General features: G+C 37.4%; 2 protein-coding genes across 8 annotated transcripts; one reads left to right on the forward strand and one right to left on the reverse strand.

The window, feature by feature from the left end:
• The first annotated feature begins 98,386 nt into the window (after nt 1-98,386).
• PLXNC1 (plexin C1) lies at nt 98,387-319,577 on the forward strand. Of its 2 annotated transcripts, XM_074271218.1 has the most exons (31): nt 98,388-99,852; nt 120,005-120,145; nt 142,102-142,236; nt 143,731-143,831; nt 173,673-173,781; nt 176,932-177,082; nt 181,073-181,160; nt 187,600-187,702; nt 188,643-188,732; nt 206,222-206,361; nt 213,784-213,963; nt 214,935-215,019; nt 225,047-225,250; nt 225,601-225,786; nt 227,496-227,598; nt 234,821-234,922; nt 235,178-235,281; nt 241,879-241,917; nt 242,166-242,290; nt 246,226-246,424; nt 252,405-252,551; nt 280,165-280,342; nt 284,819-284,922; nt 295,630-295,684; nt 299,783-299,814; nt 304,158-304,265; nt 305,443-305,606; nt 310,379-310,526; nt 315,408-315,548; nt 315,671-315,745; nt 317,014-319,577. In XM_074271218.1, the coding sequence occupies exons 1-31, from the start codon at nt 98,752-98,754 to the stop codon at nt 317,116-317,118; spliced, it is 4,743 nt and encodes a 1,580-aa protein (XP_074127319.1). In that variant the 5' UTR covers nt 98,388-98,751; the 3' UTR covers nt 317,119-319,577. The 2 variants fall into 2 exon arrangements, with proteins under 2 accessions (XP_074127320.1, XP_074127319.1); XM_074271219.1 differs by lacking the exons at nt 173,673-173,781; nt 176,932-177,082; nt 181,073-181,160 and having other exon boundaries at nt 98,387-99,852.
• Nucleotides 319,578-320,692: 1,115 nt separating this feature from the next.
• CEP83 (centrosomal protein 83) lies at nt 320,693-427,522 on the reverse strand. 6 transcript variants are annotated; one of them, XM_074271221.1, is made up of 17 exons: nt 426,971-427,196; nt 387,621-387,882; nt 385,480-385,755; nt 383,883-384,033; nt 376,811-376,903; nt 375,343-375,474; nt 350,277-350,528; nt 346,825-346,956; nt 339,551-339,665; nt 335,527-335,671; nt 335,263-335,412; nt 333,015-333,090; nt 330,672-330,829; nt 328,721-328,850; nt 323,917-324,020; nt 322,258-322,447; nt 320,693-321,311 (listed from the first exon to the last, which is right to left on the reverse strand). In XM_074271221.1, exons 3-17 carry the CDS (start codon nt 385,650-385,652, stop codon nt 321,207-321,209), a joined length of 2,106 nt encoding a protein of 701 aa, XP_074127322.1. In that variant the 5' UTR covers nt 385,653-385,755; nt 387,621-387,882; nt 426,971-427,196; the 3' UTR covers nt 320,693-321,206. The 6 variants fall into 6 exon arrangements, with proteins under 6 accessions (XP_074127322.1, XP_074127323.1, XP_074127321.1 ...); XM_074271222.1 differs by lacking the exons at nt 387,621-387,882; nt 426,971-427,196 and adding an exon at nt 427,427-427,522; XM_074271220.1 differs by lacking the exon at nt 387,621-387,882.
• Between the last annotated feature and the right edge of the window lie 14,978 nt (nt 427,523-442,500).

Below are 442,500 nucleotides of genomic sequence, written 5' to 3' on the forward strand. Positions count from 1 at the left end.
CCTAACTCCAAGTCCAGTGCCTTCAACTATGTGTTATATTTCTAATTCCAAGTCCAATGCCTTCATTCACTGTATCATAGTACCTTTCAGTGCAAATCTCTCAAAATTAAAATTCTAGTGACAGCAAAAACAATTCTGATGTAGAAGAAAAGGGAAAAGTACATAAGAGACAATGTGGATACATAGGGAACTCTTCAATAAATTTAGATGTTTAAGAGACTTGAACAGAAGACGGAAGTAAGTAAGATGGAAGCAAGTAAGAAGGGGAGAAGACAAAAGCATGGCATTATCTTATAAGAAGAGATCACATCACCTAAATTTCTAAAATGAGGGTAGGTCAAGAAAACTAAAGACAAAACAGAGAGTTTGGGTGTTTGTTTCATTTTTAGCTATTGTGTGGGAAAGAGGAGGAACAGAAAATTGATACTAGAAAGGATATCAGATTTGGATACAGAGGATCTCAATTTGAATTCTTATAATCTAAGTGATCCTGGAAAAATCACTTAATTTCTCTGGTTCAAATTTTCCTTCCCTATAAAATAGAGTTGTACCAAGTGACCTTTACATTTTAATCAGATCCTCTGACAGCTCATTGCTCAGACTGTTCAGGATGGACATTGAAAATAAAAGAGCAGCTGATATCTTATTTTGCTTGTTTTCTCCATCAAGGATAATGATCTGTGAATTTGAAAGGTCAAAGCAAAGATGGTTGAAACCAGCATTAAGTGAGGAGGTCTTAAGAGAGTCTTTATGAATTCAAATTATCAGGCCCAGATAAGCTGTATTTCAGACTCCTGTAAGAACTGGAGACTGTGATGGTGCATCCATCATTACAATCTTTTAAGGATCATTGCTGGAAATGGAAGACTAAATATCCCAAATTTCAAAAGTGGAAAAAAAGAGCAAAGTTGGCAAATTAAGTCAAGGAGTTTGGTCTATCTTGTTAGCAAAAGTCTAGAATTCATTATGAAAGGATTTTTCAGTAAGTGCTAAACATAAAACACCATGTGGATTCAGTCATAATTAACAACCTCATGGGCATCTGTAACAAGGTTAATGAACCAGTCAAGGAGAGCAATGTCACTGAGAGGAGGAGCACCTCTGGTGTGAGAGTTTGTCAAGCCGTTCTCAAGGCTCCTTCTCTACTTTAGAATTCAGCTGGCACCTAACTCTCATGAGTGGTCATAAGAAGCTGTAGCATGAGCAACAGCCATCTCCAATGAAACCATCTCAGCAAATGGGCTAGAGTAGGCTGAGGATAACTGAAGCCTCAGATCCATTAATGATTTAAGATGTCTACCCCAAGCACATGAAGACTTCTCTGGCAGAATGTGTTCCAATGACCATGAAGGCAGCTGAAGCATATTATATGGAGTGATCAGAGTTTGGTCAGGTATGGAAGACACCAAGGTCATCCACTGTATCTCAGGCTATTGCCAGACATCCTAACTTTGTCTTGTCACCAGATTTCAATGACTCTGAAAGAGAGAGTGAGGTTGATGACTACACAACTCTGCCTCATTTAAATCTAATTCGTGCACAAGTAAAGATTGCACCTCATGACATCATTGGTCCTCTTTGTAAAATGAAGAACCAAAAATGTTGGTGGCAGCCTTGTTCCAGCAAGGAAGTGGAAACTGAGTGGATGCCCATCAGTTGGAGAACAGCTGAATAAGTTATGGTATATGAATGTTACAGAATGTTGTTCTATAAAAAACAATCAGCAGGATGATTTCAGAGAGGTCTGGAGAGACTTATATGAACTGATGCTGAATTAAGAGAGTAGAACCAAGAGAACATTGGAACCAACAACAACAAGATTATATGATCAATTCGGGCTATTTTCAACAATGAGGTGATTCAGGCCAATTCTAATAGACTTGTGATGGAGAGAGCGATCTGCACCCAAAGAGAGGACTGTGGGATCTGAATGTAGATCACAATATGGTATTTCACCTTTTTGTTGTTGCTTGATTGCTTTTTTTCTTTCTCACTTTTTCCCTTTCTGATCTGATTTTTCTAGTGCAGCATGATAAATGTGGAACTATGTTTAGAAGAATTGTTCGTGTTTAATATATATAGGATTGCTTGCTGTCTAGGGGAGGGAGAGGGAAAAGAGGAAGAAAATTTTGCAATACAAGATTTTGCAAGGATGAATGTTAAAAACTATTTTTGCATATATTTTGAAAATAAAAGGCTATCATATTTTTAAAAGAAAAATGAAGCACAAACAAGAGCACCATCTGGATTTTAGCGAAGCATTTTATACAATTACCCATGCTATTTTTATGGAAAAAATGGGAGGATATGAGCTGGACAATTACCTGGTGAGATCAGTCAGTCATTCAACAAGTATAATTGTATGCTGGGAATACAAAGAAAGGCTTTAAAAAGCAGTTCCAATTCTCAAAGAACTAACATTCTGAAGAGAGAAATAATGGGTAAATCAGAAATGTCAAATTCACATAGAAATGTACCCCTGTGAAATGCATAGAAAACCATAAATTAATATTATCTGTGTTGTTTTTTTTATCAATATTTTCTAATTATATTTTATTCTTTTAAGGCTTGCTGGCCTCCTGTTTGACACCTCTAATGTAAATAATTAGGCTTTGTTGTTGTTCAGTTGTTAATTCCCAAAGTGACCCTCTTTGGTGGGGGGGGGGAGGGTGGCAAAGATACTGGAATGGTTTGCCATTTCCTTCTCCAGTTCATTTGACAGATAAGAAAACTGAGGCAGACAGGTTTAAGTGGCTTGCCCAGGAGTCCACAACTGGTAAATATTTGAGGCCAGATTCAAATTCTGATCTTTCTTACTCCATTCCTGGTACTCTATCCACTGTGCCAGATGCCCTCAGAACTGTCCTATTCCCTTTCAAATGCCCAGTAGTCCTGTGGTCCTAGAAGCTTGTGGAAAATGGCTCCCTAAGTACTTCTATCCTTGGTTTTTGCATTAGCTGGAAATCATTTTCATATTCACTAAAATTCAAATGATAACATTTGATAGGGAATGAAAGAACCCTTATGACTGATTCAGTGGGAGTATGTTCTTGAGGCTCCCTTCCATCACTTGGAATATCACAATTAACAATGGAGCTATAGCTGAATGTGCACATCTGTCTGAAGCTGGAAGGCTGAACAGACCAGAATGGGGAAGGAAGGATTTCAAGAATTTATGTAAATAGCACAGTTCTATTATTTATCTGAGTTATAAATCATGACAATCTTACTACTATACTGGGCTTTCCCAAGTATGTGAAAGACCAAAAGAAATGCTTCTTCTAGAATTATAGAAGTAAAAAATTATCAGCAATCCCATGATCTTCTCTTTTCCTAATGGGGAAGTATAGATAGAAATTTTATGCTAAGGAGAGCAGAGGTTCACCGAGGGAGCTATCACTAAAGAGATGACCTATCTCTGGATGAGAGATGTGCTACAGCCAAGTCAGATGGGCTAGCAAGAGATAATGATTAACTTTTTAGTGTAAGTATTTACATCTCCAAAAATGAGCAAATGCTATGAATCCGGCCTTTATTCATTGTTTTACTTATCATGTAGGCTTTAAAAAACTTATGGAGAAAATGTCAATGCAGATTAACCTTAAAAGTATATCTCATATATATGATATCTACATTGTTACTTACCTATAAAGGTATGGTTTTCTCATGTGTTGCATATGAAGGCCAGCTAGGTGATTCAGTGGATAGAGTGCCAAACCTAGGGTCAGAAAGACCTGAGTTGAAAATCAGCCTCGGGAGCTAGCTTAGTGACCCTGGAGAAGTCACTTAACCCTGTTTACCTCAGTTTCCTCATCTGTAAAACGAGCTAAAAAAGGAAATGCCAAACCACTCTAGTATTTTGTCCTAAGAAAACCCCAAATAGGGTCACAAAGTGTTAGATACAAATGAAATGACTGAACAACAAAACACATTACATAGATATGTATTACATATGTAGTATATTATAATTACATATAAACACATAAACACACATATTTTGGAGAACTAGCTATAGGAAGGGTTGAGAGAGATTTCAGAATGTATGGTTTCCCCCTACTAGTGCATTTCAGTTTACATTCTCATTCTGCCAATGAAAGCAGATCCAAAGATAATGCTGCTGTACTCCCAAAAGGGCACAGTTGAAGCCAGAAGTCCTGACTTCTCTCTCAATTAATATCATTTTTAAAAATAGTGTTTATTTTATAAAACCAGCATATTGAGTATCTACAACATACAAGGCACTGTGGAATATGCATGTGTGCATACATATATATAATATATATATACATATCCTATATATGCACACATCATATATATATATATATCTGTGTATCACATATTATTTACACACTATATATATATATATATATATATATATATATATATATATATATATATATATAAATAACAACCCATACCACCTAGCCTCATTGAGCAGGGTTTGGGGAATAGGAAGGAATTAGCAATACCATACACAATGCAAATATAAGCATGATAAGAGATATAATATGTTAGGCGTAAAGGTGAACTATACAAGTTACCAAGAGAAATTTGAGAAGAATGAGACACTTTCTGCCTGAGGTGGGGTGGGACAGGGAAACTTCATTGAGGCATTTGAGTTAAGCCTTAAAGGGAGATATTTCAGCAGTCAACAATTGGTTCTATCCCAAGACTAAGTGGTAACATGAGGAAAGATGCAGAGAAGTAAAAGGATACAACAAGTATGGGGAACAGAGTATTCTACTTTGGCTAAAATATAAAATGTGGAAAATACTTTGCAAATGATATTAAGATAGATATGTGGTTGGTTGTTGTTTATATATAAAAAGATATGGTTCACTTATATGTTGCATGGATAGATATCTGATTTGGGGAACTGTACAATTTCTTTAAAGGGAGGGTGGTTTCTACCTTTGTAAGAGAGGGGCTGTGGCTTCTGTCTGAAGCTATGCAGGAGAATAATCCATAAGATCCCAAACTATTGAAACTCTGAAATCTATTCTCCAATCTATTTTCTTCAAGAGGAACGTTGGGTTATAATTCTATTTTTCTCTTTACCTCAGATATTGGCAGTCTTGGGTTGTATACTTCAAGAGGTTCTGAATACCATTTTCCCTGATTATTTCCTTTTTTTTTCCTGAGGTAGTTAAGTGACTTGCCCAGGGTCACACAGCTAGGAAGTGTTAAGTGGATGAGGCTAGATTTGAACTCAGGTCCTCCTGTCTTCAAGGCTGGTGCTCTATCCACTATACCACCTAGCTGCCCTCCCTGATTACTTTCAAGGGGAGGTTAATACTTAGCTTACATACAGTAGCCAATTTAGTTCCTTCCTTCTCACCAAATTCTGGTGAAACAGAAGATAAGAAAGAACAACTAATAAAGTTCTTTATCAAAGTACGTATATAGCCACAAAACCAAGAAAGTCTTACAGATTAGCATAAAACAAAGAATATAACAGACTAAGGAACCTCTTTGGTGGAGAATAAGATAAGATCTTTGGTCAGACCAGAAAAAAGAGAACAATCTCATCTGTTCCCAGCTATCTCTAAGGTTGGGTGCATTGGAAATAATGACCCATGGTGATGGACTGGCTGCCCTTGGCTCCAAGAATATCAAGTAGCAAATCTTTTTTTTAAACATGTTTTTCTTTTTTAAAAAAAAAAAGTTTTTATTTTCAAAATACATGCAAAGATAATTTCAGCTTTCACCCTTGAAAAACTTGTGTTCCAGATTTTTCTCCCTCCCTTTCCCCATCCCCTCCCCTAGACAATAAGTAATCCAATATATGTTAAACATATACTATTCTTAAACAATATATTCTTTTATATATTTCCACAGTTATCATGCTGCACAAGAAAAAATCAGACCAAAAAGGAAAAAAATGAGAAAGAAAACAAAATGCAAGTAAATAACAACAAAAAAGGTGCAAATACTATGTTTTGATTCATATTCAGATCCCACAGTCCTCTCCATACAGGAGAGGATTCAGATGGCTCTCTCTGTCATGTCTATTGGAATTCGCCTGAATCATTTCATTGTTGAAAAGAGCTACGTGCATCAGAGCTGAATGACATTCCTTCATCACCCACTAAGAGGGAAGCAGTATTAAATATAATAAAAGTGTGTATATAACATGGTAAAATATTCAAAGCATTCTACACATATAATAGAAGTAATGGCCACTGAAGAGGCAGTCTTAATAGCAAGAACAACAGTATCCACATGCTATCTTGCCTGAGTCTGCTTTCAGAAACTCATGATTTACCTCCATGATTCAGAATGTTTAGAATTATCATCATACTGTTTCCTGTTACTTTTTGTCAAAATGGTCTCTAATAGTCTTTTATTTGACTACTCATTGTTGTTTGTTCTTTATTCTCTTTAACAAATTTATTTTTTATCAATAAGAATTTTTTTTTATTTTCAACAGTATTTTATTTTTACAAATACATGTAAAGATAGTTTTTAACATTCATTTTTGTAAGACTTTGTGTTCCAAATTTATCTCCATCCCTCCATTACCTCCCTCCCCCTTAAGACAGCAAGCAAACTGATAAAGTTTAAATGTGTGCAATTCTTTTAAAACAAATTTACATATTTGTCATGTTGCACAAGAAAAATCAGTTTGTCTTTTATTCTCAAAGAGGACTGATGACATCAGGAAGGTGATGCCATGACATCCAAATAAATTAGATTTAAATGAGGGAGGGCTGTACAAAGTCATTAGGCTCACTTTTTCCTCCAGAGTGATCTGGGTCCAGTGGGAAGATATAAATCAGGATGACTGCAGATGGCCTGGGTACAGTGGGATACCTGGGTAAGTAAGGGTCTTTAACAGATCTCAAGTTTGACTGAAATAACATTCAATCGGCGATTAAGACTAGGTAAAAAATGAGGCAGAGATCATTCTGGGAGGGGAAGAGTCTTATGATTTCTAATCAAAACAGAAACAATTGCTATTTACATTCATTGAATCAATGGGTTCAAATAATGACCAAGTAATGCTTGGACTGGAACCTATTGTTGGTCAGTGAATGACAACCAGAGATAACTGTATTTAAGGTATGGGTTTATGAAAGAAATCTAACTTAATAACATTTTTTTTCAATTATATGTAAAGATAGTTTTCAACATGCATTTTTGTGAGATTTTGAGTTCCAAATTTTTTCACCCTCTCTCCCTTCCCTTTACCCAAGACAGCAAGCAATTTGATATAGGATATATATGTACAATAACTTTAAACATATTTCCATAATAGTCATGTGAAAGAAAAATCAGAACTGAAAGGAAAAACCATGAGAAAGAAAAAAAATGAAAATATTATGCTTTGATACACATTCAATCTCCATACTTCTCTCTCTGGATGCAGATGTCATTTTCTATCCCAAATCTATTAGAATTGTCTTAGATAATTGTATTGCTGAAAAGAGCTAAGTCTATCATAGTTGATCATTGCACAATTCTACTATTTCTGGATACAATGTTCTCCTGGTTTTGTTCACTTCACTCAGCATTAGTTATGGAAGTCTTTAAGGTTTTTGCATCAATATATATTAGAGAAATTGTTCTAGAATTTTCTTTCTCTCTTTTAGCCCTTCCTGGTTTGGATATCAGCACCATATCTGTGTCATAAAAGAAATTTGGTAGAACTCCTTTCCCTATTTTTTCCAAATAGTTAATATAATATTGAAATTAATTGTTCTTCAAATATTTGGTAGAATTCACTTGTAAATTCATCTAGCCCTAGAGATTTTTTCTTAGGAGATTCATTAATGGATTGTTTAGTAGTTCATGCAATTTTTTTCCAGGTTTTTCTGAAATCCATCTGTTCTTCATTTTAAAGAAAGAAATCTAGCCAATAAGCCCCAAGATATCTTGCAAGGTTTCAGCAATCAAAAAAGCAAAAACAGTAGGACAGTTTCTACTCTTATTCACAGAGGTTGTTGTTAGTCCTTGATTCTTGAAGAGGACCGTGACATCAGGGTTCTCTTTGAAAAAGAATTGGCCACTGATCCTGAACTGAGTGTATATACAAAAGATTTGAACAGATAAACCCTTTCTATAAAAATTATCTTGCTTGTAAAGCAACAAGAAGAGCTGTGAACCTCTTTCTCCCCAAACTTCCCCCATGAGTGTGAATGCATAAATTTTCTGTTATTTTGCACTATTATGTTTCTTGTTTTTCTTGAGCTCAATTAAATGAGTCAGGAGGTACGATTTGGAGTTTTCCTAATTTCAAGTCCAGAACCCTATCCACTATTATTAAAAGTGTATAAACCTATTTGCTATTATTATTGCTATTATTGCAAACTTTACCCTTGACTCATTGTCCAAACTTGTTACTTAAGTTTTCAATTGCTCCATTTTTCCTCTTTGATAAAATCAGGAAAACAATCTTTGTCCCTAGGGGAGAATTAGGTAGGCATCCCTGCTGAAAAGTCTTTGGAAGGAAAGCCAGGATTCTGTCAACAGGGTAAAAGGAATCCTCCTTCCCTGGGTGGGTGGAGGTAGATGGGCACTCTGAAAATGGCTGACATACAATTGTTTTGCATCATTTCAAAAAGTATCTATTAAGTAATTATTAAGTAGTAGACATTGAGTAACATGCAGATTTTACATAAGACTCATCCTGTCCTTGGGAATCCAGGATTTGGGTGCAAAAGAAATGGGTTTAAATCCTGTTTCTGCCACTTATAATCTTTATGATTTTGGTCACTCATTTAATCTCTTTGAGCCTCAATTTCTCATCTGTCAAATGAGGAAAGCAGACTTATATGTCTCATATATCCCCTCCAACTCTGAGTAGTAATTCTATTTTTTAAAAAATGCATTACCCTTGTATATGCAAACAGAACTGATACCCAACTGTCAAACATATATGATTTTCCTTTAGAGCTCAATGACCTAAATCCCTAATCCATGCTCCACCCCAGCCACACATGCACATATATTAACTTCTCATTCATTGTATTTGCTTTGTTTATCAAACCTGTTATACACAGATACTCCAACATAATCCTCCACCCAGTGCTCAATCCCCTGATGCTGCCCTCAGCAGAAAACTAAAACCTGCTCTCTTCTCTACTCCCCTTGAGCCAAACTTCCACTCTCTTGACAATCCCAATTCTGTATCAAAACACACCGGTCCTTCATCCCCTTCTCACAGAGTCCAAGAAAATCAATCATTAACCAACCAGCATTCTTTGACTAGGTGCTTATTATGTGCCAGGCACTGTATTATTAAGAACTAAAGATATTAAGACAAAAGCATAAATCTGCCTTTAAGAAACTTAGAGAATTTTTAAATTAAAATGTTCCTTTTTATTAATTAAATATTATTATGTAAATAAAAATGATTAATATTGATCAATTTTGTTGATTAATTTATTATATTATTTTTCATTAAGAACAGCATACTAGACAGTTACTATTGGATTCTGGAAGATTTGTGTTTAATTCCTGACACATGCTAGCATGCATTAACCTCTAGGTAAGTTGTAATCTCACAGAACTCTAAATGGCTCTCTAAAACTATTGTAGTTGTTGTTGCTTGACATCAGGAAGGTGATGCCATGTTATTGTTATTCGTCCTTCATTCTTGAAGAGAAGGGAGGTGATTTGCCACAACATTCAAGTGAATTGGATTTAAGTATGGGAGGGCTGTACAATTTCTCCTCCAAAGACATCTGGGTCCAGTGGCAAGATACCGATCAGGATGACTAGAGATGGTCCTTGCTGCACTGGAAGACTTTGACTTTTAAGCTAAGGTCTTAACAGGTCTCAGTTTGACTGAGACAACATCCTTTCAGTGACTAAGGCTAGTTAAGAATTGAACTATTAGAGAGTTTCCTGAAATCACGATCTATCCTGTCCTCCTATTAGGAATTTTATATGCATCCACAAACATGTACATTTCCCTATAGAAAGAACAGAAAGAGAAGGCAGCTTATGAAACTGAAAATCAAGGAGGTCACATTCTATAGGATTCTAAAGCAAAATGATCAATTCAGCCATGCTAATAGATTGAATTGATATACCTCTCCTCATCCCCCAACAAATTTATAATTCTAACAGGCCATTTCTGAATCAAACATATCTTACCACAAAGGAGTACATTTTAATTTCTGAGATTTCTTGCACTCTAACAGGGTAACAGAGGAAGGGAAGGGGGAGAGGGAAAAAGGCTTTGTACCTCCCCTAATTACAATTATCCCCCTGACAAGCCCTGTTTGTAAATCTATATTTTTGGTAAAATGTTATTCATGTTAACAAACTCTTAAGTGAGGCAAAAACCCAATCTCTTCATAAGAATTTATGAGCAACAAATATTTTGCATCTTCTCCAGCAAAGTGCTGACGCTTGCATATTGTCTCATTAATGTGACTCTGAATATATGAGCTAAGGTCACAGGAACATTCAAATTTCCAATGTGGGATCCTAGAATCATGAAGCTAGAGGTGGGAGAAAACTCAGAAGTCATTTAGTGTAACCCAACGTTTGACAGATGAAGAAACAGGGCCATAAAGGTGCAGTGGCTACAAAGCCACATTATAGAAGCAAAAATGTAAAGACAAAAGAGACCCCAGAACCCACCTGATCCAGCCTCATCTTTTTACAGATAAGCAATCTACCTTAGTATCTGCCTAATGTGTTGGAAGCCTTTTTGTACATCTTTTATTTGGGGTGATACAGTGGATAGAGCACTGGACCTAGAGGCAGTAATGAGTTCAAATTTGGCCTCAGGCATTATGACCGTGGCCAAATCACTTGATCTCTGTCTGCCTCACTTTCCTTATCTATAAAATGGGAACAATTACAACAACAGCACCTACTGCCACCAGGATTGTTTTGAAGAACAAATGATTATAATCAAATATTCATTCATTCAGTAAACGTATTTTAAGCATCTACTTAGTGTCAGGCACTTTACTAAGTGTTGGGAATGAAAAATTCAAATAAAAACACAAAAGATGTGGAAGGCTGGACAGTGGGTAGATCCTCACTTTCCTTATCAATATGCACTGACATTTATATATTAACTAACATTATCATCATTATCAAAGTAGTATTAATAGTGTAGTAGTAGTACTAGTAATAGTAGTAGTAGTAGTAGTAGTAGTAATAGTAGTAGTAGTAGTAGCAGTAGTAGTAATAGTAGTAGCAGGAGGAGGAGGAGGAGGAGGAGGAGGAGGAGGAGGAGGAGTAATAGTAGTAGCAGTAGGAGTAGCAGTAGTAGTGATGGTGGAAGGAAGAGCGAGGAAGAGGAAGAGGAGGAATGGTGAGGGTGGTAATGGTTGCAATGGTGATGATACCTGAGTATTACTTGAATTATGTGTCTATTATCTCTTGGGTTCCATGCAAGAAGAGCCTACCCCCAACTCCAGTTTTTCCTGAATTTTTTTTTTTCCCTGAATCTTAGCGCTGCTTCTTAGTGCAAGCCATTGCTGGAGCAGCCAACCTACTTCGCTTACTCTACATCAACTCTCCACTATCCCATATTTTGATTTATCATTCATAATTTTGATTCCATGGTAACAGCTTATACATATGCATAATTTAGGTTCCATGCAAAGTGAGCTCATCAGAAGTCGCTAGACTTGGCAATAACTTCATAATAAAAACTAATATTTATATAGCAGTTCAAGGTTTACAAAGTACTTTACATATGTTAGCTTATTTGATCTTTGCAACAATCCTAGGAGGGAAGTGTTATTATCCCATCTTATAGATGAGTAACTAAGGCAGACAGATTAAGTGACTCGTCCTGGAACACATAGCTAGTAAGTGTTTGAGAGAAGATTTGAATTCAGATGTTTCAAAAACCATCCCCAATGTTCTGATCCTTCTCAAAGTTTAAGGTCAAGATTCAAAATTGCTGTCCTTCATTCTGGAACAGGCCCAAAATGACATTAAGGTACAATGTATCCAACTGCATCTAATCAGACCAATATTAGCTCAGAATGCTTTACCCCAGCTTGGGCACAAATTGCACATATGAACACTTGGAGTAAAGATGGCTCTAAATCTGTGCACTTCATATTTTTTTTTGACCTATTAACATCCAGCTTTATTCATAGAGCATAGCACCTTCTCTGATACAGGCATACCATGCTGGGTGGTCCTTTGCTAGTGTTTCCCATGTCATGCAATCAATTTAAAAATTCTTCAGAAAGACCTTGAGAGTGTCCTTATATCACTTCTTCTGACCCTATGTAAGTACTTGCCTTGTGTGAGTTCTCCATATGTAAAGTGAGGGGGCTGGACCTCACAATCTCTGAGGTACCTTCTATCCCTAGATTGATGATCCTATGACCTTTTCCATTTGGCTCCCTCCCACTGCCCTGATCTTCCTCCTTTTAATTTGCTGGTCATCTTTACTAGTCATTCCAAACTAAGACTTGGAACTAATGGGGACCTGAGAGGTCATTTTGTCCAATTCCTCCTTTTACTGATATGGAAATGGAGGTTCCAAGAAGTGAATAATTTCTCCAAAATCACACAGGTTGTCAATAAGACTCATAATGGCTGGCATTTATCTAGTGCTGTACATTTTTTCTGTCTTATTGGGTCCTAACAATAACCCTAAAAGAGATATTATTGTTATCCCCATTTAAACACAAGGAAAGTGAGGTTCAGAATAGTCAATATACTTATCCAGAATCATAGAGCTAATTGTATCAGGGCCTTCTACCTCCAAATCCAGAATGGACTTTACAGTTAGATCATAGTTCCAGAGATGTAAAGGATCTTGTCCAATCTTCTCATTTTACGATTGAAAAAATGGAGGTCTATGGAAGCTAATAAATTTTCCCTGAGTCACACAAGGTCATATATTTAGAAATGGAAAAGATCTTAAACTTCATCTGGTCTAACCTCCTCATTTATAATTGAGGAAAATGAGTCCCAGGATTAAGTGGCCTGACAAAGGTCACACAACTAAGCAATAGATGCTATGATATGATATGATATGATAGGAGACAGATAGATGTATTGAAAGATAGATATAAGTAGATAGATGGATAAATAGAGGCACAGACAGACATACGGATAGATAGACAGATACATAGAGAGAAAGAAAGAGGATCAGGAGAGAGATGGATAGGATAGATAAACAGACAGATAAAATAGACACAAGATGGTAGATAGAGAAAGATGGATAATAGATAGAGATACAGACAGACAGAAATATAGAAATAGAAACATAGATTAAGAACTTATTTTGTGTAGACACTCTGTTAAACATTAGGACTAAAAATACGAGCAAAAAGAAAAACAGTACCTGCCCTCAAGGAGCTTACACTGCCATGTGGGAAGAGGGAAAAGGGGCAGGGGGAATCATTTATAGAACCAGAGGCTTAGATATGTTTAAAGGGAACATGGTGGCATAGAGATTTCCTCAAATGGAGGAGAGGCTCCCCAAATGGAAGAAGATCACAAATAAGAGTTTGAGGAAGTATTCAAACTCAGGTTTTTCTGACTCCAAATCTAGCTCACACTGCCTTGACTTTAAGTAGCAGAGTCAAGATTCAAAATCAGTGGTCTTCCCACTGTACTTCCTTATCTCCTCTTAACCTACAACATTAGAATTCCCTATATATAACTTAAGGCAACACATACATGTCATGATTTTATCCCCTTATTAAATCTTAAATATTTGACCCTCATTTGCTGTATGGCACCCAAATTCTCCTGCTGGATACTGTGACTCCAAGGTGAACCTTCTTTTCATTGTACAGCACTACCTTCCAATACCGGTCACATTTGTTCCTTAGCATATGCTATGTTGTATTGTTATTACTCTTTTTCCATATCCATCCTATCTCCCCAGCTCTATTAAAAGCCTTTCAAGGGAAAATCCTGTATTGTGTCTCTCTCTGTATATTCATTGCTTAACTCATTGCCTTCCTTATTGGCAATAAGCACTCTATAAATGTCTGTGCATAATTATAACGAGGAAATATCCGGGAATGCTTCCTTATTGCTGTAGTTCTTCAATCCTCTGTATGAATTTGAAATGTATATTTCATCATGTCAGAAATTAAAACATTCAACATTTGGCCTCCAGTGGTGATTATGGCCAGTGTTTAGGTAGGAAACTCCAAAGTGATTTTGACTCTGGTTACCTCACTCCAGGGAGATGCAGTCAGACATGGAAGGAATGAATCACCAGCTCCTGGCCAAAGGCCATGGTTTCATTAGCTTGCATCAGGTCAGGAGAGATCTGCCCAGAGGGAGAAGAAAGAGAGAGCTTGAACCAAAGAAAGAGGGGCAAAATAGATGAAAAGTACAATCATGGATTTTGATCTGAAAGGGATCCTAGACTTCACTACCTCCACCTTCCTTATTTCACAGAAACCCAGGGAAGTGACCAAGCCTGACTATAAAGAAAAAAATATTTATATGAGAAAGAACTTTCTTCAACCTTCTTGGCAAATATGTGGGGTTATGGGTATGAAAAGCTGCATGTAACTTTGAACTTTTTCAGCATGTTGATTAGTTTTGGCAAGCTTAATTTTTCTCTGTATTATTCTTTGAGATCAATCAATCACTTATTATATGCCAGCATTATGTCAGGCACTGAGGATACCCCCCAAAAAAGGGCAAAGGACTGCCTTCAAGGAGATTATAATCTAATGAATATAAAGGATTGGGGGGAGGCACTGGGAAATGAATATTCTATAAAAACAAAATATAACATTTAAAAAAAACTACTAGAAGAAACGAGTTGATGGACCTCAGCAATGAATTTATTTGTGATCAAAGACTTGAAATTAGAAATGGCTCTAAGATTATTGAAGCTTGACAGCTTCAACATTTTGCAGATATTTGAAATGATTTCTCCATGGTGTCATGAATAGTAAGGTGGCAGATTCAGGATTTAAACCCAACACCTTAAAGTTTTCTCAGTGTACTCCCTTGCCTCTCATATACTATCCTCTTCTCTTCCAACGTTAAAGTTCCATATGAAAAATCTTAAGGCAAGGTTTACATGTCATAGTTTTGTCCCCTTATTAGAGCAAAAATCTTTGACCCCTATTTTCTGTATGGTAATCAATTTCTCTTGATGGATGTCAAGTAATGGATTGAGTAAATCAGCAATAGACAGTTTAGTGAGTGCTGATAACCATAAATGCTATTAGTAGGACTTCAGGCTAGAGAGGAAGAGGAATGATGATGATGATGATGATAATGGTGGTGGGGGTGGTAGCTTGTAGCAATGTTGATGCAATTAAACAAAAGTTAATTCTTCCACACTAAAAAAGGAGAAAGAAGATGAATATACATTCAAATTCATACTGACTATATGACCCTAGAGAAGTCACCTAACTTCTCAGTGGTCCAGGCAACTCTAAGACTCAAAGTAGAAAAACAGTTGTGCATGTACCTTGGCAAAGGAGCTCTCTATGATGTCAAAATCCCAAATCTGGCTTTAAAAAAGGCAGCCATTATTTCACCCAAAAATAATGGAGGTTGATGATAATAACAAGCCATTGGATTTGTCAAGTAAAACCAAAAGTAGCTTGCCAACTAATGGAGCCTACAAATTGACTAAGGTCAAGGAGTAGAAGCAAAAGCCCTTCTATGAGCAACATCCCCATGAACTCAGTCTGTTCACAATATATTGACATAGAAGCATTGAACAAATGACTGAGTTGATTGAAATAGATTTATGATAGCCATTCATTACAGGTCAAAAAAATATAAGTTTGTCTTTAAGGAGCTAAGATTTAATGATCAATGAAGAGAATTCAAGTAATATGGGCAATAGTCTGCAAAAGTTTATCAAACACTACTGAGTTATGACCCAGTGGCTAGAATTATTTTCCTCACACTATATATAAAGACCTCAAAAGGTTATTTTATACAACCAACAAACCATATTGAACTAGATATCTATTGGAGATTGAGCTGCTGTCCCATCCAATTATCCATAACATTGACTCATAAATATCTAAGGACAATATTTTAAGAGATATCACTATCCCTTTCCCCAAATACTCATATTCTCTAAGCTACATATATGAAAAGGTTTCAAAATATAAAAACCTGGTTAAGGAAATAAGGATCATGTGGACACAGGATGAGATGTATACCATCCCCCAACATCCTGTCAGCCATTATCTTGGTATGAAGGATGCAATTGTATCCTACCTAGTAATAATATCAGCTAGAATATATGTAGCACTTACTATGTATCAAGCACTGTGTTAATTTGATTCTAACAACAAACCTAGGAGGTAGATGTTGTTATTATCCTCACTTTATAGTTGACGAAACTGAGGTAAACAGATGTTAAATGACTTGCCCAAGATCATATAGCTAAGTGTCTGAGTCCAGATTTGAATTACTGACAACTCTAGGTCCAAAACTCTATTGCACTATCAGCTAGTCTTTGACAGGCCAAAGAACATTAAATATAAAGGAATAATATTGGAATACCAAATCCTGGAACCCTAAATTTACCTGAATTTCACTGAAAAAAAAAAGGCAAAAAAATGTTTGTGGCAGCCCTTTTTGTAGTGGCTAGAAACTGTAAAATGAATGGATGCCCATCAATTGGAGAATGGCTGGGTAAATTATGGTATATGAATGTTATGGAATATTATTGTTCTGTAAGAAATGACCAACAGGAGGAATACAGAGAGGCTTGGAGAGACTGACATCAACTGATGCTGAGCGAAATGAGCAGAACTAGGAGATCATTATACACTTCAACAATGATACTGTATGAGGATGTATTCAACATAGAGAAGATCTAATCCAATTCCAATTGATCAATGATGGACAGAATCAGCTACACCCAGAGAAGGAACATTGGGAAATGAGTGTAAACTGTTAGCATTTTTTGTTTTTCTTCCCAGGTTATTTTTACCTTTCGAATCCAATTCTTCCTTTGCAACAACAACAACAAAATTCGGTTCTGCACATATATATTGTATCTAGGTTATACTATAACATATTTAATATGTATTGGAATACCTGCCATCTAGGGGAGGGGGTAGAGGGAAGGAGGGAAAATTCGGAACAGAAGGGAGTACAAGGGATAATGTTGTAAAAAATTACCTATGCATATGTACTGTAAAAAAAAGTTATAATTATAAAATTAAAAGAGAAAAGAAAAAGGCAAGATTATTTAAAACTATGTAAGACTTCAAGTTTCGCCAACTATTTTGCCCATATTATCTTATTTGATCCTCATAATAATAATAGTAATTTTCTCATTTAAAAAATGAGAATAGGATGGTGACAGCTGACATTTGTATAACATTTAAGTTTTATCAAGTATTTTTTCTCATTTCATTCTCAAAATAACTCTGCAAGGTTAGTACAATTATTATCCCCATTTTACAGATGAGGAAACTGAGATGCTTGTATAATCACTGACTACCAGACCAACAGCCCAATCAGCATCTATCTAGCATTTCTTCTGTGTATGGCACAGTATTGGACACCAAGCAGTACCATGAGCATCAGGAAATGGGCTCTTGGTTTGGGAGTCTGCAAGATGGGAGCAGGGCTGGCTGTCATGATGGACGGCTGCCCTCTGCTGGGAGGAGGGAAGTATGGAGTTTCCTGATTCAGCAGGCACTTTGATGGGGAAACCACAACCAGGGCAGACAAAACCGGGGGACCCAGCAGCAGCCTTCATGAGAATACACCATGTGATCATTCATCTGACTCTTCAGAGAGGTTGGTTATAAACACTGATAGCCCCATCTTCAAATGGAGACAAAGCTAGAGGGTCAATGACCTTATTATCCTGCCCTTTGGAAAGATGGGGCTGAGCTGCCAGGTCCTCAGGGATCAAAGAGAACAGAGTGGGGTGATAGAAGGAAGACCAGAGTTTGAATCCCAGACTTCCCCACCCTCTGTAGGATCAAAGTCTCATTTTTCTGAGGCTTTAATTCCCTTTCCTATAAAGTGAGGGGAAGATTGGTACAACCTCATGATGAGCAGAATCAGAACACTTTCTATTATAACAATAATGATGTAAAGACACCTTTGAAAGATTCAAGGATTCTTATCATTGAAATGACTAAAAATGATGGCAGAGAAGTGATGATGATGAGAAAGAACCGATGGCATCTAAATGTAGATTGAAGCACACTAATTTAACTTCCTTTATTTTTTGTGGTTTATTTTTTTCATTTTGCAAACTGTTTCTTCTTTCATAACATGACTAATATGGAAATAGGTTTTTACATGATTGCACATATATAACCTATATCAATTGCTTACCATCTTAGGGAAGAGAGGAGAGAATTTAGAATGCAAAATTGTATTAAAAATGAATGCTTAAAAATGCTTAAAATGCCTTATATGTAATTGGATAAAATAAAATACTATTTTAAAAAATGAAATTAAGTGAAGGGGTTGAATAGAGCTAAATTATCTATTCCTACAATTATTCATGTTTTCTTTCCAGCAGTTGTCTTCCAGGTTCTCCCTCCTGGAGAGCAAAGTGAATGAAAGGACTATCATTTACATATGTGTATAGTAATTGTTTGTGAAAGCTTATTGAGGCAGAAAGAGACTCTTTTTCTTCCTCCACACAGTCTTATCTCCTCAAAAAAAAAAAAAAAAAAAAAAAAAAAAAGGAAGATGTAAGCTCATCTTCTGGACAATTTAGAGTATGGAGCCTGAAGTCATGAAGACTCATCTTCATAAATTCAAATCTAATCTTAGACACTTACTACCTGTGTGACCCAGGGCAAGCTCTTTAACCCTATTTGCCTCAGTTTCCTTACCTATAAAAGGAGATGAAGAAGGAAATATTGCAAACCACTCCAGTATCTCTGCTAAGAAAATCCCAAATGGGGTCAGGAAGAATTGGACATGACTGAAAAACAGCTGAACAGCAACAAAAAGTTGAAAATGACTGAACAACAGAGCTAATCTTCCTGTAAGCTTACTTCACCATCCCTCACCCCATTCTCAAAAAGTAAGTACAGAAATAGAAAACAACAAGCCCAGCTAACCCAGGTTCACAGTCTGACTGAATTTATTGGAGGATGCCCCAAATTACAATTTCTTGAGTTTTCTTAATGGTGGCACTTTTTCTTGATTTAGAATTAAGTAGAAAGGTATAATAGAATAGAAAGATTTAGAGGCAAAGAATGGGAAAGGCACTAAGCTTCAATTTCCCCATCAATCTCATTCCAATGAGAGGATTGGAAGGTGAGAGGGATAATAAAAGAACTTTAAGAAACCATTAAAAGAACCAGGAATATTTAGGCTCGAAAAGAAAGAAAAACTAAACTCTTGAAACAAATACAAATAGGCAAAACAAATCAGCTCATTGGTCACTGTTCACTTGATGAGGGAAAAGGAAAAGGTCACTTTCTTTAAATATTTATATAGATGTCACATGGAAGAGGGTCAGTTTCACCCAAAAGGACAGAATTAGATGCAATGATAAGAAATATTTTTTAAAAATATCTTGAGGTAAGAAAAAAAAAAAACTTTATAAAATCTGTCCAAAACAATACATAGTGTATTGGAATGCCTCTGGAAAAGCAGTTATTAACCTACTATCTATAAGCTTGGGGGTTTTATATATTTTTATGACTGTTTCAATATAATTGTTTCCTTTTGTAATCCAAATATTTTTATTTTATGCATTTAAAAATATGATTGTTAGAAAGGAGATTCAGGCTTGACTAGGTATTGCCAGAGGGTTCTTAACTTAAAATAAGTTAAGAACACTTGATCTAAGAAGTGTTGGGCTTCCTCCTCACCAGAGGTCTTAAAGCATAGACTGAGAGATCATTTGTTGGTGATGTTAAGAATAGATATCCAATTATAGTTGCACTGGAGAGCTCCTGAGGACCCTTACATTTCTGTGAACCACAAAGAGCCAAGACTGTGAGACAGAACCTTGGGAGAATGGCTGAGGTAAAATTATTATTATCTTTAATATTTTATATATTAAGATGCATTATTTATATATAATGTAATATTATAATTAATAGATTAGATTTGGAAAAGACCTTAGAAGTCATCTGGTAGAACTCATTTGCTTTACAGATGAGGTAACTGAGATCTAGGGAAATTATGTGACTTACTCAAAATCACACAGTATCAGTCAATCAATCAACAAAAATACTTGCCAGTCTTTTCAACAATGAGATAATTATTTTTTGTTTGTTTATTTAATTTCTATTTTATTTTATAATTATAACTTTTTTTTTGACAGTACATATGCATGGGTAATTTTTTACAACATTATCCCTTGCACTTACTTCTGTTCAGATTTTTTCCCTTCCTCCCCTAACCCCCTCCCCCAGATGGCAGGCAGTCTTATACATGTTAAATATATTACAGTATATTCTAGATACAATATATGTGTGTAGAACCGAATTTCTTGTTGCACAGGAAGAATTGGATTCAGAAGGTAAAAATAACAGTTTACACTCATTTCCCAGTGTTCCTTTTCTGGATGTAGCTGGTTCTGTCCATCATTAATCAATTGGAATTGGATTAGCTCTTCTCTATGTTGAAGATATCCACTCCCATCAGAATACATCCTTCTTACAGTATCAAACAATGAGATAATTCAAGAAAATTCCAATAAACTTGTGATGGAAAAAGCCAGAGATGTCCAGAGAGAGAACTCTGGAAACTGAATGTGGATCAAAGCATAGTATTTTCACCTTTCTGGTGGTGGTGGTGGTTGTTATTTGCTTTCTTGTTTTTTATTTTCTCATGGGTTTTTTTTTTTCCGCTTTTGATCTGATTTTTCTTGATCAGAATAACAAATATGGAAATATGTTTAGAAGAATTGCACATATTTAACCTATATGTTAATGCTTGCTGTCTAGGGGAGGGGGAGGAGGAAGAGAGGGAAAAATTTGGGACATAAGGTTTTGCAACTGTGAATGTTGGAAACTATCTTTGCATGTATTTGGGAAAATAAAATATGATTTAAAAAAATTTTTCCAGCACCATACTATATTTTGATTTAGGTCTCTTTAGATGGAAAAGAGAACAGCATGATCAGAAGTGGTTGAAGGATGTTGGAGGTTCAAGATGCTGCGAATAGAGACCACCACTAGAGTGACAGGAAGGAGGGGAGTGTTCCTTAATAATGATGGAGGATTTTCTAGCCGGGGCAATTCACCAATCACCTCTGAGCTTCTGGCACCTGCTTTGATCCAGCTTCAGTCAAGTAAAAAGCGTGGGAAAAACAGATGTGGAAGAGCAGTTAAAAGTGTGAAACGCGTAGGAAGGGAGGATGGTGTAAAAGCTCAAAATAGATCCCCTTTCAGCCTAGAGTATTTAGAAAGTGGTAACTTTTCTTCAAAGTTCATGCTTCTTTATCTGAATCGGTAGCGACACCTAGTGGCTGAACTCATCTAGGTCAAGTTGTTATTTGTTGATGGATGGTGGGTGGTTGAGGAGGACGGGTTGGGGTGTGAGTGGGGGGGGGCAGTTGAATTCAGCCCAATTTCATTAGTGTAAGGAGCTCCCAGTGTGGAAACTCCACCTAGCAGTAAAAATGGACATCTCATCTATAACATACTTCTTTGGCTTTCTTTAAATTTCACTTAAATTTCCACCTTCTGCAAAAACTCTTTTTTGACTTCTCTTAATGCTAGAGTACATAGCTGTTGATTATCTCTAATTTATGTTTCTGTATTTTATTTGCACCTAATTACTTGCATATTGTCTTCCGCGTTCTTTTGTCTTTCTTTGTATTCCCCTTATTGATCACAGTGCCTGGAACATAGTAGGCGCTTAATAAATGTTGACTGATTAGGGCAATGGTGTCATATTCAAACAGAAACTGAGCCAAACTGTCTATAACTGTACATAAACTACACATAACAATCTCCAAGGGCAACATATTGACTTAGAAAATCACATATGAATATGTTTTATTATGTTTTTGCTTATTTTTTAAAATAATTCCCAGTTACATTTTAATCTATCTCAATAACACTCATATTGTGGGCCTTAAAAAACTGGAGAGTTACGTACCGCTAACCTAGGATACTAAGGTTAAGTCAAGGTAACTCACAAATGAGACTTAAACCAAGGGCAGCCTTCTATTCACTTTGTTCTATTTAAAGGGAAAAAAGTAAAATTCTCCATGTCCTTGGTCAAGTACAGAAAGAATTATAATGATTTGCTACTGTTATATTTTTCAGCAAATGTCAATATTTCCATTGATGAATGATGTCACTGACTCTGGCATCGATGGAGAACACAATCTATCCATATCTTCTCACCCTTGGGTATGCCCTTCAGTAAGCCCTCCATAGGAGGAAGACCCCAGAATTATATAAATAAACAGTTCTCAAAATGTGGTCTGAAGATTCCTGGGTATCTCAGAGATAAGCTCTTTTCAAGGAGCTAATAAGGTCAAAATTATTCTCATAATTCTAAGGCATGAGATTTTACATCAATAAATAAAATCATAGTATATTATTTATTAATGTTTAACAATTGGATCTCCGAGGGAAACAATGTACACATCATACACTTTTAAGTTTAATCTGAATTATTAACATTTTCTTTATCCCTTTCTTAAATTTAGACAATCAATGAAATGTTCGATTGAACCTTGATTTGTAGCATTTACTGATTTTTGAGATGTAAATGCTTACTCTGAAAATTTAACAATCAGCTCTTTAAAACCCTTTTTACTGGCTCCAGGAAACCCCTAATAATCCGATGGAACAAAAGCTCTTTGTGGGAAGAGTTCTCAATAATTTTTAATGGTATAAATGGATCTTCATTATGAAAAATGCTATCTATATCCAGAAAAAGTACTGATAAACTCTCAATGCAGATTGAAGCACATTTTTTCACTTTTTTTTCTTGCTTATAAAAAAAAAAAACCCAGCAGCATGGCTAATAAGGAAATGTGTTTTACATAATTTCACAATTATAATGGGTATCACATTGTTTGTCTTCTCAATGGGAGGGGAGTCTCCAGGAAAGGGAGAGAAATTGGAATTAATGTTAACAATATAAACAAGAACATAGAATCTTTTTTAAGGGGGGGTTGCAAATGAATCCTGTCACCAAAAATTTGAGAAATGGCTATTTAGATTTCCCAACATTTTTGTCAGCATCCTTATCAAAACATATGAAACCTCCAAAGTGTGTATCTTGCCCATCCCTTGTTTTCATTTCATGCCTAGTTATCCTCTTTTTATTTTTTGTATTTAATAGTATTTATTTTTAAATATAAAGATAAAATATTATCAAAATGAGTGCCAAAAACTATCAATGTTCTCCTGATTCTGCTCGTTTTATTCAGCATCAGTTCATGTTTTTCTGAAATCTCCCTGCTCATCATTTCTTACAGCATAATGGAACTTGAATGTTATCTTTATGTAGCTTCTACACATTAAAGATTTGTGTACCTACTAGTAATATGTTTCTGCCTCTCTTTCCCACCTTGTCTTTATGGCAAGGTTATGGTGACCATAACCTTGGCTTCTTAAAAGACTGTGGTCATCTATGATTAACAATATCATTGTAGGGAGATTGTAATTAAAACAATGGGCCCGTGTTTCAGGAAGAAGCTGAAAATTTGGGGAAAGTCTGTAAAACATTCTATTTCTCAACATATGGGATATGGACCTGTGATTTCATAGGTATAGGGAGCTTCCATGTAAGAAACCTCCCTCTACCATTACAGTTCAGCCTCTTCTCTGTATCTTATAATCTTAGAGAGGATTGAAAAGTTAAGTGACTTGGGTAGGGTCACATAGTCATTGTGTAGCAGAAGAAAGAGTTGAATTTGTTTTTCCTGGCTTTGAGGCTGGCTCCCAAGCCCCATTGCCCCTCATTTATTCATATACCCATGAAAAACAATTTTATTACAAAACTACAACTCAAAAACATTTGAACTTAAGTCCTCCTGACTTCAGGGTTCATGCTCTATCCATTCGACCACTTAACTGCCCTAAAAATACACATGCTCAAGAGCAAAAATAGGAATAAGAAAGTGGATGAGAAAAACCCTAGCAGTTATGTGGTGCAGTGGATAAGCACTGAGCTCACATCCAGGAAAACTTATCTGAGTTCAAATCCAGTCTCAGACACTAGTTGTGTGACCCTATTTGTCTCAGTTTCTTCATCTGTAAACTATGTATCTGTAAATCTAAAATTTGTAAAAGTGTCTTTGCCAAGAAAACCCCAAGTGAGATCACGAAGACACAATTGAAGATGATTGAATAACAAATGAGAAGGAGAACTGTTCTAGGAGTTGTTCTTATGGGAGAAGAATGGTTGCAGGAACTCCCCTGTTCAAAAAACTCTCATGGATCCCTGTTGCCTCTAGGACAAAACAAAATCCTCCGCCTTGTATTGGAAAGTCCTATGTAATCTCTCTCCAACCTCACTTTCTATACTCATTTAACATTTCTCCTCTTCGTGTCTTTTACATTCTAATCAATAGCCTTCCAGTTGTTCCCCAAACTTACAGTTCTAGGTTCCAGCTCCATGACATCATACGCACAACTATTTTCCATTCCTGAAATGTACTCTCTCCTCTTCACCTTTCCTTAGAATTTTTTCAAGTCTTAAATCAGTCATCACCACCTAATTGTTTCCTTGATTCTCCTGTTGTTACCTATCCCTCCTCAAATGTTTTATATTGATTTATCTGGTTATTGGTTGGATCTACTAACTAATAGACTGGAAGCTTGTTGAAATCCCAAATTGTTTTAATTTTTTCCTTTATATCAACTGGTACTGTATCATACCTTCCAACATTTGTTGGATTGTACTTGATTAAGGAATCCAAATATACTCTACAGATTTATTGCTAGAGAAAGAAGAGAGGAAACACTTGGTAATCATCTGCTATATACCAGATACTGTACCAAGAGTTTTAAAAATAGTAGGTAACTGAAATGGTCAAAGGATGTGAGCAGACAATTTTAGACAAAGAAATTAAAACTATTCATTTGAAAAATTGTTTTAAATCACTATTGATCAGAGAATCTGAAGTACTCTAAGGTACATACCTTTCTGGCTAAGATGACAGGAAAAGATAATAAATGTTGGAGGGGATGAGGGAAAACTGGGATACTAATACATTGTTGGTGGACTTGTGAACTGTCCCAACCATTTTGGAAAGCAGTTTGGAACTATGCCCAAAAGGCTTTCAAACTGTGCATGTTCTTTGATTCAACAGTATCTCTACTGGATCTATATCCCAAAGAGATCATAAAAAAGGGTAAAGGATCCACATGTGCAAAAAGGTTTGTAACACCCCTTTTTGTAGCAGCAAGAAATTGGAAAATAAGTAAATGCCCATCACTTGGGAAATGGCTGAATAAGTTATGATATATGAATGTAAGGCAATACTATTGTTCTGTAAGAAATAATGAGCAAGCTGATTTCAGAAAAGCCTGGAAAGATTACCTCCTGGCTTGTTTTGGAGTTTGTTTGTTTGTTTTGGTTTTTTTTTTTTTTTTGACTATCCAATTAGATAATATATATTTTAAATAATACATTTTAATTTCATTCATCTTATAATAACCCACACATTGACATGCTTATATATTTAACATAGGATACCTTAAGAGTGAAGCTAGTTAAACATCACTTCCCTAAGGACTGTGACCAGATTGTGGCTTTTGCTTCTAGATATTTGGTGACAATATGCTCTCAATTTTATGGTTGAGGAAACGGAGGCAGAAAGAGGTTAAATGATAGAGTCATATAGCAATAGCATCTGAGGTCAGATTGAAATTCATTCCTTCCTGACTCCAGACCCAGCATTCTATCCATTGTATGACCTAGCAGCCTCCAAGGTTGATGGGCATATATTTCTCCAATAAACCTCTCACCCTATGTCTAAACTGAGTCTGATGCAAGTACTTAGAGTATTACCCTCAATGGCACATCTAGGTGAGTGCTGGAGTGCTAGACTCAGAGAGATAATTCCGAATTGATGATTAGTGAACAAGTAGACTGTGGAATGGAATATCAAGATGATCCCTAATATGGTGTCCAATAACTGGATTAACTAGGTAGCCCACTTCTCTGTGAAATGAAGGTTGTTGAACTTAATGGTTTCTAATGTTCCTTCCAGTCTATGACTTGGGATTTGATGACATATAAGTATGAGTCTCACCAGGTTGTTGCAAGTTCCAAATGAGATCATTAACATAAAAGCAAAGTTCCAAGCACTACAATGATGTCTTTTTCTGGTTTTGGGATGTCATTTCCAGCTGGTAATATTCTGAAGACCCCTAAATAATCCATAAAACCCTCCATTTCTTTTGGTGAATTCTGTAACTTATCAAAAGCTACACATCCCCAAGAGACCAGCAGCATATTAGATCATGACTAAAGGAAAGGTGTGAGGCCTGTTGGCTAATCGCACAAGTTTGGGTTAACATTTGGTGACTAGCCTACCAAATGAGCCTGAAAAACAGGCTTCTGGGGAAACAGAATGTCAGCGATTGATTATAGCATCGAGAAAATGAGTTTGGAATCGCACGACTAATAATCTATCAGCTTGTATCTTCAGAGTGCGCGACACTCAATCTTTCTGACAAACATCATTTATATTCATTCTCTTGCCAGGAAGAAAAGCATAAAATTTTCAGCATTTCTCATTGAAAAATTAACATGGAGCTCAAATTTAAAATCTTGAGGGTCACATCAGAACTTAATTATAAAATATAAGGCAAGGTTTGTTTAATTAATAAGTTGATGAAAAATTCATTAAAACTCAATGAAATTCCAGAGAGAGGGACAGAATTGACTGGTGTCAGCTTTGGGTTTTAAAAAGTTAGTCTATTTAGGCAGATTCTCCAATTTACTCAAGTTAACCAGCTTTTATTAAGCAATAATAATGCTTAATATGTGCCAGGTGCCACTGGAAATAAAAAAATAAAAATTACATATCTCTTTTCTCAAGAATTTTACCTTCTACTTTGTAGAAAAAAATCTACAAGTAAGTGAATCTAATATATAAATATGTATAATATTACTAATTATTACAATATTATATTGGTTGGTTGTTATCCTTCATTCTTGAAGAGGATCAGAATGACATCAATATGTTAGAGTCCAGTTATACTCTACACAGAATATTGGACTATAAGCTATATACAGTATATAGGCTATTCAGGCTATTTTCTCTGACTGTGACTAATCAGACCAATATGAACTCAGAATGCTCTGCCACAAATTGGACACAAATAATACCTATGAACAATTGCATCTCATGATTTGTCTGAATTAATTCAATTCTGATATTCTCTCGTAGTATACAGCATCTTCTCTGATAATCATGCTGGATGGTCTTCTGTCACTGTCTCCATGTCATGCAATCAACTCTAAAGTTTTTAAGAGAGACCTTAAGAGTGTCCTTGTATCACTTTTTCTGACCACTTTGTGAGCATTTGCCCCATGTGAGCTCTCCATAAAATAGTCTTTTTGGCTAGCATACATTTGGCATTCAAACAATGTGGCCAGTCCAATGGAGTTGCACATGTGAAAAAAAAAAAAAAGATATCACCATGTCATTTTATCATTGTAATATTATATAATTATATATTGTGATATTGCTATATCATATTAAATATTATGATATAACAAATAGTGTTATGTTATTTTATAATAGTAGTATATATTATTTAATATGTGTATTAAATAGATAATTAAAATAATTTAAGGAATCGGAGCACAGACTAGCAGAGGGGTGAATAAGGAAAGGCTTTGTCTAGCAGTAAACACTGTGGGGATTTCAAGAGTTGAAGGTAAGGTAGAAAAGCATTCCAGGCAAAAGGGAACTCCAGGATTGTGCAAAGAATAGAGAGAGGCCAGTGGTGTTAGAGGAGTATTGTTATAATTGGGAATCAGATTGTGAAGGACTTTAAATGACAGATAGACATTTTCATTTTATTCCAGAGGCAAACGGGAGCTACTGAAGCTTCTTGAATGTTATGATCAAACAGATGCTGGAAGAATATCACTTTGGCAGCCATGTGGAGGATGAATGATTGGGCAGAGAAGAAGGAAGAAGCAGGGAAGGCAGTTAGGAGATTACTTCAGTCGTCTAAGCACGAGGACATCAGGTGAGAAGTGAGAAGACAGAGGCAGGTTTTTCCTTTATAACCATAACTTAATCAGTGAGGTTATGACTTCATTTGTAATACCCTTGTTGCAAATTAGAGACTGTGCATTAATAAAATATTCATTGTTTCATCTTTGTGCATTTTACCATTTTGAAAAGGGCTTTGATTTCAACACATTATCACATATCCAAACATCTCACTTCCATTTTTGTTCAGATCTGTGATTTTATCTATCTGGGTACTCCCTCAGCTGATATAGCTACATGAATGGATAAAGCACTCAGCCTGGAGTCAGGAAGCCCTGAGTTAAAATACAGCCTTAGACACTTATAAATTAGCCACTCCACCTCTGTCTGCCTCAGTTTTCTGGGAAAATTACTCCACTTCTGTCTGCCTCAGTATCCTCATCTGTAAAATAATGATAATTATAACATCTATCTCCTAGTGTTGTTATGAAAATCAAATCAGATAATACTTGAAAAGCACCTGGCACATAGTAAGTAATTAATAAATATTTATTCCCTCCTTTCTCGGTACAAAGCATAATTTAAGTCACATCTTATCATTTTGAGTTCAAGACTGCCTGCTAATTTCCTAGAGAGGTTCCATATAAAGTCCTGAAAGCCTTTCTCTTGGTGCCAGTGCAATAATTGAGTTCCTATCTGTTTGTTTGGCCTTCCTTTTTTCATATCAACCCATCTCCTTTTCCCATCATAAATTACTTTGAATCTGTAAATCTCCTCTCATCTGTAAATCATCATTTATACATAATCTGTTGCAAGATGCCTATAAGACAACACTTCAGTACCCTTTGGGTTGCCTATAATTGTGATTCTGTAGCGATGATGCTAGTCTGCTCTTTATGGGCATGTAGGAGCAGGGGCCAAATCCTGGTTTTAATCAGATAGGTTTTTGTGTCAAGTTGCTGCTTGGTATCATTGAAAGAACTGGAAAAATTTTCGCAAACACAAGTCAGCTCACCCTTCTGCTGTATTTAATTCTAGGTCCAGTTCACTGCCCACCTATGATGCTTGTCCAAAATGTATTTGTTAATGCTCATCTGCCTGAGAGTCAAAAAAATCTGGGCAATGAACATTTTTTATCCACTTGGTTTTTCTTGTGTATATTATTAATAGTAATAGCTAATATTTACACAATACTTGAATGGTTGCAAAATAATTTGTAAAATAGTTATATAATCACATTATATAATTATATAATATTTATATACTGCTATATTATGATATGATATAATTATACACATTATAAAATAACATAAAATGTATAAATGTATTACTATATCATAATACAATATTTATATTATATATCATTTCTGTATTTATATGGGACATCCTATATTATTTAAATTCTACATTTATATATTATATAATTGAACATTATAGCCATATAACTATTAAAATGACTATTATATGATTATATAATAGTTAATTACATGTAATAAATAGTATTGATATATAAATAGTGGCTAATATAAAATATTATATAATTATATACATCATAATATTAACATTAATTTTGAATTTTAGGATTGGAAAGGGACCTGTGATTGCATTTATATGGGCAGCTCTTATATTAGTCCATTTCCTCTACCAATTCGGGTCAGCATCTTTTCTGGAACTTAAACTTGGAATATTATCTCAGTAACTGACTGAGAGAGCCATAATAAATAAATGTTTAAAGTAGGATTCAAATTCAGCTTTTGTTGATTTCAAGTCCAGCATTCTATCCACGCTGACATCTAGCTATAATGGATCTTAGTTTTTTGTTTCCACTAAGCTCAAGTCTGAGCAGCCATACAGACTTTGTGTACAGAATAATATTTTTCCAAGTTCAAGGATTAGCCCATCCTAGTCAACCTCAGCCATGTTCATTACCACGAGGATGGCCCTTGAGAAATGGATTTTTTTTCAAGATGGTAACTCAAGGTCATTGTCCACTAAGGCCTGGAGAGCTGCATCAATGGAATTAGCATCTCTAAAAATAAAATCACAAATCTAAACCAGAAATAAGATCAAGAGTCTTCGACTTAACTATTCCTAAAAACAAAACATTTCATATTAAAAATGTCAAGAAAGGCTAAAAAAAAAAAAAAAAAAAAAAAAAAGGTTCCCTGTATTAGAAAAAGTTATGACATCTTCTTCCCCAACCCTTTAACTTCAGCCTTACAAAGTTCAGATAGGAAAGCAATATGGAATTATGTCCAAAGGGCTGTGCATACCCTTTGATCCAGCAGTGTCTCTACTGGGCCTGTGTTCCAAAGGGATCTAGAAAAAAGGAAAGGGACCCACATGTGCAAAAATGTTTGTAGCAGCCCTTTTTGTAGTGGTAAGGAACTGAAAACTGAGTAGATGCCCAAAAGTTGATGACTGAATTAAGTTATGGCATATAAATGTCATGGAATGTTATTGTTCTATAAAAAACAACCAGCAGGATGATTTCAGAAAAACCTGGAGAGACTTACATGAACTGATGCTAAGTGAAATGAGTAGAATAAAGAGAACATTGTACACAGCAACAACAAGATCATATAATGATCAATTCTGATCCACTTGGCTCTTTTCAGCAGTGAGGTGATTCAGGCCATTTCCAATGGTCTTGAGATGAAGAGAGCCATCTGCATTCAGAGAGAGGACTGTGGGGATTGAGTGTGTATTACAACATATCATTTTCACTTTTGTGGTTGTTTGCTTGATTTTGTTTTATTTCTCATTTTTTTCCTTTTTGAACTGATTTTTCTTCTGCAGCATGATAATTGTGGAAATATGTATAGAAGAATTGCACATGTTAAACATATATTGGATTACTTGGTGTCTAAGAGAGGGGGTGAGGAAAAGGGAGGGAGAGAAAAAATTTTGAAACAAGATTTTGCAAGGATGAATATTAAAAACTATCTATGCATATGTTTTGAAAATAAAAAGCTTTATAAAGACAAAAAAAAGCACAGATAATATCCTTTCATGATTTTCTCTCTCTGCATTAAAATGTACCAGCCTCTTTACTTAACTGACAAGTTAAAAGGATTTGAAGATGGGATGAATTTGGGGAATTCAGTACCTGGTCAAAAATAAAGTATCTGCACAGCAGTAGACTACCATATTTTTTGCTATTGAAAAACAAGTAACTCTCAAGACTTGAAAAGATTAGAAATTGGTAGGACATTGAAATCTTCTGAAACCTACAACCAATATCCCTTCTTTTTTCTAAATTTTTGGAATTATGGGAATTAAAATAGAAATTGGCTTGAAAATTTATGACTATTCCAAATGGTATTAAATCCTCTCTAAAAAATTAAGAATGAAAGACATGATTTGGAAAGGAAAGGGAAGAGATTGTCCCCTAGAATTAATTAAATAGTTAGTGGTTGAAGAGACATTTATTAAGTACTGTTTATGTGTCAAACTGTGCTATGGGCTGGAGATATGAATAGAAAAGGTTAGACAGTGCCTTCCTTCAAGGAGCTTATATTCTAATACTAGAAGACAACATATAAAAATTCAGCTCCAGGGTATATTGAAAGACCCAGAAATTTTGAGGGTTCAACAGCAAGACAACTGGGAAGGTCCAGGGGTCCTTAGTTTTATCAGGCAATCCAATGACAATGCCAGGAGTCCATAGGGTATAGAGTAGGGGAAACAGAGTCAAAAGGAAATTCAAAAACTTACTCTGCCTCTTCATATTTGGAGGGGGGGGTCACTTTTTAAACCTCTAGACCACAAACAGGCAAAAATGGAAATTTTTTGTGGGGATTAAAATGCCCTCAAGCAACTGTCATTAAATTTGCTGGACAGTGTAGCATCCTGATATGATCAGACTTGTCTTCCTATTCTCATGAATAATGGATGAGGACAAGCTGTTAGAAGTTGATCTGCTGCCAGACAAGCCCCTGAATTTCTACTCATTTCATCTAGAAACGAGGGTTCTTTCTGAACTAATACAGGGCCTGCTACCTACCCTTCCTAACTCACTTCTGTCACTGCCATGGTGAGAAAACTCACTGCTCTGATCCTTGTCTCCTGAGAGTGAAGGAGAAACAGAGAAGCTGGAAGAAGTCCCTACCCCCCTCTGCCTTCCTTTTAACACACTGATCTCAGGCTTGTGAGACCCACTGAAGCTATCATTGCTAAGATCATGAGTTTGCTTCCAGTTGGATCCTTGTAGCTTTGCTCTCTTAAATGGATCCCAATCTTTCCCTTAGTCATGAGGAATCCTAGGGGAGAAAATGAGGATGTATCCTTGACCTGCTGAGAAAAACAAAATTAAAAAAACCCAATTCATATTGTATGATGTTGGGAAACTCAATTAAATCCTAGACCTCAGTTTCTCTATCTGTAAAATGAAGGAATTAGACTTGAAAGCCTCTTAGGTTCTTTTCAGTTCTAGATCAATGACTACTGATCATAGGTCAGTAGCTTCATCTTCCTATCTGGACAGCATCAATCTCTCTTCCTAACTTTTTTTTTTTCTGTTTTGAGCACTACTATCCTTCCATCATAGAATGCCCAGACTGAGATCAGGAAGAACTAGCCTCAAATCTAGCCTCAGTCCACTTCCTAGCTGTGTGATCTTGGATAAGTTACTTAACCTGTTGGTAAGACCAACTTTCTTTCGAAAGAAAGAAAGGAAGGAAGGAAGGAAGGAAGGAAGGAAGGAAGGAAGGAAGGAAGGAAGGAAGGAAGGAAGGAAGGAAGGAAGGAAGGAAGGAAGGAAGGGAAAGAAAGAAGGAAGGAAGAGAAAGAAAGAAGGAAGGAAGAGAAAGAAAGAAAGAAGGAAGGAAGAGAAAGAAAGAAAGAAAGAAAGAAAGAAAGAAAGAAAGAAAGAAAGAAAGAAAGAAAGAAAGAAAGAAAGAAAGAAAGAAGGAAGAGAAAGAAAGAAAGAAAGAAGGAAGGAAGAGAAAGAAAGAAAGAAGGAAGGAAGAGAAAGAAAGAAAGAAGGAAGGAAGAGAAAGAAAGAATGAATGATAAAGGAAAGAAGGAAAGAAAAAAGGAAAAGAAGGAAGGAAGGGAAAAAAAGAAATTGGAATAAGAAATGGCAAATCAATTCAGTAATGACTGCCAAGAAAATCCTAAATGGGGTCAAAAAGAATAGACCATTACTGAAAAAAAAAGGCTGAATAACAACAAAAGTTTTGTGAATCCTTCTTCCTCTTCCATATCCCATCAATTATCAAGTCTTGTATTTCTAACTACAAAATATGTCATATCCACTCCATTTTTCTCTGTCTCCAATCCATGTCTTTCCCATGCCACTTCCCTACTCAAGAAGATTCAGTGGCTCCCTTTTGCTATGAAGATAATGTAAAAACTCCTCTATTTGTCATTTAAAGTTCTTCCCAATCTGCTTCCAATTTACTTTTAAAATTTAACATTATACCCCCTTCAAACTGTGTTACTTGCTATTCCTCATATAGACAGCTAGGTGGTGCAGTGGTTAAAATTCCAGAACTGAATAAAATCCAGCTCCCTACACTTAACTACCTAGGTGACCCTGGACACATCACTTAATCTTTCTGTCAAACTCAGTTTCCTCATCTACAAAATGGTCATAATAATTACACCTACTTCTTAGGATTGTGAAGATTAAATGATATTTTGTTTGTGATATATGTGTGTGTGTATACATGATATATATAAATGATATAAATATATAAATGATAAAAGATACAAATAAATATTAGGGCTTTAAAATGCCCTAAAAAAGTGCTGCTGCTACTGCTGCTGCTGCTGATGATGATGATGATGATGATGATGACAAAAATGACAACAAACATTCTATCTCTCGTCTCTGGACCTTTGAACAGACTCTCATCTATACTTGGAAAACCCTCCCTCCTTACCTTCAATTCTTGAGATCCCTTAGTTTTCTTCAAGAACTATTTTCTACATGAACTTTCTCTGATATTTCCTACCCCAAAATTAGTTTATATTTACTTTGAATATATTTTATATTTATATATCTATGTATGCAATGTATCTCCTGAATAGAATGTAAACCTCTTGAGGGCAGGTTCTGTTTTCACCTTTCTTTGCAGCCCCAACTTACACTCAGCACATTGCCTAGCACATATTAAAATACTTAGCAAATGGTGGTTAATTGATTGACACATGTTCCCCAAAGAACATGTTCCTCTCTGAGGGCAAAAATTTATATTTTTTTTTCTTTTATACCCCCAGCAGAGGACCTGGCAAATAGCCATCACTTCCTAAGTGCTTTTCGAATTAAATTGCATCATCATTATTATTGTGATTATTACTGTCGGAGGGTGGCCAGCAATGGTCTTTGGGAAATACCTATTTGTTAGTTCCTGAAGATCTCAAAGTATTCAGAGCAGGGATAATGATTTCCTCTACATTTTACATGCAATATCCACAATTCATATGTGTGTGATTTGGAAGAGAAATCCACTTCTTTAGAATCAGCAAACACCTCCCAGGAAGCTTAAAATCATTTAGAACTATTCTATAGAGAACTGACATCATCCTAAGGGGGTCTTCTCCCCTTGGTTTTAATCCTCAGCCTGTTTATGAGGAAATGAGAAATTTGTGAGACGTTCCCTCCTGTTCCCACTATGCCAGAGCCCAAGTCCTCTGCTTGCTGGTTTCCTAATCACTTCCAAAGCAGGGGTTGGTGATTACTCCATAGACTCTGGAGAAAGTGTCTGCTCCAGTGAGAAAGAAAGCAGCAGGAGCCAATGAACTCATGCAAACGAGGATTCTAATTGTTTTCATGCAAATTGTTTTTAGCAGTAGGGAGATAATGAGGCACATGAAATACTGGAGATAAGCAGAGTTTCTTCCAAACCAAAACTTCCTGGTGGCTTTAATGAAAGATTGGCCTGGCCTTCACTCCCCCTTGGGAAATCTGGGCATTATTAATCTTGCCTACCTTTAACGAGAAAGTTTCTAAATTTTGAATGTTACATGAATGGATGAATAGATGGATGGATGAATGGATGGATGGATATTTAATACTGCTTTCCACTTTCATTTCCCAGCCCAAATTTAATCTCATCTCTCTAGTTCCAAATACACAAATACTCCAAAAGAACAGTAATCTGATCAATGTAGATATTCCCTCCAGTCAAACAGATTTCAGCCCATCCAAATTATCCAGGACAATTTGAACATCCTGTTCACCTCCTCTTCTAAATTCACCACAAAAGGTCTACCCAATGGGCTAGGGGACCTTCCTCCAGTCCTCTTGGCAAAGCAGAGGATATTCATAAATACCAGACTACGCATTGGATTACCCTCTGCTCTTGCCACATGAATTACAGTTTTTGAGTTGGAATGGACCATCTAATTCATTCTCCTCATTTTACGGATGGAGAAATTAAGATTCAGAGAGATTAAATGACTTACCCAATATCCCAAAGGTACATCTAGGTATCTACATCTAGGTATAGATGTAGAATTTGAACCTAGAGCCTTCAAACTTTCTTTCTGTACCATCATACCATGAAACAAGACCTTTTTTTCCATGTTAATATTTCTTTGATAAGATACTTTATTTTTCCTAATTCTTTGTTTACAATGTGTTGCAACCTGTTTGCATTCAACCTTCTCATTATCCTTTACATTCTTTTGGAGTCTCATACAATAACATAGGAAGAATACTAGTTTTTTTTTTTTTTTTTAAATATTCACGAGTTTATTAAAATAATGATGTCATTTTCCCAAGGTAACTCAGGCCACTTTTCTTCCCAGCTCTAGTTTGGGGATCTATTTTATCACACTAATTTCTGAAATCTCCAAGATGAGTATTTTTGACAAGCCAATCTTTATTCCTGTCAGGAATCAAGGTAAAACTTACTTCTGAGTCATACTTCCCATTATTTCACTGAAGGCTCTTAGAGGTGAGGGACTAGGGAGACAGAATATGGTATGCATTGTCAAACAAGGTTTTGTTGATTGAGTTTTCTTAAGGAAAGGATAACTCTACAAATATGTTGTCTCTGTATTGTTGTGAGACATGTATGTGTGTGTATAAATGTGTGTATGTGTGCATAGACACATAATTAATAAATAAAAATGAAATCATGCCCTACAACTTATATGCAGTTATAGTCTATTTCTCCTCACAAGTTATCCTTAACTGTGAGGGATAAATAGAGCTTCTCCCTTCACCACAGCAATCTAACCAAAACATTTTTTGTCCTTATCCAACTTCTGTCCATAAATAAAAGAGAAGGATGTAGTTACTACAAAATCAAAAAAGATAACAGATTTTAAAAGCAAATCTGACTTAGTATATATAATAAGATACAAGTATATTAGTTACATAATCCTGATTAAGTTAAAGATTCTTTAATTTCTCAACACTTTGGGGATTACTAGGTAAATAATGCACAAGTTTGCAAAGTCAAGATGTTCTGTTAGCTAATATGAGCACTGTCTGTTCTGTGTTAAGGAAAGGAATAGATTATTTGTAGCTGTAACAGTTATTTGTTAAGGAGTCCATTCATTTGAACAGACCTAGAAATTAAATATATTATTGTAAATAATATGGGCACTGTTTGAAACTTTAAACTGAGATTACTTTAAATTGTTATTCAATGTATTTGTATATTTCAGAACCTTTTGTTAACATTAGATAAATCTGGCAACTTTTTAGATGAATTCATTTTTTGAACCGGAATCCATCTTATAAAACTGGCTTTTGATTTATGTTTGTAGATATAGAAATAGTGACATAGGTGATATAGATGTTCTAGGTGATGGATATAGATGATATACATTGATAGATAAAATTGTGAATTTCCAGAAGTTAAAGATTCCAAATTTGAAAAGCCATAGGATTTGAGCTAATTTTCATTATCTTATCTGTTTATTGGCAAAGTAAATTGGAAGTTTATTTGAGACCAGTTTTAAAAGAAACTTCTACAAGTGACCTGAGCTGGAGAACAGACCATACCAGAGCTACAGGACTATATCAGATGTTATTAGAATAAGGGAGACATTTATTTTTTCCTTTTGCATCTTTTATCTGTAAGATCTATTTATCAAAAGGAAGTACCCTCTTTGATTTTGTTAATGTCATCAAAGGGGATTGCCTCTTTGATTTTTGTCAAGCACCCTCCATTTTTCCTTTCATATTGTCTCCCCTCCTAAGTCCCATAGTTAGAAACCCTTGATAAAGTGTTTGTCTTTGGTCTAAAAGAGATGGCCAAATGATCATCCTTTTAAATTTAATAACTTGTTGGTCTTGTTAGTAAAATGATTAAATTGCGTCCCTCAAAAGAAAAAAAACCTACCCACAAATTCCATAGCTAGATAATACCTGAACGCAGTCAGTCATCCCAGTGACATCTCTCTGATTCTATGTTACCTTCCCCTTGACTGGCAGAGTATTTTTTAAATCCCTTGATAGGCTAAAAGCTTATTTCTATAAGCTGTATTGACTCAGATTCTTACAATCTGTGAGTTACTCCTGGGATGAACTCCATTCCTGCATATCAGAGCATTACAAAATTGGCCAGGAAGCAGTCAGTTTGGACTTTGAGGAGGCATAAAAGATAGTTTGTATGACAGTTTATCAGATAAGGGAGGGTCTAGAAGCGGATGTGGTCAGCTTAGATCTCTACAAAGTTATTTTCCAAGCAACAAGATGATACTCTTCTATACTGAGGAGACATGTTGGTGGTGGTGTTTTATTAATAAATAGTAGCTTGCAAAGCACTTTACAAATACAAGGTCATCTGATTCTCACTACAAGCCTAGGAAATAGGTAGTATTATTATTATTATCCCCATTTAACAGATGAGGAAAGTGAGGCAAACAGAGCTTGAGGAGCTTGCCCAGGATCTCACAGTTATGAAGTATCTGAAGCCAAATTTGAATGCAGGTCTTCCTAATTCCAGATCCAACACTCTATCCACTGTACTTCCCCCTGTTGCCACCATTACCACCCCTTTTTAAAAATATAGACCCCAGTGACATAGATCTAGAAAGAAGATCTGGACTTATTTCTTATACCTGAAACTTACTGGCTACGTGGCCCTGGAGAAGTCACTTAACTGCAGAGTATTCCAGGTAACTTTCTAAGATTGTAAATTATAGAGAAGGTGCCCATCTTCATCGGTGGAGGCATTATCCATACTGGGAATTCAGAGATCCAGAGGGAAAATTACATGCAAACAAATAGATGACGAATACATATTGCCCAGATTTATAATATGCAGTTGGCTAGGCAACCCACTGATTGAGTCTAGTTGTTCCTCGCCTTTTCTAGTATGAAGTCTCATTTTCTTTTTTGATTTTGTTAGGGAGAGGAGGGGGAGATAGGAGGAGGCAATCGGTATTAAGTGGCTTGCCCAGGGTCACAAAGCAATCTGAGACCAGATTTGAACTCCTGACAACAGGGCTGGCACTCTATCCACTGTGCCACCTAGCAGTCCCTGAAGATCATTTTCAAAGCAAAAAAAAAAATAAATGTTTTTACAAATTTCCACATGAGAGTAGTTATATTTTAGTAAACACTGATTGAGAAAATGTAAAATGATAAAAGGCCGCTATGAATTCTGTAACTTTTTAAATGAATGTGTATTTTATTTATCATGGCAGCATCTACATATATTTGAAAAATTGTAATAGATATTAGGAAGAAACATTATCACGGAGTACATGTTGCTGGAACTAAATCTAGATCAAAATGACAATCTTTGTGTGAATAATGGAGTTAAGAAAATCTGGTGAAAATGCCACAGACCCAAGCAGGGAAACCCCTGATTAGTGTTTTATTCCATACATCTTTATACATACATACATACATACATATATATATATATATATATATATATATATATATATATATATATATATATATATATATATATATATATATATATTCCCAACGTTGCTTGCAAATGGACAGGGAGCTGGGTTCTAAGTTCATAGGATCAGAAATCTAGAGTTAGATGGAACCTTAGAATATATGGATTTAACCCCCTCATTTTAATGTAAGATAGAAAAAGAGAGACTGAAAGACAGAAAAAGAGATAGAAAGAGAGAGAGAGAGAGAGAGGGGAGGGAGGGAAGGAGGAGAAAAAGAGAAAGATGGAGAGAAGAGAGAACAAAGAAAAAAGAAGGAAAGGAGAGAGAGAGAGAGAGAGAGAGAGAGAGAGAGAGAGAGAGAGAGAGAGAGAGAGAGAGAGAGAGAAGACAGGAAGGGCATTTATTAAGCAGTTAGTATGTGCTGAGCACTGTACTAAGCAGTGAGTGCTGGGAATGCAAATAAACTAATAAAAACAATTAGCATTCATATGGCACTTTAAGGCTCACAGTACACATTATAAATGTTATTTTATTTGGTATTCACAACAATCCCATGCTGTAAGTACTATTATAATGCTCACTTTACATTTACACATTAGTAAACTGAGGCAGATAGAGGTTGAATAACTTTCCCAGAATTATACAGTGGGTGTTACATAGGATTTGATCCCAGGACTTCCTGACTCCACACTCAGCATTCAATTCATTGGGCCACCTAGTTGCCTAAAATAAAGACAACAATAGGAAAAAGAAGAGAGCAGGTCCCTGAACCTTGGGGAACCACAAGTTGCTTTCATAGATATATAGGATGAGACCTGCAAAGAATATTAGAAATCCCCTGGTCCAACCTCCTCATTTTAAAGATGAGGAAATTCCAGGGCTCCATTGATTGTTTTTATTGATTGTCTAGACTTAAAAAAGTGATGGAGAAAATGGTAATGATGCAGAAGAAACTTCAAAGGGCAGCATGTACACATGCCCACTGCTTCCAGACAGAGCCAGGTGTTAAACATTTATCAGCACAGCCCTGAAGATTACATATAGAAAAGTATTTATATGCCTAAAAGTACTAGATTAAAACCAGCTTGATTTATGTATTACTTTATGTGTAAGCATGTATGTTTATATAGAGATTAAAGGAGCATATAGAGACCTTGGAGAGGGAGACAAGATACAGACAGAGACAGAGACAGAGTGACAAAGAGAAGACAAATAGACAGACAGACACAGAGACAGAGACACAGAGAGAGACAGAGAAATTTGGATCAATCGTTTCTCCCCTCTGGGCCTGAGTTTTCTCATCTGTGAAATGAGAGGAATATATTAGAGGAAGCTCTCTTTCCTGTTCCTTGTTATTTTTCAGTCATCTTTCAGTCATGTCCAACTCTTCATGACCTCATTTGGGATTTTCTTAGTAAAGATTGCAGAGTAGTTGGCCATTGTCTTCTCCAATGCGTTTTCTATATAAGGGAACTGAGGCACACAGGATTTAAGTGACTTGCTCAGGGTCACACCGCTAATAAGTGTCTGAGGTCCGATTTGAACTCCTGAAGATGAGTCTTCTTGGTTTCAAGACCAGTGCTCTATCATGTAGCTGCTTTCTCAGATTCAAATTCTCTGATTTCTGAATGTCTCCTCTGCCCCTTTGTGGTGTTCTGAGATATTCACAGATGTATCATGGGCAGAGAAGAAGTTCTTAAGGGACTAATAAGTAAGTCAGGGAATGTCCATTTGCCCATCTTACCTCCCAAGGAAGCTAAAACTTTCCTCAGGGAAGCCAATGTCCAGCTGCAGATGTATTTTTACCCCAACTCTACTGTTGAGAACTTTCAGGGTTGCTACTTTCTTCAACATTCCCTTCCCTATCTTCTCTTCATCCTCAAGTCTGTGTTTCAAAGTATTAATAAATGTGTGTGTACATGTGGTTTTTTGTGTGTGAAACAGAGAGAGCTCTTTGTACAAACTTTTTGAAAGCAGGGACAGTTTGGTTTTTGTCCCTGTATCACCAGTGTCCCATAGAATGCCTGGCGTGTACAGATACATAAGTGACTTGTTGATTCATTGGACATTTAGTTGTCCAGTTGGTCCTAGAGAAAATATTATGAATTGTACCTCCCTTTGGGTACAAGATTGGCATGCACTGGCAGAGGAAGTTACAGTGTCCTGTGCTTTTTAAAGGGAGCGGTTTTATCTCTCTTTATTTGTTACAAGAGAGGATTTTTGCTGAAAGGAAGGGAGCTCTATCCAGAAATGAATATGACTAAAATCAAAAGGTTTCAATTCCTTCCCTTCTTTAGAGATGCAGAGGGGGAAGGCGGAAGGTGGGTGTGAAACATCATATATATCTATAGTTAGACTAAGTTAATATGTTGGTTAGTTTTGCAGAACTTTTCCCGCTATCTTTTTTTATTCTTTGTGGGTAGATCAATGTATAGAGGAGGAAGGAAGGATATATTCCCCAGTACCTAGCATAGTTCCTGCCACATAGAAGGCTCTTAATAAATTTTCGTTGATGGATTGATGTAAATAACAATAAAAATTCAAAATGAAAACCCCCCAAAAGTTCAATAAGATCAATATGTGAGAAGTAAGATATATAAAAATCTAAAAGTGTCAGAATTCTTCTGATTTCTGGATACACAGAATTTCTAGTATGACAGAAGGAAGAAGAGTGATAGACCCAAAACGACATAACAAAAAAAGCGTTTGCAGAGAGTTTAGAGCTAGTCTCCAAGGTCATGTGAACCCAAGAATTCACCGAAATAGAGGAAGTTAGGAGGAAGATAAAAAGCTAGAGGAAGCTGAAAGACCAAAGGGTGAAAGGCCAAAGGAAGATTCTAACCAGCATATTCTAATCAGCAGAATTTATCTGATTGCATATAAGAGAAAGAGAGCTAGCAAGAGCACTTCTTAGCAATTCAACTCAACAAGCATTTGTCAAGCATATGCTAGACATATAGGGAAAAGAGAGGGAGTGAAAAAAAAAAATATATATATATATATATTTGTGAAAAAAATATATATAGTGAAATATATATATATATATATATATATATATACATATATATATATATATATTTGTTTGGCCATTTCAGTCATGAATTTTTGTGACCCCATTTGAAGTTTTCTTTTTCTACCCCTCATTTACTCCTCAGGAAACTGAGACAAACAGGGCTAAGCTACTAAGTGTCTGAGGCCAGATTTGAACTCAGCACTTCCTGACTCCAGGTGCAGTACACTAAATACAAAATGTTTGATGATAATAAATAAAAATTATAACATATACAAAATAATTTCTGGTGGTAAAGGAGAATCGTCATGTCTACTGCGAAAGGTAACTTATTAATTATAGAACAGGCATCTCTCAAAGGTCACAATGGAAAGAACAGAACAGTGAGATGGTAAGGAGACAAGCATTTATCAGACATCTCTTATGTGTCAGGCACTATGCTGGGTACATAAAAATGTGTGTGTGTGTGTGTGTGTGTGTGTGTGTGTGTGTGTGTGTGTGTGTGGAGTGATATGGTTGTGTATAAAGGAAGAAGTAGAAATTACTTGGTCCAGCACAATAACTACTTGTTGATTGGTTGACTTACAGTTTTGAAGATCTACAATCAAATCCCACCTCAGAAATAGACTTGCTTGGTGATCTTGGGAAAATCATTATCTTCCATTTCTTCTTGGGTCCACATGACCTTGAAGATTAGCACTAATCTATCTGAGCCTCTTCAAAGATTTGTTTTATCATGCTTCCTTGGATCTATTACATTTCTTCCTTCCCTTGTCATCCTGGAAATTGCATGTAACTTGTTCTAATAAGGGGCAGCTAGGTGGAGCAATGGATACAGCCCCAAGTCTGGAGTCAGGAAGATTCATCCTGATGAATTTAAATCCAGCCTCAGATACTCACTAGCTGTGGGACCCTGGGAAAGGACTGAAAAACTAGTAAATGTAACATATATGTGAAGCACTTTGCAAACCTGAAAGTATGATTTAATATATGAGCTCTTATTATTAGAACAGAGCCAATTAGAAACTAAAAAAAAATATAATCACTATTAGCATATATTTGTATTCAATTAATTCACAGAAGCAATGTGATACAGTGGTAACATTGGTTCTGGTATTCTGACTAGGTTCAAATCAATAGATAGAGGAATAGAGTACTAGATTTAAGAATCTGGATGATCTAAATTCAAATTCAGTCTCAGACATTTGCTGGTTGTATAGAGTAACAGATTTAAGAATCTAGAAGACCTGAGTTCAAATTCAGCCTCAGGCTCAGCCCTGTGTGATCCTGGCAGGTCTTCCCCTTTCTCATCTGTCAAATGGGGATAATAGCTCCTACCTCCCGGGAATTTGTGAGGCTCAAATGAGATAATAATTGTAAAGTGTTTAGCACAATGCATATAGATGTTAGCTAGCTAGTAGTAGTAATGGTGGTGTTGGTGGTGGTAGTAGTAGTAGGAGTAATAGTAAATAATAGCCTAGGATTGCTGTGAGAGTAAAGTGAAATTACCAGCCCATGTACCTCTTATGTTTACTAACTGAGTGACAATGTACAAAATCCCATTGTTATTTAAAGCCATTCACAATCTGACCCTATATATATCCTATTCTATACTCTCTTCCACACATTTTGTGATCCAACTACATTATCCTATTTGTTGTTCCTCCTCTGCCCTCAGATTCCTGCCCTTGCATCACCTATCCCAGAATCCTTTCTCTCCTCCCCACTGCCTCTTAATAACCCCAATTCCCTTCAACTCAAATCAAATCCTATCTTCTGCAGGAGGGTTCCCAGCCCCTCTCCTCCACACCTAATTCCTTCTCCTCTGTGACTTCTTTCCATCCTATGTGTGCATGTGTCTATGTATTGTCTTCCTCCTTGAGGGTATGTCCTTGTTTTTGCCTCTCTTTGTATCCCCAACGCTTAGCACAGGTCTGTCATATAAACTATTATTAAATGCTTGTTAACTGACTAACAGATTCCCAAGGATTAATTCAACTCATAACAATGAGTCTTGCTGCCCCCAGTAAACTGGAAGGAAAAGTACAGTAGCAATAGTACCTGGCTATTTCTACCTCAAAGAGCTAGCTAGGGTAGTCACCAAGTGAGGAAACAAGGGAAGCTATGGGATCATAGATTTGAGCCAAAATAGACCTTTGAGATCTAATTCAAATTCCCCCTCTCATTTTACACATGAGAAAAGCAGCATAGCTAATTTGCACCAGAAATAAGATTAGAATTTAGATCCTTTGGCTTTAAAGGTAGAATCTTTCCACTATACCATGCTGTCTCTTATGCTCACAAGAAACTATTGGTTTCAATGAGTTCAGGTTTTCAGGTAAGCAATTAATATGAGGGTCTGGCTCAAGTTCAATAAAATTCCTCTCCCACCTCAAAATCAAAGATAAGGTGATCTGAATGGGTCCTTAAAAGTAAGTTTAAAGAGAGGAAATTTTGTAATAAATAGAGACCTGGTCAAAACTACACCAAGTTCATGGAAGAAAAAAAAAAAAAAAAAAAAAAAAAAAAGGCCAGCATTGTTGTCTTGGAAATATCAAATCCTGCCTCAGATGCTAAAACTCTATGACCCTGGGAAAATCATTTAGTCTCTGGTAGCCTCAGTTTCCTTATCTATAAAATGGAGATAAGATACCATCTACCTCCAAAGATTGTTGTAAAGATCAAATAAGATAATGCAACCTATGTAGTTCCTTTACTGTATCTGGTGCATTGTAGATATTTGATAAGTATTTGTTTTCTTCCTTCCTTTTTTCCTTCCTTATAGCAACTATAAATAGTAGAACACCTAGTTACCCAACCAGCATACTTAGAGATTTCCTCATTTAGAGTTCCCCTCCCTGATGAATTTATAATTCTGAGCAACTGCAACAAAAAGTGTTGTTTTTTAAATACCATTGAAAAGATAAATGCCAAATTAAATACTTTCCTAATAACCCCTGGATACCTCTTAGTAAACTAGCTATGCAGATATAGGGTATTGTCAAGACAATGGAAGTGGATCAGATGGGATCCAGTGAGAGTGTAACACTGTGGGTGATTGATTGCTCTGCTGTGTTTGTTGTTTAAATCAATTGATCTATCATCAGGCATTTAGTATGTGCTTAATGTGTGCCATGCAATGTATCAAGCAAAGGACCAGGTATTTAAAGAAAGGCAAAAAACAGGCCCTGCCTTCAATATGCTCATGTTCTAACAGCAGAAATAAACCCAAAAAACTAAGCACATTTAAGAGGTAGATACATACATATTCATACATATATATATATATATATGCATACATCATATATATAGAGAGAGAATTAGATAGCTGATAAACAGAAAGATATACATAGAGAGATAGTAGACAAATAGATCAACCGATACATAGATGATAGAAAGATATATATATAGAGAGAGAAGTAAATAAATAGATCAACTGAGAGATGATTTAAGGTACATATTCCTATGTACATAGAGAGAAGTAGATCAAAAGATATAGAGAGAAGGAAATAGATGATAGAAACATACACACATTGAGGAGAGTAGATAGATAGATAGATAACATATCTATATATGAGAAATAGGTAGATAGATGATAGATATAGTGAGAAAAGTAAATAGATGATAAAAAAACATATAGAGAGAAGTAGATATATAGATAGATAGACAGACAGAAGAAATTGCTAGATGATAAAGGGGATAGATAAATTGATAGATGGATGATAAATAGAGGGGATATATAAATACATACATAGAAATATCTATAAAGAGATGAATATAGATACAGGAACATGCATGTATTATGTATTATATCATGAATGTATATTGCATCATATGTGTGCATGTTGTATGTGTATATGCACAAATGTATGTACATATTTTGCATATACATATACACCAAAAATTTACATATACGGAAATGAAAGATGGGTATGTTTATATGGGCCATCTATATTTGTAGAAATGGCTTTATGCATGTCATCCAGGCACGGATACATATGATCCAAAGCCTGGTTGGCTTCTTTAGGGAAGAGGATAACAACAACTAATATTTATATTAGAGACATTATCTAAGCACAATGCAAACATTATGTCATTTGTTCCTCATTACAACTCTGGGAAGCAGATGCTCCTATCTCTTCATTTTATAGTTAGGGAAACTGAAGCAAACAGAAATTAAGAAAGCTTTTGAAATCAGATTTGAACTCAGCTCTTCCTGACTCTGGACCCAGTACTCTGTACACCGTTCATGATTGTACCCCTAGCACACTAATTAGAGGGAAGAAGCTGGTAAGCTCTAGGAACACCACTGATGTTAATCACTATCCTCTAGTCTTTATGAAGTCTTTATGCTATGTTAGAATTATTTCTGTTTTCCAGTCTCATTTATTTCTGGTCCAGGAGATGAATCTGAGTTTGGAAGATAACCTTTGTTGCTCTTATGGGTAAAGATATCCCTTAGTTTATACTCACCAGCTTAGTTCCTTCCCAGCAAACATTAGTTACACAAAAAAATCTTCACAAATAGTAAACTCATTTATCTAAGCAAAACACCAAATAGTAACTGCAGAAATTCTACAGATTATAATATACTAGAAAATGCACACAACTAAATGAGCTCTTCAGCTGGGAGTGAAAAAATGTCTTAGCTCAGATAAGGGAATGATCTTGAGGCAGCTAGATGGCACAGTAAATAGAGCAGGAACGTGAAGTCAGAAGGACCTACGTTCAAATCCAGCCTCAGTCACTTAAAACTTTTTAGCTAAGTTTGACTCTGGGTCAAACTTAACTCCAATTGTCTCAAAAAAAAATGGAAAGAGAAAGAAAAAATTGAACTCAGAGAGAATAATCTCACTCAAGGAGGTTTATTCTAGCAGTCTCCAGGGAGAAAGGCTAAAAATCAGGGCTATATTAAGGATGCAACTTCTCCTATATGTCTGTCTGCTTCTTCTCTCTCCAAATGCCTCTCCCCAAAAATGTCAACTCAGCAAGACCCTTATTCGATATCATTCTCAACCATCTCTCTGCCAATCAAGAGTCAAATTTCCTGCTGTATGCAAAGCAACACACAAAATCGGGCCATTAGAATGGCATTTTGGTCTCAGCTTTGCTACTATGAGACTTTGGACAAGTCTCTCTCAGCCAAGTTTACTCATCAGTTCTGTTAAAAGGGGGTGGGGGTGTTCATTGGCATCTAATGTCCTTTCCATTCTAGACCGCTGATTCTGTGATCCCATGACCTCTCGGGAACTCAGTCTCCTCCTCCATAAAAGGAGGGGATTGGACTAGCTGACCTCTTAAGGTCCCTTCTGGCTGTGAAGTCTTTGATCCCATGGCCTAGCTCTCAGAGACCAGAACTGTGGTTGTAAACAGATGCCTGGACCCAGCCATTCATGACATTTTCCCCGTGTGCTTATGCACGCCTGCTTGCCTTCATCAGAACCACTCTAAAAATGGAGAGGGAGTGGGCAGAGCTCAAAATATTTTCACACCAGTGTAATAGTGTGGGCAGCTTCCATTTCAGCTAGGTAACTCTGGACAAATGAAAGCTTGCTTGAGCACAGATAAATTTGTTTCCAAGAACATGACAGTTGGGCTTACATGAATTTTATTTGCTTGTTTTGAGTTTTCTTAGCTATATGATGTTGAGTCCTTTAGAAGAAAAGGACCCAAAAAAAAGGAATCAAGGAGGCAGAAAAGTAGAGAGGACTTGTTAGTGCCAATGGAATACTTTATATTCTATGTAAGCCAAAAATACCCATTTGAAACTGAACATTTTGACTTTGAAATGTTTTCTTTTCATTTTTATTGATATATTCTGTTTTGATATCATTTTCATTTCAAAATCATTTTGACTTTGGGGTATTCTCATTTTTATTGATATATTCTGTTTTTACATCACTTTTATTTCAAACTCCTAGCTCTAGAAGGAGCCATAGATGTCATCTAGTCCAATCTCTGTTATTTTATAGATGAGAAAACTGAGTCCTGATTGTATTTAGTGATTTGCCCCAAGTGACATAGATTGTAAGAATCAGAGGCAAGATTTGAACCTAGGATCTTTGATTCTAGTAATTCACAGTGCTTTCTGTGTACTGCACAGTTTGATTTTTCAAAGGCAACAGGAATGTCTCTTTTAACCCAGAGATGCATCTAAGTATATATTCCCAAGGATATCTTCACCAAAATATTCACAGTAGTACATTTTAGTAGCAAAGAATTGGAAATGAAGTACACATTCATTCATTGGAGAAAGAATAAACAAATCGTAGTGTATGAATGTAACAGAATTTTGTGGCCCATAAGAAAGTTTGAAGGGTGCTTTGGGAAGATAAAGAGATAGAGATAAGTAGACATTAGATGTAGATATGAACTGATGCAGATTGAAGTAAATAGAACTAGGAAAACAATATTAAAAGACTTGGGGAAGATCTGGAGGTACTGTTGCGTATAGGAGTGGAATCAATAGTATAACAATGTAGCAATTCCATTCTTCCCCTCCTTCATTCACATTAAATGATAGAAATGTTCCTTCTCCCACCCCCATTCTATGGATATAGGGAGCAGCTAATGCCAGATGTTGATGATGATAAGTTCAGAGACTGGTTTTGCATTTTCTGTCTGTACAATCCTAAGCATATTGCCCAGCACATAGTAAGTGCTTAATAAATGCATGATAAGGGGCAGCTAGTTGTTGTAGTGGATAGAGCAGCAGCCCTGAAGTCAGGAGGACCTGAGTTCAAATCTGGATGCAAATACTTAACATTTCCTAGCTGAGTGACCCTGGGCAAGTCACTTAATCCCAAGTGCCTCAGCAAAAAAAAAAATAAATAAATAAATGCATGTTAATTGATTGATAATAGAATCAGGAAATCACAGTCTTTCAGAGTTGGGAGGGACAAGTGGCCAGCTGGTCTAGCCTTAGTCTGGGAATCCTTATTACTATGTACCCAATAAGTGGCCATCTAGCCTTCACAGCCCATCCTATATATGGGCAGCTGTCATTCTGATGCAACCATGGAATGGAATGAAATATTCTGTCTTCTCCCAGGCAAAAAAACCAACAAATCCCATAATGCCAGTCTGAGCCCGGGTTATACTTAGTATATCAAACATCACACATTGATCTGTCTCTTTACAACTTTCACCCGGTGTCTAGTTAGGCCATCTGAGGTCAAGTGGAATATGGCCATCTCTCCTTCTGGATAGAGTCCGTTCATCAAACTCATTGTTAACATGCTCCCTCCCTTTACCCCCAGTCTTCTCTTTTCTCTACAGTAAACATATCCCCTGCTTTACACCTGAACTCAAGGTTGTGGTTTGCTGGCCTTGTTGCTTTGTCTTGGAAACTTTACAATTTCTCAATCCTTGTCCTCCTAAAAGGGATAGTGGCCAATTAAGCAGACTTCAGATGTGGTCTGATCTGGGCAGAGTACAGAGCAAGTATCACTTCCTTTTTCTTGAAAGTTATATCTTGTCCAAGATCTCTCCCTCTCTTTCTCTGTCTCTCTCTGTTCCTATCTCTCTGTGTATCTCTGTCTCTCTCTGTCTTTCTGTCTGTCTGCTGTCTGTCTCTCCTCCTCTTTCCCCCTTATCCCTCTGTCTGTCTGTACTCTGTCTCTGTTTCTCCATCTTTTAGTGTGTGTCTATGTCTTGGTCTCTTTCTTGTCTCTGTTTCCCTCCCTTCTCACCTCTCCTCCCTCTGTCTTTCTGTCTCTGTGTGTCTGTGTGTCTATATACGTCTCTCTCTCTCTTATATGCACACACACACACACACACACACACACACACACACACACACACTAATTCACTGAGTACTAGGCTTAGAGGGACATGTATTCAAATTCTGCTTCTAAGACCCACTAGTTGTGTGCCTGTGGACAAGTCATTTAAATTCTCTGTGTCTTGGCTTCTTCAGTAAAAAATGTAGTAGCTACCTCAAAGGGTTGCTGCGAAGCTCAAGTAAAATAATATATGTAGAGGGTAAGAGTGCTTTGTAAGAGTGCCAGCTCTGATTATTATAGACAAAGAATGTGTGCACATTTTTACAAGGTCTGCTATCAGATGAGAGACAGCGTAGCATAGTGGAGAGAAGGCCTGCCTTGGAATTGAGATGTGTGTTGAAATCCTGCCTTTGATCAATACTGGCTACATCACCCTGGGCAATTAACATACTGTCTTAGTGGTCCAAGTATGGGTTGAGTTTCCTCCCACACCAAGAAGTCATGGGCCTGGATCAGAAATGCTTTCGTTCCTGACATCAATTTCTCTCAAAAATTCAGTAGATCAAATTCTGATGGACGTGGCTCTCTTCAACAATGAGAGGATCCAAATCAGTTCCAATAGAGCAGTAATGAACAGAACCAGCTACACCCAGAGAAAGAACACTGGGAAATGAGTATTGACCACAACATAACATTTCCAAAAAAAAAAAGAGGAGTACTAAACATGGGATTCTCTCTGTTGCTATTGAGGTACGTGAAGATATGTTCCACGAATATGATGGCTTGCTAATTTTGTTCAGATTGTTCCACACAGAGCACTAGAAAGTCCAGAGCATAGAACAGCAACTTGGGAGACATTCAGGGTTCTAAATCAATCACTACTTTGGGATTGAAGCTGTCAAGGTATTCAATGAAGGATTTAGCGTAGATTGTCTAGTCCAACCTTCCATGCTCCAAATGATAAAACTGAAGCCTGGAAAAGTTAAATGACATATCCAAGATTTCACTGGCAATTAATTAGAAAAATTGGATTTATGTAATAAATCTACAGAATAAAAGATGAAGCTCCCCCCAAAAAATTCAGTTGATCAGCAAGTCAGTCAATGAACACATATGAACTGGCTGAAGCAGGTGCTATGGAGTATTTAGAGCTTGGCCGGACATGGAAGACATCAAGATCACCTATTGCATCCCAAGCCATCACCAGTTATCTTGAGTTTTGTTTTTTTTGTTTGTTTGTTTGTTTTATTTTGTTTTTTTGCCACTGGACTTTGATGTAGCTGGAAGAGAAAGGAAGCACTTTATTCTGTGCAATTCTATGCCTCTCTTAAATCCATTTCACTCTGGAGTCAAAATTTCACCCTTGATATCATTGGTCCTCTTCAAAAAGAAAGGTAATCCTAGGTGTGATCCTAGGTAAGTTAGTCTCTGTCTCAGTTTCCTCAATTGTAATCAAAAAGGGATAATAATAACTGACTTAATAGTGTCTGGCACCAAGTAGATGCTTTAAAAAATGTTTGTTCCTTTCCTTTACCCACTGTATTAATATCTGGGATGCAAAGAAAGGCAAAAAACCAAAATACCCTGACCTGCCCTCACTGCTTATATTCCAGTAAGGGAGACTACATAAACATAACCAGGTATATATAAAATATAGACATGGTAGATGAAAGATAATAATGGAGGGGCATGAGGAATCAGCAAAGGTCTTTTTCAGAAAGTGAGATTGGACATGAAAGACTTACTTGAACTGCTGCAAAGTAAAATGAGCAGAACCAGGAGAACACTGTACACAGTAACAGCAGTATTGTACAATGAACAACCGTGAAAGCAATATAATGATCCAAGACAACTCTGTAGGACTTAAAATGAAGGTGCTGTCCATCTTCAGAGAGAAAATCAGTAGAGCCTGAATGCAAATGAAAGATACTTTTTCTTTACTTAGTTTTTCTTGGGGGGGGTGTCTCTGTTTTCTTTCATAGAATGACTTATATGGTTGGAAATGTTTTGCATGATTACACATGTATAACTGTCAAATTGCTTGCCTTCTTGATGAAAGAACAAGGGGGGAAGGAAAAGAGAAAATCTAGACCTCAAAATTTGAAAGGAAAAAAAGAATATTGAAACTATTTTATATGTTATTGGAAAAAAATTAAAATGTTAAATGAGTTGGGTTTTTTAAGTGAAATTTGAGTTAAGTCTTAAGGAAAGCTTAGAGAAGCGATGGGCAAGAAAGCTAGCAAGAGCTAGCTCACAGTCATGAAGTTTGGGAGATGCACTGTTCACAGAATATTCTTGACTAGACTGGAGAATGTGGTATTCTCCTTTTGACTCCTCAAAGTCACACATAAGAAGACTAGGAAAATGAGTGGGAAGGGGCAGGTTGTAAAGGGCTTTCAATATTGGGTGTATAATTCTGCTTCTTTAACAAACTGGTTTTTTGCATTGTGGTAAATGAGAATTTGTATCTGGGAGGCCACAAACTAGATATCAGAAGAAAATTAGATTTTCTTTAGAGAAAGGCTATTATCTTAAAGGGTGTGGTCTGTGAGGGAATGAGTAAAGATAGACTTGATAGCTCTGAACTTCCGAAATGCATGAGGCAGCAAACAAAACTGCTTCCTCTTCTGGACCTTTCTGGTAGGAGGGGAGCAAATTAGAGGAAGTAGCCTGGATGGCTCACAGATGGCAGAGATCCTTATGTCCATGGTTGGACTTCTGGGAACTCCACAAAGCTGCACCATGGGCGACATCATCATTTTACTGATTAAGAAAATCAGGGGTGAAATAGTACTGGGACTAGAACCCAGGTCTCCTAACTCCCAGCCCTGTGTTCTCTTATTAAGGCTTTGGTATTTCATAGCTAAGGCAGCTAGGTGACACAGGAGAGGTACCAGATCTAGATTCAGGAAGATTCATCTTCAGAATTCAAATTCTGCCTCAGATACTGTGTGACCCTGTTTGCCTCAGTTTTCATCTGCAAAATGAGTCAGAAAAGGAAATAGCAAACCATTCCAATATTTTTGCCAAGAAAACCCGAAAAGTCGGGCAGGATGGAAATAACTAAATAGGAAGAAACTGACTCTGACTGATAAGAAGATCCCGAACTCACCTCTCCTAGGGGTAATTGCATGTTAGCAAAAAGACTAGGCTTTAAATCTAAATAAATTGGCTTCTAATTGTGGAATTGCTGTCTGTAGTAAACTTGGGGGAGGGGAGACTGGTGGGAAAGGGAATATTTAAAATTTTACCACCCACTCCAGATGACCTTGGCAAATCTCTTAAAGGACCTCAGTTTCCTCATCTGTAAAGTGAAGTTGGAACAGATGGTCTCTGAGATCCCTTCCAACTCTGAAATGACAATCCGACTCTCAAATTATGGAACTCAAAATTGGTTTTAGTATTCTACAGAGACACGGACCATTGCATTCCAAGCTAATATTGGTCTGATCAGCCTCAGCCAGACACAATGACTCTTAACATGGTCATTTTGTTCCTCTTTGAGAATGAAGGATAATAGCCAATCAATCACTGGGTGCAGAATGATACAGCAGAGGTTCAGCACTTTTCCCTCTGTGTATTTAAATTCTCAGTGTCACTTGACTTACCCTTAATCAGGCAGCTAGCACAGGACAGGAGCTGGGATTTGAACTCAAGGCTCCCTGACTTAAGTACCCTTCTGCCACATGACATTGCCTCAAATTGAACGGGCATCTCAGAACTTTCTCTTTCTCTATTCCATTTCCTGGAATATAGAAGCACTCTCATAGCCACCACCCTAGACCAGGCATAGATACCATTTCTCTCTGTGTGTCTGTCTCTGTCTCTGTTTCTGTCTGTATGTCTGTGTCTCTTTGTCTCTGTCTCTGTCTGTGTGCCTCTGTTTCTGTGTGTTTCTCTCTGCCTCTATGTCTCTGTATGCTTGTCTCTCTGTCTCTTTCTCAGTTTCTGTGTATGTGTGTGATTCTGTTTCTCTGTGTGTTTCTCTGTCTCTCTCTCTCTGTCTGTCTGTCTCTCTTTGTCTCTCTGTCTGTCTTTCTGTCTCTGTCTTTGTCTGTCTCTCTGTCTCTGTGTGTATGTGTGTCTCTCTCTCTTCTCTCTCTCTCTCTTCTCTCTCTCTCTCTCTCTCTCTCTCTCTCTCTCTCTCTCTCTCTCTCTCTCTCTCTCTCTCTCTCCCCCCTCTCTCTCTCTCTCTCTCTCCCCCTCTCTCTTTCTCCCCCCCCTCTCTCTGTCTTTCTGTCTCTCTCTCTCTCTGTCTCTCTCTCTTCTCTCTCCTCTCTCTCTCTCTCTCTCTCTCTCTCTCTCTCTCTCTCTCTCCCTCTCTCTTTCTCCTCCCCCTCTCTCTCCCTCTCTCTTTCTCCCCCCCCCTCTCTCTCCCTCTCTCTTTCTCTCCCCCCCTCTCTCTCTCCTCTCTCTCTGTCTCTGTCTCTCTCTGTGTGTCTCTCTCCTCTCTCTCTCTCTCTCTCTCTCTCTCTCTCTCTCTCTCTCTCTCTCTCTCTCTCTCTCTCTCTCTCTCTCTCTCTTCTCTCTCTCTCCCCTCTTTCCAGCTATTACAATAGACTTTCAATTGGTCTTAATTCCTGGCAGTCACCACCCCAATTTATTTCCCACCAAGCTGCCTAAGTGCTCTTCCTTAAATGTTGATCTGCCCACATCACTCTCTGACCTGATAAAACTCTAGTGGCTCCCCATTATCTCTAGGGTAAAATAAATGCTCCTTCCTTTAGACTAACCCTTCACAACCTGATTCCAATCTATCTTTCTAACACCATCATGTGCCATCTAGGGTCCAGTCAATCTACCGTCTTACTGCTCCTGATACCCATTGACCCATTTATCACGCACTTAAAGCTCATGTCTAGGGTGCACTCCCTCTTTCCCTCTATCTCAAAGCTTCCTTTGTTTCCTTTAAGAAATCAGTTTGGGCTCCATCTTCTACGTGAAACCTTCCAGCTGTTTGTGCCCTCCTCCCCAAAACTGCCTTTATTACTCTGCACACAATTATTTAGTTTAACCAAATAGAATACGAGCTCCTTGAGAACAGGGGCCGTTTCGCCTCTGTCTTTGTATTCTCAGAGTCTAGGAGAGTGCCAGACATGTGGTGGGTGCTTAATAAAGGATTGTTTGATTGATGAGTATCACACTCCTGAGCAATTCCCATTTGCGAGCACATTGCCCATTGACAGTCAGGTCACGTGTATCACCTCCATATATAACGAAGAGACTTTATTTCTAGTGCTGAAAAGCCTTTGCCATGCTAAGTATGCTCCTTGCTGACTCTGCCTTCCCAGGCTCAGCTTTGGATTTGTAAAACTACAGCTCTCTGTGCTGAGTTATAGACCACGTCACCCACTGTGACCCAAGTTAAATTCTCTTCTGTCCTTGTTTGCAGACATCTGATACGTGTGTCCTTCCTTTTTCTTCTGAAATAGACTACTCCAGATTGGTCCCTGTTGACATTGACCTTAATTCTGATGTTTCTGGCCCTCTCTCTCCAATCTATCATCCATCTATCAATTTCTCTATCCCCTTTATCATCTTATCAATCCAGTTCTGCATTAGAACCCAACCAAAATGCTGCCCCGTCCATCACCTGCTTTGCACTGTTTGCAAACGTCAGAAACACACTTTTTAAATCTACCACTTGTGTTTGATGAGAATTTGAAATGACATCTCTAGGGTAACTCTTTCTAGAGAAAGAAGCGATGGAACCAAGTGCAGAAAGGGGTGGCTTTGGAGCCAGCAAAGCCTGCTTTTCAGTCTCTTCTCTAACACAAGCAAGTGCACATGTGGGGAAGTCATCCAACTTTTCTGAGTGTTGTAGAGTGAATGGAACTTGGGTTTTTGACTCTGGAAGACTTAAATTTAAATCCCATCTTTCCAACATTACAGGTGTGACACTAGGTAAGTCACTTAGCCTCTCCATGTCCCGAGGCAATGCTCCAAAACTAGAAATTGAAAAGTAAGCAAAAGATCTACTTTGATAGAATTTACTAATCAGCAGCTCGAGATCCCCTTGAAACTACAAATCTAAGGGAAAGAAAATAAAGTCAGAATAAAAATGAGAGATAACAACACCTTACAGGCTTTGGTGAGAATATAAAGAGCCTTGCAAACCTGAAGGCACAATATGTTCTAGCTATCATGCAGCCTACCTCATTAGGGAGCTCCCCTTTGAATCTCAAACATCCCCCTATCCCCACTACCTATACAACAACCCAGCATTTGGGTAGGTTTTTTAAAAAATAGATTTTATTGCTATCCTTTGCAGCTTAGATTTCCTCATATATTCTATCTTCTCCCCTTCCCAGGATAACCTTCCCTTATAACAAAGAATTTGGGGAGGGAAGGAAAAATTCATCAAAAGCAATCTTTTTTAAAATCTGATATGAAATGTTCTGAAACAATGCTCCCCCTCCATATTTTTTGAGGTTTTTTTTTTTTTTTAATATACCAATTGAGATTTCAGTGGTATGGGGAATTTCAAGTGAACACACTCCCTCTACCAATGCAAATGGCAGTCTCTGTAATGATTGGTTTTAGAGAGTTGTCTAAAGCCATAAGTGTCAGATCCTCCTAATTTTAAGGTTAGTTCTCTATTTACTCCATCTAAGGTGCCAAATTCCCACCTGATGGGGCCTCCAAGGAAACTCTGAACCAAATTAAAATAGCATTGAGAATTTTTTTTTTTTTTGAGGCTGGGGTTAAATGACTTGCCCAGGGTCACACAGCCAGGAAGTGTTAAGTGTCTGAGATCATATTTGAACTCGGGTCCTCCTGAATTCAAGGCTGGTGCTCTATCCACTGCGCCACCTAGCTGCCCCTGAGAAATGTTTAACATAATAATTAAAAACCTAATACAACAAACATAGATAATGCTGCTTTGTTTTTCTAAGTCTATATGCCTCTGGTAGGAATCTGTTTATATTTGAGTTTGATACCAATGTTACCTACAGTAGGTATATATAACCTTGTTGGTATATCTATGTCACATATCTGCTTAAAGCCTTGCCAAGGCCAAAATGATAACTCACATTTCTCTAGGGCATTAGAGTTTACAAAATGTTTCTCACCTTTTGGATGTGTGCAAAGATCTCTCAATTTGGAATCAGAAGACCTGGGATTCCTTCCTGGATCTTCTGATGACTATTACATGTGTGACTGATTCTAGGTAAGTCATTTTCCTTCCCTGGGTCTCAGAGATAGGATGAAGGGAGGCAGAAGAGATAATGTGTGAGGTCTTTCCCAGCTTTAAAATCGATAATTTAGTGAGGGAGGGGTTACAAGTAGTAATTTCTTCAGGATGAGGAACATAATGAAAAAAGAGAAGTGAGGTTTCCCAGGATTCCACCGGTAATAAATATCAGAGCAAGGATCTGATTTTAGATCTCTTCTGAGACTAAATCAAGCCCTTTTACTGATGTTCTAAGACTTCACACCCTTCCATCTTCATCAGAGTGATATTTGTGTTAAAACAGCCTGTACCTCCAAGTCATCACCCCATTGGTCTTGCTCCAATGGCTCTCATAGATCATAATGGAACAGAGGGCATAAAAAATGACAAAGAACAATCTTGGCCATAAACTCCCCAACTCTTTTGCAGAAATAGGGGTGAGAGGTGGATTAGAGTCCACAGGTGTGAAACATTGCATGATTTTTTTTTCCTATGAATTGATTATTTATTGATTTGTCCTTCCTTCCTTCCTTCCTTTCTTCCTTCCTTCCTTCCTTCCTTCCTTTCTTTCTTCTTCTCTCCCTCCCTTCCTCCTCTCTCTCCCCCTCCCTCTTTCTCTTTCTTCTCTCCCCCTTTCCCTCCCCCTCTCTCCCTTCCTCCTTCTCTCTCTCTCTCTCTCTCTCTCTCTCTCTCTCTCTCTCTCTCTCTCTCTCTCTCTCTCTCTTCTCTCTCTTTCTCTGTCCCTCTCTGCCTCTCTGTGTCTCTCTCTGTCTCTCTGTGTCTCTCTAACTCTCTCTGTCTGTGTGTTTGTCTGTCTCTTTGTGTCTGTCTCTCTCTGTCTCTGTGTGTCTCTCTGCCTCTCTGTCTCTCACTGTCTGACTGTGTCTCTCACTGCCTATGTCTCTGTGTCTTTCTCCCTCTTTCTCCCTCTCTGTGTCTCTCTAACTCTCTCTGTCTGTGTGTCTGTCTCTCTCTGTCTCTGTGTGTCTCTCTGCCTCTATCTCTCTCTCACTGTCTGACTGTGTCTCTCACTGCCTATGTCTCTGTGTCTTTCTCCCTCTTTCTCCCTCTCTGTGTCTCTGTCTTTCTCTTTCTGTCTCTGTTTTTTCCTCTGCTTCTCTCTCTTTTGTTTTTAATGTTATGAGTGGTGCTCTAGAAAAGAGGAATAGGGATTGAAGAAAAAATTAGAATTATAAAAACAAAAGATAACACTAAAAACTTTTTTTAAAAAAAAAAGAACAAAAGATGCTGAATTAGTCTGATATGGCTTCAATCAATCAATATCTATTAAGTGCCTACTCTTTTATAAACACTGTGCTTAGGACTTTTTCCTTATAAAGCTAGGCTGGTTATCACTTCATTACCTGCTCTCTTATATGAATGGTTCTAAATTTAGGATCTATGAACAACTCATATTCTTTTAATATTTTAGTAACTGCATTCCAATATATTTGGTTTCTTTTTTGTATTTAGTTAAAAACATGATTCTAAGAAGGTGTCCATAAGCTTGTTCAGACTGTGGGCTCAAGGGAATCTTGACACAAAGAAGAATAAAAAGCTCTGACTAAAACTACCCTGGAGTATAAAAAAAAAACCCAAAAAACATATATATATTGCTCTGTGCATTGATCCTGTAACAAAAATAAAGGATCATGTAACAAGTTGCCTTAGTGTTGTAATATTGGCCACATATTTTACAATGATTAGAATGTATATACTTTTGTTGTTGTTGTTTTATCTCCTATGGAAGATTTTTTAAAAATAAAGACATGAGCAAACATCATATAAAAAAAATTTTTTTAAATTCCCCTGGAGCAGCTAGGTGGCTCAGTGGATAGAATACCAGGCTTAGAATGAGAAAGCTTCATCTTCCTGAGTTCAAATCTGGCTTCAGACACTTGCTAGTTGCGTGACCCTGGGCAAGTCACTGCCTCAGTCTCTCCATATGAAAAGTGAGCAAGGAAATGGTATCAAGTAAAGTATTTCTGTATCTTTACCAAGAAAATTCACAAAGAGTCAGACATGACTGAACAACAAAGGTTTTCTGCTTTTTTGTTGTTGTTGATGTTTTGCTTTTTCATTTTATTTGTACTTAATTTATAAGCTTAATTGAATATAAGCTCTTTGAGGGAAGTGATTGGTTATTATCTTTGAAACCTTGCTGCTTAGCACAGGTCCACAGCTGTTGTTTATCCTTCAGTTTGGAAGAGGACCAATGATGTCACAGGATGATGTCTTGACTGTGCTTTTATTGGATTTAAGTAAGGCTGGGTTGCAAAAATCATCAGCCTCCCTCTCTCTTAGAGAGTCATTGTAGTCTAGTAGCAAGACAAAAGTTGAAACCATCCTCAGTGGTCCAGGATTCATCGGGGCATCCAAGCTCTAAGCTCTAAGCACTCCACAATGCCTGCTTCAGCTGCCTTCATGGCCACTGGAATCAGTTGTTCTCCTCCACCCATTCTACCAGGAGAAGTTTTCACATACTTGGTTGGGTAGACATCCCTCTAATTCACCGAGGGGTTTGAAACCTGCTGATCACGTTCAACTTGGTTTAGCCCATCTACGCAGATCATTTACCAGATGTGGCTACTGCACGTAGAGGCTGTTGAGTGTTAGGTTATGAATCACCTTTTTTTTTTTTTTTTTTTTTTTACCAAATTCAAGTTTCTGGCCCACCATGGGTGCTTAATAAATGCTTACTGATTGATTGATTGTGGTATTTAATACTTCAGTGAATCTTTAATCTCAAAAATGAGATTATACTCTTCCCTGGTACGTATCAAAACTTATTCATGACTTCTGGAGATGAGAAATGCCCCTCCAAAGATAAAGATGATCTACTCAGTCCATCCTTCCATCAAACAACAGACATTTATTAAACACTGACTGTGTGCCAGGCACATTGATGTTCTCTACCCAGTGTGTCATATGGCTTCCTTTAAGTCTTTTTTTTATATACATCTTGGATACCAGTGAATCCCTGGTGTAACATATGGTGATACCATATGTATCCCTTGCCCTTGCTACATGAATAGCCTGCCTCTTTTTGCAGTTTTACATTTCTTCTTTGATAGCCCTTATGCTACTTCTTGCTGGTAGGTCATATTATTAATATAATAATGATTGCAGTAACTATATCTCACATTGAAGTTTGTGAAATACTTTAATAAATATGATGTCATTTGATTCTCACAGCAAGAGAGATAGGTACTATTATCCTCCCCATTTAATTGTTTTAGAAACTGAGACAAACAGCAATTAAGTGACTTAGAGAGAGTGTCTAAAGCTGGATTTGAACTCAGGTTTTCCTGACTCCAACATAATGCTCAAATCCACCGTACTACCTTGCTGCCTTATAAAGTAGCTCTATTGCTTAGCACAGTGCCAGGTCTACAGTTGCTATTAATCCTTCAGTTTGGAAGAGAACCAGTGACATCATAGGATGATATTTTCTTGACTTTTGAGTAAATTGGATTTAAGGGAGGCAGAGTTTCATAAAGTCATCAGCTTCGCTATTCCAGGGCCATCGAAGTTCAGGCAAAAGTCAGGACCACTGGCAGTGGCCCCGGATGTACCGGATGACCTTGGTCTTTTGATATCTGTGCTTTGATATCTGATCAAGCTCTAAGTGCTCCACAGAGCCTGATTCAGCCGCCCTCATAGTCATTGGAACAAGTTGTTCTCATCCGCCCATTCCATTGAGGGAAGAGATTCAGATGATACAAGATCCACAGCTGTACCCTTATATCACCATCAGAATAATATTTGTGTTAAAAGCTTGTAACCAGTGAACTCATCACATGATGCAGCCTGATTTCTAAACAGAATTCCCATAATTTCCCCAAAACATAAGCCCCGTGAGACTGTGGATTGAGTGTAGCTTAAAAAATAACCAAACAAATAAATTGCCTGAACAGGGCACTCTGCACATGGAAGGCAAACCCAAGATTGGGAGAAAGCACCATATACTGGAAAGAGTGCTTTATGTAAAGTATGTGATTCTGGGTTTGAATCCTGGGGACTCCAAGTAAATTATCATCCAAGTAAAATTCATCTGTAAGGTTAAAGGAATAATCTAGATGACCTCTGACGTCATCATTTTATATGATCCTATTATTGTTTGGGAACATTTCTTCTTCCTAGGCGGCAGGTAGTGTAGATCACTGGGCAAGAAGCCAGGAAGAAAATCCTGAATTCAAATCTAGACTCAGATCCCTACTATCTATGTGAACCTGGGCAAGTCATTTAACTAGTCTACCCCAGTTTCCTCAATTGTAAATGGGAATAATAATAACACATATCTCCCAGGATTGCTGTGAGAGTCCAATGAGATAATATTTTAAAAATACCTAGTATATAGTAGGGACTTAATAAAAATATGTTCACATTCCATCTCTCCTTTCCTATTTTTGACAAGTACTAACATAAGAAAACTAAAAGAAAAAAAGTATAACTTTTCTCTAAACAAAAATATAAGGGGTTGGCTAGGTGACACAGTGGATAAAGCACTGGCCCCAGAGTCAGGAGGACTTGAGTTCAAATTCAGCCTCAGACATGCACTAATTGTATGACCCTAACTTTTTCCTGATTGCCTCCTACACATCCATCCATACATACATACACACATATATACATACATACTTATAGATATGGACCCAAGTGGCTCTTAGGAAGAAAGGGGAAGCTGGTGACTTTGCATAGCCCACCCTTACTTAAATCCAATTCACTTGCTAGTCATGGCAGCACATCCCTAATGTCATGATCCTCTTTGAGAACAAAGGACAAACAATAATATACATACATACATCTATATCTAACTATATTTACACAGACACAATTCCTACGTCCTGGAGAAGAAAAAAATGATTTTGATTGAACCTTTTTGAAAGAGGAGGAAATAGATACCTGGAAGATCATTGATATAAGAAATCTGAAATCTGCCTGTGAGGAAGCTTCCTTTATCAATGCTACTATCTGCCTGCTCTGTAATTTACGGTCTTAGAGCAGAGTTTCTTCATGGATCAAATATAAAATCTCCTATTTGGCTTTTTAAAGGCCTTCATAACGTGGCTCCTTCCTACCTTTTCAGTCTTCCTTATATCTCACTCACCTCATGTACTCTGCAATTTACTGACTCTGGCCTTCCCACCTTAAATAAGACATTCCATCTTGCAGCTCCATTTCTTTTCTCTTTTTTCTTTTCTCTCTCTCTCTCTCTCTCTCTTTCTTTCTTTCTTTCTTTCTTCCTTCCTTCCTTCCTTCCTTCCTTCCTTCCTTCCTTCCTTCCTTCCTTCCTTCCTTCCTTCCTTCCTTCCTTCCTTCCTTCCTTCCTTCCTTTCTTTCTTTCTTTCTTTCTTTCTTTCTTTCTTTCTTTCTTTCTTTCTTTCTTTCTTTCTTTCTTTCTTTCTTTCTTTCTTTCTTTCTTTCTTCCTTCCTTCCTTCCTTCCTTCCTTCCTTCCTTCCTTCCTTCCTTCCTTCCTTCCTTCCTTTCTTTCTTTCTTTCTTTCTTTCTTTCTTTCTTTCTTTCTTTCTTTCTTTCTTTCTTTCTTTCTTTCTTTCTTTCTTTCTTTCTTTCTTTCTTTCTCTCTTTCTTTCTTTCTTTCTTCCTTTCTTTCTTTCTTTCTTTGTTCTAGTAAGAGTCTAGGACTAGATTTGAACTCAGATTCCCCTAACTTCAGGGTCCATGCTCTATCTATTATGGCGCCACCTACATGCAAGGCATATAATAGGCATCTAATAAATGCTTTTTGATTTGTCTTGACTCATGGATTTTACTAGTGTGGACCCCTTCTGTTAACAATGTTTTTGAATGTATAAAATTGAGGGCCAGGTGGGTGGTACAGTGGATAGAGCACCAGCCCTGGAGTCAGGAGGACCTGCATTCATATTGAACATTTAGTAACTGTGTGACCCTGAGCAAGTCACTTAACCCTGATTCCCTCAAAAAAAAAAAAAAAAAAGGTTTTAAATACATAAAATAACCTATGTAGGATTATAGAGGAAACCAATTATATAAAATATGTTTATAAAAAATTAAAATCACAAAACTCCTGTGATAAAGGATAAGGACTTATGTGTTAGAAAGTTACCTGGGGGCAGTGAAAGGTTGTTGTTCATCCTTCATCCTTCATCAACAGGGGGATGTCTTGGGAATGAATTGGATTTAAGGGGGGATGAATTGCGCAAAATTTCTCCTTTAGAGTAATCGAATGGCAAGACAAAATTAAGATAATTGTTGATGGCCCAGAAGTGAAAAGTTAAATGGCCAAATATATTTGTGTATATATATATATATATATATATATATATATATGTATATTTGTGTATATATATATATATATATATATTTATATATGTATAATACTTAATTAAGTATAAAAGGAAAGATTTGAATCTTGCTCTCCTTGGCCCCAAAGCTAGCTATCCTGCCACAATCAAGAGAAAATGGGAAAACAGGGGTAAGGGGTTTTTTTCCTCTTTGCTAAGTATAGATATTAGTCTGAGAGAAAAGAGAAACTTGATCTCCTGCTGGGAGATGTACATTTCAACCTTATTCGCATCTGGTTTGGGATTTTAGCTTCTAAGTCACTGTTCCTTTTGGAAATGTCTGCATCTTACAAGGCAACAGGGCCACAAGGGGACGTAAAAGACTCAGCATCGATCGGAGTGCAAAGAGAACACAATAACACCCCCATTACAGAGATATCTTCCGAGGGGACCTATTGGAAAGCATTCAATAAATGTCCTTTTAGACCCACGGTCTAGTACAGTGGCTTTTTTTTTTTTGCTTTCACCCTCATAAAAGGATCTGGGTTTGATGCAATTACTTGATTAGGTGGAAAAGAACATCTGGCCTGGGAAAGCACACATGGTAACCCCAGTTCTTTCCTACTGATTGAGGGTATTTTAAAGAAAAAGCCCAAATGTTGCTATTCTTGCAAAAATAGTGACCAAGCAAAAGAGAGAGGGTATAAATTATCAGTATAATTTATCTTACTCTGCTTCTCCTTGTTTCTCATTAAGATCTCATTTTCCAGCAGCAACATTATTTTTCTAGACCAGATAGCGATGATGCATCTGTGCCAGAAAACTAGAAATCATTTGATTTTTAAATTGCTAGAGAAAACAGAAAGGACTCTCCATTATTCAACAGCTGATTTTCTGGTTTGTGGATTATCCAGAGTCAAAACTAGGATATTTTGTGCTGGGGTAAAAGGGATAAGGCTAAGATGGAGGGAGATTGTGGGGAAGGAATCTGGGATATAGCTTCTGCGGGGAAGGTTATTATCACCAGTGAAGTGTATAGAGAAGAGCGCACGGGATTTGGAATCAGGAAGACCTGAGTTCAAGTCTCGCCTTACACACTAGCTGTATAATACTGGACAAGTCATTAAACTTTTATCTCCCTCATTTTTTTTTATCTGTAAAATGTGGATAGTAATAGCACCCATATCTTAGGGTTGTTGTGATAATCAGTTATAAATTTGAGGAAAAGTATTTTAAATGATCAAAAATAAATCATGTAAATAATATTTTATAAAACACTTTGCAAAAATACTACATAAATACTATTATCATTATTATTATAATTACTACTACTACTACTACTACTACTACTACTACTACTACTACTACTACTACCACCACTAAGGATATGGCTGAGTAGGAAAGATCTTATTGATTCAGATGGGAGTCAGAGAAGTAAATATATGATGGACCCTCATTAAGTCCATCAGATCATAGACAGAGAAGTCAGTAAAGAGATTAAAATTCATATAATTCAATTTTGTTAGTTGCCAAAAATTTATGGTTCAAACTATTAGGGGAATAATATGTATAATTTCCACAACAGTTGTTTTATTGTTTGTTTGTTTGTTTGTTTTTTCTGTTCTCATGGCTTTTCCTTTTTGATCTGATTTTTCTTGCATAGCCTGATGAATATAGAAATATTTTTAGAAAAATTGCACATGTTTAACCTATAACAGATTGCTTGCTGTCTTGGGAAGAGGGGAAAAGGGGAGGAAAGAGAGAAAAATGTGGAACACAAGGTTTTGCAAAAGTGAATGTTGAAAAGTATCTTCATATATATTTGGAAAAATAAGATACTATTTAAAAAATAACTTCAACAACATAAATGAAAAAGAATAACAAAAGAATTCCACCTTATTATGATCCATTAGACCTAGAGTAGAAAGTTTTTTGTTTGTTTTTACTTGATTGGTTGTTGAGTTGCTTTTATTGTTATTATTTGTTTTTTCAAAGGCTTATTTACTTCAAAAACAAGATCCAGAACCAAAAGACAGACATTTCTCCCTAACACCTGGGGAGCATGTTCTCCTCTATCCCACCTTGGTCCCTTGGGAGAAAGAACTCAGACTTGACAAAGTATGTACACAGCATTATTCCCACCAAGTCCACATCCAAAAATATCAAAGAGAATTGATAGTTCAGTATCTTAGCTGTTTTTTTCAGGGGAAAGTTGTGTTCCTTCTCTTTATTGCAAATGTGGTAAATAATAAGTATCAAATATTGCACATACTGTCAGACAAAGCTGATGTTTTGATTAGTTTTTCTGAATTTTTTTTCTTTTTCTTTTTAATCTTTATTGCAAGGGATGCTTCATTGAGCAGGGGAGTGGGGAGGAAGACATTTGAAAATGAAAGTGAAAAAAAAAGTGAAAAAAAATGAAAAAATCAGGATAAGAGACTTTTCATAAATAAAATAAAATTTTTCACAAATTAAAAATTATTTAAATCATATTTATAATTATCAGTATTTTTTTTAATATTTGGCCTTCATTGACCCAATTTTCTTGCTCCTCATAATGTCTTGGTTGACTGTTGTTGATACCATCCATTGGACAGTAATTATCACAGAATCCTCCAGGGTCAGAATGAAAAAGACCCATTTTCCATCCAGTCAGGTTTCACACCAGAACAAGGCCTCCATCTACAATATATTTGCTGAGTAGTCAGCTTAAAGATGACCACTAATTGGGGAAATCATTAGCTATCTCCCAAGGTAGCCTGCTCCATTTTTATACGGCTTTCATCATTAGGAAGTTTTTCATAATAAGGCAAAATCTGCTTCTCGACAACTTCTATCCCTTGTTCCTAATTCTGTCCTCTGGGGTAAAGCAGAAAAATATCTAATCCTTTGCCTGCATGGCATTCCTTCAAATATTTGAGAACTAAATTTTTTGAATCATGGCATTGCAGAATTGAAAGGATCCCCAGAAGTCAATTGGCTCAGTCTGTCTATGATCTCTTCTGTGTCCTCCTTATAAGTGGTCTTTCCAACTATGGCTTAATGTCATCCAACAAGAAAGAACCCAATTCCTCCTGAGGAGACCCATTCCACTTTGACCTATCCTTTCATAGAGAGGTAACTAAAGAAATAGCAAGACATCTTCATGAATTCAAATCTGACCTTAGATACTTAGGTGCTTGTGTGATTCTGGCAAGTCATTTAACCCTGTTTGCCTCAGTTTCCTCATCTGTAAAATGAGCTAGAGAAGGAAATGGCAAACCACTCCAGTATTTTTGCCAAGAAAATCCAAATGAGGTCATGAAGAGTTGGACATGGCTTCTCTCTCCAATTATATCATAAATTCCTTAAGATCAGGGACTCATATCATATTGATGGATCTTTAATCATTAAAAGTTCCCCAAAAGAATATAATCTCCTTGAGGGCAGAGAGTTTTTCATTTTTATATTTGTGTCCCACAGCTGAGCACAGTAGGTGATTAATAAATGCTTCTTGATTGATTCCTCTGTTGAATGCTGTGATTCTTCTTTGAAGGTTCTCATTGGTTGTGTCTTTCTTACAGTTACCATATTATATTGTATATTTGGGGGGGGGCAATATTCATTCTTCTTCAGACATCACTGCATTTTTGTACATTGTGGACAAATACCAAAAAGAACATTGGTATTAATTTAGGAAATATAAAAAGACATCCCCTGGAAGGCAGACTGTCTCTAGCACTTTATTCACAGGCCCTCTGAAAAGTCATTTCTGAGTGGCAGATTTGGATGAAGGAGCTATGTCATTTTAGATCCAAAAGTGGTCAAATGAGAACTTTACTGGGGGGAAGGGGAAATAGCTTATGGAAATTAGAAGCTTGTGGTTTTTTTTAAGGGGGTCATTTATTATTGCCATTGTCTCTGCAGAAAGCAATTTCATGCTGTATTTGCAAAGGCCTTCAGCGGGGACCTTAATTAACAAGGATGCCAGACAGAAAGATGAGTGTTAATCAAACCTTTATTAATCAGTGACACACTTCCAACTTTGGGGGAATAGATGTTAGGGGAGGAAAGGGGTTTAGGGCCCTTCATACCGTGCCCATGACCTCCCTTCTGCCAGTGATGATTCCTTTCTTCAGCTACTCTCTGTAGCCACTGGGGGGAAACATAATGTATGGCAAAACAGCCAGGGCCTAGGAACTCAATTTCTGAGTCACTGCTAGTCTTAGAATCCACGAATCTTAGAGCCAGAAGGGGACCTTCGAGATCAGGGGCGTGAAAATCGCCCACTGGCTGCTCAACTGTCTATTACATGGTCTGGTCACAGAATCCGAAAACCTGCCTGATTTACCCAGCAGAAGAGAGGGCGATGCCCAAGGCGTGGGAGACAGTTGATTGTTTGAATTCTCACCCCATTTTGAGTCATAGATGAAATAACTGTCTTGGTTGAAAAGTCTCATAAATAACATTAAAACAGTGCTGAAAGAAAGAAAAAGACACTCATTTTTAGACACGGACTTTGCATTTTTGGAGGGGAAATGAAATCTCTGAATCTAAACTCTTCGTTTTCACAAAGTTTAATTTTAAACATCTCTTCGGCATCCATCTGATCACTAAGGCACAATACAATTCCTAACAGGAAGAGGTGGGTTTGAATCCCAACTGCAAAAAGTTCTGGAATCATTTTCATTTGCTGCCCCCTCCCCCATGCTTGGAAATCTTTTTTTTCCTCATCTCTGCCTCCTGGTTTCCCTGTTTTCCTTCAAGTCCCAGCTAAAACCTCATCTTTTTCTGATCCCATTTAATGCTAGTGCCTTCCCTCCTTTGATCATCTCCAATTTATTCTCTTGAGAGAAATGACTGTTAAAACCAATGCTTCGGGGAGTCCAGAGTTCCCTCCTTTTTCTAAAGTCCTGATTTTAAAAGTTCAATCTCTGAAGATTGAACTAACCTTCTTTAACCTCACCCAAATGGGGATATCATGATGTTCTGTCCTTGGATGGGCCATAAATTCTTTGCTCAGAACTGTGGTGGGTGGAATTAAATCATAATCAAAGTTCCCTTATTGTAGATAATGTTATTTTTAAAAATTAATCATGCATATATACTGTCAAAAAAATTTTATAATTATAATTTTTCCCCCCTCAGGCTGGGGTTAAGTGACTTGCCCAGGGTCACACAGCTAGGAAGTGATAAGTGTCTGAGACCACATTTGAACTCGGGTCCTCCTGAATTCAAGGCTGGTGCTCTATCTACTGCGCCACCTAGCTGCCCCTAAAATTATAAAATTAATTAAAAAAAAAGTTCCCTTATTGTAATATTCATTTTCTCATTGATTATTAACCAATCTGATTTGATTGCCTTCCTTTTGAACACTCCACTTCCAAGGTGCCATGATTGTCTTTAGTCAAATTGCCAGTCTTTTATTAAAATGCTGGTATTATTAATAAAATGATTAAATTACCCAGAAATTGGGGCAACTAGGTGGCTCAGTGGATAGAGCATCAGCCTTGAATTCAGGAGGACCCAAGTTCAAATCTGGTCTCAGACACTTATCACTTCCTAGCTGTGTGACCCTGGGCAAGTCACTTAAAAAAAAATTACCCAGAAATTATGTCTTTTAAACTTTTTTAAACACCACAGTGTCTATAGGTTGTTAATATATAGTTTCTGTATGTTGTCTCCCTTATTAGATTGTGGACGCCTTGAGAACAAGGACTGCAGGTTATCTTTCTTTGGATCCCAGCACTTAGGATAATGCCTGACATGCAGTTGGTGCTTAATAACTGCTTGTTGACCAACTAGCTGTGTAACCCTGAACAATTCACTTAACTTTTCTGAGACTTAGTTTCCTCAGAAGTGGGAATAATAATAACACTAATCTTAAAATAGGTTATGTGGCTCAAATGAGATAACGTAAACCTTAGAGTACATTATATGTCAGCTCTTACTGGATTCTCAAATGAATCTATGAGATAATTTTTTGTTTATATATGTATATAAAACTTATCCAGCTACATGTAAAATATTTTTACATGTTTTTTAAAACTTTGAGTTCCAGATTTTCTCCCTTCCTCCTTCTCTAGCTTCTCTCCCCAGTAAGAAGGCACATGAAATTATACAAAATATTTTCATAAAAGCCATGTTTGAAAGAAAACAGATTTCCAGTCCCCCATCCAAATAAAAAAAAACCTTAAGAAAAATAACATTTTTTAAAAGTATGCTTCAATCTATATTCAGATACAACCACTTCTTTCTTTTGGGTATAGATAGCATTTTTCATGAGATCAATTATTTAAAGGTTTTCTCCAACATACCATATACATTCTTGCCTGTACATTCTGTGTAAGTAGCATTTACTACTTATATCATTTTGGAAAAGTCAATTCACTGCCCAAGGCCTCTGTTTTCTCAGTTGCAAGATGAAGGGATTGGACTAGAGGGCCTCTGTAGTCCTTCTATAAATATGATCCTATGATCTATGTCCATTTCCTTCCTTAAGTTCTCCAGGGGGTCCAGACAAGATATTGGAGATCTTCCTCAATTTCTTCTGAGATTAGGAGGATAGCAAGGGAATTTACCATCTTCTTCCCATCACTGCCCATTACCACATGACCAGCTCATCTCCTCTTCTAATCATACAATTCCTTTATTACATTTTTCATTCCTGTTCTTTTTCAAAGATCCTAATTGGTTCTAATTTGCAGCCTGCTCCCACGTACCACATACTCACCATTAACCCTATGTGATATGCATTTTTATCATGGTTAAAGCATTCATTATTATTATCATGATAATAATAGGATCATAGAATTAGAGAAAGAAGAGACTTTTAAGGGGTTATCTGATCCAAATCCCTCATTTCACAGATGAGGAAACTGAAGTCCAAATCTGTTGATTACCTTGCCAACTCGTGCAAGTCCTGGGCTTTAGAAGCAGAGCTTGGCTTTATCCCCAGGTCCCCTGATTCCAAAACTAGAGCTTTCTGATGAAAATAATGTGTTTCAAATGGTGTTCTAGGCACTAAGTGCCATAAAAGAAAGAAGTGATCATTGTGGTTTGTGAAACATCCTCTTCTTCAGTCCTCTTGAATTCAATCACTATAGATGACTTTACTCTCTTATTTCCTGGTAAAGTGAACATTCGATCCAAGATTTTTAGATCTTGAATTCTGAGATATCTCACTATCTGTATGGCTTTGGATAAATCATTTCAATACTCAGGACCTTCATCTTAAAATAAGATGGCTAGACTACATGACCTTTAAGGTTCCTTGACTGTCTAGATTTATGATAAATGATAAATTGAGCTTAATATATTTTTGGCAGTTAACTCAGTTTTTCCCTTCCACTCCACAAAAAACACTTTGAAATTCATTTCAATTCCCCACAAGTTAGTGCATACAGTAGGCACTTAACAAATGATTGTTAACTGTCAGTCAACACTTATGAACAATGATTGAGAATCTGCTAAGTACAATCCACGGCTATGTGCTGAGGTTATAAGGATATTGTAGACCATTCCTTTAAGATTCTTGAAATCTAATTGCAATGTAAGGTATATCTTTCAAAAGACAAATAACAGTTTCAACAAGTAATTAAAGTTCTTTCACCATCCTGGTTGCTCTATTCCAGATAATTTTCTCTTTCACAAAGGAGATATAATATCTGCCTTGTCTGTATTGCAGGATAAAGATCAATTGAGATAATATATGTGATGGTTCTTTGAAGACTATAAATTACAAATGTAAACTATTACTGAAATGTGTTTTTGAGAAAGTTTGTGAAGCTGTATTTTTACAAACTGAATTGTACTTTATCTTGCCTTCTTCACCTAGATTCTCTTATTTTTATTTTTTTTATTTACATGACAAGCAAATTAAATCCTGGGAGCTATATAAGCCTCAGTACTTCATCCTCCACAAGGGTCCTTTTGGTGACTTTTTGGGCAAAGTTCCCAAAAGTGAAATTTGAAAGCATGGGATCACAATCCAGTGTTTAACAGGAGCTAAAAGGAATTTTCTCACCTCCAGTCAGCCCTGAGACCAAGGACTATGAAACTGTACTAAGAAAAAAGCTATTTTTAAAAAAAGAAAAAAAAAACAACACTTGATTTAGCCAAGTGTATTCTACAGATTTTCAATGACTACCTAGAGGTTCATAGCATGTATTCAAAGAGCTGTGTTTGTCCCTTTCCAAGAGAGGCTTTCTAGCCACTACACTCTTAAAGATGATAATAGATAGCAACAGCTGATCCTAGAGAGCCTAGCTACTTAATGCTCCACAGACAGTAGCAGAGAATAGGTCAGCAATCATGAAATCAAAAGAGATGATTCAGCCAACAAAGATGACATCCCCTGCAGACAAACACAGAGTTACATGATGATGACATCAGAGGACACTAATGGCTGTCTAGCAACAGAAGTGTGAGTTGTTTTAACCATGTTTGAGCTCGGTTTCCTTATGTGTTTCTCCTTCATATATGGACGCTGGCTACATGGGCTCCTGATGTGTGGTTTTCATTTATGTTTTCTTATCATGTAAGTTTTCTGTATGTGTATGTGTATGTGTCTGTATGTGCAGAGGCAGTTAGATGACACAATGAATAAAACTCTGGCTCTAAAATGAAGAACTAATCCTGACTCAGACACTAGTTGGGTAACTGGGGAAAACATGTAACCTCTATCTGCCTCAGTTTCCTCACCTGAGAAATGAGGATATCAGTACCTACTTCCCAGAGTTGCTCCCAAGGTGAGTATCAAATGAGATAATGTTTATAAAAGCATTTATCACTGTGCCTGGCAGTAGAAGTACTTTATAAATGTCTTTTCTCCTCTCCCCTTCCCTTCATGGGAAAGTAGCCAATGTGTTCATGGGGAATGATTTCTTGTCAACTTATTTACTATGCTATTCAACTAAATGTCATTTTAAACTAATGCATCCTTGGATGACTGACAATCACTAAGGCAATAAAGATTTATTAAGAATTTACAGCCTCAGATGCTTGCTAGCTATATCATCCTGGGCAAGTCACTTAATTCTGATTGTCTCCAAAAAAAAAAAAAAACTTACATTATTCCAGGCACTGTGCTGAGTGCTGAGGATATAAAGAAAGATAAAAGATAGTCCCTATTCTCCAGGAGGTCAAAGTATAATTGTAAAAATATACACGTCACAGAGGGCTGGTTTTTAGGGGGTGCCTATTTACAGAGTTCCTCAAACCTGGGGATGACATTTATATATGTCTACATTGGGAGAGTAGGATCCCAGGGACCACACATATAAAGGGAGAAACATCACACAAATAAAATCAGATCTAAACAATTAAAAAATATCAATTGCTCATGGTTGGCCAATCTAATATAATAAAAATGACAATTCTGCCTAAATAATCTACTTGTTCGGTGCCATACAAATCAAATTGACAAAAATTACTTTATAGAACTAGAAAAAATAATAACAAAATTCATCTGGAAGAACAAAAGGTCAAGGATATCAAGGGAATTCATGAAAAAAAAAATACAAAAAATGGTGACTTAGCAGTACCAAAGCTAAAACTATATTATAAAGCAGCAGTCATCAAAACCATTTGGTATTGGTCAAGAAATAGGTGGTAAATCAGTGGAATAGTTTAGATATACACAACATAATAATCAAGACCTATAGTAGATGTGTAGTAATCTAGTATTCAATAAACCCCCAAACTCCAGCTTCTAGAATAAGAACTCACTATTTGACAAAAATTGCTGGGAAAACTGGAAAATAATGTCAGATACTCAGCATAGACATAACAAAATAAGGTCAAAATGGGTACATGATTTGGAATTAAACAAATTAGGAGAACAAGGGATAATTTACCTATCAGATCTTTGGAGAAGGGAAGAATTTATAACAAGAACTAGAGAATATTAGGAAAGGCAAAATAGACAACTTTGATTACATTAAATTAAAAAAAAAATTTTTTTCACAAACAAAACCAACAGAACAAGATTAAAGTACAAAGCTGGGGGAAAAAATCTTTATAGCCAGTGATTTCTCATTTCTAAAATATACAAAAAACTGTGTCAAATTTATAAGAATACAAGTCATTCTCCAACTGATAAATTAAATCAAAGGATAGGAACAATTTTGAGATGATGACATTAAAGTCATCTATAGCTATATGAAAAAATGCTCTAAATCATTATTGATTAGAGAAGTGCAAGTTAAAACATCTCTGAGGTACCACCTCACACCTCTCAGATTGGCTAAGATGACAGGGAAAGGTGATGATAAATGTTAAAGGGTATGTGGGAAAGCTGGGACACTAATGTGGTAGTTGTGAAATGATCCAACCATTCTGGAGAACAATTTGGAAGTATGCCCAAAGGCTATCAAACTGTGCATACCCTTTGATCCAGCAATGCCATTACTGGAATCCCAAGGAACTCATAAAGGAGAGAAAAGGACCCATGTGTGCAAAAATGTTTGTAGCAGCTCTTTTTGTGGTAGCAAAGAATTGGAATTAAATAGATGTCCATCAATTGGAGAATGGCTGAACAAGTTGTGATATATTAAGATAATGGAATATTATTGTTGTATAAAAAATGATAAACAAGCTAATTTTAGGAAGGCCTGGAAAGATTTATATGAACTGATGGTGAGTGAAACAAGCAGAACCAGGAACAATTGTGTACAATAACAGGAAGAAAATGCCATGATAGACTTGGTTCTTCTCAGTGGTTCAGTGATCCAAAGCAATTCCAATAGGTTTTGGACAGAAAATACCATCTGCATCCAGAAAAAGAACTAAGGAGACTAAATCAACATGTAACATATGCTACATTCATTTGTTTTCTGTTGTTTTTTTTTGTCTCCTATGATTTTTCCCTTTTGCTCTGATTCATCTCGACCAATATGATTCATAAAACAATGTGTACTAAAATAAATCAATTTACTATTAAAAAAAAAAAAAAAAAGGAGAAACATACTATTTAAGAAGCCCAGTGGTACAAATTAGAGAAATATCATGGATTTGATTCCTACCTTTAACATAGACTAGCCATGGGCAAATGATTTAACCTTTCATACCTTTAGGTCACATGGGATCCAAGGCTGTAAATTATAGATATGTTGCCAATCTGTATTGGTAGGAAATTATTCCACACTAGGAATTCCCAACCGTGATGAAATCATAGATTCAAAACAACCCTGACTAACCAACATAACACAAATTATTTTATAAAAAAAGACAATCTTCTCCTTAATAATCACTTCCTAATGTATCTGTTTTATAAGTTTGACTTGTCTTATACTAGATGTGTATGTGTTTAAAGAAGACTACATTGACATTTAATATTTTAAAAGTAAAGTTTCTTTTATTATATAAAAGGAACATTTTCAAGCTTCCATCTGCCTTCTTGCTTCATACCTTCTATTTACTTCCAACATTTATAACCTCCTTGTTTTTTCTAACTATAAACTCTCTTCTTTATATGTACTTGCCAGAAAACCGACAGGGATGAACATTCAAATGCCATTAATCTAACTCCCAAAACTCTTATGCCATCTCTTTTTGACAGATCCAACTTTGTTTCTGTTCTCTTTCCAACTTCTAGCATCCCTTCTGGTATTCAGCCCTGACACATCAACCTTTTTTTGTAACCACAGATAACATGACTTCTGAGTTCACTGCTTTGTTGTTGTTGAGTTAATTAGTCAAATCCGACTCTCCATGACCCCATTTGGAGCTTTCTTGGGAAAGAAACTGAAGTGGTTTGCCATTTATTTCTCCAGATCAATTGGTGGATAAGGAGACTGTGAGGTAGACATGGAAAATGACTTGCCCAAGATGATATAGCTAGTAAATGTCTGAAACCAGATTTGAACTCATGAAGATGAGTCCTCCTAACTCCAGGCTCACTTCTCTATTTACTGTACCATCAAGCAATCACAAAAGCTAGAATGACTAGACAGTTTGTTTTGTTTTTTTCCATGAAGAAGAGGACAGCTGAATTAATTTAACATCCTCATCTTCCCAAAATGTGCCAGAATACGTGAATTTCTTAATTTGCAAAGTGAAAGGATGAGACTCAGGTTTTTAACCTGAGATCTAAGGGATCTGTTGATAGATTTCAGGGGGTCTTTGACCTTGTTTGGGGGGAAATTACATTATCATTTTTCATTTGCCCTTGGTTTCATTTGAGGTCCTATTTATTTTTTGCATTCTGATTCTGAGAAGTCCAGGGATTTCACCAGATTTCCAGCAGAATCCATAACACACACACAAAAGATTAAGAACTCCTGGCCTGGGTAATCTTTGTCTTTTAGCTATTTCTCTTCCAAAACCAGCACTATTTGGCAATAAATAGTTTTATTTTTTTTAATTGTTTATAGTATGAATCTCTAGCATGTCTAGAGGAAGAGTTGTTCTTTGTTTCCTCGGAGCTTAGAAATTGGGTTTCAAGAATGGGAAAAGTGGGAAAGAATGTTGACCAAAAAGACAGAGAAGTTTCTGAGGAGTAGAGTAGAAGTTGGAGTGGGAAGAGGCAGAGGAGGACCAAGAGGAGGAAGATTAGATGAATAGACAAAAAAGTTGATATGGAAGGGAGGGCTGTTGACTGATAAGGACCCAAGATAGAGTAGAGAAGGACCTTTGTGATTCACTGCTATTTTCTACTTCCTGCCTGTAAAATGCTGTAAATATGTATGAGACTGCCAGCCATCTAGGGGAGGAGGTAGACGGAAGGAGGAGAAAATTTGGAATAGAAGTTTTTGCAAGGGTCAATGTTGAAAAATTACCCATGTATATGTTTTGTCTATAAAAAGCAATAATTAAAAAAAAAAAAAAAGAAATCCTGTAAATCCTCAAACTGGCTTGATAGATCAACAGAACTATCAGTTGATACATAATTATTTATTGATAGAGTCCATCCATTTGTGGGAAATTTTTGATTTTCATAATAAGTAGAATAATACAACCAAAAAAAATTGCCAACTGCTAAATGCACAGTCCAAAACGAAGGCTATCTTCAAAGTGTTTTTCTTCATGTTTTAGAGAGTAAAAACTACAGTAGTAGTTTTTAAAATGTTATGGCTTGAACTTATAATAAGAGTTCTTTCTATGAGAGCACATTTATGTGTGTGTGTGTGTGTGTGTGTGTGTGTGTGTGTGTGTGTGTGTGTGTCTATCTCCAGAGCCTAGTACATTACTGGAACACTAAGTTAGGGAATGGGACAGAGTTAATAAATCCTCATTGAAATACATTAAAATATGTTTTTAAATTATCTTTACTGTAATTAGAAAAATAAAATACTATTTTTTAAAAAAAAAATTAAAATATCAAGGAAGATGAAGAAGTTACAGGATAGACCAACATTTTTTTATTTTTATTTTTTGCTGAGATAATTGGAGGTAAGTGACTTGCCCGGGGTCACACAGCTAGGAAGTGTTAAGTGTCTGAGGTCAGATTTGAACTCAGGTCCTTCTGACTTCAGGCCTGGTGCTTTATCTCCTGCACCACTGAGCTGCCCCTAGGCCAACATTTTTGAAATGAATATACCCATTATCTGATTTCATGGTTTCCCCTTCACACATTAAAAGTCCCAGACTAAATGGACTTTAGATTGATATTCCATCTCCAGCACCCACACTTTTGCAGAGGCTATCCCTGATGCCTGTAATACCCTGGCTTCTCACTTCTATCTTTTAGAACTCCTAAATTACTTCAAAACTGTGTTCACATGTCACTTTCAACTTGAAATCTTTCCCATTGTTAGTGCTCCTTCCCCCTTCAATTATCTTATATTTTATTATCCAGGCACATGGAACCTTTTTTTTCCCATTAAGCTCCATGAGGATAGAGACTATCTTGATTTTGCCTCTGTATCTGCAGAGCCTTGCATGTAGTGAGTGTTAATTAAATGTTTAATTGAATGGTATCTTCCTCTCCTGGTAAAAGTGCTTTGTGCCTAGCATTTATTTTTTTTAATTAAATTTGAAGTCAAATGAAGTAAAATAATTTTGTTTTGAAGACCTAGAATGTTATAGCATCCTTTGGGAGACTTGAAGATCTAGTAAGATGTCACTAAGCCAAGGCTGATTTGCTCTAGTATGGATTTTCAATGGAGACTTGAAAGATAGACTGAGAGATGGAAATAGGATTGTAGGATCACAGAATAATAAATTAAAAGTTAAACAGCAACCTTTTTTACAGTAGCAAGGAACTGGACATTGAGTGGATGCCCATCAGTTGGGGAATGGCTGAATAAGTTATGGTACATGAAAGTAATGGAATATTATTGTTCTGTAGCCAACTGGAAAAGCATGAAAAAACTTTCATGAGCTGATGCTGAGTGAAGTGAGCAGAACCAGGAAGATATTATACACAGTAACAACAAGATTATGTGATGACCCACTGTGATGGACTTGACTCTTTTTCACAATGAAGTGATACAAGCCATCCCAATAGACTCGTGATGGAAAGTCCCATTCGCATCCAGAGAGAGAACTTGGAGACTGAATGCGGATCAAAGCAGAATATTTTTACCTTTGTTGTTGCTTGCTTGCTTGCTTGCTTTTCTCTTTGTGCATTTTTTTTCCCTTTTTGGTCTGATTTTTCTTTTGCAGCATGATGAAAATGGAAATATGTTTAGAAGAATTGCATATGTTTACCTACATCAGATTGCTTTCTGTCTTGCGAAGAGTGAGGGGGGAAGAGGGAGAAAGGTTTGCAACACAAAGTTTTGCAAAGATGAATGTTGCAAACTATCTTTGCCTGTATTTGGAAAAATAAAATGTTACTTAAAAAAAAATAAAAGTTAGGACCTCAAATTCAATTTCTTCTTTTTTATGGATAAGAAAAGTGGGTCCCAGAAAGGTGAATTACCCTAATGCTAACTCCAATTCAAGAAGACCTGCCCTCAATACTTTTGTGAGGTATAAAAAAATTTAAGAGATATAATTTCTGGGTAATTAATCATTTTATTAATCATACTTGCATATAATTAATAAAAAAGCATTAGTAGCCCTCTTAAATGCCCAAACCTCCTCATTCCATACTTGCATGAGCTTGGAAGAGTGGGTGTTCCTGAAAGTGGCAATCAACTCTAATTGGTTAACATTGAGAGAATAAATATTATTATTAGAGGTGGGTTTATTCTAATGATGGTCTGGGGGATATGACTGATCGCTCAATCTTGCTTACAATTTAGAGTGATCTGGATTTCACCTTCTTAAATTGTGGTTCATGACTACATATGGGGTCTCATAACTGAATGTAGGAGTCACAAAATGAGGATTTATTATCAGCAAATGTTTGATTTGTATACCTATTTTATATGCCTATATATATATATAAGAATTTCTCTAATGAAAAGGGGTCACTAGAGGAAAAAAGTTTAAAAAGCCCTGATCTAGACAAAAAAAGAAGAATCCACATTTTGCCAGGCTTGTCTGAGTAAAACACAATGGGCCAGAATCTATCAATTCACCTAAACTAAAATTTCTTTACCTTTTGAACAGATCTGAGTTTTCCCTCTCATTATCAGCTCTGTACTTCAAAGGCTGCCTGAATAATCTCCAGGGTCTGGTTTTTGAATGAAGTAGAAAAGGGGAAAACCTTAGTCCCAGTGTAATAATTGGTTATTAACATAAGAGAGTAATAATCATTTCTCTCATTTACAAGCTCTAGTCTTAGGGTAAATTGCTTAACCTTATTGGGTCTCAGTTTACTCATCTATGAAATGGGGATGGAATCAGAAGTAACTGCTAACAAAAATAAGGTGAGGTTTAAATAAGAAAATGTATGTAAATCCTTTGAAAATTATAAAGTATTATAGAAATGTCAGTTATTCCTATTAATCAAGCTGTAGGCACTGGATTCCTAGAGAGAGGGGAAAGAATTAAGGAAGCAGGAGCTAAAAGGATAGAATCTAAAGTGCGAATCCTTTGAATGAAGCCATGGGGAGAATAAGGGCTTAGTTCTAGGGCATGTTTAGATAGTGGATGACTGGAAATGAGGTTACATATAGCATGGGACTTCAAAAATGGACTTTTAACTTGCTGTTTGAGTCACACACATATCCAAGGCCAGTTCCTACTAATATTCCTGAGTATTTCCAAGGCATAGGTCAAGGGGAAATGAACTGCTAGGGATTTTATCTCAGCTACCTTTTAAAAAATATTTATGTTTTCTGTTCTTGGAGAACAGACTAGGAAATATGTGTTTGGCCCAGGGAAAGCTCTCATATATACAAAAATATTTTTAGCAACATTTTTTTTGGGTGGGTTGCAGAACTGAAAACTAAGTGATGGCTGATCCATTGGAAAATGTCTGAACACACTGATATGTAAATATAATGGAACAATATTGAGTACTAAAAAATAATGACTATGAAGGAGTAAGAGAAACTTGGGAAGACTTGGTTGAATAAAAACAGTAAAGTAGACAGAACCAAGAGATCAGTTCCTCTAATGACCACAATAACAAATAGGAAAATAAGACTGAAAGTTAGAAAACCTTTGATCCATGCTGTATCTTCACTAGACTTTGGAGAACTGAGAATCAAAAAATCAAATCTGTCTTTATTGTCTCAGAATGACTATAATCTTTACTTATATATATATATATATACCATAGCTATAGTAGATGGCTTTCATGTTGATCATAACCAGTATATTGGTTTATTTGACTAAACCATTCTTTGTTTTCTTTTCTTTTCTTTTCTTTTTTTTTTTTTTTTGATAAAGGTATCTATTTGATGTGAGGATGGAGTAGTCATTTGGAAATGACATTGATATTTTTAGAAGCATCAATAGAACATTTATTATAAAAGAACAAAAAAAAATGTGTTTTGCTAGCAAGGAAGGAGATACATTCCTTTTCCTTTCTATTAAAGCCTCTGGCTGTTCCAGATTCACTGCCTTCATGGAAAAAAAAAGAATCTTGACAATGTAAATATTTAATCACCATTAAAAATATTCAATAAATGAGAGGAATCAAGTTTCAAATTGGTGAGGTCAGATGATTAAATTGTAGAAGGCACATCACTGCAAAAAAAAAAAAAAAAATAAGTGCTCACTAAAAAAGAAAAAAAATACACTTTAGGGAATTCAGTTTTCATTTCGGTATCTTCCACAGCAATATTACTTGAGTTGTGGAGGATCTAAGATTCAGGTTGCTTTTAAGTGGGGAAAAGGAGAGATAGGAATAAAAGATTCATTTTATTCATCTATCCGTTCATTTTAAAAGCATTCATTTATTAAGCACATACTAGGTAAAAGGCACTGTACTAGGTAATGACTAAACAAAGATATAAATGCAGTAACCCTGCCCTCAAGGATCTTCCCTTCTTTTGGGACAGGGATTCTTAACCTAGGGCTCATATATCTGAATCAGGGATCAATTTCAGGGAGTCCAGGAATTTGGATGGGGAAAAAAAAAAAATCTTTTCTTTTTTTTTTTTTTTTTTTCATTAACCTCTAGCTCAAATTTGGAATGTCCTCCAATTATTAATATAGGTGACAAATATTTTAAAAATAAGGTAGGTAGGGGCAACTAGGTGGCGCAGTGAAGTCAGGAGGACCTGAATTCAAATTTGATCTCAGACTTCCTAGCTGTGTGACCCTGGGCAAGTCACTTAACCCCAATTGCCTCAGGAAACAATAAATAAATAAATGAAGTAGGTAGATGGCAAAGTGGAGACTAGTTCAAATCCAGTCTCAGATATTTACTAGCTGTGTGACCCTAAGAAAGTGCTTCAATCTCTAGCTGCCTTAGTTTTCTCATCTGTAAAATTGGAACAATAATAGCACCTACCTCCCAGAGCTATTGTGAAGACAAAAATGTGACAATATTTGCAAAAGTGCTCCACAAACCTTATACCCCTATGGAAATTATAGCAATTATTACTATTGAAAGGAGTCTATACTTTCACCAGGATGCCAGAGGGGTTCTTGACTGTATAAAGAATTGTACTAGAGAAAACAACATGTGTGTGAATATCAATATAAAGTGTTTTCAGATGGGGTATACACTAGCAAGTGTGGGAATCAGGAAAGGTTTTATATAGCAGAAAGAAAGAGAATGTGTGCTCTAATAAGAGCAATCTTTGCTTTAGAGTGGGAGGACTAGGTTAATATAACTCAGAGTTAAGTTTGAATTTTACCCTAGAGGCATTAAGAATCAATTAAAGGTTCTAGACCTGGGGCAAAACAGGATCAAAGGTGTGAGGAAGGAAGCAAATCTTTTCTCTAGTTTACTTTTTTTTTTTAATGATCCTGTTTCTGCAAGAATGAGCAAAAGTAAAATCTCTAGCATCTGCTGAACATTCTGCTGTAGCTCACAGTCCAGGGTGGAAATGACCAAGTTGGAAAAGACAGTATGTTCATTTTTCTACCTTCTGTTTGAACATAAACTTCCCAGATCACTGAATCACAAGATCTCAGTGAGGTGGGCTATATTCAGAGGATATCTAGCTAAGTTTCATAGTGCCCCCAAACCCACCTATAATAAAATTCCAATTATGCACCCACTTGACCCTCTCACCCAGCCAATCCTGGTCTGGTGATTTCTGCCAAATTTCATTTTTTTTTTTAATTGTCCAAGAAGGATCCTGCTTCCTGGGGGGCGGAATGAGACATCATATGGAAAAGCCTATGCTAAGAGAATCACCGTGATGCTTTCTCCATAAAGAGATTTGAGGGAACCAAATTTTTGAAGCCAAAAAACTGAGAGTTTTATTTTGTCTGGCGGCATTACAGATTTTCCATCAATGGATGAGCAGAGCCCAGATTTTGCCAGCTCTAAAAATTTTGTGAATCTCAGATTCTTCCTCTGGTACAGCTAGAGTTGAAAATGCTACAGCTGAGGTCAGTTTCTAGTGGGGGAAAAAAAGAATGAATGACAAGTAAAGCTGAGAGAAGATAAATTGAAAGGATTAAAGGAAAGGGGCAAAAAGGGTAGATAAATGTATAAATGTTCCTTCCATAAGCAGGCGGCTTTAAAAAGAAAAAGTGATTCATGATGTTGAGGATGTCAACACTGTGTGGACCCCATCAAATTGGCAAAGATAGCACAAGATGAAAATGGTAATTGGTAGAGAAGCTATTAATGCACTGTTGGAAGGGTTATGAATTGGGCCAACATTTCTGAAAAATGTTTTGGAATCATACTAGAAAAATCTTTCATCCAATAGTATAATTACCAGACGTATTCTCAGCTAGGTAATATAAAGATAGAGTTCTGGTCCTGAAGTCAGGAAAACAGGAGTTTAAATCCTGACTCAGACACTTACCAGCTGTGTGATCCTAAGCAAGTTAGTCTCCATCTGCCTCAATTTCCTCACTGGTAAAATAGAGATTGGGGAAGCTAAGAATCACAGTGGATAGAATGTTGCACTTGGCATTAGGAAGACTTGAGTTCAAATCTGGATTTAGACACTTATAATCATGGGCAAGTAACTTCACCCTGTTTGCCTCAGTTTCCTCATCTGTAAAATGAGCTGGAGAAGGAAATGTCAAACCACTTCCAATAGTTTTACCAAGAAAACCCCAGATGAGGTTACAAAGAATCAGGCTTGACTGAAAAATAACTACAAAACAAAAATATAAAAAATAATGGTCCTTTCCTCCCAATTATTTGAAAAATCAAATGAGATAATAAATAAATAGATAACTAGCATCTATCTCAAGGAGGTCAAAGGAAAAGGTCATGTGTGTATAGTATATATATATACATACATATATATGCGTGTATATATATGAATATATATGTGTATGTGTGTGTGTATATATACATATATATATATATATATATATATATATATATATATATATATATATATATATCTTACATAGTGGCACTTTCTGTTGTAGCAAACAATTGGAAATAAAATGGAGGCCACTGAGAAACTAGTGAAGAAAATCATAGTGCCATAAAAAAATTAATGCATATAAGAAACTTGGGGAGACTCTATGGACGGCTGTAAAATGAAATGAAGAATAAAATGTGTAAAATAACAAAAAACACTGAAAAACTGAAGAACTCTGAGCAATTCGATGGACAACCATGATTCTGGAGAATCAGAAATGAAACATGTTCTTCATCTCCTAACAGAAAGATGATAGACTCAGATCTATGAAACAGACATTTTTAGATATGGCCAAGAAGGGAATTTGTTTCTCTTGACCATGTTTGCTTATTTACTTATTATTCAGTTGAGGAAGGGAAAGAAAAAATGCTTGTTATTTCAAGAAATGAAAAGAAATTGCTAAAATAAAATAATGAATATGAAGATTTCAGAGAAACTTATGAAGACTTATCTATGAATTGATACAGAATGAAATAAGTAGAACCTAGAGAAGAATTTGCCCAATGACCACAATGAAAACTACATTGGAAGCCATCAGAATTCTAATCCAACAATTAGGATGTGTTGATAAGGTTTTCTGAAATACTCTTTTCTACCATCTCCATCTTTCTTTTAAATATTTTGTTATAGTGACTGGCTCTCTGAATAGGGAGGAGGTAAGAAGATCTTTGAAATCAAGGTGATAACAAAAAAGATATAAACTTATATAAAATTACATAAAATTCATAAAATTAAAACAACTTTAGAAGAGCATCAATACAACATTCATTTAAAAGAAATAAAAACACACTGTGTAGACCTATAGTCCTTGAGTACCTTTCCTGTGAAGGGAATATGTGAATGCTGACTTCTTTCTATCAAGCTAAGCTAATTACCTGAAATCATATCACTATGCAGATTAATTTTTTTTTTTTTAACATTCAGCATCTTTTCAATCTCCTGAGTGGTCTCTTCCCCTCTGATATCAGAGACAGAGGGTGGAGAAATAAATTCCTCCCAAAAGCTCAGAACTCTGCAAATTAAATCTCCAGTTTCCATCAGCAGCCCTGCACAGAGCATCATGCCCCCTCATGCAAAGCCAGACTCCCGTTCCAAAATTCCCAGTTTTCTTCTTCCTTTTGTGCGTGGTATTCCCTTATTTTATTGTAAGCTCCTAGAAGGCAGAGACTATCTTGATTCTCTTCTTTCACACATTTGTTGTTATTCAGTCACATAAAACTCTTTATGATCCCATTTGGAATTTTTTTGGCAAAGATAACAGGACAAGTTTGTTATCACCTTCTCCTAGAACAATAATTGCTCAATAAATGTTTCTCAATTTATCTTGATTTTAGTGATTTGATAAGGCAGTGTGACTTTGACAGGATCATTCAACCGAAGGTCAGATGATGATATTTGTTTGAACTTTGCTCTGTCTGTGTGACCTTAGGCAAATAGTTCTGCTTCTGATCTCATGTACCATGAGATGATCTCAGAAATTCCCTCTCATATCTTATGCCCTAAACGTGGCAGCAAACCATCCTCCAGGATTGAAGGCACTTCTCTCTGGGCCATTTCAAAGGATTAGTTTTCTGGGGGAAGGACAGGGTAGAATAAGACAAAAAGAGCCAGTCCAGAGAAGTTAGCAGTATGTGGGACTGTCTGGAGCCTGTCTATAGCACAGCCTACATCAAAAAGAAGCAGATATATCCAGCAACCTTGGAGATATCCCTTTCTTTATCTTATCTGCTACTATTCATTTAAAGAATAGAGTCATTATTAATTCAGGGTCCCTGGGTTCTGGCAGCTCTGGTCTTTTGAGGTATTTAAACCTTTCTGCCAGGAGCCAGTTAGCTAGAGAGATGGGGTCTGGGAATACTTTGACAAGGATTCTCATGGGGGTGATAGGAAGGATATATAATAAGAATAATGACAACAATAGACATTTATACAGCCCTAAAACTTAGCAAAGCCCTTTATAGATATTATCTTATTTGAGCCTGGAACTGAAAAGGCAAATCTCTTTATAGAGGAAGAATGAATGATAAGACAAGCGGGAGAAAATCATGTGTTTCTAGTTAGAAGGGATCTCAGAGGTTATCTAGTTGTCATTTTAGAGAAGGGGATATGGAAGCCTGTAGAGATCATATGAAGAATTTAAGAGACTTTCTAGCCCAACCCCCTTATTTTACAAGTGAGGAAACTAAGGTAGGAAATGGAAGAGTTGGGATCTGAACTCAGGCTAATTAATCAATCATTAAGTGATTCATAAGCTCCTACTTTGTGGTAGGCACTGTGCTAGATACTGAGGATATATATAAAAAAATTAAATAGTCCCTGATGTCAACGCACTTAACATTATATATATATATATATATATATATATATATATATATATATATATATATATATATATATATATATGTATGTATGTATGTATATATGCATACATATATGTATATATATGTATATATAATCCTATATATTATTATGTTATATATATATAAAATAAATTCAAGTTAATCAGAAGGACATCTATTAGAATATGGGATGGGAACAGAAAGGGCTTCATGTGGAAGGTTTGGGCTGAGTTTTGAAGGAAATGAGGAATTCTGAGATGTGGAGGGGAGAAAGGAACACATTCCAGACTTGGGAGACAACCCCACAATCAATCCAAAAGTACTAGAAAAGGGTGAAAAAGGTTTTATGTATGTTCTGGATATTTCCAGCCCTGTTATCTCCATTCCTGCTATTACCTCCACTCCCTTCTCAAGGGGAGTCCTTGACCCAATCTGGACTTTGATAGGCCAGTTTGGGATTTATCTTGTTCAATTTCAGGACTCCACAGAATTTCTGGGACACCTCCAGTCAGGCTACCTCTTGTGTACCCTCCTCACACTCTCCACCCCACCCTATTTCCACTCCCCTCTATTAGTTGTTTTCCCACATTGTCTTTACTTCTATTTGTATCCCTAGTGCTTAGCAAACTGCTGACACTAAGTAAGAGCTTAATAAACACTCTATATCTATCTGTCTGTCTATTTTCTTATCTCTATCCATCCATTTATCTATCTCTCTATCTCAATCTATCTATAATCTATCTCTTTTTCTCTATCTAATCATCCACCTCTCTTTGGATCATGCCATGTCTTGATTGGAGTGTGAAGTAGATTTAAATAAGGTGCACAGTCATCTGCCTCACTCTCTTTTCCAGGGTCATCAAAGTACAAGATAAAAGTCAGGAGGACTGGCAATGGCCCCAGATGTAGTAAACAACTTTAGTGTCTTCCATGTCTGACCAAGCTTTAAGTGCTCTACAATCTCTGCTTCAACAACCTTTATGGCCTTTAGAACAAATTGTTCTCAGCTGCTCATTCTACTGGGGGGAAATCTTCAATACTTGGGGTAAACATCCCTCTGTCAGCCTCTCATTGACAGATTTGATAACTGGCAATTGTCCTCAACCTGGTTTAAATTATTTCTACTGAAGTGTGACCACTGTGCGTGCTCCAGCTTCTTGGAGTTACAGGTAAGAGTTGGGTGACAGATGGACACCAAAGGTAGATGAAAATGTCTGAAAAGAGCAAGAGGTGCAAGTCCTTGCTGAAAACCCCCCACATTCCAATTCATTCATATATCATTGGTCTAAAACTTCAAGGTGTCTCAAGAAGCAAATTAAAACAAATACTTCATTTTATGTAAGTAGAAACTGAGGCTAGGGCCATCCATATGACTTGCTCAAGATTATAGAAGCAGTCAAACATCATAGGCAGATTTGAACCAGGTCCTCTAGCTCCAGACCCAATACTCTTTTCATTGTATTATAAATAGCAAATTATTTTATGCCAGATTTGACCAGACAGATTATAGGATGATGGTCGATTTTCCATAATTTGATTTTGACTACCGACCAACTCTGATGCCTAAATCAATATCAGAGATGGTAGAGTTAGGGTTGGGATGAACCTTAGAGGGTATCTGCTCCAATTTCCTCATTTTTCAGAGGAGGAAACTGAGGCCCAAAGGGATGAAGTGACATTTGCTCAAGGTCATACAGATGGTAAGTAGCAGAAGTGAGATTTAAATCATCAGTTCAAAATTCAGTGTTTTTTCCATTGTCACATATTAATTCTCAAGTGACAAATAATAGTACTTCTTTGACAGCCTCTGGGAATGTCCTAAATGCAGGTTGGCAGAAAAGACTCTGCTACCTCCTCCTATGACCCAATCCACCTTATTTATCTCCCCTGATTTGGCAATGCTGCTGGTTTGCTGTTCTTCAGGTTTTCAGTTTCCAAGGAGATAATAATTTTGGTACAGTTGGAGAGAACAGAATGAGAGTGGCTCCAACTTGACACTATATGCCCTGCTTGGAAAGTCTGGCCTTAGAGAGCTAATTTGTACAGCGCTGTCTATCTCCAGGAGACTTTTGGAATGCTACAGGGCTCAGCAACCTACACAGATAAACTAACAAGGCACAGCTTCCTCCCGGAAAGCTAAGTCTCTTTTTCAGGTTGAAGGAGAAAATGGTCGTTTTGATAGCAAAAGTTTCTCTTTTTCTACACTGTGCTTCTTTAACTCCCATCATCCTACAAGACAAGGAGCATTTATTTCTTGGGGAAATTTTGATTCTTCAGAGATTGTAGCATCCTACCATTCACACCTGTCAGAAGAAGAATATTGCTATTTGGGGGAAGTCTACATACAATAGTGCCCTAACTTCTCTGCCCTTCTTTAAGTCTCAGCTTGAATGATACTTTCTGAAAGAGGTATTTCCCAGTCCTACCCACTGCTACCACCTTTCCTCTGAGATTGCCTCCAATTTATCAAAAATATACACACAGTTGTTTTCATGTCATTTTCCCCATTAGAGTGTAAGCTCTTTGAGGTCAGGGAATGATTTTTCTTATCTTTGTATTCACAGAGCTTAGCACAGAGCTTGGTGCATAGTAGGTGCCCAATAAATATTTTTAAAAACTTAGAACTGAACAAGAATATGAGTGAATGTAAATGGCTATGAATAGATTGAATCATCAATTGGAGAAACCTTTCAGTTCTCATCTTGGATATGATGGCCAAATCATCAGGTGCATCCAACAGGAAAGGCACTTCACTCCAGGTGACCTCTTATTTAGTGTAAGCCAAATTACAGGTGTATTTTTTTTACTCTAAGAATAAATGTCAGAAATAATTCAGTCCCATCTTGAGTGGGTGGAAAAGAAGAAGCACTGAATTAATTTGGACATGTCAAAAATGTGCTTTTTGATTTTTGAAGCTGATTGTTGTGTTCAACTTGTCTCACTATCTACTCAAATTTATTGAATGATTTTTCCATCTTATCTACTTTCAATCATCTTTTCCTCATCAGCTAACTCAAATGGAGGGAGGGGGTTGGCCAATTTCTCTTTCCTGTCAGTCAAGAAAAGATGATTAGAGTCTAAATTAGGGTTCTGATGTTATAGGAATGAAAAAAACACACGGATTTGAGTGATGTTGTAGAAATGGGAAGGATTTCAATATAGCTGCTGCCTAGTCAGAAAAAGAAGTTTTAAGAGGTACAGAAGATAAAACAATCAGTAAGCATTTTATTATGCACCTACTATACAAAGGGCATTGTACTAGAGCACTGAGGATACCCAGACACAATGGAAACTGTCCCTGCCTTCAAAAAGCTTATATTTTATCAGAAGGAAATAATATACACAGATAAGTACATATAAAACATATACAGAGTAAAAGAAAGACAAGGTAACCTGTATATACCTGTGAATGCAATGTAAAAAAGAAGATAATTTATATTTGTAACATATATACAAAATACAATACAATAAATCAACCAGCCTTTTTAAAGTATTCTTAACAAATGAGATAACACAGATATGCTGGAGTTAAGATCTGAGTTCAAATTGGACCACAGACACTGGGTATAATTCTGGGCAAGTCACTTAACCTCTATTTAAATTTCTTTAGTTTATAAACTCAGTTTCCTTATTTGTAAAGTGAAAATAATAACACCTACCTCTAGGCTATGAGGATCAAATGAGATGATAAATATAAAACTCTAGGCAAATCTTAAAGCCCTATTTTATAAATGCTAGCTATTATAAATAACTAGCCATAGATCAATCAATTAACAGGCATTTATTAAGCATCTATTATGCACAAAGCACAGGGAATATAGCCAACAATCCTTGCCTTCCATGAATTTACACTATATTTTCCTTTTTTTTTTTTAATTTTAAAGCTTTTTAGTTTCAAAACATATGCATAGTTTTCGGCATTCACCCTTGCAAAACCTTGTGTTTCAATTTTTTTCTCCTTTGCTTCCCTCTACCCTCTCCCCTAGATGGCAATAATTCAAAATATGTAAAATATATGCAATTCTTCTCTACATATTTCCACAATTATCTTGCTGTACAAGAAAAAATCAGATCAAAAAGGAAAAAAATGAGAAAGAAAAATGCAAGCAAGTAACAACAAAAGAGTGAAAATACTATGTTATGATCTATACTCAGTCCCCACATCCTCTCTCTGAGTGCAGATGGCTCTTTCCATCACAAAATCATTGAAATTACTTTGAAAAAATTCACTGTTGAAAAGAGTCACGTCCATCAGAATTGATCATCTCATAATGTTGTTGTACAATACTCTCTTGGTTCTACTCATTTCACTTAGCATCAGTTCATGTAAGCCTCTCCAGGTCTCTCTGAAATCATCCCGCTGATCATTTCTTGTAGAACAATAATATTCCATAATATTGTATTTTCCTTTTTAAAATATTTTATTTTTTCCAAATACATATAAAAATAATTTTTAGCACTCTTTTAAAAATTTCCTTAAATTTTCTTTCACTTCCTCCCTCACTGAGGCGGCAAGCAATTTGATATAGGTTATACAATGTATTTGGAAGACAGAAATTATACATATATAAGTATATATAGGCCAAGTAGTATAGTAGATAGAGCACTGGGTATGGAATCAGGAAAGCCTGAGTTCAAATCTGGCTATGATGTTTTACTGCCTCTGTATGTCACTTAACCCTTGTTTCCTGCACATAGGGAATAATAGCACCTGCCTCCCAGGAGAGTTGTGAGGATCAAATGAGATAATGAGTGTAAAGAATATACCATTATGCAACAAAAAAATGGTATTTACACAAATATATTATATCTAGGTTATATTGTAACATATGTAAAATGTATGGGATTGTCTGTCATCAAGGGGAGGGAGTAGAAGGAGGGGGGGAATAATTTGGAAAAATGAATACAAGGGATAATATTATAAAAAATTACTCATGCATATATACTGTGAAAAAAATTATAAATAAAAAAACATACCATTAGTACCCAGCACATATCAAGAATTATATAAATGTTAGCTTTTATTTAGACATAAATAAACTATTAATATTTATAGGAAGGAAAAATTAGGAAAACACCAAAGGTCCCTTTAAATTCTATACTACTATAACAAAGGCCTAGTGGTCCTCATCTTGTTTCTAATTTTTTCTGGACCTTATCAGTAAACCACTGAATATACCAAGCACTATCTACTCTAGCTGAGTATGATTGTTGATAGTCTGGTAAACTCGAATGATTTTCATGCTCTTAACAGAATTGATATGTCCATATCCTGAAGATTTTCTCATGCTTTGTACATTGAAGATAAAACTGCTCAGATTGGGAGTAAACTGCCGGTTTCCGTGGTAGCAGGACTGTGTCTGGAAGATAAATCTATACCATCCTTCTTGGGATCCAGCCAGTAGTGCTCCAGGAAGTTCTGAATGTGTTATAAGTAACAACCAAAGAGATGGGCTCTTCTTTCTCATGTACGGTGCAGGCCATGGGGAGGGATTAAGGATTCTCTAATGCTGATGGACCTCAGTAGATCTTTGGAACATTTGTAGGGATAATTCCTTTGAATGATTATCTCATTTTGATTCTAGTTTTCACATTCATATTTTTCAGATGTGAACTTAAATCCTGAAGATGGAGCTTGAGTACACAAGAAACTTAGAAAGGAATAAACTTAGAAGGGAATATAATTATTTGCACACACTATGGGTAGATGAAGATGTATACCAGAAGAGCTAAATCAGTTCAACTGTCCTCTTTTTCATGAAAAAAAAAAAAAACTATCTAGCCATTCTAGCTTTTGAGGCTGCTAAGTGGTGCAGCTGAACCTGGAGTTAGGAAGATTCATCTTCCTGAATTCAAAGCTGACCTTACTTGCTATTTATTAGCTTTCTGACCCCGGGAAAGTCACTTTACACTGCTTGCCTCAGTTTCCTTATCCTGTAAAATGAGTTGAAGAAGGAAATGGCAAACCACTTTCATATCTTTGCCAAGAAAACACCAAATGGAGGTAATGAAGAGTTGGACACAACTGAGAAATGACTGAACAGAGATTCAATTATCAGCCCTATGCCCACAATTCTCAAATCTACTCATTGAGCCCTAAGCTTTGCTGAAGGGCAGCTAGCTGTTCAGTTGCATCAGACTCTCTCTGAAGTCCATTTGATATTTCCTTGACAGAGATATTGGAATGGTTTGTCATTTCCTTCTCTAGCTCATTTTACAGATGAGGAATTGGAGTCAAGACCTGAGTTCAAATTCAGTTAATAATTATGTGACCTTAAGATCCCATTTGCCTCAGTTTCCTCATCTGTAAAATGAGTCGGAGAAGAAAATGGCAAATCAGTTTGATATCTTTACCAAGAAAACACCAAATGAGGGGCAGGTAGATGGTCCAGTGGATAAAGTATTGGTCCTGGAGTCAGGAGGCCCTGAGTTCAAATTCAGCCTTAGATACCTAACACTGATTAGCTGTGTGACTTTGGGTAAGTCATTTGATCTCAATTGCCTTGCCCCCATCAAAAATGAAATCACGAAAAATTGGATGTGACTGCAAATGACTTAGCAGAAAATCTAGCATTCACAGTGTGCTCTTAGCACAGAGACTGGATCAGAGCAGACATGAAATTGGAACTCCCAAATGAAGAAACTTTTAATTTACACAATGCAGGTCATCATCTTTTCTCTACACAAGAACCTTAGAGATGTACCCAGATGGAAATGAGAGATTAGCACAATGGACAGAACCTAGTAAGAGCCTGAGGGGGTTAGTGAGTAGAGAGCTGACCTCAGATCCAGGAAGACACACCTTTAAAAATGAGTAAAACCTAGACAAAATATTACGTTTTATCAAAATCAGAGCACACAGCATGAGGGAAGGGAGGATGTCACGCTACAGTCAATAAAAACAAAACAAAACAAACAAAAAACCCTGGTGTTTTGGGTTGGCAGCATTTTTCGGATATTGTTTTTAAAATGAGGTGGCGATGAAGTGTAGAGTAATAATAATCCTGTACTATGGAGTGTGTTTAATCCAAATAGCTCCCAAGATGGTCTGCTTACACATTGTAGCTGTTTCATAGGATTTAAAGGAATTATTTAGTTGCCGGAGAAGTACGACTCTCCCCCAAAAGGAATTTAGCTGTTGTTTCCCAGCATATAACAATGCCACCATAGTGGTTAAGTAACAGCGAGTGGAGATTATTGCATCCAATTCATCACTCACAGTGAAAATTGGGCAAAAGGATGCCTGCTCCTCTATGATGGGTGCTCGGTGGTCTGGTGGATTTTCTCTTGGTGATTCTCCTTCCAAGCTCATACTTTTTTTTTTTTTCTTTTGAACTTTTCTGGGGGGAGGGGGGTGGAGGGAAGAAAGGAAGCTATATATGTAACTAATTGGCAAATAAGGAAACTCATTTGCTTACAGTCTCTCAATGGCTCTGAGGTAAAATCCAAAGCATGATAAATAGTAACCTGGGTCTAAATGAAGCTTTCCTCTCCTGCTCCGGCCCCAGCCCAGCCCCCAGACTTCCCCAGACACTATTTCCACACTTTGGAGGTTTTGTCTGGCATCTGATATGAGTTGGTTTTCATTTTCACCAGCAGGACAGAGAGGGTGTTGTTATCTGTTTTCAGATGAGAAAGTGGGAAATCTCCAAGATAGAACACTTCTTGCTTCTCCCCTTAACCAATGTTCGATGCCTTTTTTTTCCCCCCTCCAACCTAGCATAAAAGCCTTTCCTGTTGGGATATTTATCTTTTTCTACTCCTTTTTCCCTGCTGTCTATACCTCCAATGTTAACTTATATATACTCTGTGTGCATTTTCTAAATACCTTTATACGTGAATAGTGTGTCTCCCCTATTAGAATGTAAGCTCACTGAGGTCAGGGATATTTTGCTTTTGCCTTTGTATTCCCATCATCCACCACTGTACATGACACAGAATAGGTGTTTGTTTTCTTGACTGATACAAGGAACTCAAGAAAGGATGCTGGCATTGAATTCAAAGGATCTGTGTTCCACGTCCCATTCTCCTACTCAAAACTCATGACTTTGTCATGCCCCTTCTCTGCATGTCACTTTTCTCATCTCATTTCAAGAATTCTAAACCTTGGGTTTGTGAATGTTTATAGAGAGAGATAGAGATAGATAGATAATAGATATAATTTGATCAATTTCAATAGAATTGATTTCTTTTGAAATTCTATGTACTTTATTTTATGCATTCAAAACATTCTTAGAAGGGGTTCATAAGTTGCAACAGATTGCCAAAGGATTTCATGACACACAAAAGAATAATCCCTTCTCCCATTTTTGAGATTCCTTCCAGATCTAAATTTATATTCCTATGAATATGATAATCCAAATGGGTTATTGACCAGCACTTCATCCTTGAAGACAATGCTATTTTTTGAAATGCTATTACCTGAACTCCTCTAATTTGGGAAAAGAAAAAGGGAGCAATTGGGAATCCCATATGTGAATGGTTTAGATTTTCCCACACCTGACTCCTTTTTTGCCTGAGAAATGTTTGTGACCCTGAGTAAATTATAAACCTAATAAATTTATAAAATAGGTATATAAATAAAACATTTACTGATAATAAATCATAATTTTGTGACACCCCCTCCCCATATTGTTACAAAACTCCATATGGGATATTAATCTACAGTTTAAGAAGCTGGGATTTAGATGACGCACAGAGCAAGGTGATCATGACAGTAAAACACCTTGAATTCATGTTATACAAGGATCAGTTGAAGAAACTAGTGATATATATAGCCAGAAGGCTTATTGGACCACATGATAGTTGTTTTAAAATATATGAAGGGATGACACCTAGAAGAGGATTAGACTGTTCAGTCTGGCTCAGGAGGGCTGAACTTAGAGCAATTGGGAGAAAGACACCAATTAGAGCAGTCCCAAAAGGCTATCTGGGTGGTGGTGGGTTCCCATTCCTTAGAATCTTTTTGAGTTTTTGAGCAAAGTCTGGATGACCTTTTGTCTAGCGTATGGTAGAGGCAATTCTGTTTTTTTGGTTTAGACTGAACATAGTCTTTGAATTCCTTCCCAAATCTAAAGTGTTGTGATTCAGTAGTATCTGGTGCTTTATTCCTAAGGTAAGTTTGCCTTTGGAGACATGTATTCACACTAACTTGTTTTGTTTTTATTGAGTTGTTTTAGTTATGCCCAAATATTTTTGATAAAAATACTGGAGGAGTTCACCATTTCATTCTCCACTTCCTTTTGCAGATGAGGAAATTGAGGCAAACAGGATAAAATGACTTGTTCAATGTTGTAGATGTCTGAGGCTAGCTTTGAACTCATGTTCTCTTGAGGACTTGGCTTTATCCACTGTGCCCTTAACTCAGCTTACCATTAATTAAAATCCCAAAGCCTTTATATAATATGAACTGCCATCATATTCTTTGCCTGGTGATTTTTTTTAAACCTATGTTCACACTTTTACATTTATTCCTATTACATCTAATCAAGTTCAACTTATTGCTACAATCGATTGAGACCTTTTTGGAAATCAATTTTGCCATCTAATTTCCTAGTTACTTGTCCACCTGAAATCTGATAAGCATGTTGGCTATGTCTTCCTTCAAAATTTATTTAGACTTCCACAAACATTTACTGAGCACCAATTCATTGATTTCAAAACATGTTGAACAAGATTGAGGATGCAAACCCTTAGCATTTTAGCAGAGGCTCTTTCTTATTTGGTGAGATTCTATCTCCTGTTGCCATACCTTGTCGCATAACCTGAAGTTATCCCTCAAATATCCCATTCTTAGCTTTATCTCTTAGAATCCCTATCTTCCTTTGAGGCTTTGGAAACTTTCCAGATCCTGCTATTTATTCATTTTTTCCCTTCTTTCCCACATAACTTTGAATTGATTTATCTGAGCTCAATAGAATAGAAGATGCTTGAGGGTTGAAACTGTTCCATTGTTGCCCTGTACTGGACATATAAGGCATTTAAATTCTTGCTGTTGGTGAAGCTACTCCTCTAGGATGACTTCAAGCCATCAATCAGTACTCTTTTGAGTGTGGTTACTCGACCAGCTCCATATTTCTGAGTTTTACAGGGGAGAGGAAACTTAAGCTGGTGGTACAGAGGGCTAGACCCAGAATCAGTATGACCGGGACAAACTATTTAATTGTTCTATATCTCCTTAGATTTCCATATATGTAAAACAGAGATCATTCTTACTATGTCTACCTTACTGTGCTGTTGTTCAAGTGAGACAAAAGTGTTTTGTAAACACAGGCAGCCAGGTATCAGAGTGGAAAGATCCCCTGGGCCAGTAGTCAGGAAGACTCATCTTCATGAATTCAAATCAGTCTCACACACTTACTAGATATGTGATCCTGGACAAAATCACCTTAAGTGCTCTTTACCTCAATTTCCTCATCAAAACAATGGGTATAACAATAGCACCTATCTCCCAGTAGTGAGGATCAAATGAGATAATAATTGTAAAGCTCTTAGCACAGTGTCTGATACTGTGGGTGCTCTATATACAGCTTAACTATTAGTAAAGCACTAAATAAATGTCTATTATTATTGAGAGGGAGGGAGAAGGGAAATAAGAGAAGGAATAAGAAGAGAAGGAGGAAGAGGAGAAAGAAGGAGAGAGGAGAGAGAAAAAGAGAGGAAAGGGAAGAAAAGAGGAAGGGAGAGGGGAAGGAGGAAGAGAATAAGAAAGAAGAAAGGGAATAGATGAGAAGTGTGAGAGGAAGGAGAAAGAAACAGGAGACAGACAGAAATAGAGACAGTAAGAGAGAGATCAAAAGAGAGCAAGAAAGAAAGAGAAAGAGAGAAAGAGAAAGAGAAAATGAGAAAGAGAAAGAGAAATGAGAGAGAAAAATGAAAGAGAGAGAGAGAGAGAGAGAGAGAGAGAGAGAGAGAGAGAGAGAGAGAGAGAGAGAGAGAGAGAGAGAGAGAGAGAAAATTTGTTGAATGAATGAAATGCAAATGATCCTGGAATGAAGGTGATCCTCTCCAGGATGTCTTCAGGCCTGGAGGCCTCCCCTGGTGGTGCTCACTGCCTGGCAGGTACCAATTGGCATTTCTACTCAGCTGGGGAGAGGGGTGGGCAAGAGTGCTATTGGTTGCAGAAAAAGCATTTAAACATTTGCCTGCCCCCTGCCAGGCCCCCTCCTGAGGTATCATCATTAACTGATGCTGGTTACCTGGCATGAAGCTGTTTTAATGGGCTCAGGAAACTAGCTCCTGGTGGCCTTTGAAACTGTATAATTGATCTCCTTTCTCACCATTTGGGCAAAATGACAAGTGGGGGTGTCAGGTCAAAGGAAAGCTATGAAAACAATTAACCTGATGGGAAATGGGCTAGCAAGAGCAAGTGGAGGAAGTCTGAGGTTCAGTGGAAAGAACCCTCTTGGATTTTTCCACTGGTTTGCAGCATGACTATACAAAAGTCATTTCCCCAATTTCATCACCTGAAACATGAAAGCCTTGGATTATATGAGGTCAAAGATCTCTCTCAGGTCCAATCATCTACAATTCTGTGAAATGAGGATAAATATCCCCCAGACAGAGAAGGATGGGGTACCACATGCAGATAAGGAAAGGGAGAGGGAGAAGGGAAGTGTGTAACAGAATGCAGTTTTATCTCCAAAATAACATTAATGAGGAATTCAAAGGAGCTTGGGAAGAAATGAATGAAGTGATACAGAATGAAGTGAACAGAACCTGGTGAATGGGTCACCAGGAATTGTGAGTAAATAAAAGGGATTTAGATAGATACAGATTAACCAACACTTTTCAAGGATAGTTCTTGTTGGGTAACTGTAGCATGTCAGTTCATCACAGAGTTTTAGAACTGGGTAGACACCTTAAGCAGTAAATTGAAGCCTGGACTCAGAATCAGGAAGATCTGGTTTCAAAACCAGACCCTTACTGGCTGTGACCATTTCCTGTCTCCAGCAGGCATCAATTGTAACCACTAACCATGGCCCTGGGTGGCATTTCCATGGGGCTTAAGGGTTTGTAAAGTGCTTTATGTACACATTAGCTCATTTGATCTTCACCCCAAGTCTGTGAGGTAGGTGACTTTATTATCCCCATTTTACAGACAAGAAAACTGAGTCCCGGAGACGGGATTTAAACTCAGGTCTTCCCCAAGACCAATTTTTTACTTCCCTCTTCTTGATAAGGAAGTGGGGGCCTATGGATGAAGGACGTTTTATACACTCTATATACTGTGTTGGTTAATTTTGCTTAACTGGTTTTCCCTCTGTGCAAAGAGCGAATCAGTGAGGGGAAAGGTATCTACGATACTTTTGAAAATAAAAATTTGGGGTGGCAATCTGGGATCTCTAGGAAGGCAGGAGAGGAGATTAGTTTAGAATGTGGCAGGTGGGATTGATGTTGAAGAGAAAGAAGCCGCGTTGCTAAGAGAACTGCAGGAGCTTTTCTCGTGCTGGAGGTCTCCTCGAGTCCAGGGCGGCCCTTCACAAAGGACGGGCCGAGCCGCGGAGTTCCTCCCCAGAGCAGGGACCAGACCTGAGAGAAGGCATTGCTCTCGGCCGTTCCCACTTCTTCCCGGGTGTCTGACTTTGCATCCCTGCTCCCCAGACCCTCGGAGAAGCCCTTCCCCACGCTGCCGCCGCCTCCCGCTCTCAGCGCCCCGCCAGACCCCGGCCCGCCTGCTTCCCGCTGCCTCCCTCGCCACACCTGTCAGCCACCCCGGCGTCCTCCCGGCCGGAGCCCGAGGGGAGCCCTCCGGCCGGGGGCCCTCCCCCGGCTGCCTCTCCGTGGCCTCGCTCCCCTCGGAAACAAAACCCGGGCGTTGGGAGAGGGCAGCGAGCGCGCTGACGAGCTGCGGAGGAACGGACGCGGATGCCGGGGCTGTGAGCCCGGAGCCCCCGGGTAGAAGTGGAGGCGACCCGGGCGGCGGCGGCGGCAGCGGCAGGCGAGGCAGCGGCGGCGGCAGCGGCTCAGCTTTGTTATGAAAAGATGAAAGAGGCCACCTACACAGTAACCCAAATCACAGACCTCCCCCTCCCTATCTCGCCGAATCAAGAGGGGAGGGCGATGGGCGTGGAGCGGGAGGGAGGAGGAGGAGGATGGGGAAGGGGGCCGGGGGCATCCCACTTTCACAATGGCTCCGTAAAGTGCGCGACCGCTCCGAACCTCTCCAGCCCACCCCTCCCCGCGGGCCTCTCTCCCCTCCACCCTTCCCCTCCCTTCCCCTCCCCTCCTTCTTCTCCTCCTCCTCCTCCTTCTCCTCCTCCTCCTCCTCCTCCCTCCGAGCGCCAGCGCTGAAAAGAGGAACTCTACGGCTAAGGAGAGAGAGGAGGGAACCGAGGGGAGCGCGCACGGCTAGTGCTGCTGCTGCCGCCGCCGCCGCCGAAGCTGCCTGCGAGGGCTCCCGAGCCGCCGCCGCCGCCGCTTCTCTTCCTCCTCCCCGGCGAGACGCGAGCATGGGGCGGCCGCGGGAGCTGGAGCCGCCGCCGCCGCCGCCGCCCCCGCCGCCCCCCGCGCGCACTTGAGCCGTCTCCACCGTCGCCACCGCCCGGGGGCCGCCCAAGCCCCATGGAGGTCTCCGGGAGGAAGGGGCCGGCGCGCCCCCGCCGCCCGGCCGCCCGGCCCCCGCCGCCCCTGCCCCTGCTGCTACCCCTGGCCGCGCTGCTGCTGGCCCCGCGGGCGCCCGCCCTGGCCGCGCCGGAGGGAGCGCCCCCGTGGCGCTCGGAGCAAGCCATCGGGGCCCTGGCGGCCAGCCGCAAGAACGGCGTGTTCGTGGCCAGCGGCAGCTGCCTGCACCAGCTGGACCACACGCTCCAGAGGCAGCTCTCCCGCCTGCACCAGGAGGACCAGCCCGGCAACTGCTCGGAGCCCGTGGCGCTGCCGCCCCCCGCGCGGCCCCGGCCGGCCAGCAGCTTCAGCAAGCTGCTGCTGCCCTACCGCGAGGGGGCGGACGGCGGCCGCGACCAGGGGCTGCTGCTCACCGGCTGGACCTTCAACGGCGGCGGCTGCGAGGTGCGGCCCCTGGCCAGCCTCAACCTCTCCAAGCTGCTCAGCCGGCCCGAGGTGGTGTCGTGCCACCCGCGGGGCTCGACGGCCGGCGTGGTGTACCAGGCGCCCCAGGACCGGCGCTGGTACCTGGCGGTGGCCGCCACCTACGTGCTGCCCGAGCCCGAGGACCGCCCCAAGTGCGGCCCGGCGGCGTCCGACCTGGACACGGCCATCACGCTGCAGGACACGGAGAAGTTGTTCACCGCGGAGGAGGGGCAGCTGAAGCTGCAGCCCGGGGCCGGCACCCTGCACTTCGTGGACGCCTTCCTCTGGAACGGCAGCGTCTATTTCCCCTACTACCCCTACAACTACACGAGCGGCGCCGCCCCCCGCGCCTCGGCCATGGCCCGCATCGCGCAGAGCACCCAGGTGGACTTCCAGGGCCAGGTGGCCTTGGACTGCGACCGCGGCCACCCCGACGGCCGCCGCCTGCTGCTCTCCTCCAGCCTGCTGGAGCCCCTCGGCCTCTGGGCCGGGGTCTTCAGCGCCGCCGTCGGGCCGGAGCCCGACGCCCGGCGCTCGCCCGCCACCACGGCGCTCTGCCTCTTCCGGATGAGCGAGATCCAGGCGCGAGCGCGCACCTGCAGCTCGGACTTCCAAACCTCGGACAACCAGAACTGTGTAAGTGCGGGCGGGCGGGCGGGCGGGCGCGCGCCTGGAGCTGGGGTGCGCGAATGCGCGTGTGCGCGAGCCAGGGGAGAGGGGGACTTTAATTGAAAACAACTAGCGACCAGGTCTCTGCATCCACCTGCCTGGCAACCGAGGCTCCAAGCCCATCCCAAAGAGAGGTCTATGGGGCTTAAAAAAAAAAAAGCTAGGAAAGGATGAGCAGCTTGGGACCAGAAATCCCATGAGAGCGAGCCTGCTCCGCTGCATTTCCCTGGCATTAGGAACCCGCTGTAATGCCCGCCTGAGGACGGCTCTCCCCAGTTCTGGGAGGGAGAGGCGGGAGGGCACACCCTTCCCACCTAATTTTTTAGCCTCATCTCCCCCCTCCCCCTTTTAGGTGTAGACCCCGCTGCCTTTTTGAGAAGGGAAATGATCATTCTTCTCTCCTCCCGTCCCAGCTTCCTTTCATTCACCTCCTTTCCCCGTCGCTTCGGACTAGTTACCAGAACACTGCCCTAAGGTGGGAGGGCTTTGGAAGCAAATGGCATGCATGTCACGCCTGAGCCCTGTATTTATGGAGCTCTGATCCCCGGGGGATGCTTGGAGTGCTTATTTGGTCCCAGGACATTCGGACTGAAAAGTTCCTGCCGGGTGCTGAACCTCTTCTGATCGCTTATTCTAAGGGGACGGTGAAATTGGGAGTTGGCGGGGGAGGAGCTGCAATAGGAGGAGGAGGGGGTCAGCATCCTCGGAGAGGTCCGCTCACCTTCTTGGGTACGCGGGAGACTCGAGGGACACTGAGTGTCAGAATATTTCTAGTAGTTTCTGGATGCCAGAGGCAGTGGGGCCCCTAGCTGGAGGGCAGCCTGGAGTTGGCCTTGCGGAGAAAGAGAGCAGGAGAAAAGGGGGTGTACTGCAACACGTGTCTCCCGAGTCCCCGCTTTGAAGGCTGATGTCTCCCTGGGATTACACTACCCTTGTGGCAAAACACAGATTGATAACTGATTCAGCCTTGGGCTCCAAATGTAGACACTGCCTTCAGCTCTCAAGATTGGCATTTCTTTGACTGGGGAAACCGAGTAGCAGTTCAAGAGCTGTTGGTGGATGGGGATTACTGGAACCTTTGAATGCTTCCAGGGTAGCGGAGTTTTTTTGTCCACAACCAGCTGGCATTATCTCCTCTGCTTACAGATCCTGAGAGGGTAGCGTGCTGAGAGCTGATGCTCTTATATAACTGGCCACAAATCAAAGAGCAGAATTGGAAGGCTACAGGTGTTTCCATTGTTTTGATATAAAATGACTCTGGAAGGAAGAGAAAAACTGCTCATTCTATCCACTCTGGGTCTTAGTTTCTGCATCGTAAAAGGGGATTGGGAAGCCGGGTTGATCCATCTAAAGATCCGTCCCATCTCTACAATTCTCGAAGTATGTAGCCTGTTGATAGAGAAAGATGGCTGGGTTTAGTCAAGAGACTGGAGTATAAAAAATCATGGTTCTGTCTACCTGTGATTTGGGGCACAGTATATATGAAAATTGATGAAGTTGGACTAGCTGAAGTTCCTTTCACCTCTTTATGTCTATATTTGCAGTGTTGGCAGGGTGTAAAATTGATTGTCTTAATTTTTTGAGAAGGACTGTTCTTTGTCAGAGATGATACAGCTGAAAAGAGCCCTAGTTCTGCGGTTAGGAGACCTGGACTCAAATCTCACTACTGGGGTGTGACCCAGAGTTTCCTTCTCTCCCAAAGAGCAAGTGATAATTAGCCTTGTTTTCCTAATGGGGGAAACTGAGGCAGAAAGAAATCAAACCCAAAAGCCTCAGTAACTCTTGTGTCAGAATAAAAACAAGTCCTCCGGTGTCCAGATCTCTGTCTGTGAGCAATGATTCTGGGGCATGCAGCCCCCTCCACTTAGTTTCTGGATTTTGTTTTTTGTTTTGTTTTGTTTGGCTTCTAATTAAGTACGTGCATTGGGCTTTAAATGGCCATGTCTTGGTTTCACAAGCATAATTAATATTGAATACCGTGTTAAGTCTTCATGCTGTCTAGGTTGGCAAAAGATCTGCTTGTCTATTTCCCTCTGATGATTTGGGGCCCTTAAAATATTGCTTGATATCAAGGCTCAGGCAGACTTGGTCTCTCCGGTTAATTACATAGCAGCTTAGAAAGCCCCCAGCAGATTACAACTCTGGATGTCCAATTCTTGCCATCTGACAGCTGTGTAGACTTGTGGAGCCAAAACATTTCTCCTGGCTGCATTTTCCCCACCCACTGGGTTCTAGATGACTTCCTTAGTGCCCTTCCAGACTTAGCAGGTGTCTTGGATGCTCTTGAAATTAAGAAGAAAAAAAAAAAACAACCTACAAAAACTTGAACTGAGTCAGATGTCCCTGTTTAAAGGGGTAGGGTGGGGTGGAGGTGAGATGGATGGGAGTAGGAAGATGAAGCTACTTACCTCCATACATTCTCTAGCTTTTTAGTTCATTTTGTCTTTGTACCATACGCTGCTTCTCCCCCTCCCCCCAGCATTTAGTAGTCACTTAATAAATGCCTACTGATTAAACCGGAGAGTCATCTTTCTGAAACTGGAATCAGGACAACTTTCTCAAATGCTGGTTAAAATCTGAATCAGAGGGAGGGAATTGTTTAAATGGGGCCCTTCAGGCCTTTTGCTTTAGCCTGTTACTGTTATTATTTGTGAAACACTTCCCCGTTTCTCCAATCAGAAGGTTCTTGTATGAAAGACAGGTTCTCCACCCCGTGAGCTTGTCATCCAAGTTAAATAATATATTCTCATTCAAACAATAGCATCCAACTGCTGCACAGGTGGGGGCGGAGGATTTTTTTTTTTTTTTTTAATCTTCATTTAGGTAAATTTCTCACTGATAAGTTGCCTTTAAAAGCCTTAATGGAATTGAATTTCCAGAGGAATTTGAATGAAAAAGTGGTTTTTCTTGAAGAAGGTGATGTTCAGCACATGGGCAAATATTTAACATGGTTGTGTGCGTGTGTGTGTTTAAAGGACAAGGCACAGGTGGGACTAAAACGGGACCCACTGTAATGGAGTCCCCTTTTTTTGCACACTTGTTAGTCCAACAAGTGATATTTTTGATCCTCTGGATTTTATTTTCCTGTTCCATTACATTTGGGAAAAGCATATTTAATTAATAGGTGACTCAAGCATGAGGCTTGAAGCATGATAGATGGAGGCTAAATAGATTCCAACAGCCATCCGTCTTCAGAACAGGCATCAGAATCAGGGCAGTAATTCATTGGCATGGAGTGAGTAGATTTACTGGTTTCTTTCTTGTGCCCTTGATGGCTATCTAACCACAGTTTATGATAGGTTTTGCTGATTTTATTTTTTTGGTTGTTGTTTATTTGCTTTCTTCTTATCTCAAGATTAATGGTTTCCCTTCTAATACTGAGAATTTGTTGGCCAACTGTCCTGCTTTGAGGGAACCCAGGCTTGTTTCCTTCCTCTAGATCATTGTACCTACAGTTGTCTACACTATGCCTGGAATATACTTGGTCTCTCCCTGTCTGTTCCCTCTCCCTCTTCCCCCTTTCCCTTTTCTCCTCTTTTTCCCCTTTCTTCATCTCCTTTTTCTCCTCCTTTCTCTCCCCTACTTCCATCCCTCTTTCCCTTCCTCCTCCCCTCCTTTTTCCCCTCTTTCTTCCCCTCTCTCCCATCTCTCTTCCCCCTCCCCCTTTTCCCTCTCTCCCTCTCTCTTTTTTTCTTTCTCTTCTTTTTCTCCCTCCAGAATTTGGAACCCCTACTTTCCTTCAAGACTTCACTCATGTATACATTTTGTCTTGACTTCTTATGTATATATCCCCAACTTATGTCCAGCAAAATGTGAGCTCTCTGAGGACAAGGACTGCTTTCATTTTTTATTTCTGACTCCTCTAAGCCTAATATGGGTCCTGGCACCTAAAATGGCTATTTCATGAATGCTTGGGGAAAGTAATTTATCTCATATGGACCAGAGAGTCTCCTTCTCAGGTACTAATGTAATGAACTACACATGTCAGAGGGCTTTTTGTTCAGCACCCTTGAAGATATATGATCTCCACTATTTCCGCAAGGATGATGGCACCGGGATACATCTTGGCTTTGTTTGTTAGTCTCTGATGGAGAATCTTAGTTCTAGGGAGGTGAAGAATGCTAAATTTACAGTCACAGGAACTGAATTCAAGATTCATCCCAGCCAACCTCCTTGAGAAAGTAATTTAACCTGTCTGATCCTCTTGCCCATCTCTAAAAAGGGGAGATGGTGCTTAATGACCTCTAAAGTCCTCCCAACTCTAAGATCTCTGTTCTTATTAGCTGGAAAATGCATTTAGATATTGGGAAGGGAATATAAAGACAAAAAGAAACTGTCTCTGCTCTTGGAGAACTTAGAACCATTGTTCCCTAGGCTTGAATTGAGATGATGTATTTGATGGGAAGGACCACTAAACACACCACATAGATCATCTCATCCACTTTCCCAGAGCCTTTAATGAGACCTGTATTCTCAGAGCAGGGATCTTAGCCTTGCCAAGATCATTCACAATTCTGACAAGGTGAGAGACAGGTCATGGAGTGGAAAGGGGCTGGATTTGGAGTTCAGATTTGTACAGTATCTTACTATAGTCTATGACCTTTTATAAGTTACTTCACCTGTTTTGGCTTCAGTTTTCCCATCTGTAAAATGAAAGGGTTGGATTAGATGGCCTCTCGTTCTCTCTCAACTCCCATCTCTGATCCTTTGGTAGCCTCTTTTGAGCTCTAGAATTATGATTTTATATACATGTGTATATATATATGAATCATACATATATTTACATATAAACACATATAGACACACTTATGTTAGTATCTTTGGAATGGGCATAGAGGTCAAGTGATATACTCAAACTTAATGATAGTTTCAAAGAATGAAACCTGGATGGTTAGATTCCAAAATTATTGTGCTTTGTCATGTCCACCCCATCTTCCCAACATACACACTATCTTTCAGATGAAATGTCTGAAGTCAGGCAACTGGTAAGTTAGGATGTTAATGTAATCCATCCAGTATTTTCTGCCTCCATTTCTATTACTTTCCATTCTATATACTCTGGGAACTTTTTTTTTTTTTTTTAGCTGAGGCAATTGGAGTTAAGTGGCTTGCCCAGTCACACAGATAGGAAGTATTAAGTGTCTGAGCCAGTATTTGAACTCAGGTCCTCCTGACTTCAGAGCTGATGCTCTATACATTGCCCCCTTTAGTTGCCCCAGAACTTCTTGATAGCAGTCTATATATGAAGAAAGAATTCTGGCTCTGGAGTCAGATCTGGGGTTGGACATTACTAGTGTGATCCTGGGCAAGACTTTTAAGCTTTCTGGGTTTTAAACCTCTCCATACCTCAGTTTCTTTAAAATGATGAAGTTAGATGAGATGAGCTCAAAGGTCTCTTCCAGATCTGTGATTCTATCTTGTTACTTCAGTGAATCCATAATCTCAGTGGCTCTTTTGGCTCCACTTGTGGCTCATAATCTAGCTATGTTTATTTGAGTGTGTGTGTGTGTGTGTGTGTGTGTGTGTGTGTGTGTGTGTGTGTGTGTTCTCCACCCAAGTCCATAAAAGGTGACTCTGGGGTTCTCTGAGACAGAGACAAGGGAACAAAAGCTTTGGCAATGTTGCCAAGACAGAAAGGCTAGCCTAGCTCTCATTGAAGGACTAGCCTAGGTAAGTTATTTCAGAGACATCATCACCTGGATATGAACTTTTTTTTGTTTGTTTGTTTGCCACAGTGACTTGTAAAGTCCATCTCTATTAGCAGGAGCACCAGTGCCAGTGGCAGCATAAATCTTTGAAAAATTGAATGCCATACATATATATGTCTCCATATGCATCATATATATTCCTCTCACATACTACCAATTAGAGAGATTTACTTGGGTTAACAAGCTCTTCAGATGAAACCCACAGAAAATGAAAATTTCACAGGGATGAATGTAAAGTTAAGGGAAAAAAAGTTGTACAAGTGGAGAGTGGGAAGACCCAGAGGAGACTGCACTTTCCAACAATCAGTCAATCAACCAGAATTTATTATTAACTTACTATGTACCAGGTACCATGCTGGGTTGTAGAGTTCCAAATACAAGAAAGGCCCTTCTAGGAAGTTACATTTTACTGGGAGGAAACAGCTCTTACATGTAAAAGTAAATATAATGTATTCTCAGAGTAATTACAAGGTAGGGAAAGCACTAATAACTGGGGAAATCAGGGAAGGTCTCTAGGAGGAAGTGGTAAGATTCCATAAGCATTGATTTTGTTTGTAAATATGGACAGTTAGAAGCTGCCTTCTTCTTGTAATATGGCATTCATTCATTCAGCAAATTTCTATTAAGTATGCCAGAAATCTTTTACTATGTGCCAGGAACTGTGCAATGATTTCAGGTTTTCTCTGTTATAAAGGAGGGTTCAACCTAGAGGGGGCCAATAATGACTGATATAATGATAAAGGGCATCAATAAAATGTATTAAAAATTTAAAATACAGGATCAGCTAATTGGTGCAGTAGATTGAGCACAAGCCCTGAAGTCAGGAGGACCAGAGTTCAAATTTGACCTCAGCCATTTAACACTTCCTAGCTGTGTGACCCTGGGAAATCACTTAATCCCAATTGCTTCAGCAAAAACAAACAAACAAATAAATAATACAATTATCCCTGTCCTCAAGGAGCTTACTTTTTACTGATGAAGAGACAACTTGCTTATAGAGAATTAAATAGAAAGTGCTAAAGAGAGAGTGTAGCAAATGGAAGGGATCAGAATAGGCCTCCTGAAGGAGAGAGTGTTTTGAAGGAAGGTAGATTTTTTTAAAAGTTGGTGAGGAATATAGGGGCAATTATATGGCACAGTGGATAGAACACTGGTCCAGGAGTCAGAAGATCTGAATTCAAATCTGTCCTCAGACACTTAATGCTTACTAGCTATGTGACACTGGGCTTTAAAAGGAATCCCAATTGCCTTAAAAGGAAGGGAGTACAGAACTATGGGGCACTACCTAGTCAAAGATAGGGAGATAGGAAATGAATGAAAAAATATTTATTGAGCACTTAACTATAATCCAAATACCGTGCAAAAAATGACAAGAAGTTTGGTTTAGCTGGATTGTAAAGTGCACAAAAGAGAATAATATAAGTCTGGAAAGCTAGACTCTGGAGGGAGGCTAGGAAAGGCTTTAAATGCTAGCTTATGAGCATTTTAATGGCTCACCAGCTTTATGGAAGCCAACGGTGGATGTGTCACAGCTGCTGAGAACACTAGCTCGGTCTTGGGTGACATTATTAGAAGCCAAATGTCCTGATCTCTGGACATAAGAATCCCATTGTGCTCAGCCAGGGCCAGACACATCTGGAACACTGGGCCATATTTTAAAAGGGACGTTAATAAACTGTAATGACTCCAAGTTTTCTCTGTTATAAAGGAGGGTTCAACCTGGAGGGGGCAAGGAATGATTGATATAATGATAAAGGGCATCAATAAAGTATATTAAAAATTAAAGTAACAAAAAAATTCATGACTTAAAGTGGAATGCTCCCCCTGGGAAGGGTATCACAGCAACCCTGTAAAATAGAGAATTAGAAATAAGGGGAAGCAGTTATAAGTCTCCCCTCAGTCAAATGGGTCTGCTTAGCATTTTTGAGGACTGCTGGTGCTGCAGGTTACCTGACTGTCCTATGCAGATCTCTGGTATACTCATCATTAGTCAACCAATAAACATTTGTTCAATGCCTACTATGTGCCAAGTCCTGTGCTATAAAAAATATAAGGAAAAGGCAAAAGATATTACCTGTTCTTGGAGACAACCTTTGGAAGAGATAACATGCCAAACATATACAAACAGGCTACTTACCCAGACACGAGATACAGTTTCCTTGTCAGTAAAATGGAGGTAATTCTAGCTCTGGCTGATGGGATCATTGGAAAATTAGATGGGATAGTTTTTTTTTTTTTTTTTTTTTTTTAAAGCACTACCTTTAAAAAATTAAAAAAAATAAAAGTATTACCTTAATTAAATGTTAGCCATTATTGTCAAATATTAGATATTGTCATTGTCATCATCATTCTACTATTGTCAAACAATGTCCTGTAACTCATACTTGGTCTTGCCACCCTTGAAGCTCTCAAGGCTACATTGTACAGTGGGAAGAACACTGGGCTTGGAATCATAGGGTTTGGATTTGAATCCATGATCCTGATACTTCCATGTAATAATGGGCAAAGTCATTTCAGCTCTCCAAGTCTCAGTTTCCTCATTTCTAGGAAGACATATGGATGGGAACACAAGACATAAGAACAGAAACAATAATATTCTTTATCAGATTGTTCATAGGATTATAACACTGATAGCCTCTGAGTCTCTTCCCTAAGAGAAGCTATGTAGTTTAGTCCCCTTCCTTTGACATATGAAAAGGCTCAAATTGAGGCAGGGGCTGTGTGACACATCCAAGATGGCACAGGAATTAGCATCAGAGTTGGTATTTGAACCCAAGTCTTCAATGTTCTTTCTGGCATAGATGAGAATCAAATGAGATGATGAATGTGTTTTGTGAATCATATAGTGTAATAAAAATGTGAGTTATATTGTTCTTTTTTCACCTTTTTTTTTCATTCAGCAAGTGTTTATTGAGCACTTATTATATTGGAGATAAAGAGACCAAAGAATTCCTTCCCTCAAGGAACTTATATTTGATTCAGTATAACCAGCATCTATTAAACATCTGTTATGTGCAGGCACTGGACATAGAGAACGAAAAAAAAAAAAAAAGAAACATTTTCTTCTCTCAAAGAGCTAACACGTATGGAGGGAAGGGCAGAGGATGTACACTTGTAGGTAGAGAAGTGAATACAAAGTATATGCAGTATAAATACAAAGTAATTTCCAATGGAAACTTGGGGGAGTAGTTGGAAAAGATCTTACTTCCTTCCCTTTTTAGGGTAACTCATATCTTTCCAGTTGCTGAGAGAGATAGAGGGAAGAGAGTGAGCAGAAACAAAATCCAGCCACAGCTACAACAAAAACTAGGAGGGTAAAATCTTGTTAGTCAACTAAAAATGGTGATTTCAGTCGTAGGAATGAGATGTGCCCATGGGGACACAATGAGGGAAATAATGAGGAAATGTCTTTAGAATCAGTTCAGGCAAAGTGTAAATAACTATTCAAAATGAACTGTCAAAGAGATTCAAAGCAAAAGTAGAAATAAAGTTGAGCTAGATTTGTTTCTGGGTGGAAAAAAGACCCAGAGAATCCCCTTAGTGTCTGGAAATCCTGCATTGGGAGGATCCAGTGTTTTGATGCCTGGTTCCCCATCATCCAAAGTCTAGGCCAATGGAGTTGTCATCAGTATTGAGCATAGTAGGATGGGTTTAGGGAATAACATTCTAGGTTCCTTTTTGGAAGGGGACAGGGGGCATGGGGTGGGAACAGGCCTTCATTGGCAAAGAATCATGGGCTCTCAGCCCAGTATTTCTTTCCTGATTAGATACTCTGTTTTATTCTACAAGCATTGATTAAAGTCCTATTGTAGTAAAAGAACTGTGATAGGCTTTAGGAATATAGTCAAGAACAAAACAATCTGAGAACCAAAAATTTAATTCTAAGAGACCCTACGGGTCATCTAGTTTAATTTTCTCAATGTAATTTCAAAGATGAAGTAATTAAGGCATAAGGGGGCTAACTAATTTGTCCAGAGTCAGACAGATCAGGGCTTCTTACACTTTTTCCATTTGTGATCCCATTTTGCCAGAGACTTTATGCAGTCTGGAATACGTAAAAGTAGATACAAATTAAATGTTTGCTGTTAATAAATCGTAAAGAAATTTACTTTAAACAATTCTTTGGTATACATATAACTTTACCACTTATTAAAGATGAAAGCAAATTTGCATACTAATGAGATGGATGTTTGTTTATTTTTACAGAAAGAATTAAATCAGCAAAATATTTGATACTTTTTACTTTGCCAATTTTTTTTTATGATCCTCACAATCAATTATGGGACTCCCTGTAGGGTCGAAACCCACAGTTTAAGAAGCTTTGAGATAGACCATAGATTTAGAGCCTGAAGAAGCCAAGTCCAAACCCCTTGTTTTAGAAAGTGAGGCACAGAGTGATTACATGAGTTTTCCTGAGTCACTTGGTATCAGGCTGGTATCAAGATAGGATTTAAGTCAGATCTTTCTGTCTCCAGAAGCAATGGACCATACATACTGAACTGTCCATGGGGTTTTCTTGGCAAAGACTGTAGTGGTTTACTGTTTCCTTCTCTAGCTCATTTTACAGATGAGGAAACTGAAGCAAACAGGGCTGAGTTGCTCAGGTGTCTGAGGCTGGATTTGAACTTAGATCTTCCAGACTCCAGACCCAGCACTCTATCCACTGAGCCACCCAGCTACCTCTAATGTACTAATACCAAGCTGATAATGGAGCTGGAATTTGGATCTTGGTCTTCAAAACCAACATTCTGTTCCATTTACCAGGCTGAAAAGGGGGGAGGGAAGAGAAGAGAGAGGTAGAAACTATTTTTTGCCTCTTTTTGTATCTCTAACACTTAGCACAGTGCCTGGCTTAAGGGGTGCTTATTAATTGTTTATTGAATTGAACTTATATACACAGATAAGTGGATGCAAAGCAAAGATAAATACCAAATTCCCCTCCACCTCACCTCTCTTTTTTACTCTCTTGTTCTTTATTTTCCTCTCTTCCCCCGACCTTGGACTTGGCTAAGTTGTGCCTTCACCACGGAACAGCATCTTGGAGCTGGAAATGACTTTCAAAATTGTTTTGTCCAATTTCCTCTCCCTTCCCTCTCAATTTTAGATCATTTGCTCCAATTCCCCTAATTGTAGGAATCATAGATTCAGAGCCAGTAAGGACTTTCCCCCATTTTGTAGGTGGGGAAACTGAGGCACAAAGCCTAATTTGCCTAAGGTCATCCCACCTTATTCTGTGATCAAATTTCACTTTCTGCAGTTTCCACCAAAGAATAATTTTGTACAAGTTAGATTTTTCTTGATCTTGACTGTTTTTGCCCCATTAAAAAAAGCCCTCGATTTCATAAACATCTCAAATGAGACCTTTCATACATTCTCTGAAGGTTGTAGAAAAACTGAACTGAATCTTTCCAGGATGTACAGCCTGCCTTTTTTTTTTTTTTTTTTTAGCTCTTTCTTGATATTCTTCCTCTCCCTCTCCTTCTCTTTTTCTCTCCCTTCCTCCCCCCCCCTCTCTCTCTCCACACACACACACACACACACACACACACACACACACACACACACTCACACGTACATCTGAATTCAATGTCCCTGAAACTTGGTGATTAGATATGATGGGAGAGAGGGTGAATAGGACCTCTAAAGGAACCAAGAATACTTCAGATATGGAGAAGTTTCAAAAAGCCAAATCAAGATTGGATTTTGTCTCTAAAGGACAGCTGACAAAAGCATCATTAGGAGGCATTAGCCTGGTTAGGCACCGAAGGCCAAGCAAAGACTGGCATTCAGAAATAAATTATACATAATAAACTGGCCAGGAGAGGCTGAGAGCTGCCTGCCTGATTATGTCCTAAGGGGGCAGAGAAGGGTGATGTGGAAAATAGACCATAAGGGAGAAAGAATATTTCTTTGGACACAGGGGGTATTCTTGGCCTTTTTGCTCAGCTCCACAGGTGCTAAGTATCCCTTTATGTTGGAGGTTTCCCTGGAGTCAGCCTTTTTTTTTTTCTTTTCTTTCTTTCTTTCTCTTTCTTTCTTTCTTTCTTTCTTTCTTTCTTTCTTTCTTTCTTTCTTTCTTTCTTTCTTTCTTTCTTTCTTTCTTTCTTTCTTTCTTTCTTTCTTTCTTTCTTTCTTTCTTTCTTTCTTTCTTTCTTTCTTTCTTTCTTTCTTTCTTTCTTTCTTTCTTTTCTTTCTTTCTTTCTTTCTTTTTGCAAAATAAGCAAAGAAAGTATTTTCTGGCTAGAGCTCTCTACTCATTCTTTTAAACTTCCCCTGCATCCTCTCTTCCTTACACACGCCAAATGGGCTTCAGGATTTTATTGATCACCATTCAAGGCTCTTAAAAGTTATCTCAGATCTGCTTTTTATATTTCTATCCGATTGGGTAATATGGTAATAAATGCTTGTTGACTGACTGATTGACTCTCCTAGTTGGCTACCTTAGGGACTCTCTCCTACTGAAAGGCACTATTCTCATGCATGGACAGTGCCATAGAGGGCAGTACTAGTCTCTTCTATCAGAACCCTGATTAATAAGCATATTGGAGAAAATGTTAGGCTGCAGAAGGCTGGACTAGTGATGATCTGTTAGGGAGAGGTACAAATTTTATAGTTGAAAGGAATCTCAAAGACTAGTTCAATCCTTACATTATAAAGATGAAGACCTAGAAGTGACTGGCACAGTCACCCAGAATCAAGCTAAAGAGTAGGGTATTTAACCCAGTTTAACTTATCAGTGGTGGCAGTTTTTTTCCTTCTCTTGTCTCCCTCTCTCTTCTCTCTTTCTCTTCTCCTCTCTTTCCTGTCTAGCTCCTTTTTCTCTTTTCTCTCCATAGTATTTCATTTGGTGATATTATCATTTCTCAGGGATTTATTAAGTTATTCTGGAGAACTGCTAGGTAGCAAAGTGGATAAAGCTCTGAGAGTCAGGAGGACCTCAGTTCAAATCTGGCTTCAGGCATTTACTAGCTGTGTGACCCTGGAAAAGTCACTCGTTTGCCTCAGTTTCCTTATCCATAAAATAAGCTGGAGAAGAAAAGGGCAAACCACTTCAGTATCCCAAAATGGGTCAGGAAGGGACAGACAGGACTGAAACAACTCAACAACCACTTCTGCTGAACCTCTTATCTCCCACCTACAACTGCCTGTTGGACATCACTAATTAAATGTCCCATAGGCATATTAAACTCAACATGTCCAGAATTTAACTCCATTATCTTTCCCTCCCTTCAAACCCTGAATCTTACTGTGGGTACCACCATCCTCCTAGTCCTTCAGGCTTACAACCTGGGTGTCATTCTTGACTCCTCACTATCAGCAGCCCCTCCATCTCTCATCCAATCTGTTGCCAGTCCGGTTAATTTTATCTTTGAACATCTCATATTTATCCTGCCCTTTTATCTTGACATGGCTATTACCCTCATGAAAGCCCTCATCACCTTATGCCTGGACTATTATCATAATCTGCTAGTTGGTTAGCCAGCCACAAGCCTCTTCCCACTGTAGTCAATCCTCCATTTAGCTGCCAAGGTAATCTTCCTAAAACTCAGGACTAATAAGTCTCATTCTCTCCCCCTCTTTTTTCTCCCCTCTTTCCTCCCCCCTCTTTCCTTTCCCCTCTTGCATCTTTGCTCTCCCCTCTGCTCTTTTCCTTCTTCCTTTTCCATTCTATCGTCCTCCCTTCTGTTCTCTTCTCTCTGTCCTCTCCTCTCTTCTCACTGCTTTCTCTCACATACATACACTCACCCACACATACCTTCCCTCAACTTAGTAAAAGACATCCATCACCTCCAGGATTAAATATAAAATTGTCTGTTTTAATGTTCAAAGCCCTTCATAACTTGGCTCCCTCTACCTTTCCTGTCTCCTTATACTTTGCCCCTACTCCTACTTTTATGTCATTTTTGATCCATTAGATTATAAACTTTTTTAGAGCAAGGATTATCTTTTGCCTCTTTTTTTTTTTTTTCTGTATCTCCATCACTTTACACTGTCCCTGCCACACAGTAGGTGCTCAATAAATATCTATTGATTGATTGACTCAGTGATACTGGTCTTCTTGTCCTACTCACATGTACAGAATCTCCTGACAGTGCATTTTCACCAACCATTTCTCTTCATCTCCATCTCAGCTACAATTTTACCTTCTACAGGAAACTTTTCTTGATCCCCCTTAAAAATTGAGTATATTCCAATCTATCTTGTATATCATATGCTTTTTATATAATAGATAACATAAATGTTGTCTCCCACTCTGAGATACCATCTCAGATAAGAGGAAAAGATGACGAATATTGGAGGGGATGTGGGAAAACAGGGACGCTAATACATTGTTGGTGGAATTGTGAATACATCCCAGCCATTCTGGAGAGAGATTTGGAACTATGCTCAAAAAGCCATCAAACTGTGCATCCCCTTTGATCCAGCAGTTTTTCTATTGGGTTGTATCCCAAAGACATCTTAAAAGAAGGAAAAAGATCCCAAGTGCAAAAGTGTTTGTGGCAGAAACTGGAAATTGAATGGATATCCACCAATTGCAGAATGATAGAATAAGTTATAGTGTATGAATGTTATGGAATATTATTATTCTTTATGAAATAATCAACAGGATGATTTTAGAGAAACCTGGAGAGACTTACATGAACTTTCCAACAATGAAATGATTGAGGCCAGTTCCAAAGATCTTGTGATGAAGAGTCATCTACACCCAAAGAGTTTTGGGAAACTGAGAGAGTTGATCACCACATAGCACTTTCACACTTTTTGTTGTTATTTGCTTACATTTTGTTTTCTTATTTTTTTCCTTCTTGACCTGATTTTTCTTGTGCAGCAAGAGAATTGTATAAATATGTATACATACATTGGATTTAATACATATTTTGATATGTTTAACATATATTGAATTACCTACCATCTAGGGAAGGGGGGTGGAGGAAAGGAGGGGAAAATTTGAAATACAAGGTTTTGCAAGGATCAATGTTGAAAAATTATCCATGTATATGTTTTGAAAATAAAAAGCTTTAATAAAAAAAAAAAAGGGATGAAAACAAAACAAGAAAAAAACCCATTGTCTCCCTCAATAGATTGTAAGCTCATTTTAGGACAGGGATTGTCTCTTGTTCATTGTATCTGCATCACTTATCACAGTGCCTGGCACATAGTAGGCACTTAATAAACATTATTGAATGAGTGACATACCCTAACTTGGTGAAATTGGAAGTTGGAAGGAAGGGAAATGAATCTAACAATCCTTGTTTTTCTTAACATCTTTCTAACCCCCAGAAAGGCGATATAAACAAGGACTCTTAACTAGGGACTCAGATTTCCTGTCGTTGCATTATCAAAGAAGTATTTTTCCCCCAAGAGGCAATGTGGTTTACTGGTATAATCATAGTATTTTAAATCTAAATCTGAGAGAAACCTTAAAGGTCATTTTACAAATGGTAAGAAGCGATAGGGCTGGGATTTGAACTATGCATCTCTGACTCTAAAGCCATCTCATCTGACATTAGAGAATTTGTGTTTGAGTCATAATTCAGTCCGTTGACAAGATCATTTGTGTGATCTTGGAGCAGTCATTTGACTTGTCTGGGTCCCACTGAGAATGGCCATTAATGGCCCAGTCCTAGGAGCAGCACCTAAAGGCTTGTTGTTGGGACTGGGCCTTCATTTGCTAGTTCTTCCTCTCTCTCTCTCCTTCCCTCAATCCTTTCTTTCCCTGCCCCCCATCCTTTGCACTCTTAGGAGGACGACTTTAAATCCTAGGATCCTATATTCTCATCAAGTCCTCTCTTCACTAAGGCCTGAATCTTACTCTACTCTTTTCTCTGAGGATTTTCTTTTTCAAATGCTGAGAGGGTCTGCTGGAATCACCAGGGCAACATCAACATTACAGGAGAAGCATGAATTTGTAGTTTATAGGTTCTGGCTGGAAATGACTTTAACAGAAAAGTCACTTTCACAGTGAAAATGGCAAATTGTGCAGGAAAAGACACAAAGTGGGGGAATTGTGTGTCACCTGACATTCCATACCAATGAATATTACACGTGGGATTGAGATTGTATTTCACAAAGGCCTTAATAACTTTGGCTTCACTAGGAGATGGAATGTCTCCCAGAGATTTCCTTTCTTTGCCTTTGGAGGTCTCTTAGAAATGGAGGAAAGGGTGATAAAAGCTAGAAAACATTCCCAAATTAAGCTGGGAGCTACATTCTGAATTTGGGGTGATGCTGGAGACTAGGGTGCTTTTTATGGTCTATTGTGGTGCTGGCAGGGATTTGAACTGTTCCTGACTCTTAATCTTTAACTGATAGAGAGCAGAAGTGTCAAATGGAGGACTAGTAAAATTCCAACTATGTGGTTCTGATCTGTTTTAATGTATTGATGTATTAATTTAAAAAAACAAATAGATAAATGTGTGGTCTTCTAAGTCAATATATAGCCCACAGGAATCCTTATGTGTGATTTAATGGCTCTGTTTCAATTTGAGGTTGACACAATGGTGTAGACTCTCCTTGGAAGCATAAATAGCCTTATATACTTGGAGTCAGGAATATCTGGTTCAAATCTTATCTCTGCTACTTAATTTCTAGACAGACAGACACACACAAACACATGGAGACATAGACACGGACAGGCAGACAGAGAGAGAGACACGGATAGGCAGACAGAGAGACACAGAGACACACAGACAGGCAGAGAGAAGCTGACACAGACACAGAGACCAACAGGCATACTTTTGAAATTTAATGTCTACATAGAGGCAGAGGAAGATCTAAAATCCTCAGTTTCCTCATCTGTTAAATAAGAGAATTGGACTCAATGACCTCTAAGTTCCTTTTTCTGATCCAATGATCTGATTCTGTGGTTCCTCATCTCATGATGAGCTTGGTTTTAATGGACACCGTATTTACAGGGTGATTGATCCTAAGCCTATTTTAGACACGACAATTATTGAGAAATACAATGAAGCAAGAGGGCATAAGGATGGGTGAGAAGCTAATTCTGACCCACTTCTTTCCCCCTTTAGCCTCTGGGTTTCTTTCTTATTAAGAGACATTTTTCACATGCATTCTATCAGATGGCAATAAAGTCTTTCTATAATGACATATTTCTTAGACCTCTATTGATCATTCAGCATCCTTTATAGCATCTTTTTTCTTCTTCTTATGCCTCTGGGTAGAAGAATATAAAGGCTCTTTAAGAAGATAGAGGTATTAGAAATGTTTCATTCTGGTGGTAGACACCATGTCTAATTCTACATGTTTAACTCTCTGGGGTGTTCGCATATTTAATTTAAAAAAGTATCCATGGTCTGAGGATCATGAGTTCATAATGATCATAAATAGACTAATCCGGGTCTATTTTAAAATGATTTTTTTTTTAAATTGTAAAGGTCATAAGACTTTTCTTTTACTGTTCATAGTCATGAGGCTGCCTTATCTCAACAGGAATCTCTTGTTCCTTACCTCAGACCTACAGAGATTTTTTAAAACATTTCAGTTATAATAGGATAGTGCTTCATCTCCAATTGCACAGAAAGTATCTTTTAAAAGGGAAAAAAGTCTCTAGTGTGTTTTCTGAAAGTTTTCCTAAAGCCAAGTTTACTATAGCATATATTATGCAAGTGAGCCAACCTTTTAGATTTTTTTTTTTTTTTAATTTGAAAAGTAATCATGGCACACTGGAAGGCTCTTCACTCAATGGCTTCTTCCCTTCTTTTTTTTAATCTCTCCCCACTTTATCATTGCCCTTTTTATTCCCCTCTTTGTCTCTTCCCCCCATTTATCTCTCTCCATTTTATTGCCCCTTTTACTTACTTCCTAGCTCAGGTCCCCTTATCTTATCTCCTTTTCTCTTTCCCCATTTTATCTTCCCCTTTCCCTGTCTTTTGCTACCTCCACTACCTCATCATCCCTCTTATCTCTCCTATTTTCTTTTACCCCTCTTTATCTCTATTACTTTCTTCCCCCTCTTCTTCCTCTCTTTTGTTCCCCCTTTCTCTTATTTTCTTTCTTCTTCCCCTCTTTTCCCCTACCCTCTCATCTTTCTTCCTTTCCCTACATACTTACTTTCTCTTTTTGCCCCTTATTCTTTTTATCTTCTCTCCTGCTTCCTCATTTGCCCTTTATTCTTCTCTGCCTAATTCTTACCCTTTTTCTTCCCTTCTCTTTGCCCCCCCTTTTCTCTTATTCTTTCTTTTTTTCTTTTTTCTCCCTCCCTCTTCTCTTTCTCATTCTTTCTTGTTTCTTCCTCCCCTTTTCCCTTTCCCTCTCTTCTTCCTCTTCCTTCCTTCTCCCTTCTTTCTTTCTTTCACCCTCTTGTTTTCCACCCCCCCCACACACCATCTAACTTAAATAGGGAATTTATAGGCAACACTTTAAAGGCTTCACAAAATCAATTTGGTTCATGAATCCATTTAGTTTAGTTGTTAATGAAACTTGGTGGGTTTAAAAATAATGAATATTTAATAAGACAGAAATTGAAAGACATAAACAGTGTTAGTAGCTACAAAGTACAGTGAATAGGGCTTAACTTCATCTCCCCATCTCACCCCCAGAAAGGGGGTTCTTAACCAGATAATGTCAAAGTTGATGTCAGAGTTCATTGCCTAGTGTATCAGTGGCTTGAAACCTACTTTTGGAAACCTTAGTGTAGTTAGAAACTGGATAAAGTGAGAGCTCCAACTGTATTGACTATCTACTATCTTCATCAGATCTTTCTGGCCTGAAATCTCCCAGAGATGTGTGCTATAAACTCATTTTCCTGCAGTTGAAGACAGGATTGACTTTGGCAGTGATATTAAATACATTTTCAAAGCAGTACATCTATTCTAACTTTGAAAAAAATAAGCAAACAGATTTGAATATCATATTTAGTGTATTTGTATTCAGTATATCCAAATGCCACCAACTTGTAATGTTTTCCATTCTCTCCTAAATTGCACTGTCTACAAGATCACATCACCCCATCCCCATTAGCCTGGTATCACAGAAAAAGTCTGGGTTTGGAGGTTGGGTGGCTTGGCTCAGTAACAAGTGAACAATAACAGTACCTCCCTCGAAGGATTATTGAGAGTATCAAATAAATTAATCTGGGTAGTGGTTATTTTTTATTCTTGAAAAAGAACAAAATGGCATCAAATGTGTTGGGATCAAAGTACAGTGTGTCCAGCTGTGACTGATCAGACCAGTAGTACCAGATAACATTTGGAGTGGAGATGATTCTAAATTTGGGTAGAGCACTTGGTACCTTCTCGATTAAATTCACACTATTTGAAGTTATAATTATGTAAAATATGGTGCTTGGTTCCTACCCAATGGAAATATACAATGCAAATTAGAATAATGCCACCTCTTCAGCTTCCTTATCCACACTAATTGGGATTTTAGCTACATAAACGGGAATATAATTATCATTATTATGATTATCTCTTCACCCTATGTTGCTGGATTTTATAGAGAAATGATGCCGAGGCTGTTTACCATTTTGCTATAATTCTTTGATATTGTTGTTGTTATTGTAATTTTGTGACCTCTGAGACAGGATGATTTGGGATCAAGTTCCACATCTTAAATATCTGTTCATATATAATGGCTGTCTGACCCTGGGTGGGTCATGATATCTGAGAGCTCCAGATTCTATAAATGGCTACCCATCTGCATAGATAGTGAATGAATGTCCCTGTCAGGAACTCCCTATGTAGATGGAACCACATGTTGGGAGCACTGAAATGAAAATATTAGTATTAATAGATGATGGTGATTCTATGACCATATAAAGTGGTTTTTTTTTACCTTGACACCCCCATAAAGTTTTCTTTACTCTAAATATACTCCCTGGAACCTCCCTTAATTCCATGCATATTCATTCCTTTCCTTTATCATCACATCTAGGAAAATGGCCATACCTTGTGGAATAGCCCTTCACTGGGTCTGGGGGTTCCTAATCTAGTAGTCTTAATACATAGCTCAAATCTTGGGAAATAAAGTAAGTGAGAGGTTTGGAGCGGCTGGCAATAGCATATGACTCAATTTCTTCCCTCCCAATTCAACACTGTGTGCTCTCCCCTCTCTCTCTGCTGGCAGTCAAGTAGAACTTGGCTTTCCATCCTAGCATTGGAATCGCTAAGTGGATGGGCCCTTCTCCCACTGTTGGCAATCAATACATGCTAATATAGTAGTAAACAAATGGTTTGCTTTAGGATCTGCCTGTGTGGTGATTTTGTAGGTGAAGAGTGGACTGCAATGACCATTTTCATGTTCTTTTCTGGAAAACAGGCAAGCTGCCAAGAATTGAGAGCCCTCCTGGGAGGTGATGATTCTGGAAGTTTGATTAACAAAACATTTAGAAATTTACTGTTGTTTTTTGTTTTTTTGTTTTGTTTTGTTTTGAATGTCTCCGTGTATAGGAGAAAGACGCAGAACCAAATGCAGTCCAACCAATTGAGTCCTCAATATTAATTCATTCGGATTTGACGTCTGTTTATGGTACTGTAGTCCTGAACAGGACAGTTCTCTTCTTGGGAACCGGAGATGGACAGTTACTCAAGGTTGGTACTCAGTGATTCCTTTGTCTCTTATTTAACTGACATGTTTTTTTTTTTTGTTTTGTTTTGTTTTGGGGGGGGGGGCGTAGTATTATCATCATTGTTTCTCCAAAAAGAAGCGGATTGTTTTCCCAGATTATATAGAATGAATAGTGGGGAAGAAGTTCATAAAATCTCAATGTGCCAACTCCAATAAGTATGCAATAAGGCAAGGCCTTTTCCCCTGAGGAGTTCTGAGATATTTTCACTTCATTACTCACACAATCCCTGTGTGAGGTAAATGGGGGACTAGTCCCAACTCTTGTCACTGACTCACAATTTTCTAAGTCTTTTAACCTTTCCCTTTCATCTCCAGGATAATGGAGATGTATAATGTACCTGAATTATCTTTCCCTCATAGGAATGATAGATTATAGGGCTTTAACAGAAGAAGAATCAGGTGATCCTTCTCTTCCACCCACTCTCTCCCCATGGAGGGTGGATTTTACAACCCTTTTTCCTAAAACATATCAAAAAGCTCCTATAGATCTCAAGAGTCTCAAAAACCCTGCAAAATGTCAATTCTGATGGATTTAATTTTCTTAATGTTCAGAATGGAAATATAAAGGGGCAGACATGCTGTGGTGGACAGAGGGCTCCCTCAGAGTCTTTATTTTCACCTATTTCAACTTTGTGAACTTGGACAAAGTCACTTGGTCCCTCTTTGAAAGTATAAGTAACTGATGAGTACTCCATGTGTTTGGGGGAGGCAGGGCTTACAGTGGAGCTTCCTAGAATGGTGGGAAGAATGGTTATTAAAAAAAAAGTATATTCATATATTTAATATATTTATATACATACACACACACATATATATAAAATGTTGGTTCTATGACAGAAGTTTGAGAAGTTGAGAATTATGTAATCGTATTTGTTTTCATAATCAAATTCATACAGACATCATTGGAAACACCAAATATTTACTCCATGTGAGTCACAGGGGCAAAAGGAGCCAGGAATGATAGCCAGGTTTTGCTTTCTAGCCCAGTACTCCTAAAGTTCCAGTGTGGACTGTCATTTTGCTCTAAATTTGTAACTTTTAGTTTAGAATTCTCCTTTGGCTATTGTCACATCCCATTGCTTCCCTGACATTAGATTCTAAGCTTGTTAAAGGTAGAGCCTATGCCTTATTGCCTCTTCACTCCCCAATTTATAGAAGGTGCTTGATTGGATATATGTAATGGGCATTATGTACATATAATGGTTGTAAGTATTATAGGAGTTAAGAGACAGGAATCGGCACAGTAAGGAGGTCAAGAAAGGCCCCAGGGGCAGATGGAGCTATATCAGTATCCCAGTACCTAGTACACAGTATTTTGGAATATTGAGACTTGATCTATTTTGTTGAACTGAATTTAACTCAGTGTTTTGAATATCAATTTTCATATTCTATAGAATATAAGCTTCCTGAGGGCAGGGATTCTTTCATCTTTTTGTGACATCTAGGTCAGTGTCTGAAAACACTTAAATATTAGTCACTTAAAGCTTGCAAAACATGTTGACTCATTTTATCATAGAGGACTTTTCTGTTTTGATCTTTTTTTAAAATAATATTTTATTTTTCCAAATACATGCAAAGATGGTTTTCAACCAATGTTATATTCAGCATTCATCTTTGCAAATCCTTGTGTTCCAAATTTTTCCTCCCTCTTTCCTCCTTCCCCCCAAGACAGTAAGAAATCCAGTACAGGTTAAACATGTGTAATTCTTCTAAATATGTTTACATATTCATCATGTATCAGATCAAAAAGGGAAAAATGTGAAAAAGGAAAAAAACACAAGCAAACAACAACAAAAAGTTGAAAATACTATGCTTTGATTCATAGTCAGTCTCCATGGTTCTCTCTCTCTGGATGTAGATAGCATTTTCCGTTACACTTCTGTTGGAACTGCCTTGAATCTCCTCATTGTTGAAAAGAGCCAAGTCTCTTTTGATGATGATCAGGACAATTGATCATCACATAATCTTGTTTGTTGTGCTCATTTCACTTAGCATCAGTTCACATAAGTCAGACTTTTCTGAAATGAGCCTATTCCATTACATTCATTTTCCCTAACTTATTCAACCATTCCCTGATTTATGGGCATCCACACAATTTCCAATTCCTTGCCACTACAAAAAGGGCTGTACATTTTTGCACATTTGGATCTTTTTTCCCATAGAGGACTCTTTGTAACTCCTAGTTGATTGATTTTAGGGAAATCATTTTACTTCTCTGAGACTCGGTTTCCTTATCTGTGTGAGAGAGTTGCACCTTAGATTATCTCTAAACTAGGAGTTTAATTTACTTCTAATACTCTTCCAACTTTAAAATTCTAAGATTTTTACACCCTGCTATGTCAATCTCCTGCTCCAACCAGACTATTTCCTGAATGAAGAAACCTTCATTTTCATTTCATAACAATTGAGCTACCTTCTTTCTTCCTCCCTGCCTAAATAACCTCCCAACTTGTTCGGCTTCAGTGCTACCTTCTCACTCTAATCCTAGGTGATAGTTCCTACCCTGCGGTTCTACTTCTGGCTAGACCACTTATTTTAGACTCATACTACCTTGTGCTGCTACAGTAGACAAAAACAATTGTTTCCCCAGATGACCCAATAATAGCTATGATGGAAGTAGCATTCTATTCATCTTCCCATCTCTCTCTTTGGCCTTCTTTCAAAATGAAGGACAAACAACCACAACCTCTAAGTGTTTGAGACATTCCTATGAAGTTCTTAACAAATATTTATTCTTCTTATCATATTATTGTTCTTATTATATTGTTTTTAACAAATATATATTGTTATGTATATTATCTTTTGCTTGTTTTGAGGAAGGCTCATTAATATGGGGGGAATTTGTGTTCTATTCAGACGCAGAAGTTTTAGATTCAAATCTTGTTTCTGCATACTTAGTAGCTGTGTGACTTACCTTACCTCTCTGAGCCTCCTTTCCTTCTATAAAAATGTATGGGTTTATAGATTCACAGGGATTCATAAAATCATAAATTTAGACTGTAAACCATCTTATAATGCAGTCTCCTTGTTTTATAGATGAGGAACTAATACCCAGAGAGGTCAAGTGATTTCCTTAATGTCACACAACTAAAATGTGGCAGAATTGGATTCAAAACCAGAGCTTCTAAATTTATATCCAGTATACTTTCTACTATACATCTACCAGGATGACTCCTGAGGCTCTTCTTGTTTTGATCTGTTACACTCTGGTCTGTGGTTACTCCCTTGGCCAAGGCCAATTTCATCACTTCCTTATATGGTTTCCAAGAGCAGCTATGACCAAATTCTTATCTGCTTCTGGTCAGCTTGCTGATGAGCCTTCCAGACTTAGCTAGGCTGGCCTCAAGCATCAGCTACACTCTACATAGTCCATCACTGGCTCTTTCTACTCTGGCAGGGCTATTAAAAGAATAATCTAATACGATGAAGAATCATAGTTAGGAACAAGTTTTTATTGCTGCTCAATTTAGCATGAAATCGCTTTATAATCTTTTTACACCTGCCAGAGTTGGTGCTCTTGATGACTTAGCTTTCAAAAAACCTAGGGTCACCACCATTCCATGATGAGGCATCAGAAAAAGTGGGTTTTTTTTGTTTGTTTAGCAGCATATTGTTATCATTTCTGTGGTACTAGAGTCATTTCTAAAGGGCTTGTAAGTAATAAAGAACTGAGTTCAAATCCTGCTGATAGTTAATAGCTGCATAGCTCTATGTATTTGTTTTAACATCTATCAAATGCGGCCAATAATAGCCATGTGAGACTCATGTGGGTTCCCCTAATGCTTTCTAGAATGTGAATTTTAATTATTACTAATATCGTCACTATCAGCATTATAAACTTCTCCATGACAAAGAGGTGATAACAATTTGTAGCCGACTTTGATCCATGAACTGGGCAAAGGAAATCTCTTTAAACCATCTTTAGGCTTCTGCAACAACTGCATTTTAAAATCTGAGCCCTTGTGATCTAGTCTTTTGATGATATGCTCTTTAAAGTTCCAATTTCAAAGTCAGAAACCCATACCCCACTACCATTACTAAAGTTCAGATTCTGATGCCTCATGATATGGATGGGACTCTGAATATCCTAAGGCTCTCCATTTAGACCACAAGGTCCTGCCAGATTAGAAAGGCTTTGAAATCAGACCACATGACAGCTTGCATCTGTCACCTGAAAGAAACAAGCCTGGTTTAGTTCAGAGAGGCTCATGACTGGATTGGACATCAATTGATAGATTTTTTTTTTCTTTTAGCCATAACAGCTCTCAATATTGTCTACAAAGTTGTAGAAGGGTTATAATTGCTATTGATGGAGGAGATACATAAATTAATATGGTTAGGGATCCTTGAAGTATAACTGTAGAAAAAATATAATGAAAATAAAGAATGTACAGTATAGAAAAGTATTAAAAAACTGCTAGATAAACAATAAATCATGTCCTACTCTTCGTGACTCCATTTGTGATTTTCTTGGCAAAGATGCTGGAGTGGTGGGCCATTTCTTCCCCCAGCTCATTTTGACAGATGAGGAAACAATTAAGTGACTTGCCCAGGATCACACAACTAATAAGTGTCAGAGACTGGATTTGAACTCAGGAAGATGAATCTCCCTGATTTCAGGGCCATCTTTTATCTTCTTTCACTTTGCAGCCCTGTGGAGTAAGCAGGTCCTATCTCTTCCAGTTTTCAATTGTATGATGTAAAATAAGAAATTTGTACTAGATAATAATAATAATAATAACAACAACTATTAGCATTTTTAATCAAGCCTTAAGACTTTCAAAAATGCTTTGGAAATATTATCTCATTTTATTTTTATAAGAACCTTGGGAAATAAGTATTATTATTGTTATTATCGCCCTTGTTTTACAGGTGAGAAGTTGAGGTTGGAGGAAAGTCACTTGCCTAGGGTCACATGGCTAGGAAGTGTCTAAAGTAGACACTTGGGGTTTTCCTTACTCCAATTCATTCAGCTACCGAGCTGTCTAAATGCCCTCTGAAATAAATCCTAAGGGCTTTGGAAAAACAATCCAATGAAGAACATTTTGACAGTTTCCCCAAGCCTATCCACTTGTTAAAGATTGAATTTGAGGTTAACAAATGCTCCACCAAAAATACAGTAAAACAGTAATACCCAGAGCTCTGACTCTTGGTTTTCTTGGGGAGAGAGAGAAGTGGGACTTAGGCATTCTTCTGAATTGCTGCAAAGGGAAATTAAGGAAATAGGTAGACTGATTTAAGTTTCTTGAAATACCTCCCCTCATTGTTCTACGAGAAATGATGATCAGGTAGATTTCAGAAAAACCTGGAAAGGTTACATGAATTGATGCCGAATGAAGTGAACAGAACCAGGAGAACATTATACACAATAATAAGAAGATTGTGTTCTGATCAACTATGATGGATTTAGCTCTTTTTAATAATGCCTTGATTCATGATAGAAAATGCTGACCACATCCAGAGACAGAACTATGGAATCTGAATGCAGATCCAAGCATGCTATTTTCCCTATTTTTTTCTTTCTTATGTTTTTTCCCCTTTCATTCTGTTTTTTCTTTCATAATGTGACTAATATGGAAATATTTAACATAATTGTACATATATAACCTGTATCAGATTACTTGGTGTCTTGAGGGGTAGGGGAAAGAAGGGAAAAAATTTTGGAAGTCAAAATCTTATAAAGATGAATGTTGAAATAAATATCTTTACATGTAATTGGAAAAAAAGGAAATATTATTAAGTTTTTTAAAAAAAAAAGAATGACCAAAGAAAAAGCCCTCTCTTCTCTTCATTGAATACTATTAGAGGTTACTTTGGGTCCTATCACTGAGGATATTCCATTAGGGACATTTTATCAGGATTTAAGATGTAATCCAGTTCTGTGTCTTTTCCTGGCTTATCTGAGACATGTTTATTGCTTTTGCACACCGGAGGAGAATTGGACCATGGACACATACAGACACTGCCAGTCTCCTAGCCAAGCTCTTCTACCAAGTGGGATATGATTGACCGATTTATAGTTTCACAGCTGGGCAGAGGAGACAAAGCATGAATTGGGAGGTGTTCCAGAATGGAAAGATGAATGGAGGGGGTGGTACAAAGTTAGGAGATTGATGAAGTTATGGTTAGCACAACCCAGAGGTTGGAGAATTCCAGGGATGGCTGCTTAAGGCTGAGCAGGAGCTTCCCATTGTCCTACTTAGAGACAGAGTTTTTCCTTGAGACCATATGCCCTCATTGTTAGTCCATCCACAATCCTTTGCAGTGATAGAAATCTCTCTATAACAGGAAGTCTTCCTCTTCTTTGGTTAGTCATCATCCCATCACAAATCTCCAATTCTTGTTTTTCAGATTTCTTTTATGTGTTGACTTCTTGTATTAGACCATAAGGTTTAGAGGACAGGAATTGTCTTTATTTTACTTACACTTGTCTTCTGAGGTTTTGTTCATTTTGTTCAATTGTTTTCCAGTTGTGTCTGACTCTTCATGAGCCCTTTTAGGATTTTGTTGGCAAAGAGTGGAATGCTTTGCCATTTCCTCCTCCAGTTCATTTTACAGATGAGGAAACTGAGGCAATGGTTAAATACCTTGCCCAGACACACAACTAGTAAGTGTCTGAGGACAAATTTGAACTCATAATGATGATTCTAAGCCCAAAACAAGTAACAAATCTTTGCCTTAACTTTCACTATGCATGGATCTCTTTGCTAAAATTTTTGGAATGACTTTATTTATTTATTTTTTCCTGAGGCTGGGGTTAAGCGACTTGCCCAGGGTCACACAGCTAGGAAGTGTCTGAGACCAGATTTGAACTGAATTAAGGGCTGGTGCTCTATCCACCTCACCACCTAGCTGCCGCATGGATCTCTTTGAAAGTCTGGTGAAGGCTCTACCCTTTCTCAAAAAATTTTGTGAAAATATGTTTTGGATGATTTCATATCTAAAATTGATAATAATGTCAGGTGAGAATAATAGAAAATAATAAAATAACAAAATTGCTTGCCTTCTCAATGACTAGGGGAGGGATTGAAGAGAGGAAAAGGATTAGGAATTAAAAAATTTTAAAAAGTTAATGTCAAAAATAAGTAATTTTAAAAAATAAAATACAGAAAATTACAAAGAAAATGATTTATACTGAAATATAGTTATCAAAATATCTGAAAATACAAAACCTCAACAACAAAATACCTGGATCCCAGGTTTAGAACCCCCACAGTTTAGAAGCACAGTCAGCAGGATATATCTGCCATTCTAAACTAAGATTCCCCCTTCTTCCTAATGCCCTTCTCCCTTTTCTAAGCTACTCAGGAACCATCATTTCTTTCTTTCTTTCTTTCTTTCTTTCTTTCTTTCTTTCTTTCTTTCTTTCTTTCTTTCTTTCTTTCTTTCTTTCTTTCTTTCTTTCTTTCTTTCTCTCTTTCTCTCTTTCTCTCTTTCTCTCTTTCTCTCTTTCTCTCTTTCTCTCTCTCTCTCTCTCTCTCTTTCTCTCTCTCTTTCTCTCTTTCTCTCTTTCTTTCTTTCTCTTTCTCTCTTTCTTTCTCTTTCTCTCTTTCTCTCTTTCTCTCTTTCTCTCTTTCTCTCTTTCTCTCTTTCTCTCTTTCTCTCTTTCTCTCTTTCTCTCTTTCTCTCTTTCTCTCTTTCTCTCTTTCTCTCTTTCTCTCTCTCTTTCTTTCTTTCTTTCTTTCTTTCTTTCTTTCTTTCTTTCTTTCTTTCTTTCTTTCTTTCTTTCTTTCTTTCTTTCTTTCTTTCTTTCTTTCTTTCTTTCTTTCTTTCTTTCTTTCTTTCTTTCTTTCTTTCTTTCTTTCTTTCTTTCTTTCTTTTTTCTTTTTAAAGAGAGAGTTATATATAATAGCCTGAGGATTTTAGGGAACCTTCTGGGTATGGAGAAATGACTCCAGGTTTGGGGTACTAGGGCTTATGGGAAGGTTTTTTTTTTTTTTTCCAAGTCTTCTGCAATGTTTACAGATGAGGCAATTTCCAGGTTTGACCTCTAGAGCCTAAAAACATCTCAGAACTGACCAAAAAATGGAGTAGGAGTGAGTTCCCCCTTCCTAAAAGCTGTTCACATTTTGGATGACCATTTACTTGTTGGTTATGTACCCCTAACACTTTGAATGAAGGTTGACGTAGATGTCCTTTCAATATTCTTTCTAAAATTATATATCTGTGAAGTGATTAATTTAGTAATTCCTCCTTGTCTTTTCAACTCCTTTTCAGGAATTCAATCAATCAGCAAACATTTTATTAAGGATTTATTATATGACAGGCACTGTGCTAAGTACTGATGATACAAAGAAAGACAAAAAACATGACCCTGATTTTAAGAAGCTCAGAGGTGATATATGTACAAGATAAGTTGGAAGAAATTCCAAAGAAAAGGCACTCTCCATAAGGGAGATCAGGAAAGCCTTCTTTTAAAAGTGGGGTTTTGACTGAGGTAGCTAAAATGTAGGAAGAACATATTTTACTAAAACTGTTAGCAAGGAGCAACTCATATAATCATGGATAAATTACTTAAATCTCTGAGCATCAACCTCTTAATCCATACCATGGGTCTACTCATACCTTCAGTGCCCACTTTTAGGACTGTTAGTTTGAAATGAGCTAATAGATGTATCCAAGGGGATTTGTAGACTTAAAGTACCAGAGGAACATATTTTTTGCACTCCTTCTTCCTCTCCTCTGACTGTCTTAACTTTTATTACTGCTAGTAAAAAAGAACTTCAAGGTACAGGAATAATGAGAGGGAAAAAGAGAAGAAAACTTGGGATTATCCACAAATTAGATAATTGTTTTCTAAATGATCAAAAGCTGACTGTACTTGCTCATCTGGGAGTCTCTGCTTCTTTGAATCAGTGATTGGAAAGAATTTTCTCCCAACTTCTGTTCTCCCAACCCCAAATTCTGACTTTCCTTTAATATAAAACATGATAGAGCACTGATAGAATTTGGTGGCCACTTACAAAGTATTAGATTTTCGAGTTATAGCTGAGATATCAGATGACTTTTTCACTTGTAAGTGGGTGGGAAAGGCAACTGTCTCCAACAATATTATCTTTAAAACCTGTTTCAGGGAAAGAAAGGAAGTTAAAATGTTAAGAGTTTTCTCTTTGCTAGTTCCTGCCTTTATTATTGCTCACTCTGTGTGTGACAATTCTGTGGGCTACCACAGTTTTAGAGGTAGAAGAAACCGTAGGTGTTATGTAAACTCAGGCACTTGGGGTGGTTCCATCAATTGGGCAAATGTATTAAGTGTTTATAATGTTTCAGGGTTCTGTGCTGGGCACTAGGAATAAGATGAAATAAAACAGTCATTGATGAAAAAAACCCCAATAATAATAACTAAGTAACAATAACAATAACAGTATCAAGAGCTAAAATCTATAAAACTCTTACTATGTGCCAGGCATTGTGCTAAGAGCGTTATACTTTTTCATCTCTTTTTATCCTTATAACAACCTTGGGAAGTAGATGCCATTATTATCCCCATTTTACAGATGAGGAAACTGAGGCAAGCAGAAGTTAAATAATAATAATTGTAATATCCAATATTTATTTTTAATAGTATCTTATTTTTTTCCCATATGTACATAAAGTCATTTTTTAGCGTTCATTTTTATAATATTGTTTTACAATATGAGTTTCTAAATTTACAAAATTTTGAGTTTGCACATAGAGGCTAAATGACCTGCTCAGAGTCACCCAGTTGCTTGAAGCTGGATTAAAATTGGTTGTTCTTGATTTTAGGCCTTGCTGCTCTATCCCCCAGTATCTTAAACTGTGAATCAAGATCCCATACTGAGTCTTTGTAACTGAATGTGGGAGTTGCATAATTATGTTTATTATCAGTAAATGTTTGATTTGGATGCTTTTTTTTTTTTTTTTTTAGACACTATACCCAGGGGCTCTGAAGAAAAGGGGGGGAGTAGAAAATGTTGAAGAAGCCCTGTGGTTTATCCACTAAGCTGCCTAGCTTAAAGAGTTTACATAATGCTCTTGAATGAATATTTCCAACCTGGGGTGAGAAAAACTTATCACAGGGGGTACTGTGTTATCTCTGTTATCTTCTTGAAATTAATCATTCTCTTTATTTAATTTCATTTGTACATTTGTATGGTAAATTCTAGAATTTATTTCTATTCATGCTGAATAAAAGAATATGGGAAACATTAAAGAAAATTAGGAGGAACCAAAAAAACAAAAAGACTGGGAATGCCTGCTGTAAAGGAAGACTGGGAGAGGAAGCTCTTGTCCTCCCAATACCTAAGTAAGGTCCCCCTAGAGCGGGGCTTCCTAAACTTTTTCCATTTGTAACCCCTTTTTGTCTGAGAAATTTTTACACAACCCTGGGTAAATAAAATATGTATACAAATCAAACATTTACTGATAATAAATCATAATTACGCAATCCTCATATTTAATTACATGACCCCTATGGGATCCCAACTCACAGTTTAAGAAGCTTTGTCCTAGAGTAGCTATTATGGACTAATCTTCTAAGATGGCCATTGTCATGAATTCCCCCAAAGGGAGATTATTAGATGAGACAGGTGAGTCAGACCTAGGATAAGAACTCAGGTGTTTTGGCCACCTTCTGGGTTCTGTCATTCTGTCGATACTGCGCCACTCCCTCTCCCCATCCTCTGCCTCCCTTTCCCTTACTGCACGTCTGGTCTGCCTCTCTTCTGGTTACTTCCTCTTTGACTTCCTTTTTGTACAGGAATGCACACTATAATTTTTCAGTTGTCAGCATCTCTACTGAGATCAGCAGAAAAGAGGGACTGACTGTATTCAGCTCTTAGGAATTCCTGTTGCATGGGTTACAAGTCAGACTTTCAAACTGCGTTTGGGAGAAAACCCACCGAATTCTTCACAAACCAGTAAAACCCGAATTGTGGGCCAGAGAGGTCTCTGAGCTGATTCTGCTGCATTCTGAAAAGTGATTCACTTTCCAGGGCTGAAAGAAGCCTAGAGCCTTTTCTAAACAGTAAGAGCTGGTAATTGATGCTATGTTTGGAAATTTGCTCCTCTGTTACAGGCCCATTAACCTTGACCTTTCTTATTAGCACAGCAGATAAAAAAGTCAGGTGAGTTTGGAGAAGCCTTCTTAATGAACTCTATAATCAATCAACCTTTGATCTGAGTATTTCTGGGGTCTTAGGATTTAGAACTGGAAAGACATGTTCCATCTCCCTTCCCCATTAACCATTAAAAATAATAATGGAAACCAAGGCTCAAGAGGCTTTTCCTAAAGTTTGTTGAAGATTACTTAAGCAAGTAAATAGGAAAGATCATTGGAATTGCATTCTTTAAAAGGAAAATTTGTTTTATTTTAAAGGCAGACAACCTATGTACCTGTGTGATTGTAAGGTCATAGATCATTGTGGTATAGTAGAAAGGGTTCGGGTCCTGGGTTAAAATCCCAACTCTGCTGCTAACTTGGTAATTTCTATGACTCATAGAACCTCACTGAGCCTCAGTTTCCCCATTTGTAAAATGAGAGTTGGATTAGATGACCTCCAAGGTCCTTTCCAGCTCCAAGTCTACAATCTCTGATCAAGAAATTTGGACCAAAACTCTGATTTAAATATATTGAAGTTATTTCTCCCTGACCATTTCCCAAAAGCCAATGTATTGATTAGTAGGGTAGCATTTGAATGGGAAAGGAAAATGTACTTGAAAGTATAGAGATCTGGGTTCAAATTTTAGTTTTTTTTGTGACCCTGAGTATGCCACGTAATTTCTGTAGAACTGGTTTAATTTGCTCAGTCCTTATCACTGGATTCATAAGAGGCAGAGCTGAATGTGACACCATTTAGCTCATTCCTTTCATTTTACAGATGAAGAAACAGAGGAACAGAGTTAAGTGACTTATCCCAAGATCCAGATTATGCCTACATGATGATTCATCAGAAGAGATAGCATGGTATAGTGTTAAGTATCTTCATCTGTAAATGGGTCTATTCATAGCTACAATATCTGCTTTTTAGGGCTGTTAGGTTGAAATGAGTGAATATCTTTATGTCAGTGAATGTGTCCTGAAAGGGTCAGAGGAGCATAACTTCTTGTCCTTCTTCTCTTCGGTCTGATTCACTTTTATTACTGGAATTAAAAAAGAACTTTAAGAGATAAGAAAAAAAAGAAGAAAACTTGATGGGCTTTAGAATTAGATCTGGCTATTACTCATAAGATCTGTAAGGTGAGAAGTGACCCTCTCAACCTAGGTCCTGATTAGCACGGCTAAGGAACTTCCTCTGAAATGGTTGCATGTGTTATTTGAATTCTTACTGCCTATTCTATGGGGCTTGAACTATTTTTATTGTTGTTGTTGACCTGTTTTTCAATATCGTCATGACTCTTCATGGGGTTTTCTTGGCAAAGATACTGGAAGTATGGTTTTGCCATTTTCTTCTCCAGCTCATTTTATAAATGAGGAAACTGAGGCAAACAGTGTTAAGTGACTTGCCCAGGTTCACAAAGCTAGTGAGGCTTTTAAACTCACTAAAGATTTAAACTCGGATCCTTCTGCCTCTAGGCCTCCTGCTCTACTTACAGTGCCTATTTTATATAATTATTATAACTACAAGTGGCATAAATTCAAATACATGGAACTACATTAGAGGATTTATTATAGTTTCATTATTTGTACTAAGTAGGACCTGGTTTCAGTTTTAGTTTATAGACTGGGGACAAGGAGAATGGGGAAGACTGGGAAAATAAAACTTAGTCAAGATGGTAAGCATTAGAGGTGAGATTTGAACCCACTTCCTCTGACTAGAGCTAATGCTGTCTTAGCTATATCTGGGTTTATGATTTAGAAATGCAAGCTATCATTATACTTTCAATTATGGGTACAATTATTTATACAAGTCTCTCAAGCTTCTCTTCCCCATTTATTGCCTTGATTTATCCATTCCTAAGGGAAAATTTAAACACAATTTCAGGGAGACTTTTTTTCCTTCTGCATCAAGACAGAGTACTAAACTATTTAGCATTCAAGAGATCTGCCAAGATCTGCCTCGAATTCCGCTAATCTGCTAAAATCTGTCTTTGATTGGCTTTTATAACATTGAAGGAAAGATTGAAGAAATTGAAGAAATCATCATTCCCAAACACAGAAATGACTTTTTGCCCCTCATCTGAAGTTTCTAGAAAACTGTTATAGAGCCAAGAGTGGAACCTGAGATCCGGGGGTGATGGGAGTAGCTCAGGATTAAGGGAGAAAGTGAGAGATGGCAGAAATAACTTGCTGATTTATGGCATCCAGATATGGAGGTGGGCTTTATTTAGAGACTGCTCTGAAGACTACCTTTCCTTCCATAAAACTCCAGTTCACTCTCACTAAAGATTGTCTCTCTCTCTCCTCCTCCCCCCCCAATTTAAATAGACTCTACATTACTCCAATTTTTACAGAACCTAGAATCTTATGATTCATCTCATTTCTTTATCTGCAGATTTTAATTGATTTAAGTGATTAGAAAGGGGGGAAAATCCCTTAAAACAATCATGAGTGAAATTTACCTTAATTTTTATATTTTGTGTATTTTTTTTTTTTTTTTTTTTTTTTTTTGCCTAACCCTAAGAGTACCCTCTTAAGGCTTGAATGCAGTTATCTTGCTTCCTTTAGCTATTTCATGTTTCTAGAATGGTGGTAGATTTGTTGTTTGAGTGAGAGTTCTAAGGAGTATCTCCTAGGAAAGTGATGAAAAAGAAATGGCTAGTGAGTGAGACATAAGAAGCGAGATATGATGTGATATGGCATAGCTTCCCAGACTTCTCAGCTTCTTCTTCCCAATGATAATAATGAAGAAAGAAAGAACAGTGTTTTTGATTTTTTTCCTCCTCCTTGTTCTGATGACATGTGGCGTGGAGTCCTCACTTGGTGACGTTTAAGACTTTTACCAAAGGTGGTTTCTTTGCATGCAACAAGTCTTGTGATCATGCCAGAGGGGACTATATGGCAGTGGGAAGAGTAGTATTTAGGGGGCTCTCTCCCAGCTTGATTTTAATGCCAAGAGAATTTGGATTTCCAGCTAGATGTGGCAATAAAAGATCAAATGACTGAGAACAAAAATTTGATCTTTGGAGCATATAGATTTCGTTGTTGTTGTTCATCCTTCATTCTCAAAGGGGACCAATGACATCATGAAGGGGATGTCTTGACTTACAAGTGAATTGGATTTAAATGAGACAGAGCTATATAAAGTCATTTGCCTCATTCTCTTCTTCAGACTCATTGAAGACCAGTGTCAAGTCAGAATCAAGATGACTGGCAATGGCCCAGAATGTAATGGGTTATCTTGGCTTTTTAAAAGTAAAGTCTTTCTTAGGTCTCAGTTTGTCTAAGGCAAGGAGCATTCCGTTTATTAAACAATGCATGCCAGTTGACTAACACGAGTTTAGGCTTCAATCCCTGAATACAAGGAGAGAGAGACATTTATACATTAAAAATAATTAATCAAATAAGGCCAGTTAATTAAAAGGGAAAAAAATACAACATTAGACAATCTGATTACTAATTGAAAGAAAGATTAGGGACTTTCTAAATTGAGAAAGGGAGAGTGAACAGTGTAATTCCCTGAATTCAGAAAAAAAAGATGTTCCACTTCTGTGTCTATAAACAATCAAAGGAATGTGGAAACAATAACTGGTCGCTGTGGAGCCAGTTTTCAGATAAGACATGTTAGTTGAGGTTTACAGATGTGAGAAAAGTTCTTGCATCAATCACTGGGTCTGGTTAGCACATTTTTGTGTACTATTTCTGGTTAGCACAACCCAGATCCTTCCTTAGGACACTCGAAGCGGCAAGTAAAGGCGCTCCAGCTTTCCAGCCATGCAGAATTAGGTTTAAACAGTGTGCTAAAGTGTTCTCCCAATTCCCCCAACTGAATAAAGTTTTCTCACAAGACAGAAATTGAAGGAGACTCATAATAGAATAGAAACTAAGTTAGCTCAAGAATTAAGTCATAGTCAAATATGTTCACTCAGTTCTCACAACTTACCCCTTGCTATTCTAATCCCTCAGTTCTTCATAGGTTTTATTCATTAATAGATCATAGGATGATTTGTAGTGAGTTAGAATCTTAGTGATCATCAGGTCCAATCCGCTCATTTTACAGATGAGGAAACTGAGTCTCAGTGATATTTAGTGACTTGCCTACCATCCAACAGCTAGTAAGTATCTAGGGTAAGATTTGATGCTGTATCATCCCGAGTTCAAGTCCAACATTCTTTATATTATACTATACTCTCTCTTTAGCAAATCATGTAATCTATCTGAGACTCATTTCCCTTAGATGTAAAATTGAAAGAAACATAGGACCCTAATTCTAGAGGAGGGATTCTTAATCTTTTTTTGTGTGTGTCCTGGGGTCCTTTGGCAATCTCAGAATAATGTTTAACTGCTCATCATAACTGAAGGAAGTGCTAAGTTAGCCATTATTATAATGTAATTCCCCCTCATTCAAGTTCATGGACCCCCTGAAATCTATCCAAGGATCTCTGGATATACTAATAAGAAAAGTTAAGGTTAATAGCTGTATGCTAAGATCAATTACTAGCTCTTATCATTTAGACTTCTTTGCCCAGGTTAAGAACCCCTGATTTAGAAACAAAAGGAATTTTAGAGGGCATATTTTACAGTTAAGGAAACTGAGGCCGAGAACAGTAACATGATTCTCCCCAGATCACTTCATCTCTCTGGGACATAATTTCTTCACTTTAAACAAAAGGGATGGTTTAAATGGGCCTCTTGAGGCCCCTATAATTCTAAACTTGAGCCCAACTTGACTTCTATGATCAAGAAAAGCTTGGGGTCAGTATTCTGTATATGGAAGAGTCTGGCCTGGTTTAGTTAATTTAAAAAAAATTAAATTTATTTTTAATACACATTGCTTTATGAATCATGTTGGGAGAGAAAAATCAGAACAAAGGGGAAAAAACATGGAAGAGGGGAAAAAAAAGAAGTGAATGTAGCCTGTGTTGATTTACATTCAATCTCCATAGTTCTTTTTCTGGATGCAGATGGTGTTTTCTGTCCAAAATCTATTGTAATTGCTTTGGATTACTGAATCACTGAGAAGAACCAAATCCTTCATAGCTGATCATTGTACCTTCTTGCTGTTATTGTGTACAATGTACTCCTGGTTCTGCTTGTTTCACTCAGCATCAGTTCGTGTAAATCTTTCCAGCTTGGTGTAGTTAAGAGCAAGCCTTGAGGAAGTGGAGTGCCTCAGAATCAAACCCAAGATCCTACCCACAGAAGCATGTGTGTCAGCTGAGGCTGTTTGCTGTGGTTCACAATTCAGACTTATCTGCTGCTGTTCATCTCTCTTTTCTGCTACCATGGACTACCTTCATTTCAGAGGTCCCACCTGCCTAATCCACCTCCAGAAGGAATTTTCTCTGACATTGTTTGCCTCCACTTTGAACTTGACAACAGGGAGAGTGGGGAGTTCTTTAATCTTTCTTGGGGAGAGGGAGGGAAATCAGCGTGATTTGATGTGGATTGTGAACAGAAGTACACATTTCAGGTGCTTAATAAGTGTTCAATTTTTAATTAATCTAAACTCTCAAAAATTGATTTATTAGGGGATATGAAAGACATATGCAAATGTCTTTTGTGCAAGAAAAGAAAAGGCAAGGGAGTAAAACCATTTATATAGCACCCTACTATGTGACAGGATCTGTTCAAAGCACTTTACAAATATTAACTGCCCACAGGGAGTTCTTGGTTTATTAGGGAATATGAGAGAAAAATACAAATGCCTTCTGTACAAGCTTTACGTAGTCTTAGGAGAAGAGAGAGGAATGAGCATCTATTAGGCACCTTTTATGTGCCAGGCACTGTGTTAAGTATTTTACCAACATCTTATTTGATAAGTACCATGAAGGACCCAGAAAGTTCTTTTGCTATATGATATGAGACAAGTCACTGTGTAGGCTTTAATTTCCACTTCAGGAATATGCGAGAGTGAAATTCAAAACAGTGGAGAAAATGGTGGATCTGAATTCAAGGAGCCTGCATTAAAATTTTGGCTCTGTATACTTACCATTAGATTATAAGGTTCTTGAGGAACATGATTATCTTTTTGCCCCTTTTTGTATTCTTCCAACACTGAAAAGAGTACTGGTATGTAGTAGGTACTTAATAAATGTTGATTGATTGATTATGACCTGTGTGGCACAGGGCATGCTGTTTTGCCTCCCCAGGGCTTCTTCCAAGATCGCAAGATCTCCAATATTCTTTCTTCCACCTCTGAATCCTGTCTGTCTAAGCTATAGTTGTCAGCTGGAGAGATCAGGGAAAAGGCAGCAGCATCTAAGACAAGAATCCACAGTATTAAGAAAGCCTTCCTTATATCTATTTTAAATCCCTTAGGCAGTAAAAGAAGCACATTTTTTATCCTATCCTTGGTGGAGCTGGGAATGTCTATATAACCCAACTAAGGAACTAAAATCAAAAAATGCTAAAAACTTGCTTCCAAATTTGCCAGGTTAGACCTAGAACTTGCAGTTACCAGAACAGGCAGTTCATTAAAAAAAAAAAAAAAAAAGACAAGACCTTGATGTTGGCAACACCCTACCATATACTCTGTGACTTGGGAATAAACTTGTGGGTGCTTTTCTGCCAGTAATCCATGATCCAGGGAGGATTCTGGGTCTTCTTTGCTAATGTATTCTGTGGTCATCACTAATCTGAACTGACCACAAGGATTCAAGGTACCGACAGAGACCTTAGAGAGATGAGGAAAAAGGGAGGTCTAAAGTGGTTGTGTCTTTTCCCAAGGTAAAACAAGCACATGCAAACCCAGGTCCTATTCTCTTTCCAATATACAACTTACAATCTTATTAGATATTTTCTTGGGGTAGAGTCACAGCCAGCATGTGTCAGAGGAAGGGATCCAACTCAGATCTTCTTGACTTTGAGGCTAGCTCTCTATTTATTGTGAAACTCTGCCTTTTCTGTCAGTGCTGTTCCTTCTGAGTGAGAGTGGTAAAAAAAAAAAAAAAAATTTAATTCAGCTCCACAACAGAATGGCAAGATGTCTTTAAACTCAATTGGGAGGGGAAAAAAAAAGAAAATGGGATGGATTCTTTCAAATCAATACCTCTGGTATCATGAATCACTCAGAAATATGATTGTGGGTTCTACCTGAGCTGTCTCATTTCAGAAGCAACCACCACCTTTCTTCCCCCTGTCCGTAGCAACAGAATTTGAGCAGCATTTGAGAATTTTTCTCTCAACCTCTCCCCCGACCCCCCCATTTTTTTTTCGGGCTGGCAGACACTCTGTTCTCCTAAACATCTATTTTCCATAATGATACTCCTCTTGCATGGAGCTATTTGAATCCCAGCTGATTAATCAAGCTTATGAATTAGAAATAGAAAAAAAAAGAATATCCTCAAGTCCATGTTTCTGTTACTGCCTGCCTATTCATCTGTAAACATCACTTACTTGATTGTATCGAGGGCTTTATATAGAATATTTTTATATATCCTTGAGATATGGGGCTTTCCCTCTTTCCTGGGGAACCTAACTGCTAATTGTTCCTGTTTTATTTGGTTTTTTGTTTTTTTGTTTTGGTTTGGGGGTAGGGCATGTGATTTCATCAGAGTAGAGACTCCAGGTCTATAAGTCTTTCACTTTAGAATTGAAAGGGAATTTAGAGGTCAGTCATCTAGTTGCAGATTGGGAAACTGAGACCCCCTGTGACTTTTTCCAAATTCAGGTAAGTAAGGGAAACTAAACACTTTCAGTGCTACTATTCACAGTCTTAGGAAGTTTCCAGGGACACTGCATTATACCGTATTGTCTCCTTACCTGTTTGTGAGGTGGTGATGTAGCATATTTGTATTGAGTTAATGAGATTTATAGGGTGCCCTGCTATTGAATTTAGAAGCAGGACCAGGTAATAGAACAGAGAGTTTCAAATAACACATCCATTTGGTTTCTTTTTAAATACTAATGAAGGAAAACCTAATGATTGGTTGTGGGGAAGAAAGATGGTAGGAAGCAGGCCCTTCTGGGGAGCAGGAGTCAGCCAAAGGAATATGTCAATGGGAACCAAACGGTTCAACAGCCAGTGAGACAGTAGCAGCTTCCCAAATGACAATAGGACCTCGGCAGATACAGCCATCAGGACTACTTATGAGGTGCTCTTAGGAGAATAAATGTGGAAAAGATTGCAAGTCTGAATCGATTTTCCTGATGTACCCAAATATTATTGGCAAAGATATCTGTGAGAATGAGATGATTCAGGGCAATTCCAAAAGACTTGTGATGGAGAGAGCCTTCTGTGCCCAGGAGGACTATGGGGGTTGAGTGTGGATCACACCTTTTTTGGTTGTTCTTGTTGTTGTTTGCTTGTTTGTTTGTTTTTTTCTCTCTTTTTGATCTGATTTTTCTCCAAATGTGTAAATAAATTTAGAAGAACTGCACATGTCTAACCAATATTGGATTACTTGCTGCCTAGGGGAGGGAGGGAAAAAATATGGAACACAAGATTTTTGCAAGAGTGAATGTTGAAAACTATCTTTGCATATATTTTGAAAAATAAAAAGCTATTATTTAAGAAAAGATATTTATGAGAAGTATGTGGTATAACAGATAGAGAGCTGACATTAAATTAGGAAGACCTAGATTCAAGTTTCACGTCTGATAGTTCTGGCTGTGTTATCCTATTCAGGTCACTTATTATTCCTAGGCAACTGGCTAAAACTTTGTTAGTGAAAAATTTCTGATTTGTATTAATGGAGAGAGTTTCTGTACCATGAATTACCATCTCAATTTGAACACAGGCCTGGACCCCAAAATACAACAAGGTGAGATGGAAGCATGGTACAGAGAATCAGCCTGGCACCCCCCTCTCCAAGGCAGAGAACATTACACTGCATGGCATAGGGAATTAGGAGTACCTGAATTCAAATACAACCTTAGCTACTTACTAACTTGTGTGACCCTGGGCAAGTCACTTAATCCTGTTTGCCTCAGTTTCCCCATCTCTTATATGAGCTAGAGAAGGAAATGGCAAATGACTCCATTATCTTTGCTCCAAAAAACTAAAATGGGGTCACAAAGAGTTGGGCACAACTGAAACAACTGAACAAAATTTAAAATTAATGTTTGTTTCAATCATGCATCTAGGCAACAGATATTATCCTCAGAGAGTTTCTATAGGTTTCTGTGGACTGCCAAAAGGTCTCTGTGACCCAAACAACCGCTGCTCTAAAACACTATAAATTACAGATAACTTGTCAAGCTGCTTCAATGAAGGGAATTGCTCTACCAGCTATTCCCAAGGAAATCAGGTCTGAGCAAAACTATCTGTTGAAGTAGACACATACATGCTTTATGGATGTATACACATATGTACTGTGCATGTGGATATGATTTGTGTGCACATGTATGTGTATATTTATTTGTGTGTACATGTGTATAAATATGTGTGTATGTATATATGTGTGTGTGTATAATCAGTGTGAGAGGCAGCAAGTGGGTCTAGGTTGAAACTTCATTCTACTGCTTTCTCACAATCATTGATCAGAGATATCCTTGGCTGCTCCCACTGTCTTTCTTCTCCACAACTGATGAGTGTGTTTCCTTGGTTAGTCTTTGGGGAAAAAAAAAAACAAAAACAAATGGCTGGACCCTAAGCAAATCTCTGAACCTCTTAGCCTTCCAGGCAACTAAGACTAAGTTTCAGAATAGATGCATATTGTCACTCTCACCGTCTGTGAGTTCCTTGAAGACAGAAATGAATTTTGCCTTTCTCTGTATCCTCAGCTTATCACAGTGCCTGGAATATTTTATTTGTTATTCAGTCATTTTAGTTGTATGCAACTCTTCATATGACCCCTTTTTTGGGGGGGGTTTCTTGTCAGAGATACTGGAGAGGTTTGCTGTTTCCTTCTCCAGCTCATTTTACAGATGAGGAAACTGAGGCAAACAGGTTAAGTGACTTGCTCAGGGTCACACAGCTAGTAAGTGTCTGAGGCTGGATTTGAACTCGGGAAAATGATTCTTCCTGACTCTAGCCTCAGGGCTCTGTACACTATTAGGGCCACCTGTCTGCTCTTTCTGGAATATAGTAAACAATAAATGCTTGGTGGTTGATGAAGTAGTCAGATGATAGTAATAAATAATAGTAGTCAGACCCACAGTTGAGGAAGATAACTGATCTTTATTTCCTCTGGGAGAAGGTAAAGTCCATGAGGGGAGGAACAGCTTCAATTTTGTCTGTACAACTGCAATACCTGACACAATTTCTGGCATATATTAAATGCTGATCTACATTGCTGAAGGGATTGCTTTCCATCAGTTGCTTAGACCAGTGAAATCACAAATCTAGACCAGAAAAAACTTCAGTGTATAGTATATATGTATACATGCACATATGCGTATCTATATCTATTTCATGTTCCTTCACATTTTAAAAATATGTATTTTTTAAAAATCAAAGTTTTTTTTTTTTTTTTTTTTTTTTCAAATTTAAAAATGGATATAGAATAGTTGAAGAAACACAGACCATCCTATAGGACTGTCCTTCTCCAGTTTGGTGCTAATGAGCTGTCATCCATAGCTCCTGATAGCGAACCCTGAGGGTTGGCCTGAATACAGAATAGTGTACAAGGAACTTTCACGTGGAAAAATCACCCCCAAAAAATAGTATTTAAAAAGCTGATCGGCACGCATGTGCGTGCATTATTTCAGGGCCATGCTCACGAAAAGACCCTTCTGCTTATTACTATCACTATTGTTGAAAATCAAGAAATGAAAAAGCTGTCTAAGCAATGTATTACTGTAGCACATAGCAAGAAATTGAAAGGAGCGTCGTTTTAGGATTACAAGCACTGGTTTTGTCATCTTCCTGTTCAAAGAATTTAATAGAAATCTCATTTCTCTTGTTAAAAAAAATAGGTTATTCTTGGTGAGAATTTGACTTCCAATTGCCCCGAAGTTATCTATGAAATTAAAGAAGAAACACCTGTTTTCCACAAACTTGTTCCTGACCCAGAGAATAATACCTACATCTACCTAGCATCTGGAAAAGAGGTAGGTAGAAATACCCACCCGAGCTCCCGACTTCTAAATAAAATTGTTTAATTGATGTCGTTTTTCCAGCAGCAAAGCGTTCCCTTTGAACTGCACAGTTTAAATAGTGCTTGGAGACTCTGAATAGGCCCGCACCAATGCACAGGAATCAAATTTAAAAATCTTACTGTCAGTAAGTAACTAGGAAATATTACCTATTTAGACATTTTTATTATTAGCTATATTTTCAAAGCCAGGGTTTTCAAAGGTGGGGGTGTGCTTGCAAATGGGTGCATGAGGAGGGTAACTGAATTTGCCATTCTTGCTGGATTTAGCACTTTTAATAATACCTGTATGACCGACCTCCTAGGGCAGTGGTGGCAACATGATTAAATTAGATTATGTTTGTCAAGGGCTTTGAAGAATATTCAAGCGCTTTATAAATGTCGGCTGTTGTTATTATTATTGTCTCCAAGATGGATGGCTGCATGGGTTTAGTGATCTACCCTATAGGGCATTCCTGTGAATTAGGTGTTGGAGATGAATGTCAGATCAGAGACTTCTGCACCCCGCTGGAATACAAGTTATTTGTTTTGTTTTGTTTGAAATAAAATGTGCCTCGTGTTTTACTTTGCTATTTAGGTCATTTGGTTATTTTAGTAATCTCACCCTTCTGCATACACAGATTTATGAGGTAACTTGATAACAGTGGAAAGAATACAGAACTTGTAATCATTGGATCTGAATTCAAATCCATCTCTGTTACTTTCTATTAGTGTGACAGTAGGCAAGTCACTTAAATGCTCTGTGCCTCAGTTTCTTCAACTGTCAAATGAGGAGGTTGAATGAGATGACCTCTAAATTCTGTCTCTGCAGTATTTTATGTGTGTAGAGAGATTTGAAGACAGAGCTCAGGAGAGTGATCTTAACAATACTGCTATCATTTGTTTTTGCTGAGGCAATTGGGGTTAAGTGACTTGCCCAGGGTCACACAGCCAGGAAGTGTTAAGTGTCTGAGGCCAGATTTGAACTCAGGTCCTCCTGACTTCAGGGCTGGTGCTCTATCCACTACTCCAACTAGTTGCTATAATAGCATCTTTTTTAGGAAGGCTCTGGAGCTACAGTCTCTAGCTCACAGTAGCCTCAAGATGAGATAATTACGGATCATCCTCTATTTATCTGCCTTCTTGATATGGGAGCAGAGAGGTATGAGCAAAGAGATGACGGGCTGGGGCCATTGCTGAGAATGCTGTGGGGATGGTCTGCCATGTGGTTCCCTTCTCAATGTCTCCATTATTTTGGTCTCCACCATATCACTTCCATTGACTTCCAAACTCCCATTGACCATGTGAAAAATGGTCAACTTGATATTAAGAATCCTATAGCTCTACATCTGAGAAATTTCAAAAGTTCAACTGATACACCTTTCTTTTATGGGTTCCCCAGCAGACAAGCTGGCGAGTTTTTGCCATCATGATGATTCTAATTCCAAACTACTGTCATCTTCACTTCTAGATTAGAAGAATTCGCGTGGCCAACTGTAACAATCATAAGTCCTGTACAGCGTGTCTGAGAGCGATGGATCCCCACTGTGGTTGGTGTGATTCTCTCCAAAGGTATTTCCTGGATCTTTTCTTACTTCTCATTTTAGAAAACAAAAACCTGACAGTAGTTAGTATGTGACTCCCGAAGCCCTGGGCATATAAGTAAAAGAGTCCCTGTCTTTTCAGTCAAATAGGGATGGGAACCCTTTATAATAATCATCGATGTCATTTCTGCCATGTTTGTCTCGGGCTACTCCAGACTACCTGAGTTTTGGGGACCTGGAATTATTTTTGCCTTTCTCCTTCTGATCATCCATCAGGGCTCCTCAAAAGAGAGACAGAACCTTCAAAAAGAATGAGAATAGAGGCCTTTGGACGTTTTAGACAAGTCATGAACATTGGAATTATTCCTTTAGCCCTGTCGGAGTGATGGCAATATATATGAAGAGTAGGTTATGGGGAAGGAGTTGTCCAGATAGTGGAATAAATATTTGAGCAGGTAGTTTTCCTGTGCTTGTAGATGGATTGTGTGGCAGGTGAAGCGTTTATGATTTATGGGCTGGGGCCATATACTAGGTTGAGGTGAATTTTCCCCTAAATCACTTTTTCAACAACTATTTATTTTTAATTTTTAATAGCTATTTTCTAAATGCAAAGATAGTTTTCAACATTGATCCTTACAAAACCTTGTGTTCCAAATTTGTCTCTCTTCTTTCTCCCCAGCTCCGTCCCCTCTGCAGCAAGTAATCCAATATAGGTTAAACATCAACAACTATGTATTAAGGATTTACTGTGTTCTAGGATGAGACTACAAAGGCAAAAAAGGAGAAAGTAAACAAGGATTGGATATTTTGTTGGGGAAGTTAATCCACTCCTTTACCAACTAGAAGAACTCAGGAAAAGGGAAAAGGGAAGAAAATAAGCATTGGGGGGGTTTAGGGACTCGGTCATATGTTTGCCTCCCTCTGCTCTGGACCCATTTTTAAGAGGGAGGGAGAGAGAAACACAGAGAGAGAAAAGAGAAAGCCGGAGGGAGAGAGAAAAGGGGGGAGAGGGAAGGGAGAGGGAGGAGGGAGAGATGGGGAATCAGAGACAGACACAAGGAGACAGAGAGAGACAGAGAGAAAACAAAAAAGTCTTCAGAGAGAATGGAGACCTCGGAACAAATCATCCCCATTGAATTTATTCCTTTGGCTTTGTGGGAGTAATGTTGCTACTGCTCGTGTCATCTTGTGATTAGGCCCAGGATGGGGCTGACATCCTGTCTCTGTCCTTAGGCATGAGCTGCGTGTTCTTTGTCTTGAGTGATGATGGTCTTTAGGGCCCACCCGAGCTCCATGGCGACTTGTAGCTACTTTCCCCTGCCATGGCAGTTCCTTGCATCGCTGGGACTGGCCTGGTTGGCTCCGCCGTTGCCATGGTAACCCAGTTCTCTAGTTCTTGCTATAGAACCAAGGAGTAAAGACATTGACATAGCTCACACAAGGAAGGGAGGGGGGCACAATCCCTGTCAGTTTGGCGCTTTCAAGTTTGTAAAGGTTTGGGGGGGAGCGGAGATGAAGCCGTACGGACCTAGAAAAACGCAAGGCTCAAGAGAAAGCACCCAGGGGTGGGGAGGAGGATGAGAGAGAGAAATGGAAGCCACGGAGGAGGAAGGATGGGTGGGCAAAGATGGAAATAAAGGCGGGAAGGATGGTCCAAGAAGTCCAAAATGAACAAAAGAGAAAGGTGTATTGCAGGAAGTGGAAACCGGGGTTCAGGCATCCCAGTAATTGCCCTTATCACGGGGCTGTTCTTCTTCCCAGGGCTGTGTTAGCAAGAACTATTGGCAGAGAAAAGAAGCCCAGCCTGGGAGCTTCTCATGAATAATTGTAATTGGGTAGGAACATTTTCTTCTTCTCGGCTCGTGTCTCTCGCCCAGGACCGGGGTTTGAAAAATTAACTGATCATGAAAACGCATTTCATTTGTGCCAGCCCCGCCGAGCACCTTGGCGCTGAGCTTTTGGATCTGTTCCCCTTGTGGGTTTTCTTTTTTTGCCTGGGTTTGTGTACCAGGGGTGGAGATCTGGGGGACTGGGGGTGTCGGTCTCAGGGGGCTCTCACATCTGGAGGAGGCTCTCCTGTCCCCTGTCCCCCATCTGCCCAGGGGAGAGGAGACCACTTTTTTTTTTTTTTTAAAGCCCTGAAAGACTTGGCAGAGGTCTTTTGTTCTAGTAGAAAAGATTTGGTAATGACGCCCTCAGGGAGCAGCTTTCCTTTCCAGACCATAGGCCCAAGAGGAGTTTTAAAAATGTCCAGTGTGGTCCTGATTGGCTTTAAAAGGAAAAAAATACAAGAAAAGGCTACCTTGGTAGAGCAGTTGTTTGAGAGACTAATCTTTCTATTGAGTGTGTGTGTGTGTGTGTGTGTGTGTGTGAGAGAGAGAGAGAGAAAGGGAGAGAGAAAGGGAGAGAGAAATAAGACAGGGGTGAAAAGAGAGAAAAGAGAGATGGAGAGAGAGAAAGAGAAGGAGGGAGGGAGGGAAAGGGTAGGGAAGGCTGGAGATGGAGATAGGCTGAAGGAAGAGTAATGGGATGGGGTGAGGAGAGAGGTGGGGGTGGAGTACTCCGCAGAGAGTGGGGTGGGATGGAGGAAGTGAAGGAGAATATGAATGAATGAGGACCTTTGGGGAGGTTAAATCATCTGACAAGAGATCAGAACAAGTTGTTTTTAACATCCCCTTTTGTTACTAGGTTAGATAAAAACCAGGGCAGAGGGCAGGGTTCCCTCTCTAATTTATGTCTAATTATTTTTAAATGATTTAATAAAGTGGATTTAGATCTCATAGTATGATTTTTCATGGTTTTGACTATTGCAAAATGTTCCCAGGATAACACGTCTCTCTATATTAAATGTAAGGGTTGCTCAGTTGTGATTCAAAAGAAACTTCCTAAGTGTGAGGTGTGGTGCTGGAGTCATCTCCTTAATTATATTATTGGGGGCATTTGGACACGGGGTGGGGGGGTGTTCTATTTTAGTAAGTCCTTTAGCCTTTATTAATCATGCACTTTGTACCAGACACTGTGGGTACAAAAGGGAAAGGCAAGTTCAAATCTGGTCTCAGACGCTTAACACTTCCTGGCTGTGTGACCCTGGGCAAGTCACTTAACCCCAATTAACTCAGCAAAAAAAAAAGAAAGAAAATACCTTATATTCTTATAAGGGAAGCCACTTGGAGATCCTGTGTGTTGTATATGTACAAGATATACTTAGTAAGTAATAGAAGGTAATTTCAGGATGAAGGTATTAGTAGTGGGGAAGGGGAGGGAAGTGAATGGAGAAAGACCTCCTGTAGAAAGAAGGTGGGATTTGAACTGAGTGAGGAAGAAGCGCTTTCCAATCACGGGGTGCTTCCATTGTTAAGGCACAGAGACACAGTGTCTTGTGTGAGGAACTACAAAAAGGCCACTAGGAGGGAATGTACCCTGACAGATTTTTAAAGGCCAAACAGAAGATTTTGTATTTAATCCTTTGGGGAATAAGGGAGAAACTGTATTTAGATTTGGAGTTTAGTTGGGAGAGGGTGATATGTTCAGATCCACACTTTCAGGAAATCAATTTGGCAGCTGAGCCGAAAGGATGAATTAGACCGTGAGACCACCAGGTTAATGCAGGTATGAGGTGATAAGGGCCTGTACCAAACTGGTGGAAGTACTAGAGGAGAGAAAAGGAAAATATTTGAAGGATGTTAGGAAGGTTAAAATCAACCAGATCTGAAAACAGATGGGAGGTATATTTGGGTTTGTGAAAGTGAGGAGCTAAGAGTAACAATGAGGTTGTGAGCTTGGTGATTGGGAAGATGGCACCTACTACTGCAATATAGGGACATTAGGAAGAGGGGAAGCTGGGTTGAGGAGGAGGATGAGTTTGAGAATACCTGAGCTCCAGCTCTAAGCATCCCCCCAGGCGCCCCCACAATCGTCATTGGCTTCCAGATTTCTCCAAATGACCCTGCTCCTAGCACTAGTTAAGATTAGGTATTCCAAAAGGAGATGTTTTCTTAGAACCAAGGAGCCATCCCACTGTGTTTATTTTAAATGTCACAGATTTATTTAGAAAAAATAATTTATTTTCTCGATGGAGGAGGTTTGTAGTTCTAAGCCTACGTGTTTGGAAAGAAGAATGGGAAAGAAGGCTTGCTTTTGATCAGGTTTGAAAAATGGGCATCCTATATAAACAGATAAAAGCAATTAGGTAAACAATGAGCACGGAGATGTCTGGGATTTTTATTGTTGAAACTTGAAAATCAACTTTAGAAGAATTTGTGTGGGTGGGAAGTATGTGTGTGTATCTGGTTACCCATCAAGTTTTTATTAGGTACTTACTCTGAACAAGGCCTTGGGGAATACAAAGACAAAGTGAAAAAGCCCCTGCCTTCAGCACACTTACATTCTAGGAGAAAAATACAATATTTTTGAGTCTGATCTTGAGTATTTTCCAATTCAGTATCTTATGAATCTATTTACAGATAATCTATTTTACTCTCTATCTTTCTTCTCCCTCTCTCCTCTCTGTTTCTTTCTGTCTCTTCTCTCCCCCATTATCTGTGCTATTATTAAAAAGAAATTTCCCAGTTCTTATCCCTAGAACTCTAATCCAGATAAATAGATATTAGTCCTGACAATGTAGGCTTCCTTCTGCACCCAAAGTCTACCACCTCTCTGTTAAGAGGAAGTATATATTTCACTACCAATGTTGAAGATTGCTTATTTCCTAGATCAGTTTTCTGATGTCTTTCAAATACATAACTATTCTAGTAAGGAAATTGCTAAGATTCAGTTCAACAGCCATGTTTTAAGTACCTATTATGGGCTGTTATTGCCAGTTTATAATCAGGTTGCATTCCTGAAGTCCCCATATAAGGTTGTTGCTTGGATCTCAGAATGGGCTTTCCCATAGAAACAACATGTTCGTGTCACTCCATGAGAGACTATTTAATTCCTAATTATTATAGCATATCTCCCATTCATTAGGCCACTGGGTTGAAAAGAATGAATGAGTCCTTTAGAATAGGGCTTCTTAAACTTTTTCTACTGGTGATCCTTTTCACCTAATACATTCTTATTTTTATTTTTTATTTTTTTTACAAGTCAGCAATTATTTTATTTTATTTTTATTATGGCTTTTTATTTACAAGACATATGGATGGGTAATTTTTCAGCATTGACCCTTGCAAAACCTTCTGTTCCAATTTTTCCCTTCCTTCCCCTCTCCCCCTCCCCCAGATGGCAGGTAGACCAATACATGTTACATATGTTAAAGTATATGTTAAATACAATATATGCATACATACCCATATAGTTATTTTGCTGCACGAGAAGAATTGGACTTTTAAATAAGGTAAAATTAACCTGTAAAGGAAATAAAAAATGTAAGCAGACAAAGACAGAGGGATTGGAAATGCCATGTAGTGGTTCACACTCATTTCCCAAAGTTCTTTCACTGGGTGTAGCTGGTTCTTTTCATTATTGAACAAATGGAACTTATTTGGTTCATCTCATTGTTGAACAGGGCCACGTCCATCAGAATTGATCGTCATATAGTACTGTTGAAGTCGCCTAATACATTTTTACTCAATCCTGGGTATAGGTATCCATTTGTAACCCTACTCATAGTAAATCATAATTTCACAATCCCTACATTCAATTATAAGACCCCATATGGGGTCATGACCTACAGTTTAAGAAACTGGGGTCTAGAACAGAAATGGGGGCCACTAAACCACACATGAGAATCCTCATGGGCCACATATTTGATTAAGTTTTAAAATATATCTGTGTTTTATTGTATTTTATTTTGTTAAATATTTCCCAATCACATCCACACTTGGGAATGTTGTGTACTTCATATTTGATACTCTACTTTAGAAACAACAATATATAAACATGTATTAGATGTTTACTATATACCAGGCACCATGAGGATACAAAAACAGGCAGATAATAATTGCCACCCTCCATGAATTCACAATCTAATGAATTAAAAGACTGCAACCATTTTGCTTTGAACTTTTGGTGTGTGTGTATATGTATATATACATATACACACACACAAATATTTGTGATAGATTCCTATCAAGTAATGTTTTCATTCATCCTTTTTTCCAAAGAGCACTTATCAATACTTTTTTTTTTTTTTTAATCACTATTAAATCAAGATAAACCGTAGAGAAACCTTCTGCGACTATGGATGTGTTGTACCCTTCCACTCCCCCCCACCCCTATTCTGTCCAGAGAAGGGAAGATATTTCATCATATATTCTGTGGGAACCACAGTTTTTAGAGTCACTCAGAGTTTAGCTTCCTTTTTGTGTTATCATTACTTAAATTATTGTAGTCATTGTGCCTGTTATTCTCCTGATTCTATTTATTATACTCTCCATCCATTTGTATAAATTTTTCCAAGTTTCAAAGTATTTTTCATATTCATTATTTCCTATTGTACAACAATCTTTCATTACATCCACATACAAAAGTCTGATGAGCCAATCCCCAATTGATGGACACCTATTATATTTTCTAGTTCTTTCCTGCCACATATTCAAATCCAAAAAAAGAAGCTATATATTCATAAAATTCTTTCAGTTGTTCTTGTATACCCAACTGAAATTACTTTGCATTGACATTCATGTACATATTGTTTTCCCTACTAAAGGGGTTTTTAACTCTTTTGGGACATGGCCCTTTTAAACCATGGCCCTCTGAAATGTATAGAACTTTCAAATTAGTAATGTTAGCATTTCTGTAAGGCTTTAAGGTTACTACTACTATTACTGATGATGATGATAGCTAGCATTTATATAGTGTATTCTCTGTGCCAGATCACGTGCTAAGCACTTAAATGTTATCTCATTTTGTACTTACAATAACCCTGGGAGGTTGGTGCCTTTATTGTCCTCATTTTACAGATGAGAAAATTGAGTGAGATAGAGATGAAGGGACCAATGTCCAGGATCACACAGTTAGGGAAGTATCTGAGGCCATATTTTAACTCAGATCTTGACTCCAGCTCTACTATTCATTAATAATAATAACTAACATTTATATAGTACTTACTATGAGCCAGATACTGTGCTAAGTGTTTTACAATTATCTCATTTCCTCGATTAATATCCCTGTATTACAGTTGAGGGAACTGAGATAAATAGAGATTAAATGAGTTGTCCATGGTCATTTAGGTAGTAGGAGTCTGAGGCTATATTTAAATTCTCCTGATTCCAGACTTAGTGTTCTACTTGCTGTACCACTAGCTGCCACTTGTTTATATCCTGTTTTTAAAATATGATATATTTCATCTATTTACCTCTCATATATATGTATATTTATTCACATTTGCATTATGCACACCCATGTAGGTGTGTTTATTCATATATGTGTATGTGTGTGTGTAAATCCTTATTGACTCTAGCTTGTGTCAGGTCAATAATTTGGCTGAATATCAGAGAGAAAAGAGACTTCTTTTTTAGTTTTCCCTTATATTCTGGGCCTAGTCCTTGATCCATATTTGGTGCTTGTAGAATTGCAATATTTTGTGACCCAACTATCCCTAGCTGCCTAGTAATGGATGGAGAGTTTGGGGGTTTTCTTTGGGAGAGTTTGGTAAGCTGCTGCACTGGTTCGAGCATCCCTTTGGACCTGCTAAATGAAGCAGGTGGGATGCTAGCCTGCGTGGTGGAGACTGATATGTACATAGGAAGAGGGAAGGAGCTGTTGCTGTCAGGACCCCTGCTGCTTCCCTTTTCATTTTACCAATCTCCAGAGGATAATCCGAAAGTCCAGGGGTCAGCAGGCAGGAGTTGAGATAAGCTGCAATGTCAACAGCCTTCCAGGGAGAATCAGAAAGCAAATACAGGGGCATCAGAAGGTCATAAACAAGAAGACTTGACATTAATAAGGAAAGGGGAAGGAAGACATTCGGCTCAGTGCTTCAGCATTACCATTTGGACCGCCATTCTAGGAAACAGGATTAGGGGATGGATGCATTCAGGTTGTCTTGCATCTCCTCGAGCGGATGTGGTTCTCGTCAGCTTCTGGCCAGGTGTTCACAGCATGGCTGAGTCCGAGCCCCTTAAATCCAGCCTGGTGAGACTAAATACACAGGCTCAGCTTAGCTCCTGCTGGGAGGGAGATTCCTGGGACATGGGTCCTCCACCATTTTTCTTTAATTTTTGAGACAGAGAACCAAAGGCAAATCTCAGCCTTGCTTGCTTGCTTCTTATGTGATCTTGGGCAATTCACATCTCCTCAGACTCAGTTTCCTCTTCTGTAAATGAGAAGATTGGATTAAGTGATGTTCGCAGTCCCTTCCCATTTGAAATCTATGAGCCTGTGATCCATCGGGAGTATTTTTTCACTTGGAACAAAAGCAAGACAACACTTGAGGGAAGACAGCTGTGGTATATAAGAAGTGCCATTATTCTGCCACCAGCAGAAGGGTTGATCTAGCCACCAGAAAGTCAAAGCCTGCTCCTCATGGAAGTTAGGAAGGTGTAGACACCTGCCATGTGACAGATTTTGAGGCAAGTTTCCTCATTTTTACGACACTAAGACATGAAAGACAGTCAACAATACTCAATGGAACAAGGAGGAAGTGTGCCCCTCTGGATGTCAGCACCGGTGTCAAAACCCTAGTTATGGCTCCAAGTGATGAGCCTCCAGGATATTTGACTTACCCCAGAACATTGCTGAAAGAACCCCACACATTTTAGCAGTGGAAAAGAGCTACGGCCAAACAAAATTTTACAGTCACCCTTAACTGCCCATGGCACGGTTCCTGATACAGCCAGGAAGAAGGGAGTTGGTGTAATCCTTCCAAACGACTTCTCTACATATATTATCTTTTAAATTGATGTCCTCTGAGTTTGAACAAATACCATTAGTAATGGCCCTCTTAGTAAATATATGTTTTAATGGAATGGATTTTTTAAAAATGACCTTATCTTAGGCAGAGTGTACTTCCATAAGCACATATTGATTTGCTTTTAAAAATTCCTTAAATGTTTTTGCTTGTCTTTGTGACCTCTCATTTGTCCTGTACCCAGCCCAGTGCCACTTGCAAACAGATTACCTGGAAATTCATTCTAAGACACTTAATGGGTTTGTCTACCATGCTTTCCTAACTTGCACCTAGGCAAAATTATTCTTTTTTGTAAAAAGAATGCTTCCTACATGATTTTTGGCAAGTTGAAACAAAAATACCGAACTTCAGACACTAGCCGTATGCCCCTGGGCAAGTCACTTAACTCTGTTTGCCTCAGTTTCTTCATCTGTCAAATGAGCTGGAGAAGGAAATGGCAAACCACTCCAGTATCTTTGCCAAATTGGGTCACAAAGTTGGACACAACTGAAAAGATTTGACAACAGTTTATTGAGTAGCTACTATGTGCCAGCCACTGTGCTAAGCAGGAGGGATATGAAAAAGAGTCAGTGAGTGTTTTTTTCATTCATTCAGACCCGAGTTCAAATTTCACCTTTATCATTTGTTTCCAGTTTGATTGGGAAGAAGTTGCTTCACTTCTTGGGACCAGTTTCCTCAAAGCAATGGGTTCAGACTAGATGATCTGCAAGATCTTTCCTACTCCAATGATAGGGATTCTATAATTAAGGCTTTCTTTATGCCAAAACTATTTCAACTGTCATGGGATGGGGGAGGTACAGTGGGCATTGTGCTAGATTTGGGATGGGAGTACTTGGAATCAAATCCTGACTCTGCCACTTAGTACTAATGTGATCAAGAAACTGTCAAAAAAGTCATCTCCTCTACTAGAACCAGTTAGACCAATCATCCCTCCCCAGAATTCCATCTCTCCATCCTCCCTGGGAATGTGTAACCCTCCCTCTACACACACATACAGCAGGCAAATACAGTGAAGACCAAAATGAGATTATTCTTAGACAAAGGAGACACCCTGTCTCTCTCTTCTTTAGAAAGAAGGACCTTGGCAGATGTCCCAAGGTATATATCTTCTCTTCAACCAGTCCCTCGTCCTAGTACAAGGGCTTCAAGGTTGTCTGTTAGAGAGGGAAGAAAAAGGAGGAGGGGACAGGAGTTATAGTTTTTCCCACTGGATTCCTGTCCATGTCTATCTATCTAGCCTGACTTATTCAGGTAACTCATTGGATCCCATTACAGTCTATTCTATGGGCAGAATTAGTTTAACTTGTGATTTTAGACACAGATTAAGCTGATATCCTGTCTCTTGAAGTAAACCATAGGATTTTAGAACCAGACTGCCCATCTAGTTTAATTCATAGACGAAAAAGAATCCCTCCCAGTAGCATACCCAGCTCTCCCATGACCTCTCTGGGAAAACTCTTAATTATTAGATTTTTCCCTGACATGAAGTTAGTATTTCCTCTTCTACTGATCAGTCAACAAGTTCTGTTCTGTTCTACGTACTGGATTTCATTTAAAGAGCTTCCATTCATTAGGGAGAAATAACCTTTATATATAAGCAACTTATAACTTCTACCCATGGAAGTTCCACCCAACTTTCCCAATTTTTCTATCTGGAGCCAAAGAGACCTACCATAATCCTTTTCCCGTTTTATACCCTTGGGGCCGACTCTCAGAATCTTCTCTCTTCTAAAGTGATCATTCCCAATTCCTTCAGGCTTCAGAGTTTGCAGAAAATAGCAGAAAAACAGGCATGCCGACCCAGTTGCCTGGTGAATTTGGTCCGTGTAGATTAATATTCTAGCTAACTGAAGCCCCAGAGTCCTTTTTCCTGAACAAAACATGCTAGTGTTTTGGACCCTGAATTATCCAGCTTATTGTCTTAATGGATCATAGGCAAACTTACAAAGTACCTGCGATGTCATCAGAATAGGGATCTCCAGGTATCAGTTTTCCACCAATATAGATCACATTACTGGGTAAGGATAAGTCTTTGGGATTTCCTGAGGAGACACTACAATTACCAAGTGGGATTGGAATGGGGGCCTTCCCCATGATGTCTCTAAAATCTCCATATATTGCCTCCATTTCTTTTCTCTTAAGCTCTGGGAAGACCTAGGTATTATTTTCAGATTTAATTTAGTATGAGTCTTTGCTAGTCATCTCGTGTTTGGAGCCTTCAGGAGACCTGAGAAACCATCTAGTCCAGTATCTTCATTTTATTGATCAGGAACCCGACTAAATGACAGGAGATTAACTGATTTTTCTAGTAGGAAGTGAAAGGATGCGAATTCATAACCTGCTGCCACTGTGCTGAGTTGAGTATTCTTTCCATTGCTCTCTACTGTCAATATTGGAATCCCTTCTAAATCTTCCTTGTATAGGATCATGTTAGAAAAAGTTTGAGATCTGGTTTTCTGAGTTTTTCCAGCTAGGTTTTATTTTTATTATGACTTTTTTAAGTATTGTGTTTCCCTTTTCTGTCTACAGGCTCCTTCAATTTGATAGCTTATCAATCATTGTGAATTTCTATTAAATAAACTGAATAGAAAGGTTCATTTGTCCTTTCAAAGGACTGGCCTCATTACCAGCTTTGAATTTGGAAGAAATTGTTATTTTTTGCCTTGCTTGGGGACTTAAGACATAAAACATCCATTTCAAATCTCTAAATAAATGACCTTGAGATATTACGCTTCTTAGCATGGCTCTGGGCTCTAAGAAAGATGCTACTGTTGTTTCTTTCCTTGTGTTAGTTTGGTTTTTTTTTTTTGGTGACAAAGCTTTCTGATATTACTATATATTACCATTACTATAATCTGGTCACCATAACCACCCCCACCCCCACTCCCCACCTACTTACCTGCTATTCATTCATCAGATTCCTTGAGAAACCATCCGCTGTACTTGAGCAATTAGATTAGAGGAGGTTGATGAAATTCAAGCAGGAAATAGCAGTTTCTTTTCTGAGTTTGGAGTTTCCATTTCAAGCTTGAGTAAGTAGAGCCCAGAGGTCCTTATCTGATGGAGGCCTCGGTCCTATGAGCTACAGATCTTAAAAGACTTTTAGTATACATTTTCTGGTGTGTGACATCCAGTTTTCTGACCCATGTGAGCATTGAGCTTTCCTCCATGTTGGCAGAAAAAAAGATTAATAATTCAAGAGGAGCCCAGCTCAAAAATAGTTATCTAGACATACAGCAAAAATGTAGTAAAATATTTTCACAAATAGAAACATTAATCTAAATTGGTGACCAACTTATCAGCTGAGCTCTAACACCCCTAAGGAAAAAAAGGAAAATGAAATGCTGTCGTGGAAAGTGGGGGGATGAAGCCGAGACGCCCAAGAAGTAAGCTGATTTATATACAAACCTACCTGGCATCTCAAAGAGATGCATCAGAAGTGTTCATTGAGTCTCTTTCAGGAAAGCCATTTCCCTTGGGGATGACCTGCCTAATATACTTGCAAATATGGAAATGCATTATAAACTTTATCAGCTCAAAGAGAGAATTGTAAGGAAGCTTAGAGGTCATGTAGTCCAGTTTCCTCATTTTACAGTTGAAGAAACTGAGGTGAAAAGAGATTTAAGTAACTTGTCCAAAGTTAACCAGGTATTAATAAAGCTAGGATTCGAAGCCAGGTCATCTGAGTCTAGCAAGACCTTTCCAGTAGACCATGTTTTTTCTGCCTTGTGATTAGCTGATCTTCAGCTATCTCTCAGTATTTTTCAGTAATCCTCAGCTCCATAGACCACTTATCCTGTGCTAAAGCCCTTATTTGTCACACCTGTTCCTTTTTCACTTTAGTGAATTTTGGTTTGTTGTTGTGGTTGGGTAATTTTTTCAGTCATGTCCAACTTAAATGAACCCCATTTGGGGTTCACAGATGAGGAAACTGAGGTAAACAGGGTGAAGCGATTTTCCTAGGATCACACAACTAGGAAGTATCTGGTGCCCTATTTGAACAAAGGAAGATGAGTGTTCCATATAAGGCATCCCAAAAGTCTTAGTGCACCTGAGAAAGATGCTACAGCTATTGTTGCTTAACCTACACTAAGACTTTTGGGACACTTTCTCATAAAGTCGCTGATTTGTTCAGTTGATTACAACACTCTACAAGAGATACTAATCCAGCTGTCAAGTAGCTGAGTATGTTGAATAAGCTGCTCCATGGTTACAGATTATAGGCTTGATCTTGGCCAGCTGCCTTGGGAAGGCATGCTACTACTCACCCAAAGGAATCGGATAAGAAAATGTATATAGATCAGTCCAAATCCAAGACAACTCCTGGGGAAAAAACATTCAGTTCTTCCCTGGGAAGACTTACTAGGTACATTGCACTGGTTGTGATGGGTGCCTTTACTTTGGAAAGATTAATGATATTTAATAGTCTTGGAGTTTGGAAGACATTCTGTTTGTTGCCAGTCCCGTGATCAGCTTCAGGTATTGCCTCAGAATTGAGATGCTTGTTAGAAATGGTTAACCACTGAAAATCTTATTTCTCAACATCCTCTGCTACACTTCGGCTTTTTGGGAAAGACCAATGTTGTAACCACCGCCCTGTTCACTACAGATCATAAACATCAGTATTTGAAACGCGGTACTTGATTACTAACACTGACATTCCTTGCCTTATGAACTTAGTAGACCCATTACTGACACCTTGGGCTATTCTAATGTGGTTCCTCAGAACACTGGGATGAGAAATGTTCCCCAGTTCCAGTGGCCAATGGAGCTTCCATACTGTCTACCAGAGCATCTACTAGATGAGGTTCTTCCAGAGCTCTCTAGTTCTATCTCTGGTTACTGTGTATGTATGCAGTGATGGGTATGTGAGGTCCTTTCAAGTCCCTCCAGTTTCTGGTGTCCCTTCTTAGATGTATACAGATATCTTAGATAGATATAGCATATATCTCTATATATGTATGTGTACTTCTATAAGTATATATATTATGCCATCTTATTAATACCAATAGGGTTTATATACCATGTTAAAGTTAGTGAAATTAATAAAAATGCTTTACAAGTATTTCTTCATTTTATCTTCACAACAATATTCCTGAATATTCCTTTAGGACAGGGATTGTTTGAATTTGTACTTAACATGGTGTTTAGTATATGGTATATATTAATTAATTATTATTAATTATATAATTAATTATAATTAATTAAATACTTGTTGATTGTTTGGTGGTATAGTAAGAGAAATATTTTTGATGCTGCCATCTTTCCCTATTTCTTTTTTACCTCAGAACGTATCTTGTCATCAAGAGTGATTATGTTTCCAGGCTTTCCAAAGCATACATTTACAACAGTGTTTTTCAAAATATATACACACATAAATACATTCATACATATCATATATATATATATGTACATATATAAGCATATATATATATATATATGATATGTATGAATGAATATAATTTTTGCAACATGAATAGAGCACCAGACCTGAAATCTGGAAAACCTTGAGTTCAAATCCATCCTCAGACACTTATTAGCTTCGAGGTCCTGGGCAAGTCACTTAACCCTTCTTGCTTCAGTTTCCTTATCTGTAAAATGAGCTAGAGAAGGAAATGACAGACCATTTGTCAAAAAAAACCTCAAATGAGGTGACAAACAATTGGACACAACTGAAAATGAATGAAGGCCAACAAATACGCAATTGTGTGAAAAATATATGCATGTAGTATAATGTGTCTATGTATACATATGTACTATATATTATATCTATACAAATATTTTATATAATTATGTATATGTGTTATGTATCTGTGTATAATATTTCCATTACCCAGAGTAAATAGGATTGGCAGGTTGTCAATGAGTCAGAATTTACCTCTCTGTGGGGAGGATCTGGATGAATGAGAGAATATATTCGAGTTTAAGTATTTCCATCATCTTATGAATTTTATAGAAAGAAGGAAATGCATTATGTGGAGGGAGAAGCTTAGGAACTTAATCAGTATTTATCAGATTGTTTCTGTAGGAACATGTACTCCAAGGTCCAGTGATTGGCTTCCAGAGAAACTTTTAGAACATAAATGATTCATTAAATTAGGGACTTCCTGGAATATTAACTTCCAGTTAGATGATAGTGTGGCAGTGAGTTGCAGCAAAGATTAGCTACATCCTGGTCTACACAAGAAAAAAAATCTACCCCTAGGACGAAGTTGATGAATCCTGTGATTCTTGTAGGAGAAGGTCATTTCACAGGTTGGTGACTGTTGACCACTATCCTCGTTCTCTGGTATTTTCTTTCTCAGCATTGGGCTTAGTATGAAATAGTTTCTCCTAGAATATTCGTGATTATTAAGGCACCTTGCCTTTCTGTCTCCTGGCCATATGGGGAAAGAATTAATATCAACTATCTGTGTGGTAGGAAGTGATCCAGGCCTGGGACGTAATCAGTCTAATTTGTGCTTTAAGAAAAGCTAAGTGATTTTGAGCCCCCGAACATTATCTTCATGCTATTCTAACTTAATTGATAGCTGGTATCAAAGACAAGACATAATCACTCTGTCCAGATTTAATCACATGGCTATTTTTAAAAAAATGTGTCGGACAGCATGTGGTAAGGCAGAAGGAAGCAAAAATCTCTTGAGAGTTTATCTTTTCCCCTTCAGTTCTTTTCTAAGGTCTGTATCATTTTTTTGTGGTCAGTGATGGGTCATCCACTTCTTTGGTTTCTACAACCAAGTCTTAAGCCCTCAAAAAAAAAATACAGGCATCAAACTCATATAGTTTTTTTTTGTTTTGTTTTGTTTTTGACATGCTGTTAACATGAAACTTTGGGGGCTATATAGATAATTAACAACAACAGTGACTCACATCTATGTTGTTCAGTCATTTCAGGCATGTCTTCATGGCCCCATTTGGATTTTTCTTGGCAGAAATACTGGAATAGTTTGCTACTTGGCAGAAATACTGGAATGGTTTGCCATTTCTTTCTCTAACTCATTTTACAGATGAGGAAACTGAGGCACATAGGGTTTAAGGACTCAGATCACCTAGCTTGTTAAGTGACTGAGGCTGGATTTGAACTCATGATGAGATGAATCTTTCTGATTCCAAGCCCAATGCTGTACCCATTTAGTTGCCGACTCACATCTCAGAGCATTTCAAATATTACAAAGTGCTTTTCTTTCAACAGTTCTGAGAATGGAGCCATGATATTAAGTCATACAGATCAACAACAAAAGACTCAGGAGACAGTGGAAAGGTACAGGAAATTCATTAGTTAGAGATTTCTTTATGTTTGGTCAAAGCTTATTGTTTTCTATTCTGTACTGCACAGGTTATATGATAGGTGCTTAACAAATGCTTATGGAACCTAACTGGAATGAATTAAACTTCCTAGAAGTCTATTATTACCAATTTATTATTGAACTGGACTGGACTTGGGAGTTCACTGGTATAAAGACAGGACCTGAAAGTTCATTGATTTAGTCATAGGAACATGGACAGGATCTAGGATTTCAGTGATCTAGGAACAGATAGATGGACTGGACTTGGGAGATCATTGTATGGGGATAGGACCTGGGATTTCATTGATCTAGTAGCAGGGATATGGACTGCACTTGGGATTTCACTGGAATAGGGAATAGCTAGAATGGAGGTGATACAGGATAATGAGATGAAATATGCAAATGAGGCCTCTGAAAAAGGTCTTGGTGGATGCTGGTGATAATCTCTTCATAATCTCTTGGTGAATTAAAATAATAAGCTTCTATAGAATAAAGATTAGTAGGCTTGAAAATGGGGATAATGTTGGCAATGTAGGGTCCATATCTGTAATTTTGTTGTTTCCAGGAAATTCTTGGGTAAGGAAATGCTCTGTCAAGGAAGTTGATACTTTCTCTGAAATTTAGAGGCTTAAAGAGTTACCAAGGCTCTAGAACACTGAAAGTGTAAGTGATTAGCTCATGTCACAGTCAGTATGTTTCTGAGGTAGTATTTGAATCCGTGTTTTTTGACTTTCTGAGTTAAATATGACTGAATCCAATCCCTTTATTTTGTGGATATGGACATGGAAGGACAAAAGTTGAGTAACTTGCTCATCCTTTAACTAGTAAGAGTTAAGACAAGAACCCAGACCTCCTGGTGTCCAGTCACAGCTAAGATCAGAAATACTCATTATTAGATTGGCAAGAGGGCAGCTAGAGTGTACAACTGAGAGAATACTGGGCAGGGAGTCAGGAAGACTCATTTTCCTGAATTCCAGTCTGGTCTCAAATCTGACTCTGGCTTGCCTCAGTTTCCTCCTGTGTAAAACGAGCTGATGGAAATGGCAAACCAGTATCTCTGCCAAGAAAACCCCAAATGGGGTTGTGAAGAGTCAACAAAACAACAGCAAAACTGTATTTTCAGACCATTGAATTTGTAGTGGGGATTCTACTTGATTCTCATAGAGGAAATACTCAAACCAACATAATCACAGGTCCCCGAACCACGGACGTGTTGGTACTCATAATGAAGGAGCATCCTTTCTTGAGCTCAGAAGTGATTATCCTCCATAATTCAAGTATAAACAAAAAATTCTGATTCATGCATTTCTTCATGATTTTCCAGGCGGCATTTTCTGCATCCTGTTTTTAGCCATAATGTGCCCATCTGAATGTGTGTGTCTGTGTCTGGGTATACACGGTAGCGCACCTTTCTAACACCGATATTGGGAGCTGGGCTAGCCCTTCTGGGAATGGCCATCTTTATTATAGCATTTATGTTGTTATCTTTCAGGGGATACAATTGGACCTGGGCTAAGCTTGAAACTGTGATAACAAGCCTTTAATAAGGGACTATCAAGAACTCCTGTGACCTAGTCCAGTTTTCTCTTTTTCTAATATAAACATTTCCTTAGAATCATATAATTTTGGCGCTAGAAAGGGGGCTTGAAATGTTCTGCTCCAGTATTTTCATTTTATAAATGAGGTAGCTGAAACCCACAAAAGGGAAATAACCTGACCAATGTCAACTGATTAGGTAGAATTGAAATGAGAACACGGATTTCCTAGTTCCTAGTGTCTTCTCCTAAATTTGTCCAGAAAATTCAATTTGTGTGTGTGTATACATAGACATATAAATATATGCAGGGCTGGATCTGTTATTTTATTGATATGGAATGGATAACTATATATATTATTAATATATACATCTTTTTTATTTTATGGAGAACTCACACATGGCAAAAACTCACAAGATGGTCAGAAAAAAGCAATACAAGGACACTCTCAAAATCTGTCTTGAGAACTTTAGAATTGATTTATGACATGAGAGACACTGGCATAGGACTGCCCAGCATGACATACCCTCATCAGAGTAGGAGCTGTGCTCTATGAATTTCTTTTGAACCAGAGACATTAGAGAACCATGTGATTTAATTTGTAGTATTCCTAAATCTACAATACCCGAAAGCAAGCCATATCAGACTTTTTATGCACAAGTACATATATGGATGTGGAGTGGGGAGGGGAGTAGAGAGGGAGAGAGAATATACACACAGCTATATTGAGATACAGGATTCAAACTTAAACCTTTGACTTCAAATCTAGCATTCTCTCCACTGTATTTTATTGAATTAGTCTGCTTGTAATTGGCCAGATGAACCTGTCTTAGCGCTTAAAAAAACAATGAATTTTAATTAAAGGTCACCTTTGAGTTAAATAGTGGGTTCTAAAACAATTAAATTAACTACTTTAATATTCTTATTGATTTCACAATGAGCTTTTAACCAATAAATAAAAGTATCCTCTAATTTGAGTTTAAAAAAATGATGCTACTCATTTCTGAGCTAAGTACTTTTTGAGGCAAAGCAATATAGTGGAAAGAATATTGAACTTGGAATCAATTTGCCTCTAGCTGTGTGACCCTGGGCAAATTAAATGATCTCTCTGAGCTATGATAGCCTTGTTGACAAAATAGGAATCTTCTTGTTTTGAAAGTTTTTTGCTTTGTCAGTTTTTTTGCTTTCTGCCTCGCTTGGATCATAGTTTTGAGAAATCTTTGCAAACCCTAAAGTACCCTATCAATGCTGGTTGGTGTTAATAATAATTATAAATGCCACTTAAGTCCTGCTCCAAAGTCACATTGACATGCTGTGGAAGTGAGCCTGAGTTCTTATAGAAAAACATAATTAATTTTTTTTTCAGTGAACAAAAACCTATTTCCTTTTCTTCCTTCCTCCCCTCCTTTGGGGGAAAGGGGGAGATGGAGCAAAGCAAATCCTTGGAACAAATATTCATAGTCAAGCACTACAGATTCCTGCATTGGCCTTGGACCAAAATTCCCTAAGGCCATCACCTATGTAGAACTGAAAAAGTTGGGAGTACAGTCTCCTGTGAATTTTTACCTGTTATCTGAGGAGTGACAGAGCTAAGTTCAGAGACTACCACCAGATTAGCTATGCTGGTTCTTGAAAACTGCCTATTGAGGTGTAGAGGTCGCAATCTGTGTTGATGGAGGGTTTACTGACATGTATAATTATAGATCCATAAAGTATTGAAGCAATAATAATTAACTTCGAGTTTCTTAAACCTTCCTTCAAACTTGACTGCATTTGAGCAGGTATTTTCATGACATTTGGGAATTGGCCAGTATGGCCTTCCAGAGCCATTGACCTTTTCTCAATCCTCTTATGTCTTGACCTCTATGCAGCCTTTGACACTGTCGATCACCTTTTTGCCTTCCTTTACTCCCTCTCTCTAGGCTTTCCTGACACTAGTCTCTCTTACTTCTCCTCCTACGCACACAGGAAAATCAAATTTCGTTGGAGGTTGCTCTGTGTCAATGTGTGTAGAGTGATGAGGGCCATTTATGGTCTAATGGATGGAGTATTTATGGAAATTCTTAGTGAGATGTTCTCGGTTCCAGGGTTGAAGCTGCTGTTTACCATTTGATTTTGGGCAAGTCCAATTCTTAGAGATTCACTTTTCTCATCTGTTTAAAAAAAAAAAAAAAAAAAAGGATAATGGTACTTCTATTTGAAAGGCAGCTAGATGGAAGGAGAATTGACCTCAGATCTCTGGCTCGTGCTAGCTCTGTCATGTTGGGCAAATTGCTGCCCCTCTGGCACTGAACTGTCTTGAGTACTAGATAAGGGTATTAGATTAGAGTCAGGTGCCTACCTTAGCTAGGCTAGTGCTGAGATGCTGGGCAGAATATAGGCTGCAGATTCATTTCTGAAATTTTTATGGCTGAACATCCGCCAGAGATTGTATGAGAATCCAGGGTCCCTTTCATATACCAGGATCTGAGGATGGGTGGGGAGAGCGGAAGGAAGGCAAAGTGAGGATGGGACTGGGTGGAGTCACTCTTAATTTTCCCCAGATCTATATTCAATTTTTATTTTAATGTTTTATTTTTCTTGAGCTAAGACCTTAGATACTTACAGGCCATCTTGATCGTGACAGAATCCTTTTTTTTTTTTTTATTGTTTTTTTTTTCCTGGTTATACATGTAAGTTAATTTTTTTTTTTAAATACGCATTTCTTTATGAATCATGTTGGGAGAGAAAAATCAGAACAAAAGGGAAAAAACCATAAGAGAAAAAAAAAATAGAAGAAAAAGGGGGGAAAAAGTGAACACAGCATGTGTTGATTACAGCTGACTGAGCTCTGTAAGCTATATCTAACAGTGGACTACAAGTCAGAAGACTTGAGTGGGAATTCTTTTTTTTTTTTTAATTTTATTTATAAATTTTTTGACAGTACATATGCATGAATAATTTTTTTTATAACATCATCTCTTGAATTCATTTTTCCAAATTATCCCCTCCCTCCCTCTACTCCCTCCCCCCGACGACAGGCAATTCCATACATTTTACATGTTACAGTATAACATAGATACAATATATGTGTGTAAATCCAATTTTCTTGTTGCACGTTAAGTATTAGATTCCGAAGGTATAAGTATCCTGGGTAGATAGACAGTAGTGCTAACAATTTACATTCACTTCCCAGTGTTCCTTCTCTGGGTGTAGTTGTTTCTGTCCATCATTGATCAACTGGAAGTGAGTTGGATCTTCTTTATGTTGAAGATTTCCACTTCCATCAGAATACATCCTCATACAGCATTGAAGTGTACAGCAATCTTCTGGTTCTATTCATTTCACTCAGCATCAGTTGATGTAAGTCTTTCCAAACCTCTCTGTATTCGTAACATTCACATACCATAATTTACCCAATCATTCTCCAATTGATGGACATCCATTCATTTATCAGTTTCTAGCCACTACAAAAAGAGCTGCCACAAACATTTTGGCACATAAAGGTTCCTTTCCCCTCCTCAGTATTCCTTTGGGATATAAGCCCAGTAGTAGCACTGCTGGGTCAAAGGGTATGCACAGTTTGATAACTTTTTGGGCATAATTCCAGATTGCTCTCCAGAATGGTTGGATTCTTTCACAACTCCACCAACAATGTATCAGTGTCCCAGTTTTCCCACAGCCCCTCCCACATTCATCATTATTTGTTCCTGTCATCTTAGCCAATCTGACAGGTGTGTAGTGGTATCTCAGAGTTGTCTTAATTTGCATTTCTCTGATCAGTAGTGATTTGGAACACTCTTTCATGTGAGTGGAAATAGTTTCAATTTCATTATCTGAGAATTGTCTGTTCATATCCTTTGACCATTTATCAATTGGAGAATGGTTTGATTTCTTATAAATTAGGGTCACTTCTCTATATATTTTGGAAATGAGACCTTTATCAGAACTTTTAACTTTAAAAATATTTTCCCAATTTGTTACTTCCCTTCTAATCTTGTTTGCATTAGTTTTGTTTGTACAGAAACTTTTTAGTTTGATGTAATCAAAATCTTCTATTTTGTGATCGATAATGATCTCTAGTTCTTCTCTGGTCATAAATTCCTTCCTCCTCCACAGGTCTGAGAGGTAGACTATTCTCTGTTTTTGAGTGGGAATTCTGACTTACTCACTGTATATCCCCTTACGTAAATCAATTTGCCATTTTGAACATCAGTTTCCCCATCAGCGAAATGGGAATGATTGTTTACAAGGTGGTTATGGAGATTAAATAAGACAATATATATACTTTGTAAACCTTAATGCATGATATGATTGCAGTTCAAATGATATTTAATAATCCATTATTGAAGACAAGACACTGGTGATCCAAGAGTGAAGAATGATAAACTCAGCCTTAAGCTGCTTTTGTAGTGGCAGGAGAAATATGAAATCTCTAACAATAAGGGCAATAGAAGGTAGGTAGTACTGAGAAGCCTTGGATTCAAGTCCTGTCTTTGGATATGGTGTGATCTTGGGCAAGTCCCTTCACTTAGGAACATTTCCTTAGGGGTACCTCTAATACCAAAGAGACTTGAAATAATAGATATTAGATAGAATACTTGCTCTACACTTGGAGTCAAAAAACCAAATTCATATCCTGTATCAGACAATAATTTTAAAGCACTACACACAATGAATGGCATATAGTAAGTATTTAATAAATGTTCATTTTCTTCTCCTCCCTTCCAACTGCCAATTGATCATATGCAACAAAATGTTGTATTACATACATTCACATACACACACATACACTCTAATGAAAATCACAAATTGGGAACAGCAACACAATTCTAAGGTTAAAAAAAAAAAAAAACCCAAGATGAAGAGCTCTAGGAAAATTTGAGGAGGGCGCGGCAAACTATTAAGTTATTAATAGCTAATTTTACTTGCTAAAATGTGGGTGCAATAAAATACTCAAGAAATTTGAATAAGTGTGGGTAGCACGCTGTCATGATGAGTTTCTCATCTGCAGTTTCTGAGAAGTAATAAGATACTGTTAATGGTAGACCATCTGGTTAGACAGTCTTGGTGCCATGGTGAGCTGTAATAGAATTTCTCCTCCAGCATCTATAGTAGCCAAACATTTTGGGTGGGGTTTTTAAGGAAAAACGTTAGCTTTCAGGTGAATATTAAGGATGAAGATTTCAGAACTGGAGAGAATAATTTTGGAGCAAGTCATTTGTCAGGGGACTTGGGTGGAGTGATTATGTTACAGTTCCTTCTTTTTGCAAAGTTGGGGTGAAGTTGAGTTTGTTTTTTTCAAAGAGGAGTTAAAAACCTCAAATATTACCATAAAATCAGAAACTTTTAGTGTTGGCTGCTTATAATACACTCCAAGAAGGTGACTTAATGCCCTCAGACTCTCTCTTTCTGTTTTTGGACTACTAAAATATATCTCCCTGGCTTTGGTAAAAGTCATTCATTTTGTAGGGAAGCAGGCAGAAATTAGGGGGTGTTGCTTCTAGCTCCTAGCAAAACAAGGCCGAAAGGGCCTATGCCATCTACTTAGAAAACTTTGTAGAAGCTGGAAGGCTTATCTTCATGAGTTCATCTGGCCTCAAACACTTGTTAGCTTTGTGACTTCACCTTGTTTGCCTCAGTTTCCTCATCTGTCAAATGAGCTAGAGAGTGATCTTTGCCACAAAAAGCCCAAATAAAATCACAAAAGAGTTAGATCTGGCTGAAATAACTGAACAGCACCAACAAAAAATCATTAATTAATAAGCATTTATCAAACAGTTAAGCAAAGAAAGGTCTTCCTGCCCTCAAGCAGCTTATATTATGATTTTAGGAGGATTACATGTAAATAACTAGATCCACATAAGATATATAGAGAGGAGATTCATGTGCTATATATATATATATATATATATATATATATATATATATATATATATATATATATATATATATATATATATATATATATATATATATATATATGTGTGTGTGTGTGTGTGTGTGATCCTGGGCAAGTCATTTGCCCACTCCGAATCTCAGTTTTTTCTTAGCAATGGGGCTAGCCATATTGACCTTCCAGGATTTTTGTGAAACTCATAGCATTTAGAGAATGATGGTACTTTGACCAATAAAACTTGAAGAATGTCTTTCTCCTTTTCTTTTTATTTGTATTCCCAACTTGTGAAACAGTGCCTGGCATGTAGTCAAACCTTAAGAAGCACTTCATCTCTCTTGATCTATCTCAGGGTCCTCTAAGATTAATTTCCCACAAGAGATTGGACTAAATGACCTCGAAGCTTTCTTCCAGCTGTAGATCTTTGACTTTCATTTTACAGATGAATGAACTGAGGCCCAGGGGAGTTATGTGATTTGCTCATGGTTTTAGAAATAACAAGTTACAAGTAGTAAATAGAAAAGATAAAATTCAAACGTAGATCTTCTAATTCCAAACACAATGCCTTTTCCAATGTAGCATGAAATGAGCTAATCAATGGGCAATTGACAAGCATTTATTTTTTTAAGTTCAATTTTATTTTATTTTCAGTTTCAAATTCTTGGCCCTTTCACATCTCCTTTCTCCCACTGAGAATGCAAGAAAAACAAAACCCTTTACAAACTCCTGCCTTAGCTGTGTTTCTCAACATCTAACTTCCAATATGCCCGTTGAGTCCATTGTTACTTTTTTATCTGAAGATGGGCATCATAGTTCATGATTTCTCTGGAATTGTAGTTCGCCATCATATTGGTCAGAATTCTTAGTTGTTTGTACTTGCAGTATTGCTGTTATTGTATAAAGTGTTCTGGTTCTGCTCACTTCACTTTGTATCAGTTCATGCAAGTCTACTCAGAACTCTCTGAAACTCTCCGTCATCTTTTTTTTTAATAATAGCTTTTAATGTTCAAAATACACGCAAAGATAGTTTTCAACATTCACCCCTGCAAACCTTGTGTTCTACGTTTTTCTCCCTCTGTTCCTCTATCCCTTCCCCTACACACCAAGCAATCCAATATATGTTGAACATGTATAATTCTTCTGTACACATTTTCACATTTATCATGCTGCACAACAAAAATCAGATGAAAAAGGTAAAAATAATGAGAAAGAAAGAAAAAATCAAGTAAGCAAACAACAACAAAAAATGTGCAAATATTATGTTGTGATTCACATTCAGGCCCCATAGTTCTCCTTCTAGATGCAGATGGTTCTCTCCATCACAAGTCTATTGGAATTGATTTGAATCTAAAAATCGATGTTGAAAAAGAGCCAAGTCCATCACAGTTGGTCAATGTATAATCTTCTTGTTGCTGTGTACAATGTTCTCTTGATTCTACTTACTTCACTTAGCATCAGTTCATGCAAGTCTCTCCAGGTCTCTCTGAAATGGTCCTGCTGATCATTTCCTATAGAACAATAATATTCATAACATTCATATACCATAACTTATTCAGCCATTCTCCAACTGCTGGGATTCACTGTTTCCACTTCCTTTCCACCACAAAAAGGGCTGCTGCAAACATTTTTGCACAATCCTTTTCACTTTTTTATGACCTCTTTGGGAGAAGGCCCAGGAGAGATACTGCTGGAACAAAGGGTATGCACAGTTTCTTATAGTACAACATCAACAATCATTTATTAAGCACTTGCTGTATGTGCTAAGTATAAAGACTTGAAGACAAAAAAATAAGATGTGCCTTACTCCTCTCGGTAGACTATTGGAGGATTCCAGGTGTGGAAGAAAGAATATGATTCAATAGATCATATTTATTCTCATACCTTAAGTTTTTCTGAAGTGCTTTGTCTAGCATTCCTTTACATGTAAAAGTATTCTGGAGGTCCCTGGGAGATGCCACATGCAATTTATATAAACCTTGGAGTACTATATAATTGTCACCTACTATTATTATTCTATGAAACACAAATGAAGACTTAGTCCTGACCCTCCAGCAGCTTACAGACTCATTGAAGTAAGAAATAAAAGACACGTATCTACAATAGGATGGACTTTGGGGGTTCCTTCCAACCCTGAGATCCCACCAAAGAGCAGAGCCTCAGTAGTTCATTGAATGGAAAGAAATTGGCAGGGTCCTCTTTTCTTTCCATAATTAGCAAATTGTGATATTTTTAAAAATGGGTCACATATATATAGTACTTTAAAGAGATTAGCTCATTTGATCCCCAAAGCAACTCTGTGACTATTCTTATCCTCATTTTATACATGAGGAAATAGAGGCTGCGAGAAGTTACAGGATTTGTCCAGCTAGTTAAGTGCTTGAGGTAAGATTTGAATTTAGGACTTCAGACTCAAGGTCCAGTAAATCACATGACTTTTCTGCATGTCATATTGTTTGGTCTAAGAGAACCAAAAGATTCATGGTGGAAAATGCCATCCACATTCAGAAAAAGAACTATAGAGTCTGACTGTAGATGGAAGCATACTATTCTCACTTTTTTTTTCCCTCGTGGTTTTCCCCTTTTGATCTGATTCTTCTTTCACAACATGACTAATGTGGAAATGTTTAATACGATTGTAGGTGTATAACCTATATCAAATTTCTTGCCTTCTTGAGGAAGGAGGGCAGAGAGGAAGAAAAAATGTAGAACTCAATCTTATAAAAGTGAATGTTGAAAACTATCTTTACAAATAATTGGAAAAAATAAAATACTCTTAAGTGGGTGTGGCAGGGGGGAGGAGAATTCTCACTGTCATATTGTTTGCATGAAAAGTTTATGTTTGGTAATAATTGGGTTTTGGCTATCCAGGACCCATAGAACACCTGACAATGATTCCTCAGTCTAGCGTTCTAACCACTAAAACCTTGCTACCTCTCCACCTGAAGGATGGTTTCGGTGACATAGTTTATGCTTGTGATTTCAGTGGTCTTCCGTTTTAGATCGGCAGGATCCAATTTGGATACCTGACACAATATAGCTGAACTGTGCCTAAAATCTAGTAGTCTAGTGGAGAAAATGCTCCTCTTCATTGTAGAAGTAGGAGTAATGTAGAATATTACATATACAATTATATGTATGTGTGTATTGTATGTGTGTATATATATATAATCAATGTGAATGTTATTTTTGGTGAATTGCTTTTTTACTCTGCTGTTAGGAGGGGTGGCTTTCTGAGTAGGGGAGAGGAGAATGCATAAAACCAAGATAATATATATTTTTTAATTGACCTTTCTATTGTAAAAGTTTTCTTTTAAGGGTAAACAGAGGGCCTCCTAGAAAACCACAAAGCCTCTGTGTGAAAGGCTCAGATAGCAGTTTAAAGGACACATACACAGTTGCTTACTTCAGGCACAGGAAAAGGAAGCTGCATTAGTACCATCTCCCTTCTATCCTGAAGTCCTTGTTCCTTTGCTGCAGGGACTCCCTGACATTGAGAAGGAGTTTAATTTGAACTTAACATCCGTGACGGACTAGTGAGCCATCGGGGGTCAGATAGATTTATGGCCTTGGAGAAGTGCTGATGGATGACTCTGAGCTGGGCTGTTGAGGAAGGGACCGACCAAAGCCTTGGAAGGGCCTGACAGCTATAGGTAACCCCAAAAAGCTTAGTGTATACTGAAACTTGCCTACTTCCTGTTCTTTTACCATGTTCAAAGTAGCTCCTTCCCCCAGCTATAACAAAGATTTCAAAATGCTTTTAAAAAAAAAACCAAACCTGTGTAAAGTAACACATCTGTTTTAATGTATGTCATTTTAAAACTAAGTAATCCCCAGTGCTGAATATTATTATTATGAGACTGCTTCTCAACAGTTTGATTTTTATTTTTTTTAAAACCACTGCCAGGTCTACTTATTCTCTCTTTATTTTTCCCTTAAAACACAACTCTAGAAGATATAACTCGGAGGGTCCATGTAATAACTAATCTCAGCTTCAGAGGACTGTGAAAAAACTCCCTTTTCTCAGTAGAAAGGTGTGAACTACAGGTGTGAGGTGAGGGATACACAGTCAGATGATGTAAGGGTTGTGAAATGCTTTCTGTATCTAGTAGGGACAGTCAGGAGTTTCCCATGTCACCCCTCATGTTCCTCGGCCCAGCTTCATAGGGTAATGCAGCAAATTAGGGGTCTTACTGACCATTCCTTACCGGATTGTCCCAACAATTCTGTGTGATAGATGGGGAAACATGTTACAAGTAATTAAACTAGTAAAGTTGATAAGCATAGGGAGCAGGATTTGAATCCATCAAATTCAGCGTTAATCTAATGTCATGTGTAGAGTGCTATACCCAGAGTCTCCCATCTCTTCAAAGAAAAGGGAGAGATGGTTTCTCATTTCTCTTCTTTGGGACCCAACGGAGGTTTTCTAAGATGCTACAGAGCACTACAATCCATGAAAACTCCTATGTAATTATCGTGACCCATCCTGGCCAGGAAGAAGAGAGAGGAGAATATATCTCCCTCTGTCTACCTCTGCAAATACTTGAGACATCTAGGTGGCCTAGAATGCGAGTCTTGGAGTCAAACTGAGTTCTTATCCTACTTTAGATATTTCCTATCTGAGTAAGTCTCAGTTTGCTCATTTGTAAAAGAGATACAGCACTTAGTTGTACAGTTCAAGTGAGATAACATCTATAATGTATTTTGCAAACTTTAAAGTGCTTTTTCAAATGTCTTCACCACATTATATTGTGCTTTCTCATGTGTCAGTTTATTCTGTATAACTATATGTGAGCATGCATTTATTTAGCACCTACGGTATATGGAAGATATAGGAAGAGAACATTTAGGACCAAGCTGCTGAGCTCCATGCTAGATGTGGAAATACAAAGACAAATGAAAACTCTCTCTTCCCTTGAGGAGTTTAAATTCTAATTCTTTGTTATAAGGAAGTGTTTTTGTAGGGGGAGGGAATGAAGAAGGGATGCAGTAGGAAATATAGTAATTAGAAGTGACATTAATATTAAAAACACATATACAACAAAAAATTCAGTGAAACATGAAAAAACAATATCTGTAGCCTTCTGGAAAAGCTTTAATTTTTAAAAGAAGCTTTGATTATAATAACCATATTGCCTCCAAGAAGAGACACATGAAGGTACCTCTCCTCCTGTCTGCAGAATTATGGAGGTAGAACACTCCATAAAATGGCAGATTTTTAATGTTTTGGTTTTGTTGAATTCTATTTCCCTTCATCTAGGAGATGGAGGTAAAGGGAAGAGATACTTTGGGAACTAGCATAAATATATTTTTAAAAAACAAGTATCATTTAATCAGTTTAAAAAAAAAAGATTTATGGATCTGCTCCATTCTCTCTTGATCATTGTGTTGTTTTTGTTCAGATGGATGTCACGCTGGTTCAGGGCTATTAGAAAACCATGTGGGCCTCAGGCTCTGTCCTTCTTGTTAGGTTAGGCCGTCCATCTGGTAAAGCAGGGGCTCTCGAATTAGCATGCCCCAGAGTGACCCAATCAGCCAGGCAAGCTGGTGATCTCTCAGCCCCGCTGTGCATCATCTGTTGGTCAAAGTTGTTGGCACTGACCCCGGTTTCAAGACTTACTAGGGGGACAGGGGACGGAGAGTCCAAGGAATTGGGAGCACAGCCCTGGCCTGTGTTCTACTTACTCTTCTTGAAACAATTCAATATTTGTCTCTGCAGACTTGATAGAACAAGTGGTTAGGGAACACCTTATCGAGGCTTTGGCCAGACTGCGCCCTTGAAATATTTTTATTTGATTCTTTGCTGTAGCCTGTAAAATATTTTGTCATATTTTTTTAACCACAAAAATAAAAGTCATAAACACAGGTCAACTGAATTTGGAAATAGATTTTGGAAGCTTAGAAATTTCACAAAAGACTAAAGCTCTCTTTGAATTTGTTTCTTCATGTTTCTTCAAGTGACCTCTTTTGTAGAATACATACTCACTTATGGACTTGGGCTGTGTTTTGTTGTAGCTCAATTTGAGGGACTGTTTGGGAGCTGAGATATTGAATTGCTAGGTACATGCTTGCTCTGCCACTGGGCGGCAATGAAAAGGGGCCCAGTCAGCCAGCTAGCTTTCTTGATGGATGCTTTTAATGTTTTTAGCATTACATCCCTATTCTGGGGGGAAAAAAAATCAATAAATTCCAGCCTGGTATTCTGCACTGAGTCAATCAATCAACAAGCATTTATTAAGCACCAACTCTGTGCCAGGAAGGTTAAAAAGCCTGACTAACGCTGAGGGGGGTATCTTTTGTTGTTGTTGTTGTTGTTGTTGTTAAGGTGTACTTTTCAAGATGATTGTAAACAAGTCAGCAATACTCACACCTGGCTGGACATTTCATCCCCAAAGTGTCATAACATCCAGATCTCTCGAAGCAGCTACAGTCAGGTAAGAGAGAAGACATATATGTCTTGATCTGCATCTTTGAATTCTTTTATGACTTCTGGTCACTTCCCTGTCGGCACGTGGAAAACATACATTATCCCCCAAACAAGCATTATGGGAGCCCGATGTGAACGTGAGCTGCATTGTAAGAGAGGAGGGAGGCATTTGTTTTCATGTCATAGTTTAAAGCTGGAAAGGACCTCTGGGATGTTGAAGTTCTACATCCCTTCCCCCATTCTTTACCCTTCTAGTAAAAGGTGAGACTCAGATGCTCAATTCAGAGCATGAATTCAAGGAATATCCCAGGGCTGGGACTTCATCTAGCTGCAGATCCAAAATTCCTCTTCTTCATGGTGTTACTGGGTATGGGGTATGTGGAAGAGGAGGAGCATAAGTTCGTGTTTTCTTTCAAAAATAAAACCTCATGATACCTTTTATTTTGACTGAGGCAGGATTAGAATTCAGTTCTTCATCAATATTTCCCAATATTTCTCTCCCTTAAGAAATCCTTTCAAGGGACAGTTAGGTGATACAATGGATAGAGCACCAGGTGCTATTTAATAACACGTGCAAAAATAGTTTGCAACATTCACCTTTGCAACACTTTGTGTTCCAAATTTTTCTCCCTCTCCTCCCTCCTCCTTAAGAGAATAAGCAATATGATATAGGTTAAACATGAGCCATAATTCTAAACGTATTTCCATACTTATCATGCTGAGCAAAGAAATAGCTTATATAAAAAGAAAAAAAATATAAGAGGGAAAAACAAGTTATAAAATATTTTGTATTTTTTGTACTTAAAAGCAAAACCAGGAAAATCCTTAAACATAACTGGTTATTTTAGGTGCATGAAAGAGAATTCTATCCAAAACCTGATGCCCCATGTCAAAAAGAGTCAAATTATTTGCCTGCACCCTGGTCACTTTCTGTGACTGACTTCTACTGTTGGCATGGAATCGACACAGTCATTTGGCAAGAAGTCTCTGAGCCTTTCCCCAAAATCCCTGGACCCGGGGGGAGACAGAAACACTCCTGCCCTGTGTCAGGCTAGGAGATAGGTACTGGCCAAGGGCCGAAGCAGACACCCATTGGATCTGTCTGTCCCCCTCACTGAGAGTGACACAGAAACAAGAAAATCTTCTGGCCTCTGCCTTTTCCTTTGTACTTCTCAATTTCCAGAAACCAGAACTGCGTCACGATTTTAACATTTCATAAAGGGGAGCCATATAGTTTAATAAGTGCTAAATAATGAAACAGTTCAAGCTTTTCCAGTTACAGCCAGCCAGAGTGTGTGTCACTTTTGACTGCTGTTCTCTGGGGTCAATGCCCAAACACTTCCACAAGGAGGTTCTGGGGGCTCCCCTGAGGTGTTCGTGTCCCTCCTGTACCATTTCCTGCTAAAATAAACATAATCACAGAATTTCAGAATTTAAAGGGACCTCAAAGGTCATCATTTTGTATTTAGTCATGAAAGTTTAGATTTAGCTAGGAACTTTAAAGTCTAACTCTTTTTATTTTTTATATTTTTTTCCATTCATTCACTCATTCATTTATTTTAGGAATTCTAATTTTTTTGTGGGGGGAGGGAGGACAAGCTATGTTATTTTTTTAAATGACATTTTATTTTTCCAAATACATGCAAAAATAGTTTTCAGCATTCACCTTCCCAACACCTTATGTTCCAAATTTTTCTCCCTCTTCTCCCTCCTCTCTAAGAAAGCAAGCAATATGATATAGGTTAAACATGTGCAGTAATGCTAAACATAGTTTTATTGTTGTCATGCTGAGCAAAGAAATAAATCAGATTAAAAAAAAAAAACATGAGAGGAAAAAACAAGTAAACAAACAAGAACACACAAAAAGAAGTCTCTTATTTCAGAGGGAGGGAAGAAGTGACTTGCCCGATGAATGGCATAGCTCTGATGTGGAGTTTCCTGACTCCAAAAGTGGTGCTCTTTCCACTGTACCTGTATATATTTGTGTTACTTATCTTTGTACATAAGAACTAAAGTGGACCTTGGAAGTCATCAAGTCCATTCCTCCCCATCATTTTGACAGGTGAGGAAATTGAGTCTAAGAGGAAATACCGTTCTAGAGCTGGGAGAAGTATAGTGGTCATTATGTTCAAACCTCTTATTTTACAAATGAGGAAAGTGAGCCCCAGAAGTGGCTTGACTAAGGTCACATTAAGTAGCAGTATTCAGGTTTTCTCACTCCAAATCCATTGCTTTTTGCACAATATCACAGTCTGATATAGAATGGACTTACCACTTAGAGAGCAATATAAGGCATTAATTCTGTCTTTTATCTCAACCATTTAATTTTTCATTTCTCTCACCCTTTCCCACCCCACTGTATCTCATCCTCCATCATCTCTACTTATCCCACTTTCTCCCTAAAACTCCTCTCCTTCCTGTACCCCATCACTTAATAATTTTTCATGTACATCCATAGAATTACATCCCTTGGAATTTAAGCTCCTATGATCTTCATAGCCCCAGAGCCTTATGCCATGACTGGCTTATAATAGGAGCTTAATAAGTGTTTGATTGATTGGTGTAATGGTTAGGGTGACAGATTCAGAGTCATGAAAACTTGAGTTCAAATCCTGCTTGAGGCTGATAGCAGGCATTTATTAACTGTGTGACTCAACTTCTTCTCCAACATAGTTTAGCCACCATTTGTAAATCACAGGAGGCTAAGTACCTTTGAAGGGAATGGGGAATGATGGAATCATAGCACTTAATTGATGGATTCCCAGCACAGATATTGAATTCACTAAGTATAATAACAGGAAATGGACACCTCCCACAATTCTTGTTATATGATCCTTCCTTCCAGCTCTTCCCTTGCTTTTGAAATTCCCACCTATGTGCATGGATTTTACCTGTCATGTTGACCTGAAGCTTTAAATGCTTTAGCAATTTTAGAATTGTCCAGGCTTCATAGACCTAATGACCTTTGTTTCCCCTTGGACACTTCATTGTAAGTAGAGTTGATCCACTGAATTGTCTTATTCCCCTCACCTTCTCTGGGTGTGTGAAATGTCTTTTCCCATAAACTCTCCAGATTACAAAGGTTATATTGAGGATGAAAATATTAACTGGTAATAAGTGGCTTTCTGATTTCATTTCTTTTAAACAATAACAAAAGGCTTCAGTGTCCATGTCGGGAAGCTTCTCCACAAAATATTCATGGTGTTCAGTGAAGAACTCGGGTACTAACAAGGAACTTTGCAGGGCTAAAACCCAGCCCCACGGGACCTGTTCGTGTAATATAAATACCTCCAAAACAAAGGAGAAAGGTATGTTTGTTATTTTAAACAGTTCAGTTGACCTCCATGAGTGCTGAATCCTTCTCTAGAATCCTTTTACAATAAACAATGACAAGGGTCAGTTGGAATTGCCTGGAGAATTAGAGTTAGGGAAAAGACTAAGGTCATTGTGGGATTTAGGGTGAGACCCAGAGTTACCGTAGAATTCAGTGAAAGGAAGTGGGACTGTTTAGTCTTAGCTCTTTTGTGTCAGGGTTCACACATACAATACTAAGAGGTGCCTTAAAATTGTCAAGGGGACCGAGGGAATATTTAGTAAATAGTTATATTAAGCTCTGTTGTTTTGATCTCCAGTCCCCTCATCCCTCCCTAGCCTGGTGCCTTTGCCTTATGCTCTGACATATCAGTGTCCTTCCTCAAAAATCCCAGTTTAGTCTGACCAAGGTCAGTAATGGGAACAAAGTTAAAAAGGGTTGAAGAAAAAGAAAGCACCAAGATAGCAATGGTATATTTCTGGGAGACATTTATCCTCCTCTGGGTTTTATCTGCACAAGCAAAATGAAGGAGAGAGACCTTCTAACCAATTCTCTGATGTAGATAATGGTGACCAGAAAAAAAATGTCTGTTTCTCGATAGTTGGATTCAGGGTGTTTTGTCTTGTTTTGTAGTTCATGGTTTAAATCTGGGGAAATCTATGGGCTTGGATTACTCGGAAAATGACCTTTGTTCCCTGTACTTTGTATTAACATAGATAGTATTCTACTTACTTTTCTCATAAACTTTGCAGATAATGTTTACTGTGATCTCTTTTTAGTGGGGATTCTGCATTAAAAATAACTTGAGTTAAGTAAAACATATGATCCCTAGACACCTTAAACCAACTGTTTAAAAATTAACTAAACGTTTCTAAGCCAAGGGTTCTTAACCTTTCTTGTGTTCTGGACCTCTTGGCAGACTGGGGAAGCCTATGGACCTCTCAGAAACATTTTTTAATGCATCAAATAAAATATGAAGAATTAAAAAGGCAATCCAATTTACTGAAATAAAATTGTCAAGATATACAAATTCATGTACCGCAAATTAAGTCTTTGTTCTAGGTCCTTTAATGATGGCTCTCCTCTTTTTGTAATTTCATTCTGTTCCATTAGACCCTATCTTACATTATCTCTATCAGTCAAGAAAACTTGACCATCATTGCTTGCATTTAGTTTTTGAATTTCCATCTCCAACCTTTTGTCCATGTGATTTTCCTTAAATAAAATGATTCCTCCCCTTTCATTAAACCACATACCTTCTCTTCTTCCTTCCAAGCAAATCAGTTCCTTTCAAGCACTGGCATTTCTTTCATGAAATTCTTCCGGATAAGCTCCACCTAATCCTGACTATTCCAATCACTGCAGTAACCCCTCAATATTCATATACTCTTGTTATTATAGAAAATTTTGTATGTTTTTATGTAAATCTCCCATTAGGCATATTTCTCCCTTTATGGGAAACCCCCTTAAGGGCAGGGGCTATGCCTATAATTTACTTTGAAACTCTTCATGATTCCTAGAATGCCTATAAACAAAGTGGGAGCCAGTGTGTTTTATTCTCTCCACCCTGTATAATTTAGTATATATTTTGTATTTGTATATATATCATATCACCATAGTAAAATATAATTTTCCTGAGGGGAGGAACTATTTTTTTTTGTATGTTTACTTTCTTGTGTTTTTTGGCTTGTTTGGTTTTGAGTTTGTATTCCTAGCACCCAACACAATGTCTGGCACATTTCTTAAATGTTGAATCCAATTTCTGGAATTCAGTCTTTACCTGAACATTGGACATTCATGAGTGCAACTAAATTCATCTTATTTTGCATTGTGAACATGTTGATGAGGTTTGGTTCAAATTATATAAAGTCCTACAGAATATGAATGACAGCCTGACAGAGTAGGAAGACAACCCGTTAAAACTATTTCTTAAGTACCTAATATGTGCCATGCATTAGGAAACAAAGTTACAAGGTAGTCCCCAGTCTTCAGGAATTCAAAGTCTACAATAGGCAAACAATTATGTACAAATACTCTGTACATCCCAGAGATGTCTGAATCCCAGGGATCTCTGAAACCTTTTTGGAGGGTCTGCAGGTTCAAAATTAGTTTTTATTTCTTATGTGGTAAATATCTACAAATATAATCCACGTAAACAAAACTCTGGACAGATCCTCAATAATTTGTAATACCATAAAGATATTGAGAACAAAAGTTTGAGAACCCTGTAAGACAGACTGGTGAGAAGTTGTTTACCTAAATCAGTAGAGAGTTTCCTTCCCAGGAAGCCCTCCATGTCAGTGAGATCACAGGTGCAGTCCTTAGATGTCCCCTCTCCAAGCAGCTACAAAAGGATCCAGGAACAATAAAAAAGTGTATTAATCTTAAATTTTTTTTAAAAATTGGTTGGTTTTGATTTATCAGCAATTTAATCTTTCTTAAATTGCTTCTTTGGGGGCTTCCTTCTTATCAGCGGGGTTTCAGAAGAAAATGGAAAAGCATTCATCAGTGGTTTGATGACAGCTGACTCAAGGAACTTGATGGATTTGAACCTATTAATGCCTGTTTTGCACTCACATGTCAACAATTCAGACTCTGCATTAGGTCAGCATTTCCCAAGCTGCAGCTGTGCTGAGGCCCCTAGTGTTCTACGTGATATGGGAGGGGTTCTCTAGGGAAAGTTCACAGCTGCTGATCCTTGCCCCTCACCCCTGAAATATTGAATATGAAATTGGTTATGTTCAAAAATATCGATGTCCAGGTTTATGGGTAGGGTATTACATTCGATTTTATTTCCTCTTTCTTTTTTTGTTCTAAAATTCCCCTGATCTCTCTGCTTCTTTAATATGAGTATATGCTGTACCCCCACGGTCCCTGAATCAGTGTTTTCAGACTCATCCATAGATTTCAAGCCACTAAAAGCTTCCATGGCCAAATTACTGGGTCAATTTGGCAAAAAATCAGTCAATCAACTAGCATTTATTAAGAATTTACTATGTGCCAGGCACTGTGCTAAAGTACTAAAGCTTCAAAGCAAAGTGAAAACATCTCCCCTGCCCTCCCAGAGACCAGATTTTAATAAGAGAGAGAAGATAAAGGATTAGGCGAATGATAGCCTCAGAGAGGGAAATGCTAAGAAAAGATGCCCAAAGTGCCTTTAGTTCAGGGCTATTCTTGTTCTGGGTCAGGCTCTGCCAACACTGGCTCCAAACTGATAAAGTGATCCCAGTAGGAGTCAAGAGATAGAAGTGGATTTTAAAATGACTTCTTCCAGTGGACTGTCTATCCACAGTGGACTTGGAAGCTACACTGGGCTCAAATGTGTGTGGTGATACCTGAGAGAGAGAAACGGACAAACAGACAGAGAGAAGGAGGGGAGGGGGAAAGGAGCAATAGTAGACAGAGACTATAGAGAGGGAGAGAAACAGAAAAACATAGATACACAGAGAGGTAGAGGAAGAGAGAGGAAGAGAGAGAGACAGAGAAGGAGAGAAGGGGAGAGGAACAATAGTAGACAGAGACACAGAGATAAACAGAGGGAGAGAAACAGAAATAGATACATAGATACAGACAGAGAGGGAAGGAAGGGAGGAGAGAGAGAAGGAGGGAGGGGGAGAGGAACAATAATAGACAGAGACAGAGAGATAAACAGAAATAGATACACAGAGAGGGAAGGAAGGGAGGAGAGAGATAGAGACAGAGAAGAAAGGGAAGGGGAGAGAAATAGAAATAGACACAACACATAGAGAGAGACCAGAGAAAAGAAGCAGAGAAAGACAGAGGGAAAGAGAGAGATGGAGGGAAGGAAGAAGGAGGGAGGGATGGAGATCCAGCAAGATCTGGAAAGTCTATATCCTGACATATTGGGAAGGTACAAAAGGGTTGGTTTTTTTTTTTTTTTTTTTTTTTAATGTTTACAATCGTCTTTGAATCTCAATCGTCTATGAATCTATCACTTCCTCTTTTGTTCCCCTCCTTTCTCCAGATCTCTTAGCTATCACTGTATCCTACACTTCAGACTCCTGGAATTTAACAGAAAGATTCAACTTCACCAACTGCTCATCTTTAAGAGAGTAAGTGTCATTTTTTAAAAATTAAATATTCTTCCACACTAATGGAATCAATCGAGTTGAAGGAAGCTATTGTTCAGGTACCTACTGTGTGTAAGGTAGCGTGGTGTGGAGGAAACAGAGGTGGGTGCTCTCAGAGTCAGGAAGACTGGCTTCTGACCTCCCTCTGATGTCTGCTGACTGTGTTACTCTGGATAAGTCACTTTCCAAGATGCTGGAACAAGTCTCTGAGACTCTTAGGTTGAAGAAAGTTATTGATCTGCACAGATATAAGGAGTTCACTGAATAATGAAATTACAGGTTCAGACATTCTCTCAGATATGGGAGAGAGAGTGCTAGACGTGGAATCAAATTCAGATCCAGCCATTGAAACTTAATTAGCCATATGACCTGGACAAATACAACCCTTATCCCCTCTGGTCTTTAGTTTCCTCATCTTAAAGGGGAGTTGAAGGGATTGGGGCTAAACATTGTCTCTAAGGTCTTTCTTCCTAGAACTATGATCCTATGATCTTTTCTGAGACTTAGCCAACTCTCTAAAGATTATATAAATGCTAGATACAATAATAATAATTGTTATTCTTATAATATGTGATTCTTGTTGGTATGGGGAACTCTTTCCTGCAACTCAAAATCAATTTTTTTTAAATGAATATAAATCAGTTTTCTCACCCTCTATTCCCACTTTTGAAAAGAAAAACAAAAACCCAAAATCTTTATTTTAAAAAAGAATTTTTAATTAATTTAATGAGACCTCTAAGAGTAAGCAGACTGGTTTAAGGAATTCCCACATTGTCCAAATCACAGATTCTTGACATTCTTTTTCTAGTAAAGAAAATTCCAAGCTGATGGCTTACAATGGCAGGGATGTGTCCTTGATGATTTTTTTTAATGTCATTCTTTAACAAGTGTGGTGTAGTCAATAAAGAGCCAAGGATTCAAGCTTTGGGTTCAACCTCCATCTAGCAATGTGACCCTGAGAAAGTTACTTAATTTTTCTGTACCCTAAATACCATCACTTAGTATTTTATTGGTTCATAGAAGTGGTATATTATGTATGACTTTCAGAAGTGTTTTTTGACCTTACACTTAAGGAAATATGACATGAACACTTCAAAGTATCAAAAGAGATAATTCTTATAATGTTCTTTGCAAACCTTAAAGCATTATATAAATGCTAGATACAATAATAATAATTGCTATTCTTATAATATGTGATTCTTATTGGTATGAGGAACTCTTTCCCGCAACTCAAATTCAATTTTTTTAATGAATAGAAATCAGTTTTCTCACCCTCTATTCCCACTTTTGAAAAGAAAAACAAAAACCCAGAACCTTTAAGAATTTTTAATTAAGAAGTTTATCATTATTTATTTTAATAATAAATAAATGAAATCAATAAATTACTAATAAAATCAATAAAATGTAAACTTTAGAAATTTTTCAATCAACAAAAACCATCTCCTTTCTACCTTCTCACCATTGAGAAAGAAAAACAAAATGTTTATTTAAAATTAATAATTTAGTTATTAAAAGTTTATTATTAAAAAAAAAAACTTTGTTAGAAAAATATATAATTGCTGACACAGATTGCCACACCAGCTATGTCCAAAAACAAAATAAAACAAAAAAATCTATCTCAATCTACATTCTGAACCCATCATCTCAGTAGTTAAGTCACATGTTTCATTATGGTTCTCTGGAATAACTATTGGTCATCATATTGTTCAGAGTTTCTCAGATTTTCAAAGTTAAAACAAAACCCCTGTTATTACAATATACATTATAATCATCAAGCAAAACAAATTCTGACTTTGGCAGTGCCCTTCCCCCCAAAGATGTCTCAGATTACAACTTGACTATGGCTTAGTAGATAAATATTTAGGAGATGTTTGAGTCTTTGAGAGATCATATCACTTGCCCAGTATTAAATGACTCATTTTTTTGTCAGAAGAGATATTCAGATTTAGGTTTTCCTTTGTTCAACCTCAGCTATCCTCCAACTCCCTTTGCTACCTTAGGCTGCCTCTAAACAAAGAGATCAGGAACTAAATTATACAGCCTATTCTCACCTCATTTTCATTTTAATAAATGAGTATGTGCAGACAAGGAATGAATGATTGCATTTTAATATAACAGAGCACTTTGGCTAAAGGACCATCAGAGTAATATACTTTCCATCATTTAAGACAGAACTTTGACTCCTGTGTAATAAAACTGTATTACTGGGCACTTCAAGGATTACAGAAGTTGAGAGGGAGCACGGATCACCATCTTCACCTACTTTTACAGATTAATGGCCAGGAACATTAAGTGGAGACCTGAGTCTCTTGCACTTACTAGCCATAGCATCCTAGACAAGCCATGTAATTGGGTCCCCTGGAGTTGGACCAGTAATTTTCAAGTGTTTTGTGGACAAATTAGCTCAGACTTTGGTCACACAGCCAACTTCATAGAAGGAAGGAGGAAAGAATAAGTAAGAGAGAGGGTAAGAGGGAGAAAGAGGAGTGGGGGAAGAGGGGAAAGAAGAAAGGAAAGGGGAAGAGGGATTATTCATTCATTTCTTAACCAATAACTCTATGTCTGGCATGTGGATAAAAAAAATAAACATGAAATATCCTGCCTGCAAAGAGCTTATATTCTATTGTGTTCTTCCTCTTGTCACTACTACTGTGAAGGAAAGAGAAGTAGACCATTTCTCTTGAGGGAAAGGCAAGAAGAGGAACTTCACATGGGGAGAAGAATGGGGAATCCTATGGCTTCACTAAAGTGGGGCCAAAGGCACTTTTCTTAGCTATAGAAGCAATAGTAAGGGGGATGAGCAGGGAAAAATAAATCTTTGCTAAGGTTGAGGATGGCACTTGTCATTTGGATACGTGTCCTAGCTTCCTAATTTTCCAGCTGGAACTCAGGATTCATTTTCCCTTTCAAACAGCAGAACACGATAGTGCTCTCAGCTCCATAGACCATTTGCTTTATGGGCTAAATGGTCTTCTGTGGCCTGGCCCAAGAATTTTACTAGTGGTTTCTAGGGACAAAGGCCTTCCAAATTGGGGATGGAAGGAACTGTATTAGGGTAAGGTCAGTGTCAACACTCTGTAGAAAAGACAAATAATAAAAATGATGTCATAATTTATTATAATGATAAATATATGATAAATAATATCTCACTAATAATAAAAGCACTAGATTAAAGTTGGTTATTATGAGGTGAATAAACCTCGTGGGAAACATTTAGAAAACTAAATTTACCAGTACTTTAGTCAAGTACTTCAAAAATACTAAAAAATAGATGGAGATTTTAAAAACACCATTTGTTTAAACATGTAGGAAGCTATTGGGAATGCTGAGGAATAGCTGAATAGAATATTAGAGCTGGAAGAATCATGGCTGTAGAACTGGAAAAAACCTCAAAGGCTACTGAGTCCTAGCCTCTTAATTTACATTGTTGGTAACTAAGGACCCCAGAGGTGAAATGAGGTCATATGCTCATATATCTAGAGTTTGAAAGACGCCAACTTACTCATTGAAAAATGAGCAAATTGTGGCCCAAAGAAGTTAAATGATTTTTTTTACAGGTAGAAACTATTAGAATTTGAACCTACATCTGATTCCTGAGCCAATACTGAACTATAGATTTACTATAAAGTTCTGCATTATCTAGTCCTGCCAATCCCTTAGAGCAGGAATTCTATATTAGTATAATTTTACATTTATTATTTGATTTTTCCCCAGTTACACACAAAATAATTTTTAACATTTATTTTTAAAACTCTGAGTTCCAGATTCTTTTCTTTCTTCATTCCCTGCCTCTTTGCATTGAGAAGATATATATGAAGTTAAGCAAAACATTTCCATAAAAATCATGTTGATTCCCAGCTGATCACCCCACAACATTGATTTTAGTTTGTACACAGTCCTATTACTTTGCACCAGCTCATGGAAATCTTTCCAGGTTTTTCTGAGATCATGCTATAGAATAGGAATACTTGATCAATTTTATATTTTGATAGTCTGGTGAAGCTCTTGGACTTCTCAGAATAATGGGGTTTTTTTTTATTGTTGTTGTTTGCTTTTAGTGGTATTTAATTTTTCCAAATACATGCAAAGATAGTTTTCAACATTCATCTTTGCAAAACCTTATGTTCCAAATTTTTCTGTCCCTCCTTCTCCTTTCCCTGCTCCCCAAGACAGCAAGAAATCTGATACAGGTTAAACATGTACAATTCTTTTAAACACATTTTTATGTTTGTCATGGCAAAAAAAAAAAAAAGAGAGAGAGAGAGAGAGAGAAAATCAAGCCAAAAAAAAAAAATAACAAAAAGATGTAAGTACTATGTTTTTAAATATTCAAAATAAAAAAGTAAGATTACAAAGGAAAACAATTATATTGAAATTCAGTTACCCAAATTTTTTTTTAGTTAATGGACCAATAGTTAAGTATTTTACAATTGTCTTTGTGTTGTTCAGCTGTCAATAATTAAGACATACTCAAGATCATGTAACTAGTTATTGCCAGAACCAAGACTGATTTCGTTCTCTTGACTTCCCTTTTAGTCTTCTTTACATTATACTGATCTAACTCCTTTTGAGAAATACTCAAAATAGGAATCAAATTCCTCTTTCACCCAGAAACTTGGAAAAGATGGCAAAAATAAATGAAAACATTCAATATTAGAGGGATTATGGGAGGACAGACATACTGATACATTGTTGGTGGAGCTGCAAATTCACCCAAACACTCTTGAAAGACTATTCAGAATGATGGTAGAAAAGTATCAAATTATCTCTCATCAGAGCCATTCAAGTAGAAATTGGATGACCACTTGGGCTTGTTGGAGTGGTAATCTTTTTTCAGATATGAGTTAGCTTTTCAGTGAGATCCCTTTTTGGTGTTTGCTAGATTTGGTGTCAGAAAGCCAGAAATCCCCTCCAGTCCTTTCTCTGATGCTAACCAACTATATAACCATGATTCTCTGAGTCTCAGTTTCCCCATATGTAAATTAAAGCTGATAATAATGCTTGCAGTATCTTTCTCAATGAATTCTAAAGACCAAGTGTGATCGTGTTTGTAAAGTGTTTAACAAATTTTAAAGTCTATATACATCTCAAGGTTTTTGTTATTATTTATTATTATTATTAAGCAGATGATTCCCTAATATACTTTTTAATTTCTTTACCAAAACCTATGCGTGTTAAAGTATTGTTAATTAATTAATTAATTAGTGCTTCCTTATTATTATTATGCATGCTTAGTCTTTCTAACCATCTTCCTCATTCCCCTACTATCACAAGAAAGCAAAATTTTACACCGTAGTTCCTGTGTTGTTATCAATTAGGTAACAACATACCTCTAGCAAGTTCTGTTTTGTGTTGAGAACCTGGGAACACAGAGAGGAAGCTGAAAGGGGAAGGAGCTCCCTGGGATCATGAAATCATAGCTTCAGAACAAAAAAAGAACATCACAGGTCAAGTCCAATGCTCTTACTTTGGTTCAAATGGACTATTTGTGCCTGACCTGTGTGGAGCATTCTGATTAGCCATAGTCAGACACTATATATATATATATATATATATTTTTTAATTATAGCTTTTTATTGACAAAACCTATGTGTGGGTAATTTTTCAGTGTTGACCCTTGCAAAAACTTCTGTTCCAACTTTTCCTCTCTTTCCCTCCACTCCCTCCCCTAGATGGCAGGTAATCCCATATGTTAAAGTATATGTTAAATACAATATATGTATACATATTTATACAGTTGTCTTGCTACACAAGAACAATCGGATTTAGGAAGAAGGTAAAAATAACCTGGGAAGAAAAACAAAAATGCAAGCAAACAATAACAGAGAGACACTATAATTTGATTCTAATCTCGTAATGCATTTTGGTCCTCTTCAAGGATAAAGGACAAAAACCACCTAACTCATTTTAGAATTGAGTGCTGGTGACTTGCTCACACTCACATGGGTAACAAGGGACAGATTGGAGATTTGAATCTAGGTCCTCTGACTCCAGATCAAGAGCTATTTGAATATACAAATGCCTTCCGTAAGCCCTGGCCAAATCACCATTTTCTTCTTCATTGGAGTATAGATAGATCCATATATATGGTAAGATATATATATGAGAGAGATGTTTATATATGAAAAAGCCTCAGAAGCCCTCCAATCCATCTTTTTAGAAAGTATCCAAAGTGGGATTTGAATTCAGATCTCATTCCACAGTGCTACTGTATCACTTTGGGAATGTTGTGGAAAAGAGGCTTGTCACATAAAACAGTCTTGAACTTAATATTCTACTCCTGTCATCAAAGTTTTTTCTCCCCTAATATTCATTAAAGTCCTAAAAGAACCTTTTTCTTTCAGGGTTCATGTTATATATCCCAGAGAAACAAAACTCTGTCATGAAATTTAGCCATTAATCCCCTTCTCCATGTTGCCAGATGCCCAGTCTGTGTTGCGGCGACCTGTGCTTGGTGTGAAAATGAGAAAAAATGCATCCATCCTTTCACAGCCTGTGACCCTTTGGATTACAAGAAAAACCAGGTATCTTGTTTGTTGTAATTGTTAGAGAGGCAAGGTTTCTTTAGAAAACAAGTAAACTGAAAGATGACCCAGAAACCAGAACACAAAATTGGAGAAAGGGTGAGAAGATGTATCTCCCTCCCATCTTTGCAGAGTTGGGAGAGCATGGGTATGGAATACTTCATGGAAGATCAGTTTGTGAGTTGGGTTTTTTCTGTTTCTTTTTTTGATTTTTGTTACAATTGAGAGTTTGCTGGGTAAGGAGGAAAAAGAAATGTATTCAGAAATGAAGGTGATATAAAAATAAAAAGTATCAATGAAAACAATGAAATTTTAATCATGTATATGTACATACCCCTGTACATACACATATATACTTATTTTTCATAAGTATAGAACATGAGAATATTCATAGATATATGTATAATATTGTACATATGGATATATGCACACATATATGCGCACATGTACATGAGAACATAGAGAGCCAGTCTCTGAAACAAAGCTCAAAGTAGAAAGCTTTAAAAGTACCTCAAAAATGGTGCAAATTCCAGGTACTGCTTAAAAATAGCCTCATAAATCTTTAATTAAGAGATACCTTCATTTTACAGATAAAGTAACTGAGGCTCAGGATGAGAGAATAAGAAAATGTTACATAACTTCTCTATAGGCTCTATGTAAATCTCTAAGTTGTAGAGAAAATGCTAAACTGTATTAGTAGAGAGGGGTTCCCATACCAGTGAAATTATAGATCCAGACTCTATTCTAATTATATGTGCATATGTTTACATAAATGAATTCACACACATCAGTCAGTCAGCAGACATTTAATAAACACTTAGTGTGAGCTAGACTCATAGGTGTTTGTGATCACTGCAGCCCTATCCTATCTTACTTATCACAGGCCTAATCAGTTATTAGTCTTTCTTGACATTTAAAGAATGCTTTGAATTTTTTTCAGAATGTCTGTCAAGCATCCAGAAAATCACCTCTTTCACGAGCAGGAGGATATCGGACCAAGAAGAATGTGAAAATAAACCAGAACTCACAGGTAAGAGCATATTGGCTAATGCCAAACATGTAGAAGATGATATGGGCAAATGTTTTTTTTAATTTTTAAATTTTAATAGAATTTTATTTTTTCAAATATATGTAAAAATGTTTTTAATATTCATTTTTGTAAGACTTTGTGTTCCAGATTTTCCTTGTTCCCTCCCTTCTTTCCCCCCTCCCCAAGACAGCAAGTAGTGTGATATAGGTTAAATAAATAGGTTAAATGTGTTCTTTTAAACATTTCCATATTTCTCATGTTGTGCAAGAAGAATCAGACCAAAAGAAAAAAACACAAAACCAACCAAACAAACAAACAAAAAAGGTGAAATACTCTGCTTCAATCCACATTCATTCTCCATAGTTCTCTCTCTGGATGCAAATAGCATTTTCCATCCCAAATCTATTGGAATTGCCTTGGATCACCTCATTGTTGAAAAGAGCCAAGTCCATCATAATTGATCATCACATAATCTTGTTTCTGTGTACAATGTTCTCTTGGCTCTACTCACACTTAGCATCAGTTTGTGTAAGTCTTTCCATGCTTTTCTAAAATCAACCTCTCATCATAATAACAATATGCCATAATTTATTCAGCCACTCTCCAACTGATAGACATTCACTCAGTTTCCAGTTCCTGATGGGTAAATTAAAAACAAAACAAAACAAAAAACACTAGAAGCTAAAATCATTGGAGTTATTCCAAGTTTCCCATCCTACCAGAATTTTTTTTTGTCATTTATAGGTTTTAAACTAGTTTAAAAAAAATTAATTGGCTCAATATATCAAAGGCTCCAAACTCCGTGAAAGAAATTAGAACTCCTTAATTGTGAAAAATGGTAGTGTTCCTTTGGTAGTCAGTTTTGAAAAGGTGACCTTGTGGTCGACTTTGGGAGTACTTCCATAGGGTAATATAATAAGTTTTGGATGGTTGGGTCAACCACAGGTGGCAAATAACTACATTTTTGAAAGTTTCATTTTGCCCTCTATGGATCGGTGAGAATGATGCACCTAAAATGAGATGTTCACTCAGCTTTGCTGACCTTTTTTCTTTATTTAAATAAAGTCAATGAAATCAATACTAGAGATCCTAGCAATTAGAAATATGCCATTAAATGTCTCTTTTCATCCCTTTTTTTCTTCCCTTCCTTCTGATTTCTTTTTCTGTCTCCTTCTCTCCCTCCCTCCCTCCCCTTCTCTTTCTCTCTCTCTTTGTGTCTCTCTCTCTCTCTCTCTCTCTCTCTCTCTCTCTCTCTCTCTCTCTCTCTCTCTCTCTCTCTCTCTCTCTCTCTCTCTCTCTCTCTCTCTCTCTCTCCCTCCCTCCCTCTCCCTCCCCGTTTCCCTCTTCTCTTTCCTCCTCCCTAGAAAGCTGTTAGAATTTTCAAGACCTTGAAATTCCTTGACTTCCTTTGTTCTTTGTAATGTTTCAGAAGGCCTTAGCCCAGAGAAATATCACTACACCCTTTTATTTAAGAAGGCCAGCTCTTCGCCAAGCACACTGAATTCCTGAGAAACTCTCATCAATGTCAGTAACATAATCAGGGAGCTAGCTTGCCGAGAACTTTTTCCTACTTTTGAATTTTTTGACCTTATCAGAAGTGGGGAGGACATGTGACCCTGGTTAGCTCATCTGTAGCTATTTAAAGGTGGATTACAAATTAATAAAATGTACATTCCTGGTTATTTGAAGAAGGAGGAGGAGAAAGGAGGAGGTGGAGGAGGATTTGGATACAGTTGAAAACACAGGGACTCTAGAGTCTGAGGATCTGGTTTCAAATCCTGTCTGTTATTGGCTGTGATCTTGGGATAATTACTTCACTTTCAGCCCCTATGTCCTAGTCTGTAAAAGGAAGGAATTGGACTAGATAGCTTCTGAGATCTTTTTCCCCCTGAAATCTAAATCTATTAGCCAATCAGGTTTGTACTTCAAGGTCCCAAGGAAACTCCTGAAGCCTATAAATTATTTATAACATCCATCTGCCTTGGCAGGGGTCTTCCTGATCTAATGTGGCCACAGATTTGGACCCAAAAATGTCAAACCAAAACAAAAGTAGTTGAATCATGTGAACTAAATGATTAAAGATTTTAGAACCAGCACTATTTCTATTTTCCAAACTTTTAAGGTTTATCTCTCTCTCTCTCCCTTTCTCCCTCTCTCCTCCCTTTTCTTTCTCTGTCTCTCTGTCTCTCCTTCCCTCTGGCTTTCTATTTCTGTCTGTCTATGTATCTATATCTCTTTCTCTGGCTCTGTGTGCATGTATATATACACACACATGTACAAATACATTACATATATACACATTTGCATATGTTCACATGCATACATACACATATATACAGAGACAGAGAGAGGTTTAGTCCTGGAAGGGCCCTCAGCCACCAACTGATTCAAATCCTTCTTTTTATTGATGAGGAAATTTAGATTGAAAGAGGTGAATTAATCTGCCCAAGGTCACAAAAATAGTAAGTAGGAGAGTGCAGGATTCGAACATAGGTCTTCTGACTACATATCTCTATCTCTTCCCTCCTCTACACCATTCTGCCTGTCTTGGGGAAACAGGGCGCACAAGGTATCATGCTTTCTCCTCAGTGGCTTTGTATTTGTCGACCCTCTAGTTCTTCCCTGTTCCCCTCCTCTTTTCTAATTTTTTTCCCCCTATTTCTGATGCTAAGCTAAGCTCTCAAAAACATTGCTTTGAAGAAGTAGCTTTTCTTCCTCTTGTCAATAAATGGATGGGCCAGTCTTCCTGCTAATTGCATTACCACTAAGAGGAGCTCCATTTCATCCCTAAGTGCTCCTGAAGATACATCCAGAGCACCTGGGAGAAACCTGATCTACCTAGCTGCCTCCAAAGGCTTTTCTGAGAGGGGGGTGGACCACTTGGGAGGCAGAAGCTTATACACAATAGGGCCTTAGAGGTTTGTCCTTTCTAAACAAAAACAACAACAAATGAGCCCTCTCTACTTTATTGGGTCCCTATAGTTTGGCTTCCTGGCCCACTGCCATCTTTTGTATCATTACTCTACCACAGGTTATGAAATCTTCAAAACCTTCCAAGTCTCCCAAAACAAAAAGTACAAAATAGGGACTGGTTGGAGCTACCTCTTTGGGGATTACCTAGTTTTTTGTGGAAGGCTAAAGAAAAGGCATAGAAGCTTTGGATCTCATCAAAGACCCTCCAAAAATATTAATTTAGATAGCTCAGTGAATGGAGTGCTACACCTGGAGTCAGAAAGACTTGAATTCAAATCTTGATTAACATATTTGATAGGTGCTTGTTCTTGGGCAAACCACTTAACTACTTACTGTTGGCTGGCCTCAGTTCCCTTCTCTATAAAATGTGGATTATAATAACACCTCTCAGGGTCAATTTTGAGAATCAAATGAGATTATATTTGTTTTTGTTTTTTATGAATAATAGATTTTTATTTTCAAAATATATGTAGAGATAGTTTTCAACATTCACTGTTGCAAAACCTTGTGTTCCAAATTTTTTCTTCCTCCCTTCTCACCCCTCCTTTAGATAGGAAGGAATCCAATATATATTAAACATGTTCAGTTTTTCTATACAAATCTCCACAATTATCATGCTGCACAAGAAAAATTAGATCAAAAAGGGGAAAAAATGAAAATAAAAAGCAAGTAAACAACAAAAAAAAAGGTGAAAATACTATGTTGTGATCCACAACATAGTCCCTGTAGTCCTTTCTCTGAATGCACATGGCTCTCTCCATCACAAATTTATTGGAATTGGCCTGAGTCACCTCGTTGTTGAAAAGAGCCAAGTCCATCAGAATTGATCATTGTATAAACTTGCCATTGCTGTGTACAATGATCTCCTGGTTCTGCTCATTTCACTCAGCATCAGTTCATATAAGTCTCTCCAGGCCTTTCTGAAATTATCCTGCTGATCATTTTTTATAGAACAATAATATTCATACACTATAACGTATTCCACCATTCCCCAACTGATGGGCATCCACTCAGTTTCCAGTTCCTTGCCACTATAAAAAGGGCATGAGATCATATTTGTAAAGTGTCTTGTAAACCGTAAAACACTAAATATATATATATATGTTAGCTATTGTTATTATTAATATTATAATTATTCTAACAATTAAAGAGGGCCAACTATGGACAAAAAGCTGCAGGGAATCAGATTGTCTATCAGTGTCATTTCTGACACATTGTTCACTTGTGTCCAGTTCCTTATGACTCTGTGAACCATACTGTCCATAGGTGTTTCTTGGTAAATATCCTGGAGTGTAATATTCTTCTCCAGTGGATAAATGCAAACAGAGATTAAATGACTCACCCATGATCCCACAGTAGTCAGTGTCTGAGACTGGATTTGAATTCAGATTGTCCCACTCCAGGTCCAGTGTACTATCCACTGAGCCACTTAACGACCTCCTTTCTGGCACATAGTAGGTGCTTATTAACTGATTATATACAGTAAAAAGAGTACTGGATTAGTTTCACAGAATTATAGAATTTAAGAATTAGAAGTGATCTCACTGCCCATTTGTCCCAACCTACACATAAAAGGAATTCTCCCCATAATATGTACAACAAATACTTGTCTAGTTCCTGTTTGAAGACCTCTTAGGAAGGTTTCCTTACATCAAGGCAACCCATTTGTCTTTTGGCCAGCTCCCTTACTGAGTTTTTCCTAACATCTGACCTCCGTTGGCATTTAAAGCCCTTCATAAACCATCTCTCTAGTCTTCCTACATGTAACTCTCCTACACATAATTTTCAATCCAGTGATTGCAGCCTCCTGGCTCTTCCATGAACAAGATGCTCCATCTTTCATTCCTGGGCATTTTCTCAGGCTATCTCCCTTTCTGATCCTTTTCTTAGCTTCCTTTAAGTCCCAACTAAAATCCCATCTTTTAGAAGAAAAATTTCCCCATTTCCTCTTAGTTTCAGTGAATTTCCTCTTGCAATTATTTATTTATCTGTACATAGCTTACTTTGAATATATTTGTTTTGTATGTTGTCTCCCTCATTAGATTGTAAGTTCCTTGAGTTTAGAGACTATTACCTCTTTTGGTATCCTCAGCTCTTTAGCACAGTGTGTGGTATACAATAAGTGCTTAATAAATGCTTATTGAATAAATGAATGCCCTATGTGCCTCAAATCACTTAATTTCCCTGGGCCTCAGTTTCCCAATGCCTGGATTGGACCAGAAAGCCTACGAGTTTCCTTCCAGCTCAACAGCTATGAATTCATCTCTAAGTTATCATTCCCCTCCAGGCCTTCCACAGATATTCACTGCTATAAAGGCGTCTGCTTGTCAAGCTGGGAAGCCAAAACTAGGAAATGTAATTCAATCAACAAGCATTTTTCTATTAATTGTTTTCTATGTGACAGGCACTGTGCTAAGCCTCCGAAAATATAAAGACAAAAATGAAATAATTTCTGTCCTCCTGAGGTTATATTCTATTGGATAATGCAAATTAGGATGTAACAAGTACGTTAAGAGATGCAAAATTCTGAGATGGGTTTGTAGGAAGAAGAGATCATTTCAGCGGCGGGCACATGCTGTGGGAAATTGTGGTAGTGAATTGGAAGACATTTGGGAAATCAGAGAAATCTCAGGGAGGACTATGGTACTTGACCCGGCCTTTATAGAATGAAAGTATTTCAGCAGGAGATGGAATCACAAAGGAATGGGAAGTGGAAGGGAAGCATGAAGGGAAGATAGTTTTCCTGGGGCTGTTCAGTTAATCAATTGGTTATTATGAATTTGAGTGACATGGTGAATAGTTAGAGAAAAAGTTGGAATCAGATTCTTTAAGGTCCCCGCAGGCCAACATCAGGATTTCATTCAATAGATCAGTGGTCTTTGGAGGGGGGAGGGAGGAACAGAGATCCAGGCTTGTAATTCCATTGGTATCTCTTAGTGTGAAAATGCCCAAACTCTCACTCATTTCTGAGAATAATCTTAACTATTTTTTAAGTACCACTTTATTCCCCAAGTACATTCTCCCCTTTCCTTCCTCATTCTAGTCTTTGTTCACTGTGCCCCTAGAACATACTTCCCTTATACTTTAAGTGGAAATTTAAGTGGCTTGCTCAAGCTCATGGAGGGAGGAGGTATCTCAGGTAAGAATTCAATTTCTAGTCTGCCAAAAATGGACCTCTATTTTCTTGGGCACGTCATTTTCCTACCAGGCCATGTTACTTCTCAAATCACCTCTCAAATCATTTCCTTTGAGAAGAAACAAATTTGTGACTAGAGAGATTCTCGATGCTACATGAAGCTCATCATGGCTTTAACAGTTCTTTGAATTCCTTTGAAAAGGATTTATTAAGGACCTGCTTAAAATGCCCAGATTTTTGGAATGTTTTTGAACTCGGTTCCTCCTGACTCTAGGGTTGGTGCTCTATCCAGTGCACCATCTAGCTGCCCCCCTGAACTTTTTCTTTTTATAGTTGAGCAAATTGAGACTAAAGGTTTAATGCATTAGTGAAGTAGATAGAGCACTGAACCAGAAGTCAGAAAGATCTAAATTCAAAACCAGTCTCAAATATGTCACTAATTTAATCTCTGCCTCAGTTTCTCCATCTGCAAAATGAGGATAACTTCCCAGAGTTATTATATAAATATATTTATATATACTAAATAACATATATAATATAAATTATATAAAATAAATAAGAATAAAAATATATAAATTATATATTTAAATAACACATATAATAGACATTTAAATTTTATGTAAAAATACATTATAGATGTAAAATAAATTTAAAATATGACATAGTGTATTTCAAATATATATAAAATATGTTTTATATAAAATGTATTTGAAATATACTTTTATACATTTTATAGTATATTTCAGATATATTTTAATATATCTGAAATATACTTATAAATATATTTTATGTGAATATATAATTTATATTATCATTTACATTTACATATATTGTCTATAAATATATTTCTTATGTCTATTTTAAATAATTATTTAATATATTTAAATTGTATGTTGAAAACTATCTTTACATGTATTGGGGAAATCAAATACTATTGAAAAGAAATAAGAAATACAAATTTTCATATATATATAATGTGTTTTTATTTATAAATGTATTTAAAGCATATTTATAAATAATATATCTTACATATAAATGTTTTATAGTATTAATTTAAAATAGATACATACTTATAAACAGATATGCTTTTATATATTTTTATATAAAGTGTGTGTGGGTGTAATGTGCTTTGCAAATCTTAAAGCACTAGTTTGATTCAACTACCTTAAATGTTGTCTGTTGTGGTTGCCCAAGGTCATAACTGATAAAATTATACATTTAGAACTGGAATAGATCTTAGAGGCCATGGGATCCAACTCCTTCACTTTACCAGAGTTTCAAGGCACTTTAAGTGGCTCGCCCAAAGATAGCAAGTATTGTGGAAGGCTGTAGAATTGGGGTTTGATTGTTTTTAGGTGATAAATTAGTTTTTACATTGATATGAAACACAACAGGATACAATGGGTGAACGGAATCCTGCAAAAGACCATGTCCCTGGTGGCCATCCAATATCTAAGTGGGTCCTGGTGAGGAACAAACTGACCCTGTAGAATTGTCTTGCACTTACAGAATTATCTTGTACAAACAGAGCTATTCCATACTGACGCCCACTGTTGCCTTCTGTAATTTGGAGCTATAGATGTCAACTCCAGAGGCTATCTTGTATAAACAGGAAGACCATGACCATCAGTTGATTTACTATGTATATTATCAGCATGGTTAACATATCTTGTTTTGGATCCTTTCCCATAAAAGGGAATTGTTAATTGGGTATTCATTTGGAGTTATGTCCCCTTATCAAACTGTCATAATAAAGTTTTGCTCCCTCCCCTGGAGATGGTTTGATTCTGTGAGTTCATTCCCCAGTTTGTGACTTCTTATACCTAATTGTGACTTCTTTTTGGACCTCATCAGTTACTACAGTTCTGTAGGCTGATTAACTTCACACTGACCATGATCACAGGCTACACCCTCACCTGCTGTGAACCCAGTCCAAAAAACATGAGATCTATCTCTAAGAAGGACAGGATAGCAATGGGTATAGACTAGCCCATCACTGTTCTCGAGAAGGAAAAGCTTCAACATGTGTGACTTCTTGTTGATGAATCAACAGCATTATTTTCACTTGGGGAATAAAACTCATTTTGTTCAGTTGCAGAATTAGTAGGGCTGATAGGACCTATATTTTGTGCATGTGTGTATATATACACATATGTGTATATGTATACAAATGTATATACAAATACGTATATGTATATGTATTGTTATCCTAATGCGTTGTATTTTATATATTTATATTTACACACATACACACAAATAGATATAGATATAGGTATATGTATGTATGTTTTATTTCCTTTGAGAGAATGTAAGCTCCTTGAAGCCAGGGCCTGGTTCCTTTTGGCTTTTTATCCCTGGTGACCTTTGCAGACATGAGCATCGGATAAGTTCTTGCTGATTGCTTACTTATTTCTCTGTGTACGTGTTGTTTTACTTGATAGTCTATAAGCTTCCTGAGGACTTACCTCAGTAATTGATATTAAGAAAAACAAGCAATCTCTGGCTAGTCTGGTGGTGGACTTGGTCATCTTGGTGCTAACCATTATAACTTTTTGTTATTTTTTGATTCCTGTTGTATGATGACTTTATCCTCCCCAAACTGATTGGTGCTTCAATTTCCTGTTCTCACCAGTAAGCTTTAGAAATTTGTGATAAGGCTGTGTGATACTCAGATTCACACTTCTAGTACTTATAAAGTGTCTGTGCTTTATAAAAGTATTCCCTCTTCAAAAAATCCTCAATTTTTAAAAGCTGAATAGCATGTTATTTTTTCAATTACATATAAAGATAGTTTTCAACATTAATATTTGTAATATTTTATGTTCCAAATTTTTCTTCTCCCTTCCCTCTTCTTCCCTCCATCTTATTCCTCCCCAAGATAGTAAGCAATCTGATGTACATGTACAATCATTTTTAACATATTTCCATATTAGTCATGTTGTAAAAGAAAATCATTTTTAAAAGGGGAAAACTTTGAGAAAGAAAAAAAAAAAAATAAAAGTGAAAATAGTATGCTTCAATCTTCATTCACTCTCCGTAGTTCTTTTTCTGGATATGGATGGCATTTTCCATCACTACTATATTGGAATTGCCTTATATCACTGTATTACTAAGAAAAGTTAAGTCTGTCATAGTTGTTGATACATTGTTGTAATTACTGTGTACAATGTTCTCCTGGTTCTGCTCACTTCACTGGGCATCAATTCATATAAGTCTTTCCAGGTTTTTCTAATATCAGCCTTCTCATCATTTCTTAGGGAATGACAGTATTCCATTACATTCATATCCTACAGCTTGTTTAGCCATTCCCACATTGATGGGCATCCCCTTGATCTCCGATTCTTTGCCACCACTAAAAGAGCAAACATTTTTGCACATGTCAACCCTAATCCCAAACTTTTTATTTATATGTTTGTATCACCATTTTCTCCCTCTGGACTGAGCCCTTGAGATAAAGAAAAACAAACAGCAGAAATATCTGATGCAATGATTGAATTTGATAGTGTAGACTGTGTACTCTGTGCTATAAATCCCTACCCCTTTGTGACTGCTAACATTATTTGAAAAATATTTATACTGGATATCTCCATTTCTTCACCATCCATTGTGTCTTTGACCCCTGTAATACAGCTTTGTTATGACTCCTTAGTCACTAAATACCTATTAATTGTAAAATCCAGTGACTCTGTTTCCCCACCAAACCTTCATTCTCTTAGATTCCTCCTATTTTCAACAGACTTTGTCACTTCTGATTCTTTTCCTTTGACTTCAGAAGGACCATATTGAATTCCTCCTCGCCTCTTCTTTACCTCTTAATGTGGGTGATGCTCTAAGGTCTTCCTTTGGTCTTCTCTTCCATCTACGCTCTTTTCCCATAAAATACTTTTTATGGAGAACATGTATAACTGTTCCAGTTCACTTCCAGATTCACATCCGAAGCCATCTTTATGTCCTCTTGACATTTTCAAATCCACAAAACTACAGCCAAGCTCAATTATGGCACGATGGATTGGAAGCATGAAAACCAGGATTCATATTCCATCTCTGACAATAGTGTGTGTTCCCACCTTGGGCCTCAGTTTCCTTATTTGTAAAATGAGAGGGTTGAGCTAGATGGTCTCATTCTACATGTGTGATTTTATGACCATTTCCCTACTTTTGACTTTTGTACTTCTGTCGGTGTGATATCTCCAACAACTCTTTTTTTCTTTCACTTTGCTCATCTCACCTTTCCTGAAGGTTCCTATTTCTATAGCATCTTTTAATGAGCCCATGGAAGGTGAGCTTAAGCCTGACATTTTTATTCAACTACAAAAAGTCATTATTTTACCTACTTTGCTATAGTCCTTAGAACATTAAATATAAATGATTAATTTATGATAAACTAGACAACAGCTTGATTCAAGACTATTTTTATTTGATGGTAGCTAGGTGGTTCAATAGATAGAGTGCCAGTCCTGGAAACAGAAAAACTCATCTTCCTAAATTCAAATCTGGCTTTAGACACTAAATAAGCTGTGTGATCCTTGTCAAGTCATTTAACCCTGTTTGCCTCAGTTTCCTTGTCTGTAAAGGAAAAGGAAATATTAAATTACTTCAGTATCTTTGTCAAGAAAATCCCAAATGGGGGTCATAAAAAGGTAGATATAACTGAAATGACTGAATAGGAACATTGCAAATCTGAATTCTAAAAAAAAAAGTGATACAAATAATGATAGCTCACATTTACATTCTGCTTTAAGGCAGATAAGCAAGATGAAATGTGGGCTAGTTGGTCTAGAGCAGACTTGTTTATATAGTGCTTTGAGGTCTTCACACATTCATTTAATTTTCTCACCAACCTTGTGTTAACTGTGTGACTCTGGTAAATCACTTAACCTCTGTGCCTCAGTTTCCTCTTCTGTAAAATGAGGGGATTGGATCCCCTAATGATTTCTAAGGACTCTTCTAGCTCTAAATCTACAGTCTTATGATAATTTCTAATTTGGTCACTAATTGTCCATTTTTATCATTTGACCATTCCTAATTTTACAATATCCCACCTTTGAATTGATTTTGTGCCATCTTTTCCTCAGGCATAATGATTTTTTGCTACTTAATTATCTTATTACATTTTCTTTCAAAACCTGTTTTTACCATTGATCTACCATTTCCATTGACCATTGCCACATACCCTGTGTTTCCTGATTATTAGTGAAGATGTTAAATAATTCTAAAACCTCCTGCTAACCCCTCAGGTCCCCTCAGGCTACCTCCCTTTAATTAGTTTAGGCACCTTTAATCTTCATAATGTCCTCTGGATTGAGGTTTCCAGCTGGTTTGAAATTCATGTGACTTTTTATCTAGCCCAGTTTGAACTAATTTCACAAGTTACAATCTGTGAGACTTTCTATTAAATGTTGACTGATGTCCAAGCTTTCAAAGTGATTTTTTTTTTAAGTTCAGATTTATTTTTCTCCTAAATCAGATTAACTTGGTCCAATTTGGTTCTTAACAAACCAGAGCTGCTGATTGCTCACAGTCTCATTGTTCTATGAGATGTTAGCAACAAGTTCCTTTAGTAATGTTATTGTTTTGCATTGTATTAATGTCAGATTTCACAAAGGGTGCTGTTCTTGCTAGAAATAGACTCAGTTTAAAAATGTTATTTGTTGGTGTTGTTGCTATTTTCTTGTACTTTTGTTTCAGTTTCTCAAAGGGAAAAAAACCAGCTCATTTATTTGTGATTCAATAAGTCATCTAATTAACCCACTTTTTAAAGGTACCTTCTTATTTAAGTTGTATTAACTGTGTGGCTTAAAAGTTCTGCAGAGAGCCATAGTACACTGTGGCTTTGCAAAACACACTTTCCGTTGCACTACCATTTAAAAATAATTTTCTCGCACCATTAAAATAAAATTGCCAAGGAAACGGTCGACTTTATGGTTAGCTTCTGGCTAGTGAGTAGCTGTAACTGTCACACAAAGGAGCATTTTGATATATGGAAATTCCTCAGCAACAAGATGAGGGAAAACCTCCCTGACACATTGCAAGCGAGGTTCTCTCTGTTGCTAGCATGATCACTTTTCTTCAATTCTGTTAAATCTCTTTTACATGTGAGGCTTTTATCCCTCACTGCATTTCCTCCAGTTGGATTGTGAATTTTGAGGACATAACAAAAAAAAAAAAAAACTGTCTTTTAGAACTGGGCTGTTGGGTGTCAGGATTCTTTGTAAAAGAAAAAAAAATCGGTTTGTCTGGTTTCTTCGACTTCCTGTTTGTGGAGAGGTTTTCTTCATGATTTTTTTTTTTCCTTCTGCTGCTAAAGTGTAAGCTGGTCATGCTTCTAACAATTGTTAGAAATTAGATCCGACCTATCTTGGTTTTTTCCCTATTTCTTGTGTTTTTTCGATGTTTGGTAGCTCTTTAACACAGTTATTATGATTAGAAAAGGTCTTAAGAGCAAACCAGAAGGAAGCTAATCTAAGACCTTTTCAAGAGATAGGGAGGCAAACCATCTGCTTGTATGAGATAGGTAGGCCTGGATTTACTTGCTTCCCTAAAAGGCTCAGGAAAATTCTAAACAATAAGATTCTTTTGAAAAAAAAAATAGCCTTCTGAAGCAACTAGGCAACCTTTTCTCAGGAAACATAATAGCTGAGAAGGCAGGCATAGTAGGTGCTCTAAAGTGTTTTCACAAGTACTTGTTGCTGAAATAACTCATCTTTAAGGGATTATGCATTGAAGCTGAATATTGCAAGGGAGGACAAGCTATGTCTTTACTTAGGCTTTACCTAAGGTCAAAATCAGTAATACAAATAAATATGGAGTGGGAAAGGACTGGCTAAGACCAAAAGACTAAGACTTGGGGATGATAATATTGCCTAACCTAAGAGATAATGCGATACTGAGTTTTTGTTTCCCAAAGAAAATGGTGCAACTGGGAAACCAATGGATTTTGAGTCAGAAGATGTAGGTTCAAATTACATACTACTTTTGTGGCTTGAGGCAAGTCATTTTAGCTCTCATGACTCAGTTTCCTCATCTGCAAAATTGAGAATGTTGGACTGGATAAGTTCTGGATCCATTTTAACTCCAAATCTATGACCCTATGAAGCCTGGAAGGCAATGGTGATTTCTAAAGAAATAGAATGAATATTTTTGTTGACTTGAATTTAGCATACAGAAGATCAAAAAATAAGCCTTCTGCTATATTCAGCATTAGTAAGATCTTTATTAGAGTATTGTATCCAGTTAGTGTATATACACATATATGTATGTATGTGTGTGTAAAAAGTATGAAGAAACTAAAAAGGGTCTAGTAGGGTGTAGGGGAAATTAAATTTGAAGTTGGAAGATGGCCAGATATTTGGGCAAAAACAGCTAGGTGGAGCAATCAGTAGAGTACCAGGTTTGGAATCAGGAAGACTCATTTTTCCTGCATTCAAATCTTGCTAACAGGGTCACAAAAAGTATGATATGACTGAACAACAAGACCTTCGGCAAGTTAGGAGATCTCTGGACCTCAGTTTCCCCATCTGTAAAGATGATGTCTATGGTTTTAATCTTAGGATCTGAAAAACAATGAAAGTATTAGAGGGCTGGGAGAAAAGCTTTACTATGGAGAAAGGTTAAGGGATTTATTGATAATCTAAAGAAGAAAAGGTTGAAGGATTATGTGATTATTTTCTTCAGGTAGACAAAGGACCTTTTGCCAGGAGTGGGAAGAATGCTGATTAGTTATTATCTGTGTACTCAGCCTGAGAATTTGAGCTTGAATGGAACTCATAAAAACTCATAAAAATCTCAAGAGTTGGAAAGAATCTTAGAAGTCATCAGGCATAATCAATACTGGGGGGGGGGGGGCAAGTTATATGATAACCTGTGATTGAAAGACAACCCACCACCTGATTGAGGCATTTGTAAAAGTTTTTAGCATCAGTGGACTGAAACTCAATTTTTGATTTCGCTATTTTTTCTAAGTATTATGATTGTTCTGTTGTTTTCAGTCATGTTCTGGAAACAACTTGGGGTTTTCTTGGCAAAAATACTGGAGTTATTTGTCATTGTCTTGTCCAACTCATTTTACAGATGAGGAAACTGAGGCAAAAAGAGAGAAGTGACTTGTCTAGAGTCACACAGTGACCTAGTGTCTGAGGTCAAATTCGAAACCAGTTCTTGAGTTAATAATGATAGGGCAGTTAGGTGGTGCTATGGATAGAATACTAGGCATGGAGTCATAAAGAGCTGAGTTTAAATCCAATCTCGGAAACTATGTCCTTACTTAGACTTTATCTAGGATCAAAATCAGTAATATAAATAAATACAGGATGGGAAAGGACTGGCTAGGACCAAGAGACCAAGACTTAGGGATCATAGTAGATCCTAACCTAATCTTGAGTCAACAAATACAGTACTGCATTAGAAGAAATCAGTATGATACTGTGTGTTTTGTGACCCTAGGCAGATCACTTATTCCTGTTTGCCTCAGTTTCCTCATCTGTAAAATGAGCTATAGAAGGAAATGGTAAATCCCTCTAGTATCTAGCTGTATGACTCTGTGCAAGTCACTTTACCCTATTTGCCTCAGTTTCCTGATCTGTAAAATGAGCTATAGAAGAAAATGGCAAATCGCTTAGTATCTAGCTGTGTGACCCTAGTCACTTTACCCTATTTGCCTCAGTTTCCTTATCTGTAAAATGAGCTATAGAAGAAAATGTCAAATCCCTTAGTATCTAGCTGTGTGACCCTAGTCTCTTTACCCTATTTGCCTCAGTTTCCTGATCTGTAAAATGAGTTGTAGAAGGAAATAGCAAATCCCTCTAGTATCTAGCTGTGTGACCCTAGTCACTTTACCCTGTTTGCCTCAGTTTCCTGATCTGTAAAATGAGCTATAGAAGAAAATGGCAAATCCCTTAGTATCTAGCTGTGTGACCCTAGTCACTTTACCCTATTTGCCTCAGTTTCCTGATCTGTAAAATGAGTTGTAGAAGGAAATAGCAAATCCCTCTAGTATCTAGCTATGTGACCCTTTGCAAATCACTTTACCCTGTTTGCCTCAGTTTCCTCATCTTTAAAATGAGATGTAGAAGGAAATGGCAAATCCCTTAGTATCTAGCTGTGTGACCCTAGTCACTTTACCCTATTTGCCTCAGTTTCCTGATCTGTAAAATGAGTTGTAGAAGGAAATAGCAAATCCCTCTAGTATCTAGCTATGTGACCCTTTGCAAATCACTTTACCCTGTTTGCCTCAGTTTCCTCATCTTTAAAATGAGATGTAGAAGGAAATGGCAAATCCCTCTAGTATCTAGCTGTGTGACCCTAGTCACTTTACCCTATTTACCTCAGTTTCCTGATCTGTAAAATGAGCTGTAGAAGGAAATGGCAAATCCCTTAGTATCTAGCTGTGTGACCCTAGTCACTTTACCCTGTTTGCCTCAGTTTCCTCATCTGTAAAATGAGCTGTAGAAGGAAATGGCAGATCTCTCTAGTGTCTTTGCCAAGAAAACCCTAATTGGGGTTACAAAAAGTCAGACGTGACTGAAATGACTGAACAACAGCTTCCTGATTCCAGGTCTGGCACTCCATCCATTGCACCACCCAGCCTCCCCATTATTTCAGAAGAAGCCCAAGGTCACTGACCACATCCCAGACCAAAGTCAGTCTTCTTGCCCATTGTCTTGCCATTGAAATTTGCTGACTCTAGAGGAAAGAGTGAGACTGATGACTTTGCTCAGTTCTGCCTTGCTATGTATCTATTTCACAAGCAAATCAAGACCTCATCCTTGTTAAGTCATTGTTCCTTTTTGAAAACAAAGGATGCATAATAACAACAGAGCAAATCATTTCACCTCTGAGTAAACTGAGGAGGGGGGAGAGACTAGATAACCTGTAATGAGTCTTCTCATTACAAATGCTAGCTGGGCATTGATACCAAATGAGACATTCCTTGAAGTCTCAGTGAAAATCCCACTTTTTGTAAGAAGACTTTTTCCATTCCCCTTAATTCTAATGCTTTCCCTTTTGAGACTCCCTTCAGTTAATCCTGTCTATATCTTATTGGTACATAAATACAAAAGTTTATATAGCATAAGAAAGAAAACAGTCATCTATTCTGGTTTGCTATTCATCTGCTTGATATTAGGTGGTTAGTCCCTGACTTAGATTCTTCCATTATCTGATTCTATGATTTACTGCTACTCTTTCTTTAAAGGCATTGTTCTTTGAAGAATTAATTTTTTTTGATAATTTTCTTTTTAAATTTAGAGGCACTGGTAGAACCAGTAATCTAGCTGTCTAAAGAACTAAGCTTAAGTCCCAGTTCCACCATTTACTAACCTTGGGTTGAATCAAATCGGAAGGACCTTAGAAGTTATTTAGTCTAAAACTTCTTAAACTGTGAGTTGTGGTCCCTTATAGGGTCATGTAACTGAATGTGGGGATCATGAAGTTATGATTTGTTATCAGTAAATGTTTGCTTTGTATACTTGTTTTATGTATCCATATACCTGGGATTGCATAAAAATTTCTTGGGCAAAAAGGGGTTCATGAACGGAAAAAGTTTAAGTCCTGATCCAATCTAATCACTTCATGTTAGAGGTGAGCAAACTGAGACCCAGGAGCCTCCATTTTGATGAAGGACCCCTAACCAGCCATCCCTCATTCTCTAGACTTAGCCATTCTCTCCTTCAGAGTACCTCATTGCTCCCCTTTTCAGTTCTCCTTTTATATTTTCCTCTTCCCCCATTAGAATGTAAGTTCCTTAAAGTTATAGACTATTTTAGTTTGTACTTGTATTTGTAAACCTAGCATTTAACACAGTACCTGATACAAGTGAGTGCTTCATACATGCTTGTTGAATGAGGGACTGACCAATTTGCCCAAGGTTTTACACGTTGGAAGTATCTGAGGTCCCACTGGAAACCAAGTCTCTTTGAATGAAAAGCTCTTTTCCCATCACATTGAGCTGGCATATGTACAAGGGTGTTGGAAACTCTCCAGTGCTCTGCAAGCATAAGGCATGATCATTTAGAATTATGATAATTATGTATGTTGTGAAGCCTATGGCAGCTGGCTTCCTTTGGCTTCCATCCGTTGCCGTGTTTATTTTGTGAATCTCCAAAGGCATTGAGGTAGAAAGCGTTTTTGAGATTATTGTAACGTCAAAGTCTTCAACTCTGTTTTGTCTCTTTTGAGACATAAACTAATTGGTCTGACCTAATGCTTTTGTGAGTTGAGAGACAGATGAATCTTAAGCCCCATTCCTATTGAATTCACTGAATTTGTTGAGGCCTCTACGTTTATTGGCTAAATATGGCAGTGTCCTGATGATTTCTTCAAAGGACAGTTATGTTATTTTCTATTATTAATCTTGCAATTGTTGGTCTTGGATTTCCTTCAGGTCTTCTCCATCCAGTCCATAATGCCGCAGAAAGTATCAACCCTGGGGAAAAGTGATTTGATTGTCATTGGAACCAACTTTACGCAAGCATCGAACATCTCCATGATACTAAAGGGAACTAGCACTTGTGACCAAGATGTGTGAGTCAATTGTTGTTTAATTGTGTCCAACTCTCTGTGACCTCATCGGGATTTTCTTGGCAAAGATACCCAGAGTGGTTTGCTATTTCTTTCTCCAATTAGAGTAAAATTTAAAAATCTCCATAGAATCAAGAGATTTCTAAGCCTGATTTCTTATCTTACTATTAGTGGGAAAATAAATATTCAATATAATAAAATCCCAGTGCCATGAAATAATTCTACTGTTGTAATTCATTGCAAGAGGATGTGAGCTGTGAAGCCAAAAGAAAAGCTCCCAAAGATTGTATATAAAGCAAATATATATACATAAATATATTCATATACTTATTATTATATTATATATCATACACACATATGTATAAAGCAAAAAAAAAAAAAAGAACAATTCATACTCTCAAGGAACTTGAAGTCTTCAAGAGGGAAACAACATGTTTATGTACCTATAAAATATAGACAGGATTAACTGAAGGGGATTCTCAGAAGTGAAGGTACTAGAATTAAGAGGAATGGAAAAAGTCTTATTGTAGAAAATAGGATTTTCACTGAGACTTCAAGGAAGCCAGAGAAGTTGGGAGACAGTGATGAGAAGCGGTACAATTGCAGGCATAGAGACAAGCTGTGTTGGTAGAGGGCTAGGATCGGGTAAATCACAGAGTGAGTGGAGGGCAGTAGGGTGGGAGCAGACTGTAGAAGTGGGAAGGGTTCAGGTCATGAAGGGCTTTAGAAGCCAAACAGAATATATACATACATATATATATGCTTATTATATATTATATATACATACATATATATATATGCTTATTATATATTATATATACATATATATATGCTTATTATATATTATATATACATACATATATATGCTTATTATATATTTTATATACATATATATATGCTTATTATATATTATATATACATATATATATGCTTATTATATATTATATATACATACATATATATGCTTATTATATATTTTATATACATATATATATGCTTATTATATATTATATATACATACATATATATGCTTATTATATATTTTATATACATATATATATGCTTATTATATATTATATATACATATATATATGCTTATTATATATTATATATACATACATATATATGCTTATTATATATTTTATATACATATATATGCTTATTATATATTATATATACATACATATATATGCTTATTATATATTTTATATATATATATATGCTTATTATATATTATATATATCTCACCTAGAGGTGATTGGGAGTTACTGGAGTTTATTGGAGAGGGGGTTGGGTGACCTGGTCAGAGCTGTGCTTGAGGAAGATCAATTTGGCAGCTGATTGGGGGAGACTTAGAAGGACCCTCCAGGAATTGAGTGCGGGAATCTAGGTATGAGACATCACAGCCTACTTAAAGCATCATTTTAGATCTGGAGGGATCTCAGAAGCCATCTGGTCCACCCCCCTCCTTTTATAGCTGAAGCTCAGGGAGTTAAGAAGCCTGTTTAAGTTCATACAAGTAGAATGTGGCAGAGAAAGGATTTGAATCCAGATCCTCAAACTCTATACCCATTAACCTTTCCACTGCTTCACTTGGCCTTTGAAACCAGCTCTTTATCCATTTTGCTTCATACAAAAATATATATCAATATAAAGATACACATTTTCTCTTTCTGTTCTGTCTTCCCTCCCTCCCCCACTTCTGTCTCTCTTCCCATCCCTCCTTTTTTCCCCCTCTTCCCTTTTTACCTTCTCTCTTTCTCTATTCACCCCTTATATCTCTCTCCCTCCTTCCTGCTGTCTCCTCTCCTTTTCCTTACCTCCCTCTACCCTTTTCTCCTCTTCACTCCTCTCCTCTTCTCTTCCCCCTTTCATCCCCACTGCCCCTCTCCTCTACTGCCTCCTTTGCTCCCTCCCTCCTTCTCTCTCTGTGTGTCTCTCCTCTTTATCTGTCTATCTTTATCTTGGTCTACTCAATGACTCTGTGGGTGTGTCCTTCTCTTCCCCTCTCCCCACTCCCTCCTTTCTAACTTCCCTCCCTCTTTCCTCTTCTCCTTTCCCTTTCCTCTGACTCCTTATTCCCCCTCTCTTTCACTGCCTCCTTCTCTCCCTCTCCTTTTCCCTCCCTCCTTCTCTCTCTCTCTCTATCTGTGTCTGTCTCTCTGTCTCTTTCTCTGTTTGGGGCTCTCTCTCTCTTCTCCTCTCCTCCTTTCCTTATTTCCAGTCTCCCTCTTCTCCCTTCTTTCCCTTTCCTCTGATTCCTCACTTCTCTCCTCTCTCCCTCTTCCTGTCTATTTGTTTCTCTCTCTATTTCTTTGCCTGTCTCTGTCTGTCTCTCCCCTTCCTCCTTCTTCTTTCCCTTTCTTCTGCTGGCTTGGGGGCCACTCACTACCCACTCTTCCCTTGACCTGTGCAATTGCAGTTTTAACTCCTCCAAGACATGCATATAATCCTTTTCCTTGCCAGCTTCATTCACTGAGCTTTCTGTTGTAATCCATTTGTTACACACACAATTAACATTCCATTCTGAATCAGTGAATTTGGTATCTGTGTTCTTGGTGAAGTCAACTGTTTCTCACTGGCCTTATTCCTGTGTTTTTGCCATTTTCTAAAATTAGCTGCTTGCTGTGCTTATCTTCACTGCAGTGTCATTTTCATAGCTTTTATTCAGATTAAATACCTTATTATTATATTCCTCCCCACCCCCCCATTCCCACCCCAGTTTCTTAATGTAAGTGAAACTGTGAAGTTAGCCACCTGTGTTTGCACAGAAAGGTGATCAGCTCTGTGGAAACAATATGTGTTTTTCAGGGAGTCAGGCTATTTCTGACTGATTATGCCAGCATTTCAATTCTGAATGTGTCTTGATGCGCCAGAGTTATTAAATTAAATGGCTAAGAGATCCCTATCTGAGGAACATCTCCGTAACCACATCTGTGGCAGGAAGCCCAAGGTCACTGGCAGCAAAGGTCATGTTCCCTTAACGGTAGAACATTGTTTGATTGCTTTAACCCGAATCATCATCCTGTCATTCCTAAAGGACAAGGACGTGTGCTGGGAAGGAATGAGATTATGGAGAACCATCTGTTGTCACATGGCTCTCTTAGAGTTAGCCATTCATTTGGGATTTTTACATCCTATCGGTTTTATAATGTCTTAGAAAGGATCCGATAGGCCAGCTAGTCTAATCTCTTCACTTGACAAATGAGGAAACTGAGACCCAGAGAGGGAATGTGAAGGATTTGCTGAAGGTTCCCTAGAGCCGTAAGATTCACAGCCCAATTTGGCCCCCAATCCCACTGATTTACGCTCATGAGCACCATAGTGGTCTCCCTTGCTAATAATTTTCTCCATGAATAACTCATTAATTTTATAATGACTATGACTAGGTTTGGAGCTAGAAGGACCCTTCTTTAAAAGCTAAGTCATCATAGGATCATAAATTTAGAGCTGAAAGGAATCTTGGAGACCATCCAGTCCAAAAGCATCATTCTACTGCCACAGGAACTGGAGAATAATTAAGTGACTTTCCCAGAGTCACACAGCTAGCAACTGTCTGAGACAAAACATATCCGGTGCCTGTTTGCTGGCCCACCTAGCTACTTCCTGTCCAAAAATGAAGGTGAGGCAGCCAAGGACCAGGGGGATTGACTTACCTTAACAGCTGCACAGATGATAAGTGACAGATTTGAACTGAACTCTTTTTTTTTTTTTTTTTTTTTTTTTTTGTAGTTGTTTTTCCCTAATCACAAGAGCTTTCAGAAAGAAAACACTCGTGTGGTTTTGAGGTAGTGCTAACCCAGAATGTGATTTAGGTGTTTCCTGAATTTATTCTTGTTCCTTAATAATGCATGCATACTTCAAATAGGAATAATAGATTGTTGCTGTGTATCAAAACTGTGCCAGACGTTATGCAAATACAGCCAGATCGTAATTTTTTATGCTGGCTAGAGTCTCTTTTCAGACACAAGTTCTAGTCCAAAGTTCCCCAGAAAGACAGAAGCTGTGGGGGCCTCCCTGTGGATCTTTGCCTGATCCTCAAGGCTGCTCGGTTCTGGCCAAAGGAACCCTCCCCCAGCCACGTCCAAGTTGGAGGATTCTAGGAGGCTGATTTTGGGGCGGAGATCAAGGATGTGTTAGAGGTCATTGAGTCTAGTCCCTCTTTTCAGAGTTGAGGAAACAGACTACCTGAGATCAGGTGAGTTTCCTCTAGGGTAGGTTTTGCTTTGGCAATCTGGTGAAGCTTATGGACTCTTTATACATTCATAGGATTGAAACAAAGGCGCATTTTCCCTCCATCTGTGATCCATGGACTCCTTGAAATCTGTGCATTGATCAGTATTGCGGTTGAAGGCTTTCAATAGTCATAGACCAAAGATTCTTGGCTGTTTTCATTTCATAGATTCTTTTGGCATTCTGGTGAAGTTTATCGATTCTTTCTCAGAATATTGTTTTTTAAATACATAAAACAAGATCTGAGAGATTGATGAGATTAGATTCAGGGAAACAAAATGATGAGATTAGGGTTCCTGGTGGTCAGGGAGTTAAATGATGAGGTTAGTGGCAGGTTCGGGGTTCAAGGAACCAATGAAGAGCTTTGGTTCCCCTAAATCCCCTTTAGGATTGGCGCAAGGTAGGGAATTGTGGGAACTCCCTTTCTGGCTACGCAAAGATCCTTCATAAAGGAATTTATGAACCCAAAAAACTACACTGGTAAAAGAAGTTTATTATTGGCATTTGGGAAGTCAGCCTTTGCTATGCATGAATAGAAAGACTGAATTTCTTAGTGGCAAGGTCCTGGCAGAGAAGTAAAGTTTCTAGTAGAGAAATCCTGACAGAGAGGTATAAAGTCTCATTAGGGACATAGGTGAGGATAAAGAGAAGGTAATGCTGGAACAGAATATTATTTCAGCGGGCAGAGTTTTCCCTGGCATGGCATGGCATGTTAGGTCCTCTGCAAGGAGTGAGTTTAAAATTGGCTCTTTTTATAATAGAAGCCTTGTGCTTCCAATGGGGGCTGGTCAGCTTGAGCTGGAATTGAATAGAATTGAATGAGTCTTTCTTCAAATAGCCTCACCAGATAAACCCTTTTATCTGATTCCCTAGGGGGGGTCTCTCATAGAGGCAGGATTCAAGGAGAATTTCTTCTTCAAGGAACTTCAAGTGCTTTACCTCATGGCTCATTCCCAAAGTCAGAGAGAGAGAGTTTCAGGGCTCCTCTCATCAAGATTACAAAGGAAATCAACTTTACAGAATCAGTTATCAGAGTTAAATATAAATATAATAGCTTTCTTATGTTTGAAGGGCTGTAGAGGCAAGTCAAGATAATAAGCATTTATTAAGTACCACCTGTATGCCAGGAACTATGCTAAGTGCTGAGCAGGCAATTCCTGCCCTCCAGAAGCTTATATTCTAATGGGGAAAAACAACGTAGAAAAGGAAGCCAAAAAGGAAGAAAAGGAGAAATTTGCCCACTCAGGGCCATGGTGGAGAAAATCCAAAGTCATGAATAGAGAAATGTGAACAGAGTTGACCTGAGTACTTTGCTTGAAAGTGGTTCTGGGAGGAACCACTTACTGAGGAGGGGCTCCAGGAGTGGAATATGTTTTCAGGGTGGTGTGGCAAGTGAAAGATGAAATCACTGAGGAAACAAAAATTCAACCTTCAGAACTTATCGATTTATTAAACAATGCTTGCTGATTACCCAACAAACCAGTCCCAGACCTCCTCAGCTTAATCCTAGACCTTGAATACAAGGGAAGACATCTTTGTGCATTAAAAAAAAAATCATTTTAATCAAGTAAAATGAATTAATTAAAAGGAAACAGAACAACAGTAGGTAATCTGATTTCTAATTGGATAAAAGATTGGGACTCTTAAGTTGGGAAGGGGAAAGTGAAGAGGTGTAATTACCTGGATTCAGAAAAACAGGTGTCCCATTCTCCACAAGTGCCTGTAAACAATTAAAGAAACAGAGAAACAATAACTGATTGATCGGTATGGGGCCACTTTTTAGATAAGACATGTGTTGCTTGAGATGTATAATTGTGAGTTTCTGGTCAATATAATCCGCGTCATTAGTTAAGGGTCTCTAAATAGCTGACAGAAGCGGTCCAGCTTCCCAGCTAGGTTCAGTACAATAATGTTTTCTCCCAATTCCCACAACTGAATTAAGTTTCCTCATAGGAGACAATTTGGACTAGACCCAAAATCGAGTAGAAACTAAGCTAGCTCCAGAATTGAGTCACAAGAAGGAGAGTCAGTGTGGTTTACTTAATTCCCACACTTCACCACTTGCTGTCCTAATTCTCCTCGATTCTCTTAGTGTAAAGGCTACTGTGACGTGGTGAACAAAAGTCTGGAAAGTCAGGACTGGATCTGGGGGGAAAAGAAAGCTGAGGTTAGTTCTGCTTTGCCCCAGAGAGCAGAAGTTGGAGCAGTGGGTTGAAGTGGTAAGGAGGAAGAAGGAAGATAAGGAAGGTCAGGCTCTCTCAAAGTAGAAGGAGATAACTTGGGAGGTCCATCCTCCCTGGATATCTCCAGTGAAGGCTGGGGGAGCTTTCATTGAGAATAAGGTAGAAAACAATAAAATCAGAAGATCTGTTTTTAATTCTTATCTCTACTTGTAAGCTCTATGATTTTAGCTAATCACTCCACATGTCTGGTCCTTGGTTTCCTCAGCTGAGGAAAACTGATTCCAGAAAATGAATGAGTGGTGCTCCAATGCCTCTTGAGATCCCTTGCCACTAGTTTGCCTTCCCAGACAGTAAAATCAACTCCCTTTTAGTCTTTCATCAGCTCCTGTGGATTTAGCAATCATCTCTATGTAGATGTCTCCCAAACCTACATCTCTGGAGGTGATAACTCTCCTCAACTCCAGTCCTTTATCTCTCATTACCTGTGAGACATCTCTCCCCAGAAGTTTCATGATCCCTCCAGCCAAAGCAGAACTTGTTATTTTCCCTTTGAAACCGAACTTTCCTTCTTTCTAGTTTCCCTGTTTCTCTTGAGGGCACTTTTGCCCTCACCTGTAATCACAACCTCCCTTCTCCTTGATTTTTTTATTCTCCCTTCCTCACTCACTTCCCTGTCTCAGCACCTATCACAGTGCCTGTCACAAAGCAAGAGCTTAGGATGCTCATTGAATGCTTGCGTAGGTTTTTTCCTCTTGTCTTTCTCCTATAATAGAGATTCTTATGCCAGGTGAGATGAGAGGAGGAGGAGAAGGAGGGGGAGGAGGAAAGAGGCTTCAGGTAATCCAGAAACTGATTATAAACCCTTTGAATAAGAGCCACTTGGATATAGGTGTTTCCTTAGTAAATCCTGGGTTAGTATGATTCTGATGGATTTAAGACTGAGCTATAGGTAATCAGCCATGGTCAAATAATTGCTTTATTTAAGAGTCCTTTTCCCCATCTCTTCTAGAATACATGTTCACCAGGTGATGAACGACACACATATGAAATTCTCTCTCCCATCAAGTCGGAAGGAAATGAAGGATGTTTGTATTCAGTTTGATGATGGGGACTGCTTTCCTGCGGGGACACTGTCTTTTGTTGCATTGCCTTCATGTTCCTTTATATTCCCAGCCACCACGTGGGTCAGGTAACTGCTCCAATCTCAGGACTATTGTCTTTTTTTTTTTTTTTTCTTTCTTTCTTCTTGCTGTCGTTAATAGATAAAACCATGGCAGTAAAAGCCATCAGTTTCACCAACTCGAATTTGGGTGGAGAGAAGCCAGAATGAAAACCTTTCAAAGATTCCCCTAACAGAAGGAAGGGAAATTCCAAATCGAGTCTAAAATACCCCAATTTAAACGCTGCTTGACAAATACAGTAAATAAGCAGAAAATCTCCTTGTGGTTAAATTAGAATTTAGACACAGGTGTGAAAGTTTAAACCTATTGCTCTCTCTTCACAGTGCATCTAATTTTCAAAGTAATTCCTGGGTTCAGCTACAAATTAAGATCTCCTTGAAATCCTCTCCAGTGTTCCTATTGCTCAGGGTTAGGTGTGAAATGGATTCAGGAGGTGGTTGTCCTTTATTTGCTCAGAAACCATTCCCAAAGGCAAATCACTAAGACAGTGTCATGTTGCAAGGTAAAACTACTGAGCCTGACTTGTTTGCACAGTAGTGGCTGCACTGCCTCTGAGACCCTTCCCTCGGAGTCCTGTGCCACAGACAGATAAGGTAAATAGACTGGCTGGATTTCAGATGGAAGGCTCGCTGTTTCAAACCCATGTCACTGGCCTTGCTGTCAACAGGGACTCCATCCAATTGAGCTAACATGCCCAGACTTCTGTCCCAGTGAATGAATGTTTCTTAGTCTATATCAACAGAGTTTTAGGGGAAATCTCTATCTAACAGAGAACTAACTGTCTATTTTGCATAGTACAGAGACTTTGATTTGGATATAATCTCACAAATGTAAAGTAGACTTACGTTCCAATTAAATCTGTCCCCAGGTTTGACGATTGCCTTGTTAGCTTGGGGGGGGGGGCGGTAAAGGGGGAAAGGAAGAAATTTAAATATGACATATCCTAACTGGTCAATAATTTCTTTGTTCATTTTTTCAGTGGTGGTCAAAATATAACCATAGAGGGCCGGAATTTCGATGTAATTGACAATTTAATTATTTCCCACGAAGGGAAAGATTTCAGTGTAAGTCATAAAAATAAATCCTATGATTGTTATTTTTACTTATCACTTTACTACCGTGAAAACTAAAATTGATTTTGTTGTTGTTATTGCTCAGTTATTTTAGTTGTGTCCAACTCTTCACACCCTCATTTGGGGTTTTCCTGACAAAGACATTAGAGAGCTTTGCCATTTCCTTCTGATGCTCACTTTATAGATGGGGAAACTGAGGCAAATAGTGTGAAATGATTTGTCCAGAGTCACACAGCTCATAAACATCTGAAGTCCTTTTTTTAATTCAGGTCCTCCTGACTCCAGGGCTGGGCTCTCTATCCACTGCTGCCCATAAAATTCATTAAGGAAACTGATAGTTTTTTTTGCTTTCTTTTTTCTATCCAGATCTATGTTGCCATTGCTATGTCCTTGACTGGAAAATTCTTATCATAATGCATATAGGTACCTGCTCAGTAACTTAGCTCTATGTTAAGTGACCTATCCAGGATCATCTAAACAGTGTGTTTCAAAGACAAGAGTTGAATATGGGTCTCTCTAACACGGACTCTCTTTATCTCCTATGCTATGTGCTTAATTATGATTATTTTTTAAATTGAGCCAGTGTGACATAGTGAGGAGAGTGTTAGATTTGGAGTGGTAAAGACCTTTGTTCAGATAGCACATCCGTGTCATCCTGAATCACTTCATCCAGTTGAGTCTCAGGCAGTTTGCTAAGATCCAGAGGGAAGACCATCTTAGTAACCCTCTCCTTGACGATGCAGGAACTATGACCCAGAGAGAGGAAGGGTCTTGTCGAAAATTGCTCCCACAGGACGCCAAGGAGGCAGGTTTTTAAGCCAGATCCTCTGCCTCCAGAGCTGGAGTTCTTTTCACCAGATCTATTGCTTCCCATTCATCTAATGAATTATAGATTAGCCCCACTGACAGATATATAGCATATTCTCATCCTGATGAAATCACAGATGATTAAATAATTTTACATGTGGTATGTTGAATGGCATGTCATGGGACAGTCTAAAATGATATCAATCTGTATTTGCCCATTACAGCATTTTAGGTGCTCAAAGATTTCTTTCTTTATTCAGTCCTCAGCACACCCCCATGAGAAAGGAAAGGAGAGTTATTAATATATCCATCTTACTGATAAGAAGCAAGAAGTATACTCATGTGGCTGCCATCTTTTTTCCATTTCCTTATTCTTTATATTCTTTACTTTCTTTCTGCCCTCTCCCCTTTTTCCTAAGCCAGCTTTCTACCCTGGTCAAATCCAAACTGGAATATACTGTGCTTAGAAATTACATTTTAAACATATATAATTTTCTTCCAATTACATTTAAAAACAAAATTTTAAGTTTTGAGTTCTAAATTCTATCCCTCCTGCCCTCCATCTCCTCCATCCTGAGATCATAAGCAACCAGATATGTTATACATTAGCAGTCATGTAAAATATTTTCATACTAATCATGTGAAACACTACTTTTTTTTTTAAAGAAAGCTCTTTCTTTACTTTTTTTCTCAATTACATATAAAAACAATTTTTTACATTCATTTTTTAAGTTTTGAGTTCCTAATTCTTCCCTCTTTTCTCTCTTTTCCTCCATTTTTGAGAAGGTAAGCATTTTGATAGAGATTATACATGTGCAGTCATGCAAAATATATTTCCATATTAGTATGTTGCAAAAGAAAAAACAGGCCAAGGGGAAAAAAAACCCCACAAAAAATTAAGAAAACTTAATCTTCATTCAGCCTCCATCAGTTCTTTCTCTGCATGTGGATAGCATTTTACATTACTAGTCCTTTGGAATTGTTTTGGATCATCATGTTGCTGAAAATAGCCAAGTCATTCGTAGTTGATCATCATATAATATTGCTGTTACTATATACAGTGTCCTCCTGGTTCTGCTCACTTCACTCTGCATCAGTTTATCTTTCAATTAAGTCTTCCTAGGTTTTTTTGAACCCATTCTGCATATTTCTTATAACTTAATAATAGTCCATCACAACCGTACACCACAACTTGTTCAACCATTCCCCAATTGATGAACATCCCCTCAAATTTCCAATTCTTTGCCACCACAAAAAGAACTGCTATAAATATTTTTATATAGGTCCTTTTCCTTTTTCTTTGATCTCTTTGGGATACAGCAGGGTGAGTAAATTATATTTGAGTCAAATGGTATTATGCATAGTTTATACCCTTTGGCTATATAGTTCCAAATTGCTCTCATAGAATGGTTGAATCAGATCCCAGCTCAGCAGTCCATTATGTCCTAATTTTTCCACAATGCCTCCAAAATTTTCATTTTACTTTGCCTATCATATTACTCAATCTGATAGGTATGCAGTAGTAAGTACCTCAGAGTTAGACACCGTGTTTCAAAAGGACATTGACACTATGGAGAGTGTCAAGAAGGGCCACTAGTATAAAGATTAAACAAAGGAACTGGGGACATTTAGCCTTGGTGAGGACATTCTTGATATTTGGAAGACTTTCACATACAAGAAAGATTAGACTTTTTCTTATCTACTCTTGAGCAAACTAGGAACAATGGATCAAAAGTGACCAAGAGCCAGATTTGGGCTTGATGTAAAGAGAACTAGAGCTATCCAAAAATTTCTTGAGAGGTCTTGAGTTCTCCAGAAGTAGAAATCTTTAAGCAAAGGCTAACTAACTACTTGTTGGGGAGGCTGTAGAGGGAATTCTTAAATAAGGATGGGTTGATTAAAGTCAGCAGTGTCAAACTCAAGTAGAAATGAGGACCACTGTTAAGAAGGGTCCCTGTGGTCACACTTAAGATTTTTAAAATGTACTGTTATCGATGTATTTTGTTGTTGTTAAATATTTCCCAATTACATTTTAATCTCCTTTGAGTCACACTCAGAGAGCCATCTTTTGGACATTTCTGGTCTAGGCAATTCTACGCAGCCCAAGTATCATCAGTGATTTTGGTGTGTAATTTTGGGACCTCCTGGACTTAGCATTTTGTTGGTCTTCACCCAGTGGGAGGAAATTCATCTTAGCTCTGACCTTTCTTTTCTTACCTTTCTCTTCTGCCCTTTTCTAAGTCAGGGAAAATTTCAGTTTATAGATTTAGAACTAGACAGACCTTAAAGGTCATTTAACCCAATGGTCTCATTTTTCAGAGAAGGAAAGCACTGCCCAGAGGTGTGGTCAGTGGTTAATAAGTTGGCAAAGTTTGAAGTTATGATCTTTGCCCAGTCTCTTTGATTCCACATCCAATCCTCTTTCCACTCTGAAGAACCAACCCAACCCCAATCCCTAGCCTAGTCAGAAAGACTTGAGAAAAGTTGATGTGACCTCCATGTGTTACCTCTCTCAACTCAGGAGCCCATAAGTAGAAGGTTTATCATGGATCTCCCATGTGGGTCTATTCCCATATATGACAACGTGTTATCTTGTTTAGGGTTGGGTCTTTTTTTTTTTTTTTTTTTTTTTTGAAGCTAATTGGGATTGTGATTTGTGCAAGGTCATACAGCTAATAAGTATCTGTGACTGGATCTGAATTCAGATCCTCCTGACTTCAGGACAGGTTCTCCATGTACTATGCTGATACTAAAGGGGTCATGGAGGTATGGTTTAAAGTCAAAAGGAAAGTTAGTCTGAAGGGCAGCTACATGGTACAGTTGTCATATATGGGAATTGAATTAGGCAATATCCCAAATCCTTTCTACAAATGAACAAAAGTGATTAATGTTTTTTATTGGGCAAGAAATTGAGACCCCAAAAGAGCCTTTGAACAAGTTTTCTAATATTCAATCTTTCCTTTTTTAATTAGTTTTTTAATCAACAAAAAATCATTTTTCTTCTTCCCCCATTAGAGAAAGATAATCCTTGTAACAAACATACATAATCAAGTAAGTCAGATTTCCATCTCATCGTTTGTTGCTGAGTGATTTCTAGTGTGACCCCGTTTGGGATTTCATGGAGTGGTTTGCCATTTCCTTCTCTAGCTCAATTGACAAATAAGGAAACTGAGGCGAGCAGGGTTATATGACTAGCCCAGAATCCGTGTTGGGCAGTTGAAAACTATATACCACATTCTGCATTGTGAGTCATCAGTTCTCTGCCAGAAGATGATAGTGCATTTGATTCTCAACCTTCTGGTCATTGACTCAGCCTTTTCAGTACCCTGTGCTGTGCCCCCAAACCGCAGTTGCTAGAATCAGGAAAATTGAACTTTTTGCTTCTGTATCCAGAAATTAGTAAGTAAAAGAAATAAAGAAAACATAAATCCCCCAAATTAAAATATCCCGAGAGTTGGGAGCCGGAATACAGGGTAGGGATACATACCTTAGGCATAATAAGACTGACAGTTCTTACATGGACAATATAGTTTGTCATGCAGTCCTTTCTACCTGGCTGCGCCCATTCTGATGTTCCAGCTACTCGGGGCTTGTGACATCTATGAACATATCCATCAGCAGGCTGACAGTGTGTGAAATCTGTACTTGTGCAGACTGTAATGCACTTACAGGCTCAGAAGACTTGCTCAGTGCACTGCTGCCCTCCCCGGGCCGAGCCTCCATTAGGGTGTTGAGACATTAGAGAAATTCAGGCAAGTAGATATGCAGATCAGTGCCAGGCCATTTGGGGTTTAAAAACTTTCAATAAAGTCCACTTTCTAAGGGGACTTTAGCAATGGAAGTTTCCAAAAAGGAACTTATAGGTTCATAGAGAGGGGAGGCAGAGAAAATTTGGAACTGAACATTTTTTTAAAAAGTTAAAAAATTATCTTTAATTTGAACAAAGAATTTCAGTTAAAACTGTTTTTGCATGTTATTGGGGAAAATAAAGTATTAAAATTAAAATTTCTAAAAATCATCTTTAAATGTAACTGGCGACAAAATAAAATAATTTAGAAAAGAAGAGGTGCATCCAATTGCAGCAAGGTTTTTCAGGCATTCTTTATGGGCACAAGTGGATTGCCGGGCCTGCATGCAATCAAGAGGAACTTAGTTCAAATCTAACCTTGGATACTCCCTAGCTGCATGATTCTAGACAAGTCACCTCACCTGTCTGCCTCAGTTTCCTCATCTGTAAAATGAGGATAATAACAGGGGATTGTTAATGGGAATCAAATGAGATATTTACTATATATATATACATATACATATATATATATATATTATAAAATACTTAGCAAAATACTAGTAGGTGCAATATGTTTAACATATTTAATGCGTATTATATATGTTAAATGTTACTTACTATTCTACAAACCCTTATAAATTGACTTGACTTGCCCAAGTTCACAAATCTTAGAGTAAGAATGAGAACAAGTAGCAGAGAGAGTGGGTGCAGTTTTGCATACACACACACACACACACACACACACACACATATATATATATATATATAATGTATATGTATATGTATGTATGTTTTTATACATATATAATGCATACATATATGTATGGTTTTATGCATACACACATACATATATATATATATATACACACACACACACACACAGAGAAGTGCTGTCACTTTATTTGGAGGAGTTATTGATGATTTGTTTAATTAAAAAGTCTAGCAAAAAGCATTTGCTAAATACCTACTGTGTGACAGACATAACAAAGACAAAGTGAAGCCCTCAATGGGCTTCCATTGGAAAGAAAGTCCAGTCTAGGAAGGAAAGCAAGGGAAGGAGGAGGACAGTATTTCTAGAAATAACTATATCAAATTGCTTAGAGATTCACAGAGGAAGAGAGGGAGGGAGAGAAAATTTGGAACTCAAAAAGTTAAAAATTGTCTTTAATTTGGACAAAGAATTTCAGTTAAAATTGTTTTTGCATGTTGTTGGGAAAAATAAAGTATTAAAATTAGATTTCTAAAAAATAATCTTTACATGTAACTGGGGACAAAATAACATATTTTTAAAAAGAAATAGCTGTCAGATAACAACAAAAGGGATCAGTAAAACATTTACAAATATTTATGAGTGAAAGATTTGAAGTTGCTTAGGAATAAGAGCTGTATTTTCCAAATGTCTGTACGTAGACTAATATAAATCGTTGGCTATTCTGAGTGCTCAGGAAGTGATGCTTTTAGCTTGAGAAATAAGCAAGTACTAAACTTTGTTACAGCTGGTGGAAATTAGGGTTCTTTTTTTTTTAAAGACTTGCCCAACAAAACCAAGCTACTTCTCCCCAAAAGAAAGAAAGAAAATGCTTTTTTGGCACAGTCAACTTTCCAGATGACCCCATTTTTGCCTGCAAAGTCAGCCCTGACTCAGCCTTTCCATCTGCTCTTGCCGTTGACTTTGCTGATCTGCTTGTACTTAGTGAATCATAGAGTCTCAACCTTGGAAAGAATTTCAGTGGTCTTGGGCCCAACCATGAATCTTGTCTGTTGCATTGTACTCTTGTATCCCCAATACATGATTTAGCCAATCGCTCTTTGAAGAGCTCACTTACAAGAAATTCCCTATTCCCTGAAGTCTTTGACCCTAGGTACATAGACTGAGAACCAAAAGGAACCTTTACAGGTCCATCTTGTCTATCCCTCATATCTCCTTGTATGACCTTGAGTCATACATACAACAAGTTCCAATGTATGGGGCAATCTCTAGTCATCTTGATCTATATCTTGCCAAATGGTTCCAGGCAGGTGACTTTGCACGTCCCTTCCTCACTTAAATCTAATTGCATCATCTCCCTTATGTCCTGGTCCTCTTCAAGAGCAAAAGACATACAACAACCAAAGTCATATGCTCATTTTTCTCTTGGTGAGTTGTATTTATTAGGAAATTTTTCATAGTATTGAGCTAAAATCTGTCTTGTTAACTTTTTACCCTATTGTCTTCTGGGCCCAAGAAAAACTTCTAGTCTAATCCCACTTTCACATTAGAACTAAAAAAAAAAAAAAAAAAAAAAAAAAGCAACAGTAAAATTCCCCCAAGCTTTTAAATAAAAAAGTCAATTAAACAATACCTTCACCTCCTCCCATGTCATCTTCTCTATGTTCACCAGGTCCCAGCTAAAATTTCATAATCTATAGGAAGCTTTTTACAATTCCTCTTAATTCTAATACCCCCTTTCTGCTAATTGCTTTTTAAAAATCCTGTCCATAGCTTTTTGGTACATATTTTTGCTTGTTGTCTTTCTCACTAGAATGTAACAGCATAGAAAGCCACAGCAGAGACTATCTTTTGCCTCTCTTTGTAATCCCAGTACTTAGCACAGTGCCTGCTTATTAACTGTCAATGTTAAAATCTCCATTCTTCCCAATTTTTTTTTAATTTCCCCACTTAAAACTTTTTTTTTTTTTTTTTTTTTTTTTTTTACAAAATCAGCATGTAAAATGCCATTGTGTTGTACATATATTTGCATTTAGCCAAATGGCATTCCTATAAGAAGAATTAATTATAAAATTTTAAATTGAATCCATATATTGTAATTAGAAGAAATTAAAAAAGAGTAGCCATCTCATGACTGATAGAATTATTTTACAGGATTGTAACAGGTTTAATGGCATAGATTATGATAAAGACCAATAGATAGAGGTCTAGACTCCACTCAGAGCCTTTGTCACTTAAGGCAGATGTTGGCCCTTCTGTGAGTATATTTGAGCATCTTCATTCCACATTGGAAAGAGATCAGAAAACCTCACCAGGTTCCCTCATTGCAAACTTGTAAATTAGTGGTCATGCCTTCCAATTCCTTCCCCTCTTTTGTTTGGGTACTATTCCACCTACTTCCCTTATTCAGAATCTGCTCACTCACCACCAGCTCGCCACATTTGACTCATCCTGCCTCTCCTTTCACTGGTAGAGATGCTTTGAAGAGAAAGTTGGCAACATCTCACAGCCTTCATTCTTTTTCCACTTTGTTCTTATTTGAAAATATAAGCAGAGTGACTTAGCAGTCATACCTCAGGGCTTCAAGTAAAAAAGACTTGTTTGGGCATAAATCCCCCAAAGGTATCTAATCTCTGTTTCAGGTCACTGAAAAAACAATTGGGAGACCTGCCTCAGACATTTGCTATCTGAATGGATTTGGGCACATCCCTTAAAGTAGCCACTAAGTCACTGGTTCTCCAACTTTATGGTCTTCAGATCCTGTTAACTCTTATCATTGAGTCCCAAAAGGCTTTTGTTTTAAGCAGGCTATGTTTGTTGATATTTACTGTATTCAAAATGAAAACTTCTAAGTTTATTCTGAAAATAGTTTTGACCTCATGAACTTCCTCAAAGAATCATCTCCCTGAACCCTGCTTTGAGAATCATTGCATGAAGATATAAGCAGATTGTAATCCAAGTTGAGGAAGGAGTTTTCACACCAGGAGTTCCTATGCTGCTGAAATTGTGACCCTTTCTTCTGGTGTATTCTTGTTTTAAAAATCTCTCTCATGAACTGATTAACTCAGAGTGCAGATTGAAGCACACTTTTTTTTTGGTTTTATTTACTTGCCCACCCCCAACATTGCTAATATAGAATTTTTTTTTTTTATATTGCTAATATAAGACTTCACACGTATAAGTTGTGTTTGCTTATTGCTTGCCTTCTCAGTACTAGGCTTGGGACTAGAGGAAGGGAGAGAACTTGCATCTCAAAATTTTTAAATGTTTAAATATATTTAAAATCAGAGAGAGAGAGAGAGTGCTGAAATCTGTCTCCTTGTTAACTTTTACCCTACTGCCTTCTGGGGCCAAGAAGAACTTCTAGTCTAATCCTGCTTTTACATTAAAATTAAAAAAAAAAAGTGGGGGAAAGAAAGAGAGAGGGAGGGAAGGGAGAAGAAAAGAGGAGAAAAGGGGGAGAGGAAGAAGGAAAGGGACCAAGACAGGGACAGAGAGAGGGAAAGAAGAAGGGAGGGAGATGGAAAGAAGAAAAGACAAACGGAAGAATGAGAATGAAAGAGAAAAAAGGAAGGGAAAGAAAGAAAGAGGGAAGGGAAAAGGGAAGAAAGGAAGAGAAAAAAATGAGAGGGGAGGAGGGAAAGAGAGAAAATAAATCTTATCACCCACTAGGATGGACTACTTAATTATCTGCATATTTTGAAGTGCTAGTATTGTTTTACATCAAACAGTTACCCCAAAACCAGATCATGCAGAGGCTGTAAAACATGCTGTGTGTGCTCTCTCTAGTTTCCAATATGCTTTCCATTCTCTTCAACCTTAAAGGAAGCTTTCTCCTTTTACTTCTAGTCTCTCCCCCCCACAAACAGCCTTTCGCTCTGTTGTGGTTAACAACCTCTGCTAAAGCTTCTCAGAGGAGTCACTGAGGGTGACTTAACTGACAGCAAGGAAGCCAGGTGTCTTTCCATCCCTACTGTTTTCACATTAGCCTTGGTTTCACTAGCTGTTACATTTGAACTACAAGGATTTTCAGGATCCTTTGGCCCAGTGGTATCAAAGACAAAAAGGAAGGGAGGGGGCACATTGATTTTTTTTAATAACATTTTTTTAAAATAATAGCTTTTTATTTTCAAAATATATGCAAAGTTTTTAACATTCACCTTGCAAAGGTGCTCCAAATTTTTCTCCCTCCCCTAGATAGCAAGCCATCCAATATATGTTAAATATGCATAATTCTTCTATATATATTTCCACATTTATCATGCTGTACCATAAAAATCAGCTCAAAAAGGGGGAAATGAGAAAGAAAAGAAGCAAGCAAACAACAACAAAAAAGATGCAAATACTATGTTGTGATCCACAATCAGTTCCCCATAGACTCTCTGCATCAGAAGTCTACTAGAATTGGCCTGAATCACCTTGTTGTTGAAAAGAGCCTTGATTGACTTAGTTTTAAAATGAGATATTAATTATTTTTTATTGTATTATTGATTTTGTTAAATATTTCCCACTGATATTTAAATCTAGTTTGGACTTGGACTCAAACTTTGGGTTCAGGGAGTCCTTCGTTTAACCTTCCTCTCGGAGTCTCCTCCCTCTCTAATTTATGTGATCTTACTTTTTACTCTAGGGGTACGCCATCATCTCAAACTACTTTGAACATATCACTATTCAGTGAGCTTACCAATTTATTTAGATTCTTTTCCCCCCCGCAGGTCTATGGATATTGTACAGAGACACAATGCAACTTTTTGGCTCCCAATTTAAAGTCTTCCAAAGGCCGTCCAAATGTTAATGTGAAAATGAAAGTACAGGATGTTCTCGTAGACTGCAAGACTTTGCAGTATCTTGATGACCCCCGATTTATTGGCTATCGTGTAGAATTTTTGGGGTTGAAAGAATTGGAAGTAAAGATCCAAGTAAGTTTGTTGCATGTGCCAGATGGGAAGTAAATAACTTTGTATGAATTGGATTGTTGTCTTTAATGGGTTCATGCTTCATAAGGTCATAAATTTGGAGCTAGAAGGAAATCAGAGGTTGTCTAGTTCAATACCCTCATTGTACAGATTGGGAAACTGAGGCCTAAAGAAGTGAAGTTTAGAACTGGAAGGAAGATCACAGGTCATCCAATCCAACATCCATACAAATTGGGAAACTGAGGCTCAGGTCTAAAAGTCAGATACAGGATTTGAACCCAAGTCCTGTGCCTCCAGAGCCAAGGACATTTTTCACTTATTTTTTTTTCCTGTTTTCATATTTTTCATGGCAGAAAGAAAATGACAACTTCAACATTTCCAAACAAGATATTGAGATGACTCTTTTTTATGGAGAAAATAATCAGCGAAACTGCAGCTTTGAAAATATTACCAGGGGTCAAGATCTTACCACCATTCTTTGCAAAATTAAAGTAGTTTCAACCCAAGATAACATCATTGCTTCATCTAAGAAAGTTCGGGTAAGTCAGCATAATATGCTTATTCATGGCTTACTGTCCCTCTTTTCCCTTCCTCCATCAAGACTGCCAAGTCCAGTGAAAAGCCAAATTGACATTCTACACATGATATAGGATCATTCCTTGAGGGTTGGAAGGGACCGTGGAAGTCAGCTAGTCCGATCTCATCATTTTGCAGATGAGGAAACTGATTTTTGGTCAGATGAAGTAACATGAAGGTTTTTAGATTTTCCTTTTAAATTTAAAATATATTTTTTAAATGCTTCTACAGACTCATGCAGCTGCCAGATTCCCCTCAGCCGAGTCTGTTAGAGTGTCAAGTTCTGAGCTCGCCATTGTATACAATACTAATGAGGCTTGATATCTTTTGTTCTCCCTCTACATTCGTATGGTAGCATCTGGGAGCAAACACCATATCCAGACACTGCACACTCTTTCCCGGACTTGGGTGAGAGCACTCCTTGAGCAAAAGAAAAAGGATGCGTTTTCAGGGCACCTTGCGTTAACTATTGTCCAGATAGATAGTTTTCCTTGAGCTGCTCTGGATTTGGCTCCCTTGTCTTTTCCAAGACATCCATCAGTACCTTTTTTTTTTAATGTTTTGTATAAAAATAGAACAAGATGCAGGAAAGAAACCTGCAACTTATCACATACTTAACAGAATTTCCTATTACAGGGTGCTCAGCACTAGTCAATAATTGTTAGCTTTTTTTAAGTGAATGGAGATCATTGGATCAAATGCTGATATCAGCCCCATATGATGCTCAAGCAATCAATCAACATTTATTAAGCACTAGGTATAATGCTAGATTTGAGGGATAAAAAGACAAAAAGTGCACTTCTGCTCTTAGTCTCTGAGGGAAAATGACATATATTTATTAAAAAAATTATAAAAAATCAAAGCTTATGGTTGCAGTAGGACTTTTGGGAGGCCCCAGATGAGTTCACTATTATGAGCTACTATTTTCTGGAGGGATCAAGTTGTGCGTCATGTACAAGGATCATTTGAGCTGAGCTTTAAAGAAAACGCAAGGTTCTTAAGAGACAGAGATGAGAAGTGCACTTTAGGACTGCCGACGGAAAATCGTGAAGATGAGAGATGGACTTCCACGTAGGAGAAGCTGTAAGAAGTCGTCTTACTGCCCTACAAGATCCATTAAGGGAGTAAGTTAGGGCCAGATTGTGGAGAGTTTTAATGTTAAAGGAAGTGATGTTTGATTCTAGAAATACTGAGATAAATCAGAGGATATGAGATCATATTTGTGATATGCTATAGTGTAATGCTATATATGACTTAGCATAATACCTGGCACATCATAGACATTTGATAAATGTTTATTCCCTTCCTTTTGCTCTTTCCCTTCTCAGAGCTAAGAACGGGCCACTGTAGTTGGAGGAGAGGGACTGGCCATAGCAGTTATTTTTTTCTTTTTTCTTTTTTTGAGCACTAAGAATGACAATGAAAAAATCAGGTCCATTTTTATGGAGTTTCATTTTACAAAATTCTACCTTGTAGAATCAGGATTTTAGAGCTAGAGATCTAGCCAATCTCTTCGTTGTTGAAGGCCAATGGAGGATCCGGAATTAGATCTTAGGGTCCTTGCCTCCCATTCCCCTTTGGTATATTGGGGGCTGCCTATGATGTGGTAGTCTATGAACACAAACATGGTCCCCTCCTCTTCCTAGAATAATGCAATCTTTTGTTGTGTTAGGTGAAACTGGGAAACTTGGAGCGCTATGTTGAGCAGGAGTCCGTCCCATCTACCTGGTATTTTCTCATCGTTCTTCCTGTCCTCTTGGTAACTGTCATTTTTGGTAAGTGCCAACATTTTTATTAAAAGAAATTTTGGAATTCCCTCCCTCCTGAGCCCTTCTTCCAGAGTTCCTGGGCTTCCTTCAAGTCTCAGTTAGAATGTTAACTTACAGGATGCCTTTCCTGCTTCCTTTCCTCTGGTCCTCCTCCTCTGTTGTTTACCTCCAATTTATCTTATATTCATCTTGTTGTTACATAATTGTTTACACACACAAAAAAAGGAAGGAAGAAATGCTGAGCCCATTATGTGTGTTTGTGTAAAACTTTTTGTATGTATAAAAGCATACTTGTTTGTGTGCATCCTTGTCTGATGTTGATCAGATTGACATAATATAAAATAGGAACACCCTTTTCTTTAGGGTTCTCTAAGAATGGATTATAGAAAGGGATATGGATATCCCTTGATAAGGAGAACTCTTACATAAAGAAAATAAAGAGTATGACTCTGTAGTCAGAGAACCTGGATTCAAATCCTGCTTCAGTCAACTACTATCTGTGTGACCTTAGATATGCCATTATTTCTCTAAACTTCATTCTACAATAGAGAATGATGGTCTTGGGTTAGTGACTTCTGTGGTCCATCCCAGCTCCAAATCTATAATCTCATAAGTATCAATTTTTTTTAAAAAATTGAAAATAAAAAAATTGTCTTTATGAACATATTCTCTTTTTTTTGTTCCCATTTAATTATTCTTTAATTTTAGCTCCATTTTATTTTTATTTTAAATAATAGGTTTTCATTTTCAAAATGTATGCAAAGATAGTTTTCAGCATTTCACCCTTTCAAAACCATGTGTTCTAAGTTTTTCTCCCTCTCTTCCTCACAGCAAGCAATCCAATATATGTTAAACATGTGCAATTTTTCTATACCTATTCCCAACTATCATGCTATAAAAGAAAAATCAGATCACAAAGAAAAAAATGAGAAAGAAAGGGGGTTCTTATTAGCAAGCAAATAACCCAAAAAAGTACAAATACTATGTTGTGATCCAAATTCACTCCCCACAGTTTTCTTTGTGGATGGAGATGACTTTCTCCACTTGTGAACATTTTCTAAAAAATGGAATTATAAATAAACACTATTGCTCAGGATTTGGGGGTATTTTTTTAAAAGAATCTTCTTTCATTTGAACTTTTCAGGAATTTATCTTGATGTATTTCCTGTTCAACCAATACTGATTGTTTGATGGAGCCATTATTTTGTTGGGATTGATATTCTCTCAATTTTTGGATCTCAATTTCCATTGTCTGTGCATTTTTTGTTTTCCTTTAAATTCCTCAAAGATTATTCACCCAGTATACTGTAGGATCTGGTAGGGACTCTTCTGAAGTAATCTTGAGGAACTCACAGTCCTCTTCTTCAGAGGATAGTAACATGGCATATTTGGGTCTGTCTCCTAATCTATAAAATGGGAAGATGGGATTCACTGTTCTCCACAGTCCCTTCCACTTCTGGGTGTCTGATCCTCTGACGTTAGTAGAGAGTGTTTATTTATTATCAAAAAGATGAGTCCATTCTTCTTGCTCTCTAGTGAAATAGCCAAATACACTGTGAATTTTATGTCTCACTTCAATACAACCTCCATCTGTTTTGTGCAAGGCACCAGAATAGGTGCTTTTAAAGAGACAAAAGCACAACCACATTCACAAAAAAGAGAACTACAGAATTTATAGCAGAGGGATCATAGACCTCCAAGTGGAAGAGATCTCAGAAATCATGCAATTCAGAGGCTTTAGAGACATGAGATCCCTTTGCCGAGAGCACACACAGGTGGCTGGGATTTGAACCAAGGACTTGAAACCCAGCATTCTCTCCATGGCTCAGACTCGAGGGTCACCTGAACTAATGTGCTTTCGTAGACAAAGCCCAGAGGATCATGGTATGATGTGCCCTGGGTCAGACACATAATGAGCAGGTGAACTAAGATTTCATTAATTAAATTAAGCATTTCTTAATGATGAAGAAAGAGTAGGACATGTAACAAGACTTCCCGGGAGAACTTCAGGGAAGCTGGAGGAGATTCAGAGCCAGGATTCAGGAAGAAGAGGATTAGAGATTCTACCTTTGCTCTGGCTGGAGGCTCCAGAAGGAACCTGCTCACGGAGAAAAGGATTCAAAGAGAAAAGAAACCTCCTCCCAGAGAAGGATTACAATTGAGAGAGGACAGAACTTTACACATTTTGAGCAGTTAAAGTTAAACAAGGGACTGTGAGGGGTGGGTCCCCCTTCCCACTTTCACATTGATGTTATTAATTTCTTCACTTTTGCCCATGCTTCTCACAAGCTGGGATAAATATACCTCCAATGATACAGATAGCAACATGCCCTCACCTCCTCATCCTGTATGATTTCTGTCCATGGGATTAATGCATTTCTTCCCAGGCCACCGTCCATATCTCTTCTAGACTAAATCACCTGAGTCCATTTTGCCTTGGATTTAAAACCTATCTCCCTATCTGCCTATCTCCCAGGGAGGTTGTCAGCCTGGAAAGAGATAACATATGTGTGAAAGTGTGTAGGAAACTATAAGCCATGTATTTTAATGCTTGGTTGGGTCTGTGATCTCCTTGGCATGAGTTCTTGCCCAGGACACTCATACATTCATTCAACAAATATGTCTGCAGAGTGCTATAGACGGATGGCAAAGCTCCCCGTCCTGCCTGGCTCTTGGCCCTCTTCAGTAACTCTTCCATCAAGGGACCCACCCAGAATAGTGAGAGGCCTTCCCCCAGTTGTAAATATTAGGGATTATTATTTCTATATAAAAATGCCTGTGATTCTTTGGATTTTCTCCAAGTTTTCCATATCTCTTATCTACATGGCATCTAAAGCCTTGTAACTGGATATAGATTAGTATGGAAATAAGCAGATTAATTCATAAAAGCTAAATTCAATTAACAATTAGTCAGTGAAATCACCAAGCATTAAGAGTTTTCTATTTGTTAGGCACTATGTTAAGCATGGGTGATACCAAGAAAAATCAAAACAGTTCCTGCCCTTAAGGGGTTTGTATTTGAATACTATAATTCCATTTTGATTCCAAGTTCTTTCTTTCTTGTCTGTCTCCCTCCTTCCCTCTCTTCTTTCCTTCCTCCTTCCTTCCCTCCTTTATCCCTCCTTCCCTCTGTCTCTCCTTTTCTCCCTCCCTTCCCTCCCTCCTTTCCCCATCCCTCCCTTCCTTCCTCTTTCCTTCCTTTCTCTTTCCTTCCCTCCTTCTCTTTCCCTCCTTCCCTCCCTTCCTCCTTTCTTTCCTCCCTCCCTCCCTTCCTTCCTCCCTCCCTCCCTTCCTTCCTTCCTTCCTTCCTTCCTTGCTTCCTTCCTTCCTTCCTTTCTTTCCTTCCTCCCTCCCTCCCTTCCTTCCTCCTCCCTTCTTTCCTTCCTTCCTTGCTCCATCCCACCCTCTCTTTTTCTTCATTTCTCTTGTTAGGCTTCCCTGTTTGATGCTGGTTATATTCTATACTCATTTCCATTTTGTGATTCATTGTCCTCATCCCCTTCTTTCTCCAACTCATGAATATCTGCTTCTTTCCTGTGTCATATTTGTGAAGATTATTTATGTTTCCGAAGTGACCTGTGCAGAGACTGACAATTAATCTTCATCAGGCTTATCTCCATCTGTTTCACCACTTATCAAGGTCCTTTAAAAAATTTGAATCCCCTTCTGGTAACTCTGCACAACTTGTTGCCATCAGGAGATTTAATTACCCTAGTTCTTGATTTTTGACAAGCCACATGGTGCTCCGGAGAGCATGCCAGACTTGGAAAAGGAGGAAGAAGACCTGAGTTCAAATATTCCTTCTGATATTTACTAGTTATATGATCGTGGGCAGGTCACTTGTGTGAACATCAGGCAACTTTCTGTGATTTAGCTGCTAAGTGATCTATAGTGGTATCATTGCAGTGACTGGAGAAATCAAGAAAGACTCTAAACTGTTGGGTCACCTCCTTGTGATCAAATTAAAGGGGCAAATGAACAAAACGTCAAGAGAAAGCAAGGACGTCCCTCTCTGCACCTGCCCCTAGCACACTGATCCCTTGGGGGAATTTATGGGAGAACATAGACTAGAGCCCACAGAATGGACATGCAGTGATGGGATGTTATACATTTCAGCGACAGGGGTCACACAGGTAGCACTAGGGAATATGGACTGGACTTGGAGTCAAGACCTGGTAAAAATTCCATCTCAAGCATGTACCAATTGTTACCAATTTCTTTTATTTATGAAATGACTAAATGACTTCTAAATTCCCTTCAAAGTCCAGACCTGTAATCTACTCATCAAAATGCTAAATAAGATAGCACAGTGGATAGAGCACCAGCTCTGAAGTCAGGAGGACCTGAGTTCAAATCTAGTTTCAGACACTTCCTGGGGCAAGTCACTTAACCCCAATTACCTCAGCAAAAAAAAAAAAAAAAAAAAAAAAAAAAAAAAAGAAAAGAAAAGAAAGAAAAGGAAAAGCTACTATGGTACCCAGACTGAGCCTTGCAAAAAGTCACTCAATAGTCCATTCTCATTTCCACTTGGAGCTAGAAAGGGCCCTCGGGAGAGCTCATCTTTGTCCAAACTAGCATTTTACAGATAAGGAAACTGAGGCTAAGAGATTCCATGACTTGGCCAAGGTCACACAGATAATCCTAGGTCTGGGATTCAATCCCAAGACTTCAACCTTTTAAGCCAGCATTCTTTCCATTTGTTCGAGAAAGCAGTAAATTCTATGAGCTTCCTCTCTGAGACGTCTAGTCCCGTTATGAAGAGCCCATCAGCCGCTTACATGTGCTCCACACCACATTTTCCTAGCTTGGCTAAAATTAAATGATACACAAGGGAATAAATTATACTTGACTCATCATGTATATTTGAAACATATGTGTACATATTTTGATTTTTGAATAATTTCAGAGACTATAAAATAGAAGTCCTTTTTCTTTAGGGTTCTCTAGGAGAGGTGAGTGGATTACACATGGGACTACAGTTGACATAGGGAACTCCCAGATGAGGAAATTCTCTCCTCCATGGAGGTCAGCACCTTCCCTGGGACTTGACTAGGGTCACAATATATGTTGGAGATCAGACTTGAATCCAAATATTCTTGGTCTCATCTCCTATACTACACTGCTTCTCAAAAGAAATGAAAGCCCTTTATAAGAGGAAAGGCTGGTAGAACCGTGCTCTCATCCATGTGGCTGATGCTTCCAGACATCACAACTCTTTCACGGACTCCTTCCCCATGCCCTTCTAGAGGAGCTCCATTCAATTGCCCTGTATTACCATTGTAAGGATAATGGCACGCCTCATTCTTGCCTTGTGACTAACTCCTCTTCTCCTTTTTAAAAATTCTGATGACATCTTATATGTTACTTCTCCATCATTCCTTATTTTTAATGGTTTGCCTCCAGCTCCCAGGCGTCATGTGGTTCCAGATGCCCTTTGTTTGATATTCACTTCTGATTTTTTTGAGACTATAATGTTTTCACGTGATTGCCAGCCAGCTATAAAACAACAGGTAGATAGATGATGGGATAAAAAGGATGGACCTGTAATAATACTCTCTAACAATATTCTTCAGTGTCTAATAGTTTCAAGTTGTAACTAGAATTTGAAATATGATTGTTATTATTCGCAAAAAATTGAAGGAATTTTCACTATAATCGGTTTAATTTTATTTTCTTAGGTGGTCCTTAAAAGTGTTTTGAGGAGGAGTAAAGAAATGTTAAATTGCCAGACTCTTGAAAGGGACTGGCCCTTTTTCTTACATTAGAAAGTTCCTCCATTAGAATGTTAAATTATACTAGTTATGGTGGCACAGACCTGTGATCTCTATTACTGGGGAGCCTCAAGCTGGTGAATCGTTTGAAATCAAGAGTAATGAGCTACAGAGGGTGAAATCAAAGCTTCTTAAATTGTGGGTTGTGACCGCATATGGGGTCATGTAACTGAACGTGGGGGTTGTGAAATTATGATTGATTGTCAGCCGAGGTCTGATTTGTGTAACTATTTTGTAAATTTTTATTTTAAATGTATTTTCTATTATGTGTATGCATATCTATTTTATAAAAATATGAAATTTATAAAATATGAAAATTTCTTGGGTGAAAAGGAATCACAAGTGAAAAAAAGTTTAAAAAACCATGAGCTAAGTAATTGAGTTTCCACACTAAATCCAGCATCAGGATGGGGAGGGCCTGGGAGCAGGAGACCATCAGGCTACCTGAGCTGGGGCAACCTGATCCGGGTCATAAATCAATCTATGAGTGGCTGCAGAGAAGAGGCTTTCCACTGGGGCAAGTGTTCCATCTGAACCCACAGAAAGAGTGTGCCCATACCTTAGCAGAGTGCCCGACACATTGCAACCATTGATTTGACTTAATATTGAGTCAATAATTAAATGAATTAATATCAAGAAATGTTGAACTTTAACCATATAAGATTTTTTTCAAGTTTACCTTCCAGGGTTTCCTCTCCAGGGGAATCTTAAGTCTCTCTATAATTGTAAAGTGCTTATTTAGCAGGTACATGACATGGGCACCATATAAAATTGCTTATTCTCTTGTTAAATTTTTTTTTTGGGGGGGGGGCTGAGGCCGTTGGGGTTAAATGACTTGCCCAGGGTCACACAGCCAGGAAGTGTCTGAGACCAGATTTGAATTCAGGTCCTGACTTCAGGGCTGGTGCTCTATCAACTACAGCAACTAGCTGCCCCCTCTTTTTAATTTTTTAAATAAAGATTCATTCATGTTAATAATATAAGATTTTTTTTCAAGTTTACTTTCTAGTGTTCCCTCTCTAGGGGAATCTTAAGTCTCTCGATAATTGTAAAATGCTTATTACTTTGCATAGTACATGACCCCTGGGCACCATATAAAACGCTTATTCTCTTTTTAATTTTTTAAATACATATTCATTCATGTTAACAAGCATTTATTAAGCACCTGCTGTGTGCAAGGCACTAAGAATAGAAGATAAAAACAAAATAGTCCTCGCCCTAAAGCAGCTTATACTCTGTGGGAACTTAGGGGGAAAAGAACAACAAAAATTCTCCTCATCTACGTCATTCTTCTTTCCTCATTCTATGGGAGTTACATGTTTTTCATAGAACCACAAACTATTAAGCCTAGCAGATGAGCAAACTGAGGCACCAAAATCCCCGTGCAGATAGGAATTGACTAAGTGTTTGAATCCCACATTCAAGGTTTCTTCTGTTTTTTTTTTTTTTTTAAATAGTTGCAGTTGTTGTCACCAGGTATAAATCCAAGGAGCTGAGTCGCAAGCAGAGCCAACAGCTGGAACTCCTGGAAAGCGAGCTCCGGAAAGAGATCCGTGATGGTAGGTTCATCTATTCTTTTCCAAAAGGCAGTCTTCCATTTCTGACCCAGAGGCAGATGCAGAAATGATTTAAATTTTTACATGGAGTCAGAATCCAGCACAGCAGTGTTTGGGGGCCCGCTCCCCCCGTAATTATCTCATGCTTTTCTTTAACAAGCACCGAGGTCGTGGTTAGCATTAGACGGAACAGCTCCAAGAGCGTGTCTCCTGTTTGTTGAGTTTTAATATATGGCTCTTGGGATTCTGTTTTTGCAGGATTTGCTGAGCTGCAGATGGATAAATTGGATGTGGTGGATAGCTTTGGCACTGTTCCCTTTCTGGACTACAAACACTTTGCTCTGAGAACTTTCTTCCCTGAGGTAAAGGAACATTGATCAGGGTTTGAAAGGCTGAGTCTGGAATAGTAACGAGGAGGGGCATTGCTAATGTAAAGTTCCTAGTGGTTTTTTTCCACAGGAGGCTTCAGATAATGTGTGTTGTTTGGCAGAGGGGCATAGGTTGAACTGGACTAGGAGGCGGTTATTAAATGTATGCTAGGCAGCTAAATGGTAAAGGTATAAGAGACCTGGAGTTGGGAAAGCCTGATCTCAGATTCTTCTAGCTGTATGACCTTGCACAAGCCATTTCATCTCTATTTCCCTCAGTTTCCTCATCTGTAAAATAAAGATGATAGTAACTTTCTCGGTTCTATTTTTATTTATATTTATATATATTATACACACCCGTATTTATTTGTAAAGAGCTCAGCACCCCATAAATCACTTTTCTGTTGTTGAGCCATGTCGGACTCTTCATGGCTCCATTTGGGATTTTCTTGGCAAAGGTACTGGAATGGCCCACTACTTCCTTCACCAGCTCGTTTTACAGAAAAGGAAACTGAGGCAAGCAGGGTGAAGTGACTCGCCCAGGCTCACACAGCTAGTAAGTGTCTAAATTCAGCTTTAAATTCACAAAGATGAATCTTCTGACTCCGGGCCCACTGCCCTGTCAAAGTGAATGCAAGCCCCCATGGGCTGATCCTCGGAAACATCCTTTTATCTGCTCTAACACTCAGCCCATGCCAGACGAGAACTTGTCAAATGCTCCTAAGCCAGTCTTGGCCAGAAGCCTAGACATGTGCAGTAAGCACTTTTTAACTTCACTATAATTCTAGATTTGGGCAATAGGATCTATGAGGCAGGCTTCCAGAGGCTGGGCTGCCTCCATAAACCACCCATGTTAGGTTTTCTAATGATGGATCTTTGGATGAAAAAGGATACCAGTAACCCTTCAGCCTTTTTGCTTCTGCTCAGGATTTTTTTTCCCCCCCTAGCTTATTAATTTTTCCACTTAATTTTCTAACGTGTCCCCTCACACTTGCCATAGAGGGTGACGTAGAACTCCCCCTAGTCATCTCTGTGCCCCAAGTTGTGTCCCGTGCCTGGAATGCTCCATTCCTAACTTCCCTTATAGCTCAGCTCAAGTGACAATTCCAAAGGGAAGCAAATCTTGGGGCTTCCTCCACCCACCTCAGGCTCTGGTACCCTTTAGTTGGCAAATTACTTTAGTGTATTCATTTTTCTGTTCCATGTGAACAAAATATTCTCCACAGTAAAATGAAATCACTTTGAAGGGAAGGACTTTTTATGGCTTTGATTCTCTTCCCTATGTCTAGCATATATAAGGTGCTTAATAAATGCTTCTTGAATGAAGGAATAATTTTTTTAAAAATACTGGAGACCACTGAGTGACTCTGGATGGAGTCAGGAAGACCTGAGTTCAGATATGGCTTCAGACGCTTATTAGCTGGGTGACCCTGAGCAAGTCACTTCACTTTGATTACATTGCCCCCCCAAAAAAAAAAAAAAAAAAATATATATATATATATATATATATATATATACATATATATATATATATCTTTGACAGACTAGAACAGTGGTGTCAAAACTGAAATAGAAAGGAGAAGACCTGTAGGGCACATCTTGACTTAATTTGAAATATCATATTTTTATTTATTTTGTTAATTATTTCCCAATTAAATTTTAATTTGGTTCAGAGAATGTTTTGACATATCTGGGCTGGGCTATCAGGCAGTGGAAGAGAAAGCTAGATTTATGGACCTGTTTCTTACCACCCTCTTCCTCTCTCCTCCCTTCCCCTTCCTTCCCCTTCTTCTCCAGATGACAGAATGTAAACTCTTTGAAGACAGGGTTTACTGCTTCTTTTTTTTTTTTTTTTTTGGAGGGGGGTATTCTCAGTTTCTACATGACAAATATTAGCCACTTAATAAACGCAAATGACTTTAGGAATGACTGAAAGCCCTCTCCTGGGATTGCACCTTCATCACTCTCAAATTTCTGAGGTCCCTGTTAAGAATTCAATAGCAATAGAATGACAGAGTTTCCTGTCCTCCCCAGGAAGCCTTTTGATTTGTGCAGCTAATGAGAATGCTTTAGGTCCGATTCCCTGACCCCAGTAATATATTTGCCTAGGTTTTCCCTAATTTAGTCACCTAAAGGCAAGATGAAGAAATGACTGTGGAGGCAATCTAACCTGCAGGAAAGCTTATTAGTTCAGAGGGCGCCGGGATGGATACACATACTGATGATTAGGGGGAAAAGGAAGAGTTGTAAGAAAGGGAGCTGATTTAACAGAGGGCAGTGCATAATCCTGGAGTCCCCCGGGAACAGCATAAAAAATAGAAGCCAGTCTAGCTCATTAAGGAAGAACACCAAGAAACAGCACACATTTGTTAAGGGGAAATCAGGAAAGCCATAGCAAAAGACAGAGAAACACAGAGAGAGACAGATGATGGGGTGGAGAGGAGAGGAAGGAGAAAGAAGGGAGAGATAGAGAAACAGAGAGAGACAGAGATGATGGGGTGGAGAGGAGAGGAAGGAGAAAGAAGGGAGAGATAGAGATGGGGAAGAGGAAGGAGGGAAGGAGAAAGAAGGGAGAGACAGAAACAGAGACAGAAATGGGGAGGGGGTGAAGAGGAGAGGAAGGAGAAAGAAGGGAGACATAGATGGGGAGTGGAGAGGAGAGGAAGGAAGGAAGGAGAAGGAAGAGAGAGACAGAGAAACAGAGACAGAGATGGAGAGAGGGGGAAGAAAGGAAAGGAAGAATGATGAAAGAGAGAAAAGGAAGAAGAGGCAGACAAGTGAGAGAAGGGGAGAGGAGAAGGAAGAATGGAGGAGAGAGGAAGGGAGGGAGGGAACACACTATAGCTAACAATATAAAGGAAGGCCACATGATGTGCTAGAAATAGCCCTGGGTCTAGACTAGCCCCTGAGGTGATCAGAAACTGGCTCCTGAGCTTTTGAAGTTTTGAAGTTTTAAGGCATATGAGGCCAAAAGACCAAAGTGAAGGAGGAGGGCAAGCCCGGCAGGAGCAGCAGCCTGGAAAGCCAGAGCTGGGAGATTGACCATAGTGTGGGAGGGACAGTAAGCAGGACAGTTTGGCTAGATCGTGAAGGGTGTGAAAGGGAGTGAATAACATGGGAAAAATCTAAAAAGTTTGGCTGAGACCTGATGAGGAAGGGTCTCAAAGACCCTCTAAAATACAGAGTTTGTGTTTGATCCTGAAGCTAATACAGAAGCATCATAGTTAAGTCAGGTAGCATTTATTAATCACCTACTGCATGCTAGGCATTGTGCTAACACCAGGGATACAAAGAAAGGTCAAAAATAAAACTTAAAAACAGCCCTTGCTCTGTCTAATGGGGGAGATGATATTTTTGAGTCATTTCAGTTATCTAACTTTGTGACCCCATTTGGGGTTTTCTTGGCAAAGATACCAGAAGGGTTTGCCATTTCCTTCTCCAGCTCCTGTGGTAGGTGAGGAATACTGAGGCAAATGGGGAAAAGTGACTTGCCCAGAATCGCACAGTTAGTAAGTATCTGAGTCCAGGTTTTAACTCAGACCTTCCTGATTCTAGACCCAGAACTCTGTTTACTGTGACACCTACCTGCTCCTCCAATGGGAGAGATAACATGCAAATAAGCTATATGCATTTATTATTTAAGGTGCATTCTCTCTCTCTCTCTCTTCTCTCTCTCTGTCTCTGTCTCTCTGTCTCTCTCTCTGTCTCTCTCTCTCTCTCTCTCTCTCTCTCTGTCTCCCCCTTCATCTATCTCTCTCTCTCTGTCTCTGTGTCTCTCCTTCTCTCTGTCTCTTTCTGTCTCTGTCTCTCCATTACACACATATATTTTTGTATATAATACAAACACACATATTTTCTGTATGCAGGATAAGTTGGAAGTTCCTTCAGTGGGAAGGCACTAGTATTAAGGAGTGTTGGGAAGTTTCTTGCAAAAGATGGGATTTGTACTGAGACATGAAGGACACCAGGAGGTAGAGGAAGGGGAAAGAGAGAGCTCTAGGCATAAGGGCAGCCAGTGTAAAGGGATGGGCCACTGTTGTGTCTGATGCCAGCGTCCCTGGATTGCAGACACATGAAGAAGAGTTAAGGGCTAAGAAGATTAGAAAGGCAAGAAGTGACCAGGTCGGAAGGAGCTTTCAAAGCTAGACAGACAATATGATATTGGCTCCTGGAAGCCGTGGGGAGCCACTGGGTTCATTGAGTTGGAGGATGACTGCTGTGCTGTAGAAAGATCATTTCAGCAGCTTTGTAAAGGATGGATGGGGCAGGTAGGTTGGAAGACTCATCTTCCTCAGTTCAAATCCAACTTCAATCACTTTCTAGCTTTGTGACCCTGAGCAAGTCACTTCACCTTGTTTGCCTCAGTTTCCTTAATTGGAAGATGAACTGGAAAAGAAAATGGCAAACTATCCAGCGTCTTTGCAATGAAAAGTCACTCAATAACAACCACCATCAGGTTTGTGAGAGGTGCTTGAGATTTTTTTCAGTAACAAGACCTTTTTTTTCCCCCAAAAGGTCAGAAGTCTCAAGGAAGTTCACAATTCACAATGGCTTAACCCCATTCAGCACTAGATTTGAGAATTCCCAACCTGGGGGTCCAGTAAACCACATCTCTCTCTCTGCCTCAGCTGCCAAACAATTCCATTTTCAGTTGTGTTATTTCAAATTCTATTTCTTTTGTTTGTTCTGTTGAAAATTGGAGAAGAGTTGAGAGGTGGGTCAGGCTTCCTGCAAGAGCTCGGGTCAACAGACTCAGCACATGGGAAGTTCAAAATTCACCTTTGAAATTCACATTTGGACTTCCTTCTTTGAAACCAAAACTTTGCTTTTACTCTCTAGTTGCATAAAGTCAATTCAGCAGATAAAATAGTAATAGGAACAAGAAAATGCAAACCAAGCTTCAATTTTTACCTAGAATTATGGGAGACGATGCCCCAAGTATTCTGAGTACTTCTGCAAATCCCCTTTGTGCCATCTAATTTAGGGGCATGTAAACAAAAACGGCCTGGGAGAACTTGACTTAAAAGTCTTACTGGAAATAAAACATATTGGAAAGTAGAAAGAAACAAAATTTTTTTTTCATCCTAAAAAAAAAAAAAAAACTAGATGTTTGAGGTAATGTTTTCAGCTTCAAAAAGGTTATTCTTAACCTCCCTCCCCCAATTTTCTTGTTTTTTCCTTTTCCAATGGTTTTTTAAAGCTATTAGTTGGGTTTTTGACTCATTTTCCAAAGAAATTAATTATCATTTCCTAATTAATTATCACAGGATCATAGATTCAAAGTTTAAAGGACCCTTCAGAATTCATTTCAGTAAGCATTTACTAAATGCCTACTATGTGTCAGGCAGATCTTCTCCCTTCAGAGCTGTCAAAGTTTCCGCTGTATTATACACTCTCTTATGTAGTGTAGATAAATGTCTTCTGTTTGTTTTTAGGTAAGGAGTAAAATAATTTATTTTGGAACAAGTGATGGGGTGGATAATGAGGACACCAAAATCTGAGTTCAGATTTGTCCTTGTCCAGATCCTTGTTTGATTTGGGGCAGGAAAAAAGTCTCTTAGTGGCCCCTGGCAAATCTCTAAAACTAAAGTTAAGGAGAAAATACTGATCTGTGGGGGTAGAAGCTGTTGCTCACCCCTTCCACCTACTCTAGGAAATCATACCTTCATTCAAAAAAAAAGGATGAGTCAAACTCTGATTGTGGCTTTTGTGTCTGTTGCAAATCAGTTGGTAAAGATCATTGGATCGAGGAGAGGAGGGGTGGGAGAGAGGAAGAGAATTTAGAACTCATGTTAAAAAAAACTGTTTAAAAATTGTTTTTGCATGTAATTAGGGAAGATATTAAATGAAAAAAAAATAAATTACTTTAAAAAAACAACAATATAGGTTCATTGATCTGGAATTGAAAGAGACCCCATAGGCTTATCTAGTCCAACCTATTCATTTTATAGTTGAGGAAATGAAAGCCTAGAGAGATGAAAGGTCACATAGGTAGCAAGTTATCCAGTTGAGATGCACATCTGAGTCCTGTGATTACAAATACTAATCTTTCCATTTTTGCTACAGAAGAGGAACTTAGGGGATCCACTTGAGGTCCACACAGTTATTAATCTATTTTTGAATACTGAATATTGCTATTACTTACTATAATGTACAAAATGAACATCGCCTGGGGTGGGATCCCAGCTCTGATTTTTAGGAGATATAGATGAAACAGTATGTAAATGTGAGCGATTAGCAGTGATAAATAATATTTTTTATCTGTATGATCTCAACCCTCGGTATCCATAGCCATAGTTTAGAGTTATCTTATTGCTTCAAAAAATAAATTAAAAGATGAATGAATGAATAAATAAATAAATGAGAATAATGAAGTGGCTCTTCTTCCAATTGGAATATTCAATTGTGTCCCATGAATCCTGAATAATTATTTATTATGCATTGTAAGGGTTTACGGAAAATATAAGCCCTTAGGCCTTTAAGATTAGCAAATAGTGTTACTCCTTTATTAAAATTGAGTTTGGTATAATAAAATGGAGTTTTCATTTCCTTTGCATCTCATGAATAATACAAGTATCTTCTTCTCCTCAGTCAGGTGGCTTTACCCACATCTTCACCGAAGACATGCATGTAAGTATCTTAAGTTTTCATTTTTAGCCTGGAGACTGGCATGTATCTAGGTAGCATAATACCCTCCCTCCCTTCTCCCATCATCATCATTATCATCATTATTAGCTTGGAATTGATTTGTTGTCTTTTTTCGGTACAATAAATTCAATATTAAATTAGCAATTCATTGATTGTCTAATCCCACTGTGAATATCCTGTTTAGTTTTTATTTCCCCCCAAAAAGAGATAAATAAATTTGTGTGTTCCAGAGCCGGGACCCAGGAGATAAGAATGAAAGCCTCATTGCTTTAGATGCATTAATCTGCAACAAAAGTTTCCTTGTTACTGTCATTCATACTCTTGAAAAACAGAAGAGTTTTTCTGTGAAAGACAGGTATGTGAGTATCAACCCACCTTGATGTGTCATTCATACTTCATGGGATCGTAGGTTTAGAGTTTATTGCCTTCAGTTACAAATGGGAATACTGAGGTCCAGAGAGATGAAGGGAATTGTTCAAACTCACAAGTGAATGAGCTGAAATTTTAATCCAGTGCTTCCTTCCATCCCATTATACTACAATAACTCTCAAAAGAACTAGGATTTCATCAACAGGGATACTCCCTCTACCAATGTAGATGTGGCCCCTTCCATGCCTAAGAACTAGAATTCTTAATCTATAATTCCCCCCATGAATAAATTTCAAAGAGTCCATAAACCTGGATGGGAAAAAGAAATAACATTTTCCCTCTCATTAACCTTTGTTTTTAGTGATATTTTATGCATTTAAAAACATTCTGAGTAGGGGGCCATAGGTTTCACCAGAATACCAAGGGGGTCCAAAGCACCATAAAACAAAATAAAATGAAATAAATCTCATCAGCCTGAGAGATATTGTGAGTTGCTGTGGCCTAAACAGTTAATCTGTTGGGTGAGTCCTGTGGTGATAAATCTTTCCAAATGTAGCTAGGGTGGTCTTTGGGCAACATTCTGTCTCTGGGCATCTTTCCAGCTTCATCAAATCCATTCAGTCTAAAGACCAGCCAAAATGATCTCACACATGGCACCTCATCCCCAACCCTGGGATGTCCCCCCTCCCCCTTTCTTTCCTGGGAATCTTCGGTTTCCCTCAATGCTCTGCTCACTTGCTATTATCTGCAGGAAGCCTTCCATCCCCACCCCTGGTTGCTAGTATTTCCCGTCTATACCAAGGGGAACCTGTGTGTTGATTTTGCCTCATTTGTGTATTGTACAAACGTGTCTCCCTCTTTAGAATGTAAGCATCTTGAGGATAAGTAGAGTTTCATTTTTGTTTGTCACTAGTGCCCCGCACATAAAAGGTGCTTAATAACTGAGCTGCACTGCCCTAATATTTGGCAATCCAATTCTTTTTTTTTTTTTTTTTCTGAAGTAATTGGGGTTAAGTGACTTGCCATCTGACATCAAAGTCAGAAAGTAGTGAAAGGTTAGCACTTAAAGACCATGTCATATAGAAAACGAGATAGCTGTAGTCTAATGGGAAGCAGAGAGCTGTAGTATCAGAATGGTCCACGTTCAGGTCCTGCCCTGGATATAGCTGGCTTTGTCAACCTGGGGAAGTCATGGATGTCCTCGTGCCTCCAGGCAGATACACAGAAGGTACCAGCCAACATTGGTAGAGGAATCCCCCAGCCAATGAGATTAATTATAGGACACAAAGCATCGTGAACCTTGATTCTAACTCCATTTGGACTACTAAGTGACTTAGAGGATAAAGCACTCGATCTGGAATCAGAAGGTCCCAAGTTCAAATCCAGTCTCAGGCACTAACTGTGCCCCAAATCACTTCTGTCTGCCTCAGTTTCCCAACTATATAATGCCTTCATAATAGGATTGTTGTAAAATTCAAGTAAGATTAATCAATTTACAGTCTTTGAGCATTATATAAATGCCAGGTATCATCCTCATTATCCTCATCACTACATCACTTACACAACCTCATGTGCCCTTTAAAGACCCTATTACAACACCATGAAAAGGCACGAGTCTTTCTTCGAAAAGCAGAAGTAGCATTTTCTGTTTTTTTGGTTTTTTGTTTTTTTTTAAGAGTTGCATGACTTATAAATAGATGGATGTGTGATGACATCAGGGTGGGATTCTTTTTTTCCACTCTTTCTCTTATATGCATCTGTCCACAAATCTTCCAAAGAGATTTCCCCCCTCTCCCAGAGCTGGGGAGATTTCCTTTTGGTTAACAAACTGTCTTTAAAAGTACAGTGTCACACTTGGTCTGTCTCTGTATTACTTGTGCTTCAATCCATGACCAGTCTTCCCCTTTTTTTTTCCTAATGTCATACATAGCCTTGTACCTGTCATCATCATTTTTGACATCAATACTTCAAATATATGATTTCATAGACTATTATTTTGCACAAACCTGTTCATATTTGTATTTAAAGAGTGTTAGTTTTACCTGGTGTTATGTCAAGCTTGAGCAACTTATTACACGTTATTCCATGTTTATAGAATTTGATTTTGAGCCAAAATGACCCCCTGCCCCCATGTCTTTGCATCAGGGAAAGTTCCTTATGCTTGAAATGCCTTCTGTGTCACCTCTGCCTCTTCATCCAGAGCTCAGCATCTATAGGAAGCTTTTCTAAGCCACTGAATTCTTCATCATATTTCTCTCCTCCAGTGATCAAATAGATGGTTAAAGGATGGGTTTGTTTAGTTGGTTATGCTAATGTTTACAAGAGAGGATTTTCTTTTTAAAAAAATCATTGGGGAGAATTGGGCATGATGGCAGGCAATAGTGATGCAAAAAAGAAAGAAAGAAAACAGTGATAAACATTTCAGGGAAGCATTTTAAAGTGCCCAGAAGAGAACAGGAGGTGGTTCAGACAAGAAGACCAGCATTAGGATTTATGTGCTAAATTGATATTTTATATAAACACGTATACATTGTGTGTGTGTGTGTGTGTGTGTGTGTGTGTGTGTATGTGTGTGTGTGTGTGTGTGTATAAAATCAAGATTCATAGTTTCACAATGGTTCAGACTCACACAAAAAAGATTTTTAAAGTATCCGTTGGTATCAGTTTGTATAGTACTTGCCTATATAATCTTATTTGATCCTTACAATAAGCTTGGACAGTAGGTATTGTTATTGTCCCCCCTTTACAGATAAGGAAACTGAGGCTAAGAGAAGCCTACTGCCCCAGGGTTATACAACTATTGTGCATCTGAGGCAATATTCATGCTTACATTTTCTTGCCTTTTTTTTTTCTTGCCAGTATCTTATACCCTTTCCTTCAACCAAAATAAAATCATTTTGTGTCCAATATCAAAAATGAGCCTTTATTTAGTCTGGGGTAGGCCAATACTTGATGTCTTTATATAAACTATCAGAACTTGTGACTACCTAACACAGAACACTGGATAAAGTCTGGAGTCAGGAATTCTCATCTAACAGTTCAAATTCAGCCTCAGACACCTTAGAGGTGTGACTCTGGGCAGGTCACTTCACCCTGCTTGCCTCAGTTTCCCCATCTGTGAAAGGAATTGAAGAAAGAAATGACAAATTGCTTTTCAGTATCTTTGCCCAGAAAACCGCAAATGGAGTGAAACATGACTAAAGTGCCTGAACAACAAACACCCCGTGGTCACTTCCCCAGCATGATAAGGCCCTGGAGTAGAAAGGAATTCATTAGTTTACTCAGTTCTGCCCAAACCTACTGTGCATTATATACTGTACTGGTCACAGGGCATACCAAGACCTCGATATAAAAAGGGAGCCTGTGGGTTCATTCATCTAGGAAACTCCCTCTCGTAATGCCAGTCAGCACTTTCTATTTAACTTAGTCTTAAGAGATTTTTCTGAGAAAGTAAATGAGTTATTCAGAGCCACACAGTCTCTATGTGTCAAAAGTGGTCCTGGAACCCCCGTTTTCCTTTGACTTCAAAGTGGCTCTCTACTACACCACACTAAACATATTCAGAATTAATACAAAGTAATTGTGGAGGGGGAAGCAGTTCCTGATGGTGCTTTGAAGAAAGCTTAGAATTATATAAAAGAGTTGGGAGTGCAACGAAGAAAAGAACCTCTTTCCAATCCGTAGTCTATCTTCAGGGCATTAGCAACATTGGGTTAAGTAACAGTCAGTGGGGCATCTGTGCCCAGAAAGCGAGCAATGTCCTGGGCTGTTATGGCAGGAGTTGACTCACACTTCATGAGGTGGCCAGAGTTCTCCCAAAGAATTGTGTGACATCCAGAGTGGAGTTGTATGTGTCCCTTACTCAATCTGTCTCCCAATCGGCTCTCATCCGCTAACATCCATTGTCTCTTTCTCATCCAGGTGTCTGTTTGCTTCATTCCTAACCATCGCCCTCCAGACCAAGCTCGTCTACCTGACCAGCATCCTCGAGGTCCTCACGCGAGACCTGATGGAACAATCGAGTAACATGCAGCCCAAGCTGATGCTCCGACGGACCGAGTCTGTTGTGGAAAAGCTCCTCACAAATTGGATGTCTGTTTGCCTCTCTGGCTTTCTCCGGGTAAGTAAGTGCCTCATCTTTCTGCAGTGTCAGAGGTAAGACAATCTCGGGTCTTATTTTTAGCAGACATTGACTTCTTTTGCAGTACAGACCCTGAGTACTCCATAGTGTCAAAACAACAGCTTTTCTGCCTTGGCCCTCATCCCGAGCATAGAGATGCCTGGGGGAAAAAAAAGCAGCTAGTAGAACGAATATCTTGTGAATATTATTCATTTCCCCAGACATAATTTCTTTATGAAGAAAGACATTAAGATATTTTAGATGTACCTTGCCTCTATCAATTAAAATTAATTAAGTCCCTTCAGTTTCCTAGTCATCCTAAAAAGTACAGCATAAGAGAGGGAATATCTAAAATATTAAAAAGAATGTACTTAAAAATAGCTGGAAGCACTTGAAAGAGATCCATTTACATAATAACAAAGGATGTGCTAATTACAAATAATGTCTAACTGGTCCTTAAAACAGATCCCCTAAGGACCCTCATTTGCCTAGTTTGAGTTGTTGTATGGACATACAGATAGAAGGAAATTGGATTTCTCAAACCATTCGTCACTTCCAACTGTCCACTTAATTCAGCTATGTTTTCCCTTCGTTTTATCTTTGGTAAATAAAACAAAATAAAGATGTCAAAAGTGATAGTTGTGTGACAGTAAAGCTATTATTCTCCTTTAATTTCATTCTGTACCCATTTCAAGAAGAAAAACTGTGTATTTATAGCCAGTCCTAGAACTTAATTGAACCTTGAACAGGATGTATTGCTATGCCACTAATTTTCAACAATAGTATTTAAGTACAAGACTGAGATGTGGGTCTAAATAGAGGGTGGCATCCACAGCTGTGCTTACTTTAATGTTTAATGCTGCCTTGAAAGAAGACATATGATGTTTTCCTACCAATCCATCTTGCCCCCAAGCAATACCTGAATAGAGAGGCTAATTAAATCAGCCTTTTCCCCCTCCCCTTTTTATCTGATACTTAAAAACTAGTTGGATTCCTGGTATCTTCATCCTTGTCTTTCTCAGCCCTATAATCATCATCTCATCAATAATGACAATCCCCCATTTGAAACTTTCCCTCCTTTATGATACTCATCTTTTTCCTTTCCTAAATCCTCCATTCATCCTTGTCCTTCCATTAACCCTCCTTTATTTACCTGATGTACTTGAGTTCTTATTGGAGTTTGTTTAATATTTCATGAGTCCCCTTGCAAACCTTCAGGTATCCAACCTCTATTATCTCTCACCCTCATTACATAACCAGCCTTCTCCTTCTCTGATCAATAATATCTTTTACATCACTTGGTGTATATGGTTAAATTTGGTAATACACCATCTTTCCTTGGCCCTTTGGGGTACCTTTAATTCATTTTAATTTATTTGGATTAGTCATATGGTTTCATTGCTATAAGGAACTCCCAATGAGAAAATGCTCTATCCATATAGATGGGTCCCTTCCTTTCGGTTTGCGTTCTTGGAGAGTTGTCCTAAAGCTGCTGTTCTCAAAAACCCAAGGAGTCTCTAACTCCCTTCCACGAAGTCTGCAAAATTGTGATATCAAAAGATTTTAATTTTTAATATTATAATTATAAAAACATCAGTAGTTATAATCCACATAAACAGAAGCTTTTTGTGAATGAAAACTTCAATAAAGTCCTGAGACCAAAAAGTTTGAGACCCATTGCCCTAGAAACTTGTTAAATTCAATTCAAAGAGCATTTATCAAGCACATGCCACGTGCTAATCACAGTTTCCAGTACTAAGTGACTTAAGGAATTTACTTTACCTCTGTTTGCCTCAGTTGTCTCAACTGAAAATGGGAATAATAATAGTAGTACCCACTCTGTAGGGTTTTTGTGAGGATCAAGTAAAATTATATTTGTAAAAGTACTTGACATAGTGCCTGGTACACAGTAGGTATTACATAAAGGTTTATTTTTCCACCTTCCTTCCGCCCATCAAAGATACAAAGACAAAACCAGAACATTCCCTTCCCTCAAGGAGCTTAAATCCTACAGGGCACACTAAAATAAACTCTTTGGAATTTTAATTATTCTCAACAATAAAAAAATCATCAAAGCGATTTATTAGGCAAGTCATTTATCCTTTTTATGTTGAGAAATTCTCAAACTGAAATTGGAACCCCTAAAAAGAAACAAAAAGAGTTGCCATTCTTTAACTCTGGCTAGGTAATTGGATTCTCATTGCCTAAAAAGACAGGTATATTCCCCATGTTTGGGGAATAGTAAGGGAGCCATCTTGGAAGACACAGGAATTATGCTGGGGACTAGTAGAGATGAAGTTAGAAATGATTTGTTTAATTGAGGACTGCTTTAATAATGCAAAAAAGAAGCTATCAAGCTTGGCAAATTGGTCAATTAGTTTTGGTTTATTCTTATTTCTGAGGTTAATTGTTATATTATTTAGTGTTTGAGTTGTTTGGGTTTTGGTTTTTTTTAATATTATTACTATCTTGAGGTCTAGATATTCTTTTAACTTTCAAGGATCCATGATTTGGGATGGAAATGGGTATTTCACAAAATTAATTGTTAGATTAGTCCTCAAGAGCAGACTACCATCAGACCATTTTTTAAGCCTACCCAGTTTATCAGAAACTTGTTGACCCCTGGCTCTGGATATTATGGTAAGGCAATAGTATGGGATTTTGTTGGAAGAGGAACCCCTAATAAGAACAGTTAAATAAGCATACCATTTGTAGGTAGTTAACAGTTTGTCTGAAGAAGATCTGAGGATATTAGTAGACCAAAAGCACAAAACTAAAACAACAATCAAGCAAAGCAATCAAGAAAACGAATGTGATTAGAGGCTGCAGTTGAGCAGTGTTTTGTCCAGGACACAAGAAGGAGGTCACAGTCCTTTTGTGCTCTTCCTGAGTCAGGTTACTTCTATACTATTATATTTAGCTCTGGGCAACAGTTTTTTCAGAAGGATATTGATTAAATTGGAGAATGTCCAAAAAAAGGCAACTCTCTGGATGCTGATGTAATCTCCTGTTCATGTCATTGTTTGAAAGAACTTGGAATTTTTTTTTAAGTTGAAAGAGAGAAGATGTGGGAAAGGGCAATATATGATAGCTCTCTTCAAATCAAGGACTAATACATAGAAGAATTCAACTTATTCTGCTTGGCCCAAAAGGGGAGGACCAAGAGTAATGATGGAAGTACACAGATTTAGATTTAATTGATTTAGAGTTAATTTTTTTTTTCTAACAATTAGAACTGTCCCATAGCAGGAGGAGTTGCCAGGAGGAGGCTATTCCTCATACATAAGGTTTTCAAGAAAAGACAAATGGACATTTGTTGGGTGGTCCAGTTGGAAAAACATTTCATTTGGATTCAGATGAGATTTATTTGCTTCCTGGCTGTGTGTCACTTGTGTGTCACTTGACCTCGGTTTATAGATCTGTAAAAGGAGAGAGTTGGGCTAAATGGCAACTAGAGTCCCTTCTAGCTCTGTGTCCTGTGATGTGAAAAGAATTCTTGTTGAAGTGTATTTTCACCTCATTGGCTTCTCAAGTTCCTTCCAGCTCGGAGATTCTTTGGTTCTCTGGAAATTTAGCTGAGAATAAAAACCTATACACAAGCATGATGGGTCCATTGGTTGCTATTGGACATTAAACATCTGATAAACTTTAAATGCAGAAGTTCATTCAGATGTCATAGCCACAGGGATAATATGGTATCATGAGAAGAAGCCTAGATCCTTGGGATGCAATCCTGGCCTTCCATTCATTAGCTGTGTGGTATAGGATAATTTTCTGAATCTCACTATCTTCATCTATAAAATGGGAATAATAATACACCAATCACCTTATAGGATTATTTTGTGGAAAGTGCTCTATAATGCATGTTATTAGTAAATACCTAATCTCTAAAATGTGACTCTTAGCTCTCTATTTTTTGGGGGGAGAGGGGTTTAGAGTTGTGATTTAATTGGAACAAGGAATTCCCATTAAAGAAACTCCCTCTACCAATGCAAATTTCTAATTCTTCTATGACTGAAAGATTTGAATAGTTTCTCAGGGCATCAAGAAGTGATTTTCCCAGAGTTGTTCAGTTATGGCCAATGCTCTGTGTTATCACCACTCTGTGATCCTTTCTATGGGGTTTTCTTGGTGAAGATACTGGAGTGATTTTTCATTTCCTTTTTCAGTGGATTGAGGCAAATACTTTAAGTGACTTGTCCAAGATCACTCAGCTCGTATCAGAGGCAACACTTAAATCCAGGTCTTGCTGTAAGTCTGAGGACAGCTTTCTCTTCTCTAGGCTGTGACACTTCAGACACATCATTTTTCTATAGACTTAAAATTCTCAAGAGAATTTGTGATCTTGTCAATATACATCCATCCTCCCTCCAGTGATGTGCACAGAGACTCGTTTATGTATTTTGCCACGTCCTCACAAAAATCTGCACTGGGTGGGAGACAGAGCACCTGTCACGAGGATGGGTGCCTTCCTGGCTTTCTTTTGACATTTTGAGGAATGAGTATCCCACCAGTGGAAAATCTGGCTACCTCTCAGTTATTCCTCGTTCTCCCCAAAGGACCAGCCTGTCTTCTTTTTAAATTATATATGCTTCTGTACTATTTGTGTATGCACCCATACATGTATGGGTGTACTATGTACAAAATAAATGTGTGTATATACATATAAAATATGCTATATGTATATTATGCACAAAAATAGGAATCCGTGCGCACACAAATAGGTGGAAATATGTCATGGTGCATATTTCCATGCATTTGCAAATAATATAATTATAAATGTTTTGTGTTTGTGTGTGTATAATTTAACTATATATGCATGCAACATAAGTTATATATATGTGTGTGTTATATATAATATAACTATATGTACATACACATAAAATTTGCATTATGTATATTATGCACAGAAATAGGAATGCATGTGTGCACTAATAGGTAGAACTATGTTATGGTGTATTTTCATGCATGTGTAAGTGACATAATTATAAATGTTTTGTATTTGTGTATGTGCATGAAACATAAGTATGTGTTATACAATATAAATATATGTACATACATATAAAATGTGCATCATGTATATTGTGCACAGAAATAGGAATACGTGTGTGCATGAATAGGTAAAATGCACATACCTATAAATATTTTGTGTTTGTGTATATACAATATATTTTGCATGCAACATGTGTTATATATAATAAAAATATGTACATACAGATAAAATATACCACATGAAATTATGTACAGAAATGGGAAAACGGCTACACAAAGAGGTAGAAGTGTGTCATGTGTATATGTTCCTGTTTATGTAAACAATATAAATAATTACTTGTATATGCATGATAAGTATGTAATTGTACGTGTTTAGATACAATATGTCTATGTGCATATAACATACTGCATGTATATTGTGCATAGATAGATTACAAGCATGTACCATATACATGTGATCTCATTAACATGGCTACCTCCACATACAAAATGTGCATCGTATAATAACATAGTAAGTATGTAGACATGTCCACCTGTATACCTGTGCACACTTATCCACAGTGGTGCACGCCCGTGTATGCAGAGCCAGTGTTTTATGCACGAATATGTGTATATGGTATTGTGCTTAGTGGCTGGGAAAAAGCTCAGAATTACCATCAGGAGATCTGGGTTCAAATCCTCCCTTAGATACCTAGAACCCGATGTCTTTGAGAAGGAAGCTGTGGATCTTCAGCTTCCTTAGCTCTAAAATGAGGGTCCTCATGGGGGCCTCTTTCAGGCCTGTCCAAGATCCCATGACCTCACACTTTGGGTCCTTGGACTACATGAAACCGCAGGTCTTCCCTCTGCTAGAATTGGAGGGAGGGATGCTCACCTATGTCACTGGGAACCCCTGCTCCGTTTCCCCCTCCTGGCTGTCGCCCCTCGACCACGCGCTGCATCCCACTGAAAACTAATCATTTTGTCTCTTGTATCGTTCCCTCCCAAGGAGACTGTTGGAGAGCCCTTCTATTTGTTGGTGACAACCCTAAACCAGAAAATAAACAAAGGTCCAGTGGACGTCATCACCTCCAAAGCCCTGTACACTCTTAATGAGGATTGGCTCCTGTGGCAAGTGCCTGAATTCAGCACTGTGGTATGTTTGCTATTACGCTTTCCTTCCAAATGCATCAGGATTTACCAGTAGAGGCAAGAGGAGAGGGGGGACCTGGTCAGGAAAGAGAGAGGCAAAGCCATATCAAAATGAAAGGATATAATTCCCGCTGTGAGAGGACTCATCCATTTCATTAATTAAAAACAATAGTTGATAAAATATTAACGCCATGTTCAAATAATAGATTTTAATTACTTGGATGCAGGGAGTGTCTTAATGACGCCTGGGGCAGTCATCAATTTCCAAAGATTTTAATATCAGGATGGCTTATGGCTCTCCACGTTGTCAGAGAAGCTGCAAAGTGTTCCCTATTCAGTTCTTGTAATTGCAATCAGGATTTCTCAAACCGTTCTTCTCGGGGAGACAATGTGTGAAGATGCGCCACAGCTGAATCGGAACGGGGGGCTTATTTTAGAAAGATAACATGAGATTAATTCAGCTCGAGTTTCCTGTGCCACACGACACACGTACTTTATTTCCTTGGATTAGTTACAAATGTTTGGTGTCGTGCACTTAATATACTGTGATTTCATCACTATTTTTGGAGTGATGCCGTAAATAATGAGCGGCGTCGGCTGGGCTAGCTGTTTGGGGGATTTCACGTGGTGGGAGAGGAGGAGGAAGGAGAGAAAAGCGAAGGACCCTCCCCCCCTTCCCCGTGGCCTTCCCCACATAGGGAGAGGCTGCTTACATTGGGCAATGAGAGAACCTCGCAGGGAGCCAAGCCCTGTAGTCACTCCGAGTTCATTTAAGAATTCTCTCCCTTTTTCCATGAAGGCAGATTGGAGGAAGAGATGACTCGGTCTTGGGGGGCGGGGTGGGGAATTATGAGCGCTTCCAGCTGCAAGATGTACATCCATACAGTGGCTCTGGGCCTCTTCCCAACTTCTTGAGTGAGGGCTGGGAGGAGGAGAAGAGCAGAAAAATGACAGTGAGTCTTTGGTATTGCTCATTTGTGTTGCTGATTCTCTTGTGGCTTTGCCTGGGACGGCAAGCATGGCGACGTTGTTTTGGACGAATGCACCCGTTAATTGGAGAAGGCACCGCGTTGGCTTGGACTGTGTTTTGGCTATGCTTTCTGTCTGTTATGGATGAAACTCCCCATATCTGCTGTTATGGGTGATCAGTCACTATTACCACGTGAGACTGGCCGTTCCTGGAAGGAGAATGCTTTGCTGACGCATGTGGCACAGGAGATGCTGGGTATTATCTTCCCCTAAAGTGGCCCTGGTCTCCAGCCTGCCTCCCAAGGCTGATTTCATTCTCATATAATCCCAGATGGAATCTATAAATCCTGCAAAATTGAATGACATTGCATGGTAATGCTTGATTCCTGTAGCATCCATAAAAGAAACTGGGATCAGAGATTTAGAAGCAGGAGCCGCCTTGGAGGCCATTGAGTTCCAACCCTCTTTAGTTTACAGGTGCCTGTCCCGGGGCACAGAAAGGTTGTTTGACTTCTCCTGGATCACACAGCTAGTGGCGGAGGAGGATTTGAATGTAGGTCTTCCCTGTTCAAGGTCCAGTACATGTAGAATCTCTGAGCTGAAGAGTACCCTAGAGGCCATACAATCTAGCAAAAATTGGAGCTGATTCTCTGAGAAGGTAGGATGCCTCTTCCCTCATGGTATACCATTCCACTTTAGAACAACACTGACTGTTAGGAATTTGCTCTTTCTATGGAGCTGACATCTTCCTGGCTACAATTTCTACCCATTATTCCTGTGTTACCCCTCTGGGACTTAGAAAAACAAGGCTAGAGTATCAGGCAGGCCCTGAACGAGCCATGTTGCCAGGGAGTGGAGACCCCCAAACACATTCTGTTCTCAAGATGCTTACATGCTAACGGGGGAGACAATGTGTGTACGGCACATACAAGGTACTTGCAGAGTAGTTGGAAGAGAAAGCTGGACACCAGGAACAGAATAAGGGGCCCCTTGAGCTAGAAATCAATGATCCAATGTGTTAGTGAGCTCACTGGAGCCTCACACAATCCTTAGAGCTGTGTAGAATGGTGATTATTTACTCTTTTTAAACACGAGGAAGCCCAGGTCCACAGAGATTCAGTGTGCGCCCCCTCTGCTCACACAGCATGTAAGTGTTAAGGCCGGTTTTCCCAGAGGTTTGCCTTGACTCCCCCATGAGGCTTTCCCGGAGAGCATCTCCCGAGTGCTCCTTGTACCCATTCCCATCGGTCCCCACTCTGGTTGAATGTTGTTCAACATTCAGATGAAGAACAAGGAAGTAGCTTTACATGTATTTATTTGACTCTGGGCTGGTTTGATTCCAAACCCCTAAAAATTCCCCAAAGAAAATTGATTTGAAAGTAAAAATAGGTTGGGGGAATCCAACAGTGTTTTGGTTTCATCAAAAACATTAGACCAGAAGAAGGAAGGTGTGAAAAGAACAGTCGAGGTGGGGGAAGGGAGTGAGAGAGGGGGTTATTTGTAGGTTTGCAAGAGTATGTTTGAGGTTCACTTCTGGGTTTTTTTTTAAGCTAGTTTTTTTTTTTAAAGGTTTTTCATCAGAGCAGATTTTTTTCTCCCTTTCATTTAAAAGTATTGTTTATTTCACGGCCAATTAAGGTCATATGTTTTTGATTTGTTAACACTGGGCTCATGAGTTATTTGATGTTGAAGAAATTTATGAAGACTCTTCTTATTTCCTTATGGGCCCTGGGGAGGAAAGCTAATGGGTAATGACCATTTCAGAAATCCACAAGAATCCTTCCCTTCAAAGAGGAATTTGTCTGTAGAGAAAACAGAGATTTGTGAACTAGAAAAGAGACAGACCTCTCGTTCATTACGTGGCCCCAGCTTTTAAAATTACTTTGTTTCGAATGCATTTTATTGACCATGGACCGGGCTCTCTTTAGTGGTGGATTACACTAGAAATCGTTGGAAAGTCATATGACTCGGTCAGGTTTTGTGTGATTTTAGCAGAAGGTCAAGAGAAACTCCTAAAAATGGCATTTCCTCTGTAGGAAATTCTTCATACTGTATCTGCCTTATTTCCCTTCCCTCTTTCCTCCTCTCCTTCATCATTCTGAACAGGGCTCAGAGTTGCCTCAGCCTCAGTTTCCACATGTGTCAAAGGAGGGGATTGGACGTGGAGCCTCAGAGGGCCACCCCCACCCCCTGCAGCCTCCGAATCTGTGCTGTGTCTGGTTTTCGAAGGTTCCTGTGGTTGTCTGTGCAAATGTCACAGGCTAATGTTGCATCTAGACGTACCCAAGAAAGAAATTATCTCAAAGAAGGGGAGGGAAAAAGGATCATCAGAAAGCAAGAGGAAGTCATATTAGTGATCTGAGACGGCAGAGCTGGGACGGCAGAGCAGGGTTAAATTAAGAAGTCAGAGTCAGGATTGCCAGGAAGGGAAGCAGGCCCATGTGACAGAGTAACAAGGAGGCTTCACACCTCTAAGATTAGGACAGCTCCAGAGGAGCTGTTGGCTTCAGCTTCAGGCCTCCTGCCCCTGCCTTCTCCATGGGTCACTGCTGACAAGCATGTTCTGGGCCTGGATCATCACTGAGAAGAGGCAGACGGAAGGGAGAGAGACAAAGAGACACAGAGAGAAAGAGACATACACAGAGAGACAGAGAGAGACACAGAGACAGAGAGAGAAAGAGACATACACAGAGAGACAGAGAGAGAAAGAGACAGAGAGACAGAGAGAGAGAGAGAGAGAGAGAGAGAGAGAGACAGAGAGACAGAGAGAGAGAGAGAGAGAGAGAGAGAGAGAGAAGAGAGACAGAGAGAGAGGGAGAAGGGGAGGGAGAGAGACAGAGAAGAGAGAGACAGAGAGACAGAGACAGAGAGAGAGAGACAGAGAAGAGAGAGACAAAGAGAGAGACAGAGACAGAGAGAAAGAGAGAGACAGAGAGAGAGACAGAGAGAGAGACAGAGAGAGAGAGAGAGAGAGAGAGAGAGAGGAGAGCTAGTGAGAAACAAAGACAAAGAGAGACAGAAAGAGACCCAAAGAGAGAGCTAGTGAGAGACAGAGAGAGAGACATGGACACAGAGTCAGAGACACACAGAGAGAGTTAGTAAGAGACAGAGACAAAGAGATAGAGATAGATAGAGACACAGAAACAGAAAAAAAAAAAAAAACAGAGAGAGCTAGTAAGAGACAAAGAGAGAGAGACAGAAAGAAAGAAAGAACTATTGAGAGACGGAGAGAGACAGAGGGAGAAAGGGAGAGACAGAGACACAGAGATAGACAGATGGAGAGAGATAGAGACAGATAGAGAGAAGAGAAAGAAAGGGGAGGAGGGGAGAGACAGACACAGAGATAGGGAGACAGAGAGTCGACCTTCCCACAAACTAAACAATCAGGTCCTAGATTTCAGACTGGCAGAGCCTCGGACACCTCAGGTCTAAGCTGCTCATTTATAGAAGATACTTCTTCAGAGAGGTGGGTTCTATGGCAGGGTTTTGTGAGCCCAGCACTCTTCCTCCTGTGCCATCCAGATCACACTTAGAATAACAACCACAAGAAGTAATGAGTTAAAATATAGTCCTTATAATAGCTAGCATTTATTTATCTAGAGGGTATCACAAGCCTCAGTGTAATTTTAAAGTTTAATGGCATAAAGCTGTACCTAGGACTTTTGGGACACCCTGGATATCCCTTGAAGGTTGTACCACACCTCATGGGTGTCATCTCATTTGACCTGCACAACTCACAAATCAGGTGTTATTATTATCCCCATTTTACAGATGAGGAAACAGCCTGATAGATAGGAAGTGACTTGTTCAGGGTCTCACAGCCAGTATATACTTGAGGTAAGATTTGAATTTGATTCCTACCTGACAAGTCCAACACTATCCCCTGTGCCATCGAGGAGATGAAAGCAGCAGCATCCTTGGAGACCCCAAAAGGAGTTTTAGGATCATACACTTAGAACTGGGAGGGACTCTAGAAGGTCATAAAGTCCATTCCTTCATTCTCCTGAAAAAGAAACTGAGTCATGGAGAAATAAGATTACTTAGAGCTGTGGGTCCCAGCTGCCCCAGAGTTGGAATTTGAAGGTAGAACATAGAATGTTAACATTACTGATGTAGAGCTGGGAAGGGACTGTGTTGTTCAATCACTTTTCAGTCACATCTGATTCTTTGTGCCCCCATATGGGATTTTCTTGGCAAAGACACTGGGATAGTTTGCCATTTCCTTCCCTAGTTCATTTTACAGATGAAGAAACTGAGGCAAACAGGGTAAGTGACTTGCCCAGGATCACACAGCTAGGGAGTGTCTGAAGCTGGATTTTAAACTCGGTTCTTCTTCACTTCAGGCCCAGTGCTCTAGGTGCCGTTTAATCTAACCTCCTCATTTTACAGAAATCTGAGGGCCAGAAGTAAGTGACCTGCCCCTTTAAGGGCATAGAGGTAGGAAGTGGCAGAGGTAGGATTTGATTCCAGATCTGTTGTTCATTTCCTTACCCTGTTCTTCTCCAAGCATCCCCAAGTTTAACAAAGGGAAACATTTTCAGGACAAAATACTTTCTGAAAGTTAAAGGAAGGGAATAAGCATTTATAAAAGAGCTACTATGTTCTAGACACAGTGAGAAGCTCTCAAGATAACCCTGAGAGGTGGGTGCTCTTATTATTCCCATTTTTACAAACATGGAAACTCGAGGTAGATGGAGAAGAAGTGACTTGCTTAGGGTCACATTTTAACTCAGGCCCTCCTGACCCAGCTCAGGGTACCATCTAGTTGCCTTGGAGAAAAGATGAGGAAACCGTCCCTCCTTCTAGTAGAGAGGTGGGGGACTATGGTGTACAATACTGCGTGCCTTCTCAGATACAGTCACTGCATCTCTTATTCTTGGGTAATGTCACTGTTACAAGGAAAGCTCATTTTGAGAGGTTATAGCAAGGAACTGGCATATCTGGAAATAACTCATGTGAAAACAAAAGGAATCAATAAAACATGTTAAAAATAAGTCGGGGGGAAATTTAAAGGGCTGTGTAAAAACGCAGCTCCTCTGGCTTCCCTTCACGCTTTCTGATCTTTCCCTCTCTCTCTTTCTCCCACCACCCAAAGCACTAACTGTGACCACGAGCAAAGAAATGCATTGACAATCATTAGTCCCGTTTCCTTTTCCTTGTTGTCCGACAGATTTCATTTTGTTAATTTAGACTCATCAGCACAGTGAATAGAGCACTCGGCCTGGAGTCTGGAAGTCTCATCTCCCTGAGTTCAAATCCAGCCTGGAGTCAGGAAGAGCTGAATTCAAATCCAGCCTCAGATACTTAGTAGCTATGTGACTCTGGGGCAAATCACTTCACCCTATTTTCTTCATCTGCCAAATGACTTGGAGATGGAAATGGAAAATGACTCCAGTGTCTTTGCCAAGAAAATCCCAAAGAGGGAGAGTCGAGTGTGACTGAAAAACAATTCACGCTCGACTTTGAGCTGTCGAAGGAGGTTTTCCCTTCCTGACACCTTGGGGTGCTAGGGCCGAGGAGCCTAGTTGTGTTGAAGTAGGCTACCTGGGGAAAAGGAAATTGTTTCAGTTCACAACCAAGATGAGAAAAATCCAATAACCCAGAGCAAGTTCATTTAATTAGCGAGTCAACTTCTAGTTGTAATCAAAGTTAAGGGATCAATTTCTTCTTAGCACTTGAAGCGAGGAAGTAAGTCGGCATCATCCTCTGGTGGAGCTGGTGCGGAGAGCTCCCGGACCGTAGGGAGCAATCTTTCAGCAAACACGCTGACCTTATGTAACTCATTATGAGAAAGGCCTTAACGTAGTTAGAAAGTCTTGAAAATTACTTATGGGGCCTGATGCAAAGCCTGCAGTGACCCATAAATGATTTATTTAAGGTTTCTGCCTTTTTTTCCCCCTTGGAGGAGGCAGAAGAATTAAGTGGTGGGCAGAGTGCAAAATTTGGCATCAACCCAGATTGGAAACCCAGCCCTGCTGCTCGTTAACCCTGTAACTTTGAACAAATCACCCTTTCTCTCTGGGTCACAGCTTCCTCATCTGTAACATGAGATAGCCTGAAATCTCCCGTAGTTCTGAACGTAGGCTTCCGGCTACGTGGTGCCATACTGGATAGGATGATATCAAAATCATCCCGATTTCAAATCTGGCCTTAGACACGCACTAACTGTATGATCCTGGACAAGTCACTTAACCCTGTCTGTCTCAATTTCTTCATCTATAAAATGAACTGGAACAGGAAATGGCAAACTTCTCCCAATAAAACAACAAATGCGGTTACAGAGTCAGACATGACTCAACAACAATAATTTCCTGACTGAGACAGGCTCTGTATCCGTAGCCCCCCTCAAGGTTGTGGAGGCCTTTGCTGTTTGTATTTTCATTACGATCCCATCAAGTCCAGCCAGAGCTCCCTGGAGCAGTAACCAGAAGTCTGCCACCTTTCTAGCCACCCAGCGTTCCCCACCACTGCTTCCAAATCCTTCCTTTGCCCTGACTTTATCCTTCCCCACGATTCATTTTTTTTTAGTAATTAAGCAACCCATTGTCCCGATTAAGTCATTCTGTGATGCTCCCATTACATCCTTTCCTGATGTTTGCACTTCAGCGGTCTGGTTTTTAATACCCCTTGCTATTGTGTAGAAACAGTAAAGTTAATTAACAATCCTCCAGGTTCCCCCTCCTCCCCCTTCTCTTATAACATCGTTTGCAAATTATTTTCATTATGACTTAGGATAAAACTGAAACTAAGTCTAACTTCAGAACTGCTGTTTGCAACTTCACATCAAAGAAATGAAACCATTTTCTCTTTTTCCTCTTTGCCCTCTCTTCTTCTTAAAATTTTTCTTATTAAAAAATGAAGGATCATTAACCAATGTAGATATTTCAATATATAATTTTTCCTTGTGTGTTTTTTCTTTTAAACAAATTATTCCCATCTTGATGGCAAGGAGTGGAAATGAGATATTAAATGAAATTGAAATTATTAATGATTCTTATTCAAAACCTTTCCTCCCACCACCTAGAATTTAGAAAGTAAAATTATGTAGTTGTTTCAATACAAAGTCATCTAATTTTCTCCTTTCTGACTGAAAGGAGGGCTGTATGTTCTCTCTACTTTGGATTTAGAGTTTTACTTGAGTTCCAAACTTGGAAAGTTACACCCAAACCCTTAGCGATAGTTACAATATAATCCACCTGCAAAGCAACCTGGGAATGGGAACAAACTTGTTCCCTAGTCTAATCTTCCTTGATTTGTTAACATAGTAGCACTTTTAAAAGTGATGGAAAATGGGGAAGAGGGAGAAAGAAGGAGGCAAGCTGAGTTAGAAATGTTTAGTGGTGTGTCATGGGTCTGCTTAGCAAAGACTGTTTCTTCCTCCACAAAATGGGGTGGGAATAGCAGCTGGAAATGTTGGTCAAGACAAAAAATTTCTTTCTTTTTTCTTTTTTAAAATGTATTTTTGTTATTCTGAACCCCATACACCCCAACTCTTCTGTATAAAGAACAGTAAAAGAGGATTACATATAAAACTACAAATCTACTACATTGAACTTTTTTCTTTTTTTTTTTTAAGTTTACAATACACTAGCCTGGAGTCAAGAGGAATTGAGTTCAAATCCAATCTCAGACACTTATTACTTGATAAGTAATTACTTAATTATTACTTAGTAGTCATAGATATATGTCTGGACAAGTCATTTAATGCCAATTGCCTTTCAAATACATACATACACACACACACATATATATATGTGCCAGCCCACCTGCATTGAGCCTCTTTTCTTCACCTGAAAAATGAGGGATTAAACCCTTAACTGCTCCATGGGCATTTCTGGAGGGGAATTTAATGAGGCTGTCTACAAATTAAAGTTTTTAAACTGGAAGGGGGAGATAGTTTATTATAATTATATCATTTTACAGGTGGGTAAACTGAGTCAGAGAGAAGTAACCCTTGCTTGCCTTAGAGTCACACAGCTAAGAAGTATTTGAGGCAGGATTTGAACCCAATTTGTCAAATCTAGAATTCAATCCACTGCACCACCCAGCTGACTGAACAAGAGGCAAGATAATTGTATAAATATGTATGCCTATATTGGATTTATATATATTTTAATATGTCTAATATATATTGGATTACTTGCCATCTAGGGAAGGGGGGGGAAAGGGGGAGGAATTGGAACAGAAGATTTTGCAAGAATCAATGTTGAAATATTATCTATGAATATGTTTTTTGTGGTTGTTGTTTATTTTTGTTTTTGTTTTTGGTGAGACAATTGGAGTTAAGTGACTTGTCCGGTTAAGAAATATGCATGTGTTTTGAAAATAAAAAAGCTTTAATAAAAAATAATTAAAATAAATAAATAAATGAAAACTGCTGGGTTTGAAGTTGGGAGGTATGTTTTCCAGTTTCAGCTCCTCTCCCTGCTTCCTATGTAGCTTTTATTCCTCCCCCAATTCTTATACACATCTCAACTTAATATCTTATTGAGATCAGTCTTTAGTCTGTTCTCATGCTATCCATTCTTGGCCTCAGTTTCCTTATCTGTAAAATAGTGAGCTTGGTCTAGCCAGCCATTCTATGTCTGTGATCTTTCAAGGGGGAAGAAAAAGGCATCCAAAATTTATTTGAGACCAACAAACCCAAATAAATATCCATAATCTTGTTTCTGTTCTCTTGGGAGAAAAAAAAAATTTCCCAAAATTGTTTACCTCTCTTACAAGCACGTCATTGTCCTGTACGCTGAGTCTTGAAATATATATTTATTCTTTTTTTTTTTTTTTTTTGGTGCCGACTGTGAAAACCTTAATTAATGGTAGCAATGTTCAGAAAGACCTTCAGAATGAAGTTGACAGGTTTAGCAAGATACACTTAGGTATTCTGGGAAAGGCAGAGAGGGGATGCAAAAGAAATAGAAAACAATTCCATACCCGCAAAGAATTTGTGATTTAGCTCATTGTCTTCCCCTCAGTATGAGAAAGGAATGATGATGGGCATGATCATAAGCAAGTCACTTTTGTCTGAACCTCACTTTTCTCATCTGTAAGATCAAGCTTGGCTTAGATCAGGGGGCCTTCACCTTTGCTATGACCTATGAAGCCTAGGGAGTCTTTTCAGATTCCAGTTTTTAAATAATTGAAGCAAATGCTTGATTTCAGAGAGACATTAATGAGAGTGAGATGTAAATTTTTTTCCTCCTCTTTGTTCACAAAACCTCTGGAATCCATCTATGAACCTGGGGTTAAAGATGCCTGGTTTAGATGGTCTATAACAGAGACTGCAGCTGAAAGTCTTAACCAGATAGAAATTGAGATATTTTAAACAAAAGTAAATAAACATGCAATTGTTGTTCTGTCATTTTCAGTCATGTCCACTCTTTGTGACAGCATTTGGAGTTTTCTCGGCAAAGATATTGTAGTGATTCATTATTTTTTTCTGTAGCTCATTTGAGGTAAGTAAGGTTAAAGTGACTTGCTCAGGATCACCCAGCTAGTAAGTGCCAGATTTTAACTCAGGTATTCCTGACTCCAGTTCAGTGTTCTAAATATTATACCTGCCTGTCCCACCCCTAATAAAATATACCATAAATCATGCTAATTTGTGGCTTTCTATGTCAGTATATGACCCACAGGGATCCCTGTTTGATACCACCAAAAAATGAATAAATATACATTTCAAGGCTCATTTCAGTGCACAGGATAATGATGTGCTTATAAGAGATGTAAACAGTTTTGGGAAGTCTTATGATATAATATTTGATCCCTTTGATCCATGTTGGTGCTGTCTGCTTGATTCATAATGAAAAGAGTGCTAGTTCTGAAGACAAGGATCTGTGTTCAAATCTCACCTTTAAAATTTGTTACCTGAAGATAACTGTACAACTATGTATACATATATTGGATTAAACATATATTTTTAACATATTAACATGTAATGGACTACTTGCCATCTGGGGGAGGTGGTGGGGGGAAGGAGGGGAAAATTTGGAACAGAAGGTTTTGCAATTATAAAATTGAGATCAGTTTTCCAGTCCGTTCTCACTCTTTCTCTCTTGGGCTTCAGTTTTTTCATCTGTAAAATTAAGGCATAGAACTAGATGGTCTTTGAAGGTCCTTTTCTGTTCTGTCATTGTGATGATGGCCAAGACTGAAGTGCATATAAGACTAAGATTTATAAAGCTCTTGACCTGCATTATCCCTTTGACAACGACAGCCCCATGAAGAGATTGAGACTCAGTTATCTTAAGTAGTGCAATGTGTTACAACTAGAACGGGCACAGCCAGGTTTCAAGCCCAAATCTCCCAACTGTAATTCCAATGCACTTTTGCCTCCATGGTCATCTGCTTCTTTTTTCCTATTCAATTATATCGACTCCACTCTTACTCTCTCCTTTACCCTTCTGGTTTCACAAAACTGAAATGGCCAAGTTGGATAGGGGAACAGAAAATAAAACAGAACAAAAAAAAAAATCCCTAGAAAAAGTGATGAACTTTAAATCAGAGACAAATGACCTTCATTTAGACCTTGTAACATTAAAAACAATTTTGTTCTATTAATCATCAATGGTCACCAAAAAAAAAAAAAAAAAAAAAAAACTTGAGAAGGATGAGGAAAAGGGGAAGAGGACCCTAAGGGGAAACACATGAGCTTCTCTACCATGTATGGTGCATTTAGAACATATATACATGCACGTATTGAAAAAGATGCATGGTAAATTTTTCTCTATATGTATAAGTACACATGTGTGTGTGTGTGTGTTTAAGTAGAAACAAAGTTGTCTACTTTTAATCCCTTCTGCATTTCCCTTCTCTTTTCTCCATGCATCTTTTCAAATGATTTACTGTGAGGTAACTCAGATATTCCTGACTCCAGGTTCAGTGCTCTAAACATTATACATCAACCTGCCCTCCTCAAAGTAAAATATACCATAAGTAATGTTAATTTGTTGTTTTCTATGTCAGTATGTGTCCCGCAGGGATCCCTGTTTGATACCACCAAAAATGAATAAACATGTTTTTTGAAATGATTTATCATGAATAGTCTACCAAGAAGTAGACAGTATATTTCATCATCAGTCATAAGACAACTAGGTGGCACAACCCTGGACCTGGCATCAGGAAGATCTAAGTTTAAATTCTGCCTCAGATACTTACTCGCTATGTGAACCTGGGCAAGTCACTCAAATTCTGTCTGCCTCAGTTTCCTCATCTGTAAAATAGAGATAATAGCACCTACTTCCCAGAGTGGTTATGAGGATTAAAAGAGGTAACAATTATAAATTTCTTTGTAAACCTTAAAACACTATATATATATTCATTATTATATGACTTTGGAAGTCATAATTGGTCAATTCTTTGGTCCCCTTTCTGTGCTTTTTCAGAATTAATTTTCTTCCCAGTTCTATGTTCATCGTATATGTTATTCTCCTGGTTTTGTTCTTTTTACCAATTCATATGAGTATTTTTATATTTCTTTAAATCTTTCATATTTCTTACTTATAATGTGCAAAAAATTTCATTACCGTAAACTAGCACATTTTGTTCAGCCATCTCCTCATATTTTCCCATTTCTTTGAGTCAACAAAAAGTGCCGCTTCATGTTCTTGTACACAAGCCCTTTCTTTCCCTTTGTTCTTGACCTCCTTAGAAATGGTTTTGTTGTTCAGTTAGGTCTGACTCTTCATGATCTCATTTGGGGTTTTCTTGATAAAGATGCTGGCGTGATTTGCCATTTTTTCTCCAGCTCATTTTAAAGATAACAAAACAAAGGCAAACAGGGTTAAGAGTCTTGCTCAGGGTTACACAGCTAATAAGTGTCATGCATCTGAGGTCATAGTTGAACTCAGATCTTCCTGACTCCAGGCCTGGTGCTCTATCCACTGTGCCATCTAATCATCCTTTATAGAAGTACATGACTAGGGGCAGGCAGGTGGTACAGTGGGTAGAACACAGGCTCTGGGGAAGAGGGCAAGTTATTTAACCCCAATTGCTTTAAAAAAAAAAAAAAGCCAATATTTCTCAGTGGGTCAACACTGTTGAGTGACTTTAGGGATGTAGTTACATCTTGCTTTCCAGATTGGTTGAGCGAATTCACATCTCGAGCAAATTCACATCTCCAGCAACAGAGCATGTTTGTGTGATATTGGGCCCACAGCTCCTCCTACAATTGTCACTTTCATCTTCAGTCCTCTTTGACAGTCTGGTGGGTGTGAGCTGTTTTGATCTGCATTTCTCTTATTAGAGGTTTGGATCATTTTATCATATGGTTGCCAATTGCTTATATTGCTTCATTTGAGAACTGCCTGTTCATAGCCTTAGAGAACATATATTAGGGAATGGTTTTTGTTCTTATATATTTGTATTGATTCTTTATTATGTTGGATATTAAACCTTTATCAGAAAAAAATTTGCAAGACTTTTACAAATTAAATATACCTTTTTTGATTTTAACTGCAGTTATTTTGCTTATAGAGAAAATTTTTTAATTGTACCATTTTATCTTCTATGATCATCTCTGTCTCTGCATAAGAATTCTCGTGAAATAGTAAAAAAATTATCTCTTTGTCTTCTTTTTTTTAAAGCTCTTTTGTTTTTAGGTCATATGTTCATCTGAATATCATATTTGTGGTATATGGCTTAAGGTAATGTTGTTAATCTAAGTTTTGCCAGAATACTTTCTAATTTTACCAATTAATTTTATTAAATATGGAATCCTTATTCCAGTAGTTAGTATCTCTGGGATTGTGGAACATTGAATGTTCAATGGTTTCTAAATCTTGTGTATTTAATCTTTCTCTGTGATCAACCTTTTTCTTCTTTTTTTTTTTTTTTTTAACCAGAGACAAATTGTTTTGATAATTTCTACATTTATAAATTAGTTTTGAAATCTAGGATATTTAGACCCTATTAATACTTTCTCCCCTTCCTTCTTATATTCTCTGAAATTCTTGTCCTTTTGTTTCATATGATGAATTTTATCATTATTTTTCTAATTCTTTAAAATAATCCTTGGTAAATTGATTTGGTATGACACTACATATGTCCATTTTTTTTTTTAATCAGCACTTGATTCTTCTTTTATTTCTATTAAAAAGTAATTGTTTTCATTTTAATTCTGACTATGATTTGATAGGTGATGATAAAAAACCTGCATACTTTATATATTCTGTAGTTAATTTGCTTTGATTTCTTTTTCTTGGGTTAATTTTCTTGGACTAATGACTTTTGTGGATTTATTTCATATTCTTCGACTTTACTGAAGTCTTGGTTTTTTTTGTCTCTTACTCAATTTTTAACAAACTCTCTAGTGTTCTCTAAATAAACTATCATGTCATCTCGTAAGCATTATTTTGTTTCCTCTTTGTATTTTCTTATCTTATTGCAATAGCTAGCATTTCTAAAAATATATTAAATAATAGTGGTAACAGTGGCCATTGTGATTTTGCCCCTGAGCTTACTGGAAAAGCTTCTAGAATATCTCCTTTGATTAATTTTTAATTTTTGATAATTACTCTTAAACAATTATATTCCAAAAAATTAAATGAGCTTAAACAGCAAAATCAAAACTGTGGGTAATTATTTCATTTCTCTGAGTCTTGATCTCATTGTCTTTAAATTGAGGAGGGTGCATTAATAACCTCTAAGTTCCCTTCTTTCTTCAAAACTATGATCCTTATTTGTTCCTATTTTATTGTTAAGTTCACTCATGTTTTAATTAGATCTAAGTTATCTGAACTATTCTAGATTCTAAACTGTTAGCAGGCAAAGATCCCAGAATCAGAGTTGGGCTTTGGGGGGCTGAATGGAAGACATTTCTTAAGATCATTGAATCTTAAATCCAGTGGAAGGCATCTCAGACTATCTCCTCTACTTTTTCACTCTGAATAGGATTTTCTTCCGTCATTACCAGTATTTGCTTTGGAGACCTCAAATGAGGGGAAGAATCCCACCATCTTGATTTCACTTCTACCTTTGGACACCTCAGTTGTGAACAAGGTTTTTTTTTTCCTTATGTCAAGTACAAACAAGCCTCATTACAACCTGCATCCAGTGTTCCTGGTTCTGTCCTTTGGGACCAAGCAGAGCAAGTCTTATCTCTTCTTTTTCTTCTTTTCCTTCCTTGTTAGGTTGTGAGCTCTCGAGGTGCTTCCCAAGGAGTTCATAATCTAATGTGTCCCTAATATATAGTATGCCCACATACCTTATCTTTTGCCTTTTTTATTAGTATCCCTAACACTTAGCACTGTGTCTGACACACAATAAATATTTATTGATAAGACAAATGTTTACAATTTTTGCTAATAGATCCATTTTATGAAATGGACTTTGTAGGCAGTACTGTACATAGAGCAGTGGGAGAGAAATAATTTCTTCACCTCTTTCTTGGACAAATTTTTATACATTTATAGTCAGTTAGGAGCTTTTGGATAGTTTTGTGGGTTTCAGGTTATAAACATGCTCCATGAGGATACAGTGTTCAAACTTTTTGGTTTTCTGATCTCTTTAGAACTGTTGTTGCTAAGCCATTTTTTCAATCGTGTCCAACTCTCAGTGACCTTATTTGAGGGTTTTCCTAACAAACATGCTGGAGTGAATAGTTAGTTGGCCATTTCCTTCTCCAGCTCATTTGATAGATGATGAAACTGAGGGAAACAGGGTGAAGTGACTTGCCCAGAGTTACCCAGCTAGTAAGTGTCTGATGCTAGATTTGAACTCATGAAGAGGGTTCTTCCTGATTCTAAGCCCAGTGATCTATCCACTGCCTCACCTACTTGCACTCTCTTCAGAGCAAATGACACAAAGTCCTTGTTCTCATCATCCAGCTCACCTAAAGCATGTGAACATTGCCTGTTCTTTTTCCTTTTCCAATACCATTCAGTGAGAGAGGGTGCTTTTTCGACATCAGGCATTAGAGCAGACAGTAACAGGCTTTCAGATGATTAACTCATCTTTAATCAGCTTGCAGCTCTGCTAATAACTTGGCTATTGCTTTGATCTCCTATGGGGTCAAGCCAAAATTTCTTCCTTCCACATTGCTGGGTACAAACATCTTCTGAAGCCTTCGGTTTTGGCAATAGAGCAGAAAAGGAAAGCCACAAGGATAGATTTTAAGAAAGCTACCATGTCACCGCAGGTATCTTTTTTGTTAAATACTTGTTCACTAATGTGACACAAAGTGGACACTTAATAAGTTTATGATGGAAAATGTGTAAATGATATCCAGTGCCCTTCCTTAGTGACAGTAACTTATTAAGCTTAACTTGTACAACTGAGATAGGAAGCAGTATCCTAGACCTAGAATTCATTTCTGGTGCATCTGATTTGTGGGCTCTAGAGAAGCATAAAATCTAGATCTACCCAGATACCTAGAAACACTCCCACTTAGCACAATGCTATTGCCTCCTGATTTTTCCTTCTCTTTCCCCCTTCATTCCTCCGTTTCTCCTTCCCTTCCTTTCTCCTTTCCTCTGTCCCTTCATTCTTCTTTGCTTTCCTCTCTACCTTTCTCCCTTTTTCTTTATCTCTTTCTTCCTGTCTACTATTTCTTTCTTCTACCCTCTCTCCTTTTCTCCTTCCTTTTCTCTCTCCCATCCTCTAACTTCCCATCCTTTCCTCCCTCCCTTTCTTCCTCCTTTTCTCCTTGCCTTCCTTCTTTCCTCTCCATTTTTTCTTTCCTTTCTTCTTTCTCCTTCCACTGTACATAACTTGCCTCATACTCATTCAACACCTTGTATAATCCTTTTCCATCCAGGATATCTCAGCACTCTCCCCATTTCCCAGAAGAAATAGCCTAAGAGAATCAGGAAGTGATACTTCAGCTCAACTTTGAAGGTTAGACTTAGAAGAATATACTCATCACATGGTCAAAAGCCTGAGCAAAGGTTTGAAATGGCAGATATAATATCTTGTAAGAGAAAGAGACGAAGGGGCTGTTTGATTCAAATATTTGTTATTGTTGTTCAGTTTTCAGTTATGTCCAACTTTTCATGACACCATTTGCCATTTCCTTCTCCAGTTTTTTTTTTTTTTTTTTTTTTTAATAGATGAGGGAACTGAGGCAAATAGGGTCAAAGTGACTTGCCTAAGATCACACAGCTAGGAATTTTCTGGATCTAGGAAAATGATTGCCCAATTATAGAGTGTATAAAATAGAGTAATCTGTAATAAGCCTGGGAAGGTAGGCCAGAACCAGACTGTGTGGATTTTTATATAACAAAGAGAAGAATGAATACTTTTATCTTCCATGCAGCCCCTGGAGCTTTTTGAGTCCAGGAAGTGTTTTGATTAGATCTCTTCTTTAGGAGGCTTTGTGGTGCAGGGATAGAATTGGTGCTAGAAGACATTGGAGACCAGGAAACCATTGAGAGTCCAGGGGAGAGGTGATGAGAGCTTGTGTGACTGGGGAGAAAGGGACATATATACAAATTATCCTGGAAGTAGAATCAAGGACAAAATTGGTAACTCCTTCATAGGATCATAGATAGATTTTTTTTTAGCTAAAAAAGAACTTTAGAGATATTTTGTTTGATATCCCTGCCCCCCCTCTTCTGTTTTACTGACGAAAAAACTGAAACCCAGAGATACTAAGTGACTTGCTAGGTTTGTCCAAATAGTAAGTGTCTGAGGCAGCACTTGAACCATGGCCTTCCTGAATCCAAGCCCAGGACAAAGGAGGAGGGGATTGAGGCATCAGGGATGAAAGGGGCAGCACACCAGGGCAACTCAGAGGATGTGGGTGCCCTTTGGAGAAATAGGAATGTTTAAAAAAGAAAAGGCTTTAGAGAGAGAGAGAGAGATAATGAATTCTATTTTGGCCATGCTGAATTGGAAGTGCTTATTAAGTATCTATTCACTCTATTACTGGGAAAATTGAGTTAGACAGAAAACTGTCTTCTGAGGACAGTCTGAGATAGCATTGAGCTGGACAGATGTATAAAGGTGAGGCAGACACAGATGGTCATTTATTTTGTTTTCTTTTTCTTTAAAAACAATTTCTAATGTAACAAAATAGAAAAAAAAATAGAAAATAGAACCTAAAAATGGGGCTATATATGAAACTCTGAGTCTCTTTTCCACATGGCTTGCTTATCTTTAATTTTTGTATTATCCAAATAGCAACTTTTTGTTCCAATATTTTCCACATATCTGACACTTTCTTTTTCAAAGTGGCCAATAATCATAGTTGACATTGAAATGATACCTTTTATCATTTAAACATAAAGCACCTAAAAATCTGGTCTCTCAATGTAAAAACCGAAAGGTGGATGATAGCAATTATGTTCTTACAGTGACATTGAAGCAGATAATGAAGATATGGAAGTAAAAATTGCTCATTCCCTCTGATGCTCCATCATGGGGATGGCTTGTACTTCTGGGTCAAAAAGCATCCTTAAATAGTTATAGGGGAAAGGCAGCAGAGCTTTCAAGTTATTTAGTATAATCTCTTTATTTTATAGATAGGAAACAGATTCATAAAGCTTAAGTCTCTCTTGACTAAGGTTGTCTTGACAAGTTCCACTTGACAAGTGAAAGCAAAATTGACTAAAGCTAGAGATTCCTTATAGGGATCCATTGGAGCTTGTTGAGGTGGGGAACCAGCTGCTAAGTCCTGTGCTTCAGAATGCTCATCTTGGCAATAGTGATTGCCTATTATTATGTTTCTTTGCTTCATGAATTGCTATGGCCAAGAAATTCATCACTAATGGCCACCTACTGGTAATGAACCTCCCCATGGAGGAGGCTCATTACCAGTAGGTGGTCTTGTCTGGTCTCAGACAGGAGATGCAGTTTGCTAAAACCCACAGGAGCTTGGATTCACTCAGCATTTCCTTTGGGAATCCAAGGTCATTTCCATACCATAATGAAACATTGGGGTAAGATTCTTGTTCAGGGGAAGGATCTCTAGAGGAATTTTTAATTTTTTATTCTTAAGGATAGAGATTATCTGATCACATTTATAGGCAGAAAAAGGATAGATTGAATAACAGATTGGACTAGATTGAAGAAATGATCAGCAAGGAAGGCGTAGAATACAAATTGACATTAATAGGGAGGAGCCACGTTATTCTTAGATTGGAATAAAGAGAGAAGTGCTGAAGAAAGAGATTTCAAGAAATGCCAGATAGGGATAAGGAGAATATTCACAGTGAATGGTCTTGATTTCTTCAAAGGTCAATTTATTAATCAATAAACATTATTAAGGGCCTTTTATATGCGCCAAGCACAGTGCTAAGTGTTGGAGGAGGATGTCAAGTCATCTTCTGAGCATGAAGGAGGGAGCACTTATTAAGTGCCGGGTGTATACTGAGTACTTTCCAGGTTCTGGGATTATAGAGAGGGAAATGAGATTCTCCCTGCTCTTGAGGAACTCACATAATTACACATACTTATATGTGTACATATAATATTTATTATATATAAATATAGGATAAATAAAATAAATTTGTTGTTATTCAATCTTTTTTTAGTTATATCTAATTCTTTATGACCATATTCTTGGCAAAGATACTAAAGTGGTTTGCCATTTCCTTCTCATACATACACATATATATATACATACTTACATATATACATATGTGCACATATATATGACCTATATCCACATGTTTATCAATTGTGTGTGTATGATAAATGTGTATATAGTGGTACTAAAGTATCCATCAGACATGAATAAAATAATTGCCAAGTAGCAGTCTGGGGCCATTAGAATCTTGAGAACCTGGATTTTCAATAGAGCCAGCCAGCCAATTAGACATATTTCTGTTTCTTTCCTTAGTAGATCATGAATAGGAACAGAAAGGGTACATGGTGGGCTTGATCCAGAGTTAAGAATGAAGAGATAAAAAGTTGAAGGACCAGAGTTTTAAGGATGCAAGACTAGGTCTTATTGAGATGATGGATTGTCTCAAGAATGTTAAATGGGGAAAGTAAACCCCCAACCTTCTAATGAGGAGAATCAGCAGGCCTGGATGAAGATGAAGAGTAAGTTTATAAAGATGTGAAATGAAGGGAGGGTGAAGTGTGCCACATGGAATCCAAGCAGGAGTCCTACCTCTTCTTTAGTTTTCATCTTGTCCTCAAAAAGCAATTTTTAAAAATCCCTTTTTCCTAGTCCTTAGCATTTCTTTATCTTTGTTTTATTTTCCATTCACTGCAGGTTCTGGGCTTTAGTGTTTTCTATTATTATTCTTACAGGGATGCGCTACCCTCCTATATTCATCCTCTGGGTCCTACCCCTTGACCTCCATCCTTTATATGTCTTCTTTTTAATCTGAGATGGTTGATGAGTTTCCCCAGTAACAACACACATCGTTTATCTCTCTTGGTTTTAGGAAGACAGACTGATTTCTCCTGTTCTTTCTTTTTGAAAGTACTTATTGAGTACCTACTAAGTACAGGAACTTTTACTATAGGAGATGGAATAGACCTAGTATCTACTCCTCAAGTAGTTTATAGTCTAGTTGGGGGGGGGGAGATTTTAAGGGGATGGAGAAGGAAATACTAATTGAAATGTATTTGGATTAGTTCTGCTTATTATTATTATAAATGTATTAGGATGTGTTCTGTGAAGGCTTCATAGAAGTCTTGTGGGATCTTGGTCAAGTCAGAATCTTTCTGGACCTCAGTTTCCTCAACTATAAAACTAGATGATGTTTTCTTCCATCTTAAATCCATAATCCTACGATGATTCAGTGGAGGAAAGAGGGGTAGGAAGTGCTTAAAAAAAAAAAGAAAAAATCATGTAACCTTTTAGACCACATGTGAATTGAACCACTGGGAGGTTGTTCAGTCACGACCCCACTTGGGATTTTCTGAGACAAACAGGGTTAAATGACTTGCTTAGAATCTGAAGCTAGATTTGAACACAGATCTTCTTGATTCCAGACTCAGTGCTCTATTGTGCCACCTAACAGCTGTAAGAAAGAGGCAAAAGATGTGGCAATAATTCATGGGGGAAAGACCTGAATTCTAAAGGACTTCAAGTTCGGTTAGCCAATAGTGTGATGCTGGGTTTTGATAGTTGAAGATAAATCCCCTGAACACTTTCTTTTACTATATGATGCTCCACTGTCTTGGGACATTTCCTTAAAAAAGCAAGAAATGTAAGAATAGAACTGGGGTGTAGTATCACAGACATGAAGAGTCGGACTGGATTGGAAAGACGAACAAACAGCCTCATCCTAAAGTCCCAATACAAGGGCTCAATCTGAAAGCAAACCAAGATTCCCATTAACAGTTAAAGCGGTTTTCCCCAGAAACTTTTGTTAATTTGTTGATTAATCAATGGATGAATTTGAGATCGGTCTTCTCTCATTTATTAAGAACCTGTTATATGCCAGGTACTTTGCTGAGTGTGCCCTGGGGATGCAAAGGCAAAAGACAGCCTCTACTCTCAGAGAGCTCCATGTCTAATAAGGACAGCTGTATACAAATAAGCTACCAACAGGATACAATGGGATTAGAATCAGAGGGAGGACTCTAAGATTAAAGAGATGGGACTTTAGCTAAGACTTGAAATATTCCATGATGTGGAAAGGAGGAGATCAAGAGCATTTTGGAGATGGGAGACAGCCAGTGAAAGTGCTTGGTGTTGGGACATGAAGTATTTTCTGCAAGGAACAGAAAGAGGGCAATGTCACTGGATCGCTAAGTATTTGGAGGGAAGTAAGGAGTAGAAAGACTAGAAAGGAGTATGGAAGGGAATGGTGGAAGGGATGCAGCTGATGAAGAACTTTGGGAACCAAACATAAGATTTTATATTTGATCTTGGAGGTGGAGTTTACTGGATTGGGGGATGGAGTAATATTGTTAAATCTGCATGTTAGAAAAATCAGTTTGACAGCTGAGTGGAGGCTGGATCGCAGTGGAAAATGCTTGAGGAAAGAAGATCAACCAGCAGGCTATTGAGATAGTCCAGGGTGAAGGGATAAGGGCCTGCATCAGGATTATGGCAATGCTGAAGGAAAAAGGGGGCACATATGAGAGAAATTGTAAAGGTAGATACAGCAGATTGTGACAACAGATTGCATGTTGGGGGTAGAGGTTGAGAGAGAATGAGCACGTGAAGATGACCCAAGATTATGAGTTTGGGTGACTGGGGAGATGGCACTGCCTTGGACAAAAAGAGGGAAATTTGAGAGAGAGAGAGAGAGAGGTTTTGGGGGAAATACAATGAGTTCAGTTTTAGACAAGTTGAATTTCAGATATCTATCTACAAGCCATTCTATTCAATATGTCTAACATCTAGACAGAAAAATTGCCAATGGAGAGATGAGACTGGAAATCAGGAGAAAACTTAGGACTGGACAAGTAGATCTGTGACTCAGCTGCATAAAAACTCACAGGAGTTAATGAAATGACCAACAGAAAGATATATAGAGAGAAAGCTGAGGAAAGAGCTGTAGGGGGTTCCTACTGCTAGTGCTCATGGTGGATGAAGAGTTCTCAGATCAGAAAGGTAGAGAAAAATAAGGAAAAAACAGTGTCATGAAAACCCAAAGGGAGAGAGTTTTAAAGGAACAAAAGGTGATCTACAGGGTCAGTGGCTCCAGAGAGGTCAGGAGGGACTGAGAAAAAGCCACTGTGTTTAGCCATTAAGAGATCACCAAAGACTTTGGAGAGAGGGCCATTTTATTTGAATGAGAAAGTCAGAAACCAAACTTTAGAGAATTAAGAAGGATGCTAGTAAAGGCCCCTGTTGTAGAGGATCTTCTCAAGGAGTTTGGCCACAAAAGAGAGGAAGAGATAGAAGATAGCTAGCAGGAATGGACCTATCAAGTAAAGGGTTTTTGAGAATGGAGGAGATAGAAGCAATTTGTAGGCAGTAGGAAAGTAGCCAGGAGATAGGGAGAGTTTGAATATTAACGAGAGCAAGAAGATAATGCAATCTGCTGCCCCAAAAGGGATGGAATGGGATCACTTGTGCATGCAGAAAGATTTTCCTTGGCAAGAAGTCTTCTTCGGATGGGACAGGAGAAGACAATGGCAACAAGCCATTGCTAACTCACCACACTGGTATTTCCAAACATTTTCATCTACCCTAGGTTTCCTATGGCCCTGTCCACATCCCTTCTAGCTGAGAACCCTGAGCAGGTTTCACTGAAACAATTGAGGGCATTCTGAGAAAGCAAAACTTAGGGTAGATGAAAATGTTTGGAAATACCAGTGTGGTGAATTAGCAAATTGGTTTCGGTTTTATATCAAAAGGGTTGCCGATTCTGTACCATAATTTGTAATTGATCCAATCCACATGGCTTCATGATACATTGTGAAGACTGAGTTAGCACCCTGGATACCTTAGAATCAGCCAGAGTCAGGATAATCAAGAGTCCTTGGTCTTTATTCTTGGTCTTTAGGGGTAGAAATGAATTGGATGGATGCAGGATCTCCATGACCTCTCTTCTCTTTGTCTACCGCCAAAGTGACCCTGGCTCCTCTTCCTCCATCCTCTAATCCCTCCCACAATTCTCTGTATCCACCAAAAGATCCAACCAGCACAGGATAGTGGGAAGGGCCATTTTCCAAGCATATGCTAATAGAGTATTGTCCAGTCGGTAATTACCCTTAAGTGCTCAGTTGTCCAACCCCGGTGCATCAACTCAGAGTTTCAGCTCTTTATAATTCATTCCAACTTTGTTCAGTTGCTGAGTAGAAACAAAGGCAGAAGCTTAAGGTGGATATGATCCAAGGCTGGAATTTGGTAGGACAAGATCTTCCATGGACTAAAAAGGCAAAGAGAGAACCCCTTCACCAAGGTGTGAAACTGTCCCCGTGCAGAATAACTAGTGAAGATATTTTGATCTCAGAACTGAGGAGGTCGGGATTATTGTGAGGACCAAGAACAGGGTTTGGAGTCGAGAGGCAGAGGTGGAATGTTAACAGATTATGAGTAAGTAAAAAAAATTCAGACGTTATGAATATTTATGGAGGATGGTAAAATGAAGGACACAGCCATTCCTGTGTACCTGTAGTAGGGTGAATGAGTAAGTCATGGAAATGAGAGATTGAGAGGTTAGGGTATGTTGAAATCCTCTAGTTTGAGGGCAGGAGTAAGGAAAGAAAACTGCAAACCAACTACTGAATTCATTGAGAAAGTAGAAAGTACTATAGAACAGAACCTTCTTCAACTTTTTCCACTCATGATCCCTTTTTTTGCCCAAGAAAATATGTTTAAAATAGGTCTACAAATCAAACATTTACTGATAATAACTTGTAATTTCACAACCCTCACATTCAGTGACATGATCCCATATGGGGTTGTGACCCACAGTTTAAGAAGCTTTGCTATAGAAGTCATCAACTCCAACCCCTTCATTTTACAGATGAGGAAATAGACCCTGATGAAAAGAAGCTTGGCCATGATCCCACAAGTAGTAATGGCAGGTTAGGATTCAAACCCACATTGAGAGGTAGTAGTGTAGTAGCACACTACTATAATGGCTAGAACTCTGGGCTGAGGGTCAGGAAGACTCCAATATTTACATGCTGAATAAATGAGGAAGTCTTTCTATCTATGTAACAGGACATAGCTGGACTCACAGTCTCTACCATCCCTTCCAGCTCCAAGGCTCTGTCTGATCTTTTGGTTCCATTCAGGGTCGTCTTTCTTTTTGTATTGCCACCCTTCTCCCACTCCCCCGCCTGTTTTGATAGATTTATGCTTTGAGGAATTGCTATTTGAACTCTAAGTGTTAGTAGCATAAAAATGAACATAAATCAATTTGTGTCTGAATTTACTCTCAAAACTCCCCGGGGACTTGAAGAAATGTCATTCCTCCCCCCTTATTCCCCCTACCCAGTAAGCTGCAGAAACTCTACATTATTTTACATCCTATTATAATTTTTTTTTTTGGTCTGATTTTTGAAGAGGACATTTATTGCCTAAGAAGGCATGGATGATCTAAGGCAATCATGCCCGTTAGGAACTACAGAATGTTGTTGTTATTTTTAAAATAGCTTTAAGACCATTTAAAGGAGCTCTGATCACTAGGGCTCTGTCCTGAATAGGCGATTTATACTCCTTTTTATCTTTGGGAAGCCCTTCGAGAGAGCTGTGCAATCATTACTTCCAATCTGTCCAAAGGGAGACCAAGTCTCTGAAATTGGAAGAGACATTCATGAAGCCACATTGAGAGTCAGTGAAGATAACTAATATAGCTCAGGACTACAGAGCCTCGTGTTGGTGTCTAATGTCGGATGCCATTATAGGGCCTGGTAGTTGTCCTGGTTTAATTGACGAAAGCTCTTGGGCTGTATGAGTAGCAATCTCTGAAGGAATGGGGAGATCACATGATTGTAGTTGGGGGAAAGAGAGGAAGGAACTATTTCAGAGAGGTTTGTGGGTATTCCACCATAGTGGTGCTCAAAACTTTTGTTTATACTATTAAAAATTATTGAGGATTTGTCCAAATAGTCTTTGTTTATGTGGGCTAGATTTATAGATATTTGCCATATTTGAAATAAAAACTGATTTTGAATTAGTACATACTCTGAAAAGATTTCAGAGGACCACTCCCCCTCCCTGCCCCCCAGGATTCTCTGGACCACTCTTTGAGAACCACTTGTCTGCCATAGGAAACCTAATGTCTGAGACTAATAGATTTATAGATTTCTGAGCCAAAAGGGACTCTTTGTTCTTCTGTGTCAGTATTGGTCCATTAATGGGTTAGCTCAAGTATTGGGGCTCAAAAAACTCTTTATAATCTATACATGACGTGGAACTAAGATTGGGCACAAGAACAGAATTTGTTCTGTGGTTTCAGTCATGTTCAATTCTCTGTGACCCATTTGGGATTTTCTTGGCAAAGATTCTGCAGTTGTTTCTTTCTCTAGCTCATTTTACAGATGAAGTGACTTACCTAGGTTTGCACAGCTAGATACTAGAGTGGTTGGCCATTTCCTTTTCTAGCTCATTTTATAGATGTGGAAACGGAGACAAACAGGGTGAAGTCACACAGCTGTTAAATGCCCGAGGCTAGATTTGAACTCTGGAAGATCTTGGCCAGATGCTGGATCCACTACCCCCTTAGTAACTTAAGTGACTTAATTTCTTTGGGACTCAGTTTCCTCATCTGTGAAAGGAAAGGGTTTAGACTTAATGACCTTTATCATCCCTTCCAAGTCTACCTGTGAAATTCTTTTTGAACTAAAAGATCTTTACAATTCCTTCCAGCTCTAGAATTCTGATAGGATTATTATAAAATATTCTTTATCTATTTACCAAACCAATTTCCCCTCAGGACCTCCATGAGATAAATTCTTGTTTGTCTAGTTCTACTGCCCAGAGATGTAATGAAGATAAAATGAGATAAAAGGCTTTGCAAATCTACTTCAGGTTGCTTTTTCCCCTGTAAGAATTTAAAGTACTTTTTTTTTTTTTTTTTCCTTTTTGGCTAGACCTGTGATCTTAGTGGCATAGGAAATTCCATGTGAGGAAACTCCCTCTACCAATATAGCTTGCTGCCCTCTCAGTGCTTTACAGTCTCAAAGAGTTGTGATGTTCACAAGGTCACCAGCCAGGATCTGTCAATCTGTTGTGTAGTTTTGGGTAGTTTTAAGCTTTAACAGGCTATCTTATATTCTTTTAACACTGCCTTTTACATTTGATCCTGGAGGCAATAGGGAGCCACTGAAATTTATTGATTATCTCCAATTTATTCTTTATGTCTTTTTATACAAAATGTTTGCATGTTATTTGCCTAATTCCACCTTTCCTACTTTATCCTTCTTCCTTCTAGGAGTTCATTAAGGTCAGGAAGTATTTTTTTCCTTCTGTTTTTACCTTTCTTTATGTCCCCAGAACTCAGGACAGTAATAAATACTTAATAAATGCTTGTTGACTGATTATTGAATAGGGAAGTAATCCAATCATAGAATAAGGATCCTTAGAGTTTCCATGGGACCTCCTTCAAATGCTGTGAAAACAAGTCTTACTGGCATAGAATGTCAGGCCCAGAGCCAGAAAGTCTCATCTCCCTGAGTTCCAGCCTTTTAGCTGGGTGACCCTAGGAAAATTTGCCTCAGTTTCCTAATCTGTAAAATGAACTGGAAAAGACAATACTTAACAACTTCAGTATCTTTGCCATGAAAACCTCAAATGAGGTCACAGAGAGTCAGACATGACTGAAAACAACTGAACAACAACACAATCTATTATAATCGGTGCATGTTTAAAAAAAAAAAAAAAAAAAAAAGCTAAGCTTCCTGCTTGCTCAGTACAGTGACTTCCCAGCTTTTCTGGTCATTCAACTCAACCCTCTGAAGGGAATATGTGGCATATTCACTTTAAGAAAAGGAACATGGGGAAGAGCCAAAAAAAAAAAAAAAAATAGTTGCTAGTTTTCCCAAATTTACTGTTGCACAGCCCCTTTTTGAAGTTGACATAATTTTCAAATATTTATATGGGCATATTTTCCTTTCAAATAGGTCTGTTCTGCAAAGATTTTACTTTTTATTTTTGTTTTGTTTTGTTTTCTTACTTTTATCCCTGAAAAGAACAAATTATAGGAAGAAAGATTAATGGTAATGCAGCGTGATATAATGTTTGCTAATAGGCTGTCAAAGGTATTGCTGGGAATTACAAAGGTTTGTTTCGCTTATGAATTCAATTATCCAATAGGCTTTGAAATATGGTGTTTGCATCCTTTCAGGCACTCAATGCTGTGTTTGAAAAAATCCCAGAGAATGAGAGCACCGATGTCTGTCGGAGTATTGCTGTCAACGTCCTAGACTGTGATACTATAGGACAAGCCAAGGAGAAGATCTTCCAAGCATTTTTAAGCAAGAACGGCTCTCTCTATGGGCTCCAGATCAATGAAATTGGCCTGGGTAAGACAGTGGTGGGGGAACAGAAGTATCTTATCTCTTTCCTCTCCTATTTCCAAGGCTCCCTTTCCTAGACATGTATTATTGTGAAGAAGGCAAGAATAAGCTAATGATTTCTTTTGGAGGCATGTGGGATGAAGAGGAGATTTTTGAATTAAGTATTCTCTATAATATCAGGTTCTTAAGGATCTTTTAGGCACAACATGTTACATTTGTTTTACATTGAAAATATTAATGGTAAGAGCCTAGTACAGTCTCTAGGTATTTTGTATGTGTGTCTTTGATGGGTCTGTTGTGACACTGGGGGCTGAGCCATTATTAGCAGAATCTCAGCTCTCCCCGGTTAGCACCAGTGTGTTGGAGAAAGACATTCTCAGTTCTGTCCTCCTCACCCCACCCCACCCACCTTTTTTTTTTTTTTTTTTTTTTGGTTAATAGCATACAGCATTAAGTATCTTCTCTGCCTTCCTCCTACATAAAGTAGCATCTGCTGTGAATTCATTTTGGACTCTTATTGGTACACTGAAACCAAGAACATATGCGTGAGCAAAGTAACCGGGACCTGCTTCCCTCAAATGTTCATAAACATTTTTAAGTTCGACTCTGTAGTAATCTCCCAAAGACTGCCAGAGGATTTCCAAGGGGATAATGGGATAGAGAGAAAAGAAGGCTAAGAAATCACAGCCACAAGTAGATAAGTTTCATTTCTTCTTCAGTTACAGCTATATAGTGCTTTGCTAAGCAGACAATATAGGAAGGAAGGAAGGAAGCAAGGAAGGAAGGGAGGGAGGGAGAAAGGAAAGGAGAAAGGAAGGAAGGAAGGGAGGGAGGAAAGAAGGAAAGGGGAAAGGAAGGAAGGAAAGGAGGAAGGAAAGAAAGGAAGGAAGGAGGGAGGGAGGAAGGAAAGGAGAAAGGAAGGAAGGAAAGGGGAAAGGAAGGAAGGAAAGGAGGAAGGAAAGAAAGGAAGGAGGGAGGGAGGGAGAGAAGGAGGAAGGAAGGAAAGGAGGGAGGAAGGAAGGAAGAAAGGAAGGAAGGAAGAAAAGGAGGAAAGGAGGAAGGAAAGGAGAAAGGAAGGAAGGAAAGGAGAAAGGAAGGAAGGAAAGGAGGAAGGAAAGAAAGGAAGGAAGGAGGGAGGGAGGAAGGAAAGGAGAAAGGAAGGAAGGAAAGGAGGAAGGAAAGAAAGGAAGGAAGGAGGGAGGGAGGAAGGAAAGGAGAAAGGAAGGAAGGAAAGGGGAAAGGAAGGAAGGAAAGGAGGAAGGAAAGAAAGGAAGGAAGGAGGGAGGGAGGGAGAGAAGGAGGAAGGAAGGAAAGGAGGGAGGAAGGAAGGAAGAAAAGGAGGAAGGGAGGAAGGAAGGAAGGAAGGGAGGGAGGGAGGGAGGGAGAAAGGAAAGGAGAAAGGAAGGAAGGAAAGGGGAAAGGAAGGAAGGAAAGGAGGAAGGAAAGAAGGAGGAAGGGAAGGAAGAAAAAGAAAACCCTAGTAGAATCTCCAAGTTAAATCGAAGACAAGGTTAGTCATAAGCCTAGTCATAGTGGCCACTAGATAGCAGAGATAGCTTGAGCAAATCCATAAAGAACAATATTCACTTGTGGGTCCCAACTGAAAAGAAAGCAAGGTAGACAAAAACCATTTGACAATGAGAGAGGCAACACAATTTACACACACACACATAGATAGATAGATAGATAGATAGATAGATAGATAGATAGATAGATAGATAAACAGTAAAGACAGTGATACACATATCTACATACATACATACATAAAATGTTATACTCAGAATCAATGAGTCATTGATTCAAATCAACGTGCCCCCTATATGCCAGGTACTGTGACATAAGTCACACATTCCCAGTCAAGTATTCAGTTCAAGCCCTGACTCTGATCCATACTGACTACCTGACTCTGGAAAATTCACTTAATTTCTCTGTACTTCATTTTTGTTAACTGTCAGTTGATGAGGTTGCATCCCAGTGTCCCATAGGTCCCTTCCAACCCTAAACCTATGATACTTTAATCCTTTGATTTAGCCCTTCTATGTTTGGGGCAACTCTATGACTCTAAATTACAGAAGATGTACCAATCTGCACTGGAAGAGGGAATTATCCCAATCAGAGTTTCCTCTAACTTTTTTTTCATCGATTCCTAATCTTTTAGAATTGGAGAGGATTTTGGACATCATGTGGTTCAGTGCTTTCATTTTCTAGGGGAGGAAACTCAAACTAGAGAAGCTAACCCATCTTAACCTTAATTCTGAGGTCACACTGCTAGCTGGTATTAGGGTGAATCCTAGAAGTTAGGTCACCTGACTCTCACTTCTGTGTTCTTTTCATGATTTGATTTATGTATCAGAGTCTCTGGCTTGAACGTGGCTCACAAGTCTAAGATCCATAGGATCATAGGATTTAAGACTGGGGAGAACACCTGATCTAGTCTTCTCATTTCACAGCTGAAGAAATTGAAACTCAGACAGGTGAACACACATGTGGGTATAAGTGATGGAACCGGAACTATTCTTCTGATTTCAGTACCATGCTCTTTCCCAAGAGAGCCCACTTTTTTGACTGGGTTGGGGAGGGAAGAGATGGGGAAGACTACCCCTAAAAGGCATTATTGGCAGATTTCAGTGAGAAAGCCCTCTTCCTGTGTGGATTTGTAACATTGTTGTCTAAGATAGCAGAGAGATGGGCTTGAATGCAGACTTTCATGACTCAGGGTCCTTCCCTGTCCACTACCTCCAGTTGCTTCTCATTGTCCACTTAGCATTGAAAAAAAAGAAAAACAAATGTTATTAGCGCCTCAAGGTACATTCTGATTCTTCCTCATTCAGTCAGCTTACAATGATCTCACAGGGAACCATGGGAGAGATTGTGGATGATGACTCCGTGCAGTCCATCTATATAGCATCAGTAAATAGACTTGCAAACGGTCTGTTGTGGTATCATAGTGCACAGAATGCCATGCCTGAAATAAGGAAGATTCATCTTCCTGAGTTGCATTCTGACCTCAGCCATGTGACCCTGGGCAAGTCACTTAATTCTATTTGCCTCAGTTTCTTCATCTGAAAAATGAGCTAGAGAAGGAAATAACTACTATTTTTATCAAGACAACTCCAAATGGGTTCATAGAGTCAGACATGATTGAAAAATGACTGAACAACAACAAACTCACAGCTCCTGTACTACATTATATCATACTGTACAATACTGTACTATAAAGATAATAGTCAGTACTATTATCTTCATATCTTCATCAATGAATGATACTTTTTAAGCCCTTACTATGTGCTAAATGATGAGCTAAGTGCCAAGAATAAAAGTAAGAAAAAAAAGATTGTCCTTAATGTCAAGAAACTTATTCTTTTTTTTTTTTTTAACTTCCTGAAACATTCAACTAAAATAAGCATTTCCATATGCATTGTGGAAAAGAAAAGGATTGTTGAGGGAACTGTGAATGACTTATACAAGCACTCACATGCTCATAAGATGCAACAGCTCATTTAAAAGAGCAATGACCATGCAAGGGGGTTTATATCTTGGCAATCACTAGGTAGACACATTAATGTCTGGGCAATCAATTGACCACCCTTTCCAGAAGTGATGGTACATGCTTACTATATGTTGATGTTTTGGTTCTCCAAACATGGGGTCATAGATGCGTGCATGTAGAATTGAATTCCTTTCCATAAGTAGTCTAGTCCATATTCCTCATTTTACAAACGAGGAAACTAAGATAGCAAGTGGTCAGGAAAAGAACCTGGACTTTGGGCTCAATGCTAGATCGGACATTATATCCTAGTCTCCTTGGGCTGTCTGTCTAATAAAGTCATTCTTTAAATGCATAAAACAAAAGATATCCAATTACAAAAGAAACAGACTATAGTGAAAATAAAGGTCACTTGTTCCCAGTTAAGTTACTAGATCTTTGGGAGTGCTTGGATCTTATGTCAAGAGCCAGTTTTCTTTCCACTGTATCGCAGTAGAAGTGTGGCCAGAATGGGAAGGGTCACCATTGGTCAGTGTGAACAAATTTTTGCAAATCTGTTAATATTCTAAAATTCTGACTGAGCTTCCTCTAAAAAAAAAATGGCAATGAATCCAGTGTGTTCTCCATAAATCACATTCCAGCTTAGTTTTGACACCATGGTTTTTTTCATGGATGGTCTCAGGGTGCATGCTTAAGGGATAGGATGCTACATAGTCTTGGTCTGCTTTAAAGAGTCCCAAGGCCTGTCATATCTTCCCAGATATTCCCATCACAAAATTTGGTAAATATCATCTCAAAAGGGAGGATTTTAAGAACTGTTTTGTGCCAGTCCAGCTAACTCTCCTATCTTCAAATGAATGTTTTTCACATTTTTGTTTGTTTTATTTGATCATAAATAAAACTCTTAAAGTTGAGAGGGTAATGTTTCACGTGAATGGTTCTTTTCATTTAGAATCTTGAAAAGAAAGGGGAAAAATGATTTTTGTATCTTTCAGAGCTTCAACTGGGTACACGGCAGAAAGAACTTTTAGACATAGATAGCTCTTCCGTGATTCTGGAGGATGGAATAACCAAGCTAAATACCATCGGCCATTATGAGGTAAGAACAATGCTGGCATTTGGGCATCAGAAGCATCCTCTGTTCGTTGTCCCATCTGATCTTCTCTATCTATAACCTGGGGAGTTAGCAGTGCAAATATTAGGTTTCTTATATTTTCTTACATTACAAATTACAGATTACACATAGAACAACTGAGGCACAATTAGATTTAGAGCTGAAAGGGAGTTACACACACATTTTCATTTTCTTTCAACCTCATTTTCTCCATCAATACTAATCTTGAGAGTTCCTCTTACCATGTTCTACTAAGCTCTGGGAGATACAAAGACAAGATCATTTGGGTCTCTGTCTTAAGGAGTTTATATTCTTTTTCTTTTAATTATTTTTATTATTAAAAATTTCACAAATATCAATAAACATGAATATTTTCTCATACAAAAAAAAAACAAAAGAAAGAAGGGGATTACCTATAAACTATGAATTTCTAGCACATACAGCTTATTTTTAAAGTTAACATTAATTATTAATCAGTAGTTCAAAACTTCCCTGAATTCTTTTTCTTCTTTTCATCAATGTCCTTTCTATTTCTACCACTTTCCTATTCCCAGTATATGAAAGGAAAAAAAAAAAAAAAAAAAACCAAAGACTTTCCTTATAACAAGTTAGTCAAGTAAAACCAATCTACCCATTGGCCATAGGTAAAATTTTGCGGAAAATGGATATTTCTCACCTCTCCATCAAGAGAAGGATATTTGCTTCATCATCACTCTTAGAGTCATAGTTGATCATTGTATTGATCAGAATTCTTAAGCCCTTTATAGTTGTTTTTCTTTACAATGTTATTATTATAAATTGTTCTCTTGATTTTCTTCACTTCATTCTTTATCTTTTTCATATACATCATTGCAGGCTTCTCTTCCATCATTTCTTACAGCACCATAATATTCCATTATATTCATACACCATAACTTGTAATGTCATTTACCAATTGGCAGGAACATTCTGTTTCCAGTTCTTTGCTACAACAGAAAATTTGCTTGTATTTATGAGTCCTTTCCTTTCTTTTGGAGGAGGGTGCTAGTTTAGTTACTTTGGGGTTAACCTTCCTGATTGGCTTCCAGAATGGTTGGAGTAATTTACAAGCAAAGAATTTATATCCTAACAGAAATGGAAGAGACAACATCTCAGATAACTATCCTAGAGAGATAGACTGTTAGTGCTGGGAGAAACTGTAAAGATCATCTTTAAAGTCCAAAGCCCTCATTTTTTTTCCCCTTAGTAGTATTTTATTTTTTCAAATTACATTTAAATAGAGTTTTCAGCATTTCCTTTTATAAGATTTTTACTTCCACTTTTTTCCCCCTCATCCCCCATTCTCAAGATGGCAAGCAGTCTGATAATGTTATACATGTACAATCATATTAAGCACACTTCCACATTAGTCATGTTATGAAAGAAGAATCAGAACAAAAGGGGGAAAACCATGAGAAAGAAAAATCAAAACTAAAAATGAAAATATCCTCTTTTGATCTGCATTCAGACTCACTCCATAGTTCTTTTTCTGGATGTCTACCCCTTCATTTTTACAGATAAAGGAACTGAGGCCTAGAGAGAGAAGAATGGCCTTGCTTGTAGTGACACTAATAATTAGTAGCAGAACCAAGAGCAGAATCCAGATTTTTCTGCTTCCCTAAAGCCCCATGATTCCCTGTGGGTTTTTCTGCCACTTTAATTTACATTTGGGAGAATGTGACCTAATGGTTATATGAGCTTATAAAAAGTATGTTTGTAGATTATATCATCAAATCATTCATTTAATGGATTTTTATTATATATAGATATAAAATACATATTATGTATAATATTTATTATATAGTAATTATAATAATGTATAATTATATATTTTATATTATATGTAAATATGTGTATTATATATTTTTATTTATTTATATTATTTATTATATATATTACATAATCTATATTTTTATTTATTTATGTTGTGTGTGTATATTCTCTCTCTTCTCCCCTCCCCTCAGCTTTTCTAGATATTTGAGTTGTTTTTTGATAGACTCCTTTTTGTCAGTGGATTATAATTGCTTCACAGACCGGCCTACCAGCTAAGAAACTGGTTGCCATGTTTGGCTGCCTTTTCCTCGGTCATAGTCAGATGTTACTGAAGATGCTATTTCCTTCAGGTGTCAGGGAGAGGGGACAGAGAGAGTGAGGGATTTGATCGCTTGGCAAGGGTCGTGCAATATCCAGGTGAAGTTTTGTTGTTCAGCTTCCTTCAGAGTCTGCTTCTGTCCCTGGGGCCCAGGCAGCAGGCTGGTACGTCCAGAAGTCAAGAGGCCGGCCTTCTGAGAAATGCCTTTCTCCTTTGTTTTTGATTGATTTGTTTGACCTGTGCAGCTGTGACAGTGAGGATGGTGCCAGCATCAGTGAGTCTCCTGGCCTGGCACGGTAACGATGTCCTAATGGGCACGGGCACTGTAGGAAAGAGGCCGATTCCACTTATTTTCGTTAATTGAGAAAGACAGAACAAGCGACTGGAGCGGGGAAAATGAACTGTTAGAGCTGTCAGCAAGGCAAGGGTAAGACTTGTCAGGGGAGATAGAGAATCAGTCTTCACTGGAGACAGCGGCCATGCTAGACACCTATCTGCTTAAAGATGATAATGAAATTAATCCTGCCTCCAGCCACTTCCCGTCCAAATGATTTATTGGCTTTATACCAGAGTATTGCCGCATAGTAGTAATAAATGACAAGACTAGAACTCGAGGGCTTAAGAGTTCTCCTTCGGATTTTAAAATCCATGCTGGAGAAACTCAGAGCTCGAAGGAAGCCTCAGAGGTCACTGAGTGACCCGCTCTTCCGCGCTAGACCAGACCGAAGCTATCACAAACAGAGGAGGGATTTGCTATTTCTTCATTTCAGATGTTATTTGTTTTGTTTCCCAATTGATAAGTATTTTATTTTCTCTCTCTACCATTTAATGCCCACTGGAAAAAAAGAAAAAAAAAGCAAAAGCAAAACCTTATAACAAATATGCATATAGTCAAGCAAAACAAATTGCCACATTGGTCATATCCAAGAACGTCTCATTTTGCTTGTTGGCCCATTGTCTCTTCCGGGAGTTGAGGTGGGTAGGGAATACAGGTAGCGTTTTTCAACATTGTCCCCTGGAAAACCTACACTATTCCTTAAAAATTCCGTGAATTTGGCCACTTCTTATAGTCTCTTTCCATATCTACTAGTATAATAAAGCAATACTTATTATATATTTAGTAAACTTTCAACAATGTTAGATTGTTTGGGAAAAAATTATATTTGAAACTACTACTATTTTTGCTGTTGCTGCTGCTACTGCTTCTGCTACTGCTACTATTGCTACTGCTACTGCCACTACTATTTATATTGTACTTTAAGGTTTTCAATGTACATTATATATGATAAAACCTTCTCTTTGAGGATAGGCATTGTTTCATTTTGTATTTCTAGTTTCTGGCATAGTGCTTTGCCTGTAGTGGATGCTTAATAAATAATTGATTGACCAATCCATTTCAGATGCTAATATGGTTGATTTTGGGGGAAAACTGCTTATCCTCTCATGTTGGTCGTCATTAGGGAGCATGATAGCTTGAGAGCTCAAGCAGTAATTTAGGATCTGTAATACACCTGTAGCTAATCAGTCATCCAGCATATATTTGTTAAATAGCTAATGTCTTTAAAGAATTGAACTAGGTGCTGATATACAGAGAATTCACATAAGATATATATAGTCCTTTTCTTCAGTGAAGGTAGAGTCATTTGAGTTTCACAAGCCCATTTTACAGCTGGAGGAACAAACTCAGTGAGGCTAAGTATCTTGCCAGTGAAATAGCAGCTTCTGCAGTGTTCTCATAATTTCTCTTTCCTCCCCTCCATTTTTAAGAATCCCAGCTTTCTTTAAGGTGCAGCTATCTGCTGCAGGAGGCTTTTCCCAGATCCTAGTGCTTTCTCCACCAGGGATATTCTACATCTACTTTGTATGTATCTTGTGTGCACCCAGTTATGTCCCTGTTGTTCCTTGGAGAGAAGGACTTTTCTTTCTGTTCCTAGTAGTTAGTATAGTGCCTGGAAAATAGGAGTGCTTAATACATGTTGATTGATTCGTTGATTGATTGGTGAGTATAGGAGTCTGGGAAAGGACATAAACCAAGTTCCTCAGCATTCAGAAATCAAATTTTACCAGTCCCTCCTGAATTGATTGGTGCATCTCAAGCCAAACTCATAAAGAGATCGATTTATGAGAATGCAAATTTATTCATTTGTAGTGGCAGACAAAGGAGATAATATGACCAGTCATTTTTAAATGATACTATTTCCTTCCTGATGGGTAGCCCTCTCAGGAAGTTAGATTAATTGGACAGTCTTTTGAGCAAAAGGAGCGGGCTATTTATTCTTAAGGAATATATACATACATTCTTATGTGTATGTATGTATGTATGTGTGTATTATTTTTTTTTTTGAATCAAAGTGGTAGCTTGATAAATTGTTCTTCTTGACTCAAGGTTGGCAACCATCGAACTTGCACTTTTAGAGACAATTCTGTTGGCAAATATGCTGCCCCTCTGTCCCCATAAACCACAGAAATGTCTTGGAAATGTCAGTATTTCAGCCAATCTGACTGTAAGCATTTCCATAAAAATAGATCCAGGGCATGAAATATGGATGATCAGTGACTGGAGAAGCATCCCAACTCCTCACCCATTTTAACCCAGTCTGTGGCTCTCTACATAGTACACTGGCTGTCAGTAAGGAGGGGGTGGTTCCTAATGGCCTTGAATTTTCAAGTTATAAAGCTTTAAAACAGAGGCTCAGGGGCACTAATGCAAAGATCAAGGCCTAATCTCCTGAGCTTTCTGAGCATAGTTTTCGTCCTTTGGGATAGATGATGAACCCAGTATTTTTGCCAAGAAAACTCCCAATGGGGTCCCAATGGTTACTACTGAAACAACTGATCAACCACAACTAAATAGGAATAATAATAACACCTGCATTTAGGCAATTGTGAGGTTTAAATCAAATCATGTATGTTATAGCACCTGGCAAACCTTAAAATGCTATATAAACATTAGCTATCATTACTGTTGCTGTAGTCAGTGCTATGAACACTGGAGTTGGAGTGAGAAAGATCCAGTTTTGAACTTTTTTCAGATTCTAGCTTATGACTCTGGGCAAATCACTTAATCCTGTTTGCCTCAGTTTCCTTGTCTATAAAATGAGCTAGAGAAGGAAAATGGCAAACTACTTCAGTATATTTGCCCAAAACAGTCAAATTCCAAATGGAGTCAAGAAATGACTGAACAATGTGGTCCCCTAACGTGTGGAAGAGGGTGGCTGTGATGTTGTAGACTAGATTTAGCTTCTGGGACTCCCATTTTATATTTATATAAAAATTGCCCATATAGCAGCTAGTAATCATCTTATCCATGGCCCTTAACATGATCTGATCCCAGCAAGGGGCACAAAAGCCATCCCTATTCTATTTTGGTCTTGAGAGGATGTTGCTCGGCTTGCAGCCACTGAGGGGTTAAACTTACAGACTGCCTTGCAAACACATTAAGGGAGCAGCATTTCTCTTCACTATAATTAAATCCTCCCCGAACTGCTTCTTTCTCTGACTTTTGCTTCATGTGGGCTGTTCCTATGAAACGGATTGATGCCTGAGCATCCCAATGGGTGCATGATCCATTTCTCCAGAGAAATCCGCCCCTTGAGTACACAACAGTTTCTTTTAGAATCCATGCTTTTTCTCCATCTTTACTTCTAAGGTCACCATTCATCCAATAACAGCTAAGCCCTTTTCTTGAGCAGTATTTGTGTTCTGCAGGCAGCAAGAGGAGAGATATTTTTTCAGGGAATAAAAATTACAACCTAAAACCACTTCAGTCATTCAGTTATAAAGTTGTGTGATGTGGAGAAAAATTTGGCTATCATTTATTTCAACTATGACTGGAAAATCTTCCTTGCTTCAGGTTTGCAAAGTCATTGCTATTCACAGCTATTCCTCACAGTGTCACGGAACCTCGAGAGTTGGAAGGGCCCCCAGAGACCATTGAAAACAGTAGTTCTTAAGCTGTTTTTTTCACTTACACATCTCAACGGTGGTCAAATGAAGCCTCTGGAACCATTCTCAGAATAATTTTTTAAATACATAAGTGGTCATCTATCTACCTCTAAAACAAAGAACCAGAAAGAATTTGTTTCCTCAGACTACTTGGCGGCAATACTTCCTTCACAAAGGTGGTAACTTGGTGAGATCTTCATGACTCAAAGAAGAATTATAAGTCATTTCCCTTTTATGAGCCTCAGTTTCTCCTGTTGTAAAATGAGAGGATTGGATCAGATCCCCTTTGAGGTCCCTTCGATTAATCAGGAGACATTTATTAAGTATTAAGTATATGCCATGTACTATACAGGACATTGAGGATATATACAGAGACAAAACTGAAACAATCCCTTACCCCCAGTAAGGTTAAATTCTATCAAGAAAGACAATATGTAATCCACATAAGTAGGTTCAAAGATCTTGATCTATAAGAATAAAGCCCTGTCAGTCCAGAGCTCATTTTAGACAAAGAAGGGTGAAGGAACAGAGATGTATGGGCCAAGCATCTTTAGTGTTTTGCCTTGTTTTGGAAATCCTTTTGGACGTTCTGTCTTGGGTGTCTCAAGAGTCAAGTTTATATGATGTGATGTGATATGCCTGCTGTGACAGGTCTGTGCCAACTAGCCCTGAGCTTCCTTCACTGAAGGACCAAGCAAGGTCATGATCCTGAAGCCTTGGGAGCAGAGCAGAGAGATTTTAATGGAGTGTCTTTGGCTTTAGATTCCAATCTTGGAGACAGAGTTGGGCTGTGGCTGAAAGGCAAGAGGGCAGGCTGGGAGGAAGGAGCTTGTGACACAAAATAATAATTCTGTATAATTCCCTTTTAGCACATTTGCCAAATCAGAGATTGCGATATTTGAATTTTTATAGAGGTTTTTACATTTTCTTCATTAATTATTTGAGGGGGAGAAAAAGGCACATGGAGAATTCAATTTACCTTCACAATTCAAACAGAATGACTTCAATACAATTCGAAGAGCAAATTAACAGTGGATATTTTTCTTTTTATTTAGTATTTTCTATTTCCCCAAATACATGTAAAAAACCAATTTTCAATGTTAATTTTCAAAACTGAGTTCCAAATTCTCTCTCCCTCCTCACCCATCATTAAAAAGCCAAGCAATTTGATATGGGTCATATCTGTGATATGCAAAACATTTCCATAAAATGGATGTTTTTCAAGAAAATTGCTATTTGTGAAATTGTCATGTTAGATCTCACAGAACCATAGAGGATCTCTAATCCAAATTTTTTACTTTTTACATGTGAGGGAAACTGAGATCCAAAGAGATCAAGAACTTAGCCCACTGTCACAGATGTAGTAAGTAGGAATTTGATTTGGGATACCAGTTGAACCTGGGAGCCTCAATGATTTATTCAGATCCATTCAGTGTATGGGAGAAGCTGAATTTGAAACGAGGTCTTGGCAATTCCAAAGCTGACTTTATGTCCTCCTGTGTTCTGGTAGATTTTAAAAGTGTCACTTGATTTATTGATTTATGGATTTCTCTCTCTAGATGCTTATGATTTGTAATTCTGTTGCTGGGAAGGCTTTGAGGGTCCTTACCATCCCCCTTCTGCTACCCCATACCAAAGTGTCCAGTTGGTCACAGAAAAATAATTATCTCTTTTTTTCATCCAATCCTCGAGTGTTATGAGAAGCTGGAAGGAATTTAATTTAAAGTTAACATGGGGACCTGTTTTGCCCTCAGTTGGAGAAATTTGTCTCTGCCACAGATTCAGCCAGTGACATTAACCTTTCTTAGATTTAATTTAGTTTCCATCCCAAGCACAGAGGCCCATCAGAAGCAACCTGCTTCCCGATTAATGAGGTTTTTGGACTTCCTCATACAAATCACACAGAGCCATGTTTTTAATTCTTGTGATTTTATAGATGTTTCCAAAAGCTTTTCTCTTTTCAACTTTGCAGTAGCATGAAGGAGAAAACAGAAATATATTTTTTAAAAAAACACACAAACAAACACATCTGTACAGGAACATTTTTTTTTTTTTTTTTGTCTTCACAATGGAGTTAAAGTGTCTTATGGGAAAAAAAAAAATGCACCAGCCCCAGAGCAGCTGTGAAACGCTTCACAAGATAAGATTAGGCTTGTCTTTAAAACAACCACCACCACCACACATACGCATATACACACATACCCTCTACTAATAAAATACATTTACACTTGCTCATGAGAGATAATTTCAGAGTAAAAATCTCTTGGACGCCAGCCCCATCTTTCTGCACAATATCTTAGAGCCTGAGATCAGTGCCAACCGTTGGCTTTGTTGCCAGCTTCTGAAAAGACACTTGAACTTCTGGCAAAGATCCCTATTGGAGGGGCCCGTCCCTTGTTTTTGTGATTATAGAGTAAGGGTGCTTGCTTTTGACAAAACACAGAATCTGACAGCAGTGGCGTATTGGCGCAACACTCAACAGGGTCCGTTGGGGATGCATTCTTTGACAATTACCCACAATGATTCACTCGTTTCTTTTAAAAAAGAATTTTTTTTTTTTTACTGGCATAGGAATAAAGCATATTCAACTCTCCATAAAAAATGAAGAAATTTTGTAAAACTCTTCAGATAGTCCCTGAAGTTCAGTTTGATTTGAAGTTTTGTTAAAGCGAAGTAGGTAGGAGCTTCAGATGGTCATGGAGGGGAGAGCGCCACCAAATGGGATTGATTTTCATTTAAATTGGAACGAGTATTGATGAGACAGGTAAAAAAACACTCCTTGGAGGAAAGAGATGTGGAGAATTTGGTTAAGGGGACTAGAACGGGGTGTCCAGTCATAGGCGGGGCATTGTCTCACCGTACTCTGACCTTTTTGGACTTCTCACTTGGTGTATTCTGTTCAGTTGTGGATAAGCTAATGTCCAAAAGAACCATGATGGGGCTTGAATTCATATGTTGTATGAAATGACCACAATTCGCCAAGAACAGTGAATACTCAGGGAGGACACGAGAGGTGTCTCCAGGTATCTGAGGGGCTTCCATGTGAGGGAGGATAAGACCTGAATCCAGAATGGTGACAAGAAATTGCAAAGAGACCAAACCTTAGAAAAAACGACTCAGTAATTATTGTTTTGTTATTCAGCTGGATTCAACTCTTCATGACCCTATTTGGGGTTTTCTTGGCAGATACTGTGGCTTGCCATTTCTCTCCAGCTCATTTCACAGATGAGAAAACTGAGGCAAACAGTGACTTAGCCAGCATCTCACACACACACAGGCATACACATACATACACATACACACATACATACACACATACACATACACACATACATATACACACACATACACATACACACACACACACACACACACACACACACACACACACACACAGCTCTTAGTGTCTGAGGCCTGATTTGAACTCAGGAAAGTGAGTCCTCCTGCACTATGGTCTGCCCCAAGATTGTAACTAAGAGTCTTCTATAGTCCCCGACCCCCACCACTGAAGAGACCTAAGTAGCACATTGATGGAAAAATTCAATCAAAGAGCTTCAGAAACGAACTGGAGTCCATCATGGAATGACTGGTTTGGATTCTGAAAGCATAGAATTTCCCCGTGATAATAGAAGTTACCCAGGTGGCAACCATGCTAACCAAAGTAACTAGATTTAAAATGAAGATTATATGCTGCAGGGGGGCTGAGGGTGAGGGTGGGGGAAGCCTCATAGAGTACCCAGAATTTAATCCAAGTTCAGGAGCCAACTTCTTGCCATATGGTTTCTGGATGAAACTGGCATCTGTGTGTGAGCCAGCAGCCATAAGGACCAGAAAGTAGCTCCAAGAGGATGGGGAGATTTCATTTCTGCCCAACAAAGGCTTGTTTTTCCACTACCTAGCCTGTTGACACTTTAGTAGCACTTAATTAAGAGTCAACTTGAAGTAATTGAGTTTTGCCAAGACATGGAATATTTCTTTTTTCTTCCATTCATATACGCTGCCTAGAAGCTCTAGCCTTTTTGAAATTTCTATTACAGAATTCTAGCAACTTTAAATGCAATTTTCAGCCACCACAGCTTTTCCTAAGCCTCAGACATCATACAGCTGTTGCCCCTTTAGAGTGTGGTCCCTTTATTATTCACCCTTTTTCTTTTCTTTATTTGTATAAGGACCACCCTTCTCAGAATCTTGTTTTTAAATTTCTCAATAAAATACATAGCATTAAAAAGGAAGCCCAATGTACTGGATTAAAAATGCCATTTCTTTTGTCTCTCCACTATATGGACTCCCCAAAAATCTGTGGACCCCAAGTTAAGAACCCTGCTTTAGATGTAGGTAGATGACTTCATATAAGAATGAAGAAAGATGTATTTTTCCCCCATATTTTTTTTTAAAAGGTAGATAACTATTTGTCGATGTAGAAATAGTCTTACCTCACAGATGAAAAGTAATTCAATTCAAATTGAGTCATATGTTCAATAAACATCGGGCTTGCAAATGTCAAAGTGTCACCAAATTGAACCTGCCCTCTAGGAGTCCCCTGGCCCTGGCTTCTTCTTAGGGCCCATTTAGCTCTAGAATTCTCAGATTTTCTTCCAGAATGTATACTGAGCCATCTTTTATCTTTTTGCTTTCAGATTTCAAATGGATCTACCATCAGTGTCTTCAAGAAGCTATCAAACTTTACATCAGGTAACAGAGGCAGCTGGATTCCTTTCTGGTTTCAAGAAACAACTGTTCTCACCAGTCCCCCATGGACTGTCCCCACAGTGAGGGTCTGCTACTGTGCAAATCTGTGAATCTCTAGGCAGATCACATGGGCTTCTTTCTGCATCCAAGAAAATTTGGGAAATGAGACCAAAAGAAAAACTGAAATTATAATTCAATTTAAAATGAAAAGATAGTTATAGTAGTAATAGCAGCAGCAGTAATAGTAGTAGCAACAATAGTAGTAGTAGTAGTAGTAGTAGTAGTAGTAGTAGTAGTAGTAGTAGTAGTAGTAGTAGTAAAGTAATAGCTGCAACAGTAGTAGTAATGGTAGTGGTAGTAGTAGTAGTAATAGCAGCAGTAAGAGGAGGAATTGCAATAGCATTTGTAGGAGTAATGGGGGGAAGTAAGAGTACCATCACCATTACTTCTACTATTACTATACTATCACAACTACTACTGCTACTGCTACTACTACCACTATTATTGAGTCTTTATATGATGTTTTAAGGCAGGGGTTCTCAAACCTCTACCTTTGAGCCAGATGTGGCCCACTGAGGACGTTTATGCGGCTGCCATGTTATGGCAAATGGGATGAGGGGCGGAGACAGAGTGTGAGCTTTTGTTTTTACTATAGTCAGGCTCTCCACCAGTCTGAGGGACAGTGAACTGGCCCCTATTTAAAAAGTTTGAGGACCATTGCTTTAAGGTTCGCAAAGTACTTTATATATTACATATCTTATAGATCCTCTCAGCAATCCTGTGAAGTATTATTATCCACATTTTATAGATCAGGAAACTGAGGCATAGAAAGGTTAAATAAAGAGCTATTAAATGTCTGAAAAGGATTAAAATTCAAACCCTCCTTACTCCATTCAACATTTCATCTGTTGCAACTTCAAGAAATTGCTAAGGAAAATACCTCTCACCTCCCTTTCCTCTTTTCTCCTCCTTTCCTCCCTTATTTTCTCTTTCTTTTCTCTGGTTTCCTCCTCCCTTTTCCTTCTTTACTCTTCTCTCTCCTCTTCTTTCCCTTCTTTTCTCCTCTCCTCCCCTATTCTTCTTCCTTGATCTCTCTCCCCTTATTTCCTCACCTTTCCCTCTTCTGCTTTTTCCTCAACTCTTGTCTTCTCCATTTTTTCTTTTCCTCCTCTTCCTCTTCTTTTTATTTTCTTTCCCTTAGGAAAAAACAAACAAACAGATCCATGATTTCATTGGGATACGGAGCTCCCAGTGGGGATGCTCCCTCTACTACAGCAGCTCAGAATCTCATTTTCAATCTGTGGCTTAAGTATTGCCTGGAGCACTGAGAGTTTAAGGGTTTTGCTCAGGGAATCATAGCCAGAATGAATCAGAAGCAGATTTTGAACCCAAACGCTTTCTGATTTTGAAGGTGGTTGGCTCCCTAGCCTCCATGGCACCTCTTTGAGAATCATTATCAGTATTATCCAATTTGCTATAATTTAATTGATTCTGGGAACTCCCAATGAAATCATTCCTTCTACAAATGCTGGTCACCATTTAGACAGTTGCTTGTTTCCAGAGAGGGGACTTGTCCAGAGTCACACAGTTAGTTAAGTGACAGGCAGGACTTGACTCAGAGGCCATCTCTAATCACTTTACTACTTCATCAGGGCCATCCTCAAGCTGAAATCTCAGATGTAGCTTTCTTTGGGTATATTTTTTCACTTTTTTAAAAAAATAACTTTTTATTTTCAAAATACATGTAAAGATAGTTTTCAACATTCAATCTTGCAAAAACTTGTTTTCCAAATTTTTCTCCCTTCCTTCCCCCCACCTTCTAGACAGCAATTAATCCAATATAGGTTACACATGTACAGTTATTCTAAACATATTTCCATATTTATCATAATGCACAAGAAAAAGCAGATCAAAAAGGAAAAAAAGAAAAAGAAAAAAGCAAACAAACCAACAATAACAAAAAAGGTGCAAATACTATGTTGTGATCCACATTTAGTCCCCACAGTCTCCTTTCTGAGTACGGATGATTCTCTCAATCAGAAATCTATTGGAATTGGCCTGAATCACCTCCTTGTTGAAAAGAGCTGATAATCACATAATCTTGTTGCTGTGTACAATGTTCTCTTGATTCTGAGTATTTTTTCCCTAAGGATTTTTTGTTTTGTTTTTAAGAGGATGCTGGAAGTTATTCTAGTGATCAGAGTAGGAAGACTGCAGATAATTTTGAAAGTCCCTTGACTTCTGAATAAACCAGATAATCTCCTTGGGCAGTTGTGGGATTTCCACTTGGGAAAATACAATAGTATTTGTGAGATTCCCAACAAATGGAATGGGCCACTCTCTCCCACCACCCTATATCTCTGCTCTCCTGCACTCAGGCCAGAAGGCTCTATGTGGCCACAAGATTCGGCTTGGTCAGAGTCCTCTAGGTCATAAGCAATGATAGCAACTAGACCTCTATTCATTGACACAATGGGTGTGTGTGTGGGGGGAGGAACTTAAGCCCAGGTGGCCAGCTTGCTGTTCACTTTGCCATGCCTGAGTGAGGGGAAGGAAGCCTTGGTTTAGTCCCAACCTCTCATTTTAGAGATGAATAAGTATGCTTACGAAAATTAAGGGACTTGCCTATGGCTAACACAGCTAATAAGTGTCTAAGGAAAGATTTGAACTCAGATCTTCCCCAATACAATGCTAGCACACTGAGTTGACACCCCTCCCCCAATTTTTTCCCCCTTTAGAGCCGGTATATTCCAGCTAAGACTCTTCTGTCCCCTGAAAAATGCTGTTTGTTAGGTTTTCCTGTTTATAAAATCCTCAATTATTGAAGCCCTATGGATATACTTCAGATATTCTGTCTTCTTTACTAAAAAACAACCTTAAAATGCAGGTCCTAGAAAGGGGAGGGAAATCATACCTATATATCGGATCATTGCAAACCTCCAAACCAGGGCTGTCTCATATATTGGGTTCTTCAGGGAGAAATAAAGGAGCTGCTGGTACAGTGGGAAAAGTCACTGACGAGTCAGAGGAACTGGATTCAAATCTGTTATTTTCAACCTTTATGAGCTCAGGCAAACCACTTAAAGCCTAAAATGAAGACGTGTGATTAGATCAGGGGTGTCAAAGTCAGATAGATACAGATCCTTGTGGGTCTTGTACTGACTTAGAAAACCCACAGATTAACATTATACCATATTATATTTTATTTTGTTAAACATTTTCCAATTATATTTGAATCAGGCAACGTTGGGCAGTTGTATGGGTTGCTTGCATTCTGGACACAGCATCTCAGCACTGAATGCCTTTAAGGTCACTCTCTATTAGCTCTAAATCTGTGATCCCATGACTAAGTTTGTTCATTGGCACATGAGGAGAAAGGGAGGATCATTCTTTGGCAGCATCTCTTCTGAGGACTTAAAAGTTCAGAAAGACGTTTAGCTACAATTAAGAAAGCCTCCTACAATGAATTTCCATTTTCTTAAAAATGGGGCATCTGGCAGGTGGTGCACTGCTAGGCTGGAATTGGGAAGATCTGAGTTCAAATCTTGACTCAGCCATGGACATGAATTAGCTAGATGACCTCTAGGCAAGTCATTTAACCTTGCTTGCCTCAGGTTCCCCATCTGTAAAATGAACTGGAGAAGGAAATGACAAAGCACTCCAGTATTTTTGCCAAGAAAACCCCAAATGGAGTCACAGAGTCAGACTTGACTGAAAATGAGCAAATACAATATAAATGTTAGCTATTATTATTAAGTCTCTTACAAGGAGTATTTATTCATTTCTAAGTTCAGTATGAATTAACCTGCATTAATTTACATTTATGCATTAAGCATAGGGAAAGACAAGAATGTTGGAGAAGACTGCCCACACAGTGACACTCAAAGTTTTATTGCATTTTTAGAAGGAAAAAAAAGCCTTTTATGTGCCTGAAAAGAAAGAGTTTTTGGTGCACTTGGAAAGCTGTTAGTATGGAATCTTATGGACACCTAGAATGATGAGGTCATCTTCTGTTTAAATGGTTGGTCACTTCTGAGCTAGCCTATTGGTCAGTAACTTTATTTAATGATTTTTTTTCTTCTTTTCTTTGTTGCCTTTCAGATGTGGAATACTCTGAACATCACTGTCATTTGGTGAGTTGATGAATCATCTGTGCTTACTCTTGAATCAGATACCTCCTTCAATCATTCATTTATTAAAAAAAAAAAAAAAAAAAAAAATTGAAGGGCTTGCCATGTGCTGGTAGCTGATGGAAATATAAAGTTCCAGGTGGTATAAAAAAGAATGCTAGATTTGTGGTCATGGGTGGTTGGCCTTGAATTCTTGTTCTGACAGTCAGCTAGCTATGTGACCTTAAATAGTCATTTTCACCTCCATGAACTTCAGTTTCCCCATCTGAAAAAGGTGTAGTTTGGGCTAAATCAGAGGTTCTCCTTTTTTGTGTCCTGGACCTCTTTGGTAATCTGATAAAGTATATGGATTCCTTCTCAGAGAAATGTTTTAAATGTATAAAATAAAATACATAAAATTACAAAGGAAGCCCAACTCTACATCTGTGATCCAGACAGAATTCTCAAACATGGTTCCTGCTAGGTCTGTTAGCTTATAAACTCCATAAGGATAGGAATCATGTTCTTTTTAAAAATATTTTATTTTTTCCCAGTTAACATGTAAAATAATTTTTTACATTTGTTTTTAAAACATTGAGTACCAGATTCTCTCCCTTCCTCCTTCTCCACCACTAACCAATCACATTTGAGAAAGCACAGGTGAAGTAAAATCATGTTCTTTTAAACTTCCTGTTTCTTTAGTGCCTAGACAGCCTTCTGTACATAATAGGTGTTTAATAAGCATTTTTTCTTGCTTTTGCTTTCAAAAGAAGATCAAAAGATCGGAGAAATTAGAAGGGACCTCGAGATCCGCTAATTCACTCCTTTGCCATTTATGGATGGGGAAACAGACCCCTAGAGATCTATAGAGATCTAAGAAGAAACCTTAGGGCTCATCCAGTCCAATTTCCCTGTATTCAGATAAGGAAGTTGAAACTCAAATGACATGTCCAGGGGCACAAAGGTACCAAGAGGCAGAGCTGAGATTCAAACTCGGGCCTATAATTATCAAATTGTCTGTTTGAAGGCCTCCGTGGAGCATGAATTTGCTTCCATACTCTCAGCAAGCTATTCCATTTGGGATTAGCTTTAATTATTGGAAAGCTTTTCCTTCTGTCAAATCTAAATTTGTCCTTCCGCAACTTCTATTCTCTGATCTGAATTCTCCCTCAGGCCAGACAGAATGAAACTTGTCAATCAGGGCTGCCTCTCAAAGATGTGTGGACAACTACCACATCCAATTGAATTCAACTAGGACTAAAGATACAAAGACAAGAACAAAAGTCTTTTTGTTCTTGACAAACTTACATTCTTACTTGGAGGATATGGCCTGAACACAAATAAAATAAATAATTCTATACAAAATATTTTGAGCACTACAGAGCTCAAGTAAGGCCTTTTGTTAGAGATGGTACTTGAGTTGAATGATAGAAGGAAGCTAAAGGATCCTTAGAATTGGAGATGAAGAAGGGAAAACATTCACTGGAGTCTTATCAAATCTCAGCTTCCTCAGGTTTCTAAGGATCTTCTTGTGGCCCAAATCCAAGGATCTTCAACATTCATGTTTGCTTCCTTCATGTCTGACCCTTTGCCAATTATCCACCCCCTTCCTAAAATGTAGTAGAACCCAGAACCAAGCACAATGTGCCCCATGTAGTCTGAACACTGATTCAGTGCCTACTGTGTGTCAGGCATTGTGTTAAGCACCCTGTTTACAAAGGAAGACAAAAGATAATCCCTGCTTTCTAAAGCTAATCAGGAATTAAGGTGTGTGTGTGGGAGACAACAACATGCAAACAACTATGTTCAGACAAGCTATGTGCATGATAAATTAGACCAGGGGTTCTCAAACTACGGCCTGCGGCCCAGATGCAGCTGCTGAGTTATGGCAAGTGGGCTGAGGGGCGGAGACGGAGTGTGAGCTTTTGTTTTTACTATTGTCTGGCCCTCCAACAGTCTGAGGCACAGCGAACTGGCCCCCTATTTAAAAAGTTTGAGGTCTACTGAATGAGAGGGAATGGGAAAGGCTCTATGTAGAAGGCTAGATTTTAGCTGGGATTTGAAGGAAGCTAAACGGTGGACATGAAATGGGAAAGAGCTCCAGACATGGAAGATAGCCAGAAAAAATGTCCAGCTTTGGGAGGGCAACAGTGGGCCTTTTCACCTGCAAGATACAATCAATACCTATTTTTACTATAGCCTAAGATTACATTGGCTTTCTTGGCTGCCATATTGCTCTCCTCACTCATTCAGCTTGCAGCCCATTAAATCCCCTAAATCTTTTGTAAGATGAAATACTATCTGTGATATTTCTTCCATCTTGTATTTGGCAGCTTTTATTTTTTAAGCCTAAGTGTAAATTTTTGCACTTTTTTTTTCTATCAAATTTCATTTTGTAGCTTAGGTCCATTTTCCTAGGACTTGATTCTGTCACCTAGTATATTACTCAGTTTTACAGGTTTGTCTCATTTACAGATTTGATAAGCATACTATCAATGCTTTTATCCAAGCCACTTCTAAAAATACAAACCAACATAGGGTCATAGTCCCTTTAGTAACTACATTGGAGATATCCTTCCAAGAAGGCATCAAATAATTAATGATTTCAGTGTAGGTTTCTCCATGCAACCTATTCCAAATCTACTGAATTACATAATTTTATCCAAATCTTTTCATCTTTCCCACAAGAATAACAAGAGAAACATGATCAAACTCTGGGTAAAATCTAGAAAGATTACACCTAAAAACATTCTCATCCCTATCACAAAAGGAAAGAAGGTTGATGTGGAGTGCTTTCTCTTTTTGCCAGTCATGTTACTTGTGATTGCTGCTGCTTTCTCTAAATGTTCACTAACAGTCCCTTTGAATACATTCTAGAATTTTGCCAAAAATCAAAGACAGCTCACTGGCCAATAGCTCACGTGATTCTTTCTGTTTCCTTTTTTGAGGATCAGGAGAACATTTGCTTTGTATAATCCCGCCGTTCCTCTCCAGTTCACCATGGTCCCTCATAGATCATTGACAATGGCTCAGCAATCCCATCTGCCAATTTTCGGTACCCTGGGATGTAGTTCATCTAGGCTAAGTGATTTGAACTCAGCAAGGGCAGCTTACTTTCTCTTATCTTGGTTATTAGCCATTTTTCTTCTGTCCTTTCTAATCCAAAAGATTATTCTCCCTGGGAGAAGAAACAGAAGCAAAATAAAGATTGAACAGCTCTCAGTCATCAGCTATAATCCTTCCATCCATCCATCCTGAACAGTTCTCCTATTCCTTTTTGTAGCTGCCTTTTTTCCTCACTATAACAAAAATCCCTGGTCTTTTATGTTGAGCTTTCCTTGTGACTTCACTTTACTGTATACTCTTAAGTACTTTTCCAACAAGGTGGAGCTATGCATTTATACTCATCCTCTGCTAATTGGCCTCTCTGAGAAGATTGATGTTTCTGGTGTCATTTACTTGGCGAGTTCCCTATGCAACCACATCATTCTCTATACATAACTTTTCCTTTCCCTCTTTGGGGCTTCTTTTTTGTGTCTTCGGAATTTCACTTTTGAGAGTTTTTTATATTTCCTAGGGTGACATTTTCTATAGAATTTTCGTTCATGGGATGCTACCTATCTTTTTATTGAATTCTGTGAAATCTACTTTCTTCTAATTCCTTGGATGCCTATTAGACAATTCCCAGATTTCCATTTCTTTTCTAGGGAGCATAAGTATCATTATTCCTTCTTTTATGGATGTACTTTTTGTCACAACAAAGAATTGAAAACAAAGTAGATGCCCATTGATTAGGAAATGTATAAACGACTGATGAATGTAATGGTCTATTCCTGGGTCTTGAGAAACAATGAATATGATGAATACAGGGAAACACAGACTTATATGAATAATAAAGTAAGCAAAACCAAGAAAATGGTATGCATAGCAACTGCTGTAATATAAAATGGAAAAAAAAACCCTATAAACAATAGAAACTGAATGCTGTGCAATTATGTTTAAGCTAGTACCCAAAGGGAGCTCTTCCCCCCATCTCCTTACTCTTGTCCCTTTCCTATGACCACTGCACTTTTTTGGAGAGAAGAGAAACTTTGGGATTAGAAGCCTACATTTAATGTCAGACCTTTTTTTTTTTTTTTTTTTTATGGGCTGGCTGGTTAATTTTGCTCACCTGCTTTTTTCTCAGTTTCTCTTTTTGTTCTTTCTTAAGTAATTCTTCTCTGGATTGGAGGTCCCTCTGGGGAGGGATCAACTGGGAACTATAGATAATATAAAGACAAACAGCATTATTATGTTTGTTTATTTTTTTATTTTTTTAAAGAGTGAATGGCCACTTGGGTTTAACCCTTCGAGTCTTTTTTCTGTAGATTTTACCAGATTCAGAAGCATTCCAAGATGTCCAAGGCAAGAGACACCGAGGGAAGCACAAGTTTAAAGTAAAGGAAATGTATTTAACAAAGCTGCTGTCAACCAAGGTATATTAAGGATCCTGGGAGTGCTTTTACTCCTACCAAGGGGCTTATGATGTATTTGACGTAATTTCCACTGATGTGTGAAAATGTTACAAATCCCTAGCAACTTATAGCAAAGCAAGATGAAAGCTAAAATTGTATATATTGCTTTTTTCTTATTTCCCTTTAAAAACAAGTCAATTGCAGAAATAACCAATTCATATAATAGTATATTAAAATGGGATTTTCCTATTGTTCCCTGGTCCATCCCCTACAGTTTGCAGCATTTTTTTTTTTTTTTTTTTTTTTTTTTTTTTAGTTTGATGATCTAATTATCCTTCTTTGTTAACTGATTATTTTGGATGAGAAACAAAACTCCTTTCTTGTACTCAAAACAAAAAAGCAGTAGAAGGGTCAGCAGATATAAACCTGGATTCTGAGGCTGCCTTTAAAAAACATGAAATTAAGAATTCTGTTCACATCATGGATAGTGCTGGATGTGAAAACTGGTAAGATGCCAAATCTGTAGCCAATTCAACTTATCTGGCTTTTGGTGGAATGAACAGACATGCTGGATTATTTTCCTCCTAAAATAAGCCTAGAAAAATATTATTATCTACATTGGGCCCAGTGGCTGTAAACTTAGTGACTATGCTGTTGTAGATTACAGAACTGGATTTGTTTAGAACCCAGTAGATTTGGTTAGTGCACAGAGAACAGCAGTAGTCTTTGCTGTCTTGAATAGTTATGTCCTCTGTAGCTTTTGTACAGTACTCACATGCTTCAGAAAGACACATTAAGGCCCCAGACTGAGAATAGATGCAACAAGAGGGGAAACTGTCAGACTCTCCCATTCCCACTTGACTTTTTCCCACCTGGATATCATTAATGAGATCCAAGCATCCTTCTAATAAGGTTGTCATCTCAGTTGGACACTTATCTTTATCCGGAAAGTCTTAAGTCCTCCCACTTTGCAACTGACTAAACAATTTTGCTGTTAAGCAGGGGCTTATTATTTTGCTCAAACCAGATCTGAATCCAGAGCCCCCACATGCCAGAATTTTGCCCTTCCAGCTGTGGATCTTGTCTACTTTGATTCCCTTTCCCTTCAGAATCTGTTTCTTCATTTTGCCCAGTGTGGATTTTGCTGATGGTTTATGTTGCTTCATAGAGAACAACCTGGTCTCCTCCCTCCTTTCAGGTGGCCATTCACTCTGTCTTGGAAAAACTTTTCCGAAGCATCTGGAGTTTGCCCAACAGCAAAGCCCCGTTTGCCATCAAATACTTCTTTGATTTTTTGGATGCCCAGGCTGAGAATAAAAAAATCACAGATCCTGATGTTGTACATATTTGGAAAACAAACAGGTAAGTGGAGGAGATGGGGAAGAATGTGTGGCTTCGCTGACTGTTTATAAAAACCTTGGAGAGCATATTAATGAGAAGAAAGGACAGAGGAGGTTAATAGAAGATTTAGCTATCTGACAGCACATTTGAGACTTCTTTATCAAAGTCTTGAAAATAATAAAAAATACCCTCTGTAATTTCTTTCTTAGGATTCCTGAAAATCAAATAAAGATAGAGAAATCTTGAAAGGACATTTTCTTCCTCACTCTCTCCAGGATAGAGAATCTTCCGGATTAGATAGGAAAGCAGTCCATCATTCTAGTTCAGGTGTCACTTCCCCCATGAAATGAAATCTTCTGTGCTATCCCCTTGTCCCCCAGCCACCATGGACTGCCCCTTCTTTGTAATCCCATAGAACTGGGTGGGACCTTTATTGCACAGTAAGATATCCTGCCATGGTGAGAGACTGACTTCATCTCATCATTTTAGTGGCCACCCCCTTTATGGGAAGAAATCAGCATGATATGGCTGGTAAAAGTTTCACTCTAGATTCCAATTCTGGCTCTGCCATTCATTTACTGTACCACCCTAGGCAACTCACTAGATGGCACAGAGGGTACAGTGCTGAGCCTGGAGTCAAGAAAACCTGAGTTCAGATCTAGCCTCAGAGCTATAATAGAGACAAGTCACTTAACCTCAGTTTTATTATCTATAAAATGGGAATATATAATAATACAATAATCCCAGGATTATTATAAAGATTGCAAAAATAAAATATGTAAAACCCCTTGCCAACCTTAAAACACTATGTGTTATTAATTCTTCTTCTTATAAAATAAATCAATTCTTACATTTGATCTTTATCACAATCTTTAAATTAGATACTCTAAGTAATCTACATTTTGTAGACAACGAACCAGAAAAAGGAAACTATAGTGTGGTTCCTTGCACATAGTAGGTGCTTGATAAAGTATATACATCGACTTTATGACTTGCCCCATTGCCACATAGCTGGCTTCTAAGTTTTGGAGGTGTAATTTGAAGATCTCTCCTACCTCCAAGTCTTAAACACTCTTTCCTTCTTTACCTTCTCCAAAACTCACTTCTCTGTCTGTAAAATAAGTAGATTGAATTAAATAAGGTCCTTTCCTATCTTAAATCTTGGATCCTCAAATCACTTGATCCGCATTTTTTTCCTCAGAGGGAGGGGAGGGGGAGTCATATTCTTGGTTGTTTAGTCTATTCCAAAACTCCAGATTTGGTCTCCTCCCCATCGCCATTCCCAGCTTTACCCTTTCCTTTCTATAACAATTCAAACTCTAGTTGCCTTTCACCTGTATTAATGCAAAAGATTCCTCATGAGTCTCTTGGTCTTCAATCTGTTTCCTTTTTAATCCAAATAATTGCCAAATAATTCATATTTATTATTTCAAAATTATTATATTTATAATTTCTTATTTTGTGCAATTTATTAAACACAAAGAAATGTTATGCAATTGATGTAGACTTTGAAATCAGTTATTTTTTATATTAATGTAAATCACTGCTAGATAAATCAGTCAGTCCATCAACAGACTATTTTAGTATGTCCTGAGGATACAGGGACATTTATTGTGATAATCACTATGTGATTATGAAAGGCAAAAAGCAGGTTCTGTTTTCCAGAAGCTAACAATCTTAATGAGGGAGACAACAAGCAATAAATTTGGGCAGGAACAGATTTGTCTTTTGACACTCCTGATTCCTCTAATGAAGTACCAAATCTTTCCCTGTCTCGAACCCCATCCAGTAATTACTGTGTATCTTTCTTATGACATCTGCCATCTTATTTGTTTTGTACCTTATTCTGTCTTCTACTAGAAAATAAGCTCCTTCTTGGGCGGAGGGGTGTCTCTTACTTATCTTTACTTTTTTTTTTAATGAAAGAAGTTAAATTAACACAATTGATCCATTAAAAAGTCATGTGCAATGTGAACCTCCCATCTCAGAAAAAGGTGGTTTGGGGGATGTCATTTGAATCATGATTAATAATTTTGCTTATTCACCTTTGATTTTCTGATGTGTACTTGATCTTTCTACTTATAGTGTTGTAATTTAGGTATTATTTTCTTGGCCCTTCTTACTTCATTCTGCATCTGTTAGTATAAATCTTTCCATGTTTCTATATGTATCACATGCATCATTTCTTAGAGCATTGTTACATCCACATGCCACAATTTGTTTGACCATCTCCTAATCAATGGACTTTGTTTCCAATTCTTTACTATCCCCCAGAGTGCTGCTGTAAATATGTTGTTGTCTATAGGGACTTTCTTCTCATCAGTGGCTTTCTTGAGGTATGATCCCAGTAAAGGAATATTTTAGTCATTTTATTAACAATTTCAAAATGCTTTCCAAAATGGTTGTACCATTTCACCACTACATTAACAGTGTAGTAGTGTACCTAACACAAGTGTATCCTACAACCTCTCCAACATTGAGCATTGCCTTTTTTGGTCATCTTTGCCAATATGCAGGATGAGAGGTGAAATCTCAGGCTTGCTTTGATTGGCATTTCTTATTATTAGTGGTTTGGACCATTCTTTCTTGTGCCTGTGAATACTTTGTAATTCTTCTTTTGATGATTATTTGTTTGCATCCTTTGGGCGCTCATCCACTAAGGAATGGCTGTTGGTCTTATGCATATTTACAAATTGTTTTTGTTTTGAATATCTACACTTAAAAGAAATTTTATACAAATGATATAGATTTTGAAATTAGCTTATTCTCTTCCCTTATCAGGAAGGAATCCTTCTAGCTATCAGCCATAACCAAGTACTAGACTGTCTTGTTTGGATAGAAATAGAACTCTCAGCCTCCATTGTGTATCCCTCTAACTTGCGAGCATCTTTAAACAACCTTTGAGATGTTGATTAACATTTCTTTAGAGAGGTCTGGATTCTACCTGGATCTTTGTTGATCCCTCCCTCTGAGCTACCAAACTCCATCCTGATTCTTCCCTCACTTCATAGATCCTGCCTCTGCTTCAAGACTTTAAAAGTTGTGCATCCTGAAATCCAAGCCACATTCATGACACTGCACTGTATTTGCTTGAGCCTGTGAAGCTACCCTTTTGTAACCATTGATAGATACCCGACTTGCTTTCTTCAGGTCAACTGAATTGCAACCAAATCTCTATTATATTATTTTTATAATATTCTTGACAATTATGCTTTCCTAAATCTTTTGTTCTCCCAAATCTATTACATATTACCATTCCTGCTGCCTATTTTGCCTCATTACAAAGATTTTTCCCATTCTCCCACTTCCTTTATCTTATGTACATTAATTTTGTCACTACAGAAGCTTTTCATTTTCCTATAATCAGAATTAAATCTTTTGTTATTGTCTCTATCTCTTGTTTGGTTAAGGCTATGTCTCCTACCCGTAGATGAGAGAGTTCATTTTCTAATGTTTTTATAATATGATCTTTATGTATTCATTTTGGAATATTGGGTAAGGTATTGAAATGTTTATTCCCTTTGCTTCTACAAAGTGCTAAGTACCTTGTAGAAGTCATCTCACTGAATCCTTGCAATTATCCTGAAAGGAGATTTAGTTTTTAGTAACCTACACCTGATATTCCAGGAGGTGGTGGTGCTGGGGAAATGAGTGGGTTATGGTGACACAGCTGGTGAATGACAGAGTCAGAATCTGAACCCAGATCTAGTGCTTTTCCAGTGAAAATATGAAAATCTGTCAAGTTCCTGTGATTTCATGGTGTGGAAATCCCTCTACAACTAGTATTGCCAAATGCAACAGTAATCTGATTCTCCCCTCCTCCCCCCTTTACAGATAAAGGAAACTGAGGCAAGCAGAGTCTTTTGTCCAGAGTCACACAGCTAATAAATGTCTGTGGCTGGTTTGAACTCTGTTCCTGAATCTGAACCTAATTACTCTCCCCACTGGGAGACCCAAGCTTCAGTTTCCAAATTTGTGAAGTAGGGATACTTCATAGGTTGTTGTGAGAACCAAATGAAGAGAAAGTACATAAGACTCTTTGTACACTTTAAAGTTCTTTAGAAATATATGTGCATTATTTTTGTTTTTATAAGCTGTGTGCTAATAGGCAGATTGGGGTACTCTCTAAGACGCTTAAGTTATAGATAAATTGCATTTGGCAGTCGACAGATAGAAGAAATCAGAGGTTCCTGATGTCTGTGTCACCATGGCCAAACCACTCCCCCACTTCCACTTCCTATCTCCTTGAATGTCAGTTTTTCTCTTTATTAAGATGGAGTGAGGGGGAGAGGAAATATTTGTATTAATTACCCCCACAAGGTCAGTCATTGTGAGGAATGACTGTATCAACCTTAAAGTAAGTTATTGTCATTTTGGAGAGGATGCTGTCTTGCCGGTTTCACATTTCAAATTGTCTCTATTTTGTCTATACCTCAACCCACTAAGTCTTAGGAAATCGTAGTCATCAGCCTTTGGGTCCTATTAGAGGTTTGAAGTTGGAAGTGACCTTAGAAGTTATCTAGCCCACCCCTTTCAATTTTCAAGTGAGGAAACTGAGGTCCAGTGAAGTAAAGTGTTTTGTCTGGGATCATTCTGGTATTAAGTAGCAGGGTTTGAACTCAGGTCCTCTGCCTCCAAATGGTACACCATTTCCACTGCACTATGGTACTTTGAATAAGAGTCTTCTTATTCTTCCAATAAAAAGGTAAAGATACCAGTTTCTAGAATATGATATACATGAGTCTCTGGGGAATGAACCTATTGACAAGAAAATCTCCTGTTTTATGGAACAGTCTTCCTCTTCGTTTCTGGGTTAATATCCTGAAGAACCCTCAGTTCGTCTTTGATATCAAGAAGACGCCACACATAGACAGCTGTCTGTCAGTAATTGCCCAGGCTTTCATGGACGCATTTTCTCTTGCGGAACAACAACTGGGGAAGGTGAGACACAGCTTGCTATTTCCTGTATTTATACTGTAATCTATGAGTTTGAAGCAGTCTGCCTTTCTTGTAAACATTTTAAACCATCTAAAAAGAGACCATCTGGATAGTATTCATTCCATTTATATTCAAAATTGCCTGTGGATTATTATTTACACCTTGGTTTGTTGTTGCTAAAATAATACCATTATATATGAACATATTGTCTACTCCAACCCCCACCCTTTGTCCCAACCCCCACCTCTCCATATAGTCTAAGATCCTTGAGAGTAGGGATTGTTTGATTTTTATCTTTCTATCTCTTAAACATATGAGGTGCTTAGTAATACTTGTTGATTGATAATGAAAACCAAATTAGCAGAAGGTGTGGCTTTGTCCCCTTATTTGGAAGAGCTGTATTTGGAGGAGAAAACAGAGGTGGGGGAGAACTATTCAACCTTAGAAATTTTCTTACTTTCTGGGGAAATTATACATTAAAAGTATTTCAAGATGTTAATAAAGAGAAACCTCTGAAATTCACATAATCCTGTTGGGTATAAATATCAACAAAGAATGTCCATTTGAATATAACCCAATGTTTTCTTGATGAAAATAACTTTCCTAGGATTTCTATTTACCATCAGCTTTCCAGATCAGTAACACATTGTGAATATTGTTTTTCTGACTTCCTCCTCTGATCAAAAGCACAAAGTAAGAAAGCTTACCAACATAAGAGGGAAAAACAGACTTTGGAGAAAGTACCTTGCATGACATCTGAGGGCCCTAAAGTATTTGAACTTCCTAAGCAACAGCTGTGGTAGAATTCTCTGAAAATGTTTATAGGAGGCTTTGGCTCATCTCTAGTCACATTTTTGGAGTGTCTGGAATGGAGTCAACTGCTGGGATGCTTGTTGATTCATTTTAACATGCTGACAGGAAGATACTAATGAGAACAATTAATACAGTTCTATTGGTTAGATTCTCTGTAAACTTTATCTTCAACACAGCTCACTCAATTTCCTGGGATCTGACTTTGAACCACAGTGATAGGCTACTTGTATCATTATTTATTTATTCAGTAAACTTTTACAGGAACTGGGCAAGGCACTGATGATGCAAAGACTAACATGAAGCATTCTCTTCCCTCAAAGAGTTTACTTTCTTTGATGGGGATGGGAGAACTACAGAGGTACAAATAAACAAATATAAAATATATATGATATAATTTTTCAGAGGGTGCCAACCTTGGGGGTGGTCAGAATAGACTTCGTGTAATAAGTAGAGTTTGGTTCGGCCTTGAAGGAAGCTGGGGATTTTCAGAGGTAGAAGTGAGGAATACTGGCATGTAGGACAGCCTGTGCAAAAGGACAGACACCGGAGATGAAATATCATATTTGAGGAGCAGTAAGTAGGTCACTTTGGTTGGCACACAGAATGTGTAAGACAGGGAAATGAGTAATCAGCCTGGAAAAGTAGGGCAGACCAGACATTGAAGGTCTTTAAATGCCAAGTAAGAATAATTAATCTGCATGGACTAAAAATGGTCTTGAAGTCAATAATACTTGGCTGTAGATCCATCTTTAACGTACACTGGCAGCTAGGTGGTGCAGTAGATAAGAGATGCTGGGCCTATAGTCAGGGAGATCTGGATTCGAATCAGAGCCCGGACACTTAGTAGCTGTGTGACCTGTGCGTTTACCTGGGTGACCTCTGTTTCCTTATTTGTAAAATGAGCTGGAGAAGGAAATGGCAAACACTGCCAAGAAAACCCCAAATGTTGTCACAGTCAAATACAGCTGAAAAAATCTGAAAGCTTCATTCAAAAATGAGCCCAATAAAAGACAAAAAAGGTAGGGATTTAATGGAAGTGGAAGAGATTAAGAGGTGGTAGAAATACACAGAAAAACTATATAAGAAAGATCTGAACATCCCCGATAATCACAATGGTGCGGCTACTGCTCCGGAGCCGGACATCCCGGAGAATGAAGTTAAGGAAAGCCTTGCTAACAATAACACTAGTGGTATGAAGGAATGCCGGCTGAGCTATTTGAAATCCCCAAAGATGGTGCTGCTGTTAAAAGTGTTGCACGCGGTATGCCAGCAAATTTGGAAAACTCAGCAGTGGCCACAGGATTAGAAGAGATCAGTTTATATTCTAATCTTAAAGAAGGGCAGTGACAAAGAACGTTCAAGTTACCAAACAGTTGTGTACGTTTCACATTGTCTGAAAGGTAGCCTTCCGCAATATGTGAACCAAGAACGACCAGAAAAACAGGCTGCCTCTCAGAGGCAGAGGAACCGGAGACCAAATTGTCAGTATTCACTGGGCTACAGAAAAAGCAAGGATGTTTAGGGAAAAGATCTACTTCTGTTTCATTGACTACGTTGACATTGTTCTTTTGGCTATGTGGATCACAATAAAATGTCCTCAAAGACATGGGAGTACCAGATCATCTGACTTGTGTCTCACTTGGGCCCCAAAGCAACAGTTAGAACTAAACAGGAAGATGGATTGATTTAAGATTGAAAATATGATAAGGTTAAATATTGTCACCTTATTTATTTAACCTAAATATGACGTACATTGTGCAAAATGTCAGACTGGCTGAATCAGAAAGTCAGAATTAAGGCTGCCAGGAGAGCTAGTAACAGTCTCAGATAGGCAGATGTTAATTGGCAGAAAGTGAAGAAAAATGACCCTCTTAAGCTGGTTTATAGCTTTGACATCACACACACACACACACACACACACTCACACACCACTAAGACCATGGCAACTGGTCTCACCTCTTCCTGGCAAATGAGAAGAAATGTAGTGTGTCAGATTTTATATTCTTGGGCTGGTAAATGCAGCCATGCAAGACTTGGAAGGAAAGCGATGGCCAGTCTGGACGCAATACTAAATCAACTTGCCAACAAAGCTCTGGACAGTCTAAGCCATAGTTTTTCCAAGAGCAATGTTGGGTTGTGACAGTTGAAGCCCCAGAATCGATGCTTTCAAATTGTGGGGCTGGAGCAGATTTTTGGGAGTCCTTGGACAGGAAGAAGTCAATACTTAAGAATTTAATTCAGGTTATTTGTTGAATATTTTGGCCACATGATGAGAGGGTGGGCATCATTAGAGAAGACCCTGATACTGGGAGACTGAAGGCAAAATAAAAGGAGATAGCAGAGGATGAGATAGACAAAGTCTTAGAAAACAGCAAACATGAGCTTGGATAGACTTTAAGAGAAGGTGGAAGGGGCAGCTCGATAGCGCAGTGGTTAGGACACCAACCCTGAAGTCACAAGGGCCTGAGTTCAAACCTGGCCTCAGACACTTAAGACTTCCTAGCTGTGGGACTTAGGCAAGTCACTTAATCCCAATTGCCTCAGAAAAAAAAAAAAAAAAAAAAAAAGAGGAGGGGGAGAGAGAGAGAGAGAGAGAGAGAGAGAGAGAGAGAGAGAGAGAGAGAGAGAGAGATATCACAAAAGTCACAAAGAGCTGGACTTGACTAAAAATAACTAAACAACTTAACGTATACTACCGATGACCACGGCAGGTTACTTAGTGTATTTCACAGTCCCTCAAATAATTCTCAAACACTGAATTATAGATGAGCCCCTGATTTGCCTTGGACGGGGAATTTCCCTGCCAAGAGGATCACAGATTAACATCATTAAACAATCTTGTCTAGTCCAAGGATCTTTGCCTTCACATGGGAAATGGAGGCCTAGAGAGGTAGTCACTTGCTGAAAATTACACAGGTATCATCATGACTCATTTGGGACTAAAAGGGATCTCAGAGGACATCAGTCAGTAAGCTTTTATGAAGCACCTACTATGTGACAGGGAATGGGCTCAATGCTGGGAACAGTCCCTGCCCTCTGGGAGCTTACTGTCTAATAAGGGAGACAAGAAGTAAACAAATGACTGATATACAGGAAAAAAATAGAAAATAATTAAAGAGGGAAAGCCCTTGAATTAGGAGGGGTTGGGAAAGTCTTCTTGTATTAGATGGGATTTTAGTTGGGACATAAAAGAAGCCAGGAAAGACCACATTCCAGATGGAGTGTCTCATTGGTGAGAACCTCCTTTTTAGCAGACTTTACTTTTTCTTGCCCAAGATTACACAAATTGTAAGCTCCAGAGATAGAACTGGGGGTCTTTCTACAGTACTGCACTACCTCTTTAAATTGATTAGATTTCTCACTTTGATAAAATTACAGGTCCACACTGTTTCTATTTTATGTGCTGCTCTTTTGGCTCTGCTTTCTTTTTTACGTGACTTGGGATTTTATAGCTGCTATATAAGTCTTACCAGCCAAAATATTCACAGCAACAATGTGAAATTTGGAGGCTAATAAGTACCATTCCTTGTGAAAATTTAAGTTCTGAAACTCAATGAAATGACCATCTTCCTTTCTCTGTTCCTAAAAAAAAAAGTAGAATAATCTAAAATAGCTAATGCCAATTATCAATTATTCACTGGTTCCATGGTAATATAAAGAACCCACTTACTTTCATGACAATCAAGTCTACAATCAAATCTTTCACAAGTGCCGAAATTCACTGATGGGTGAGGATGGGAGCAAATGTTTTAATTTCAGGCTTTTACTACCTTTAGTAATGAATTATGATTGAAATGAGGCCCATTGTTACAGTAACTCAAAATCATGTAAAATAATCATTTGCGTTCTTTTATGAGAGGAAGGCAGAATATATTAGCATTTATTTCACCTGAAAATGAGTCACAAAGTGATGTCAATCAGTCATTGTAGTCGGCAGTATTTGTTAAATGCCATCTGTATGCTGGCCATAATGACTAGATGCTAAGGTTTGGAGACAACTTGGAATAAATGTGTGCTGTTTAAAACTAGTTATCATCACTCTTTACTTTTCTTTTCTTTTCTTTTTTAAAGGAGGCACCAACTAATAAACTTCTTTATGCCAAGGATATTCCAAACTATAAAGAGGAAGTGAAAGCTTATTATAAAGCAATCAGGGATTTGCCTCCATTGTCGTCTTTGGAAATGGAAGAATTTTTAACTCAGGAATCTAAGGTATGACAAGAAAGCCAAAGCAGGCTGATATTTGTTGAATTCCTTTTCTTAAACTTATTTTTTGCTTTTTTTTTTTTTTTTTTTTTTTTGACTCTCAACCTTTTGTTTAATTTTCCTTTAAGAAACATGAAAATGAATTTAATGAAGAAGTGGCCTTGACAGAAATCTACAAATACATCGTAAAATATTTTGATGAGGTAAGTTTTCTAATTAGAATAATCGTTTCTCTCTTCTACCTAAGGATGTTATGGGATTTGGATTGGGCCTTGTTACTGATCTGGGCTGAAGTTTCAGCAGTCATGAATTGGGTGGATCCTGGCACAAAATAATGAATTCTCCCAATCCTGACCCCTGCTTCCTGGGCATAAAGTGGATATAGACTTAATTTTAATAAAGGGAGGGGGATAGAAAAGGAGAAAGCATATTTATTATTAAACACCTACTGTGTGCACTTTGCTAAGGGCTTTACAATTATTTCAAAAAGTCAACTTTTCCCATTTCCTGTGACTTGATATTAAATGGGGCTGGCTGACTTGTACTAAATCATAAATTAGCACTAACCTTATAATCCGCTTTAGTAATAGCTGGTTGTATTGCCTAGGTTTGGTACTCGATGATTATCTAGATGAAATGATGTCCATTTCTTTTTCAATACAAAAAGAAAGATTATTTCAGTAAGCCATTCTCCACCATTAATTAATTCCCATTGATCTGGGTTTTTCTTTTGGAATTCATGCAGAAGCATTCGTGAAGTACAGAGTCTCCAAATATATGTTAATCCCCCCCTTCCCTCATTCCCCCCACTCAGTCATGCTGGGCCAGGCTATCCATGTCAGTGGTGAGAATAGCTCACCCTTTCCATTTTCTACTTTGAAGACCCAAGTGAAGCAATAAGGTAGGGTAGAGGTGATGAGTTCCTTCCACATGATTCAGCATCCTTGTTTTCAAGGGGCAGGGGTGAATAGGGTAGAACTGGGGAAGGGGAGGGCGGGGACCTGTTATTCTCCGATCAGGGTGCCTGACCCTCCCTCTCGAGACCCCTTCTTCCCGTCCCCTCCTTCCCCCATCCCCCCCCGGCCTGCTGCATTGGATGGAGGTGAAACAGCTTCCTGCATGTTGGCTGCCTCGGTTGCTTGTGGTGCTTGGAATGGCTATGATCATAATGCACATAATCCGGCCAGTGAGAGGCCGGCCTCCTATCTGGAAGTAAATAAACGGTATTTCATGGGAGCTGCTATTTCCAGCAGAAGTGTTGTTGATCCTGTGATAATGACTTTGTAAAAAAAAAAAAAAAAAAAAAAACTTGCAGAATGAGTATGTAAATGACCGAGGCAAACGTTGGCATCTGTTTCATACAGATTTATTTTTTTTTTTTTACCCACTCATGGCATTGGGAATGCACAAAGGAGGGAGTTGTAATGCTTAAAGCCACAACATCCAAAATAACTGTTCTAATTGTCAACAGATTCTAAATAAACTAGAAAGAGAGCGAGGGCTAGAAGATGCCCAGAAGCAGCTTTTACGCGTAAAAGTCCTATTTGATGAGAAGAAGAAATGCAAGTGGGTGTGAACATCACGTTGTGGCCTGGCTTTAAGATGGTGAAATTCTTCCGACAGCTTGGAACAAAATGGTGGCTCGAGCTACGTTGGCGCCTTTAACAAAAATCTTTGCACATAGATTCCTGGAATCTTTTGTAGGAGACCAAGGCACATGCACAACTCTTAAGAGAAGCTGACCAGCCATTGTGCCTGTTGTAAATACTGTGGAGACTCTTGTGTAAATATAGATGTCGTGGTGGTTGTAAACAGCCTCCTCGTTTACAGAGCATACAGGGCCAGTAAGCAAGTGTCAGTATTATTGTAACTACAGTTTCCACTTAAGCACAATGATTCAATGGTTTTGTCTCAAAACTACAGCTATGTAGCACTTGTGGATGACACTGAAATCCAGTAGTGAAAGGATGCCGCCAATGCCAAACGCAAAATGTGACAAGTGGAGGGCTCTCCCGTCCACGATGAGCTGTGGCTGGCGGGATATTGGGGCAACCTTGAGGACTTGCAGTGTCGATGCTCGTCCCCAGTAGTTCTTGGAAAAGGTGACTGCAAAATGTGGTGGTGTGTACACTTAGCATTTGTGTGTGTGTTTTTTAAACCAAAAACTTAACAGTGTGGCAACATTGTTGAAAGGGCTCGTGTTTTTCAGTAGTCACCAACTGCATTCCATCGAACTCACCTGTATTTCACCAGTGGCCTAAAGCAAGTGCTTTAGTTTGTCTGGATGCAGTCGCCATTGGCCGTGGTGCTGTGTTCCTGCCTTGTGTTGCATACTTGTTTTTATTCAAAAGTACCAAACGTACTTGATGGTGAACGTGTTTGCTGATAAAACTTGCGTGTTCATTTTTTTTAAAAAACTCTCCTCGTTATCATTTATTATTTCTGTGCACAAATTTAGCACAAGAATACGATCAGAGCTCTCTTGGGTAGAGTGTCTCCTGTGTCCATCTTGCCATCTCCAAATTATCACTTCCCCACATCCTCCTTGCTTTAGGTCTCAGGTGAAATCAATGGGTATTAACACCTGTAAGTGTGTGGTAAGATGATGATACATTTTACATTACATTACATGAAATTGCTGTACACACTGGAGTATTATATCTATATAATGGCCCAAGGCCTGAAAGGTATTAGTATACAGCTTGGTATCTTTGTCTTATTATGTATTTTTAAAAAGTATTCCTCAAAGGAAAAAGTCCAAAAAAAATACCCATTTTCATTCATGCCTTTGTTCAGATGATCCCTTTTCTAGTGATACTGTAATCTTTTATTGCTGGTTTTGTATCCTGGATTTTTGCTGCTCATGACCAAGTTCAATACCACTGTGTTTCCCTTATTGCAGAAGAAATAAATTGTCATCACTGTCAACCTTTCTTGTGGCACCTCACCCTGTCGGCTGAGGTTCAGAATTCCCAGTTCCAGCCTATGAAATATTCCTACAAGTCAAGGATCCCATGCCCCTTTTAGAAGCACTTGCCAACACTGTAGTTAACATCAGGTTTAAAATTTGCATTTTATCTAAGATGAATGCAAGTGTCTCTCCTCCGATCACTAGCTGGTGGAGGAAGAAGGGTCAACACCCAAACAATGAGCAAGGAGAATAGTAAATGCCCTAAATAGGCACTTTTCCTGATTCCCATAGCTTTTGACCATTGCCTGTCCTGTGGACACACCTCAAAGATACTACCAAAAAGTCTCCCCTATAGGTGTAAAAGGTGAAAGGATGGGCCCCAAAATAAAGCTGCTACCTTTTGAAAGAAACATGGAGTTTTTGAATGAAAGAGTAGGGTATAAAGAACTTCCCAAAAGATGGCCCTTCTTTAGGGTGTAGAAGACTACAGAAAGGGTGAGAATTCAAATGATCAGCTGTGGCTTTATCATAGTATTTGCTGAATAATACTTTTTTAGGGTTCCCCCCCCCCAAACCCTTTGGCACACAAGGTTGCAAGGGTTGGGTTTACCGGCTAGCTCTTCTAGTGACTGTGCTGGTGGGAACTTTGGGCAAATTTGTTTACCTCTTTGTGCCTCAATTTCTGGAAAATCTTTCTAAGCTACCTCACAGAGGTGGTATGAAGACTCACTGATGTTTGTAAAGTGCTCGTCGATTCTCCCATGGAAAGCATGATCTAAAGCAACATTTTGGAGCACACTAGCCCAAGGCAGTGAATGGCCTGATCAGACGTGCTGAAGACAATCAGTAACTGAGTCCATATTAAACAGCAGCCAGAGAAACAACTGTCAAACAATTTCTATTGTTAACTTTATTTTCTGATTTGGGGTGGTCAATTTATTTATAAGCTTTTTTTTTTTTTTCCTAACACTAGTGTCTACAGCAGCATTTTATGATTAATTCTGTTACTTTTTCAGTATTAGAATTTAAAACCAATTTCTTGTATACATGATTGAAGCTGTTCTTGGAGATGAATGTTTTAAATGTGTATATCCAAAATAAACACTTTGATGTATCAAATGTTATTAATTTGCCATGTAAATTTACTTTTATCATATCTTTCTAACTTTTTAAGGTATTTTATGGAAGTATTCTTGAGAATTGTGAACAGATATCCTGGATAGTAAGGAAGTCTAGTTCTTGTTAAATGGACCCCTATCTAATTAAATTTTTGGACTTTAATATTTAGTTTCTCTCAAAAAATCACAGCAATTCATATTTATGTGGCACTTTTAGGAAGACTTCTTAGTAACTAATAATCGATTTCATTATCTGGAATGAAATTATTCTAGAGTTCCCCTAATGGTGTTCTATAAAAAGTTGTAGGTTGATAAGACACCATAGTATGGAGTGAAAAGACCTTGGAACTGGAATCAGGAACATACCATATGACCTTGAGGAAGAGTGAATTCACCTCCCTGGGTCTTAAGTATACAGCATGAAAGTAATTGGGTTACCTCATAAGGCTGCCTGGAGGATTAAATAATATGTATGGTAAGTGCTTTGCAAAAAATAAAATGTGCAAATGTGAACAGGAAGGAAGAGTGGCAATTTGATTTAAGATTTTCAAAACAATGTATATAAATGGTAAGATACAAGAAAGGGACAATTCTAAAACTTTTCAGCATAAATGTGCTTTCTTTTTATCAATACGGAAAGGAGGAAGTATGCAAAGATGCAGCGAGTCAATTCCAGCATCAGTTCTGTCACCTGCTTCCCAGATAACTTAAGCAAAATTATGTCCCCTTTGATCTGGCCCTCAATTTCCTCCTCTGTATAATGGTGAAAGTAGACTAGGTGGCCTCGAGTTCTTTACCACCAGGATTCTACGACAAGCCTGAAAGCAGCATGAAGTTCACAGCTCTGCCTTCTGGGACTGAAGAGAGAACAAATTTTACCCCTCTCCATGTAATAGGACTTCCAATATTTGAACACAACTGTCACATCTTTATTCCTCTTCGATATGTCATACTTATGCCTACTCCCAACCTCATCACTGTTCCAGTTGCCCAGATCTTCTACCTGATCCCATGTCATGGATTGAAGGCCCTTTGTCATGATGGTGCCCTTTCCCATTCTCCTACTAAACTACTGCATGTCTGTTGTGCAATCAGTATCCAATTAAAAATGAGGCAACACATTATGACAAAAATATTTATTAAACTTTTAAAATATGTGCATTTGATAAAAGCAGACATTCATAATGAACATAACAGAAGTGCCTTTTAAGAAAAAAATGTTTAGTTGTAATCAAAATCGGGATTATTTTTAACAGACCTTCTGATTAACAACTGTCTCCAAGACATAATGCAATAGGGAATCAGGTTTCAGAAAGAATGGCAGTTTACCCAATCAAGAGTAAAAATTAAGAAAATAATTTTAAACTTTGATATCCCATATCAGTTCCTTTTAAAATGTATGTGTCTGTACTTCTTAAAAGGGTATAAGTAACATCCTAACAATTTTTTTTTTTTTTTAATAAAGCTGCTTGTTTTTAGTGTATACTTAAGCAACACGGCACATAAGTTGGTACTTTTTCCAATTATAGGCAAAATGTTCTTTTGGCAAATGGGAATCAAGCCTCTAAAAGTCCACAAATGTGTCGGTTTCCATCTTTATTGAGTCACTGATTCAGTGGGACTAATGTTGCAGCCTCATTCTCCAGGAGGCCCAAGCTCTTCCAGCTGCTTTCTCTGAGTGGTTTCCAATTCTTCCAATCTTTTCCGAAGGAGAGACAGTTCTCTTTGATGTTCCTCTTCCTTAGAGCAGGGGAGAAGCACACCAGAGGGAAGAGTTAGCACCCTTTCCTGGCTCCACCACAGGTCATGCTGCTTTCTTCCTTTACCCAGTCTGACCTCCAGTAAGAGGATGGGCACATCTGCCTATATCAGGCTATCGGGGTTAGCAACCCCCATTCCTGGCTCCTCTTTTGCCTCCCACTGTAATCCCAAGCAAGCCTCATCTTCTGGAGCTACAAATTTCAGCAGGGAGCTAATTAAGAAATAAAAAAATACTTCCATATCACATTCGTATTCATACAGCTCCCTTCAAAGGGCCTTAGTTTGCATAACAATTTATAAACAAAGCACCAAACGATTTCACGGAAACCAATGAAAGTTTGGAGCTTTGAATTTTCAACATTCACAATTTATAAAATGCAATTTATTTTTAGATTTCAAAACTCTGAAACCTAGTCTGTTGCTAGTCTTATATCACTTAGATCAGGGTACTATAAGGCCTCTCCTTTCTACTGCCTCTTGGGGGGCACTTTACTCCCAGCAGGCAAGCATGTAAAACTCCAATCACTGTATTTTAGGACAGTATAAACTGTCATAAAATAGGTGGTTTAGAAGGGGAGAGCTGGAGGCATAAAGGAGGGTTGTGGATTTTTCAAAGGTCTGGATCAGTGGTCCTCAAACTTTTTAAATAGGGGGCCAATTCACTGTGGGACTGTAGGAGGGCCAGACTATAGTAAAAACAAAAACTCTGTCTCCGCCCCTCAGCCCTTTTGCCATAACCCTGCCGGCCGCATAAATGTCCTCAGACTGCTGCATCTGGTCTCATTGGCCATAGTTTGAGAACCCCTGGCTCTTGATCCTCAACTATATAATCACAATTTAACTGCAGAAAATTAAATCAGTAAAACGATACTCATCTAATTACTTTTTCCTACATAAACCAGACAAAATCTGAAAATATTCTTACCGGAAGGTGAGGGGGGAAAGATGTTTCCACGCCAGAAGGCAAGGGTGGTGACAAGAAATTAACAGAATTGAATGATGTTGCTGGGGGCATGTTGGGAACCGAGATTAAAGTTCGAAATTCATTATGTCTTCTCTGTATATCCTTCAATCGTTTTTGGAGCTTAGTATAGTCTTCATATGGCACATTTTGTCTTTAAAAGAGAAGAGTCACATTGTTCCCCTGAAATTTATCCATATTTCAATATGCTCTGAACTGGAGAATGTTTATGGGCCTACTCTTTTTAAATACAGAATTACTCTATAATGTAGATCATCAAGCTGAGGGCTTAGTAATAATTAGCTCAGTTCTTCAAAAATCCTCAATTTATCAGAATAGGTAATCCCTTGTGGTCCTAGTGCCCTAAATTTATTAATTAGTGGCCTCTTTGCTCAGTCTTTGCTGTCATAGTTGGCCTTCAAAAACTCCAGTTCACTTTTGCAACACCTAAGGCCTAGAAATAAGATTTTACTTTTCATTTTGCTTAGGCGATTGGGATTAAGTGATTTGCCCAGGATCACACAGCTAGGAAGTGTTAAGTGTCTGAGACCAGATTTGAAGTCAAGAGGACCTGAGTTTAACTGGATTAATTGTATTTTAAAATAATTCTGTTGTTACTTGAAACCTCCCCAAATCTTTCTGAGTCAAAATAATAAATTGCTTCTTACAACTAATAAAAGATGTAAAATGCAAATGCTAAATTTTAAGAAAACAGTTTTTCAATTTAGGGCTGATAATTTGCCCAAGTGATGCCATTCATTTCTAGCAAGGACAAAGGTAACAACGGAAGAGATGGAAGGAGAAGATAAGAAAGGGGCATCACTTGTTAGGTTTTTATAGCCTGTTATATTTGTTCAAAATCTGAACAAATTTGTTCATCTGCTGTTCAATAAACACCAGATCCCCAAAGCACAAATACTTGTGTATAAGTACCCCACACATATACCTTTTTTCTTTCTGCTACTGCTAACTAGTATCTAAATGGATGTGGAGCACAGAAAAGATCTACTTTCTTTTATGAAAGGAATTTGATGCTCTCTATTATGTATAGTCTACAATATGGTCTAATGAAAAGTTGGTACTAACTTATTATAAACATTCTGGTGATAACTATTCCCTGAAACATCACTGTACACCATTAAACACAACCATCTCATGTTACAGGAAATTTCAGGTCTAGAAGAGTCTGGGAGCTGGAAGCAGGCCACTATCAGTAAAGCTGAAATGTTTCCATGTTGAAAATCATTATATAGGTTATGCTATTTTCAAGGCAGTTTGATAGAAATCCTCAGATCCCTTTTAGGTTAAAGGACTCCTGATTCTTCAGAGTGAATGCTGCTGACACCATTTTCCTGGGGGTATGGGTAAAGCTGGAAGACCTAGCAGCCTTGTCCCATGGTCCCCTTTACAAACCACCACCAGCTGGTATTTGCAGGGCTCTGTTTCTCAGAAGAAACTTGTGGTAACCAGCCCCCACAGGCCATGCTGTGGCTTCCCAGAACCCACGGCCACTGCATAACAAGAAGTTTATGGGTAAAGGGTCTCAGAAGAAATCAAAGGTTAACAACATAATCTAAACTTCGACATACAAAGGAAGTGATAAAAGTAATTTGGTTTTTTTACCTATTTAAAACCTGATTTTCTATTTCCAATTCTTCATTTTTTGCTTCCAGAAGTTCTACTTTTTCTTGTAGTTTCTTCAATTTGTTTTCATAAAGGGATTTTCTCTATAAATATAAAGATGTCTCCATTTAATGCACATAATAGGAATTCACAATCTCCTTTTTAGTTCAAATGTTCTCTCCACTTGCCAAAGTCCCACACTGTCTTTAGTTACCTCCTTTGAATGCTTTTAAAGATGAGATTTTATTGAAATGATAAAGGTATCAAGATATGTTTCCTTCTCATCCTTGACTGACCTGACAAACATTATAAATACTATATCAGAAAAACTGGTATCACTAACAAAATTGCATGTAGTTAGATGTTAGTGCCTCACTTAGAAATCACAACTTTTGTGACTTTTGTCAGCCAAAACCTCTCTGAGGTTGGGTGGGCAAGTCCTAGAAGCATCTCTTCACTTGGAAGGGCCTTTAAGACCTGGCCTTCTACAGGTTCTGGGGAAATCATCTCACCTTTGCATCCAAGGGAAGAAGTTTTAATTGGCCAGCTTTAAGATCTTGGGACCACTATGGCTTACATATCCCAGGTACTTAATAATGTTTACTGAAGCTGATTGAATCTGACTACAACTGGAACTTCCTCGAAAAAGCATTTTCCAAAAATCTTGAGACAAAAAAAGTCAAAAACTTTGAAAAAACATCTTTTCAAAGGACTGAATTAACTTTTCAAAAAATACAAGATAATTTATCAGCCAGACCTGACTTTTATTTAAAAAAAAAATTCTGAAAATTAACTTTAATTCATGTAACCTTATTTAAAATTACATATAAGGAAAAAATCTCTTAATGAAAGAGCTAACTAGGTAATTTCTTTAAATAAAGGAATAATCATTGCTACAATTGCAAATAATTCCATTTTGTAAAACTGTGGCACATGTATAACGTCGATGTAGAGAAAGATTATTATAAATATTAGATTGTTCATTTCTACTAATTGCAGCCTCTAAATCTTCGGCTGCATTTCAGAAAAAAAAAAAAAAAAGAATCATTGAATATGGCATCAGTTCTTTTAGGACTCATCTAGAATATTATGTGGCCCATTAAAGCACTCCATTTGTTCTCATTATATATATATTTTTTAAATGATGGATACTAACATATTAAGTAATCAGCAACATCATCCATTAACAATCATTTGAAAAGAGCTTGGGCCCTCTGCTGGGTGTTCAAGATGCAAGAAGCCAGACCAACAAAGATGTGATAGATTTTTCCCCAAAAAGATTAAAAAACCACCCAAATCAAGGTAACATGCTGAATGACATCATGAGTACTAGGGGAGGTCAGAAGTGCACATGAATTGACTTTGCAAAAGGTGGGAAATAAGGTAGACCTTGACAGCAGGGAAGCAATGAGGCACTTGGAGAAGAAGAAGAGCATTATTCCTGGATGGGGATAAGCTTAGGTTGCCTGAATGATCAAAGGATCCTGCAGATCTATAGGAACACTGAAAGAGTACACCCAACCCCGTACATTTATGGATGAGGAAATAGAGACCCAGAGGTTAGTTACTGGCACCAGCATTAAGAAGAGTCAAGATTTGAAACCAAGTTCTATTACTTCAAACAGTGTTTTTTCTATTCTACTGCATTTGCTTCTAGGGGAGCAAAGAGTTTTTTAGGAACTTAAAAAGGAAAGCATAGCAAAAAATGGAGAATATTCCAGAAATGGGAGAGAGCCAGAGAGAATGTGCAGAGCCAATTGATGGAGTATCTTGTTCATGGAAAAACAAAGAGGTTGGTATCACTGGACTGAAGAATATGTGTTGGAGAGTTAACATGTAAAAAAAACTGGGAAAGGAGCAGGGAGCTAGGTTCTAAAGGGCTTTGAATGCCAAAGGGAACATTAAAAAACATTGATTCTGGAAAGGATAGAGAACCACTGGAGTTTGCTGACTAGGGGAATGACTAGGGTCAGACTTGTGTTTTAGGGAAAGCTCTTTGGTGGCTGAGTGGGGAGAGGCAGTTCAGTGTAGGGCAATGAGAGCTGGTACCAGACTGGAGGCAATGTCAGAGGAGAGAAACGGGCAGATTCAGGAGATGTTGCAGAGGTAAAATCAACAAACGTTGGGGACAGTGAGGAGATGAGGAGTGAGAGATAGTGAGAGTCCAGGATGAGTCTCGGGTTGGAAGCCTTCAGTAATAGGGAAAATAGGATGGGGGTGGGTTTAGGGGGAAAGATAACAAGATCTATTTGTACACACTGATGTCCAGTTTGAGATATCTGATAAGCAGTTGGAGGTGTGAGAATGGAGGTCAGCAAGGACAGGGCCAGGTTAAGAATCATCAGCATAGAAGGCAATTAAAACCAGGAGAGCTGATGAGATTACCAAGTGAAATCTTTAGGAGAAGGGGACTTTGGGAGGAATCCAGAGGGACAGCTACTGATGGAAAGCCTGAAAAGAAGGATCCAGAAAAGAGGAGAGAGAGAATGGGGGGGGGGGGGGTAGGAGGAGAATCAGGTGAGAGGGGTGTCTCAAAAAACTAGAGAAGAGAATAGCATGGAGGAGAGGGGTCAAGGACAATGAGGACTGAGTAAAGACCACTAGAACAGTTTAGTGGAAGCAGACTGTCAGAGGGACTCAAACATGTCATCTAATTCAACAATCAGTTGGCTTTTGGAATTGGAAAGACCTTTGGCGGTCATCTAATCCAATGATTTAGAAACTGAGTTCTAGGAAGGAAGATAAGACTCATGGGGATTATCTCCACTACAACTCCACCACCCCTCCACCCATGACTGTGCACCTGCTCCCCAGATGACCTCTACTGGTCATGCAAGCTCCAATCCTTCTGACAGCAGCTTCCCTTCCCAGCTGTGTGGGCAAACCTCCCCTCCCTGCCCCCATGATCTGCCCCTTGGGTCACCTCCTGGTTGGCAGAAGCTTTGCCCTCTGTAGAAATGGCTGGGAAGTAAGACATACTTTTTGCTTCTAGAGCAGTGAGACTGAGCTATGCTGGAAGAGCAACAATCTGCACTGCCCATCTCATTATGTTATTTTTATTTTTTTCTTTCAGATCTACCCCTTTAAATCTCCCAAGTTGTCAATATTCTCTTTACTCTTGCCTCTTACCTTCCACTGATACTGCTCTCTCCAAACTTGCCAGTGGTCTTAATTGCCCCATCTGTAAGCCCTTCCTTCATCTCCATCTTTGCCAGCCTCTCCAGCATGCACTATTGACCATGCTTACCAGGATTACTCTCTTACTTCTCTGGACTGCTGAAAAGCATGTGTATCACCTCTAAGAAATCCTGACTATTTTACAAAACTTGGAAACAGAATTTTCCTCATCTTTTTAACCATCTTCCAAAAGGGTTTCCACTTTCTTTTTGAAAGTGGGTTTCAAACTCATTTATCAAAAAAATACAAGACCTTTCATATAGATTGTTTATAAGAACACATGATTGACATCAAGGAAGACAGAAATTTACTAGCTGGGATTCAGCAATAACTTTTGAATTATCAGAGGATGGAGTTGAAAAATGAGTATTGTAATTTAGCAAGCAGAGCCAAAGATGCACTTCTTCCTTTTAGATCTTTGCAAGTTTGTGAAATATCTTTTTCAGCTGACAAAGTATTAAAACCAAGTTATCAAGATAAGCTAAATTTAGAAGCAGATGCTTGAATTGCTAGAACACAAAGTATTTACCAAGATCTTTGAAAAAGAATGAAACATCTTTAATCACATTACTCTCCCTAAAAATAAAATTTGATGAGAGCAAAAAGGTTTTCTGTACCATTAATAAATAAAATTTTTAATATTCCTATTTTTTCAGATGCAAGCTTGAAAACATTTTATTGAGAGGAATGTATGATGAAAAATATTTAGAGATTACTAAACTATTCCAAACCCAGTAACAGAAAAGGAAACTGAGGCCCAGAGAGTTTAAATGACTGGCTTCCAAAGAATGGCGGTGGCACACACACGATTTGTTTTTGTCACTATTGGATGTTACTTTTGCCCCAGAATCACACAACCTCAAAATAACTAAATTAAAAAAAAAAAAAAAAAAAAGAAGTTTCTATGAAAGATACTTTAAATGAAAGCTTCCTCAAAAGAAGTTAACACCAGGTTTCTTCATGTCAAACAGTGGATAGAAAGAATTTAGTTCTCCCCCCATTCTAGGGCTTAAACTAGTAAAAAGAAATTGTCTGATGAAGCCCCTGGACCACAGAAAATCTAGATCTCACTTGTACCGCACACAGCCATTATGATAGACAGCAGAGAGACATAAGACAAGGACATAGGCAAACAACAGATTCTTATATTCAGATGAAAAGCCACCTCTACTCATTATTTCACTGTTATGAAAATGCTGTTTTTACCTGAAAAAAAAAAAGGGAAGAAAGTCTGAAAGTGGGATGGGAATTCACTGGATTCTTAAGCCATCCTGAGTAGTGGCCCCAGTGATGACCCAGGCAGCTCTCAAATTCAGAACAGTTACTGATGCCTAAACAGTGTAAGAACACTTGGGAAGGGAATAACCTATGAAATGGGCCTTGTAGCATCAGTGTCCTGATAAGGGGCATAAGAGCACTAGGCCTGGACTCTGGGGCACTCTCTTACAAGTGTGTGATCCTGTGTGACTTATGGCACCCTGCTTGCCTCAGTTTCCTCCTTTGTAAAATGAATCAGAGAGGGGAGCGGGGAGCCTCATAATACCAAGAGAACCCCAGACACAGTCCCAAAGAGCTGGGCACAACTGAAACAAGGAGTCCTCGACACCAATAATAAGCTGCCACTTGCCTTTTTCTGAGCAAGTGCAGCTCGCTGTAGTTTCTCTTTAGCCTGGCTATATTTCTCTTCTTTTTCTTTGATGCACTCTTGAAGATTATGCTTCTCTTCCAACCATTCTATCCGCTTCCCTTCCAAGGAACTGTCAAAAATAAATTTGAAAGAAATTATTAAAAAAATTTTTTTAAAAAGAATTCATATTCCTAAACCATCTAAGATTACATTATGTTATAACAGCCAGCTGACTAAGTTTCACCACAGAATCACTGACCATGGAAGCTAGGGAGGCTCTTAGGGGCACCTAGTCCAATCGTCTTTTGGGCAGTTTGGCTAAGGCAAGCCCAGAGAGGTGAACAGAGCTGCTTGGGCCTCTGGTTCTGAGGCCAGGGAGGGGGCAAGCAGGAAGAACTGGTTCTAATCATGGCTCTGACTTTTTACTTCTGGGACCTCTCCAAGGTTTCCTCATCTATGGATATTAAAGTCACTCTGTGATAGCATCAATTTTCTCCTAAGGAAATCTCCCTCCATCCTCAGGGACTCTGTTCCTTAGTCTCCCTGAGCTCACCAGGAGGTCCAGCCACATCAGCAGGGTGTTCTTCATGGAGCCGCCCCTGGGCCTTCCTATTCATTCGCCCCCACTGCCCCCCAACATGATTGGTCCCCTACTCTGTCCATCAAGATAGCCCTTGGATGGCAGCTTTCATTCCTCTTCAGTGTGTGCTCTCTAAGCTGCTTCCTGCATGGGCACATGCACATGCACACGACACACATGCATGCATACACGTGCACACATGCATTATACACCTCTCCACTGCCCTCTGGTTGATGTTTCTTTTCATACCTTCAGGGACAGTTATTCATAACTCATGACTACACAGCAACAACACAGAAGGCTCAGATAAAAAACGCAGGCCTTTGCAACCCTGGGGAGCAACCTCTGTACTGAAGCCTATTCTCAAACGGTTCAACTCTATGCCTAAATCACAGTCTGCAGAGCATTCCCCCCCCCACCCCAATGCTGCTGGGCAGATCAAAAGAAGTTGTGTGTGTCAAGAGTTGCTTCCTGCCTCACCATCATTACTGACACCATACACAGCACCCTTGCTCTCTTGATCATGTTGTCCATGGTGAGTGGACACTGACGAGGTCTGTAAAACCAATCTTCAACTCTCCGTGTGCCTCAGTTTCCCCAACCCTAGGGGGCAAGGCCTAGGATGCATGATTTCTACCTTCTCTGAAAACTTGAGAGTAAGAAAAAAAGATTTCCTTCCAAGGGTGAGATGGCCTCCTCTAGTCCATGCCCTCCAATAAATTTTCTGTCCAACATCTTTCCTCTTCCCATCATGGACTCACTTCTCTCGGAGAACATGTCAAGCGACCTCTCTGACATCATTTTCTGCTGCTCATTTGTCAGAGCCAATGGTTTGCTTAGGTCAAGCAAGAGCTGTCACCACACAGCTTCTCATTTGGCCCCTTGATCTTTATATGAACAAGTTCAAGTATGAAAGGACACTAACAGATACCTGAAAGTTACTTTTTACAATGGCCACTAGCTGTTTGCTATCTGCTAAAATGATTTTATTTTTGGTAATGTTTTCTGGTGTCCATCATGTCCAGGATTTCACTTTTTTTTTTTTTTTTTTAAATATTTAGTGAAGTGAGCAGAACCAAGAGAATAATCTGTAGACTTAAAATAAGATTGTAAAGACTGACATCACTATGGATTCAAGCTGAACTTATACCATTCACTCACAGATGGAGAGCACCTGGACTCAGAGTAAAACAGTCTCCATCTTAGTCATGCTCTCCCCCTATTTTCATGTCTGTGTATATGGACCATGTGCATGATTACACACACACACACACACACACACACACACACACACACACCCCTATCTATATACAACAAAACCCAGGACTGCTGAGAAATGTGGTGTTGTGCTCCATTCAAAAGGAAGCTTACTTTTCAGCCTCTAGCTGAGTCTTTTCTGCCTGAGTCCGTGCACTCCGGTATTCCTGTTTCAGCCTCTCCACTGTCTCCTTCAGCAACCGGTTAGAATCCACCAATTCAGTCTCTGACTGTGTGAGGGAGGTAACTTGGATCTGTAAATTACTGATTTGCTTTAAAAGAAAAAGCAATGGGAGGAAAAAGAGAAAAACATCAGAAGTAAGCCAGAAAGGACCTGGATGTTCTCACATACATACACACACCCCCCCACTCAAAATGTAGCCACTCAAAGATGCTATCAATGGCTCAAACCACAGGCTACAGTCACAGGAGCAGTTTTCATGGCCAGTGTCTGCCTAGCACCCACTTACTATCCAGTTAGGCTCCATTTCTCAGCCTGCTAAGTCTTTGTCCTCTATCGTCCTCACAGTGAAGCAGAATGGTTGAGAAGAGAAAACAAAATTCAACTATTACCATATTCTTGTAGTATAATTGTTCTCTGACTTTGAAAATATCATATCATGTCCTGAGTTCAGGTAAATAGAAAATCATTCACAGTAAAAAGTAATGAATAATACGGATTCCATTAACTCAATCTAACTAATTTGGTGACTATGATGATATACCAAGAAACACAACTCCCAAGACTATTCCTAGAATGCTATTATATTCTACATCTTTTAACAAAGTATCTTCCCTCCACCACCAAAATCCTACTTGGATATATAGATCAAACCAACTGAATAATTACTGTCTATAAGAATATATATAAAGTTTCTTTCAAAATCATAAAACATATTAAATTATATTGCTCCATGAAATATTATTATTAATAAAAGCATTTTAGTGAGAGCAAAATTATTTTTGTTTTTAAAATAGACAAAATTTTAAATGCTTTTTAAAACTTATCTTTATCTCCCCCTAGGTAGATTTCTATGTTTTGCACATATCTTATAATCTACATACAAGTTTATTAGCAGGATAATACTAGGGATTATAATTGTGATTTCATTGTTGTAGGAAGCTTCCAAGTAAGGAAATTTCCTCCACCAAAGCAATGAGGTACCTTCTCCGCAAACCAGTCTCACAGAGTTGCCTAGAACAATGAGAACATGACTTGTCCAGAGTCATGAACCTGGAACATGTTAAAACTGGAATTTGAAGTCCACTCTTTTTTCCCTTCACAATCACTTCTCTGTTCCCTATGCCCAGTGCCTCTCTATACTTGTGTATATATCTATATATATGTGTGTGAATAGAAATGTATACACACATATATGGGTGTATGTGTGCATAAACATAATTTACAAATGTTGTTCTGTCATTTTAGTCATGTTTGTCTCTTTTTTTCTTGGCAAAGATACTGGAGTGCCTTGCCATTTCCTTCTTCAGCTCATTTTACAGATGAGGAAACTGAGGCAAACAGGATTAAGTAATATCTAGGAAGTGTCTGAGACTAGCTTTGAATTCAGGTCTTCCTGACTCATACATGGTACTCTCTTCACTGGTTTACCTTGCTGTTCTTCAATTTATAAAAAGATATATACACACATAATTTTTTATAATTATAAATATATATATATATGTATGTACACACACACACACACACACACACACACACACACACACACACACACACACGGATGGTATGCTCAAATTTTTTTTTTCCCCTCTATGGAACACTTGAAAAGGTCTCTGCTCTCTCCTCTGTCCTGAAATGGAGAGCTATAAGTTTATTTTAACTGCATTTGCAAATATTCTGCATGATAGCTAAATGAACAGGCAGTTTTAAAAAATCCTCACCAGCCACAGGCTGATAAAGCTAAAAGTGATAACTCCTTTGCAACTTCCAACACTGCATTGGAACGAAATGTGGCTAAACATATACAAAGTCCCAAGCAGGATTCCAAAAGGAGCTACTCTTTCCTTTTGCTTTAAGGCTCTGCATGCTCTCATATAAATCTGTTGATTTTTGCCTAAAAATTCTTAATGATAAAATCAACGTTTCTGAACTCTCCCTCCCTTCTTCTCCCTTCCTTTCTCTCTCCCTCCCAGAGGCAACTTCCAAAACTAAAACTGAAACTTTCAAGATTGCACTCAGTCACATATTAGTAACTCCACAATGATGGGATTTTTACAATGCTGAAATATAAAATCTTAAAAAAAAAAAAAAAAAAAAAAAAGGTGCACAAATCTCCTTGAGAAAAGGGACTATCTTTTACCTCTTTTTGCATCCTTAGCCCTCAGCCTAGCATATAGTAAGTGCTTAATACCTGCTTACTAACTTAGTTGAGATTGTCTGATTGAATCAGATCTTTAAATAAGCAGTTAAAATGTTAACCAACACTAAGTTCTTACCTGTTTAAGATCAGAATTTTCAGTTTTTTCTTTTTCTACATTCTCATTAGCAATAATCTGCTGCTGAAGCTTCGTTCTAAAAATTTGACAATGTAACAAAGTATGTTAATAAGTTTTAATGCAATGCTAGGTTTTTAGTAAAGCCAGACATTGAAAGGTTACTCCCTCTTTATGGAAAGACTATCCCTCTTTATGGAAAGACCATCCTGCCCAGTCACTGCACTGTACTCTACACACCCTGCTAGGCTCTGCCATCTTCAGTCTCAATCCCCAAAGTGCTGCCCAGTACAAAAGTAGGAAAGGACATTTTAGAGCTTTTGGTCAAAATGTCAGCATCAGAGAAGAGAGGAAAGTGAAGATCCTGCATGGGGGGAGAAAGAGAGGGCAGCACATAAACAGAAGTATCTCTATAAATGTTTAAATGTTTCTACCTTTTTCCTCCTCAAACTCAAATTATTTATTTTCTAGGCCACTTACTGGACCATGTGTTGCTATGAGAGAGTGAAGCATCTTAAATAGTACTGGACTTATAACCAGAAAGATTTGGGTTCAAATTATGTCTCTAGCACTTGCTAAATCTAGTGCTGGGAAATTCATTTAAGCTGAAAATTCTCTAAAATTTATCTACTAAGTCACAGCTGTGGGCTGCATTTGATGGTAATGGAGTGAAGTAACTTGGGAATGAAATAAGCATTAGAGTGTGACCATGGCTCCAAGAGACTACAGAGGCAATAGCTCCAAACTTGAAGGATCCCTATTTCAAGTAATTCTCAACGGAGTGCAAACATAGCCTATACTGGTCAGTGTGAAGGTGAAGATCTAGCTAAAAATAAGAATGAAAGGAGAGAGAGAAAGACAAACAGAAGAAAATAGGATGAAGGGAAATAAATACACAGAAATCATAACTGTGAAAAATATTTTAATAGCAAGTTTTTCTGATAAAGGCCTCATCTCTCAAATATATAAGAAAAATGACTTAAATTTACAAGAATTCAAGTCATTATTCAAGTTATTCTATCTCTATTCTATCTCTGATTTTCTCATGGAATCACTAAATTCAGTTTAGTTCATTCTAATTTTCAAGACTAATACATTAAAGTAGCTTTGTACTTCTTGTGTCTAGTCAAAAAAAAAAATTTACAATCTGGAAGGAGAAAAAACCTTAGGATTTCTGGACAAAACAGAAACAACTGCTATTTATATTCATTCTGAGACAACCATGGCTTAACCAATGACTAAGTGGAGCTTGACCTGAGATTTATTGTTGGCCCAAGAAACTTCTACGTATCTAATAATTATAATACCTATATCTAGAGTTTTATTCTTTGAACTTCTATCCCTAAAGCACCCAAAAGAAGCTTAGTAAATTCTTGTTGCTTAATTGACAAATGCATCTTTCTATTGTTATATGAAAATTGTTTATTCCCTTAAACTGGAAATATATTCCTTTATATTATTAAAGAATTCAATAATCTTGTTTTCCACTAATTTCTAGCTAGCCTATTCTAAATCATTAGAAATTTCACATCAGTGATGTCTGAATTATGTTATTGTGTTTTAAACCACATAATAAAAAAAAAGATAGCACAGACAACAGAGATACAGCTAACCTTCCAAGTCTGAAATAGCAAGGGATATAATACAGTGACCAAAATGATTAATGGAATGGGAAAATAATCCCTAATGAAGCAAAAATTTTAAAAATGGGGGTTATTTTGCTTAGAAAAGAGAAAACTAAAAGTCAAGTTCATTATTGTATGAGTAAATGATAGAGGTTTGCAAATATTGGGCAGTAAATCTGTATGTCTGCAAAAGACTCAACAAGAGTAACTGGAAGATCTAATTATAGTAAAATAAAGCCTAAGTGAACAAGGAATTGACTTTTTAAACAACTATGAGATAAAACATTGAAGCAAAATACCTAAAAGAAAGTCCATATTTACTTCCCAAAGATTTTAAAGAAAACAATATACAGTCACATAGATGGCCTGGTTTTGACATCGATGCTCCTACAAGTGGGGGCTATACTAAATATCTCCAGATTTCTTCTAGAATTGTCATTCTAGATTCACTAGCTTAATTCTAATAATTAATCCTCCTACTCAAGAACCTTACTTCCAAAAGTCTACCATACTCTTTATTAAATAAATGGGGTACCTCAAAAGAGGATTATTTGACCTTAACATACCCAAATGAGAAGAATCACTAGAGCTTTGGAATAAAGAAATTATATGGACAAAGATGTCACCTAATACTCTGCAGCTCCCTTTTGGTTGACTCTTCCGCCATCTGTGAAGCTCGCAATTTCTCTTCAAACTGATCCTTTTCAGATTGCCTCCAGACATCTTGTTCCACTTTAGCTTTCTCTAAATCTGCTAATTTGTTCTCAAGTTCTAGCCTAAAAATCAACAGAGATAATTACGTTAAAAGAACCACAATAAGGATAAAATGGCAACAAAATGTTTCCATTTACATGGAGAATTAAAACAAAACAAGGTATTTAAGCCCTTACTTTTCATCTTGTAAGGCTGCTAGTTTCTGGTAACCTTCTTCTTTGGCAGCTTGTATTTTCCGTACTAATTCACGATCCTTTTCTAATAAAAGCATTTTGTGGCGTTCAATGGTTGATTTGAGGATTTCATTGTCTGATTGCAGTACTGGTTGGTTGGTTTTTAAAGAAGGAAAAAAGGATGAATTGTCTTCATCATTACCATTAAGTTAAAAATTGGGCTTAACAGCATTCACAGATGTTGCTTAAAAAAAAATACGACTTTGCAAACTAACATAGTGAAAACTATCTTTCTGAACATATAATTTCAATTTCAATAAGCTCCTTAAAGTATCAACAAATTCTCCATAGCAGAAGAAAACTCAAGGAGAAAAAAATCTTAGGAATTAATCTGTGTTAACTGTTAAAACAAAAAATAAAAACCTATCTTTCACCTTCATCTTCAAAGTTTCATTAATGGGATTTTCATTATGAAAAGGACTTTTGTTACAAAATAATTTCACCCATTAAAAACCCAAATTGCAAGACAAAGGATAAGGAGTAAATTTTCATCAGGTTTGATAAAAAAGATCCATTTCTTCCCTAATGACTCTATGATAAGAGCAAATAAGTAACATTGGCTCACTGAATTCCACTCTCTTCCCAGATAAATACTTATTCTGTTACTTAATCTTTAGTTTTCCAAAAGACATATTCTGTTTCACAGGTGGAAAAATAAAAGCATGGTAATATTATCACAAAAGTCAACAAGAAAGGACTGAGAAAAGAATTCTGAGAAAATTTAAAAGATTATATTAACTTAGGGATAAGTTATTATCTTATCATTAGAGATTAATATTAATGAGATATTGACATAGGGATAACTTATTAACTTGAAAAAAAAAAACATGCACTCAAATCAGTTAAGTACCATTGTTCATGATGTTGTGTTCGAATTAATGCAGAGCAACACTTTAGACAAGGCCTAAAGCCTTGTCTAAATATAATATAATCCTCAGGCTAAAATGGGAGATTACTCTCTAATCAAATATAGCACCCAAGATAAATTGTACTCAACTGCCACAGCAAAGAGGCAGAGCCAAGACGGTGGAAAAAAAAAGCAGGAAGTTTCAGAGCTCTCCCCAAAACTGTTCCAAGTTCCTTTAAATAATGGCTCTACACAAATTTTAGAGCATTAGAAAACACAAAAGATGGAGCAATATTTTCTAGCCAAAGACCATTTAGAAGCAAGAAAGGTCCATGGCACCAGGGTGGGAGTCCAGAGCACACTCCTGGTGCAGACCACATGGCCCCAGCATCAGCCAACAGTCTTTGAGGCCTCTGAATCAGCAGACTTCTTAGCTCAAAGACTAAAGTCAATTTGGAAGGGCAGCAGGAATCGTTTCTATGATTAGGTGAGAGCCTTGGGAAACTAGCAAACCAGCAGTGGTGGCTTCTGGAAGCCTCAGCTCATAAAAGGTCTTTATCAGCACTGAGGAAGGACTCTGTTGCTTTAAACACAATAGAACTTAAAGCTACAGTGCACCAGGGACCACCCTCACAATTCCAGGGCAGAAAAGAGTGCTTATGGTGAGGTCCTTTGAAGAGTCTCTGAAAACAGCTTGGGACAGTGCAGCCCCCACCCTGGAAACAGAGCCCTACTTTAACAAAGAGTTTAAAAAGTCAGGAAAATGAGCAGAAAACAAAAAAAGATTCTGACTATACACAATTACTAAGGTGACAAGGAAGAGCAAAACACACTCAGAAAAAAAAGAAAAAGTCAAAGTTCTTATAGATAAAACTTCTAAGAATAAAAAACCAATTGAGCTCAGGTTATGGAAGAACTCAAAAAAAAACTTGAAAATCAAGTAAGAGAGACAGAGGAAAAATGTGAAAGAGAATTGAGAGTAGTTACAAAAGGAAATGCAAAAAGCTAATGAGGAGAAAAATATTTTAAAAAACAAAACTGGCCAAATGGGAAAGGAAGTGCACATGCTCATTAAGGAAAATAATTCTTGGAAAATTAAAACTGTCACAATATAACATTCTCACTTTTTTTGTTGTTTTTCCCTTGCATTTTGTTTTCTTTCCTTTTTGATCTGATTTTTCTTATGCAGAAAGATAATTGCATAAATAGGTTTACATATATTGGATTTAACATATATTTTAACATGTATAACATATATTAGATCACCTGCTATCTAGGGGAAGGAATGGGGAAAAAGAGGAGAAAATCTGGAACACAAGGCTATGCAAGAGTCAATGTTGAAAAATTACCCATCCACATGTTTTGAAAATAGGAGAGAGGGAGAGAGGGAGAGAGAGGGAGAGAGAAAATTGAAAAAATCTATAAGAATAAGAAATGATTACTGCATCATTTACATCAAGGGAGGGATTACACAAATTAATGAACTTAATACATCAAAGTTTTAGAATAACAGAAAATAGACATCTTAGTTTAGATAAGGACAAACAATTTCTTAATGATGAATGCTACTAGTAATTTATGATTGCCTTTCTGGTCCCAGATATTATAAGTAAACAAAAAAAACTAGAGAGGAAGAAAAGCAAAAAAAGAGAAAGTAGTGGTATATGTGAATAGGAATACAGGAAGTAAAAAAATGGAGAGGGAAGAGAAAGAAAAAAAACATGTGATGTTATAGATTGTCATTAACAATTATTTTACTGTTCTCCATGTTCTATTTTCATTACCAACAAAATTAGTTGAAATTAAAAAAAAAAAAGAAAATTAGAATTGAACAAATGGAAGCTAATGACTGTATAAGAAATCAATATACAATATAACGAAATCAAAAGAATGAAAAAATATAAAACAATGTAAAATACCTCACTGAAAAAAACCAGCTGACTTGGAAAATAGATCCAGAAGAAATAATTTTGAAATTATTGGTCTCCCTGAAAAGCATGAACCAGAAAAAAAAAGAGCCTAGGCATCATCTTTCAAGAAATTATTAAGGAAAAACTGTTCTTCTAATCTAGAAGCAGAGGGTAAAATAGAAATTGAAAGAATCCATCAAAAACCTTCTGAAAAGGATTCCAAAAAGAAAAACTCTCAGGAATATTATAGACAAATTCTGGAACTCCCAGGTCAAGCAGAAAAATACTGCAAACATCCAGAAAAAAACAATTCAAGTATAGTGAAGCCACAGTTAGGATACAAGATTAAGCAGCTCATCATTAAAGGGCTTGGAATGTGACATTCCACAGAGCAATGGAGCTAGGATTATAATTAAGAATCACCTACCCAGCAAAACTAAGTATAATCCTTCAGGGGAAAAGGTGAATATTCATTGAAATAAAGAACTTTCAAACATTCAGGATGAAAAGACCAGATTTGAATAGAAAATCTGATTTTCAAATACATAAAGCATTCTAGTTATTCTAAGCTAGCTCTAGTACAACCTGGAGGACAAAGTAGCCATAGCAATCTCATCGTATCTGGTCTGCCAAGATTTTTGACTTTAGGGGAAGAAAAAATTTATGGAGGTGGATAGATAGTGAGCAAAATGCCATATATTTCGATAAATTTTATTTGATATATCATATTTACCAATAAATGGGGCTAAGGAGCATCTCATTTACTATGGAGAAATTCAGGAGCACTTAAAAGTTCTATCATAGTCCTTAAGTATGAAATTCAGTCTTTGCATGAAAAAGGGAAAAAAAAAAGAGAGAGAGAGAGAGAGAGAGAGAGAGAGAGAGAGAGAGAGAGAGAGAAAGAGAGAGAGAGAGAGAGAGATCATAGAATAGTGAGGATAGAAAAAAAAATAAAAGTCATATGACCATCGCCTCAAAAATAAGTTTAAGACAATAAAAACCCAAAAAGACAACAGAAAGAACAGATTTATAATCAAAACATATGGATGTTATAATTTAGTACAAAAACCAATATGAAGTATTACAAAACTGAATTTTGATACAGATAAAAATAAAGTGACAATCTGAATGTTCTAGGTCTATAAGTTAATTAAGCTGGAAACTCATTTAGCCTCTACAAATAACAGCAAAGATCACAAGAAATACTTACCATCCACTTGACTTTGAATTTTGTTCCTTTCTCTTTCTACTTCACTTTTAGTTCTTGCTGCCTCCAGTTTAATATCTGCTATTTCTAATTTGTTTGAATGTTTAAGTTCTTCAACCTGTTGGTAATTTGAAAGTAAAATTATTAAATTTTTTTTTTATTGATAAGAGCCCATACACATACTCTCACACAGCTGTTAATGAGATTATGCTTTGCCTAACAACCTATTATATTTGTCTCTGGCACAATTTCACACTCAGTACCATGTGAATTCACAGGTCCTAAGATCCAAGAGTCTACATTTTAAAGCTCAAGAGAATCCAAAAAATTTCATTACCACACAAAGCCATGGCTTAATGATACTCATTGTGAACTATTAATCTCTATCCTAAATCCCTGCAGATTTAACAGTTAATAAGCACTATGTGTTCTATTTTATCAACATTCTTTGTATAACAAAGACATAATAATGAAGTTCATTATTGAGTCATCCCTCAATCATCACTTTTCTACACAAATAATTTTGATTACAAGATTCAATATTTTTTACTTCTTTAATCTTCTTCACTTTTCTAAGTATTTAATGATGTTCAGTTAAATCAGTAATGTATATAGATGTACTATCAACTTAGATTTATACAGTGTATGTGTGTGTACACACACACACACACACACACATATAAACTTATATGATATTATGTGATTTTCAAAATCTCTTGATGGGATACATGAGAAAGTGTTTTGCTGAGTGAGGCCTTAACAAACATCATAAAGCTAATATGTGATGAAGCAAGAACTTTAACTTAATCCTTCTAAGTCCAGTGTTTTCTCTATTAAACTAAAACCCCTAAGTTCTCAAACATTCAATAAAGGTTATAAAACCTCAGATTCTTTGTCTCTAATCAAATCCCTTATATATATGAAATGTCAAAGGGGGTGTGGAGTACCAAGAGAACACTAAGTACACCTTATCATCAGAGATCAAATTCATCATTCTGAGATCAAGTGGGGATGAATAAACCAATCAGCAAAGGAGTCTTAAAGATAAGGCGGGACAGTACTAGAGATAGTAGAACCCCACTGGAGAAAAGGGAATTCTGCCACCAATACTGTTTGCTCCAATAAAAAAAGCTAAATAAAATGGTGGCTTAAAAGTAACAATTGAAAAGGTATGAAGAATCCATTGAATAATTGTGGTTATTTCTAAAAGTGCCAGGTATAATATCAAATAATCTGATGGTTTCTAAAAAAAAAAAAAAACCTCACAAAAAAGCAGCTCACTGACATCCATACTAGTAATCAGCAAAGCTGACTTCCTGAACAAGGGTAGGATACACAGATTTCCTACACCTACACTAGCAAAAATCTAAAATTTGCACCAAACAAAATGATCAAGAAATCCAATGAGAAACTAGAGTAACTTCTTCTACTCCTTAAATACACAAAAATCATCTAGAAAGCCAGGGACAAGAGGGAGAGAAGTCACTGAAAAATTGATGTTTACCCAAGCAAATTAATCCATTGCATCCCAGCATGACTGGACACAGGACAGGGACTGCAAGTAGCCTGTAGGATTCTATGTCCAGAAGTACCAAAAAGAAACCCTGCCCCCATTCCCAGCCCTCAGGAGGTAAAGTCAATGTCTTGACTTCTGCTTTCCCTCAGCTATACCTCTTCTAATGTCTTCTGTCCCAATTTACAATTATACATTCTAGCTGCTTCTGTATAACTTGTCAGGCAGGAGGAAGAGTTGACTGGCTTCACATTAGATTTTTAAAGAGAGTATGTCTATTGTACTAGAAACGCTAGCCTCGGCAATAAGAGCTGAGAGAAAGAGATTCAAGGAATTAGAGTAGGAAATGAGGAAATTAAACTATCACTCTTTGCAGATGACATGATGGTATACTTAGAGAACCCCAAAGACTCTGCTAAAAAGCTATTAGAAATAATTCAGAACTTTAGCAAAGTTGCAGGATACAAAATAAATCCACATAAATCCTCAGCATTTTTATACATTACCAACACAATCCAACAGCAAGAGATACAAAGAGAAATTCCATTCAAAATAACGGTTGATAGTATAAAATATTTGGGACTCTATCTACCAAAGGAAAGTCAGGAATTATATGAGCAAAATTACAAAACACTTGTTACAAAAATAAAGTCAGATTTAAATAATTGGAAAGACATTCAGTGCTCTTGGATAGGCCGAGCGAATATAATTAAGATGACAATACTCCCTAAACTAATCTATTTATTTAGTGCTATACCGATCAGACTCCCAAGAAACTATTTTAGTGACCTAGAAAAATTACCAACAAAATTCATATGGAAGAACAAAAAGTCAAGAATTTCAAGGGAAATAATGAAAAAAAAAATCAAATGAAGGTGGCCTAGCTGTACCTGATCTAGAACTATATTATAAAGCAGCAGTCACCAAAACCATTTGGTATTGGCTAAGAAATAAGACTAGTTGATCAGTGGAATAGGTTAGGTTCACAGGGCAAGATAGTGAATAAAAATAGCAATCTAGTGTTTGACAAACCCAAAGATCCCAACTTTTGGGATAAGAATTCATTATTTGACAAAAACTACTGGGAAAACTGAAAATTAATATGGCAGAAACTAGGCATGGACCCACATTTAATACCACATACTAAGATAAGATCAAAATGGGTCCATGATTTAGGCATAAAGAACGAGATCATAAATAAATTAGAGGAACATAGGATAGTTTATCTCTCAGACTTCTGGAGGAGGAAGGAATTTGTGACCAAAGGAGAACTAGAGATCATTATTGATCACAAAATAGAAAATTTTGATTACATCAAATTAAAAAGCTTTTGTACAAACAAAACTAATGCAAACAAGATTAGAAGGGAAGTAACATATTGGGAAAACATTTTTACAGTTAAAGGTTCTGACAAAGGTCTCATTTCCAAAATATATAGAGAACTGACTCTAATTTATAAGAAATCAAGCCATTCTCCAATTGATAAATGGTCAAAGGATATGAACAAGACAATTTTCAGATGATGAAATTGAAACTATTTCTACTCATATGAAAGTGTGTTCCAAATCACTATTGAAGAGATGCAAATTAAGACAACTCTGAGAAACCACTACACTCCTGTCAGATTGGCTAAGATGACAGGAACAAATAATGATGAATGTTGGAGGGGATGTGGAAAAACTGGGACACTGATGCATTGTTGGTGGAGTTGTGAAAGAATCCAACCATTCTGGAGAACAATTTGGAATTATGCCCAAAAAGTTATCAAACCGTGCAAACCCTTTTATCCAGCAGTGCTACTACTGGGCTTATATCCCCAAGAAATACTAAAGAGTGGAAAGGGACCTGTATGTGCCAAAATGTTTGTGGCAGCCCTTTTCGTAGTGGCTAGAAACTGGAAAATGAATGGATGCCCATCAACTGGAGAATGGTTGGGTAAATTATGATATATGAATGTTATGGAATATTATTGTTCTGTAAGAAATGACCAACAGATGAATACAGAAAGGCTTGGAGAGACTTACATCAACTGATGCTGAGTGAAACGAGCAGAACTAGGAGATCATTATACACTTCAACAATGATACTGTATGAGGATGTATTCTGATGGAAGAGGATATCTTCAACATAGAGAAGATCTAATTCAATTCCAAAAGCTATTAGAAATAACCCACAACTTTAGCAAAGTTGCAGGATACAAAATAAATCCTCATAAATCATCAGCATTTTTATACATCACTAACAAAATCTAACAGCAAGAGATACAAAGAGAAATTCCATTTAAAATAACTGTTGATAGTATAAAATATTTGGGAATCTATCTGCCAAGGGAAAGTCAGGAACTATATGAGCAAACCAACAAAACACTTTCCACACAAATAAAGTCAGTTCTAAATAACTGGAAAAATATTAAGTGCTCTTGGATAGGTTGAGTGAATATAATAAAAATGACAATACTACCTAAACTAATCTATTTATTTAGTGCTATACCAATCAGACTCCCAAGAAACTATTTTAATGATCTAGAAAAAATAACAAAATTCATCTGGAAGAACAAAAAGGTCAAGAATTTCAAAGGAACTAATAGAAAAAATCAAATGAAGGTGGCCTAGCTATACCTGATTTAAAATTATATTATAAAGCAGTGGTTACCAAAACTATTTGGTATTGGCTAAGAAATAAGATTAGTTGATCAGTGGAATAGGTTAAATAGTTAATAACTATAGCAATGTAGTGTTTGATAAACCCAAAGACCCCAACTTTTGCGATAAGAATGCACTATTTGACAAAAACTGCTGGGAAAATTGAAAATTAGTAAGGCAGAAACTAGGCATTGACCCACACTTAACACCATACACCAAGATAAGATCAAAATGGTTTCATGATCTAGACAGAAAGAATTAAAGTATAAATAAATTAGAAGAACATAGGATAGTTTACCTCTCAGACCTGTGGAGGAGGAAGGAATTTGTGACCAAAGAAGAACTAGAGATCATTATTAATCATAAAACAGAAAATTTTGATTATATCAAGTTAAAAAGCTTTTATAGAAACAAAACTAATGCAGACAAGATTAAAAGGAAAGCAATAAACTGGAAAACATCTTTACAGTTAAAGGTTCTGATAAAGGCCTCCTGTTTATGGAGTTGTGAACAGATCCAACCATTCTGGAGAGCAATTTGGAACTATGCTCAAAAAGTTGTCAAATTGTGCATACCCTTTGATCCAGCAATATTACTATTGGGCTTATATCCCAAAGAGATATTAAAGAAGGGAAAGGGACCTGTATGTGCAAAAATGTTCGTGGCAGCCCTTTTTATAGTGGCTAGAAACTGGAAATTGAATGGATGTGCATCAATTGGAGAATAGCTGAGTAAACTGTGGCATATGAATGTTATGGAATATTATTGTTCAGTAAGAAATGACCAGCCAGATGATTTCAGAGAGTACTGGAGAGACTTTCATGAACTGATGCTAAGTGAAATGAGCAAAAATAGGAAATCATTATACAATTCAACATGAATACTATATGAGGATCAATTCTGATGGAAGCGGCTATCTTCAACATTTAGAGGATCCAAATCAGTTCCAATTGATCAGTAATGAACAAAACCAGCTACACCCAGTGAAAGAACATTGGGAAATGAGAGTGGACCACAACATAGCATTTACACTCTTTCTATTATTGTTTGCTGGCATTTTTGTTTTTCTTTCCAGGTTATTTTTTTACCTTCTTTCTAAATCTAATTTTTCTTGTGTAGCAAGACAACTGTATAAATATGTATACATATATTGTATTTAACATAAACTTTAACATATTTAACATGAATGGGACTACCTGCCATCTAGGGGAAGGGGTGGAGGGAAGGAGGGGAAAAGTTGGAACAGAAGTTTTTGCAAAGGTCAATGTTGAAAAATTACCCATGCATGTGTTTTGTCAATAAAAAGCTTTAATAAAAAAAAAAATTAAACTTATTTATCCTCTTAAAAAAATAAAAACAGATCAATGGAAAATTATCTCTGGTAGAATATAAAAGACAACTGTATTTGGCCATGTGATATTTAATACTTTTATCAGGGACTTGAAAGAAGCCAAATATGACATATTTATCAAATCTGAAGATTATATAGAACTGAGAGAGAGAGAGATTTTAACATTTTGTATGATAGGGCCAAGATACAAAAAGATCTCAAAAGGTACCTCTAAAGATAAAAGATTTAATATAAATAAAGGTGAAGTCCTATACTTGGGTTCAAATATTTAACTGCACACAAACATGATTGGGAAGTAGAAGGTTAATAACCAACAGTTCTTCAGCAAGTTGTATGTAACAGAAACACATGGCTTCACATATAATCTTTGTGTCATACTTTGTATATGAAAATTCTAACCTGTGTTTGTTAAGTCTATAATAAAAAGCAAATAGAACCTGGGGGGAAAAAAAAAACACAGCTAAAAATGTTACCAAACTGCATGACTCAAAATTGCTAATGTCTTAAGATGCATTACAGAGATGGAGAATAAAAAACAAGATAGGTTAATGGTGCTGCTATACTCTGCCTGGTCAGACTACCACTGTGTTCAGTGCTATGTATCACATGGGAGGGAAAACATTTAACAATCTGGAGTTTGTCCAGAGAAGGGTGATACCCAAGAAAGGAAGGAACTAAAGAAAATGCTACATGAGGATCACTTAAAGAAATAAAGAAAAGATCTGTGAGTGGGTCAGAAAAGAAATGTGGAGATGATAATATGATAGTTGCACAGAGGCATCTTTGATACAATTAAAAGAAAATCTTCCTAGTAGTAAAAGATATAAAAATGTTGAATGAGCTAACTTTTTAAGGTAGTTAGATGACAAGAACACAGATTTAGAGCTATATGGCATCTTAGATCATCTAGTCCAGTGGTGTCAAGCGCAAATAAAAATAGGGACCTTTAAACCACGCATAAGGATTCCTTGGGGTTATATACTGACTTCAAAAAAAATCACATTTAAATGTTATCTCTGTTCTTTTGTGTTTTTATTTATTTCAGTAAATATTTCCCAATTATATTTTTATCTGATCCGGTAGTATTTTGGACAGAATGTTTCTGCTGTTTTGACACCCCTGATCTAGTCCAAACCTTTAATTTTGCAGACAAGCAAACTGAAGCTAAAATTATTTTTGTAAAGGCTACAGGAGAGCTGGGATTCAAATATACTCTCTAAATAAAATCCAGCATTTTCTCACTGTACTATGTGGCAGAGAAGATTTTTCTTTATGTATGGGCCCTTCTAATTCTGTAATTCTATGCTATTATCACCATATGTTTCATTTCTGTTTATTCTCTTAAATTTCAGGTACACATGTCTAATCTTATCTTTGTACTATTTATATTAGTCATATATTTGTTCAGAGATTATTTTGAGGAAAAAAGTCTCACAAAAAGACACTTTTTTTGTTTTTATATCTCAAAGAATATTTTGCAAATAAGTACAAAATCTTTTTCTGAAAATTGCTCACAAGGTACTTAAGCCATTATATATCAATTGAAAGAATAAAAATACACGCGTAGAATATAGAACATAGTTGGAGTTTGCTTACAACATACTCTGTACTGTCTACTTACAAAGATCACTTTCCCATTCTACAGAAGCAAAATAATTTTTATTGCCTTTGCAACTTTATAGAACAACTCAAAGACAGGTGAACAAATTTTTCTTCAGTCTAAAAAAAAAATCTACTTAAAATATATTTTAGAATGAACAAGAGCTCTTACTTTACTGGTCAATTCAATGATTTCTCTTTCAGCCTTGTGCAGTTTACTAATTAAGAGGGTGTTTTCCTCATTAGTTGATTGCAGTTCTTTTTCTACTCGATCATACTGAAGCTTGGCTGACTGTTTTTCTGCCTTTAGTTAAAACAAAATGATATTTTAAGGGTTAGTCTTTATTCCTTTTTCATAACTGATATGAAGTACAACAAATACCAAAATGAGATAACAAATATGTCAAAATTGCAAAAGCTTTTCTCATCAAATGTACATATATATATATATATATATACGAAATATAAACAACAAAAAATCAAGATATAAAACTTCCATACTACACTAAAATAGTATCATATTGATCCAAATCCTAACCACCCAAAATATATTCATTAACTAGTACATGTTGGAAATCAATATAAATCTAAATAAATGTTTCAAAGGCCAACTATCCCTTAGGTCCTTACTGAGACACTTTTACTTTACAAAGAGAGTCCTAATAAACTTTTTAATCTGGTTTGGAACCCCACAGCAGACTAGAAGCAGCAAATTAGAAAGGTGGTAGAGAGAGAAGGTGACAAGAAACTGAAATCCAGAAGAAAGGGGAAAATATAAAAAAGCAGACAAAAAGCAAAGCAGCCTGGTTTTGTTTTCTGTTTTCCTATAGAGGCAAAGAGACCTACATATCTCCAAAGTAACTGAGGACAGTTTCTGACAAGTTGGCTCTTTTAAGCCCTGGAAATAACTTCTAGTTTTACAGCTTACAAAACAGTGAGCAAGCAACCCCACAAGGTAGGCAGTTGAATAACCATCCATTTCAGAATTAAGGAATTGAGCCTCAGAAGAGGTAAATGACTTGCCAGTGGTCTGGTTCTACGATCTACCTTTTGACTTCAAGCCCAATGCTTTTTTCATTAAAATGAATTCAAAGAATACCCTTAATTCATCAAAAATTGGCTAGATTACTGGAAGGTGTAAAGGAAGGAGAACTGAAAGTTCTTCAGCTATAACCTAGTTCTTTTATTTTAGAGATGAAAACAATCCAGAGACAGAAGGTCACTTTCTTAAGGTGGGAGCAAATGAAATAGGACTAGAACCTTTATGTTTTATATGTTCTATTTAAGAAGGCAGTAACATCTTTTAGAAATATTTTCACACATAACAAGTTAAAAAATACTGGATTCTATAAGGGGCAAGCTTCATTCACACATACTGAAAATTAACTTTGTTATCATATCTCATTTCTAATAAATGCTTCAAGTAGGAGCTAATGAAATATTTTCAGTTAACTAAAATTAACAAATGGTAAAGTATATATCCAAAAAACTAATTTACATTATAAAGCAATTTCACCCATTGTCACCTTTGTTCCTATCCATAGCTAAGAAAAAAATGAGAGGGGAATAAAGGATTTGTAGGAATCGTGTTCTGAAGAAAGGACCCAGACTTACTTGTTTTTTTTATCTTCCAGCTTAGTACCTGTTATAAAGTATCTGAGTAATTAACACATTTTGTTGAACTGTTTGCTATCCCACTGAATGACAGACTTAAGCACTGGCATACAACATGCTCTTCTAAGTAAAGGGGGCCTTTCATCTTTGCAGACCCCTAAGACCTGTCATCATTTCAGAATGCAGCCTTCCACTGGAAGCTCAAATGACAACCATTCCTAAACTCTACTGCTACAGACTAAAGGCCCAGAAGCAAAAACAGGTAAGAACAAAATGGGGTATTGCTGAGGGATTTCAAAGTCTTTTGCTGCCAGATTGCAATGGGAATGGAGATATGGGGGTAAATTCAATTCAATTCATAATGAGAACAATTTTTACAATAATAATATGGTACAATTTGGAAAAACTAAAAACTGATTTATGTAATGCCCAATCATGATTCCAAAAGACTGATGATACAGCTTGTAAGCACTAGTATAATATGATGTTTAAACACTGTCAATATGGGGCTTTGTTTTTTTGCTTGACTAAAAATATATTATCAAAGTTTTGTTTTGTTTCCCATGTAGCACTGGGAGGATGATAAAAGAGACCGTTAGTAGAAAAAGTAAAATTGTTTTATATCAAGTATTTTATTTAAACATTTACTTAGCACCTAGACATTCAAAGCCTCATTCCCATATCCTGGGGTTAAAACATATACACAGATTGCTATGTTACAAGGAAATCTGAGAAGAGATCTGGGGATAAGAGAAGGCTTCTTAGAAGAAATAGCACCTGAAATGATCTTTCAAGAAAGCCAAGGATTCTGAGGGGCAGAGATGTAGAGTTAATGTGTTTTAGACAAGGGGAAGGACTTATAAAATACATGGGAAGCAGAGGTCAGATTTTGAAAATATCAAGGAGTCCAATTTGGTTGATACACTGGGTGTGTGAAAGAGAGAGTGTGAAATAAGGGTGGAAAGTTAAATGGTAAGCAAATGGTATACTGCCTGGCTGAGATGCTTTTGTGTTCTCATAATAGAGAACGACAGTCTCTGAGTTGACATGAGCTAACCTGTCCTTTAGGAAGGTGATGAAAGGTAAGAGAGAAAAGAAGAGAAAAAGAGAAACTGTACAGAATGAACTCACATAGAGATCTTGAGGAGAGTGGGAATTTCAGCAGTTTCTTCTAGATCCACAGTGGGCAAATACTCAATAGCAAGATAGATACTGTGGATCTTACCAGTTTGCTGGCAAAGCAACCCCAAATTTAAAATTTCTTTAAAACAGAACAAAGACTGGAGATTATGAGTTAAAATCACCCATCCATATTTTATTCCCATCACTTTTCACAAACACATCTATTCTGGATTTAAAAATATTTTAGATAGTCCAGATGACATCAAATCAATAATGTGTGAGTGCTTGATTTGCAGTGAGCACCATTGAGTGGTAAAACAAACAGGATGGAATCTATATGAATAGAATCCTTGCTAGCAGCAACTACCTGGCTCTGGAAACACAGAAAGGATTGGCTGAAGGCAAATAAGTAAAAGGTCAACTTTTACTTATTTTGGCCAAAAGTTGTTTGTAAGATGGACATATAATGTTTCTACTGAACCAGGACTTTCAATTTGAAAGTATCTAAGAGATTCATCATAAGCCAACACTGTATAGGATGGAATTTCTCTCTTACCTAAGAAAACTTCTTTTTTATGGGCACCACTTAGTAAATCATCTCTTCTGGTTTAGCAAATATACTCTGTGGCAAGAGAAACACATTCACCTCAGAGGGGCACCTTGTTGATTCACAAAGAGTCAACAATATCTAACAATGAAAAGCTGCTGTCTTTGAATCAGGAAGTTCTCTCTGATCTAAACAAAACAGGCACACTTGGGAACCTACACCTGCGTCAGCATAGATCTGTGAGTCTACCAAACACGTATGTTCTAGAAAGCAAGACATTTTCAAGAGCATTTTAAGTATATATGATATAACCTACAGGGAAATAATTAAAATCAACTTACCTCCAGGGACCTGATGGTAGCCTGCATCTCAGCCATCTGGCGCCCCTGAATTCTTTGGATATTTTCAGCCTGAATGCCACGGTTTTCTTTCTCTGCTCGTAATTCTGTAATTTCGGCCTCCAAGCCTTTCAATTTCTGACACAATTGGATCTTTTCTCCAACAAGCTTCTCCATTCGTTTGCTCTCTCTTGTGGGATCAGAGTTAAGGAGTTGGTCGTATATCTCTTTTTTATCTTTCTCAAGTCTTTCAATCTGAGAAGATAAGCACTTAATTAGAATTAATTTACCTTAAAGTTATTCATTTTTCAGCATAATATAATTTAGAGAGTTGGAAACAGAATTAAACACTGCATTAAAAATATAAAGATCAGGTACTATCAAAAAGTTGAAAGAAGTCAAAGGTTAGTGGTTCAGAGCTTAGAAGGAAACTAAGATATCATTTATTTCCACCCCCTCATTTCCCAGATTATAAAACCACCAAGAGGTAAATAACTTGCCCAAAGTCAAATAGGCTTATATGGTAATGAGAGCCATGTGGCAACTGATTGGACAAAGAGAACAAGACAGACCAAGTTCAGGTTGTAAAATGGATTGAGTAGTATGGGAGTCAAGAAAAATTGGGTTTATTCTCTGGTGGTTTATGACAATGGGCAACTTCCTTACTCTCATCTTTAATCCAAGCCATTAACCCCATAGTTTCTTGGGCAACTATCTTAAGACTACAGGTTGCAGAGTAGTTGTTTATTAGTATTGCAAATTGTCTAAAATGATGAAATAATGGGTTCAGGTTATCCATTACATCCCCCAAAAACCTCTATTAAAAGGTCTGTTATGTTTCAGTTTTTTGTCCTGGTATTCTGTCACAAAACAGGTATTTAGTAAATGTTTCTTAAAAAAAAAAAAAAAAAAAAAAAACAACAACCATATTGGGTTAAATTTAGGCCTCATTTCCCTTCAAATCTGACTTCCAAAATTTAAGTATAGATATCAATAATGATATCTAATAATACTACTAATTATTGCTAATAATAATAAGAAAGGGGAAAATAAAAAAGAAATGAGTCTCAGAATTGAACATCTTTATTTGAATGGAAAGAAGTATTTTTTTAAAACTTAGAAAAGTTATATTTGATGCAAAAATTTTGTACAAAATTGTATATCTTATCCAAATTCCATGCAAGTGATTCAAGGTTATGTCAGCTAAGTCTAAATTCTGACAGATCCTTTTCAACAAATGAATTATTTTACATCTGTTGTCCAAGGACAAACCTCACTAAATTTGATGAGACTTATCTCCAGGAAAAAAGAAATTTTCATCCCTGGGAATCCACAGAGTTTGCAAGAAGATATAAAGAAGCTGTGGTTTCCATCAGTTGAGACAGAATCGTCAAAAACCAAGGCTTCTTGAAATACTGAATGTATACTTGTTTTTCAGTGTGTTGGGGGGGGGGGAGAAGATATTTTTTTCCTTTCAAAGAGATCTCCTTTAGATATGTTTTTAAGAGATGGCAGGAAAAGAATTCTAAACAAATGTAGAAAAGTCACAGAAATAAAAGAAAATTCCAATTACATGAGTTTGAAGTTTTTCCATGAACAAAATTATTACAGATAACATAAGAAGCAGGACTGCCAATTTTGAGGGAAAAATCTTTGCCCTAAACATCACTAATATTTAAGCTATACCAGAAATTTACAAAAATGTTTAGGACCAAGTCATCCTCTAATGAATATCTGGTAAAACAATATAAATTAAAAGTTCTCAAAGTAATTTCAAACCAAAAGATTACTCCTAATTATTAGCAATAAGAGAAATGAAAATAAAAACAACTCAAGAGAGTTTACCTCACAATCAGAAAATTAGCGAAGATGACAAAAGATGGGAAATCAATATTTGAGAAGTTGTGAAGAGACAAGTACACTTAAAACAAATATTTTACTATAAAAGCAGTTAAAGTGGCTGTAACATAATTTAAAATTACATTAAGTCTTTGACCTAGGCAGCCCACTTTTACATAAATGCCCCCCAAATGTAAGAAAATAGAAAAGAAAAAAGCCCTCATTTACATAAAATTAATAAAAGCAAACATTAGAAATTAGGGTTAAGAGTTGGAGTTGGATTATACAAACCAGACTTATTCACAAAAAAGAGGAAAAAAATGAACCCTTCTCCCACTCTCATTACTGAAGAGCTAGTAGACAATGGGTTTGAAACAGCCCATATATTGTCAGGCTGACTTTAGTTACATGGAACATATTTCTTTTTCTTCTTAATAGGGAATCACAAATGGGGTGGAAAGGTTGAGAAGCAGAGCAAGGAAGAAATGTGTTAAGAGATAAAAGATGTAAAATCAAAAGATATAAACTTAAAAAGTAAGTAAAAGCTATCTTTCATAATCTGTCAAAAAACCAAAATATTATATTATATTGCAAAATATTAAATCCAACAATAGAGTTATATAATGAAAAGGTGATTGAACTACTAGTTAGGAAACCTAGATTTCTTGTTTAGTCATAAAGACTGAGATATAGTTACCTCTAAAAAAAAAAAAAAAAAGTGTATTAACTAAAATGAAAATCGTAGATGAGAGTGAAAAACTGGTACCAGTTCTGAAATGTTGTCACCCTCTACTCTAGTCAATTCTTAGGTATATAAGTCACTTTGGAGAAATTTTTTCCCTCCTTTTTCCTGAGGCTGGGGTTAAGTGACTTGCCCAGGGTCACACAGCTAGGAAGTGTTAAGTGTCTGAGACCAAATTTGAACTCGGGTCCTCCTGAATTCAAGGCTGGTGCTCTATCCACTGCGCCACCTAGCTGCCCCACTTTGGAGAAATTTTAAGGTAATGTTTTTTTACAAGTTATTTAAGAGAAAGGAATATACTACAAGAATTGAAAAAAAAAAAAAAAAAAAAAAAAAAGTTTTACAGGTAATAGATATTAACACCAAAAAAAAAAAAAAAAAAGTTAATTCAGAGAACATCAATAACTACTGCTTCATGTCTTATTTCTCATCTTTACGTAATACATGCACACAGAAGATATATCCTTGATGAAAACAAGAAGTAAATATGTAGATTTTTCCAAACAATTCCTTAAGGAAGACCACATCTTTGGTCACACAATTGATTAAAAAGGTGTTGTGTTTACTGACTACAAAAAAGAAGCAAAAGGCTTTCAGCAAACAAGGAGTCTCTTGTGCATATATTAAAATCAAAGATAACCTGATAAATACAAAGGGAGCTAGTAAGACTGTTACACAAGAACGACTGATTATTAATATAAATATTAGGGTATCAATAAAGTAGGGAGATGTACTATTATCAAAACCATTCACCATTGTGCAGAATGTATACTTTTATGTACTAAGGTCCTCTAGATCAGGGCTTTTAAAACTTTTTCCACTTGAACTCCTTTTCATCCAAAAAAATTTTATATGACCTTAGGTACATAAGTACATAAACTAGACATACAAATCAAACATGTACTGATAATAAATCATAATTTTGCAATCTTCATATTCAGAACGAGACCCCATAGTTAATATAGTTAAAGAAGCTAGGCTGTAGACGTTCCTGTTTATACATGTCATTGTGCTGACTTTTCACTAAGTCACTTGAAAATTTGATAAGCATGTCATCTATTACCTTTTATTGCTTTAAAAAAAAAAAAGTTAAATACTATAGGGAGCCACTGGTAAGTTCCCAGCGAACCATTAATGACCATCCTTTGGGGCCAGCCATTCAACATTTTCCAACTATAATTATACTATCATCTAGGCCATAATTTTCCATCTTTTCTACAGGTATAGCCCAGGAAACCTTTTCAATTTTATTTTGATAAATTTTGGGCAAATTAAATACTCCAGATCTATCAATCTAACAACAGCCAATAAAATAGAATATTAATCTGGCAAGCCCTTTGGTCACTAGCTTCTTTTCCAGATGTTTCTTAATGGTTCTATTAAAAATACAATTTAGAATGTGTTTGTTAATATATCAAGCTCTCTGGCCTATAGTTGGCAGAATCATTCTGTTCTCATTTGAGGGGAAATTGGAACCACTAATTTTTCCCTGCTCCACCAATACTTCTCTACAATTATCTCATTTGATCGTTAAATCAATCTTGTGAGGTTGGTCTTTCTCATTCTACAGATGAGAAAACTGAGGTGGGACACAGATAATATCCTAATCCCACACACCATGCAAAATAGACTCAATTTTCCCTAAAAGATATTTAAATCATCCCTCGGGACTTAATTGGCTCAGGCTCAGGTTGTTGACATCACTTCCTGCTTGCCTGAATTGATGGTTGGCTGGTGAGAAATGATGGGCAACTAAGGCAAGCGTCATTTAACTCAAAGGGTATCCTCATTATTTATTCTTTTTATTGTCTCCTTCTATGGCTATGTAGATTTCCTTTTGTCAACTGTGGAAGGATCTACAAGTGTCTCATCTTGTTTCAATACTGACCTAAAGTACTAGAGTTCTGATTTAAGTCAGGCCCATCCTTGAACATGAGGCTTAAAGAGGGTAAGAAGCAGAATGAGAACTGGAATCCGGACCATATTATTCAATATTGGGAGCTATTTCCACCACATTACAATACGTAAAGACGACTCTTATGGCTTCATGACAATGCCATTTGCAGAAGGCTGCAGACCATAACATAAGCAACATATTCCTGATGCTAATATCAAAGAAAAAAATATTTAATAATCATTACTTTGCCATGTGAAGGATTACCTTTGCTTTGTTCCCTGATCTATGTGTTTGCTATATAAAAGTCAAGGACAGGCAATTGGAACATTCAGAATTGACCAATTTTGGCTCCCCTCTCCTTCAGGAATCCGCATCGCTGCTGCCTCTTCTGAGCTTATACCTCCTCACTGACCACCTTCTTTTTTTCTGGTTCTACTCACATTCTACATTCAGTGAAATCACTTCTGTCTAAGGCATCCTAATAGTGTTTCTTCACCAAAACATAAAATTATGTCCCTAGTTAGGACAGAACAACTATACATGTGCTACTTGAGTCAATGACCTACTCCCCACAAGAGTCAAATCCAGACCTGGCATTGTCAACTTAAGACAAACCTTTCCAATCCTGCTTCCTTATATATAAAATGAGGAAACTGGTTTAGATGGTCTCTAGTTCTAGATTAGATCTAAAGTTTTAAATGTTTCTCATCAATAAGTAGTTTCAGATACTAACAGGTTATTAATAGAATAAAATATATAATTGAGTCATGCCTGTTAATTTGTCATAAAAGACAATAAGATAAACTGATTTTCACATTTCCCTCCCATACTATCAAGGGAAATGTCAGTCCCTCATGAGTTTCTCTGGAAGCCAATAAAATTATTAAAAGCATTTTCCCCTAAGAAATAAAAAATTAAAAGGCTAACATAATTACATATAAACACATATGTATGCATACATATAACTTCTATCAGCTACATATAAGCAAACATTTACAAAAGCTGCATTTGATTTTCAGAAATACTGTTTTTAAAAATGTTCTAAATGTTTTTTAAAAAATTAAAATAAAATGTTCTTCCAAAGCAACAACAAACTCAAGCCCAATAAAATGTAGTCACTTGAATTCCAGAAAAACAAAATTTAACACAATATATGAATCCTTAGCCCAAATATATACATGTCCTGATGACCTAAGGTTGGAAAAGGCAATTATTTTTATATGCATATTAATTATTATCTAATAGCTTAAACTGTATTTTAGAAGCATTAGATGGGTTTGGAAAATTGCATTAGTGGGGCTCTGCTTTGAAGTCTTTCTTGCTGCTATTACTTTCTGGACACACAATCATATCATAAAACTCAGGTGTTGAAGGATAGATGATGAAATATAGGAAGTAATAGAGTGTAGTTAAGAAAAACAAATTAAAGCAAACCCACAATTATTACTAACAATCAAATGGTCAGAAGATAGAATATGACTTAAGCCTTATCTAAAATTCCTAGAATCCCAGCTTCCATTAATTATGGTTTCAAAGTACCCTAATGGATTATCTTCCAGAACTTTTATTAATTATAATTCCCAGTACTTTCATAAGAGATTCCAATTATGGAAATTAAAGATACTACTAAGCCCCTAACCAATTTCAAGTAATATACACATCAAATTTAATCTTTCCTTGGTGAAAGAATTAACCACCAGATTTCAGAAACAGGCTTTTTTCTTTTAAAAAAACAAAAGCAAAAAACCCAAAACAGATTAACACAAACATAAGCATTTATAAGATCTCCAGATTTTAAAATATTCACCTCCTCCATATCTAAAGTATCAGCTACTTCCAGCTCCTTCTCCCTCTTCCCCATTTTTAAAGGAAAATCAATCCCCTCTATCTGTAGCCTTGATCTCATTCTCTTCTCCATCAATTATCCTTTCTTTCATGCATCTTCAATCCTATCCTTCCCAAAGGCTCCTTTCTCATCCATGTGCAAATATGACTAGGTTTCTCAAATTCAAGAGAAAAATGTCCTCTGTCCTAACTGCTTGGACTACTTTCCCCCCTCTGTTTAAAAAAAAAAAAAAAGTCCTCTAAGTCTTCCTCTACAATCCTGCTTTCATCCCCACCTCTCTAGTAAAAGTGACTTCTCAAAGGTCACATGATTGCCAAATTTGCCACTCTTCTCAAGCCCGTCCTTGACATCTCTACAAAACCGGACATCTTTCCCATGTTTTGTCCTGCATTGGCTCTCTCTGTTCCCATCCTCTCTTGAAGGGATCCTTCTGTCCACATCACTGGCATTTCTCTTGTTCTGCCTCTTTAAAGTCAGCTTTCCCCAAGGCTCTCTTTTTATTCTTCATCTGCTCTTCACTTACACATGCTTCCTTAGCAATTTTATCTATTCACATAGCTTCAAATAGTAATAGCACAAATGTGAGACCCCAAGAAAATGTAGGGAAGGAAGTCTTTAGTGAAATGTCCCAAAAATGTTTCAGCATCTCTATTCAGTTTAGTATTTCTCTGGCTTGGATAAGGGTATAGATTACATGCTTACCTATTTTTGTGATAACCTAAAGCCTAGAGGGATAGCTAAGTTGTTAGAAGATGGACTTCAGATCCACAATACATTGTGACAGACTGAAATAATGGGCCGAAGCTCAGATGATAAGACTTAATAGGGAAAAGCTTGAAGTCTTATACAGGTTTGAAAAAAAAAAAAAAAATCGCCTTCACAAGTATAAGGAGGAGTTACAGAGCACTGCATCTGAAAAATATTTGGGGTTTTGGTAGACTACAAGCTTAATATAGAACCCTTGTGACACAGGAACTCAAAAAGTTAATGTGATTTAAGGCTGCATCAAGAGGCAGAGGCCAAGGTCAGAAAGAAGACAATCCCATTGTGTGCAGCCTTTATCAGATCACATGTGGGGTACTGCCAGCAGATATGGTGCCCTACTGCAGGAAGGACCCGGACAAGTTGGATCCTGGACAGTGCCCAGAGCAAGGCAAAAATATGGGTCAGTTAAAGGAACCGGAGATGCTAAACCTGGAAAGAAGACAACTTCAAGAATATAAGATAACTGTCTTCAAGTGTCTGAAAGGCTCTCATGCTGTTTTGCATCAGAATTAAAACTAGAAGCAAGGGGTGACAGAGAGGTACATTTTGGTTCAATAGAAGGAAAATCATCCAAATTATTAGCATTACATAAAAAGTGACCTTCAGGGAGGGGGGGGGGGCAGAGAGGGCATAGGTTCAGAGAGAGAAGGAACCTCAAAGCTCATCTAGTCCAAGTTTTTTTATATTAAATGGGGCAACTAAGGATCAGGGGTTGAATGACCTGCCACAGAAACTCCTATGGAGTGAGCAGGATGGGATTTGGACTCAGAACTTCCAGCTCTAAACTCAATTTCCCTTCTATTTCAAATTCTGATTATTTTGGCTTTTTAAAAAATATTTTTCCCAATTAAGTAACACCCCCCCCAAAAAAGGAGGGGTGATATCTTGGTTATTGACTTAAGCCTGTATCCAGTCAGGGCTAGATATGGATTTTTGGCTTAGACCTGTGATTTCCTAAGAGTAGGGAACTTGCAGTGCGCATGCAGATCAGCAACTTTTTTTTATAGAGTAGGAAAAAATGGCTCAAAGCATCAAGATTAAAGTAGCTGAGTGGAGGAGCTGGAGAGGATCCTAATACTGTCTCCAAATCCAGCATTCTTTCTTTCTACCACACGATATAGAGAGTTCCTCCTTTTATTTTTTTTTTTTTAACAAGTTTTTATTGACTTTTCTGTTTCTTCCATCATTATATTCATGCCTCTCTTTTCCCATTGTAGAAAGCCAGCTCATATGGCATATAGTAAGTTCCCCTTCCTATATCTCAAGAAAATGTGGAATTGTTTTATAAAGCATATTCTTCTTCAGTCTAGGAGGGATTCCATATCTTTGTGTCTACCTCTCTCCTGACCACCACAAACAAGTCTTTACAATCATGTCCCCCTCTCCAACTCAAAATACAAAATCCAAACTTAACTTTTCTCCAAAGCCTCTTTATCCTTCCTAATTTATCGATATTCCCTCATTTTCACATCCAAGCAATGCCAAGATCTAGTGATTCTGCTTTAGTCTTCTCATATCAAGTCCCTCCCATCTAGGCTCAGTGCCACCACGCTAGTAGAAACCTTTTATCACCTTACATCTGGAATACTGAGGATTACAAGCCCCTCTTTTCTTCCCTTTCCAATCTGTTCTTCATACCATGACTATCTTGAGCAGATGGTCGTGCTTCTGTGTAAATTCTTCAATTATTTCTCATTCATCTAGATTGGGGGTGAAGAGAAAGAGAAGGGATGACTGAAATCGTGATTGACTGGGGTAGAGAATTGCTCTTGGGAAAAGTTTTTACAGCAGAATAGCAACTCGTACCCTGAGCAAGCTGCCTGGTGTACCACAAGGAAATGCTATTTAATCAGAATCATGCAGTCTTTGATTGGCCAGACCTGGCATTCCTTAATATGTACTGAAGCTCCACCTTGGCCTTGTAATTGGCTATTGCAAGCTTAAGTCACTTTTACCTTTGTAATATCATGTTAGAGCATACTGTAACATATTCTACTTGCCAGCCAACTAACATTTCCTTGGATTCTTCCTATCCTGTCCTAATCCTGTGCCTTTGTGCACGGGAAATAACAGAAATAACAGGCCCCAACAATCTTATCAAAATCCTACCTATTCATTAATATCTAACTCAAATGCCTTTTCTTAACCCTTTCTTGATGCAATGAACTCAAATCATTAACTTTAGATTTTTTTAAAAACACATACAGAAGACAGACACATGGGCAGATAATAGAAAACTACAAAAGCATGGCTACAGTCCTCTAAAAGGAATCTCTGGCATATTAACACTTAGCAAAATGAGCTGAGGTTGATGAAGATAAGAAGCTTGTTTGGGCTTTGTTCAGCTATACTGAGAAAAAGAGGGGGTTCAAAGAAGGGAAAAGACCTCTGCTTATGGTAGATGCTTATAGTGATAATTGCTTCACTGGGAAGGCAGAGCTGCTGAACTCTTGTTTGCTTTCTCTTAATGATCTTTGTACTGAAAAGAATAGGAAAAATTGGGAGCTGATATCTATAATCAGTTGAGCAGATATTAAAAAGAGTACCTATCTGTCTTTAATATATTCAAGTCAACTGACCTACATAAGACTTATGACTGCTAAACCCCTGTGTGTGATTTCTGAAGGACTGTGGAGAATGAGATTCACACAGGATTAAGGGAGACACAATGTCCAGATTTTTTAAAGAGAAGCAAAGGGAAGGAACTTTGAAAATTATAGCAAAGTGTGCTTAACTTCAATTCCTGGGGAAAATGCTACAATATATTACTAAAAGTATAATAATTAAATATCTAGAAAAGGATCCAATAATCACAAAAAGTTATCATAGCTAGCTGAAGAAGAGGTCATAGATGTTTTTGTGCCAAGATTACAAACTTGGTAAACTAGAAATCTTTTACATGCAGTTCATATAGATTTTAGCAAAGCATGTTATTCTTGTTGAAAAGACAAGAGACAGGCTAGATGAATTTGGAATGAATTAAATGCCTGGACCAAAAGAGTAACTATTAATGGTTCCATTACATCTTAGCAAGCAATCTCCAACCAAATGGTCCAGGTGTATCTATCAGTAGTTTCCTCATACTGTTTATCATTGTTATCAAAAGATATCTTTGAAATGTGCATATATTACAATATGGGGAAGGAAGCTTGACATACAATGACAGCAAGAATTTAAAAACATTTGAAATCACACACAAAAAGATGAAACCATCAAATCATATCTAATGTAAAGAAATTTAAAAGAGAAAAAATTTAAGTGTTATACCAGCAAGCTGCCATAGTGGATAGGGTGCTGGAACTAAAATCTACAAAAACAGAGTTCAAATCTGCCCTTAGATTTAGGTCTTGCTAGCTTAGTGACCTTAGGCAAGTCACTTAAGCTCTGCTTGTTTCCTCGTCTTTAAAACAGGATTACAGAATCCACAACTCAAGGTTTTTGTGAAAGGAAAACTAGCTATTTCTAAAAAGTTTTTGCAAATTATAAAGTACAATATAATGCTACTTTGATGATAAGGCTATACAATCTGAAGATCTTCAAATTTTAATGGATTATAAGCTACAGAGTTTGCAGTAAACAAAGATGAGATCTCTAAGCTATATCAAGAGAATTCTAACAGAAATAAGAAAGGAGGACTAGTACTCTGATCTATGCACATTTGGAATACAACATCCAATTCTGGATATCACATTTTAGAAAGGACACTGATAAGCTAAAGAATCGAGTATGAAATTGAAACTATTTCTACTCATATGAAAGGATGTTCCAAATCACAATTGATCAGAGAAGTGCAAATTAAGACAACTCCGAGATACCACTACACATCTGCCAGAATAGCTAAGATGACAGGAAAAGATAATGACGAATGTTGGAGAGGATGTGGGAAAACTGGGACACTGATGCATTGTTGGTGGAGTTGTAAATGGATCCAACCATTCTGGAGAGAAATTTAGAACTATGCTCAAAAAGTTATCAAACTGTGCATACCCTTTGATACCGCAGTGTTACTACTGGGCTTATATCCAAAGAGATTTTAAAGAAGAGAAAGGGACTTGTATGTACAAAAATGTTTGTGGCAGCCCTTTTTGTAGTGACTAGAAACTGGAAATTGAATGGATGCCCATCAATTGGAGATGGCTGAGTAAATTGCGGTATATGAATGTTATGGAATATTATTGTTCAGTAAGAAATGATCAGCAGGAGGATTTCAGAGAGACCTGGAGAGACTTACATTAACTGATGCTAAGTGAAATGAGCAAAACTAGATCATTGTACACTTCAACAACAATACTATGATGATGATGAAATTTGATGGACATGGCCCTCTTCAACAATGAGATGATCCAATTCAGTTCCAATTGATCAGTGATGAACAGAACCAGCTAGACCCAGAAAAAGAACACTGGGAAATGAATGTGGACTGCTTGCATTTTTGTTTTTCTTCCTAGGTTATTTTTACCTTTCTAAATCCAATTTTTCTTGTGCAACAAGAGAACTGTATAAATATGTACACATATATTGTATTTAACATGTACTTTAACATATTTAACAAGTATGAGACTGCCTGCCACCTAGGGGAGGGGGAGGGAAAGAAGGGAAAAGTTTGAACAGAAGTGATTGCAATGGACAATGTTGAAAAATTACCCATGCATATGTTCTGTCAATAAAAAATCTATTTAAAAAAAATCAAATAAAAGCTTCAAATTCATGCTTTAAAAAGCAGCATGGTACAATGATAAGAGCTCTGAAATCAGTGGGCCTGTGTTCAATCCAAACACTGCTACTTTCATCTCTATGACCACAGTCAAATTGCTGAACTTCATACTCCCTTGCAAGCCTGAGTTTATGGATTCACAGGGGAGAGGAAAAAAAAAAAAAAAAAAAGGAAATGTTTAGCCTGAAGAGAAGAGTTAGTGGGAGAGGAGAAGAGAGGCATGGTACCTGTTTTGAGAGTGGTCATATGGAGGAGGAATTAAACTGGTTCTGTTTTGCTCCAGGTTCTATGGCTGAAGCAAATTTAGGTCTCCCCTATCAGACCGTATGCTTCTTGCAGGCAGGCATGATTTTTTTGCTTCTTTTTCTATCCCTAGCACTTGGTATAGTGCTTGGCATGTGGCAGGCACTTAATGTTTATTGACTTACTGGATGTAAAAAAAAAAAGTTTTCTAACATCTTAGATATCTCCAAAAATAGAACAATGCTTAAGTGGTGGAAGGCCTTTTTCACTGGAGGTCATCTAGCAGGGGCTGAATAGGTACTTGCTATGTAATTAGAGGGGATTCTTTTTCAGGTCTAAGTTGGATTAGAGCAGGGGTAGGGAACATTTTTTTCTCCTATGGGCCACCTGGATTTTCATAACATTATTCACAGACCACACAGAATTACCAACTTAAAGCAGTGGGAAGTTGTTGTACTTTTAACTCATCACTTGCCTGCAAGTTGCCTTGGCAGAGCCAGACCAAATGATTTTCTGAGCCCTCTAACGCCCATAGGCCAGAGAAGGACACAGATATCTTTTCTAACTCTGTGCTTCTGTGAGAAAGTGTCCGATCCCTACCCAATAAGATAAATGATCCTTTTTGGTTAACTCCTCAGAAAGTGTATTTCCTTCATTGAAATTCACTTACCTTGTTAAACATACTATAATCATTACTATATTGCTCTATTTTCTATATTTTGTATCCTCTAGTCCCTGCAAAGCTCCTATAGTAAGCATTTATAAATTATTACTTCTCCACTAAAGTTCTACTCCAGTGGCTCACTGTTGTATGGAAATGAATCTGAGTTTCTCATGGGCTACAGCAATGGAATGGAATCTCTTGACAGGTCCTGCCCAGCCAGAAAGGTTTCATGTAAACACTGGCTGCCTGTCATTCAGAGACCAGCATGGGTCAGCTCAGAGAGGCTCATTGTCTTAAGACTATCATAACCCTACAGTGACTAAATATAATCAAGGGCAGGACTAGAGAAAGACAAAAAGGCTTAGACAAATAGACTACAAAGTAATATATTTTTCAATCATATCCATTACCTGAGGCCATTCACTAAATCATAAGAGGCTAATGAACCTTACACTGATGAAATCATAGATTCTGATAAATTAATAAATAAATTACTATTTTCCATTTTTAAAAACTGCCTTTTCACTTTGCAGGATTTTCTTTTTTTGAAAACCTACTATATTACCTTGCACATTCTAAATCCCTTCCTGTGGTCAACTGTTGTCACAGCACCAACATCAACAGTTATTATCACATCACATTTACAAACTATTTTAGGTATATGATCTAATCTGATCTTCCTAAAAAGCCAAGTGAGATAGCTCATAATTAGCAATATCTTGTCACAAGTCACACTGTTAATAAATGGCAGGGTTGAAAAGCAAACTTACACCTTCTGATCGCTAGTTTAGTGATTTTCACTAGAGTTAACAATGACAATAAACAATATTGGTTAAATGCTAGGTTACTGAGAAAATATTTTAATGAAGCATAGTTTCTGCTTTGAGGACAATTAGTAACATAGGAAATACAGTTTGCCATGCCAATTTGAATTAGAGTCCCTTTTTAGGCATAGGATAATAGACATAAACATAAAATATAAAAGTAGATATATTCTGGTTCCCACACTGTTGTTTGGGGCAGCTAGATGGAGCAGTGGACAGTGCTGAGCCTGGAGTCAAGAAAACCTGAATTCAAATCCAGCCTGAGACACAGTTTACTAGCTGTATGAACGTGGACAGATCACTTCACACCTTGTTTGCCTCAGTTTCCTCATCTGTAAAATGGAAAATGGCAAACCACTCAAGTATTTTGGCAAAAACAAACAAATAACAACAACAACAACAAAAAAAAAAAAAAAAACAGGGTCATGAAGTGTTGGCCACGACTAAAAATGACTATAAATAAATAAAATTTTAAAATACATATTTGTACTGTAGGTTAAAGTATATTAAGGAAGAATATACTATTTTAAAATGTTAGTGAGATGCTAAAAGGGTCTTGACTTAAAAATTCACTTTGTGATAAATAATAAGCATAATGCTGAAAAACCTAAAAAGATAATCAGACTACAGATTCTTAAAAAATAATATAGTCAAATTCTAGTAGGTCATTCATACAGAATGAAATAAGCAGAACCAGGAAAAAAACAATTATATATAATATGATATAAGTGACAAGAACAACATTAACAAAAATCAAAAATGAATGCTGTGCATTATGATGAAGTAGAAAATTGTGGATAGTTAGACTTGGTTGATGTGCTACTCAGTTATGCTGCCCGGATTTTTATTTCCTCTTTAGGAGTAAGAAATGATATTTTAAGTTGTCATAAAAACAAAAGATGTCTATCACTAACTTTTAAAGCTTATCTGTTCCATTATCACATCTGTATCAATAATGGCCTTAATATATATGTAAATTGCTCTCATAAAGATCTCTTATAAAGAGATTATAAAGAGAAAAAAAGGATACAGATTAAGTTACTCATACCTTCTTTCTCACCTTTTTGTGAAGTAAAAGTGATCATAATTTTTGTACATTCTAGATATTCACCTGCTTTTCAGATAACCATGTCGGACAATTGTGTCAATTGTAGCACTGATGCCTTCTATGCATCCTAGATCTAATTAAGAATATACTTGGTCTAGGGCAGAAACTATGTTTTTATCTTTCTACCCTGTCATTAGCATATTGTCTGGCAGTTTGTATTTACTTAATAAATACCTGTCGACTGACTTGATCTAGTCTAGTTATTTTTTGCATCTTTCTTTTGGTTTTATTTTTATTTGCTCACTTAGCACATTAAGGTAGTGAAGTTAAATACTATAGCTTTACTGTCAACAATGGAGAGAATATATATATATTTTTTTAAAGTCTGGGCAGTTATTTTCCATTTTTCATCCTTTTTTTTGTTCTTTCAATTTCCATCCTTAAATGTTTTCAAGATAATCTGGTTACCCAATTCTTACATAGGTAGTAGAAATGTTGCTGATTTTGTGTAAGCAGCAGGTGAGACATTAATGAGTCATGAAGCATGTCTGGCTGCCTGTCTACACATTGATCATGTGGAGTCCTGTCTGACCCACCAACCTCCCCTGACATCCATCAGCATACCAAGGTCGTTTTGTCCCTAGAGCCTCATTCTTCTTTTTTTTCCCTATGGTTATCCCCACAGAACATTCTACTAGGCTCTATCACTGGACAAGGTGCTAGAGGAGAAAGTCTCAAAGTACACTCTGGGGACCTGAGAATCCCTTAGAACCTTAGACGGAGTTGAGGGACTCAAGGACAAAACTACTTTAATAATAATACTAACAATTTATTTTACAATAGAGTGAAAAAATATAGATATAACCCATAATAATAATCATAATAACAATAAAGCTCAAGACAGGGAATCTGAAAAAAATTTCAGAGTATAAGGAGTTCTAAGATAAGAAAGCTTGAGAATCACTGTCGGGTGAATGATGATATCCTTTAAGGGAGCAAAAAAAACAATCTGCATTTCCCCCCTTGTCATTTCAATTTTGAGGCTCTGCCTGGAGAGAAATGCAGTCAGAAGTTTCACCTGTGCCCTCGATGACTTCTAAAGAATGCCTTCTTGGTCTTACTAGATGGCTACTGTACTGATTCTGGAGAGAAGAGGAAGTGATTTTGGAGACAAGAAGTAGTAGTTATCTTGATTTTGTATCCTTTTAAATTTTTTAATTTCCTACTAATAAAGTTGGTTTCAATAAAATTTTATGATACAAATTGCCTTACTATAGTTTTAAACTTTGAACCTGAATTATTAGATGAGTCTAGAATTAGACTTGTCCACAACACGATAATTTCTGTAAACTTAATTTGTCCTCTAGTGTTTCTTCTTGATTTATGAAGAAATACTGCTTATAATTTTCCACTACCATATTCTATAACATTTTAAAAATAGATATTTTCATTTTTAAATCAATGGCCATCAAACATGAACATTTCTATGTATAAAAGACAAAAAGATTATGTGTAAAATCAAGAATATGCTATTTACATTAATTTTTAAATACATTATCAACTTAACATTTAGTACTAACGTTGCCCTCCTTCTGAATTTCATTCTGCTCTCTTTACAATTTTTTATGCTTTAACTAATGCTTTCTCTTTTTTTGTACCATTATCATTATACTCTGTTCCAGTGACAACATTCTTCTCCCCCAGTAAAAGTCCTCCCTTGCAACAAATGTAGTCAAGCAAAAAAAAAAAAAAAAAAAAAAAAAGTGCTGTATCAGTATCATCTGAAAATGAAATCTCATTCTGTCTTCATAATCCATCTTTGCCAAGAAGTTGATCATCACTCAGTTTTCTTGAGGTATGATTGATTGTGACATTGTTTAGAATTGCTGTTCTTCACAATACTTGAGTCAATATATAAATTGTTCTATTTTTGCTTACTTCCCTTAATTCAGTTATATTAAGTCTTTCCAGATTTCTCCCACATCATTTTACAAGAGTTTATATTCCAAACTAGTAATACCATTGGCTGACTACACACTTGTCAGATTAGCTAAGATTAGCTAAGGTGACAGGAAAAAATAATGATGAATGTTGGAGGGGCTGTGGGAAAACTGGGACACTGATAAATTGTTGGTAGAGTTGTGAAAGAATCCAACCACTCTGGAGAGCAATCTGGAATTATGCCCAAAAAGTTATCAAACTGTGCATGCTCTTTCATCAAGCACTACTACTGGGCTTATATCTCAAAGAAATACTAAAGAAAGGAAAGGGACTTGTATGTGCCAAAATGTTTGTGGCAGCCCTTTTTGTAGTGGCTAGAAACTGGAAAATGAATGGATGCCCATCAACTGGAAAATGGTTGGGTAAGTTATGGTATATGAATATTATAGAATATTATTGTTCTGTAAGAAATGACCAGCAGGATGAATACAGAGAGGCCTGGAGAGACTTACATCAACTGATGCTGAGTGAAATGAGCAGAACCAGGAGATCATTATACACTTCAACAACAGTACTGTATAAGGATGTATTCTGATGGAAGTGGATATCTTCAACAAAGAGAAGAGCTAATTCAGTTCCAATTGATGGACAGAATCAGCTACACCCAGAGAAGGAATACTGGGAAATGAGTGTAAACTGTTTACATTTTTGTTTTTCTTCCCAGGTTATTTTTACCTTCTGAATCCAATCCTTCCTGTGCAACAAGAAATTCGGTTCTGCACACATATATTGTATCTAGGATATACTATAACATATTTAACATATATGGGACTGCCTGCCATCTAGGGGAGGGAGTGGAGGGAAGGAAGGAAAATTCAGAACAGAATTGAGTACAAGGCATAATGTTGTAAAACATTACCTATGTTATTATTATTATTATTATTATTATTATTATTATATGTAATTATTATTATTATTATATGTAATTATTATTATTATTATATGTAAAACATTACCTATGTTATTATTATTATTATATGCATATTACATATGCACTGTCAAAAAATTATAATTATAAAATTAATTTTTAAAAATGCCATTGGCTGAAAATCCCTTTCCTTGGCAAAGGAGATTAAGTGTTTGCCAACATTATTTAGAACAGGGGGACTTAACATGAAGTCCATGGAGTTTTTATTTTTGTTTTGTTTAATTTGAATACTGTTTCAATATAATTAGTTTCCTTTGAAATATTATTATTTTATTTTATACATTAAAAAAATATATTATTTTGAGAATGGTCACCAGATTCAAAAAGTATAATACAAAAAAAGTTAAAAATAATGAAGCCTTTGGCTTCTTCATTATGTTAGTAACTACTTTGTATCAGGTTGGTAAAGAGTGACTGTCAATGTCAGTGTCTGTTAACCATTTTCCTTTTTAAAACTTCAACAGTCAGTTGACTTTAATCTTGATAAAAAATGTCATAATTGTTCAATAGAAATATCATTTCATAATAGCTTCCTTATTTTTTATTTTTATTCAGTATTTATTTTAAACTCTGATCCAACAAGTCAGTCATCTACCTTTATTTATAAATCACTTTCATATATCATTAATCAATCATCCTTAACCCACCAAGACATGGTCAGTTTGATTCTCTACATTGGCAATCAGTATTTTCCATAGCCAGAACCCTGTGAGTTGTGTCAGGACTATTTTCTTCAAGAAAAGGAAGTATGAAGTCTTGAGATACATGTCAAGATGAAGAAGGAATCAATAGCACAGCAACCCAATTTCCACACACATATTCCAGGAAAAATAAAACAAAGATCACCAGATCACATAATGATTAGAAACCATGATGACTATTTTTGTCCCGTCCAGGCTAACAAAAGAGGACACTCAAGGTACCAAAGTGAAGAGCAGGCACCCCAGGAATCCTGCAGCTCACTGGCACAGTCACCAAGCCCCATGGGCAGTTAAGTCCTTAGGAGGGGAAGAAAGTAATCTGTTTTCAAAGGGTCAGGGCTCTGGAAGTTTAAAGGTAAAGAACCGAGCTTCTTTAACAACCACAAAGAGTTCTATGTCCAAGGGACCCTTAGACGTCCAGCACATTTAGCATAGCAGAGGATAGCACAGGGGAGAGCCAGCAACAGGACTTCAGACAACACAAACTGAAAACAGAGGACAATCATCCCAACCCAGTGTGTAAGAATGGGTGAAGTCTGGCCTTTATAAGAAGTGTCAGTTCAGAAAGAAAAATTCAAAATATGAATACCAAAAATAAGACACAAACAATAAAACAAAATATCACCAGACTACCAGAAAACTAAGGCCAAAGAGAAAAGTGGGGATACTGTATTGTCAGATTTTACAAATGAAAACTGCTCATATCTAAGAAAATGAGAAGGGCAAAGTGAAAATGTGCTCCACTAAGTACTTCCTGAAATAATCTAAAATTTAAAATTACCATGAAAATCACAGCCAAAACCTTGTCATTTCTTGGTAAGAAGAAGCTCCTGGGGCAAAGAAAAAATAATTTAAGAAGACAGTTCAAGAAAACACAAGCAGTTACCACTATAAAGCAAAGGACAGTTTGGAATATGGTCTTCTAAAAGGCAAAACATAAAGGCTTACATCCAAGAACAATTGAATAAAATTCCAAAGGAAAAATGGACCTTTAATCAGAGGATCTGAAGCATCTCAGAATCTCTGAAACACAAACACCCAGAAAAGTAACCACACTAAGCAAATAAAAGGAACTATATAAAGAAGGAAGTGTCCATAATCTAATGGGGGAGAAGAAACAAGTGCTTGCTGAAAACATGAATTTTCTTCATGGGTCAGAAAGAGTTTAAAAAAAAAAAAAAAGCCTCAGAATGATTTCCTTCTATTTTGATAATCTTAAGTGAAGAAATAAAAAGGAGGGAGAAATGAAGATAACTGGGAAGGAAGGAGAAGGAAAGGGATATAACTTATTTTATATTCATATTTTAAAAACCTACATCTATGAAGGAAGAGGCAAAGGAAATAGGGGTCACAAGAATCTCACTTTCATGAGAACTGAACAAAGAGACATGCAACTCACTTATGTGTACTTTAATAAACACAAAAATAGAGTAGGCATCTAATTTAAAAATAATCATGTTAAAGAGAGAAACAAGGAGAGATGTATACACAAGAAAAAAAATGAGAAAGGAATTAATCTCAAACAAAACAAATCTAACTTTTGTTTTGTTTGACTGATTCTTGGGTTCTCTGTGAATCATTCATTTCTATTTGTTCCATCCTGACTTTTAAGGAGTTATTTTCTTCTTTCACAGTTTTTAGTTCTTTTTGTAAATGCCCAATTTCGTTTTTAAATGAATTATTTTGCTCTATTGAATTTTTTTCCATTTCCCTAATTTTTTTTTTGAGAATTATTTTCTTTTTCCAATTCAGAAATTCTATTTTCTTGAGACTTTTTTATCTTTTCCAATTCAGAAATCCTACTTTCCTGTGTTTTTTTAACCTTTTCTAATTCATAAATTTTGTTTCCCTGCATCTCCTGTGAATTCTTTATTTTTTCCAACTCCAATTTCAGGACGTTGTTATTCTCTATCATAGCTTCCCTTTCCTTTCCCCATTTTTCTTCAATCTCCCTTAACTTTTTAATAGTCTCTTCAAGGAGAGAGTTATATGATGGGGGGCAGGAATCGTTCCCCTTTAGGTTGTTATCTGCTGTCTCTCTGCTGTTAACTTCCTCGGGGTTGGATACCCGCTCTTTCTCTGTATAGAAGGAATCTATAGTTTTTCTGGCTTTTTTGCTCATATTTAAAAAATCTTTTGGGGTCTGTCCCTGGGGTAGGAAATTATTTATTTACTTCTTTACCAGCTTCCTCCCAGACCAGATGGATGCAGAGGCTCCTGCGCCTGAGCTAAGATAGAGCTCTGGGAGAGAGTTTCCCCACCCCCTCCCTGGAAGTGCCTCAGAGGTGATTAGCACTGCTGTGTCCGAGGGCGCTGTGTTTTAGCGGCTTCCCTGAGATTTGAGACTGAACAGTAAAGACAGCACAAAGCCCAGCCTATGTGTCCGGGTGGGGCGTGGATGTCTGCAGCAGGTGACGTGAAAAGCTCCTGTGCTCAAACTGGAAGTGTCTGCCAGAAACTGCGGTCCCTAGTTCAAAGGTTCCGCTTCTCTGGGACTTCCTGGAGCTGAGTTCCACTCCCTCCAGCTAAACTAGGCAGTGTGTGTTGCCTTGGGCCGTATCCACCCACTTGTCAATCTCTTAACTAGTCTCAGGTGGTAGCTGAGGCCACACCCCCTGGTGCCGAGATCTGCTGAGTCACCTCCAGGGTCCGGGGAAAATCTAATCTGAGTTTTAAAATATTTTGGCTTTCTCTTCTGAACTGCTAAATAATTAGCAGAGAAGAGCTAACAGCCTGTGCCAGATTCCTTTACCTCAGTGGCTTCTCTGATCCCAGAGCCCTCCCCAGCGCAACCAGCGCAGTGTGCCCCTACCCCACCGTCTGTGCTGGTCTTTCTTATTCCTCCCCTGGGGACTGACCTTCTCTGTTGAAACTCCAGATTCTCTTCAGCTGGTAAGTCGTGCTTCCAGTCCTTGTGGTATCTATCAGTCCTGGGCTTATTTTGAGACTTAATTTATCTAATTGGTTGTGAGGGAGTGAGGACGTTCACAGAGTCGTGTGTTTCTTCCCCCCCATCTTGGCTCCGCCCTCCACAAATCTAACTTTTAAGAGTAGATCATGAAGGAAAGGGTAAAAACCTGTGATTAGGATTTTTGGATGAGACAAAAAGAAAAAGTGGAAGAAGCTAGGATAGGAACAATAGTTCATTACTACAACATAAGGGGGATGAACTCACCAATAAAACAATAAAACCAATAAACCAATAAAAGAGCAGCAAAAGGGATTAAAAAGAAATTGTGGGAAGACAGTACCTGTAGAAGTATAGGAGCCAAAGAAACATAAATGTCTCACAAACAACCCAAGGAAACTTAAAAATGCACCAGAAGGAACAATATTAAATAATATCAAAGAGACAACAGCTAAATCTCCAACCATCCATTTTCCTGGACTATATATAAAAAGAATGGCAGAATCCTGCAAAAGTTCTGAATGGAAACAAGCCCTGTAATCAGAAAATGTAGTATATGAAAATCTAGAGCAGGAGACAAGGTGAGACCAAAGAGCAGACAGTAGTGACTGCACTGGGCCTATATTCCAAAAAGATCATAAGGGACAGCTAAGTGGTGCAGTGGATAGAGTACCAGCCCTGAAGTCAGGAGAAACCAAGTTCAAATCTGATCTCAGACACTTAACACTTCCTAGCTGTGTGACCCTGGTCAAGTCACTTAACCCCAAATGCCTAAGGGGGAAAAAAAGCCAAAGAGACCATAAAACAAGGAAAAGGACTGAAGTTCAAAAAATGTTTGTGGCACTCCTTTTTGTAGTGGCAAGAAACTGGAAACTGAGTGGATGCTTACAAGATGAAGAATGGCTGAATAAGTTATTGTATAATATTAATGTTGTGGAATATTGTTGTTCTATAAGAAATGACCAGCAGGGAAGCTAGGTGGTACAATGGATAGAGCACCAGCCCTGAAGTTAGGAGGACCTGAGTTGAAATCTGGTCTCAGACACTTAAAACTTCCTAGCTGCATGACCCTGGGGCAAGTCACTTAACCACAACTGCCTCAGCAAAAAAAAAAAAAAAAGGGAAGAAGAAAGAAGAAGAAGAAGAAGAAGAAGAAGGAGAAGGAGAAGGAGAAGGAGAAGGAGAAGGAGAAGGAGAAGGAGAAGGAGAAGGAGAAGGAGAAGGAGAAGGAGAAGGAGAAGGAGAAGAGAGAAAGAGAGAGAAAGAAAGAAAGAAAAAGAAAGAAAGAGAGAGAGAAAGAAAGAGAGAGAGAGAAAGAAAGAAAGAAAGAAGAAAGAAAGAAAGAAAGAAAGAAAGAAAGAAAGAAAGAAAGAAAGAAAGAAAGAAAGAAAGAAAGAAAGAAAGAGAGAAAGAGAGAGAGAGAGAGAGAAAGAGAAAGAAAGAGAGAAAGAAAGAGAGAAAGAAAAAGAAAGAAAGAAAGAAAGAAAGAAAGAAAGAAAGAAAGAAAGAAAGAAAGAAAGAAAGAAAGAAAGAAAGAGAGAGAGAGAGAGAGAAAGAAAGAAAGAAAGAAAGAAAGAAAGAAAGAAAGAAAGAGAGAGAGAAAGAGAGAAAGAAAGAAAGAAAGAAAGAAAGAGAAAGAAAGAAAGAGAAAGAAAGAAAGAAAGAAAGAGAGAGAGAAAGAAAGAGAGAAAGAGAGAGAGAAAGAGAGAAAGAAAGTAAGAAAAGAAAGAAAGAAAGAAAGAAAGAAAGAAAGAAAGAAAGAAAGAAAGAAAGAAAGAAAGAAAGAAAGAAAGAAAGAAAGAAAGAAAGAGAGAAAGAAAGAAGGAGAGAAAGAAAGAGCAGGATGATTTCAGAAAGGTTTGGAGAGACTTACATGAACTGATGCTGAGTGAAATGAGCAGAACCAGGAAATCATTATACATGGCAAAAAGAAGATTATGTGATGATCAACTCTGATGTACGTGGCTCTTTCCAACAAGGAGGTGAATCAAGGCAATTCTTATAGGCTTGTGATGGAGAGAGCCATCCTCAGCCAAAGAGAGAACTATGGGAACTAAATGTCGATCAAAGCATAGTGTTTTCACATTTTTATTTTTGGTGGTGGTAGTGTTTGTTTGCTTTTTTCCCCCTCTTTCCTGTATTTGGTTTTTTTTTTCCCTTTCTGATCTAATTTTTCTTATGCAATATGACAAATATGTAAATATGTTTAGAAGAATTGCATGTTTAACCCATAGTGGATTGCTTGCTGTTATGGAAAGAAGCATGGGGAGGGAGAAAAATTTGAAACACAAGGTTTTGCAAAGGTGAATGTTGAAAACTATTTTTGCATGTATTTGGAAAAATAAAAAGCTATTTTTAAAAACCCAAACCACCAATACATTTAATAAAACAAACCTAGGATCCAGACAATAAAAATTTCATGTTTTCACCAAGTACACAATTTGGGGCTCCAATTTATTATTAGTAAAAAGTCATTATTTCTCTCTGACATTAAAGTTTGCAAAATTCTCTACAAGCATTATGTAACTTGAACTTCATAACAGAGAGGAAGGGACTACAAATATAACTTCCCACTTTGGGGAGAGGGAATGTGGGTGAGAAAATTGAAGCTCAGAAATGGCAAGAGGTGTGTCCAGAATTCATTTACTGGAACAACCTTAATTTTATTTTTATAACCTTAATCTTATCTGAAATACAATTATATTACTGAATAAATTCTTTTTAAAAAAATTGTTTCCAGTATGTTTATACTTAAAATTCAAAGTTCATAATTCTTTTCTACAAAGAGTAATAACATTAAAAAAAAAAAAAAAAAGTCAAAGTGTTAACTCTGGTCAGTGTAAATAAACAATCATGACCATAGAGGACTGAGAAGGAGGCATATTGCCCCTAGGCTAATAAATTTCAAGGCAGAAAAGGAGACAGATTTGTTTTGCTTAATTATATTTATTACAAAGATTGTGCTACTTTTTTTTTTTTAATAGAGGGAAGAGGAGAATTTGGGAAAGAAGTTTTAAAATGAATTCTATTTTTAAAAAGGGAGGCCATGCAGGTCTGGAAATTATTTTGTATTTTTTTTATGACTAACAATGACCAAAGCCTCTCTGGTACTAAGATGGCTAGTTTTTAAGAAAGAAGACATAGTATGTTGCTGGAATCATATTGTTATTTTTATATATTTAAATTAGGAATTGTTTTTCGTGTATATTAATGTATGTTAATGGAGGGAAAAGTTTGCAAGTATCATTTTAATGTTTTCTTTAAAAAAACTAAATTTATAATAAGACCAATTTTCAATAAGTCAACAATGAAAAATACCCCCCCCAAAAAAATGTCAAAAATTAAAAGATACAGAACTTTTACCTGCTTGCTAATGAAAAATTAGTTAAGATTGTCAAAGTAAATGGTACTTATCTAAATAATTAAATCTAAAAGTGGTATTTTTCTCATTTTCTATTACACTTTTATTTCAACAATACAATGTAAAGTCCTAGAGGGGAGGGTGCAGATCATTTCACTTGTATACCCAAGACTTAGAACAGTATCTTGAATTCAATTCAGTTCTTCTGTCATATCTCACTCTTTCTGACCCCCATTTGGGGTTTTCTTGACAGAGATACTAGAATGGTTTGCCATTTCTCAAGCTCCTTTTACAGATGGAAAAGGACACTTAATCTCTGCTGAAACACAAATTAAATTTGTTTAACTAAGAAAAAAATTAATTATACTTTTGTATTTTTAAGTAGGTACCAAAAAAGGAAGAGGTTTAATCTTTCTGAACATTGAAAATCTAATGAATTAACAGAAGAGTATTTTTCAAAAAATAAAGAATTCAAAACTAATTTTATAAATGTGAAAGTGTAATTTGGCATTCAAAAAAAGCCTTACCTTTTCCCAAAATAATTATATTACTAAAGAAATGAGTAAATGATCAATAAAATATGCCCACCTCAGATTCATATTTTATTTTTTCTTCTTCTAAAATTCGCAGATGTTCCTCTTTCTGATGTTCAAATTCTGATTTGAGAAAAGTATATACATATCGAAGTTTATTATATTCAGCTCTATATTTTTCTACCTCCTAAAGAAGACAGAAAATAATGTTAAAGTACATGTATTAAAAATTTATTTAGTATTCAATTGAAATATCACACTTCTGCTAGAAAAAAGGTTTATAAAAAAAAAAAAAGCAAAGACTATCCCACAAAATAAGAATGAGACTTCCCATTTTCAGTACAACTCTGAAAAGATGCATATTCAGTAAAATAGTTAGTGTTTCTTCATGAGAACATGGAATACCATCCATTTATAAAACATTCTGATCTTTGAACTTCATGAAATATGGCAAACTATTCTAAAAGTATGTACAAGAATTATCTGCAGTGATATAATCTGATCAAATGAAAATATGATCAAGAAAATAATAATCTAAAGTGGAAGAAAATGAATGAAAAGTAATACAGGCTATTTTAGGAAATTTAGCAAAAGTTAGCAAAAATCACATAAAAAATTACAAGAGTTTAACTGAACTAACACTTCATCCTGAAAAGTCAGTCATTCAAATCCAGCTAAACCCTGTGCCTAAGGCTTCTGAGTTGTTCAGATCTTCCTAACACTTTATGAAAATTGTTGGTTGTTAGAATTAATAAGCTAATCTTAGTTATAAAACAGCAGAGATGCAGGAGAGCCATCAACTCAAAAATGTATGAGAAAAGGAATTAATGAAAATACAAATCTCCAGGAACACAAACCCAAGGGGATCAGATTCTCTAGGTTTAGAGCCAGTTTATAAGCTACACAAGGAAAAAAAAAACAAACAAACAAACAAACAAACCTCATTACTCGTTAGTTCTATTTTTGTCTGGACCAAAATTGATCTTTTCCAACTTGATCCTTAGTCACTAGGCTTGGCTCTTAATGATTTTAGGCTGTTTCTAAATATTAAATCCATTCTAACAGGTAGAGTTTTTGTTACTATTAAAGAATATTCAAGAGAATATACTCTATGCTCTAAAGGCAATTTCAAAACACAGAGTTTCGAAGTTACTGAACAATTTTAAGCAACAGTAGTAGCAGTGGAATAATACATTGTCCCTAGGTAATTAATTTGAAGGAAACAAAATTCATTTAGATTCTTGGATACATGGTTCTGGAATGTCTGTCACATCTCTTATGTATTGAAGTTTTCTCTACTTTATACATCATCTTACAAAGTTATAGTAAATATTCATTTTGTGAGATTATTTCATAGTCACACCCTTAAATACTAAATTCTGTCTAATTTTTTAATTACTTTACAATCATAATAAATGTTATGTTAAGTTTACATGGAAGGCAAGCTCCCTGTATTGAAAATGACCTTTCCACAGTAATATGTCACCATGAAAATAACTGAGTTTTGATCTCACTTTACTTACTTCATCTAGATTCCGAAAACGTTCTCTCATTGGAGTTTCTAATTCTTGTTGTATTTGGGTTTTTAGCAATTCCAGCTTTTGAGGTGTTAAAGCCTATATGGAAAAAAGTACTAAATATTAAGTCAGGAAAACTGAAATTAAATTCTTAGCAAATTTCAAATTCACCAAATCATGAATCATAAGGACTAGATATATCATTAAGAAATCACTGAAATCATACCCTCTTTTCAAATATGTAAACTAGGAGTAACCACATTTTATATAAAATATGTCAGAATGGATCTACAAGTTGTTATAGTATTGCTAATTTTATTCTAATCATAGCATCAACAGTGAGGAAATTTGACAACATGGTACATTAAGCACTCTAATTTCAATCTCAGAGCTGACAAAAAAATTCAATGGACATGGCTTAATAACAGTCAGTCACTGATGTTCAAGTAGTCACTGGGAACAACATGGAAAAAGATGGCAATTAAGGCTACCACAGAAAACAAGGAAGTTCATATTTCATTATTTTCTGATGGAAATTCAGTTATAATTCTTCAATAATGGCCTATTGGATTAACTTCAACTAAACTAAAAAAGCTAGTTCTTTTAAAGGATTGGAGAAAAATTCCACCTTTCTCAATTCTACTACTGAGATATCCATAAAAGAGAATAACATAATTTGACCATTCACAAGCACATATGAAGTACCTCAATATTTAATTATTAGTCTTTTGTTCTATTTTACTCAGCTATTTCTGACCTGCTTATAATCATCCACAGAAAAAGAGTCACAGGATCTATGAGCACAGAATTATTTTAGATGGCAAGAGTAGAGAACAAGGGTATGGAAGGGATAATGCCACCTTCAAGAGGATTGTGATCTAGTTGAAAAATTAAGCAGAGTACACAAATAACTCTGAAATGTGGCAGTATAAAGAGTAATGGATTGGAATCAAAAGTCCCAGTCTCTGCTACTCGTTTGAATTTGAGATCATTCATCTCAGTTGTTTCTCATTTGGAAACAATAGAATTGGATTGGAAGGCATTCTCTTCCAGGTCTAACCTCTACCATCCTAGGAAAAGTGTTACTGAAGAAATACTGACCATAAAATTAAACATCAGGGGCCAACTCAAAGAGAACACAAAGTTTTGAATAGTGGTGTCATCCTAACATTGAGCTTAGAAAATGGAATAAGCTTAAAGAGAAAAGATAAGCTTAGTTTCAGACAAACTGACTTGAAAGTGATAGTCTAGAGACACAGCTTAAAGAAGCAAGTCTAGTGTATAGAAATAAGCTCAGCTCTGAATATGGAGATTTGTGATTCATCTGCATAGAAATAGTAGTTAAAATTATAAGAATGAAAAAGTACAGAGAGTGAAGAGGGCCAACAACAAAACTTTTGGTAGTAATCACCTTAAGAGGTCAAAATGATGGTGTAAAATAAACACAGGAGATAGAGTAAGAACAGTGACCTATGTAGAAAAGTGAACCAGAAAAATAATGAGAACTCTTAAAGGAAGGAAATTTAAAATATCCAGTATAAAAGAAGGGGATCAATAGCATAAAATCTTTTTTCTTTCTTTCTTTTTTGTAAGGCAAAGTGACTTGCCCAGGGTCACAAAGCTAATAAATGTCAAGCATTTAAAGCTGGATTTGGACTTGGGTCCTCCTGTGTTGAGGGCTATTTTATATCCATTGTACAATCTGGCTACCTCAATAGGGTAAAATCTTTTTTTAAAAAGTCAAGAAGCATGTGATTAGGGGGGAAAAGGTAATCAAGTAGTTAAATGTGACAGTAGGGGGGAGGATAGGGAAAAAGTATAATTCCTAGATGCACTGCATATATATGGTCTTTCTAGAAGTTTAGCAGTAAAGGTGAAGAAAGAGATGAGATAATAGTTGGACTGGGGAGAAGAATCAAAGGAATTTTTTTTTTTTTTCAGATTGAAAAGACCTATGCAAGTATTTAGGGAGATAGGCAATAGTCAGTGCAGAAAGCCTGGATATACACGGGAAAGAGAAAATAAAATGATGGAAAGAGATCACAAGCAAAGTCAGAAGGAAAGACTAGTAATGCTTCCTCTTTGGCAAAGAGAAAGAAGCAGCAAAGACAGGATGAAGATAGAGGGTAACGGAGGTAGAAGAAGAATATATGAATATACAAGGTAAAACCCATATCACACAGGAGATGGTTACTGTAGATTTGTGGTGATTTGTCCTTTCTTTTGAAAAGGACCATAACACCACAGAACAAAGTCTTGAATTGTGTATGAATTGGAGTTGTCCAAAGTCATCAGCCTCACTCTCTCTTCCAGAGTAATTCACTGGCAATGGCAGGGATGCAATGGATGACCTCAGTGGCTTAAATGTCTGACCAAGCCAAAAGTAGGAAATGGGAAAATAGGTGAGGGATGGAAGGGAGAAAAAAGGATTTTAAATGACTGTGACAAAGAGTGACCTTGAGAATCCCTAAATTTAGAAGAAAAGTTGAGCTGTGAAAGCCTGTTAGGATTACTAAGTGAGAACTGAGGTTGTCTGGATAGTGACAAGGTGAGAATTCAGGTTGGACAATTACAAGGTGAGAACTCAGGTTGACTTGATGGAAGGAGCAGGCTCATTGGCTGAGGTGGTTCTTCCCAGAAGCCCTTGCATTATCCCACGCCCATTCTCTGGGAGAATAAAAGAGAGGACTCCCAGAGATAAAAAGAAGACTCTGAATTGCATCAGGCTTGACGGGGCTCTCTGCAGGAAGGGAAGTCACTTCTTTGGACAAGAGTTAACAGCAACTGCCTGGAGACAACGGTTCGTTACAGGAAGAAGAATCTGTCTGAGAGATTTGAGTAGACACAGCAGATCTCTTCCCAGAGAGCGATCCAGCAGCTTCTGGAGACGATAGCTCGCTACAAAAGCCCAATCAAAGTTATAGACTATAAATTTGCAATGGTTGAAAATAATTCAATTTTGTAAGTAACACTGAACATCCTAGGAACAGGAATGGAAAAACTGAGTATAATTGCCATACAATTATAAATGTGGAGCAGGAGATCACATTAAAGGTCAAATATTGTAACTCATTTTAGAGAAAAGGAAAGGGAGTGAGGCCCAGAGAAGTTAAATAACTTGTCTAGTTATACTGTCAGTGTCAAGATTGAATTTGGGTCCTCTGTCTCAGAGTCAGTTCTCTTTCTAAGGCTAAGCACAGCTGCTCAAGAAGAGTGACCATCAGCTACAAGGGCTTGAGTGGTACTGACTAGAAAAATATTAGTGACAAGCTAAGGAGTCAATGCTGAATGCTGAGGATAGCAAATGCACTAAGAGAAGAGACTGTAAAGGAGAGGCAGAGACACATAAACACAAGGATGAAATGAAAATTTATCTAAGTGTGGGGAACTTTGAGTCAGAGTAGAATCTCAATGTTGAGGAACTCAAGAGAAAGTATAACTCCAAGAGAGGGAAACATCCCAAGGAGGACCAAGTCAGTGTATTTCTACCATGAGATAGAAAAAAGAAAATCATCAGAGTTGATAAAGGAACTATGGGCACAACTCTAAGGGCTTTTACACTCTCAATTACTGCCTCCACTTTCTTGCTACTCTCTTCCTAACTTTCTGAAGACTAACTTCAGAACCCACCATTCTCCAAAGAAAGTGTTCTCCAAAGGAACAATGGTCTTTTCTCAATACTCATCCTCCTTGACCTCCCTGCAGTTTCTGTCTCTATCACCCTTTTCCTTCTAAGTTTTCATGACATTCATCTTTCCTATTTCTCCTCCACTCTCTTATTTTCCTTTGCTGGACCTTCAACCAGATTGTGCCCAGTACCAGTGAATGTGCCCCACTACTCCTTTAATACTGTTTCACTCAATGATCTCATCTACTCCCATGGATTCAATTATCATATTTATGCCATCATAAAAATACATCAAACCTACTTATCGAGCCCTTACTTCCAGTTTCTCATATCTAAAGTCCTATTAAACATACTGGATTTTATGTACTATAGACATCTTAAATTCAACATGCCCAAAATTGAACTTATTTGTCCCCCCAAAAAAAACTTTCCCATTTGGAACCTCCTTCTTATTGTTGAGGACTCTACCATTCTCACAATCATCTAGGCTCACAGGTAGGTGTCATCCTCAATCCTACCATAACTAATCTGTTGCCAAATTCGGTCAATTATACTTATGTGACATCTCTCGTACATGCCCCCTTCTCACTTATGACACTGCCATCATCCCAGCCTAGTAGCTCCTCTCAACTGAAGACCTGACCTCTCTCTCTCTCAACTTGCCCTCATGAGAGCTGCAGAAGTAGTGGGATGCTTATAAAGCACATGATGACTAATGAAGGCATTAATAATTCATATTTACATAATACTTTTAAAACAGATCATAATCCTGTAAAATTATAAAATGAGGCCTAAAAAAAGGTTAAGTGGTTCGCCAAGAGTCACACATTTAATAAGAATTTATGTCTGGTTTCAAACCCAGTCTTTCTAATTCCAAGTTTAGGATGATTATAATAGGATGAAGGCAAAGAATGTGATCCAGGTACTAACATCATAAAGAAAGAAAGTTGAAGGCAGCATGAATAGATACTTCAAAACAGATATAGTTACTAAAGAAAATACAGATTATACTGGGATATTCTGGAAGTGACAAGAGGTTCAAGGAATATATTGACTCTTCCTTCTGTTCCTTTTTAGTCAGGTAAAATGGCCTTCAGGAAAGCTGTAAAGGATGTCATATCCTCAAAAGAGCCAGCTATCTATTAAAGGGAGGACTGACTTAAAAGTAATGTTGCAAAGATCAAGAATATAAAGGAAATTTGAAGATAGAATTTTAACACATTCATTTCAACCTACATAAATAACTGAATGTAAAGAATTGAGGCTTCAACTATATAGTTATACTCCTAAGTCAGTATAATAAAATATAGACTCACTAAGTTGATATTTATTCTAACTTAAGATCTGATTATAGTTTAGCCTTTGCATTATAATTAAAAATTTTCTAGACAAATAATCTAATCTAAACAAGCTATAAAAAGGAATATAATATAGTAAAAAAAAACTCAAAAAAAACAAATCATCTCTAAAAAAATTTAATAGTAATTAGCATATTTATGCAAATTACAAATATTTTATATATTCATTAAAATTATTCCCAAGAGGATAACTACTTGACAGTATTTTTCAGCTTGGTTCATCTTCATCTACAAGTAGAAAATAATAAAACTTCACTTATCTTACAACACTTTTGCTTCAGAATTTTCATTAATTCATACCAGCTGTTCTCTGAATTTGGAAGGAGTTTGTCTTTGTTTTAGTAAAAGCCTATAATTGCACAAATGCAGAGAACCCTAGTGAAGCTCCTTCCACAAATCTGCATGGACAACTTATTGGTAACTGGCCCTCATGAGAGCTGCAGAAGTAATGGGATGCTATAATCACAAATTTAGCAAATATAAACAACAAAATTTAAAGACAAGTCTTCCTGACACTAAGGACAACCAACTTTTAACAGCTTCTCCTGAGAAGTTTTAGTAAATCAAAAATGTTATAAGAGAGCAATTTATAAAATGCATAAGTTCGATGATCATCCCTAAATTATAATTATGATTTTGAAGATTAAAAATGCAAGCCTCAAAGGAATTTGTGACCAAAGAAAATAGAAAATTTTGATTATATCAGATTGAAAAGCTTTTGTACAAATAAAACTAATGCAGACAAAATTAGAAGGGAAGCAATAAACTGGGAAAACATTTTTACAGTCAAAGGTTCTGATAAAGGTCTCATTTCCAAAATATATAGAGAATTAAATCTAATTGATAGGAAATCAAACCATTCTCCGATTGATAAATGGTCAAAGGATATGAACAGACAATTTTCAGATGAAGAAATTGAAATTATTTCTAGCCATATGAAAATATGCTCCAAGTCATTATTAATCAGAGAAATTAAGACAACTCTGAGATATCACTACATACCTGTCAGATTGGCTAGGATGACAGGGAAAGATAATACTGAATGTTGGAGAGGATGTGGGAAAACTGGGACACTGATACATTGTTGGTAGAATTGTGAATACATACATCCCAGCCATTCTGGAGAGCGATTTGGAACTATGCTCAAAAAGCTATCAAACTGTGCATACCATTTGATCCAGCAGTGTTACTACTGGGCTTATATCCCAAAGAGATCTTAAAGAAGGAAAAGGGACCTGTATGTGCAGAAATGTTTGTGGCAGCCCTCTTTGTAGTGGCCAAAAACTAAAAACTGAGTGGATGCTCATCAATTGGAGAATGGCTGAATAAATTGTGGCATATGAATGTTATGGAATATTATTATTCTGTAAGAAATGACCAGCAAGATGATTTCAGAAAGGCCTGATGAGTGAAATGAGTAGGACGAGGAGATCATTATATACTTCAACAACAATACTATATGATGATCAATTCTAATGGACATGGCTCTCTTCAACAATAAGGTGAACCCAATCAGTTCCATTTGTTCAATAATGAAGAGAACCAGCTATACCCGGTGAAAAAACTCTGGGAAATGAGTGTTAACCACTATATAGCATTTCCAATCCTTCTGTTTTTGTCTGCTTGCATTTTTGATTTCCTTCACAGGTTAATTTTATTTTAAAGTCTGATTCTTCTTGTGCAGCAAAATAACTATATGGATACGTATACATATATTGTATTTAACATATATTTTAATATATTTAATATGTATTGGTCTACCTGCCATTTGGGGGAGGGGGTAGGGAGAAGGAGGGGAAAAATTAGAACAAAAGGTTTGGCAATTGTCAATGCTGAAAAAAATTACCCATGCATATATCTTATAAATAAAAGGCTATTAAAAAAAAATGCAAGTCTCAATTATACTGCCTAAAGATATACAAGTGAATCAAGTGCAGAATCAAGGCCCATTATACTATGAAATTTTTTTTTAACAAATTATTATTCTTGCAAAGCTACCATATACCTACCATATGCTCTTTTATATATACCATTTTGTTTTGTAGGAAAAAATTAACTGTTTGTAGCATATATCTCAAATCTGTTTTCTCACCTGCATTTTCCAATTTTCTAATTCTTTAGTTTTCTCTAGTAATTCTTTTCTAACTTCACCAAGAAGCAGTTGAAATTTTTCCTGAAGAGTTTGTTTTTCACTTAAGAGTTCCTTGAGCTCATTTTGTGACTTTCTGTACTCCTCCTGTAACCTGATTTTTAAAAAGCAAGAAGAAAAGACTCGAGAGTCAATGTCATTTTCCATTGGCTTTCTAATGGTATTGCTTTATGTTAAGGCAAACCAACATTACAGAAGGAAATAGTCTAGTAATTTTTTTTTCTTCACTATATTTCACTTAATTTCTAAGCCCAATAATTATTTCTAAAGGAATTTCACTTAGGGAAAGCAAATATGATTACCTGTTTAAAAACAGATCTTTTTTCTTTTTAGCTTTTTTTCCCATGAAAAGGTGAAGAAAAAAAAAGACAAGACACACCAGATTGTAAACATCATCTAGCACAAAACTTAGGTAAGAGTCACTATTGATAACTTTTCAAAAACTTTAACCTAAGAATAAGAAAATACTCAACTGAGGAAAAACATTTTGCATCAAATAACTCTGATAAGGATTTAATATCCAAGATAAATACTTGATTAAAACAAGAGCCATTCCCCCAATGAATAGTCAAATTATGAAAACTCATAGTTCCCAAAAGAACTGCAAATGTTTAATGACCATGCATAAGACTGTAACAAATCACTTATTGAGAAAAATGCAAATCAAAATAGTTTTATCATCCACCTAGCAAACTGGCAAAGATGGCAAAAGAAACAGTACTAGAAGCACTCTGGAAAGACAGGAACACTATTATACAGCTGGCAAAGCTGCAAATTGGTCTAAATCTAGAAAACAATTTGGAATTATGTTAAGGAAGTGACTATAATGTCCATACTACTTGGTTTCTGAGATGAATCTTATACACACTAAAGTATTAATTATAGCTCCTTATGTAGTAGCAAAGAAATGGAAACAAAGTAGATGCCTATTAACTGGGGAATGGCTAAACAAATTGTAGTATATAAATGCAGCAAAGCATTACTGTACCATAAGAAACTATGTTATTTGAAAAATTCAGAAAAACCTAGGAAGATATCTAGGAACTGATGCAGAGTGAAATAAGTAGATCCAGGAAGACAGCATGTACTATAACAATGTAAATGGCAAGAATAAAAACAACTAAATGCTGTAGAATCATAATAACAAAGTTTAGTTCAAAAGAACTGAAAAAACGAAGCTCCCTCACTGCAATTGAGATGGCTGACAAAGGGTGGGAAATAGATATATATTTTATATATGGTCAGATATTGTCAAAGTATGATCATTTTTGCTGAACTGCTTTTCTTTCTTTCTGTTTTTATATCTTTGTTACAAGGCTTGGTCTGTTGGGATAAAGGAAAAGGGAAGGGTAGATATATTTGGAAATAAATGTGACATACAGACAAAGAATAGTAATAAAAATCTTATCCTAGAAAATAAAATAATTTTACTTTTAGTTTCAATTATTACTTTAACAAAATAATATGAATTTCCAAAAGCAACTACTTTTAATAGGTCAAAAGGTTAAAACAAAATAATTAAAATTTGAAAGCGATTTACCTTGAGTGTTCAGTTTTCAAAAACTGGTAATTATTTTTATGATGTTCACATCGAAGTTTTTCATCAATTAACAATTTATGGACCTCTGAATATGTATGTGGCAGCCCAGTTTCTCCATCAGGAGGAAAAATGTTGGTGAAAGCATCCATCTTGGTTAGTGAGTTGACAACCATATAAAAACAAAATTTGGCTTAGTCTAACACCTTCAGTATTCTTTCCAGAATTATTTCCCACCACTTTCTGTCTCTGGTAAAATCCCAGGTGGCCAAATGATACCTGCACAGACAAATACACTTAATTTAGTGTTTGATTCATTCAAAGTTTCTTCAGTATTATACTATTTAATAGTTTTTCCTTTATAAAATTACCCTCCATCTCTTCTTTCTTATCATTTATATAAAAATAAGCCATTAATGTCTCTATTCAAAAGAAAGCATGCCCAAGATTTAGAGGAAGAGAAGGTGATATTAAAACAAACATACAATCCTTTACTTAGGAAAAAAGTACAAGACTAACATATATAAAAAGGGGGACTTTTCACAAGGAGAGGAGTTTTTAGGCACACAATCAAGGGAAGTACTATTTTTTTTCTTTTAGGGAGTATTTTTTGTTTTATATATATATATATGTATGTATATAGTCAATGTAAAATTTGAGGCATTACATTTATAATTTTCAAAAGTTATAAAAGATCACTTTTTAAAAAAGCAAAGGGGATCATAGCAAAATGAAAAGGTGAAAACTTTCAACAAATTCATGTGTAATTTTATAATTTTTAGTTTAGTCAACCTCATTTATAAACATATAAAAAGCTTATTTTATCCAAGTATATTTGGATAAATTTGAATATTAACTTTTTAATATCATTGGAAGGTAGTATGTCTTTCAAAACAAGGTTTCTTGTAATAATTTCTTTTGTTTTCATGTAACACTATAAAGTTTAATTTCATATCACAAAAAAGAAGTACCAGCAAACTACAAATCATCTGAAATGCATCTGAAAACCATTTAAGTTCCCTGAGATTACATTTATTTTTGGTAACAATAGACAATAATTCCTGTTTAACACATTAAATAATTTAAATTATAAATTATTGTACTTATCATAACTACCAATTTTTCATTAATACAACCCAGCACTGAACATTAATTAATTAAATACTTCAGAAATCATTTCAGTTGTCAAATAAGAATAGGGAAGTCCTATTTCTCCAAAAGACAATGATAGATTTTGGGGGTGGCCAAAACAACCCAGCTATGAGAGGCGTACTAGCAAGAGGTGCTAATAACTCTTCTATCCATAATAAAGTGGCTTGAAAATGTAGTCAATAGCTTATGTATGAAGAGACTAAACTATGGGGGAATTTTGCATTCTTCACAGGAAAAGAGAGTTCCATTTAGTGCAGAGACCACCATGACTCTAGCTAAATAAAAGCTACCTTAACTGCCATCAAAATATGCTCAGAATTCCAAGAAGTAACTCATCAATAGTTTAGATCATTTCTCCTTTCTTTTTTCTACACCCATTCAGAGGTACAGGAATCTCTCATTATGTAATATGGTTTCCTCTTGTTTTCATGAGACTCTTCTAAGTTGCATAATGATCTGAATATCAATAGTAGCTATAACTTCTTGTTCTAAGCTCCAATTTCAATAGGTATAAGTTAATGAGAAAAAATAATTTTAAAAGCCCCTAAAGTCCTAAGTTACAAATCAAGAATTTTAGTAATAAGCAATCTGTATAATATGATTTAGCCAAATTAGAAAGTTACTCAAAATAAAAATAGGAAATGAACAACAGAAATTACATTGATATCAACTATATTAATTTTATCCAGCAGTTAAACCAATATACTTTGCTATACAATAAGGAGATCAAGAGTCCAGAAAATACTTTAATCAGCAAACATTTAATTAATTTGTTGAACAGAGGGGAAAAGTCCCAAAGGGAGAAGGAGAGGGAGAGAAAGAAAAAGGAAAAGGAGAGGAAGAGGAAGAAGGAAAAGGAAAGAGAAAAGGGAAAAGAGAAGAGAGGAGAGAGAATATATTTTGGATTTGGGGGGGGAAGAAGGTGAGTAGAAAAAGAAGGGCAATTTGGATCTATGATTTCAGTTATAGAAAATTCCTATGGTAAAACTCACTATCACAATGAAGATTAGTAGTTTATTAGTCACTCATAATCATAAGAGGTAGAACTGCTCAAGACACTAATACACCCAGGTTAGGTACCTGGGTGATAAGAGTTCAGAATATGGCAGAGGCAGAAAGTGAAGCCAGAATCTTTCTAACTCCACAGTTGGTCTTCTGTGATGATCCACTCACTGTCTTTGCCTCTCAATGCAAGTAGTAATATCTCCAAATCACAGAAACAGAAGCAGGGAGAACACACTTTTCCAAAGTCTCCTGGGTCATAAGTAAGAAAAGAGTCCTTATTTGCAAGGGAAGAAATTACACTAAAAACACAATTGGTTTCTTTATAAAACTTAAAAGTTTTATACTCTTTAGGTAAAATTTTTTTTTAAATTAAAATGGGAAAAGGACACTTTATTGTAAAAAAATTAGAAAGATCTTAAAAACTGAAGATATTCAATTAAAATTTCCTTAGTTTTTCTTTAATTCATTAAACATTTTTCCAGATACCAATCTCCTTTAGTAACAGTTTTATCCTAAGCCATCTTTTTTTCCCCCTAAGATTGCCGTTAGCCTGTCCAATCCAACAACTAATCCTCCACCCTGTCCAAAATATTTATGTTCTGAAAAATAAGCTCAATATTAGTATATTATAGAACACTTTTGTAAACTAAATCAGACTTAGTGTTTTAATAGAGTTTAGAAAAAAAAAAGTCCTTTAAGGCTACTTTATTCCTTCCACCCATGTTAAACTTGTATCTAACTTTTTAAATGTACCTTTTGAACACCTGGAATATCAAAATTATCTCTTCTAATGCACATATTTACCACCACCCAATTATTGAGATAAATCATAAAATCCATCAGTAATTTTAAGAGACGAAGCTGCTTCATTATTTTTAAACAAATGCCAATGAGAAAAAAATCATAGATATTATTCATTTTAGTAAGTAAAAGTCTAACTTAGATGAAGAAAATCTATGCTGCATAACCATTAAACCCCAGAGATTTATATAAATCACACTACTAAAATGTATAGTCAAAAGTGAATGCAGTATCTTTTCCAACAAAATAGACATTCTAGTAAAGATATGAAATTAATCTTTGAGTAGTTTAACTTCATTGTTTTTAACTTTAAAACAGAAGTGTTTTTATGAGACAGGAACCCCCCCCTTAAAAAAAAGACAATTAAATTGGGGGGAGGGGTACCTTTCCTCATCTAGCCTAGATTTATGGAAACACTGTCTGTGTGGCTATTAGGTTTTGTCTACTACAAATGCGTTACCAATGTCTTTCATTTTTTTCAGAATGTCTTTCTCCTCCATCAGTAATATGCTATACCATACACCATCACAATATGAGTATTTATATTGACATTCTTTCCCATATCACAGTCAAATTTCTCCTGTATCTAAGAAAAGACCTTAGGGCTTTACTCTCCTTACTCTGAATAGGCCACACAAAGTGTGTACAGTGGTACCAGAAGTTGCCATTATTTTCTTAGACAAAATGTCCTTACTCTACCACAAAAATGCCACGTTTAAGGTTTCAAGTTGTGTAAACTAAATTAATGGTCTTAATTTTCAAATCTAAAAAATTTTAATTTTTAAAATGAATTTGTCCCTTAAAAAAAAAATTAACAAAGTATTAGTGATGATATTAAAATGTTCCAAAGGGGTGGAGCGAAGATGACGGAGAAGCCATAAACGACTTTCTAAGCTCTCTCATGTCCTCACTACCAACTATTTAATTCAGCCTCAAAAATAGTGCTTGACTGGTAAAACCCACGAAGATTAGAAGTACAACAACTTACCTGCTGAAGAGAATCTGGAATTTCTTCAGAAAAGGTCTGTCCTGAGGGGCAGGAAAAGACTGGCACAGACAGTGATAGAACTAGGCTAGCATGTGCAGATCAGCCTGGGGAGGGCTCTAGGGTTAGAAAAGTTACAGAGACAGAGGACTCTGGCATAGGCTGATTGCTCTACTCTGCTTGCAAAACAGCAGATCATCAGAGAAATCAAAGCCACTTTAAAAAACTGCAAGAAACAGTAGTCTGCCTATAGCTACCCCAAACTGGAAGTGACTCAGCATAGCATGGCTGTGCAGCCCCATTCTGCTGTCTGAGGCTTTTCCTTGGGGCAGTTAAGAACCTGCACAGCAGGGGGACACAGCCCGAGGCATCTTCTAATCTGCACAGTGGGAAGCTCGGCCTGAGGCAGTGGAACTTCCACAGCAATGACTGTGCTTCCCAGGACAGAGACACTTCCAGTCTATGTGCCACAGCCCCACTATGGGCTTTGGCCTGGGGTTGTGACACTTTCACTGTTCAGCCTCTAGCCTCAGGGTAATCGGTAGGCCACACAGCAGGGGCTCTTCACTGGGCACTTCCATGCTAATAGGCTCTGAATCACTTCCGGTGTGGGGGGAAACTCTCTCCCAGAGCACCTACATACCTGCAATCCCTTAACAAGACAGCTGCCGTCCATATACCTATGCCCTGTTCTGCAGAGGAAGCTGATAACCTCCTTACATGAAGGCAGACCCTATAGGTTTTTTTTTTCCCTTTTTTTTAAATTAATTTTTATAATTATAAATTTTTTTTAACAGTACATATGCATAGGTAATTTTTTTTTAACAACATTATCCCTTGTACTCCCTTCTGTTCCGAATTTTTCCCCTCCTTCCCTCCACCCCCTCCCCTAGATGACAGGCATTCCCATACATATTAAATATCTTATAGTATATCCTAGGTACAATATATATGTGCAGAACCGAATTTTGTTGTTGTTGCAGAGGAAGGAATTATATTCCGAAGGTAAAAATAATCTGGGAAGAAAAACAAAAAAAATGCTCACAGTTTGCACTCATTTCCCAGTGTTCCTTTTCTGGATGTAGCTGATTCTGTCCATCATTGGTCAAGTGGAATTGGATTAGCTCTTCTCTATGTTGAAGATATACACTTCCATCAGAACACATCTTCATACAGTTATCATTATTGAAGTGTATAATGAGCTCCTAGTTCTATTCGTTTCACTCAGCATCAGTTGATGTAAGTCTCTCCAAGCCTCTCTGTATTCCTCCTGTTGGTCATTTCTTACAAAACAATAATATTCCATAATATTCATATACCATAATTTATCCAACCTTTCTCCAATTGCTGGACATCCATTCATTTTCCAGTTTCTAGCCACTATGAAAAGGGCTGCCACAAACATTTTGGCACATACAGGTCCCTTTTCCTTCTTTAGTATTTCCTTGTGGTATAAGCCCAGTAGTAGCACTGCTGGGTCAAAGGGTATGCACATTTTGATAACTTTTTGCGCATAATTCCAGATTGTTCTCCAGAATGGTTGGATTCTTTCACAACTCCACCAACAATGCATCAGTGTCCCAGTTTTCCCACAGCTCCTCCAACATTCATCATTATTTTTTCCTGTCATCTCAGCCAATCTGGTGTGAAGTGGTATCTATGAATTGTCTTAATTTGCATTTCTCTGATCAATAGTGATTTGGAACACACTTTCATATAAGTAGAAATAGTTTCAATTTCATCATCTGAAAACTGTCTGTTCATATCCTTTGACCATTTATCAATTGGAGAATGGCTTGATTTCTTATAAATTAAAGTCAATTCTCTGTATATTTTGGAGATCAGAACCTTTAACTGTATAAATGTTTTCCCAATTTGTTACTTCCCTTTTAATCTTGTTTGCATTAGTTTTGTTTGTGCAGAAACTTTTTAATTTGGTGTAATCAAAATTTTCTATTTTGTGATCAATAATGGTCTCTAGTTCTCCTTTGGACACAAATTCTTTCCTCCTCCACAACTCTGAGAGGTAAACTATCCTATGTTCCTCTAATCTACTTATGATCTCATTCTTTATGCCTAAATCTTGGACCCATTTTGATCTTATCTTAGTATGTGGTATTAAATGTGGGTCCATACCTAGTTTCTGCCATGACTCTATATGTTTTTAAAAATGAGTAAAAAAATTAAAAGGACAATCGATAGCTTCTATACAGAAAGAGAGCAGGTTTGCAACCCCAAGGAAACTAATAGCAGACAGTCTCCAGATAATACCCTGAAGGGGAATATTACCTGGCCCCCATCACATAATTCTCTCCTAGAAGAGACTATTAAAAACCTCAAAGGAGAGTTAGAAGAAAAATGGGGGAAAGAGAAGCTATGAAAGAGAGTAACAATGACCTGAAATGTGAATTGGAAAAGATAAAGAATTAACAGGAAGTACAGGGAAACAGAATTTGTGAATTGGAAAAGGTTAAAAAAATCCCTGGAAAAAGTAGGATTTGTGAACTGGAAAAGATAAAGAATTTCCAAGAAAGTAGGATTTGTAAATTGGAAAAAGAAAATAATTAAAAAAAAAACAAAAACAAAAAACAGTGAAATGGTAAAAAATTCCATAGAGCAAAACAACTCATTTAAAAACTCGATTGTACATATACAAAAAGAAGTTAAAAGAGCCTAGACTCTATTTTACAGGAAAATCATCAAACAGAACTGGTAACAGAATCAGAAGGTAAAATAAGCATTGAAAGAATTCATCAATCACCTTCTGAAAAAGACCCTAAAAAAACAAAACAAAACAAAACAAAAACTCCATGGAATATTGTGGCCAAACTTCAGAACTATCAGACTAAGGAAAAAATATTACAAGCAACCAGGAAAAAACAATTAAAATACTGAGGTGCCACAATAAGGGTCACTCAAGATCTGGCTGCCTCCACATTAAAGGATCGAAGGGCCTGGAATCTGATGTTCCGAAAGGCAAAAGAACTTGGAATGCAGCCAAGAATAAACTACCCGGCTAAGCTGAGCATTTTCTTCCATGGAAGAAGATGGACATTTAATGAAACAGATGAATTCCATTTGTTTCTAAGGAAAAAATCAAATCTAAACAAAAAATTTGATCTCCAACTACAGGACTCAAGAGAAGCAGAAAAAGGTAAAAGGAACTCTTGAGAACTATATTTCTGTTGTGGATATACAGAAAGTCCACATGTCTAATTTGATTTTACCAATATAACACAAAAAAGGGAAGTAGAAATGGAAAGGGGATAGTGCCAGAAAATGGGAAAAGGGGAGATAAAAAGAGGGAAACTACATCCCAGGAAGTGGCAAAGAAAACTTATCATATTTGAGGGAATTTAAAGAGGGAGAGGAACATTGTGTGAATCATACTCTCATCAGAACTGGCTCAAAGAGAAAATAATTGACATATTTGTTTTACAGAGAATTCTCTCTCACCTCATTAAAAAAGGGAGAGGAAAAGGGAAAAGGAAAAGAATAATAAGGGAATGGTACAAGAAAGAGGAAGGGATTTAAAGGGAGGAGGGAGGGATACAAAAAAGGGATGGCTGCGTGACATAAGTGGGGCCCATAAGTTTAATACTGGGGATGAGGTTTGGGGGACAAGAGAAAAAAAGCATAATCTGGTAATAATATGACGGCAGCTAATACAGAATTAGTAATTTTTAACTGTAAATGTGAATGGGATGAACTCTCCCATTAAATGGAGGCGGATAGCAGACTGGATCAAAAGTCAAAACCCTACAAATATGTTGTTTACAGGAACGCATTTAAAGCAGGGAGATACAGAGTAAAGATAAAAGGCTGGAGCAGAATCTATTATGCTTCAAGTGAAATCAAAAAAGCAGGTGTAGCCATCCTTATCTAAGATCAAGCAAAAGCAAAAATTGATCTAATTAAAAGAGATAAGGAAGGCAACTACATCTTGCTAAAGGGTAGCATAGACAATGAAGACATATCAATACTAAACACATATGCACCAAGTGGCATAGCATCTAAGTTCCTAAAGGAGAAGTTAAGAGAGTTGCAAGAAGTAGACAGCAAAACTATAACAGTGGGAGATCTCAACTCTGCACTCTCAGAATTAGATAAATCAAACCACAAAACAAATAAGAAAGAAATTAAAGAGGTGAATAGAATAGAAAAGAATAGAATAGAAAAATTAGGTATGATAAATCTTTGGAAAAAACTGAATGGTGATAGAAAGGAGTATACTTTCTTCTCAGCAGTTCATGGAATCTATAAAAAAAATTGACCATATATTAGGACATAAAGATCTCAAAATTAAATGCAGGAAGGCAGAAATAGTAAAGGCTTTCTTTTCAGATCATGATGCAATAAAAACTACATCCAACAAAAAGTTAGGGGTAAATAGACCAAAAAGTAATTGGAAACTAAATAATCTCATCTTAAAAAATGATTGGGTGAAACAGCAAATTATAGAAACCATTAATAATTTCACTCAAGATAATGACAATGATGAGACATCATACCAAAATTTGTAGGATGCAGCTAAAGTGGTAATAAGGGGAAATTTTATATCTTTAGAGGCTTACTTGAAGAAAATAAGGAAAGAGAAGATCAATGAATTGGGCTTGCAGCTTAAAAAGTTAGAAAAAGACAAAATTAAAAACCCCCAATCAAATACTAAACTTGAAATTCTAAAATTAAAAGGAGAAATTAATAATATTGAAAGTAAAAAAATAACTATTGAATTAATAAATAAAACTAAGAGTTGGTTTTATGAAAAAACCAATAAAACAGATAAACTTTTGGTAAATCTCATCAGAAAAAGGAAAGAGGAAAATCAAATTGTTAGTCTTAAAAATGAAAAGGGGGTGCTTTCCACCAATGAAAAGGAAATTAGAGCAATAATAAGGAATTACTTTGCCCAACTTTATGCCATTAAATTTGATAACCTAAGTGAAATGGATGACTACCTCCAAAAATATAGGCTTCCCAGATTAACACAGGAGGAAGTAAATTGCTTAAATAGTCCCATTTCAGAAAAAGAAATGGAACAAGCTATTAACCAACTCCCCAAGAAAAAATCCCCAGGATGGATTTACAGGTGAATTCTACCAAACATTTAAAGAACAACTAACTCCAATGCTATATAAACTATTTGAAAAAATAGGGATTGAAGGAATCCTACCAAATTCCTTTTATGACACAGACATGGTACTGATACCTAAACCAGGTAGATCGAAAACTGAGAAAGAAAACGATAGACCAATTTCCTTAATGAACATTGATGCTAAAATCTTAAATAAGATATTAGCAAAAAGACTTCAGAAAATCATCCCCAGGATAATACACTATGACCAAGTGGGATTTATACCAGGAATGCAGGGCTGGTTTAATATTAGGAAAACTATTAGTATAATTGACCATATTAATAATCAAATTAATAAAAACCATATGATCATCTCAATAGATGCAGAAAAAGCATTTGATAAAATCCAACATCCATTCCTACTAAAAACGCTTGAGAGTATAGGAATAAATGGACTATTCCTTAAAATAATAATGAGCATATATTTAAAACCTTCAGTAAACATCATATGTAATGGTGATAAACTAGAACCTTTCCCTGTAAGATCAGGAGTGAAACAAGGTTGCCCACTATCACCATTACTATTCAATATAGTACTAGAAACTCTAGTCTCAGCAATAAGATCCGAGAAAGAGATTCAAGGAATTAAGAGTAAAAAATGAGGAAACCAAATTATCACTCTTGGCAGATGACATGATGGTATACTTAGAGAACCCCAAAGACTCTGCTAAAAAGCTATTAGAAATAATTCAGAATTTTAGCAAAGTTGCAGGATACAAAATGAATCCACATGAATCCTCAGCATTTTTATACATTACCAACACAATCCAACAGCAAGAGATACAAAGAGAAATTCCATTCAAAAAGACTGTCGAGAATATAAAATATTTGGGAATATATCTACCAAAGGAGAGTCAGGAATTATATGAGCAAAATTACGAAACACTTGCCACAAAAATAAAGTCAGATTTAAATAATTGGAAAGACATTCAGTGCTCTTGGATAGGCCGAGCGAATATAATTAAGATGACAATACTCCCTAAACTAATCTATTTATTAGTGCTATACCAATCAGACTCCCAAGAAACTATTTTAATGACCTAGAAAAAATAACAACAGAATTCATATGGAACCACAAAAGGTCGAGAATTTCAAGGGAAGTAATGAAAAAAAATTAAATGACGGTGGTCTAGCTGTACCTGATCTAGAACTGTATTATAAAGCAAAAGTCACCAAAACCATTTGGTATTGGCTAAAAAATAGACTAGTTGTTCAGTGGCATAGGTTAGATTCACAGGACAAGATAGTGAATAAAAATAGCAATCTAGTATTTGATAAACCCAAAGATCCCAAATCTAGGGATAAGAATTCATTATTTGAGAAAAACTGCTGGGAAAACTGGAAATTAGTATGGCAGAAACTAGGCATGGACCCACATTTAACACCACATACTAAGATCAAAATGAGTCCAAGATTTAGGCATAAAGAACGAAATCATAAATAAATTGGAGGAACATGGGATGGTTTACCTCTCAGACTTGTGGAGGAGGAAGGAGTTTGTGTCCAACGGAGAACTAGAGACCATTATTGATCACAAAATAGAAAATTTTGATTACACCAAATTAAAAAGTTTCTGCACAAACAAAACTAATGCAAAAAAGATTAGAAGGGAAGTAACAAATTGGGAAAACATTTTTACAGTTAAAGGTTCTGATAAAGGTCTCATCTCCAAAATATACAGAGAATTGACTTTAATTTATAAGAAATCAAGCCATTCTCCAATTGATAAATGGTCAAAGGATATGAATAGACAATTGTCAGATGATGTAATTAGAACTATTTCCACTCATATGAGTGTTTCAAATCACTATTAATCAGAGAAATGCAAATTAAGACAACTCTGAGATATCATTACACACCTGTCAGATTGGCTAAGATGACAGGAACAAATAATGATGAATGTTGGAGGAGCTGTGGGAAAACTGGGACACTGATGCATTGTTAGTGGAGTTGTGAAAGAATCCAACCATTCTGGAGAGCAATCTGGAATTATGCCCAAAAAGTTATCAAAATGTGCATACCCTTTGACCCAGCAGTGCTACTACTGGGCTTATACCCCAAGGAACTACTAGAGAAGGAAAAGGGACCTGTACGTGCCAAAATGTTTGTGGCAGCCCTTTTCATAGTGGCTAGAAACTGGAAAATGAATGGATGTCCATCAATTGGAGAATGGTTGGGTAAATTATGGTATATGAATGTTATGGAATATTATTGTTCTGTAAGAAATGACCAACAGGAGGAATACAGAGAGGCTTGGAGAGACTTACATCAACTGATGCTGAGTGAAATGAGTAGAACTAGGGGATCATTATACACTTCAACAATGATAACTGTATGAGGATATATTCTGATGGAAGTAGATATCTTCAACATAGAGAAGAGCTAATCCAATTCCAATTGATCAATGATGGACAGAATCAGCTACATCCAGAAAAGGAACACTGGGAAATGAGTGAGCATTGTTTTTTTGTTTTGTTTTGTTTCTCTTCCCAGATTATTTTTACCTTGAGAATACAATTCTTCCTTTGCAACAACAACAACAACAACAACAACAACAAAAAAAAAAAAAATTCGGTTCTGCACATATATATTGTACCTAAGATATACTATAAGATATTTAATATGTATGGGAATGCCTGCCATCTAGGGGAGGGGGTGGAGGGAAGGAGGGGAAAAACTCAGAACAGAAGGGAGTACAAGGGATAATGTTATTTAAAAAAAAAAAAAAAAAAATTTACCTATGCATAGGTACTGTCAAAGAAAATGTTATAATTATAAAAATTTAAAAAAAAAAAATGAAGTTCTTTTTGATCTTCCAAACTAGACAGGACTTCTCTTCTGAACTTCTAGAACCTTCATTTCATATCCTACCTTAACACTACAGTTATTTGTGTATTTATCTAATTCCCCAAGAATGGAATGTAAGATCCTTTAAAGGCAGAATCTCTATTTTTCTAATCTCTGTGTTTCCCCCATTATATGCAGTATAATGCTCTGCACAATGTAAATAATATTTCAATTTAATATCACTGTGATTGATACTTGACTTTAGACTTTTAAAACAAGGCTCTCTAAAACTAAAACATATCCATCCCTCCTGGAATACGTATTATTTTCTGAGATACTTGAAATTCTTTTTTTTTTTTGAACATTTTTTATTAATTTTTATAATTATAACATTTTCTTTGACAGTACATATGTATAGGTAGTGTTTTTTTTTTTTTTTTTTTTATTACAACATTATCCCTTCTGTTCCGAGTTTTTCCCCTCCTTCCCTCCACCCCCTCCCCTAGATGGCAGGCATTCCCATACATATTAAATATCTTATAGTATATCTTAGGTACAATATATATGTGCAGAACCGAATTTTGTTGTTGTTGCAAAGGAAGGATTGTATTCCCAAGGTAAAAATAATCTGGGAAGAGAAACAAAACAAAACAAAACAAAACAAAACAAAACAAAACAAAACAAAACAAAACAAAACAAAAAACAAAAAAACAATGCTCTCAGTTTACACTCATTTCCCAGTGTCCTTTTCTGGGTGTGGCTAGTCAATTGGAATTGGATTAGCTCTTCTCTATGTTGAAGATATCCACTTCCATCAGAATACATCCTCATATAGTATCATTGTTGAAGTGATACTTGAAATTCTTTAAAGAGGTTATAACTGAACAGAGGACTTAAAATAGAATGATGATTAAAATGTACAACAATATAAATTTTTTAAAAGGCCTGGTTCCTTCTAGCTCTATAATCTAATATCCTATAATTATGCTGATGTTTTAGGAAATCAATATTGCTAAACACAATGAATTTAATAGAGGCTAGAGGTGATTGAGATAGTTTAAAGAAAGCCTTGGCACACTGCTGCCTTCTTATTCCTCTCTACTTTTCCTTCCAATTAGTATCTTCTTAGAAATAATCCACACAGGCAAAAATGTAGTTCTTTTTCTAATCCCAGTACTTTTCTTTACTAGTTTTGTTTCTATAGGGACCCATACATAGCATTTTCTTTTTCATGGGAACCTGTATTTCTGAAGCAATGATACAATGTCTGCCCAAAAGTATGGTAATTCAAAATATTCTAAGAGCACAGCTGCTGATGCTCATGGAAAGCTTCCAAAACACATTCCATTAAAAAACACATGCTATGTCTTTACACATTTCAAAACACTACTTTAAATACTACATGACAGAAAAGTGAGTACTTCTTATCTAAAGACAATTAATAATCCAGTTATAGACTGCCCTGGGCATTACTTTATTTGTAAATAGAAAAGCAGGAAAAGGAAAAAATTGAACATTATGGGGGAAGGATGAGGAAGTGGGGCAGAGAGAAGCAAGATCATTCTAGATTAATCTTCGATTAGTCCACTGCAAATGACTTAGGCATCACAAAACTTGACATCCTGCCACAACTCTTAAAACATCATGGAAGCATGTAATTCCATAACCTGGTAAAATGCAAGGTACCTATAACTGTGATTCTGGAAAAGAATGAGGAAGATAAGGAAAGAGAAAGGGAAAGGGAAAAGGATCCATATTAAAATGGTTAGTAGGAAGATGGTAAAAGAAAGAGAAAAAAAACAAAACATTAAAATGGCTAGCAATCAACCAACTGATAATCATGCATTAAAATGTTATTCAATTCCTATAACTGAACTGTCTAGTTTCAGTATTTTTATTTTTATGAAACGTGGAATTAAAGGTGTAATTAAAATTCATCCTAAAGTTTATTAAATAAACTATGAAAGTCTGAGAACAGTTGTCATCTGACAGCCCAAGATGAAGGCAGTCCAAGCTGTCCCACATACCAGTCTAATGTGCCTTAGGTCTTTACCAGCATGAGGAATTTTCCTCAAAGTTCATGAAAACTGAAGGTGTGCTGACTTTTCTGACTACAATGTTCTCCCTCCTGTAATGGAAGTGGCTCCAAAATTTTTTTTTAGCAGGCAAGGTAAAACTTTGATTACCAAGAAGCCTTGAAAAATCAGTTGTTCTATTTAATTTTATGGTAAACTCAGGGTTAGTCAGAAAGTCCTTTTTGTCTTAACTCCTATGGCTAAAATCTAAAAAGTTCCCTTCTTTTCCTCATTAAGCAACAGATAATAAACAGTACGGAATCTTTCCTGCTAATTCAAGAATTTGGGATGCTGCGCCAGATGACTGACCATTCTCAATACCAGTTCTTCATGGAGAATAGCAGGCTGGATTCATTATTTCAACAAATAATGAACACATAACTATCAATTTATGCAACACATTACCCAAAGCACTATGGAGGGGAAAAAAAAAAAAGAAAAACAGAAGTAGTCCCTAACTTCAGAAAACTTACAATCCAATAGACGAATGGACATAATCAAGGATTCTCCATCATTCTGTGTGTCATAGACTTCAATGAGGAAGTGACAAAATAAGGTGTATGACACTAGTTGCCAACAACTCATAGAAGCATTCTTGTAATAATAAAAGACCTGATAATAATAATAACAACAATAATAAAAGACCTTAAAGTGGATGCCCTTTAAATGGGGAATGGCTAAATAAATTGTGGTTTATGGATGCAACGGAATATTACTATACCATAAAAAAACCAACAAATATAATGAATATTGAGAAACATGGATTTATATTCTGATTAAATAAGCAGAGCCAAGAAAAAAAAATCTATTCTACTACAACAAATGTAAATCAAGAAACCTGAAAAAATTATAAAGAACAAGAATGTCTCCAAAGAAGAAATACAAAAAAAAAAAAAAAAAAAAAAAAAAAAATCCTACTCTTTTGAAGAGACAGGTCATCCAAAGGAGTGATATACTGAACATATTTTCAGACTTTTCAAATGTACTAATGATTTTAATGAATTTTTCCTTCTTTTTCATTTAAAAAAAAAATTCTTTGTTTTATATGATGGCTCTCTGGGAAGTAGAAAGGATAACTAAAAAAAAAAAACAAAAAAAAAAACAGGTTCAATATATGTACTAGGACAATTTAGAGAAACATGAAAAAACATGAGGTAATGGAAAATGAGAGAAAAGAACCAGAAGTAGCATTTATATAATAACAGCAGCAATGTCAACTTTTGAATGCAACAAAATGCTGGTGCAATCAAAGTTAAAGTATATAACTTTTTTTTACTTAATCAACTGTTTCAAGGGAATGCGTTTTATGGGAATGGAATGAGTTATCTGGATATTTGTTTAGAAATAAAGATTTGGGGTTCAAATAAAATGTGCTAATGATTTTTTAAAAGGTCTCAGAGAAAAATTTTCAGAATTCGAGACAGGTCATTTGCAAATAATTATGAACTCCAATATGTGTCTATGCTTGCATATGGCTGATATAGATTTGAAAACAAATAGTCTAAATCTTGCATTGCCTACTTTGCAAAGTCACTCTAAGGAAAACCCTAAATATTATATAAATGTCAGCTATTTTTGCTATCATTATTACTGAGATAAGTTCTCAATGTAAACTTTAAAACCAAGGTGCCAGAAATAAATTCAAGAAATGTCAAAAAAAAAGAAAAGAAACAGAGGAATCATGAGCCAGGTATTGAAAGTGTACTGCCACTAGGTTATAATTTGGAGGGGTTTTTTTTATATATAAATTTATTTTGTTGTGATTTGCTTCTTCCCCTACTAAAAGTAGAATACAAAAGGGAAAATCCAATTAATCAAGAGTTCAATTTAAGTTTTACTATAACTTCCATAAAAACATTTTTCCTGTCTTCCTTAAAATTTGCCAAGGGAGAAAAAACTACAAAAATTTCATGCTCTAGATAAGGAGAATGCAAATAAGGCTTACTTAAAGTAATAAGTTTAAAAGTCTATGTGATCTAGCAACAGCAAGATTATATGAGCAATTCTAATGAATGTGGCTTTTCTCAACAATGTGAGGATTCAGGCCAGTTCCAATGATCTTGTGATGGATGATAAGAGCCATCTATACCCAGAGAGAGGGCTATGGGAACTAAGTATGGAACACAACATAGCATTTTCACTCTCTGTTATTGTTTGCTTTAATTTTATTTTCTTTCTCATTTTTTTTCTTTTTTGATCTGATTGTACAGCAAGATAATTGTATAAATCCATATGCCTTTTTTGGATTTACATATCTTTACTATGAAAAAAAAATCAAATCAAAGTCAATGTGATTAATCAAGTATTCACCACTGTGTATAAAAACACTGAGAAATACAAAATCTCTAATAAATTCAATTGAGATTTCCTCTACCCCAAGCAATGAAGAGTCTTCTCTGTGGCAGCATGTACTGTGATAGGAAGGGAATTCCTCAGTCTTCTTAATGTGTCTCGAAGATCTTATGAGATATGTTTAAATGAAATGCCAAAAATGTAACAAGGAGTTTATCCTTATCTCCAAGACTTTATATCCATGCCCATCAAATGAGGAATAGTAAAACAATTTGGGCTACATGAATGTAATAGAATGCTAAACTGTGCTACCAGAAATGAAAAACCTGGCAAGACCTAAATGAACTGATGCAGTAAAGTTAACAGAACAACAAAATAAAAATGCCACAGCAATGTAAAAAGAAAGAACCACCCATAATACAATATCAAAAGTGAACACAAAGGGATAGAGCCAATATGGCAGAAGGCAGGAATTCACTTGAGTTTCTAAACAACTTTAAATTTATGCACAAAATTAATTATGGAGCACCAATTATGGAGCACAAAATTACAGGGTGAAACAATTTTACAGTCTAAGACAATTTAGAATATGGGCAGGAAAAGTATGTCTCATTGGAATAAGAATAGAGCACAGTCAAGCACAGGCCCCACCCTGGCAAGCCAGTAGTAGGCCTTGGTGGAAGTCAACTGAATCTGTGTTGTCAGCCCACAGCAAGGGGTTCAAACAACTGCTCAAAAAGAGATTATAAGGGACCTTCTGCTGGCACTGGGAACAGAAGGACTATGGTGTCCTACTCATATGCAAAACCATGTTGCAGCACTGAGTCAAAGTCCCAGGCTAAAAAAGAGCACTAAGGCACTACAGCATGTGGTCACAATTCTAGGTTAGAAAAGAGTACATGTAGTCATTCATAGACCAGAGTACAAGCCAAGATAGTAGTGACCACACCTCTCTTAGATCATAATATCTTGGAAAATACTAGCTATGAAAAATCTGAAGCTTGGAATAGTGCTCCCTCCATCATGGAGTAAAAAGTCAACTTTAAGATAAAATTAAAATCAAGAAACAGGCAGGAAAAAAATGAGCAAACAATAAAAAAAAAAATCTGAACATAGAAAATTACTATGATAAAAAAGATCCAAACACAAACTTAGAAAAAGGCAACAAAGTCAAAAGTGCTACATTCAAAACTTCAAAGAAAAATGTAAATTGATCTCAGACAAATAAAAAATTCCCAGAAGAACTCAATTTTTTTAAAAAAATTCAAATAAGAACAGTTTAAAAAAAAACTGGGAACAAAAATGAGTGACACAAAAAAATTATTTAAAAGAATCAATACCTTAGTAAAGAAGACACCAAAAAATACTAAAGAAAATAACACCTTAAAAACAGAATAGGCCAAATGATAAAACAGGCCCTGAAAAATTCCTTAAAAAATAAAATTGGCCAAAAGGGGAAAAAAACAAACAAAAACAAAAAACAAAAACAAACAAATATATATATTCCAGATGGCAAAGATTATAACCAAGAATCAACTACCCAGCAAAACTGAGGGTAGAGAGTAGAAAATGAACATGTTATGAAAATAGAGGACTTTTCAAGCATTCCTGATTAAGACCAAAACTGAATGGAAAAACTTGATTTTCAAAATTCAACACTGAAGAGAAAACATAAAAAAGCTAAAAACAGCAAAGAGAAAATCATAAAGAATTCAATAAGATTTAACTGTTTTATAGTCCCTATATGGGAAGATAATACTTGAAACTCCTAACTTTTCTCATTATTAGAGCAATTTTAGGAGTATACATAGCCAAAGAGCATAGATGTGAGTTAACTATAAAGGGATATCAAAAAAAAAAAAAATAATAATAATAATAATAAATAATAAATTAAATAAAGGTTGAGAGAGATATGCCTCTCATAGAAGAAAAGGGAAAGGGAGAAGTAGAATAGTAATTTATCTGGCAAAAAAAAAAAAAGGAGTGGGCATGAAAGAGCTTTTACAATGGAGGGGAAAGATGGGGAAGCACAACTCTTGAAACATTCTCATCAGAACTGGCTAAAAAAGGGAATACCATGCACATTCAGGTAGGAAAATTATCTACATGGATAGGAAGAGGGATAAGAAAAGGGGGTGAAGGTAGGGCACATAAAAAGTGAATTTCAGGAGGGGTGATCAGAAGCAAAGGATGGGGGAGGGAAAAGGTGAAATGAAAGAAAATAGGGGCAGCTAGCTAGTGTAGTGGACAGAGCACCAGCCCTGAAGTCAAGAGAACCTGAGTTCAATGTGGCCTCAGACACTTAACACTTCCTGGCTGTGTGACCCTGGGCAAATCACTTAAAGCCCGACTGCCTCAGGGCAGAAAAGAAAAGAAAAAAATAAGAGAATAGGACAAATTGGGGAGGGGGAAGGAAGAGGGGAGTCGGGGGAGGTAATCATAACAACAGTAATCATAACTTTGAATGTAATTAAGATGAATTCACCTATAAAACAGAAGGGGTAAAGGACATGATTTAGACATAAAAGGTGATACCATGAACATAAATAAGGGAACATGGAACAGTTTACCTTTTTGCACTATGAATAAGAGAATTTGTGACCAAACAAGAGACAGAAAACATTATTGAGATGCAAAATGGATTAATTTTGATTACACTAAATTAAAAAGAATTTGCACAAAAGCAAGAAAGTTAAGGTTGGAAAGAAAGCAGAAATGTGGGACGGAAGTTTTATAACAATTTTCTCTCATAAGAGTCTCATTTCTCAAATAGGTAAAGAACTGAGTCAAATTTATAAGAATACAAATCATTCCCCAATTGTTAAGTGATCAAAGAATATGAGCAGGCAGTTTTCAGATGAAGAAATCAAATGAAAAAATGCTCTAAATCATCATTGATTAGAGAAATGCAAATTAAAACAACTCTAAGATACATGACAGAAAAGGAAAATGATAAATACTGGTGACAATGTGGGAAAATTGGCATACTGATGCGTTGCTGATAGAGTTTCAAAGTATTCCAAACATTCTGGAGAGCTTTGGAACTAAGTCTAAAGGACTATGTCTAAAGGATATAAAATTTGCATATTCTTTGAACCAGCAATTCCACTTCTCTTTAAGATACAGACCTAGCAGTATCACTACGAGGTCTGTGTCTCAAAGATACTGCTTTAAAAGGAGAAAGATGATATATATAAAAATATTTGTAACAGTTTTTTTTTTTTTTTTTGGTGGTGGCAAAAAAATTGGAAATTGAGGAAAAAGCCATAAATTAAGGAATGATGGAATAATGTGGCATATGATTGTGATGAAATATTACTATGCTATAAAAAATGACAAGCAGGATGGTCTCAGAAAGATTTACATGAACTGACGCAAAAATAAAGTGAGTAGAACCAGTAACAGCAATATGGTATAATGAAGAATTGTAAATGACTTTGCTATTCTCAGCAATACAATGATCTGTTTAAACACTTCCCAAGGATTTAAACTGAAAAAATGCTATCTGCCTCCAGAGAAAGAACTGGTGGAGTCTGCAAATTTAAGCATATATTTTTTTTTAATTTTTAAAAATTTCATGAGTATATTTTTTTATCTGTATTTTATTTTACAACATGGTTAACATGGAAATATGTTTTCTATGACTGCTCATATATAATCTATATAAAACGGTCTTCTCAATAACGGAAGAAGAGGAGAGAAAGAGAATTTAGGATTCAAAATTAAAAAAAAAACAAATGTTAAAGATTGTTTTTACATGCAACTAGAAATATATATTCACATATATACATATATTAGAATTTTTTAAGTAGCTAAAAATGTCCAGTTTTTGACCCAAAGAATTCACTGTTAGGCCTATAGTCCAAGGAGGTCAAAGATAGAAAGGTCCCATTTAAATAAAAATATTTTTAGCAGCATTTTTTGTAATGGCAAAGAACCAGAAACAAAGTAGATATTCTTTGGTTGTTGAATGGCTAATGTTGACACACGAACAATACACAATATTATTGTGCCCTAAGAAAGAATAACTATGAACCATGAGCAACCATGTATTCAATTATCTGTTGATTTTTTTTTTTTGGAGGGGGGGTTCAGCCCTGGCTTTCACATCTTCATTCTCTCATTTCCAACTGTGTTTTTGACATTTCAACCTGGATATCAGTGGATATCTGACACCTTACATGATCATAAGTGAATTCATTATCTCTGCTCCTAAAATTTCCCACATTCCAAACTTCCCTATTCCTCTTGAGGTCAACACAATTATCTGAGTTACCCAGGCTTACAACCAAAATGTTAACCTTGACTTCTCTTTCCTCTTCAAAATCAGTCTGTTGCCAATAAGTCTTATCAACTTTGTAAACATCTTATTATCACATAGCTGTACTACTGCAATTGCCTGTTCATTGATCTCTTTGCCTCATCTCTCCCTACTAGAAACCATCTCTCCTCAGTTGTCAAATTAATCTTCCTGAAGCTCATGTTTGACAATGTCAATAAACTCAGTGGCATCCTATTGACAGGGAATCTGACAAGGGAAATTGAGGCTGGAGACCCTAAAAAGAGTAACTTTCTATGTAGTCCTGACCTAGAAATCAGCCCAACCCCACCTCTGTCAAGTACCACTAATTTACCTTTCTATAGAGTTCAGCTTTATAGTGTCAGCTCCAGAATTAAAAAAACAACCAACCTACCTCTCTGGCATCCAGAACCTTTCATAACTACCCCTCCTCAACTTTTCCAGTCCTCTTCTACATTCTATCTAAGAACTCTGTGATCTGTTGACAATGATCTCCTTGCTGTTCCCTGAAACAGACCCTCTGCTCATAACTCCAAGGATTTGTACTTCCTGTCCATGTCTGAAATATAGTCTACTTCCTCATCTCTGATTCTAGACTTCCATCAAGCCCAGTTAAAATATCACCTCCTACAAAAAGTATTTTCTGATCCCCCTTGTTAGTCCCTTCCTTCTGTTGATGATGTCCAATTTATTCTATAGATACCTTGTTTACACATAGTTATTTAAATGCTGTCTTCTCCATTAGAACATGAACTCCTCAAATACAGGGACTGTTTTTTGCCTTTCTTCATGTTCTCAGCATTTATCACAATGCCAGGTAGATGCTCAATGGGCTGACTAATAAAAAGTACATACAAAATATATTAAGAATAAATACAAGTTTTTGTTTTTGCTTTTTTAAATAGGAAAGAAGGATTACTGACAGCTGGAGGGATAAAAAAGTGCTTCACTTAGAAAATGGCACTTAAGCAGTTTTAGAAAAAACAAGAAATTCTAAAAGGCAGAAGTGAAATATGACTTGCCTGTGGCCACATGTTCAATTCGCAACTCTGATATATTCTCGTTCTTTGAGCCCATCAGATTCATTTAAAATGTGAATTTAAGTGACCAACTCAAAGTTGTGCTGCCACGGTAGATCTGCTTTGTCGACTGAGTCTCCTCTTGAGTTTATATACCAATGAAATCAAAGGCCCAATCCAAAAAACTTTATTTTAACAAATGGTAAATGCCATCACAGCAAACCATACCACCAATAACAAAGAAGCTAGGTACATAAGGATCTAGGAAGTGGAACAGCGATATCTAAAATTTCCTCTCTCAAGGATTAAGATGTAAAAATAAGGATTTTGTTTCTTAACTGTCCACCTGCTGCTACTCCTCCTCATTCTTTCATTCAAACAATCATCTCTATAGCAACTAACTGTTAAGAAATTTGTGGGGTGGGAAGCATATGGTTTTTACAAAATATGGGAAGCCAAGGATATGAGCTACTTCATTTTTTTAGTCTATTACAAGGGATCATTGTTCAATCTACTAAGTAAATGAGACAAGTGGAAATAACTTAAAGGGGAGATGGCACAAAAATGAGGGGAAATAGTATAAATTAAAAAACAAAATGGAAAATTTGTATAACAAATGTATATGTTAACACTAACTTTTTTAGGTTACAATGACATCTGGTGGTAAGATTTTTAAATCTAAACTAAAATATCTGGAAACCATTTTATTGTTACTCATGAAGTCACACATAGAACTTTTGAAAATATGAAAAACCAGAATCACACAATGTGACATGAAAGGTTTTGCAATATTCAATTCATATTGTCAGGTAAGCAATTTAGAAAATGTGGGCAAAAGAATCAAACTTGAAAAGAAAGCACTGGTGACATGGCAACCACATTTTTATCTGTTGAGCCTTCTTCTTTAAAATTCCTTCAATTTAACTGAAGCTTTCATTCAAGCACTTTATATAAATATCTTAACTATGTGAAAGCCTGTTGTAAACCAAAAAGTGATATATACAAAGAAAGTAGTAATATCACCAATTATGTTTTTTTTTTTTAAATTTCCTTAAAAATCCAGGGTAACTTTGTTTCCTCCCAAATGATTCAAAAAGAAAATGTTCTTATGCTCTATATATATCTTAAGGTGAAATGGTAGTTCTAACAATTACAAGTGATTTTAATTTTATGCTACTTCTTCCTTAGCTAATTAAAAAAGCTTTCAAAATGAGAAACCTAAAAAAATCAATTAAAAGGATTTATAATTATCTTTTCATTCATATAACAAGTATTTAATAACATCTATATTTATAGCTGTATGAAAGAATACGAGGCATAAAAAGACATTGTAGTGTCTGTCCTTTTAACTATATTTGACATCAGTGGCCAATCACACCACATAAAAACTCATCACTTCTATCACTTCCTCTAACATGACATCTTCCTCTTTCCTTAATGATTGTTCTTTCACTGGCCCTTTGTCTTACTCCTATCTCCTCAGATGGAAAATTCCAGGTCTTTAGCTCTTCTACCTCAATAACCAAACTCAAAGAACTCATACACTCTTACCTCAACTAAGATTTCCGGTCAAATGACTAAATCTCTATTTAGTTTTGATACATCTAGCTACCTAGGATGTCCTTACACTGAAGCTTTACCTGTGAAAAACTGAATCAAGTTAATTTCATAGCCCATACCATATCCTACAAATCTCCCCCCTTGAATGTTCCTTCCAGTTCATAAACTTGCAAATTTATAATTAACTTTGACTCCTCCTCCTTTTCATTGTCCCATTCCTCATTAACAAGTTATCAATTCTGCAGATTATCTCTCTAATATTTCTTGGATATAATCAATCCCTCAATATTTCTGCAAATAGTATCCGTATTTTAGGCCTTCAAACTTGGATTATAATTTCTACTCTCTTCATTATTGAGAATGCCATACACCACTACTAAAACAATATTTTTTTCTGTTTTCAAGATGTCAATATTATCCTGATCAATAAGGAGAAAGAAAAAAGAATAAGCATTTACTAAATCCCTATATGTATCAGGAATTGTGCAAAGTACTTTATAAATATTATCTCATTTGATAATTATCATGACCTTGAGAATTAGATACTATTATTACCTTCATTTTACAATTGAGAAAACCAAGGCAGATAGAAGTTAAGTGACTAGGAAATGGCTAAGGCTGCATATGAATTCAGATCACCTAGTTGCCAAGAACTTCTAGTAGTTCCCTCTTGCAACTCTCTCAAATACAAACTCCTCAGCTAAGCACTCAAGGCCCTGCATTAACTTATTAACAAACTTATCCAAGTATTTCCTTACACCACAGTATATCCCATCTTCCCCAGTGTTGCTCTGCTGATGCTCACACATATTCTACTCATGTACATATCTATTCATAAAGTTCTCTATTTAGAATACTCTCTTCTTTACTATTCTCTGAGGATAAGGATCAAAACTCACCTTCTCCAAGAAAGCTTTTCCATGTAATCCCCCAAATTAATCACTCAACCAGCATGTATTAAGCACTTACTACATACATGATGGTGTACCAGGTACTGGGAGATTCAAAGACAAAAACACAAAAGCCTCTGCCCTCAAAGATCTGGCTTCCTGTAGGGAATTACAAATGAAGTAGACAAAAAACAGATATGTTCTCCTGGGGAGAAAATGTAAATAGATATAAAATATAGAGTAAATATAAAGTCCCTGATTAGTTGTACAACTAATAATTAGAGGTACTAGAAAGACTTCACATAAAAAATGGGTTGAAAGAAGCTAAGAATACTGAAAGGCAGAGTTAACAAAGGAGTGAATCTAAAAGAGAGAGACACACGAGCCAAAAGAAGAGAGGGGAGATGGAGTAGACTGAGTAGCCCAATGTCCAGTAGAGCAGGCAGCTAAACACACAAGGGAACAAATAGATTTTCATAGGCTGAATACTACTTCAAGTTCTATGTCAGAAGGTTTTAAGACTCATTTTCACTTTGAAGTCACATGGGACTTTTAAAAAATACTTGCTTGAAGAATTTCCCAATATTTCCCATATTAATACAAATAATAAGGATTTTAAAAGCTAAACAGAAGCTAAAGGAACTCTTTGAATAAGGAAGGGAGCTACATGGTCAGGCCTGGGCTTTAAGAAATCACTTTGTCAACTACACATGGAGAATGGAAGCTGGAGGCAGGAACATAAATGGACTACTGAATGGACATGTACTCATTTTCCAATTCTTTGCTACCACCAAAAAAAAAAAAAATTGGAAAATGAGTAAGTGCCTATCATTTAGGGAATGGCTGAACAAGTTGTGACACATTATGATATTGGAATATTATTGTTCTATAATAAATGATGAACAAGGTGATTTTAGAAAGGCCTAGAAAGATTTACATGAACTGATGTGGAGCAAAACAATCACAACCAGGAATATATCGTACACAATGACAACAAGAAATGTGCAATGATCAACTGTGGTTCAACTTGGTTCTTCTCAATGGTTCAAAAGCAATGTGATCCAAAGCAATCCCAATAAACTTTGGACAGAAAACGCCATTTGCATCCAGAAAAAGAACTATGGAGACTGAATCTAAATCAGCATATGTTCACTTCTTTTTCTGTTGTTGTTGTTGTTTTTTTTTAATCTTTCCCATGGTTTTTCCCTTTTGCTCTAATTTTTCTCTCCTAACATGATTCATAAAGCGATGTGTGTGGGGCAGCTAGTTCGTACAATGGATAGAGCACCAACCCTGAAGTCAGGAAGTCCTGAGTTCAAATGTGTCACTTCTTAGTTGTGTGACCCTGGGCAAGTCACTTAACCCCGATTGCTTCAGCAAAACAATTAAACAAACAAATAAATAAAGCAATGTGTGTTAAAAATAAAATAAAATAAAGTTAGAAAAAAACATTTAAAAATAATAAATCAATATTAAAAAAAAAAAAAAAAAAACTACTGAATGACAACCATTTGCTTACCCTGAGTAAGACAACAGTATGGTACAGAGTGGGCAAACTAACACACACCTCTAATTCCAGTATCCAGAGGAGGTTAGATGTTTCTGATTTGGGGAGCTCCAAGCTAAAGACAGAAGCCTGTGTGAAATCCTGCATCACTAATAAGCCCATTGGAGAAGGAACACCCAGGTAGCCTAAGGCAAATTAGTACTAGTTGCAAATAGAGCAAGTCAAAGGTCCCAAGTAAGTAATTAATGAACACTGGTCTGTGAGTAGTACTTGCCTTTATACTCTGGGTGAGATGGGAGGACCCAAGAAAGGAAAGAAAGGTAGGAAGGAAATTATAAAGAAATGGATATAGGATACACAGGCAGAAATCCAGTTAGAATCCAAGGACCGACACCAGTTACTAGCCTGAGTGAGCTTAGTAAGGTTTTATTTCTCTTTACTGAGGACCATTTTTCTCCTTTACAAAATAGAATCACTAAAGGAAAAGTACATTAAAACCTTAAAATTCTGAAAAAACATGAACCATAACTGTGTTTCCTAATAGATGTTAGACATGACATCTTCCCCTTATCTTTTCTTTCTCTGATGGCATAGACTATCTCTTTTATCATTTCAACATCTATCTGTTCCATCCTACATATACACAGCTGCCAATGTGACACTCCTAAAGCACAAGTCTGACCCTGTTACTTCTCTACTCAAAAAACTCCAGTAGCTCCCTATTACTTTTTTAGGATGAAATATACATGTAGTTATTTGACATTTATAGCTTTTCAAAATCTAATGCCAACCTATATATATATATATATATATATATATATATATAGGTTGTGTGTATATATAGGGTATGTATATATAAATATATATGTATATATATATTTTTTCAGTTTTAAAAATATTACAGGCCTCCACATATTCAGCTGCCATGTATTTTTTTTTTCAATTTTAAAAATATATTCAGCCGCCTTGCTGTTCTTGACATACAGTCCCCCATGTCTTTCCTCTAAGCATGGTCGGCATGGCACAGTGACTCCTCTTCACCTCCACATCTTAGAATCCACATTTCCTTTTAAAACTTGCTCTAATCTCTCATCTTCTATGGGGGGGGGGCATTTCTTAGTGCATCCCCTTCTACCCAAATATACTTACAAGTATACATCGATACACATGCTGGGTCTCCTGACAGAATGTAAGTTTGTGGAGGACAGGTTCTATTTCTACTCCTAGTGCCTAGTACATAGGAGGCATTCAATAAATGCTTATTGCCTGATAGATTCTATTTCTTTGGTCTGTCTGTAATTAATTCACTTAATAAGAAAATCCATTTAATAATAGTAGAGAGCCTGAAAATTTTCCAACCTACTCCCATCATCTTCCCAGAATTCTCCCTAGGGGAAAACTTTTCACCCAAATTAAATGCACTACACACTGCCCTCAAAAGGAATACTCTTGTGATAGACAAAAATTAATTTCTAGCTTACAGATGACAGCAGAAGAGTGAGTCCACAAAAGAGAAGGTGCTTCCACACCCATAATCTCCCTTCTGACTCCACTTTCATACTTTTGTGTAAGATGTCATCTGCACTTTTAAAAGGGTGATCAATAAATACTTGTTTCTCCCAAAGCTAATATAGTGATCCAAATATAGACCACAATATACCCCTAATTTTGACATGCATAAAACCTGAGAGCAACCTGAAATCACACTCTCAGAACCACATGCGAAATTTGTCTCACCTCTCTGGGAGAAGTATTAACAACATCACCGACAAACTCTGCTGTTGCTGTTGCTGCTAAGGGAGATGGATCCTTTCAGTTTGCATCCCCCAAACAGCCTGTATCTGGTTACTGCAGAGTCACTTACCACAAAGACCATCTACTCCTTCTCCCTACAAATATTTCTAATGTCCCCTCACAGCTATAGAACAATCCTGTTGTTCTTTCTTAAGTGATTTCATCATATTTCTCATGGCAGTTGTTTCAAACCTCTTCTTTCAAGTCTATACCATTCTTTCTTCTCAGAGCAGAGGGCCTCACTGCTTACTTTACCAAGGGAAAAAAAAAAAAAAAAAAAACAGCCATCTATCATCAAGTTTCTGTTCACCACAGAACCAAGAGAACATTGAACACAGCAACAACAAGATTATTTGGTAATCAGTTCTGATGGCCGTGGCTCTTTTCAATAGTGAGATAATTCAGGCCAATTCCAATAGACTTGTGATGGAGAGAGCCATCTGCATGCAGAAAAACTGTGGGGATTGAATGTGGATCACAACATAATATTTTCACTTTTTTTGTTGTTTGCTTATCTTTTGTTTTCTCTTTTCCTTTTTCATCTGATTTTTCTTGTAAAACATGATAAATGTGGAAATATATATAAAAGAACTGTACATATAGTATTTGCTGTCTAGGGAAAGGAATGGAGGAAGGGAGAAAAATTTAGAACACAAGGTTTTGCAAGGGTGAATGTTGAAAATTATCTTTGTATATATTTTGAAAACAGAAAGCTATTATTCAATAAAAAAAAAAATTAAGTTCCTGTTCACCCCTAAAAACCTTTCTATATTGTCCTTGATTCAATCTTCCTCTGCTATAATCCCTGATAAAGAGATGGTTCTAACTAGCTTAGCCACTTACCCTACAGATGGATTTCAGAAAATTATAATCTTTCCGAACCTCAGTTTCCTCATCTGATAAATGGGGAAATTGTGGACTAGCTGGCCTCTTAAAGTCTCTAAATTTATGGTCTTTTAATCTTTCCCAAAATCAATCCCTCTGTTTGTGCATCTGATCCCAATCTTAGCTAGCACCTCCAGTTTTCCCCTTCTACCATTCTTTTTCTTCTTCAACCTCCTCCCCTTCTCTATTTGCTCTATCCCTGAAGCCTAAGTACTGGGTCTCACAAGTCCTTACAAACTTCCACTTGACTCTGCCATGCCTTCAAACTACAGTCATATCTAAAGCTCTTATTTCACCTAGCACTTATTTCTCCACATCTTATAATCTACTTTCAGAGTCAACTAACCCATTAAAACAAAACTATTCATTCCAAGGTAAGTAGCAGTCCTTATTAAGTCTTTAACCTCCTGGACATGGCTACAGATCTGAATAAGGCTGGTCTTACTGTATAATAGAAGATACAGCCCATCTCTTGGTTCTGTGATGCTACTCTCTCCTACGGATTGAAAGCTTTCCTTCACCTTCTGCCCATTTAGAATTTGTTCTGGATCCTTCTGCCTATCAATTTCCTCACTTGGTAGTCTCAGTTCTCATGGGTTCAAAGACCATCTTTATGCAAACAACTCCCTTAACTATATATCCAGTCCTGCTCTTTCAATCAGTTATCATCAATTTCCTGTTAGATAGTTAATCTTGAATTTCCCTAATGCAACTACATTTCCATATTTTTTCCTCCAAGTCCCAACCCAATCTTTTTCCTACCTTATTTCTTTGAAGGCATCAGTCTCAAAGTTATCCTCTATCCTCACTGGCATGAAACCTCCACAACACTGTTCCCATCTGCCCTATTCTTTGTACTTCGAGCCCCTGTCCTAGCTCAGGCCTAGTGCATCATGGTTCCAGCCTCATTTCTCACCATCCCAAACAATGCAACTCACATTCCCTAAAGTGCAGCTCTGAGCATGTCACCCCTTTACTCGAAGTGTAGTATCTCCCTAATACTTTCTAGGAGCAAAATTCCTGATATCATTCAAAGCTCTTCGTAGCCTAGCTCCACAATTGCCATTCTACTTCAGTTTCTCCTCCATGCAAATCATAAAATGAAAACCATAAGGCTTATGGGTCAAATGAGATTTAGGGGCACAACCAGTCAAAACTTTGCCAGTGACATATCTAAAAAAAAACAAACAAACTGATTTTCTTAAAGCACAGGTGTGACCACAGCATGCCCCTGAACAAGACTTCTCTTCAGTGGATCCCTCCCTCTAGTCTTTAGGATAAAACATAAACACTTCACTTTGGCATTTAAAGTCCCTCACATTCTGCTACCTTTCACAACTGATTTCACATTAACTTCTAGTTAGTGTTTCTAACTACTCTAGTTCTGTCATTAACTTCTAGTCAGTCAGTGTCAGGGCCTGTGCTAAATGCCGGGGATGCAAAAAAAGCAATGCTTCTAAGGGGAGACAACATGAAGAACACTGCATCTGCAAGATTTATGCTGTAAATAGAACATAATGCCTACAACTGGAGAGAGATTAGGGGCAGCCACTAGTCTCATTCGCAGTCATAGAGAAGGGAACTGGTCCCTTTAAATGGCACTCAGTATCATTACAGAGCATTCAAAGTTAGACACTGCATCTTAGTCTCCCTAATATGGAAACTGAGACCAAGAGAGGCAGTATGACAGAGATGGGATCTGATCCCAGGTCTCTTCACTCCATATGCCAATATACTCAATCCTAATGCCTCGACAGCATTTGCTTCTGACAGGAAACAGACCATCTAGAACTATCAAAGATGATTCAGTATTGGTCTAGCCCCATGCCTTTGTTGCATGGAAGCACCAGACTGTTCCAAGGAATGGAATCAAGTGGTACAGAAAATCTTCTCTCCCAAGCTGCACCTGCTTTGTTTCATGAGGACTAGCAGGACCTGGGTTTCTGTCTTCAAGCAGACACTTTTTAACTATTCAACATCTGATGCTGTTTTATTATTGGAAAAAGGAGGTAGATAATAATAATTCTTTAACTATATTCATTCAATTTACAGCAAGGCTGTTAGAAGGAATAAAAAAAAACTTATTGTCTACTATGTTGAAGTACTGGGAAACTAAGGGCAAAAACCAAACTTCCCACTCTCACTGGGATGGGACTGTATGAGAAATGTCAGCTCTACAATCTCTAAAACTGACCTCTGCTCTCTCTCGCCCTACCCTTTCTGGTATAGGATCATCAAATAATGGGGTGAGAACAGAGTAAAGAAAAGGGAAGGCATCAGAAAAGTCATGATGTGGGATTTGAGTGCTACATACCTTGCCAAAGTCCCAATTTCTTCACTATAAAAATGATTCCTTACTCAGCTACATGAGATCATTATCGATATATAAAAATGTTTGTTAGCACCAATACTAGCAGGTTCCATATGGAAAGACAACAGGAGCCAAATTGGGAGCTGAATAAAGGGGGGGAGGGGGCGGAGCCAAGATGGCAAAGAAGATACACGCGAATTTGTAAGCTCCCTTCTTTCCTCATTACCAATTAGTTAAATCAGCCTCAAAAATAATGCTGGACTGATAGAAACCACAAGGATTAAAAGCACGACTTACCAGCTGAAAAGAATCTGGAGTCTCTACAGAAAAGGTCAGTTCCAAGGGGAGGAAGAAAAAAAGGCCAGCACAGATGGCTAAGTGCTAGCACACTGCGCTGATCGGGCTGGGGAGAACTCTGGGATCAGAGAAGCCACTGAGATAGAGGAATCTGACACAGGCTGTTAGCTCTTCTCTGCTTATAAAACAGCAGTTCAGAAAGAGAAATCAAGCCACTTTAAAATACAAAGCTAGATCCTAGAACCACCCCAATCTGGAAGTGACCTAACAGATCTCGGTAGGGCTGTGAAGCCTCCTTCTGATGTCCGGGCCTTCACCTTGGGGTAGTTAAGAGCCTGAACAGTGGGGACACAGCCTGAGGCAACATCTAATCCACGTAGGGCCAGGCTTAGCCTGAGTCCCTGGAACTCTAGCAGCCGCAGAATTCCCAGAGAAGCGGAACCTTTGAAGTAGGGACCGAGGTTTCCGGGCAGACACTTCCAGTTTGAGCTCAGGGGCTTTTCACATCAGCTGCTGATATCCACGCCCCACAGCCGCATTGGCTGGGCTTTGTGTCGCTTTTACTGTTCAGTCTTAAACCTCAGGGAAATCACTAGGACACACAGCAGGGTCCTTCACTGGGCAACCCTCACAGCGCAGCTGTATCACCTCTGAGGCATTTCCAGGGAGGGGGAGGGGAACTCTCTCCCAGAGGTATCTCTTAGCTCAGGCACAGGAGCCGCTGCATCCATCCAGTCTGGGAGGAAACTGGTAAATAAGTAAATAAATAAACTTCTTACTCCAAGGACAGACCCCAAAAGATTTTTAGCAATGAGTAAAAAGCTGAAGAGAACCATTAATTCCTTCTACACAGAGAAAGAGCTCGTATCCAACCCCGAGGAAGTCAACAGCAGAGAGTCAGCAGAAGGAACGATACCTGCCTCCCATCACACAATTCTCTCCTTTGAAGAGACTATTAAAAAGTTAAGAGAGTTTGAAGAAAAATGGGAAAAGGAAAGAGAAGCTATGATAGAGAATAACAATATCCTGAAATTTGAGTTGGGAGCTGAATAAAGGGAAAAAAATTCATAAAACCTTAAAGGAAAAAGCCTAGGGAGCCTGAGCAAAAGTGGAGGGAAAAGCTTCCGGGAAGCTGAAGCTTAAAGGTTACCAAAGATCCCAAGTAATGCCTACATTCCTGTCAAATGGGGCACTCCTGGCAGCAGACAATGCTTCTTGGCCTTCTTTGAATCCCCATCATTTAGCACAGAAAGCCCACAGTCAGCATGTAATAAATGACTGTCACCCAACTACCTGAATCCTTCTATAAGCTGGCATCCTCACAGCTGCCTCTCAGCATTTTTTGGCACAGACCATCCTCCAGGTGTGTAAGGCACCCTCACTTCCCATCTCAGAACCCCTCCTATATTCTAGATTCAGATCAAGGTTACCTCTGACACAGAACCCCTGTGTGACATGATCCTCCTAGTTATTTAATGTTCCTCTCCTCCTTCAAATTACTATAAAATTTACTATGTAAATTACTATTTATCTTTCTAACAAATAGTCCATAGAATAGAAAGGGCTTGAGGGCAGACACTGATTTTCGTTTGTGTGTCTTAATATTCCTAGCATCTACGGCAATAACCTGGCACATAATAGGCCAAATGTTTAGTTCAAAGACATTTCATTTTAAAGGTGCAGTGCATGTTTAGGAATTGATGTACTTCTAGCATACAAAAACTGGAAACCTTTCCTATTGTACCTGCTCTTGCTGCTAATAATGCACCTATTTCTCAGCTTTTCTGTCCCCCCTCCAGTTCCAGGGAGTCTTAGTGCTGCAAGTCCTTTACATCTAGAACTTGCACATCTGTTCTCTACTTTCTATTCTGCTTCTAACTACTCTAGTTCTGTCATTACCTCAAAATCTTTGATCTAAAGTTCATATAAATTTGTATTCCTTCAGTCCTAAACACTCTTACCAAGATTAACTTTTTTAAAGCAAAACTCTGATCATGTCTTTGCCTTTTGTGAATTGAGAAAGTATTCTGGTTTTTAGGTAATAATAAGAAGAAGAAGAAAAAACCTGTTCCATACGAATTATCTTTCCCCTTTCCTCTCTGGAATCACAGAAAGGATATATCTAATTCATCAGTGATTACGGACTATGAGTCAGACGCCAAAAGCCTACCAAAACTTATGGAGATTACTAACTGGTCAACAATATTACAAAAGACTATGTAATCCAAACACCTAGATGAATCCGAATCATCCTGTTCTGCAGCATCTTCTTCTGTTCTTCTGGTAGGCCAAAATAGTGGCAGTATCTTCCAGTATAGACTTCATGGGGGCAAGGTGAGCCCAGATCCTAGAGTGTAACTTAATAAGTTCAAATACACAAACAGTCCATACTGGATAGTCTTCTTTTAATATACATTTTCAATAATTATATTCCTTAACATTTCTGATTATTATTATTTTCCCCTCTAAATTAACCTCAGAAAATGCATTCTTGTGGCCTGGAGTTGCAACCGTAGAGGAAACAAGAGGAAAAGGAAGAACATATGAGAAACAGACACCAAGGAAAATCTTATGTGAACTGATATAAAGTGAAGTAAGCAAAATCAGGAGAATATTATACAAAGTAAGATGTAACTACTCTGATCTATTAATCAGAGATAATGATCTGAGACAATTCCAAAGGATCCATGATGAAAAATGATCTCAATCTCCTTAGAGAAAACTGATGAACCCTGAATACAAACAGAAGCATACTTTTTTCAATTTGTTTTTGTTATTTTGTTTTCTTTTGCAAAATGGCTAATATAGAAACATATTTTTTACTTTTCATGTATAATTGATATTACATAGCCTGTCTTTTTAAGAGATGGGGAAGGAGTGAACAGGCAGTAGAGAATTTGAAACTTAATTTTTTTAAAAAAGTTAAAATTCTTTTAAATCTGGGAAATATTTAACAAAATAAATAAGAACACGTATATCTATGTTTTTGTGTGTATATATGTATAAATAAGCATACATAAGCATATGTACACATATGGACACCAATGATAGCAGTAGCACAATCAGAAAAAGTAGTCAGAAATTAAACTGAGAAGTCAAGTTGCTCCCAAAGACCAAAAAGGTTTGTGGGTTCAATGACCTCTATGCTAGACAGAGTAAGAAAAAAAGCTCAATGTTTCTTGGATTGATTCTGAGAAAACTTGAGTTCCCCTAAAGGCACTATAATAGTTTGAAGCACAGCATCACCACCCAGCCAGCATTCTATTAAAAAACTAAAAATTTTCAAAAATTCCTAAGTCTCCCAAATAAAACATAACTTCTCCCTGGCATTCAATACTCCCAAACTCTCCTTTCAGCCTAATGTCCCATTATTCTTCCTTAACAAATTCTATCTTCCTGACAAACTATCCTGGCCATTTCCTAAGCCAATGCAAAACCTCCTTCCTTCTTGCTATTGTTTGTGCTATTCCATTTGTCTCCCCCATCCAGGGCAAAACTGCACTATTTCCTTAAAACTCAGTTCAAATGCCACTGGCAGCTTTTACCTGGCTGTGTGAAAACACTCAGAACCTAGGAGCCCTGCTCTTCCTGCCAATAGATTTCTCAAGAAAGCAGAGTATGACAGGCTGGCCCTTTATAAAAAAAAAAAAAATAAAATACAAAGCCTTCTCTCTACCCACAGTCAGAAGTAAAATTTCCTTCCTCTACAATTCCATAGCATTTTGTGTGTATTTCTCTTGGGCAATTTTGTGCATTCTGTCTTTGAATTATAGTCACTTGTAAATATCTCATTGTCCTGTAGGTAAAAATATATTTAAAAAAAAGTCTCACATTTATATAGTACTCTGAAGTCTGCAAAGCACATTTTGCTCTATCATTCAATTTTCACCAGTGTTCTGCTAGGAAGGTGCTCCTTTTAATTCCCCTTTTACAGATAGGAAAATGGAGGTAGGAAAAAAATTAAGTTAGCTGTCCAAATCACAATGTATTCAAGTTAGAAACTGAAGTAGGATCTTCCTAAGGAAGCCAAGCATTCTCTATGAGAAACACTGCTGAACAAATAAAGGAATGTTATATCACCGAGTTCTGTTATTTTTCATAACAGAAAGGAATTTATCCTGACAGTTTATAATACACAAAGTGAACCAAGGTTTGCAATATCCAACCTGAAATGGTTCATGAATAAAGGTAGGTTTTCTGATCCTGAATCTCTTGTAAATGTCACACAGCTTTAAATCAGGGAGATCCATTCAATTTGACAAGTAAAGAGATTACTAGGTATATGCATACCAGGAAGGATACAAAATCTTCAAAGAATTAATACTAATGAAGTAACCTAAAAATATAAAAGAAACTATATGCTGAAGGAATGCAAAAGGAATATTACAGACCCTAAGTGATACAAAAGATCAGAAGTGCAGAGATCCATAGAAGCTCAAGTTTTTAAGAAAAATTTCATTAAACAGGTAAAATTGGAAGAATAATATGATTTGGGCAGTGAAGATAATGCTGTGCATATTAGACTTAACCTATCCTATTTGTAAGTGCAGATTTCTGTAGAGATTTATGTAGTGAAGCTTTCTTTACTTTTATATAATGATATGCATTAAATACTGGACAACATAAGTACTTTATTAATAAACTTTATATACTTTAATGAAAAAGTATATAAGTTTTAGTTTTTCATAATTTAATTTTATGGTCAGTTCATAGTCCTATGCTATTTGGCCAAAATCTAGGACACATGTCTGAAAAAACGACATGGCTCAATCTTACATAGTTCCTATTATAACAGACTCTGTTGAACTGAGGCTTTTCCTTAATGTGGAACATAATTTCAATATGTCTAGTGTTTTAATCCACCTCAACAACTATGTTGCCTCCAATCAAAGCAATTTCTTACTTCTAAGATTACATATGCATATCTATCTATTTATATACGTGAGTACAAATGCATAAATGCACATGTAGGTATGTGTGTACGTATGTATGTATGTATGTGTATATATATATATACACACACACACACACACACACACACACACACACACACACACACACACACACATATACAAACTGGCCTTCAACTTTATGAAAATCTGGGATTTCATCATGTTATCCACAAGTCCAGACTTGGGATGAGAACTCCTGGGACCATCACCATTCAGTTGTACTTATATCTTGAAAGTACCAGTTTGCTTCTTCCTACGTGTCACTGACATCACACCTAGACCCTCAAACCTAAGGCTGACAACATCTGTCAGAGGCTTCTTGGGTTGTACTACTCAACTGGAATAGGACAAAGAATTAAATGAAAAAAATTGTGCTTAGTGATCAAAGCCTTCATAATTGAGATGCAATGCCCTATACACTTTCATTAAAAGGGAGACCATTTAGGTTCCAAACATCCAAGTTCTGTTCAGGTGTGTCAAGTGTTAAGTATCTGACTCCTAAAATTTACTTAACTTGTTTTTGCTCAAACTTTCTGAATGTAGGTTAGATGAGAAACCTTTATTTGAACCCTTCCCTTAATGAGTTCTTTGCATACAGTGTAATTAATCTTCCACACATAAAATTTAATTATCAAAGTACATTTACTACTTTTGCCTTGAATTTAGTAATTCAACCTTTGTCAAATTGTGTTCCAACAATGTCCTAGGCCTCTCTTTTAGTTAAAAAGTTAAAAAAGATGATTTATTTCACAGCATTGGTTATTAAAATCCACCTTGTTAAAAAGAGAAAGCAGGGAAGGAGAAAGGACTCATGAGACAAATCCCTCAAGTACACTGTTACTGTGTTAAATGGTTGCTATGTATACTGCTGATTTGTTACTGAGCAATAACTAAGAAGCTGCAGTAACAAACAGGCTAAGAAACTGACATAAATCGAAAAGCTGAAGCAATCAAAATAAAGTTTCAGAAATATTGTCAAGTTATTTTATATTTAAAATAAAAAAACCCTCACATTATCTGATACATTCCTTTAAAAAAATTAGCATTAGCTGCAAAACCATGCTTTCTGAGTAAAATTTTAGAATTTGCTTCTCTGAAAATTTTTAAGAAAAAGCTCAGAGGCTGGAGGGGAAGGTTTGGAGAGAGAGGGTTTTAGATATACCACTTGCTGAAATAGAAATGTTCTCCATGATCCATTACGTTCTTCAACATGATGATTTATATTTTATTCATAATTCATGAGTCATATAGTATTTGAGTTTACAGTTTTTCCTATCCTTTAAGCTTGCTTTTCTGCCTCAGGCTACACAAAAACATTACTAAATTTGATAGTTATAATTTCCTCAATGACAATAGCCTAGTTGAAAGAAATACAGGCAATCTGAGCAGACTCTAAACTTAAGGGAGCCAGTATAACAATATAAACACTTAATAGATATGAAATAAATTCTTAATTAACTTTATAATAAAATCTAAAGATAAACAAAATCTGATATCTAATAACATTGCTATTTAAGTTATGATCACAGAGGAAAATGAAAAAGAGAAAATTCATAAGCTTTCTGGGTTCACTGTTTAAAAAAAAAAAATCTATATATATATATATTTATTTTTCTTTTTTGATGTTATAAAACAATAACTAATAATGGTGAGAGAATGACCAAATTCCCAAACCTAACAGACATGGAGCAGTATTCCTGAAGGAATCTTCATAGGGATTATTATCATGGGAAAGTCTCACATTTTTTAATACTTTCTAGGAACAGGAAATTTTCCTCCCCCTTTGAACAAATTCCCTACCTTTATGTGCTCTTCTTTTTCTTTATTTCTGAGTTTTCCTCATTTACCATTTTCACTCTTAACTTTAATATACTAAAAGGAGAAGAGAGGCAAGGACAGGACATATGAAAAATAGAGAAGGAAAAAAAAACATTTGTGGACATTCACATTTATCATTATCCAACATTTATTTGCTATATAAGGCACTGAAGACACAAAAAGATTGAATGCATGTTCACTGTCCTCAAGGACTGCACAATCTAGTCAGGGAAACAGGACCTGGACATAAAAATATAAGTAACTTTACAAAGCAACTTATGCCAGTTAATTGATCTGGGCAACTCCTGGATGGTGCAATAGACATATTTCCACTGGGCTGGATTTAGAAAGGCAGGAAAAAAGGAGAAAGCATTCCAGGTTTGAGGAAGAGTTTGAATCAGCAAAACCAAGGAGATAGAAAGCATAATCAGAATACACAGTGAATGAGTCCATTTGGTGGGAGTACAGTTCATGTTAGAATAATGTGACTGGAGACATGGATTGACAATTGAGTAGGGTTTGGAACATGAAACTAAGGACTCTGGATTTTATTCAGTAGTGACCATTTAACACGTTTATATCTGCATGTATGTACCTATACCCATTATAAACACATGTTCACAAAAATTTACATATATTTGTATCTGTGTGTGTTTAGCTCCATTCCATACATTATACATATTCAAGTTAACGTTTAAGACATTAAAGAATAGTAACCATGGCAGGCACCTAACCCATTCTGAAACATTTACAAGGATTATTACAATGAAATTAAAATGCCTTTTAAAATACAAAACAGCACTTAGAACAGAGGTTTTTAACTGCTTTTATGTCTTTGACCTCTCTGGCAGAATCTGGTGATGCTCCAGATCCCTTTTCAAAATGAAGTTTTTAAATGTATAAAATAAAATACAACAGAATTACAAAGGAAAGCAATTACATAAAATAGATATTTTATAAAAAGTTTACAATTTACAAACAAGTGTATAAGCAAGTTAAAACCTTGTCTCCAGAGTCACAGGATAACAGGTATCAGAGCTGTAGGGATATCAAAGTATCTCTTCTGTTACTTCTCCTTCCATCCCTCATACACACAATTTACAGATGAGGGAAGGGGTGACTATAGAAATGAAATGACTTGACCGAGATCACAGTCAACATCTGAACACAAGTTTTCTCACTCAAATCCAGTATTCTTTCTATAAAATCCCAAATTACTCTGCAGGGGTTAGGCAGATTCCTTTCAGAATTCCTTCAACCCTAAAGGAAAGCTGAAAAGAAATAAGTAACAATGAACCCTATAGAACACCCCCAAACTTCCTTTCCACTATGAAAAACTGAATCAGAGTAATAAGAAAACTCAGAAAAATTAAGTCTGACAAATAATTCCTGCAATTATTTTTAAATTTTCTGTTTTGCTCCAAGTTATTTTACATTTCTGGTGCCTTGAATCTCCCCAAAAGATGTTTTGATACCTCAAAGACTGAGTTGTCCACTGTAGCTCTTCAAGACCTTTTCCTTCCCTGTTAGTCCCGCCTTTCTAGTTGTTACTAACCACATGACCCTGGTCCATTGCCCTTTCTGGGTCTGTTTCATCATTTGATAAATGGAAATAATATCTACCCTGCTTACTGCATAAAATCATTGTGAGTACCAAATTAAGATTATTTACATGACAGTTTAAAAAAAATCAACAACACAAGGTGCTATATCAATGCAAGGTGTTATTAAGATTTTCAGGAAATTAAGGAAGAAGCTACAATGATTACCTACACTGAATTCATTATCAGGGCTATCCCAGTCTCCGAATATATTGTATAAATAAACTGTTTTCAACAAAATTCAATTCAACAAGCATTTATTAAATAAGGTGTTGGGCACAGGCATAACACTAAAATAAAATAGCACTGCACACAAGATTTTAATCTACTGAATGTAATAATACTTTGATCTGTTTACGATTCTGTATAGAGCAGAATAGTAGTTTTTTGGGGGGAGATGTTCCTAAAGATCAGCTGTCATTCTTTATGTAATTAGAAATGGAAAAACCCAATATAATCTACTGTAAGCCTTATCTTTTTTCTGAAAATCAAGTAGTAAGTCAAAATCTAAGTATGCCTCTCTAGAACAATTTGGTGCCATTCCTTAAAAACTCAACAAGTATAAAACCATCCCAAAATTGTGCTTGGATCAGATCCCACCACCAGAGAAATGTAGAAATGTAGATTGTAATACAATCATCTAAAAACTAACTCAATATACTCCTACAACTGAACACTATAGTAGCTAGGTTTCTCTGAATCCAAAAACTAATTGCAGGTAAAATATTTCATTTTAAAAAATAAATTACAGCATATTATGCTTGTTTACAGATAATGTTGCCAGGCAACACCGTTTAAACAATTTGAAAACCTAGTTGCTAAATTTTATTCAAGTACTTTGCATGCACAAAAGCAAACATATTTGTGAATCATACCAAAAATGAACATCACTAAAAACACTACACAAAATCTGCACTCTCCCATAATCTCTACCTGAAAATTTGGTATTTTATTGGCTTTAAAATAAGGTTTCATCCTATATGAAAGTTTTCTGACACCTGAGATTTATTTTTAAAATAACATTTTAGAAGTTTAGCAAAAGAGTAACATACAACCACAGCAAGGGAATTAACTTCAAGACTTTTAACAAGTCTCTCAATGGGGTTACATGACAGGAAGTATTAAGGTCATAAATGGCATTAAGGAAAAGCTGTTATGTATTTTTCTATCACAGACCCATTCTTGGAGCTATCTGGCTACATAATCAAGAATATTCCTTTCTGACATTATGCCTATGTCCATAATAGGATGCAATTCAATTTAACCGGCATTGGCAGTGATGAGCAATAAAGGCAAAAAAAGGAAATAGCCCTGATTCTTCAGGAGCATAAATTCTCATAGATTTAGATCAAGAAATGTTTTTTTTTTTAAAGACAATCTAGTCACTTCTCTCATTTTACAGAGGAGAAAACTAACCCAAGAGGGGGTGAAGTCATATGGTTAATTAAATTCATCTACTACTTTCTAGGTATTGTGGTTGGTAGGCTTGGGATCACAACAACAAAACCAACATTTCCTACCTTTAAGTCTAGTACCGTAAACTTTATTGAATTTTGTCAAGCCACAGAACCAGATAAATCTCGGTATTCTTTCCACTACGCCACACTACAGAAGGGGCCCGACATTTGGTGTCAGACGCTGATTCTAGTCCACTTATTTCTGCCCTAGCCCGGGGGAGAAAGCGTGGGGCTGGTGAGTCCCGAAACTTACAAACTCAGATTTCGGCACAGCTCCGCCTTTCTCAGCCTCGGCTTCCTCCGGTGTATAAAGAGGGCACCTGCTTTTAAGGCTGGTTTCTTCTGATCCAAGTCTGCACTCTTACGATCCCGAGTTGTTGAACCTCACCTGCAAAACTGAACGGGTCTAGCTATACTGTAAGGTCCCTTCTCGCTCTCGGTTTAAGATAAATTTTCTTAACGTCTCGGCCTCAATTTCCCTTCTCGCTCTCGGCTTAAGATAAATTTTCTTAACGTCTCGGCCTCAATTTCCCTTCTCGTTCTCGATTTCAGTTAACTTTCTTCAATTTTACACTGAGATGAGTCTATAGAACCTCTATGGCCCTTCCCGGGTCTAGATTTACATTACTGCGCTTCTTCCCCCGTCCCAGCCTCAGTTTCCCCCTCTGTAAGGAGAACGTCGGGTTCCCTCCCGGCTGTGCCTGACAGGAGTAAAGGCGAGTTTCCATTCTTCCACTGCACATCTTCAGTGTTCTCATACCCAAGGTCCCCAGCGAGGGGCTATGTCCAGGGGAAGGAACAAGGCCACCCGTGGGGTGACGTGGGGCGCACGCGAGGCCGTGACCCTTCCCCCTCCCCCTCCGGTTACCTACCACGGCTCCTCTACGGTCCCTTCAAAATACGCGCACACACCGGACGGGGGAGGAAAGCATGTGGGCTGCGGACATCGCCGCCTCCGGCCAACATGCCCGCAGCTCCAGCCCGGGGTCTCCGTGGGGCTTACTACTCCGAGTCATGGAGGTTAAACTGACATCCCACACGGGACATTCGAGGACGCGCGGGCTCCGCGGGGCGGGCCCTGTAGACTGACAGACCTAGCGCGCACGCGCACGCGCACGCGCAGAAGCTTTCGAGAGCTATCAACCCGCCCCCTCCCCACCCACTCCCCACCCCCGGTCCCAGGAAGCTCGCAGGGTCCCCCTCCCTCGCCAGTCGGAATAGCCGAAGCCGCCCGGGCAGCGCGCGGAGACCTCCATCTCAGAAGGGCCTGGCCGCTTCTCTAGGCCGGCTACCTGTTCGGACTCGGCCGGGACAGCCCCAGCGCTCACCTAAGCCGGCTAGGACTGCCCAGCGATTCCCCAGCGAAACCTGACCCGGTTTTCTGCGCTCTTCGAAATCTGATTGGGAGGGTGAGGGGATAGGGAGGAAGTCCCGCCTCGTGTGATGACGTCAGGGGGAGGGGCGGCGCAAAGCGCGATTTCCAACTTGTAGCGGTGAGAACTATCCTAAAGCGTTCCCCAGCGAAACCTGACTCTTGTTTTCTGCGCTCTTCCCAATCTGATTGGAGGGTGGGGAGATATGAAGGAAGTCACGCCTCTTGTGATGACGTCAGGGGGAGGGGCGACGCAAGGCGCGATTTCAAATCTGAAGTGGTGGGAACAATCCTAAAGCGGTTGGAGGGGGAGTGAGGAGGCATCTGGGAGGCGGGAAGTGGTGGAGGGAAAAGAAAGAAGGCAGTTTCTAAGGTAGCTCGAGGAAAAGATGAGCTTAGGCTCCAAGGAGAAGTTGACCCTCTCGTTTGCGCCACCTTTTTGTCTTCAGGACCCTTACCCCCTAAAGCAAAGGGAAGAAGGGAACAGGCATTTATTAGGCACATACTCTGTGCCAGGCTACAAAATATTATACAAAAATATTACAAATATAATATATAAATATTATACAAACATATGATAAATATTATATATTAACATATAATATGTATTAATATTATATGTAAATATGTATAATATACATGTCATGTAAATATTACATATTATAATATATAATGAATAATAATAATGATAGCCAATAATAATAAATATCCATAGTGCTTACTTATATGTCAGACATTGTGCTAAGCATTTTACAATTTGATTCACACATCAGCCATGTCTCTGAGAGGTGGGTGCTATTATTCCTATTTTAGAAATAATAATATTTATCAAACACCCAATGATTCGATTTAGGAGCCAAATGATGTGTTTGCGGTTGAGCACCAAGTGCTGAGGTTGTAGGCCCTAAATGTTGGGGTTCAGTCCTGTGAAAAAGTCCCCATGGCCATTCTCTTGGATGAAAGGTAGGTTTATTTAGGAGAAGACATCACAGAAAAAAAATGAAGAAAACTAATAGACACCAGGAGTGGTAAAACAACGCACTTACATTGTAGTGACATCACTAGGAAAAAAAATGATTGCTAGGATGCTGATGGGATCTGAGCAGCAGAGCATTTGGACCATAACATCACCATGGACCCTTCCATGTTACTCTGGAAACTTTGTTTCAGTTGCCCTCTGGGCTGCTTCAAGACTCTGGGGAGAGGCAGAGATTGAAGGTGAGTTAGGGTTAGGGGACTTTTCACAGTAAGCTGCTGGGACCATGATCGCCCTCATTCTCTGCTAAGAAACTTGAAGTATCAAAGGAGAATTATACTTCATTCCCCTAGAGGCGGTACAGGACACTGCATACAATAGGGCTCTATTGATTCCCTCCCCTATAATTTATATTGCTTACACCTTAATTAGAAACTATGTGTATCTTTTGCATTCTAACCCATGAGAGAGTTTGCATGAGATGAGATTTAAGGCCATGTGGTGAATAGTGTATTATTTAAGGATCCACATTGAACCTCAAAGTAACAAATGATGCTTTATGTAAAAACTTATAAAAACTTAGTCAAAATTTTCAGATGAAGAAATTGAAACTATTTCTACTTATATGAAAAGATGCTCCAAATCACTATTAATCAGAGAAATGCAAATTAAGACAACTGAGATACCACTACACACCTCTCAGATTGGCTAGGATGACAGAAAAAGGTAATGAATGTTGGAGGGGATGCAGGAAAACAGGGACACTGATGCATTGTTGATGGAATTGTGAATACATCCAGCCATTCTGGAGAGCAATTTGGAACTATGCTCAAAAAGTTATCAAACTCTGCATACTCTTTGATCCAGCAGTGTTACTACAGGGCTTATATCCCAAGGAAATACTAAAGAAGGGAAAGGGACCTGTATGTGCAGGAATGTTTGTGGCAGTCCTCTTTGTGGTGGCCAGAAACTGGAAACCACGTGGATGCCCATCAATTGGAGAATGGCTGAATAAATCGTGGTATATGAATATTATGGAATATTATTGTTCTGTAAGAAATGACCAACAGGATGATTTCAGAAAGGCTTGGAGAGACATGAACTGATGCTGAGTGAAATGAGCAGGACCGGGAAATTGTATGCTTCAACAACAATACTGTATGATGATCAATTCTGATGAATATGGCCCTCTCCAAAAATGATATGAACCAGATCAATTCCAGTGGAGCAGTGATGAGCTGAACCAGCTACACCCAGCGATAGAACTCTGGGAGATGACTATGAACCACTACATTAGAATTTCCAATCCCTCTATTTTTATCTACCTGCATTTTGGATTTCCTTCACAGGCTAAATGTACACTATTTCAAAGTCTGATTCTTTTTGTTCAGCAAAACAACTGTTTGGTCATGTATACATATATTGTATTTAATTTAAACTCTAACATATTTAACATGTATTGGTCAACCTGCCATCTGGGGGGGGGAGGGGGAAAATTAGAACAAAAGGTTTGGCAATTGTCAGTGTTGTAAAATTACCCATGCAAATATCTGGTAAATAAAAACTATTAAAAAAAAGAAAGAAATGACCAACAGGATGATTTCAGAAAGGCCTGGAGAGACTCACATGAACTGATGCTGAGTGAAATGAGCAGGACCAGGAGATCATTACGTACTTCAACAACAATACTATATTATGATCAATTCTGATGGACGTGGCCATTTTCAACAATGAGATGAACCAAATCAGTTCCAATTGTTCAATAATAAAGAGAATCAGCTACACCCAGCAAAAGAACTATAGGAAATGAGTGTGAACCACAACATAGCATTTCTACTCCTTCTGTTTTTGTCCACTTGCATTTTTGTTTTCCTTCTTAGGTTATTTTTACCTTATTTCTAAGTCTGATTTTTCTTGTGCAGCAAAATAACTGTTTGGACATGTATACATATATTGTGTTTAACATACCCTTTAACATATTTAACATGTATTGTCTACCTGCCATCTAGGGGAGGGGGTTGGGGGGAAGGAGGGGAAAAGTTGGAACAGAAGGTTTTGCAAGGATCAGTGCTGAAATATTACTCATACATATATCTTGTAAATAAAAAGCTATAATAAAAAAAGAGAAAAGCTTAGTTAAAAGACCTGGATTGTTCATTGAATTTAGAGCTAGAAAGGAGATCATCTATTCTAACAATATAAAGAAACTGAGGTACACAACAATTAAATGACTTACCCTGTAATATAAGTAGTAAATAGCCAAGTTAGAATTAGATTATAATAATGATAATAGCTCAGAGCTGCTTGAGATTGACATAGGGTAGCTAAGTGGCTTATTGGACAGTGTACTGGGCTTGGAGTCAGGAAGATTAATCTTCCAGAGTTCAAATCTGACTTCAAACACTTGCTAGCTGTGTGACCCTATTCAAATCACTTAACTGTTCCTCATTTGTAAAATGAGCTGAAGAAGGAAATGGCAAACCTTCCCAGTATCTTTGCCCAGAAAACCCCCAACGGAGTCAGACATAACTGAAAAATGACTGAATGAATAAGATTTACAAAGTACTTTACCATTATTTCATATGGTCTTCCCAACAACCTGGCAGATAGATGCTGTGAATTACATCTCCATACTGCCTCTAAGGACACCAAAGAACTGGGTAAATATAAGCACTAGTATTTTCATATTCTATCCCCTATGAAAACATTCTCTAAAGGTTAAATGAGATGTTTGTAAACCACTTTGTGACTTCCATTTATATAAATTTAATATGTAAATTTATTCACATTGTATACTTCATGCAGGTGCTCAATATTAGCTAAAGAAGTCAATAATAGAACTAAGACTTAATAATTCCAGGGATATTTCCTTTTTAGTGGCAGGAATGTTGGAATAATGAGCACTGGGGAGGGTTGTACTGCTATGAGGGAATATTTCTTAGAATGTTCATCTACTTTTCTAATGCATCAATGCCAAATTCATAGTAGAAATTTTAATTTGTTCAATTGGATTGACAACCTCTTCCAAAAACCCCCTAGGGCCCACCATGTCTGTCATCTCACATCAAGTCATTGCTATCTCCAGGACTATTATGGGAAATTAAAAATGGCCAGCCAATCAGCACATTCTGTCATGATCTTTTTGTGCTCCCATTTATCTCTAATATATCCTAATTGTACTTTGTTTTTCTGCATGTTATCTCCCCTGTCCCCCTCCCCAATCTCAGCCTGTGAGCTCTCTAGACCAGGGACAGTCTTTTGCCTTTGATCCTTTTACCAGTGCTTAGCATGATGCTTAGTAAATGCTTGTTGACTGACCATTCTAATCCCAACTGCAATGTCCTGTCTCTTAACTAAGACATGGCCTCAGTTTATCATTTCACACAGTTTTGATTCTCCATGTCTGCTAGGGTCATCATGGGGATAAGCCCAGGAAGAAAACAAATCAGCAGGATAATGTGAAAAGGAAGGAATGAATAAATAAAAGAACGATTGAATTCGTTCATCACTTGTACTATGTACAAAGCCTGTGCTAAGCCCTGGGGGTACAAATAAAAAGCCCTTGCTGTCCAGGAGCACACATTCCAATGGCAAAATACCACATAGGAAAGGTTTTGACTGAAGGTGGCATTGGAAAAGTCTGGTGATTCTTAGGACAGTGCCTCTACTTTCATATCATTTCCACTGATAAATTATATCACTTTATGATATTGAATCATTTGACAATGCCAAAGATTTTGGTGGCAAGAGCTTTCTTTTCTTAGTCTTCAGGTGACATCTCCACACGGGTCTGTTTCTGATGGGGTGCATGAGACCTCAGCAAAAAGATCTCAGGTCCTTGGTTGCTTCTTGGGCCATCAGGAGAGGGATTGGCAGGAGGGAAAACCTGAATTACTGTGCACAACCTGGAAGCCAAGCTATTCCCTGAGGGAATCAGGGAAGAGCTCTGACAGAATTATCTGGTCTTTATCCTTAAGTGGACTTTTACTGCAGCAAGCCCTTGTTGAATTCCTCACATTGACAGTTATTGTATCCAATTAGAAGGCCAACTAACTTATAAAGTCAACACCTGAGGTTATTTTTCTCTTGTAAAAGAATCTGGTACCTGGCTTCTTCACTACCTTCTTTTGGGATTAGCCAAAATGTCACAGTGGATTTAAGGTTAGCCTGTCACATGACTAACTCCTTTTTGGAATTTAACTCAGCAGTCAATGGTGTAATCCCCTCATTAACTTATTTGAGAATTTAGCCCATCTTATGGCATCAGTTGTTTATCAGAAACAGCCCCCTTGTTAATGGCAAGTTCCACTAAGGAACTTAACTCATATTTTTCCCCTTGTTAATTTAATAGCTAAAAAAATCCCTTTGGGGAATTAGCCCTCTACCACAGCATACTAAAATCTTAGCCTTTTGGTTAAGCCTACGAAGTCTTTTGAGACACCTCAGGGCAACAGTGCTCCTCAACATTTGGAAGCCCAATATATTTTGGGGGTCCAGCGGTTTTGCACCCCTGTATCCTATCCCTTCCTTGGATGATGGCTGCATAGGATTGACCGGAAGCAGGCCCCATAGTCTGACACTCTCCCTGAGGGTGCCTTACTGCTTCAACAAGCCCAGCTTGCTGTGGACCATAATTGAGAAGACAGGTGATCCAATGTCACTTCCATATTAGAAGAAGAATCAGAGAGTATAATCCTACTATATAGTTTTCCTAAAATTTCCTAAATTATATGCAATGTCACCACCATAGTCTATGACCTCATTTCCTTAAGTCCAGACATGAGAATCTTCACTTTTTTGTGGTGGATCCCTTTGGCAGGCTAGTGAAGCCCATAGACACATTTTCAAACTTATTCTTTTAAATGGATCAAATAACATATCTATGTATTGAAAAGAAAACCAATTATGTTGAAAGTTATTTATCCATATATGTCTGTATGAATATGCATATATGTATATGAATATATGAGTATGTATATATATATATATACATACACACGCCTTATTTATTTCTTCTTTCTGTCTTATCACTTAGTTCACAGATACCTTCTCCCTCTCCATTAAGAACTATTCAAAATTTACTATACAAATCCTGTAATAAAGGCGTGTGGGTCTAATAATTGTATTCTAAGTCTACCTTTCTTGTTTGCACCTTTGAGCTTAGGTCTCCAGGGACTTTTCCCTCTTATCTCTACCCAGAAATCATGTGGTACTGTGGGTAGAGCCTTAGACTGGTGTCAAGAAGGCTTTTGTGACCTCAGGCAAGTCTCTAAATCTTTCTGAGTTTCAGTAGCCTTATCTATAAAATGGGAATGGGAATTATAGTACCTACTTGGGCAGATCTACTGAGATGAACATGCTTTGCCAAACCTGAAGTCCCCTTTAGATGTGGCTGTGGTTCCCATTTAGCCACATGCACCTTGTACAAGTCTCAAGTCCCAAGTTCTCTACCAAGCTGTTTCTGACCCTTCCAGCTTACAATGACAGTCTCCTTCTCTGAATTTATACCATCTGCTTTATTTATTTCCATATATATATATATATATATATATATATATATATATATATATATATACTATCTATAATATTGCATCTACTTTTTTGCCTTGCTTGTTAACTTCTTAGGCATATATGTCTTTACCAGATTGCTGTTTGAAGTTATATTTTGGTGCAGGTCCTTGCTTCCCACACATCCCACCTAAGTAGAATTCTCTACACATACTGATGTTGGAATTTAGATTGGGAAAGAATCTGAGGGGTCATCCAGATCATCTGAGCTGCAGGCAAGAAAATGGAGCCCCAGAGAGGTGAAGATCACACAGGTAACAAATAGCTAGGATTCATAGTGAATGCTGAAGGATGCCAGATAAGGATCCCAATGGGGCACATTCCCTGATGAAATCTCAGCCCTTTTTCCTCCATTCACCCAGGACTTCAAGCTTCATGCCAGATCTTGTTTTTGCCTCTTGCTTTTTTTTTTTTTAAACATTATTGTCTTTCACTGGTGCCTACCAGCAGTGACTAAAAAACAAAATACTCCAGGTGTAATTTTGTGGAATAGGAAGGGATGGAGAGATGGCAGGGTTAAGATTTATGAGGAAAAGAATGAGAAAGTGGATCAAATCAGGCACCGATCTTTAGTTTAATTTCCAAAAAAACAATGAGTTAGATTAAATTATCCCAAAAAGACATTTAGGTAGTGCAGTGGATAGAGTGCCAGGTTTTGAGATTAGATAAACCTGAGTTCCAGTCTCAGATGTTTTGTTACTGTGAAACCTCAGGCAAATCACTTTATCTCTGTGTGCCTCAGTGTATTCAGTTGTAAAATGAAAATAATAGCACCTCCCTTTTAGGGTTGTTGGGGAAATCTAATGAGATAATTATAAACTGCTTAGCAGGGTACCTAGCCCAGAGCCAACATTATATAAATGTTAGCTAAAGATAGTAGTAGTATTATTTGGGAGTCAGTTTTCAGCTCTAAAATGCCATCTTCTTAATGTCACTTCCAACACCAACTACTATTGAATCTTGCCTACATAATAAAAAAGAAAACCCTTTAAGAAAAACAAATAGACACCTGACCAAGTCTAATAGTATAGACAATAATGTGAATCTACCATTCCTCACTATCTCTGGAAAGAGAACTGATTCTGGATTCACTGGACCTGGGTTCAAATTTCACCTCTGATAATTACTGCAAGTCTGAAAGAGGGCAATTCATTTAACCTCTGCTGGGAGTGCTGGGGTGCCTCTGCTGGGAGGCCTCAAAGGTCTTTGGTAGGTCTTTATTTTTAGGAATGAGGAGGATTTATCAATCAGCATATATAAATATCTGCAATGCACTATGCTAGGCACTGGATGAGAGGGTGTTTGTGTGTGTGTGTGTGTGTGTGTGTAAAAAACAACTATACCTATTTGCAAGCTTACATTCTAATGGGGGATACAAGTATATATAAAAATATATGCAACACAAATGTAAATAAGCATATATATATATATATATATATATATATATATATATATATATATATATATATATATATATATATTTACTACAAGAGGGCCTTTTAGAGGAAAAAACATGCAGCAGGAAAGGCCCCATTCAGAAGGTAGAACTTGAAAGGTCCTCTATGAAAAATGCCTTGCAGGTACAAGGGATGGCTGCTGTTGTCATGGAGATGAGAGGAGATGGTCAGGTAGTTAGGAGTGATGTTAAGAGGATGAAATTTTAGAGTTGAAACTGACCTGAAATAATACTACTAATATCAGTAGCTAACATTTATATAGTGTCTCCTCTGGGTAGGATGGAGAACAAGGCAGTTTGGCTGAAAGGAAGTGTTCCAGAGGGGAAATCATATCTGTTAAAGTAGAAAGAGAGATTGGGTCCAGGCTGAGTTAGGGCTCTAAGAGATAAACAGGAGAATTTATAGTTTATCCTAGAGGCTTTAGAGGCATATGTGTAGATCTGCTCTTAAGGAAATTACTTTGATAGTTAGTTGTGTGTAGAATAAACCGAAGTGGGAAAAGATGAGGCTAGGAGACAAATTAAGAAGCTGTGTGAGGAAGGAAAAGGGTTCTAATTGAGAGATTGTTGCAGTAATAGAAATAGCAAGATTTAGCAACTGACTGGATATAATGGGTAAGGAAGAAGAAGAGGTTGAGAATTTTCCATATAGAGTTGTGTGTGTGTGTGTGTGGACAGAGGAAGAGAGAAAGAAAGATCTGTGTGTGTGTCTAACTTCTCTTTGGTCCAAGTAATGGGGCATTTCCCTGAAACCTAAATATTACTTGTAAGGTGGTGTGACTTGTGAGTTGAGACTAGCTTCAGTTTATTGGATCCACTTTGAGAAGTAATTTTGAGAGAAGCAGATCAAGAGAGAGAGAGATGAGATACAACTGGGTCAGAAGCAGGCAACATATCAATCAATCAGCACTTATTAACTGCCTGTGTATCTGGCACTCTTAAGTACTAGGGATACAAAAAGATACCTTCCAGGAGCTTATAGTCATGCTATATTTAATAATATAACACATAGTCCATAGCTACTGACATTCTCAATCATAGTCATCATTGTGCATATTCTCTTGTCTTTTCAAATAAATCTTTTCATGTTCCTTTAATTCCTCAAAGCCAAAAGCATAATTTCTTAACAATGATATTCCATCATATCCATATGCCATCATTTGTTTAACCATCCTTCAGTCTATGGATGCCCTGTTTGCTTCCAGGTTTTTGCTTCTATAAAGGGTACTTTTTACTTCCTGAGGCTTATATGTAGTACCAGCATTGCAGAGTCAAAAGATATAAATAGGTTATTTTTACAAAAATTATCCTTTTAACTTCCATGAATTGATGCTAAGTGAAGTGAGCAGAAGAAGGAGAATATTGTATACAGTAACAGCAAGATTATGTGATGATCAACTATGATAGATTTAGTTTTTCTTAGCAATGTGGTGATCCAAGACAATTCCAATAGACTTGGGATGGCAAATGCCATCCTCATCCAAAGAGAGATTAAATGTAGATAAAAGCACAATATTTTCATCTTTTTTGTTATTGTTTGCTTGCTTGCCTTTTTTTCCTCATGATTTTCTTTTAGTCTGACATATACAGAAATATATTTTAAAATATTGTATATGTATAACCTATATCATTGCTTGCTGACTTGGGGGAAGATGAAAATAAGGGAGAGAGGGAGAAAAAATTTGGAACACAGTCTTACAAAAATGAATGTTGAAAATTATCTTTACATGTATTTGGAAAAATAAAATACTATTGAGAAAAAATATCCTTATTTTTTTTCTGAACTTAATATCAGGTAAAATGAACATTTCCACATACACAGAACGGAGAGTATTATATATGAATATGTGAATTTCTAAAATATATAGTCTATTTTTTCCTTTAAGATATATAACAAATTTAAGATATAACTTTCTTTTTTTTTCTTTTTTATGGTAGTAAATTTTATTTTTCAAAATATATGCAAAGATAGTTTTCAACATTCACCCTTGCAAAACCTTGTGTTCCAAATTTTTCTCTCTCCCTCCCCTAGATAGCAAGTAATCCAATATGGATTATACATGTGCATTTCTTCTAAATATATTTCCATATTTATCATGCTGCGCAAGAAAAATCAGACAAAAGGTGGGGGGGGGGGAGAATGAAAAAACAAACAAGGAAACAAATAGCAACCACAAAAGGTGAAAATACTAAACTGTGATCCATATTCAGTCTCCATAGTCCTCTCTCTGGATGCAGATAGTTCTTTCCATCCCAAGTGTATTGGAATTGCCTTGAATAGCACCATTGTTGAAAAAGAACCAAGTCCATAAGATAACTTTCCAAGTTGTCCTGTTTGTCAGGGATTCATTATGACCTTCCTTCTGTTCTCTTTTGTGTTTTTCATAAACCTGTTTTAGTGCCCTTTTTTGGCAGCCCTATCCCTAGAACCTACTTACTCCTCCTTCCCCCACCAAAAAAAAGAAAAGAAAAGAAATCTTTGTACAAATATGCATAATTGGATGAAACAAATCTCCACATTGGTTTTGTCTGAAAATGTGTGTCTTATTCTACAACTTGAATCCATTCTCATTCTATCAGAAGATGAAAAACATACTTCATCATTAGTCTTTTGGAATCCTGGTCATTGTATTAACACTTTAATTACAAATCGTCTTCCAGAAAGCTTGTGATCAGCCAATTTGAAAAATTAGTAAGTTGGACTAGATGAGTAGTCTCAAACATATGTGTGTATATATGTGTATATCTCAAAACCCCACATGTTTTGAGAGAATTAAATGTAGCAAAGGGGTGTCACTGTGTATGACTTAAAAGGGGACAGACTAGACATCTTCTGTCACATATCCTCCACCCTTCTCTAAAGGAAACTTTCATTTCTACTAAGAGGAAGAGTAGGAAATTGGGAGCAGAGACTACCACCTTGCTCTCTTACAAAATAGGGGGGGGGATACCAGGCTAGAATGATATCTACTTGCTCTCTTAATATATTAGAGGATATGATTAGGTTCAAGATAATCTATGTCATTATTGGAGTGAGGGAGGATCCTAAGCTTTATATCCAAGTTTTAAAATTATTTTGCTATTTGAAGTATCTGACAATTTAAAGAGAAGAATCAAGTTAGGTCCTAATAAATTCTTTTTAAAGATTTTTTTTTCTTCAGACTGTTGTTGGTAGTGCCTATATCAGGTATAGAGTTTAGGTAAAGATAGAAATGGCAAGTAATATATAGCAATGAAAGTTCAAGTGAATTATGGGTTCTTAATATAATATTCTTCTTGTAGTTCTGTTGTTAATAAGATCAGAATCATAAGACTTGAGCTGCTTGGATAGGTCGAGCAAATATAGTCAAGATGGCAACACTACCTAAACTAATTTATTTATTTAAACCAATAAGACTCCCAAGAAACTATTTTAATGACCTAGAAAAAAATAACAACAAAATTCATCTGGAAGAACAAAAGGTCAAGACTTTCAAGGGAGCTAATGAAAAAAAAATCAAATGAAGGTGGCCTAGCTGTACCAGTTCTAAAACTATATTATAAAGCAGCAGTCCCCAAAACCATTTGGTATTGGCTAAGAAATAGACTAGTTGATTAGTGGAATAGGTTAGGTTCACAGGACAAAATAACCAATAACTATAGCAATTTAGTATCTGAAAAACCCAAAGATCCCAGCTTTTGGGATAAGAATTTACTATTTGACAAAAATTGCTGGGAAAATTAGAAATTAGTATGGCAGAAAGTAGGCATTGACCCACACTTAACACTGTACACCATCATAAGGTCAAAATAGGTCCATGATTCAAGCATAAAGAATGAGATTATAAATAAATTAGAAGAACATAGGATAGTTTACCTCTCAGACCTGTGGAGGAGGAAGGAATTCGTGACCAAAGAACTAGAGATCATTATTGATGACAAAATAGAAAATTTTGATTTTATCAAGTTAAAAAGTTTTTGTACAAACAAAACTAATGCAAACAAGATTAGAAGGGAAGCAATAAACTGGGAAAACATTTTTACAATCAAAGTTTCTGATAAAGGCCTTATTTTCAAAATATATAGGGAATTGACTCTAATATAAAAGAAATCAAGCCATTCTCCAATTGATAAATGGTCAAAGGATATGAACAAACAATTTTCAGATGAAGAAATTGAAACTATTTCTAGTTATATGAAAGAGTGTTCCAAATCATTATTGATCAGAGAAATGCAAATTAAGACAACTCTGAGATACCACTACACACCTCTCAGATTGGCTAAGATGACAGGAAAAGATAATGACAAATGTTGGAGGGGATGTGGGAAAAATGGGACACTGATACATTGTTGGTGGAGTTGTGAAATAATCCAACCATTCTGGAGAGCAATTTGGAACTATGCTCAAAAAGTTATCAAACTGTGCATACCCTTTGATCCAGCAGTGTTACTACTGGATTTATATCCCAAAGAGGAAAGGGACCTACATGTGCAAAAATGTTTATGGCAGCTCTTTTTATAGTGGCTAGAAATTGGAAATGTTATGGAATATTATTGTTCAGTAAGAAATGACCAGCAGGATGATTTCAGAAAGGCCTGGAGAGACTTACATGAACTGATGCTGAGTGAAATGAGCAGGACCAGGAGATCATTATATACTTCAACAACAATACTATATGATGATCAAATCTGATGGAAGTGGCTCTCTTCAACGAGATGATCCAAATCAGTTCCAATTGTTCAGTAATGAAGTAATAACAGCGAAAGAACTGTGGAGATGTGTGGATCACAACATAGCATTTCCACTCTATGTTATTGTCTGTTTGCATTTTTATTTTCCTTCTCAGGTTATTTTTACATTTTTTCTAAATCAGATTTTTCTTGTGCAACAAGATAACTGCATAAATATGTATACATATATTGTATTTAACTTATACTTTAACATATTTAACATGTATTGGACTACCTGCCATCTAGGGGAAGGGGTGAGGGGGAAGGAGGGGAAAAGTTGGAACTGAAGGTTTCACAAGGGTCAATGATGAAAAATTACCCATGCCTATGTTTTGTAAATAAAAAGCTATAAATTTTTTTAAAAAATAAAACAAATAAGGCTTAAGCTGGTTTTCACTACATGAATTAGTTATTAGAAAAGCAAACTAAATTGTACTGAGTATTGTCACTGGCAGATTGAAGCAAAATTACTTAGGATCTTCTGCAAATGATTTGGAACTAAAGAAGCAAATTTATTTAGGAGGACCCCCTTTCAGAGCTTCCCTGAGAACAAAGTCTAATTCCTGAATGCCTTAGAGAAGTTCTTTGCAACTACGTGGAATACATGGAACCCAAGATGAAATGTGCTGATTAAATGGACATTGGCAGTGGGTTACTACTAGGACACAAAGACATTTGATGTTAATTAATATTTCTGATCATTACTGTATTACTCTTGCTTTATTTCATGGTATTTATATTTGCTGAATTTTCTCGATTCCCTTAGTGAATCTCTCTTCTTGAATAAAAGTCCATAGTGAGCCCTCCAAATAGTTTGAATTGAAACATGAGTCCATCTTCTTCCAAATTAAAGATAAATTTATTTTCACTCTGACTCAGGGAGAGGCTTAATCCATCTTTTTGTTCACACATTAACTGGTCAGGAGAAATTGAGACAAACCTACATAGTGTGTGGGAAGGGTCTTCAAGTACAAAGAGAAAGCATTTATTTAGTCCCTGCAGGAAGAGGCCTGGACACACCTGGAAGGCATCTCAGGTCCCAACATGTGCTCAACCTGATAAGCCAGAAACAGTAAAGCTGGTTAAATAGCAAAAGACCCAAGTCTTTTCATCAGTTTACCAAAGTTGTCTGCTTCCTGTGGGTCATGGCACTTCCTGTCACTGCTCTAGGATCTTGGCTTTAGAGACCTCTAGGTCTAGAGATCATGTGCCTTCCTACAAACCGAGCCCAAGATCTGATATTCCAGCCTCTGCAGACTTCTGGGAATAGGGATCAAGTTGTAATGTCCAGGCTAGCTTTCTGGAGGTCCTTTGGACGGGCCTTGGTCTCAGCAGGATAGACACCACAAGGATGGACAAGAATAGAATCCAAAGTCTTTATTGTCTCCTTCACAGTCTATGTCTGTCACAGTCTCAGTCTGATACAGTCTCCTCCAGCAGTCTACCTCTGCCCCCAGTTTTCTTAGCCCTTAAATACCCTATTGCAATTACATCAACTGTAGAACTATTACATCACCATGCTAAGTATATATAGAGAACCATTGTCTCATCAAGTCCACTAAGTTAACACCTTGTTGTAAGTATTCTTATTTCAAGTATACTTCTCCAGAGTTCCAGCCCTCTACATCACGTGACTTAGGCTTCGTCTTCTAGGCTTCTTGAGAAAGCTTCACCCCTCTATCTCACTCAATAGGATTCAACAAACTATGATAGAGAAACAACTACTCAGGTAACCCCTAGTGAAACCTTCCTTGTTGGTTCACGTGGCTTCAGGGAAATGACCTACTCTTGGTAAATGGACCCTTACTATCTTCTGCTTAAAAGTCCTATTTAGATTCTGTATTGGTTGCTGCATTAAAGCATATTCCAAATTTGCACCAGAAAGGTTAATGTTACTATGCACCACTGTTGACAACTGTTAAAAATCTTAAAGAATTAGCTTATAAATATGTGACCTTTGGGAGACATTTATCCCATTGATCAATGGGGGAAATTGAGAAAATCAAAATTGATTCTTTCTGTAATTGATCCTTTTCTGTACTGATGCCTGCATTTTGCATAACTGTCTAAGTCATGTTGCTTTGTCTTTGAATTAAGTTCAGGAGTTCATCAAAAATTCCATCTTCTTCTGTGAGTTTGGTTAAAAGTTCAGTGTCCCTAGGAATCACTTTAATTAAAAGAAACCATATAAATATAATTTAAAGGAAAAGTATCTCTATATCACTATCTGTGCTTGTACAATTAGAGGAAAATCTATTATTTATTCACCATTATTTATTTTCAGGTGGACTAAATCATTGAGAATTTCCCAGCAAGATGG

The sequence above is a fragment of the Sminthopsis crassicaudata genome, chromosome 5 (genome assembly GCF_048593235.1).
Source record: "Sminthopsis crassicaudata isolate SCR6 chromosome 5, ASM4859323v1, whole genome shotgun sequence".
Lineage (NCBI taxonomy): Eukaryota > Metazoa > Chordata > Mammalia > Dasyuromorphia > Dasyuridae > Sminthopsis > Sminthopsis crassicaudata.

What these genes read in the sequence shown, in the direction of transcription:
- PLXNC1 (XM_074271218.1), top strand. Translation starts at nt 98,752, where the DNA reads ATGGAGGTCTCCGGGAGGAAGGGGCCGGCGCGCCCCCGCCGCCCGGCC. An exon ending in CTCCAAAACAAAGGAGAAAG is followed by an intron (nt 177,083 to 181,072) that starts GTATGTTTGTTA and finishes TCCTTTCTCCAG; the next exon opens with ATCTCTTAGCTATCACTGTA. An exon ending in ACGAAGGGAAAGATTTCAGT is followed by an intron (nt 215,020 to 225,046) that starts GTAAGTCATAAA and finishes TCCCCCCCGCAG; the next exon opens with GTCTATGGATATTGTACAGA.
- CEP83 (XM_074271222.1), bottom strand. Translation starts at nt 385,652, where the DNA reads ATGGTTGTCAACTCACTAACCAAGATGGATGCTTTCACCAACATTTTT. An exon ending in TTGAAAACTGAACACTCAAG is followed by an intron (nt 384,034 to 385,479) that starts GTAAATCGCTTT and finishes TTTAAAAATCAG; the next exon opens with GTTACAGGAGGAGTACAGAA. An exon ending in GTTTTCGGAATCTAGATGAA is followed by an intron (nt 375,475 to 376,810) that starts GTAAGTAAAGTG and finishes TGTCTTCTTTAG; the next exon opens with GAGGTAGAAAAATATAGAGC.